At 37.1% G+C, this 576716-nt stretch overlaps 2 protein-coding genes and 1 pseudogene across 3 annotated transcripts; 2 read left to right on the plus strand and 1 right to left on the minus strand.

Moving 5' to 3' along the window:
* Nucleotides 1-47180: 47180 nt before the first annotated feature.
* On the minus strand, nucleotides 47181-357662 carry RTN1 (reticulon 1). Of its 2 annotated transcripts, XM_043984702.1 has the most exons (9): nucleotides 357190-357662; nucleotides 237342-238112; nucleotides 227698-228489; nucleotides 60963-61170; nucleotides 58992-59130; nucleotides 56695-56764; nucleotides 55885-55931; nucleotides 55743-55801; nucleotides 47181-47958 (listed from the first exon to the last, which is right to left on the minus strand). In XM_043984702.1, exons 1-9 carry the CDS (start codon nucleotides 357461-357463, stop codon nucleotides 47916-47918), a joined length of 2403 nt encoding a protein of 800 aa, XP_043840637.1. In that variant the 5' UTR covers nucleotides 357464-357662; the 3' UTR covers nucleotides 47181-47915. The 2 variants fall into 2 exon arrangements, with proteins under 2 accessions (XP_043840637.1, XP_043840638.1); XM_043984703.1 differs by lacking the exons at nucleotides 227698-228489; nucleotides 237342-238112; nucleotides 357190-357662 and adding an exon at nucleotides 89406-89726.
* Nucleotides 357663-371159: 13497 nt separating this feature from the next.
* On the plus strand, nucleotides 371160-518322 carry LRRC9 (leucine rich repeat containing 9). The gene is made up of 34 exons (XM_043986519.1): nucleotides 371160-371320; nucleotides 373696-373776; nucleotides 374097-374315; nucleotides 380637-380777; nucleotides 381248-381311; nucleotides 381795-381865; nucleotides 387893-388075; nucleotides 393333-393488; nucleotides 400471-400664; nucleotides 401617-401748; nucleotides 407195-407371; nucleotides 407551-407668; nucleotides 411111-411113; nucleotides 414653-414782; nucleotides 416176-416289; nucleotides 416940-417055; nucleotides 417868-418080; nucleotides 430670-430789; nucleotides 435903-436094; nucleotides 443068-443193; nucleotides 444518-444652; nucleotides 452309-452486; nucleotides 455241-455461; nucleotides 458989-459111; nucleotides 476848-476978; nucleotides 478889-478997; nucleotides 481030-481169; nucleotides 485431-485567; nucleotides 495969-496186; nucleotides 497244-497312; nucleotides 504435-504575; nucleotides 509409-509580; nucleotides 516238-516406; nucleotides 517441-518322. The coding sequence occupies exons 2-34, from the start codon at nucleotides 373729-373731 to the stop codon at nucleotides 517478-517480; spliced, it is 4500 nt and encodes a 1499-aa protein (XP_043842454.1). The 5' UTR covers nucleotides 371160-371320; nucleotides 373696-373728; the 3' UTR covers nucleotides 517481-518322.
* LOC122742336 lies at nucleotides 466907-468035 on the plus strand (annotated as a pseudogene).
* Nucleotides 518323-576716: the final 58394 nt, after the last annotated feature.

The raw sequence follows: 576716 nt of genomic DNA on the forward strand, positions 1-576716 counted from the left end.
ATATAATTACTCCTTAGTCAAGAAGAGAACAAAGACAAAAGAAGAGAAGATAAAAATAAGAAGGGATTTGATGAATCATTTTTATGTGAATGGAAAAACATTAAAAATACTTTCATTATCAATATCATAATTATATAGTAATTCTAAATTATGCAATATATATGAATATATGTATATATTATTTCTCTTTAAATTTAAATGTTTGTTTTCAGTTCAAAATTCTTTCTTTCTCTTCATTCCCTCCCCCTATTGAGAAGGCAAGAAATATAATATTAAATCATGCAAAACATATGTCCACATTAGCCATGTTGCAAAAAAGAAGAAAAGCAAGAAAAAAAATGCTTCAATCTGCACTCAAGAGTTTCTCAGTTCTCTATCTGGTGGTGGATAACATTTTTCATAGTGAGTCCTTTGGAATTGTCTTGGATCATTGTATTGATCAGAATTGCTAAGTCTTTCACAGTTGATTATCATTATAATATTGCTATTACTATATAGATTCTTCTCCTGGTCCTGCTTGCTTCACTTTGTATCAGTTCTTATTAGTCTTCCAAGATTTTTATGAAATTCTTTTCATTTCTTACCCACCTCAATTATCCCATCACAATTATATACTATATTACAATATACATATATACACACACACCTACATACAATTATATACTATAATTTGTTCAGCCATTTTTCAATTGATGGATAGCTGCTTACAGCTTCAAAGTCTTGGCCACCACAAAAAGAGCTGCATTAGTATTTGTATACATATGAGTCCTTTTCCCTTTGCTTTTAACCCTTTGAGGAATAGCCCTAGTAATAGTATTGCTGGGTAAAAGGGTATACACAATTTTATAGCCCTTTTGGAATGGTTCCAAATTGCTCTATAGAATTATTGAACTAGTTAACACCTCTACCAATAGTACTTTAGTGTACCTATTTTCCCCATCCCATCCAGCATTTTTCATTTCTCTTTCATCTTAGCTAATATGATGGGCATGAGGTAGTACCATGGTGTTGTCTGAATGTGCATTTCTCTAATTATTAGTGATTTAGAGCACTTTTGTACAACTTTTTAAAAATAAATTTTAACTTATTTCATTAAATATTTCTCAATTACATTTTTAACATTTATTGAAAAAAATATTTTGAGTTCCAAATTCTCTACCTCTTTCTCACCCATCCATCCTTCTTGAGAAGGCAAGCAATTTGATATCAATTATCTGAAGTCACATAAAGTATATTTCCATATTAGTCATGTTGTAAAAGAAAACAGTAAAAAATGGAGAAAAATTTAAAAATTACATTTCAATCTGCATTTAGAATTCATCAGTTCTTGGCTGGCTGGTTAACTAGCAAGTTGGCTTGAGGTTATCTTCAGACCAGAGAACAGGCCAGGTAAGAGAAAAACCTGCCTTCCCTCAAACCAAAACACCTGGGACTCTCTGAAATTTGGGACAGTGTAGGTTGGAAGTAGGGCCTCACTGTAAGAGGGAGTTAAAAGTTGAGTAAAAAATGGCAAGATGAGCAAGCAAAGAAAGTTGAGAATAATAGAAAGTTTCTTTAGTGACAAGGAAGTTTGAGGTACACCCTCAGAAGAGGATAGCAACCTCAGGGACCCTACATCCAAAGCTTCCAAGAAAAATATTAATTTGTATCAGGCCATGGAAGTACTCAAAAAGAACTCTGAAGACAAAGTAAGAGAGGATTTAGATTTAGATGGAAAGAGAAATGAGAGCAGTGCAGGAGAGTCATGAGAAAAAGTCAACAGCTTGAAAAGTCAAATGGAAAAGTAGATAAAAAGGCTCTCTGAAGAAAATTATTGCCTAAGAACAAGGATTGAACAAATGGAAGCTAGTGGTTTTATGAGAAACCAAGACACAGTAAAGCAAATCTAAATGAATTTTTAAAAATAGAGGGCAATATGAAATATCTTCTTGGAAAAACAGCTGACCTGGCAAATAGATCCAGGAGAGATAATTTGAAAAATCATTGGACCACCTGAAAACCATGATCAAAATAAAAGTTTAGACAGCATCTTCCAAGAGATTGTCAGGGAAAATTGCCCTGATATTCTAAAAGCAGAAGGTAAAGTAGAAATTGAAAAAATCCACCGATCATCTCCTGAAAGAGATCCCAAAAGGAAAACCTCCAGGAATATTATAGCCAAATTCCAGAGCTCCCAGGTCAAGGAGAAAATATTTCAAGCTGCTAGAAACAATTCAAATACTGTGGAGCTACAATAAGGATAACACAAGATCTAGCGGCATCTACATTAAAGGACTGGAAGCCATAGAATATGATATTCCAGAGGGCAAAGGAACTGGGACTACAGCCAAAAATCACTTACCCAGCAAAACTGAATATACTCTTTCAGGGGAAAAAGTGAGACTTCAATGAAAAAGAGGACTTTCAGGCATCTGTGATGAAAAGACCTGAACTGCAAAGAAAATTTGACTTTCAAATACAAGACCCTGGATAAGCATAGAAAGGTAAACAGGAAAAAGAAATCATGAGGGATATTAAAAGATTAAACTGTTTACATTCACACATGGAAAGATAATACTTCAAACTCATAAGAATTTTTTCAGTAAGGAATATACAGAGGACACAGGTATGACTGAATATGAAGGGATGGTATATGTAAAGCATTTAGTTTTTGTTCATTCTTGTTCTTTATGAGGAAAACTAGGTGGGGTGTCTTATGTCTAGAGCTGGATTTGGGCTCAGGGCCTCCTGGGTCCAGGGCTAGTGCTTTGTCCACTGTGCCACCTAGCTAACCCATGATGACATCTTTAAAATAGAGTTAAGGGGTAGGAGGAATAGACTGGGGGAAGGTGAAGGGGAGAGGTGTGTAGTTCACATGAAGGAAACAAGAAAAAAGCTTATGGAGGGGAGCGGAAGAGGGGGAAGGAGTGGGGGAGTGAGTGGACCTTATTATCATTAGAATTGGCTCAAATTGGTTATAACATACATACTCAAGTGGGTATGGTAATATATTTTTGCCCTGAGGGAAAGTGGGAGGGGAGGGAGATAAGAGGAGGGGGGAGAAGAGGGGAAGGAGGGGAGGGCACATTAGGGGAGAGAGCAGTAAAAAGCAAAACATTTTTGAGGAAGGTGAAAATATTCTGCATAACTGCACAAGTATGACATATTAAATTGCTTGATTTCATAGGGAGGGTTGAGGAGTGAGGGAGGAAGAAAAATTTAGAACACAGAAAATTAAAAAAAAAAAGAATTCTTCAGTTTTCTCTCTGGAGGTGGATAGCATTTCCCATCATAGGTCCTTAGGAATTGTCTTTGATCCTTTTCTTGATTAGAGTACCTAAGTCTTTCACAATTAAATTATCTTTATAATATTGATATTGCTGTGTATACTGTTCTCCTGGGGTATGCTCACTTTACTTTGCATGAGTTCATATAAATCTTCCCATGTTTTTTTAAAACCACCCTGCTCATGATTTCTTATAGCACAATGGTACTCCATCACAATCAGAATTAATGTCCAAAGTCACTGTTGCCATTTATTAAAACTTATTGTTAGTCATTGAGAATGCAAAAATGTGAAAAGCCTGGTCTCTCCCCTTGATGAGTTACTATCTAGTTGAAGGGAGTAGATATTGACACAAAGGTCTAACAATGGCTACAGAAACAACCTCTCTTGCTTTTCTGCATATTTTACCTATCTACAATGCACTATGCTGTGGAAGGTCCTGATTTCTTCACTCCACTGGCACCAGTGGTAGCTTTACCCTCAACATTTGATTCTCCCAAAACTATGTTTAAGAAAATATGTACTGACATAGGGAAATATGAGGACGTTGCACAGTCCATAAGTAAGGGAAATGGTTTGCAGATGCAGAGTAAACCAAAAAAACTCACAAAATATAGTGAGAAGTGGGCCCATAGCTAAAACCATTCAACTTGGAAAGATAATGAGACAAGGGAATGGCAATCATGAAAGGTTAACATACTGACATCACCAACAGGAAATAGCCAGAAAGGTGGAACTAACTTCTCTTACACCTGCAGAGAAGATAGCTGTATGCAATTCATCTGTATATATGAGCAGAATGCTGTGTTTGTGCTTCCAAAGCTGAGAAATACATGACCAGCTTCAGGAAAAAAAGAAATGGGTCAACTGAATGAGGTTGCTAAATTTTTCTATGAATGATTGTGTATCAGTGAGCAGGATACTATGAAATGATTCTTGGGAAAATCTCATACTTCAGTGATCATCTCATGAATCTGATGGTCAAAGGCAGGACCCCCGAATACAGAAGCTTACACACAATGTCTGTAAAGGTGGTACTGAAGAAGAATAGAAGGAAAGGAATGTGTAGGGACTTTCAGACTGAACCAAAGAACCAAAGTGAGCCAGTGTATCTTGCTAAGTGTTTAAGATCCCCTGGACCATCTCTTAGGCAGCTAATGGCTCTCAGTATCAAACCTAGGCATTTGCTACTGCTAGATCCCTGTGGCAGAGAAAGAAAGAGGATGCCTTTTATTTGCCTGCCTGGGTTTTACAAGTTTCAGAATAGACCTCAAGGCATCTCAGAGCCACCTGACACATTCTAAAGACTGATGGAAAAATTAGTTCAAGCTACTAAGCAGAGTTCAATCACCTGTAAGCATCATTGTATTTAAAGGAAACCCTAGAAAAACGTGAGTCACTAGATTTGTCAATATGAATTTATTAAGCACTTATTATGTACTACCTCTGAGAATACAAAGATAATCCCTGTGCTCAAGGAATGTATATTCTAATGGAAGAGTACTGGTTACTTAAAAGATATACCCAAAGAATGAAGGTAATCTGAAAGGAGAAGACATTAGCAACTGAAGAGAGTGGGAAAGGACTCCTGCAGGAAGTGGAATTTGAGCGAAGTCTTGAAGGAAGCCAGGGAAATCAAGAGACAGAGGTGAGGAGGCAGAGCAGTCTAGACATGGGGCCCAAGCAGCACAAAAGCTCATAGCTAGATGTTGTGGTCAAGGAACTTCAGTGCAAGGAACCTTGAATGACTTGATTATAGATCTCATGGAGGGAAGTAAGGTATAAAAAAACTGGAAAACTACAAAGGTTAAGGATATGAAGAGGTTTTTTGTTTGTTTGTTTGTTTGTTTTGGTGAGGCAATTGGGGTTAAATGAATTGCCTGGGGTCACACAGCTAGTAAATATTAAGTGTTTGAGGCTGGATTTGAGCTCAGGTTCTACTGAATCTGGGCCGCTGGTCTATCCACTGTGCCACCTAGCTGCCCCTGAAGAGTTTTAAATGTCAAACAGAGAACTTCATATGTCATCCTGATGGTTAAAGGAGGTCACTGAAGCTCATGGAGGGGAGGGGCCTAAGGGTGAGGCAAGGAACAAAGGGAGAGACATGGTCATACCTGTGAATTAGAAAAATCACCTAGAAAGATGAGTGGAGAATGTACATGTCTCAATCTATACTGTAACTCTATTAACTGTCAGAAGTGGGTGGGGGTAGCATATTTTATTATGAGTCCTCTAGAATCATGGCTGGTCATTGCATTGATTAGAGTTCTTAAGTCTCTGAAAGTTATTTATCTTTGTAATACTATTGTTATTGTAAAAATTGTTCTCCCTGGTCTGCTCACTTCAATCTGCATTAGTTGATACAAGTCTTCCTTTGTTTCTCTGAAACTTTACTCTTCATCATTTCTTACTGCACAATAGTATTCCATCCCATCCACATAACATAAACTATTCACTAATTAGTGGACACCACCTTAGTTTAAAGTTTTTTGTCACTACAAAAAAGGGCAGCTATAAATATTTTTGTGTATATATCCTTTTGCTCTAATAGTATTGGTGGGTCAAAGGCTATGCATAGTTTAGTAATTTGGAGGCAAAGTTACCAATTGCTTAATAGAATGCTGAGACCAGCTCACAGTTCCACCAACAGTGCATTACTGTACCTGTTTTCCCACAACCCCTTCAGCATTTGTCATCCTTTTTTATCGACTTTGCTAATATCATGGGCTGAGACCTCAGCATTGCTTTAATGTGCATTTCTATAGTTATTAGTAATTTGGAGCAAATATATTTGGCTATTGATTGCTTGGATTTCTTCCCCTGGAAACTGCCTGTTTATGTATCCTTTGACCTCTGCTTCAGTTACCTAATCTGTAAAATGGTAATAATAACAACATCTACTTCCCAAGTTTATTGTGATGATCAATTGAGATAATATTTGTAAAGTGTTTTACAAATTTTATAGTACTATATTAATGCTAGCTATTATTATTAATCAGTTGGGAAATGGCTTTTCTTATAAATTTGATTCAATTCTTTTAGAATTCTCTTAGAATTAAGAATGTCTTCAAAGAAACTTGCTTCAATTTCTCCCCAAATTTTCTTCTTTTCTAAGCTCAGCATTATTGGATTCATTTGTGTAGAATATTTTTAATTTTATATAACCAAAAGTATTTATTTTACCTCTTTTGAAGAATGAGAGAGAGAGAGAGGGAGAGGGAGAGGGAGAGGGAGAGAGAGAGAGAGAGAGAGAGAGAGAGAGAGAGAGAGAGAGAGAGAGAGAGAAGAGGAGAGGAGAGAAGTGGGGTGGGAGAAGGAGAGAGGGAGAAAGGAACTCAGGATGGAGTCTTGGAGAAAACACACAGTTAGGTCTCTTGATATAAAAGTTCAATTAGCAAAGATTATGGAGAAGAAGTGGTCCAGTTGAGGGAGATTGATGGAAAAGTATGGTCACAGAATCTCAAAGAGGAAGATGCACCCAGGAGGTGAGGATAATCATTATTGTCAAATGTATCAGAAAGTGCCCACCATCACCATTACTGTTTAACATCATGATAGAAAGGCTAAGTATAGCAATGACAAGAAAAATAAATTGAGAAAGTAAGGATAAACAAAGAGAAAACAAAATGATCACCTTTCAGAGATGATAGATTAGATGTACCTAAAAACCTAGAATCAACTAAAATTAATTTAAATGATTGATTTCAGTAAGGTTGCATGATATAAAATAAATTCACAGAAATCATCAACATTACTATAACTTACCAACAAAACCTAGCTATAAGAGAGAGAAAGAGAAATTCTATTCATAACTACAGAAGCTAAACAAACCAGGGGCTATGTGAATCTACCTAAATGAATCTATTAAAAGACACTTTTTTTTTTTTGCAGGGCAATTGGGGTTAAGTGACTTGCCCAGGGTCACACAGCTAGTAAGTGTTAAGTGTCTGAGGCTGGATTCGAACTCAGATACTCCTGAATCCAGGGCCAGTGCTCTATCCACTCCACCATCTAGCTGCCCCAAAACACACTTTATAGAAATAAAGACTGACTTAAATAATTGGAGAAACATTAATTATTCATGGGTAGGATGAGCCAATGTAATAAAAATGACAAAATCTTCCTAAATCTATTTATTTGATCCATATCAAACTCCTCCAAATGTTTTACTGACATAGAAAAAATTATAACACTCATATGGAGGTAAAAAATCTCAAAGTTAATAATAAAAAATGAGAAAGGAAGGAAGTTTATATCAGATCTCAAGCTGTGATACAAAACAGTAATGATAAAAATTATTTGATAGTGGTTAAAAAAGAGAAGTTGATCACTGGAACAGAATTGGGCACGTAACATAATGAATCAAACAAAGAAAGTAATATCATGCTCAATAATTCCAAAGTCCTCAGTTACTAGTGGAAGGACTCACTGATAAATACTAGACAGTAGTCTGCCAGAAATCAGGTTTAGAACCACACCTCACACTATACACCAAGATAAGCTCCAAATGGATAGGTGACCTAAATATGAGAGGTTGTAATCATAAACAAATTAGAAAAGCATGGAAGAAATTACCTTTCAGATCTATAGCTAGGGCATAGCTCATGACTAAACAAGTTATAGAGAGTATAACACAAAATAAAATAGACAATTACAATTATATAAAATTAAAAGCATCTGTAGTAATAAATTCAATATAGTAATAAAAATGCAAACAGAAGGGAAAAGGGAAATTTACAACAAATTTCTCTGATAAAGGTCATATCTAAGATATATAAGGAACTGGTTCAAATTTATAAGATTAAGAACCATTAACCAACAGATAAATTGTAAATGTATATTATCAAAGAAGAAATATTAATACTAATGCCATACTCCATGTTTTAGATTCATGTGTGTCAGAAATAATTTTTATATAATTTATCATTAATCTATAAATAGAAAGCTATTCAACAAGGGAGGCAGACATTTCAGAACTTAAAAGGTAATAAAAAATTAAATTAAATTTGAAAAAAAGGGAAACAATCCAATATTTCTTCAAGTGGGCAGGGAGACAATGATGTAAATAAACCAAAGAGTTGGGTACCATCCTTAATATGTTTCTCTAAGAAAAGCCTTTTTGTCTTCAACGTATCCATACTTCCAAGGTTTTTTTTTTTTAAAGATCCTAGAAAAAGTCTTTTTTTTTCAGATGAATATTATTGCTTAATATTTTTAGTTTAATTGAAAAGACTTAAATCATTCCCCTTTTCTGTGCTCCTTACACCATTTATTTGAAGTATAGTCTATATTAATCCTAGAGTCTCAATTTCATACCTATTGATCAGTAGCAAGATACATTATTCTGGCTGGTCCAAAATATGAAGTTCTATGTGTTTTGCATTAATATGGTAAATTCAGCAGAGTAGTAAGATGACAAGGACTATTTTCAATGCTAAGTGATATAATAGAGTTAGAGCATTTCCTTGAATTGGGATACAGAAAAGAATGCAGTGTGTTGAAACAAAACTCAGTGTTCAAACATTTGGACTCTCCAGTCAGTCGTTTAATCTGCTGAACAGTCACCAGAAGGCTAAGCAGATTATAAAAGCTGTCTGGAATCAAGATGTTCCAACTTAAAGGCAATTGGAACTTTATTTTGCTGGTCAGCTGTCCAGTTTCCTTCAGCTATAGCTATTACAGAATAAAATATATGGGGTGTTCAAGTAGGATTAGCATCTCTGGTGTCAGGCCTGGCTGACCAGGGCTATTCATCTACCTTTAGTTTCTACCAGGCACTCAACTCTCACCTGTGACCCCAAGAAGCTGCAGCAGCTTCTGGTAAACTGTCTCAGCAGATGGGTTAAACCAGCTCGAAGATAACCTACTGGTCTCAAACCCATCAGTGAGTTAGGGAGGTGTTTACCACAAGAATGTGCAGACTTCGCCCAGTGAAATGGGTGGGTGAGAACAATTTGTTTCAATGGCCATGAAGGAGACTCAAATAGGTGCTATGGTACACTGAGAGCTTGGTCAGATATCAGAAGCACTAAAGTCATTCACTTCATCCTGGGCCATCACCAGTCATCTTGACTTTTGTCTTGCCACTGGACTTCTATGACTATCGAAGAAAGATTGAGACTGACTACTTCGTGCAGCTCTGCCTCCCTTAAATCTAATCCATGCATAAGTTAAGACATCACCCATGGTGTCATTGGTTCTCTTCAAAAACGAGGGACACATAACAATTACAGAATAGATATCCTGAATATAACTTCTGATTCTTCTAACTATAACTCTCATCTGGTACTTTTTATTTGTTGAATCCAACAAACTTATCAGTTATTACAACTACATCTTCATTTCAATTTTTTTGTGCACATCATTACTGGAAAGTTGTAAATATTAAAAAGTCTATCAATTCTCTATTCTATATCTATCCTATATATGGCATCACTAAAGGAGCACTTATTGTGAACCAGCTGCACAAAGTAGTCAGTCTCAATCTTTCTTCAATAGTCATAAAAGTCCAGCCACCACCGTCACTCCCCACTCAGCTCTGGGCAGCCTTTTTGGTTAAGCCTTCAGCTTCAATTACTATCACCCACAGCCCTAAACTGTAAGAAACCTGGTGCATGTGGCCAATGGGGTTTGGAGGAAAGGAGCCCACATGAGATCTTACCCTTCTAATATAGCAACCCAACCCTGTCCTCTACATACATCTGAATAGTGGGTTATATTCTCTTTCCCTGAGTTCTCAACTTGAAGTTCAATTATCACTTTTTCTGTGACCTATGGGTGGTTTGTTTATTTACCATCAGTACTTCTAGTATCCTTAGTCCCTCTTGCAATCCTCACTGCCTGCAAGCAAGGAGGTGGAGGGTTCCTTAAGATCTCCTATTTTCTGTTATAGAGTAAGCACTTAATAAATGCTTTTCTGTTCATACATTCATTTACATTTTAATGGATAATTAGAATGTAAATTCAAAAAGATATATTGTTTAATTCTTGGTATTTGAATCACCTGAGTCTAGTGTATAGTAGATGCTTAGTAAATTTCTCATCGATTGATTCTCTGGGTCCTAGGAAATGGCCAATTTTTGTGATAGTTTTTGTATATCTTTAAAAGTATACTCTACTCTTCCCATTAAAAGTTTTATCTATTTTCCTAATTTAGTTTCTTTAGTACTTTATTCAAATCTACAACTTTTTTCTTGTTCATATTTATATTTTTCATATCATGCCAATTGGTTATTGCAGTTTCCCAATTGCTATTATTTTTCTATTTAATTAACATATTTTCTCTTAGAACTCTTGGAATGTTTTGTAACTATTAATAAGAAACTTGTCACCAAAAGGACTATTCTAACATCATCCAAAGAATTTTTCACATACCCCAAAAGTTAAGCTATGTAATATAAAAAATGAGTTTAAAAGACATGGTCCTGAAAAAGGAGCTTATAACACATAACTAGTTTGCTTTAGTTATATAAAGAAGACCTATGGCTTATTGCATGGATAAGCATTAATTGCCACAATTGTTATATTTCAATAAATTTTTCAGAGAAGCAATTGCAAAAATGATAAATAATATTTACTGCAAATCTGAATTTGTTTTTTCCAGAAGGCTTATTTGTTTATTCAGTAGCTCCATTTCATATGCAACCTTTTGAATTGCAATACGTAATTTAGTTATCTCCTCTGCATTTGATTTTCGAGCAGCAAGAACAGCATCTTAAAAATAAATGATAAATATGGATAAATAAAGATTTACAAATACTTCACAAATGCCAAAATAATCTTCCTAAAGCATATATCTAGTGACTGTCACTTTCTTACTCAAGAATATTTAGTGGATAAAATCAAAACACTTCAATTTGGTCTTTTTTTTTTTTTGAGGGATAATGTGGGTTAAGTGACTTGCCCAGGGTCACACAGCTAGTAAGTGTCAAGTGTCTGAGGTCAGATTTGAACTCAGGTCTTCCTGAATCCAGGGCCAGTGCTTTATCCACTGCACCACCTAGCTGCCCCCTTCAATTTGGTCTTAACCCCCTTTATAATTTAGGTCTCTCTTAATTTACTGGATTAACTCTCCTTCACATACCTTACATTCCAGTCAAGGTAGTGTACTTGCTTTACCTCCCCCATGAATCCACTGATGCCTTTCCTCTATTTTTGGAATGCATTCCTTCACTTCTGCCTAGAGGCAATTAGTTGATGCTAGCACTGGACCTGAACTCAGGAAGGTCTGAGTTCAAATATAACCTCAGACATTTATTAACAGTGTGACCCTGGGTAAGTCATAACCTTGATTTCTTCAACTATAAAATGGGGGTGATATTAGCATCTACATACCAAGAGTGCTGTGAGGATCAAATGAGCTATTTATGATGTACTTAGCATAGTGCCAACACATAGCTGGTCATTAATAAATGCTTGCTTCCTTCCTTAGCTTTTTAAAACACTCATTTTAAGTGTCATCTTCTCTTGGAAGCTTTCTAAGATCTCTCTAACTGTTAAAGATCTTTCCAGCCTCACGTTAAATTATCTTTGTTTACTTATCTGTTTACAGATTTTATCACCCAGTGCAAGATAAACTCCTGGAGGTGAAGTACTGATTCTTGTTTGTTTTTCCACAACCTTAGCACCTTGTATACAGTAGGCACTCAATAAATGTTTGTCAAATTGAATTAAATTTCAGAAAGAGCAAAAGCATTGAAAATTCCTTTTCAAACCATTTACAATAATTTTCTTATACAACATTTTTAGTGTTTATGGTTGAAATATATGTATACATATGTATGTGTATATGTATATGTGTATGTGTATGTATATGTGTATGTGTATGTATATGTGTATGTGTATGTGTATGTATATGTATATGTATATGTATATGTATATGTATATGTATATGTATATGTATATGTATATGTATATGTATATGTATATGTATATGTATATATTTGCCACTGGCAATACCTTCTATTTCCTTGGAAATATTTCCTGGAAGACGCCAAAGTACAAAACGCAGTCTGCTGATTTCTATGCTTTCAATTTCCAGAAGATCAATCGTGGTTTTCCTCATACATTCCTGAAAATTTACGTAATGTTTGAAAAGCTAAAACAACAGGAGTTAGAAGAACAGGGCAGAACAACAATGCTTCACAAATGTTTTCAGAGATCTCATTTTCTAATTTTTATTGACATGCTCCACAAAAGCATAGAAAAATACTCCCAATCTATTTTAGAAATACTTATTGCATTAGATCAACACATCTTTTGATGTTTATTGGGATTTTTTGTGCTCTTATTGCTGAAGCTATTATCTCAGTACTTTTGCTTATTCATTAAGATTTTCCAATTAAACAGTATGTCAAAATCAAATGGGGGGGCAGCTAGGTGGCACAGTGGATAAAGTACTGGCCCTGGATTCAGGAGTACCTGAGTTTAAATCCGGCTTCAGACACTTGACACTTACTAGCTGTGTGACCCTGGGCAAGTCACTTAACCCCCATGGCCCCGCCAGAAAAAAAAAATCAAATAGGGATAGTTCTACCTCCTCTTTACCTATGATTATGCCTTTAATTCCTTTCTCTTGTCTTCACAGGTAAGTGAGACTAAGATCATTGCAAGCTCTGAACCAGGGAGGACCTGACCTCCATTGAGTTTTTAACTAGACTGAAGGAAAAGAGATGATGTCTGATAGTGGGGAAGGGCAGAGAGCTAGCAGTAACAAGTTCAGGGGCATAATGATGATGATGGAGAGGAAGGGGGAAATGTCAGTGCTCATTTTGCTATAGAAGTTCTGAGACAAGCATCTGACTTTTGCCAGTTCGGCTCCAGTGGTCGAGCTACCACTCAGGAGATGTTAAGTGACTTGCCCAAGGTCACACAGCTAGAAATTGTCTGAAACTGGATTTGAAATTGGGCTTTCCTGACTCTAGACCCAGTGCTTTCTTCACAGTACCACCCAGCTGTCTAGTTATATCAATATTTTGTACATTTGCATATAGATGCCCAGGGCCATGAGTTGTACTGTTGGCTTCTTTCCTGGATTTGGTTGCTGTTAACTTCTTGTTATCTCTACTGCTGTTCTTCCTATATTGTATGTAGCTCCTCCATTTGATATCTGATTTAGCTGATGTGTGTGGGCAGTTTTCTCTCTCTTCCTTCCTGTTCCTTTTAAAGACCTTTTGATTATATCTGAAAGACTATTACATAGCTCTCTCTCTGGAATTCACTCTATTTCTTTTAATAGTCAATGGGATTTGCATGAAGAGAAGCTATAAACACAAAGAATGAGACCTGAAGTCAAAAGAAAGGACAACCAACTCAGATAAACCAAATTTCATTGAAAGAGTTTATGGCAAGCCTGATGAAAAATGGGATAGTCTACAGGGTCACTCCTGGCAGAGGGGCAAAGGAGCCTGGGACCAGAGTCCAATGCAGCTAACTGAAGGAGCAGCACTATAAGCTTGCTTCCAGGGACAGAATTGTGTTTTGCCACAAGTAGAAACAGGACATACACATCCTAGATGCCCTCAAGAAGAGAATTTAGCACTAGAAACTTAAGGGTAAAAGACCAATAATAGGAACTAGAGCTAGGGTTGGGGATAAGGAGCCCTCCAAGACCAAAATAACTTAATTCCTAGTCTGCCAAACTTTCCTCCTAGACTCATAGGATCATATGCAGCAATGATAGTAAGCTTTGACTATATAAGGTATTCTGCTATGCAGGATCACAATTGATAATTGTATTCCAGCCATGTGATGAAGAATATTTAAAGCATATATCTCTATAGTCTATGCAGAATCTAGTCCTCTGTGTACTGTGGATTAAATATATCTGGGCCTTAGTAGAGAACTTCTAGTTTCCAAGGGACCTTGTACATATAGCAAGAAGATTTACACTGTGGAGCTGTTATGTCAAAACCCTGCAAACATCACGGGAGTGGCAGCATTAATTAACAAGAACCAATTCAAGCCTGTACAAGGTTCTAGCAGAGTACTATAGGCACTGAGCTTCAGCTCAGTACTTGAACCCTTCCAATCCATATATGCTTTTTTTGTGGAAGTTTACAAAAAGAGAAGGGCCAGTGGTGGCAGGTAACATCAAAGAAGCAGTGAACTCTAAAGGGATAATGCAGAGAAGATTTTTTTGCTGCTAAAGATTCTAACTGTGAAGGTTCCAAGAAAACAGAGGCCACTGATGGAGCCAAACTCATGACTGCACTGCCTGTGAGCTAAGAATTGGGACTATTGCCAATGGGTATGAGGATACTAGGGATTCAGTATGAATAAGCAGGTCACTACAGAAGAAGAAGAACTATCTACCAGAGACCAGGATGGTTTATAATACTATTGGAGAAATGAGGGAGGAGAGTATGTATATAGCTATTATGTATATAGCAAGAGCATATGTATATACTCTTGGACGAAGTGCATGTAGCATGTACTTGCTATGTAATCGGGACTGTATTGAATATGATCACTGTATTATCTATGGTATTCAGTTGTTTTGTGTGGGCTATGTTTTACATATGCCCTAGGCATTTGATCCTAGGCAATATTACTTAGGTGCTATGCTTCTTCTGCATGAGCTGTTTCAGAGATGCTGAATTCAACTACAATGTGGATATTGTGTCCTATGTACTGATATGTCTACTCTGTATTTTGGGTTATTACCTAGGACTGTGGGGTAGTTAGGTGGAGCAGTGGATAGAGTACTGGGCCTGGAATCAGGAAGACTCATTTTTGTGAGTTCAAATCTGGACTCAGATATGTATTAGCCATGTGACCCTGGGCAAGTCACTTAGCCCTGCGTGCCTTAGTTTCCTTATCTGTAAAATGAGCTGGAGAGGAAATGGCAAACCATTACAGTGTCTTTTCCAAGAAAACCCCAAATGGGGTCACAAAGAATATACTGACAAACAACTGAATAACAACAAGCTAGGTATGCTATATGACAACAGATGGTTCTGATGTAGTCTTTTAAGCATACCTGTGATTTTAGAGACTATTTTTTTTAATTGGAGGAAAGATGTAGAACGGTGTATCTGTGGAGAGAATCGATGTTGCCACCATTCTAGGGGCAAGAAACAGTCTCACTCATTGGGGAAAATTCTTTGGAATACATTTTCCCCAAATCAATGCTCAAGCCTGTATGTAGCATGGGATGTAGCTCAAGGCAGATGCTGACTGGGTAGGTATACTACCAAGATGGGCAGCTGAAGAGTCTCACAGGGGTGATGCATATCTAAAGCAAGGAGGTTAGGAGTAGAATGAAATGCATGGTGCATCTAGGCCATGCAGGGGTTCTAAACAATGCTTCTAAGGGCCATAATTTTGCAGCAGAGACAGTGGAGATGTGGAGAGTTGACCTGGAGACCAAATTTCCAAGAGTTCCACGTTTACTATAGTTGCTAGAATGAGATCAAAAGGAAAGCGACTAAGAAGATAAGATAGTGCTCTAGACACTAATTTACTTTTTTTAGGTTAAAATTTTATCTTTCATTTTTACATTGCCTACATTTCCCTTGTATTTCTTTCCCTCACCCATCCCTATAAGCCATACCATAATACTATTCTTTAAGAACAAAAAAAAATGAAGAGGATGAAGAGAAAAAAAATCAGTAAAAGCAACCAATACACTGAAAAAATCTGAATATATACATTATGTTCCACAACTGTGGATCTCCCACTTCTTCAAAGGAGTTAGGGGAAGATTTCTTTTCATAATTCTTCTTCAGGGCTATGCTTGGTTTTGATTTTTGTTTTTTGCTATGCTTGTTTTTTTGTAATTTTGCAATATTAACTTCTTAATTGTTTTGTAGTGGTCATTCCTTTTATTTACATTGCTGTAGTCATTGGTATATATTTTTTGGTTCTGCTTACTTCAGTCTGCATCAGTTCATATAGATCTTTTTATGCTTCTCTGTATTCATCATAGCTTTCATTTTTATAGAATAGCAATATTCCATTATATTTATGTACCATAACTTCCTTAGCCATTCCCAGTCGATGGGCACCTCCTTTGTTTTCTACCACAAAAGTCTACAAATGCCCATTTCCAATACACTGCCATGAATGTGTTTATATTCCTTCTCTCATGGAGTTGGGAGATTAACTGAGCAAGTTCATTACATGGTTCAATTCCTTGTTATTTAGCTTTCATTCTGTTTTAACTAAATATCTTTTGTTCTGATTTCATGAATCATCTGGCATGGTCTGACAGAGAGTTAATGTTAAGAGGCACAGGGATCTGGGTCTGAATAGAAGCTTGCCCAAAATAGAACTTAGAACCTGGAATGTGGTAACAAGTTCAAGAGTCACGTGGGAGGGGAGAGGGGCATGCAACCTCCAGTGCATAAACTAAAAGAAAATCACACCTGTCCCTAAAAGTCCAAAGAGTAAAAACAAATAAAAAATAACAAATGTTTATGCATAAAGCTATTTTTGTTTAATTACAAATGAATATAACTAAGACATTGAGGAAACATGGCAATGTGGGTAGAAAATTGGTCTTAGATTCAGCCATAAAGAGCTTGTATAAAGTCTTCACTCTGAAACATGAGAATGTGAACCCGAGCAAGTCAGAAAACCTCAGTGTTCCAAGAACTAAATTTAAATCTTTAAGTCACAGAGTAATTACTAAGCTGCCTTGATAAAAAGGAATGTCCTTACAAGAAGTTCCCTAGAACGATGAAATTATAAGTGCAGTAAAAAAATGCTGACTCTGTGGCATGTCAGTGAGAAAAACATATATTTAGACACAAAGTATTCTAGATTTTTCAATTTCTTAACAAAAGAAATGCTTAACAAAGCCATAGATGCTTTCCAGCCTGACAAAAATGTATTCTTTGTGTAAAAATTTGCCATAAGATGCTGTCATATTAGGTTTTTTGCCAAGAAATTATGTATTCTTCAGTTTTTATATAAAAAACACCTTGAAAGCAAGAATACAAGATGAAAAGACTGCTTCTCATGGATAATTTATGGAACAAATCCCATAACTTTTTAATTATACCTCTCACAAATCATAAATTTTACCTAGATTTTGCAAATATTATGCTTCATTATTTCATAGTAGAATTTATTTTACTGAAACATACCAGAGAATATCCTAGTGTTACTATAGGTTGGTACTAAGTAATGTATGTAAAGAAGTTGGTGGATTTTTTTTCTGATTACAAAACTAATATAATATAATTCATATTAAATTATTTTCAGTATTCAGGAATTTTAGATTCCTTTATAAAATTTTGTTTGTTATATTCAGCTCCCAAACTCTTCTTCCTTACCTTACATATACATACTTTAAAACTCAACTCAAATGCCATTTACTCTATAATCTCTTTCCCAAGCTACCCAATTGGTAACAAACTCTCCTCCCAGGAGATGCACACAAGGCATTTAGCTTGGATATTTCTGTTACACAGATATAAACATTTTATCTAATATTTACTTATGTATCATGTGTCCCTAATAGAGTATAAGTTTTATGAAGACAGGGAGTATGTTTTATCTAAACTTTTTAAACTTCCCCAGTGCTATGCACATTGCTTTGTACACAGAGGGTATTTATATATTTAACTTCATTAATAACATTTGTGGATTATACAATACCAGTTTTTTAACTGCTTCAGCAATGTCCTCAAGAACAGTCTTGGCTTCTTGGTTGAATTGAAATTGTTCATTTTTCAGAGTTTTTTCTTAAAAAAAAAAATCCATGGATTATTTTTACATGCAATGTAATATAATTTTGACTACTGGTACTTACATATATAGAGATATCTTCTAAAACAGAGGGTTTGACCTAGAAACATTACATATTAAATTGTTTTCATTCAACTACTTTTACTCTTATAAATGCGTCGTTGGAAATATTGAGGGGGGAAGCCTGTCCCTGTTCTGTTATTGGGGAACTTAGCTGGGGTTTCTAGTATATCACTACTTACAAATTAGAGGCTATTACACCAGTTTTTTGCTGCAAGCATTTATTATTAACTTGACCACATGTAAACCCAGCATAGAATCCCAGGAAGGGGGACTGGGCCAGCCCTGGGGTAAGGTAAGTAAGTATCTGAAAGAGGTGCATCAAAAAGAGAAGAGAACAACCCCCGTCTCCCCAAGGATTTTTATCCTCTCTCAGTAGAGGTGGGTCACTGCACATTGATCCAAGCTAATTGGCCAGTAACATTCAAGTCCATTGATTGACATGACTTGGGGGTCACCCTGGTGAGTTAACTTCCTTTAGGTAGTCAGGAAGGTCAATCTACATTTCTTTTGCATTTCTACTGACTCTGGGCTGGCTCAGAGAAACCAACCAGAGTTCCTGAGTGGGGGTGGGGGTGGTCTCTGGATCCCTCCCCAAACCCATTATTAATAATTATTTTCTCACATAACACACAAATGGGCAACCACAATATAAACTCAGAAATTACCATCTCATCTTCCATAGCCTTCTTGTTGTTCCATATCTCCCTCTGTCATATACCTCCTATACTACTTTTTATCCTGACCATGATCCCTAGTCCAAATCTTCCTCCTTTTTCCAACCTATTACCATAGTCTCGGTTTCCTACTTTCATTCTTGATCCTGTAATTGACCAGTTCAACCTTACATGGTTCCTTCAACCTTTAACATTTTGTCTACTTTTCCTAATGTGACTCACAGTTCACCAGACTCAGGGTTATTTCCACCATCTGCCTTCTCAGTGCCTTATCTCATGCTGTTGAGTAGCACTGCAGAAAATCACCCAACCACATCAACTGGGATCACTACCATTTTATGTTATTTAATATCAACTGGACCACAAATGAATTTAGTAATTGGATTCCTGAGAACTTCTAGAATGAATCTTTAGAGTCATGGTTGCTCAATAAATTAGAAAAGGGAACGTTGATTACATAGAACCAACATGACTATATCAAGAACAGGTTACTCCAGACTAAACTTATTTCCTTTTTTCGTATGATTACTAAACTGGGGGAAGAGGAAGAAAAAGAAGGAGGAGAAAATTATGAAAATGAAGAAGAAAAAAGAGGAAGAGGAAGAAGAGAAAGAAGAAGCTAATGTTAACTAGGACTATTGTTAAGAGAGGAATAAGAATGAGGAGATGATAGAGTATGACAGTTTTTGCTAAGTAGGCTATCTAAAATAGATTTGATGGTATCTATGTGACCTTGGGCAAGTGAGCTGTAAGGGAATTGAGGGGATTGGAGAAGCAAGTGGTGGTGGGAATTGGGTGAACCACACTGACTCCATCTTGTGACTAAATTCCAGAGCTAGCTCAATTCCCTTTCTATTCAATCATGGGTCTAGTCCATTTTCTGTCCTGTGAAAAAACTTACTTCAGTTGTGGAAATTGGTTCAAAACTTTATTCCATTGTTTGAATATAGCTCTGTGTAACTGGGAAGCTGGACCATCTCTACCTATTGTTTAGAGACCCTTGACTAAGATTATGATGACCAGAAATGCAGTCAGACCCAAAGATTGATACAAGGAATTTTCACACAATTGTGCTTCTTAAGCAACTCACAAAATGATCAATCAGTTATTGTTTCCCATGTTCTTTTGATTGTTCACAGACACTTGAGGGGAGTGGGACACCTCTTTTTCTTATTTCAAGGAATTGCACCTGCTTACTCGCCCCCTTGCAACTTGGAAAGTCCCTACTCTTTCCTTCAATTAGAAATCAGATTACTTATTATTATTATTATTATATATAATAATATGATTAGTACTTAATTGTTTTCTTGTAATTAACTGGTCTTATTTGTTTGTTTGTTGTTGTTTTTGCGGGGCAATGGGGGTTAAATGACTTGCCCAGGATCACACAGGTAGTAAGCATCAAGTGTCTGAGGCTGGATTTGAACTCAGGTACTCCTGAATCCAGGGTTGGTGCTTTATCCACTGCGCCACCTAGTTGCCTCCCAAAATTGTTTTATAATGTACAAATGTATAAGGCATATTTCTCCTCCTATATTCTGGGTTCAGGCCTAAGCTGAGGGGGTCTGGTCCTGATTTATTGAGCAATTAGCATTCATTGTTTAATAAATTGAAATGCTTGGAAGCTCAAACCTTTGTTTTCTCATTCATTTCATCTTTCACTTACCAGAGCTAATCTCTCTGGACCCCAGTTTCTTTTATGTGTGACCATCCTTTTATTAATAAACACGCCAGCCTTATTAATAAAATTATTAAATTACTCGCAAATTATGTCTCTTGAACCTTTTTAAAAGCCACATCATAAAAAATGTATTTTGGCAATGTTAAGGGTTAAAATTCTAGCTAAACTGTCTAAAATATCTAATGAGTGGTCGCCAATAAATTATAAGCTTTAGCAAGAGTTAGACTTTTAAGCATTTATTAAGGAGAATAAGAATTTGGTAAAGAGAGAGAGAAAGGCCTAGATTCCTATCTATTAAAGGGAGAGCACATTTCTAGCTCCCTTCTCCGCCAGCGTCCTCAGGAAAGAGCCCCAGACTGAGCGCCAGTCTCTTCCTTCCTCCTCCCACTAGCCCGCGTCACTTCCTCCCGCCAAAGAAAAAGACTCCTGGTCTTGCCCTCAAAGACCTTCGCTTCATGGGCAGAACTCTTCTACAGTAAGTATCCAGCAGGTGGCGTCATTCCAATCGTTACAGCAACAACACTTGTCAGGAACTTTGCTGTCAATACCATGTAAGCTTCTTAAAGACAGGGCCTATCTTAACTTTTGTCTTTGTATCCCCAATGCCTTGCACATAGTAACACTAAATGTTCTTTGAATGTAATTGTATCAGTCACTCAGTCATTCAATAAGCACTTACTTATTTGCCTACTCTGTGCCAAGCACTATGCTAAGCATTAGGGATACAAAAAAAGCAAAACAAAAACAAAAACAAAACAGTTCCTTTCTCTCAATGAGCTTTGCAGTCCAATGGGGTTGGGGGATAGTGGGGAAATGATAATATGAGAACAACTGTGTACAAACAAGCTATATAGAGATACACTGAAGATAATCAGAGAGAAGGCACTAGTATTAAGGGTGATTAGGAAGGATTTAATATAGAAGATGGGATTTTAGGGGAGACTTGGAGGAAGCTGGGGAGTCCAGGAAGCAGAGATGAGGAGGGAGAGTATGGAGATGGGGTTCTTGTGCAATGAAGAATTAGGAAGATATTTTCACTGGTTTTCAGAGTTCCTGAGGGAAGGGAGAAGAAGGTCTAAGAAGACAGGAAAGAGATGAGGGGACTAGATTGATCAAAGGAATTTGAATGCCAAACAGAGAATTTTATATTTGATTCTATTGGTGATGGGGACCCATTAGAGTTTACTGAATGGCAGTTGGGTAGAATGACATGGTCAGATCTGAGCTTTTATGTTGCATGTCCAACTCTTTGTGACCCCACTTGAGGTTTCTTGGCAAAGATACTGGAGCTTGCCATTTCATTCTCTGGCTCATTTTACCGGGGGTAAATAGGCTTAAATGACTTGTCTAGGGTCCTATAGCTGGTAAGTGTCTGAGACCAGATTTGAACTCCGCTCTTACTGACTCCAGGCTAGGTGCTCTTTTCACTACACCACCTAACTGCCCTCAGATCTAAGGTGGTTTTTTGGTGTGTGTATTTTTTTTCATAAGGCAATTGGGGTTAAGTGACTTGCCCAGACTCACCCAGCTAGTAAGTGCCAAATGTCAGGCCAGATTTGAACTCCTGACTTCAGGGCCAGTGGTCTATCTACTGCACCATTTAGCTGCCTCCCAGATCTAAGTTTTAAGGAGATGAATTTAACAGCTTAGTGGAGGAAGAACTGGACTAGGGAGAGAAAAGGCAGGGAGACCAACCAGATAGTTGACTATTGTAATAATCCAGACTTGAGGTGCTGAAAGCCTGTATCAAGGTGATGTCAGTATCAGATGAGAGAAGGGGTCACATACAAGGTGGAAGCAACAGGATTTCAACACTGATTGGTTATGGGAGGTTGAGAGAGTAAGGTCAAAGTTGATATCGAGATTATAAACAGTGGTATCTAGGAGAATCATGCTATCCTCAAAAATAAACCTGAAGTTTGGGAGGGAGGAAGGCTTTGGAGGTAAGATGGTGAGTTAAATCTTGAATATGTTGAGTTTAAGATGTCTACAGGACATCCAATTTTATCTAATAGGAATTTGGAGATGCTAGTCTAGAATATGGGAGGGGGAATAGGGAGAGAAAGTAGATGCAAGAGTCATAAACATAAAGAAGATAACTGGAACCATGGGAACTGATGAGATCTTCAAATGAAATTGGATGGAGAAGAAAGGAGAGCCCAGAACAGAGCCCTGGCCCAGCATGATCCTGGGAACAGAGAAACCTCTTTCTACCTTTATTTTGGAGCCTTGGAAGAGAAGACAGCAGATATCGTATGGTAAGAGTCCTCTGGGCTTAGGACCAAAATGGTAATGAGGTCAAATACTGTCTCTGTGCCTTATTAGTTGTCTTATTTTGGATAAATCATTTGTATTTTCTGGGCCTTGATTTTCTGAGAGAGAGAGAGAGAGAGAGAGAGAGAGAGAGAGAGAGAGAGAGAGAGAGAGAGAGAGAGAGAGAGAGAGTCTAAAATACTTTCCAGTTCTTAAATCTAAGCTTCTCTGGAGGGATGGAGATGGGGAAGGAAAGAAAGGAGTGTTGACACCAAGCTTTCCTGTGCTCTCCCTCCCCCTTTCTTTCACCTTCTATTTGTATTTCTACAGAATTTAGAGGATCCTTACCAACTTCAAAGAGCTTCTCCAGTACTGCTAAGGCTACTGAAGAGCCCAAGGAGAGAGGGCAGAGACTATCATCCATGGCTGCAGAGAAAGGAGTCAGCTAGTGCTTAGAAGTTTGAGCCAGTTGCCACGGCAACAAGGGGGGGGGGAGGTGTGTGATGGAGGAACAGAATTTCCCAGAGTTCCCTGGGGATGGGAGCAGGCACTGTAGGAACCATCCCAGGGGACAGTGGATGGAAGATGTGCTTCAAGTGGATTGGCCCAGCCCCTGGCAGCTACCTTCCAATACAGTACCTTACTCAGGAGCTCCTTTCACTCCTCTAAGGATACATTGGGAAACAAAATGTTATCAAAGTTTTCACATACTTGCTTTATAAGAGCTCACTAAAATTTTATATCTACAATACTCTAGTCCTCAAAAGTCCATCACTTATCCACCTAGGGATTGTACTACTTGGGGGAAATTTTCCTCAGTATGTAGACCTGAAAGTTAAGGATTCTGAGTTTTATGCCTGATATAGGTTTATAGGTCAGTTCTATAAATCCACCTGCCACCGAGCTCTCACCCGTGGCTCCAAGAATCTCTAGCATTTGCAGTGGCCACACACTGTAGAACTGTCTTGGCAGATGGGCTTAAGAATTGACAGGCCTCAAACCCATGAGTGTATTAGGGGAATGTCTACTCCTAGCAGGTGAAGACTTTCTCCAGTGGAATGTGCAGATGAGAACAATTTGTTCCAATGACCACACAGGGAGCTAAAGCTGACCTTATGGAACACTTACTGCTTGTTAAAACATCTAAGATGCAGTGGCAACTAGATGGCGCAGTGGATAAAGCACTGGCCCTGGATTCAGGAGGATCTGAGTTCAAATCCGACCTCAGACACTTGACACTTACTAGCTGTGTGACCCTGGGCAAGTCACTTAACCCTCATTGCCCCACCAAAAAAAAAATGTGTCTCAGTCTTAAGACATCTAAGATGCCAAGGTCATCCACTGCATCTCAGGCCATCACCAGTCATCTTGACTTTTGTCTTGCCACCGGACTTCTATAACTCTGCTTCTCAAATTAATTCATGCACAAGTCAAGACATTGTTCCATGATATCATTGGTCCTCATCAAAAACAAAGGACGAAGGGGCAGCTAGGTGGCACAGTGGATAGAGCACTGGCCCTGGATTCAGGAGGACCTGAGTTCAAATCCTGCCTCAGACACTTGACACTTACTAGCTGTGTGACCCTGGGCAAGTCACTTAACCACAATTGCTTCACCAATCCCGCCCTCCCCCCAAAACAACAAAAAAACCCCAACAAAAATAAAGGACAAGTAACAACAACATTTCAATTCATAGGCACCGAATTTTAGGGCTCTTACAGGCAAGCTGTCTTAATATCTGTTTTACAGCAAAATATGTAGGTACTGGAAATAAAATATTGAAAAACCTACCATTGAGGAGGCACCATAGCACCAGTACTCCAGAGAGAATGCTTCCCCTGAAGTCAAGACTTTAGTTCAAGTTATACTTTGGTATTGCTCATGTGAGTTTAAGTAAGTCCCTTAAACATCTTGGGGGGAATTTTCCTCAACTTTAAAATGAAGGGATTGTACTAGAAAAAGAGTGTCAACCTCAAATCAAAATGGCAGTCGCTAAATGATAAGAATCCCTGTGGACACATATTGACCTAGAAAATCACGTTAACATTATCCGTGTTTTAATGTATTTTTACACATTTTGTTAAATATTTCCCAATTATATCTTTTTTTTTTTTTTTGCGGGGCAATGGGGGTTAAGTGACTTGCCCAGGGTCACACAGCTAGTAAGTGTCAAGTGTCTGAGGCCAGATTTGAACTCAGGTACTCCTGAATCCAGAACCAGTGCTTTATCCACTGTGCCACCTAACTGCTCCCTGCCCCCAATTACATCTTAATCTGTTTTGAGTCTCATTCAGGAGTATTATGGACCATACAAGTGTTTGACACCTTTGCAACAGATAACCTTTGAGATCCATTTGAGCTATAGCTCTAGTCCTAGAAGCCCCAGGAAACTTATAGTTTAATAGAGGAATGAGATAAATATAATTATATAAAACAATATATAATTATGTATAATAATATGTTATTATATAATTATATATTATATTATATTATATATAGAATTATAATTATATAAAATGACTGTGCCAATAGTGGGGGTTGAATTTGTACTTGGATGCCCCAGGTAGCACCCAAGGTACTATAATAGCAAGTGAGGGTAACCCAAACCATAAGGAAATGGAAAACCACTCCAGTATATTTGCCAAGAAAACCCCAAAATGGGGACATGACTGAGAGGACTCAACAACTCCTGACCTATAACTGTAGAATTTAACTAGTAAGATAGTGTAATATATATTTTGTCCACCAGATGGCAAAATATGCAAGCTTCGAGCTAAGTTATTCCCTGAGAGTCTACCTAATTGGCAGTGAGGGTAACCTATGCAGACAGTTTGCATGAGCCTTCCTAAAAGTTACATTGTCTCCACTGACAACCAGAGAAGGCTTTCGCTAAAAAATGTGACTCCTCTTCCTCCTACCTGGTAGTTTATACTCCATATAGCTCCAACTGGTGTCCTGGCCATTGGCCCTTTTTAAATATTGATCTATGGCAGGGGTTCTTAACATAGAGTCTATGAACTTTAAAAATATATATAATTATATTTACAACATAACTATATATTACATATATTATAATTATATCTAGTTATAACATATGAGTATATAAATATAATTATATTATTATGTACAGATAATAGAACAATATAGCTATAATTATAATGTAATGGTGACTGTATATTATAGTAATTATAACTATATACAATATAATTATTATAAATTATAAGATTATAAAATATAATGTTATCATAAATAATAAATATAGTTATATTATTATATTATAAATGTTATCATTATATGATATTTTATGCTTATCACTATAATTCTATGACAGAATTATAATATCATTATACACAATTATTTCATTATTATATATAACTTATATATAATTATATATATATATAATTATATATATATAATTGATTCCCTTTGTGGTCCTATATACTTTATGTATTTTAAAACATTACCCTGAGGGGTTCATAAACTTAATGAGACTAATATTTTAAAAGATTAAGAAGCCCCTAGTTCGGGGGGCAGCTAGGTGGCACAGTGGATAAAGCACTGGCCTTGGATTCAGGAGGACCTGAGTTCAAATCCGGCCTCAGACACTTGACACTTACTAGCTGGGTGACCCTGGGCAAATCACTTAACCCTCATTGCCCCACAAAAACAACAAAAACAAAAAAGACGCCCCCAGTCCACATAATCTATTCCCATTCATAAATTCAAGAAGCATTGATTAGGTTTATCCTATGTACCAAGTACTGTTGTTGTCACTGGGGATAAGAAGACAAAAAAGAGAGTCCTTGCCCTTCAGAAACTCACAGTCTACATTCTTTTTTAAGGCAAGGATTATATGAAATATAAAATTTTTGTTTTATGTTATCAGCACTGTAAAATAAAATTCTTCAGTTCAGTTATTTTTTTTTATGGCAGGTCAATGAGGGTTAAGTGACTTGCCCAGGGTCACACAGCTAGTAAGTGTTAAGTGTCTGAGGCCAGATTTGAACTCAGGTACTCCTGACTCCAGGGCTAGTGCTCTATCCACTGCGCCACCTAGCAGCCCCTTTAGTTGCTTTAAGCATTCTTTAAGGACATTCTATATTCAGAGTACTGCTAGGTCAATGTTTATTAACTTAGGGACCAGGAAATTATTTTCAAAATATTTTGAGAAAAAAAATATTTTGATACCTGTGTTTCAGCGTAGAGAGCTGGTCAGACATCTGGTCAGAAAGAGATTACAGAAGACCCTTTGGTAGTGCTGGGTACAGCTGGCATTGATTGGCATATCTATTGCCCACATGCAGTTCTGGGTTGCAGTTCTAGGGCAGAGAGGAGTGCTTGTGGTCAGTCAGAAAGGAGCAGAGGCCCTGATCACAGTCCCAAGGCAAAGAGGACTGCCAGTCTTTGTGGTTGTAGGGAATCAGGGGCCTTTCCTTGATAAAGATTTAACTCTCCCAGTATCACACCACCTTGGAAACATCAAAATCTTGCAGATTCCCAGAACTAGCTCTGAAATTAGCAGCAGGAAAAACTTGGGAAAGTGCCTACCCATTCCAAAGGTAAACAGAGCCCAACCTTAACATAAAGTTCAAAGTCAAGAAATAGACTAAGCCAAAAATAAGGTTCCCTAAGAAAAAATCTCCAGGACCAAATAAATGAACAAGTGAATTCTACCAAACATATAAAGATCAATTAATTCCAATGTCATAACAACTATTTGGAAAAATGGTCACGGTAGGAGTCCTACCAATTCCTTCTACAACACAGATATGGTGCTGATACCTAAACCAGTTAAAACAAAAACAGAAAAGAAAATTATCTAAATCAATTTCTATAACGAAAGTTGATGCAAAAATTTTAAATGAAATACTAGATAGGGGATTACAGCAATATAGCACAAAAATCATATATTGTGACCAAGTGGGATTTAGACCAGGAATGTAGGGCTGATTTAATATTAGGAAAGCTATTAGCATAGTTGACCATATCAATAATGAGAAAAAACACAAATAATATGATTATCTCAATAGATGCAGAGAAAGTTTTTGATAAAGTATAACATTCATTCCTACTAAAACTCCAGAAAACATAGGAATAAATGTAACTTTCCTTAAAACAATAAAAAATATCTATCTAAAACCATCAACAAGCATTATCTGTAATGGGAATAAGCTTAAAGCCTTCCCAATAAGATCAGGGTTGAAGCAAATATGCCCATTATCACTGCTATTATTCAATATTGCACTAGAAATGCTAGCTCTAGCAATAAAAGAAGAAAAAGAAATCAAAGGTATTAGGATAGACAGTGGAGAAACAAAATTATCACTTCTTGCAGCTGATATGATGGTATACTTAGAGAACACTAGAGAATCAACTAAAACACTAATTGAAATAATGAACAACATTTCTATATATTACCATAAAGTCCAGCAGGAAGAGAAAGAAAGAGAAATTCCGTTTAACTTAAGTGCAGACAACAGAAAATACGTGGGACTCTACCTGCTAAGACAAACCCAGGGATCTTATGAACACAATTACACAACACTTTCTACACAAAAAAGTCAGATCTAAAATAACTGGAGAAATATTTTTTGATGTTTATGCCTTTTATTTGTTTTTTTCTTTTTTATCATAAAAGTATTTTATTATTTTCTAGTTACATGTAGAGATAGTTTTCAACATTTGTTTTTATAAGATTTCTAGTTTCAAATTTTTCTCCCTCCCTTCCCTCCCTTTCGCCTCCCCAAGACAGCAAGCAATCTGGTATAGGTTATACATGTGCAATCACATTAAACATATTTCTGCATTAGTCATGCTGTGAAAGAAGAATCAGAGCAAAAAGGGAAAACCTTAAAAAAGAAAAACAAAGAAATAGTATGGTTCAATCTGCATCTATATTCTACAGTTGTTGTTTTTTTCTGGATTTGGAGAGCATTTTCCATCATAAGTCTTTTGGAACTATCTTGGACCATTGTATTGCTGAGAAGAGTCAAATCTATCACAACTGATCAACACACAATGTTGTTGATACTGTGTACAATATTCTCCTGTTTCTACTCATCTCACTCAGCATCAGTTCATGTAAGTACAATTGGAGAAATATTAATTTCTCATGGGTAGATTGAGCCAATAAAATAAAAATTACAATTCTACCTAAATTAATTTACTTATTCAGTGCAATATCAAACTATTCAAAAACTTTTTTACAGAGCTACAAAAAATAATAACAATATTAATCTAGAGGAACAAAAGGTCAAGAATGTTAAGAACAACAATGAAAAAATGTGGCCTAGTAGTATTAGACCTCAAATTGTATTACAAAGTGGTAATCATCAAAACAATCTGGAATTGACTAAGAAATAGAGTGGTGGATCAGTGGAATAGACAACGTACAGTACACAATACACAGTAATAAATGATGATAGTAAGTTATATAGTATTTGATAAATGCAGAGCTCCAAGCTTTTGGAAAAAGAATTCACTATTTGACAAAATTTGCTAGGAAAACTGGAGAGCAGTTTGAAAGAAACTAGTATAAACCAACATTTGAAACCATATACCAAGATAAGGTCAAAATGGATACATGATTTAGAAATAAAGGGTGATATCATTAGTAAATTAGGGAGCATGGAATAATTTACCTGTCATACTTATGGATAAGGAAATAATTTATGACCAAACAAGAGAAAAGGGGCATTACAGCATGTAAAATGGATGTTTGATTACATGAAATTAAAAAGGGTTTGCACAAACAAAACCAATGCAACCAAAATTAGAAGAACAGGAAATTGGGGGGGGGTGGGATTTACAGCAAGTTTCTCAGATAAAGATCTCATTTCTCAAATATATATAGAATTAAGTCAAATTTATAGGAATACAAGTCATTCTCCAACTGATAAATTCTCAAAGGATATGACCAAGTAGTTTGCAGAAGAAGAAATAAAACATATGTATAGTCATATCTAAAGCATTATTAATTAAAGAAATGCACATTAAAACAACTCTGAAGTACCATCTCATACCTATCAGATTGGCTAATATGGTTGAAAAGGAAAATAGTAAATGTTGGTGGGGATGTGGAAAAAATGGTATACTAATGCACTCTTGGTGCAGTTGTAAACTAATCCAACCATTTTGGAGAACAATTTGAAACTATGGACAAAACATTGTAAAATTGTGCATAGCCTTTGACTCAGCAATACCTCTAGTAGGTCTGTATCCCAAAGAGATCAAAGATAAAGGAAAAATGTCCTATATGTACAAAAACCATCTATAACAACTCTTTTTGTGGTGGCAAAGAATTGGACACTTTAGGGATGCCCATCGATTAGGGAATGGCTGAAAAAGTTGTGGTGTATGATTATGATGGAATAATATTGTGCTATAAGAAATGACAAGCAGGATTATTTTAGGTCCTGCCTTCTGATTACATCCTTGGCATCTTGTCCATCATGAGTGCTGCTCTCAGTTCTCTCTCTGTTTCCATCTCCTTGCTTACTTGGTCAAGAATGGGCTCTGTCCCATGCTGCATCTTTGATAGGCTCCTACTAGATAGGAGATCATACTGGATTCAGGCTTTTTGAAGAGCCCTTGGGCACCTTCTAACTCCTTTCTGTCTTTTTAATTTCCTGGTGTGGTATCTGATACCATAAGAAAATTAAAAGAGTATGGAATAGCTTATCTATCAGATTTATGGACAGGGGAAGAATTTAGGACCAAAGAAGATATAGAGAGCATTACAAAATGTAAAATATATAATTCTGATTATATAAAATTAAAAAGCTTTTGTATAAACAAAATCAATGCAACCAAAATTATAAGGAAAGCAGAAAACTGGGAAAGACTTTTTGCAACAAGTCAAATTTTATGAGTCAAATTTATAAAAATACAAGTACTTCCCTGATTGAGAAATTGGTCAAAGAATATGAACATGCAGCTTTTAGACAAAGAAATCAAAGCTATCATAGTCAGATGAAAAAATGCTCTAAATCACTATTGATCAAAGAAATGCAAATTAAAACAACTCTGGGGCACCACCTCACATTGATCAGAGAGGCTAATATGACAAAAAAGGAAAATGTTGGATGTTGGAGGGGATGTGGGAAAACTGGGATGCTAATCCATTGTTGGTGAGGATGTGAACTGATCCAATCATTCTGGAAAGCAATTTGGAGCTATGTCCAAAGAAAAGGGCTATAAAACCATGCATACACTTTGATCCAGCAATACCACTGCTAGGTTAATGTCCCAAAGACATCCCAAAAAAGAAGGAAAAAAGACCTACTTGTACAAAAGTAACAGCTCTTTTTGTGGTGGCTAAGAATTGGAAATCAAAGGGATGCCACAAATTGAGGAATGGATTGTGCTATAAGAAATGACAAACAGGACAATTTCACAAAGGCCTAGAAAGACTTATATGAACTAAAATATAGTGAAGTAAGCAGAACCAAGAGAACAGTGTGCAGTGACTGCCATATTGTTTGATGAAGAACCATGAATGACTTAACTACTCTCAGCAATACAATGATCTAAGACAATCCCAAAGAACTAATGATGAAGCATACTATCCACCTCCAAAGAAAGAACTGATATTGATTGAACAGAGGCTGAAGAATGCTATTTTCACTTTCTTTAACTTATTTCTTTTATTCTAGTCTTTTTTTCCTTTCTTTTTTCTTTTTTTCTTTTTTGGCAGGGCAAAGAGGGTTAAGTGACTTGTCCAGGGTCACACAGCTAGTAAATGTCAAGTGTCTGATGTCAGATTTGAACTCAGGTCCTCCTGAATCCAGGGCTGGTGCTTTATCCACTGCACCACCTAGCTGCTGCCTATTCTAGTCTTCTTATACAAAATAATTAATATGGTAATGCTTTATTTAATTGCACATATATTACCCAAATCTGACTGCTTACCACCACAAGGAGGATGGGAGGGGAGGGAAAGGAGGAATAGAATTTGGAATTCAAAACTTTAAAAAAATGTTTATTAAAATAGTATTCCATCATAATCATATACCATGACCTGTTCAGCCATTGATGTAAATCGCCTCAATTTCCGATTCTTTGCTATCATGAAAAGAGCTGCTATAAATATTTTTGTACATATAGATCCCTTTCATATTTTGGTCTTTTTGGGATAGACCTACTGGTATTGTTGGCTCAAAGGGTATGCACAGATTTATATCCCTTTGGGTATAGTACCAAATTGTTCTCCAGAATGGCTGGACTAGTTCACAACTCTCCCAACAGTGCATTAGTATCCTAATCTTCCTATATCCAAGAGTTTTTTTTATTTTATTTTTATTTTTTCCCTGTGGGGCAATGAGAGTTAAGTGACTTGCCCAGGGTCACACAGCTAGTAAGTGTCAAGTGTCTGAGGCTGAATTTGAACTCAGGTCCTCCTGAATCCAAGGCCAGTGCTTTATCCACTGTGCCACCTAGCTGCCCAGTTGATTACCTTTAAAATATTGCTACTGCGTGGATTTTTCTCTTGGTTCTGCTTACTTTACTTTGTATATTCATATGTAGGTCTTAATATAGGCTTTTCTGAAACCATCCCCTTCATTTTTTTAAAATAAGTTTTTATTTATTTTGTTAAATATTTCCAAATCACATTATTTTTTGCCATTTATTTTAAAAATTGAGTTCTAAACTCTCACCCCCATCCCTTCCCTTAATCATTTTTATAGCACAATAATATTTCTTTTTTTTTTTTTTTAGTGAGGCAGTTGGGGTTAAGTGACTTGCCCAGGGTCACACAGCTAGTAAGTGTTAAGTGTCTGAGGCCAGATTTGAACTCAGGTACTCCTGACTCCAGGGCTGGTGCTCTATCCACTTCACCACCTAGCTGCTCCAGCACTATAATATTTCATGATCATTGGGGTGTGTGGGGTGTTCAGGGAAGACTAGCCACTCTGGTGTGAGGGCATACCAAGCCCTTTTAGGGCTGCTCCTCCACCTTTGGTGTCCACCTGTCACCTAGGCCTCATCTGTGGTTCCAATGAAGCTGTAGCATGCTAAGCAACCACACTCTGGTTCAGACCTGTCAGAAAGGTAGGGGAATGTCTACTCCAAGGATGTGAAGATTTCCCCCGTGGAATGGGTTTGATGAGAACAATTTGTTCCAAAGGCCATGAAAGTGGCTGAAGCAGGCACAATGGAGTGCTTAAAGGTTGGTCAGATATTGAAGACACCACAGTGATCCACTGAATTCCAGGCCATTGCCAGTCATTTGACTTTTGTCTTGCCACTGGACTTTAGTGACTACAGAGAAGTAAGACTGACTACTTTGTGGAACTCTGCCTCTTTTAAATCCAATTCAACCTGTGATGTCATTGGTCCTCTTTAAAAATGAAGAACATCAAGTGCAACAGTTCATTACATTCAGATATCATAACTTGTTCTTCCATTCCTCAGTTGGTGAGCATCTTCCTTTCCAATTCTTTATTATCCCCAAAATAGCTGTTATAAAGATTTTTGTTATAAATGGCACCTTTTCCTCTTTTATTGGTTGTCTTTGGTGAAGAGCCATAGTAGCAGTTTTGCTGGGGCTCCAGTTCCAATCAGAGCTCTTTCTTGAATGCCCTATGTTTTTCAAGGTTTTCCTAGATAAATTATGGGGTTATCTACATGCTGAAGTGACTCATTAGAAGAATTTTCATTCAAAAGAGTTTGGTTTCTCTCCTAAAGGTGTTTCATGAAATATAATTTAGGAGTCCACACTCACAGAATATCTTGAACTTGGCTTAGTCATTCCTTAAAGAAGCCAGCCTGTTGGTCTAAATTGGAGGAACAGTCAAAAAAAGGACACTACAATTAATGACATTTTTTTTTGGTGAGGCAGTTGGGGTTAAGTGACTTGTCCAGGGTCACACAGCTAGTAAGTGTCAAGTGTCTGACGCCCAATTTGAACTGAGGTCCCCCTGACTCCAGGGCCAGTGCTCTATCCACTGTGTCACCTAGCTGCCCCGCACTTTGTTGATACTTATGTAACCAGCAGGTGGTGTGTTGAAAGTTGGCTAGCTGGAACTCCCACTTCAATCCTGCATCCTTTCAGGGGAAGGGACAGAATGGAATTCTCCTGGACCATGGCTATCTCTTTTCACTGGGACTTGGTAAGGGTAAGGATTTCCCTTTAGTTTCTGCTTTACTTCCTCTTCCCTTCTTTTGAAGACTAGGGGAAGGGAATTGTTTAGACTGAGACATCTACATTCAAAGCAACCTGCTCTAGCTACTACAGTGAATGAATTACTCCTTTAGGTCTAGGGGTCAGAAGGAAAAGTCCCAGGTTCAACTGAAAAATTCCGCCTTTGGGAACTTTATTGAATTATTAGTAAAATAAAATAACATTTTTGTCATTTTCCCAGGTTTATTCCACCTACCTTGTTGAAAGGGAAACTTCTCAGCTAGTTAAATTTTGTGGCCAAATAGCCAAAAGCTTCCATTTCTACTCTCTGGAAGCAAAAAACAAACTAAATAAATAATTAAAACACAATCAGACAAAACACAATATTCCCAGAATAACTTTACTTTCTGTTATGAAAAATAACTGGCATTTATACTGGGTTTTGTACAAAGCACTTTGCATCCTTTATTTTATTTTATTTTGGGGGGTGGGGCAATGAGGGTTAAGTGACTTGCCCAGGGTCAAACAGCTAGTGTCAAGTGTCTGAGGCTGGATTTGAACTCAGGTCCTCCTGAATCCAGGGCTGGTGCTTTATCCATTGTGCCACCTAGCTGCACCCCCAGTCCTTTATCTATCTATCTATCTATCTATCTATCTATCTATCTATCTATCTATCTATCTATCTATTTATTTATTTGCAGGGCAATGGGGGTTGTGAGTTGCCCAGAGTCACACAGCTAGCAAGTGTCAAGTGTGTGAGGTCGGATTTGAAATCAGGTCCTCCTGAATCCAAGGTCAGTGCTTTATCCACTGTGCCACCTAGCTGCCCCCTCTTTATTTTATTTGATCATCGTCATAACCCTGTGAAATATTACAATTATTATTATTTCCACTTTAATAATAAGAAAATAGGCTCCTGGAGATAAAGGTATTTGCCTGGGTTCATGCAGCTTTATAAATGGTGGAGCCTGAACACAATCTGCAGATCCATTGGATTATAGCCTGTAAATTCTCCACAGTCTGCTAAAGGCTAATACAGCTGCTTCTAAAGAAAGGGTGATGAAAGGAAGCATTAAGGATCATCTAACTAGGAGCAGAATGGTTGGAAATAGACAGCTTTTGGTGTTCAATGTAATATCAATTCCAAATAGGAACAGCAAGTAGAAAAAGTATTTGGGGGATGTTCATTCTTTTGCATATAGTGATTCAAAATTCTTTAAAATCATTTTTAGTGTTCCTCAAACCCTACTGTTTAAAACCAAATAATGTACAAAACACAAGATACCAAGGAGGACTTCAGCCAATACAAATTCTTCAGTCATTGCCTTATAGACTTTTCTGGTCTCTATGTAATTTGTCATAGTTACAAGGGAAAAAATGTCACCAAGGATCTGTTTTATGTACACATGGAAGAAGCTCAGAGGGTGCTTCTTAGAATTGCATTTTCTTACAGTGCTGGTACTTTCTAGGGGGGAAATGTGTACATGACATACTTTTAAGCTTAATCTTCAGTATTAACATTTCTCCTTCACTTTCTTAAGTGTAGACAAACAACAGAATAATAAATCAATTCTTGATTTCTAGTGATTGCTGATTTTTGAAGTGCAAATTCTCAGAATGAAAATTTAGCAATTAGTTTCCATGAGCCTCTTTGAGATATCTCCAGCACACAGTTATTCATGTATAATAGCCTGGTTTTTAATGTCAATAGGAAATTGCAACTTCACAAAACTTATTACAAGAGAAATGAACATATCTGTGGAACCCAAGGAGTAAACAATCCATATAAAAGTTTGCATTTTTATAACAGCAAGACAAAGGAAGGAGGGGAAAACACAAATCTTCACCTAAAAGGGCGTGGCATGGGAGGGGGAAAGGTGCAGTAAAGGTGGGAAAAGGACAAAAACTGCATTCTTTTCACTTGGGAACTGTGAGACTATGAAGATAGGCAGGTCCACTCATCTGCAAGGGTCCCAGCTGCACAAGCAGTTTTTCAGCCTAGCACAGACTGACTGGTATCTGTCTTGACTCCCAAGGACACACAAGGGTTCAACTTGGGATGAAAATAGCCCATTATATCAGCGGGGGTGTGGGGGATGGAACTTCATCCTTGACATATTCAGGGCCTCTTGCATACTCTGAGTCTAGTGGTTCTGGAAAATATGGCAACTCAAAAAGACAAATTCAGGGGACCCCTTAACAGTCTGTAACATTAATAATAAACTATTTATTTTTAGTTCAGTGATCAAAGACAATTCTATAGCTTGACCAAATTTTAGCTTTTAAAACAATGTTGTTTTGGACCTTATTGTTCTTTAGCATTTAAGATGTTTTCAGGATCCATCCTCTGTTCTCTATTGTCACTAATTTTTTTATTGTTGCTATTATTACTGTACTCTCATAAGTGCTGGCAGCATGAAAAGAAAGGAAAAAAAAAGGAAAAAGGAAAATGCCAGTATAGGTTGGATTCCTATTTTTAATGACTTGTAGTTTCCCTTAATCCCCTCTTTCCATCTTTTTTTTTTAATGAGGACTCAGTTTCATTCATTAGTAAACATTGATTTTTAATTGTATGTAAACACTATGATATCCACTGAGGGAAATATAAAACAGCATAGGGAATATAGTGTTATTGGTTATTGGTATAAAGCAAGACAAAAATCACAAACTCCAGTGGCTCCACTTGGGCCTTGTTGGTCTTACTCTTGAGTTAATTTGTTTAGCAAACAGGAGCATTAAGGGGGTTTTGAAAGGCATCTCCTCATCCCAGTTCTACCTAAATCCTTTGCGGTTTTGATAAAAATGGAGTCTCCAGAATAATTTGAAGGGGATGAATCAGGGAAAGGAAAAAAAAAAGTTTAAGGACATTTTAGACCATGACTTAAACAAAAGTTTAAACTGAAGGACCAGGAGGAGTCAGAGAAAAAGAATTCAGAAAACAGACTTCTTCTTCTTTTTTTTTTTTTTAGTGAGGCAATTGGGGTTAAGTGACTTGCCCAGGGTCACACAGCTAGTAAGTGTTAAGTGTTTGAGGCTGGATTTGAACTCAGGTTCTCCTGACTCCAGGGCCAATACTCTATCCACTGCGCCACCTAGGTGCCCCTGAAAACAGACTTCTAAAATTCCTTAACGCTTTTCCAACTAGGGACTGGGGTTTGGCTCTTCCTTCTCCTCCTCCTCCTCCTCTTCCTCCTCCTCATAATCATCACTAATATTTATATAACACTTTAAGGTTTCCAAAACACTTTATATCAATTATATAATGTGGGGTTTTTTTTTGTTTTTTTTTTTGGTGAGCCAATTGGGGTTAAGTGACTTGCCCAGGGTCACACAGCTAGTAATTGTTAAGTGTCTGAGGCCGGATTTGAACTCAGGTCCTCCTGAATCCAGGCCAGTGCTCTATCCACTGCGCCACCTAACTGCACCTATATAATGTGTTTGTAAAAAAGAAAAAAGCTAAAGAAAGGCTCCCCCCTTGAGCTTTTGAGCTAAGGAAATGACAGCTCGAAGACCACAAAGTAGCCAAGGATCAACAAATGTTATGAGATACTCAGATATTGAGGCAAGAATAGCAGTGGTATAAATACTCAAGGGAGACAGCCAGCAGGGAAAATAGAGGAACAGAAGACTACAACTCAATGGAGAAAGCAGCTTCCATGATGACATTACCACTGGACATCAATAACTCTATGGCATCAGAAGCATGAGTTATCATGGGTATACATATTCCATGGCCAAACACATTTATTCCATGTATGACCTTCCATGCGTGTTGCTTGCTTATATATGTCCCTTGTTTTTCCTCACCCACTGGTGGTATGGTACCCTATAGCAAAGAGTACACATTCAGTATATTAGGGATTCTTTTTGTTACTTTCCTGCTATATTGTTGAATCAATTCTTTTTTTTAATGTGTCCTCTAGTTGGTGAGTAAAAGAAAAACATCATTGGACCTTATGAGTTATGGTTTTTAGTGGACACCAATTCATATCCACAGTGTGTTTCGGACCTAGAATGGTGTTAAAAGGTGGCCACATTGGCTGCAATAGAATGTGATATGTGCATTATAAATGGGATAATAAGGTGCAAATAACATCCAGAAGGAAAGACCACTTTAGACTGGGGAGACTGGCAAGGAGCAGGATGTGTGTTACCAGATTTCAAGTTTTGTTGTTGTTGTTCAGTCATTTCAGTTGTGTCCAACTCCTCATGATCCCATTTGGGGTTTTCTTGGCTGAGATACCAGAGCGGTTTGCCATTTCCTTCTCTAGCTCATTTTACAGATGAGGGAAACTGAGGCCAACAGAGTTAAGTGACTTGCCCAGGGGAACATAGCTAGTAAGTGTCTGAGGGTGGATTTGAAATCAAGAAGATGAATCTTCCAGACTCCAGGCTCAACACTCTATCTACTGCACCACCTACCTGCCCCCAGAGTTCAACTGTGAGGTGGCATTTTACTTGGATTATAGAGGCTGGCTATTATTTCAGTAGGTAGAAATTGGGGAAATGGTGTTGCAAGCTTAGAAAGCAGTATGAACAAAGGGGTGGAAGGAGAAGATTGTGGTATGTAGTTGGGGAATAAACTGTTTGACTGGAATGCAAAGAACCCAAAGGGAAATAGCATAAAGTAAGTATTCCTTCTGCTTATAGACACCTTTAGTACCTAAAACCTGGAATCTTCTGCAATTCTGGCTTTCACATGAGTCCCATATTTTCTGATGAAAAACAAATTAAATTGATTTCTTGTTGGAAGCTACTTGGTAATAATATTTATTTCTGCCCAAGGATGCTATTTTACTGTGAGGTAAAATCATTATCAATTACATATTTTATATTTTTTTCTAATGAGTGTCTGTGGAGTAATTAGGAATTAAACTGAATCTGAAAAACTGAAAGAAACAGCTGGATGCTATCTTGGCAAGAGTCATTTAAAATTATTTTTAAAAGCTGATATTTAATATCATGGTACAGCAGAAAAAACAATGACTTTGCAGTCTGAGCACTCAGGGTCAAATCCTATCAACTCAGCCTCTCTGGGCCTCAGTTTCTTCATTGTAATAGATGATTTTGAAAGTCTTTTCCAGTTTTGCATTTATAATCCTATGATCCCTTAAATACTGTTTGCCTTTAACTTATTAAGTAGCATTAACATTTTTTATAGCTTGAGAGAACTATACAGTAAGAAGGTGAAATTTAATTGGTAAATTCTAGTAGGACTACTGATGTTGTTGGTGTTGCCATTGCTGTTTGTCATTCATTCTCAAAGAGGACCATGATAGATGTCATGACTTGCAATGAATTGGATTTAAGTGAGGGAGGGCTGTGCATAGTCACCAACTTCATTCTCTCCTCCAGAGCCATCTGGGTCCAGTGGCAAGATATACATCAGGATGACTGGACATGGCGCCAGATGTTTAAGGCAATTGGAGTTAAGTGACTTGCCCAGGGTCAGACAGTTACTAAGTGTCTGAAGTGAGATTTGAGCTAAGGTTCTCCCAACTTCAGAGCCAGTGCTCTATGAACTACACCACCTAGTTGTCCACTGCAGATGTGTACCTTGAAAAAAAGGGAAAATGTAGGCTAAATATTAAATAAACACAAATGTTTGCACCTAGAGTGTACAGAGTTCTCTGCTACACTGCCTTCCTATAATATGCTTGGGTCAAACAGTTCCTTTCATCCTGCTATGGATTTCACCAAGAGACTTTGATGTTCCAGGACTTCGAAATAGTACAATCTCATCTGCAGAAAGGAACATTTGTAGGACCTCATCACAATGGGGATTTACTCTTTTGTTAGGACTTTATATAGAACATCTTCTGTAACACTGGTGAACACCTTTGGCAAAAGGTGTCCTGGCCAGTTATTCATTAGGTACAATATGTAACAATAATAATAATGATAATGATGATTACATTTACAAAACACTTTATTATAAATTCATTGATGTTCATGGAAGTTCTATAAGTCAGGTAGTGCACATTTTATTATGCCCATTTTCCTGTGAGAAAACTGAGGCCCATTGAAATAACTTGCTAAAGATCACATAGTAAGTGTGCTTTTTCTGTTGTCTTTACCTTCTCCTCTTTCTGTGGTCTTCTGCATCCTCTTTCCCCTCTACGTCCCCTCTCCCCTCTCCTGCATTCCCCCAAGAATTCTGCACTTGGCATTATTGAGAATAGCATACTTGTCACAATATAGGCTTTGCTTTTTGACTAAAATCTGAGTGCAACCTCTAACTGGTGTTATTTTGTTTATACATTTAGTTTATTTTGTTTATGCATTTTATTTTCATTTTAGGAAGATGTCAATGTAAAGGTAAGACTTTATATTTGCGGCAATGTTCTCTTCCCTTGTAACAGGAAGCTATTGTCATATTTTTCTACCAGCATAAAAAGAGAAATGATCTGTATAGATCATTAAAAGCATTAAAAGGTTGGATACCTGTGGAAAAGCAGTCAATATAATGGTAATCCCCTTGTATCAATCAATCAATCGATAAACATCTTTCAGGAATATTAAAAAAAAACATTTTAAACTTTAAGTTCCAAATTCTCTCTCTTCCACTCTATCCCCACTCATTGAGAAGAAATATGATACCCATTACATGTATGGAGTCATGATCATATTTCTACATTAGCCATGTTTTCTAGGCATTCCTAATACTGAAGAGCTGTATTTATTTACTGAATGCAATCATCATGTCATAGCCTCTGAATATTTTTATAAGTGTAATGGGAATAATGAAAATATTGGCCATCATAGGAAAATAGGATAACAAGGTGATTTTCCCATACTCACTCCTGAAAAATGAGGGGTATTTTTTTTAAAAATCAAGGTGTTAATATGCAATAGCTTTCTAATGATCTCCCTGCTTCCAGTCTCTTCCCTCTGCAATCCATCCTTCCCACAGCTGTCAAATGAGTATTCCTAAAGCTATTGTGGGGGCTTTTATAATGCATCCACTCCCTTTCCTCTAAGGAACTCATTTGCTTTGGAGCCATACACATGGTTCAGACAAGATTCAATCCTGGGGGAGCCTGATGACTTGAAAGATGGGTCAGACTCATTTTCTGTCACAGTTTGGCTCATTACATCTTCCACACCAGTATCCCAGTGAGGTTAAACTGATTCTGTATCATTTTTTATTGATCCTATTTATAATTAATTGATTTTGTCCTGTAACTGCCTAAATCATGATCCTTTTGTCTGAAATTAGTGCAGAAATTCAGGTGTCATATAATGGGTCAAATTTAGAAATCCACTTCTCTTATTACTGTTCTTAATCTTGCCTCAAGGAAATCTGCTATCCTTGAGGAATGTGAGAGTTCACCAGGGAATCTGGTCTAGTATCTTTGCACCATCAAGATATCCTTCAAGAATGTCTGATTTGCTCAACAAAGAAGTCTGGCCTACTATATTTTACTCTTGTAGGTGGACTCAAACAAAGAACACTTCTTAGTTGAAGGAGGAAAAGAGAGGGCTGTTGCTAGTCTCTCATTTCCAATTTCCGACCAATCATATTGCTTCCCCACACTTCAGTGATGTAGCCTTTTATGTTGTCTTCAACCCCATAATGAACCCTAACCTGTTCTGCTCCTTGTTCTGACCTTATAAAAATGAGATAAGTCTTCATCTCAGGGTCTTTGGCATAAATCGTGGCAAGCCATTGACCCCTTTATTAATAGGTTCACATCCTATTATTAAACTGTTATCTTGCTCAGAGAGAATGTGTCTCAGTCTACCTTTGATGAATTTCACTTAAGACACCAGGGATGATTTATATAAAATTTAAGTTTGGGCTCATATCTAGGGCTGCCTCAAAATCGAGGGGTGTGGTGAGGTAGTTGTACAATATGAATCAAGTATGGGACAGTTATTTATTTTCTATACACAAAAATAATGTTAAATACAAAACACTCCTTGGTGCATGGACAAAATGACTTAAAAAAATGTTTGGTAACTCTTAGCTACTGTTATCCTCTCTGCCAGGAGATTAATGTTTAAACCTCATCATAACATAAAACATTTTATGGTATTGTTGAGTGGGCATTTTGCAGTTCACTTCAGTTCTGCTGTACTTCTTCCTATCTTCACAAACCAAAGTGGAAGACACATTCTGGCAATCTGGATTAGGCCTTGGGCTCACTATTTTATTGATGGTCTTCTGTTCCAAGAACTAAAGCACAATTGTCAGGGACTCACCCTTCCCACCCAGGACCTCTGAGATTCTTGAACTCAGGGCTGATAATCATTCACCTAGGAGCAGTAAGAACACAGAAGAGTCAACCCAGACCTCGGAATCAGACGACCTAGGCAGGACATATGTATAAGCTCATGGATACATGTCCATAGGGACAGAGACAGGCAGAGCTGAGCTGATCAGCAAATTTTTAACAATGACCTCTTTGTGGAAAAATTAATCTTAGATATACTTTTAAGTTTAATATGCAACATCTTCATTTTATCCATCATTTTCTTAAGTCTAGAAATCAACAAAACAATAAATCAAGCCTTGATGTGGTTTGCTAAGTTGCTGAAGTGTAAATCTTATGTTGAAAATTTAACAGTGGGAAGAGCATTAGCTCTTAGAGCTGGCTCCAGGACCCCTCCCCCACCCCCCCGGAACAGGACAAGCTGTCCTTACCCACTAACCCTCAGTGGAAGTCCCAGAGTTTCATGAAACTACCTAGAGAGTTGAAGGAAGAAAGTCACGGCCACTCATTCACTTTTTTTTTTTTTTTTTAGTGAGGCAATTGGGGTTAAGTGACTTGCCCAGGGTCACACAGCTAGTAAGTGTTAAGTGTCTGAGACCAGATTTGAACTCAGGTACTCCTGACTCCAGGGCCGGTGCTCCATCCACTGCGCCACCTAGCTGCCCCCACTCATTCACTTTTAAAGGTCCATTAAGTTGTTAGCTCCAACTGTTTAGCAGTCAATAAGAGAACTCCCATATCATCTCTAGGTACTAAGCTCCTCAAGTTTTGAGGCTAACCAGAAGCTCTGTGCAACCCTCAGTTACACTCAAATCTGACTGTGTTATCAGTCTCCTGCTCAAGAGTCTTCAATGACTCCACATTGATTGCAGTATATAATACAAAATCCTTTATTTGAGAATTAAAGGCCTTTACAATCTGCCCTACTTTTTGAGGTTAATTTCACTTTGTTGTTGTTCAGTCATTTTTTAGTCATGTTTGATCATTTATGACCCCATGGATTCTGGAATGGTTTGCCATTTCCTTCTCTAACTCATCTTACAGATGAGGAAACTGAAGCAAACAGGGTTAAGCGATTTGCCCAGGGTCAGCTAATAAATGTCTGAGTCCAGATTTGAACTCAAGAAGATGAGTCTTCCTGACTCCAGACCCCACACTCTATCCACTGTGCCACCTAGGTGCCTGAATTTCACATTACTCCTTTTCTATAATTCCGTCAAACTAAAGACTGCACCTTTGCAAACTCTGTTCCCCATACATGGAATGGAAGCTCTCCCTCCTCTCTTCTGTCTCTCGGAATCCTTGATTCTCTTCAGGGCTAAGCTTAAATGCCCCCTCCTCCATTGGGCTTTTCTTTTCACATCCTTTGTAAATATTTTGTATTTATCTGAATATACATTGTAACCCTCGGTAGAATAAAAGCTTCTCAGGAGCAGCTGGCTGATGCAGTGAATAAAGCGCAACAGAGTCAGAAACACCTGAGTTTTTTGTTTTTGTTTTTGTTTTTTTTTGTGGGTCAATGAGGGTAAAGTGACTTGCCCAGGGTCACACAGCTAGTAAATGTCAAGTGTCTGGGGTCACATTTGAACTCAGGTCCTCCTGAATACAGGGCCTGTGCTCCATCCACTGTGTTACCTAGCTGCCCAATACCTGAGTTTGAATGATGTTAAAGATACTTCCTGGGCAAGGGAACTCTGTTTACCTCAGTTTTCCTATCTGTAAAATTAAGATAATAATAGCATCTACCCCACTCCCACTGCCAGCCCCAGCCCCCACCAGGGTTGTTGTGAGGATCAGATGAGTTAATATTTGTAAAGCATTTTACAAATGTTAACACACAATGGAAATGCTAGATACTGATATTTTAGATTTATTTTTGTGGCCTAAGGCTGGCCTGGGACTACACTGGGATAGATGGGTGACTGGATAAAGAAATAGAACACAGACTCTAAGTTCATCTGTATTTCCATGACTCCATGTTGGCTCTCTCTAAGATGAATTGCAATTGTTCAGTTAGGGGTAATGTCCTCAGAGAGCTACCATATTGGTTATTCAGGAAATACTGAAGGATGGCTTATTTACCCCTATCTATCTGTCCATACAGGCTAGGGAAAAGAAGGGAAGGGAAGGCAATGATTCCTATTGGCTAAGAAGGCCCTGGAAGAAGTTCTAGCCTAGCAAATGCAGTACACTCCAAAAGACTAGATAAATGTATAGCCAAAATTTCAAGTAGGTTTGGATGAAACTAAGTGGTATTTTATTATTTTTGTAAAGGATCCGAAGCTTTTTCAATTTCCTTTAGTGGAAAAAATGAGGAAATAGGACAAAATTAATACACAGGATGGCACTCTTCACAGTTAACCTATAGGCAGGTTGGGGAATGAGAGCAAGGAAGAGAGAAATTAACAGAGTGGCTAAATCTGAATCATTGAGAAATTGTCCTTCTTCACTTGTTTTTCAAATGAACAAAACCTTTCACATCCTTCCTTTTCTGCCTTTTCCATTAAAACACTGGCAGAGGGCTCCTCTAGTGTGCTTAGCTTCCAAAAATATTTCTATTAGATTCAATGGGGCAGCTTCCTATATGTAATTTTAATTCTTTCCTGACATCGGTTGCATTCAAGGTGGACTTCTTCAGCTATGGATGAAGGCAACAATTGTAATCTCAAACTAAAACATGTCTGACTGCTTTAAAAATAGGGTATCCCTTGGTAAAATGTAAACTCCTGGAGGTCAGGGCTGTTTTGTTTTTTATATCTCCAGTAATCAGCACAGTGTCTGACATATAGTCAGCAATGATTGTTGATTGGGAAAAAAATTGGTTAAGCAATTCAAAAGTGAAACAATTAAGACTAGATTTCAACATTCTACCTATCAGACTGAGTTTCATTTCAATTTTTAAAAATAGTTCTTTCAAATATCTCACTGGTGGTATAATTTGTCTCTCCTCCCTAATGCTTTCTCAACGGATCTGTTATTTCAATGATGTAGGTGGAATTCTTAGTGTAGAAATTTCCTCCATTGATGCAGATCTCCACACATATCTTTCATACCATTTTTAGACCTGATGGGGGTGGGGAGCACTGAGAGGTTTAAATGACTTATCCACAGTGACACAATTAGTATGTATCAGAAGCAACACTTGAACCCAGATCTTCCACACTCTATGCACAATGCCATGCTACCTCTCTAGAGTGTGATAACAATATCCCAAAAGCAAGATACTAATAAAGGTGTTGTCCTTCCATTTTTTTTTTTAGTGAGGCAATTGGGATTAAGTGACTTGCCCAGGGTCACACAACTAGTAAGTGTTAAGTGTCTGAGGCCGGATTTGAAATCAGGTACTCCTGACTCCAGGACCGGTGCTTTATCCACTGCGCCACCTAGCTGCCCCTGTCCTTCCATTTTTTAAAATGAATGTGGCAGGTATTCCTGTTAGCCCTTAACCCCTTTCTGAAGTTTGAACTGGGAAAAATACATTAATGAGGCAACAGAAAAGGTAGGAAATGTAATGAGTCTTCATTTGGGGGAGGAAAAGAGAGGTCAGTAAGCAATTATCAAGCACTTAAAAAAATTTGCTGGGCACTGTGCAAAGCACTTTTGAAATATTACTTCATTTAAGCTTCACAACAACCCTGTGAGGTAGGAGCTTATATAATCCCCATTTTTTAATTGAAGAAATTATAGTCTTGGTTACTCCAGGCCCACCGCACCATCCACTGTGGCCCTCAATGCCTCCCTTCCCTCTTTCTTGGCCTTTGCAGGAACCTCATGCCGTGAGATTGAGGTGCCAGAAAAGGAAAAAGAGTGGGGAGAGGTCATGAACCACACTCCCCAGCCACGCTGGTCACAGATATTTAGAGCAGTAGCCACCTGTGGTGACCTGGGGTAGAAAGGGCTAGGATGGAGATTGGGACACAAAACAGAGATGCAATCTGCCTACCAGGCAGATTTGGGAAAGTCATTGTTGTCACCGTGAATCAGATCTGGAACCTGGACCCGGAAGCTTTTGAGAGATATATCAGCAGGCTAGATGGAAGGGGACAAACTCCCCTCCCGCAGTGTTCCTTTGATCTCAGTTCATATAGACCAGAGCTTCTTAAACTGTGGGTCACGACCCCATGTATAACTGAATGTGGGGGTGGGGTCGTGAAAAATTTGGTATCAGTAAAAGGTTACCTATTTTATATACTTACATACCTGTGATCATGTAAAATTTTCTCTGACAAAAAGAGGTCACAAGTGGTAAAAATTTAAGAAGCCCTGATATAGACCCCTGACCCTGAAAAAGGGTCCCAGACGTGATTCCTTCCCCAAATCCTTTCACCACCTGGAGAGAGTGAGAAGAGAAGCTAGAAATAGAAGGGAGATTTGGGGAAATGATTCGTTTTCCTGTCATTTCTTCCAGTACAAATATAATGTGTGTAGCCACAGACTGAATCATCTATATAATAAAAATATGGAGTGTCATCAATGAGGAGAGATATTGAAAGTGGAGTTGAGGGTCTGAATGTAGAGATGATTTTTCTGTTTTCATAATTTTGAAACATAATTTATATCATACTTTAGAATCCAGAAACTTGAGCTAGCAAGGATTTCCTCCTTATTCAGCTCTTTGACGTCTGAAGATTGGCAGATTTCTGATGTTTGCAAACAAGTATGAAGATGTCCTTCATTGGTCATTTAATTAGTGTGATGCTTTGTTCCCTGTAGGCTTATAAAAAGCAGAGACATGGACCTGGTTCAGCCTGTTTTGCTCTTGCAGTTCTTCAAGCGTCAGCTGGGAAAACCCAGCACTATATAAATGTTAGCTTATTATTATTCCAAATTTAATATCCTGACTCCTTTTATACACTTCTCATAGGACATTGTTTCCAGATCCCTCCCCATTCTGGTCAATCTCCTCTGGTTGTGTTATCTTTTATTGACTTCCTTTATAAAATGTGATGCAGGAAAATGAACAGTTAGTATTCCCAATGAGATCACAGCAGCATACCCTGCCTGCATCTCAGCATCACATTATTGTTCGATTATATTTTCTAATGCTACCCAATGAGTCCATGAAATTGGTTGGAATTGGGTTATCTTTATCAAATTGGACAGTAGATCCCAAAGGCCAAGAAAACCTGTCCTTCATGCATGGATCAGTGGGTCTGATTCTTCAAGCCTTTCAGAGAGCCTTGTATATCAATGGGAGAATAAAAATGGAGACCTTTCTGTATTGAGTAACATTTATTTCTGCATTCGGTATCAAGTACATAAGTGCAAATATTCAGAGTTCATAATTAAGTCCATTAGGAACTACAGAGAAAGTAATACAAATTGTAATAAAGTTAACAAGCTGGTACTCTTCAGTTACCATACATGTAAATTAGCCCATCGATCCCATACAACAAAAGTACTGGGTATTTATTTTGGTTTTTCCTTTTTTTTTTAAGTTATACAAAATTGGTTACTATAAGCACTACTGACTTTTCATTTGTGTGTGTATGTGTGTGTGCGTGCTGGAAAAACACCAAAACATTCACCTACAATTCTATATATAGTTATTAAAGATTAATCCAACCAGCGACTCAGTGATAGCTCACCAAGTGAGAAAGGCCTAGCTAAATGGAACATTAAAGTTACATAAGCACTGCAAAGAGAAGGGGAGGAGGAATACTAAAGAAAGAAAGATTATCCAGGGTCTCACCATCATGCACTTTTTAAGCAACACAAAATAAAAACCATATTCACTACACATTTTCTCTTTACTATACTATAGTGGTCGACACAAGTAATTGCAGATATTTTCAGAGTACAGAAACAGCCTAAAAACAGCTGTTGAGAAGTATATGTTTCTAAGATCAAGGTATTGGGGAAGGAAACAATCGATTTGCAGTAAAGTGTAAGAATAGAGCTTTTACCACTCCTGTTTAATCCCTAGTTGCCTGTTGGAAATCCAGTCTACTCTGTCTGCCTTTTCGCTCCTGGGATTTTGGCCTGAATCCTAAAAATGAAAAGCATTACAAGATCAGAAGATAATTCATCACAAGCAATTGCTTATGAACATTATTTTATCATTTCAGTGTATGTCTCTACTTCTATTTAACCCCATGATGTCAGATAGCAGTGCACCTTAGTGGCATTTGATGTAAAGGTAGGCACAGCAGCCAGAAATCTCTTGGGATTGCATACTAAGAATGAAAAGTCAATTTGTGAAAGTCAATCGTTTTTGTGTTTGAGAAAAAAATCAGTTTCCCGGTAATGGTGTTTTTTGGTTCATGTTGTTGTTGTTATTTTTGGCAGGGCAATGATGGTTAAGTGACTTGCCCAGGGTCACACACCAGGTAATGTTTTAATTCACTACTCTAAATTTTGGAGACCCAGTCATTAGTCTTAGAGGAAATATTTGTCTAAGAAGTATGTTTCCATATTTGTGTGAGAAATCTAAGGAAAGAATATGTTTTTAATTTTTTTAAATTTTTTTAATTTATTTTTTTAGTGAAGCAATTGGGGTTAAGTGACTTGCCCAGGGTCACATAGCTAGTAAGTGTTAAGTGTCTGAGGCCGGATTTAAACTCAGGTACTCCTGACTCCAGGGTCAGTGCTCTATCCACTGCGCCACCTAGCTGCCCAGAATATGTTTTTTAAACAAGACTATTTACTTTTCTGATGGCTGATGTTGAATATAATTTAAAACAATAGAAGAATTCATATATGCAAACAAATGTACATAAAACTGTTTTGGATTAGCTAAAACCAGATATGGCAATAGATATGCATCACAATGCAGGGAAATTCTACAAATTATATCTTTTCATGCAGGGATGTTAGATGTGAACATAGGCAAAATAATGTAATTAATCAGTTAAAACTGAGCTTTCATGACTTTGATTAAATAAGATGACACTTTTCAAAGTTGCAATAGTGTGGTCTAGGGCAGTGCTGCCAATCTCAGATAGAAAGGGGGCCACTCATTCATAAAGATCCCTGAAGATTTCATATTGGGACGGCCAGGTGCCACACTAGTACTGGGCCTGTAGTCAGGAAGATGCATCTTCCTGAGTTTAAATATGGCCTAGGACACAAGTTGTTTTATTTTTTTTTTGTTTTTCCTCATGAATAAGAATGAAAGTTTCAGTATTTTAATACTAGAAAAGAATAAAAATTAGAGACTTGGAATGCATTTGTATAGTATGCATTTCTTTATTTTTTGTCAATCAACAAACATCTAGTAAGTTCCTATTATGTTCCAGGGTAGGTAGTACAGTGGACAGTGTGCCTGGGCTCAAATATGGCCTCAGACACTTACTAGCTGTGTGACCTTGGGTGAGTCACTTAATCCTGTTTGCCTCAGTTTCCTCATCTGTAAAATAAGTTGGAGAAGGAAATGCCACACTATTCCAGCATCTTTGCCAAGAAAACTCCAAAGGAGACATAACTGAAACAATTGAACAACAAAATATTTTATTTTAAAAATTTACTTTTATTTATTTTATTAAATATTTATTTTATGTTTTTAATTTTAAAAAATATTCATTTTGTTAATATTTCCAAATTATATTTTAATTTAGTTTGGGCAGCACTTGAGAGTGCTATGGGCAAGATGTCTAATACTTCTAGCCTAGGGCACAATTATTTCATCTATAAAAATGAGGAAGTTGGACTGGGGATCAATTAATGAAACATAACCCTGGGCTCCTTGCTCTGAAGTGGCTTAAAACATGGCAGTTTCCCAACTCTATGATGCAAATGTATTACAGAAGCTTCATTTTAGTGCAATTCTATACCGGGGAAATTCTTAATTTTAGGACTTCTACCTTAGACACCTTGTTAATAACATCTCACATTTGTCTTGTACTTCATACTTTTCACAAGTTTTTAACATTTATCTCATTTCATAGAAATACAGAATCATAAAGTCAGAAGAGACTTTTGCAGTCATCTAGTTCAATTTTCTACTCTTTGCAGGTATCTACATTGCAAGATCCCTGACAGGAGGCATTAAGCTTTTGCTTCGATATTTCCAGTGAGAGGGGGCTCACTTGTTCATGAGACAATCTTTTCAATGATTTGACAGCTCTGTTAGAAAATTATTTCTTATATCAAGCTGAATCTGCCTTCCTGTCAATTCCACCCACCGCTCCTAGTTTTTCTCTGTGGATCACACAGAAAAAGTGTGCTACTTTTTATGTATGATAACTCTGCAAATATGGGAAGCAGGTGGATAGAATGATGAACCTGGTGTCAGGAAGACCTGAGTTCAAATCTAGCTTCAGACACCTACTAGCTGTGTGATCTTTGGGCAAGTCACTTAACTTAGGAACTCAGTTTCCACATCTATAAATGGGGATAAGAGAAGCACCTCTTCCTCAGCATTGCAGTCAGGATCACATGAGATAACAGAGGTAAAGTGCTTTGTGACCTTTTAAAACACTCATTTAATGTTAGTTTACTATTAATCCAAGCTGAACATCTGGATTGCTTTTATGCATTCTTTTAAAATTTTTTTGGGGGGCAATGAGGGTTAAGTGACTTTCCCAGGGTCACACAGCTAATAAGTGTCAAGTCTCTGAGACCAAATTTGAACTCAGATACTACTGAATCCAGGGCCGGTGCTTTATACACTGCGCCACCTAGCTGCCCCCCATTACATTCTTCATAGGACCTTTCCAGATTTCTCACCGTTTTGGTCAATCTCTTCTGGTTATGTTACCCTTTATCAATTTCCTTTATAAAATGTCGTGCAGAGAAATGAACAGAATAAATATTCCCAATATGATCTTACTAGTACACGATACTATGGGATTAATACCTCTTGTATTCTAGAAACTATATTCCTATTGATGGGACATATGTTCATGTTGCCTTTTAAAGTAGTCATACTCCGAAACTGGCTCATATTAGGCCTGTGACCAGCTAACTCCCCCTCCCCACAACCAGATTGTTTTCATGAGAACCAGGTTAAGCCAGGCCTCCCTCAGTCCATTTTTTAATATTTCAATTTTTGAATCACAGAGTCCCAGACTGCAAGAATTTCAGCTTCAGAAAGGATCTCAAAAGCTACCCAATGCAATCTATTCCTGGACAGTAATCTCGACAACATCTCTGACAAGAGGTTGGTTCTGGTTTTGCCTGAAGACTTCCAGTGTTAAAAAAAAAAAAAGACTTCCAGTGTGGGAGCATTCACTATCTCTTAAAAAAACACACCACAATTCTACTTTTGGATAGTTCTAATCATTAGGAAGTTTCCCCCTAGGATCAAGCCTCAATTTACCCCTTTGTGTGACTCCTACCCTTTGTGTTCTAGGGCCAAGGAGAACAAGTTACTCCTTTTTTTCTGGGAAATGAGGGTTAAGTGACTTGTCCAGGGTCACACAGCTGGTAAGTGTCAAGTGTCTGAGGTCGGATTTGAACTGAAGTCCTCCTGGATCCAGGGCTGGTGCTTTATCCATTGAGCCGCCTAGCTGCCCCCCACAAGTTTACTCTCTTTAAATGACAGCCCAGAAAGTTATCACTTTCCCCAAAAGCCTCCTAATTTCTGAGCTAAAACCCTTAGTTCTTTTAACTGATCTTCATTTTGCATAATCTTGAGGCTTCCTCTGGACACTCTCCAGCTTATCAGCAACTTTCCTATAACATGATAACCATAACTGAACACAACCTTCCAGAGAAGTACTGACCCAGGCATTTTGCTAGTCCAGAATTTTAAATCTGTTTTAATAAAGCCCAGAACTGCATTAGGAATTGTTTTTGTTGTTGTTGTTATCATATCTCATGGTTGACTCATGAGGTGGTTGTACTGCACTAAGATCTCCAGATCTTTTTTGAACAATCTCATTTCTCCTCTTATATTAGTGATATTAACTTTTTTTGACACCAGTGTATGGTAGTCTTAAAAACCTTGGTTTTGGGAGTCTCTTTAAGATTTATAAATCCCACGGGTCCCAGGCTCACGAGGCAGCTAGGAGTACAGTGAATAGAGTGCTGGACCTGGGGTTCAAATTCAACCTCTGATACTAGCTATGTGACCCAAGGCAAGTCACTCAACTTCTATTTGCCTCAGTTTCCTCAGCGGTAAAATGTAGATAATAATTGTACCTACTGCTAAGGGTTGTTGTGAGGATGAAATGAGATATTTGTAAAGCACTTAGCACAGGGCCTGGCATATAGTAGGTGCCACATAAATGCTTATTATCTTCCTCCCTCCTTCTTTACCCTCCTGGGCTATCTCAGCTCAGGATGAATATCCTCCTGCTTTCCACCATTACCCTGTTCCTTTACCTGGAACTCTTCATTGTTAAAAATTTCCATGTTAGGCATTTCCAGACCCATGTGGTACTCAGCTGGGCATCACTAGCCTATCTCTGGCTCTCCCTGACTCTAATGTGAGAGATAAGAAACCAACCAGACACGGCTGCTAGAGACTCAACACCTATGTATAAATTTCTTAACCTCTGTTTCACTGAGAAGTTATGATAAAACCCTCACAGTTTCTTATCAAACTGGAAGGAGTGGCCAGATTAACACTAGGATGTGTTGAATTACTATTAACCTTTTTCTTCCTCCTGTCATGGTTTGAAGATTCTTATACCTAAATCCAGTAACTGCCCCCTCTCAAGACTGCCTTGTTTACTTGTCCTTCCCTTCTTTTCCCTTTTCCCCCGCTCCTTCATGCCCCTAGGTACAGGCATGCCTCATTTTATTGCACTTTGCTTTACTGTGTTTTGCAAATATTGGTTGTTGGGACTTTTTATGTGTGTTTTTTAAAACAAATTGAAGGTTTCTGGCAACCATGCATTGAGCAAGTCTTTCAGCACTATTTTCCAACAGCATGTGCTCATATTGTGCCTCTGTGGCACATTTTGGTAATTCTCTTGTATTTCAAACATTTTCATTATTATATATTATTATGATGTATCAATTATTATGTATTGATTATGTAGTGATCAGTGATCTTTGATGTCTCTAAGTGTTCAGGTGAAAGGAAGAGTCAATCGATATAGAAAACTTCATTGTTGTCTCATTTTAAGACAGTGCCACAGCCACCCCAACCTTCAGCAGCCACTGCTGTGTTGAGTCAGTTGCCATAAACATTGAGGCAAGACCCTCCACCAGCAAAAAGATTATGATTTGGGGGCAGCTGGGTGGCACAGTGGATAAAGCACTGGCCCTGGATTCAGGAGGACCTGAGTTCAAGTCCAGTCTCAGACACTTGACACTTGCTAGCTGTGTGACCCTGGGCAAGTCACTTAACCCTCATTGTCCCGCAAAACAGAAAGAAAGAAAGAAAGAAAGAAAGAAAGAAAGAAAGAAAGAAAGAAAGAAAGAAAGAAAGAAAGAAAGAAAGAAAGAAAGAAAGAAAGAGAAAAAAAAGATTATGAATCATTAAAGGCTCGGATGAAGGTTAGCTTTTTTTTAGCAATAAAGTATTTTTAAATTAAAGTATGTACATTGGTGTTTTTTTTTACATGATACTATTGCACACTTAATAGACTATAGCTTAGTATAAACATAATTCTTATATTCACTGGGAAACAAAAAAAAAACCCATGTGACTTGTTTTATTGTGATATTTGCTTTATTGTGGTGATCTGTAACAGAACCTGCGATAATTCTAAGGTATGCCTATATCTTAGGTCTCTTTTCTTGTAGTAGTTAAAAGGCAGCCTTAATAAAGGTCTATTCATTTCTACAACATTATGTGGCTTATCTCTTCTATGAAAATCTTTAAGTCTCAAAGTAGCTACAACAGTCTGAGACAGAGTAAGACTATATTGATTTCTATTAAATTTCATCTTCTTATATTTAGCCCAACGTCCTAGTTTGCTAAGATCTATTAAAATCTTGACTCTGTCATGCAGAATATTAGCTATCCCACTCACCTTTATGGGTTAAAGGATTAATCACTTATATGATTACAAGTCATTGATAAGTCCATTTGGAACCTTTCAAATCCATACTGAATCCTGGATCCATCTATTTAACTGGTTCTATATTTAAGGCACTCTGCCTATAACTGTACTGTTATTTACCCCCATATCTTTTCATCTTGTCTGCATATATAGTATCAGAGACTTTGTTAAATCCTTCACTAAAATGTAGGGACGTAAACTCTTAGTAACATTCCCCTTATCTATTGGAATCATAATGCAGCAGAATATGGTTATTTTATAAGTAGCTTGTTCTAAATGGAGCCAGATGGATTCTTTACGATTGCTGCTTCCTTTCAGAGGGTTTTGCTAACCATTCCTATAAGATGATATTCTTGAAATTTTTTGTTTGTTTTTTCTTTTTTTTTAGTGAGGCAATTGAGGTTAAGTGACTTGCCAAGGGTCACACAGCTAGTGTCAAACGTCTAAGGCCAGATTTGAACTCAGCTCCTCCTGAATCCAGGGCCGGTACTTTATCCACTGCACCACCTAGCTGCCCCTAAAATCTCTTTTAAAAGATAATAGTTTAGCACACCTACTTGGTGAACTCTATTTTACAAATGAGTAAATTGAGGCTTAGCGAGATTCAGTGACTTGTCAACCAATAGTCGTGTGGCTAGTCTAGTCATGGCTAGAGCAAAGACTCAACCTCAGGTGCTATCCCAGTCCAGTGTTCAATTTACATCATACTGCTTCATTAAAAATTAATAATTTCACCATCAGAGTTAGGATGGACACAGCTAATTCAGGAACCTGTCACACATTCTTTCTTTTTTTTTTTTTTTTTGCTGGGCAATGGGGGTTAAGTGACTTGCCCAGGGTCACACAGCTAGTAAGTCAAGTGTCTGAGGCCGGATTTGAACTCAGGTACTCCTGAATCCAAGGCCGGTGCTTTATCCACTGTGCCACCTAGCTGCCCCCACACATTATTTCTTAGAGATAGTTCTTCAGCCTTTATTTAAATGCTTAGAATCAGGATTCAAAACCCAGAGACATTAGGAGTCGGGTACTCCAGTCCCTTTGGAACTGAGGCCTGGAGAGCTTCAATGATCCTACCAAGGTCACATAGAAAGAACACTGGCAGAACTAGGCCTTTAACCCACAGCCCCAAATTCTAGAAACTTAATCTCTTGCTGGGAGGTTTAATGCATGTAGCTAGCCATTCCATTGTTGAACAGGTCTTTTTTGCCAACATGGAATATCTTCCATGAATCTATATAAAGATCTATATAAAATATATTTATTATGATCAGCAATATGCTCTTCCTATTTTTTGAGGATTCTATCCAAAGCCATGAATCTCCATTTCATGCTACTTTGCTTTTTTTAAAAAAATTAATTTTTAATTTTTAAAATAATTTAATTTTTTTGGTGGGGCAAAGAGGGTTAAGTGATTTGCGCAGGATCACACAGCTAGTAAAAGTATCAAGTGTCTGAGGCTGGATTTGAACTCAGGTCCTCCTGAATCCAGGGCTGGTGCTTTATCCATTGCACCACCTACCTGCTCCCTTTCTATTTTAATAATTTAGTTTTTTTTCAAATTCTGAACTTGCACTTTCAGATCATTTAAAGGTAAAGAACACACTTGTATAATCCAAATAAGTAAGTACATAAGTAATCATGGGATTGCTACATGGTCAGGCTTTATTTTATAAATAAGGAAAATTGACTTGCCCAGGGTCACATGGATAGTAAGGGACAGAATTGGTATCCAAGCCCAGGTCCTCTGCCTCTAAATCTAGCGCTCATAAGATTATACTTATATTATAATAAATGTAATATTCTATTATATTTTACACTCAAATATGTTACAAGATAACAGAGTAATCCTTTTAAGAAATTGCATTATTGAACTTACTTTCCCACAATGGTATTTACGTGAGTCCTCACAAGTCCCAAATATTGGTCAATCTGTGCCTACAAAGAAAAAGGAATTATGAGCATGCCAAGAGACACAACTTTGAAATTTAACAAAATTACAAACACCGCACTGAATTTACCTGGTGCTTGAAATACACTACAGGGAGAGTAAACATTGACACCACGGCTGGGGAGAAAAAAAAATAGTCTGTAGTTAATGTTTAAAGCTGGGGAATAATAAAAAGCCTGAGTATATATCACTTCAATCTATTTATAAGATGCTACTGGAGAGTTCCTTTCAGTATTCTATGGATATAAAAACGGTACTAAATATAAGGATGCTTCATAGGAAAAAGAAAATTCATAGAGAAGGCTACAAGGATAATCCAACTCTCCATGGAGTGAGATTCAACGCTGTCTGAACTTGCTAGGTAAGTAATTCATCTTGATTCATAGATGTCATATTATATGAAATGTGAGAAAAGCTGATGAGAAGAGCAACATTTGATAGAAAACAGAAGGTAAAATAATAGAAATATATTTTTATTCTATCTATCTATATTCTATTCTATTCTATCTATCTATATTCTATTCTATCTATCTATATATAATTTGTAAAGAATTCATTGTGATTTGAGGTTTCTCTGACCCCATCTTTAGCCTGGGGCTTCTAATTTTAGCCAAAGATGGGGTCAGAGAAAGCTCAAATCACAATGAATTCTTTACACATTTATATGTATATTATCTATTATTTTGTTAAAACACATGACATTTTTTAAAAAATTGTTCTCCCATGGAAAGGAAACTACTTTGTAGTTGGGAGACTCAATGATTTATATTTTACTCAGAATCCACAAAATAAGAAAAAAATAAGAGCTACATTGAGGACCACATCCAATTCCATATAAATTCTATGTAAGGGTTAGGTAATAATACTAAATTGTCTTTACCCATTATCAGCAGTGTCAGGCCATTGAAGAGAGCACCAACGTAGGTCAGTAGCCACATTAGCACTGCAAACTGAAATGTAAAAGGATCATCAGATCTTCATATATTTAGCTCTCATTTATATATCGCTTTAAAGATTGCAGAGAACTTTCCTTATGGTATCTCATTCGATCCTCACAACTACCCAGTGAAGTAAGTACTATTGGTATCCCATTTTACAGATGAGGAAATTGAGGCCCAAAGAGCTAAAGGGCAGGATCTGAACCCGAGTCCTATGGATTCCAAGTTCAGAACTCTATCCCCTAGACCACAAGTTAGAAGAAGACAATTTGATGTAAACTTACAATTAACTCAACGAAAAAAAAAATGCTTAGTATTACCATATAAAGTTCATCACAAAAGGAACGAAAAGGAATCAAATCCTCATTTTTCTCTATACCCTCTGAATCTCCTTATTAGATGTTCTAAGACAACTGGGTCTACTCTAGGCCATACTACTCTAGGCCATATGCTTTTCTATTATGAATACCTTAAGACATTATTGGGGATAATAACAAAATTTTTATTACATTTCATCATTTTACAATTTTGTAATTATTGCAAGTTGTTTAAGGTCGGGGACCTATCTATCTCTAGCAGCGTCTGTCACATAGTAGGTGCTTAGTAGATATTGACTGGTTGATTTGACTCTAATCTTAAACATAATTCCAGAAATAAAGAAAAATGTACCAATAATAGCTAGTATTTACATTTAGTACTTAAATATTTGGAAAGCTTGGAACTTTTATTCTCACAACCACCCTGGGAGGTAAGAGCTATTGTTATCACCCCCATTTTACAGATGAGAAAATGAGAAAGTCAGAGATTAAGTGAAAGATCACAGAGCTAGTAAGTTTCTGAGGCCAGAGCTGAACTTGGATCTTCCTCATTCTAGGTCTAGCATCCTATCCAGTGCATCACCTAGCTCCCCTTATCCAAAAATACCCAAGTCAACGTAGAGCCAAGAATAGAGCCCAATGGTTTTGATTCACATTTGGGGCTTCTCTTTGCTATGCCAGTCCATTTTATAAAGTTCAGCCTCAAAGATTAAATTAGTGTAACAAGAGTCAAACAGTAGAAGAATATATGAGTAGAAAGAAAAGAAAAAACCAAAAAAAAATATCAGATAATGCAAGAAACTTTTTAATGTATAAAATATATAGTCCTTGGGTCCAAAAAAAGGTGACTCTACTGCTACATTAGATTTAAATGAGAATTGCTTTCAAACTAATTTAAAGAACAATTTGAAAGTCAGGCAGTACTTAGTCAACAAACATTATTAAGGGTCTACTATATGTCAGGCACTGTGTTAAGAGCTAGGGATACTAAAATAGGTCAAAGAAAAGTTGTACTCTCAAGGAGCTCATGGAGAAGACAACATGTAAACAAATATATATCAATGAGATACATACAGGATAATTAGAGGTAAGGGAGAAAAGGGAAGAGTAAGAAGAGAGACAACATGCAAACAAATATGTTATACGTATGTATAAAATAAACTGGACATTATCAAGGGAGAAAGGGGATTGATAAGAAGAGGAATCTGGAAAAGCTTCTCATAGAAGGTAAGATTTTTATCTGAGACTTGAAGGAAGCCAGGGAGGGAATCCAGGGGTGGAGATGATGAGAGAGAACATTCCAGGCATGGGAGGGCAGGCAGTAAAAATGCATGAAATCAGGAGATGGAATGTCTTCTGCAAAGAACAGCAAGAGGCCACTAGGATGCAGAATATGTGGGGGGGGGGTGAGAGGGGAGGAGAGTTGTGAGGTGTAAGAAGACTGTAAAGGTGCAAGAGGGACAGGTTGTGAAGTCATGGGCAAGTAGAATTTTTACTTTATATATAGAACCATGGAATGATAGAACCAGAAGAGATATTAGAGGACAGCTAATTCAGGGGTTCTCTACCTTTTCGGGGGGTCATAGACCCCTTTAGTAGTCTGATGAAGACTATGGACCCTTCTCAGAATAAGATTTTTAAATGTATAAAATGTAAAATAAATAGGATTACAAAGGAAACCTATTACATTTAAATAAAAGATGTCATTTGTTTCCCATCCAAGTATTAACTTGGATGCCCCAAATTCTGAGGGGGTCCATGGGGTCCAGGTTAAAACCACTGATCTAATCCACCCCCTAATATAATAGATAAAAATGAAATTAAAATGTTTCCCTGTTGAGGCTCATTTTGTTAAAAGCCCCTAGTGTTTTGGCTTAGGGAGGAAACAGAAGATGCACGATGAACTACTTAAGCCCTTATACCTTTAGGGAATCCACAAGATCCTGGACCAGAAAGAGTCTTCTCAGTTCTTTAGCTGCACTATTCACATATAACTGCAGGTAGTCTGTGTATTTCTGAATCTGGTCCTGGGAAAGAGAGATCTCGAGCTCCAGGTATGCCCTGCAAAAACAAACAAACAAACAAACAAGCAAAAAAGAAAAAAAAAAACCATCAGAAAATAGTTCCTTTCAGTTATGTCCAACTCTTCGTGAAGCATTTTTGGGGTTTTCTTGGCTGAGATACTGGAGTGGTTTGCCATTTCCTTCTCTAGTTCATTTTATAGATGATGAAATTGAGGCAAACAGGGTTAAGTGACTTGCCCAGGGCCACACAGCTAGTCAATGTCTGAAGTCAGATTTCAATTCTAGTCTTTCTGACTTCAGTCTCAGAGCTCTTTATCCACTCATCTAGCTGTAAGTTTTCTTACAGTTTTATCAGCTGGATGATAGGTGGAGTCCCTCTCTCAGTCCCTAAAATGTCTAAAAATCCCAAATGCCAATACCTAATGAATTAACACTGAGTTCCAGCCTCCTTTTGGGGTAACTGACTTCAAGTTTCTAGGTAGAAAAGATTTAAAACTAAAACGAGGGTTATTGTAACATTTTAAAAGGTTTTCTTATTTATTATTGTTTTGGTGACAGAACTTGTCAAATGTTTTTTCATTTATACCCATTGCCAAATTAAGCTCTTGAAAGGATGACTCCCCAGCTCTTCCCAACACATATGTATCAAAAGGTCAACCAATCAAAAGATACACCAGTTTCCTAGTGACAAGGCTTTTGGATCATGCTCATCTCCTCACTCTAATCTAATTTATTAATGCTAGGTGGCTCTGGGCCTTGGAATCAGGAAAACCTAAATTCAAGTCCTGCCTCAGACACTCCCTAGCTGTGTGACTCCTGGGCAAGTTACTTAACCTCTCTCTCTGCCCCTCAATTTCCTCATCTACAAAATGGGGATAATAATAGTACTTATCTCATAAAATTATTGTGAAGATCAAATGTGTTAAGATATGTAAAGCATTTTGCAAACCTTAAAGCACTATATTCATACTTTTTATCTATGTTATTAGACTGTAAGCTACCTGAGGACGTGGATTGTTTTTTGCCTCTTTCTTTGTATCCCTAGAATTTAGCCGGACACATAGTAAACGTAATAAATGTTTATTGATTATTATTGTTATTAGTCTGGTATTCAGACCTTTCTCTACATTATTATAGGTATGAATAATTGTCCCAGATCCTGAATTTTGAGCACCTAAACACTTGCAATTTTAGGAGGTCATTATCAAGTGAAAAGGAAAGTGAGATGGTGATGGGAGACGGTACCAAAAAATAAAGACTGGAAATTCACATGTGTAAAAAGAAGACATGTAAATCATGTATCTGTGTTGGGGTAAGGGGAGGATGTAAATGGTGGTGGCTGCTTGATGTAAACATGCCTCCATTCCCTACACACACACATACACACACACACACACACACACACACACACACACACATCCTCAGGCTTCATATTACCCTTTCATGACATCTCTTCCTTGCTTTCTATGCTCCTTCAAATCAGATTTCACCTATATGAAAATGTAGTGCATGCATGTGAAAGGAAAGAATCTGGGAACATTACACAACCAGGATATATCAGAGACAGAACTTAAGTCCAGTTTTTCCTATATTTCTATCCTCTGGACCATATTTCCTCTCTGTTACACCAAGATACCATATTAATAATAGATGATTGACAAAATACACAAATCGTTATAGACACAAAACATGTGCCCTTTAGGGAATTGTTTGAAATGTAAAGCTTTAACATCAGGAAGACAGGGGTTTATTGAACAATACGTTTCATGTGTAATGACCCAGAATCAATGTATCTGATTGAACCAGGACCAAAGCAGCACATCAGAACACCCAAGATGGGGAAGACCCTCCCTAGCTATGAGTACTCACTTGAATGGGTGGCCTTCATCAGTTTTCTGCACGGCTTGTAAGACGGACTTGTAGATTCTGAAACTAATGGTGGCTGAGAGTGCAGCAAGGGCCAGGTAAGCCACCACACTGACAACGCTGAACTGGGTCAGAGAGAAGAGCAGTAGCAGGAAGCTTCCAAATACTATCCCCGTCTGCTTAATATCACGCCAGTACAACAGGTCAATAGCTGTGAGGAACAAAAACCCAAAGTGACTTAATGTGGGAAGCAGTTTTCAAACCAGTAAATAGTCTATATACTTGAAATTACCTATTCCCTTGGAAATGGAAATTTTGCCTTTAAGCTGAGCTGGATTCAAATCTAGCTTCTGAATTTGGATTTCCAATCTGAATGCTGAAGAACAATGATGAACTATACCTTCTGACACATTAGTAATGTTTGGTTCTGTTCCATTTTAGTTAGGGTCAGGGGTGGGGGTGGGGGTGGGGGAGGGAATAAGTATTTATTTGATGCCTACTGTGTACCAGGCACTATGCTAAGTGCTTTACCAGTTTTATCTCATTTGATTTAAGCAATAGGTTCTTAACCATTGTACCTCTTTGGCGATCTAATGAAACCTATGGACCTCTTCTCAGAATCATTTTTTTCATAATCATATTTTTAAATATATATCACAAAATAAAAGGAAAGCCTATCGTACTGAAAGGTTTGGGGCTGTTTGTTTGTTTTATATTTATGGACTACAAGTTAAAAACTCCTACCTTATAGGGTAGTCAATGAAGAAGACTGAGTAATAAATCAATTCCTCAGGTACACACCTTGATAAAAGTTTGACTTCTATATATCAGTATATAACCCAGAATCATCATCATAGACATGTGTAAAAGGTGACTTGAGTATGCCTCATTGTTAGGCACACTCTACTATGAGCATTACCATTGGCCTTTCCCCTTTTACTTTTTTTCCTTTTTGCGGGGCAATGAGGGTTAAGTGACTTGCCCAGGGTCACACAGCTAGTAAGTGTCAAGTATCTGAAGCCTGATTTAAACTCAGGTATTCCTGAATCCAGGACTAGTCCTTTATCCACTGCACCACCTAGCTGCCCCCTCCCCTTTTACTTAGGGAAGAAGAATGAATGTTCTAGCTTTAGAGAACTAAATGCGAGCTGTCCATAGTTTGAGAAGCAGAGCCTTTATTTCTTCTCATCAACACTATAGTCCATGGGTGTGTTCATTGGCAACTTTGGTGGCCCAAAGACAAAGATCATACTGCTTCATAATTCACACTTCTAGCATAGACCTGAGATTAAGAAGCAAATTGATGTTGATGTAGTTGAAGTTGTATGTTTCAGATTCAGCTGGGATCATGAGTTAACCGTGTCAACAATTCTGGATTGTACTGGCCAAGCCAATCACTCAACAAACATTTATTAAAGGCTTGGTATATGCCAAGCAGCTAGGTGGCTCTGTGGATAGAGTGCTGGGCTTGTAGTCAGGAAGACCTGAGTTCAAATCTGGCTTCAGACACTTACTGGCTGTGTGACGTTGGGCAAGTCACTTTGCCCCGGACTGCCTTAATCTACCAGAGACAGAAATGGAAATACACTCCAGTATCTTTGCCAAGAAAACCTCATGTCCATTATTGGCATGATATGGTCCTTGGGGTCACAAAGAGTAGGATGTGACTGAATGAATGAACAGTGACAACATATGCCAGGCACTGTCCTATGTAGTGGGGTTATGGAACAAAAAGGCAATTAAATAGCCCCTGCTTTTAGATAGTGTGTACTCAACTGGAGATCATGTAAATAAGTAGGCACATATATACAGAAAAGGTATATGTGTATAGGTATGGTAATAGAAAAGGGGAAGGCATTAGCAGGTAAGGGGACCAGGAAAGCCTCTTGAAGAAGTTGGTAGTTGACTTGAGTCTTTAAGGAAGCCAGAGAAACTAGGAGGTAGAGAAGAATGGACTGAGCATTCCAGGCTTTGGGGACATCAGTACAAAGGCCCAGAGATGGGAGACGGGGTGTCATGATAGAGGAAATGCAAGCAGGCCAGTTGTAAGGAATTAAGTCTAAGAAGAATGGAAAGGTAGGAAGGGATTTGGTTAAGAGGTGGTGCAGTGGATAAAGCACCGGCCCTGGATTCAGGAGGACCTGAGTTCAAATCTGGCCTCAGACACTTTTTTTGTGTGTGTGAGGCAATTGGGATTAAGTGACTTGCCTAGGGTCACACAGCTAATAAGTGTTAAGTGTCTGAGGCCGGATTTGAACTCAGGTCCTCCTAACTCCAGGGCCGGTGCTCTATCCACTGCGCCACCTAGCTGCCCCTGGCCTCAGACACTTAACACTTACTAGCTGTGTGACCCTGGGCAAGTCTCTTAACCCCCATTGCCCCACAAACAGTAACAAAAAAACAAAACAAAACAAAAAGACAATAAGAGTTTTAAATGCTTAAGAGAAGACTTTGTATGAGATCTTGGAGGTGATAAGGAACCACTAGCATTCATAAATCAAGTGAGCGACATGGTCAAACCAATGGTTTAGAAAAATCATGTTGGTAATCTGAGTGGAAAATGGAGGTACTCCTTAAAGAAGCAGCACCCAACACATATTAAGTGCCCAACACAAAGCTGCCAACACTAGTACCACCACCTCTAGCACTGATAACCCCAGTCCAGATATCTACATATATTCAGAGTCAGCAGTTAAGTAACTTTGGATCTCAGCCTCCAGAACCATGGCTAATCTTTCATCAGGAATGACAACAATATTTAATATTGTGTAACACTTTGGATATCCCCATTATTTTATTACTTCATCCTTCATATTTATAGCATTTCCCCTGTCTACTTCTTCAACAACATAACACCCTCAATTCCCTTAAGTGAACACTAACCCTTCTCAACACATTGCTAAGTAATAATTCAATGTCAACTCGGCAGGTAGTCTCCAGTGATATGCCCCAGGGATCTGTTCTTGGCTCTTTGCTGCTTAACATTTTATCAGTGGTTTTTATGAAGCCACAGATGTTATGCTTATTAGATTTTCAGATAACACAAATCTAGAAGGAATAACCAATACAATGGAGGACAGTGTCAGTGTCCCAAAATTTTTGACAGGTTAGAACAACCTGATGAATCTGAGATAGAATTGAATAGGGATAAAGAGTTACTTGGATTAAAAAAAATTAACTTCACACACAGAAGTGGGGTCAAGCATGACCAGGCAGTTTTTTATCTGAAAAAAAAAAAACAATCTGGGAGTTTTAGTGACTTGTAAACTCAATATTAGTAGGCAGAATGATATGGAAGTCAAAGAGGCGAATGAGATCTTGGGCTAGAGTAAGAAAGGCAAAAATAAGGAAGCTCTTCTCTATCTGCCTTGGCCAGACCACCTCTAAAGTATTGTGTTCAGTTCTGGACACCATAGTTTAAGAAGGACATTGCTAACTTGCAAAGCATCCAGAGGAAGGTTAACCAGGAAAGTGACAGAAGAAATAGGGATGCTTAGCCTAGAGCAAAGAAGACTTAAGGGACATATGTGTTTAAGTACCTATCAGAAGCAGGAGTTATAGGTAGAAATTTCATGAAGCAAATTGAGGTTTGATGTAAAGAAATAATTTTAAAAAATTTTAGAAATAATTATTTTTTGACAATCCAAGCTACCCCAAAGTAGAATAGGCTGTTTCAGGAGATAGTGGATTCCTTCTCATTGGAAGTCATCGAGAAAAGGTTAAATGATGACTTGACAGAGATGTTATAGTAGGAATTTCTTTTGATGTGTGGTGTATGGAAATCCTTTCCAACTCCAAAATTATGAAAATTCTATTAATTATTGTTAATCTTTGATTTATTGACTCAAAGTCAGTCATCAATGCAGGATAGGGACCAGTTGGCCATTTTCTGTGTCTTAAAAGGTTATAGGGATTTCAAATTGTCACAGAAAGAATGTGCCATGTTGCTCAATTAAGAACCTTTTCTTATTAAGTACTGGGCATAAACTTTCAAAGGTATATAATAGTTTTACTCAGCATTCAGGACATGCTCATATCTATTTTGGATCTAACACTTTGGGTATATATGCCAAGGAGGAGCAATGATGGAGTCAGAACTGAGTTTGTTGCCTACAAACCCTTTGATCAAAGCCAGAAGTAGGAGAAGCCTAAGGAGGAAAAGGAGGAGATCATAATGAAGAATTTTTCATCTCTACAGTTCCTAGGGTGACCTAAAATTAGGGAATAAATATCAAAGTAGATCCTAAATGTTATTTAGTCTCTTGCTACATGTAAGGGACATAAAAAGGTACTTTATAATATAGTTCTTCAGGGTATTGATACCGCCAGCTTTCCTTATATCAGTAGTTCTCAAACATTTTGGTCTCAGGGCCCCTTATTTTTTTAAAACTACTGGGGATTTTCTCCCACAAGAGCTTTTTTATGGGTTATATCTATCAGTATTTATGGTGTTAGAAATTAAAATGCCTTGAGATTATTATAAAAATTGTTTTGATTTCACAGACCCCCCTTGAAATGGTCCAGGGGTCCCTAGATCACACTCTGAAAACTAAAGCTCTAGACCATTAGGGGGAAATGAAAAGAAAAAGGTTCTGTGGCTAAAAATTGTGAAGGAAAACTGAATTTGAGAGATGTCTCTACAATAATCTGACTTCCTCTTCACCCTCACATTTCTCTTTCTATACACGTGTGCATACATACACATATATATAAATACGTGTGTATCTATATATACAAGCATATATAAATCTACATACGTACTGACAACAGACAGATATATAGATAACCTATGTTATTCCTGCTCTACTCTTATTCCTCTTTCTATGGAGAAATACAAAAACAAAAGCAAAGCATTTTTTTTTTCAGATTTCACACAGAAAATTTCTAAATGGCACAGCCACTGCAAAGCAAAGAAAGCATTAAACCCTGCTAAGAATGTAATAAAACACATTTGCTAACTGAGCAAATCCTCAACTCTTCCTATAAGATGCTGTTGCAATCATTTTTTTAAATAGAAAGAAAATAAGAAGCTAAATTCACATCTCACAGGACAAGCATTTTCTTATGTTTTAATGTCTACAAAGGAAACATGGTGTAGGGGATAAAGACTGTAGACCTCAGAGACAGGAGGATTTGGGTTCAAGGTCTACCTCTGACAAATACTGGCTCTGTGACACTGGGCAAATCATTTAACCTATTGGTGTTATAGGCTTTACTGCATATACTTATATTAATACATATATGTATACATGAATGTATATGTACATATATATGCATGCATATGTATATATATACACATCTATAGATATCTATAGATATATATGTATTTATATGAAGTAGTTTTAAGGTAAGATACAAATGCAAAGTAAGTAGGGGTAGGAGGAGACCCTATCAGCTGGGGTGGGTGGGAATCCAGAATGCATATAGGAAAGGGGCATTTGAACCAAGCTTCAGAGGAAACTAGGGGTTCTAAGAGGCAGAGCTAACATGACAAAGGAGTGCATTCCTATCATGGAGAATAGCCTATGCAGAGGCATAGAGATGAGAAATAAAATGTCATGCACAAAGAACAATAAGTAGGTTGGTTTACTCAGAAAATAAAGTTTGTGAGGGGAGTGATGTATAAAAAGCCTTGTAAAAATAGGCTAGAGCCAGATTGTGAAGGGTTTAAAATGTCAAAAGGAGTTGTAGTCCCAGCACCTACCACAGTGCTTGGCAGAGAGTAGATTCTTAATAAATGTTCATTTATTGATTTATCCCAGAGGCAATAGTGAAATACTAGAGCCTTTTGAGTATTGGGGTGACATGGTCAGATTTAGGAATTTAGGAGTATCACTTTGGCAGCTATACTGAGGATGAGTTGGAGAAGAAAAGATGGAGCAGGGAGAACAAATATGAGGTTATTCCAATAGTCTAGGGAAGAGGTAACAAAGGCTTACATTAGAGTGATGGTTGGGTTAGTAGAGAGAGAAGAGATGTCGTAAAGGTAGAAACAACAGAAGATAATGAATTCTTTTTCAGACATCTTGAATATAAAATATCTATAGGATATTGAGTTTGAAATGTCCAAAAGAAATTGGTAATGTGGGAATACTATTCAAGATAGAAATAATTTATACATATATACATGCAATCATCATATATACATATACATATATATACATATATACATACATACACACACACACACACACACACACACACACACACCTGGATGTCATCTGCACAGAGGGGAAAACTGAACCCATGGAAACAAGTGAGATCACTGAGAGAGTATGGGGACAAAAAAGAATGGGGCCTAGGACAGAGCCTTGAGGTAAACCCATGGTTAGGGGTGGATCATGGATGATAAATGAATAGGCAGATAGGTAGGAGGAGAACTGAATAAGAAATCATAAAAACCCAGAGAAGAGAGAGTAACCAGGTAGAGAAAGAAATTAGTCAACAGTGTCAATTCTGCAGAGAACTCAGAAGGATGCAGTCTTAAATTTGAAAAATCAAAAGATCATTTTTGTTGACACAATTAAAAGTTGGAGGGAGAGGAGACTAGGGAGATTTTGAACTGACCATTTTTCTGAGAGGGTGAAAAGTAGGGACCAAAGAGAAGAAAGTGATTATTGAAACAATAAAAGAAAGAAAAATAAATCATTTGAGTAAAACACCAAAACTAGAGAAAGAGTAGGCAAATGGAAGTAGGGGAGGGTTGGAAGGGAAGAAAACCAGTAGGAATAGAATTATATCAATGTAGTTTCAGGAAAATGAATTGTAAGAACAAAGTATTAACCTCCAAGTGGAAAAACACTGCAAACATCTTTTTTTTTTAAATCTAAAGAATCAAACAGAGGGAAACATGATCCTAACTCTCACAAATTTAAATGTGAATTGACTAAACAATGCAGTAAAATAAAAAGAATGGATAAGAAAACAAAATCATCCAATTTGTTATTTACCAGAAATACATTTAAAAAGAAAGACATACATAACCTAAATGAGAGGCTGGAATAAATTTTTCTATGCATAAAATAAATTTTAAAAACCCCATAGGTTGCAATTATGCCATCATGCTAAATATCAATTTAAAATCAATATCAATAGAGATAAATAAGAAAATTACATTATACTTAAAGGAACCACAGATGATAAATTGATATAAATGTGAAACATTCATCAAGTGGCATAGCATCTAAATTCCGGAGTCAACTGAATTGCAAAATGGCACAGACAGTAACATAATATTAGTAGATTTTAATATTCCTATCTCAGAGCTAGAAAAAATAAAAATAAACAAAAATGAACATATAGAAGTGAACAAACTTGGAAGATTTATAGCTAAAAGTTTTATTGTGTTTTCTGAATAATAAATTAAAATACATTTCTCAGCACCAGATGATATAGATAACCAGATGAAATAGATTGGATTTTAAATCACAGAATAATTATAAATAAAAATTTTAAAGCAAAAATTCCAAACATCCTTTATAGATTGTGACTCAATAAGAAACAATAATTAATGCAGGGAGTCCAAGCAAAATACACAGACCTAAATGGGGACTTAATAACAAAATACTAGACAATGATAGTCAAAGGACAAATTGTAGAAACAATTATTAAATATGCAAAAGATAATGAAAATGACTAGACAACATACCAAAATTTCTGAGATGCAGCTAAAGCAGTCCTTAGAGGGAAATTTATATCCCTAAAATGTATATTGACAAAATAAAAAAGAGGATTAACGAACTGAATATGCAAGTAAAACTTAGAAAACCAATAAATAAACCCCAAATTATCACAAAATAAGAAATCTTGAAAATTAGAGGAGAAAAGAATTGGAAAATAAAATGAACCATATAACTGATAAAACTAACAGCTGTTTCTTTTTAAAGATAATAGAATATTAATTAAACAATAATAAAATTATTTAACCTTTAATCAACCTGATTGAAAAGGAGAAAAATCAAATTAACAATATAAAAACTGAACAAAATGAAAATCACAACAGAGAATTCAAAGGAGTTATCAATAGTGCCAAATCTGCATAATGAGAAAAGGCCCTTGGATTTGGCAATCAGGAGTTCATTGAGAAATTTGAACAGAGAAATTGCAAAAGAGTTGTGGAAGTTAGGTTGTAAAGGTTTGAGGGGTGAGTGAGTAGTACTGGCATGAAGTATACACTATTCTTTCTAAAAGTTTGACAATGACAGGAAGGTAAGATACCTATAGAATAAAGTTTAAATTTTTCCACTTGACATTTAAAGCCCTCCCCTTCCCAGTCTAGCTCCAAGATCCTTTTATAAACCAATTTTTTACTTCCCAACCCCTCCCCTACATAGTCTACATTTCCAGTTAAAGTGGCTCACTAGCAGTTCCCCATACTCAATGTTCCAGCTTTAAACTTTGTGCACAGACTATCCCCTATGTGTAGAATTCATACCATGAATTCATCCTCATTCACATCTCTGGGACTCCTTAGCTTTCTTGAGGGCTCAATTCTGATGCTACCTCCTATATTAAGACCTGGTTGATCCCTGATATCCTACCAACTTCCTTTATTAGCATTCCCTCCATTCTCAGATTGCTTTGTCTATATACAAGGTTTATCTCTTTAGTATAATGGCAAGGACTCTGTAAACAAGAATTGTTTCTTTTTTTTCTATCTTTTTTCCTTTTGTATTCCCACAGCCAAGCAAGTGTCTTGCATAAATACTAGTCACTTAATAAATATTTCCTGAATTGGATTCCACTGAGTTGTGAGAAATATCATGGGGGAGTTGATACGATATAGAAAAAAGCTTGCTCTCCAACAATCATGGCATTAATTAGTAGTGGAGTCACTTAGCATTTTGGTGACTTTTTCTTGACAACAGGAAAAAAGACACTGAATGGTAGAATAAGCAAAATGGGTATGATGATAAGGCAAAAAAAAAGCACTAGTGAAAGAGTAGCTACTATGGCTATCCTAGTGAAGACATGAATAGGTTGAGGGATTCATGAGTGGGACCGATAGTAATTTAGGGGTGGGGTGAGGGATGAGGTCTCAAAGAATAGACAGGCTCAGTAGGTGTGAGGGAGCAATTTAGGTTATAAACAAAGAGAGGTATTTCTGAGTTCAAGATCTTGGTCAGAAATAGTGAGTCAATCCAGGAAATGTAAACTGGGAATCTGGGTTTACATCTAATCAAGTTTAGCTGAAGTGACACAAATTAATGTCCCTATAACAGCCACTTAGAGGACTGGTAATTACTTCTATTAAGGTCTGTTTTGTATACACTAGGAAAGAACTCTGTCCCTAAACACAAATGCCAGAAGGAACATATAAAGAACTACTTTGTCCTTTAATTAGTGATATTCCATTTCAAACAAATGACATTTTGAATCAATTTGTCCTCATTAGATGAGGTGTTAAAATTTTGAAATATGAAATGACATAGTTATTAATTATTATATATCATATATAATTATTATAATATATTAATTATTATATCTGAAGGAAAAAGTTATCTTCTATTTTCTACTGTATTTCTGCCTAACTGCTTGATTGCTACTAAAATCATATATAGTATTAAAAAACACCAAATTTCCTAAATACTATACTTTTTCATATATGAAGAGAAGGGAATAAGAATAAAATGAGTAAAGAGAATGGCAGACAACAGTTCAGACTGGTTCAGATTAACTAAATAAAATAATTTAGAGTATGAATTGTAGACTAATGTATCCATCATTTAACATCTAATGTTAATGACAGTTTTCCAAGTAGCTAGGTTAGAAAAAACAGAAAGAAATTCATCAAAACAATGAGTCAATCATCATATTCTGTCCATCATAGCACTTTCTATAAGTAGGTATATCCTATTACACAATAGATGCTCTGCATAAAATTCTGTAAATTGAATTTTTGGAATCAGAATCAATCTCAGAACAGGAAAGGACCACAGAGACCCTCTAGTCCAATTGGTACCTGAACAAGAATTCCCTTACTGTCATATTTGATTAGACATCATCCAGCCAGTTATTGCTTAAAGACTTCTTTCAAATTCTATGTCCTATGACCTCTGAAGTAATTTTGGTAATAAAGTAATACTTTGGTATAGTACTAATTGTCACTAAGCTTTTCCTTAAACCAAATCTAATCATATCACTTTGCAATTTTTATTTATCACTTCCTGGTTTTGTCCTTTGAGACCAAATCAATGACCAAGTCTTTGAGACCAAGTCAATTAAGTGCCTATTGGGGCAGCTAGGTGGTGCGGTGGATAGAGTGCTGCCCCTGGAGTCAAGAGTACCTGAGTTCAAATCTCACTTCAAACACTTACTAGTTGTGTGATATTGGGCAAGAAGCTTAAACCCAACTTCCTTAAAACATGTGGGGCCATCTCTAGTTGATTGCTCAGACAGAGTGAGGTTGGTGACCTCCCTCACTTAAATCCAATTCAGTGCAAGTCATGACATTACCCCAATGCCATGGTCCTCTTTAAGAACAAAGAACAAACAGCAATAACAACAACAATGTGCCAGGCTATGTGCCAGAGACTGAAGACATGAGGAAAGGCAAAACTAAACCAAAACAATGAAAACCACAATCTCTCTTCCACATGGCAGCCTTGCAAATACTTGAAGACAGCTTAACTACCAGAGTTGTCCTCTCCCTACCCCACCCTCTGTAACATGGGTTAGACTAGTTTCTCCCTAAAAGCTGACAAATCTTGGACTTTATTGGCTCAGAGATGGGAAATCTATACCTCCCTTGATACAGATTTCTAGTAACATCTAGCCAAATTGGCATAGCTTCTTGGCCACCAGAAGACACAAAAGGCCCACCCATAGGGGTTGGGGTCTTTTAGACTTGGAGAATGTCTCACGATCACCCTAATGTCTAAGTTGTTTGATTAGTTCCCAATATATCCATATCATTCTCTACAAAACTCCTTTTTCATTCTCATCAGGATTATCACTCTTCTTATTTTAAGAATTTTATTCTTGAGAACTCATATCCCTCCTGGATGACTTCTTGTGTAGAACTATAATTCATGCCATCTTACCTATCCTTTTTCTTAACTCTTTGAAATCTGTTTTCCTAAAATCTATGACATGTCAAACTACTCCATAAAATATGAGCTAGGTACTTCCTAGTGCTAGAAGAACCTCAGAGACCATAGAGATGACTTCTGGTTTCTGGCCATGCTAACAGAGTGTAAGCTCTGGAAGATTCTATCATGGTGAGAAGGGTTTGAGTACAGTCCCATCAATAAAGGCCAGCCTAGCTGGATGTCCTTTTTCTTTCTTGGTGGTTTAAAAAGTAAAGTCAGAGAAAGGAAGAGAGCGGGCAAAAACAGAATACTCCAAGGTGCAAATAAGTAGGTGGGGTCATTATTGCCATGAAGCACTTGATAAATGTTTTGTGTTGGAATTGACCAATATTTTAGGACCAAGTAGGAGATCATAGTAATAGTCCAGGTATGAAGTGATAAGGGCAAAGTTATATACAACTTCAACAAATACATAACAAGGGCCATTATGAGAGCTACTGGACTGGACTGAGGACACTTTGTATCTTTTTCTTTTGTTTCATGGGTTATCGTGGCCAAAAAAAATTATCACCAAGTAATTAGCATCCTGGTATTGAACCTCTCTGTATTTATCACTTCACACCTGGACTATTACAATGATCTCCTATTTGGCCTTTCCACCTCTTCTGACCTATGTTGATGCCAGCTTAAGTTTCTAAAATATTGGTCAATTGCAACACAAACATTTATCAAGTGCCTCATGGCAATAATGACCCCACCTACTTCATCTAGCTTCAGTCCTCCTAATTCGTATAGGCTCCCTTCACAAGACTCCTAAGATCTTAGGATGATTGTAAATTTCAATCCAAAAAGACTCTCATAGTGCATCTAGTTAATTCCTTTTCATAGAAGAAGAAAGTACAACTAAGAAGAATGCAACCAACTTGCTCCATGTTGCACAGGTAAGAAGTAGGGAGGAGAAGTGAAATTTGAACCCTGACCCTCTTGACACTAAATCCATTTTCCTTTGGTTCTAGACTTCATTTATTTATTTATTTATTTATTTTGTTTTGTTTTTTTTGCGGGGCAATGGGGGTTAAGTGACTTGCCCAGGGTCACATAGCTAGTAAGTGTCGTGTTTGAGGCCGGATTTGAACTCAGGTACTCCTGAATCCAGGGCCGGTGCTTTATCCACTGCTCCACCTAGCCGCCCCCTTCATTTACTTTTCTAAAGTGTTGGTTATTGTTTCCTCACCCTTTTATGTGGTCCTCAGTCTACTGAGATGCTCTACTCCTTTGTCTGCCTCAGTTTTCTCAACTGTAAAAAGGGAATAAGAATAGCGCCTATGTCCCAGGATTGTTGTGAGTATTAAGTGAGGTAGTATTTGTAAAACGCTTAGCATAGTGACTGGCATATTGTAGGTTCTTAATAAATGCTTGTTCCCTCTCTCTCCTCCCTGTTCTGCTCTTTTAATGATGTGGCAGAGTGTCAGAAAAGGAAGCAAAGAGAACAAAGCATTACAAGCCTTTTAGACAGTCTAATTCTAAATATTGGATCCAGTTCAATGACCAACAAGTGAAAAGACATGTAGTGGAATATAATTTTATAAATCTTAACATTCTTTCTATAAACAAAACCAGAATCTGGCTTGGTCACAAAACAAGAATGAGGGATAATTGATCAACTTGAAGGCTTCATTGTTATCCTTACAATGCCAAAAGAAAATGAGAAAGACCCCTAAACATTATGGGTAGATTCCCTGAGAGTCACATGGATGGGCAGGCATGGATGAATTCGCGATGTTGGAAGGAAATGCCACATCAATGTTATCACAGATCCAGATCCAAGAAATACACTAGATTCTATTTCTTTCATCATCATTTATACATTGAAATGCTTATTTCCCTACAAGGTTCCCATCATTTCCTCCTTAGCAACCAGTTTCTCCTTCTTGGTGAACATTTGAACTCGAATTACAAGTTCCCCTTCATTTACCCCTCCAACTCAGAGCATAAAAGTATTATCAAGGCAAATCAGAAAATTATTAGCTGCTCTCTTTTGGCACAGAGAGAGTTTCACCAGATGCCTCAATAATTGAAGTCCCTCATCACTACCATATGCTACTTCTGTGTCAGGTTTATGATTTTTCCCAAATCACTCATTTATTGTCTCCTTCTTTCCAGGTGGATAGAATTATAATTTAAATTCACTTAGGGAGCCTGGTATTTAAAGTTAATTTTATTTCTATCATTAACCCTTTTATAGAATGAATAATTACCACCACCACCACCACCACCCATTCGATTTTGTAAGGGCCAAAGATAACAATTTTCAGTCACAAACCTTGTTTGAATTCAAAACACAGAAGTGAGTAATGACATTATTGGTTACTTGAGACAACACCTGTGGGTATCTACCTTATGGGGGCTGTTGTGAAAGTCAAATGAGATGATGTAGATAAAGTGCTTTGCAAACCATGAATGGCAATTATTATAAGCTACTATCCTTGCCTTTGAAGATACTGCATTCAAGTCTAGGACACTCCCATAAAGACAGGACTAAGAATATATGATATCTTGGGATACGGTCTTCAGAGAAGGGAGCTAGTAGAATTTCATGATGGATGGGGCACAACTTGGCAAAAGGGTAGAATTTAAGCTGAGAAGGTGGGATGGCATTCCAAGCAAGGACACTGCAATGTATCATGGTACCATGTTTACCCTATTATATCTTTCTTTCTTTTTTTTTTTTTGCTGGGCAATTGGGGTTAAGTGACTTGCCCAGGGACACACAGCTAGTAAATGTTAAGTGTCTGAGCTGGGATTTGAACTCAGGTACTCCTGAATCCAGGGCTGGTGCTCTATCCACTGTGCCATCTAGCTGCCCCCCCTATTATATCTTTCTGATCTCTCTTGGTTTTCTCTGGGCCCAAGGAGATGGTTCATGTATAGAGACTGGAAGAGCAATTTCTGAAGATCCTAGAACAGAAGAATAATATCAGGTGCTGAAGCTGTGTATAAAGATCCTTATTTGCACCTTGGAGTATTCTGTTTTTGCCTGCTCTCTTCCTTTCTCTGAGTTTGCTTTTTAGACCACCAAGAAAGAAAAGGTACTACAGCAGCTCAGTAGATTGAGGACCACATGAAAGGGTGAGGACACAATAACCAGCACTTTAGAAAAGTAACTGAGGTCTAGAACCAAAGGAAAATGGATTTAGTGTCAAGAGGGTCAGGGTTCAAATTTCACTTCTCCCTACTTCTTACCTGTGCAACATGGGGCAAGTTGGTTGCATTCTTCTTGGTTGTACTTTCTTCTTCAGTGAAAAAAAGGAGTTGACTAGATGCACTATGAGAGTCTTTTTGGATTGAAATTTACATTCATCCTAAGATCTTAGGAGTCTTGTGGAAGGAGCTTGTACACATTAGGAGGACTGAAGCTAGATGAAGTAGGTGGGGTCATTATTGCCATGAAGCACTTGATAAATGTTTTGTGTTGGAATTGACCAATATTTTAGGAACTTAAGCTGGTATCAACATATAAAATAGGTCAGAAGAGGGAGATATTAGGGGTGGAAAGACCAAGTAGGAGATCATAGTAATAGTCCAGGTATGAAGTGATAAGGGCATAGGGTGTTGAGAGTTGGAAAAGAAAGAAGTTTTATTACATAGGATAAATTTGTTATAGACCAAATCAGTTGTTTCATGGCTTTCTCCAACAGTACTGCTGGCCAGGTTATGGAATCAAAGATACTGAAAGTCAATGTGTTGGCAATTGACTTGATGGGTTTAAGAGAAGTCTGGGTTGGGTGCTAAGGAGTCTAAGGAGTTTGGGGGGAAGCACTGAAATTATGCTGTGGGGTCTAGGTTGAATAGAGAGATGAGTTAAATTAGAAAAGGAACTACACATTACAAAAATGAAAGAAGTTAGAGGGACTAAGAGGATATGGATGAAGTGGGATCACAACCCACCCTATGGAGCATGATTGGGTCTGTAGGTAGGGTCCATCTCATGGAACATCCGTAGTGCAAAGTCTAGGCAATAGCAACTGTAAAGACATGCTCTGGCCTTTTGATAAAGGGCATGCACCATCAGAGACTTCTGGTTTAGTCCCCATATGGCAATCTTCCCCTACCGCCCTTGTGACAGTGAGCTGTGTCAAAGAAAACTGACCATGGAGAATCAGGAGCTGTCCACTCCATAGGCTTTCCAGGGAAAGAGGATTGCTTTTGCTCTATTTTCTCCCTCTCCTATGAATGTGTGCGTTGAGACTTTTATAGCTCTCTCTTGGACATTCTGAGAGAATTTCTTCTCACCTCTACCTGGCAGCTCTAGTAAAGGTCAACACATGACAACATGCACATATGCTGGCCTGGAAGTCTAAAACTGACTCTTGATGCCCTTGGAGCCACTTCTGTTTTGTATTAACTTGTTCAGTGCCACATAGGTAGTATGAGGTAGAGGCCAGAATGAACTTGGATTCCCTGCCTCAAAACCTATTGCTCATTCCTAAGTTGGATCTACTTTGTACATTTAATACCTTTCTAGAAGACACCCTGTTCACCTCTTTTGGGAAGACTCTAAACATGAGCCAGACCTAAGCTTGATATAAGAGATAATTATCTCAAGTTCTATTTTGGATTCAGGCTGTAATGAGACAGGGAATTCACGAAGAGTTTGACTCTCCTCTTTGGGCCAAGTTCCCCTAGGACTGTATCCAGTCTCTGTGAAACTGAGGACCTTTAGTGGTAGAGAGTGCCCCAGATCCCCACGGCTAGTAGATCTACATTCGTAAAACTACTAATTTTGGTGCCTTGGGCCAATGATGCAGTCAATGAATAATTGTTGTTTAGAGAAATGTGAACTGGCTGAATGAACAAGTTATTACACTTGAATGAAGAGTCCAGAAGCCAGTTCTATGTTCAATTTCATGAACATAAAAATTCATTTATAAACAGAAGAGAAATGCTATAAGGTTTGAATTTTTTAAATCATTATTATCTATCTTCCCAGAAACTAATGATCATTAAATGAGATAAAAGAGTTGAAATTGAATCCTGGGTAAAAATTTCTCTGTAAAAAATTCTCTGAGTAAAAATTTCTCTGAAAAAAACCTATAAAATTGGACAGAATTATTTTTTTTTAAAAAGGTAGTCTGCTCTGTTTTATTTGGTTCGGGTTTTGTTCCAGTTTACTTAATCTGCTTTCAGCAAATGCTACTCTGTGAAAAACAGCTTTAGAGTACTCCTTTTTTTTTTTTTTTAGTGAGGCAATTGGGGTTAAGTGACTTACCCAGGGTCACACAACTAGTAAGTGTTAAGTGTCTGAGGCTGGATTTGAACTCAGGTACTCCTGACTCCAGAGCCGGTGCTCTATCCACTGCGCCGCCTAGCTGCCCCACGTCTAACTCTTCATGACCCCATTTGGGGTTTTCTTGGCAAAGATACTGGAGCGGTTTGCCATTTCCTTCTCTAGCTCATTTAACAGATGAGGAAACTGAGGGAAACAGGGTTAAGCGACTTGCTTAGGGTCACACAGCTAGTAAGTGTCTGAGGTTAGATTTGAACTCAGATCTTTCTGACTCTAGTCCCAGTGCTCTATCCATTGTACCACCTACTTGTCCAGTGACACTGTGTTAGGAGACAACCCTATTCATTCTATGACATCTGATTTGTAGTTGACACACATGGATACATTTTGTTTTAAAGTTTTTTTTTTAAACTGTAAATTATATACTTCATTTTTGAGATAGATCTGTAACTCCTGAAAGTAAAGGCTTTATTGTCATATAACCCTCCCCTGCCTCTGCCCTCCCCCCTCCTTCCCTCGTGTCTCAAGGCTATTCTCCTTGTTAGTAGTCAAGCTATTTAGAGATTTAAAAAAAATAACTCATGATGTTGAAGGTCCTACTGTTTTTTATTATCCTGCTTACCTATGCAATTTATTCCCTGTTATTCTTTTGCCCTATACCTATAGTGTAATTTTCAAAAATATTAATTATGGGGGGCAGCTAAGCAGTGCAGTGGAAAAAGTACCGGCCCTGGATTCAGGAGGACCTACGTTCAAATCTGGCTTCATGCACTTGACACTTACTAGCTGTGTGACCCTAGGCAAGTCACTTAACCCTCATTGCCCCACCCCTCCAAAAAAGTTAATTATGCTTATGTAGTACTCTCCCCTCAGCTCACCATTCTCAGAGTATTACAAGGGGCAAATGAGACATAAGTAGGTCTATTTTCAGGTGAACAGACCCTACCCAGAGTTTTCAAGTGTCCATGATATTGAACTTGACTTTGGAGGAGGATGCCAAGAAAGACACTTCATTGGGATGCATCTCATCTAGCCACAGAGAGGAAGGAGACTGAAACTAGGGCAGATCCAGATCGGAACACCCCACCCAGCCTTCCCAACCAAGGGGTACTCTGCCCTTGACTAAGTGGAACTGTTGAAGATAAATAGCTGAGGGGTATTGGTCAGAGATTGGGGAAGCTGATAGGTGGAGGCAGAGGGCCTATAGAATGAGACTTGTGTCAGGGTGTTTGGAATGCTAAACTTTCCCTTTTCTCTTTAACAATTACTTAGCCCAAAATCAGCTGTTCTCCTTTAATTACTGAACAATTTAGTTCTTAGATTTCTTATACCCAGTGGGGGAAGGGGTGAAAGAGAGGCAAGCCAAATGCCCATTTTCAGCTGCTGGACAAAAAACAGCCAGCACCTAAGTTTTTATTTTCCAAACTGTTAAGCATTCAATTCCTGTGCTATTTTAATTTTTGGATATTGAATTTTAGTGGCTACCAACACAAAATGATATGGCTATTTTGGGCATAGGATGAGATTGAGAAAAACTGGAAAAACAAAACCACTTTTCTCCTTAGTAGGGGTGGGGGTAGAGAACAAGAGAGACAGACAGATCGAGAAAAAAAGAGGAAGAGACACAGGGACAGAGAGAGATAAAAAAGAGAGACAGAGGCAGACACGATGACAAGAGAGATAAAGATAAATTCAGAGATGGAGAGATAGAGAAAAACAGAAATGAAGAGAGAATATAAATTCTGATTATACCCTAGACTTTGATAGAGAGACACATAAGAAAAACTGAACTGAGACGACAGAATTGTCAACAAGATTTGGCTTTGGTGTTGCTCTGGCAGGCCAACTAACCTTAGTGCTTTTGCTTTAGAGGGTGCTGAGACAGCTGGAGCCACTAAGGCACTGGGGCTTCTGCTGACTTTGTTTGTTAAAAGGAATTTCCAGAATCAAATATAGATTCTTCCCAATCATCCCTTGCAAAGGGATGATATTAGAGAGCAACTGCTACTCAATGTCATTCGATAAAATGAGATAACCTTTGTAAAATGCTTTGCAAGCCTTAAAGCACCATATAACAGAAGCTATTTGTTACCAAACTGTTAAGCACTTGCTATGAATTAGGCATGGTGCTTAGTACTTAGAATACAAAAGGAAACAGGTATGAAAGAAAATGGGCAGGAGGCTGATCAGTTCCCCTTTTCACTTATGCCTATAGCCCCAGAAAAGAACCCTAACTTTTTTTGGAAGTAAGAGAGAGACAATAAAATAATTGGCACTATAATAGGCACTGAGACATTAAGTGATTTTCTGAGGGTCACATAATATGTGTCATAGCCACATTTGGGCTATGGGTCTCTGCCTCTACAATTTGGGTCTGGGTCTCTGCCTCTACAAAGTTCAATGACATATACAGACATATCATTGAAATATACATATTTATCATATTATTTATAATACACACATATTTATATGTTACATACAACACACACATAAACACACATGTGTCCATATATACATGCTTATCTGATATACATATGTTGTATATGTATACATGCATAGACATGGACATATAATTTGTACAGAGGTATGTAAATATATACATATACAGTGTGTATATATAAGATAGACACATGATATACACCGATAAACACATGCATACACACATGTGCATCTGCATATGCCTACAATGAACCAAATACGTGCTAACACATATACATAGAGCACATATAAATATACACACAATGTATGTATGCATAAACACATGTGTACACATGTGTATGCATATATACACAAATAATCTTATACAAATACCTATTTGGTATACACATACATGCATAGAAACAGACATAATTTATACTGAGATATATACATATATGTATACATTATATAGGTATGGTAGGCACATGAGATGCACAAACAAATACACACACATGCGTATGTGTATATGCATAGTGACACAAATATACATAAAATGATAGTTTTCATATGGGTATAGGCACACACATATACACGTGTGTATGTGTGTGTATATATGTGTGTATATATGTGCACACATACATATGTTTTCTCATTTACAAAATGGCAGCATGGTGCTATGGAATGAGCATTCAAGTTGCAGTCATGGGATGTTAATCAAAATCCCAGCCATGCCACTTAATACTTGCATAATGCTCTCCTCCCAGTCCTCTCCAAACTCTTTGTAGAATTTTAGGTTTTTTGTGGGGCAATTGGGGTTAAGTGACTTGCTCAGGGTCACACAGCTAGTAAGTTTGTTTAAGTGCCTGATTCCAGATTTGAACTCAGGTCCTCCTGAATCTAGGGTCAATGCTCTATCCACTGCGCCACCTAGCTGCCCCACTCTTTGTAGAATTTTCACTTATTCCTGGTGACCATGTGAAGGGGGTGATGGAATCAGCTATGGGACAAGCAGGACTCATCACTGGGCTAAGTGTCCCAATTGGCTTCTAAGCCAGGATTCAAGAGATGCACTAAGGGGATGATCTGGCCCTCAGCTCACCTTATTCCTTCCTGCTTTGAAATGTGAGGAGGAGGTTCTGAGCTATTCAGAGGTCAAGTGGGAGTACAATTCCTGTACCCTACAAGCAGAGCATGCATATACTGCATGGGTAAGTCTGTGCTCAGGATAGAGCTACCTCCCTTTGGATATTCTCTCTCTTGGTACAAGACCTTAGGGAAACTTCAAAGACTTCTATCATGGTGGGAGCATCTCCCACTAACAAGATGATAACAGCGGCATCTCCTGGAATGGCAATGACCAAAGGCAGAGGGTAATGTCTATACTGGATAGTTTCACTGCTTCAGAAGGGAGCACTTATGCAACAGCAAGAATGGGCTGGTGCCAAGGGAAGAGTCAGCAATGGAGAGAAAGAAACCACTAAAAAGAAGCTCACAGCTGGCATTTGAGCAGAAGGCACTCGGTAGAGATGAAATGTGAAATGGCTAATTAGCAACCTACTAAAAACTTCTTCATGTCCCAATGAGCCTTGAATACTAGCCTTCTGACAATTGTGCTAATAGTGACGCTACTTAATTCCTTTTACTCGCTGTTATACACACTATTATTCTTGTGTCTAGTGGTTTCCCATCTCCCTTTTTTGCATTGAAATAAAGGATCTGTTCCAAACTTGAATCATATTTGTTCACCACACATCTTGGTTTTTTTGTTTTCTGTTTTTGCTTTAACTTCAGATCCTTTTTTGGAGGAGAGAAAAAAAGTAGAATAATCAAGGTAGGACTGACGAGTCAACAAATGTGAGAAGTGATGAACCACTCTCCTTACCAAAAAGTTAGGCTTTCTCCAGCAATGAACCAGGTATGTAATTATACACCTTAGTGAAGAGTAATAGTGAGGGGTGAGTGACATGAATCCTTGGGAATCCCAGAGACAGCTGCCTCTACCCACCGTGCTAGATCTTTATGACCTTAGTCAAGTCACTTAACTTCTCTGGGCCTCAGTTTCCCCATATGCAAAATGAGGAGTTTGGACTAGATGATTCCTGTGAAAATAATAATGGATCTTTAGACCAAGGCTATTGTTGAGGAAAGTGCTGTAGAAATAAGAGACATGTTTAATGTCCTAATGTTAAAACTTTAAATTGTGTGAAAGATGAAGCTGCTTAGGATCTGCCATATTCTTGGCCTGAAAGTTGGAGGCCATAGACCTGTTCTATCACCTTTGGGATTAATTCCATTTTGGCTCTTCTTGGTGTTACAGAGAATAGCCCAGGGCTCTATCAGTAAGGGGATGGTTGGATTATTTCTTAAAAATCCTCCCTGATATGGTAGACCTGGTTAAGAGACGGGAGAATAAGACTATTTAGGCCATTGTCTTCCCATACCAGCTCTCTGACAACCTATATAGTTTTTTTTCTTTTCTTTTTTTTCTTTTTTTCTTTTTTTTTTTGCAGGGCAGTGAGGGTTAAGTGACTTGCTCAGGGTCACACAGCTAGTAAATGTCAAGTGTCTGAGGCCAGATTTGAACTCAAGTCCTCTTGAATCCAGGGTCAGTGCTTTATCCACTGAGCCACCTAGCTGCCCCTGAACATATATAGTCTTATGGGAGAGGAGTTATAGGAAACCAGAGGAGAATAAGGAAAAGTGAATAAAGCTGACTCAAAAATAGGAAAATGGAGACACAGAAGAGAGACAGGCAACCAAAAGAAGCTGAAAAGAGAAAGAACAGATACTGATACTATGTTACAATGAGTGAGTGAAAACATGCCCATTTGTAAATGTTTATTTGAAAATGACTTAGTCCCGCAAAAATTCAGACAATTGTTTTAAGGCCCCTAAGAACAACATCACCTGATTTTGTTCATTCTGCCTATCAAGGGTTTTTTTGTTTTTTTGGTTTTTGTGAGGCAATTGGGGTTAAGTGAATTGCCCAGGGTCACACAGCTAGTAAGTGTTAAGTGTGTGAGGCCGGATTTGAACTCAGGTACTCCTGACTCCAGGGCTGGTGCTCCTTCCACTGTGCCATCTAGCTGCCCCGTTTGTTTGTTTTTTGTTTTGTTTTGGGGTTTTTTTTTTGCCTATCAAGTTTAAACTAATAGTGTTAAATGAACTCATATGACAATTTGAGCAGAGTCAGGCCAACTATATACAAACAGGCAAATTAAAAACAATCATAGAATTGCAGAAGTGGAAGGAATGTCAAAGGTCTAGTTCAAAGGCTACCCCAAACAGGAAAGTCGTCTCAATGTAGGGTTTAGTTCAGGAGGGGACCTCAGAGACCATTTAATACAGCCCTGTCATTTTACAGATAAACAGTCCCAGGCTCTGAGAATTCGAGTGACTTGCAAATGTCACGCAAGTGGCTTTCCAGTTTCTGCTTGAAAAGCTTCATTGATGGGGAACTTGTACCTCTTCACAAAGAGCATATCCATTTTGGAGAGTTCTAATCATTGGAAAGTTTTTTCTTTATGAAGAACTGACAGCTAGCTCCTTCAAACCCTCTGGGACCAATATGAACAAAACTAATTTCTCTTCTACAAAACCTTTCAAGTATTTGAAAATGACAATCAAATTCCCTCCCCTCCCTGTCTTTTTTTTTATCAGACTAAATATCCTTAGATCCCATAATCATTGCATATATATACATAATATAATTTTAAATATATTTATAATGATACATTATGTTATATATATAAATATGCAATTTTACATATTTATGTAGGTCAAATATATATGAAATTTTGCATATAATTTATATGTGTTGGGGGGCAGGAGCTAGGTGGTGAAATAGAGTGCTGGGCCTGGAGTCAGAAAGACTCATATTCCTGAGTTTAAATCTGGCCTCAGACGAGTACTAACTGTGTGACCCTGGGCAAGTCACTTAGCCCTGATTGCCTTGGTTTTCTCATCTGTAAAATAAACTGGAGAAGGAAATAGTAAACCATCGCAGTTTCACTGCCAACAAAACCCCAAATGGGGTCGGTCACGAAGAGTCAGACACAACTGAAAATGACTGAACAACAAAAATATAACAGAGGTAGTGCGGTTGAGCATGAGTTCAGGCTGTTTCTGGTAATAAATGTGTTCTGACCTCTTGTACAGTAAGTGTAACAGAGGAGATAGGACTGAACAAGTTCCTGAGTCACTTCCAGTGACATTAAAGTTTTATTATTAATGAATTCAATAAGTTACTTTGGCTTTTTTTGAGTGCTGCATTATACTGCTGATTCCTACTGACCTTGTCCCACTGACTTCCACTAAAACCATTAGTTTTATTTTATATACACAGCTTTCTAGCCATTTGACCTCCATTAGTGCTATTAAATGTACTTTTAAAAGTTAAATATCATATTATTAAATTGTTACCACCATTCCAGCCTTCTCAGATTTTTACCAATTCTGCTATCCAGTGGGTTACAGTTCAGGTGCAAAGGATGAATTTGAACTCCAGGCTACTTGACTCTAGGTGATTCACGTAGACCTCTTAGTTCCCCAAGGAACTCTTGAGGGCTCTAAATTGCTAAGCAATTACTAATCTGCATTGTAGGAGAACGTTTCCTCATTAGAGTTTCCTACTTCACTGAAATTATAGATTAGTATTAATTCATACTTTTAATGCCTTGCTTCTAAAAATGACATCATATTGTATTATCTGGATATATGTATGCACACATAAGTATGTATACAACTAATTATTTATTATATCTTCAGAATTATATGCATTTTCCTTAAAATAAGTAGTTCAAGAATTGTCATCCCATTTTATAGATAAGGAAACAGAACACATAGATACATACATGCAAACATACACATGCATACATATATACATGCATACTTTTGATTCCTGTTCATCTCAGAAAATCACCTATTTATCTTAATTGCATTTTTCCACCTATATAATAAGAGACTTATTTTCAGTTTTCAGGCATATTCTTCAATTAGATTAGTATTTTTTTTTCAGAGCAATGAGGGTTAAGTGACTTGCCCAGGGTCACACAGCTAGTAAGTGTCAAGTGTTTGAGGCGGAATTTGAACTCAGGTACTCCTGAATCCAGGGCTGGTGCTTTATCCACTGTGCCACCTAGCTGCCCCCTAGTATATTATTTGATATCCAAAATTCTTTTACTAATCCTAATTACTTTATTTTATTCTATTTTTATTTTCAGTTCCAAATTCTTTTCCTCCCTGCACTCCCTCCCCCACCCATTGAGAAGGCAAGATATACTTTAATTTTATGACATCCTATGGTATATTATTGTGGGTATTCAAAAGGTTCCTTATCAACATAATAGCTATTTATTACATATCCTTAAATTATAAATGATATGCCTTCTACATGAAACATGTGTTTCAATGCTTTTTTTGGATACATGTTTAATTTTGTGGTCTTATTTTTAGTGGAAATTTTTAATTTTATTAGAAACTCTTTGCCAAATAGAGACATTTTTTATCCTTATGACTGAAATAAATGTGTTCTAGAGTACCCTGATACTTGGTCACTTTTTATAGTGATTCCATCCCATTCAGAAAGGAGAATTCAGGGGTGGGGAAACATTGTGGGAACAATCTTTTATTTGTAAAAATGGACGCCATTGTGCCACACCCCTTGAAAAATGTACTTTTCGTTTCTATGTTTTCTTTGCTGGGGTAGATTTAGAGAGGGTATGGACAAAGTAAATTTGAGCTAAGGGATTTGAAATGAAGAAGAAACCAATAATAAAAGCTAGTGCTTTAAGATTTTCAAAGCCCTTTACATAGGTTATCTCATTTGATCCTTACAACCCCAGGAGGTAGATGCTATTATTATTACCATTTTGCAGATGAGTAAAGTGAAATGAAGAGAAGCGAAGATCACACAGCTAGTAAGTGTCTGAGGCAGGATTTCATCTGTCTTCCTGACTCCAAGACAAAACACCCTGTCCATTGTGCTACCTTGCTGGAATGATTCCAGTTAAACTCTATTTCTATGAGCTGGACTTGGGTTTAGATCACATAATTACCACAGTTCTGTACTTGACTTTACATGGTACAATATAAAGAAATACCTATAATAGGGAAATGGGATTAAGGATTTTTAAAATTCTACTCGAGCCGCTGCTGTTGTCCTCAGTCAAAATGTTTGGCTCTATGTCTTAAAGGTAAAAAAATCCCATTTGTCTAGATGACTCATATTTTAAAACCTGTTGAGAAAACAGCCTCCCCTCTCCCTAACCACTCTGTCATCTATCTTGTGCATATCTTCATTATTTAATTTCCCTACATTAATTTCTCCCTTCCATTTCATGCCTATGAAATAGTTGTATCTGAGTTTGTTAACCCTGCATTTTCCAATCCCCAAAACCAGTAACTAGGAAGAATAGCTTTTGTCTTTCTCTCTCATGCCACAAATCGAATGCATTATTAACATGAAATCCAAAATTTGTTGAGATTGTATATACACAATGCAACACAATATTATTTTTATGGCACATTTCATCATGATACTTGTGAAATATTTGATTCATTTCAATTTCTCCACCAAATATTTAAGAGTTAAAAAGAATATTGTAAGATGAAGGAAACTAAATTCTTTACATTAAAGCAAACCATTGTTTTTCTTAGCAATAAAAACATTATTAATAACATAGCAGCCACTTCAATTGCATGCACAAACCTTATTAAATTTCATTAACTGTGTAAATAGTTCTAACATGACTTTTGCAAATGTACATCCTATAGTATGAATTTATTTTTAAGCTTACTTTTCTAGACCAATTAAGAGAAGAATGGGGGAAACACATGGAAGAATCAGGCTTGATTTAATTAATAAGTTCTTCTTGTGGTGAGGGAAATAATTTCCAGTCATAAATATTACATATATTTGAGTTTTAAGTGGTTTTTAATTTTTAAAATACTGTCAAAACTGAATGTTGTATCATGATAATGATCAAACTTGGCCCTGGATTGAGTAAAGAAAATAGCCAGGCATTGTGGTGCATAGAGACTGAAGGTGGCAGATTGCTTGAGCTCAGAAGTTCTAAGCTAAAGTGGTCTATGCCAAGTGTGTGTGCACATTAAGTTCACCATTAATATGGTGAGCCCCTGGGAACTGGAGGCCTTCAGATAGCCTAAGGAAGGGTAAACTAACACAGGATGGAAATGGAGCAGGTGGTGATCATTAATGGGATTGGGATCATAACTGATCCCTGATCTTCAGCATGGCAAAGATAAGAAAAGGGGGTGGGGGAGAAAGAGATGGGGAGAAAAAGGAGGGGGGAAGGAGAGAGAGGGAGAGGGAGAGGGAGAGAGAGAAAGAGAGAAAGAGAGAGAGAGAGAGAGAGAGAGAGAGAGAGAGAGAGAGAGAGAGAGAGAGAGAGAGAGAGAGAGAGAGAGAGAGAGAGAGAGAGAGAAGAAAATTATCTTTTCTTTGAAGAGGTGGGGTACTACAGGTGTGGACTATTGCAAATACTATCCAAAAGTTGGTGAGTTGCTTTTGCTGAATTGAATTTTCCTCTCTCTTTCTTATTCTTTGTTACAAGAGGTGACAAGTTGAATAGAAAAGGTGAGAAATATATATTTGGAAATATAGGTGATATAGAAATAAATGATATCAATTTTTTTAATGATACTGGATTTCTTATAATTTATGATAAGCATTAATGACAATACTTTAGATGGCTAGAGTAATTTTTCACTAAAGGGTTTTGAAAACACATGGCTCAATTAAAATTATACCCTACAAAAGGCATACATATTAACTATAATTTCTAAATAGATATGAATAATTAGGGATTTTTCACCTTTGTTTTTCTCATCACAAATTGTTTGGTGGATTGGATTGTTTTATTAATTTCTTAACAAACAGGTCAATTGAAGGAGAAAATCAGGGGTTCAATTGTATTTGAACATCTAATTAATGTCCTAGATTCTGCAAGTGTACAAATTTATATAAATAAATGTCTTTATTGGTTAGTATTTACTCTTAGTAAGAAGTTGATGTCCTAATGCTACTTAAAACTGATCCTATACATCCAAAGGAAGCATGAGATTGAATTTGGCACTATGCATTGTTGGGAGTGTTTTCTTTTTATTTTGGTTAATGAATAGAATAATGAATTGATTTTTTTAGTTAATGAATAGAAAAGATCAATTTAAAAATTGCAAAATAGAGTATTACATGAAAACTCCCATGGTTCACAATGTGTGTGTACTGCTGGGGAGAGGTGGCATCACTCTCTAAAAACCCCTGCTCTTAGCAGTCACTAATGAGTCTCTGATCTCCTGGGGGTTATACTATCAAAATCTGTTTACTGTTTACTTTGTGGTTACTTTACTTCCTGATCCATCCCTCTTGAATCTACAAAAAAATTCTGGTGTTTCATGCTGATCACTACCAAAAAAAAAAAAAAAACCAACAAAAAACCAAACCAACACACACACACACACACACACACACACACACACACACACACACACACACACACAATAAACCACAAAAGAAAAGTAACAGTGCTTTTAATTCTGAAGGTTTATGCTCACTTTTTCTTTGTTAAAGACGAAAGAATACAAAGGACCTAGGATTATTTTACAGACAAAAAGGCTTTCTATTCTGTCCACGATGCAACGTTATAATGGGAAGATAGCCAGCTATTTAAAATCAGATGCTATTAGAGTGTAATGTATGCTACAAACCATGCAGCCTAAGCCAAATATGCCTTCTTCACAACTGCTATTTTCAAATCCTAAAAGAGTTTCATCTGATCAGCTCCCAAGATTACAGCACCAGATGCATTTTTGCAATTAATCCCTTTCTCCTGGCAATCTCTTCTCTGAACAAGCAGGGAGTTTTCTAACAACAAAGGATGGATGAGTGTTAGCTGTGAAGTGTGGGGCTGAATAAAAATGGCTGAAAAGAAATCTAAGGGAAGCTAGAGGGTAGCCACACCCAGTTCTAATATAGACTGTTCTGAAAAAAATCCATTATGCCAGAGGGTAACTAGGAATGTGCGTTGATTTTTCCTTAATTGTTCAATAGATGCTCCCCACATCATTGTATTTTATTAACAAATAGAAGCTATATGCTTACCTCACTGGCAGACTGGAAAAAAAAAAAAACTCGTGTGTCCAATTGAACAATAATATATAGCTACGCCACAGCCTTTTTTAGAATACTGAGAGCTATCTCCTAGTCCCAGTCTCTTTTGTTTGACCACAAACACATACCTTGGAATGGGTGTGTCCCTGTCAAAAAGGATGCTCTCTGAAACAGGACTTCTAAGAGATTTCATTCTCTCAGTAGAAATAAATGTGACATGCTACCCTGCCCAGGGAAAGCATGTTAGCCAGAAACCAACAGCAAACCCCAGAAATGAATAAAGCCTAAACAAATGGTAGGTAAAAGAGTAATGCTTCTATAAGGAGTTTCCAGGACAGGCAAAAGATGAGGCATCACATAACACACCTGAAAATCCAGACAACAAAAAGGAAAATCCAAACACAATTTTGTGATGACAGCAAACAGATTTACCACTCCAGTCCAAAGCTCTTGGTTCTAAAAAGCATGCAAAGGTCCCACAGGTGAAACAATACAAAATGGATGGGGTCCTTCTATAAGATTCGCACATGCAGGCTTCACCCTTTCATTGGAGGCATGCATTACTAGAATAAATATAATACCCTGACATTTCCAGTTGCTCCAGAGACAGTCCATCTTGGTAGAATCAGCACTGGCCTGCATCTTGGGGTGGTGAAGGAAGTCTCTCTGTTGCTTTCTGTTCAGGCTACTTACTGTGCTACCATTTAGGCATTCCAAAGCATGAATAGGTTAGTGGGTATCACTGCTTCCTTGCACTGGCTACAGACTGATGCTGTAAGCAGAACAGGGAAAGGGGGAGGGCATATTGTAAATGCTGCAGTCTTCACTGCAGCAAATCAGCACAGGGATGTGATTGCCCTGGGGAGCTGTTGCCTATGAAAAAAGATGCGGTTGCCTTGCAAATTAAATGCATTTGTTGGACAGCTCAGGTCTGTTCCCCCCCAGAAATGGTTAACTGATCCTGACTGGGAAAGGCACAAAATCAAACTGGTATGAGAAGGAAGGGGAATTACGGGCAAGGGGACGAGAGAGTAGGGCAGGGAGTCTGCTAAGTGTTTCCTGTGATTAATTATAGCTTTAAGTATTAATTTTCTAGAAATTTCTTAACAATATGAAGAAATCCAGTCATTTCTGTGGTTTCAATTGCAACACATTACAATTTGATTGAATAATTTGTTAGGTCATGTTTTATAAAGCTTAATGAACACCTAAAATTAAATAATTTGCAACCTGCTCTCCCTGCCCAAAATAAAAAGCCCAATGAACATCAAAACAAATCTGAAGCATTAGCCTCTTTAATGCAATTAATATTTCTTAGTTTTTGGCCCATTGAAAAATAGTATTGGATATAACTGGGATAGAAAAATTTAAAAACCCTAATTTTTTACATATTTGTTGTTGTTATTCAGTTGTTTCAGTTGTATCTGCAACTCTTTTGGGGGGTTTTCTTTTTTTTTAATAAAGTGGGGGTTTTCTTGACAAAGATACTGGAATGGTTTGCCATTTCCTTCTCTAGCTCATTTTTCAGATGAGGAAACTAAGGCAAACAGGGCTCAGTAACTTGCCCAGGGTCACACATCTAGTAAATGTCTGAGGCCAAATTTGAACTTGGGAAGATGAGTCTCCCTGACTCCAGGCTTAACATTCTATCCACTGTGCCATCTAGCTGCCCTTTTCAGATTTTAGACCCAAGCAAAATGTTTTTTTCACCCAACAAAAGTAAACAAATACAAAATGAACAAATTACATAAATACAAAGTGAACTATGGTGTGAGGAGAGAAATAGCCATTCACAAGCCTCAGCTGCTGATTCATTAAATAATCTTCCAGCAGAATGTAAGGCCCTTGAGGCCAGAGACTCATTTTTTCTTTGTATGCCTACTCCCTTGTATAGTGCCTTGTACTGAATAGGCACTTAATGTTTTGTAAATTGTATTGATGAAAAATTTGATAACTGATTATTCTCTCAGTAGTTTTTTGTTGTTGTTGTTGTGAGGCAATTGGGGTTAAGTGACTTGCCCAGGGTCACACAGCTAGTAAGTGTTAAGTGTCTGAGGCTGGCTTTGAATGCAGGTACTTCTGAATCCAGGGCCAGTGCTCTATCCACTGCGCCACCTAGCTACCCCCTCTCAGTAGTTTTAACAAGTAGAGCTCATGGAGGCAAATTCACTCAACTTCTACCAAGTCACCAGTATAGTTCTGGACTTGCCATGGGGTTATAATGGTGATGTAGAAGTGGGGGAGACCACTTGGGAGAGAATTTGCTTCTAGAGCCTTTCAGAAGTTCAGGGCTTTTCAAGCATATGTCTTGTAGCCTACTGGCTACAGAAAACTGCATCCTGGAGTGGTGAAATCTCTGAAAAGACTTGACTGGTATCTAGACTTAGTATTAAAGCCAGACTTGAACCATGGTTGGACTGCTGACCATCTGTCCTAGGTGTTCCAAATTATAGAGGGCTCCTTAGACATGTCCCAGCCTGTTCCTACATCCCAGACCCCCAAACAAATCAACCTTGAGAGGAGGGCAATCAGTATTCAATCTATATGTTAAAAAAGTATATAGAACAAATCAGATCTAGTGAGGCAAACTACCAAGGCCTGTTTATCGTTTGGAAGTAAGCAGAATTCTGGAAACTGAAGGGAAAAAGTCAGTTCAATATTACGGGGATGTCAAAATGCCTGAGATTATATGTTTGCAGTTTTTATAAGAAATAAATGGGCCAAATAAAAATTAAATTAAGGAGTATTATTTCCCCTTCTATATTAAAGCTGGTGGTAGAATAATGGCTCAGACTTCAAGCACTGCCTTGATCTCAACAGGCTTTTTTCCTATTACCAAGAAATGAATTATTCCTGGACAGCTGAACTAAGACCTAGAAGTCCTGAGTATCCATTAGAGACAGCCCTAAAAACAAGAAACAAAGTGACCCACTTCTCATGCCTATTAATTAAAACCTACTGGGGCAGCTAGGTGGCACAGTGGATAAAGCACTGGCCCTGGATTCAGGAGACCTTAGTTCAAAGCCAGCCTCAGACACTTGACACTTACTGGCTGTGTGACCCTGGGCAAGTCACTTAACCCCCATTGCCCCGCAAAAAAAAACAAAACAAAACAACAACAACAAAAAACAAACAAACAAAACCTACTATCCCTCTCTTACATCGTTCTCCTGGTTCCTCATTGATCTCCCTTTCAATCTCAAGGATCTGTCTCTTCTGTATTATTTCTGATTTGTCTACTCTCTTGCTGCCTTCTTCATCTTCTTTTGGCCTCCATTTGATTTTGCCATTCTAAACCAAGAGTGGTGATATACATCATGTAATTTGAGGTAGCCTACTAAAAAAAAAAAGTTCCCTTCCCCTGTAGAATGGCTTTCATGGTGCCTGATATCTCAGCAGCAGAGATCAATATGCAGTATTAGAAGTATCCAGGTAAATGCAATTGTCTCGTAAGGATATTACACCCCAATCTATCATTTATTAATCTCAGTGGGAAATAATTTATCAAATTTTCTAACAAGCCCTGATAAAATGGAACCTGTAACAGAAACAAGTACATTTTTCTTGTGGAGAAGGAGAATATGGGGGGTATAAAAGGAAGGATGGCAATTTAGTTGGATTTGCCACATGAAGCACTGATTTATAAGGCAGGCCTGGATAGGTACCCTGGCAATGGAGGGCCTGGGACAGTCAAGACGCCTCAACCAGAGGATAGGAAGCCTTGGCAGAAAGGATATAAAGGATGGAGAAACCTCACTCTGCTTCTTAACTTTGTTCAGTTGTCTTTATCTTCTCTGGCTCTCAGCAGCGGAACACTCAAGGAAAAAAAAAACAAACTAATTCTGCTGAGACCTGGCCTATCTTGACCACAGTATTTCCCTCAGGTATATTCTTTATCACTTCCTTTCCCATACCCCCATTAGACCTTTCTTTTCCTCTCTTCAGTTATTTCTTTTTGTTATTGTTGGGTTTTTTTTTTGGGGGGGGGGGGAGGTTGGTGGGGCAATGAGGGTTAAGTGACTTGCCCAGAGTCACACAGATAGTAAGTGTCAAGTGTCTGAGGCCAGATTTGAACTCAGGTCTTCCTGAATCCAGAGCTGGTGCTCTATCTACTGTGCCACCTACCTGCCCCCCTCTCTTTAGTTATTTCAAAGAACTAACCACCTTCCCATTCCTGACACACATATCCTATACTACCACTCTGGGCAAGAATACAAACTGAGCATATCTCAAGATTATACATTAATGATGTTTACAAAGAACATATACTTTTAAAAATGACCTTTCTTTATGTCTTTTCCCTTTTAGAACATAAATTTATCCCAAAGAAGGACTGAGCCAGAGTGACTTTGTATCATGTCCTAGAGAGCCACAAACTTGACGTATGCATAATCACAATTACCTGATGATGATTTGACATCTCACTGGAACTGTTTCCTCATCTGTATCACAGGGGAATGCTGTCAGAATTGTTGTAAAAGATTTTCTAAATTATCCTTTTCTTGAAAAGTAGTTGAGGGCTTCTTAAAAATTGGATTTCAAAAAGAAGTATATGGAAAGTCCAATAATATTTGGAGATTCAGTTAAAAAAGGAAACGGATGTAACTGATCATCATTTCACTCTCTTGCTATAGAGAAGACAGTATGTACTGGAAGGTGTGATCAACTTGAAGTCATAGGATATGTGTTCCAATCTTGGCTCTGGCTACTTACTTTGACTTAGTCACTTCATTTCCTGGGTCTCAGTTGATTCATATATAAAATGAGATAGTTGGAAACAAAGGTCCCTTAAAATTTGATGTCCTATGTTGGATGGAAAGCAGTAAATGAAAGTGGACATAGGGGCAGCTAGGTGGCACAGTGGATAAAGTGCCGGCCCTGGATTCAGGAGGAACCGAGTTCAATCCAGCCTCAGACACTTGACAGCTGTGTGCCCCTGGGCAAGTCACTTAACCCTCATTGCCCTGCCCCCAAAAAAAGAAAAAAGAAAGAAAGAAAGTGGACACGGACAACAAGATAGCAGTGATCATTTTTGTTGTTCATTCAATTAGCTGTGTCTGGACTCTTCATGACCCCATTTGGAGTTTTCTTGGCAAAGATACTGGAGTGATTTTTCATGTCCTTCTCCAACTCATTTTACAGTTAAGTAAAGGTTAAGTGAATTGCTCAGGGTCACATAGCTAGTGTCTGAGGCCAGATTTGAGCTCAAGTCCTCATGACTCCAGGGCCCGAGCTCTTTCCACTATGCCACCTAGCTGCCCCTAGGTTAATGTGTTATTTCCATGTCCACTTTTAGTGATATTCTGCCAGTACATGAAGTATAACACTTGTAGACATTAAGCAGTTTAATATTAGTACTAGTATCATGCACTTCACAGCTAATAGTGCCAATAGTCAGCTTTAGCCATGAATATTAGACATCTACAGCATTAACAAGTCTGGTATCTACTACTAATAAATGCTAATTGTTAATATGATACCAAAACAGATGCTTCTGAACTACCAGACAGTAGGACATTCCTTACAGAAAACAGAATGACATTTTCTACCAAAATGCTTGCCTTAAAACCAACTCCTATGATTTACTACCCTCCAAACCAAACTTATTGTTCTCTCTCTCTCTCTCTCTCTCTCTCTCTCTCTCTCTCTCTCTCTCTCTCTCTCTCTCTCTCTCTCTGTTGTCACACACCTAACTACTGGGTTAATAAAATTATACTGGCAAATCAGAAGTTGACCCACTTTGCTCTGAGCACTGAAGAAAGGGCTCCAGCTTGCTACCAGAGGAATATGGGAGAAGGAGAATACAGCCTTTCAGTTAAAACAAGTTTTCAAGGCCCACCTGTAGTCAATAAAAGTCTAATGACAATCCCCCAAATACATCTTAAGTAATAATATCTTAAGAAATAGTGAACTATTTTGGTGGAAACAGTTCTCTGTGGTCCATGCTTAGTTCAAGTGACATAGTATGCCATTCTATTTTCTGTGATGAAAGTACTGCTGCAGTATCCACTCTAAAGCATCAGGTTTGTATTAGCGTTGATTAGTCTTTGAACTTAGACCTCAAACCACATTCATTTCTTTAATTTTCAGAATGAAAGGAGTAATCAATAGGGGACTAGATGTGTTTTTTGGGGTTGTTTGACTAGTTCCCAAGCATAAAAATGAAAGTTTCAGTATAGTAATGCTAAAACGGAATTAAAGCTAAAGACCAATATACTACTAAATATAAATAGATCCTTATTTTGGTATCTAATAAATACGAATGAGTAGATACTAAAATAAGAAAATATTAAATTTGTACAAAATTAATATAAGGCTTAATTCCTTCTCCAGATTTTCTCTACTATCCCCTAGAAACATCTTCATCCCAGAAGCTCACTCCAGCCCTAGGATTATACATAGGAAAACTTGTACACATATAAGCAAACACAAATTATACACAAATAAATACAAAGTCATTCAGGGGAATACCAGCAGCTGAGGGTGGTGGTTAGTGTGGATCTGTAAAGTCCCCATAGAAGAGAGGAAGAAGCCAGGAATTCCAAGAGTCAGCAATATAGCTTAGTGTAAAGAGTGGCCATCCATTCTAGTAGGGGCCGGACCAGCTTACCTAATCAGAGCTGACAAGTCTGTACCTGAAGGTAATATTGCCACAGATTTTTTGTTAATGTAGACTTTCATTTCATGACAGCATGTAAAAGCCAGAAAATAGCTGGTAACGGTTGCTTAGGAATCATATCAACTCTTGTAACCATCTATGAACAGTTTTCTTTTTTGTACTTGGTGAATTTAAAAATGGGGAATGAAGGAGATAATGAAGGAGATAGATCAAATGAGATAATTTATATAAAGTGCTTTGAAACACTCAAGGCACTAGGTGCATTTGAGGGGTTGCTGCTACTGCTAGATTAGACTGTTAACTTCTTGAGAGCAGGCACTATCTTTTGGCTTTTTCATGTATTCAGCACTTAATACAGTATTTGGCATATAGTAGATACTTAATACATACTAAAAAAAACCAACCAAACAAAACAAACAAAAAAAAACCAACCCTAAATGCTAACACTGCTCTTACTTTAAGAGCCAAGGATGCTTCCAAGTTAAAATTAGGCTAAATGATTTTTAAAATGTGGGTACCACCAATGGGAAAGGGATCGGGGGAGAGATCAGTTCAATTTGGATTAAAGATGATGATTGAACATGTAATTATAGATATGTATAGACTGTAGGTATAAGACTGGAACCCACTAAAAGAGTTTTGAATCAAGCCAGAATTAGAGATAAGTAACCTGAGATCAAGTCCCCCTTCAATTTTCTACGTGCAGAAACAAATGCCTAGAGAGATGAGATGATTCCTTTCAGAGTCACACAGTTAGCTACTGCTTTCAATTCAATTTACAAGCATGTATTAGACACCTCATAGGAGCCAGGCACTATATTAGGAACTAAAGATACAATAACAAAAATGAAACAAGTCCTTTCCCTCAAGAAACTTACATTGTACTCAGGGAAAACAGCATATACATAAGAAAATGAAATAAAGAATAAATACTAAGTAATTTATCAGAGGACAGCATAATTATATTACTATTTCCACAGAGGGATGTTTAGAACTTTCTTTTTGTTGTTGTTTTTGTTTGTGTTTGTGGTGGGACAATGAGGGTTAAGTGACTTGCCCAAGGTCACAAAGCTAGTAAGTGTTAAGTGTCTGAGGTCAAATTTGAACTCAGGTCCTCCTGAATCCAGGGCCAGTGCTTTATACACTGTGCCACCTAGCTGCCCCCTGTTTAGAACTTTCTGATGGTGCCAAAGAGAGTGGATTCTAAGATCATATTTCGATGACTGAAGATTCTGCAACAAGAGACACCATGATAACAGAGTTCTAGATCTGCTGGGCACTCAATCATCATTATCATTATTGGACCAATGACTAGACTGTAATGGGGGGATAAATGTTTATTGACTGAGATCAAGGTCTTTTGTATATTCTTACTTTCTTCCACTTAACGTAGACCCTTTATTACAGTGACAAGTGAAAGGGAGACCTCCCATAACAGAAATACTGCTACCTCTACTTTTAAATTCTGCGATTAAGAAATATCCGATCAATTTATTTTGTGAATATACATTTATGCCAAATATAGATTCTTATATATCTATAGCTTTAGGCAATATTATAAATATAAAGCTATATGTGTGTGTGCTGATATACATGTCTATGTGTGTGTATGTATCACTACTGTAACAATAAGCTTGACTGCTATTTATTTTTGTTTTTGTCCTATGTTTTTATCCTAGCTCCTAAATGGATCATACAGCCTTTACAAACTTTGAAAATCTCTGCCTTAACATAAGAGATAAATTCCAAACAAATAAATTTTTAATTAATTTTTAGTATAAAGTTGCCTCAAACCATTTCCCTCATTCAAAGTATACTGATGAATGATTCCGAAACCTGATTGAAAGCAAAGATATTGCTGAATATTTAAAAGCTGGAATATTAATGCATTCATTAAACAAGCTTAAGTGCCTACTATGTGCTAGGTAAAGATGAAAAGAACAGATCCTCCTTGAGGAACTTACATGCAGATTTGCAAATTATCCCTACCCTATAGGAAAGAAAATATTTAAAAACAACTTAACTTGGTGGCACAGGAGTTTGATGAGGCAGCAGTGGAAAAGCAAGTAAAGAGGTAAATGAAAATGCATAATCAAAGCTTCTCTGTTTAGGACCTGGATATTCAAGGAGGACAAAGGAATATTTCTTCCCCAACTTGTTCAAGTGTTCTTCACTGGAGGGCACCAAGACACACCAAAGGTAGAAGAGATGAGAAATAACTCTTTTCAGAGAATGTGTTTTCCAAGTAGAGGAGAAAACAGGCTTGGCTGGGTACAACTGGGTGAGTGGTGGTGGTGGTTGATGGGAAGCTGTAGTTTGGGCATTTGAAGAAACATTCCTGAGAATGTGACACTATAGAAAGACACATTTGCTTAGGAGAGACTGTTAGTTAACTTTTTAAAACACACTCATCTTGGGGGCAGCTAGGTGGCGCAGTAGATAAAGCACTGGCCCTGGATTCAGGAGGACCTGAGTTCAAATCCGGCCTCAGACACTTGGCACTTACTAGCTGTGTGATCCTGGACAAGTCACTTAACCCTCATTGCCCTCCAAAAAAACCCAAACCAAAAAAACCACACTCATCTAATGAAGAAAATTATTGGAGGTATAAACTTATAAAGGAGAGGAAATAGTTTAAGTCCAAGTCTCTGATCAATTTATTTTCACCTAACTGCCTACGAGAGGTGGAAGACAGCACCATACTTTTGTGCCAAATTTCCAATTTTTTACTTCCTTTGTTAAGGATAACACACTTGCAGCTTGTCCAAAATGGGAGGAAGTGCTGTTTTCTTTTCCTCTTTCTATTGCCACCTGCAATTGGATACCTGTAAACAGGCATGATAACAATAGCCACATGTGGCACACAACAAGCAGAAAGCAAATACAATATCTTTTTGCAGATATTGTCTACAACTAACCCCTAAAATATTTGCTGTTCTTCATGTCAAAAGAAAACTAGACCAGAGAAAAGTAGAGGTGTTAATGGTTCTAAATATGGGGAGGCCTACCTCTGGGTTAAGATACCACGCTTTCTTTGAATGTCAGAGTTGCATTTGTGGTTACGAAATTATACCATGTTTAGATTCAGTGTCTATAAGTTTGTCCTCTCAGAGCAGTCTTGCTTTCTCTTTTGGCACAGAAGTGTCTGCCCATAACAACTTGGCATATGGTAGGATGAAATTGCATCCTTAAAATGATAGAGGCTCTGTAGAAAGTGACAGTGATGAGCTATAAAGGATATTTGGGGAGTATACCCTAAGGAGGTCATTGGTAAGAAGAAAGTCCTCATATATGTCTAAATATCTATAGAGGCATCTTTTATAGTGGAAAAGAACTGAAAATACGTAGATGCTCATGGCCAGGGAGTGGTTGTACATGTAATGGGATATTACTATGCCATAAAGATGGTTGATAAATAGAGAGAAGCATGAAATGATTTATTTGAACTGATACAGTGAGAAGTAAGCAGAGTCAAGGAACACAATGAATACAACAATGTAAATGCAATATCTATATTGCATATATATACACATGCATACATACACACAACACACACACACACACACACACACACACACACACATATATATATGGAATGACAAAACAATTGAAAGTGAATACTGAAGAATTACAAAGAACAAGCACAACCCTGAAGAAGATATGAAAAGATATACTCATTTGTAGATGTGGGAGATTCACAAATGTGGAACATTGCATGTATTTTCATACTTGTCATGTATTTTACTGATAGTTTTTTCTTCTTTTTTCTTTAAAATATTCTTTGCTATGTAGAATGATTCTCTGGGAGGGGAAAAAGGAACAAGACTGAGAGAAATTTAGGTGATGTAAAAAAATAGTAAAAATCCAGAATTTTTTTGAAAAGTATATAGGATCATCAGGGATGTTACTAAAACATATCATCATCAAATGATGATGGATTAAAAAATTCTTGGTCCTGGGTTTGATGGGTTAAAAGAATGTATAAAAAGTGTATGATTGGGGCAGCTAGGTGGCACAGTGGATAGAGCACCAGCCCTAGAGTCAGGAGTACCTGAGTTCAAATCCAGCCTCAGACACTTAACACTTACTAGCTGTGTGACCCTGGGCAAGTCACTTAACCCCAATTGCCTCACTAAAAAAAAAAGTGTATGATTCTACTATTGTCTCATCAGTTATATTAGTTCAGATAGAATAGAAAGAAAGGAGTCCTGGCATTTGAGGACCATAGCTGTAGAGCAGGGAAATTGGTTAAGCATCTCCCAAAACATGCTTTCTCTGTGTCATCATACAAGAACAACAAAACTAGAGGAGTAGTGAGGATTTTAAAGGGAGAGAGTTAAACCATTCCAACTCAGTGAGGTATTGATAGATTTTCCAGAGCAGTGAACTCAGAGCCAAATAACATGTTGAATTTTTAAAAACATTTATGAAGCTGTGTAGTAAGATACTGTTAAAACTGCAAGAGAAGGTAGATTTCCTGGTCATGTGACTAACAAGATACTGGACCAGACACTCCCCAGATACCTCTAACATTCAATTCTCTCCCTCCACCCCAACAAAAGAAGAATTATGTGCCAGATGTAGAATACTTATAGCTGAATAAACAGGACAATGACCAGAAAACCCTGACAAGGTAAAATCTAACACCAGAGAATGTTAATAATATTTGAAGTGCTCAATAAGAACCTTTACCCCACCAGCCTCTGTGCTTCTAGAAGAAGCACACAAATCAATGCAAACCTACCCACTGACTGGCCAGTGACCACATTGAAATCTCTTCTTGCTTCATACAGAGACTTGGTCTACACTTCACTTCCTCCTAGCTCTATGACCTTCAACACATAGCATTGGCAAGACACTGGTTCTACCCAGACACAAGAAGTATGTGGGGAGGGGGACAACCTGCTGCTTTCTGCCTGGGGAGGTCTGTTCCCATCAGGAACTCTCAAGGTTGAAGAGACTATCTAGAACCCTCTCCCTATCTCCACAATACTTTCAAAAAGCAGCTGACACTGATTTATTCCATCCAGAGAAGCAAAGGAACCAAAAGAGGTGAGTCAGGAAGCCAGTATTAATAGCTGTACTGTGCCTAAAGGAAAGGGGACTTAAACATAACTGGAGCAAGTCCCAAAACTCCAGAGGCTACTAAAGGTGAGGACTAAGGCCAGGGAAATCTAAATCTCCCAATGTTAGAAGAAGCCAAGGCAGCTTTGCAGACCAACTCTGGCAGTGTATATATATTTACCAAAAATGGAGGAGTAAGAAAATGAGGGGAAAAGAAATAAAAAGCTGAAATGCCAAAGATTTCAAAAGGAAGAAAATTCAATAAAACCCCAAAACATAAACAGAGAGGATACTAAAACTAAAAGGAAAACTCTCAAAGATATTACATAGCTCTTTTAATGAAGAATATAAGACAAATGAAAGTGAACCAAGGCTTGATGAAACAGAATCCTAAGGAGTCTCAAGAGAGCACCGAAGAAAAGAAAAATTCCAGGGAGGCTCAAAAAAGGAAAGAAAGGAATAGTAGAAGAAACCAGAAATGAACACATTCTCTGAGTAAATTATATTATGCTTAAAGTAATAATTAACCCAATATAAAATTTTAACATATAAACACTAAATAGCAAAGTATCCAAATGCCAAAGGAAAAATTAGTTGAAATGTAAAAAGACATTGGGAGTAAATTAATAATACTAGGGAGCCTTAATGTTTCTCTCTCAGAACTGAAAAAAAGCTAAGAGAAAGATATATTAAAATTACAAAACTAAGTAAATTATTGGAGATACTGGAGCTAAAAGACATGGTAATTTTTAATGGGAACAGTAAAGAAAAGACATAAATCTCAGCATCACATGACATTTTATAAAAATAGACCATGTATTAAAATATAGAAAATTGCAAATAATTAAAATTGATTTTAAATAACTAAATTTATCATTTATAGTACAATAAAATAATATATACTACAATAAAAATAAAAAATAATAAATATAGGCATCAGAAGAAAAAGACAGATCTATGTGAAGATGAAATTATTATGTGAAAGTCAATGATCATGACAGGACAACATACTAAAATTTCTGAGATGTAGCTACTGCAGTCTTAAAAGGAAAAAATATATCCCTAAAAATGTACATTAAAAATGTAAAAAATAGAATTAACCAACTGAGTGATTATTTAATAAAAACTAGAAAGCTAACAAATAAATGAACCCAAAATAAGCAGGAAAGAATCAGTCTTTAAAATTAGATGAGAAGAGACAGAGTCAGTATGGTGAAGCGAGAGGAAACAATAGAATCTAGTTCTTTCCACATGTGTTCTTGACAAAGATCCAGAGAATGCACTAAACTGAATTCTGGTTAGGAAAGGCAAGAAGAAGTCACAATGAATCATTTTTCCAGCCCAAAATGGCCAAAGGAGATCGAGAGATATGTCTACATTGGGGTGGGGTTTTCTGGCCAGGAGTGTCATGCACTGGTAACAGGAGCAGCAGTGTTGGGGAGCATTCTATTACCCAGGGACTAAGAGAAGCAGAGAAAAAGAGATCCTACAAGTTCCTTTAGCAAATTGTGGATACAGAAATGGGGATCATGTGTTAGCTCTGTCACCTGCCATTTAGTGCTGAGTCACAGATCTAGAGTTGAGAATAGTCCTGAGCATCACCAATAAGAACCACCAGGAAGCAAATGGTATCCGTGTGGCTCTGATTCCTGGAGCAGACCTCAGTGTCTCAGTTGTGACACTCTGGACCTTCAAAGCCCTTCAGCGGGTCAATAATGGCTGAGCCAATCAGCCTTCTGCTGAAACTTTAAAACTTTGCCTAGGAACCTGCAGAGCACAGATCAGGTGGGCAGTGAACAGCCCTCCTCCTGGATTACACCATTTTGAAAGCAATAAAAGCTTCAGAAACCCCATGCAAATATATGAAAGCAGCAGAAAAACATAAGAAGGTAGAGACTCAGGCCAGGCATCATCTCCACCTCTTTCCATTCCCTTACTCCCACCCAGAAGTGTGTAGAGCCCAGAATTAACATAAAGTTCAGTATCAAGAAGTAGACTGGAAAAAATGAGCAAACAAAAAAGGATCTGGTAATAAAGAGCTATTATGACAACAGGGAGGTTCAAGACACAAAGAAAAAAAAGAATGATTTCAAAATATCTACAAACCAAGTCTCAAAGAAAAATGCAGCTGGGACATAAATCCAACAAAAATTCTTAGAAGAATTAAAGCACTTAAAGATTAAAATTAATTAAATTAAAAATTAAAGCAGGTTAAAGAAAATTAAAAATGAATTTAGAACAATAGAGGAAAGAATGAAAAAGAGGAAAGAGATAGGAAAGAAAGTTATGAAAAGAGAATTAAGAGCTTGGAAAAAGAGGTACAAAACCTCACTGAAGAAAATAAATCTTTAAAAATTAGAAATTGCCATATGGACAGAAGGAAAGAAAGAAGGAAGGAAGGAAGGAAGAATAAATTGAATGACATTTCAGAGTGAGGGAACTAGAATTAAGGGAGACTGGGCAAATATTTTTGTAGAAGGTAGCATTTTTTTCACTTAATAGTTTTTCCCCCAATTACATGTAAAGATAGTTTTCAACATTCATTTTTATAAGATTTTTAGTTCCAAATTTTTCTCTCTCCCTCCCTTCCCTCCTTCCTCCAAAGCCAGCAGGCAATCTGATATAGATTATATATGTACAATCATATTAAACATATTTCCACATTAATCATGTTGTGAAAAAAAGAATCAGAACAAAGGGAAAAAACACAAGAAAAAAGTGAAAATAGTATTCTTCTATCTGCATTCAAATGCCATAGTTCTTCTTCTAGATGTGAAGAGCATTTTCTGTTAAAAATCTTTTGGAATTGCCTTGGATCACTGTACTGCTAAGAAGAGCTAAGTCTATCACAGCTGCTTATCACACAATGTTGCTGTTACTGTGTACAACGTTCTCTTGGTTCTGCTCACTTCACTCAGCATCAGTTCATGTTTTCCAAGGGTTTTCTGAAATCTGTCTGCTTTTAATTTCCTATAGCACAATAATATTCCATTACATTCATATATGATAACTTGTTCAGCCATTCACCAATTCATGAGTATACCTTCAATTTCCAATTCTTTACCACCACAAAAAAGAGCTACTATAAACATTTTTGTACAGGTGGGTCCTTTCCTTTTATTTATGCTCTCTTTGGGACACAGACCCAGTAATGGTTTTGCTGGGTTTAAGGGTATGCAAAGTTTTATGGCTCTTTGGGCATAGTTCCAAATTGCTCTCCAGAGTGGTTGGATCAGTTCACAACTCCACCAACAATGCATTAGTGTTCTAATTTTCCCACATATTCTCCAACATTTATCATTTCCCTTTTTTTGTCATATTGGCCAATTTGAAAGGTATGAGGTGGTACCTCAAAGTTGTTTTAATTTGCATTTATCTAATCAATAGTGATTTAAAATTTTTTTTCAAATATCTTTAATTTTTTAGAAACTGTCTGTTCATATCCTTTGACCATTTCTCAACTAGGGAATGACTTGTATTCTTATAAATTTGATTCAGTTCTCTATATATTTGGTAAATGAAGCCTTTATTAGAAATACTGACTGTAAAAATTGTTTCCCAACTTTCTTCTTTCCTTCTATTCTTGGTTTCATTGGTTTTGTTTGTGCAAAATCTTTTTAATTTAATGTAGTCAAAATGGTCCAGTTTGCATTTCATAATGTTCTCTATCTCTTATTTGGTCACAAATTCTTCTCTTCTCCATAGATTTGATAGGTAAACTATTCAGAAGGTAGGATTTTAACTGAGACTTGAAGGAAGCCAGGGTAGTCAGGAGGCAGAGATGAGTAGGGAAAACATTCAGTGTATGAGAAATAGCCAGTCAAAATGCTTGGAGTTGGGAGATAGATTTTCCATTGATGTGCTAAGAATAGCAAGAAGGTCAGTGCCACTGGATTAGAAACTACAAAGAAGGGAGTAAAGTGTGAGAAAACTTGAAAGGTAGGAAAGGGACAGGTTACAAAGGACTTTAAAAGCCAAACAGAAGATTCTATATTCAACTTTGGAATCACTGGATTTTATTGAGTAGAGCATGATGTGGTCAGACCCATGTTTTAGGATAAATACTTTGGTAGCTGAATGAAGGATGGATTAGTGTGGGGTGAGATTTAAGGGAGAGAGGTCAATCAGAAAGCTACTGTAATAATCCAGGGGTAAGGTGATGAGGAACTACATCAGGGTTGTAGTAGTGTCAGAGGAGAAAAGAGGAAGTGGGTACAAGATGTGAAGGTAAAAGATAGGAATTGACAAAAGATTGGATATGGATGGTGAGACAGAGTGAGGAATCAAGGAGGGCATCTGGGTTGTAAGCCTGGGGTACTCAAAGGATGGCAGTACCTTGGAAAGTATTAGGGAAGTTTGGAAAAGGGGAAGCTTTGAGGGGAAGGATTATAAATTCAGTTTGGTGACACAGAGGATAGAGTACTGGCCCTGGAATCAGGATGACCTGAGTTGAAATCTTATCTCAGACACTAGCTATGTGACCCTGGATAAATCAGTTAACCCCAATTGCCTTAAAAAAAAAAAACATGCAGAGGGGAATGCAGCTAGTTGGTGCAGTGGATAAAGCACCAGCCCTGGATTCAGGAGGACCTGAGTTCAAATCTGGCCTCAAACACTTGATACTTACTAGCTGTGTGACCCTGGACAAGTCACTTAACTCTCATTGCCCTGCAAAAACAAACAAACAAACAAAAACATCCAGGGCCATCTCCAATTATCCTGATACATATCTTTCCACTGAACCCAGATGGCTTTGGAGGAAAGAATGAGATTGGTTAGCTTACAGAGCCCTCCCTCATTTAAATCCAATTCAGTGCAAGTCATGACATCACCCTGATGTCATGGTCCTCTTTGAGAATGAAAGACAAACAACAACAACAAGTTCACTTTGGGACATGTTAAATTTAAGATGTCTATGAGGCATATAGTTTAAGATATCCAATAGATAGTTGAAGATGCAAGACTGGAAGTCAGGAAAAAAGGTTAAAGCTGGATAAATGGATCAGAGAATCATGTATTTAGAGCTGATAACCCAATCCATGGGAGTTGATGAGATTACCAAGTGAAATAACATGGGGGACACTTATTGTTAGTAAATCTAGAGAAAAGAGTAACAAGGAAAAGAGAGTGACTTCAGAATTGTGACTTCAGAGAGATTGTTGAGCAAAGAACATTAACTTTGGCAATTAAGAGATCATTGGTAACTTTGGAGAAAGTTGACTAAGAGCAGAAGTCAGACTGCAGAGTTTAAAAGAGAGAGGCAGGAAAGGAAATAGAGGTGCTGATTGTAGATGGTTTTCTCAAGGAATTTAGCTGGGAAAGGGAAGCGAGATAAGGAATGATAGGTAGGGATGGATGGATCGATCAATAAAGCTTTTTTTTGACCCTTTATCCTATGCCAAGCAGATAGGTCCTTTTTTTTTGGCAGGGTAATGAGGGTTAAGTGACTTGCCCAGGGTCACACAGCTAGTAAGTGTCAAGTGTCTGAGGCTGGATTTGAACTCAGGTCCTCCCAAAGCCAGGGCCTATCCTTTATCCACTGTGACACCTAGCTGCTCTGAAAGGTTTTTTTTTTTTTGTTTTTTTTTTGATGAGGAAGACATGGACATTTTTGTAGGCAGCATAACACATAAACAGCCAGTGAACAGGGAGAGATTGAAGACAGACGATAGAGTAAAGATGATAGAGGAGGCAATCTGCTGGAGAGGATGGGATGGAAGGGAATCGATCACTTGTGTATTTAGAGGAGGTAGCCTTGGCCAACTCTTCATGTGAGACAGTGTGAAGGAAATAATGGGGGAAAGCATCTGGGTGGTGAGATGAGGAAGAGGTCAGAAGAAAGAGTGCTAGGCAAATAGCCTCAACTTTTTAAGTGAAATATAAAGCAAGGCTCTCAGTTGATAGGGTGGAGGGAAGGGGAGCCATGGGAAGTTGAAGGAGGGATAAAAAGAGGAACAGCCACAGTGATGAGTACAATAGCAAATTAATTAGTCAACAAGAACTTATTAGGCACCTACTGTGTTCTAGGCATTGTACTAAGTTCTGGATTAGGGAGATGTAAAATGAATGCCTTGCTTCAGTGACAGAGTTGAACTAAAAGGCCTCTGGGGTCTCTTCCATCTCTCTATCTGATTTTTTTTTTGCAGGGCAATGAGGGTTAAGTGACTTGCCCAGGATCACACAGCTAGTGTCTGAGGACAGATTTGAACTCAGGTCCTCCTGAATCCAGGGCCAGTGTATCCACTGTACCACCTAGCTGCCCCCTCTACATCTGATTTTATGATCCTACTATGGTGCAAGAAGTATTAATGATGATAAATACAGAGAAGCATGCAAATACTTATGGGAACTAATATAAAGTGAAGTGCCAGGAAAACAATAAATTCAATGATGATAACAATATAAATGTAAAAGTACAGCAACAACAAAAAATAGTCAATGCCAAATTCCACAAAATTATAATAATCAAGCTTAGCCCCCAAGAGATAAGAGATAAGGGGCAGCGGCCTTCCTTTGCTTCTTTGTAGAGGTGAGGAACTATGAAAGTTGTTGGAATTTGTTTTGTAATTTTTCTGAACTTTTCCTTTCTTCCTTTTAAATAGAAATTATTATAAAGGATAGAAGGCAAGGTGGCAGAGCAGATAGATAAAACCATAGTTTGACCTTAAGAGTCAAGAAGATAAAGATTCCAAGACCCACCTTTGGTGCATTTGGCAGTGGGAACCTAGTTAAATAAGTAATTAGTGTTCTATGTAACTTTCCAATACTATAATTGTCAGAGAATGTGTACCCTGGGCAAATTACAGGTCTTCTCCAGACTTCATGTTTCTCATCTATAAAATAAGAGGATTGAATGAAATAATCTCAGGTTCATTTCAGCTTCTTGGTCTCTTGAAAACCAATTCTTTTGATAGTGAGATGTGTTTGGCAATATACACATTATGTGTGTTTATATATGTATGTGTATATACATACATGAATAGATATGTATGTGTACACATATAGTATTTGAGAATTGCCTGAAGGCCCCAGAGGCAGGACTTGTATTCAGGTCTTTTATACCTCTAGGCAGCAGCTCTCTCTCTCTCTCTCTGTCTCTGTCTCTTTTTCTCTCTCTCTCTGTCTCTCTCTTCTCTCTTCTTTCTCTCCATATAATATACACATATATGGAAAGAGAGAGTGCTTCTTGGGATGTGTATCAGACGCATAAAGATAAATAGGTAAATAGATATAAGATATAGATAGAAATATAATCTTATATAAGCTATTAAGACTTAAAACTGGATAAAGACTTTTGAAACACTCTCTGTATCTCTCTATCTAAAATTCTCAATAGTAAGGATGCCCCTCATCCCCCTAGAACAATCAAGGTAATTGTGTTCAGCACAAGAAAAATAAAAAATGGTGGGGAACATTTGTATGAACTCACAGTGTAAATTACAAGTATGACTAAGTTTCATGAGTAACACATTTTGCTTCTTGTTTGGTGAAATTCCTCCAGCAAGGAAAAATAAATTAAATCAAATTACGTATTTTAGAATGAAAAACAATTTTGATATACATAATAACATTACTTTTGTTAAGTAATTGGGAGGGGGATCAAAAGCAAACAAAAAATCAGTCAAATAGAGCTGTGGGAATGGTTTCAACCTCTATGGTCCTTTAGAGTTTTCCAAAGGATGCAGGCTGCTGAAAGCAGTTGCATATACTAGAAACAATGCAGTGGGTTGTGATTCAGGAAAAATTATGTAACTTTGGCCTGAATCTTCCAGATAATGACTTCATCTCAATGCTTGGCAATGGCAATTGAAGAGGAGCTGCTGAATTGTGTGTGCCCTTGGGCTTCAGCATAATCACTGTCCTTTTGGGCCAGCAATATGAGCACACTGTTGGAAGAGACCAGGTACTCAGCCACAAGCATTGTGTTTGGGGAGGTTATTTATTGTTAAGTAAATAATCTGTGGATTCAGAATCCTGTGCCTTTAGCTCCACCTCCAGTACACTAAAGAGGATGCCATCAAATTCTTACCAAAGGCATCCAAATTCAAATCAGGAAAGCCAAAGAAAGGGGAAGCTTCATATTTCTTTATGTACCCAAGGAGAGGTTTCTGTCCTGTGATTTTTCTGTATCAAAATATCCAAATTCTTAAGTGTGAAATTATTACTTTCCCAGATTTAACTCACACTGCACTACTCACCACTTCCTAGTTCATCTTCACGCTCCTGGTATTGATGAGTGAAATGTTCTCATTATGAATAATTCCCATCCCTATGTCTTTGACCACTATTTCTCATACCTGTAATTGTCATCTCACAGTCTATTGATATACAACCAGGGGTATGCTGGTAAATGTTTAACAAATAAATTGCAGAGGGCGGAAAATGTATCCAGGACACACTTTTAAAGTTAATCTGCACTATTGATACTTTATTAAGTCTAGACAATTAACAAAACAATAAACCCAGCTTTATGGCCTTACATGATTTCCGACATGTAAATGTTCACAATGAAAATTTAACAATTATCTATGTCCACCAAGCCTGGTAGAGCTGGCTCCAATAACACCAGTGATTAAAACAACCCATTCTTCAAGACCCAACCAGCTCAAAGTCATCTACTCCATGAGAATTTCCTTGTGTGGTAAAATATGAAAGTTTTTAACAGTCGGTTAGGATAACTGAAAGACGCCAGTTTTTCAAGGACCACCCTTTTGGGGAGGAGATGAACAGTCTGCCTGCTGCGCATGTCAGACTGCCTGCCGGGTTTTTGACTTCCGGGGTGGAGAGAACCAGAGTAGGCCTTTTTGCCTGCTTGGCGGGACTCCTGACGGCGCTCAGCACAGACGGTCTCTCTCTCTCCAAAGGTGGCCTTTTCGGTTTGGTGAGTTTTTATAAGGAATATAGACTAAGCCTAGACTTAAGACGATTTGTATTGTATTTCTATTTTCCTATCCTTCTAATCAACATCACCTTGTGACTATATACAATAAAGGCTCTATCTAGAAAACCAGAAGCTTCTTCCATTTACTAGTCTGGGAGATAAATTAAGGGAAAAGTTAAGTAGGGGAGATTTATGATCTAATATCCAATTTTAAATCTCACACTTGAGTAAATGATATTTTCTACTTTGAACTTTGAACAACACTTTATTTATAATACCTTTATGTGCTTATCATGCTTCATTTTAAAATTATCATTATTTTTGGCCCAGTCTCATTTCTCCTAATAGACTATAAGCTACTCAAGTGTAGGTACATTTAATCTTGTCTTTCTTAGTATCTAGCCCAGTATGTTACACATAGTAGGTATTTAATACATGTTGATTGAATTCATATCCTAATTTAATCTTTGATCCATAATTAGTTATTGCTTATGATTTAGGGTCAAGAATAGCAGAAGAAGAAATAACTTATTATGGATCAAAGATTATATTAAGATAACTACAATCAGTTTAATACATGGCTAATGCAAATGTAAAGACACAATTGATGCAGTAGCATATATATAGTTTTTAAAAGGTTTTTTTTTTTTGCTTGGGAAGCAGCAGTGAGACCAAATTAACAATCTGTACACAAATATAAAAATAAGCATAACTAACTGGAATCCAGAAATGTGATCCCTCAATTAGCTTGGATGTTTTTGGCCATAATACTTTTAGAAAAAGGCAAACTAAAGCAAAAGAGTATAAAAAATAAACAAACAAAAACACTATTTCCAGGAATTTAGGAGGAGGTGCAAAATTAGTTCACTGTTGTTTTTAATCTAGTAGGGATAACTCACCACAAGCCTAAACATGAACATATAGAGTTATTTACCATCCTTTTACAAGTTCCAAATCCTTATGTTATGTCATTAATTCAGTTCACATTTCAGCCCAAATTCAGAAATTCCATGCCTATTTCTATAATACTATATAATGTGAATTAACATTCAACATAATCAAACATAAATCATGAAAGGAAGAAGGAATTATCTTCAATTCAATTCAAATAAATATTTAACATGTACTATGTATAGGCATGACAGATTTACATACAATAATTAAAGAGTACTTACATAAAATAATTATAGAGTCCTCTCAAGAAGTCTACATTTTAGTGAAGAATGCACACACACACACATGCATATAAGGCACTGGCCTTTTCATATGTGAATATTTAGGTTGCTGAAAGGGGCAAAAAAAGCCCCTTTGTGTCTTTTTTCCTCTCTTTTTAAACCATTTATTTATTCAAAATTTTATTTTTACTTCCATACATGTAAAAATAATTTTAACATTTGTTTTTGAAAACTTTGAGTTCCAAATTATCTTTCTCGCTTCCTTCCCTGCCTCCTCATTGAGAAGGCAAGCAATTTAATATAGGTTATACATGTACAGTCATGCAAAACATAATTCTATATTAACACAGACAAAAAACCCAAGAAAAATAAAGTTTAAAAAAAGTATGCTCCAATCTGCATTCAGACTCCATCAGTTCTTCCTCTAGAGTTGTATAGCACTTTTTCATCATAAGTCCTTTGGAATTGTCTTGGATATTGCTGAGAATAGCTAAGTCATTTACAATTGATCATCACACAATGTTGCTGTTACTGTGTACGATGTTCTCCTGATTCTGCTCACTTCACTTTGATCCTTCTCATAATTTCTTATAAGAGCACTATAGTATTCTTTCACAATCATATACTATAACTTGGTCAGCCAATCCCCAATTTATGGGCATCTCCTCAAATTTCCAATTCTTTGACCCCACTAAAGGACGTCCTATAAATGTTTTTGTATATGTGGGTCCTTCTTTTTGTTTGTTTTTTATCTCTTTGGTAGATAGAACTAGAAGTTGGGTCAAAGGGCATGCACAATTATATAGCAGTTTGGACATAGTTCCAAATTGCTTTCCAGAATGATTGAATCAGTTCATAACTTCATCAACAATGAATTAAGGTCTCAATTTCCCCACATCACCTCCAACATTTGTCATTTTTTTCTGTCACATTAGTCAATCTGATAGGTGGTACCTCAAAGTTGTTTTAATTTGCATATCTCTAATCAATAGTTATTTAGAGCAATTTTTCATATGACTATAGATAGCTTTGATTACTTTGTCTGAAAACTGCCTGTTCACATCCTTTGACCATATATCATTTGGAAAATGGCTTTCATTTTTACAAATTTGACTCCATTCTCTATATATTTGAGAAATTGGGTCTTTATCAGAAATATTTACAGTAAATTTTTTTCACAGTTATGATTACTAATTGTGTATCCCTCCATCCTACTTTCCCCCTGTGTATCCTACTCTCTCTCTCTCTTCCAAACTGTCCCTTCTGAACAGTGTTTTACATAATTGCACATGGATAACCTATATCTGATTACATACTACCTCAGTGAGAGGAGATGGGAGGGAGAGAGGAAAGGATAAAATTTGGAACTCAAAACTTAAAAAAAATGTTTATTAAAATTTTTAAAAGTGTTTTGCTCCTGACTACTGCCACCCCCAATGTGCCCTTTCTTCTGTCATCCCTCTCCTTCTCTTATCACCTTTGCCTCTTACTTTCCTATAGAGTAAGATAGATTTATATGCCCACCTGATTGTGTACGTTATTCCCTCTTTGAATAAATTCCTATGAGAGAATAAGGTTCAAGGACTCCTGCCCACCTCTCCCATCTTCCCATATACTTAAAAGCTCTTTTGTGCCTCTTTTATGTAAGATAATTTGCCCCATTATACCTATCAATTCCTCCTTCTCCAAGCACATGCCTCATTCTCACCCCTTAACTTTATTTTTTTAGAGCTCATCCCATCACATCTAACTCACACCCATGTCTCCTACATATGTATACTCCTAATTGCTCTAATAATGGAAGGTTTTTTAGAATTACAAGTATCTTTCCATGTAGAAATGTAAACAATGTAAAATGTAAAAATGTTTAACTTTATTGAATTCCTTATGATTTCTCTTCTGTCTTTACCTTTTTTATGCCTCTCTTGAGTCTTGTATTTCAAAATCAAATTTTTGACTCAGTGTTGGTCTTGTCATCAGAAATGCTTGAAAGTCATCTGTTTCATTGAATATTCATTTTTTCCTGAAGGATTATGCTCAGTTTTGCTGGGTAGGTGATTATTGGTTGTAATTCTAGTTCCTTTGCCCTTGGGAATATCATATTCTAAGACCTCAGATCCTTTAATGTAGAAGCTGCTAAATCTAGTGTTACCCTGTGACTTCAAAATATTTGAACTGTTTATTTCTGGATGCTTGTAATATTTTCTCTTTAACCTGGGAGCTATGGAATTTAGCTATAATATTCCTACGAGTTTTCATTTTAGCATCTCTTTCGGGAGATGATTGGTGAATTCTTTCAATTTGTATTTTACCTTCTGGTCCTAGAATATCAGTGTACTTTTCCTTGATACTTTCTTGAAACATGATGTCTAGGCTCTTTTTTATCATGGATTTTAAGTAGTCCAATAATTCTTTTTTAAATTTAATTTTATTATTTTCCAGTTATATATTACATATAAGGATAGTTTTCAACATTTGTTTACACTGGATTTTTAATCCCAAATTTTTCTTTTCTCCACCCCCCCCTTCCCTCCCTCCTCCCCAAGATGGAAAGCAGTCTGATATGGGTTGTATATGTACAGTCACATCAAACATATTTCTACATTAGTCATCTTGTGAAAGAAGAATCAGAGCACAAAGGAAAAACCTCAAACAAGAAGGGAACAAAAAAGTCTAAAAATAGAAATAGTATGATTCAATCTGCATTCATAATTCACAGTTCTTTTTTCTGGATGTTGAGAATATTTTCTATCCTGAGTTCATTGAAACTGTTTTGAATTGTTGCACTGCCGAGAAGAGCCAAGTATATCTCCATTGTTCATCACACAATGTTGCTGTTACTGTGTATAATGTTCTCCTGGTTCTGCTCCTCTCAGTCAGCATAAGTTCATGGAAGTCCTTCCAGGTTTCTCTGAACTCCTCCTGCTCATCATTTCTTACAGCACAATAGTATTCCATTACATTCATATACCACAATTTATTTAGCCATTTCCCTATTGATGGGCATTCCCTTGATTTCCAATTCTTTGCCACTACAAAGAGAACTGCTATAAGTATTTTTGTACATGTGGGTCCTTTCCCCTTTCTTATGATCTGTTTGGGATACAGACTTAGCAGTGGTACCCCTGGGTCAAAGGGTATGAACAGTCCCATAGCCCTTTGGGCATAGTTCCAAATTGCTCTCCAGAATGGTTGGATCAGTTCATAGCTCCACCAACAATGCATTAGTGTTTCAATTTTCCCACAGCTTCTCCAATATTTATTATTTCCATTTTTTGTCATATTAGCCAATCTGATAGGTGTCAGGTAATACCTCAAAGTTCTTTTAATTTGCATTTCACTGATCAATAATAATTTAGAGCATTTTTTCATATGGCAATAGATAGCTTTTACTTCTTCATCAGAAAACTGCCTGTTCATATCCTTTGACCATTTCTCAATTGGAGAATGACTTGGATTCTTATGAATTTGATTTAGTTCCCAATATATTTTAGAAATGAGGCCTGTATCAGAAATGCTGGCTGTAAAACTTGTTTCCCAGTTTTCTGCCTCCCTTCTAATTTTGGCTGCATGGCTTCTGTTCATACAAAAGCTTTTTTAATTTAATGTAATCAAACTCCTTCATCTTTCTTTTCATAATATTCTCTATCTCTTGTTTGGACATAAATTGTTTTCATCTCCATAGATCTGAGAGGTAAACTTCCTTCCTCTCCTAATTTATCTATGATATCACCCTTTATGTCTAAATCTTGAACCCATTTTGACCTTATTTTTGTATAAGGTGTAAGATGTTGGTCTATTCCTAGTTTCTGCCATACTATCTTCCAGTTTTCCCAGCAGTTTTTGTCAAATACTGAGTTCCTATCCTAGAAATGGGAGTCTTTGGGTTTATCAAATAGTAGATTACTATAGTCATTTACAATTGTGTCTCCTATGCCTAACCTATTTCTTAGCCAGTACCACATAGTTTTGATGACTGCTGCTTTATAGTATAGCTTCAAATTTGGTATGGCTAGCCCACCTTCCTGTGCATCTTTTTCATTAATTCCCTTGATATTCTTGACTTTTTGTTTTTCCAGATGAATTTTGTTATTATATTTTCTAACACTATAAAATATTTTTTTGGTAGTCTGATTGGTATGGCACTGAATAGGAAATTAATTTAGATAGAATAGACATTTTTCTTATATTAGCTCAGCCTATCCATGAGCAATTTATATTTTTCCAGTTAAGTAGATCTGATTTTATTTGTGTGAAAAGTGTTTTGTAAGTGTGTTCAGAGTTAATGGGTTTATCTTGGCAGGTAGACTCCCAAGTATTTTATATTGTTTACCATTACTTTAAATGAAATTTCTCTTTCTATCTCTTGCTGCTGAGCTTTGTTGGTCATGTATAGAAATGCTTATGATTTATGTGGGTTTCTTTTATATGCTGCAACTTTGCTAAAGTTGTTCATTGCTTCAAGCAGTTTTTTAGTTGATTCTTTAGGATTCTCTAAGAGTACCATCATATCATGCAAAGAGTGAAAGTTTTGTTTCCTTCTTGCCTATTCTAATTCCTTTAATTCCTTTTTCTTCTCTTATTGTTATTGCTAACATTTCTAATACAATATTAAATAACAGAGGTGATAATGGACATCCCTGTTTCACCCCTGATCTTACTGGGAATGTCTCTAATTTATCCCTATTACATATGATGTTTGCTGATGGTTTTAGGTGGATACTGCTTATTATTTTAAGGAAATGTTCCACCTATTCTTATGCTCTCTAGTGTTATTGATAGGAATGAGTGTTGTATTTTGTCAAATGCTTTCTCTGCATCTATTGAGATAATCATATGGTTTTGGTGAGTTTTGTTGTTGATGTGGTTGATTATATTAGTAGTTTTTCTAATGTTAAAACAGCCCTGCATTCCTGGTATAAATCCCACCTGGTCATAGTGTATTATCCTGGTGATCACTTGCTGCAATCTCCTTGCTAGTATTTTATTTAAGATTTTTGCATCAATATTCATTAGGGAAATTGGTCTGTACTTTTCTTTCTCTGTTTTGGCTCTGCCTAGTTTAGGTATCAACACCATATTTGTGTCATAAAAGGAATTTGGTAGAACTCCTTCTTCACCTATTTTTCCAAATAGTTTGTATAGTATTAGAATTAATTGGTTTTTATACATGTTTAGTAGAATTCACTTGTAAACCCATCTGGCCCTGGAGATTTTTTCATAGGGAATTCATTGATGACTTATTCAATTTCTTTTTCTCAAATGGGCCTATTTAAGGATTTAATTTCCTCTTCAGTTAACTTGGCCAATTTGTATTTTTGTAAATATTCATCCATTTCATTTAGATTGCCAAATTTATTGGCATACAGTTGGGCAAAATAGCTCCTAATTATTGCTTTATTTTCGACTTTATTGGTGGTGACATCACCCCTTTCATTTTTGATTCTGGTAATTTGGTTTTCTTCTTTCTTTTTTTTTTTAAATCAAATTAACCAGTGGTTTATCTATTTTATTGGTTTCTTTCATAAAACCAGATCTTAGTTTTATTGATTAATTCTATAGTTTTCTTGCTTTCAATTTTATTAATTTATCCTTTGATTTTCAGGATTTCTAATTTAGTTTTTAGTTGCAGATTTTTAATTTGTTGTTTTTCTAGCTTTTTCAGTTGCATGCTCAATTCATTGATCTCCTCTTTCTCTTTTTCATTCATGTAAGTATTTAGAGATATAAAATTTCCCTTAAGCACTGCTTTGGCTGCATCCCATAGATTTTGGTATGTTGTCTCATCATTGTCATTCTCTTTGATGAAGTTATTGATTGTTTCTATGATTTGTTGTTTGACCCACTCATTCTTTGGGATGAGATTGTTTAGTTTCCAAATAATTTTCAGTCTACCTTTCCATGGCTCTTTATTACATGTAATTTTTATCGCATCATGATCTGAGAAGCATGGATTTACTATTTCTGCCTTTCTTCATTTGACTATGAGGTTTTTGTTCCCTAATACATGGTCAGTTTTTGAAAATGTGCCGTGTACTGCTGAGAAGAAGGTCTATTCCTTTCTATCCCCATTCAGTTTTCTCCAGATGTCTATCATATCTAAATTTTTAAATATTCTATTCACCTTTTTAACTTCTTTCTTATTTATTTTACAGTTAGATTTATCTAATTCTGAGAGGGAAAGATTCAAATTCCTCACTACTATAGTTTTTCTATCTATTTCCTCTCGTAACTCATTTAACTTCTCCCCTAAGAATTTGGATGCTATGCCACTTGGTCCATACATGTTTAGTATTGATATTGCTTTATCTGCAGTACCTTTTTGCAAAATGTAGTTTCCTCCCTTATCTCTTTTAATTAGATCATTTTTTGCTTTTGCTTTGTCTGAGATAAGACCTGCTTTTTTGAGGTCAGCTGAAGCAAAATATATTTTGCTCCAACATTTTACCTTTATTTTGTGTGTATCTCTCTGCTTCAAATGTGTTTCTTGTAAACAGTGTATTGTAGGATTTTAATTTTTAATCCACTCTGCTATTTGCTTCCATTTCATGTGAGAGTTCATCCCATTCACATTCACCATTACAATTATTAACTGTTTATTTCCCTCCATCTTCCTTTCCCCTTTGTACTCTTTTTCCCTTCTTTTACCCTATTACACTTGACCAGTATTTTGCTTCTGACCACTGCCTCCCTCAATATTTCCTCCCTTTTATCAGCTGCCCTTCTTTTTCTTGTCCCTTTTCCCCCCACTTGTGCCCTCCCTTCTATCAATACCACCCTTTTTCCCCTTCCCCTTTTATTTCCTTAAAGAATAAGTTAAGTTTCCTTATACAAATGGGAGTGTATTTTATTCCCTCCCTGAACCAAATCTGGTAAGAGTAAGGTTGCAATAATGCCCACCCCTCCCTTCTTTCCCTCTATTGTAATGGGTTCTTTTTGTGCCTCTTCATAGGATGTAATTAACCCCATTCCACCTCCCCCTTCCTTTCCTCCCCCAGTCTTCTTTTATTCTGCCCCTTAAATTTCTTTATATCGTCACATCAAAGTTGATTTAATAACAATACCTTAACAGAGATAAAGATCCCAAGAGTTAAAAGTATTATCCTCCCTCATAAGGATCCAAGCAATTTAACACCATTACCTCTTTATATTTCTCTAGAGTCTTGTATTTGGAGATCAAATTTTCTGTTCAGTTCTGGTCTTTTTCTCAGGAAGCCTTGGAAGTCCCCTAATTCATTGAATGTTCATCTTTTCCTCTGAAATAGAATGATCAGTTTTGCTGGGTAGTTGATCATGGGTTGTAATCCAAGCTTCTTTGCCTTCCTGAATATCATATTCCAAGCCCTGCGATCCTTTAATGTTGAAGCTGCCAGGTCCTGTGCAATCCTGACTGTGGCTCCATGATATTTAAATGGTTTCTTTCTGGCTGCTGGGAGTATTTTCTCTTTCACCTGATAATTCTAGAGTTTGGCTACAATATTCCTTGAAGTGTTCCTTTTGGGGTCTCTTTCAGGAGGTTATCGGTGGAGTCTTTCAATAATGATTCTATCCTCTGATTTTACAATTTCAGGGCAGTTCTCCTCGATAATTTCCTGGAATATGGTGTCTAGACTCTTTTCTTGATCATGGTTTTCAGGTAGTCCAATTATTCTCTGATTTTCTTTTCTGGATCTATTTTCTAGTTCAGTTGTTTTTCCAATGAGATATTTCATATTTTCTTCTATTTTTTCGTTCCTTTCATTTTATTTTCTTCCTTATTTCTGTCCCATGGTATAATTAGCTACCTTTTTCCAATTCTAATTTTTAAAGAATTATTTTCTTTAGTGAGCATTTTTATATCCTTTTCATTTGGTCAATTCTACTTTTTAAGGAGTTCTTTTCTTCAGCTAATTTTTGTGCATCTTTTCCTATTTAGCTAATTCTACTTTTTAAGGCAGTCTTTCCTCACTGGATTTTTATACCTCTTTTACCATTTGGCCTATACCATTTTTAAGGTGTTATTTTATTCAGTATTTTTGTGCTTCCTTTACCAAAATATTGACTCTTTTTTCATGATTTTCTTTCATCACTCATTTCTTTTCCCAATTTTTCTTCCACCTCTCTTATTTGATTTTTTTTTTTGCATGGGGCAATGAGGGTTAAGTGACTTGCCCAGGATCACATAGCTAGTAAGTATCAATTGTCTGAGGCTGGATTTGAACTCAGGTCCTCCTGAATCCAGGGTCAGTGCTTTATCCACTGTGCCACCTAGCTTCCCCCTTTTATTTGATTTTTAAAAAGCTTTCTTGAGCTCTTTTAGGAATTCTTTTTGAGTCTCTGACCAATTCACTTTTTTTTCCTTTCAGGCTTTGGATGTAGCAGCTTTTGGTTTATTGTCTTCTTCTGAGTTTGTGCTTTGATCATCCCTGTTACCATAGTAACTTTCTACGATCAGGATCTTATTTTATTGTTGTTTGCTAATTTTCCAGCCCATTTCTTGATTTTAGCTTTATATTAAAGTTGGGATCTGCTCCTGGGGTAGAGAGGGCACTGTCCCAGGCTTCAGGTTGTTTGTGCAGCTGTTTTCAGAGCTAGTTCTAGGGGTTTGTAAGCTTTTAGTTCTTCCAAGGTAGTATGATCTAAAGAGAGGTATGTTTACTACTATCCTGGCCTGTACTCTGGTCTGTGAGCAATGCTTTTCAGCTCTGGAATGGTGACCGGGGTCTCCATTCCCCTGTGGCAACAATCTCTGGTGTGCTAGTGCTCCTCTTCACCCTGGAACTATGAACAAGGACTGCAACCTGGATCTGAGTAAGTGTAATGCAACAGAGTCCTGTACCCAGTGACAGTAATGGTACCATTGTAATCTCCTTCTCATCAACCCCCTTACTATCTATTAGTTGAGACCTCTAGAAACAGCCACTGCTGCCACTGATTTGGTCTTCCCCAAGATCTAGTACTGCTTTGCTGGGGCAAGACCTGCAACAGCACAGCTTGCACTGGAGGGATCCTTTCTCATCCTATTGTGATGGATCTTTACAGCTGACCTTCTAAATTATCTTGGGCTGAAAAAATGTTTCACTTCTCCCTTTTGTGGGTTTGCTGCTTTAGAATTCATTTTGAGGCATTGTTTAAAGTTGTTTGAAGGGGAATTTGGGAGAGCTCAGGCACATCCCTGCCTTTTCTCTGCCATCTTGGCTCCATCCCCATTTCTGTGTCTTAAAAATTGATAAAATCCATTTGTGAAAAAAAAAAGTTTCTCATATAAAATGTGGAGAGGCACAGATTGTTACTGGAGGACTGTATAAACAATTGTCCCTCAGATATATGTACTGAGTACCTATTTTAAAACAAAGCAATGACTGAGGCTACAGAGAATTGTGGTCCTTCAGTTCATTTCCATATGGCTTTTTAGAGTCTGGAAGATGTTAACTGACAAGATTTTAAATCACACAGGGAAAGATTAAAATGGATTGCTGGATTCATATCAGATAGAAAGATGGATCTCGTTAGTTTTAACTTATAAGGCGAAAATGAGTCACTGACCACATTATTTGAGGCATTAGAAATAGTTAAGAAGCCAACAGAAGAATGAGTCGAAAAGAATGTTTTAGCTACTGTACTGATAGTTTGCTGATTGAAAGAGATATTGATCTGCAGATTGAAGAAAAGGCTGGAGGAGTTGCCTAGAAGCTCACTAGAAAAAAAAATGAACTCTGCTATATTTTGAGCTATTACTCTCCACCACCATCTACAGTTTAGGGGAAGAATTCCTCTTTGAAGTACCTGATTTCTCTCTACTGCCCTGTGCAGTTTGAAAGAGAGAAACAGAGAGGAATAGGCAGCTGCTTTGCTTTAAGATGATACTTTGGGGGCACAATATTGTTAAATAAGGGATAGACTGGACTTGTCTGTATTGCCCAGAAAGCCCACTTAAGAGTTTTGCTGTGAGCTCTATTTTGCTATAAAAACATGCTAAGAGGTGGTTGAACAACAAAATCCTGTTGAGTGAAGAGCTGGTTAGCTTTGTCTGCTTTACCCAAAGAGCCACGCTGATGGATATTGAAGTTCTCTGGCTAAAAATAAACAAAAAAACACTGCTTTCCAATATAATAGTTTAACACTTGTTCATAACCCTGTTAAAGGTGGGTGTGAGGGGGCAGCTAGGTGGTGCAGTGAATAAAGCAACGGCCCTGGATTCAGGAGGACCTGAGTTCAAATTGGGCCTCAGACACTTGACACTAGCTGTGTGACCCTGGGCAAGTCACTTAGCCCTCATTGCCTCACAAAAAAAAAATGGTGGGTGTGAGTTAAAAAATGTTGTCATTGATTTAAAAGTCTGAGAACAGAAGAGAAATGAATTTGCTCATAGGTATAGAGGGGATCAAAAGGGGAGAAACTAACACAGAAACAGCTTTGTGTAGCACAAGTTGTTCTTGATGAGACCCAGATCATCAAGTACCAAATTCCAGAGTTGTGAGTTGCCTCAAAGACATGGGTTTCACCATTCATGTGCATTGATGCCAGGTCCCCTATAAATTATGAGCCTACCCATTTTCACAGACATATTGGTGGGAAAGTGTGAGTCATTGAATTAGAAAAGATGTTTCTGAAAGTTGAGCAAAGGTGACCCAGAAGGAAAAGAAAAGGGGAAAATAGAGGCATATAGTATATAGAATATGATAATTACCAGCTCCCGAAATGGTAATGTTTCAGGGGTGTTTTTTACCCCATTAAAAAAATCAAAAGCATCAAATTGGCCCATTGTGGATTAATCTGATAGGATTTTATTATGAATTTAAACATCAATTAATGTGGTTTAACTTCTTTCTATAAGTTTTGTATCTCCAATATTTAATATAGTGCTTGTCATATATGTGTGCCAATAAATGCTTATTGGTTTGAATTGAAATGGAAGAAGGCTGATGACATAAAAGAAATTCAGAGCTAGATCTTCATATTGTACATGTACTGCTAGAGACTGATTCACATTTCAATAAAGACACCGAAGAGGGCAGTGATATAAGGCATAGACTAATTTACTCTATCAGGAAGAGGATGAAAAATATGGAACCATTTGTGAGAGACAAACAGTAAAATGATAAATGTAGTCTATTGTCTTTCTTCTGATCAGGTGAAAACATACTACCAAAGCTAATTCATCAGTCCTTCTAAATTCTGGAGGTAGCCATTAGTCTCACATTTGAGAATCACAGCAGCATCCTTGAAGAAAAGTTGCATGGCCACTAATAAAACCCCTTAAAGTAAGTTAATAAACTAACTTTAGGCTTTGCAAAGATATTCCCTAATATACCATATGGCTCATTTTATGATCTTAAGCTATTTTTTTCACTCCCAATCCTATCCCTAAATAGCATTAAAAAAAAACAAAGACATTAATTCTCTTTTTTCTTTCTCAAGTGCTTTGGCATCTAAACACTGTTCTAAGATTTAAAAAAAGATAAATTATGCAAAGCTATTTAAAAGAACTGGCATTGCTGAAGTCAGAGAACGAGAGAGCTAGACTCACTTTGTCAAGCAGAAACCACAGCATCAAAATAAAGATGAGGGCAACTATAGTCTCCCTGGAATGGTACATGTGGAAGATTGCCAGAAGAATTAGCAATCTTTCTCTCTCTCTCAAAGTGTATTGTTGTTGCTTTTACATTTTTATTTTTTAGAGATTTGCCATTCAATATACCCTAGGAAGATAATTTTAGCCATGATGATGGAGGATACGCACTTGGCATTGACATTCCTGACAGAAGCCAAAAAGTCATCACTGATTTATACCTCTTTTGTCTCACTGAAACCTTCAGTTTCATAAGGTCATGGAACTGAGTAGGTAGGAGCTCAGAGGCCACTTGGTCCAATGCCCTTGTTTTCAAGAGGAGGAAATGGAAACTGAAGATTACACCCAGATAGTGAATAGCAGAGCTGAGATGTAAACTCCTATCCTCAGGTTCAAGAGCTAGGATTCTTTTTCTGGGAGATTGATCTAAATGACTGGGTAATTCTAGATAAGTCATTATTAATTTAATCATGAATTCTTCAGATTATATATTATTCGACCTGCCATTTCTTTTTAATATGAATTTTATTATCTTTATTATATTGTTTATATTATAATATTTTATTTTATAATGAACTTAATAATCATAGAGAACTGTTCCCCAAGAGTGACATTGCCACATAGGGATGGTAGCCATGATAGGAGGACAGATGCCAATGAGGAACAGAATACGGAGCAACCCTCTCTTCCCCCCCTCATCCCCCTCTGCTTTCCCCAGCTTCAGGGACAGGCTAGTGGCATGGTCATTCTTTAATCCAAAGTCTGAAGTCCAAAGTCAGTCAGAACTCAAACTTATATAAAGGTTTAGACAAAGAGGTGACATGGCACTAGTAGGAGATTGCTCCATCATCTGCAAGGGAAAGCAAAAGAGTGGTTGGACTGCTGAAATTAAAGAACTTCCTGAGTTGCCCATAAGGAATTTAGGGCAGAGATCCAAGCAACTTAACTCTGTGCCTAGTGGCTAGAGAAGGGGGCAATGCCCAGTCCCTGGATCATTTAAACCTTAGCATATATGCATCTAGGTACAAGGGCCTCACCATTCAAGGTAATTTTCACCAGTTAATACATCAACAAACAGACATCTTTCTTTCTTTCTTTCTTTCTTTCTTTCTTTCTTTCTTTGTTTGTTTCTTTCTTTCTTTCTTTCTTTCTTTCTTTCTTTCTGTGAGGCAATTGGGGTTAAGTGACTTACCTAGTGTCACACAACTAGTAAGTGTTAAGTTTCTGAGGCCAGATTTGAACTCAGGTCCTCCTGACTCCAGGGCCGGTGCTCTATCCACTGTACTACCTAGCTGCCCCACATAGACATTTTTAAAAAAATTAGTGCATAGGAAACCATGAAATTCTTTTATGTACAGTTTGTTTAAAACTATATATATATATATATACATATATATATATATATACATATATATATATATATATATAGAGAGAGAGAGAGAGAGAGAGAGAGAGAGAGGGAGAGGGAGGAAAGGTGGGGGGCAGCTAGGTGACACAGTGGATAAAGCACCCACCCTGGATTCAGGAGGACATAAGTTCAAATCTGGCCTCAGGCACTTGACACTTACTAGCTGTGTGACCTTGGGCAACTCATTTAACCTTCATTGCCCCCCCAAATATACACATACACATATATACACATACATATAGCTATACAATAAATAAATTATATAGATTTTATATATACAATGTGTATATTATAGAACATATTATAAATGATATGTTGTATATGTATATGTAAAATTTTGTGTGGTAGTTACAAACCCTAACTCTATTTATTTGTGTTTCCTTATAAACTTTTTTGTTTTTTCTTTATATTTTAAAATATTATATCAATCACCTCTATTTTTTGCATCTCAAACATTAATCACTAATTCAACAACACTCCATCCCACCCCACCTCCCAGAAGCTCCCAAAGTTTAGCAAAATTATTCTATACATTTGCCATATCTGAAAATATATGCCTCCTTCTACACCTCCTTCACTTTTGTGCCAAGAGGTGGGTGGCATGTATCATAATCAGTCTTTTGAAATCGTGATTGATCGCTGTGTTGACCAGAACTTCTGATAAACTTTCAAAGTTGTTTTTCTTTACATCAGTGTGGTCATCATGTCAATTTTTCTCCTGTTTCTGCTAATTTTACTCTGCCAAGATAAATATGGAACTGATACAATCATTTAAAAAGGAGCCATTTCACAATACACAAGTGATTAAAGGATATGAGGAGACAGTTTTCAAATGAAAAAATGCCAGCTATCAACAACCATGTGAAAAAATTCTCCATATAGCAAGAGAAGAGACAAGCTAGGAGGTGTAGTAGATAAGAGTATTGAGCTTGGAGTCAGGAAGATCTGAATTCAAATCCAGCCTCAAAAATATCCTAGCTGTGTGAACTTGGGCAAGTCACTTAACCTCTATTTTCCACTGGGGAAAGAAATGGAAAACCACTTCAGTATCTTTGACAAGAAAACCCCCTGGACAGAGTTTCACAGGATCACAAAGAGTTGGACACAACTGAAACAACTGAATGACAACCACAGAATAATAAGAGAAATGAAAATTAAAACAACTTTGAGGTTCCATCACATACCCATAAGATTATTAAAGATGACACAAGATTAAAATGAAAGTTGTTGGAGGGGCAAAGACAGGCACACTAATGCAAAATTGGTGGAAATGAAAATCGGTTTTCATTCTAGAAAGCAATTTGGAAATAGACTCAAAAGATCTCTAAACTGCTCATATCTTTTGACCCAGTGTTAACCATTACTAGGTATATAACCACAAAGAGGTCAAAGACCAAGGAAAAGAATATATGAATATATAAATGAATATGTAAAGTATTTACAACAGTACTTTTTTTGTTCTAACAAATAATTGAAAACAAGGTGGGTGCCCATCCAATGGGGAATGGTTAAACAGATTATGGTACATGTGTATAATGAAATACTATTTCATTATAAAAAAATTATGACTATGATGAATTTAGAGAAACCGGGAAAGATTTATAAGAACTGGTGCAGAGTGAAATGATAATTTTCATAACCTTCTACTTAGTGCTACCTCTCTTTTGATCATTTAGGTTACTCTCCTTTCTTTTTTATAATTTTTAATGCTTTATTAATTTTTACTATCAAAGTTATTAACAACTATACCCTTCCTACATCCCCCATAGAGGATTAAGGGGGGTAGGATGAAGAGTTAATAAAAATTAATTAATATACACAGTATGTCTAATAGTATATGTATATGTATATTCCAATACTGATAACCCCCATCTCTCCAATGAATAGAAAGAGGCACATTTCCTCATTTCTTCCCCAGGGCCAAGTGTAGTCATTCAGTTTTGTTTTATTATTCCCTTTATTTATATTTTATAGTCCTTACATATGTTTCTTCTGATTTCATTCTCCATTCACTCATACTAGTGTCTCATGTTTATCTAAATTCCTCATATTCAAAGTTTCTTTCTCTTTCTGTCGCTGATCCCTCACCATTTAAGGAGTATACCCTTGACAATCACCTCATCATTTTCCATCTGACTGCTCTCTTTGCCTATAATTCACAGTTCCTCAAATCATTTCTCACCACTCTGGCTTCAGACTTCATCATACTCTCCCCTACACATTGTCTGCTTCTTTATGTACTGTCTTTATCCATTAGATTGTGAGATCTTTGAGGGCAGGAACTATTTTATGCCTTCCTTTCAATCTCTAGCATTTAACATAGGGCCTGGCACATGTAGGCCCTTACTCTGACAATCAACCATCTTGTTCAATCTATTTTCAAAAGCCATGCCCAAAGCTCCATATAGGAAATAGTAATAATCACCCACAGCTTGCCTTATGTAGTTGGGAGACACAATGCCTCCTACCATCATCCCTAGAGTACCTATTTGTACAGGGTGCGTCACAAAGGGGTTTCAATATTTAATAACTCCTTTATTTTTATTTTTAATTTACAATACCGGAGCATCATATACAGTATATATAGGAAATGAATTTATGTGTGAAAAGTCAAATCTTGTAAATAGCAAAAGATAAAGAAAAAATAATTTTCAAAAGGTTATTAAAACACCGAGACTTTTGGCCCACCATAGATACACATGTATGTATGCATGCATGTATGTATGTGTAGGTATGTATGTGGTATATGCACACATATACATATTCATAAATATGCATGTATTATGTATATATACATATGTACATACACTCATATATACCCCATTTCTTGAAGACCTGTTAAGTTACCCTGATCTCCTGCTGATCTACTCCGAGCCAAGTGGAGAAGACTCACAGCTAAAGTCTGATGCCATTTAGGTAGGGTTCTACCCAAAAGGCAGGATCTAATTGCACCTGGAGCAAGGAGTGGAGGGTGCATAAATCTAGTCCACCATACCCATCTTTTTTTTTTCTTTTTTTGGTGAAGCAATTGGGGTTAAGTGACTTGCCCACTGTCACACAGCTAGTAAGTGTCAAGTGTCTGAGGCTGGATTTGAACTCAGGTCTTCCTGATTCCAGGGCTAGTGCTCTATCCACTGTGCCACCTAGCTGCCCTGGCCCATCTCTTTTTAAAGAATCATCCTCTCTCTTTTTTCTGTCCATCCAGGAACTGTGTGAAAAGGAAATTCATCTCTGTGGAGCTATGCTGACAGAACTCTCCATATTTTAGCCTCCTAAGCCATCTAAAAGGTGACAAATGTAATCCCTATCTGGGACCTCTAACTAGTACAGCTGATTTTGCAAGAAAAAATTCTTCTGTAAATTCTCCAAGTCAAAGGAACTCTCCCAACTAGTAAAAAAATCTGGATTATCTCAATTTGAAAGCACCTTCATTCACCATTGTCCTCATGATGGCATCAGTTTGCTGTCTAAACTTATCCTGCAACTTCCTTACTTCCTGCTTACTCTCTCCCCAGTAGTTAATATCCTAAGGGGTGGCAATGGAATAGGCCAGAGGCTCTTTTCATGGTTCCTAATCCTCATTCTTGCTACTTCTCTTACAACCCCAATTTCACCAGGGTTTAACACATTTTCCAACAGAACCTATGAGTTGGCACTGATGCTTCCCAGCCTATCAGTCCCTAAATCTGCTGGTATTGCCCTTTTCCACCTGTACTGCTTGTTACCAGGTCCAGAAGCTTGTTCTCTGGGTTCAAGTCATTATCTTTAAAGATCAAAGTTCATTCACCTATGCCTCTAATTGCCTGACACACAAGGACAATTTATCTTTATCTTTCTTACACTGGTGGTCTAGCTTTTCCAAAACTGCTAGTTAGAGCCAAGGAATACTTAATTTTTCCTTTTTTAACTTTCTCTGTCAGGTTCCTTAAGCATACATTATGCTAAGTGTCAGTGGTCAGTATTATCTTTCTGTTATTGTGAAGGGGAAATTATCTATCTATTGATTTAACCATCCATCTATACATGGGGTTATTGTTGTAACGATTGGAATGACGCCACCTGCTGGATACTTACTGTAGAAGAGTTCTGCCCATGAAGCGAAGGTCTTTGAGGGCAAGACCAGGAGTCTTTTCTTTGGCGGGAGGAAGTGACGCGGACTAGTGGGAGGAGGAAGGAAGAGACTGGCGCTGACTCTGGGGCTCTTTCCTGAGGACGCTGGCGGAGAAGGGAGCTAGAAATGTGCTCTCCCTTTAATAGATAGGAATCTAGGCCTTTCTCTCGCTCTTTACCAAATTCTTATTCTCCTTAATAAATGCTTAAAAGTCTAACTCTTGCTAAAGCTTGTAATTGATTGGCGACCACTCATTAGATATTTTAGACAGTTTAGCTAGAATTTTAACCATTAACAGATAGCTGACCATGAAGAGGAAAGCTAAACCTCAGTCTTCTTCTGATCTTCTGGTTGGGTAAGAAATTTCCCCTCCCTCTCCCTTTAACTGCTAAGTACTGGTGTACTGGCTGTGTTTTCCTTTAAATTTTTTCGAATGGACCTTTTAAACTCCCTAATTATCCTATTTTTTATTTTAGTCTGTTTAACCAGACAAATGGGAGATAAGATCATGTTAATGCTTTGTTTTTGTGGATTTTCTATTTTTCTTTTTATTTTTGTTAAAAGAGCCAGCAACTTACTCACACAAGGAAATATCTCTCCCTCTCCCAACCATGCTTTTTCAGAGAAACCTGAAGAGATTCCCGCAGCTTTTCCCAGTTCTAACAGTAATTGTTGCTTTAATTTTGCATGCCTGGAGGCAATGACCCACCCTCTAGAAGCTTTTAATCCCCTAGCACCTGGAGGCAAAGTGGGGGAAGAGGAATCCAGGCCTGAGTTCAAAATCAAGTCTGATTCAAATTGCTCTGGTCCCTCCCCTCCTCTCCAGACCCCACCCTCTACTCCTCCTATGGCCAAGCCCATAGCTTCCCCTGCCTGGGAAGTCCAGAGATCTGATGCGCATGCTCAACTTTTTCTACCTGCATTTGCAGCTTCAGGCTCAGCCCTTCCCGGGCCTGGCTGTGCTTTTGAGACAATCTTAGAAAACTCTTTAAATTCCAGATATGCTCGTTTTGTTCATAATTTTGCTAACCTGCTTTTGTCTTTAATTAGTAATCTTATAAAGCATTTGTATGGTGAAAAGCCCGACAGACAATATAGAGGGGTTAAAGAAGAAAAACTTAAGCTGAATAAGAATGACAATCAACATAGTTCAAGACTCTGCTTCTTTTGCCATGGAAGGGTATATATTTTACAGAAATGTAGAAGTAAGCAGCAAGGTATTGATATGAGTATTGGGGATTTTAGATATCGGAATCAAGAGTGTTCTGAATTCACTCAGATTATTAATGTCAGTTCAGAGGTTACATAGGATTTCTATGCTATTACATATACATTTTGGAATTAATGGTATAGGTTTATTTTCATAGAGATTTTAATGCTTTTGAGATTGTGTCTTATACTTAGTTTCTAAAACAAGGAGAATATTTGTAAAAGCTTTTTATAGTCATGCGATCAAGTTTATATTTTGTAATACTCTTATTAATATTAAGTTCATATTCATTTAGATTTCCCTAGTTTGAATTTCATTGTCTTTTATTATTCCACGTGTATTTTCTTCTATTCATTCATCTATCTAATTTTGAAACATGGTTTTGATTTCATAATACAATGTTAATTCTAGGAGTATTGTGCTCCCATATTCTGAGTTATTTGTTTTTGCTATTTTTTCTCAACTGATTATTTGATCAAACTCTTTAAAGCATTTCCCTGGCAAATTGTTTGCCATGGCAAGTGTAAATTGATTCTAGAAGTATTATTTTTGATAAGCATATTCCCAAAAAAAAAAAAAGAGAGGAACATTTGTAAAAGTTGTCTTTGAGATTGTGTTGTGCTTTAACTTGTATTCAAATATGTTCTGATTTTTCACAAAAGTAATTGTATACTAAGTAAAAAAAAAAGGGGTATTATTTGAAATTGTTGCATAATTATATATTGTGTTCTGAGTCAAGATGTATTCACATTTTTTGCAATCATTTATTATCCTCAATTTTTAAATCCATATGAGATTTTAAATTATGGGAATTTATCATTTAAGACATTAATTGCCGTTATTCTGAGTTATCAGATGCCAGTTGGCCAAGATGTCATCCAATCACAAGAGGAATACATGCAAGAACAGACACTGAACTGTCACATGAGGGGAGACATGCATGAAGTCAAGGTATGGCCGAGGGAACGGCTTTTGACAAATGTTGAGGTTGGATTCTCTTGGTTTAATATTTTATTCCCTTTTTTCCCCACAATATTGTACAGATGGCTGGAAGTATTCATCCCACCCATCTCACTTCTACACCTGGCTTCTATGCTCCCTCCTATATGCCTGATGCCATGGACATCTCAATCCCATGCATCTGATTAAGTCTGACTCAGTTTCTTCTAATATGTTCGGTGGCATGGACATATATTCCATCCACCTATTTTAAGCCTGGCATACTGTATGGGCAGTACATATTGCTCAAGTGTGGGAATGCTCATATCCCATCATTTCTCTGTTCTTTTATGGTAACCCCCATAATTATCTCAGGTGTCATGATAAATACAGTGTTGAATTTGGCCTTGACACCTGTTACCAATTATATTAGATTTTTTAATTTCTCATAATGGCATGAGGATAATTAGGCAGATGATGCAAAAAGTGATGAAACAAAGATAAAAAATTATTTTTAATAATTAATATCTCAGCAATTGTCTTCTCAATTACCCTCCATAAGGGGGGGACTATAGTAATATTATAATTTTAAAGAATGGTTCAATTTTTGTTTTATTAGATGTTTCATGTGTAACAACTAAGATTCTGAATTCCCTTAGACATGTTTTTGAGAACTTTCATTGTTTGATTTGATTATTGACAAAGCTATTTTAAAGTTGTGTTAAGCTCAATTTTGTAGGAAATTTTCCTGGCTGATTACCAGCATCCACACATCAACCCCTGAAAAGACTTCCATTCTACGACTACACCTAGAGGACATCTGAGAAAAGACTTTCAGAGACTTTAAATGAACAGTTTTGATTTGTTGTTTTTGTTGTTTTTTTTCTCTTTCTGTTATAATATACACCATCTGTAACATGTATTCTCTGCAGAGGCCCTCCCTTTGCAAGACTAATGTCAAAGCGTCGGTTCATGAGGACAAAAAAAAAAATCGCCCCTCTGGACAAAACTTTCCTCTCTTCCTTTTCTATATTGTTGTTCACATATTATTAGTTAGCAATAGTTATTATATTGTTTTTACTGTTCCGTCAAGGAAACATTTTGTTTCTTGAGGAACAACAGGGGGGACTGTAATGATTGGAATGACGCCACCTGCTGGATACTTACTGTAGAAGAGTTCTGCCCATGAAGCGAAGGTCTTTGAGGGCAAGACCAGGAGTCTTTTCTTTGGCGGGAGGAAGTGACGCGGACTAGTGGGAGGAGGAAGGAAGAGACTGGCGCTGACTCTGGGGCTCTTTCCTGAGGACGCTGGCGGAGAAGGGAGCTAGAAATGTGCTCTCCCTTTAATAGATAGGAATCTAGGCCTTTCTCTCGCTCTTTACCAAATTCTTATTCTCCTTAATAAATGCTTAAAAGTCTAACTCTTGCTAAAGCTTGTAATTGATTGGCGACCACTCATTAGATATTTTAGACAGTTTAGCTAGAATTTTAACCATTAACATTGTGAAGGGAAAGCTATCCATCTATCGAGCTATTCATCCATCTATGCATGTATATATGCACATATATGTGTGTATATGCATATGAATGCACACACAGGTGTGTTTATTTGCATGTGTTTGTATGTGTGAAAGTGAAGGAATTTTGAAAACCTGAAGGGCATAACAACTTGGCAACAGGAGACAGGAAGTATGGATTGAATGAATGCTAAGTAGAGAATCACAGGATCTAAATTGAAATCCTGGCTCTGTCATTATTACCTGTATTTCCTTGGGCAAATCAATTAGCCTCTCTGGCCCTCAGTTTCTTCATTTGTAAAAGGAGGAGAGGATTAGATGGCCTCTAAGATACCTTGTAGCTCTAAAGCTTAATTTTAATTTTCTACTCTGTGCAAAAGGCTTTTTGAGGTACTAGAGAGACAAAAATAAACAGCAACATAATCCCAATTTCTAAGAAGTGTACCAACATGAGCACTGATAAGTATGATACAAAGCGAAGTATGATAGAGTACTTTAGAAAAAAAAAACTGGGGCAGAAGAGATCACTCTCAGCTGGGCAGCAAAGTTTTCTTAGAAAAGGACAGACCTGGGGCAGCTAGGTGGTGCAGTGGATAGAACACGAGCCCTGGAGTCAGGAGGACCTGAGTTCAAATCCAGCCTCAGACACGTAACACTTACTAGCTGTGTGACCCTGGGCAAGTCACTTAACCCCAATTGCCTCACCAAAAACAAAACAAAATCAAAAAAAAAAAAAGAAAGAAAAAGAAAGAGAAAAAAGAAAAGGACAGACCTGAGCTGAGCTTTGAAGGAATTAGTCTAAAAGGAAAAGATGGGGAGTTGATCATTGTAGGCATTGGGGATGGCTTCTAGGTAAAATGAAAGTAATATGAAATAAGGCTGGAAAGATGTCAGGATCAGATTGTGGAGGGAGACTTAAATTTCAGGATAAAGTATTCATATTTTTATTTTAGAGTTAATAGGAAGGTGTTGAAGTTGTTTGCTTCATTTTAGGAAGAAAGTGACATGATCAGACCAGTGCATTAGGGATAGTATTTTAGTCCCTATGTCAAGTGTGGTTTGAGAAAGGGAGAAATTGAGGCAAGGAGACCTGTTACACATAGGAAGATTTTACAGTGGTCCAGGTGAGAAGTGATGAAGTCCTGTCCTAAGGTTGCTGACCATGTAATTCAGAAGGAGGGAACAAACACAAGAGTTGTGGAGGTAGAATCAATAGAACATAACAACTAATTGTGTAAGGGGGGAAAGGGAAGAGTCAAGGATGAATGAGTTAATTATTATTCACTTTATAACTGTTTATAATATAATTATCATCAGTTCTAGTGTAGCCCATGGCCCATCATCTCCAAGCTAAACTAGTCATTTTCAGGGAATATCCACACGAAGCAATAATTATTTTCTTTGTATTGCTTTGACTGCTAAACAGTTTAGGGAAGGAAGGTTGAACTGCTGAGATAAAATAAAGTTTTTGTATGAACTTCATTTTAATTTTCCAATACCTCCCATAAGAAAGGTACTTTAAATATGGTAGAATTGCAATAAATGTTTTTTGACCAAAGAAATCAAAGCTGGCTGTAATATGGAATATCATGTAATTTCCATAGCTTCTGCCTATGTCTGCTTATTCTATTATGAGCAAATTTTATTCAACAGTCCTTCTGAACCTTCCTTATTCCTCCCTAGGGAACTTTATCACTATCACTATTAGCACCACTGTCCAGCAAAGCCTGGCTAGTTACAGTTGATATGTGACCCCTAATAATATAATACCAATGAATTCTTTATTGGAACTCCAGCCCTCACCACGCAAAGCAAGCAAAACACCACTGAGAAACAAAGTCTGTCTGTTTCCATGGTGCTCATCACCATGGTAGCTAAGCATCTAGTATCAAGCACTCAAGTTAGTAATGTATTAGTTTGCCACTGCCCCCAAGAGTTTCTCTCATAAAAAAACCAAAAAACCCAATGGTTTCTTCTTAGAACAAAAATGAAAATATAAAGGCCAATGTACAGAAGTATAATTCTTCAAAGATTCATTCCAAAACTATTGTAGAAGACATCCTGTGTTTCTATGCTGGTTAAGGAAATATTTCTAACCCCTATGATTACCCACACACATAAATATACACATCCCACATCCAAAAGTGTGGGCAATATATTAGAAAAAGCATTAGGGGGCAGCTAGGTGGCACAGTGGATAAAGCACAGGCCCTGGATTCAGGAGGACCTGAGTTCAAATTCGGATTCAGACACTTGACACTTACTAGCTGTGTGACGCTAGGTAAGTCACTTAACGCTCATTGCCCTGCAAAGAAAGAAAGAAAGAAAGAAAGAAAGAAAGGAAGGAAGGAAGGAAGGAAGGAAGGAAGGAAGGAAGGAAGGAAGGAAGGAAGGAAGGAAGGAAGGAAGGAAGGAAGGAAGGAAGGAAGAAAGGAAGGAAGGAAGGAAGAGAAAAAAAAACATTAGACTAAGGAGCTAGGAACTATAGGTTCCATTCCAAGCTCTACCACTTAACTAATTATGTGAACTGAACAAATCAAACAAAACAACCTCATCAGACCTATTTCCTCATCTGTAACACAAACCTCACATGTAACATGGGAAAAGTATGTTACTCAGTAAATGAGATTGATTCATTTCCGTTTTGACATTTTGTGGCTCAAGATTTCCTCTCACTTGAGACAATTAATTAGTTATTAGAAATAACAAGTATTATATGCCATTAAATCCATATGGATAATAGGAAACATGTTAATGAAAATACACTGAAAGGTATTTGGGGAAGAGGGAAAAGTGAGAAACAAAAGTGTGAATTCAGTAAGGAATGGATCGATAGAAGCATCCTCACTGTTACCAAGCCTCATCCAACACAGACTGGTACCATAGACAATATATTCACAAATGGCCAAAGGAAAATGAAAACAATGAAGGCGAATGGGGAGTGAATTGTCTATAGACTCAAAGAATCTCAGAATTGGTAAAGACTTCAGAAATACTCCAGAAGCTAAATGGGAACCATCTCTACCACATTTCCAGGGAGGATCAACTTGCAGATTTCAAGTGACAGGATCTCACTCCTTCAGGAAGCAGCCTCTCTCTGCTTTTGACAGCTCTGATAGTTAGGAGGGTTATTGCTGAAATAATGACATTTTTCAACTTCTACCCATTGCTTCAAGTTTTGCTGCCTGGGCCCTTAGAACTAGTTTAATGCCTCTATTATTTCTTGGGAGGAGGGTGAGGGGATGAAGTAGGGAGGACCCAAATTTCTGATTTCATCAGTATATAGAACTCTCGATGTGGAAACTTCCTCCACAGATTTAGGTCAACAACTTATCTGTGACTTAACAACTCATCTTACAACACTCAAAATTTGAGTCTTGCCCAAGAGCAAGACTTAAATCCAGTTCTTCTTGACTCCAAGACCTGTTCTATTTCCACTCTAAGATGTTGCTTCTCCTTCTATATGGACTGACCCTTCAAATACCTGAAGAGAGCTCTTGTTTCCCTTCATCCTTCTCCAGTATATTAATCCTAACCTTCTCTAATCAATCATCTATAGCACAGTTTCAAATTCTTTTACCCTTCTAGTCACTTTTATCTAGATAAACTCCACTTTGCTAATGTCCTTTCTAAAATGTGGCTCTCACAACTAGACACAGTGCTCTAGAATTATCTGTCCAGGATAGATTACACCAGGGCTATGGACTTCATCCTGGTCTCGAGGCTTCTGTTAATAGAGGTTTTACTTTCATTAGCTGTTTTCAGTTGATAATCCTCACAGTTGATTCATTACTGAGTTTGCTGTCTACCAGAACTTACAAATATTTCCCATATAAACTCTGTCCAGCCTGCTAACTATCCTTTCATTCATTTTGAACTTTTTGAAACCAAATATGGGGCTTTACATTGATCTTTGCTGAATTTTATCTTATTAGATTCAGCTTATTGTTCTATCTTGTTGAAACATTTCTTATATTTAAAAAAATTCATCATATTACAAGAATAGCATAGTATATGTACCTATATGCTCAAATACTCACACAGATCTTTGTGAATAGACTAGGAAGTTGCCTCCAGCAATGCAGATGTCAACACATTATGCATTCATGATTACCCATTCCATGTGACTCTAGTGCACAGCCTCTCATAGGTTTGCTACAGGAAGTCCACTCAATATGTTAGAGGCCTTCTTTGTTTGCTTTTTGTTTTTGTGAGGCAATTGGGGTTAAGTGACTTGCCCAGGGTCACACAGCTAGTAAGTGTCAAGTGTCTGAGGTCAGATTTGAACTCAGGTCCTCCTGCCTCCAGGGCCGGTGCTCTATCCACTGTGTCACCTAGCTTCCCCTCTTTGTTTACTTTTGATGTCTTGAGGGTAGCTCCAATGCACTCTGGCTGTCCATCTCTCATCTCTCACCCCTGCCATGGAAGCAGTCTATCTCATCCTATCACACAGTTCCTCAATGACATTCTTTACTCATATTCTTCTTCAGAATTCTTGTTAGTTACATCTTGCTGTCTGTTCACACCAACCATGTTCTCTATTTCTTCCTGTTTGACGGTCATTTCTAGTTCTTTAGAGACATATAGCAACACTGATAAATTATTAGTGTTGAAAAGATGAACCTTTGCTTTCATGGGCTTTGCAATTTCTGGAAAACAATCCAGCCAGCTCTCCTCCTCCTGTTCAAGTCTGAACCCAAATCACTGTCTATCGGTACTGTCTATGCCAGATACACATACTGCTGGACAAGTTCTATAGGGTCATTGGCCAAATATATGTCGAAATTTTGGCTTTAAATGTGGTTTTGTGTGAATGGCTTGGTGTTTTTGAGTGAATGGACAGGCCAAACTCCTTTAAATGATTACAGATGTCTTCTCAGGAATTAATAGAATCAACACAATGTCATGTGCAAAACAGAACATCTGGAGGACCTCACCAATCCATAGAAAATCATCTTTAACCTGGACTTTGCACTGCATCTCCTTGCTGTCAATGGTGAATATCTTGACTAATGTTTATTGTGATTGAAATGGATTATTTCTGTTGTTATATCTTCTATGGAATCTTGATGGATGGGGGACATCGTGTTATAAAATATACAATAAGGCATTTTGTTCTGAGTCAAGTGTCTTGTCACAATTAACAAATAATAAGTAGAATGAAATCTTACGCATTCTAAATCTTTAAGTTAATTGTGAAATGGTGAAGATGCAGTCCATTGTTGAATATCATTAGCAAAAGCCTGCGTATTCCATATGAATACCCTTATTGGTGATTCCCCTAATTCATGTATAGGTGAGTCTGATAATTTATATAGATGAGAAAGTAGGCACATAGTTTGCTTGTTTCTTTGACTTTTTTTCCTGTATATGTAAGGTATGACATTTTTTTCACATCTGTTCTCTTTTCTTCCTCAAACTTTTCTTCCTCAATTTTGTATAGCACAAATTTTTTCTCTTTCTCTTTCTCCTTCTCTCTCCCTCTCTCCATACATACATACATACATATATATATATATATATACACACACACACACATACAAATGTATGTGTGTATATAGTATGTGTGTATATATGTATATAGATGTGTGTGTATATGTATGTATGTACATACACACTCTCTATTCCAATTACTTTTTCTGTCTTCTGCTTGGTGCTATTTTTACTTCCTTAATAAACATCTGGGACTGTGATGTTTGGGTCCACGTGCAGAAATTCAATCATACATAAATAGAGAAAGGTATGTTAAAGCATTCTATTTTTTTTGCAGATTTCCATTTTTCTCCTGTTTGTATTTATCTTTGTATTTTTATCCTCAAATGCTTTTGGGATAATATTGTTTGCTTGTATAATTTACCAAGTTTTCTTTAAACGAGATTTAACTTCTACTCTTTTATGAGACCATACTTCTCATAACTGTACATTACCTTTCCTTGAAAAATTTTACAGATGACTGGGTCTATCCTAACCCAGTGTTTTCCTTCAAATCCATCTCTTTATTTGGTGAGTAAGTCAGATGTCTACTGACCATAGGACTTTCTGGATTCCTCGGATCTCTTGGCAATTAATTTGCTACTTCTAGATGAAATTGTTGTGGTCAGTATTGATGTCATTTTTGTTGTCCATTCCCTATTTTAAATGTTTAATGACTTGTTTAAATTCAAGGTTAAACAGTTTCAAGTGTACATGCTTTTTTCTAATATTCTTTCCTTTTTTGTTTGCTTGTCTAATTCTGACTTTAGTTCGATCAAAGTGAAATTATACACATCAGATTCAGAAATCACTTCCATATCAATAACAAGTCTTTTCTTATCTATTAAAATATAAATGATTTCATCATTTATGGCTTTATGCATAGATGCTACTAAACCTTTTTCAAAAGAAGGTTTCCATATTACAGAAGAATGATGCTTCTGCGTAATCTACAAGTTTATGGCCTATCTCATTACTTCTTTCCGACCCCTTACTTTCCCATATATTTCTCTGCATGATCATCTTTTTCCACCTTTTAGTCATCAAGTATCAGAATGTAGGTTGATTTGATTTAAAGGATCCTAACAAGTTCATTGTAGAATTTCTCTATTGCTCTATCCTCAGCAACCAATGTTGGGTCATGTATCAAAATTATTTTCATGGTAGTTTTTTTTTTGTAATTACTGATCATTAATAAAGCACTACATTTTATGTATTTGTACATATAACTCCAATTATAATGTTTAAGGCAAAAATATTGATGATTCTTCAAAAAGATAAAATCCCAGCACCAGCCCTGGATTTAGGAGGACCTGAGCTCAAATTTGGCCTCAGACACTTGACACTTACTAGCTGTGTGACCCTGAGCAAGTCACTTAACCCTCATTGCCCCGCAAAAAAAAAAAAAATGATGAACAAAAATATAAAGTCCCATATGCTTAATTTAACAAAAGGGGAAGTATACTTTTTATTTTTAAATGTATGTTAGACTGACCTATTCAAACTTCCTGTTAGGAAGAGAATTAAAATATCCCCTCCTCCAATGTCACAAAGCAGGCCATGGGAAAGGGATCACATACAGTATGTGACATACACCACCTTGGGAAGCAATAGTTTCTGCTTGGATTTCAGCCACATTGGGACAAAGCCCCAGTCCCTCTTTTCTAGTTAACAATTCTGGCTCTAAACTAAATGATTATCAACTATAATATCATGCATATGCATATATATACATAAATATATACATATATACACACACACATATATATATATATATATATATACATATATTCCTTAATACACAAAGTGCTTAATAAGTGTTCAAAAATAAGAATTAATCTTTTAGAGACTTTCCAATCATATAATTAAGGTGAAGGAATGTTCTCTCCTTGTAAGGCAGGATGGTATAGTAGATAGTGTTAAACTTAGAATTGAGACAGATGTATGTTCAAATCTTGACTCTGAAACTTACTAACTATATGACCTTTGTCTATCATCACTCTTGCTTTTCCATACTCCAACTTTAGAGTGCTCCCACCATCTGTTTCTTATACTCCTACTCACATGCTGAACAAAGCTGGAGGAAATGATACAACTATGGTGAATGGATCCACTATAAATTTACATTATCTAACCTCAATTGGGTACTTACTACATCTAGGCATTGTTTTTCACTCCTCCCTAATTGATTCTCTCCCCTGTTCATCATAGAATTTGTTACAAGTCTTCTCTCTTCAAGCCCAACACAGTATTCTTCCCCATGCAGCTAAAGACTTTGCCTCATACTTTACCAAGAAAATTGAGACCATTCATGATGAATTTCTTCTTTTTCCTTTCTCCACGAGTCAAGCCCTTGATATCATTCATTACTATTCCCTCCTTTATTCCCATCTCTGTTGAAAACCAACACAGACCCCTCTATGTTGCTGTTCAGTCATTTCAATCCTGTCTTTTATTCCCATCTCTGCTGAAAATCAATGCCAACCCCTCTTTGTTGTTGTGCAGTTGTTTCAATCATGTCTTATTCTCCATGACCACATTTTAGGGTTTTCTTGGAAAAGATACTGGACTGGTTTGACATTTCCTTCTCTAGCTCATCTTACAAATGAGGAAATGAGGCAAACAGGGTTTAGTGACTTGTCCAGGGTCACACAGGTAGCATCTGAAGTCAGGTTTAAATTAAGATGAGCCTTCTTGATTCTAAGCCCAGTGCTCAATCTACTGTGCCACTTAGCTGTCCTCAACCCCTCTATATTTACCCTTAATGTTATCCATTCTCATCTTCTCCTGTAGAGTGTTCCCTCTCTTTCTAATCTTCAATCTCTATATATATACAGGTTTTCCCTCTGGTGCCTATAAATACAAAAAAGTCTTCCCTCTCCATAAAAGATCCTCAATAGATCTTATCATTCCTTCAAGTTGTCATCCTATATCTCTTTTGTCTTATACAAACTCCCCCCAAAACTATTTATATTTGTTCCTTTCACTTTCTCTTCCTTACTTTTTTGGGGGGAGAAGAAGGTCAATTGGGGTTGTGACTTCCCCAAGGTCACACAGCTAGGTGTATCTAAGGTCAAATTTGAACTCAGGTCCTTCTGATTCCAGGGCTGGTGCTGTGTTTACTGTGCCACTTAGATGCTTTTCCTGCTTACTTTTTTTGTGAGACAACTGGGGCTAAGTGACTTGCCCGGGGTTCTTGCTTGCTTTTCAATCCTTTCCAATCTAGCTTTTAGCTCCATCACTAACTGAAACTGTTCTCTCCAGAGTTACCAATGATTAATTGCCACATCTAGTGGGCTTTTCTGTAGCCCCGTCTTTCTCTAATTCTCTATAGCATTTAACACTACTGAGCACCCTTTCCTTTTGGATACTCTCTCCTCTCTGTGTTTTCATGACAATGTTGTTTCTTGGTTCTCCTACCTATTTTATTCTTCAGTCTCTTACATTTGTCATCCACGACAATCCTTTAATTGCTAATGTTCCCTAAAACTCTATCTATCCAGGACTCTTTTCCCTTTTTTCACTTTCTCTTCCCTTCTCTCTATTCTGTCTCTTGGTAACTTTATCATTTCACATGAATGCAATTAGCATCTCATACTAACATCTCTCAAATAGATATATTGCTAGTCGTAGTTTCTCTCTTGAGCCCCAGTCATGTATCACAAACCATTGGACATTTAAATTTTATGTCCAATATGCATCTCAAAATCAACATGTCCAAAATAGAAATAATAATTCCCTCCCCAGCACTCCCATCTTTCCAATTCTCCGTTGTCTAATTAGGGCACCACTGTTCTTCCAGTGACCTTGGTCACAAAATCATTCTTGACTTCTCTCTCTCCCTCACCCCACATATCTAATCAGATACCATATCTTAATGTTTTTATCTCCATAGTAGTGGGCCTCCACCAGTCACGGACAACCATGGATCAGCATCTTGAAGAGCCACAGGACACAGTGTGGCTGTGCAGTCCCATATGGGAGCCACAGCTCCTGAGTGACTTATAACCGGTAACTGCCACATCCCGTGTTGTATCTACTCCATGAGGAGTAGCTGGAGTGTCCTCTCCAGAGCGCTGGCCTGGGTGGATCAATATGGGAAACAAGCTGTTGCCCATGCAGCAGGTTTTCCCTCTCCACGACATTGGTGGATCCAAAGGAGAGGCAGAGCCAATACAGTTTGGCACCAGTGCTGCAGTAGGAGTTGCCAGAGGGATGTGATGTCCAACATCCAACTGCCTAAGGGACCCTGACTCCTGATTTTTCCTTGGGGTTAACTCCCGAAGCCTTTCCCATATATGGGTATAGCTGCAAGGCAGCGGAGGTTTAAAATCAGGGTTTCCTTCCCCTAGGTGGATTGCCTGCCAAGGCTAACAGCCCCACCTGCTATCCTTCAAAACATTTCTCTTTCACTTTTCTCATTTTCCCAGTTTTAGCCTTCATCACCTCTTGCATGACTATTGCAAAAGTCTCCTAATTGGTATCTATGCCTCAAGTCTCTTCCCATTCCAAGCTCTCTTCCATAGAGCTGCAAAGTCATTTTCCTAAAATACAGGTCTGACCATCTTACCCCCGCTACAGCTCCCTATTAACTCACTATGAGCTCTGTGATTCTTTATTCTCTCTAGAATCAAATCAGAAACTTCTTTGCATGGTTTTCAAAGCTCTTCAAAGCCTGCCCCTATCCTACCTTCCCAGGCTCATTACACATTATTTCCCTCCATCCCTGTTGTGACATAGAAATAATCTATTTTCTGAATATCTCCCATGCATGGAACACTCTCCTATTTCATCTCTGTGTCTTAGAATCCCTGGTTTCCTTGAGAACTCATCTGAATCTTTGGCATTAGTCCTTTTCTGATTTTCCTAGCTACTGGTGTCTTTGCCCCAAGCTTAACATGCATCTGCTTTATATGTAGTTTTATATGTACATATACACACATATATTGTCCCTTTCCTTAGAATGTAAGCCTTTTGAGGACAAGTATTGTTTTACTACCATCTTTGTATTCCCAATACCTAGCACTATACCTGGAGTATAGTAAATGCTAAATAAAAGCTTACTTCCTTGAAGTCATTCTAGGCTAAACTGTTTTTCTGCAGGTTCATTACATACCAGCACACTCTCAGAGTGAGAAGGGACCTCTGAGACCCTCCAGTCCAACTCTACCCGAGCAAGAATCCAATCTATGACATCCCTAACAAGTAGGTATCCAGACTTGATGAATCTCTTTCACTTTTGAGTAATTACAAATGTCAAGAATTTTTTCCTTCCATCAAACCTAAAAATGTGTTCAAGTCTTGCTTCTAGCATCAATTAGTTCTGTGATCATAGGTTGTCTCAAGCTCTTTTAGTTTGCTCATCTGTAAAATGAGGGAATTGGATTGGATAAGGATTAAGGATGCTTCTAGCTCTATGATCTTTTGATCATATTGTTCCAGTTCATCAACTGCATTCTAGCCTTGCTTTGCTTTCTATTCATTTTTTTTTCCTATCCAATTTGTCATCATCATAGGGGTAGAAGAAACAAATGTCCTGAACATATATGGTCAGATCACATCTTGAATATTGTGTTCACTTCTGCATGCCACATTTTGGGAGGTAGTTTGGAAAGTTTGAAGGTATCCAAAGTAGTACAGTGTAAAATCTCAAAATCCCGTTGTCTGGGAACTGGCTGAAAGAATTGAGTAGATGCCAAGGAATATTCAAACAATTGCTTTCATTTTACATTCCAGTAAGGTTATACTTATGATCTGTGAGGTAGCCTTCAGCAATACATGAACCAAGAATTACCAAGAGCAGCCTGGTTTTCAAAGAGGCAGAGGAACTTGAGACCAAACTGCCAACATTTGCTGGAATATGGAGAAAGCAAGGGAGTTTCATAAAAACATCTACTTCTTCACTGACTACACTAAAACCTTTGACTGTGTGGATCACAACGAAATATGGAAAATCCTCCAAAAGATCATCTTGCTTATCTTCTGAGGAACTTGTATGTGGGCCCAGAAAAAACAGTTAGAACCTAACATGGAACAGTTAATTGATTTAAGATTGGAAAGGGAATATGGCATAGCTGTATATTGTCACCTTATTTATTTAACTTATATGTGGTGTGCCTGATACAAAATGTCAGGCTGGGTGAATCAAAAACTATAATTAATATTTCCAGGAAGAATATGAACAATCTCAGATGAGCAGATGATACTAATCTGATGAGAGAAAGGGATGAGTAATAAAGAAGTCTCATGATGAAGGTGAAAGAGGGTGTAAAATCTGGCTTGAAGCTCAACAAAAAAAATAAAAAGTAAGATTTTGGGAACTGGTCCTATCACTTCCTGGCAAATAGAAGAAGAAATGGGAACAGTGTCAGTTTTTATATTCTTGGGTTCAAAGATCACTAAAGAAAGTAACTGCAGGGGGCACCTAGGCTGCACAGTGGATAAAGCACCGGCTCTGGATTCAGGAGAACCTGAGTTCAAATCTGACTTCAGACACTTGACATTTACTAGATGTGTGACCCTAGGCAAGTCACTTAACCCTCATTACCCCGCAAAACAAATACCACCCCCCCCCCAAAAAAAAAAAAGAAAGTGACTGTAGACATGAAATTAAAAGACACTTGCTCCTTGGAAGAAAAGGTTTGGCAAATCTGGATTGCATACTAAAAAGCATAGACCTTGCCAACAAGGGTCCATATAGCCAAATCCATGGTTTTTCCAGTAGCACAGTATGGCTGTGAGAATTGAACTATAAGCAAAGCTGAGCATTACAGAATTGATGTTTTTTGGATTGTGGTACTGGAGAAGACTTTTGAGAGTCCTTTGAACAGACAGGAGATTAAATCAATCGATACATAAAAGCAATTAATTCAAGGCTATTCACTGGAAGGTCAAATACTGAAACTGAAGCTTAAATACTGTGTCTACATAATGAGAAGACAGGACTCATTAGAAAAGACCCTTGAAGACAAAAGGAAAAGGGGACAGGAAAGGATGAGATGAATAATGTTATAGAAATCGACATGAACTGGGACAGATTTAGACAGACAGGGGAGGATAGAAGGGCTTAGCATGCTGTGGTCTATAGGGTCACAAAGAGTTGGTTGTGACTGAATGACTAAACAACAACAACAACAAATTATACTGGAGAAAAAAAGGCAAAATGAATGTAACAGAAGTACTTAAATATCTGTAGGACTGTCATTTGGAATGATGAATTAGAATTATTCTGCTGGATTCCAGAACGGAGAAACTGAACCAGTGGATAGAGATTACAAGGTAGTATATTTTTTGGATCAATGTAAGAAAAATCTTAACATGTATTATAGCTCTCTAAGCAATATTATACGATGATCAACTGTGACTTAGCTATTCTCAGCAATACAATGATCTCAGATTCCAAGGACTCATGAAAAATGCCATTCACCTTCAAAGAAAGAACTGATGGAGTCTGAATGCAGACTAAAGCATACTATTTTTCACTTTCTTTCTTTTTCCTTGGCCTGTGTTTTCTTTCGCAACATGACTCATATTGAAATATGTTTTGTGTGACTGTGCATGTATAACCTATGTCAAATTGCTTACTGTCTCAAGGAGGAAGGAGAGAAAGGAGGGAGACAATTTGGAATTCAAAATTTGAAAGAATGAATGCTAAAAGTGTTTTTACATGTAATTGGGGGAAAATAAAATATTCCAAAAAATAAAAAAAATATATATATAGTTGTCTAAAAAAGAAATGGGCTGCCCTGAGAGACTATGGATTCTCTATCACTGTAAGAATTTAAGGGGAGGCCTTTAAGGAAATGAATTTTATTTAAATGCTAATTATGGGTCAATCACTATGTTAAGCTCTGGGGATAAAGATACAAGAGTGAGACAATCCTAACCTCAAGAAGTTTATAATCTAATGGGGAAAACAACACATATAGGCGAATGGTGGCCAAAAAAAAGAGTTATAGTCTAGGAAGTCACCAAGAGGATGAGTGGAATAATAGGACAGTGAATGATAACTTCTTAGAGATTCTGCAAAGAGAATTAATTCCTAAGGTGGAAGTTGGACTAGATATTTCTGAGGTACTTTGCAATTTTAAAATTATTATTATTATTATTATTATTTTTTGCTTAGGGCAATGGGGGTTAAGTGACTTGCCCAGGGTCACACAGCTAGTAAGTGTTAAGTGTCCGAGGCCGGATTTGAACTCAGGTACTCCTGAATCCAGAGCCGGTGCTTTATCCACTGCACCACCTAGCTGCCCCTAAAATTATTATTATTAATAATAATAACAGCTAGCTTTATATAGGGCCTCCTGTCAGAAACCATGATAAGCATTTTGTAATAATAATAATAGTTGACACTTATGTAGCATTTACTATTCCAGGCTCTGTGCTTTACAATTATTATTTCATTTGATCCTCACCATGAGCCTGAGAGGTAGGTATTACTACTACTACTACTACTACTACTACTACTAATAATAATAATAATAATAATATAATAATAACTAAAAATGTATGTAGTGCTGACTATGTGCCAGGATCTATGTTAAGTGCTTTAAAATCATTATCTAATTTGATCCTCACAACCGTAAAAGATAGGTGCTATTATTATCCCCATTTTATGGATAAGGAAACTGAGGCAGCCAGGTTATGTGATTTGCTAGTAAATATTGCAAGCCAAATTTGAATTCAGGTCTTTATTCCAGGCCCACTGTTCCAACCGCTGTGCCATCCAGCTCCCCCAAATTACACAGAATCACAGATGGAAAGGTCCTTAGAGACCAACTAGTCCCAAACCCTCTCACTTTACAGATGAGGAAACTAAAACACAGATAGATAAAATAATATGATTTCTTCTAAGATCGGGTTAAAAAGGGAGAGCAAGAGATGCTAATTAAACTACAGGGCTATGATTAGAAATGTTATTTTGTATATTTGAATAATGACAGGAATATAAAGTTTTATGCTAATATGACGAGTCTTTTTGATGGTGATGATTTCCCCTAATTCTTGCTTTCTTTTTCAGGAAATGAAAGAAAATAGGTCACAAAGTGTGTCTCTAGCCAGTACAGGAACACTTTTCGAAATACTCTTCTCACTTGAATGATACCAGTCAATGCAATTCTACCACAATCATTGAAAACTTTCTTTGTTCCTTCAGCAAGTTGGCACTTTCAAAAGAAGTTAAAAATCTCTTCATCCACCTCCGTTTCCTGAAAGATTAGATGCACTAACTCAGCGGTAGGTCCCCTGAAACTCTCCTTTCTTTTGATTTAGAATTACACTTTTCTTTCTGTGATCTCTTTGGTTTCAGGCAGTTGACCTTATTGGGCAGAAAGGTGTTTCTGTTCCCTGCATATTTTGGGGAAAAAATGGGAAGCCATCTAATTTAACCTTAGATTTTAACTTCTGGCTGAAATGGATTCCCTTTGTTGTGAAGAGTTTCCTTGTATTCTGCCAGTCATTGTGTGACTTCAAGGCCCAAGTGCCTTATATTAGGTTGTTATAATTACCAATTATTGTATCGACTGCCTCCTCACAGCTTCAGAAAACAGCTGAGTTTAAAATATTTGTGACAAACCAAGAAAAAGCAAACACTGGGTATTTATTCCAAAATGGTACCTGCAACCTCCTGATATAGCTTTCATCAATCTCATGCTTCATTCCCTCTGGCTCTTGCTTAACTCTCTGTTTTCTAAGTTTCCTTTAATTGACTCATTGGTATTACATGTTTAGTTGATTCTGCTCTTATTCTAATTCTATATGTGACTTAAGACAAATTATTTATTTTTTTGAGTCTTGGTTTCTCTCTTTATTTGCTAAAGGTGAAAGATTGGTGTAGATTTCTGTGGTGGGGGGGGATGTTCTGTGACTGATTGAAGACACATAACTTTTCACATAACCTCCTCTGTTAAATGTGGGGAGATAGAGGCATTAAATGATCTCTAATCTCCCTGACAGCTTTAAAGTTCTACATTTCTATGTTTTCTACTTTGGTTGTCCATAGGTGTCTACTATTATGTAAAGAATAGAGACAAATCTGCATAAAACTTCTGTTGCCTACTTAATAATTAGATCTTGAGTCAGATGACCTGGGCTCATCTGTCCTCTGCTCTTTACTACCTCTGTGGGGGTATATGGGGCGCTCAGGAGGACCAGCACCTCCCATTTGCGGGCTTTCCAAGATCTTTTTTCAGGGCTGCTCATTCACCGTTGGTGTCTACCCTCACTCAACTCTCAAAAGTGGCTGCTAGAAGCTATAGTATGAGCATCAGCCATGCCCCCATAAACCTTATTGGCAGATGAATTAAACCAGACTGAGGATTACTGACAGTTAATTTCAAACCCATTAGTGAGATAGGGGGATGTCTACCTCAAGAATGTGAAGATTTTCCCGGGGAGGGGGGTAATGAACAGATGAAAACAATTTGTTTCAAAGGCCATGAAGACTGCTGAAGTAGGCACTGTGGAGTACTTAAGAGTGTAGTTAGTGGGGCGGCTAGGTGGAGCAGTGGATAGAGCACCGGCCCTGGAGTCAGGAGTACCTGAGTTCAAATCCGGCCTCAGACATTTAACACTTACTAGCTGTGTGACCCTGGGCAAGTCACTTAACCCCAATTGCCTCACTAAAAAAAAAAAAAAAAAGAGTGTAGTTAGATAATGAAGACATCAAAGTCATCTACCGCATCCCAGGCTATTGCCAATCATCTTGACTTTTGTCCTGTCACTGGACTTTGATGACTCTGGAACAGAGTGAGGCTGATGACTTTGCACAACTCTTCCTCACTTAATTCCAATTTACACACAAAGCAAGCTGTGTGACCCTGGACAAGGTACTTAATCCCAATTGCATTCCACCCCCCAAAAAAAGGGAAAAAAGAGAAGAAAATGAAGGACAAACAACAAAATCCTCAAAGGAGGGGGAAGCTGGTAAATTTTTAGGTAGTTCATTCCCTTTTTGACATTTCTAATTGTTGGGAAGTTTTTCTTTTCTTCTGACATCAAAGCTAAAATGATCTCTTTGTGGCTTCTACCCAATCCTTCAATCTACCCTCTGAGGTAAAACAAAACAAAACAAACCAAAAAACAAAGTCTAACTTTTTCCTCCACATGATAGCTCTTCAAATGTTTAAACAGAGCCAACATGTCATAGAATCATAGAATAGAACTGGAAGGTACGTCAAGGATCTTCTAGTTCAAATCTCTCATGTTATAGATGAGGAAACTGAGGTCAAGAGAGGGCAGAGCCAAGATGGCGGAGAGGAATCAGCAAGCTGCCTGAGCTCTGCTTCTGTTTCCTCAAAAAGAACATTAAATCAAGCCTCTGGAGAGATTCTGAAACTACAGAAACTGCAAAGAGACAGAGAGAGACAGTCTTCCAACCAGAGATAAATTAGAAGACTTCAGGAAAGGTCAGTGGGACTCAGGCAAAAGGGAGGTGTAGCACAGAGCAGCAGCTCAGCGCCGAGGGGATTGGGACAAGTCAGCAGGAAGCTGCAGGCCACAGCTGAACAACTGAGGCCCCTGGATCCTGACTCAAAAATCTGGTGGCCCAGCCGGACAGTGGAAAAACCTACCTGCACCAGCCAGGAGGGCAGGTTGCCAGCTGGAGGGCCACGAACAAGATAGGTGCGACTAGGCCCACTGATCCCAGTGCACTCAGACAGGAAGTGCAGGGCAGGGGAACTCCACACACCATAAAGGCCTCAGTGTAAAAAGCCAGTGACACAGGACCTATAAACCAGCACAAGAAGCTCAAAACAGGGACCCTGGTGCCCCCAGAGCAGACCTCAACTAAAAAATAAATAAATAAGCTGCAATAACAAATAAGAAGCAAAAAAGAGCCCTCTCCATTGAGAGCTTCTGTATCAACAAGGAAGAGGCAAACACAAACTCAGATGAGGACAATACCCTCAAATTGCCTACATGTGGACTCAAGAACAAAAAGCTTTCCTGGAAGAGCTCAAAAAGGATTTTAAAAATCAATTGAAGGGGCAGCTAGGTGGCTCAGTGGATAGAGCGCCAGCCCTGGAGTCAGGAGGACCTGAGTTCAGATCTGGCCTCAGACACTTAACACTTGCTGGCTGTGTGACCCTGGGCAAGTCACTTAACCCCAATTGCCTCGCCAAAAAAAAAAAAAATCAATTGAGAGGTAGAAGAAAAAATGGGGAGAGAAATGAAAGCAAAACAAGAAAACTATGAAAAAAGAATCAGCAGCTTGGAAAAGGAAGCACAAAGATTGACAGAAGAAAACAATTCCTTAAAATATCCATCTGGCTAAATGGAAAAAAGGTGCATAATCTCACTGAAGAAAATAATGCCTTAAAAAATTCATTTGGCCAAATGGAAAAAAAGGTGCATAATCTCATTGAAGAAAACAATTCCTTAAAAAATTCATTTGGCCAAATGGAAAAAAGAGGCATAATCCCATTGAAGAAAACAATGCCTTAAAAATTAAAATTGGACAGTTGGAAGATAAGGAATCCATGAGACACTGGGAACCAGTCAAGCAGAATCAAAAGAATGAAAAAATAGAAGAGAATGTGAAATACCTCATTGGAAAGACAAACTGATCTAGAAAACAGATCCAGGAGAGACAATTTGAGAATCATTGGACTGCCTGAAAGCCATGACCAGAAAAAGAATCTAGACACCATATTCCAGGAAATTATTAAGGAGAACTTTCCTGATATTATAGAATCAGAGGATAAAATCATCATTGAAAGAATCCACCGATCACCTCCTGAAAGAGACCCCAAAAGGAAAACTCCAAGGAATATTATAGCCAAATTCCAGAATCATCAGGTAAAGGAGAAAATACTCCAATCAGCCAGAAAGAAGCAATTTAAATATCATGGAGCCACATTCAGGATTGCTCAGGACCTGGCAGCTTCAACATTAAAGGACCACAAGGCTTGGAATATGATATTCTGGAAGGCAAAGGAGCTTGGATTGCAGCCAAGAATCTATTAACCAGCAAAAATGAGCATTCTCTTTCAGGGGAAAAGATGGAAATTTAATGACATTGGGAACTTTCAATATTTCCTGATGAAAAGACTAGAACTGAAATAGGAAATTCGATCTTAACATACAAGACTCAAGAGAAGTTTAAAAAGGTAAACAGAGGGGGAAAAAAGTTACTCAATTAGGTTAAACTGTTTACATCCCTACATGGGAAGACAATACTCATAACTCTTAAGAACTATAAATGTATTTGGGCAGAGAGAAGGACTTTACACAGAAGGTATAAATATAAATTGTCTTTGATGTGATGATACAAAGAAAATTAAGGGGTTAAAAAGGGAGTCTATGGGGAAGAGAGGAAAGGGGGAGGTGGAATAGGGTGAATTACATCATATGAAGAGGTGAAGAAAAAACTATTATAATAGAAGGAAAGAAAGGAGAGGTGAACATTGTTTCAACCCTACCCCTCATCAGATTTGATTCAAAGAGGGAATAATATATATGTTCATTGGGACAAAGAAACTTAGCTCATTCTTTAAGGAAGTAAAAGGGGAAGGGAAAGGGGGGGACTGATAGAAGGGAGGACAAAAGCAAGGGAGAAAAGGGTAAAGAGAAGAGAGGGGGGGTGATAAAAAGGGAGGGCAGATCGGGGGAGGCAGGGATAAGAAGTAAAACGTTGGTGAGGAGGAATAGGGGGAAAGAAGGGGGGAAAAGTACAAAGGGGGTAAATAGAATGGAGGGGAATAGACAGTCAGTAATAATAACTGTGAATGTGACTGGGATGAACTCTGCTATAAAACGGAAGCGAATTGCAGAGTGGATTAAAAACCAGAATCCTACAATATGCTGTTTACAAGAAACACATTTGAAGCAGAGAGATACACACAGAGTAAAGGTAAAAGGCTAGGGCATAATATATTATGCTTCAGCTAAAGTAAAAAAAGCAGGGGTAGCAATCTTTATCTCAGACAAAGCACAGGCAAAAATAGATCTCATTAAAAGAGATAAGGAAGGAAACTACATCTTGTTAAAAGGTACTATAGATAATGAAGTAATATCAATATTAAATATGTATGTGCCAAGTGGTATAGCATCCAAATTCTTAGAGAAGTTAAATGAATTGCAAGAGGAATTAGACAGTAAAACTATACTAGTGGGGGATCTGAATCTCCCCCTCTCAGAATTAGATAAATCTAACCAAAAAATAAATAAGAAAGAAGTGAAAGAGGTGAATAGATTACTAGAAAAGTTAGACATGATAGATGTCTGGAGAAAATTGAATGGGGACAGAAAGGAATGTACCTTTTTCTCAGCAGTACAGGGCACATTTTCAAAAATTGACCATGTATTAGGGGGCAGAGCCAAGATGGCAGAGGAAAGACATTACACTCACAGGGCTCCTGATACAATAACCCCCAAAATAGCAATAAAAGAACCCTTGGGGCAGAAAAACACCCAAAAATACGGGCTGAGAGTTCTCTCCAGCTATAGATAGATTTCAGGGGGCCGTGCTGGGCCACAAATAAAGCCTAACCCCACAATCGGGCTGACACACCAGACACCCGCCAGAGGAATTTGCCCCAGTGCCTTTGAATTGGCTGCAGCACCAGTGACTTCTGGAACCGAGCGCGTGGTCAGGCTGAACGGCTGGCCTGGGGGGTAAGTGGAGGGGTACCAGTGGACTAGGGGGAAGGATTTGACAGTCCCACCCCAGTGGGCAACCAGGAAGAAATCCTGAGCAGTGGGAGACCCAGGTGGGGGAGGGGGAGCTGGGGAACAGTCTCATTGGAAGCTGAGAACCACACCACAGAAAGCTTTGCTGGTTGGTTTCTTAGTGAATCGGCCTGAGGTTATCTCCGGACCTGAGAACAGGCCAGGTGAGATTAAAGCCTGCCCCCCCCCAACCCAAAACACCTGGGACCCTCTGAAGCTGAGAACAGGAGTGGAGCCGAGAAGCAGCCCCCCCCCCTTCCCCCACAGTGGAAAGTTTAAAATCAAATGAAAGCGAGGCCAGGCAGACTGAGAAGAAGCCCAACCATCCCCCAGGCCACGCTGTAGCTTGAAGAGTGTGTCCTGGAAGCAGCGCCACACTTAAAGAAGGAGTTAAAAGCCAAGAAATAGTAAGCCAGGATGAGCAGGCAGAGAAAGCAGAAGACCATCGAAAACTTCTTTGGGGGTAAGGTAGACCACAAGACAACCTCAGAAGAAGAAGATAATAACAGGGTCAAAGCTCCAACATCCAAAGCTTCCAAGAAAAATATGAACTGGTCTCAGGCCATGGAAGCTCTCAAAAGGGACTTTGAAGAGAAAGTAGGAGAGATAGAAGATATAGAAAAAAGGAGGAAAGAATGGAAAGGGAAATGAGAGCGATGCAGGAGAGTCATGAGAAAAAAGTCAACAGTTTGAAAAGCCAAATGGAAAAGGAGATTAAAAAACTGTCTGCTGAAAATAACTGCCTAAGAATTAGGATTGAACAAATGGAAACTAGTGACTTTATGAGAAACCAAGACACAGTAAAGCAAATCCAATTGAATGAAAAAATAGAGGGCAGTGTGAAATATCTCCTTGGAAAAACAGCTGACCTAGAAAATAAATCTAGGAGAGATCATTTGAAAATCATTGGACTACGTGAAAACCATGACCAAAACAAGAGCTTAGACACCATCCTCCAAGAGATTGTGAGGGAAAATTGCCCTGATATTCTAGAAGCAGAAGCTAAAATAGAAATTGAAAGAATCCACCGATCACCTCATGAAAGAGATCCCAAAAGGAAAACCTCCAGGAATATTATAGCCAAATTCCAGAACTCCCAGGTCAAGGAGAAAATACTTCAAGCAGCTAGAAAAATGGAATTCAAATACTGTGGAGCTCCTTTAAGGATAAAGCAAGATCTAGCAGCTTCTACATTAAAGGACTGAAGGGCATGGAATATGATATTCCAGATTGCAAAGGAACTGGGACTTCAGCCAAAAATCACGTAGCCAGCAAAACTGAGTATAATTTTTCAGAGGCAAAAATGGGATTTCAATGAGAAAGAGGTCTTTCAAGCATTTGTGATGAAAAGACCTGAACTGAATAGAAAAATTGACTTTCAAATACAAGATCCTGGAGAAGCATAAAAAGGTAAACAGGAAAAAGACTTCATGAGGGATATTAAAAGATCAAACTGTTTACATTCGTACATGGGAAGATAATACTTTGAAATCATAAGAACTATTTCAGTAAGAAATTCAGGGGCAGCTGGGTGATGCAGTGGATAGAGCGCCTGCCCTGGACTCAGGAGAACCTGAGTTCAAATGTGACCTCAGACACTTGACAATTACTAGCTGTGTGACCCTAGGCAAGTCACTTAAACCCAATTGCCTCACCAAAAAACAAAACAAAACAAAAATTCTTCACAGAAGACAGGGCTGAACTGAATATGAAGGGATGATATCTGTAAAGCACTTATGTTTTGTTCTTTGTAGGGCAGACAGGGTGGGGTGTCTTATGTCTGGGGCTGCATTTGGGCTTGGGGCCTCCTGGGTCCAAGGCTGGTGCTTTGTCCACTCTTCCACCTAGCTAATCCATGATGACATCATTAAAATAGGGTTGAGGTGCAGGAGGAATAAACTGAGGGAGAGAGAAGGGGAGAGATGGTCTGGGGAGAGGTATTTCACATGAAGGAAACAAGAAGAAAGCTTATGGAGTAGAGTAGAAGAGGGGGAAGGAGTTGGGGAGTGAGTGAACCTTAATATCATCAGAATTGGCTCAAAGAAGGACTAACATACATACTCAAGTAGGTATAGTAATATACTTTTGCCCTGAGGGGAGGGGGGAGGGAGAAAAGGGTGGGAGGGAGAAGGGAAGGAGGAAAGGGCAGATTGGGGGAGAGAGCAGTAAAAAGCAAAACACTTTCAAGGAAAATGAAGATGTTTTGCATTACTGCACCAGTATGACATATTGAATTGCTTGATCTCATAGGGACGGTTGAGGAGGGAGGGAGGAAGAAAAATTTCTAACACTGAATTAGCTCAGGGACCTTGATCTCACTGGAGTGGGCTCATGGAGGGAAGAGCTTTCATACCCAATTGGGAGGAGCAATCTATTTAACCCTGCAGGAAAATAGGAGAGGCAGAGGACAAGGAAGGAGGGGTGAAAAAAAGGGAGTGCAGAGCGAGGGATAGTCAGAAGTAAGGCACCTCTGAGGAGGAATAGGTAAAAAGAAGATAGAGTAAATGTCATGGGAAGGGAGTGGGATGGAGGGAAATAGTTATGATGATTGATTATAATGGCAAAATGTATGGTACCTACTTTGCTGGGCTTTTGTGAAGAAGATTCTCTGTCAAGCTTAGGGTTGATATAGAGGTTGTGATGAACAGGATGCTATGGGGAAAACCTGGAGAGACCTACATGAGCTGAAGCAGACTGAAATGTACTGTATACAAAATAACAGCAACAGTGGGGGATGATCTGCTGGGAAGCATGTGGTTGTTTTCAGCAAGGCAATGATCCAATGTAACCCTGAGGGACTTATGAAGATTGCAGCCCATCTGCAGAGAAAGAACTGATGGTATCTGAAAACAGATGGAAACACATGTTAAAATTTTTTTTCATTTCTTCTTTGACAATTCCTTAATCTGAAGTTTTGGGTTTTTTGACTGTTTTCTCTCACAACTAGCTAATATGGGAATGTTTCCATGACTACTCATGTATAACTTATTTTGAATTGATTGAGTTCTTCTGGGTGGGGGATGGAAATGGAGGGGGGAAGAGAAGTTGGAACACAAAGTTTTTTAAAAATTGATGTTAAAATTTTGTTTTTACATATATTTTGGAAAATAAAATTCTATTCAGATTTTTTTTTAAAAAAGATGGCAATGATAAAAAAAGAAAGAAAGAAACAATGAGCAGGAAGAGTTCAGAGAAACCTGGAGGGTCTTGCGTGGGCTGATGATAAGTGAGATGAGCAGAACCAGAAGAACATTATACACAGTATCATCAACATTGTGTGTTGATCTACTGTGATGGACTAGATTCTTCTCACCAATGCAATGGTACAGAAGAGTTCCAGGGGACTCATGATGGAAAAGGATCTCCAAATCCAGGGGAAAAAAAAAAAAGGAACTGTGGAGTATAGATGTTGATTGAACCATACTATTTCTTTTGGTGTTGGTGCTGTTGTTTTTCTATTTTGAGGTTTTTCCTCATTGCTCTGATTTTTCTCTTATAACATGACTAATGCAGAAATATGTTTAATGTTTATATATATATATATATATATATATATATATATATATATATATATATATATATATATATATATATATATATATATAACCTATATCAGATTACCTGCTGTCTAGGGGAAGGGGAAGGGAGGGGAGGGAGGTAGAAAAATCTGAAATTGGAAAGCTTGTATAAACAAAAGTTCAGAACTATCTTTACATATAACTGGAAAAAAAGTAAAATACTTTATTTTAAAAAAAGAGAGGTTATATAACTTTTCTAAGGTTACAAAGGTAGTGTAAAGAGATGTGATTTGAACCTGGGCCCTCTAACTCCAAAACCAATGATCTTCCCACCATACTGTTTGCCCCTTAATCTTGTCTTCTCATGGCCAGTTCTTTCAACCACTCCTCATACAACAAGAATGTAAAGACCTTGGTATTTTGGCTGCCATCCTTTGGCTATTCTCCAGGTTATGGGAGTTTTCTTAAACTCCTGCCATCATGTCAACACAACACCCCAGAAGAGGTTGTACAGTCCCTTTCTCTCTCCTACCTATTTTCTCCTCAGTATCATCCACAGGAGTTAGTTGAACTCTAAGTTGCCTTTGAACTTTTGATGCTTATCATTCTTTGTTGTCAGTTTTATGGGCTATATTTGTAGAATGCAATTATCTTGCCCATCTTTTGTCCCCCAGATTCTGCCAGCTACAAAATTAATTGCTATTCAGAATTTTCATAAGAAGTAGGGAAGCAATTTTATATTTTTCTAATTTAGGAAATAATTGAACAGCACCTTTTGAAGTTTGATACTTTTTAATAAGAAAGAAACATTACGAATTTGACTAGGTGTTGTATTATTAAGGAGCTCCAGTGTTTTATTAGAATATTACTGTAACAATATAAACAATTCAATCCCTCCACTCATAGAGCTACCTTTGATTTCATCCATTTCTTCTTTTAGTTTTCCCTGAACTCACTGAATTTTACCTAGTTCCTTATTTTTACTTTTCCTTATAAAATGTACATTCAAATTTGGGTCTCTGTGACTAATTGCTGTATTTAAATGTATGTTGATAATGCATATTGTTGGTTGTAGTTGAAATATATATATATATATATATATATATATATATATATATATATATATATATATATATATATATATTTTTTTTTCCCCAAGGCAATGAGGGTTAAGTGCCTTGCCTAGGGTCACACAGCTAATAAGTGTCAAGTGTCTGAGGCTGGATTTGAACTCAGGTCTTCCTGAATCCAGGGCCGGTGTTTATCCACTGTGCTACCTAGCTGCCCCCTGAATATATTTTAATAATAGCATTTATAGGGGGCAGCTAGGTGGTGCAATGGATAAAGCACTGGCCCTGGATTCAGGAGGACCTAAGTTCAAATCCAGCTTCAGACATTTGACACTTACCAGCTGTGTGACCCTGAGCAAGTCACTTAATCCTCATTGCCCTGCCCCCCCAAAAAAAACCCCACATTTATATAGATCTTTAATGTAAAGCATTTTACAAATAGATCATTTTATCCTCACAATAACCCTGGAAGGTGTTATTATTATTCCCATTTTACAGATGAGGAAACTGAGGCAAATAGGTTAAGAGACTTGCCCAGGGTCACAGCAGTGGTGTGGGGGCCAGCCTTGAACTCAGGTTTTCCTAATTCCATGGCCAGTTCTTTACCATTCTATGTAGCTGCCTCTCTTAATTAGCCCTATTACATAAAAGGCAAGAGGCAGTATGGAGTAGTGGTTGGAGGGCTGACCTTAGAAACAGATAGACCTTTGTTCCTATTTCTAATATATACCAGCTCTGTGACCATGAGCTAACAAGTTACTTAACCCCTTATCCCAGGAACCTTTTTAAGATTCTAACTCTCAGGAGAACAATTTATGACCAAACAAGAGATAGAGAATATTATGAAATGCAAAATGGATATTTGATTAAATTAAATTAAAAAGGTTTTGTACAAATGGAAGCAAAGCAGCCAAAATTAGGAGGCAGAAATCTGGGAAACATTTTTTTTGTTTGTTTTTGTTTTTTGGCGAGGCAATGAGGGTTAAGTGACTTGCCCAGGGTCACACAGCTAGTAAGTGTCAAGTGTCTGAGGCTGGATTTGAACTCAGGTCCTCCTGAATCCAAGGCCAGTGCTTTATCCACTGCACCATCTAGCTGCCCCCGGAAACAATTTTTACACTCAGTATTTCTGACTGTATTTAGGGAAGTAATTCAAATTTATAAAAATACAAGTCATTCCCCAATTGAGAAATGGTCAAAGGATATGAACAGGCAATTTTCAGATGAAGAAATCAAAACTATCTATTGCCATATGAAAAAATGCTATAAATCACTATTGATTAGAGAAACATAAATTAAAACAACTCTGAGGTACCACCTCACACCTATTGGATTGGCTAATATGACAAAAAAAGAAAATAATAAATGTTGGAGAAGCTGGGGAAAATTAGAACACTAATGCATTGTTGGTGGAGCTATGAACTGATCCAACCATTCTGGAGAGCATTTTGAAACTATGCCCAAAAGGCTATAAAATGGTGCATACACTTTGATCCAGCAATACCACTGCTAGGTCTTTATCCCAAGGAGATCATAGAAAAGAGAAAAGGACCCACGTGTACAAAAATATTTATAGCTGTTCTTTTTGTGGTGGCAAAGAATTGGAAATTGAGGGGATGACCATCAATTAGGGAATGGCTCAATAAGTTGTGGTATATGAATGTAATTGTGCTGTAAGAAACAATGAGCTGGAAGATTTCAGAGAAACTTGGAAGGACTTACATGAACTGATGCTGAGTGAAATGAGTGGAACCAGGAGAACATTGTATACAGCATCAACAACATTGTGGGATGATCAACTGTAATAGACTTAACTCTTCTCAATGGCCCAAGATAATTCCAAAGGACTCATGATGGAAAATGCTCTTCAAATCCAGAAAAAAAACAACTGTGGAATCTAGATGCAGATGGAACCATACTGTTTCTGGTTTTTTAGTTTTTATTTTTTGAGGTTTTTCCCTTTTGTTCTGATTCTTCTTTCACAACATGACTAATGCAGAAATATGTTTAATGTGATTGTACATATATAATCCATATCAGTATATTTGCTCTCTTTTGGGAGGGGGAGGGAAGGGAAGGAGGGAGAGAGAAAACTTGGAACTAGAAATCTTATAGAAACAAATGTTGAAAACTATCTCTACACAACTAAAAAATAACAAAATACTTTTATGATAAAAAAAAATAAAGATTCTAACTCTCAGACATAGAAAGATCAGACGAAGTCCTCTGGGGAATTTTGAATAGGAAGATAGCATTAACAACTGAAGGGGATGGAGGGAAAGTGAGGAAGACTTCATGGGCTTTGAGGAATCAATCAGTAAACATTTATTTTTTTTAAATATTCATTTATTTAGAATCTCCCCCAAGTTACACATAAAAAGAAATTTTCACATTGATTTTTAAAACTTTCTGTTCTAAATTCTCTTCCTACGTTCCTCCCCACCCTCCTTTAAGAATTCAAGCAATTTAATATAAGTTATACATGTGCAGTCATGCAAAACATTTCCACATTAGGTTGTGAAAGAAAACAGACAAAAAAAACTTTAGAAAGAACTAACAAAAAAAAATCAATCTGTATTCAGATACCATCAGTTCTTTCTCTGTTGATGGATTACATTTTTCATAAGTCCTTCTGAAAGCATCCTGCTTATCATTTTTTACAGCACAATAGTGTTCTATCCTAATCTCATCCCAAAATTTGTTCAGCCCTTCCCCAATTGATGGGCATCACCCCAATTCGAATTCAACTTTTTTTTTAATCTCTTTTAGGGTGCCAACCTAGTAGTGGTATTGCTAGTTCCAAAGAGTATGCATGGTTTTATAGCCCTTTGTCATAGTTCCAAATTTCTCTACAGAATGTTTGAATCAGTTTAAAACTTTTTACCAAGAGTGTATTAATGTTTCATTTTCCCCTTGTTCCCCACAACATTTGTCATTTTCCCCTGCTGTCCTATTATCCAATTCAGTAGGTATGAGGTAGTACCAAGAATTGTTTTGACCTCAATCTCTCCAATCAGTGAGTTAGAGCATTTTTTTTCATATGGCTATAGGTGGCTTTGATTATTTCATCTGAAGATTTGATGTCTTTTGATCATCTATCAATTAGGGAACGGCTCTTGTTTTAACAAATTTGACTCATTTCTCTATGTGTTTGAGAAATAAGGCCTATCAGGCAAATTTACTTCAAGTTGTTTTTTTTTTCAGTTACAATAGTAACTGTATTACCCTCCGTATTATTCCTTCCCTTTGATATTTACTCTATTTTCTATCTTCTTTCACCCTATCCCTCCTCAAAAAGTATTTTGCTTCTGACTGCTCCCTCCCCTGACCTGCCCTCCCTTCCTTCATTCCTCCCCCCTTATCCCTTTCCCCTCCCACTTTCCCACAGGGCAAGATTATATTATTATACCCAATTGAGTGTGTATGTTATTCCCTCTTTGAGCTAATTCTGATGAGATTAAGGCTCACTCACTCCCCCACACCTCCCCCATCTTCCCCTCCATTCCATACGCTTTTTCTTGCTTCTTTTATGTGATATTCTTTACCCTTGTAACGATTGGAATGATGCCACCTGCTGGAGACTTGCTGTGGAGGAGTTCTGCCCATGAAGCGAAGGTCTTTGAGGGCAAGACCAGGCATCAGGAAGTGACGCGGACGAGTGGGAGGAGGAAGGAAGAGACTGGCGCTCGGTCTCGGGCTTTTTTCCTTTGGACTCTGGTGGAGAGCGGAGCTAGAAATGTGCTCTCCCTTTAATAGATAGGAATCTAGGCCTTTCTCTCTCTCTTTACCAAATTCTTATTCTCCTTAATAAATGCTTAAAAGTCTAACTCTTGCTAAAGCTTGTAATTGATTGGTGACCACTCATTAGATATTTTAGACAGTTTAGCTAGAATTTTAGCCCTTAACAGATGGCTGACCACGAAGAGGAAAGCTAAACCTCAGTCTTCTTCTGATCTTCTGGTTGGGTAAGAAATTTCCCCTCCCTCTCCCTTTAACTGCTAAGTACTGGCACACTGGCTGTGTTTTCCCTTTAAATTTTTTCCAATGGACCTTTTAAACTCCCTAATTACCCTATTTTTTATTTTAGTCTGTTTAACCAGACAAATGGGAGATAAGATCATGTTAATGCTTTGTTTTTGTGGATTTTCTATTTTTCTTTTTATTTTTGTTAAAAGAGCCAGCAACTTACTCACACAAGGAAATATCTCTCCCTCTCCCAACCATGCTTTTTCAGAGAAACCTGAAGAGATTCCCGCAGCTTTTCCCAGTTCTAACAGTAATTGTTGCTTTAATTTTGCATGCCTGGAGGCAATGACCCACCCTCTAGAAGCTTTTAATCCCCTAGCACCTGGAGGCAAAGTGGGGGAAGAGGAATCCAGGCCTGAGTTCAAAATCAAGTCTGATTCAAATTGCTCTGGTCCCTCCCCTCCTCTCCAGACCCCACCCTCTACTCCTCCTATGGCCAAGCCCATAGTTTCCCCTGCCTGGGAAGTCCAGAGATCTGGTGCGCATGCTCAACTTTTTCTACCTGCATTTGCAGCTTCAGGCTCAGCCCTTCCCCGGCCTGGCTGTGCTTTTGAGACAATCTTAGAAAACTCTTTAAATTCCAGATATGCTCGTTTTGTTCATAATTTTGCTAACCTGCTTTTGTCTTTAATTAGTAATCTTATAAAGCATTTGTATGGTGAAAAGCCCGACAGACAATATAGAGGGGTTAAAGAAGAAAAACTTAAGCTGAATAAGAATGACAATCAACATAGTTCAAGACTCTGCTTCTTTTGCCATGGAAGGGTATATATTTTACAGAAATGTAGAAGTAAGCAGCAAGGTATTGATATGAGTATTGGGGATTTTAGATATCGGAATCAAGAGTGTTCTGAATTCACTCAGATTATTAATGTCAGTTCAGAGGTTACATAGGATTTCTATGCTATTATATATACATTTTGAAATTAATGGTATGGGTTTATTTTCATAGAGATTTTCATGCATTTGAGATTGTGTCTTATACTTAGTTTCTAAAACAAGGAGAATATTTGTAAAAGTTTTTTATAGTCATGTGATCAAGTTTATATTTTATAATACTCATTAATATTAAGTTCATGCTCATTTAGATTTCCTTAGTTTGAATTTCACTGTCTTTTATTGTTCCATGTGTATTTTCTTCTATACATTTATCTAATTTTAAAAAAATTGCAAGATGGTTTTGATTTCATAATACAATGTTAATTCTAGGAGTATTGTGCTCCCATGTTCTGAGTTGTTTGTTTTTGTTATTTTTTTCTCAACTGATTATTTGATCAAACTCTTCAAAGCATTTCCCTGGCAAATTGGTTGCCATGGCAAGTGTAAATTGATTCTAGAAGTATTATTTTTGATAAGCATATTCCAAAAAAAAAAAAAAAAGAGGGGAACGTTTGTAAAAGTTTTCTTTTTTCAAAAAAGAAGTTTTCTTTGAGATTGTGTTGTGATTTAACTTATATTTAAATGTTATGATTTTTCAAAAAAGAAATTGTATACTAAGTAAAAAAAAGGGGTATTATTTGAAATTGTTGCATAATTATATATTATATTCTGAGTCAAGATGTATTCACATTTTTTGCAATCATTTACTATCCTCAATTTTTAAATCCATATGAGACTTGGATTATGGGAACTTATCATTTAAGACATTAATTGCCTTTATTCTGAGTTATCAGATGCCAGTTGGCCAAGATGCCATCCAATCACAAGAGGAATACATGCAAAGAGCAGACATTGAACTGTTACATGAGGGGAGACATGCACGAAGTTAAGGTATGGCTGAGGGAACGGCTTTTGACAAATGTTGAGGTTGGATTCTCTTGGTTTAATATTTATTTTATTTTTCCCCACAATATTGTACAGATGGCTGGAAGTATTCATCCCACCCATCTCACTTCTACACCTGGCTTCTATGCTCCCTCCTATATGCCTGATGCCATGGACATCTCAATCCCATGCATCTGATTAAGTCTGACTCAGTTTCTTCCAATATGTTCGGTGGCTTGGACATATATTCCATCCACCTATTTTAAGCCTGGCATACTGTATGAGCAGTACATATTGCTCAAGTGTGGGAATGCTCATATCCCATCATTTTTCTGTTCTTTTATGGTAACCCCCATAATTATCTCAGATGTCATGATAAATAACAGTGTTGAATTTGGCCTTGACATCTGTTACCAATTATATTAGGTTTTTTTAATTTCTCATGATGGCATGAGGATAATTAGGCAGATGATGCAAAAAGTGATGAAACAACGATAAAAATTATTTTTAAAAATTAATATGGCAGCAATTGTCTTCTCAATTACCCTCCATAAGGGGGGACTATAGTAATATTATAATTTTAAAGAATGTTTCAATTTTTGTTTTATTATATGTTTCATGTGTAACAACCAAGATTCTGAATTCCCTTAGACATGTTTTTGAGAACTTTCATTGTTTGATTTGATTATTGACAAAGCTATTTTAAAGTTGTGTTAAGCTCAATTTTGTAGGAAGTTTTCCTGGCTGATTACCAGCATCCACACCTCAACCCCTGAAAAGACTTCCATTCCACGACTACACCTAGAGGACATCTAAGAAAAGACTTTCAGAGACTTTAAATGAACAGTTTTGTGTTGTTGTTGTTTTTTTTTTTTTTCTCTTTCTGTTATAATATACACCATCTGTAATATGTACTCTCTGCAGAGGCCCTCCCTTTGCAAGACTAATGTCAAAGCGTCGGTTCATGAGGACAAAAAATCGCCCCTCTGGACAAAACTTTCCTCTCTTCCTTTTCTATATTGTTGTTCACATATTATTAGTTAGCAATAGTTATTATATTGTTTTTACTGTTCCGTCAAGGAAACATTTTGTTTCTTGAGGAACAACAGGGGGGACTGTAACGATTGGAATGATGCCACCTGCTGGAGACTTGCTGTGGAGGAGTTCTGCCCATGAAGCGAAGGTCTTTGAGGGCAAGACCAGGCATCAGGAAGTGACGCGGACGAGTGGGAGGAGGAAGGAAGAGACTGGCGCTCGGTCTCGGGCTTTTTTCCTTTGGACTCTGGTGGAGAGCGGAGCTAGAAATGTGCTCTCCCTTTAATAGATAGGAATCTAGGCCTTTCTCTCTCTCTTTACCAAATTCTTATTCTCCTTAATAAATGCTTAAAAGTCTAACTCTTGCTAAAGCTTGTAATTGATTGGTGACCACTCATTAGATATTTTAGACAGTTTAGCTAGAATTTTAGCCCTTAACACCCTATTCCACCTCTCTTTTTCCCTTTCTCCCAGTACATTCCTCTCACTCCTTAATTTTTTAAAAAAGATATCATCCCTTCATATTCAATTCACACCTGTGCCCTCTGTCTAAAAATACTACATTCAGCTGCCCTAATACAAAGAAAGTTCTTATGAGTTACAAGTATCATCTTCCCATGTAGTAATGTAAACAGTTTTAACCTTTTAATATCCCTCATAATTTCTTTTTCCTGTTTATCTTTTTATGCTTCTCTAGGGTCTTGTATTTGAAAGTCAAATTTTCTATTCAGCTCTGGTCTTTTCATCATGAATACTTAAAGTCCTCTCTTTCATTGAATTCCCATTTTTCCCCTGAAAGATTATGATCAGTTTTGCTGTCCTAGTTCCTTTGCCCTCTGGAATATCATATTCCATGCCCTGTGAAATTTTGATGTAAACACTGCTAGATCTTGTGTTATCCTAACTGTGGCTCCACAATACTTGAATTATTTCTTTCTGGTTGCTCTCAATATTTTCTCCTTAACCTGGGAGTTCTGGCATTTGGCTATAATATTCCAGGAAGTTTTCATTTTGGGATCTCTTTCAGGAGGTGATTGGTGGGTTCTTTCAATTTCTATTTTACTTTCTGCTTCTAGATATCAAACTATTTCTTGGAAGATGATTTCTAAGCTCTTTTTTTTTTTTTTGGATCATGGTTTTCAGGTAGTCAAATAATTTTCAAATTATCTCTCCTGGATCTATTTTCCAGGTCAGTTGTTTTTCCAAGGAGATGTTTCACATTACCTTCTATTTTTCATTCTTTGGGTTTTGCTTTATTGTGTCTTGATTTCTCATAAAGTCATTAGCTTCCATTTGCTCAGTCCTAATTGTTAAACATTTATTTTCTTCAGAGAGCTTTTGTACCTCCTTTTCCATTTGGCCCATTTAGTTTTTCAAGCTGTTGACTCTTTTTTCATGACTTTTTGCTTCTCTCACCTTTCTCTTTCCATTTTTCCCTCTACCTCTCTTACTTTATTTTCAATGTCCTTTTTGAGCTCTTCTATGGCCTGAGAACAATTCATATTTTCCTTGGAAGCTTTGGATATGGGAGTCCTGACCTTGCTATCCTCTTCTGAAGGTGCACCTCAATCTTCCTTGTCACCCTAGAGACTTTCTAGAGTCAGCACTTTTTTCTGTCTGCTCATTTTCCTAGCCTATTTCTAGAATTTCAACTCCTTCTTAAAGTGGGGCACTGCTTCCAGGACACACAGTCCCAAGCTTCAGGGGATCCAAGGTGGCATGATTTAAGAAGAGGCGCATTCTACATTTCCCTGGCTTGTGTTCTGGTCTGCAAGCAATCACAGGCCTGTTTGTTCTTTAACCCAAAACAGAATCCTGTTTCACTGTGTCTGCAAGCTCTGGTGTGCCTGCACTCCTCCCCTACCTGGGCCACCACTCAAGACTGCTTCCTTGTTCCAAGCATGGGCAACACAAGAGAGTTCCACCTCAGCATAAACAGAGACCCCTGCAATCTACCCCTGGCCAACTACTTGGCCCCTTCACTGGTCTGTGAGCTGAGTTCCAGAAGTAGCCATTGCCACGGCTGATTCCAAGGCTTCTGAGGCCTGTTTCTCTGGGTCAGCCTACATGGGGCTGAATCTGTGCCGGGCAGGGCCCAAGTCTGCACTCCACTCTCACCCTGGTACAACAGACCTTTCCTGTCGACCTTCTAAGCAGTTTTGGCTGGAAAATGATCTTGCCCTGTCCTTTTGTGGGTTCTGTTGTTCCAGGAATTGTCTTATGCCATTATTTGAAGGTATTTGGAGGGGTTTGGGGGGACAGCTCAGGGAAGTCACTGCCTTTCCTCCACCATCTTGGCTCTGCCCCCTGCCACTTACTTATTAAATGTGTCAGTAAACATTTATTAAGTGCCTACTATGTGCCAAGCACTGTGCTAAGCACTGGAAGATAAAGATACTGAAAGGCTGCAAGGAAGAGAGGATGCACTTCAGTCATAAGGATAGTTTTGTAATGTGGTAATATTATTAGGATTCAGCTGACTCATTTGGGAGGGGCCACACCTGGCCTGCCCTGAAGTTACGTGTGCTACTGAGGTCAGAAGGAGAAGCCTCTCTCCATAGGCAGTTTTTGAAGGACCTGCCCTTTTGGGGGAGGAAAATTGGATGCTCACTGAGGGGAGGCTGAGTCTCTTCTGGAGCTCAAGCTTTTTTTCCCTCTTCCTCCCTGGCGGAGGCGTGAGCAGGAGCAGCAGCAGCTGAATCATTCAAGCCTGGTTGTAAGTTGTGCTTTCCACTGAAGCTACAAGCTCCAGGTGGTAAGTTACTTTGCTCTTTTGAATAGATTTAGGCTAGAGCTAGGAGGATTATCTGTATTTCTTCTACCCTATTTCCTTGTCTTTGATTTTATTAATTTCACTTTTGCTGTTTACTTTATTCTAATAAAACATCTGTGGAACAGAGGCTGTAAGGTTCCTTTCTTATTGGCCTGTGTAACGATTGGAATAACGCCACCTGCTGGAGACTTACTGTAGAAGAGTTCTGCCATGAAGCGAAGGTCTTTGAGGGCAAGACCCAGGAGTCTTTTCTTTGGCGTCAGGAAGTGACGCGGGCTAGTGGGAGGAGGAAGGAAGAGACTGGCGCTCGCTCTGAGGCTCTTTCCTTGGGACTCTGGTGGAGAATGGAGCTAGAAATGTGCTCTCCCTTTAATAGATAGGAATCTAGGCCTTTCTCTCTCTTTACCAAATTCTTATTCTCCTTAATAAATGCTTAAAAGTCTAACTCTTGCTAAAGCTTATAATTTATTGGCGACCACTCATTGGATATTTTAGACAGACTAGCTAGAATTTTAGCCCTTAACACCTGGGAGAAATATCTAAAAAGGCAGTTTCAGAGGGGAGGGAGCTTTAAACCTAAAGGTCCCTCATTATCTCTGGGACCCCAATATTTAGGCGAACCACCCAATTAACTCTTCATATATTAAATTTGGCCCCCACAGCAAATACATGGGAGCAAGCAAGGAAAGGGCTAAAGTCAGGAAAGGTTAAGCAGAGCAGTTTAAAGTTTAGATGGAACAAAGAGTGAATGTAAAGGAGTAATGTCAAAAATCTGGAAAGGTCAGATGGACCCAAACTGTGGAGGATTAAATGCCTAGTCAAGAAGACTGAATTTTATATGAGATAATAAGGAGCCACAAGAGTTTTGGTCAAGGGAGAGACATGGTCAGACTTAAGCCTTAAGATTATTTTAGCAGGTGTGAGATAGATGGATTATAGAAGGGAGAATGGAAGCAAGTGACTACTCTGTATGCTATTATAGTAGTCTCGGCCAGAGGTGATGAGAGCCAGAACCTTGATAAGTAGTTGTGTGGGTGAAGAGAAGATATTGTGGAGGTAGAAGAGAGCCTTGGCAGCTGATTGTGATTAGCTAATGGAGGAAGGGCCAGGGGGAGAGGGGAGGGATGGGATAAAATATTTCATTGACTGTAAGCTTCCTGTGTTTTAAAAAATATTATGTTAAACTGTGTTTTAAAAAATTATTGCTATTTATATGCTTTTTTTGTTTGTTTGTTTGTTTTTTTTAGTGAGGCAATTGGGGTTAAGTGACTTGCCCAGGGTCACACAGCTAGTAAGTGCTAAGTGTCTGAAGCCGGATTTGAACTCAGGTACTCCTGACTCCAAGGCTGGTGCTCTAACCACTGCACCACATAGCTGCCCCCCCCACCCCCGCTATTTATATGTTAATGACTTTTGTACCTGTTTTAGCAGTAAGCAGTTATTATTAATTAATATCATATATACCAGTAAAGAACTGACCATGTGGCAGTTAGCACAGACAGGAGAAAATCCCCAGAAGACCCATGTCGTCTCTCAGAGAGACAGCACATGGTCTCAAGGCCTAAGAGGAAGAGCACACACCAAGCAACAGCATGTGGAGCCAAGAGAGCTGGTCCAGGAAGCCAAGAGAGAGGAAATCTCTCTTGGTCAAGGCTTTTATCCTCTTTTCATAGAGGTGGGTCATTATACATTGATCAAAGCTAATTGGTTAGCATCATTCAATTCCATTGGTTGACATGACTTGAGAATAGTCTAAATTAAAATGAACTCTACCCATGCCCTAATGAGAGAGACCTTTGCTGGAGGGCAAAGGCTAAATCCCCTGGTACCTAGGTGTGGTTTAATTCTATCAGGTCACTGAGCTAGACAAAAGAATCAATCTACATTCCTTTTGTTCCCATGGGCTTGTCCCAAACAAGATTTGAAGAAGCTGAACTTTCTGGGATGAGGAGGAGAAAGGATTGAAACTGATCTCTGGGTCTCCCCTAGAAATTCATTATTAATAATTATTTTCTCATATTCCTAAGGGTAGACACTTTCATTTTTGTCTTTGTATCTCTGCCATTTCCATTTTGTTTTTGCTGTTGAGTCATTTCAGACTGGAGTAGTTTACCATTTCGTTCTCCAGCTCATTTTACAGATGAGAAAACTGAGGCAGAATTAAGTGACCTACCCAGGGTCACACACAAGCTAGTAAATATAAGAGGCTGGATTTGAACTCAGTCCTCCTGACACCAGGGTTGATGCTCTATTAACTGTGCTTGGTTAAAAATGTTTGTTGAGGGGGCAGCTAGGTGGCCCAGTGCATAAAGCACTGGCCCTGGATTCAGGAGGACCTGAGTTCAAATCCAGCCTCAGACACTTGACACTTACTAGCTGTGTGACCCTGGGCAAGTCACTTAACCCTCACTGCCCCCCCCCAAAAAAAACCCTGTTTGTTGAATTTTAACATATTTATGGATGGTTTTGTTTGTTCCCTCAACAAAAATAGAGATTCTGAAGAAGTGTAGGTTTACAAGGGTTACTGTTCAGGTTTAGACATGTTGATTTTGAAGTCAACAAACAGGTGCAAATATTAAACAATTAGAAATGTGACACAAATATTCAGGAGAGAAATTACTTGGATAGATATAGCAGTCAAAAAAACCCCATTTATTAAGTGTTTACTGTATGCAGGCAGTGTGCTAAGCACTGAGAAAACAAATGCGAGTGGGAAGACAGTTCCTGCCCTCAAAATGGAGGATGACAACATATTAAAAGGAAGCTAAAAGTAGGTGAGAGAGAGGAGAGGAGAGGGAGAGGGAGAGGGAGAGGGAGAGGGAGAGGGAGAGGGAGAGGGAGAGGGAGAGGGGAGAGGGGAGAGGGAGATGATGGGATTAAAGAGAAAAGAAAGGGATGAACATTGACAAAAGCAGAGATAACTTCTTACTCTGAGATTGAATTAGAAGAGGAGAGAATGGACAAAAATATAAAGATGACCTTGATTTTTTTCAATAAAGTATGCAGTAAAATCATTTGCTGATAGTAGTGCTTTAGGGAATAATGTTAGAGGCTTGAGAAGATTTGACTAACTAATAGAAGGTATACAACAGTCAGTCAAGGAAGACTAAAAAAACTGCCTTGTAGCACTGAAACTCCAGAAAGGGTTAAGTAACCCAAATTTTCAGCAGATCTTCTTGGCTTAGTCACGTGATTTCTTCCAACAGAATTTTGCTGCTTAGGAAGACGAAAAGAAAAGGTAGATGGTGAAGTGACCTAAGGCTGGGGATTGACAGGGCATGAAGAACATACAGATTATGGAAAGAGGGTTGTATCTCTTCCTTTGAAACCATCCGACCAATTTTAGCACACACGCTATGAATAAAAGCCAATCGAGAATCCACTTCATGCCAGGTGTATACTATACCAGGTGAATGAAACTGGGCAAAATAATGAGAATGGCCTGATTTATGGCAGCTCGTGTTGCAGGGACTCCAAAGCTCAAAATATACACAATAGCTGACTGATTTTTTTCAGTCCAAGTCTGATTCTTTTGCAGCTACTTAGCTGCAGCCTAACTCTGTTGGGTTTAAAAGTGTAATTCTCAGGGTTCTGCAGAGTAGCTATTATATAATTCTGACATAGTCATTGCTTTTCCTTTCCATGGAAATTTCTGTTATTTGCTTCTTGAATTATGTAGCAATCCATTTATTAGTCTTATCTAGATTTGGTTTCTACTTAAATAAGAGAATTAACTGTAGACATCTGTTAAGTCAATAAAGGGAAACATTGGCATAGAAAACTGAAAACTGTAGATAATAAAATATTAGAAAAATATAGAGAAATTATTCAGTCTGTATTAACAACTCAAAAAAAATGTAGCTTTTTTCTAGGACTCCAAAATAGCTGTTGCTTCATTGTGTATTTAATTTTGTGACATTGTTGCATGGTTGTACAATCAAGTATTAAAATCTCTTGTGTTGCTGTGAACAACTGCAAAAATAAGCAAAATCGTTGTTAAATCTTTATAACATTGGTGTATGGCAATGACCTTTGGGAAGACCTAGTTTTAGGAGGGGCTGTTGAATAAAAATTACTGTTGACTAAAGATTATTGACTGTTGACTAAAAGTTACACCTTATCACCCTCAGAATGATTAAGCATTTTAACTGCACTCTTTTAGAACATGCTGGCAGCCCTGACATCAAAAGAGAAGGTTCTGTGGAAGTTAATAGATTTTTTGGTGCATCCATACAATGCTAACAAGAATGTTGCTACTGGTTTTACCCCCATACTTGCTTATGTTCAAGTGAGCACCATAATTCCTCATATGTGCTATGGAATCTTGGAAGATGGAGAAGGTAAAGAGATTCACGGTTATTATGTCTCTTGATGGAGATAATAGCTGAAAGTGACCTACTGCCTAGCCATGTCCTCAGCTCAGAATAGTTCAGAGAAGAATAAAGAAAACTATAATGGTTAAATTCACTGTCAAGAATTCAGCAAAGAGAATTCAGCAAAAATTCTGATGAGAATTCTTGGTGCATTTATACACACAAGATAACAGGTTAGTGGAAAGCTATCCCACTTCAAGTAACTGAAAGAATGATGAGCAAATTTATATCTTGAAGTCTTATTTTGACAAAAAAGTAAAACAATTTTGGTTATCTTTCACACTGAGTTCAGGATTGGATTTGCTAACCCAATCCTCATAATTATTGGTTACACTGCAAAAGGATATAATCATTACTGCATGAGGTCCATGATACATATTTTAGGAGCTTGTAAAAGGACTCATAAGCTGTAGGAGAAATTCAGGAGGACACCAAGAGCAGCTCACATTTCCCTAGCACTTTACATAGTTCTTTTTTTTCCCCCTCAGAATAACTTGGGTGAGGTAAGTGGTGCTGTGTTCCATCTATAAGTACTATCTCCAAGTACTATTATTTGCCTCACAGACTGATTATGGGAAGGAAACTTCACAAATCTTCAGACACCACACAATGCTGAGTTATTATTATCCTTGTTTTATTCATATAACATTATTTAAGACTCAGACATCAAAATCCCAAAAGGCTGAAGAACAAATGAGTTTAAAACATTAGATGACTTGCTCCAGGTAAAGGGCCAGATTTTAACCAAGATCTTCTGACACCAAGTTCATCCTTTCCATGATGCCATTCTGTTTCCATAAAGTAAACATAGACCAATTTGGTGTTGTTGTTTTTTAAAGTTGATTTTTTTTTTGCGGGGCAATGACGATTAAGTGACTTGCCCAGGGTCATACAGCAAGTAAGTATTAAGTATCTGAGGCTGGATTTGAGCTCAGATCTTCCTGAATCCAGGGCCAGTGCTTTATCTACTGCCACCTAGCTGCCCCCTAGACCACTTTGAAACAAAACATTCCCAAGTTCAATTTTAATCCCTTATATCCAAATGTCTTTGGAAAAGTTATTCTCCAACTAGATTAGGGGTTCATAATCTGGAGTCTGGGTGTATATTAAAAAATATTTCAACAACTATATTTCAAAAGAATTGGTATCCCTTGTAATGCTACATATTGCATTTTATGCATTTAAAAATATTATTCTAAGAAGGAGTCTATATGTTTCACCAGACTGTCACAAGAGCCCACAAGACAAAAAAGGTTAAATGATTCTGCACCAGACTAGAAACAACAGGGCACTTTAAAAAGTTCATATTTTACAGGAAATTATGGTTTTGCTTTTCTTCATAGCCTGGAGAATACAATGATTTAATGAAGGACTTTGTTGTAGCCAGATTAATAGATGATGGGAGTTTTAGATCTCTCTTTTTACTTTTCAACAGGTTTTATGTTTGTTTGTTTTTAATCCAAGACAACAAAAAAGATTAGTTTGGCTTAAAAGTTACAGAAACACCACAAAATGTCACTAGGACTATAAATGAATGACTTGGCCCAGAGAAGTATCACCTTGGTGTACACAAAGTGCTTAATGCCAGTCATTAATCACTCCCATTGTGAAGACACTAATTTAAAGGACAATAGCACAGCTTGTGTGGAAAGCTAATTTATAAGCAATTTTTTACCCTCGAGGTATTATTTTGATGGGACCTGTTAATATATTCCTTTAAAAAGTCAAAATCCTTCTCCCTCTTTCTGACTGAGCTAATTACTCTGATAGAATAATGAAATAAAAAACAGCACCCATCTCATCTTCTGTAGAAATATCATAGGCAGGATTGTGTGGGAGATAAACAGGTACAGCAATTTGTTTGTTTTCAGATTATTTCTGCAAAGATATCCTATTTATTCATTTCTGAATTCTTACCAAGATTTTTAAAAGTATCGCTTGGGGTCACAGGTACAGGTAAAGAAAGTAGAAGCACCAAGATCAAGCCAATGGATTATATTCCATTTGGTTCCCCACTCTCCTCCTCCCCAACATCTATATCTTAGTTTCTCTTCTAAAGATGAATGAGGCTCATTCAATATCAGATAAAGGTGGAATGGATCTCAGAAAAAAATCTGGTCCAAATCACTATTTGGAGATGAGGAAACCTTTGGAAGTTAAGGGACTTATTCAATGTCATACACTTAGCAAACTACAAAGCCAGGGAAGAATAGTTAGAATCTAGTTCTTCCTACTTTCAGTTTGGTGTTCTTTTCATTCCATACTCTTTTTAAAATATATATTGATTTTATTTTTAATACTTGGACTCAAACATTTCTATAACAGTAAAAAAAAAAAGATGATTGCACATGAAACTGCAAATCTACTATGAACAGCTTGCTATTCCTTTCAATTATATAATAAAGTTATCTTGTAAATTTCTTTTTTCGTTTTTTTCTCCCTTCCCACCCTAGAGATGGCTACCATTATATATATATGCATGTATGTATGTATATATATATATATGTGTGTGTGTGTGTGTGTGTGTGTGTGTGTGAAATTATTCTTTACATAATTCTATTTATTAGTTCTTTTTCTGGATACAGATAGCGTCTTTCTTCATATGTCCTTTATAGCTAATTTGGGTATTTATAACTGACAAAATAACTCATTTGCTCAAAGTTGTTCTTAAAACAATATTGCTGTTACTGCATACAATGTTTTCTTGTTCTGCTCATTTTACTCTTCATTATTTTGTATGTCTTTCCATGTTTTTTTTCTAAAATCACTGAGCTCATCATTTCTTATAGCACAGTAGTATTCCATCACAATCATATACCACGATTTGTCTAGTCATTCCCCAATTTATGGGCATTCCTGCAATTTCCATTTCTTTGCCACTACATACTCTTATAATGCTATACCTTTCTTTCTTTCTTTCTTTTTAAAATAAAAGTATTTTGTTATTTTCTAGTTACATATAAGGATAATTTTCAACATTTGTTTTCATAAGATGTTTAGTTCTTAATTTTTCTCCCACTCTCCCTTCCCTCCCTCCTCCCCACAATGGAAAGCAATCTGATATACGTTATATATGTATAATCACATTAAACACATTTCTGCATTAGTCATATTGTGAAAGAAGAATCAGAGCACAAGGGAAAAACCTCAAAAAAGAAGGGGGAAAAAACAGCCCAAAAGTAGAAACAGAATGGTTCAATCCACATTCATAATCTACAGGTTTTTTTTCTGGATGTTGAGAACATTTTCTATCATGAGTTCTTTGAAATTGTTTTGGATCATTGCACTGCTGAGAAGAGTCAAATCTATCACAGTTGTTCATCATACAATGTCACTGTTACTGTGTACAATGTTCTCCTGGTTCTGCTCCTCTTTGTTAATGCTATACCTTTCATTAGATTTTCCTTCCTTCCTGCTTTCCTTCCTTCTCTCCATTCCATTTTTTTTTTTTGGTGGGGCAATGAGGGTTAAGTGACTTGCCCAGGGTCACATAGCTAGTGTCGAGTGTCTGAAGCTGAATTTGAACTCAGGTCCTCCTGTATCCAGGGCCGGCGCTTTATCCACTGTGTCACCTAGCTGCCCCCCCCCCCCCCCGCCGCCACTCTCCATTCTTCATTTCTTCTCTCCATGCTTCCTTCTTTCCTCTCTCTCTCCCTATCTCCTTTCTTCCCTCTTTCCTTTCTTTCTTCCTGCTTTGCTTTTTCCCCTCTCTTCATCAGCCTCAACAATCCTGTAGCATGGAGTATAGGCATGTGCTACCATGCCTAACCAGATGCTTATTCCAATGACTCTTGCAGGAACCTTAATTATACTCCTGTTTCAGGTTATTTTCACTACTGAATGTGATATGGGCTAGTTGTCTTTCTTTATGTTCAGAGCCAGCCAAGCCTCTCCTCATAGGTCAAACTAAATGAAAAACAAACAAACAAACAAAAGAAAGCATGATGGTCATACAATGTTCTTTCTTATCCCTCCTCTCTCCATATCTACAGGTATTTCCTCCTGTGAAACTGTAAAATGTAAATGATTTTCCAATCGAGATAAGAATTCATTTTGGAAACCACAGCTAGCACTATCAACTTCTCTGTCACTCACACTTACTTGATCTCCTCCCCTTCCACATGGGTCAGCAAGTTTGTAACATGAAATAGCTTCTGTAAAGAATTAATTGTTATTTGAGGTTTTTATGACCCAATCTTTTGACTAGAATTAAAAAAAACAAAAAAACCTCGGCACATGCACTGGCCTCTGGGGCTCCGCAAACAGCATGGTGCTCCACCCACTGGTTGTAGCCATAGCCATGGCACTGGCACCACACAGCATCACCACTCGCTAATGCCTACATGGGCCTGGCAAAATTATAATGATTGGAAGCCTAGTGAGGGCAGTCATGTGACTGTCAGAGCAGCCAGCCAATTGGCTGGGGGCTGGCTGGCGTCTACTGGGAAGAAGGGAAGAGATTCGCCATTCTAGTTGGAAGCTGGAAGGCGACAGGATGCTGCTGTGTGTTCTCAGCTGATTCCTGGGCGGATGTGTTATTCAGGTTGTATAGTTTCCCTTTTACCCATTTTATTTCCTTTCCCTCAATCCTACTGATCCTGTTTGTGTGGTGTTTTTTTTAAGTTCGTTCTTGTTAAATAAATCCTGCTCTGTTTTGAGGGAGGCTGTCAGTCTCCTTCCTTGCCCCAATATTGTGGCGAGCTGCTTAGCTAACACTCCCCAATTAAAAATTGGTCCCCACACTTCTTTGCCAAGATACCAACAATTTTTGCAAGTTGACCCAACCCTTTGTTCTTCATGAGGCCCTTGCTTTATGTGAATTATTTGAAGAGGGTTGATCATTAGGCATTCAAATATAAGAAGAGGAAGATGTCCTTTACTATTAATGCATCTATTCTGAAGTAAAAGGGTCATCCATGAGCTATCATGTGAAGCCTATAAACACCAAGGAAACACTTATGATATTTATGATATATCAAATGGAAAGGGCCAGTCCATTTCTTGTATCCAGCAATATTACAGGTGTAACCCTTAGATCAAAAGAGCATTCCTATAGGATTCTCTCTTCACTCGAGGAGATTAATTACTCAATGTGCTGGGGCTATATAAGTTGTAGAGAGCAGGAAAGAAGAGAGCTTCTGGTTTCTAACTTCTGAGAGAGAAGACACATGATTCCATTCTCCTTTCAGGTCTATAAAGGGAAAAAAGACTCTAAAAAGAAGCCTCAAATAGAATTTCAATCTTGGCCCTGTGTCCAATTTGCCACACTAGAGACCTAGGGGAATTTATCCTTGGGTAAAAGGGAAAGGAAGACAATAAGCATTTGTGTGGAAAATATTGGCAGTTGGTGGTTCAGTGGATAGAACCCTGGCCCTGGAGTCAGAAGCATCTGAGTTCAAATTCAGCCTCAGATGCTGGCTATAGGACCCGGGGAAAGTCACTTAACCCTGTTTGCCTCAGTTTCCTCATCTGTAAAATGAGCTGAAGAAGGAAATGGCAAACCACTCCAGTATTTTTGCCACGAAAACCCCAAATAAAGCTACAGAGGATCAGACATGACTGAAATGACTCAACAACAACAAAAATAGCAAGTACCATAGTACATTGCCAGACATCATGCTAAAAGCTTTAAAATTTTTATCTTTTTATCTTCATAGCAATCCTTTGAGTTAAATGCACATAGTATTCCTATTTTTCAGTTGAGGAAACTTAGGCAGATAGAAATTAAATGACTTTCCCAAGGCCACACAGCTAGTAAGTGTGTAAGACTGTGTTTGAAGTCTTCCTAAGTCCAGTTCTCAATTCTCTGTACCACCACAAGAAATCTGACTCTATCTTGGTGAGATCTGAGACTGTCTTGGTTGAGATGAGTTATCTTGTTCTCAAATGGAAGGTTCATTCAATCTAGATATATACTCTCCTATGTATATTTTCTCTGATTTATGTTTTGGAGTTTAAGAAAGATCTTATAATCTGGAAAATATCCAAAGGAGGGCAACCAGAATGGCAAAGGGACTAGATTTCATGGTTGAAGGAACTGGACATGTTTAGCCTGGAGAAGAGGAAAAACTCAGGAAAAAAAAATGTAGTATGGTAGAAAGATCACTGGTTTGGAGTCAGAAGACCGAGGACCAAATCATTTCTCTTTATACTACCTTTGTGACCTTGGGAAAGTTATTTAACTTCTTTGGGCCTCAGTTTCCATTCATCCCTACTGAATTTCATCTTATAATATGCAGCCCAATGCTGTATCAAAAGCAAAGAGAAATGAGGGTCAATGAATCAGACATAAGGAAGGATCCCTATGGTCTCATATTGATTAAGAAAACCATAAGTTAACATTATCTCTGTTTTATTGTATTTTTACTTATTTTGTTAAATATTTTCCAGTTACGTTTTATTCAGATTTCTGCTATACTCAAGTATACACCAATATGGCCCAGGATCATATAATTGACCCCTCCAATTTAGCATGTCAAGATATATTTGGATCCTTATCTATCAACCATCATATTAGCTATCCCCCAGAAGCCTTGGAGGAGGGCATCTACTTCTTGACTAGGCAGTATAGATAGATATCTTTTCCCAAATGACCAGTGTCTTGGTCGGTAGTGTGCTGGTAAGTGTTTAACAACAAGCTTTCTGAATAAATAATGTGCACATGACACACTTTAAAGTTTAATCTGTATTAGTTTTTTTACCTTTTTTTGTGGGGCAATGAGGGTTAAGTGACTTGTTCAGGGTCACACAGCTAGTAAGTATCAAGTGTCTGAGGCCAGATTTGAACTCAGGTCCTGCTGAATCCAGGGCTGGTACTTTATCCACTGTGCCACCTAACTGTCCCCTGTATTTTTTTTTGGTGAGGCAATTGGGGTTAAGTGACTTGCCCAGGGTCACACAGCTAGTAAGTGTTAAGTGTCTGAGGCCGGATTTGAACTCAGGTCCTCCTAACTCCAGGGCCAGTGCTCTATCCACTGTGCCACTTAGCTGTCCTTGTCCCTTGTATTATTAACATTTTCTTTATCACTTCTTTAAGTCTATACAACCAACAGAACTATAAATCTGATAAAGGTTATATATGTACAATCACATTAAACATATTTCTGCATGAGTCATGTTATGAGAAAAAAAATCAGCACAAAAAGGAAAAACCTCAAAAATAGTATGGTTTGATCTACATCTAGATTCCACAGTTCTTTTTTTTCCTGGATTTGGAGAACATTTTCCATCATGAGTCCTTTGGAACTATCTTGGACCATTGTATTGCTGAGAAGAATCAAGTCTATCACAGTTGATCAACACATAATGTTGTTGATACTGTGTACAATGTTCTCCTTGTTCTGCTCATCTCACTCATCATCAGTTCATGCAAGTCCTTCCAGGTTTCTCTGAAATCCACCTGCTCATCGTTTCTTACAGCACAATAGTATTCCATTACATTCATATACCACAACTTGATCAGCCATTCCCAAATTGATGGGCATCTCCTCAATTTCCAATTCCTTGCCACCACAAAAAGAGCAGCTATAAATATTTTTGTACATGTGGGTCCCTTTCCCTTTTCCATGATCTCCCTGGGAAAAAGACCTAATAGTGGTGTTGCTGAATCAAAAGGTATGCACAGCTTTATAGCCCTTTGGGAATAGCAGAACTAGAAATCAATCTCAGATTTGTCACATTTGTTGATTCCAAATTGTAAATATACACAATGAAAAATTAACAATTGGCTCTCATGATTTGGCTCCAGCACACCACTGGTCTTGGCCCTCATCTTAAGCTTCACCTTCTAGGAAGGTGAAGAAGATACAAGGAATATATGGCAGTGGCTAAGGAGAAGTTATCGTGGGTAGTTCAGGGAAGAGAAGCCATCAGAGTTGATAGAATTCATGCTGGGGTGAGCAGACCGACATGAGACAGTGATCATCCATCACTTCCTCCCTCCAGAAAGAGGCCAACTTTCTCTGCCTGTTAATCCTTTCAATTTCTTGGTTTTCCCATTATCCTTGCTTGGCTGCTGCAGCTGAATTTCAAGTTTCAATTTCCCTGTTTAATTTTATGTTTGTGTTATTTATAGAAAAATAATTTGTTGACAAACAGAGCTCAAGCTGTTTGCTGTAGTTATTATATATGCAGAAAGGGATGCTAAGATATGAGACAGTTCCTTTTCAAAGATGAGGCATTTTTTGCTTAGTGAAACTGGGTTTGGTGCAAAGCTATACAGACCAAGTCACAGAGACGGGGAGAATGCCAGTATTATTTGTCACGAACCTTGTTTTGTACACATTGAAAAAGTATGGGAGATCAATAGTTAGTCCTAGAGACCATGAGCCCTAGGCATGGACCCTGAAAGCCCTAGATCCTTTTTGCTGATTCCCATGCTATGCCTTAATAGAAAAGCCCAGTCTATAAGGAGAAGGGAAAAATGAGCACTCTTCAAGTGTGAGCAGCCTGGCTGGAAGCAGCATTCTTAGCCCCTGATGTTGGATCAGTTGAAATCAGAGAGAGAAACTTGCTCACAAGCTCTTCCAGTGGCTAGACTTTCGAAGTTTAGCCCAATTGCTACCTACCCCATAAAACTTTTCCTAACACCCTCTCTGGGTACTACTTCCTCAACTCCCATTACACTGTAGGGTTTTTTGTGCCTTTATTTTATAGGAATCTATATGTGTATGTAAGTGGGGGGGACCACCTAATCTTCTCAAATGAATTCATCAGAAGTATTTGAAAAAGGCCTAGACATCTCTGTTGGATCAGTCAATCCCAGCCCCTTAGACTTAGTTTCAAGAAGTCCTTGGAAGTAATTGGATAAAAACATATAATGTTCCACAGGAGATATGTTGGTATGGGTTGAAGAAATTCAATCATACCATGTGGATTTTCTATAAAACAGTAAGCCAGATCAGAATACACATGTTCAAGCATCTGACAGGCAAGAAGACGGAGCAATACAGCAAAGCTTCTGAGAGGGAATTGCTTCAGTAGGGGAAAGTAAATTCTCACTCCTGCCCTTGACTAGAGGAATATTTTACAAACTTCAAAAGTTCTGGAAGAGTTTCATAGTCTGAACTTTTTAGTTTTAGACTTTTTATTGGTCTTCTCACTACATCCTCAGAAGAGAAAATGGCAACCAAGGACAAATTAGACACACTGAGGAAAGCAGTTTCAAGGACATGACAAGCAGCAAGCTACACCATGCCTAGGAGAAGCACATGAATACTCCATGAAGGAAGGAAAAACAATTCCAGACATCAAGAGCTGCATGCTTCTCCATTGCTGCAGGTGCTATCTGTGCTTGAGCCCTCTTTCTTATGGAATTTGTTATATACTGCTGGAAGATCATGACACAGATGTTTTATGTGTGTGTCTGTGTATGATTTGTACTAACTTACTATATCATTTTAGTAAAACACTCTTTTCTAAAAGTTAATTAAGTATGGTTAATTTATTGTTAGGTTGTTTCTGCTGTGTCCAATGCTTCATGACCCCATTTTGGGTTTTTCTTGGCAAAGATAATGGAGTCATTTTCCATTTCCTTCTCCAGCCCATTTTTCAGATGAGAAAATTGAGGAAAACAAGGTTAAGTGACTGTCCTAGGGTGACACAGCTAGAAAGTATCTGAGGCTGAATTTGAACTCATGAAGATGAGTCTTCCTGATTCTAAGCCTAGTGCTCCATCTACTGTGCCTACCTCAATTGATAATCAATCATGAAAGTTCATTGGTGACACCTTCTGAGCTTCAAGAAGAAAAAACAATTATCTCTTAGGAATTACTGTAGCACCCTGAGGAGAGAAGTATAAGCCAAAATTTGGGGACCTGGGATGCCAGGGTAAGTGGGGGTTGGGGGGATACATGTACTACATGTATATTTTCACCAAGGAGAATGTAACCACTCTAAGGTCAGGAATATTTTTGTCTGTATACTGTTCAAAACCCTTGTTGGCAACTAATCTGCCTCTATCTGGACTATCAAGTGACATAAAGTCTATGGTTTTATTGATGTCTCCAGACCATAGTCATTAATGAAGAAAAGATAAAGGAAGACCAAACTAGAAAAATTGGAGGTGCCTAATGTGAACTGTCATTCTGAAAATGAACTCCATCCTCAACGCAGATTTAAGGCCTATCTTTCAGATAAGTTACCATTAGTATTACATCAGTAGTTCTTCCTGAAGCCTTAGTTGTGACTAGAAATCTTCTTGAGAGTTAAATAATGTTTTGGACCTTCTTAATGTGCCTATATTTCCTCTGGAACAGGTTCAAGTGTTCAGTGAATGGGAACAAAGCTGAATTGGGCTCCAGCTCTCTGTCATTGAGTGCATTAGCAAAATATATGTTGGCAGAAATATATATTGCTCGTCAATCCTGGTACATCTTCCCCTCAATTCCTGGATAATCAAATGTGTCTTACAGGCTTATGAACCAAATCAAAAATGGCTAGTAAGAAAGAAACAATTTTTCCTTGGGAAAATTGCTTTTAATGAGCAAGATAAATAATGCCATAAATTCTTAATTAATTGGAACCAGGCCATTTAGTTAGCAAACTGTTTTCCTGTACGTAACTTTTGAGAAGAAAGAGGAAAATGACAACAAACAAAACCAACTGACCTAGCCATTATAGGGGATTTCATCACAAAAGTCAACTTTACATTTATTGATCAGACCAGAACTAGTTATAGTCCTTTGCTCTCTTGAAAACTATAATTGTTGATCTTCAAAGTGATGATTCTGTGAGGCTTCATATAATCCCCAGTCAGTCCCCAAAGAAAAGTCCTGTTTTGTTTAGAATTTATATTTACTAAATCAGATAAATTACATTAACACATTTTTGAAGCATTTTTAGGGATTGAAATAAAGGAAGCTTTGAGGTTAAGCATTAGTTAAACAAATAGAAAGAATACCTCATTATTGGAGCACTTAAGTTAATCCAAGCCTCATGCTCCAACCACAGGGAGACTTTACCAAGAGAGAAACAAAACATCACCACAATAACTTTCAAGATCTGCTCCCTGTTTGGAGGTCAATTTCTTATTTTACAGAGACAGCATAAGAAGGTTTCCTTCTGAGTTGTTCACCGTTGTTCCCATAGCTTTTCCACAACAGAAGGTTAATGATTTCCTGAACCAACCCTTAGAGATTTGCTTATTTGGCTAAAACATTAGAATTATGAGTTTGAAAGATAGCTCTTAATATGCAAAAATCTGCTAGAACCAGTTGGCCATCTGTTTCTAATGATACAGATTTTTGTTTTCAAGAAAACACTCCTGCCTTGACCATGTTAAATTTACTACATAGTTATGCTTTGTAGTGATTTAAGTACTACATGTAGCCCTGTCCCTAATTCCAGAATGTTGTTTCCTTTGATCTTGAGCAGAGATTCTTAAATTGGCATCTAATAAAATTTTTAAATTAAATTTTAAAAAGTTAGTACCGGATTTCCTTTGCAATCTTAAATATTGTATTTTCTATACATTTAAAACATCATTCTTAGAAGTGATCCATAGGCTTTACTAGATTGCAAAAAGGGTCCATGCAGAATTGTGTTGGAGCCCACTTATAAAACCATTTGTTAAATGTTTAGTGTGAGCCTTTACTCATCAGAAAATAGCAAATGCTACAGGTTAGAGCTTGATTTCTTATTTTTGTGACTGTCTAGATTGTTAAAAGTGATTGGAAAATTGTTAATAATGAAGATTAAACTTAAAAATGTGTCCAGCATGCAGGGGGCAGGGCATGGGGGAAGAGAAGGGATTGTGCAAGCTAGTTGTTAAACATTTACCAGTACATCCCTGGGTCCATGACAAACAAAAAATTTAAGGAGCCTGATTTTAAAAGTACCTTGAGGGGCAGCTAGGTGGCTTAGTGGATAAAGCACTGGCCCTGGATTCAGGAAGACCTGAGTTCAAATCCAGTCCCAGACACTTAACACTTACTATCTGTGTGACCCCGGGCAAGTCACTTAACCCTCATTGCCCCACAAAATAAATAAACAAATAAATAAATGAATAAATGAACAAAGAAATAAATGAATAAATAAGTAAATGCATGGATAGGTAGATAAATAGATAAACAAACAAACAAATAAATAAATAAATAAAAAGTACTTTGAAAAATTAAATATAATTTCTTGACAGAAATAGCTTCTCTGTGCAAAAGCCAAGAAGAGATAACAATGTAGGAAGCAGCAGGTTTCATTTTCTCAAGCCAATTAGAAAAGAACTAAAAAAAAAGGTTCCATTGGGATCATACCTAAAATATCCCATGGAGATTATAATCTATCCTGCCTTTAAATCTCCCTCCCCCCCACCCCAGAATATTATAAAATATTCCTTCATAAACCATTCTGATATAACATCCCTCACTGTCAAAGGGAGATAGCACAGGATGACAATCCAAAATGTCATTTACCAACTTCATGACCTTAGGCAACTCACTTAATATCTGAAACCCTGTTTCCTCACCTGCAAGATGGGAATAATAATGCTACATGCACTATCTCCCTCATAGGGTTGTGAGAAAAGCACTTTCTAAACCTCTACAATGTTGTATTAATGTGAGCACAGACATCTTTGTGATAATAAAATGTGGCTGCTGTCAGGAGAATGGTTGGGTTCAGACACATTAAAAACCCTGCTACGTAAAATATTTATTCAGTCTTCAGTATCTCCTAGACCTGAATCTGGCTAAAGAAAAAGTGATGGGATATATTCCTTCTTTGATTCTGACTGGCATGAAGATTCCCAATGTAAAGAATCCCAGTCCTTAGCACTCACTGTCTGGCACATAGGAAATACTTTAAAAATGCTTATTGACTCAGCCTATTGCCATCAAAATGCGGTGATTGCCATATTTCTACCTTATCACCCTCCTGGGCAGGATATATAAAGGACATGAAAAGAAAAAAGAAAAAAAATGGGCATAGTATTTGGAATTATTGCTCATGGAGACAGATCAGAGAGCTGAGAGGCTATGTTGAAATCACAGAAAATGAGGTCAGGGATCAGGGGAGGGTTACTGTTTTAGTTGCCAAAATACAGTAAGGAAGAAGAGAATCCATCACTCACAAAAGCTGTGCTGAAGTCACAAAAATATCACCTTCATGTCCATGGAGCACAGTGAGGTCTTATCAGAGAGACTGATAATCAGTACAAACACAAAAAGATTCCCCAAAGCCCAATTCACCACACGAGGAACTGGGCTAATAGAGACACTCCTGGATTTGAAGAGATGAAATTTAAACAAAGAGTTGCAAAACAAAATCGGCATGAACTTCTCCTTTGGGATTAGAAAGGCACAATTTTGGTTTCCTGGGTGGGAATCTCTGTGAATTCCTGCTTTTTTACTTACCCATCCCACCTTAATCTCATTGCTTCCTTCACTATTCATTACTCTCATTACTTTCCTCACAACCCTCACTACTCCCCAAGCAGGCTAGCAAGGGTTGTCAGGTTTTCATGTCATAGTTCGTAGAGGAAGAATACTTCTGGTTGCTTTGGAATGAGTTTAGCAGTTTTCCAATTTGTATTCCCTTTAGAATGTAAACTCTTCAGAGTCAGGATTATATCGTCTGTTCTTTTTTGTGTTCCTATTCCCTTTCACAGTGCCTGGAACTTAGTAGGTGCTTGATACACGCTTGTCAATTGTTATTTCCCTCCCATTGGCATATATTATCATTAACAATATATCATAGTAGTAATCAAATAATTATAACAGAAATACCACTTTGGGGGCTCATTTCTTCCTGGAAGTTCAAAACAAATATGGTGGTTACCTTATGAAAACTTCCAGCATTTCTCAAGGGGGATCAGTGAACAGGAATCATTCTTTTGACCCTTATCTCCTTTGCCGGTTTTAGGTGATTTAAGGTTGACATTTTTGCTGCTGCTGCTGCTGCTGTTGTCTTTTAATAGCTTGGAAAACAAAAGCATAGAGAAGCTAATAAACTCATCTAACATTATACTGCAAGCCAGTAACATGGATAGGGCTACATAGGAATCAATATCTAAATGTTTTATTCATGATTCCAACTACTTGACTCCAGGAGCCTCCCAGTTCCTAGGGAAAGCCATTTCATCAATTTCAAAGGAAAGCGTGTACTCAGGTGTATGAAGGATCCATTGACTTCAAAAGAAGTAGAGAGAGCACGCTTCAGGAACGGATTTGACTTTTTTTTTTTATTTCTCCCTCTTCTGAACCCCTATAGTACATATAATTGGTACCATTAAAAGGGTCATATATTTAAAACAGGACGAGTCTGTAGAAGTCAGCTGGTTGAACCCTTTCATTTTACAATTGAGGAAACTGAAGCCCCAAAGTAAAGGCACTTGATCAAGGTCCCAAAAGTAGCGAGTGGAAGAGCCAAAATTTGAATCCAGGTTGCCTGACTCCAAAGCCAGAATTCATATTGATCATTCATCATACCCTGTGTTGCATGAGATTGTATATTATCTACCTGATAAAATCACAGACACCTTGAAAGCAGGGACTATATCTTATTCAAGGAATCACAGAGTCTTCTAGCTAGAAAAGATTGTAGAAGTCATCCAATCCAATTCCTTCATTTTACAGATAAGGATACTGAAGCTGAGAGAGGTTACTTGCCAGGGTAAATAAAGGAGTTGGTCGAGGAGCAAGGACAGGAACTAAGGTGCTTTGGCTCCTAATATTCTGCACATTTCAGGGCAGCTAGGTGGCATAGTGGATAGAGTACCAGCCCTCGATTCAGGAGGACCTGAGTTCAAATCCGACCTCAGACCCTTGATACTTACTAGCTGTGTGACCCTGGGCAAGTCATTTAACCCCAATTGCCTCACCAAAAAAAATATTATATATATATATATATATATATATATATATATATATATATATATATACTGCACATTTTCCACTATACCATACTCTTTCCTTCTCTTATATTTCCACAGGATCTCATGCTAAACATAGATGGGTTGTTATTCAGTTGTTTCAATTGTGTCTGACTCTTCATGACCTCATTTGGGGTTTTCTTAGCAAAGATACTGGAGTCTGCCATTTCCTTCTCTACTTCATTTTTACAGATGAGGAAACTGAGACCAACAGGGTTAAGTGACTTGCCCTGGGGTCACACAATTCATAAGTATCTGAAGTCAGATTTGAACTCAGGAAGATGAATTTTCCTGACTCCAAGCCCAGCACTCTATCCACTGTGCCACCAAACCTAAATGGGACTTTCAAGAAATGTTTCTTCAATTAAAGAATTATCTATGAATTAAAGAATTAGGCACCTGGCTCATCCAGCCATCTCTGGAAGTGGCACCAAGGTCTGTATTTTAGGAATGAATGTGTTCTTCCAGACATTAACCTTCCAAATTTAGTCATGTCTAGCCTCTTCCCTCGGACTCCCAGATTCCAAATTCTCTTAAAAGCTGATTTTAGATTACTGAGAGTCAACATGCATTACCAAAGTGATGCAGAGGGGAATAAATGTTTGATGAAGATCAAAATCCTGCTGCCTAGTAGGTAGAACAGAAGGAGAAACAGAAGCAGAAGCCTACAAGAAGTTAAAATCAGCAGCTAAGAGAGTTGTATTGATGTCTGTGACTCACTGAGACTAAGAGGGAGAAGGTAGCCCAGTCAACAGAGATGCCATGGAAGCAGAATTGTTTAATCTTCCTAAGGCATTAAGGCACTATTTATTAAAGGGAATTGCAGCAAGTAACCAGATGGGGCAGTATTCTGTGTAACTTACAGCAGATGGCACTAAAATATTAAACTAACATTTCCTTCTGCTTTAAGTTGAGCTATATTTCAAATGATTATAGAGTCCGTCTATTTAAAATATGTTGATGAAGAACAAATCCTGCATAGTTAAATCATTTGGCTAAAAACAACTCTAAACATTAGTGCCTAGTGTGCTTTCACAAGAGGAATATGTTAATATTATTCAGGCAAGGTTGGGTCTCACAAAAACATTCAGAATAGAAGGGGGGGGGAAAGCCCACACTCACTGGAATCTTTTCAGAAACCAGCTCAATGTGGCAGAGCAGGGAAAATCTGCTTCTGGGATCGCCATAGCAACAGCAGCAACCTTCAGACAGACTTTATTGTGTGGTGGATTTTTTTTAGGGCAGATTTGTTTTCCTTCTTTCCAAATACCTCTGCATGATATTTTTGGATATTGTTGAAATACAACTGACACAGTGCAGAAGATGTAAACACATTGCCTGCTTAGCTTGCCTGGGAATTCTTAAAGGGTGGCTTGTGATTTTCTCACCTAAGCTAATGGGGTGATGTGATTCCTAATGCAGCACCTGGGTCTCCCAGGATACTCTAAAAAGATCGTCAGCTGCAAGGCAGGGTAAATAATATTGATAGCGTGGGTTGAGATCCTAGGAGAGAAGACTGTAAATTTTAAGTACCTTGTAAAGGCTATCTGGGCCAATTTCAAGGGCCTTATAAATATTAATTAAACCTCCAGACAGCCATGAAAAAGAGCTATAGCAAATACCGTTCCATTTCCTGGGCAAGAATCTGAGGTACAGAGAAGTTAATTAATTATTAAGCCTCAGGCTATACAGAAAATCAGTAGGAAGGTTGTATGTAGTATTCAAAGCATTAGCATTAACCTCACAGGTAGTATCATACTGCTTAATAGCTTGGAGAAAGAGTAGTAACTTCATCTTGTCTTCTTTAAATAAAGAAATTGTAAATAATTGGCTCAATAAATGTCTGTTGGATGAATGAATGAATAATGACTCAAATAGAGATTAAAGGCTTATGAATAGCATCTTCCCCCTTCCCATACAGTCAGTTTTCAATTTCTGTGTACCTGATTTACAAATATCCCTTAAGCATGAATAGGCACCTTAGAAGTTACCTTAGTTGTGTGGCTAATAGCTTACCTTCTTTCCCCAGTGCTACATGAAGGGAGACAGCATAGCAGAACAGAACACTGTATTGAGAGTTAGTACACCTGTGTTCCAGTCTCAATTCTGTTACCTACTGTGTGACTTAGAGCAATTCATTTCTGTGTCTGTTTCCTCATTTGTAAAACGAAAAGCTTTGACCAAATGGTCTTGAAGTTTCCTTCCACCTCTAAAATTCAGTAATATAATTCCCTACACTCTTCCCTCCCTACCATCTGTTACCTTCTCTACCCATCCCTACCTCACACCTCACTGCAGGGTAGTTCACAGCATGGTTTTTAGTGGCACAGATGAAGAAGGAAGAAGACAGGATAACCCCCTGAAGCTACTCTTTCCTTTCCTCTCTCCAAGTCCCACTGACACTCCTCCAGTTCCAACATTAGTATTTCCCTTATGAAAACAATCTCCAATACTGACCCTCCTCAGATGCTGTCCCATTGTCATCTTTACTAAAAAATGTCTAGCCTCTCTCCGAGGCCTATATTGGAAGTCGGTCAATTGGTTTGTCAACAAGCATTTATTAAGTGTTTACCATGTGCTAGACATTGGGCCAAGCCCAGGAGATACAAAGGAAGGCCCAGAATCAGCAGTTTTGCTTTTTCTTTCTAAAATGCAGATTAGTTTTATTTCAGTCCTCATTTCACTACATTAGCACCTCCAACTTTCCTTTAAGAGTCTAAGTAGGGGAAAAAAGGTGGAAAAGCATAGAAGGAAACATGTCCTCTCTGGTCTGCTTCTCACAGTTACTAGCAGTAATCTATAGAAAAATCTCTTTAAAAACTGGTTTGCTTGGGGGACTAGAGAATAAAAAGGGAGGAAGATGTGGGGCCGTTTTATTCAGCATTTGGCCAAGGAGGAGAGAAATATGCTAAATTTCTCTAGGTAGAAACAATAGAAAGGGAGGCTTAATAATCTTTCAGACCTCTGAAAGAAATGAAAAAATATTACCACTAAAACAGCCAGAAGTGGGGCAGCTAGATGGCGCAGTGGATAGAGCACTGGCCCTGGAGTCAGGAGTACCTGAGTTCAAATCCAGCCTCAGACACTTAACACTTACTAGCTGTGTGACCCTGGGCAAGTCACTTAACCCTAATTGCCTCACTAAAAAAAAAAAAAAAAAAGCCAGAAATTAGAATTGTCTCCAAGGGTTTAGAAGACTTGATCCTACAGCTCCTTACCTTCAATCCCATAAGACTTTCATTCCAGTCTCTCATCCCAATACTCCTCTCTCCTCACCTTAGAGTCCTTTATTTCTTACCAACACCTCCCACTACAGCCTGAACCCTGCTGAAGTGAAGTCCTTTCCTTGGGTCACGAGACCTGTGGTTTGTGGATTACAGGTCCCCATTTCCACTGACAGGTACAGAAGTTGCTCAAGGTTATACAGATAATAAGCGGCAAAGCCAGGACGTCTTACAATGCCAAGTCTTGTGCTCTTTCCACATACAGTAAGCACCTAGTACTTGTTAAAATGGACTGAATTGATAGAACATATCCAATGATGTTGAATTCATTATCTTCCTAAAGTATTTTTATTTTGGACAGCTCTAATTGTTAGAAAATGTTTGCAGGACATGTATAACCTACATCAAATTGCTTACCATCTCTGGGAGGGGGGAAGAAATGGAGGGAGGGAGAGAATTTGGGACTCAAAATTTTAGAAAAACAAATGTTAAAAATTGGTTTTATGTGTAATTGGGAAAAATGAAAATATTATTCTGATTTTTTTAAAAAAGAAAATGCATATTTAACAAAATCAGCCTCCCAACGAACATGAATTTTTGCTTCACCCTCTGGAGTAGAACTGAACAAGTCAAGAATCTCAGTTAGAAGAGAATTTAGAGGTCATTGAATCTGCTCCTTCTTCTATACAATGGTAATTCCCTACTTTGCAGGCTAAGCATTCCTAGTTCTTTCAAATATTCCTAGAAGAATATCATCCCCAGATCCAAGTAGGCTGCTGTCTGAAGCATTTTATGTTAGAAAAAGATCCTCAAGGATTTTTTTTTTTACTGGAAGATATTTTTAAAATTCCACAACAATGGAGGGGTACATATATAATATAGCTAGCTAGCTAGATGGATGGATGGATGGATGGATGGATGGATGGATGGATGGATGGATGGATGGATGGATGGATGAGGGATGAGGGATGAGGGATGATAGATGATGAATGGATGATAGAGAGATGGTTATTTTCTTTTACTACATAAATGCTTTCTAAAGGTATAACACTTTGGTGCAAGTAATTTGATGAAGCAACTACAAAGAATGAGAAAGAATGAGAGTGCCTGAGTAGGTAGAGGTGTGAGCAAGGAGATTTGATTGGTGCACATACAGGACCACATGCACCCCCTCTAGAGAGTTAGGGCTTAAGTGTAGTCTAATGGAATAAAGAAGAAGATCCAATATGTGAATGACAGTCACTTGCCCTCAACAGGCAGTAAATAGAGTGCTGAGCCTGGAGTTAGGAAGACTTAAATTCAAATTTGGCCTCAGGCACTTAACTAGCTGTGTGACCTGGGGCAAGTCACTTAATCTCTGTCTGTTTTAGTCTTCTCAACTTTAAAATGGAGATAATCATAGCACTTGTTGTGAGGATCAAATGAGACAATATTCATAAAGCATTTAGCACAGTCCCTGGCACATAGTAGGTGATTAATAAATACTCTTTCCTTTCCTTTCCTTCCCGGAATCACTGGCAGTTTGATTACTACCCTTGGTATCTCCTGATGATGACCTAGCCCTGGGGATTGGCAAAATAAATTAATCCCCACCAACAAGTTCTACCCTTCTTTTCCATTGTCTTTCTTTCAAATTTCTTACCCTGGTGTCTTGTCATCCACACAGGTGTGCCTTAGCCCTGGATGTGTTCATCATGGGTTGTACAATGACATACCATTAGAGTTACAGGCTTTCACCTGTAGTTTATACAGATGGCTATCAATCCCAAAGTAAAATGGAATTAAAGATGTAAGACAAGAGATACTTGAATCAAAAGATCATTAAAAGGACAGGACAATCATGTCTGAGTAGGCACCTCTTTTGTTACTTTGTGACCAAGAATCCACATGCCAGGCTGTCCTTGTGGGAGTACAGCTCACTTTACCATACAGTCTCCTAGACATTTTCTGTCATTATTTTGGAGCTGGTGGTCACATCTAGACTATTGCCTTGAAGGAAAGAAGAAGGTGTTTCAGGACCCTGATTTCCAATGGGCAGGAAACACATCAATTTATATAACTTGGCATTTATAGAACTACTTCTTATGATGAAGACACTAAGTATTGTGCAAAGCATGGCATTTTTCCTAGAGGCAAATCTTACTTAGAGAGGAAAGGGACAAAGCTTGCCACTCAGGCAGATAATATTCTATCATATCCTAGAAAAGAAATTCCTTTTCCAGAAAACTGACAGCCAGGCTAAATGTGATACTTGTGTTCCTTCCACGGGGGGCAACACTATCTTTGGTCCCCAGGAATCAAATATAAGGGGCTTTACCCACCAATAGGACTAGGTGGCATAGTGGATAGAGCACCAGACTTGCAAGTCAGGAAGACCCAAGTTCCAATCCAGCTTCAGATAGTTACTAGCTGTGTGATGCTGGACAAGTCAGTTAACCTCAATTCCTCATCTATAAAATGGTGATAATAATAAAATCTACCTCCCTGGGTTATTGTGAGGATCAAATGAAATAATATTTATAAAGTGTTTAGCACAGTGCCTGGTATATAATATGTGCTATATAAATGTTAACTATTATTATTTTCAACCAAAATGAAGAACTCTGAAGAAAAAAAAAAGATCTCTAAGTTAATCAGAATAGTACCCATGGAAAGCATTATAAATCAAAGTTAAGAACTAGAATTTCGCTTAGAAAACAAGTCATATATTGGAAGAATGCACAGAATTCATACAAAATATATTAAAGATTATGTTTATAGTCTTTATAATGTTATTATTACAAGACTTTCTACTTAGAGCTGGAAAGGGCAGATAAAAATGTTTTATTTAAAGGACAGAACTAATTGTAATGTTAATGGAATTGATTTATTTTGTGTATTTAATTTTTTTAAAATGAGCATTTTCTTATAAATATTTGTTTCATCTGTTATTTTCTATAGAAGTTTCCTAGGTACAATTTAAATTGTGTATGGTTAAAAACTGTCTAGGTCATTAAATCAATTCAAACGTTCTTTGTTTGTTTTGCTGATTCAACTGATTTTCTGACTTGCCCCTTCATAAAAAAATAAACTGGCTACCTGTACAAACCTAACCTATATATGTTTGTTACAAATTACTGTTGAATACAAAGCATATTTTTGATAACAAGAATATTAACTAACTCCAAGTCATTTTGAGCAGAGAAAAGATATTTAGCACACTTATTAATAAGCCAAAATTGGGGGGGGGGCAATGAGGGTTAAGTGACCTGCCCAGGGTCACACAGCTAGTGTCTGTGCTAATTGTCAAGTGTCTGGAGCCGGATTTGAACTCAGGTCCTCCTGAATCCAGGGCCAGTACTTTATCCACTGTACCACCTAGCTGCCCCCAAGGAGCCAAACTAATGCAAATATTAACTTATTTACAATTTCTGGAAATAATTAAGAATCAAATCCCTTTTGACTTTGTTTACTCACTTTATGAACTATTGTTTTTTATGTCTAACAAAAGACAATTTGCAAAATTACAAAGAACAACCCTAGACCCAAGAAGAGAGATGAAAAAATAACTCCTCCTCACCTCTTTTGTAGAGGGGAGTAGTCTATAGGTACAGAACATTATATACAATATCTGATTTTTGTATGTATTGATTAATTTTGCTGAATTTTTTTTCTTCTCCCTTTTTCTTTAAACAAAGTGTTCTAAGGGATGGCTCTTTGGGAAGGGCAAAGGGGAGAGAGACGTGGAAATTTAGGTGATGTAATACCAAAAGATATTTTTAAAAATTATTTGTTTGTTTATCTGTTTATTTATTTGTCTGTTTATCTATCTGTCTGTCCGTCTGTCTGTTTGTTTTTGTTTGTTTATTTTGCAGGACAACGAGGGTTAAGTGACTTGCCCAGAGTTACACAGCTAGTAAGTGTCAAGTGTCTGAGGCCAGATTTGAACTCAGGTCCTCCTGAATCTAGGGCCAGTGCTTTATCCACTGCGCCACCTAGCTGCCCCTAAAATTTTATTTTTAATAAAGAATCAAGTTAATGTATTTATGCCATGTTGAAAACTAAATAATTAGCTTCACAATTAATTTGGAAAATGTTCTGGGATAAAAAAGATGTATGATGACACTAAAATATATGGGAACCAAAGGTCACATGAGTTAATTTATAGAAATTGATCATTTGAAAGCACAGTTCTAGACTAATTCAGGGAAACAAAAATGGACAGGAAGGCCTTTGGAGACAATTTTCAATAACATATCACATCTTCATACTTACATAATTGACCAAAAGAGCAAAGAAAACAATATTAAGCTGGGTTTATACAAATTACAAAAAAATAAATGTAGAGGAAGGTCTCTGGCACACTGGATGGATCCCCAGTGGAAGATTTTTGGAACCTCATAGACAAAAATAATAAAAGTTGCCATGTGTACTAGAGGAAAGAGGACCACAGGGATTAGATAATTCACCTATTTAGGTAACAAAATATAACCCATAAAATCACAATTTAATGTTCATGCCATGATAATATTATGTAAATTTTAAAATACAATGCTGGACATTTTCATTATAACCACTGGATGGCAACAGACATTAAACAGTGAGTCAAGACAGTTAACATAGAAGCAACTCATCTGCTTTCCTCATTTTATTCTGCACATTTTCATTTTAATATATGACAAATGAATATCCCTGGAGATCACATGAGTATATTTTGTAATGAAGTCAGAAATAACAGACTTGGATTTTTGTATAGTCAATTCTTCAGGCTTTCAGCTCTGGGCAGGATTATTAAGAAATCCAGGTACCTTCTATGAATAAGATTTAGGGAGATAATATGCAGGCATGAGAATATCTTGATAGACATTTTTCATAATAGCATTGGTAATAAACTATAACCAATTCTCATTATAAAAATCACCAAGTCCCACTGTAATGTCATTTGTCTGATCATATATTTGGTGACGCAATTGGCCTAGTAACATTATTTTAACTAACATATTTTCACAAAGCCAACTCACAATGCTTAGTGGGATAAGTCTGTATTCAGAAGAAGACATTGTTTGTCTTACATAGTAGCATGCACAATCTCAGGGTGGGCCAGGTGTGGCCCCTCTCAAATGATTCAGATAAAACTTTTGATATTAATCTTTACCACAAATAATTTTTACCACACCCAGCAGAGTAGGTACCATACATTTTGACATTGTAGTCAATCATCAAGATCCAGTTTGAACCCTAATTCTGACATTTAATATGGTAGTTATTTCTCTCAGCTTTGGGTCATCTGTCATTTTGGTTTTGCCATCTATTCCTTTATCCACATAATTGATTAAAACTGTTAAGCCAAGGGCAGATCCCTGGGGATATCCTGCCACATTGGCTTTAATGCATTAAGAAGTACTCTTTGGAGTTTCGGGGCGGAGCCAAGATGGCGGAGAGGAAGCAGCAAGCTGCCTGCGCTCTCCTCCTGTTCCCTCAAAAAGAACATTAAATCAAGCCTCTGGACGGATTCTGAAACTACAGAACCTGCAAAGAGACAGAGAGACACAGTCCTCCAACCAGAGATAATTTAGAAGACTTCAGGAAAAGGTCAGTCTGACTCGGGAAAAAGGGAGGCCCAGCGCAGGGCAGCAACCCAGCGCCAAGGGGGTTGGGGCAAGTCAGCAGGAGCTGCGGGCCACAGCCGAACAACTGAGGCCCCTGGAACCTGGTTCAAAAATCTGGTGGCCAAGAAGGACAGTGGAAAAACCTACCTGCACCAGCTGAGAGGGCCACAAACGGGTCAGGCGGTATCAGACGCCGAGATCAGGCGCCTGGCTGGCCGAGCGCAATCAGACAGGAAGTGCAGGGCGGGGGATCTCCACACACCATAAAGGCCTCAGAGTAAAAGCCGGTGACACAGCACCTATACCCCTGCACAAGAAGCCCAAAACAGGGACCCTGGTATCCCCAGAGCAGACCTCAACTTAAAAAATAAATAAATAAGCTGCAATAATGAGTAAGAAGCAAAAAAGAGCCCTCTCCATTGAGAACTTCTGTATCAATAGGGAAGAAACCAACACAAACTCAGATGAGGACAATAGCCTCAAATTGCCTACATCTGAAGCCTCACGAGGGAAGGTGAATTGGTCTCAAGAACAAAAAGCCTTCCTGGAAGAGCTCAAAAAGGATTTTAAAAATCAATTGAGAGAGGTAGAAGAAAAAATGGGGAGAGAAATGAAAGCAAAACAAGAAAACTATGAAAAAAGAATCAGCAGCTTGGAAAAGGAAGCACATAATTGCACTGAAGAAAACAAAGCCTTAAAAAATTCATTTGGCCAAATGGAAAAAAAGGTGCATAATCTCATTGAAGAAAAGACTGCCTTAAAAAATTCACTTGGCCAAATGGAAAAAAGGTGCATAATCTCACTGAAGAAAACAATACCTTAAAAAATTCATCTGGCCAAATGGAAAAAAAGGTTCATAATCTCACTGAAGAAAACAATACCTTAAAAAATTCATCTGGCCAAATGGAAAAAAGGTGCATAATCTCACTGAAGAAAACAATACCTTAAAAATTTCATCTGGCCAAATGGAAAAAAAGGTTCATAATCTCACTGAAGAAAACAATACCTTAAAAAATTCATCTGGCCAAATGGAAAAAAAGGTTCATAATCTCACTGAAGAAAACAATACCTTAAAAAATTCATCTGGCCAAATGGAAAAAAGGTGCATAATCTCACTGAAGAAAACACTGCCTTAAAAAATTCACTTGGCCAAATGGAAAAAAAGGTGCATAATCTCACTGAAGAAAACAATGCCTTAAAAATTAAAATGGGACTGTTGGAAGATAAGGAATCCATGAGACACCAGGAATCAGTCAAGCAGAATCAAAAAAATGAAAAAATAGAAGAAAATGTGAAATACCTCATTGGAAAGACAACTGATCTGGAAAACAGATCGAGGAGAGACAATCTGAGAATCATTGGACTGCCTGAAAGCCATGACCAGAAAAAGAATCTAGACACCATATTCCAGGAAATTATTAAGGAGAACTGCCCTGATATCTTAGAATCAGAGGATAAAATCATCATTGAAAGAATCCACCGATCACCTCATGAAAGAGACCCCAAAAGGAAAACTCCAAGGAATATTATAGCCAAATTCCAGAATTATCAGGTGAAGGAAAAAATACTCCAAGCAGCCAGAAAGAAGCAATTTAAATATCATGGAGCCACAGTCAGGATTGCTCAGGACCTGGCAGCTTCAACATTAAAGGACCGCAAGGCTTGGAATATGATATTCTGGAAGGCAAAGGAGCTTGGATTGCAGCCAAGAATCTATTACCCAGCAAAAATGTGCATTTTCTTTCAGGGGAAAAGATGGAAATTTAATGACATTGGGAACTTTCAATCTTTCCTGGTGAAAAGACCAGAACTGAATAGAAAATTTGATCTCAACATACAAGACTCAAGAGAAGTTTAAAAAGGTAAACAGAGGGGGAAAAAAAGTTACCCTATTAGGTTAAACTGTTTATATCCCTACACAGGAAGATAATACTCATAACTCTTAAGAATTGTAAATGTATTTGGGCAGAGAGAAGGACTTTACATAGAGGGTATGAATATAAATTGTCTTTGATGTGATGATACAAAAAAGAATTAAGGGGTTAAAAGGGAGTCTGTGGGGAGGAGAGGAAAGGGGAGGTGGAATGGGATGAATATGAAGAGGTGAAAAAAAACCTATTACAATAGAGGGAAAGAAAGGAGGGGGGAACATTGTTTCAACCCTATTTCCATTAGATTTGGTGCAAAGAGGGAATAACATATACATTCATTGGCATAAAGAAACTTAACTCATTCTTTAGGGAAGCAAAAGGGGAAGGGAAAGGGGGGGACTGATAGGAGGGAGGACAAAAGCAAGGGAGAAAAGGGTAAAGAGAAGAGAGGGGGGTGATAAAAAGGGAGGGCAGATCGGGGGAGGCAGGGATAAGAAGTAAAACATCGGTGAGGAGGAATAGGGTCAAAGAAGGGGGGAAAAGTACAAAGGGAGTAAATAGAATGGAGGGGAATAGACAGTCAGTAATAATAACTGTGAATGTGAATGGGATGAACTCTGCTATAAAACGGAAGCGAATTGCAGAGTGGATTAAAAACCAGAATCCTACAATATGCTGTTTACAAGAAACACATTTGAAGCAGAGAGATACACACAGAGTAAAGGTAAAAGGCTAGAGCAGAATATATTATGCCTCATCTAAAGTAAAAAAAGCAGGGGTAGCAATCCTTATCTCAGACAAAGTGCAGGCAAAAACAGATCTCATTAAAAGAGATAAGGAAGGAAATTACATCTTGCTTAAAGGTACTATAGATAATGAAGTAATATCAATATTAAATATGTATGTGCCAAGTGGTATAGCATCCAAGTTCTTAGAGAAGTTAAATGAGTTACAAGAGGAATTAGACAGTAATACTATACTAGTGGGGGATCTGAATCTCCCCCTCTCAGAATTAGATAAATCTAGCCAAAAAATAAATAAGAAGGAAGTGAAAGAGGTGAATAGATTACTAGAAAAGTTAGACATGGTAGATGTCTGGAGAAAATTGAATGGGGATAGAAAGGAATATACCTTTTTCTTAGCAGTACATGGCACATTTTCAAAAATTGACCATGTATTAGGGCACAAAAACATCATAGTCAAATGTAGAAAGGCAGAAATAGTAAATGCATCCTTTTCAGATCATGATGCAATAAAAATTACATGTAAGAAAGAGCCAGGGAAAAGTAGAATGAAAATCAATTGGAAACTAAATAATTTCATTCTAAAGAATGAATGGGCCAAACAAGAAATCATAGAAACAATCAATAACTATATCCAAGAGAATGACAATAATGAGACAACATACCAAAATCTATGGGATGCAGCCAAAGCAGTGCTTAGGGGAAAATTTATAGCTCTAAATGCTTACATGAATAAAAAAGAGAAAGAGGAGATTAATGAATTGGGCATGCAACTTAAAAAGCTAGAAAAAGAACAAATTAGAAATCCCTAATTAGACACTAAATTAGAGATCCTGAAAATTAAAGGAGAAATTAATAAGATTGAAAGCAAAAAAACTATAGAATTAATCCATAAAACTAAGAGCTGGTTTTATGAAAAAGCCAATAAAATAGATAAAATATTGGTTAATTTGATTAAAAAAAAGAAAGAAGAAAACCAAATTACCAATATCAAAAATGAAAAGGGTGATGTTACCACCAATGAAGTGGAAATTAAATCAATAATTAGGAATTATTTTGCCCAACTGTATGCCAATAAATTTGACAATCTAAATGAAATGGATGAATATTTACAAAAATACAAACTTCCCAGGTTAACTGAAGAAGAAATAAAATCCTTAAATAAACCCATATTAGAAAAAAAAATTGAACAAGCCATTAATGAACTCCCTAAGAAAAAATCCCCAGGGCCAGATGGGTTTACGGGTGAATTTTACCAAACATTTAAAGAACAATTAATTCCAATATTATACAAATTATTTGGAAAAATAGGTGAAGAAGGAGTTCTACCAAATTCGTTTTATGACACAAATATGGTGGTGATACCAAAACCAGGCAAAGCAAAAACAGAGAATGAAAATTATAGACCAATTTCCCTAATGAATATTGATGCTAAAATCTTAAATAAGATATTAGCAAGGAGATTACAGCAAGTGATCACCAGGATAATACACTATGACCAGGTGGGATTTATAGCAGGAATGCAGGGCTGGTTCACCATTAGGAAAACTATTAATATAATCATCCACATCAATAAGAAAACCAACCAAAATCATATGATTATCTCAATAGATGCAGAGAAAGCTTTTGACAAAGTACAACACCCATTCCTAATAAAAACACTAGAGAGTTTAGGAAAGGGTGGAGCTTTCCTTAGAATAATAAACAGTATCTACCTAAAGCCATCAGCAAGTATTATATGCAATGGAGATAAATTAGAGGCCTTCCCAATAAGATCAGGGGTGAAACAGGGATGTCCATTATCACCCCTATTATTTAATATTGTCCTAGAAATGTTAGCTTTAGCAATCAGAGAAGAAAAAGGAATTAAAGGAATTAGAATAGGCAAGGAGGAAACAAAACTATCACTCTTTGCAGATGATATGATGGTATACTTAAAGAATCCTAGAGAATCAACTCAAAAATTACTTGAAACAATTAACAACTTTAGCAAAGTAGCAGGATATAAAATAAATCCACATAAATCATCAGCATTTCTACACATGACCAACAAAACCCAGCAGCAAGAGATAGAAAGAGAAATTCCATTTAAAGTAACGGTAGATAATATAAAATACTTGGGAGTCTACTTGCCAAGATAAACCCAGGAACTCTATGAACACAACTACCAACCACTCTTCACACAAATCAAATCAGATCTAAATAATTGGAAAGATATCAATTGCTCATGGATAGGCAGAGCTAATATAGTAAAAATGGCAATACTGCCTAAATTAATTTACTTATTCAGTGCCATACCAATCAGACTACCTAAAAATTATTTTATAGAGCTAGAAAAAATAATAACAAAATTCATCTGGAAAAACAAAAAATCAAGAATATCCAGGGAAATAATGAAAAAAAATTCACAGGAAGGTGAGTTAGCGGTACCAAACCTGGAGCTTTACTATAAAGTGGCAGTCATCAAAACTATCTAGTACTGGCTAAAAATTAGAGTGGTAGATCAATGGAATAGGCTAGGCTCAGGAAATGCAGTAGTAAATGACACTAAGAATGGAGTGTTTGATAAACCCAAAGACTCCAGCTTCTGGGATAGGAACTCAGTATTTGACAAAAACTGCTGGGAAAACTGGAAGATAGTATGGCAGAAATTAGGCATAGACCAACATCTGACACCTTATACTAAAATAAAGTCAAAATTGATACACGATTTAGACATAAGAGGTGATACCATAGGTAAACTAGGACAGAAAGGAATAGTCTACCTATCAGATCTTTGGAAAGGAAAACAGTTTTTGACCAAACAAGAGATAGAGTATATTATAAAATGCAAAATGGATGATTTTGATTATATTAAATTTAAAAAATTTTGTACAAACAGAAGCAATGCATCCAAAATTAGAAGGGAGGCAGAAAGCTGGGAAACAATTTTTGAGGCCAGTACTTCTGATAAAGGCCTCATCTCTAAAATATATAGGGAACTAAATCAAATTTATAAGAATCCAAGTCATTCCCCAATTGAGAAATGTTCAAAGGATATGAACAGGCAGTTTTCTGATGAAGAAACCAAAGCTATCTATTCCCATATGAAAAAATGCTCTAAATCTCTAATGATTAGAGAGATGCAAATTAAAACAACTCTGAGGTACCACCTGACACCTATCAGATTGGCTAAAATGACAAAAAAGGAAAATAATAAATGTTGGAGAAGCTGTGGGAAAATTGGAACACTAATTCATTGTTGGTGGAGCTGTGAACTGATCCAACCATTCTGGAGAGCAATTTGGAATTATGCCCAAAGGGCGATAAAGCTGTGCATACCCTTTGATCCAGCAATACCACTTTTAGGTCTTTTTCCCAAAGAAATCATGGAAAGGGGAAAGGGGAAAGGGACCTACATGTACAAAAATATTTATAGCTGCTCTTTACGTGGTAGCAAGGAATTGGAAGTTGAGGGGGTGCCCATCAATTGGGGAATGGCTGGACAAGTTGTGGTATATGAATACAATGGAATACTATTGTGCTGTAAGAAATGATGAGCAGGAGGAGTTCAGAGAAACCTGGAGGGTCTTACGTGAGCTGATGATGAGTGAGATGAGCAGAACCAGAAGAACATTGTACACAGTATCATCAACATTGAGTGTTGATCTACTGTGATGGACTATATTCTTCTCACCAATGCAATGGTACAGAAGAGTTCCAGGGAACTCATGATAGAAAAGGATCTCCAAATCCAAGAAAAAAAAAAAGAACTGTGGAATATAGATGCTGAATGAACCATACTATTTCTTTTGTTTTTGGTACTGTTTTTTTTTTTTTCTATTTTGAGGTTTTTCATCATTGCTCTGATTTTTTCTCTTAAAACAAGACTAATGCAGAAATAGGATTAATGTTATCATGTGTATATATATATATGTGTGTGTATAGATATATGTATATGTATATGTATATAGATATATAGATATAACCTATATCAGATTACCTGCTGTCTAGGGGAAAGGAGAGGGAGGGGAGGGAGGGAGAAAAATCTGAAATTGTAAAGCTTGTATAAACATAAGTTGAGAACTATCTTTACATGTAACGGAAAAAATAAAATACCTTATATGTTAAAAAAAAAAAGAAGTACTCTTTGGAGGGCAGCTAGGTGGTACAGTGGATAAAGCACTGGCCCTGGATTCAGGACGACCTGAGTTCAAATGCAGCCTCAGACACTTGACACTTACTAGCTGTGTGACCTTGGGAAAGTCACTTAACCCTCATTGCCCTACAAACAAAACAAAACAAAACAAAACAAAACAAAACAAAACAAAAAAAAGAAGTACTCTTTGAATTTGATCCTTTAACCAGTTCTGATTCCATCAGGTGGTATTCCCATCCAATCTACATCTCTCCATCTTCTCCACAAGTATGAGATACTTTATTAAAAGTGTTACTAAAATCTAGGTAAATCATGTCCACAACATCTTCCTAATCAACTCATTTAGTAATCCTGTCTATAAAATGAAATGAGGTTAGTTTGGCAAGACCTGTTCTTGATAAAGAATCATTGCTTCCCTTTCTTGATATTCTCTAATCTTATTTTATTCATTCTAGAATTTTCCCAGTAGCAAAGCAAATTGTCTTTTGACTATTTTCTGCTCAGACATCTCATTCCAATACTTAGCACAGTGCTAAGTGCATAGTAGGCAATTTATAAATGCATGCTAACTTGAATTATTGCTTTGTCCTTCTGTCTTGACTCAATGCTTCTCTCCCAGGTCATATCTCTGCTTTGGTTCCTTGGACATTATTTATTATCCTGTCAACAGCCCATTGTTCTGAATTATGAATAAACAACTAATGAAATTCCTCAGAAGTTATTTGCTTAAATATTTCCTGACCTGGTGTTTCCCAAGTCTGACAAGGGGATCTAGTCTCTTGTCCTAAGACTAATTCTGGCCCTAGGCAACAGCTAATTTCTCCTAGGAAGAGTCAGCCCTTGACTCCCCACCCCTTGGCTTGACCAAAGGGCTCAGGATATTGTCCCCTCCACCAACACCTGGATGGAATGCACTGAGATTTCTATTAAAACATGGGACCCTAAGATATGCACCAAGCAAGAATGAGCAATTGGATTCTTACCCATTACCTTGTAAGCCAGAGGTTATGAGAGGAAAGTTGCTCAGAAACATTTTTCCAAAAAGTCAACTGAAAGTGTCACTTTGAATTTACACTAGTTCCTTTTCCTTGACCCTTCTCCCTACTATCCAAAGGATAGTAAAATTGGAGATAATTTACATTTGCATTGAAGTTTCACCTTCATGTAGACAATGGGACCATTTGCACTGAAAGTGCAGGACCTCAGATAAGTAAGTTAAAGTATGAAAGTCCCCTGACTAATGAAGCAGTATCAAGCTATAGCATCCATCACTAATTTGAGTGTTATTTTGAGGGGACACAGAAATCTAGGATTTTCAAGCTGAAAAGAGCCTTTGGGGACCATCTGGGTCAGTCAATAGGAATTTATTAAACACTTACTATGTGCTAAGTGCTGAGTTAATTCTCTTTATAGAAATAAAGAAAATAGGACAGAAGATTATATATGCTGCTAAGTGGCATAGGTGTTCAAGTCTGACCCCAGACACTTACTAGCTGGGTGATCCTGGGCAAGCCAGATTATGAAAGGAATTGAATAACTTCTTGTGGAATTAAATGGAAACGAGATTACTTATCTCCCTGTATTTTAGGTATTGAAGTCATCCCAGACAGATGAAAAAATAAAATATTTAAAAAGACTTCCAAGGAATAGCTCCCAGAACCTTTCATCATTAGGAAAAATAAATCTTATAAAGTAAATAATTTTTAATATTTTAATTCATTAAACCTAGTTCCTCTTGTTCATTGGCTAATGCAATCAAGAAATAATAATGGGAAAAGTAACCAAGTCAGGTAATTAACAAATATTTATTGGACACCAACCTACTATATGTCCAGAATCCCAAAGGATACAATCTTCTTTCACTCCAGTAGCTGATGAAAAAGTAGTTTTTCTTTTTGCTGAGGGCAATGTCTTTATATACACCCTTCAATCCCTTGTCTTTTTGTCTCCTCCAGCCGACTACCTACACTCTCATCTCCACTGTAATTTTCTATCTCTTCTTAGCTTCCGGTTCTTTCACTGCTACCTACAAACATATTGATGTTTTCCCAATCCTTAAAAAAAACCCTCACTTAATCATCTCTAGTAGCCATGATCCCCATGTCTCTCCTCTCCTTCAAGGCTAAAAATGTATGAAAGCCATCTACACTAGTTTCCTATACTTTTTCTCTTCTAGTTCACTTCTAAACCCTCTACAATCTGGCTTCCAGTCTCATCATTAAACTGAAATTTCCCTCTCCAAAGTTACCAATGACCTCTTAAATGCCAAGCTTAATGGCTTTTCCCCCCCAATTTTCATCCTTCTCAAACACTCTGTAGCTCTTGACAATGTTGATCACCTTATCCTCCTGGATAATCATTCCCCTCTGGGTGTTTATGACTCTCTTAGTTTTCTTTCTATATGTTTAGCTACTCCTCAGTCCCTTTTGCTGAATCCATGTCATGCTTACTAACAGTGGATGTACCCCATGACTCTATCCTGGATCCTCTTTTTTACCCCTTATAACATATCATGTGATGATCTCATCCACTCTCATGGGTTCTATTATTTTCTCTGCAAATAATTACCATATCTATATACCTAGCCTAGTCTCTCTCTCTCTCTCTCTCTCTCTCTCTCTCTCTCTGGTCCCATGTCAATATTTGCCTTTTGGAATGTGGAACTGAATGTCTGGTAGATATTTTAAACTCACATCTCCAAATAGGACTCATTATCTTTCCCCCTGTCTTCCCTCTTTTCAATTTCCCTACTTTTATCAAAGTCATCACCATTCTCCTTCTTACCCAGGCCCATAATCTCAGTGTCATCTTCAATTCACATTGCCAGTGTTGTCAAATTTTGTCCTTTCTGCCTTCTCATCAGCTCTTGCACTTGTTATTTTTTCTTCACTCAGCCCCTTCCCTAACACAGCCCCCCATCATCCCTTTCTCTGCAATAGAAGGTTATAGTAATTAGTCTTCTAATTATCCTACCTGGTTCAGATCTCTATTCTCATTTCAATTCATGTACCACATAGCTCCCAAAGTTATTTTCCTAAAACATAGGTCTAGCCCTATCACTCATACTCCACTCCTACTCAGTAAAATCCAATGGGCTCCCGATTACCTCTAGGATCAAATTTTAAATCTTTTGTTCAATATTTAAAGCTCCTCACAACCTTGCCCCTGTCTACCTTTCCAGTCTTTTTACATTTGACTTCCCTCTTCACACTCTCTGAACTAAACATATTTCTGTACTTAAATCCCTCACAAATGACACCTATGTCTCTTAACTTTATTCCATTTCATTGGCTGACCCCCATTTCTAGAATGTTCTTTCCTTACCTTTGACTCTAAGAATCCCTACATTCCTTTCAGATTCAGCTCAAATTCAACCTACTGTAGGAGATCATTCCCTGTCTCCCAGCCATTCCCCTTTGCATATATCATGGATATACTTAGGTATTCATATTTTATATCTCACATTAAAATCTAAACCCCCTCAAGATCCAAGACTATTTTTATCTTCTTTTGTATCACCAGTGCTTTGATACAGTGCCGGGAATATAGTAAATGCACTAATAGATGTTTGCTGATTGATTAAAGCATAAAGTATCTTTGATATAACTTTTCACATATTTTAAGATTGTTATTAAGTTGCACCCTATTGCCTTCTTCTTGAGATGAAATAATACCAATAGTTTCAACCTTAACTCTTGGGTTTGGTTTGGTTTTATTCCCCAAAACTTTAATCATCTTTGTTGCTCCCCTCTGAATTCTCACCAAGTTCTTCACATCTGTTTTATATGTAGAGTTCATTTCTGTAATCGGTACTGTACTCAGAATCTGACTAAATTATCTCCTTATGTAGCAGAAATGACAAATTACTCCCTCTTTCCAGCATCCAGACACTGCTGCCTAGAGGAACTGTTTCCTCATACCTTTGCTAGATATTTCAGGAAGCAGACAGAAGTAATCTGAATAAATTGGTCCAGCTTCTCAGGGAAGGTGGGGGCCAGAGGAGAAGACTTGGGATGGAGATACAATTAGCCATAAGAAAGGGACATTCCCTTTGTTGGATGCTGGGAGAGACAAACTATGATGATTTACTTTAAGCTTAAATGGAATTCAAGGCAGATATTCACTCGAAGTGTAAAAAATGAAATGGTACCCATAGCTCTCAAGAGACCTCCCATATGGAGTTGGCACTATAGGCACCATAAGTGAAAGAAGACCTAACACAATTACATAGAAGTATTTACTTACTTATTTATTTATTTATTTATCTATCTATTTATCTATCTATCTATCTATCTATTTATTTATTTATCTATCTATCTATCTATTCATTCATTCATTCATTCATTTATTTATTTATTTATTTATTTGTTTGTTTGTTTATTTATTTATTTAAGCTTTTTTAGCTTAAAAACACTTTTGGACATTAATTCCTGGCTTGTTAAGATGGTATTGTAAAAAGTAGTAGAGGAGCTCAGCTCTCCCCCATTTGCTTCAGAAAATATCTAAAAGAGCACCCATAAGATCAATGAAAAATAACACTAAAGAGAAACAGTAATAAGCTCCTTTATCCAGTCTAGGATTGAACACGAAGATGACCAGAAGCCTCCAATCACCCAAAGAGGGTTTGTGACTGGGAAGGTAGAGACCAAGGCTACCACTATTATATGACCTGAAGCATGGAGGAAAGAAGGGTGCTCAAAGCAGGAGCTTGCCAGGAGGGCTTGATTGTCGATGCATTTCACAAGGATAGAAGCCTGAAGTAAGAGTAGGGAGACTCTCAGGATAAAGAGATTTCAGTGTTTTTTTAAAAGTGAACATGGATAATCAGGACCTAAAGCTAGTAGGATCTCAGCCATAACCTATTGGAGCAATAGTGGAAGAAGGAGTAAACCCAAGGAGAGTGGGTGAAGTAGTGTGGCCCAGAGCAATCAGAGACACCATAGGAGAAGAGACTAACTCAATGAAATAACAAAGTTCTGGGGATCTTTCAAGAGACCTGAGTCCTGTTATGATCTTCTGTATTCAAAGACCACAGGAAGGGACAGAACCAACTCCTTGTTGGATTGATTGTGCAAGGAGAAACAGGCCAACCAAAGCTAACATCCACTTTGGGAAGCTAGGAGAGGAGGTAGAAGCCAGAGACTTTAATAGAGGGTGAGATTTGTTCTCAGTCAAGAATATTTAACATTAAGAACAATTAGCAGTAATGGCAGCAACCAGAAAAAGCAAAAAGAGTCTGGGGAGAGTGATCATAACAATGACTTGGATATACAACTAACAATAACAAGAAAATACAACTAAAAACCCTAACTAAACAATAAATAAGGAAGTAAGGAAGGAGACCTTAAGAGATCTCAAACTACAAAGTAATAATTATCCCAATTATTTAGTACTAATCAAAAACCTGTAAATTTTATCAGTGCAAGATATTAAATACACAAGACTCAAAAGTAAACAAACATAGTAGCATAATGCTTAATAAGCCCAAGTACCCCTTACCCTGTCTTCTTGAGTAAAGATTCACCATTTAACAAAAGCTGCTGGAAAAAATTGGAAAGAATTTTGGCAAAAATGCATTTGGCCCAACGTTATACATACCATATACCAAGAAAAATTTCAAATGGATACATGATCTAAACATAAAAGTCCATATCATAAACAAACTAGAGGAACAGGAAAGAGAAAAGAGAAAGAAAAAAAATGCAAAATGATGGATAGATGAAGAGTTTTTGATAAAACAAGGAAAAGAAAAGATCACAGGAGAGAAAAAATGGACTATTATGATTACATAAATTGAAACACTTTAACAGAAATTAAGTCTATGTAGTTAGAATTAGAATAAAAGCTACTTAACAAGGGAAAAAGTCTTTGCAGCAAATTTATCAAATAAAAGTCCAATAATTAAGGTATATAGGGAATTGGTTCAAATATATAAGAACTAGAGACATAAGAGCAATTTCATAATAAATATTTAGAAGAGATGAACAGAAGATTCTCCATAAAAGGTGAGCTATCACTAGCCACACAAAAATACTACAAATCACTAATAAGAAAGATGCAAGTTAAACAAACTCTATGCTTCTGCGTCATATTCAACAGATTGACAAACATGACTGAAAAGAAAAATTACCATTGTTGGAGGGGATGTGCTAAGATAGGCATACTAATGCAGTTTTGGTGGAATTGAGAATTAGTCCAGCCATTCTGAAATATAATTTGGAAATGTACCTAAAATGTCACTAAATCATACATAGTTGTTGACCCAGTGATTCAACTATTGTGCGTATAGCCAAAAGAAATCAAAGAAAGAGGAAAGTTACCCATTTGTACTAAAATATTGATTAAAGGTCTTTTTCTTATAGCAAAGAACTTTATTCATTAAGGAATAGCTAAACAAATTATGATATAGGAGTTTAATGGAATTCTATTATACAGTAAGAAATAAAGAAAGTGGCAGATTCAGAGAAACCCTGGAAGACTTGTAAGGATTGCATAAGGTGTGCAGAAACAGAACTGTTCACACAATGATAACAATGTAAAAGGCTTAAGAATTGTAATCAATACAATGATCAGCTATGACTCCAGAAGATCAATGATGAATTATGTTTCTTTACAAAGAAGTCATAGACTAGAAGTACAGAATGACACATATACATTCAGATACAGCCATTGTGTGAATTTATTTTAACTATGCTTATTTATTACAAGGGAGAGTTGGGTATTGTTTCTTTTTGGTGGGGGGAGGGTAATGGAGGTCAAAGCATGAATGGTAATAGCAGTGATGCAAAAGAAGAAAAGAAAAAATTCATAAAAGATTTTTAAATGCAAATAAAAAAGCAGAAGGAAGTCCCATGGAAGACATTAACGGACAGGAATTTTGAAATTGTCATGGTGAATTTGTTATATACTTAAAAGACCACAAGATGTATACCATAATAATTCACAGGGGTTTTTTGGTTTTTTGGCTTTTTGGGGGGGGCAGGGCAATGGGGGTTAAGTAACTTGCCCAGGGTCACACAACTAGTAAGTGTCAAGTATCTGAAGCCGAATTTGAACTCAGGTCCTCCTGAATCCAGGGCTGGTGATTTATCCACTGCACCACCTAGCTGCCCCATAATTCACAGTTTTATATGCAATCTTGTTCTGTCTTTCTTTATATATGGAAATAATCAGTTGTATTGATATTATTAAGTTCCTAGTAATTCACAAATATTTTTCAATTGGCATTACAGGCTTCTGAGAAGAGGATGTCAAAAGGTCATCCTTCTTGTACCACTGGCAGAAGCAAGAAATGTCTGATTTCTTGCCTATGGCTCCTTTGCCTCAAGATTATGGTGGCCATGGAGGCAGCTAGGTCCTGCAGTGGATAGAGCACTGGCCTTGGAGTCAGGAAGGCTTGAGTTCAAATCTGGCCTCAGACACTTGACACTCACTAACTATGTAACCCTGAGCAAGTCACATAACCCTGATAGATGGATGGAAGAAAGGAAGAGAGGGAGGGAGAAAGAGAGGGAGGGAGGAAGAAAGAAAGAAAGGAAAAAAGGAAGGAAGGAAGGAAGGAAGGAAGAAAGAAAGAAAGAAAGAAAGAAAGAAAGAAAGAAAGAAAGAAAGAAAGAAAGAAAGAAAGAAAGAAAGAAAGAAAGAAAGAATTTTGATATAAGATACACGCCCCACCCTTTTTCCTACTCAGAGGGAGAAGAAATAGAAAAAAGGACCAAAGCTCTGACCCACAGCTACAGTCAAAGCAACTCATGATTATTTATGTATCTACTTTCTAATCAGGATTCCTCTCTTCCCCCGCTTCTCTCTCCTTTCTTTCTTTCTCTGTCCTGCAAGCCCTTGGATTGTCCTATATATCTTATGCCTGATTAAAACCAAAGAAAATCCAATAGCCATCAAATATTTATCTTGTATGATTAATTATAGCAGTGGATAGTGATTCATGAGATTCTGATCATTTTTGGATCAGGGCCACATACCTGCTTCTGCATGGGCTGAGGTGTGAGAATGGAAAAATGGTGATCCCATCAAGAGGTCCTATAGCACAAGAGGTATACCCATATCTTATCTTTAGGTAAGCACAAGTTTATATTAATAAGAAAACAAAATCAAAAAAGTATATATCTCTATATATATTTATAGCTACATATTTGTATCTATCTTTGTTGATGATCAGTTGTTTCAGTCATGTCTGACTCCCTGAGCCCATTTGGGGTTTTCTTGGCAGCAATACTGAAGTAGTTTACTATTTCCCTCTTCAGCTCATTTTACAGATGGGACAATTAAGGCAAACAGGGTTAAGTGACTTGCCCAAGGCCACACAGCTAGTGTCTGAGGTCACATTTGAACTTGGGTCTTCCTGATTCCAGGTCCAGATCATGATCTGCTGTACCACCTAGCTATCTCTATATCTATGTATCTATATACTTATGCTTTATATATTTTTATATATGTACATACGTATTTATATCTATCTATATATATATATTTATATATGTGTGCAGATAGGTGATAAAAGATGATAGATGTATAGACAGACAGACAGACAGATAGATGGTAGATCCCTAGAAATATGCTCTTGAAACAAATATAAGTTGAGCCCAGGAAGGATCAGATTTCCATGAGATATTTGTATTCCAAAGACCTTCGGCTCCCCTTCACTTTGTACTCTCACTTTATTTCTTAATTCTTTTGGCAGGTCAATGAGGGTTAAGTGACTTTCCCAGGGTCACACAGCTAGTAAGTGTCAAGTGTCTGAGGCTGGATTTGAACTCAGGTCCTCCTGAATTCAGGGCCAGTGCTTTATCCACTGCGCCACCTAGCTGCCCCCTCTTACTTTATTTTTTTATGACAAAAAAAAAAAAAACCTTTTAGATGTGCTACAGGTTGAGAATCATGCTTTGGAATTAATTTTTGAAAGATTATTTTTCTTTTTTTATGTTTTTAAATGCTTTTTAGAGGTAATTTTAGTCTTCCCTTATGACTAGGTTTTTTAGGGATGGTTTTGAGTTCTGAGCTTTTGTTGATCCTAGCTGAAAGGAATTTGGTCTCATGCATTTTTCTTGTATTTTTATGCCTCAGCTATTCAATTTTATGTATTGTGTTTATTCAGTGACTTTTTCTTTATTATGACATTTTAAATCCTACTTTTGTTTTTGTCTTGTTCCATATTTTCCTTTCTTTTGTTTTGCTGTCAGTGAGATTTTCTCTTGCCTACTCTGAAATTTATTTTATCCTCTCTCCCCCTCTACTTTGAGAAAGCTATTACTTTAATTCCTCTGTTTTACTTTTCATTTTTATACTTTATACTTTCACTTTTATACTTTATACTTATCCACTGTAATTTTTTCACTTTTCATTTCAAGAATGCCCTTTTTGTTTCCAATTTTGTCTTTAGCTTCATAGGAACAATCCTTTCCCCCAAGTCTGTCCCCTGCTAATATGAAAATATTGCTATGCGAAATGTTTTATTGATATAATTAAATAATGTCCTTTATAGATGAGGCATCAAGTTTATGTTTCTATAAATATAAGTAAATGTTTCTGATTTGACACACACTGTCTGCATTGTTATTTGCTATAAGATGGCACATGAATAAGTTATTTTTATGGTTTTTCATGATCCTTAATTTACTGATGCTTTATTGATATGAGTTTGCATGTTTGATTACTGTTTTTAGACCTTTTATTAATTTCATCTATACTTTATAATTTTGCTATTTTGGTAGAATGTTACATATTTACTAATTAAGGTAGCATTACCAGTTTTTAAAGATGACTTCAACATGCAACAATCCTTTAAAAAATGGGTGTTAGAGTGATTGAAATGTATTGTCATTCTGGAAGTATTAAAAGTCATAGAAGTCCTGTAATATTAGGAATAAATACAGATTATAAAGAATAAATATATTATAAGAAGATTCAAGAGGAATATGAAAAACTTGGAAGAATGTAATGTATAGTAATATAAAACCAGCAGAAGACACTCAGGTGTTATTATTAATTACCTGACCCATTTGATCAACCGAACATTTTTGATATCCTGACAGTATAATAGAGTACCTAGGAACTAGTCTGTATGCTAGCCCCTGTGGAGGAGGAACTGCTTAAAAAGATAAGAGATTTCTTCAAGATAAGAATCAAGGAGATGATGCTGAAAGACTGAAGATCCAGCTGCTTGAAGGCACCTTGGCTTAAAGACAATGGTAAATTTAGTGGTGTTCAATGAAGGGCTGTATTGAACAATGACTAATCCTTTTTTTTTTTTTTTTTGGTGAGACATTTGTGGTTAAGTGACTTGCCTAGGGTCACACAGCTAATAAGTGTTAAGTGTCTGAGTCCTGATTTGAACTCAAGTCCTCCTGAATCCAGGGCCTGTGCTCTATCCACTGCACGACCTACCTGCCCCAGACAATGACTAATCCTACGCATGGCACCAAGAAGCAAAAAAAAAGCTTTCTCTCCAGTAAAATGAGGCTCATAATTCAGTCTGAAAATACAGAAGTCCTTTCCCTTTAGATAAGGCTGAAGCCAGAGATCCTATGGCATAGAGATACTTCAGGTCCAAATTAGAAATCTTTTCAGGACAGGAACCATGACCTCCTGGAGAATGCTCCTGGGAAGTTTGGATTAGCCAGATATCAGTTTCATTACAGCACGGTCATGCACCACAGTCAGAAAAGAGAATCTAGATGGAGAATCTAAAAGGAGCTATGCTTGCTTTTTTTGTGCATGATGTCAAGGCCACATAGCCTGGAACTACATGGCAGGCATGTTTGTAAAGCCTAAAAAATGAAACATGATGTTGTTAAAATTCCAAAGGAAGCATATACTGCATTAATCAACTTTATTGTTCAGCGAAAAAAGAAGAGCCTTCTATCTTTGTATTCAGAGTGGATGCTTAACCATATAGAGTAGCATAACTGAGAAGAAGGATAGGTTCACAATAAAACATACAAAGACCCGAGACAAACCTGAACGGTACCTGAACTGCACTGGTCTAAAGTCATAGCTATCACTTCACACTTAGCCAAAGTGAGGCCAATACAATAGAGATTGGAGGATCACAGTACCTTTGCAAAGAAGAACTTCATCTCAGTTGGCCCAGGAATATCTTCTCAGGTGTGGGCTCTGGAGCAAACCAAGAGAGCTACATTGGAGATATGGATACAAAGGCTAAAGTCTAAATAAGATTGGGTAAAAAATGAAATGGGCAAAACTGCTCCCTTTGGAAAGGAATGAAAGCGATTATGGCCAAATGCAAAAACATCGTCAGGGCATGACCAAATAAGCAGACTTATCTTATTGCAATTTTGAATTATATAGTGATATCTATGTTGGATCTATTATTCAAAAGAATGAAACTTTAGTCCTGCTAAATTAGCTTGAGGAAAAGGTGACAAGCATAGGGAAGGGATCATTCTTGACCCCAGTGACAAGAAGAATTACTTCATCTTCAATTCCTTATGGGTCTGTTCCCATTATACTTATAAACCCGATGACAATAAAGACTGAGGAAATAATAGTCTGGAGGCAAACAACAGATTATCATGGTGGAAAGGGAGACTTTGGAAGAATTGGATGGAGCATATGTGATAAGTAACAGATTTATGCAAAGAGGGAAAAGATAAGTATTTGTTTTCTGGTTTATCGACTCATTTGCTTCTCTTCTGACAAAATCTTTCACTTCTCTGTTTTTGAATTTTAAAATCTCATTTTCTTTTCTCAGAGTCCCCCTGCTTCTCTAGAAAAAGTCTCCATTTTATTTTCCAAATTCTGTTACCTGTTTGTCTTCATTAATTCTGGTTGTGAGAGCGCTGATTTCTGACCTGAATTCCATCTTAATATCTTATTTTAAAAGCGTGGGAAGGGATTATGCAGTGGATTAACTTGGAGTAGAGAGATGGGGAAGAAAGAACTTTAGAAGCAGATTAACTGGAGGTGGAAAGGAAAAGATTGATAGAGATTCCTGGCTGGCTCCTAGATAGAAAGTTCAGAGATGCCAAGGACACAAATAAGAAATCACAAACCACGGAGTAGGATCAGAGTAAGAGCTAGGTAAGTGGACTGGTTTCTGAGAAACGAGCATCTTTTCATCAGATGGGGCTAATCATGCTTCTTCAAACCCCAATATAACTCATCTCACCTAGTGAAAACAATGATTGTACGGCTGATGAATCTAAACAAGGGAAGTAAAGACAGGGCCATGGGAAATCACTACTAATGTGTTCAACAAATCGAGGAAAACATGAAAAGAGTGGAAGGAATGCTGGATTTAAGAGTCAGAGGAAACCAAGTTTGAATCCTGACTATATTGGCTACCAGTGTTACCTTAGGCAAGTCACTTAACTTCTCTGGACCTCAGTTTCCTCATCTGTACCTGAGAACATTGCACAAGATTATCTCTAAGGTCCCTTCCAATTCTACATCTATGAACTATGGATGATGAAAATATCCTGCAAAATGGTCAGATTTATATGAAAATACTGGCATTTGGTAACACACAGTTATAAACTATTGTGAAAATTAGCGCATGAAGGATGGCTTGTGGGTGGGCCAGCTCCATTTATAACTTAAAATTGGAGCTTTAAATCAATATGTTCATGGTAGTGAACAATTTTTTTTATAAAAAAAGCAGTGAAAACTTCAGTATAAAGAATATTGTGTATGTGTTATCCTGGTAAGTATGTGTGCATATGTTCTGAAGAATGGTTGTATCACTTGTTGGAAAAATAAAATATGCTATGCATTGAAGTGGTAAGACCACTGGACAAGGAGTCAGGACCTGGGTTCATATTCCTCCTCTAATACTTATTAACTGTGTAGAGTGTATGGGGTGTTCAGGAGGACCAGCACCCTTAGTGTGAGGGCTTGCCAAGCCCTTTTCAGGGCTGCTCATCCACCTTTGGTGTCCATTTGTTTCACCCATCTCTCACCTGTGGCACCAAGAAACTCTGTCGTGTGCAGCAGCCACACCTTGTATACTACATCAGCAGATGGGCTGAGGTTGAGGGTAACTGAAAGGCCTCAAACCTGTCAGTGAGTTAGGGGGATGTTTACGCCAAGCATGGGAAGACTTTTCTTGGCAGAATGGGCAGATGAGAACACTCTGTTCCAAAGGCCATGAAGGCAATGGAAACAGCTCTTTGAGCTTGATCAGTCATTAAAGATACCAAGGTCATCCACTACATCCCAGAACATCTCCACTTGTTCTGATTGTTGTCTTGCCACTGAACTTTGATAATTCAGGAAGAGTGTGGGTGATGACCTTGTCCAACTCTGCCCCATTTAAATTTAATTCACAGGCAAGTCAGGACATCGCCCGTGATGTCATTTATCTTCTTTGAAAATGAAGGAAGGGGGGCAGCTAGGTGGCGCAGTGGATAAAGCACCGGCCCTGGATTTAGGAGTACCTGAGTTCAAATTCGGCCTCAGACACTTGACACTTACTAGCTGTGTGACCCTGGGCAAGTCACTTAACCCCAATTGCCCCGTAAAAAAAAAAAAAAAAAAGGAAGGAAGGGGAGCAGCTAGGTGGTACAGTGGATAGAGCACCGGCCCTGGAGTCAGGAGTACCTGAGTTCAAATCCGGCCTCAGACACTTAACACTTACTAGCTGTGTGACCCTGGGCAAGTCACTTAACCCCAATTGCCTCACTAAAAAAAAAAAAAAGAAAATGAAGGAAGGAGGGGGCAGCTAAGTGGCACAGTGGCTAAAGCACTGGCCCTGGATTCAGGAGACCTGAGTTCAAATCTGGCCTCAGATATTTGACACTTACTAGCTGTGTGACTCTGGGCAAGTCACTTAACCTTCATTGCCCTGCCCCCCCCAAAAAAAATGAAAGAAGGATAAACAGCTTAGCTATGTTGCCAAGCTATATGCAAAATCTTTTCTGGGTGTCATGCTCCACTAAACATAACCTTTGAGAACCCAGTTTTATGTCTAAGCCACAGTGTGGCATAAGAATAGGACTTTAGTGAGCGTATGAAAGAACTTGCCTAGATAATATATTCCATGTGTATTGATTTTAATCCAAATACCTTGACACCAAAAAAAAATGTGTCTCTACCTTTTTTTTGTTTAAAAATATAGTACTTGTGTGATCAGCAAGATGGTAGAGCAGCTGTTTTCCACAAATGTCTCCAAACTAAAAACCACCCAAAAAAAGTGAATATGAGCCAGTTATGGAGTAACAAAAGCTGAATCCACAGGATAAGAAGCCAAGAATACCACACAAGGTAAAAATCCCTCTCAAATAGCATTGGAAAAATATTTAAAGCACTCACTCATCATCCTTATTCCCAGCCTATACTGTTTGTCAAGTGCAGTCAGCACCTCTTTTTAAAAATAAGATATTAGGATGGAATTTAGGTCAGAAATCAGAACTCTCAAATCAGAATTAATGAAGACAAACAGGAAACTAAGAACATAGAATGGACTATTTTTCTGAACATAAAGGGGGTCCTAAAAAAAGAAAATGACAGATTTATAACTTTAAAAATACAGAAATGGCAGAAAATTTGGCAGAAGAAGAGCAAGAGTTGGTAAATCAGAAAACCTGAATATTGTACTGCAAAAATAGACAGACAAATACATAGACAGATCAATTAAAAACTTCCCCAGAACATTTGAATCCATACAATAATGTGCTGATCAGTAGAATACACAGATGGCTACCAGTGAAAAACCCCAAGCTTGAAAAGCCAAATCTGTAGTGGTTAGATTTCATAATTCCCATACTAACCAACTAATTTGTAAGCAACCAAGCGAAATGCCTTCAGTTATGAAGGAACATCATTTTGAACACAATGTCTTTCAAACATCCCAAGTACTTAATATATCCCAAAAATATTTCCCCCTCCCAAACTCACCCTTCTTTTGAATTTCCCCATTTCTGTTGAGGACACCATCATTTTTTCTCAGAAACCCAGGCTTTCAACCTCAAGGTCATCATCCTCAATACCATACTCTCACTTACCCATATACCTCATCATTTTCTAGATTGTCATTTCTACCTCCACAATATCTCTTACATCACTCACAATATCATTCATGTCAGTCTCCTCTCCTCTCACATAGCTACCACTTTAGTTAGTCATCCATCACTCAGACCACTGTAATAGTATTGGTATACTTGTCTTTAAACCACTAAAATCCATCCTCCATATTAATTGCCAAAGTGATTTTTTTTTCCTAAAGCACAATTCTCACTATGTGACCACCCTACTCAATTAGCTCCAGTGGTCTCCTATTAATAATTCTGGAATCAAATATAATTCCTGAGTTCGGCTCTTAAAACCCTTGATAACTTATCCCCAACCAGCCTTATTTACTCATCTCCATATTGATGGTAATCCAGACAAATTGGTCTTCTTAGTATTCTTCATACATGATTCTCCATATCTCTCCTCTGTTACTTTGTACTGGGTATCCTCTATGCCAGGAATATCTTTTCTCCTCACCGCCATCTTTTAGAATCCCTACTTTACTTCAATGATCACATCATCACCTTCTATATAATTCCTTTCCTCATTCCCTCTAGCAACAAATGTCTTCCCAAATCACTTTGTTATTTTGTATTTATTTTGTATATATCTATGTACAAATGGTCTCCCCTGACTAGACATTCCCTTATGCACAAGGATGTTTGACTCTTTGTCTCTGTACCCTCAATGCCTAATACAATTTCTAACATGTAGTATTTAATAATACTTGCTGATTTCTTGATTAAATAAACAAGATTACTCTCTAGAATCACAAATTGAAAAAAAAACAATGTAATGTTATTGCAAAATATAAAGGACCTTAACTTTGTAACACAAGGAAATAATAATGAAAAACAATTTAATCATCAGCAAACAATGGTGGGCTTTCAGCTAAAGAACGACATTTGAAACGTTCTTGAAAAAATTCCATATTATTGTGCTATAAGAAATGATGAGCAGGCAGATTTCACAAAGACCTAGAAAGACTTAAGTGGGATGATGTTGAGTAAAATGAGCAGAACCAGGAGGACATTGTATACAATAACACCGACATTGTGTGATGATTAGCTGGATAGATTTAGCTCTTCTCAATACAATGATCTGAGACAATTCAAAAGAACTCATGATGGAAAATATTCTCCAAATCCAGAAAAAGAACTGTGGGATCTGAATGAAGATTGAATCATACTATTTTTACTTTTTGAGTTGTTTTTTTTTTCTTTTCTGAGGTTTTTTCCTTTTGTTCTGATTCTTCTTTCACAACAAGGCTAATGTGGAAATATGATTAATGTGATTATATATATATATATATATATATATATATATATATATATATATAACCTATATCAGATTGCTTGCCATTTGGGGGAGCGGGGAGGGAAGAGACAATGAAACATACTTTACTCCTCTCAGTAGAGAATTAGGGGCCCAGGGGGATGAAATGCTGCAGACTTTATCATGAGGGAGAGAGAAAAATTTGGAACTCAAAATCTTGTAAAGATGAATGTTGAAAACTACCTTTACATGTAAGTGGAAAAAATAAAATACTATTAAGATAAAAAAATTAAATTAATTTTTTAAAAAAGAAAAAAAATCCAGTGATGAGTAAAACTTGTGAAAATGACAAATAATAAGAATACAAGAAAGATAATTAAGTAATTATCAGGAAAATATTAAGTAATGAAAACTTATTTCATGCTTACAAATCAATTAAAAAAGAACTAGACTCAGGTATAGAAGAAAAAACAATGAAGAAATATGAAGAGTAAAAAGTAGCTAAAATTGCAAAGAATTAAGACAATTTTAAAGAATCAGTAGGGAAGAGAGGAAAGATCAGTGAATGATCCACAGACCAAACACCATAGTCTCTTGTGAATCAAGATTTTTAGGGAACAAAAAACAGAGTGGGAGCTCTCTGGAGGAGAGAGAAAGGAAGCAAGTTAAAAGGGGGAATCTAGAGATAAAGTTTTATTTAGCTCCGAGATGAAGAGAAAATGGATAATTCCTATAATCTCTTACAAAATTAGGGGGTTGTAGAAGAGTATTCAGAATATTTATTAAGTTCTTGCTATATGCCAATAAGTAGATTAACTCAATGTAGAGGAAGAACTAGAATAAGTGGATTGGATCATGAGACATGCTCAAGAAGAGGAAACATAAGGGCACCACTGAAAAAAATTTCCATGGTGTCAAGACTGGGTATAGATCTATACCTGTGGTGAGAAATAGAAATATTGTGCTTTAAAAGTTTTATTATAAATTGTAAATTAATTTATATTTTAAAGTGATGCTTCATATTTTACATCACAATTATATATGTTCCTCCCTTTCACAACCCAATGACCCTTTCCCTTTAAGGAACGAGGCAAAAAAATCTTTGGGAAAACCAATCAACACGTTGAGCACATTTGACAATATATGAAATAATCCACCCTGTATTCTTGCTGCCTCTGCAATAAAGGAAGGAGATACATTTACTCAGCTCTTCTCTGAGTACAAGAATGGTTTATATAATTACATGGCATGTAGGCTCATTTTATTGTTCTCTTCATTGGTTTTACTGTAATGTTTGGGCATATTTTTCCTATTTCAGCCTGCTTTTCTCTGCATCAGTTCATATTCCTTCCCATGCTTCTATGAAGCCTTCATTTTTATTATTTCTTAATGTGCTGTACCACAATTTGTTTAGCCACTACCTAATTAATGGGATATCTTAGCTCATTTTGGTTGTGCCTGAACATTCCACTACACCTATGTAATTGATACTTAGTTTGTTCCATAGAAAACAGATTTAGCATTGCTTGCAATTATTATGCTTGATATTTGAATAATAGTAGCAGCTAGCATTTTATATATTGCTCTAAGGTTTGTGAAACACTGCAAAATATCACATTTTATCCTATAACAACCCTAGAAAATAGTTGCTATTATCCCCATTTAACAGATGATGAAACTGAGGCAGAAGTTAAGTGACTTGTCCAGGGCCACAATGCTAATGAGTGTCTGGGGCTTGATGTGAACTCACCTTCCTAAGTCCTGATCCAGTTCCCAACACACTGTACCACCTAGCTGCCTTTAATTTGCCACAGCTATTTAATGAAAAGAGCTGAGACTTGACCACACATTTGTCTGATTCCTAGATCAGTGTTCTTTCTCTTCTTTACAATGTTGCCTTCAAGTACCTAGCCAGAAGAATGAGAACACTTTTCATTCATATAGCTTAAATTTCACAGTTTAAGCAATCCAGTATAAGTAGCCAACCTCACTGCCCTACTTCTTCATAGCCCTACAAAATAGAGTTGTGTTCATGGAGAGATGTGCACAGTGGCAACACATTAATAAGCAATTATTTTCAGATATATGTTCATTGACCTTCCCATCTCATCTGTTATAATAGCATAGGTATCAAATCAAAAGGGTGGAAAGGAACTTGAGAAGTCAAACAACATGCTATATTATGTTTTCTCCACCTATGACCACAGGTACATAGCACTCACAGGAAAACAAAACAAAACATTTTTTAGGTTGTTTAAAAGGATTCACAATTACATGACCCTCTTGATCCTTTTCACTTGATAACTCTCCCAAAAGAAAAGAATTTTGCACCAGACATAGAACAATTATAACTGCGAACTCACAGGACACAGAAAAGGTAACCGAGACAAGGGAATTAATATTGGAGAACTCTAATTAAAGTGCTCACTTACCACTGACACCTCTTACCAGCATACAAGGGAGAGTGTCTGTGACACAATTTAGTCTCAGGTATGAGTCTGGGGCCCATCCTGGGATGCATTCCTCACCCCTTCCCAGATACATGAGAGGAGGGGAGAGGATGAAAACATCCTGCTTTCTGATTAGGACACTATCTTACTTTAGAGACTCTTAAAACTGCAGACATGGTTCCTAGAACACCAACCCACCTTTCCCTTTCCCACCTACAAAAAAATCAGAAGCTAAAATAAAAATCAGAAGCTGATTTAGCTCAGCTAAAGAAGGAAAAGAAAAACTAGGAGATGGAGGGAGTGTGGGTGGCTGGCTGGCGGGACCTGAAGAAATGGGAGCTGAAACTCAGATATGTCCTTCATGAGGTTACTCAGGGCAAGGCTGTAAATCATTGGACTCTGACAAGCCAATTTCAATGTGTATTCCCCAACAGAAAATGAAGAGTGAGAAAATAAATGATGGAATTTTTTTTCTAAACCAAAAAATTTCAAGAGAAGAATCCTTAATAAAAGCCAAAAGCAAAAGCAGATAAATCAATAAAGTGGATAATAATGCCAGAAGGAAGGATGAAGAACGAACTGTCAAAGAGAATACAAAACTCTTTAAAAAATACTACAAAAAAAGTGAATTAGAGTTTAATGAAACAGAATCCCTTAAATTTCCCCAAAGGTATAGAACAACACAAGAAACTCCAGACAAGTTCAAAAGAAAAGATTAAACCTATAAAAGAAAAAAATTAGGACCCTTAGGTTAAAAACTTAGATTTCTCATTGTGGAATTGTTAAAAGTTTCAATTAGTAGATTAGAAAAAATGAATGAATTATGAAGAGTCTCTTTAAAGATAATACAAGGAGATTAAAATATTTGGAAATCAAAAATACTGAAGTGGAGGAAAATCTGACAAAAGTGAAGCAAAGGCAATAACATTAAAACAACATATCAGGGGCAGCTAGGTGGTGCAGTGGATGGAGCACTAGTCCTGGATTCAGGAGAACCTGAGTTCAAATCTGGACTCAGACACTTGATACTTACTAGCTGTGTGATCCTGGGCAAGTCACTTAACCCCAATTGCCTCACCAAAAAAAAAAAAAAAGACAGTTTTTAAAAAACAACAACATATGAACACTATCAAAGCAATGCAATCAATCTTGAAAAAAGGATATGTAGAGGATCATGGGTATGGTAAAAGAACATAATAAATAAAAAACTTAAAGACCATAATTGAATTAATAATAAAAAGAAAACTTCTAAATACAAGAAATCAAGGCTTCAGTGGAGAGAATCCCTAAATTATCTCTAGAAAAAACCTTATGGTTCACATTCTAAGACTATATATGTATGTATATGTATATGTATATGTGTGTGTATATATATATATATATGCATATATATATATGCTTATAGGTAGCAATTTCAAAGACAACACATTTTTTCACATGGCCAGGAGAGAAAAATTAAGAATAAAGGAAATTATTAAACTAATATTATTACATAGCCACAAGAAATCACAAAAGAGAATGGAATGCTATATAGTAAACCACAATAGAGCTTGTTACAATCTAAAATGATATTTCCTGTGAACATGAGCCTAATCATAAGTCAACAATATGGACACTCAGCAAAATGGGTGAAATGTTCCTAAAAAGGAAAAAATGCAGACAAGAACATAATATTCAATTTTCAAACCCCAAACAGAAGCATAAAAAAGTAAACAAGGAACATACCAGGAAAGAATACACAATTTTAAAAAACCCACCTCATGTATGGAGATTATTTTTTAAGGGGGAATGATTATCCTATAGGGTTTTTAAAAAAGAACAGAGAAGGGTGATTAAAGAATTAAAACAAATTTTTTAAACATTCAGATGTAAGCAGAAACAGAAGAAGTGAAGGTGGTAAAACAGAACAAAAACATTATAGACTTAGACCTATGACACCCACCCATCTCACCCAGACATAGATTAAACAATGTGTTTTATGGAATAGAAATGAAATCTGTATGGCCCACAAATATGGAAAAAAGAGTTGGGGAACAGAAAAGAATTAATGATATGCCTCTCTCGATTCCATAGGTGAACAATGAAGGGATGACAAAACCTATAGTCTCTCAGAAAGAAGAGGAGTTGTTAGGAGATTTGGAGATGTTAGAAAAGGGAAAGATTGGGTATTGGCAACCAAATGCAGGGTGGAGGGAATATTAACCCAATGTGGAGAAAGGAATCATAAATGTAGAGCATGGAAATAATCACTTGTGATGGAAGATGGGGTCTTCATGATGGGCTTAATCTGAGAAAGTTGGTGCACTGGGAAGTCACTTTATTTCAAAGAATGCTGTGCCTCCATGGAAAACATTATGGATAAGGGATGTGTGAGTTGGCACCTAGAATGATAGGTAAACTTGGAATCAGATATAAGACGATATGAGCATTGGAAAGGAAAATGATCATGGAATGAGCAGGGGAGAAAATTTGACTACATGATTTGTGACATGCAGTCATTTCCATCATATAGAGATAATTCTATTCAGATAATAGAAAGGGAAATCCTTTTTGAAAGAACCCCCAAATGCATAGAACATCTGGGAATCAATCTACCAAGGTATATTTAATACCTATATAAATGCAATTGCAAAATTCTCCCTATAGATGAAAAGAACAACAAATAGAGGAATATTCTGTACTTATAGATGGACTTTAGCAATAAAAATGACAATACTATCCAAACTAACTTACAGATTTAGTTCTATTCTAACCAATCTACCAAAAGGATATTTTACCATGCTAGAAAAAATAATATTAATAAAATTTATTTGGAGGAACAAAAGTTGTAGAACATCAAAGGAAATAATGAACAAAAGTAGAAATGAAGGAAGAATAGCATTTCCTCAACTCAGTCAACATTAAAAAGCCATCACCATCAAATTTATTTGTTACTGGTTAAAAATAGCAAATTAGATCAAAGGAACACACCAGAGGAGGAAGAATCAGAAATAATCAAATTCAACAATCTAGCATTTCATAAACAAACAAAAAACAACCATAAATCACTCAGAAAAGAATTCTGTATTTGATAAGAATTGTTGGAAAACTGGAAAGCAGTCTGGCAGAAATTAGGTAGATACTGCAATTTATGCCATACTCTATAATACATTCAAAATTGATATATGACCCAAATATTAAAGATCATACCCCCAAAATAGAAGAGAACCAGATCAAATACCTTTCACAACTGTGTCAGAGGGTGATTTAAAAAAATAAAATGGATAATTTTTATTACATGAAATTAAAAAAGCTTCAGCTTGAGTAAAATTGATGCAACTAAGATAAAAAGGATAAAGATGAGTTGATGGGAAAATTTCTTTGTATATAATATCTCTGATAAGAAATTGTTTTCTATGATATATAGGACTAACACAAATACTTAATATTAAAAGCCATTCTGCAATATATAAAATTTGTAAATAAATGTTTCTCAAAGGAAAAATCACACAATATTATTGACCTATGAAAGAAAGTTCTAAATAACTAATAATAAGGGAAATACAATTTTTTAAAAAACCTCTGAGGTTTAGCAAAGTTGAAGAAACGTGGGGAGAGTTAATGTTGGAATTGTTGAAAAGACAGGTACACTAATGATTAGTTACAGGAGCTGTGAATTGGCATAACTCTTTTGGAAAGCAATTTGGAATTAGGCAAAGTGACAAAATTTCCATTCTTCTGTCCCAGAGATTTTGTTGCTAGGTATACATCCCAATGAGGCCAATGGGCCCTTCAAAAACAAGGATCCCACTTAGACTGAAATATTTAAAGTGCTTTTTGTAGGAGAAAAGAAATGGCAACAATATATCTGCCTACTGAATGCAGAATGATTAAACAAATTGTAGTGCATGAAAGCAATAGCTTTATACTGTGCTGTAAGAAATGATGAATGTATTAACTACAGAGAAACATGGGAAGACATATGAGCTGATGAAAAATGAATAATAATGAATAATAAGAACCAGTATACATGTAGTACTTAAAGATTTTCAAAACTTTTTTACATATATTGTTTGAACCAGGAAAACAATACATTCAATGCTACAACAGAATACATGAAAGGAACAGAAGCAGCAAAACAATTCCAAATTGAATGCTAAGAAATGATCATGACTAAGTTTGGTTAAACAGAAGAGATATGAGAAAGCACATTCTTCAAATCCCTCCTTACAGAGGTGGGAGACTATGAGTATGGATTAGCATCCATAATATCAAGCTTTTTTCATGTGTTGATTAGTTTTACTGAATTGTTTTTTTTCCTCTTTTTTATTCATTGTAATAAAGATTGGTTCTATGGAGGGGTAAGGAGAAAGAATCCCTGGGAAATATAAGATTTCAATAACATGCTATTTCAATAGGTTTTTTGTTTTGTTTTGTTGTTTCTGATTTGTTTGTTGTTTTGTTTTTTTTTTAGTTCAACTGAAACATCAGGTTTGGGGATGACTGGATTTCAAAAGAATCCTTAAGGGCAAAGTAAGAACAGTGGTTATTTTAGAAACTATATTTAGTCCGTTGAAAGGATTGCCTGATATATTTCTAACTTCTAAACTTGGTAACAGATGGTTCAGGCAATATTGGGGAACTTTCACAAAGTCTGAAGTGACACAGGCAGACTTTCTAAAATATCTTATGAAGTATTCTTATTCACAGTCACAGCTGTTATACCTTTCATCCTTTATCATATAGTTTCAGCTATTGGTTCAGGGTCTCTCCCTAATTTCTCCCCTACCTTATAGTATTTTAGGTCCTGAACCCACTATGTAGATAAGAGACATCATAAAATTTCATTATTACACTTTGTTGAAAATAAGTATAAGTGGGGCAGCTAGGTGGCACAGTGGATAGAGCACCAGCCCTGGATTCAGGAGGACCTGAGTTCAAATCCGGACTCAGACACTTAACACTTACTAGCTGTGTGATCCCGGGCAAGTCACTTAACCCCAGTTGCCCCGCAAATATATAGATATAGATATAGATATAGATATAGATATAGATATAGATATAGATATAGATATAGATATAGATATAGATATAGATATAGATATAGATATAGATATAGATACAGATATAGATACAGATACAGGTATAGATATAGATATAGATATAGATATAGATATAGATATAGATATAGATATAGATATAGATATAGATATAGATATAGATATAGATATAGATATAGATATAGATATAGATATAGATATAAAAGCTAACTTGTAATAATATCACAATATTATGCTCATCATACTCAGCCCCAGAACACAGCAAAGCCTCCCCAACTTAATCACTTGTAAAGCAGCAGTCGAATTTTTTGATCCCAGGACCCCTTTACCTTCTTCAGAAGTATTTAGGACCTCAAAGAACTAGTGGTTATGTGGGTCATATCTATTACTATGTACTATATTAGGAATTAAAAATCAACATTATACAGTATGTATTTACTTTGAAGTGATAATAATAAACCCACTATATTAACATAAGTAACATTTTTATGAAGAATAACGATCTTGGGGCAGCTAGGTGTCACAGTGGATAAAGCACTGGCCCTGGATTCAGGAGGACCTGAGTTCAAATATGGCCTCAGACACTTGATACTTACTAGCTGTGTGACCCTGGGCATGTCACTTAACCCTCATTGCCCTGCCCCTCCAAAAAAAGATAACAATCTCCCACAAAATAGTGAGAAGAATGACACTGTCTTACATAGTTTTGTAAATCTCCTTAACATCTGGTTTAATAGAAGACAATTGGATTCTTCTATCTGCTTCTGTATTTAACCTGTTGTACTATGTTGTTTTAGTTGAAGTAATTAAGAAAATTTGACCTCACCCAGATATGCAGTTTAAAAAGGAAGCATTTAATAGGCTAAACATATCTCAGTATTATTTCTAAAATAATTTTGACCTCAAGGATCCCCTGAAAGGGTCTCAGTGACCCCCAAGGGTCTGTGGACCATATTTTGAGAACCACTGCTATAGTAATATAAAACTGACCAAGCTAACCATCCACATTGAAAAACAAAGTGGATGAAGATGTGGTTTATCTCCTGCCACCACCATCTGTTGCCCAAACTATGATACACAGATGGGCATCAAGTAAGTTTGACAGTATATATTTTGGATAGGCATTGCTGTGCTCACAAATGATCAGGAAGAAGACGTGCTAGATCCATATTTGGGAAAGTGCCATGATTTCCATGAACTGTAATGACACATCTTCAATATTGACATTTTTCTAGTAATATTGCACTACAGGGGAAACTGAAGCTATAAAAAAATTTAAATGAATAAAAATTAATACTATCTAGCTTATAATTTATCTTCGATTACCATATTCTCTAAAGAATCAAAATTACAGGAGGCCCAAATGTTGGATAAAGATACACTGTCAGAGTTTGCAAGATACAACACATTGCCAATATTGACATGGCTTTGAGAAGCAAAAGTAAAAAAAAACATCATTAGGGACATATATGGCCAGAAAAGGAAGTTAGGCCAGCCATTCAATGAAAAAGAGAGCATATATTCTACACCGTTACTTCTGATAAATTAATAGGAGCACAGGTAGGCCTTTGGGTTGTTGGGTAGATTCCCTATGAAGGACATGGGCAAAAATTAGGAAATAAGACATGGAAAGGTTGTGAACTGTACCAGAACAGTACTGATACAGAGGAGATCACAGATCCATCTAAGAATCTGGGTAATGATATTAGTGTCAATAATGTTAATATAACAATAATATAGAGAGCTATGTACTCCATGAACTCAGTGAATAAGCATTAGTTAGGGGATTAGCTTTAGAAGTATGTTTTTATAATACTATTGTAAAATGTACACACATTCATTGTGGTTCACTCCAGGTTTTTTTTTCCCCTGTGGAGATTATCTTTAGTAAATTATTAATCCTAACCTGGCCTTTCTCCAGTTAGTGTGTGCTCAAAGAATAGAATCTAATTTTAGCATCAGCCTAATAAAAATGGAACTTAGTTGCCAATATCCCCTACATAATGCAGTCCAAGGTCAATGAGAAAGAATGCTTTTTCAGACTTTCCACTATCTGGTGTTACTTCATCATTTACTCAATCCATCAGTTAAGAAGAATTGATGATAACTGAAATCACACAATACCTCTGATCCAAAGAATTAATAGCTATGTTCACCCTGTCTTTTTATTACATTCTGCCAAAGGATTGCAGTTAATATTCCCTTATTTCAGAGTCTTATTTTGAAGAACCCAGAGGTTTATTTTCAAAGTGATTCAGCAAGTAAAAGTGGTTTTCTCATTTTTATAAGATGCTATCTAATTGCTAGTAACCTAAATGAAGTTAACACTGTGCCAGCATGAGTTTATATCCTTGAAATGATGACATCCAAGACGGCAAGACTTTACTCTAAAGAAATAAAAGAGCGGGCAGATGGATAGAGAAGGACATTGAGCCATTGTTATAGTATTTTGGTCTGCATTAAAATTTAACATGGGTTGGCATCCCAGTGCTATATGTAGGGAAGTCAACATCAGTATCCACCCCCCCCCTTTTTAACAAAAACGTCTTGGTCCATATTTGTTCATTTATAACTTTTTACTGCAACAACATGAAATTCAGGTGAGGTCCAGTAACTGACTCACATATACACAATGTCTGACAATAAAATCTCAAGGTCTTAATCAACCATGTCAATTTCTTTCACTTACATAATTGCTGTATATCTCTCACTATTCACTGATATTCAAAATCTTCACTCAAGGATCAATCAGTAAGATATCATATGGCAAAATTCAAACACTAATTTGTAAGCATCTTTGAAAATGAGGAAATCACTTGCAGATTATTTCAGAGGAAAGAAAGACTGATAAATTATTTTATCCTAGGGAAATAAGTTCTGGTGACAAACATTGATCCATCTTTCCTCAGAGCAGTGGGAACCCAAAACAGTAAGGCTCAATGGCTCTTTAAGTAAGAGAGAGGATGGAAAAAAGGAAATCTGAATGAGAAGGAAAATGCATTCATCCACTAGAGACTATTTGGTTGACAAAAAAGGAGAGGGGCTAACTCTGGGCACCACCTGTGAGCACCGCAGCCCTGTAATTATAAGGGGAAATTGTTACCATCCAGGATAGGAGGGGAAGAAGGAAAATTTAGAAGGAACTGGGAAGATAATGAGAAAACAGGAAATTCAGTCCTGGAGTAAAATACTAGAAAGGCTTTCAGAGCAGCTGAAGGAAGCTTACTCCATTCAGAGAAACTGAGAATGTGTACAAAACAACTCATTATTATGGATGGATGGGCTCTGCCAGCAGAGAAACCATTCAGAGCATTTGATTCAACCACCAAAATTCCAGCTGTGAATTCAAATCATTTTCTTCTTCATCTTCCCCTTCCTTGGGATTGTTTTCTGGTCAATTGTATAACCAATCTATTAATAAATACTGAGCCAGGGGAGATGGGAGGTGTATGAAGGAAAGGAAGGAAAAGGTACCCAAGCAAACCAATTTGACTCAATTATAAAAGCTTTGAAATTACCTTTTTGCTTATTTAAAAACAGCAGTGGGGGTGAGGACCAGATATTTTGCCCAGAGTCCTTTGGAGACCGATTACTCTGACAAACACCTGTCACATCAGCTGTTTTCTTCTGGGATAGTTTCCCCTTTAATTCTTCAGTTCTGCCTTCAGACATAGGGAGCTCAGTGCTGATTTGGGGAGGAACATAGGAGCATTTCAGGTACGAGGCTGACTCTGCCAGGTTTTGCCTATTCATTTTACTCTCCTTGGCACTGTTGTTCCCATCATATTTGGAAGCCCCAAGATTCTCTGTCCTGGAGCCATTTTCTTCCTTGATAATGTCCATAATTATGGGTTTCATCAAAGGAGAGTCCTGCTCCCTTTTGGGGCTTTCTTCAGAAGCAGAGGAAGCATCACAGGACTCAATGATGAGTTCGCTGTCCAGTTCAGCTTCTCGTTCCTCCCTCAGGATACTATACTGTATGGAAGGAGAGGCAGGAGATGGTGGAGGACCACTGATATGGCTAAAACTCATGTAGCTGGACTGCAACACCTCTTCTGCAGCCAGAGGATCTTCAGAGACAAGCTCTATCTCTGAATCACCAGATTCAGCGCTGCTAGCTTCATGGTCCAAGGGGCATGGAGCAGCTGGTGGTCCAGATTTGTTTGGAGGCTCTGGTTTATCAGGAACCTGTCCCACTGCCTGTGGACTTTCAGTGCTTTCCAAAGATAATCCCTTTGCTTCCTTGATGGCACTGATAAGCTCATCTTCTGAGAAGCTGCCTTTACCTTGGGACTCTGAGCCAGATGGTTCTGTTATTACACAAAAAGAGAAAGAGACAGGGAAGGCACACACACATACACAGAAAGACAGACAGAAGAAACAAAATTCCATTAGAGAAGGTGCTTTATCATTTCTTCAGAAACACAAAATGTTGTAGGCAAAAATCTAGGTTGTTTCTAAGGTTAGGCACAGAGACAGGCCACCTGGACTGAAAAGCTAATTACTTTTATGGTCCAATTATTAAGGTTGTATCTCTAAAGCAGGGCTTCTTTAAACTTTTTCTGTTCGTGACCCCTTTTCGCCCCAGAATTTTTTATGTGACTCTGGGTATATAGGTATATAAAATAGGCACATATAACCTTTTATTGCTGCCAATTTTTTTCAACCCCCACTCTCAGTTACTCGACCCTGTATGGAGTCACAACCCACAGTTTAAGAAGCTAGGCTCTCAAGGCAACTAACTTAAAAAATAAAACAGGGGCAGCTAGGTGGCACAGTGGATAGAGCACCAGCCCTGGATTCAGGAGGTCCTGAGTTCAAATCTGGCCTCAGACACTTTACACTTACTAGCTGTGTGACCCTAGGCAAGTCACTTAACCCCAATTGCCTCACCAAAAAACAAACAAACCTGCTATTAATGATTTCTTACAAAGAAACCCTTACTTTTGTGTGTTTTAATGAAGCACATGAAATCTAAAAGTCAGAGATTTACCATGTAATATCTCTCTTTGGAGAAAATATTTTAACACCAATGCTGCAGTTTTGCTTAGCAATACAACCTGTCATTCATAGCCATCTCAATTTACCACTATCAATATAAAAATAAAAGTGAACTATTTTTCTTTTTTAGTTAATCTGACTTTTGTATCCTCCTCTCCTCAAAAAAAGGGCAATTTTATTTTGTCATAGGGATGGAAAAGTCCTCTGAGATCACTCAATCCAATTCCTTCATTTTGCTGATGAGGAAACTGAGTCTGAGAGAGGTGAATTTACTTGTCCAGCAACACATAGGGGGTAAATAGCAGAGGCAGGATACAAACCTAGATCCTCTGACATCTGGCTATTTGTCAATTCTGGCTTTCAGGTTCAAGAGTGTTTTTATAGATATTAAGAGGAAGAAAATGGTGCCTTGAAAATTTTCTTTTTGTTCAAACCAGTATAGGAAAGTATTATATAGAAACTCCTACCACATTAAAGAAATATGCAAAATTGTGTAAAATAATAGCACTCTTCTCACTGATTTTTTCACATGTATTCAAATCAGTATAGGAAAGTATGGTGTAGAAAATCCCACCACTGACTCAGATCAGTAACTTTTCTGTTACTATAGTTACTGTAACTTAAATTGTAACTCTAAGTTACTGTAACTTAGTCTCAGAGAATTGTATGGGGGCACAGAGGGGTTAGGTAACACGTACACAGTCACAAATTCTGCATTCAAGTCACATTTGAACTAAGTTATTCCTGATTCTAAGGTCAACTCTTCATTCCCTACTCTACACTGTCTCTTGTCCTGCACAGAGTGTATGTAAAAAAAATTCATCAAACTGAATGTAATTATTGCTCTTTTCTAGTACTGTAAGATGCAATTATCTGGGGCAACAAGAATGAAAGAATTGTACTATTTTCATAAATCAGGCCAGGTCACTGGACAGAATTTCTATTGCTAATCTTTTTCTTACATTTGCAAGCTCTTACATGTGAAAAATGAAAAGTATCCCCACAAAATGAATTATTTGGCTGCTCTCTAGGAGGTAACCCAACTCAGATCTTGATGAAGGATATCCAAAACCTTTATGAGAAATCCTAGAATCCTTAGATGAAGTTACCCTATGACAACCCTAATGTGTTTGCGGGCACAGAGATGGCTCTGCAAGGCTTTGTTTCAGAGCACATTCAAGCAGAGATCATAGATTTAGAGATGCAAGGGACTTTGGAGGTCATAGAATATAACCAAGTCCCTCATTTCACAGATAAGAAAAGTCAGGTTGTGATTTGCCCAAGGCCATAGAGATCATAAGGGGCAGAGATAGGATTTGAACCCAGGTCCTTTGACTCCATATCCATCATTCTATCATACCATCCTAAATTCTCTAAATGCTGTGTTATTGAATACTTTTCTTTCTTTTTTTTCAAAGTATGAAGATTAGTATAAGGAGTTAGTGGGCTGAAGTAGAAAGGATAGAAGTATCTCATGTGTGTGATGTTGGGGTGTTGACAGTAAATTTCTAGTGGTGGAGGGAGAAGATGAGACCTAGTTTGTAAAATGTTTTACAAATATTATCTCATTTAATCCTCACAACAGCTCTGAGAGGTAGGTACTATTATTATCCTCATCTAACACATGAGGAAACTGACGTAGAAGTGAAATGACTTACTTAGGGTTACAAAGCCAGCAAATGCTTAGGCTGGATTCAAACTCAGGTCTTCCAGCATTCAATTCACAGTGCCATCCAGCTGCCTCTCTCAAAATTATCAATAAATCCCAGTCTACTTGTTGGAAACCTCTACTTAAAGGGTAGGGGATCTTTCACACTTTGCCCAGACCCATGATTGCATCATTACCATATTGGGAGTTTCCACACACTTGGAATAAAGGATTCTAAATAATTCCTTAATCTCTTAGAAAATATGACATTCAATATGGGTTTCAGTTTCTTCACCTATAATATGAGGGTATTGGACTACATGACCTTTAAAAGTCATTCCAGCTCTAAATTCTATGTATAGAGGCAACATAATTTAAAGCTGCAATTCTCCAAGTGTGGTCCTGGGCCCTCTGAGCATCATGGCAAACCTTTCAAGAGATCCAAAAGGACAAAACACTTTTCATTATTCTAAGATGTTATTTACCTATTAAAATATTAAAATATTTCTTCCTCAGGGTAGCTAGGTGGCACAGTGGATAGAGCACTGGCTCTGGACCTGAGTTCAAGTCTGCCCTCAAACACTTAACACTTACCAGCTGTGTGACCCTGGGCAAGTCACTTAACCCCAATTGCCTCACCAAAAAAAACCTATTTCTTCCTCTACCAACTACTTATCTGTGCATTTCTGGCTTTTCTTCACAAACTTCAATAAAACAACATAGTACAACATATGGAATGCAGAAGCAGATAGGAGAATCCAGTTGTTTTCTAAGAAGCCCAACATTAAAGAAATCTGTAAACTTCTGTAAAACAATAGCACTCTTCTCACTAATTTTTGTTTGCTTGTTTTGGAAAATATTTTGTTGTTGTTGAATCTCTATGACCTCATTTGGGATTTTCTTGGCAAAGATACTGAAATGGTCTGCCATTCCTTTTCCAGCTTTTCTTTTAAACAGATGAGAAACTGAGGCAAACAGGCTTGACTTGCCCAGGGTCAAACAGCTAGTAAGTGTTTTAGGTTGAATTTGAACTCAAGTCCTCCTGACTCCAGGACCAGCACTGTGCCACCTAGCTACCTATTTGGAAAATGCATTTTTTCATGATATTTTATTATTTCTGTTAATACATAAAGGATTTATTAGTTATTTTTAATGAATTAATACATTCATGTACTTAGAATTTGTTTTAATTTCTAATATGTAAGTATCATAGATTGTAGTCATATAACTAAAGTTCTTTAACATCCCCAATAATTTTTTAAGAGTGCAAAGAGTTTCTCAGATCAAAAAGGTTGATAAACATTGTTTAGTAGAAAGAACATTCACACTGTGTTTGGATCTGCAAGATCTACATTTGGTTCTAGCTCTACTACTTACTTCCTGTGTGGTCTTAGCTAACTTATTTCATATCTCCAGATCTCAGTTTCCTCATATGTCCTATCCTATAATTGGAATGTTTCTTTACCAAAATTGTTGTTTGTCCTTCTTTCTGGAAGAGGACCATGACATCAGGAGATGATATCGTGACTTGCAGTGAATTGGATTTAAGTAAGGCAGGGCTGTGCAAAGTCAAAAGCCTTACTCTCTCCTCCAGAGCCATCTGATTCCAGTGGCAAAATAAATATAAATAAGGACAACTAGGAGATGATCCCAGATATTTGAAGTAATCAAGGTTAAGTGACTTGCCCAGGGTCACACAGCTAGTAAGTGTCAAGTGTCTGAGGCCACATTTGAACTCAAGTCCTCCTAACTCCAGGGCCAGTGCTCTATCCATTGAGCCACCTAGCTGCCCCACCAAAATAGCATAACCCACATAGGAAGTTCTTGTTATGTTAGATTGTGTATACCTACCTTTCCTATGTAACTTCAAACACTATGGCAGTTATGATTTTTTTTTTAATTTCAGGAGGGATGAATGGGACAAGAGTAGGGAACAGTGCAAATTAAGAAATACTCATTTCTCTATACAAAGACTTATTTGCTTTTTTTTTAGTTTCAAGTTTTGAAAAGATTCATATGATAAGCCTAAGGTTTCCTCTGACATGTCTGCATTAGGAGAGGTATAATTAGTGTATAATTCCATGGAAGTTAGAAAAAGAATTGTAGAGGAGATTTCTCTTGAGGCTTTGGTTGTAGTAGGCAATGCTGAGGTCCCTTCCAACTATGAGAGCCCATGGGCAATGCTACTAGGCTAAGTTCAAGTATCTTAGCATGTGATTTTTCAATGTTTCCCTTGATTTCTAGTTTTTTTCTGTTATCCAGTTACTAGCTGTGTGACCCTGGGCAAGTCACTAAACTCCAATTGCCTCAAACATCCAGAGCCATTTCCAGTCATCCTGATATATAACCATATCCATATCCACAACCACATTCACATCCATATACATCCATATATATGTACATACACATGTACATATATACATACACAAACACACACATATATGTATATGTGTGTGTCTGTCTATCTATCTATCATCTATCTATCTATCTATCTATCTATCTATCTATCTATCTATCTATCTATCTATCTATCTATCTATCTCTCCACTAGACCAAGATGATTCTGGAGGAGAGAGTGAGACTGGTGCCTTCGTATAGCCCTGCCTCACTTAAGTCCAATTCACTGCAAGAAATGACATCATCTCTCCTATGTCATGGTCCTCTTTGAGAGCAACAATAATAACTAACTACAGTGTCTCTAGGAGTGCTATGCTGGAGTCGGTTCCAACAGGAGAGAGCCAAATGTTAACATTTCAACCATGTTAACATTTGCCATGGAAATTGGTCCAAAACAGGGCTTGCTTTATTGTTTTGTTGATTGTCTAGACTTATGGAGTGCTGGACAAAATGTTAATAATGAAGATTAAAATAAAAAGTGTGGGGAAAATACTTTTTTTTGGAGACTGGTTATTAAACATTTACCAACACATCCCAGAATTTTATTTCTCTGCTAGATTGATTGCAAGCTACAGGAGGTCAACATGCCTCCCACAGCACAGTGCCCCACACTTAATAAATCTGTAATGAGTGATCTAATGCTTAATAATGAACTATTAGTAAAATAAATCATGAGAGAAGCTCGACTATATAAGAGATTGCCTCTGAGGTCCCTTCTAATTCTAGAGCTAAGACCCTATGACCCTAATAAATGAAAACTTGAATAAGAAGACATTTGAGGAGAGGACATAGAGGCAAATAAACATAGATTAATGCAGAGTAAAAGGAGAAGAAAATGTAATTATTGGGGACATCATTTCTGGAAGAGTTTATGCCACGTGAACCATCTGATTGGATCCACAAATGCTTTGTTGTAATGAATCAGTTGGTACAAGTATAGCTTTTATTCTGAAAAGAGATTAGTGAAAATCTCAAATGCCTCAGATGGGAAAACTGATGATACTTCTCAATCTTTTTTAAAAATTCAATTCAATTTAAAAATTATAAATGAAAAGAAGATTTTTGTGGGTGTTTTCATTCTTTACAAAAACTTCTTGTCTGATCAGGACTAAGAGAACAAAAATAAACAAACATAGTTATGGGAACCTACATTTTCCTCCAGGAACAATTGAGAAAAAAAGAGAAAATGGATGCACAAACTGTATCTACTGGGTTTTGTTTCAGAGTCTAGCCACCTTTACCAGACAGGCTGTCAGTTTCCATAATTCTAAGGCATTAGGCAGGGTTTCCACAAATGAGAGGCCACCAATGCTCCCTGTCCCAATGCTGAAATGAAAAATTGATGTATTACTCCATAGGTCCCCTAATGCACCCTTTGGGATAGTCTGTCTGTCTGTCTCTCTATCCCTCTGTCTCTGTCTCTTTCCAACTCTTTCTCTGTCTCTTTCTGTGTGTGTCTATGTGTGTGTGTCTCTCTCATGCTGACCTAGCATTCCTAGTTCTTGCTCTAAAAACAGTATCAGATCCTGTGAGATCCTTCCCAATTAAGCCCTATCTATAGAATGCTCTGACACAGTATGCAGGAACTAATCAGCAAGGGAGCCAAGCAGTAGAGGTACCACTGCTTCCCAAATTATGCCACATTTTAAGAAAACAACACCATAATGGGCATAGCACTGTGCTGATTCTGGGGGGCGGGGCAAGAAGTATAAGGCACAGTTCTTGTTCTCAAGGAGTTTGCAGTCTCATAGAGGAGATTAGAGAAGTACACAAGTAATCAAATATAAACACTACATCAGTGTTTGAAGTGATAGAGGAATTCAAAAGAGGAAAAGAATACTTTTGGAAAATATTTAGAAAAGCTTAGGAAGGAGCGAATGAAACAAGAATTTATTAAGCACCTACTATGTGCAAGATACTGTGCTAAACATCTTACAAATATCCCATTTGATCCTCACAGTCTTGGGAAATATTATTATCGCCATTTTACAGATGAGGAAATGAAGTCAGAAAGAAGGTAAGTGACTTGTCCAGGGTCACATTGCTAGTAATTGTCAAAGATTAGATTTGGACTTAGGTTGTTTTGTCTCCTGGTCCATCACTCTGCACCACACCTAAGAGGAGAGAGTTTGAAGTGAACCTAAAATGCCAGGATAAGAAGAGTAGACTTTACTGAATTTTTTTTAAAAAGTAGTCACTGAAGATTTTTGAGCAAAAGGATAACATGTTCCCTGAATTTCAGTTTGACTCTCTAAGGAAATACAGTTCAACCCACGCCTGAATTAGAATTCCCTCTACTTTTGTTGTCGTTCAGTCATTTTCAGTAGTATCCAACTCTTCATGACCCCATTTGGAGATTTTTGGCAGAGGTATTGGAGTGGTTTGCCATTTCCTTTTTCAACTCATTTTACAAATGAGGAAACAGAGGCATATTGGGGTTAAGTGACTTGCCTGGAGTCACATAGCTAGTAAATGTCTGCAGCCAGATTTGAACTCAGAAATTTGAGTTTTCCTGACTTCAGGCCCAGCGCTCTATCCACTGAACCACCTGGCTGCCCAGAAATCCCTCTACAATTTACCCTATAAGTGGTCATCCAACCTTCACTTGATGATCTCTTATTAAACAACTTACCCCTTGAGGCAGTCCATTACACTTTTGAATAACACTAATGAACTAAAGAAAAATTTTCTGTTGATCATGTGTAAATTTGCCTCTTTATATCTTCTACCCATTGGTGCTAGTTCTTTTCTTAGGGACAGGTATAATGAATCTAATCCCTCTTCCATGGACAGGTCTTCAAATATTTGAAGACAGCTATGATTCTGTGTCTGGAGGGCTAGAGTGTGATCTGTGCAAAATACTAACTGCTACTGCTACTTGAAGAAGGAAGAAAGGAAAAAAAAATTTATAAAACACCTTAACAAGTATCTCATTTGAACCTGTGTGCCATTTAGTTCTTGAGACTGGATTTGAACTCAGGTCTATCTTGACTCTAAGTTTAGTGCCCTATCCACTAATTTGCCAAGTTGCCTCAGGAGCTGTGTGACAAGTCAGACTTTCATCTTTCTCCCCAAAGATGCCCAGTTGCCATTTGTTATGACCAGCGGTGATCATTCCTCCTTGCCCCAAAATGAAAGGGGAAGGAGTTATTGATTGGGAATATGATGACTTATTTCAATTTCTCTTGACATATACCTGAGATATAGGAACTGATTATAAATTCTAAGCATACAAAAGTTCCAAAGGTCTCAGAAATCTAGATTAGTATTAAGATCTCTTGATCCTTGGTCCAGGATATTTGCTCATGCCAGCCTTTGTTGTTGCTTTACTGCAATTGCTGAGTTGAGCAAAGCAAGCTAGATGAAGAACTCTTAATCTGGAGTCTGTGAACTTTGAAAAAAGTACAGTTATTTCTATATAATCTAATTCTATGGATTTTGCTTTGTCCATTTAAAAAAGTGATTCTGAGAAGATGTCCATAGGTTTTATTAGCCTACCACAGGAGTCCATCACATACAAAAATGGTGAAGAAATCCTGACCTAGAAATATACATAGCAGCCCTCCCTGCCCTGAATGGCACATGTACATTTGAAGTTTAGCTTTTAACTGTCCATCCTCTGATTCTTCCCTCAAATAAAGAATAAAGCTTTTTATAAAGCAAAACAGGGAAGAAGTTGAAGCAAACTCCAGATCTCCTTCTTTGGTGTAACTGATGTGTTTCCCACTCCTTCATAGTTATATTAATAAAATTTGGTAAATTAAATATTATTTTAAACAAGAGTTTTTAATATAGCATTCCCAGACTTCTTGTCTTTGCAAAGATTTCAAGGGGTTTGTGAATTTTCTGTATATTTATATGTGTGTATATACAGATATGCATATACATATGTATATATATATATACATATCAGAGTATTTCACCATAATTGGTTTCCTTTGTAATCCTATATATTTTATTTTATGCATTTAAAAATATAATTCTGAGAAGTCCATAGGTTTTACCAGACTGCCTAAGGGGTCCGTAATACAACAAGTTTAAGAACCCTTGATTTAAAGGAATATTGTAAATTCCACTCACTGGTTTTCTTAAAGTAAGAACACCTATCCTTTTTACCTGTTGCAGAAGATGGTGGAGTCATTGACTCTGGGCTGTCATCCTCTGGTTCTGAGACAGTGACTGTTGGCACTGTTTCGTGACTTGATTTCAGACAAGTATCCTGCTTCTCTAGGGTTTTTTCTTGGGCAGAAGTCTCAGCAACTGGTTCGATCTCAGTCAGTGTAATTTTAACTGGAGCTGTAACCAGGGAGACACAGTGTTGATCCTCAGACAAATCATTTATATACGGTGCAAATGTTGACTCTTCCAATAAATGTTCTTTGGCCCCCTTTGCCTCCATAGGAGCCTGTATCTCAGGCTCAGAGGTACATTCTGACTTTATGGATGTTTCAACACATTCATTCTTAAAATCTGAGTCCTTGTTTTCCTGGCTTGATTCCCACGGTTCCTGGTATTTTATTTCCTCTGGCCTACTTATGTCAATGTATTTATAAGCTTCTGCTTTCATCTGGGCTAGGGGATCTGCTAAGGTTTTGTTCACGTCTGTACATTCTGCTGGAGTCATCTCTATTCCAGAATCAGAACTAAATAAACCGTGAGACTCCAATCCAGACGCATCTTGCAAGGAAGGGCCTCGTGCATTCAGCTCCTCAGTGCTCTCTAAACTGGTAGCATGACTGTCTTCCTTCTGAAGGATTCCAGTGAAATACATAGAATCCTGCTGGGATGAACAATTGACATCAGAAATCAAAGACGTATAAAAGGCTCCTTCTTCTTTTGCTGAAGCCGGAGAAGTATGATCTCTAGCATAAGGGTCATCTGCAACACCTACAAACCAAAACAACAGCAGTTAACAATAGCTGAGCAAATGAATTCATTCATTTTTGTTTCTTGGTATGCTAGGAATAGCTATGGTTCTGTGGTACCAGAATCTCAAAGGCTGTTCAGAATATTAGGCTATTTCTGGCTTTGGTCACTTCTGCAATGGATATGACAAATATTCTTCTGATCATAGGAAATCCTTAAATCTTTGTTGATTTAGCATGACAACTAAATCACATTTGGTGTTATGTAAAGTTATGTGTATCCAAAAAATCTGAGACTCCTTTGAGTCTGGGCTAGGTTAGAAGTAGAGACTTAGGGAACCCCTGGGTCATTTGGTAGGAGAAGAAAGATGTGCTCTTAAAGAAACCCCCTCCTCTTCTAAATTGCTAAAGGAAGAAGAAATAGAAAAGACCAAGTTGCCTAGTCAATCTTTGCTCCACATTTACTGCTTACGTTTATTTGTATCATCTGGTACCAAATCAGAGAAATTTAGAAGTTGGAAGGAGCTTCAGCAGTCACCCAGTTCAAGTGATACCAGATTAACAATCTCCTTTACAACAGCCCTGATGATCAGTTACCTTGCAATAATACTACTAATAATAATTATCATTTATATATCACTTACTATATGCAGGCTCTTTACAATTAATATCTCATTTGATTTTCACCTGAGACCTCAAGATAGGGAGCAACTCATTACCTACTTTGTCTATATTCTGAAATTAACCTTTGTAGTGTTCCCTTTTTCAATCGATGATTCATCACAACTGGCTCTACACCTTCCTGAATGAGGTTTTAACTGCTCTCTGTTGGCACCAGTGAAGCCTATAATATACTTGACCCTTTCTCAATTCCTGTTAATCTCAAAACTCTGTCCCCAAAACTCTGCCTCAGGTTACTATAATACAAAAGCTTCATCACCATAGAACTGCCTTCCTGAAAACATTTCTTCCCAAACACCAGATAAGTTTTCACCCTTCTAATGGAATAGGGGGCACCATCATGTATATAAATGGTCTGATCAAATCCCCAACTTTCAGATGGGTTTCTGGAGAATCAGTAGCCTGTGCTAGGTATTAGGAAAGGGTTAGAAATAACTTTGGCAAATTTTTGTGAGGAAAAGAATAAAATAAATATGAATGTAACTCTGGGAACTGTAGGGCATCTGGAAGGTATCAGTTCAGGCATTCATTACCTAACAATCCCCAAGTTCCTGCGGCTATGACTTTGAGGACTGTTGAAATGGACTTCGTGATTGGAATTTTGTTATGGACAGTATACATCATTCAAAAAGGAATCTAAAAAAGTATAGGAGTAGGTAGAGTTGCACTGTATATTAAGAAGATATAGGGAGTTGTGAAGTTGTCCAGCCATTCTGAGAGCCATTTAGAACTATGCCCAAAAAGCTATTAAACTGTGTATACCCTTTGACCTAGCAATGCCACTATCAATCAATAATCATTAATCAAAACATCAACAACGTTCCAGGCACTGTGCTAAGTGTTGGGGATATGAAAAGAGGCAAAAGATAGGCCCTGTCCTCAAGGAGCTTACAATCTAATGGAGAAAACAACATACAAACAAATGCATACAAAATAATAAGCTGTATACAGGATAAATAGAAAGTAATTAACAGAGGGGAGAGGTACTAGAATTAAGAGGAGTTGGGGAAGGCTTTCAGCAAAAGAAGGATGTCCGTTGGGACTTAAAGGAAGCCAGGAAAGTCATTAAGCAAAGCTGAGGAGGAATAGCATTCTGGGTCTTGGAGACAGCTAGAGAAAATGCCCAGAGCCGAAAGACAGTGCTCCTTGTTCATGAAACAAGCAGGAGGCCAATGTCACTGGACTGGACTAAGTCTGGAAAGGTAGGAAGGGGCAAAGTTATGAAAGGCATTTTATATTTGATTATGGAAGCAATGGGGGTGAGGGTCACTAAAGTTTATGGAAAGGGGCAGAGTGACATGGTTGGTCCTGCACTTTAGGAAAATAGCTTTAGTGGCTGAATGGAGGATGGATTAGAGTAGAGAGAGAATTTAGGTATGCAAACCTACCAGAAGCTATTACAGTCCTCCAAGTGTGAAATGATGGGGTCCTGCACTAGAGCAGTGGCCATGTCAGAGGAGAGAAGGGGCTATATACCAGAGATGTTACAAAGTCGAAATCGACAGGCCTTGGCAACAAACTGGATATGCGAGTTAGAGATGGTGAGGAATCCAAGACAACTCCTATGTTGTGAGTCTGAGGAACTGGGAGGGTGGTGTTTCCCTCTACAGTAATAGGGAAGGTATGTGGGGGTGGAACTAGGAAGAAAGATAATGAATTAAGTTTTGGACATGCTGAATTTAAGACATCTACTGGGTATCCAGTTTCTAATGTCTTAAAGGCACTTGGAGATGCAAGTTTGGAGGTCAGCAGAGAATTTGGGCCAGTATAGGTAGATTTGAGAATCATGTGTATAGAGATGATAATTAAATCATGATGATTTCACAAAATGAATTAGTATAGAGTGAGAAGAGGGTCCAGGTTAGAACCCTAAGGGACACCTTTGGTTAGAAGGCATCATCTATCAACCATGATAGATTTAGCTCTTCTCAGAAATACAATGATCCAAGACAATTCAAAAGGAATCTTGATGGAAAATGCTCTCCACATCCAGAAAAAAGAACTGTGAAATCTGAATTCAGATTGAACTATACTGTTTCTACTTTTTTGTGTGTTTTTTGTTTGTTTTTTGAGGTTTTTTTCCTTTTGTTCTGATTCTTCTTTCACAACATGACTAATGCAGAAATGTTTAATGTGATTGTACATGTATAACCTATGTCAGATTGCTTTCTGTCTTGGAGAGGGGGAGGGAGTGAGAAAAATTTGGAACTCAAAATGTTATAAAAAAAACAAATGTTGAAAACTATCTTTACATGTAAGAGGATACAGCAAAGAAGACAGAGAATGAATAGTCAGAGAGGTAGAAGGAAAATCAAGAGACAGTAGTATCCCAGAAACCTACAGAAAAGAGAGAATCAAGGAAGAGAGACTGAACAGTGTAAAAGCATATGGAGAGGGGCAGCTAGGTGGTGCAGTGGATAGAGCACCAGCCCTGGAGTCAGGAAGACCTGAGTTCAAATCCGGCCTCAGACACTTAACACTTACTAGCTGTGTTGTGACCCTGGGCAAGTCACTTAACTCCAATTGCCTCACCAAAAAAAAAAAAAGAAGCCTATGGAGAGATGAAGGAGAACAAGGATTGAAAGATGGTTATTAGATTTGTCAACTAATAGATTATTAGTACTATTGGAGAGAGCAGTTTCAGAGGAGTGATGAGGTCAGAAGCCAGATTGTAAGGGGTTAAAAAGAGAGTGAGAGGAAAGAAATAGGAGGTACCTATTATAGATTGTCTTTTGGAGGAATTTAGCTACAAAAGGCAAAAGAAATATAAAATCATAGTAAGCAGGGATAGGAAGATTAAATGCATTATCTTTCAGATTCACTGGAGGACAACCATACTAGTCTTCATCTCCTTTTGCTAATTCTCAAGGCTGAAAGGCAATATAGAGAATATGCTCTGGAATATTATCAGAAATTAACAACACTGTAAAGATTCTCACTAATTGGCCCTTACCCTGTAATGAAATCAAGGAATATCTCATGCTATTATGCTATTGGCCAGTCTCCCCTTTCTTAACCCTGAACCAGGAACTAATTGCTGTTGTTTGTACTTCATTCTCTAAGAGGACCATGACATCAGTGTGATGTCGTTCCTTGCACTGAATTAGATTTAAGTGAAGCAAGGCTGTGCAAGGGCACTAACCTCACTCTCTCCTCCAGAGCCATCTGCGTCCAATGGCTAAACATGTATCAGGATGACTGGAGATGTCCCCTGATGTTTTAAGGCAATTGGGTTTAAGTGCCTTACCCAGGGTTGTGCTGCAGCTAGTAAGTATCTGAGGTGAGATTTGAACTCAGGTCCTCCTGATTCCAGGGCCAGGGTTCTGTCCACTTTATCACCTCACTACCCCACCAGGAACTTACAGGTTTAGACAAAATAACTGTAATTTTTTAGCAGTATCAAGTAAAATAAAAGTGAATGTTAACCAAACCCACCCCATTTGATTCTGGTGTCTTCATTATTTTCATTTTTTTTAAATTACTGAATCAATTAGAACTGTGTGAGCAAGGCCTATATACCCTGAATCAATAAAACCTATCGTTTGAGAGATTTGGTCATGCCCTAAACACTGTGTATAAAAGAGATACCACTGAGGGCAGCTAGATGGCACAGTGGAAAAGCACCGGCCCTGGATTCAGGAGTACCTGAGTTCAAATCCGGCCTCAGACACTTAACACTTACTAGCTGTGTGACCCTGGGCAAGTCACTTAACCCCCATTGCCTCACTAAAAAAATAAATAAATAAAATAAAATAAAAAAAAGAGATACCACTGTCTCAGAATTGGGGAAGAAGACATTCTGTCTGAATTTAAGAGGTTGAATCAAGCATGGAGAAAAGGGAGGATTAAGCTGAGGGTGATATTGAGAAGAGTCCCTAGACTCTACAGGCATAAAAAAGAGGAGGATCCAGGTTGCAAAAAGTTTCAAGAAAAGATCAGCTCTTTCCCTAGAATTCCTATTTATCCATAGATACTAAATAATCTGCTGTTTCATTACTTAACTATTTCAGGTAAACTGAATTTTGCCTCAACCACAACAATGGCAGCAATTAACTGAAGACAGATGTAAATTTAAGGTTTGGCAGAGTATACAGTTTCTCTGCCTGTATATTAGTAATTGTTCCTCGGAATGTTTATGGCTGAACTAAAAACTTCGCATCTAAAGCAAACTCCCTAAAGTCGAACTAATTTTTATAATATGTTGCATGAAAATAAACATTAAAAAGTATAGAAATCTGTGATGAAAATTTCTCAGCATTATGCTGTAGAAAAAAAAAATTATGAAGAAACCATTGACTGTACTTTTACTTTTACCAATTGTCACAATTGCTAGTTCAACAAGGTTTCAACTCCTTTTACTCTCTGCTCTATGTTTACCTACCCCAAAAAGAACATAGAAGGAGGGAAAAGACCCATATGTACAAAAATATTTTTAAAAGTTCTTTTTGAGGTAGCAAAGGATTGGAAGTTGGGAGAGTATTGTGGTAAAAATTATTTGTGGTAAAGATTAATATTCCTGTTTTTAGCTAACTCATTTGGGAGGGGCCCCACCTGGCCCACCCCAGGTTACATATGCTACTGAGCTCAGAAAGGCAGCTTTTGAAGGACCTCCCCTTTTGGGGGAGGAGAGATTGAATGCTTGCTGAAGGGAGGCAGGCTGCTTCCGGAAGGTGAGGCATCTTCCGGAACTTGGGCTTTTTTCTGTTGGGCCCTTGCTCTGGCGGCACGCGTTCGTGCTCTCAGTGTGGCGACTGTGGTACAGGTGGCCCGCAAGCAACCTTAGACTGGCGGGCTGTTCAGGTGTTTGGTGAATTTAATTACGGAAAACCCTAATAGGCTAAGTTGAGAGTTAAGATCATTTCTCTGTATTTCTATTTTCCTATTTCCTTATCTTTGATTTTTATTAGTTTCACCTTTGTTGTTTAATTAATTCCCGAGTAATAAAATCTGATACTTTTGTGAACTAAAGCTTAAAGGTTCTTTTCTTATTGGCCTGGGAGAAATATCTAAAAAGAGCAGTTCGGAGGGGAGGTTAAACCTAAAAGGGTCCCTCATATTTCCGGTAACCCATTATTAAGGCGAGTCACCCAAATAATGCTCCATATATCAAATTTTGGCCCTCACAGAACCCATAAAAAGGGGACTGGCTGAACAAATTACAGTATATAAATGTGATGGAATATTAATATGCTGTAAGAAATGATGAAGGGGATGGTTTCAGAGAAACATGGGAAGGCTTGTATGAACTGATGCAGAATAAAGTGAGAAATATCAGGAGAATGATTTTACAAGAATGTTTTAAAAACAAAACTTTGAAAGCCTAGGAACTTTGATCAATGCAATGACCAACCAATCAGAGGACTGATAATGAAATACTATCCACTTCCTGATAGAGAGGTGCTGGACTCAGAGTACAGATTGAGACATATTTATTTGTGGACATGGCCAATGAGAAAATTTGTTTTAATTAATTTAAATAAAAGAAGAGATAGATGTTATTGGCAGAATGGTAAAGCACTTGTTTCCTACACAGTACTAACTCACAAGAAGGAATACATGTGCCAATATAAAGTAATTAAATTTGAATCAGCAAGAAAAGAAGACAATCACCATACATAGTTTTTTTAAAAAAAGACATAAAATAATATCATGCTTAGAGCTCCTACTTTTCACTACTTTCACCCCATGTCACATACTGGAAATAGCCAACATTTTACAGACTTGTGTTTCAGGGTATGCTTGAAGGAAGGTCTGCCAAGTGCCCCACATCAGTGACTTGGTATGAATCCCACATATGCCACAAGGGTTGGAAGACAGTGATTCTGCACAGTTATGTACAGAAGAAGAAGAAAACCTGGAGGAAGATGGGGAAAAGATGACAACACAGAATTGAATAGAAGAGAAGGAAGTCCTGGGGGCTCCTGGGGCCAAGGGCAAAGAGGGTTAGAAAACCAGTCAGGCTCAGTCCTTTCCCCACCGATTTTATTTTATTCTCCCACCAATAAAGAGGAGGCTGAATACACCCAGCCTCAGGGGTCTGTGCAGTAGTGGAAAGGAGAGGGAGAGAGGGGGAGAGAAAGAGAGAGAGAAAAAGAGAGAGAGAGAGAGAGAGAGAGAGAGAGAGAGAAGCTATTGGGAATACAAGAAAAAGAATGAAAAGCAAACATTCAAAGAGACCAAAAGCTGAATATACTCATAAAGACAGAAGAAAAAACTTAAATAGCTAGAAGAGCTCATGACATATAATAAAGTGAATATAATTAAAATTTAAACAACAAAAAGTTAATTTGCTGTTTTAAGTATATGCCAATGAAACAACCAAAGGGTTATTATGCAAAGTTTGGCAAAATAATTACAAAATTCACTAGGAGGAAGAAAAAACTTATAATACCAAGAGAAATAATGAAAAAGTTGGAGTGAAAGAGAATTGTACTTCTGAAGGACCTTGGAAAAAAATCAAAATAATTTGAGACTAGTTAAAAAATAGAAAAATATGTCAATGGAACAGGATCCAAGTCAAGAATAGACAAAGAAAAATGAGGAATGATTTAACTCAATAACTCAGTGTTTGATAAACCTCAAAACATAAATTATCTAGGAAAGAATTCCCTTTTTTGATAAGTGCCAAGAAAAAGGGAATGAATCATCAGTAACCTTGGGAGCAAATAACTACTCTAACTTAGGGACTGGAACAGAGAAAGTAAGGAAAGCTGGACATAGTCGGAGATACACTTTAAATTTTTGAAGAGCAAATTCCATTCTTCACAGAATGGATAGGTAGGGCCTTCTAGTCCTATAGTTTTCAAGTAAAGCCAACTGAATTGAAATGTGAAGGTCTTAGGAAAAAAATTATGAAGATACAAGCAGAACTTTCTAATTTGAAGGAAAGAGGGAAATTGGCTATAAAGACTGATTTGTATTTATATATAGGGAAAGCATATCTCTACATAAACATATGTATATATAAAATGTTTGTATATATGTTTGTGTATATCTGTGTATGTATATGTATATATGCACATATATGGTGGAAGCATATAACCTAGAAGCAAAAGTATAACTAAGGATGAATACAAAAGAATGGCATGGTACTATTAAAATTGAGGCAAGAAGACTAAGATCTTGGAATAAAATGACTTTGGTGGTGAATTCTAAGAACGATTTTTTTTAAAAGATTCTGGGTTTTTTATAATTATAAAGAACTGAATTCAAAGTAAGTGCCCATCAGCTGAAGAATGATTATGAATTGTGATACATAAATATTATAGAGCATTAATGTGCCATAACAAATGACAAATATGTTGAATACAGAGAAGCATGGAAATATTGCCATGATCTAATAAAGAATGAAGTCAGAAAAACAACATCCACAAAGACTATAATCATGAACTGGAAAGAACATCCACCGAAAAGCTATCAAAAGTGAATGCTGTAAAAGTATACATCACAAGCATAGCTCTAAATAAGAGATATAAAAAGATACCACCTACACACACACACACACACACACACACACACACACACACACACACGCACACACGCTCCATTATAGAGATAGGAGGGCCACAGGCATGCAACACTGCATATATTTTCAAACATTTTCAATGTATTGAACATTTTTGCTGATTTTTTTTTCTTTAAAATATTGTTATAAGGGATGGCTCTCTGGAAGGGAAATGATGAATGAAATTTTGGTGCTATAAAAGCAAAAGAAAAGAATTTTGATAGGACTACTATTGCTTCTTTAAGGTACAATGAGGACAAGAGGAAGATTAAAGAGTCAGAACCACTTCTTTTGTTGATTGAGAAGGCTAAAACAGATGAGAGTATTTTGAATCCAAGGTTCTCAATGAGAAGGCTAAACTATTCAACTCTTGTTTTGTTTCTTGTTTTTCTTCTAAGGTATATAATATTAGAACTCTGAAGGAAAACACAAATATCAGGGAGCGGGAACCCAAGACAAGTCAGAAGACAAACAGGCAGCATTTAGCAGTCTTTAGTGTGTTTAAGTCACTCAGCTCTAATACTAAAAGAACTGGCTGGTATTATTGTTGAGCTGTTATTGTTAATGTTATTGTGATCTTGAAAAGATCTTGGAAAAAGGGCAAATGTACCATTTTCATAAAAGGTGAAGAGGAAAGAGTCTGCAAACTATAGGCCAATGATATTGAATTCTATTGGTGGAAAATTTTGAAAATATATTAGTAAGTGCATCTGTTCATGTTCAGAAAGAACGGCAAGAATCACTCAAATTTTGCATGACTTCAATATGCTACATTAACCTCATCATTTCTTTATTTGACAGTATAACCAGGCTTTTATACCAGGGGAAGAGTATATATATATGGTGGACCTAAGCTTTTAGTGAAAACATTTCACAGAGTCTCTCATTTTATGTTTGGGGATAAGAGCAAAAGATGTAGGCAACACAAGAGATCTGCGCTTAGCTCTCTGCTGTTGAATGTTTTCATTGGTGACTTGGATGAAGGAATAGATGGCAAGCTTATCAAATCTCCAGATGACACAAAGCCTGGAATGATAATTAAACATATTGGATGAGTCTGGATCAAAATTTAAAAAAAGATGCTGACAGGTCAAAATGATGGGCCAAATTGAGCAAGTTGACATTTAATAAGAATAAGTGTAAAGTTCTACATTTGGATTTTAAATCTTTATAAATACAAGATGGGAGAGGTCTGGCTAGACAGCAGTTCCTGTAAAAATGATCTGCAAATTCAGTATGAGTCAACAGTGTGCACCAGCAGCCAAAAAAGCTCCTTCTATCCCCTACTGCATTTATTGAACAGTGTTCAAAAAAGGATAGGTAACAGCTCTGCTTTATTCTGCCCTGATCAATCTACACCTGTAATAGCATGTTCCCTTCTGGGCACCAGATTTCAAGAAAGTTCTAGATAAACTGGAACATGTCCAGAAGAGTTTGATCAGGATGGTGAGAAGATAAAGTAATGTGCTATATGAGAATGAATTGAAGGACTGAGGATAAGAAATAAAAGACATGAGGGAAGGGGTGGGGGGGGGGAAATGATAGCTATCTGCAAGTATTTTCAGAGTTATCATGAGGAAGAGGGATTAGAATGATTTTGCTTGGTCCCAGAGAGTAGCAGTGGTGGAAGTCAAAGAGAGGTAGATTTAGAATAGGCAGAAGTGAAAATTTCCTAACAGAGCTATATGAAAGTGAAATCAGTTCCTTTAAGAGAATGGATTATAAGTACAAGACTGGTTTATAATGGATTATAAGTACAAGACTGGTTGTCTTCAAACAGGCAGAAGGACTGCTTGTTGGGCATTATATCAAGGGTCCTCTTGGTCAAGCACATACATGTTTGATGAGATGGCTTCTAAGAGACCTTTTGACTCTGAGGAGATTCTGTGAGAACCCTCCTCAAATCTATGGGCAAGTGAAAAAAAAGACATAGGTTAGAGTGGGGAGTGATTTTAGAGACCATGTAATTAAATTCCTTTTTTTTTTTTTTACAGATTAGCCTCAAGGGTGTCAAGTGATTTGCCCCCATGCTCACAGAGATAGGAAGCCTCTGGAGATGGAATTTGAACCTAAGACCCCTGACTCCAGAATTCTCTCTACTGTAAGCTTCCTCTTCCCTGCTCCCAATACATGTTTTGAGATAATCAAAATGATGAACAACAGTTATTGGAACATGTGTCAAGGAAGAAAAGGGATGCCATTAGGTCAGAAATACATTAAACAAACATACTAGCTTCTGCTGAGTCTAATTTCTCCTGGTTGGATCTTATCAGTCTCCACCCCACTAAACTGCCAGGATAGCAATGTTACAACCTGTTTTTGCTTTTTAAAAATTTCTTCTTCTTAGGCTTCTCTTCTTCCCAGTGCTTAACACAGTGCTTGGCATATAGTAAGCACATGTTGAATGAATGACTGATCGAATGAAAAACTATGAGTAACTATAAGATTCTAGGGCAAATCCCAAATCTGGGGGCAGCTAGGTGGCACAGTGGATAAAGCACTGGCCCTGGATTCAGGAAGACCTGAGTTCATATCTGGCCTCAGACACTTGACACTTACTAGCTATGTGACCCTGGGCAAGTCACTTAACCCTCATTGACCCACCCCACCCCCCAAAAAGATTCTAGGGCAAATCCCAAATTTAAATGTACCATTCTTTTAAATTGTAAGGAAATTTCAGGATTTGACATGAAGTAGAGTGTAGGATATAAGAGAATGTGTTGTCCACAATAGCCTGTCAGGAAGACTTGAGTTCAAATCAAGCCTCAGACATTTCCTAGCTGCACAATCCTGGGCTTGCCCCAGTTTCCTCATCTGTAAAATGGGGATATTAATAGCACCTACCTCCCCCACCCCCCCACCAAGATTGATATGAGGATGAAATGAGATAATATTTCTAAAATGTTTGACACAATGCCTGGCACATAGTAGGTGCTACACAAATGATAGCTATCATCATCATCATTATTATTTATTATCCAATATAAGCCTCTGCTACCTTGTTTATTTATTTATTTATTTATTTTTTTGGTGAGGCAATTGGGGCTAAGTGACTTGCCCAAGGTCACAGAGCTAGTAAGTGTCAAGTGTCTGAGGCCAGATTTGAACTCAGGTCCTCCTGACTCCAGGGCAGGTGCTCTATCCACTATGCCACCTAGCTGCCCCTGCTACCTTATTATTTACTCTGAAATGAATAGTAAGAGAATGTCAAGAAGAGAAGAACTGAAGAAATAGATTAAAAACTGCCTGAATAAAAAAAAAAAACACTATCACATCACAGTTTGCTGTTTTTTAGGTTATCTGTTCTTTTGAATTCCAGGGATGCCAAAATAGGTAGGAAAAAATGCGGAGTATCAAGACTTGGAGTCGCTGATGAGACTGGAGTTAAAGGTCAGCATCAAAGAACAAAATACTTCAGACTTCCCTTTTGATGGATGGCAGGAGATTAAGTAAAGGTTAGTCTGTGCTGCTTACCCCAGAAGACTCCTATTCATCCTCTCTGAAACACAGTCTCTCATCTCTATCAGGAAATCAGCTGACTCATGGTACCCTAGGTTTTCTACTATGCATGTGACAGCATTCTATGAGTTGGAGATGACTAGAGAGACTGATGTGAATGATATATAGGACACGCTCTGGAAACCTCTGCATTGTATTAAAAAATCCACTTAAGTATTTAAATTAACTCAGTTAATTTTAAGGTTTTCAAAGTGCTATGTAAATGTTATCTTATTTGTTCCTCTTAACAACCCTGGGAAGTAGGTGCTATTATTATCTCCATGTTACAGATGAGGAAACTGAGGCACAGAGGTTAAATGACTTGCCCAGGGTCACACAGCTAGTAAGTGTCTGAAGCCAAATTTTAATTCTGATCTCCCTGACTCCAAGTCTAGCACTCTATCTACTATACCTAGCTGCCTCTGGGCAGGACACACTATATTATTGTAAAGAAAGACAGGCATATCCATTCCCCATCACTTTCCATCTATTTAACTGGTACAATTAGATAGATAAGTGAGAGAGTGACCCTGAACTTTCTTGTGAGCAAAAGGTTGGTACTGTGTTTAAGGTAAAAATGTGAGTAATTTTTTTCTCCCTTTACATCCTCAAAGCTGATTTGCTGGAGTAGTGAGTTTATTAGATAGACCTACCAAATGAATATTGAAGAAGAGGTGAGTCAGCATTTTTTTCCTCTCATGAAGAGCCAAAGCATGAATAGCTTGTAGGGTTTTCACTTCAATGGACAATTCATTAGTGGAAAAACCTGTTTTGACAGACAAGTCATTCTCTAGTTTCACTGATGGCTCCTAACTTGAGGTCAACCAATGGTGCTCAGTGCTAAGCAAAAAAAAAGAAAAAAAAAAACAACTCATCACAAGTTTCAGTGCTAGAAAAACAATACAAAAAAAAAGTTCTGATGGATTTTTAGTGTAAGATTAAAAAAAAGTAAGGCCAGGGGGTAATTACTTTATAGATCAGTTTTCTTTTAAAAAGAACAAATCACATAACATTGTGTAGCTATTATCTACCTATTAACATTATTGGTTGGATTTTCTGCCCTGCTCTCACAGTTGAGAGGGGGCAGTTTATGAAAACAAACAAAAAAAAAAAACAGAATCAGAGACTTTTAGAGTTAGAAAGGACATGGGAAATCAAACAATTCCAATCCTTCATTTTATAGATAATGGAACCTGAAAGGTAGGTGGTGGCATAGACCTATCTATAATCCTGGCTGCTGGCAGGATCTCTTGAGTATAAGAGTTCTGAACTGCAAGAGGGCTAAAGCTGATTGGATATTCAAAGTGTTAGGCACCAATATGGTAAACCTCATTGGTGAAGGGTCTTCATATTACCTAAAGAGAAGGAAACCAGCCCAGGTTGAAAAACACAAAGCAGACAAAAGCTTCTGAGCCAATAAATATCGGATTGGGCCAATGAATAGTTACTAAATTTCCATTCTGGGATAAATAGGAAGACCTGGAGGGAAAGGAAGGAAAGGGAAGACAAGGCAAGGCAAGGGAAGGGAAGGAATACAGAGATACAAAGAACCACACAGGAAGTTGAAATGAAGACAGGATTAGAACATACAATATGAAGTCTGCATAAAGTGAATGTCTGGCATAACTCTTTTGTTTGTTTTTTTTTAAGTTAAGAGGGAACCTTTATGATGCATGTTCTCAGATATAAAAACCATAATGAGTGCTTCATTTTCTATGTAGGGGAAAATAATCTCTTACTTGCTTTCACTGACACTTTCAATTTTAGAATAAATTCTGGCAAAAGTATGCACTCTAACTTTCTGTTTACCTCTTTCTTATGCCTTTATAGGCAATGTCATTAAATTCTGTTTATTTTTTATTCATGATATCTTTTTCATTCTTCCACTCTTTTTCATGCAACTGCCACTGTTGGTGTCCACGATAGTGAGAGGAAAGTTCAAAAATTTGGAGAGTTTCGGGATGGGTGAGAGCAGATAATAAGCAAAGTTTCCATGGGTACAAAAAGATCAAAAGGGTGTATGTATTTTAAGTCAGAGGTTATATTTCACCATAATTATAGCAGATTAATATTTCATGCGATCTGATAAACTGATAAGTGCATGTGTGCATATGTGCCTGTATGTGTGTATGTGCATAGCAAAGAGCTGGAAAATGCTTTCATTTTGAAACTAAATTAATGTTAGCTAACATTTTATTTTTACATAGAACATTTTCACATATTTCTACTCTGATGTACCAACAGAATTGGGTTCTCTAAGATTATGTAACACACTGAAAACTTGAGTAGCTTCAGCCACACTTGTAAATCTTAACACAGTTCAAGCAACATACTATATCTAGCTTCTAAGAATCACCTAGCTAAGTATAAAAAGGCTGACCACTAAGTGATCACTTTTTGGCCATGACAACCCACAAAACATAATGTAAAAACTACAAAATAGCCTTCTAGCTGGTTGGGTCCCCATTCACTTCCACCATGACAGAGGCAATATAAAGACAGAGAGAATGCTAAGAATTTCCTAGTTTGGGGGCCATCTATAAGCATTAACTGAACTGTTGTTCTAAATGTGGGATCCTTACCAGTGAGTGGACATCTTATTTGAGGAACTGAATTCTATCAATCATGACATCCTTACTCTAAAGGAAACCAGAAAACAAAACAAAACAAAATACAGCTAAATGGCAGATGTCTCACTGGCTCCCCTTGGAGAAGCAAATAAAAGTGAGCAGAGTTGATTTTGTTGTCTCCAAAGGCAACAAGAAATGTCATTTCATCTTTATCATCTTATCTTGCAGCTCTCACAATGAGTAAGATGATAATTGTAAATTATGCACCAATATCAATTGAAAAGGATGACATGGAGGAAGAATTCTATAAAGAGCTTAATAAAATTAAATCACTATATATTTTACTATTCTGTTCTTTAACACAATAGAGGACAGTAAAATATGTGAGAAAATAAGAAGCAGGAATAAGAAATAAGAGACCAAAGTCTTTTAAACCATACAGAACCCTTACATATATGTACAAAGAATGCTTATTTCCAGACGAGAGTCAAGAGGCATTAGACATGGAGACCACTGAATAAAATTACACTCACAAAAGAGAGATTATATCAACAGATGGGAAACCACTGGTTACTAATGTGACTCATTATTTAATCCCCCTTTTGGTACAGTCAGAAACTTTTTAAGCTGAGGGTTAATGAATAAGTCAATCAACCAACCAGTATTTCTTAGGTGCCTACTGAGTGCTAGGCACTCAGCATGCAAAAACAACACTGAGAAAATCATTACCCTCAGGAATCTTACATTCTATTAGGGGAAAACAACATCTTCACAGATGAGTAAATACAAAACAAATATATCATAAAATATAGATTTGGGGTTTGTTTTATTGTTGTGTTTAGGTTTGGCTTTTTGGAGAGCTTGAGGGCACCAACAACTAGTGGAATCAAAAAAGGTTCTCTGATATTTTGGCCATGACAACCTACAAAACACAACACAAAAAATATAAAATGACTGCCCAGCAGGTGTGGCCCCCACCTACACTAAACGTGAATAGAAACAGAAAGGATGAAGAGGTTTCTACCTCTTACAGGAGAGGAAAAGGGAGATTATTGAGCAAAGCCATGAATAGAGCCAGAGGTTCCAAGAGGCAGAAGAGAGAGAGACTTCTGGGCATGAATGCCAGCCTGTGAAAAAGCAAGGAGGTAGCAATTGTAATTAATGTTGAGAGGGAGGCTATTTTGGCTTCATTATAGAATGTAAGAGGGATGGTAATGTGTAATCAGCCTGGATCCAGACTATGAAATGACATCAAAATTCTTATTTTATCCTAAGGGCAATGAGAAGTCATTGAAGCTTCTTGATTAAAAGAATAACATGGCCAGATATGGCTTAACAGATCAATAAAACATGGGTTAGAAAATAGAGATACTGGATCCCAAGAGACCAATTAGTAGATTACTACAATAGTGTAGGAGAAAGGTGAAAAAAAGTCTGGGGGTGGGGGGAGCTAGGTGGTGAAGTGGATAAAGCACCGGCCCTGGATTCAGGAGGACGTGAGTTCAAATCAGGCCTCAGACACTTGTCACTTATTAGCTGTGTGGCCCTGGGCAAGTCACTTAACTCCCATTGCCCCACAAGAATTAAATAAACAAATAAATAAATATAAGTGTGTACTAGAATAATCATGGTGTATAAATAATAATGATTAATAAATCAACAACAAATAAAATAAATAATATTGATATAGCTTCCACTATGTGCCAGACACTATGCTAAGTGCTTTTAAACTATTACATCACTTGGTCTTCACAATAACCTCAGGAGGAGGTGCTATTAATATCTCTATTATACAGATGAGGAAACTGAGGTCAATCAAATTGCCCAGGGTCACACAGGCCAGTAAGTGTCTGAGGGTGGATCTGAAGTCGGGCCTTACTGACTCTTGTTCTGGCAACAAGAAAGGGAGAAGTGTAAATGAGGAGGAGGTACACTCGAAAAGCTTTGCACTTTAGGGGATAAGAGTGAAGAGCTGAGGATGCCTTTGGGGTTGTAAACCTGAGCAAGTGGAAGAATTAAGGTAACTGACAAAAATAGGACAGGTAAGAGGAGTGGTTTTAGAGCAGAATTCCTCAAACCCTAGGGTGGAGGATGTGGGGAGATGGTGAAAGGAAGAAACACAAAACAATGGCTGAAATTATCTCATATTTGCAAGAACAATTCACATGCACATATAGCCTCTTTTTTTTCAGTGAAAACAGTCCAAAGTCAATGAAAATGAGACTAACACAGCAGATTCATCCCAACTGATTGTGAATGCGTTGCAAAAAATATTAAATATGTGTGCACAGCAACACAAGATGGGCTTATGGCAAATCTTGACATGAGTGCAATTTGCCACCATCACAATCAGTAAACATAGTCTCTGAATAAAAATGAGTTGTGGGTTTCTGCTGTGCCTATGGCATTTGGATAAGAGGGTATACATCTGAAGTTAAAGGTACTATAATAATTATTCTATTTCTCAACATTATTTTATTTTAAGTATAATAAATTAATGAATGTTTCCTCAAATTGCACGTTTAATAAAATTGAAATAACTCGAGAACATTTATATTCATTTTAAATTTTTCAACATGAAACCTAATTCTAATTGTCTTACATTTTTATTATCTCTAGGTTTTTTTTTAAAAGGACTAATATCTATTCAAAGGAGTCAATGATAATGTCAAGGTTGAAAATCTAGTTTCCCTGGGGAAAAATAGGGAGGGGAGTATGTTTAGAGAGAAAGATTATGAACTCTATTCTGCACAACCTGAATTTTAGAAGACTTTGATATACTCGGGGTAAATTAGTCCTATAAGCAGTTAGAGGAGAAGTAAAACTGAAGCTCAGGAGAGAGAAGGGGGTTAGATTTGGAAATTACAGGCATAGAGACGATAGTACAAACAGTGGAAGTTGAGGAAGATCATTTAGAGTGGGAGAGGAGTACAAAGGAAAAAAGAGGACAGGACAGGACTGGACCGGACATGAGATGACAGGAAACAATAGGACAGAAGAGGACACCAGAATCCTGAGGTATACTCAAGTATAGGGAGTAGGGAATGGCTGATTATCCTGCAGAGGAAACTGAGAAGCATAAGTCACACAAGCAAGAGAACCATGACAAAACAGTGGCATGAAATCCCAGAGAGGGCAAGAGTATCATGAAGGAAGTAGTGGCAAACACTGAAGAGATTAAGAAGGACTGAGATAGGGGGCAGCTAGGTGGCACAGCTGATAAAGCACCAACCCTGGATTCAGGAGGACCTGAGTTTAAATCTGGCTTCAGACACTTGACATTTAGTGACTGTGTGACTCTGGGCAAGTCACTTAATCCTAATTGCCCTGCCCTCCCCCACCCCAAAAAAAGGACTGAGATAAAACCACTCAATTTAATATAGATTAGAGGTTACTTTGGAAAACAAATAGGTCAAATGTTGGAAATAGGGGCCAGATAACAAAGTGCTGAGAAGTGAATGGGAGGAAAATAAAAACCAATACCAAACCAAACCAACCAACCAAACAACAACAACAACAAAAAAAAACAATAAAGAGAACACATAGCATGTAATTAACTTGACTTATTTAAATAAGCCATTGATGAAAAATGAGAAATAGATAAAAGCAGAGACATAGAAACAATTGCTATTTCCTGAAAAAGTTTAACCAATGTAAATCATTTACCACTGAAAAATCATAGGATCATAGATTACGATCTGGAAGGGGCCATAGAAACCACTGAATGCTAACCCATCACTTTACAAATTTGTCTCCTATCTTATCCACTAGGTAGATTCTCATGCCAAAATAAACTATTAACTGCCTTATCCAACAAACATTTGATCTTCCCAACAAACATTTGATCTTCCCGACAAGCAGAAAAAGATGATAGCCAAGGACAAAATTGGTTTAGAATGTAACTCATCTGTTAAATCTTAAGACAGAAGGATGGTAAGAAACTTAAATTTGCTTGGATAAAAGTTATGAAAGGCAATACAAATTCTGGGAAATGGCCTGCAGCCTTCTGGTCCTCTGAGCAGGAACTCAACAGGTAACCATGAATCCAACCCAATTTTACAGAAATGGAAGCCTACGGGTTCTCTGAGAGGGATGTGCCAGGGAGGCCTCCACCCAGTGCAATCTCATAGGACCAAAAGTATATAAAAATCTTTGAGTGGGAACTTGGCAATGGGGCCTGAACCCAGCCTGATGAGAAAGGAATGCATGACTCACTCTAGGTTGAACAAAAATCTGTACTAGCAAAATGGCACCATTAGAAGTAAACCCTTATCAAAGGAAATCTTATTATTAGTCTTACTTAAGGAAGAGAAGGATCTCATCTTTCTCTTTCTAAGGGACTCAGAAGTACTAAGGAGTCCTTGTCCTTGTATAGTAATCTGATCCTTCCTCCTTAGGTTCAGTAGAAAGACAAGGAGGAAGCTGTTAGGCATAATTCCAGAGGTGTCAGAGGACCATATGACCATAGGATTGGAAACTAAATTAGCAGTGGCTAATTCTGAGCTCTTCCTGTAGTATGGTTTTCTTCTTTTATCCTTTAGTCTTCCCTGAATACTATCAACAGGGAAAATATCCACAACAACATCTAAAGTATTTTGTGGGTTTGGGGTCACATCAGAGAAAAAGAACAATTTCCATACATTTTGTTTCATAAACAACTTCTGTAGCCAATGTTGCTAGCAGTCAGTTTGTTGATATAGCTCTTTATTCAACATGCAGTCAGTCTTATTCTCTCTTCTTTTTCACCAATCTCACAGGGCTATAAGCCTATGGGTATTTTGATTAAATATGGTCCAGAGACTCAGAAACCAGCCCAATCTCACAAGGCCTAAATCATGAAGGTGCCAGAGCAGGCATACACCACAAGAAGGAGAAGCTGGTACAAGCTCCAGTAATTAGGGCTTAAAGCCAGCAGTATCTTGGTCTTGGCCCGACAGAATAGAAATGGAAAACATAGCTAGCCCCCATAGGTCACTGATCAGGGAGAGAGGATAGGACAGTATATGCCTCAGGGCATTTGGAGCCACAGTAAGAGATAGGGCTAACTCAAATATAAAGCATACATAGTACTGGAGATCTTCCAGAAAGCCCAAGACCAGCATGATCCATCACATCCTACTGGAAGCTGCCAAGGACATTGTAGCAGACAATGAACCGACTCATAGATGGGAATTAAGTAAAAATAAGTAAATATAGAAGAGCTGAATCCAGTACTCCCACTAGCCCAATAGAAGAAGAGACATAAACAAGGGCTGTGGCAGAAGGCAAGTGTTGGCCCCATCCACCCAGTCCCCAACCGTAGGGATGATGGCATCCAGAATACAGAGGGGATAGTAATAGACAATTCCTACCCACCTATCTAAGAATATGGGAGAAGGTAGAGCTTCAGACTTAGCACAAAGTTCCAATCTAGAAACTGAGCCAAAGGATATGAAAAGGATGTGAAAAAACAGAAGAAAGAACTTTACATAAAGAAGAAATATGGATCAAGACAAGCTCAAAAGGTTAAACCTGAAGACAGTAACTCCACAACTAAAGAAGAGTTCCAGAGAAAGAACAACATGTCCACAAATATTGAAAGAGTGACTGAGAGAGAAAAAAAAGAAGAGGAAAAAAATGAAATTAGATGCTCTTGAGGAAAAAAATGGTAGGAAAATAAATAGCTTAATACCGAAAGTAGAAAACCTTATCCAAGTCAGAGACTTTCTCTCAAAAAATAGAATGGCAAATAGCACTTGATTCCATAAGACAACAAGAAATATTACAAGTCAAAAGATTAAAAAATGAAGAGTATGAATGGTGTCAACTATGAGGGAGAGTGATCTGAAAAAACACATTGAAAAATACTTTAAGAATCATTAGACTTGGAGGCAGCTAGTGGTGCAGAGGATAAAGTACTGGCCCTGGATTCAGGAGGATCTGAGTTTAAATCCGGCCTCAGACACTTGACACTTATGAGCTGTGTGACCCTGGGCAAGTCACTTAACCTTCATTGCCCTGCCCCCCAAAAATAAACATTGGAGGGGGCAGCTAGGTGGCGCAGTGGATAAAGCACTGGCCCTGGATTCAGGAGGACCTGAGTTCAAATCTGGCCTCACACACTTGACATTTACTAGCTGTGTGACCTTGGGCAAGTCACTTAACCCCCACTGCCTTGCAAAAAACAAACAAACAAAAATAAACATTGGAAATCTATACGTAAAAAGTTAGCATAGAAATACATTAAAGTCAACAGCAAAACTGGTTGGAACAAGGAGATGGGAGAAGAGAAGGAAAGTAGGAGGATAAAATTGGGAAGGAAAAAGTAACAAAACAAATAAAGGGTGACTAAAAACTAAGAACTTATAAGAATCAGTGACTGTGGTTTGATCTAGATAAAGAGTGGAAGGACAGAGATATGGGAGCAGATCAATTCAATGATAAATCACTGATAACATTCTCTTTCACCACTTATTTCTTTTTTTATAAAGATGAGAAAAAAAAGTAAAAGATAATTTAATGGCAGATAGAGTACTGGCCCGGGAATAAAAAGGACCCGAGTTCAAATCTGGTTTAGAAACTTGATACTTATGAGCTGTGTGACCCTGGGCAAATCACTTAACCACCAACTGTCTCACCAAAAAAATATATAATTTAATGGAGGAAAAGAAAAAGGTTTTGACTAAATAACATGAATGAAATTATAATTAAAGGGAAATAGCTAACTAGGAAAAAAGTTTTTACAGCAAATTCCTCTGATAAATGTCAGCTATCCAAAATATGTACAGAATTTATTATATATGATATTCCTCATTAGATAAATATAAATAGTTTTCAAAGGAAGAAAGGTAAGGTGTCAGCAAACATATGAAAGATATACTATAAATCATTCCTAAGAATAATGAAAATTAAAGCAACTTTGATATACCACCTCAGATCCATCAAATTGGCAAAGATTACAAAAAAGAAAATTATAGTTCTTACAGGACCTGCAGGAGGACAGGTACATTAATGAATTCTCTGAGAGAGCAATGAAGTTGTTCAACCATTCTGGAAAGTAATTTGGAATGATACTCAAAATGTCAATAAGCTATGCTTACAAACCCTTTTACCTAGTGATACTACTGCTACTCAAAGAGATTAAAGAAAGAGGGAAAGGATCCATATGTACAAAAAATATTTACAGCAGCATTTTAATTGTAGCAAATAACTAGAAATAAAATGGGTGGCTATCAAACAGGGAGTAGATGAATAAATTATGGCATATTAATATAACAGAATATTATTATACTATAAGAACAATAAGGGACAAAAAGGACAGATTCAGAGAAACTTGCAAGAACTTATATGAACTGATAGAGAGTGAAATGAGCAGACCCCAGAGAACAATTTATGTAACATCTACAGCATTGTAAAGGCAATAATTGTGAAAGACTTAAGGTCTATGATCAATGCAGTGACCAATAATGACTCCAGAAGACTGTAAATAAATCATTCTTGGGGCAGCTAGGTGGCGTAGTGGAGCACCGGCACTTACTAGCTGTGTGACCCTGGGCAAGTCACTTAACCCTCACTGCCCCTGCTCTTCCCCCCAAAAAAGACTACAGATAAGAAGGCTGAATTTGCAGTTTAGAACTTACACATAGAATGAGAAGTTACAAAATGGAAGTGTGATGATGGAATGTTTACTCTTAGAACTACTGTGTCAAGCACAGTTTGGTAGTGGAGAAGGAGTACAACCTCAATCTATAAACAAGCCAGTGTTGTTGTTGTTTTTAGGATAGACTCTTTTCCAGATCCTATAACCATAGATAGTACTATTTGAGGCCTCTTTACTCTGAGACAGAGATAGATGTGAACTCTCAAAATCACTACCTCTCCAGTGATTGCATAGGCAGATTTCACTGACACAAGGAATTCAATATCTTATGTATCTTTTTCTAAATTTGTAGTTTACCAAAATGACAAGTGATATTTTTCTCAAGCTAAATAACTTTTGAATAACATGAATGTCTAAATCAGCAGTTCTCAAATGTTTTTGGTCTCAAGACTCTTTCAGCAAGTTAAAAATCACTGAGTACTTTGTTACCTATCAATATTGACTATATTATAAATTAAAAGTGTTAAAATTATAAAACATCTATTTATTAATTCAATAAAAACAATAAACCAATTCTACATTAACATAAATAACATTTAAATAAGTATATTTTCCCAAAAATATTAGGTTGAAGATTGGGATTGTTTTACACATTTTTGCAAAGCTCTTTTAGATCTGGCTTAAGGGAAGACAATTATATTCTCATATCTGCTTCTATATTCAATGGTTGTGATACATTGTGTTGATTAAAATATATGAAGAAAACTGCACCTCAGAGAGATGTAAGAAAATTTTTTTGACCTCACAGTATCTCAGGGACACCTAGGGGTTCTTGGACCAATGTTTTGAGAATGTTGGTCCATATACTTGTCTAAATTCAGAGACTATTGTTACTTCATGAAAAATCCTTTATGAGTTGGCATTAAATACAGAAAGGAACCTTTGAGGGCAAAATACAAATTTTGTGTCACTGTGCTCATAGATCCTGTCCTGCTTAAAGGAAATACTGTGGCAAGACAAAGTTCTCAGAATACCTTCTATGACAATGAAAAATTAGCAAAGTTTGTTGTAGAGGCTATATTTCTTCATGCAAGAAGATACATTTGGCAAAAGCCAAATCCAAATGTGTCTTGGGAAAAGTGCCAAGCAGAAATCACTGCATCAATAATTTAATTTGAACATTAATTTTTCATGAGTATTTTTAACTTCTAAAAAAATCTTCTCTGTGCTCCTTCAATATTGTATTTTGGTATACATAAGGCAAATCATGACCAAATTGGCCAATAAGCTGCAGCCAGCTTTATTTGAATGTCTTAAATTGGTTAACAATTAGGTGGTATATGACTTTGAGAAAATTAATCTTCTCCTTAGCACTTAGAGATTTGCGTAATGAAAATATTAGAAACCTTAACTGAAAAGTTTGAAAATGTGTAGAGAATAAGTTGATTTTCTTTAGTGAAGTATGTATAGTTCATGTACTGTTTATATTCTACTTTGGGTTTTTTTTTGTATTTGCTCCAATCTCATCAACATTAAAAATAATAATAATAATAGCTAGCATTTCTATAACACTTTAAGGTTTGAAAAGCACTTTACATATATTATTTCATTTGATCCTCAGAGCAATCCTGTGAAATGGATGTTATTATTATCCCTACTTTACAGATGAAGAAACAAAGGCTGAGAGAGGTTAAGTGACTTGCCCAGGGTTTTCCAGTTAGTGTCTGAGACATGACTTGAAATCAGGTTTTCCTGAGTCAGAGTCTAACATGCATGAACATCAGATATTTCACTCTAACAACCATCTAAAATGAGTGTAGTTAAATGTTCTTGTATTTAGGAAAGAAACTAAATTAACTTTACAAATGGCAAAAACAGAAGTGTTTGTTATCTACCTGCATTCTGGTAGCTGTCATATGAGCTAAGGTGACCTGATTTTAAAACGTTGTCTTCTAGGGGAATACTTCTAAAGGTGACTAAAAGTGACTGAATTCTTCTAGCTTTATAAAACTGCTGTGATGAGAACTACTTGAATATGCAAAGGAACTGTGATTTTGTCAGTAGAGGGAACTCCAAATATGGGAAACTCCCTTTACCAAGGCATATTACATCCCATTTGTGATTTAGATGTACTAGAGAATTGTCAAAGCCACAGAGAAGTTACATGACTCACACAGGATCAAACTGGTAAGAGTTGAAAACAGATCTCCCTGATTCTAGGTGCAAGACTCCATTCACTCCATCCTCACCTCTAATGGTGAGAAATATTTAAAATTAATGATCATACCAAGCATTCATATGGTATCTGAAGGTTTGCAAAGCACTTGAAATATATTATCTCATTTGAGAATAATACCTCTTCTACCCTACAGCTGAATCTTTTGTTCTAGATGGCCTCCCAGATCAATACGTCTTGACCATTAACTCCAGAGTCTCCAGTCTGGAAAGCATAGTCCATATTGTCCTGTGGTTGCTGCTCCCTTAGAAAATATAGGGATGGGGGTAGCTAGGTGGTGCAGTGGATAAAGAACTGGCCCTGGATTCAGGAGGACCTGAGTTCAAATCGGGCCTCAGACACTTACTAGCTGTGTGACCCTGAGCAAGTCACTTAACCCCAATTGCCTCACCAAAAAAACAAAAACAAACCAAAAAAAAAATACACACACACACACATATATGCATATGCATATGTGTGTGTGTGTGTGTGTGTGTGTGTGTGTAGGGATTTCTTGGAACCAGCTCAAACTGGTTCCTGGGAGAGGATTGTTAAATTTTCATCATGAGCATTTACACCTAAGAAACCAGCAGATGTTACAAATCAGGACTTTGCTGATTGTTTAGACTTAAGAAAGTGATGGAGAAAATGCTAATAAGGCTGATGACACTCAAAAGTGTGTTGTGCACACATTTTTTAGAACTGGTTATAAAACATTTATCAGCACACAGCTGGATGCCAATCAGAAGGCAGGAAAGAGGGACACCAGGATGACATGATTACTTATTATTCCTTGTCATCACTAGGTAAGTTAATCATCAAGCTTTTATTAAGCAACCATTATGTACTCTAGGTACTGTGCTATGTGGTAAGGAAAGTTCCTGTCCTCAAGGAACTTACATTCTCCTAGAAGAATAGAAACTGTTTCCAGATTAGTAAATGAGGAATAAAACAGAAGATAAATACGCAGTGAGGATAGGAAAAACAACTAGGAAAAATCAGAAAAGTCTCTTGAAGGAAATGGCAGTTGAATTGAGCCTGGTTGACTGAAAGAATAAACAAAACCCTTGAAAGAAATAGGGATATTAAGAGAAGGGGGGAGGTTAAAAGGAAAGATAATGACCTCTATTTTGAACACATTGAATCTGAGAAGACTATGGGACATTTTAGGTAGAAATGTTCAACATGCAATTTGAGATGCATTACTGGAGCTCAAGAGAAATATATGTAGGCTGCATATAGAATTTTGAAGGTTATTTGCATAGAAATGCTAGATAAATTTATTAGATCACCAAAGTTTAGAGAGAGAAGAAGAAAATACAGAGGACAGAATGCTAGTATACATCCAAGCATGGGAGTAGGACATGATCAATCTTCAAAGGTTACTGAAAGGATAGGTCAGAAATCTTGGGAAAGAACAGAAACAGAGACATGTCTTGAAAACCAGAGGATAGAGCATCCAAATGGAAGAGGTGGTCAACAGTGTTGAATGATGAAGAGAAGAGGAAAAAGATGAAAAGTGAAAAAAGGACATTGAATTTTCCAATAAAGATATTATTAGTGGCCTTGAAGAGAGCAGTTTCAAACAAGCAGTGGGAATAAAAACTAAATTACAAAGCATTAAGGAGTGGGAGGTGAGAAAGAGTCAACAGCTTCTGTAGTTAGCTTCTGCAGGAATTTGGCTCTAAGAGGGAGGAGCTTTATAGGATGATACTTGAAGAGATTGGAGAGTAAATGAAGGTTTTTTTATGTTTGTAGATTACATACAAACTAAGGAAATTCAGTGACTAAGGAAAAGTTTAAAATTAGAGACAGTCATATAGACAAATGATAAAAGGGACAAGTTCCTAGAGGAGGGAAGACAGGCAGGGATGAGATTAAGGAATAAGTAGGGGGTTGGTATTGGCCAATATAAGGGCCACTTCATCCTCTAATACTAAAGCAAAGGAGGAGGTGATGAGAGATGATGACAAGGTGATTTGAAATGTGGAATTGGAGAGGAAGCTGGTGAAAGCAGCCTCAATTTTTTCCAGTAACATTGTTTCATAATGAGCTAACTGATGTCAGAAGCGATCAAAAGGCCTGCCTAGCCCCTGGACACCTGAGACCAGGGTAATTCATGACCCACATAAGTTCCATTTCACACTGGATCCAAAGATCCATATGCTAGACTGAGCAGGGGCTCCTCATTGCATCGTCACTGGATGACCAGTCATAATGAACATTTGAGACTAATATTCATTCATTCATCAGTAAGCAAGAGTTAAACACATATTATATGCCAGAGTTTCTGGAGATACAAAGATAAAAATGAAATACTCCTAACCTCAATTAACTTATGCTCTACTAGAGGGAAGCAACATATAAATAGAATCTTAAATACAAAATATATACAAAATTAATACAAAATCATTTCTATGGACAGGATCCTAGTGACTAGGAGATCAGGATAAGCTGCCTACAGGATATGGTACCTCAGTGGAGCTTTAAAGACAGCTAGGAATTCTGCAAGACAGAGGTAAAGAAGGGGTGCACAGGGAATATGTCTATGCAAAGGAATGGTGATAGGAAACAGAATGTCACATATAACAAGGTTGTACTGGAGCCAACTCATACTGACGTAAGAGAGGCAATTGTTAAATTTTCAGTGTGAGTATTTATACCTGATAAATTGGCAAATGCTACAAATCAGGCCTTGTTACAGTGTTTTGTTGATTTCTACACTTAAAGTAAAATGTTAATAATGCAGACTAAACTTAAAAGTGTGTACATATTTTTTTCAGAGAGTCAGTTGTTAAATATTTACTACCCTACTCCTTTATATATGGAATAGAAAGTAGATCAGTTTACTTGGAACACAGAGTGTGTAAGAACACTATAAAATAAACTTGGAAAGGCAAGTGGGAGCCAGATTGGGAAGATGATTAAAAGCCAAATGGAGGAGACTATATTTTGTCACAGAGAAGAGAAGAAACCATTGGAGTTTCTTGAGCTGAGAGTGACATTTTCACGTTTATGCCCTAGGAATATAATTTTGAGAGCTGTGTAAATGAAAGACGGAGAATAGAGAAACGAGGCAGGAAGATAAGTTAGGAGGCCATGTAGTCATCCAGGTGAGAAATGATTAAGTTCCGAATTAGAACAGTGACAGGAGAGGACAGATGGAGATAGATTCTAGAGTGTTACAGAGGTAGAATCAACAAGATTTGGCAACTGATTAGATATGAAGAATGAGGAAGAGAGAATATCCTGTGGAAATATTGTTGTTTGCATTGCTCACAGGGGGTGCAACCATGGGGAACTCAACAAACTCAAACTGCATTTCTTAGAAATTATGGGCTTGAAATAGTTTCTGTACTGTCTAGGGAATGTCAGGTTCTAAGAAAGCAGAAAACTCACAACTACTTGGTGGATGTTCACTGTTCCTTTTTGTCATTCAATACCATTTATTTGCTTAACTATTTTCTGCTAAGATTAAATTAAACATGGTATCCAAGAAGGTATGTCTGTCATAGTTTTATGGGGCTCTCTGATGTTGAGTAAGGTGCTACGAGTCACAACTACTGAAGACCTAGAAAAGAAAATCCTTTTCATCAAAGTCTATGACACTGTCATATGGTTCAATATCAGATTTTGTCAGTGTAAATGACAATAAAAGCCCTTCACATCTGTTTTTCTGCTGCACCCTAGGAACCATGGGACTTTACCATCTCACTGGCAGCTGAAATGTTCTGTATGTGTTATCTCCCCCACTAGAATGTGACTTCATTAAGAGCAGGGATTGTCTGACTTCTATTTTTCTCCCCTATGTTTTAAGCAATGTTTAAGTGTTTAATGAATGCTTCATTCATTCATTCATCCAGCATTTAAGTACAGGAAGAAATCCCTGAAACTTGAGAGTTGATTTCTAATTCTATACATCTACATATCCACATACTCATCGATGAGATGGTGCTACACCAGAGAAAACAGGGGGATAAACTCTCTGAGAACCAAAGAAAGCTGATCACTGACTACTTCTGAGCAGTAATACCTTGCACAAGTAATCAGGCTGAGTGTCTCAAGACCTACTGAGCTGAAAAAGATTAGGCAAACAACTCTCAACACTACTTGCTGGTTAAACAAGTACATGATGATGAAGGGTCAATAAAGTTAATGTATGATCACCAAAATAAAAAAAATCTAGGAATCCTATTAGTTATTTAAGGTAGTACAGAACTTGGGCACATTATAGATTTTCCAGCAGTCAGTCATCTACTTTGTAGATTTTCTGTGTATTTACTTCAATCTCTGCTCCCTACCTTTTGGCCATTTTGTTTTTCTTCCACCAGACAGGGCACAGAGGAAAGATGAAAAGTATAACTTAGTCTGACTCCATAATCCTGAGATAAAAGAACTATAATAACACAAAACTGCCACAGTCAGTTGAACTTATCTATCCAGAAACTCCCTCTTCCACATCATTCTAACTGTTCATGCTTCCTCCCAGGATTGAATTCTCTCCCCTTCTCCCTATCTGTTCACTTTTTTAAATTGTCTCTCTTCTTCCCAGGCCAACCACAGGTATCATAACTACCATAAAACTTTTTCTTTGCACTTATAATATTCTGCCACATATTATAGTTATTGGTGTATGTGTCTTATTCTCTATTTGTTTGTAAGTTCTTTAAGGATAGGCCTGATATATTTCATCTTTGTATCCTGAAGAAGAAGAAGCAGAGTTCATTATACTGGTCAAGTGCTTAGTAAATAATGGTTTAATTAAATTGCCATCAACTCTGTGACAATATGATGAGAAATGACAGGTATGAAGAAGACAAAGAAATACAGAGAGGCTTACAGGAAATTACATGGTAGAATCATATGAGAAATAAAATATAGGACTAGATATTTTCTCTGATCCCCATGAACTCTCAAATTTACTCCAAAAAAAGAAATTCTGCACCAAAGATAAAACATCTCCATGGTCTATAACAACCAGTCTCCAAAATAAGGTTAAAAAACCCAATAACCATGAACTGATACTCAGTGAACACCTCTCACAACACCTACAGCAAGGCTGCACTAATAGAAGCAAGAACATGGTATAGGCTTACAAAAAAAAAACCCACCACCACATTCTGTTCCTGCCCCCCTTTCTAGTGCCATGGAGACTCCAACTCCAGGCTACAGAAATTTGATATTCCTGCAACAGATAGCCAGTTGGCCACAGCCCCTCATGAATAAAAGTCTGCCAGGGACCATAACCCTTTAGTTCCAGTGCTGCAAAACTCCAAATTGCTGGTGTTGGGCCAAAGAACCAAGTAACAGCGAGAATGAGAAAAGACACCAGGACAGTATACTCTATTATCTGGTTGGTCTGTGCAGCACTCGACTAAGCCTGAGGCAAAGTGCACAGCATCCAGTTGGGGCCAGTTTTGCCTATCCAAAAGTCACATGACGCTAAGACCTAAGCTGGCAAATCATGAATTGTACAGTGTGGGAGGAGGCTGAACTGCTTTGAGAGCCAACCCCCGCCTCGCCAAGGAAATCAAAATCAGAGGGGATAAAGGAAGATGGGTAGGGAGAAAACACTGAAAAACTAAAGATTTCAAGGTAAAAAAGAAAATTCCATAACCTGGAACATCAACAGATAAATCACTAGGATAAACAGTAACAACAGAAAGAAATATGGCCCTTAGATCTAATAAATAAATTCAGGCTTCTATGAATAAATACTGCAAAACAAAGGAAAATGAACCAACACTTGATGAGATAGAGGACCCTGTGGAAATTGAGGAGAATATAGACCCACAACATGTTGTTCCTGAGTGGTTCACTGAATTTATGGCATGCATTGTAAGAGAAAAAAAAAGAAAAAAGAAAACAGCAGAAGGAAAAACTGGAATCTGCAATGGAAAGCTTCACAAAGAAAACAAAAGAAAGAACAATATATTGAGAGTGCAAATACACAGAAGTGAAGGACAACCTAGAAGAAGAGAAAGAAAAAAACCCAATAATGTTAAAAGAAAATATGTTCATGATGCAAGTAAAGCATATTGATCTTGAAGCCAGGAAGCATAAAGGCATAGCTCTGTCAGGAGAATGCAACCAGACAAAAAATCTTTATACCATAATGTAGGAAATAATAAAAGAGAATAACTCAGAACTTCTGAACACAGAAAATGAAATTCTAATAGAAATAATACACAGATGGCCTCCAGGAAAAATCCAAGGCTACAAACTTTAAGACATATAGTTGGTTAAATTTAACAACTCAATTCAGAAATAAGTTCTATAAGCCATCAGAAGAAAGACCTTCAAATACAAAGGAAAGGACATTTGAATAATGCAAGACTATTCTGTACTCACTAGAAAAGGTAGGAGGGAATGGAATAATGTATTCTGAAGAGCAGTGGAGTTCAGGTTACAGACCAAGGTTACCTATCCTGAAAATCTGAACTTAATACATTAAAAAGATTGATATTCAATTATAAAAAAAGAGTTTGAAACAAAACCCTAAACAATAGAAAAGCAGGAGTAAATAAATGCAGCGGGCAAAGACAGCAACAGAGTAACAAAGAAGAGACCAGTAAAAGACTTCTTTCTAAAGGTACACAAGGAGATTAGGGTAGAAGCAAAAATTTGGTAGAGGTAACAGTGATGAGGAAGACTAAAGGCATTATTGAAAGAATCTGCTGATATCCTGCCTATAGGTGAATCAATGTTGGGGTTTTTTGTGGGACTACATTACAACATGAGAAATACATGAAAGTGGGGAGGAGGAAGGCTAAAGAGAAGCAAGTGATATGTCAGGGTCAAACCAAGTACTTTCAATGAGGAGAAGGTGACCTCTGTGGTCTCAGAAAGAGAAGAGACTACAAAAGGACTGTATGAGGAAGAGGCAGACAATATTAAAAAGGGGAGGAAAGGAAGGAGGCCTTACATTGATGATGGGAAGGGTTCTACTGATGAATACTCCTATGAGTGAAGAGAGATGGTCTGTGAAGGAAGATGAAAACCTTACACTGATTGTAGCTGTTGGATTTTGTGCTTGAAAAGTCTACTGTCTTAAACTGGGAAGAGGGAGAGTTGGCACTCCTAGAGACAACTGACAACTGGGAGAGTGGGGAAGTGTGTATCTATGAAGGAAAGTTTCAGACAAATGTAGAAGAAAACATAACGAGGGGAAAGTATAGATAAATGAAGCGGTTCATAGAGTCATTGTGGGAAAGGGGGGCCCTACCATGGAGCAGAGTCCTCTATGAAATGATTTGCACTATTCTGGCAGTAAGGCACAATGGAAAAGGGGACTCTATGGGGCAAGTCCTACTAGGCAGTGGTAGAAACCACCTAGGGAAATAAGCTTAGAATGGATACCTTAAATGCTTTAATTGTATGAAGAATACAGAGAAAAGAAAGAGACCAGATAATTATAGATTCATGAATCAGATGATGAGGTCTAGAGTAAACAGAAAGAGAAGATGGGTTAAAAAGAGAGTAGGAGGGTATAAAAAATTAAATTTAAAAATAGGTTATAGAGAGCAAAGAGAGCAGAATCATCTGAAAAAATCACATAAGGAAACGATCAGGAGACAAAAAAGGAAACAAGGAACTTTGTTGTTATTTTCATAAAGTTAATCTTCATATTACTTTAACAATTGCTTCATAAATTATCATTTATTGATGTATTTATGTATCTGAACTTTTATCTTGGTTGGTTGGTGGTAACTAAGTTTCAAATTTTTAAATTTAATGATAATCTGGGTCGATCATTTAGACAACAGCAAATCCGATGGAAAGCTTATCTTATAAATATAAGTATCTTATATTTATAGCAGTGCTACATATAAAGCAGCAATCTGTAAATGAATGAATGAATGAATGAATGCATGTCTGCATGAGTGATTTTGCCATGGTGCACAGTCCATTTGTTTGACCACATATAGATTTGTTCTTGGGCTGGTCAGTTTTGTGCTTTGAAAAGCAGCACTTTCAAGGGACTAGATTTTATTATCTGAAGATGTCTCATCTCCACACCATTAACTTAGGCAATAAAAAGTTAAATAGTGCAACTGGTACCTCAGAATTCATCAGAATATGTCTCTTGTTTTAGTATCTAATCAATTTGCTTTCGGAAGCAGCCATTAGAAGAAAATTATGCACTATATACAGTAATAAAAACTGGAGGAGTAAGTGGGGATTAGGGAGGAACTGGAAATGAAGATCTCACAATATCTGACTATTGCTCCTCCCTACAGAAGGACCAACTATAAAATACTGAAGGGATGAAAAGGGATGGGAACAAACTCTATCCATTGTATTAACTTATGAAACAGGAATTTGGACTAAGTACTTTAATTGTTACTAACATCCTGATCTGCCCTTCTCCCTCCACCCCTTCCTGTTAATGTCCTTCAAGCTTCCAAATCCCTACTCTTATTCTTGAACATGTTTTTCTTATTGCTGCCCTATTGTTGAGGTGAAATAAACACTAAATGTCTGAAAAGATATTTGTTTTACAAAAGCTACATACATATATTAAACAAAAGAGAGCAGCAACACTTTTAAAATTCATTTTATTTTATATGAGGTCACCCTATATTACAAATTCTGTTATATAGTATATTTCAATAAAAATTCATTAATCATCTAGGATGTTCAAGGGACCCTGTTAGACACTAGACATAATAAACTGAAAAATAACAAATCCCTGGACTCAAAGAACTTAAAATTTTGCAGATGAGTGAAACAAATACATAAATAGATATAATCCAAGTCAGAATGAGAAAAATCCATAGGAGAGGTCAAGCAAAAAGTCTTGAGGGAAGGAGGGAGATAATTCATTTTAGTTGGAGAATCCTGGAAAGTCTAAAGGAAGAGGTACAATCTAAGGAAGAGAAGAATTTAAACAAGTGGAAATGTTGAAAAAAAAAAGTTCATTCAACATAGGAGAGATGGTGTGTCCAAATGGAAATCTAGTTAGTTTATCTGGAACATAGAGTATATGAAAGAATGTATTATAAAAAAGATTGAAAAGGGAGACTTGTACACAGACCATGGAGGGCCTTGGATGCAAAAGTAAGAAATATGTAGTTTATTCTGAAGATAAAGAAGATCCACCAAAGCATTTTCATAAGGGGACTAATGTGACCAGATGTGTATATAAGTATCTAAGGATTGGTTGCAGAGGGGAAAGACAGGAAGCAAAGCATCCATTTAAGAGATGATTACAGGTCAGGGGTTATGAGGATCTAAAGTAAGCCGGTGGCACCAGAAGAAGAAAGGATCTACATTCTAATGGGTACAAGCAACAAGTTGAAGCCAGAATCAACAGGATTTCGCAACAAATTGCATTCCTGGGTGAACTTTAGAGAAGAATTAAGAATAATCTAAGGTTTTCAGCCTGGGATACATTTTTTAAAATTTATTTTTATTTATTTATTTTGTGGGGCAATGGGGGTTAAGTGACTTGCCCAGGGTCACACAGCTAGTAAGTGTCAAGTGTCTGAGGCCAGATTTGAACCCGTGTACTCCAGAATCCGGGGCCGGTGCTTTATCCACTGCGCCACCTAGCTGCCCCCAGCCTGGGATACATTTTGATTTAAGAAGTCTTCACAGATAGTATCCATGCAGAGCAAGCATTTCTGAGACTTAAAACACTTGATGTATACCATAACCAGAGAACTGAAAGGTTCAATACCTCATTATAAATAAAAGGCATTTCTCATGGACACTCTCCCAAGCAATTACTTGCTTTGCCACTAGAATAATTGATGAGATGTGCACTAAGTGCTGAGACTAAAAAGCAAATGCGGTCATGACAGGCTCATGTTTACAGGGGAAGGAGCTAATAGAACTTTATGCTGAAAGGCAATTTTAAAACAACTTTTTTAGGATGGAGATGAAGCAACATTAGCAAATGAGCTTCCTCTTTGCATTCACTTCCTGCTGGCGCACCTAACACCATGTACTATCAAGAAGACCAAATTTTAAGCACATCTTAGTAAAAGGAATCAACTAAAAACAAACAGAATGGACGCTTGGACTTGTGGATATTAATTTACGACTTTGTCTCCTCATCGGCATAGGTTTCCAAAATGTATCCCATTTCAAATAAAGTTAATTAAAGTTTCGAGGACTCATAGCACTGAGTGGTTAAATAATTTGCTCCAGGGTCCCATAGCCAACATGTTTCAGAGTCAAAACTGGAATCAAGGTTTTCTTGGCTTCTAGGCCAATTCTCTATCCTCTATGCATATAGGAGAATAGATTTAAGAGTAGGAAGGGATGTCAGAAGTAAGTCATCTATTCCAACCTCTTCATTTTGTAGATAGATGAGGAAACTGAAGCCCAGAGAGGTTGTGACTTCCCTAATCAATTAATTAGTAAATCAGCAGACCTTTATTAAGAACCTAGATTTGAAATTGGGTCCTCTGATTCTTATTTTTTGTTTAGTTATTGATTCTCTCCCTAACCATAGTTATGAAAGGCATCCAATTCTCTTCTCATCCAGTGTTTTTATAATACAACCAGGTTATATACCCATTTTGAGGTTTAGTTTTGATAATGTTATGTCCTTTTCATGCCCAATTATAAACAAAGATTATTTCTCCACTTGTTGGTCTTCATTTGTGTAATGGGTATTTTGTCACTGTACTTTTATAAAATTTTTGTGTTGTGATTAAGTTAATTTCCAGACATTTTATGTACTTCATAGTTATTTTGGATATAATTTTATTTTTTTCCTAGATTTTTGTTAGAACTGTATTGGATTTTTTAAAAATTTGACTGGCTTTATGATTTCATGTATATAGGGAGTTTCCTGAGGAAATTTTCTCTTCTTTGACAGATCTCTACTATGTCACCTAATAGAATGTAAACTTGTTGAGGGCATGCATTGTTTCTTTTTTTTTTGTTTTTATAGATCCCAAGCATCTACTATGTGGCTATCACATAGTAGGACTTTAATAAATTCTTGTTAATTGACTAATTGATTGTAGTCTTAAAGATTCATCTAGGACACTGAGAGTTTAACTAACCAAGGTCACGTAGCCATAGATATCAGAGGACTTGAACCTAGGCCCTTCTGTCTCCATAACTAGCTTTCCATCCACCACCTTATGCTCTTGCTCTAGAGATTTCTATTAATTGCCCAATAAATATCTGATAGAATTTACTTATAAATCTAACTAGCTCATGAACAAATTTTCCCCCCTCTGGCAGTTTGTTTATGGCTTGCTGACAAATACAGCACACTTTCTACCATACAAATGTAACTACAATTCTCAGAACTAAATTAATTGCTGCAACCCTTTCCCTGAATATGGTGGATAAAACCTGAATAATAAAGCATCACAAAGTTATTTTTTTCAGACACTATAATCGTGTTCTAGAGAATGCTAACTAGAACCACTAAAGACTTGAAAGGAAGCCTACATGATTTTTTTTTTAGTGAGGCAACTGGGGTTAAGTGACTTGCCCAGGGTCACACAGCTAGTAAGTGTTAAGTGTCTGAGGCCAGATTTGAACTCAGGTCCTCCTGACTCCAGGGCCAGTGCTCTATCCACTGCACCACCTAGCTGCCCCCAGCCTACATGATTTCAAATCAGAGATCAATTTCTTAAAGTCCTTGAACCTTAGAGCTCTATTTAAGAGCCTAAGGCTATATAGCCTTAGATAAAAAGCATCAAGGCCTTGATTTCAGGAAGATTGGAGTTCAAATCTTGCCTCTCATGCATATCAGCTATGTGGATAAATCAATTAACCTCTAGGTGTCCCCAGCCACTTTCTAAAATTATTATTTACATACAAGCTGTTCATCTATATTAGGAGAGAGAGTTCTCTTTTACTAGTACAATCACAAATCAAGACAAAAAGAAAAAAAATAAACATTCTTTTTTGGGTATGTAAATAAAATGCAACCATCATCAGCAAACTATCTCTTTTGAATTATTTCTTTTTTTTCATAATGGTGATAGATTTACAACGAGCCATCTAACATCACCCCCATGTGACAAAAGCATACATTTAAAAGATGGCTACAGGTTGAGGCCACATGTGAGAATAAATCTAAATGGATGACATGAGAGTGACCCACTAAGTGAACCAGCACAGATAGTAAGTGCCTATACTCTGGTCTGATCTTCCTCTACCATATGCAGGCTTTTCTTTTTATAGTTTCCAAGAAATACAATTGATTTCTTCCATTTTGCACAATTAAACCCCAAGAACATCTGTGTACACCACAAATCTACATGAATCATAAGCACACATAAAATGCTATGCCAAAAATAAGTGCTATCATCAAAGATTATTAATCATGGACAGAAATAAAACACTGTCAGATAAATGTATCTATGATCATGAAATTACTTTACAGTAGGCTAGCAAACTGCAGCTGGAAGTCAGGGTTATTATTTCAGTGGCTGAAAATATTCTGATCACAAATTTTTAGTAAACTGTGGAATGACAACTTTTCCCATGTGGGGAAACCTTTCATTGGATTACTTCAAAGTCAATTATCCTCACCAGTAAATAAGAGACTTATATACAATTCCATTTATGCCCCTCCACCCATGTATGTGACAAGGCTGTCCTTAGAGAATTATTCATTTGTGGGTTCCTGTCATTTTACATTATCCCCATGAGTATGAAGGGATAGAATGTAACAGTAAATGGGAGTGTCCATAGCTAAGCTTGTCAGAGAAACATTTGATTCTCTCTCCATTGGCTGTATTTCTTGCTATTCCTTTTTGTAATTACTTTTTGTGACTAACATAACTGTAAACTAACATAAAAGCTGATAAAACCAAGCATTTAAAGCAATGAGAACACTTTCCAAATAACAAAATTACTTTTCCCTGCTGGAAGCTCTGTCTGTGTCTATCCAATATCACAACAACCAGCTGAAAAATGAACATTTTCGACAGTCCTCTGGCTGCTGTGCCGGCATGACATTAAACAAGCTTGTTCAACTTTTTTTTTATTATTCAAGTGACTGACTTTTGAGTTAAGTTGGCTGAATCAATCAATTAATTTGGCATCTTGGAGAGGGAGCCTGAAACATTTTTTTTAATCTGACTGCTTGAATTTTTATTTCTTAGTCATTCAAAATACTATATCCAGCGAGGCGCCACCAATGTATTTAAGTAGTCAGCAAGAGTATGCAATCAGTACAATTCAAAGGCACTTAAAAATTGTACTGTAAGATGAGTGTCAATACCTTCCTCCCTTCGTTGCAGTGGGAGGGGGATATAGGTAAGCAATATAACATATACTGTCAGACTCAATTAATGTGTTGATTAGTTTTGCTTAATTTTTTTCTTTTTGTTCTATATTATAAGAAATAACTTGCTAAGGAGAGGATGGGAGAGATGATAGATAGATAGATAGATAGATAGATAGATAGATAGATAGATAGATAGATAGATAGATAGATAGATAGATGATAGTGTTTTTTTTCAAAGATGGTGATATACAGACTGAAGCATTCTATTTTTCACTTTCATTTTTTCTTATTCAAGTTTTCTTGTACAAAGTGACTAATATGATAATGTTTTGCATAATTGCACATGTACAATCTATATCTGATTGCTTGCCGACTCAGGGAAGGGAAGGGAAGGAAGGAGGAATAAAATTTGGAACTCAAAACTATAAATAAAAAATGTTTATTATTTTAAAATTAAACAAATTATAATTTAAAATTAAACAAAAAATAAATAGAAGATGGTGATATATAAAAAGATATTGATAAAAATTAAAAGTTAAGTGGTGATAGAATTTGCTCTCCTAAGACTGGGATATATTATCCCACACATACATACATATTAAGTGATAAAAGTGAACATGCCTAGGGCATACACATGGAAAAGTACAAATGTAGGGAATGTGTGTGTTGAGGGTAAAAACTGCAGGGGTGGGGCAGCTAGGTGGCACAGTGGATAGAGCACCGGCCCTGGAGTCAGGAGTACCTGAGTTCAAATCCGGCCTCAGACACTTAACACTTACTAGCTGTGTGACCCTGGGCAAGTCACTTAACCCCACTTGCCTATCTTAAAAAAACAAAACAAAACAAAACAAAAAAAACTGCAGGGGTAAGTGAGGCTTCCAATACTCTGGGGTTGCTTCTGGTGGTATCACATTGCTCCCACTAGGCCTTGTCTCTACTGGCCTGATAATCACCATCAGACATAATTCTCTTGATGGTTATTCTGATGGGAAGTCAGTTGTGGCTAGTAATTGCTCTGATGGTCACATAGTTGTATAGTTTTTTTTTTTGTTTTTTGTTTTTTAGTGAGGCAATTGGGGTTAAGTGACTTGCCCAGGGTCACACAGCTAGTAAGTGTTAAGTGTCTGAGGCCAGATTTGAACTCAGGTCTTCCTGACTCCAGGGCTGGTGCTCTATCCACTGCACCACCTAGCTGCCCCTGTATAGTTTCTTTCTTCTCCCACCTTCTGGGCCTCATTTGTAATCCTCAACAGCACCTGCTACTGAGTTCCCATTTTATAAAGGACTGGAGCTAGAAAACTTCTTAAGAGGGTAACGAAGTGTTTTAGTTTAGCCAACCCTAGGTTATGAGTTATCACACTCAGCTAAAGGAGTTATTGAACAAAAGCCTGTAGAGGATCTCTTTTGTTGTTCTTTTATTCTCAGTCATATCCAACTCTGGGCAGCTAGGTGGTGCAGTGGATAGAGAATGCTAACCCTGAAGTCAGGAATATAGACCAGATCTTAAGATCTTCTCCATCTGGGCATATTGATTAATTTGAGGCAGAACAAAAGCTAAGGGAAGAAGGAAAAATCATTATTCTCCATCCAACTGGTCTATATTCCTGACTTTATTATATATAAATAGCTGGTAAAAGAAGCATTCTAGATTTTGAATTACCCTTTAAAAATTTATAATTTCTGCTTATGAGTTAATTGATTATAATAGTTCATATTTTATATGACTTTAAGTCTTATGAAAAGCTTTCTTCACAACAATTTGGTGGTGTAAGTAGCATATTGAATATGATCTCTTTTACAAATGGGTAAATCTCGTGAAGTTTAAATGATTTCACCACGATCATACGCACCCCCATTAAGTGTTGTGAGGAATCAAATCAGACCTTCTGACTTTGTGTCCAACATTCTATATATTCATACAACTATACTACATTATAGACCTAGATCTCACTGCACTGAATTCCATAATTACCTGAAAGGACTGTTACAAGAATCAAATGAGATAATAGAGGCAAAAGCACTTTAAAATTATAAAGCACTATATGAAAATATAAATTATTATAAGAATAACCCCCTTCCCATTATTAATCCTTAGTGATTTCTGAGAAGCTGAAGCCACACCTGTTATCTCATTAAATCATTTCCAGTTTAGCTGTATGGCAGAAAAAGTCACTATTCTGTTTTGTAGATGAGAAAATCGGTGCATAATAAAATCAAATGAGCAATCATTTACGACGGGTAGCTAGGTGGCACAGTAAATAAAGTGCCAGGCTGAAGTCAGGAAGACTCAATTTTTTAAGTTTAAATCTGGCCTCAGACACTGTGTGACCCTAGGTAACTTAGTCCTGTTTGCCTCAGTTTCCTTATCTGTAAAATGAGCTGGAGAAGAAAATGGTGAACACTCCAGTATCTTTGCCAAGAAAATCCCAATCAAGGTCACAGAGAGTTAGACACAACTGAAAAACAACTGAACAACAACAACAAAATCATTACAAAAGATGACTGTTTGGGGGCAGTTATAATCTATACTTTTTGTTATCATATTTTTGGGAATATGCCATTGGATCCCGCACAGAAGCTGCTGCCTCACAAAATAGAGATTGAATTGTCTTATTGGGACTATCCCAGAGATTGTACAGTTGGAGGTTATATGGAAATTTCTGTGGATTCCAGAGACAGTGATTCAGCACTTGGGCTTTTAGGAGATGACAAAAATTCTTGGCTGGTTCCAGACTTGAGGTGGCAAAGTGCTGAAAAGACTTGTTGTTTGGGGATGATAAAGAAAACCCTGAATAATCCTTTGGTCCTTCTTTCCCTTGCCTGTGGGGTATTGTGAGTTAATAAGAGAGATAATTTCCAGCTTGTTTTCTCCTCCATCAATCCTTCAAGTGGCACCATGAACCTCTAAGCTTCTAGCGAGGGATAGAGAAAAGCTGGTCTTTTTTCTATACCAACATCATGGAGAACACACCCAAACAGCAACTACAGCAGGGAACTCAACTGGGCAAGGTTGTACCATGACCATTGGGTTGTGTTTCCCTTCCTAATCTTAGGCATGTTCTGAGCTAAATATCTTCAGGTTTAGAGATGACCTGGTGAGGTCCAGACCTAGATCCTTTGATCAGAGCTGACTGGTGGCCTAGGGAGAAGTCCTCAGCAACTTCTTCAGCACTCCCAGAGAAAATGAAAAGATGAGCCCAAGCCTGGCCCATTTTACCAGAAGAAATGTGCAGGGACATTTTGGAATACTGCAGAGCTGAAACAAAATGTAAAATACCTAGTGATACCACACGCTTTTTAATGTTCTGATAAGGTTCAAGTAACAACCTTTAATAAGTCATGGTAGTGAATCCCATTTTAAGTCATTATTTCAATATGTACTTTATAAGAGTTTTATCTGTTGTACCATTTCTTTTATGAAAATAAATATCTACTCCATATCTGATTTAACAGTGCTTTCTACTTCCCCCTTTGGAGTAACCTTTGACATGAGTGTAAACCTAAGCTTTAAATAATTTGTCATTGGAGCACTGGGGTTGGGTTTTAACAAGCAAAGAAATATGAGGAAAGGGAACTCAGTTCCCTACATATTAGAGGCCAGTCGCCCTCAAGACTGAACCTAGCATTCATAATGTGCATGGGTCCAGAACAGAAGAGGCCCTTAGAAGAGAAAGGTGTGAATATAGTTCCCCAGATCCCACTGACTCAAGAAAGGTCCTTTAAGATTAGACTTATAATCAAGTAACTTTGATACTTTGATAGCTAAACTCTTTGGAAAGAGATACAAGATACATCTAACTCATACATATTCTGCTTTATACTATGTAAGGTTCTAAATGGTTGACTAAAAATCTGCTGCAATTTGCTACAAAGTAATCCAATGCTAGATTATTTCCTTAAGCTTGAAGGAATTTATGAATTGGATCTTAATTTGATCATTCTTTTCCTAAATATTTTATTTGAAGGAATTTATTGGTAGGAGGATGTAAAGAGGGCATTAACAAGAGTGAAGTGTAAGTTTTTAATGTATTTTACAAAGTATGTTCTATATTATTAGCTATGCTTTGACCCAGAGAAGAGTTCAGAAAATATACCTCTTCCTTCATTGCAGAAGTGGAGGACTATGGCTATGAAATATGGTATATACGGTAGAATGTGGCTGATGTTCTGTTTGCTTTTTTTCTCTTTGTTTTTTTAAACTTTGTTACAAGGCAGGGTTTGCTGAGTAGGGAAGAGAGGGGCATATATTCAGAAATGAATATGATATAAAAATAAAGGTAATCAAAAGACAAAGGAAAAAGATAGCATGTATTATTAGCTATGGATTGATTAGCTAACATCTTTAGAAAAGAAACACTAAAAAGAAGCTCTGATTCTTTGGTTTCTGCTTGTGAGTGATAAAAACAATACATGATTAAAATTATCCAGAGGGAGTCTAAATATAGCACTGAAACAAGAGTGCTTCACTGTTCTGGAGCCAAGAATAAATGAAGAAAAGTAGCATTGGAAATAAATAATATATATCTTGTTGATTTAAAGGTAAAAGCTATTTTCTTATAAACCAGGTTTTTTTAAAAGCACTCTGGTATAAATTCTCATTTGGAATGGAGCTTTATCATATTTTATGCAAGTAAAATTTTCTGTGGCTCAATTTTTTTATTTATTTTTGGGGGGTGGGGCAATGGGGGTTAAGTGACTTGCCCAGGGTCACACAGCTAGTAAGTGTCAAGTGTCTGAGACCGGATTTGAACTCAGGTCCTCCTGATTCCAGGGCTGGTGCTTTATCCACTGCGACACCTAGCTGCCCCTGTGGCTCAATTTTTAGTAAATAATTTTAAATACTACAGGTATGCCAAATCAGAATTCATAGGATCATTGATTTAGAGCTGGATGAGATCTTAGAGGCCATTAAGTCCAATCCTTTCATTTTACACATGAAGAAGCTGAGGCCCAGGGAAGTTAGGCTATCTGACCAAAGTCATACAACTAGTAAGTGTCTGAGGCAGGATTTGAATTGGTTCCAAGACCAATCTCCTGTCTATTATAACATGTTGCCTCTCTTCTCCTGAAGATATATCAGTATCCATAGTGAATCACATGACTACCCAACTATATTGAGAAGCAAGATGGGTATCAGTTAGGAAGAACAGGGTTCTAATTCCACCTCTAACACTTACTAGCTGTGTGATGATAGGTAAGTCACCTAATCTCTCTGAGTCTCATTTTTCTTGGTTATAAAATGCAAATAATAATAATACCTCTAAATTTGGGTGTATGGGTGAGCCAACTTAAATTTCAATGTGAGCATTTATATTCTGAAATTGGAAAATACTACAAATCAGGCTTTGATTTATTGCTTTATCGACTGTCTGGGCATAAAACGATGAAGAAACTTAATGGAGATTAAACTTTAAAGTATGTTGGATTTTTTTTTTAATTTGGTTGTTAAACATTTACCGGCCCCACCTCTGCCTACAATAACTTTACCACTGGGTTATAATGATACCCAAATGATATAATGTATATAAAGTGCTTTAGAAAATTTAAATCACTATATGTCAGCTATTATGTTTAAAATTTAATAGAAAAGGCATATGCAAGTTAAGAACATATGGAAGCAAAGTCAAATCTTGATTATTCTAGTGCTGATTTAACTAATCCTTTCACTTCTCTTCCTTCCCTAGGCTGTCTATCTATTTCTTTTTTTTTTGGTTGGTATTTAATGACATTTTTAGAAGGTAACCTCCCTTTCCCCACAATGTCCTGGAAGGCATCCCTATAGCTCTTCAATTGCATCTCCCTCTGTTCATGAAACCTCTGACAGAAAAACATGCCATTAACTGGACTGCATCTTCTTTGTTAATACATTTGTAGACATACCCTGCATGTTGTTGTTATGTCCTTCTAACGAAAAAATGGACATTAGGTGAAACAATTTTTTTCAAGGCCGAGCTCCTTCCATAGCAACGAGGCTATGAATGCTATGAATGGGTGATAGAAAAAACACATGGTTTTAAAATGTTATATAGGGTTGAGTTATGATATACTACTTACATTATTGCAAAATTATGTTGGATGTGCAATGTTAAGCAGGTTATAAATATAAGAAGCTAATGCTACAATTCCCAATAGTAGGATACTGCCTATTTGGGACTAGTTCATTAATGGACCAACCAGAAAGAAGAAAAAGGGAAATGGAAGGGTGGGAAATCACAGATTTCAAAATTTTAAGACAGAAGGGACCTGAGAAATTACCTAGTCTACATAGTACATTTTACAAATGAGAAACCTGTGAGTCAAAGAACTTGGGGTTTGCCCATGGTCACAGAGGAAAATGAGTCAGATTTGTACCTGAGTTCTCTGACTGGGAATCCAGTATTCTTTCTTTCATGTTAAGTAGTTCCTTGCTAATAGTTTTTGTAAGAAAGGAGGAAACTAATAGGTGTAATGAGATTTGAAAATTATTTTTTGCACTTTATTTTCCTCTCATCTTTATTCAGTAGTAGGCCTCCACCAGTCATGGACAACCATGGATCAGCATCTTGAAGAGCCACAGGCCACAGTGTGGCTGTGCAGTCCCATATGGGAGCCGCAGCTCCTGAGTGACTTATAACCGGTAACTGCCGCATTCCATGTTGTATCTACCCCATGAGGAGTAGCTGGAGTGTCCTCTCTAGGGCACTGGCCTGGGCGGATCAATTGGAAAACAAGCTGTTGCCCATGCAGCAGGTTTTCCCTCTCCGTGACACTGGTGGATCCAAAGGAAAGGCAGAGCCAATACAGTTTGGCACGCCGCAGGAGTTGCCAGAGGGATGTGATGTCCAACATCCAACTGCCTAAGGGACTCTGACTCCTGATTTTTCCTCAGGGTTAACTCCTGAAGCCTTTCCCATATATGGGTATAGCCGCAAGGCAGCGGAGATTTAAAAACAGGGTTTCTTTCCCCTAGGCAGGTTGCCTGCCAAGTCTAACCAGCCCCAGTATTGCCCTAATTAAATAAAAGTTTTGGTGTTAGAAAACAGTAGGCTTAGGGGCTGCATCAGTATTGACCAGATGTAATGCATGACTTTTAAATCTTGAGCAAGATCATACAAACTAGCCATATTAAGATAAAATGAGGGGTCAGCTAGGTGGCACAGTGAATAAAGCACTGGCCTTGGATTCAGGAGGACCTGAGTTGAAATCTAGCCTCAAACACTTGACACTAGCTGTGTGACCCTAGGCAAGTCACTTAACCTTCACTGCCCCACAAAAAACAAAGATAAAATGAAACACCCAGACAACTTAAATAATATAAAAGACTAAACTGGACCAAATTATACAATGAAAATGCCATGCCATTAAAATACTGATAGCACAGGCTTACGTGGGAATTCATTTTCTATTATAGGATCGTAACTAACAGGGACCTTAAAAGCCACCAACTCCATGTACCTCATTTTATAGATGAGGAAAGAGGGCATAGAAAAGTAAGGTGACTTATCCAGGTTCACAGAGCTAGTCAGTCTAAACTGGGATTTGAACTTAGAACTTCCTGACTCCAAATGTAGCACTATATCCACCACACTGGGCAGTGGGGTGGCACAGTAGATAAAGTGCTAGGCCTAGAGTCAAGAAGACCTGGGTCATACCAGTTCAAACCAGTTTTCACTTGATTACAAATAGACAAATAAAGCTGGAAATTGATTTTTCAGAGAAAAAAAAACTAAAAATAAATAGATCACTAGCTAATCTAATAAAAAGCCAACCTATACACATAAGAAATGAAAAATAATTAAGAACAAATGAAGAGGAAATAAAGCAAATTATTACGAACCATTTCATAGAATTATATGCTAACAAAGTTGATGACAGATAAAAAGATGAATAGCTACAAAAAATAAAAGCATAAATGAAAAGAACAAGAAATAGAGATACTAAATAACCTGATATCAGAAAAAGAAATTGAACAAGCCATGAAGAAATTCCCAAGGAAAAATAATTAATTTTAACATTACATGTATCATTTATTTTTTTAAAAATTAAAGAAGAGATCCAACCAAAATCCTTCTATGAAAACAATATGATCCTGATACAAAAACTAGGAAATATAGATTAGAGGGGAAAAAACACCATATATCAATTATGTGAAAGAATATCAATGAAAAGATAATTTAAAATATTATCAAAAATGTTATAACCATATATTCAAAAGATTATGCCTTTCAACCAAGTTAGATTTATATTATACTAGAAATTCAGAATTCTGCATAATTGGTTCAAAATTGGGAAATTTGTAAACATAAAACAAATAATAACAAAACAACAACAATCACCTAATCATATTAATGGAGTCAGAAAGAGATTTTGGCAAAATAAAATAATCTTTTAGTTTTTTTAAATGTTAGTGTAGGAATAAGTGGACTTTTCCTATGATAAATAATATTTTATAAATGAAATTAATAATAAAGTATAGGAATAAATGGATTCTTCCTCAATATGATAAATAATAATATTAAATAATATTTAGATAATAAATAATTATCTTTTTAAGAGAGCTAGTATTATAAAGCACAGGATAATACTAAAGACCATGCTAATAAAATAGGGATAAAACAAGGATGACATTTGTCATCACTATTATTTGGTATAGTTCTAGAAATATTCACTGTAGAATAAGAAAAGAAAACAGAAGGAATAAGTACAGGAAAAGAGGAAACAAATTATTGCTTTTCTCATATCATACAATGGCTTATTTACAGAACCCTAAAGAGTTGACTAAACATTTAATTAATGATTTCAGTAATGCATCTGAAGATAAAATAAACCCATAAAAATCACCAACCTTATCTATGTATTACCAAAAAAAAAAAACCCAGCAGGAAGAGACAAAAGAATATATATATATATATATATATATATATATATTCAAAAACACTACAGAATACATAAAATATCTGAGAGTCCAAATGCGACATACAGAAAGGAATTTTACAAATACAACTACAAAGCGTGCTATAAACATACAGACCTAAATAATTAGAGATATACCAATTACTCATGACTATTCCATGCCATTAAATAATTTTTAAATGAGTATAATACCCAAATTAGTTTCCAGATTCAGTGCTTTGGCCAACTACCAAAGATTTACTTTATGGAACTAAGGAAAAAATAATAAATTTCATTCAGAAGAACAAAATGCCAATAATCTCAAGGAAAATTATGCAGGTGGGGGGTTTCAAAGGAAGGGAACCTAGAAATAATTGATGCCAAACAATACTACAAAACAATAATCATAAAAACTGTTTGGTATTTGTTTTTAAAACAGAAGAATAGTTTAGTTTAACACATTAGGCACACCAGGTCAAACACAGAAAGACCCAAGTACTCTAACTACTAGGGTAACAACTCTCTATTAGAATGAAATTGATAAGAAAACCTGGAAAGCATTTAGGCAGAAATTAGATTTAGAACAACATCTCACACAGTATACAACAATAAGTTCCAAATGAATACATGATCTAGATATAAAAGTTCCTATCAAAAAAAATAATTAGAGGAATAGGGAAGGAGATGACTTTGAGAAGCACAGATAGGTAGAAGTTCTTGGCCAAACCAGAGATAGAAATGATCATAAAGGATGATAAACTGAATAATTCTAACTATAAAAAATTTAAAATATTTTTACAAACAAAATCTACATAGAATTATCAGGGAAAGTTAACCAAGAAAAAAATCTTTGCAACAGATTTCTTTGATAAAGGTCTGATGTCTAAAATATATAGGGAAAATATGTAAAATATATAAAAATAAAAACCATCCTTCAGTATTCATCTATTCAAAGGATCTGAAGTTATTTCTCAAAAGAAGAAAAGGAAAATATTAACAACCATATTTTAAATCCTCCACATCATTAATAATAATCAACTCTAAGATTCTACCTCAAATCCATCAGATTGGCAAAGATGACCCCTTCCCCCCCCCCAAAAAAGCAAAAAAAAAAAATTACTGGAAGGACAATGGGATGACAGCTATATTAATTCATTCTTTGAAATGAACTTTGAAGCGGCCCAATCATTCTGGAAAGTGATTTGGAACTATATCCCAAATATCACTAACCTATGGTGCAGAATGAGACATTCATTTTTAGTCATATGGTCAATAAGCATTTATTAAATGTCTATTATTTGCCAGGAACTGTGCTAAGTGGAGGGAATACTAAATAAATAAACAAATGAATGAATGAATGAAGCAAAAAGATAGTCCCTGATCTCAATGGAGCTCACACTTTGATGGGGAGAGACAAAATGCAAACATTATGTACAAAAACAATATACAGATTTAGATAGATAGATGAGAGACAAATAGATGATAGATGGATTGTAGATAATGATGATGGTGATAGATAGATAGATAGATAGATAGATAGATAGATAGATAGATAGATAGATAGATAGATAGATAGAGATACATCTATGTATCTAGACATATAGATATGATAAATTGGAGATAATCAACAGAGAAGGTACTAGCATTAAGGAGAGTTAGGAAAGGTTTTTTGCAGTAGGTGAAATTTTAGCTTGGACTTGAAGGAAGTAGGGAGGGTGTTGCAGGCATGGAAGATAAGTGAAAATGCCCAGAGTTTGGAGATGGAGTATCTTATCTGAGGAATGGCAAGGATGCCAATGTCCCAAGATCTCAGAATATCTGTGATAGAGCGTAGGGAAAAAACTGTAAGATGACTAGAAAGGTAGGAGGAAGCCAAGTTCTAAATGACAAACTATGGATTTTATCTTTAATCCTGAAGTCACTGGAGTTTACTGAATGAAGGTGGGTTGGGGTGACAGTCAGATCTGGCTTTAGAAGGATTCATCTGACAGCTAAGTGGAGAATGAACTGTAATGGGGAGGCAGAGACAACAAGCATTTGGTTACTACAATAGTCCAGGTATGTGGCACTGTCAGAGAAAAGAAGGGAGAAAGGTCATATGAGAGATGTTATGAAGGTAAAATCAAGGGTGAGAGAGAAATTAAGGCTGACACCTAGATTTTAAGCCTGGTGGGGCTGAGCATTGGACCTGGAAGGGGTGGCCTGATAGAGTAGTAATAGTGATACTGAAAAAGAAAAGGAAGAAAGCTCCAATGAAGCATTGCATAATAAAAAAGAGTGCAGGAAAAAACCTTAGAAGGGAAACAGACTAGAACAACAGTGATGGAAATATGATGTTAAATTTAAAATATTTAAACAAAAACTACCAAGTTACACATCATGGGATTCATCGTTTCATACATAAGACCTCTTTTTCTTCCCTTCTTTGTATAGAGATATGTTCATATTTGCTAATGTTCATCAAGTTCATAATGTTCCAAAAATTTAATAAAGAAAATTGTGTCAATGAAACATTTTTAAAATATCCAGGGAAGGGCAGCTAGGTGGCACAGTGGATAAAAGCATTGCCCTTGGATTCAGGAGGACCTGAATTCAAATCCGGCCTCAGACACTTGACACTTACTACCTGTGTGACCCTTGGAAAGTCACTTATGCCTCATTGCCCCACCCCAAAAAAATATCCAGAAGAGAATAAAAGGAAATTCAGAAGGAGACATGGAAAGAAAAATAATTTTTTAAATATTGTGTCAAATTTTAAATGTACCTAAAGAAAACTTACTATGTGTCATGTATAATCCACTTTTCTGTTATTAATATTAGGAAATGCTTAGTCTTATTTATTTTATCAATCTCATAAAATTAAAAAGGCACAAAGACATATGAAAAAAGTAATTATCAGTTAATATGGATATACCCCATTTTACCTTGTTGCTGTTGCCTAAAACTTTTTCCATTGCTATGTTCTTTAATGAGGCCACTCTGATGTACCCAAGTTGAAATGATCAAAATAGAAGCAAAGGTCTGATTGGTCCTTTACTTGTGGGATGCAGAATGCTACACTCTAGAGCAAGGCAACTGGTTAAAAACCAGGCAGGAAAGAAGGAACTAGGAGGATAAAGATACTTAAAAGATCACACAAAAGGATAAGTCCAAAATAAGGCACTCAAGAAATAGAAAATATACAGAAAATAAAAGAGCAAGGCAATATAGGATATCAGAAACAGAAGAACAATCTAAGCAGCAGAAGTTCAGGAAACAAGGTAAGTAAGTAGTCTGGGCATGGTTACAGTGCACAGATACAGTGTACCAGAGACAATGAAACCTTAAAGCTTGGCCAACCTTATGCCTCTGCCAGGAAGTTGGTACATGGACTGTAGTGGAAAGAGCACTGGACTGAGAGTTAAAGAAGCCAGGTCTTCCTCTATTGTCACCTTTCTGTGTGACCTTGGCCAAATTATTTCACCTCTCAATGTCTTGATGTCTTTATCTGTAAAATGAGGAATATTGAATTTGATGATCTCTAAAGCTCCTCCATGTTCTATGATTCTGTTTCTATTGGGGCAAGAATCAATCCCAAGGCTACCAAGATTAGGAAGGTATGGCAATGTATCCTTGTGAAGCAGGAAAATAGCTGACATGCCCCCCTCTGATACAGACAAGCATATACCACTTAACACCAATAGTACATTTAGATCGGCTCTGATGACTTCTCTTTGAATGTTCTCCTTCCTAAGTGGGGACAACTATAAGCTCAGAACCATGCTCATAAGATAACAATTGCAAAGATAATAATAATGGGAATGATTACGATGAAGATAACTAGCTTTTACAGTTTGTAAAGCACTTGACATATCCTCCAGGACTTAATCATCATAGCCTTCAATTGCAGACATTGTGCCATAGAAATCAGCACTAGGACCAAGGACCCACAACTTCTCTGGTTAGCTATGGAGGCAGGGTTTACCTGCCTCAGCCTGGTCCAAAAACCAGTTACCCATTTTTTGTCTAACTTAGACTTGACTCCAGAGGATCCAGCCTCAGATGTACCTCCCCTCACTGAATAACACAAAATCACTTCTGAGTCCATAAATGGACACTCCTCACATTCATTTTTAAAATTTTTTTATGGTGAGGCAATTGGGGTTAAGTGACTTGCCCAGGGTCACAAAGATAGTATGTGTCAAGTGTCTGAGGCCGGATTTGAACTCAGGTCCTCTTGACTCCAGGACTGGCTCCTGACTACAGTGCTCTATCCACTGCACCACCTAGCCGCGCCTCTTCACATTCATTTGCCATTCTACCCCACCTTACACTCACCTAATGCATACTATTCCATTCAAAGCCCCTACCTCACCAAGTTGTTGAGGATAAAATGAGATAATATAAAGCAGTTAGTGGATGGCACATAGTGTATGCTTAATAAATGCTTGTTTCTCCTCCCCACCATCCACCTTATTCTATTTCACTCACTCATCCACTTTTTAATCCCCTGAACAAACACACTCTGGTTCTGGTTCTGTTTCACACATTGAATCACAGCTCCATCCTCCAACATTATGGTGTCAAACCAACATTGGTTATCAGTGATAAAGGAACATACTGACACAGCTATTTTCTTTTTTATATTTTTTTTGCCTACTCTGGATGCATTCTAGATAATTCAGGTTGTCAGAATCATGAAAGTAAATAGACCAGTGGCAAAAAGGCAGATGCAGTCTCCCCATGCATGTATCGACTTCCTTCATAAGCTTCTTAGAGGCAGTAACTTTTTTTTTGCTTCAATTTCTATCCCTAGGGCTTAGCACAACGCCTAGCAAAAAGCAAGAGCTTAATAAATGTTTGTTGGCTGATTGACTAACTTGCTCAGGCTTATAAAGCAGTATTTCTAAACTGGTTCTCAAGCTACACCACAAAGTTTATTGTTTTGTTTTGTTTTGTTTTTCAGGAGAGCCAATAGAGACATCTGTATGGGAGAAGATCACAGATCTAGTGTGTTTGCTCACCCGTCCTGATGCCCCACATTTCTGTCTGTGTTCCCCTTATGTTACATAAATCCCTGGGACGAGTTTAATGAGTGTTTTAAGATTTACCATACACCAAAGGGTCAGTGATTTCTGTGTCCTTGGCATCATCCTCTGAGTCTTTCTTTGTTCTCAAAGGTGTGTCAATACCAAATGTCATGGGACCTGGCAAGTTAGAGGTTCACAGAATCACAGAGTGTACTTTGGAAAGTATCTCGAAGACTATTTAGTCCAATCAAACCTGTCCAGGAATACCTTTTATAGAATCCCTTGCCAGGCATATTCTAGCTTTCATTTGCAAGAATGAATCCTTTCTCTCTACCTTTTTCCTAGGATTATGAATTCCCAAACAAGAAAGTAAAGCACAGTTCTCAATTCACCGACCTCCTTATTGGAGTTCTTCAAATAAGAGGCTAGATATAAGCTGAATATTTTGTTCAGGTCTCCCTTCCAACTCTGAGATTCAAAATTCTGTAATTAACATCAATAATTCATAAGGCTCTCAGATTGCTGAGATACAAGCACTAAAATAAGTGTCTTTAAAGTGCTATTCTGTCTCCACTGGCCCACAACACCTGTGAGGCACAGACTAAGGCTAAGGCTTCTCCACATAAAGCACCTGGGTGTGGAGAACCAAAGAAATGCCAAATATCCAAGGGACAAGAACAATGAGCTTGTTTGACACATGAAGAAAAGTGAAGTATCAGGTTTAGCAAAGCAGTTTTGGAAGAGACAAGAGGAAAGGGCATTTTCAAGTGCTGCAGTATCAGGCCATTAAATAGTATCCAAAAACAAAGATAAGTTCAGTCAAAATAAGAAGTCAGTGTCTGCAAGCCAAAGAAAATCAAGGTAAGCCTGGAAGAGTGTCAATGGTCTCCTAAATGACTTGAGAATCTATCTTTTAAGCTAAGAAGCATTGAACTAGTCCCACTGTGCTTGATAAGCTCCTGTTGTGCTGGTAGAAGGCTACTCCTAGTAGGGCAGGCTTGGCTTCTCATTTGTCCAAATGGGAGGCACCTCTATGAGGACATCCTACAGATGGGCAGAGGGGAGCTGAGAGCTTGTCCTGGAAAATCTATCTGACTCTGATCCTGATTCCTGGGTCAGGCTCTATCCATTTGGATTCTACACATTAAGTCTTGGATGCAATGTGTTCCAAAAGTATGAGTGTAGTTATAGGTTTTAATTCCTTAAAACTGCATTGAGATTTTTGTAAAATGCTATATAATAGGGGCAGCTACGCGGCACAGTGGATAAAGCACCGGCCCTAGATTCAGGAGGACTTGAGTTCAAATCTGGCTTCAGACACTTGACATGGACTAGCTGTGTGACTCTGGGCAAGTCACTTAACCCCCCCTTGCCCTGCAAAAACCAAACAAACAAACATGCTGCATAATAGCTTCTGTAGAAAGTTGTTTGGCTGATCTAGGAAGAGGCAGGAAGAGAAGACGCAGTTCTCCTTGACTATATAAATTTATGCTGGCTAACTTGGAAAATGGCAGGGAAAATAAGCATCTATAACAGAGGAAATCCAGCCTTGGACTTATATATTACCTGTCTTGGAAAGACATCAAAGCATTTGTCTTATTTTTCTCTTATTTATCTGCACAATATCTCTCTAAGGTACAGCTTTCATTCTAGGCTCCTTTCATTCTCTTTCCATTTTATTCCGTTTTTTCCATTCAAGAGCTTATCTTTAAGATAACCTAATAGAAATATAATTATCCCTATTTAGAGGCAGCTGGTGGTGAAATGGATAGAGTCCTGGGTCCTAGAGTCAGGAAGACGTGAATTCAAAACCAGTCTCAGATACTTAGTAGCCATATGACCCTGGGCAAGTCATTGAAGCTCTTTTCTCAGTTTCCTCATCTGTTAAATGGGAATAATAATAATATCTACCTCATAAGGTTTCGTGGGATAATTTTTGTAAAATGTTCAACACTGGCACATAGTACTTAATAAATGTTTGTTCTTCCCCATTCCCTTTTCACCTTCCCTATAAATGCAGAAGCTTGAGGACAACAGTTTAGTGCAAATACTAGGAAATCCTTTCTGGTAGCATCAGCTATAGCTATGAATCTTGATCTTCCTAGACAAAGAAGAACTGGAGTTACTTCTGATTGTCTATTTGACCTTTCCCCTTCCTCCAAGTCCAGTAGAAACCTGGTAAACCTATATATTAATCTATCAACTATTTAACAGGATCCATTGGGTCCTGTATAAAGATACTAACTATATTAGTATCTTTTAAATATCAACTAGTCTATTTTTACAATGATTGAGGTTTGACCAAATCTTGAGTTGCAAGTATTTCACTAGACACCAAATCCATTCTTATAAAAAAAAAAAGATTCTGAATAGAATTACAAGGGAAATGAAGCCTAAATGTTTCCAAGCCATTTTCTCTCATTGATAATGCTTATGAATGCCCAAGGCATTTTATCAGGATTCTATTGTATTTATTTCAATTTTTTACCTTTTTATAGATGCAGCACTCTGAGGGACACCTCCCCAACAATTCACACTTTCAGGTCAGGTTCTCCTTTAACTATAGAACATTCTCCCCAAACCTTAAAGAGTAGTGTCCCTCAAGTATACATACCATCAATGAGAAGAGAATAAGCAGAGATTAAGTTCCTTGATAGGGCTAATATTTGGAAGAAACACATGGAGAGGCAACTTCAGCCTCCAACACTGCATATGTCTTCCCATAATGTCCCTCAATAGGCAAGATGTCTTGGCTGGACATGTTGCTCCAGTGGTTAGCTATGGTCCCTGCTGCTGCTGACTCCAATGAATTCCTTAACTATGACTTTATTATTTCAGAAATAATGGGATCCCTTACCTTAGGAACAACAAGAAATCTCCCTAATTCTGCTCCCTGGGAGTTTTAACTCTATGGCCTGTCATCTTCTGAATAGCAGGATCTCAGCTCCAGACAGCAACCCTTCTCTGTTCTCTCAACTCACTGTACCCTGAAGTTTGGGGCTCAAAAACCTACTATCTCAAATTTACCTCTCAGACTGCATTCAAGCATATGTTTCCTATGGTCCTGTGTCTTTGCTGAAGTATACTATTGCTGGTGAGTGGAAAGGAGAAAGAAATATCTTCTTCCTCCTCCTTGTTGCACTCTGCAAAAAAATATAAAGCCAAGGCAGAGAAAGATTATTCAAAACTACATGGTTTTCCTCCAGAGCTGATGAAGAATATGGAAACCTTCCTTTTTAAAGGCCATTCTATTGGTGTTCTATTAGTTGCTTTCATCCAATGGACAATAATACTCTATTGTACTGTCAAGATGTTTAGAAAACTCCTTTATATTCCATTACTGGTAATAAGAAAAAATTCCCAATTCATCACAGATTATCCTGATCTATTTCCTTTGAAGAAAAAAAAGATTCATTTTGCTAAATATGTGTTCATTTTAATATCTTCCAAAAAATTAAGTTTGGGCAACCAAATGAAAGATATCAGAGGGATAAAAGCAACCTTAAAAGCCATTCAACTGATTCATGTTGCAGATGAAAAAAAATGAAGTCCATCAAGGCCCACTCATCTCATTTTACAAATAGGGAAACTGAGGCCTGACATCACACAAGCAATATGTAGCAGATCCGAGATTTCAACACATCACCTGGCTCTAAATCAAGTGGTTCATGTTTTCAATTCCATCAAAATGAGCAAACATGCATTTAATCGCCTATGATGTATAAAATGCTTTGTACTGGGAAACAAAGGAAAGAAGGAAACTAGTATTTATTAAGTGCCTACTATGTGCCAGGGGCCAGCCAGGTAGCACAGTGGATAGAGCACTGGGTCTGAAATCAGGAAGACTCATCTTCATGAGTTCAAATCCATCCTCAGACACTTACTACCTATGTTACCCCAGGCAAGTCACTTAACCCTGGTTGCCTCAGTTCCTTATCTGTAAAATGAGCTAGAAAAGGAATGGCAGACCACTTCAGTATCTTTGCCAAGAAAATCCTAAATGGGATCACAAAAAGTTGGACACAATGGAAAAACAACTCAATAACAGCTATGTGCCTGGCACTCGATTAATGCCTTTACAAATACTATCTCATTTGATCCTCACAACAACCTTGAGAGGTAGGGGTTATAATTATTGTCATTTTACAGTTGAGGAAACTGAGACATAAAGAAGCTAAATGACTTGCCCAGGATCACAGAACTAACTAGTCAGTGTCTGACATCACATATGAACTTAGACCTTCCAGACTCTATGCCCGGTACTCCAACCACTGCACCACTGTCTCTGGAATGAGTATGAAATGGTTCCTGACCTCAAGAAATTTATACTTTTGTAGGAGAAATTACAAAGATTCAAGCATGAGTGTGTTATGTTTAACAACCAGGAAAAATATGTAGGACATACTTATAATTTTAATCTGCATTATTAACATTTTTATCCATCACTTTCTTAAGTCTAGACAACAAAACAATAATAAATTAATCCCCGATGTGTAGCTGTTCATCCATTTCCAAGCTATAAAAACTTATGCTAAAAATTTAACAATCAGTTCAGAGAGCCAGTTTAACTAGCTCCAGCACAGCTCAGCATAACAACTATAATACAAATGAAAATATGATAAATAGGTAGAAAAAAATCACCCAGTCTTTAACTCTATTTCTTCTTAATTTTCCTTATAATATCCTTACTAATGTACAAGATAAGTTATATGACCTGCTTCCCTTGCAGAATATAAACTCCTTGAAGGCAAGGACTATTTCATTCTTATATCTGCCCCAGCTGGCATCATGCCTTGTACCCAATGGAAACTTCATGTTGTCCTTTGAATTGAACAGAGAACAGAAAGCTGAGAGATTCTGTGATTAATTGTGACTAGGAGAGATCAATCACTCAGTAAGAAAACATAATGCAAAAACAAAAGTAAAAAAAAAAGGCTTCATCCTCCAAGAACTTACATTCTAACGGGGAAGACAACATGATTTAAGCACACACACACATACATTTGTGTGTGTGTGTGTAAATTGGAGAAGATCAAAAAAGAAATCATGTATTAGGTGGTACTTGAACTAAGTGTTGGAGAATTCCAAGAGCTAGAAGTAGAGAGGGCACATCCATGGGAGGCAACATTCTAGGCATGGGAGACAGCTGTGTATTGAATGGTAAATACACAAGGTTTCAGAGTTCAGTGGGGAGGAGAGGGGCAGTGACTATAAAGTGCAAGAGGACTGGAAAGGTAGGAAGGAACCAAGTTGTGAAGACATTTAAATATCAAACAAAGGAGTTTATATTTGATCTTAGAGGGTCAAGCCACTGGAGTTTATTGTACTTTGGGAAATCACTTTGGTGACTGTGTAGAGGATGGGTTGGCGTGGGGAGAGGCTTGAGACAGAGACAAAATAGTCTACTACAAAAAGAGCTGGGGGAGAAGTGATAAAGACCCAAACTAGGGTGGGACTATGAAAGGGGAGAAACGCACAGAGAATAAATCAGGAAAACTTTCATGGAGGAGGTGATAACTGAATAGGCACTTGAAGAATAAGTAAGATTTAAATTAAATAAGTAAGGACAGCTAGATGGCATAGTGGATGGAAGAGGACCTGAGTTCAAATTCGACCTCAGACACTTATAGTGTTACCCTGGCCAAGTCACTTATCCCTAATTGCCTACAAAACATAAAATAGAACAAATTAAATAGATAGATATGAGGGAAGAAGTCAAAGCAGAGCTGGGGCTGCTAGCTGTTTGAAACAGTAATCTTATCAACTATATTATAGCTATACCTATAAGCCTTAGACAAACAACTCTGCTGTATTCCTCCCAAGAGTATTACCTAACTACCCTGCCTGTTAATAAGATAATAGGTATAGCTTTCTCCTGGTAATGACAAAGATGGTAATTCTTTTCTCTAGTCAGAAGAAAGGAGGGTATGTCATAAGATCACAGATTTAGAATTTGAAAGGTCCTTAGAAATTATCTAGTTCAACCCACTCTTTGTTTTTAAGGAGAGAAGTATCTAATGAGGACTAGGAAACACATGGACTTTTCTAGCTCAGTACAAATATTATTGATGTAAATCCATCAATAATGTTTAGTACTAATTGAGACTAATTCTTAATAGTAAATGTAAAGATATAAAACACAAGGATTTCTGCAAATGGGATGGAATTAGGTTCCCTCTCATGGGTTCAGGTGTCCTACTTTAAAATGAGACCATGCAGACTTCCCAGGTCCCAACCAAGAAGAGGAAGAAAGAGAAAGAGGAGAGGATTAAAGGAAAGAAATAAAAAGCACCTCCCTGTGTTCCTCCACCCACTGAAAAAAAAAAGGGGCGGGGGAGGGGGTGCAAAGAAAGCTGGTGCCTATTACTCATTGTAACAAAGAACGCAATGAGAAGGGATGTATCCTTTCTGCTATTTCCCTACTCTCTTATTTTAAGAATATTTTTTATCATGAAATTAACAAACATCAACATTAACATTTCCACATACATAGAACAGGAAAAATCTGTATTTAAAACTGGGAAAATATATATTAAATTTACACACTAATGTAGGATAAAGTAGGATAAAGAGCAGTCAGGACTAGCCTGGCAGACCCTCTTCCCAAATTGCCTCTTCCTGGAGTGACTTGCCTTCCCTTGCTTTAGGATGGCATCACTGTTTCCCTCCCCCTTCCTTCCTTGTCTTCTTGACATCACAATGGTATTGGTTCCTTCTTTAAAAAATTGGAGAAAAGGAAATTTACACATGTGTAAACTTAATAAGTAATACTAAAACTGCCCCTCTTGTCTGTATTACTTTTAAACTTTATACTGTCTTCTATTTTTAAAATGTTTCAACGGTGGTTTTTTCCTCTTTTATTTTTTTATTTTTTTGCATTGCAAATCACTACCCATCCACTTCCCCACTACTCTTCCACCAGTAATAAAAAGCCTTGCTTCTAACAAATAAGTATAGGGAGAAAAACAATTAAATCCACACATTGATCATGTTTGAAAATCTATTATTAGTCTGTACTTCTTGTGAATCACCTCTCTTCCAAGAGGTGGGAAATAGACTTCATCATTAATTTTCCAAATTCTTGATTAGTCAGAATTCTTACATCTTCATTTTGTTATAGTTTTTATAAAAATTGTCCTTGGCTCTGCTCAATTTACTCCTCATCATTTCATATAAGCACTCCCTGGGTTCTCTGAAACTGTCCCATTCATCCCAATTACATGAATATACCACAGTTTTTCAGCCATTCTCCAATTGATTGTTTTGCAGTTCTTTACTACAATAAAAAGTCCATCTATAATTATTTTTTTTAATATATGGGTCCTTTCTTTCTTTGATCTCTTTAGAGAGGTAATCCTGGTAGTAATAATACTGAATCAAAGGATTTACACAGTTTAGTCACTTCTGGTTCTGAATTGCTTTCCTGAACAGCCCCACCAGCAATGCACCACCAGCAGTGCCTGTCCTTCCAGAGCCCCTCCAATGATTATCATTTCCCCTTTTTGTCATCTTTGCCAATCTGATAGATACGCAGTGTAATCTCAAAGTTGTTTTTAATTTGCATTTCTCTAATTTTTAGTGATCTGTAACATTATTATATCATTGTTAATAGCTTGCATTTTTTCTTCAGAAAATGGCTTTTCTTGTCCTTTGACCCTTTATATATTGAGCAATATCTCTTGTTTTTATATATTAGTATCAACTCTCTATATGTCTTAAATATTAGACCTTTTTCAGAGTTTGTTGTAAAAATACTTCTAGAGCGTTTCCATTTTCACCTATTTATCTTCAAAAACAATAGCAACTAAGTGGAAGTGGATTAAAAAGCTGGGTCTGGAGTCAGGAAGACCTGAGTTCAAATTTGACCTCAGGCACCAACAAGGTTATTGTGAGTATCAACTGAGATAATATTTATAAAACCCTTAGGACAATTCCTGGTACACAATGCCTAGTAGGTACTACATAAATCCTTATTCCCTTCTCTTTCCTTACTGCTCCACCCCCACCTTCCTTCCAGGTTCATTTTTAAATGCCAATGAATTGACTTCAGCTAATTGGATTACTCATATCACTTTCTTTAGACATATATATATATTTCCATTCTTGGTTTTTGACTACTTTATAAGATGATGTTGCTAACAATTTACCATTATTTTCCATAAAATTTTACAAATGAATTTATATTTCAAGGCAAAGGTGTGTGACTAGCTGTTATATTTCTGTTAGAAAGGAAATAGAGAGTTTGAGACCACCTGGTTTCTAGTCTCTTTTCATCTCCCCTTCAGGGCAACTGACTTACATTAGCAATTTTCTAATAAGATATTGTTATAAAGGGATAAAATAAAGTCCAACAGAAAAATTATAATATCATAAAGGTAGCATAGACAATGAAACATCAACATTACAACAGTACTTTTCAAAAGAACCAACTGAAATGAGAAAAAAACTACAAAGAAAGAAAGACATTGAGTTAGAAGTTTTAATACTCCTCTTTAGGAACTTGACAATATAATAGAACAATTTAATTAAATTTAATTCAGAAAACATTTATTCTAAGTGTCTACTATTATCAAGGCACTATGCCAGACACTGGAGATACAAAAACAAAAAAAGTCTCTGCCCTCAAGGATTTTGCATTCTACTATACAATAAATGGAAAAAATTACAGATGAACCAAATATTGGGAAAATGGTTTTAATGGACTTATAAAAAGAACTGAACAGGAATCCTAAAGTAAGTATATTTATTTTTCAAGCTTGATACTACCTTTAAAAAAACTGTTTTTGTTGTAGGCCCTAAAGAACTTATAAATACATTTTTGAAAGGAAAAAATATCTTAGAGATTTTAACATCATATTTCCCTTTGATTTTGAGCTATGGTTTCATCACTTATAAACCATGATGTAATACAAATTGTAATGAATCAAGAAACTATGAACAAGTTTGCATACTTGGAAACTAAAAAATAATACACTAAATGACTAAAAATGAGGAAGAACTCATAGGGAATGGAGAGGAAAGTAATAATAATAAATGCTTATTCCCAATCATATACAATGGCGAACTAAATATTAAAATGATATGGCTAAATATAATAAAAATATTGAAATTTTAAAAACAGGAAATATGTAACCTGAACAACCTAATATCATAGAGAGAAATGAACAAAGTATAAATGAATCCCTATAGGATGGAAAAGATCTATAAGTGAATTCTAGGAACCATCCAAACAACAATAAAAATCCCTCTGCTACAGAAATTGTGTTAAAAAATGTAAAAAGACACATTATGAAATTCCTTATACGACAGATATAGTCTTGATATCCAATCCAGGGAAGGTCAAATCAGAGAAAAAGAATAAACCATGGTCCAGAATCACTCATAAAAATTGATGCTAAATTACTAAATAGAATAAAGACTCTAAAGTAATATAAGCAAAAGGTTATTCATCATGATTAAGGTGAACGGAAGGATAGTTCAACTTTTTTTTTAATTGGCACAATAAGTCATATTACTAGTGGAATAATAAAAACCCATTCATCTAAAATTAATATATAGAATTTTATATAATGGATAAACATTTAGAGGTAGCCAGGTGGCACAGTAAATAAAGCACTGGCCCTGGATTCAGGAGGACCTGAGTTCAAATCCAGACTCAGACACTTGACACTTACCAGCTGTGTGACCTTGGGCAAGTCACTTAACCCTCATTGCCCCACAAAAAATGGGGGGTATAATGGATAAACATTTTATGACCAGGAATGAAGCAAGGATTTTCATTATCACCATTATTACTTGACGTGATACTAGAGATGTCAATTATAATAATAAAATGGAAAAAAATTAAAGTAAGTTAGCATTGGTGGGGCAGCTAGGTGGTGCAGTGGATAGAGCACAGACCCTGGAGTCAGGAGGACCTGAGTTCAAATCCGACCTCAGACACTTAACACTTGCTAGCTGTGTGACCCTAGGCAAGTCACTTAACCCCAATTGCCTCACCAAAACAAAGTTAGCATTGGTAAAGAAGGGGGAAAAAAATCTCCTTTTTTAGATCCTATAATGGTTTACCTCTAAAACCACAGAGAATAAGCAAAACTGATTAAGAATAAAAGAAGAAAAAATTAACCAAGATAATAAACAGCTTCATCAAAGTAGGAAGATAAAAAATCCATAAACAACATCAGCATTTCCTGATATTACTAAGGAAACATGAGGGAAATTGATTGAAAGAGAAATATAATTAAAAAAAACAAAAAAGTGCAATAAACTACTAGGTGTTAGCTTATCAATACATATATAGGACTTATATAAACAAAACTAAAATAATTCTCACAGAATCAAAGGAAGATTTGAATATTTGGAGACATATTCAACATTTATGACAGGGACAAATTAACATAATAAAAATAACTTTAACCAAATTAACCTACAGATTTATTCTATGCCAATAAGAACACTTTATAGAATTAGCCAAAATAAAAACAAAATTCCTATAGAGAAGCAAAAGTTTAAATATATAAAGAAAAGCATTGAAAAAAAAGTAGAAGAGAGGTTGGCATTACCAGATCTCAAGTTACATTATAAAATACTTATCACAATTCTTTGATATTGAATAAAAAATATAGGAGATCAGTGGAATAGATTGAATCTATAAAACTAAAAAAGTAAATTCATATAACAGTTCAGTGTCCAATAAATGTGAGACCACAAACTACTGAGGAACCAATTCTATTCAACAAAAACTACTAGCAAAACTAGATAGCATTCTGGAAACAAACAAATAAAAAATTGGTCTGGACTAGCAGCTTACACCACCTTCTACAATAAATTCCAAAGTAATAAATGACCTAAATTTTAAAAGCCACACCATTTCAAAAAAAAAGTATGTGAATGGAAGATCATATCTTTCACAGATTAGAAAGGTGTAAATCTATTAGCTAAGTTTTTATGCTTGGAGAAAGCAGCATAAAATGCACACGTTTTAAAGTTCACAAATTAACTTTTAAAGATAAATTCATTTGAACACAGGATGGAAATCAGGATGGGTAGAGCCTGAAAAGGAAGTCATTTATGTTGCAGCTATGGGGTAGGAGATGTAGGGGAAAGGGAGTGTTCTCTCTGAGAGCTTCGAATTTTCATTAATCATTCTTACTAATTAGGTACTAAACTCAGATGTTTATGTGATATGAAGGGCTGCCAGTGCTTTCTTCACTCTAGGGCAAAGTTCCAGTTGAACTGCTCTAGTTAACGGCTCTGCAGGAATATAAAGCCATCAAGTAATAGTTGCAAACTTGATTATTCTGTTCCGTTTAATCGTTTGTGGAGAATATGCTGTTTACAATTTCTTTCGGTTTTTCCTCTGCACCAAAAAAAAAAAAAAAAAATGCATACCTCCACCACCCAAAAATAAATAAATACAATTCATAGTTCCAATGTTATAAAAGATGGTCAGGTTCCCGAGCCATTCTACAAAAGCCTATTTAACATACAATGTAGATGATCTTGAATACTAATAATACTAAACCTTAATACTATTAGGAGTTTGCACTCAATCTCATTCACAGAAATTTTTTACTTGTTAGTTTATGTTTTAATTTCAATATCAACTTCAATGTTGATATTGTTTAAGTCACTTACTAAATGCTACAAATGTTTAAGTCCCCTACTAAGCAAATGACATTGTCCTGGGAACTGAGAAAGGTGTTGTTAAGGGCTAAAATTCTAGCTAGTCTGTCTAAAATATCTAATGAGTGGTCGCCAATAAATTATAAGCTTTAGCAAGAGTTAGACTTTTAAGCATTTATTAAGGAGAATAAGAATTTGGTAAAGAGAGAAAGGCCTAGATTCCTATCTATTAAAGGGAGAGCACATTTCTAGCTCCCTTCTCTGCCAGAGTCCTGAGGAAAGAGCGCGAGACTGAGCGCCAGTCTCTTCCTTCCTCCTCCCACTAGTCCGCGTCACTTCCTGATGCCAAAGAAAAGACTCCTGGTCTTGCCCTCAAAGACCTTCGCTTCATGGGCAGAACTCTTCTACAGTAAGTATCCAGCAGGTGGCGTTATTCCAATCGTTACAGTGTTTTGATATTTTGTAGAGAATTCAAATAAATGAATAGCTTAAGAAGTAAAGCCCCTGCCAGTGCTAATGAATGGCAGGTTTCCTTCTGCTATAAAATAATTCTGCTCTGACATTGCTCATACAACAGATATATAGTAAAGATAGGACTAGGACCAGGGCCTTTTCAGTATTGAATGGGTTCAGATTAATCCGCTGTTTAAATCCTCACTGAAAAGCTTTGGAAATATGGAGATTTTTTGCCATTCTTAGCATAGAAAAAGATGTATTATCCAATTCAGATAACAAGTGAGATTATGCCTGCCCAGGAGGTTTGAATGAGGGATTGCTGGGGGATTCAGAAGGAGATACAAAAAATATATATAGGCAGGGGTGCAGAAGATAGTGGCCAGCATTTTCATCTACCATACACAGATAATCATTTTTTAAGGAGCTCATATTATTATTTTTATTTTTTTCTTTTAGCAACAAACATGTATTTTATTTTTTCCAGTTCCATGTAAGGGTAGTTTTCAACATTCATTTTCATAAGATTTAGAGTTCCAGATTTTTCTCCCTCCCTCCCTCCCTTTCCTCCCCCCTCCACAAGATCGCAACCAGGTTATATATGTACAATCCACAAGTGTTCTTTTTCATCAGTTCTTTCTATAGGGGTGCATAGTAAGCTTCCTCATTAATTCCTTGGGATTGTCTTGGATCATTGCATTGCTGAGAGTGGTTAAGTCATTCACAATTGCTCATTGAACAATACTGCTGTCACTATGCACAATGTCCTCCCAGCTCTGCTCACTTCACTATACATCAATGTTCATTAGTCTTTCCAGGTTTTTCTGGGATCATCCTGTTTGTCATTTCCTATAGCACAAGACCATTCCACCACAATCATATAGCACAGCTTCTTCCATCGTTCCTCAATTGATGGACATTCCCTTGATTCTCAATTCTTAGCCTCCACAAAGAGGGCAGAGTAGGGGAGGGGGCAGTCAGAAGCAAATCACTTTTGAGGAAAGATAGGGTGAAAGAAGATAGAAAATAGAATAAATGTTATAGGGGAGGGAATAGGATGGAGGGAAACAGTTAACAATAGTAACTGAAAAAATTTTTGAAGCAGAAGCAAGAGTAATGTAAGATGGTGGTGATGATGATGATGAAGTTTGATGATTGGTGAATTGATGATGATTGGATGAAGATGAGAATTGATTGAGGAGGATTGACTGATGAGGACTGATTGATAATGATGAGGATTGATTGATGATGATGATAAAAAGTATGGAACTTACTTTTGCTGGGCTATTGTGAAGAAAATTCTGTGTCAGGTATAAGGTACTATATAAATATTATCTATTACTGTTGTTGCAAGAATCAACCTCATAGGCTTATTGTAAGGAAATCTCTCTTTAAAGTACTGTATAAATGTAGTTTACTATAAAAAAAAATGATAAGCAGGATGCTATCAGAAAAACCCAAAAAGATCTGCATGAGCTGATGCAACATGAAATGCACTGTATACAAAATAACAGCAATATTGCAAGATGATCTTCTGTGAATGACTTGGTTATTTTCAGCAATGCAATGATCCAAGAAAACTCTGTAGGTCTTATGAAAAATGCAGTCCATATACAGAGAGAGAACTGGTGGTGTCTGAATATGGATTGAAGCATAATTTTTTTTGTTAGTTCCTTTATCTGAAGTTTTGTTTTTGTCTGTTTTCTTTCACAATCTGGCTAATGTGAAAATCTTTTGCATGACTACTCATGCATAGCTTTATATTGAATTGTTTGAGTTCTTGGGGGGGGAGGGTGGAAGAGAATTTGGAACACAAAGGTTTTTTTTAAATTGATGTCAAAATTCCTATTTATTTATAATTTGGGAAGATAAAATTCTAAATGGAAAAATAGAACAAAGAAAAAGAAAACTAGAATATCCTTCATCCAATTCCAAAAGACTAGCAGAAGTAGGAAGAAAAGCCACTCCAAGGAAGCTTGCATAAGTATAGGTAAACACAGAAACTAGCATAGGTGGTCAGGGGAGCCACACCAGGGAAGCTATGACTAATTCAGGTCATTAAGAAAACCAGTGAAAATGGGGAGAGGAGCCAATGAACCTGAAGCAAGCCAGTGCTTTCAGCAGGGAAAGGGGCATAAGGGAGAGTTGAAAGCCAAGAGAAGATCCAGTAACTGGGGGCATAAGGGCAGATCTTGGCTCTCACCATTGGAACCTCCCAAAGGACAATAGGTAGAGGGGTACAAAGCCTGGTCATGTAATCCTTAGAATAATGGGGGTTACAGCAGGAGCTAGAACCAATTTAATTCCAGGATGTCAGTGTGTGCTGGGGATTTGTGCAGAAGATTTTAAACCAGCTCCCCAACATCCCACTGATACCTGTCAGGGCCACAGCAGAAGACAGAACCAATTCCGGAACAGGGGATTCTGAAGGAATCCTAAGGTTGTGGGAAGGGATTAAATAAAACAAAGAGAAATCCTGAGTGTGTCTTCATACCATTTTGTAGATTTGTTTTTAAGAGGAAAGTAAAAGGAAGTAAAAAGTAATCTACTAAGGAGGAAATGAGGAAAAGGAAGGAGGACTTAATATTTGGCATAAATGAGGTACATGAGAAGAAGAGTATACAAGCATGGAGGAAGAATGAAGAGACCTGGGCACTTCATGACCTCATACTTATCTGAATCAAATAATGGAGTGAACACATACAAATACAAGACAAAATTTGGTGTTGAAACACATTAATATCAGCAAAGAAACGGGCAGGGGAAATGAAAGATTATACAAAGTAATGAGGGAGAATAGAGACATTCTATTCAAAAATAATGCCTTCTGCTACTTTTCCCCCATTTTATGAGGTTTTTTCCATTTTATGAGCCTGGAATATGGTCAATTTCCATAAATGTGCCATATACAGTGTATGTATGTATATATAAATATATGTGTGTGTGTGTGTATTCCTTTCCATTTCCATTCAGTAATTGCCAGAGGTATATTATATCTTAATTTTCTAAAATTGTATTCAAATACTTTCCTATTTACATTTTTGTTAGGTTTTTCTAGGTCTGAAAGGTTATGATCAGTTCTACAAAGTTCAAGTTTCTTTTGTCAGTAAAGAAGATTCACAGCTTCAATGCGGTCCTCTTTGTATTCTTTGTATAAGAAAATATTTGTTCTTATCAAGTTCATAAATATTAAATATTAAAGTAGTAAAAACTGAATATTCACAATATAGATCATGCAATGGAGGAGTAGAGATGTCTATTATATATTCCTTTATCCATGGATGTGCTGGTAAATATTTACCAAGACGGTCTCTGGGGGGGGGGGGGAATGTATGGAGGATACCCTTTAAGTTTAATCTTCATAATTAACATTTTTTCCATCATTTTCTTAAGTCTAAATAATAACAAAATAATAAATCAAGCCCTAATTTGTAGCATTTGCTACTTTCCAAGGTATAAACACTCATATTAAATATATAACAATGTGTTCTCCAAGCCTGTAGAAGCTGGCTGCCTTTATTTAAATGTACACATGCAATGTTTCCATCAAGGAACAGCATTATAATTATGTTTGACACTTTTGAGAAGACAGTGTTTGAACTGCAGCTTGAGGAAACGGATTCCATGAAACAAAGATTAGAAAGAAATACTTTTCTAGTTTGTATTAAAAAGCATAGAGATGGGAGGAGTGCCGCGTAGGACCAACAAAGACAAAGCCATCTTAGCTGGGTCATAGAGGCAAAAACCAGGATAATGTATTGAAATGAGTTGGGACTAGATTGTGAAGAGCTTTAAAAGTCAAATACTACAGGCAAAAGGGAACCAATGGAGTTTACCATATAGAGGAGTGACATGCCCAGATCTGCACATAAGAAAAATAAAATCACTTGGGCAGCTATGTGGAGGATAGAGTGGAGTGGTGAGAGACATAGTTTAAGGAGATCAATTAGGAAACTATTGTAATAGCCTAAGTTTTTCATTGTGGTCCATGAAGCATCAGAGGTTCCTAGGGTATCTAGAATGTCTAAGTGCTCCTCATGGTTGTTTTATTCTCAGGTTATCAGAAAGTGATGTAAACAGCCTGAGTTTTTAATCTCCTGAGCCAACTAAATGATAACTTCAATACCTTTTAAAGAAAAACTAGCCTTTAATTTGCATGGAGACAGATCAGGATATTGCTCCCACTACAGTAGTACAATTATACCCTCATTTTACCTATGAAGATGCTTAGGCTCTAAGATACAGTAATATCCCTATTGTTATACTCTTGTATTTTTACATTTCACCTCAGCTCTGCACCGTTCCAACCATTCCCTCCAGGTCCATGTCTTCTGGAAAACCAGGTCAAAAGATGTGAGCTCTTACCCCATTTCTCCCTAGTTTCTCTGATGCAGAAAGACCCACTGATGCCAGTCAGCTCTGTTCAATGGGCCCAAGATCTTGATCTTGAACTTTTTGAACTCACAAGATTGCCTCCAAGCCTGGACATATTCAAGATCAGTATTTAGTCATCTACGTTCAGCACAAAATAGAAGAAGCAGCCAGAAGCTCAACTTCAAATTCACCTATAGAGCCCCTTGCTCTAGGTGCCATGTGGAAAGGTCACCAGGCTGCCAGGGTCAGGGGAAAGGGCAGCTCTTATTTCCACCCCCAACAAGAGAATTATATGTCACACATCCTGGAGAACTGAAAGAAGGAATTGAGCTGGAGGCTGTCTTTACTTTATAACTCATCCCACACTGCACCCCTCTCTGCCTTTGTCATGGGATGCAGAGGGAGAGAGTAAGGACTTAGAAACCAGAGAGTTTGCTGCAAAGCACTAGCCACATGATTGTCTGGAAGCAGGGAGTGCAGCTCCACAAATGCTCTTGTATATTCTTCCCCCGATTAAATCTTTTCTGCCCATCACAAATAAACTGGGGTTCAATTGGCATAGTTATCCATATCCTCAGTTTTGTAAAATTCTCTGGAGTCTTGGGGAGGCTCAAACATTGTCCGTCCTTTCAAGTGATTTTCCTTGCCTCTTGCTCTAAAGAGTCTCAAAAGGTGCTCTGGCACAATTCTCTTACATCCTTTTATTTCTCTTACAATTCCAAACTTAACAGTCTTTCAGGAAGGCCTAGGTCTACCACAACTTGTGAGTCTGAGGATAGCAATCACTCCCAATTATAAAGAATGCATATTCAACAAACAAAGGATGTTCTACTATGCTTTCATGAGTTATTGTAGATTTAGTACTTATAAGGGCCTGTCTCAACCCAAACAAATTGGGGGGGAAGGGAGAGAAAAATGGAATAAAAATGGAATAAAATTAGCAAAAGTGAAAAATAAAGAAAAGAAAAAGGCCAAAAAACAGCTTCTCCTCTCAGAGGGAAATTCTCACCCCATATTAGCTCCTCAGACACCTGCATCTTTCTCCATGTGGATTAGGAACTTGAAGGCTGGAAGTCACCCTGAACCTCAGGTGAGGAATCAAGCTTTCTTGGAAGAAAATCCTTAAAGTGGCAGAGCCAGAACTCTGAACCACAGTCTGTGTTTCCAAATCCAATGTTTTTGCCACTGTTAATCATCACTGTGTGTGACATATGGAAACTTGCCTGCTTTACATGCCAATATCTTTAAATCCCAGCCATTTATCTTTTAAAGAACACAATAGAGGACTATAAATCATAGCAAAACTACAGCAATGAATGAAGCTTCTCTGAAATGGGGATACAGTATAGTAAATAACGGCCAACCATTTTATAAATCATATAAATTGTCAGCTGAGGTAAGCATGGCTTGTTGTTCTCTAGGGGTAAGGGGTGGGAATCAGTTACTGAATTAAATATCTGCTTTCTGTCTTCTGATTGACAATGTCGTTATGAAAAACTAACAATAATAACAATTGCATTTCTTTTTAGAAAGCAGGAACTGAAAACTCTCCAAGGTTCTTAAGACTAATTCTGGGAACAGAGGCTGGCCCTACACAGATTTACAAAATAACTGAGAATTTTTCTTTGGTATTCTCTTGAGTGTTCTCTTTCCCTTCTCTCTCTCTCTCTCTCTCTCTCTCTCTCTCTCTCTCTCTCTCTCTCTCTCTCTCTCTCTCTCTCTCTCTCTGTCATCTGCCTCTGTGGGTACTCTGTCCAAAGAAATATAAATTTTGATCGTTGATACTCCACAAGGTGCCTTGGGATTTGGGAACTAGATTTTTTTTTCTTCCCTATTTATCATTGTTTTTGTTTTGTTGTTTTTTTTTAAATGGGACAATTAACTCTTTTGTCTCATGTAGTTTTTCATTTATCATTTCTTGAAATAAAGCTCTGGAAAAAAAACAACAGGTTTTGGTAAAGCCCATCATGATTCAAATGGAGCTACTTGACTATTCTTTTAAACCCAAATCACTCTGGTCCTTACTGACTGGCCAATAGGTCCCAGTCCAAGCTTCCATTGGTCATTGTTTGACTTTTGTTGTTTTTTGGTTTTTTTGCAGGGCAATGAGGGTTAAGTGACATGCCCAGGGTCACACAGCTAGTAAGTGTCAAGTGTCTGAGGCCGGATTTGAACTCAGGTACTCCTGAATCCAGGGCCGGTGCTTTACCACTGCGCCATCTAGCTGCCCCGCATTGTTTGACTTTTGATGGCTCTGGAGTCAGTGTAAATAGCAGTTGTTTCTGTCCTGGTCATGAACACTGAGAATCTTCCCCTCCCAAATTAACTCTTTTATTATGGCAAACTAGACCATCTTTGGCCTCAATTCTTATCTAGCCTTTAGTTACTGAATGGGCTTTGACTCAGACAAACTGAGACCTGGGAAAGTCCTTAGTTTAAAAAGGCCAGGATCTCCTACTGCATCCGGGGGCATTGCCAGTCATCTTGGCCTATGTCTTGCCCCTGGATTCTGATGACTGGAGAGAGTGAGGCTGATGATTTTACACAGTTCTGACTCACTTACATCCAATTCACTTGTAAGTCAAGGCATCACCCTCCTGATATAGTCTTCTTCCAGAACAAAGAACAAATAATTGTCCACCACTAGGCCTCCTACAACCTACAATTTTGGCATTAGTCCTAGGCCTTTCCTTCCTAGAGGTTGCAGACCCCTGTTAATAGTGGAATCACTATAAAAGCTGGATCTTTGCTAGATATCAGTTGTAAAAACAAAATTTCTTACAAAGAAATTTATAAAGGGACAGCTAGGTGGCACAGTGGAGAAAGAACAGGCCCTGGATTCAGGAGGACCTGAGTTCAAATCCAGCCTCAGACACTTGACACTTACTGTGTGGCCCTGAGCAAGTCACTTAACCCTCATTATTCTGCCCCAAAAAAACAAAAAACAAAGTCATTTATAAGAAATAAGTAACTATAACAGCTTAATGTGCCATTCCTTCCAAAGCTATTTGCATTTTAACAAGGGCAGTGATTAAATGAACAGGAATTAATCTTGAATGGTAGAAATGCAAGAATAACCTAAAGTCCTAAAGGGAAAAAACATATCTCTGGGAAAGGGAGCATGGAGCAGCATGGAAACTGAAGACCTTGGTTTGAGTCCTGGCTTTGCAATTTGATGACTTTCTAACCTTGGGCAAGTTTTTTGCATCACAAGCTATATTACTGCTACTGCAAGATATTGTGACTGCTAGTATTACTATCTTATTAATATAATTGTTATATATTAATATAATTAACATCTCTTTTTACAGGGTTCATATAGACATGGTCCAGGGAGGACTCATTAATCTGCATTATTATTGGTTTTGATATTTAATATTCTGTGAACTATTGATGGGGGGGAATGATTATTTTTAGTACTTGAAGAAAAGTATTAGGATAGAAGCTTTTCTACAGACTCACTCAAAGCAAGACAATAGCAGAAAGAATGACTGAATGAACAACTTATCCTATTCCCACATGGTTTTAATGTCTGCTACCAGGTGCCAATACTTTGGAAGCTTTTCATTAATATAGTTTGGATACTGTATTTGATATATAGAAATCTAAAATGTTCTGGGTGGTTATAGGCAACTGTCCCATATAAAATATTTGAGTTACAATTGTTTATTGAATGGGTTCTCAAAAATGTTTGGGGTTTATTTGTAGGGAAAGGATGCACCATTTGTTAGCTCAGCCATAATCCTGGGACACATTATCCCATAAATATGCACACTGTCAATGGAAAGTGAGGACACCAACTTTGAGTACAATAGTGGTGAGATATATGTGGAGTGAAGACAGTTTTAATTCCTGGTACTGCAGGACCTGGAAGTCTTTTCTTTCTTTGTTGAATCCTTATGCTAAGTTTTCAAGGTCTCTTCACAAACTACCTTCTTTTTTCCTTTCTTTTTTTTTTTTCCGGGGCAATGAGGGTTAAGTGATTTGCCCAGGAATTTGAACTCAGGTCCTCCTGAATCCAGGGCTGGTGCTTTATCCCCTGTACCACCTAGCTGCCCCCATTTTGTTAGTTTATAAAGGAGAATTAGCTTCTTCTGGTATATCATTTTAGTCACCTGCTTTCAAGATATTTAATGCTCACCTTTTTTAACTTGCTCTGATTTTTACCAGGCCTTTTTTTTTTTCAAATTACATGTAAAGATAGTTTTCATCATTCACTTTTGTAAGATTTTGAGTTCCAAATTTTTCTCCTACCCTCCCTTCCCTCCCCACTCCCGAGGCCAGCTTTTGCTCTGATATATTGCACTTTTTAACCATCCCCTTTCATATTCTGTATCAGTCAATAAACTAGGGATGCTAAAAAAACCTCTATAATTTGTTGAGGCAATGACCCAATACCAAATTGCTTTCCTAAACCTATCTGCTTCTATACACAAATCTGCATGACTTGGATACTTGTCCAGTGTTTGCCAGTGTTGTTGGTCAAGTTTGTGTTAATACCCCCATAGAGAACATTCTGATTCACTATTAGATCATAGCCATTTCTTAGGCTCTATCCAGAGATAAACTACATTTGGTTAAATTCAACAAATCCAGGGATGTATACCTATTGCCAGAGTGTACTATTTTTTTCTCAAGTGAGGTCTTTGTGTCCCCAAAGTCCTTTGGTAAATGCTTACCCTGTTTATTATGTTTCCTGAGCACTCTTCATCCTTTCTGGTGATGGAAGTGTTAGCCCTTGGGTAATGAGCTCTGTGTTTCATCAACATCACATGGTTTTTGTGCAGACACCTTCTATAGCCATTATTGTCTGCTTTACTAAGCCAAAAGTATCCTGTAAAAGCGGTATTATGTTGGCATTAATTGCTGTAATGATTGGAATGACGCCACCTACTGGAGACTTACTATAGGAAAGCTCCGCCATGAAGGAAGGTCTTTGAGGACAGGACCATGCGTCTTTTCTTTGGTGTCAGGAAGTGACGTTGGTGGTGGGAGGAGGAAGGGGGAGCCAGGTGCTCTCTGCCTTACTCTCTTTCCTTTGGACTCTGGCGGAGAGCAGAGCTAGAAATGCGCTCTCCCTTTAATAGATAGATGAATGTAGGCCTTTCTCTCTCTCTCTTTACCAAATTCTTATTCTCCTTAATAAATGCTTAAAAGTCTAACTCTTGCTAAAGCTTATGATTGGCGACCACTCATTAGATATTTAAGACAGACTACCTAGAATTTTAGCCCTTAACATTGCTCTAAATGTATTTGTTCCATTAAGCTTAAATCACAGGATGCCAGGCAGTCTTCTTACACAGCCATGCCTTTTTTCCTTATGTTCATTTTCTCTTGCCTGGAGAAGACCAAGGTATGTGCAAGTATTTCCCTCACCCATTAGTTCAATTTGACCTTTGATTTTGAGTTGAGCTTTAAATCTATGATTTCTTTGGTGCACAATCCAAAAGTTTCTACAAGATGAAGGAACTGTCTAATGTGGAGATATATGATTGTATATCACTCATGTATATCCTAATTGATACAATATTCTCGCTCTAAAGATTTAATTTTCTTTAAGAGATCATAATGGGTTCAAGAGTAGGGAGAACCACAGTGTGTTAAAATTGTCTCAGTAGAAATTACTATGCTTTGTATTAATAGAAAAATTAACCATTATTAGGTTGGTGGTGTTTTTGAAATAAAATTTTCCATGTAGACATCAAATATTCTAGCATTCTCACGATATTTTGCATAATAAAGAATAATAAATGAAAAGCTAGCATTGATATAGCACTTAAGTTTTGCGAAGGATGTTAGAAATATTATCTCACAATATCCTCACAGCAGCCCTGGGAGGTAAGTGGAAATATCTGGAAACGTTCCAGTTTATTTCCTTTCTCATCTCAAACAGCTACCAAATTTCCTGTCATGAGCACCCATGGAACACAGGCAGAATCAATGGTGGACTGCAAAAATGACGCTGGCATAGGTGATGAGGGGCTCCATGGAACATGAGGCCAAAGACCTCATCCTGTTGACTTAGATTTTCTGTTCTCTACATAAGACTGGAATTATTAAAATGTGACCAATAAAGAAAATGTATATGAATAAATTTATTGGCATATTTCAGAATTTGCCTTTCAAAAATGAATACAATAACTTTACCTACCTAGAGGCTACTACAATGTTACATATTCAATTTGCCTATGAAGACTTATTCAGACTAGATTTTCTATTAAGTCTTTTATGTGATTACACTGATACATAATCACACTGCCTAATAACACTGAGGAAATAATTGAGTTTTGCTTCAAGAGGACTTAGTATTTCAAAAAGAAAATATTTTTCTTTTAAAGGGGAGGAAACTTGCAGTTTATAGTACCACTGCATAAATATTATACAAGCAGTAAACACAGCTGCCTCACAAGATGTCACCATTCAACCAAGTCTCCTAGGAATGTTGGCCTGTCAAACTCATCTACTCTGACAGACAAATGGAACCTACACTGTGTCTCAGAAACTTACCTGTGTAAATGTTTTCCTGAAAATGAGAATGGGAACCTCAAAATCATAGGACATTAGCTTTAAAGGGGGCTGTAGACATCAATGAGTCTGATGATCTTCTTTGACAGATAAGGAAACTGAGTCTGGGAGTTTAGAAACATGGAGGTTCAGAGTTGAGATCTTAGAGATCATTTAACTAATTCAGCTAGTGGTTAGCTTAACACAAATATCCTGAGTCTCTCGAGCTCTCAGACTCACTGACTTTAAAGGTATCAGTGAATGATATCTTAGAAGAATTTACCCCCAAAAGAGTATCTTAGTCAGAGGGGCTGCTACATAATGTGCATATATTCGAAGTATTGTGAAGCTTGAATAAGATAATGGATATAAAGCACTTTGTGAAACCTTAAAACACTATATAAATACCAGGTCAGCTAATAGTCGTAGTACTAGATGCATCTAGCCACCAGGACTCAGTCTGGTGATGACAGTTCTCTGAGCCTTCTACTTCACTCCTAATAAATCAACCAATGTTTATAGATCAATTTAGGGGTATGCTGGTAAATGTTTGACAACCGATGGGGGAGGAATGTAAGTATAAATATACTTTTATTCTATTTTATTTATTTATTCTGCATAATTAACACTTTCTGAAGTTTAGTCAATAAGCATGACAACAAATCAAGCCCTGATTTAGAGCCATTGCCAATTTTGAAGTAAAAATGCTCACTTGACAATTTAACAATCAGTTCTCCCAACTGGTTTAAGGCTGTCTCTTTAGTCATTTAAGAATACAAATTATATAGTTCCTGTGATTTTAGTGGCATATTCTTTGTGTGTCATGAATCTAGTGTATACCATAACATTTTATTTTTTTTTCTTCCCCAAATAAGCTTTCTTTTGGTTTAACAAAATTTGCTAGAATTGAATGTCTTTCAAAAAGCTACCCTCCTGAAACAAAAGCAAATAACATTATAACTGAGATTACTGTTACAATTCAGAATTGTATATATGATAGGTATAAATTGCATCCCCTGGAAAATAACTCTATACAGTAAAATCCTATCATAACACATATTAGCCTTTTTCTTTTATTGCAAGTCTACAGTAGATGAGATTTTATCCCAATACTCTCATTCTGTTACAAAAAGCAGTTATTTTACTGACCTGTACAATAGTTTATAGAAAATTAAACAAAAGAATTTCAGGGATGTCAATTTATTTCTAGACTGTTTCTAAATCCTATTTTAAAAAAGAATGAAATAACATTAAGAATAATAAATAACATTTTAACTAATAAAGTCTCCCATTTCATGGAAGGGTAGAGTAGCAAATACAAGCCATTCTGACATTCAGTGGAGATTCTGTGTCTTCAAGAATGCTCTCGGTAACTATGAAAGCTAGGCAGAAGCTCTAAAATGTTGGTCACAATCAGTAATGTGATAAGAGAGCAATGGGACTCAAGAGAACAATGCAGAGTTGAACTGGTTCAACCAAGGGGTCAAGGATGAAGAAAGGAGAAGAGTGTGGACAGTATAGGAACGATGACCTGGGAGAGAACTAAGGTGTTGAGTGACTGATTGCAAGTCACAGTTATAGAGGAAGAGTACAGTTTGGCACATATTATGGTAAAAGGCCAATTATGATCTGATATCAGAACACTGAAATATACAAGGTGATGTATTTACAATCAGTGACCATCTTTGTGTGTGGCTGAGGGGAGTGGAAGGAATAAGTCATGGGAAATGAGTTAAGTCAAGGAAAGAGGTTGGATATTTGATAGAGTATCAATATACATGTTGAAGTTATGTAATATGAGGGCAGGAGGTAGGAAGCAAAAAAGATTGTGAGTCAGGTCCCAAACTCTTTAAGGAAGGAAGGGGTATGTCGTAGGGGTACTAGTACTACCTATTGAAAAGTACTTCAGTAGCAGAGTATGGGGCATGAATTATCCTACAGAAACCCTACTTACCTTTGCACTTTGCCTGTGAAAATAATTCCATAATCAATTTATTTTGCTATATATAACCAAATGTTATAGGCATTTTATGTAGGAAAAAAAAACATAAGAGAAGATAATGGGTTAAAAGGGTCCTTCAGAGTTCCTCAAGTCTACCCTATCACATCTCATGAAGGAAACTTCTCTAGATCATCCCCAACATGTACTTATCTTCTAGAAAACATGAAACGATTGAAAACTATCTACTGAAACAGCAAATTACATTTCTGGGTGGTTCTAATTGTTAAACAGTTCTTTCTTACTGGAAGAGAGTATCCATCAAGTATGGTTTGGCTCAACAAATTATGGTACATGAATATAATAGAATATTATTGCATTGTAAAAACTTATAAAAGGGATGGTTTTCAAAAAACCTGGGAAGATTTGTATGAACTGATGCAAGGTAATGTGAGCAAAAACCGGGAGAACAACTTGCACTATAACAGCATTTTAAAGACAAATGACTTGAAAATTTTAGAGTGCTGATCAATGCAATGATCAACCACAATTTCAGAGGATCAGTGATAAAGCACGGGACCCACATCCTGGTAGATACTGGATACAAGATGCAGAATGAAGTATATCATTTTGGACATGAATAACATGGAAATTTGTTTTCCTTTACTATGTATGTTTGTTATAAGATTTTTCCCCCAAGCCCAGGTCAGGGAGAATGCCTGTTAATTACACAATAAAATAATTTTTAAAGTTATTTCTTATGTTAAACAAAAATGTGCAAACTCTAATTTTTACTCATTGGTCTTAATTAAGCCCCTTTAGACTAATACATCTACCACGAGAGCCATTCGTGTGTTTGAAGGCAACTCTAATGTTTCTCCTCTCATCAAAAAAGGCTTGCATTATTTGGGCCAGTCAAGCAAAACTGGTAAATATATAAGGCTTATCTTCAGTGCTTTGCTTTCTTCATTCTTTTAGCAGCCCAACAGGTATAATCTTAAGGTTTTTCAGTCTCTTCTATCAGGACTCAATAAATGTTGTTAAATTGTGAATTCATTTAAAGTATTATCCTTTGATGAGCTGCCTATGTCTCTTCCCTTAATACACTCTACATTGCATTCAAACTATTATCTGTGGCCTGAATTCATTCAGTATTTTCCTATCTCTGTATTCTTCCAGTCTGTTCCCCCATACATGAAAGATACTACTTCATCATCTCCCCCACTCATCTACCTTAATAGTATGAAACAATCAGTTTCTTTTTTGTTTCTTGTATCTTCAGCACCTAACATATAGTAAGTGCTTAATAAATGTTTGTTGCTAGATTGACTGAAATACTTCCCTTTTTTCAAAGCTCAGCTCAGGTGACACTTCTTCCATTATGCCTCACTTTCCCAACTAAGTATTCTCTTTCTTCAAAAAGCCACTTTTGTTCAAATTATCCAGACCAGTCAGACACATAAAAACAGGACTTTCCTTATCTAGATCCTGGATTTTCTAAATATGTGATTTTAAACACTCAATCACCAATCTTCTGCACCTACATTTTCTGGATGATAATATTCATACCTACTGTTATTAGATGGTACACTATAAATCTTAAGTCAATGAAAGAGCTTCTAAACTGTAGGTAAAAAGACATATTAAAAATGAAAAAGCAACAAAGATAAAAACTGTATGATATGTTTAAGTTCATTTAGTTTGTCTTAAAGGTTCTCATAAAACTGGAACACGAGAGATGATTTTTATACATCTTATGAATAAGAAATCAAAGGGATTCTGAGTATATGTTCATGAGATAATAAATTAAAATTATAGCTATAAAACTTTCCTGTTTTCTCTTTACAATGTTAGTATACCAAAGAGGTTCTACTTGCTAAAGATCAATGTCTACAGTAGAAAAGGATTAATTAGCGAATTGATGAACTGTACTATTCTTTATACTTTTGTTTCCAAAGTTTATTGCATTTTTCCAGGTATATTCAAATTTCACAATTCTTACATTTCACACCAGGAAGAGAGGTTGAACAAAACATTCATTTGCCACCGAGGAATATAAAATATCCTAATTAGGAAAATGTCATGTAAAATATAACCAATGAATATGCTAATGGTCCATGTGAATGTCTGCTATGGACATTCCTCACAGCCCTTCAACTATGCTCCAGATATACTTTAAATAAACCCACTGAACTCTATAGGTATTTATTATATCCATGTTCAGAAATATAATCTAAGTTTTTCATAAGTAAGTATAGCAGTCATAGATTGATGTTCATGTCAAAAGTATTTTCATATTTATCAAAGAAAATTTTTAAGGCTCTAAATGTGAATACCTTTGAAAAAGGCATCTTTTATGATGTAATTATCAGCCATGATTGTCTACTCTTGCAAAATTTTCTATTTAATATTTAATTCTCATAAGAATGTCTATAAGAATGAAACCAAGAAAAGTTTTTTGTTGTTTTTTTTAATTAACTCCCTTCCCTTCTGTGAACAATAGGAATGACTTAACACTTTCAGGCCAATATTTCCTAGGCCAAAATGTGGTAGTCCCCAAGACATCTGAAACAGGCAAAGGGGAAGATGCAGAGTGAAAAGACAGGAAGTGCTGGATCTAACCTAGCAACTATTACCACTATCATTACTAACTACTACTAACTTTTACTAGTACTACTATACTACTAACCATGATCAACTACTATTTACTACTATCAAAGAGTAGTTAATACTACTACTGACTACTCAACTACTCATAGAGGCAGTGAGGTGGTGCGGTAGAAAGACTAGTTCTAGGGTTAGAAAGAACAGTGTTCAAATCTAGAATCAGAAACTTACTAGTATGTGTGAAGGGAGATAATATATAATCAAGTTAGAAAGGTAGATAGTGCCAAGTTATAGAAGATTTTTAATGCTGAGAGGAGGCTTAATATTTGATCCTGAAGCTAATAGGGAGGCACTGGAGTTTTTGAGTAGGGAAGTGACATGGTCTGACCTTTAGGAACATCACTTTGGTAGCTGGATTGAGAAGAGACTTGTGCCAGGAAAAACAACTAAATTATCGCAATAATCCAAGTTGAGAGGTGATGAGCACCTGGACTAGCATGGTGGATGTATGAAGGGAAAGAAGATGAATATGAAACTGTGTTTGATAGTAGAGTCAATAAGATTTGGCAACTTGTTGGATAGTCTGGGTGAAGGAGATTGAGGAGTCAAAGAAAATTTAGAGGTGGCAAACCTGGGAGACTGGAAAGGTGGTGATGACAATAGCAAAAGAGAAATTTTAAAGAGAGTGGGCATTTTTTCATATAATTATAAATTTTTTTATTTCATCAGAAAACTGCCTAATCCTTTGACCATTTATCAATTGGGGAATGGCATATTCTTATAGATTTGGACAAAGGTTCTTCATATATTTGAGATATTTTTTTATTCCACTATGTCATATTTTTTTAAGAAAGAGGGGAGGGTTTAGGAAGGAAAAGACAAGTAGTTTTGTTTTGGACATGTTGAGTTGAGATGCTACAAAATATGAATTCAAGTGTCCAATGCGCAGTTTGTGATGCATGATAGGAGTTCAGGAACGAGATCAGGACTAAATCAATACTGATCTGAAAATCATTATATAAGAATATTAATTAAACCCATCTGAATTGATGATGTCACCACTGATGTAGAGGGCAACGAGAGAATATTTTGGACAAGTATATCAACAATGTAGGATGTGATATGGATGATAATATAGTAAAGAAGGCTGAAGAATCAAATAGATAGGAGGAAAACCAAATAAAGACCCAGAGAAGAGAAGACATCCAAGAGGAGAGGGTGATCAGTAGTGTCAGCTGTTACCTAGATACCAAGAAGAATGAGGCTTGAGAAAAATGACATTAAACAATGCAGAGTAACTTTTAGTAACTTTGGACAGCAGTTTCAGTTGTCATGAGGTTGAGGTGAAGCCCATGATTTCAAAGAGTTGAGAAATAAGCAAGAGGAGAGGAAGTGGCAGCCACAAGTGGTACCTTTTTCTAGAAATTTGTCTGGGAAAATCACAACATATATTGTATATTTATAGTTTGCAGTATACAAACAATCTATCTATAAATGCCATTTTTAGATAAGAAATCCAAGGCTTCATGAAGATACTTCATCTTATATTGCTATATTATGTTTCTCCATACTATATATGCATATGTCTTTATGTAGTATAATACATAGGTGTGATATACATACAAAGTACATATGTGTATGTATATATAAAATTATCTTTAGAAGTCTAGTTAAGATTTTTCAGGGTTCTTTCAAGTTTTATACTAACAGGAATGAGTGGCCCTGAGCCAATTACTGTTCTCATAACAACTGTAGTCAGAGGACTTGCAGGTGAATCTAAATCACCCAGATGCTATGGAAACATAAAGTGTACTCCTTTTCTTGAGCAGCAGTGGGTGACCTGCTCTACAACTGATAGTCTCTAATGGGGACCAAGTAGAGCCTTCTCTTGTAAGAAATACTGCCTAGGTCAGCATACTGATGGAGCCTGTGAAAAAGAAGAAAATAATAAGTTTCTGAAAAGCTCCAAATCTGCTCAAATACAAAAAAGATTTCTATCCTTTTCATAGACTGCTACTATAACTTTGAAGAAACATATCGATGCTTCAACATTTTCTTTGACTAAATCATAATTGTAGACACTGAAAATCAACGTTCTTCACTTACCTTCCTCACCAATCATTTATCTAGGAGAAAAGGTTCAGATTTATGGTTAACAGCCTAGTGCAATGGAAAAGATGCCAGAAAAAAGTTAGAAGATGTGAGTTTGAGTCCTGGCTTATGGTAGCTGTATGATCTTGAACAACTTATTCATCTTTATGGAGTTTTGGCTTTCTCATCTGAAAAGTGTACATGAAAATACCTCTTCTGCTTATATCATAGATGGGTTAAGAGATCCAAAATAGGATTATGGATTTAAAATATTTTGTAACTATAATACAAAATATAAATGAGTGGGTATAATTAGCAGAGTATAATAGAAATAGAAATACACAGGGTATTTTGCAGAATATTGCCTTCAGGGTAAAAGGGTAACATTGGCATCATTTCAACCATGAAAGCATCATGGGATAACTGCCTGTTCTTTCAAACATAGAATTTGTACTCTGTGATGATCTCTACTTAAATAACAATCCTAGTCTATATTTTAGTCAAGATTACATCTCTCTTGCAATAGTGGTGTAAAGTGATGTTATTTCACATTGCTCAAGATTCAGAATCACATGCATTATTCATTCATTATAACTGTTGAGCCTCTGATGTTTATCTTTGAAAATTTTTGAAGGACAAGAGAAGTACTGTTAGACTAGAGGTAGGCTAATGTTGTCTTGATATTTTTTAAAAGGGGGAAAAGGTGAAGTCTTCAAATTATACACCAGGGGTTTTGACTTTGATTCTTGGCAGAATCCTAGGACATATGATTAAAGAAATGTTTCTGAACCATTAAGAAAAGTGATGGTAACTGAGTAGAAATATGAATTCATTAATAACAAATTTAACTTACTTTCCTTTTTGACTAGCAGAATTAATATAACTATAACATGCCTAGATTTCAGAAGTGTTTGACAAACTCTCTCATCATATATTTGTGGACACGATAAAAGTGTGTGGGCTTTATGATAGTACAATTAGAATACTTTAGAATTAGTTGAACAACCTGACCCAAAGAATAATAAGGGACTGAAATCAGGAATGTCTCTAGTGCAGCATTCCAAGAACCTTGGAGTACAAATACCAGGCCTGTTTGTATACCATGCTCCCTGGGCATGTGTATTACAAGTCATCTTGAAACCATCATGGACCATCACTAACATTCTGTGGGAATAAACCTTACTTATATTGCTTCTTATGACTGTATTAAGGGTGTTTTCTGACTTAAATTTATCTTCTATTTATGTTACAATTCTTTTATCTGGAGGATTTTCAAATAAACTGGTTGGCAACATTAGTCATTCAGTAGAGTTTCTGTGAGAATGTAGCCAGTGGAAGACGAGAAGAAACCCACATCTAAGATTCTTTCCTTACAAAGATAATCTATGAATACTATTAGAAACAAAACAATGTGTCAATGTAACTTTTAGTGTTTTTATCATTTAATAAAGCACTTGTCTAGCCAGCAGAAAAGTAAAGTTTTTTTATCATAACCAGCAATTTATTTTTTGATGGGTTAGATAGCTAAGGATTTTTTTAGATATATTTCAGCAAGAGAGCTTGTAAAATTTTCCTACAATTTTCCATCACATATTTGTGTGAGTAAGCATTTTCACTCTAATCTCATTTTAAATAAAAATACAGATATAAATTTGATGCAGAATCAGATATAAGACTGTGCTTGGTGTTGAGCCAAATGTTGAAAACATTTGTTCAAATTTAAAAGTCCAACATTGAAATTAAAATTATATGTGATTATTATATTATGTTGAACATCTTTTAAGTTGTTTATTTAAAATGTTGCTAATAAAAATGTTGCTTGTACTAAATAAAATGTGTAAAATAAGGAAATTTAATATGAAATCTTGCAGATATAGTAAACATATGAGGTCTAACAGGATTCTTTTAATTCTTAAATTATTTTTATTTTTGTGGGGCAATGAGGGTTAAGTGACTTGCTCAGGGTCACACAGCTACTAAGTGTTAAGTGTCTGAGGCCGGATTTGAACTCAGGTTCTCCTGAATCCAGGGTCAGTGCTTTATCCACTGCACCACCTAGCTGCCCCAACAATATGGTCTTCCTGCCTCTACCACTGAGAAAATTGCTAGACTACAAAGAATTTAAAATGTTTTTTCTTTTTTTTTGTTTTGCAGGGCAATGGGGGTTAAGTGATTTGCCCAAGGTCACACAGCTAGTAACTGTCAAGTGTCTGAGGTCAGATTTGAACTCAGTTCCTCCTGAATCCAGGGCTGGTGCTTTATCCACTGCACCACCTAGCTTCCCCTGGATTCTTTTAATTCTTAAAGAATATCCCAGAAGCTGTGGAAAAAATTGGAACTCTAATGCATTGTTGGTGTAGTTGTAAACCGATCCAACCATTCTGGAGAGCAATTTGAAACTATGCCCAAAGGACTATGGGACCATGTATACCCTTTGACCCAGTAATACCATTACTAGGTCTGTATCCCAAAAAGAACATAAAAAGGGGGAAAGACCCACATGTGCAAAAATATTTATATCACCTCTCTTTGTGGTGGCAAAGAATTGGAACTGCTGAACAAGATGTGGTATACGAATGTAATAGAATACTATTGTGCTGTAAAAAATGATGAGCAGGAAGATTTCTGAAAACCCTGTAAAGACTTAAGTGGACTGATGCTGAGCGAAGTAAGCAGAAAGCAGAACCAGGAGAATATTGTACATAGTAACAGCAATATTGTGTGATGATCAACTGTGATAGACTTAATTCTTCTCAGCAATACAATAATCCAAGACAACTCCAAAGAACTCATGATAGAAAATGTTCTCCACATTCAGAAAAAAAAGAACTGCAGATTCTGAATGCAAATTGAACCATACTCTTTCTACTTTTTGGCTGTTTTTTTTTCTTTTTTGAGGTTTTTTCCTTGTGTTCTGATTCTTCTTTCACACTATGACTAATGCAGAAATATGTTTAATGTGATTGTACATATATAACCTATATCTGATTGCTTTCTCTCTTGGGGAGGGGGGGAGGGAAGAGGAGAGAGGGAGAAAAATTTGAAACTAAAAATCTTATGGAAATAAATGTTGAAAACTATCTTTACATGCAACTGGAAAATAACAAAACACTTATATGAAAAAGTTATGTTCCCATATAAAATATTTGTTAATTATTTTATAATTAAGGTTTATGATTTATATTTAGAGTCTGAATAATTATGGGCAGAACAACATTTTAAATTTTATAATTATAATTTTAGAATATACATTTTAGTTTGGAGCTTTAGGGGACACAAGTTGTTATAAGCACTTATTCAATAACTGTGAAAGACTATTATGAATGGCGTATTAAATTACCTTGAGGTATGTTCCATGCACATTTGTTGTTCTTAAAAGGGGTATGAGGAACAAAGGGGCAGCTAGGTGGCTCAGTGGATAGAGTACTAGCCCTGGAGTCAGGAGGACCTGAGTTAAAATCTGACCTCAGACATTTGAGACTAGCTGTATGACCCTGGGCAAGTCACTTAACCCCCAATTGCCCTTAAACATCCAGGGTCATCTCCACTTGTCCTGATGTATCATCTTGCCACTGGACCAGATGGCTTGGAGGAGTGAGGCTGGTGACATCTTTGCACAACCCCTGCCTCACTTAAATCCAATTCACTGCAAGTCATAACATCACCCTGATTCATGGTCCTCTTCGAGAATGAAGGACAAAACACAACAAGGAACAAAAAAACCCACCAGGAACCATGATCTAGAACTACCTCTAATACTGCCATGTCTGCACTGATAAGGAGAATCTCCTCAGAAGATCTCTGTGACAATGAAATCATAGGTTCCATCAAAAAGGAGGAGGAAAAAAATGCCTGTCTTCCAAGGCAACTCCTTTGAAATGTAGTATTTATTTGTTTATATAAATTTTAATGTTTTGGGTTTTTTTCTGAGGTGGGAGATGGAAGCTAGCATTACTTCTGAATATTCAATCCAAAAAAAGCATTCAAAATGTCTATTAAAAGAGGAAAGGGTGTTCTACTAGAACACTTCTGTTATTAACAGAAAAAGCAATCACTAGTATAAGTCAGGAGTCAGTAAGTCCTAAATTCAAATTTGACCCTCCAACACTTCCTCGCTGTGTATCCCTACACAAATCTGACTAACATCACAAAGCATGCTGAATACATTTCCATATTTCTAGGTCCCTAGAGGAAATTTAAGAAAGTAGTAAGCCCTTTCTCTGTGCTGTGGAAAAGTATAAAAGCCTTGTGTTCTAACTCAAGCCAGCAAGGGAAAAAAAATTCAGATTGCCTACTAAAGTAATTAGGTCTTTTACCTAATAGTGGTTTTGGGGCAGAAGAAGAGACAGAATACCCCTTGGAGCAATATCTGGGTTTTGCTTGCCGACTTCATTGTATTCCATGACAAAACTTGGGAGAATTACAAACACCTAAAATGAATGTAGTTGGCATTGTCCTTTTCTAGAGGAATGAGGTTATAGGAAAGCAATGGTTCTCAACATTTTAGATCTTTTACACTGTTAAAAATCCCAAGGAACTTTTGTTTATGTAGGCTATACCTACCATAATTACCATATTAGATATTAAAAGGTATTACTATTATTATGAAAATAGTTTTGACCTTACAGACGCCCTGAAAGGGTCTTGCCCATACCAGTTTGAGAGCTACAGTAAGTAGTACAGAATCTAGGAAAGATGTTCAAGGTGGCCCTTTTCTATGATATCTCAGAGAACACATCACAAACTGCTGGCTACAAAAGGGAGAAGATATACACCCCCTAAAGTTATGTGTATTTTTGTTCACCATGAACTATTTTTTTTGTTGGTTATGAAATAATTTTTGATGAAACAGCTTGTTAGGTGCCATATTGACAAAAATAGCCTGTCCAGTTTGGATCCAGAGGGATAGACTAAATTGTAATTTATTGTTGGTGAGTGGTTTTTCAGTCATGTCTGATTCTTCGTGACTCCATTTCAGTTTTTCTTGGCAAAGCTACAGGAGTGGTTTGCCATTTGCTTCTCCAGTTCATTTCGTAGATGAGAAACTGAAGCAAATAGGATTTAAGTGACTTGTCCAAGGTCACAGAGCTAATAAGTTTCTGAGGCCAAATTTGAACTCAGGAAGATGATTCTTATGGATTCCCAGCCTAGTGCTTGTAATTGTAAGGTTATAACAGAACAATTCCTGTTCTTACCTTTGACATCGTGAAACTATATCTGAAAATATCCCTCTATCAAAGAATTACTCACACACATGATCCTATCAAAGTTTAAGTAAAAGTTTTTATTATTTAGCACAAGGGGATATGACTGGGAGAACTCTGATCTTAAACTCCTGGGGAGGAGTAGATTTATGGCATGTTCCTCCATCAGAGTAAAGACAATGCTTTTATAAGGGGACTGGGGGAAATTTGAAACTGTTGGGAGGTAGGGGTACTTGAAACAGTTGGGGGCCATGAGGTTATGGTCACTACCTGGCCCTAGTCACCTAAAAAGAACATCTGGGTTCCAATTAGCCTCCCGCTATAAATTTCAAAGCACCCAACTTTCTGGGTGCCCATGATATGTCTGTTTTATTATCTGTTTGACTAACCACTATCTGGTTAATTGGTTTGCTTTTCCAAGAAAAGAGTACCCCTATAACTGATCCCAGAAAGCTGATCAACCATATTATTTCTCGTGATCAGAGTGTCCTTCTCACGGTCAGAGTATCTCTAACTGGACTCAGGCTTACTAGGCTGCCATTATACCTTCTAGAGACTTTATAGAATAAATCTGTGAAAAACATCAGTGATACAATAGCGTATACAATTCTGCTTAGCCACATGAATCTGATGGACTAAAAATGGCTGCCATTTGCCTATGGTCAACCTTATATGAGGAACCCCCTAAGGCTATAGTTATGATGATAACATCCTCCTTTCTCATAAGAAGTAGAAGATACAGATTCCTCACAGGCAAAAAGAAAGACGACAGTATACCAAGAATTACTACACATAGACTAATCAAACTTGTAGTCTTTTCTTCTTATGCATATGGAAGACATTTCCCTTCCACGGTCCAACTCCCACAAAAAACTGAGAAGAAATGTTCAGGGTTTCCTTTTGTGAAAATGCAAGAGCCTACTCTCCATCTCTTCCTTGCCCCACTCAAAGTCGGAGTTGTCAGAATTATTGTCAAGAGAGTATATAGATTGAGGAAATCACCAACAGAAAGATCACAGCTCAGATCATTGTTTATAATGTATCTTTGAGAAGACTCATCAAAGAGTATCAGAAATAACTAAGGCATCTGGTTACCCAATCTGAAACATCAGCAAATATTTTCTAAGCAGAACTGACAAATTTTGAGTACTTCAGGGACACCAAGTACCTTGAAAATGAGTCCCTTCCAAAAATGTTATTTTATAGAAGAAACAAACAATAAAATAGGAACAATTAAAACATATTTTCAATAATGTTAAGTTTGTCTTCCTGATTGGTATGTTTATCAGTCTTAAGTGAGAATAAATCAGTATTGGTTGTACCCCATTTCATTTTTCCCATTTCCTTTTGATTTTTATAACTTTAGGATACACTTTCAATTATATATTATACATTTACTTCAAAGCTGAAGGAGGAAAGCTAAGTGGATTGATATGCCCAACATACAAAAACAACAAGAATCATAAAGCTGAATCCAGAAGGAACCTAAGAGGTTCCATATTTTACAGATCAAAAAACTGATGCTCAAGAAGGTTAAATGCCCAAGGTTACCCAGTCAGTAAATATCAGAGGTGAGATTTGAAGGAGATATTTGTAAATTACTTTGCAAATTTCAAAGTACTATACAAATGCTATCATTACTATTACTGATGAATCTATAATTGCAGCCTGTGACCCCAAAGGAACTCTTGTGTACATTTTTATCTAGTTAATTCATGATTTATATATTTATTCAAAAGTATCTTAAATTCTATGGTTGAGTCGTTTCAGTCATGCCTGATTCTACCCGACCCCATTTGGGGTTTTCTTGGCAAAGATGCCAGAGTAGTTTGTCATTTTTTGCTGTAGCTCGTTTTATAGATGAGGAAAATGATGCAAACAGAGGCACATGACTTGTCCATGGTCACATACAGCTAGTTAGTATCTGGGGCTGGATTTGAACTCAGGTCATTCTGACTCCAGGCTCAGAGCTCTAGCCACTGCATCACCTAGCTGGCCTTAATTAATATAGGTCAAAAAGAATCTGGTTTTCTTTGCCCTCCTGAGGATAACATGGTGCTATCCTTATCACTATTGTCCTTTAGACCAGGCTGATAATTCTAGACAGGGCTGATTTTACTGAAACTCTTATTTACAAATACTTGCTTGTGTTTTTATTTCTCCCTTCAAAGACGACATTAGTCAGCTGAGAAATTGAATAGCCAAAGCTAATTAGTACATTATCCTAATAGCCTTTTGGGGGCATCAGGGTTTTATATATTAGTAAGACTTAAGAAGTACAGGAGTGCCTTTCTGTTCCTCAATACCTAGAAATGAACTTAAAAATGAAGGTCATTGGGGGAAGCTAGGTGGCGCAGTGGATAGAGTACCGGCCCTGGATTCAGGAGGACCTGAGTTCAAATTTGGCTTCAGACACAACAACACTTACTAGCTGTGTGACCCTGGGCAAGTCACTTAACCCCAATTGCCTCACCAAAAAAAAAAATGAAGGTCATTGGAATTAATGAGGGTGGGGAAATATATGATCATCAATATGGATGTTGGAGGTGCCAAGCAGATGACCAGCTAAAAAGACTGTGATACAAGTTTTGAATACACTGAAGAAGGTTGCAAATGTTTTAGAGGTCAGTGAATGGCAGAAATAGGGACAGGAAGAGAGTGGAAGGGACAGATGGCATGGAGTACAAAGAACAAGAGACTGCTGAGTAACAGCAGAGGAAACCAGTCTTGAAGAGACAGAAAGGAAAAAGGAAATTTCCACCTTTCTTCTTCATCTTGGGAATAAGGCAAAAAGAATAGAAATGGATTCCATTTCAGAGGGTCTCTAAGGAAGTGGTTTGTTACAGAGGGAGCTCAGTTTTTTCAGTTGAAACAGAAATGTAAGGGACATAAAGTAAAAGTATAAGATTGCTTTAAACTTATGCTGAAGAGATATACCTCTTGGAAAATTATGTTTTGAAAAAGACATAGTCTGCATCAATGATTAATTAAGCTTAGAATCTGTCCAATAAACTTAGTCACTGCAATGATTTTGTTACCACTATTCATTCATTTTCACCATCTGTAATTTAAAACACAATTACTGCACAATAGATTTTGCAAACAACATTTTAAAGATGAGGGGCTATGAAGGAGGAAGATTTAGATTTATATTAAGCAAATAAATGGGTTAATATTTAGGTCAAAATCCCAAAGTGTTTTGTGTCTGGCCTCAATTTGCTCCATGAAAAGGCTGCTTTGAGATTCTCTAAATCCCCTCAGGAGTGCCTTTCCCTGTCTTGTCACAAGAACACAGGTTAACCTAGCAATGGTGAATTCCTAGAGTGCCTAGACAAAGAGAACAACAACAAAAAAATTCACCACAATTTATAGAACAAATGATCATCTTTATGGGCTCCCAAGTCCTATGAACATAGATTGGAAACAAAAATCAAGTCTCATTCTTCCCTAATATTTACATCATTGTAAGAAGATGTGCATTAATGAATACAATGGTATTGCTTATTTGAAAAGGAAAAGGAGGGGCAGTGGGGGACGGAGTCAAGATGTCGGGGGAAAGGCAGTGAGCTCCCAAACTCATGTCACAATTGCTCCAAAAAACATCCAAATAATGCCATAGGAAAATGCCCGGAGCAGCAAAACTCACAGAAGAATGTGCTGAAATCATCTTCTAACCAACAACAGCTTGGAAGGTCAGAAGGAGGGAGCTGCTGTGCTGATACAGGAGTTGGGGCCATCCCCACAGTCACCCTGACACAGATCCAGTCCCAGGAAGGCCTCACCAGAGAAGCAGACCCCCAGAGCCTCTGAATCAGCTGAAGCACCAGTGTCAACTGGAACTAAGCTCACAGTCTGGTGAGTGAGCTGAGCCCTGAGCAGGGGAGAGACTACAGGGGTCTATGCTGGTGCTAAGGCAGAACTTGGATTTTACACCCCTGCTGAGAACCAGGAGGTAGGCTCAAGTAGCAGGGCCCCAGGTGGGGGAGGGACACAGGCTCGTCAGAGCTAATAACCACAACACACAAAGCTGGTTGATTAGCAAGTTGGTCTGGGGTCATCTAGGACCAGGAAACAGGCTGGGCGAGTGAAGAACCTGATTCTCCTTAAATCATACCACCTGGGACTTCTTAAGCTTGGGATACTGCAGCCTGGAAACAGTGCCCCACTTTAAGGAGCTAAACGTCTAGTAAAAGAAAGGCAAGATGAGCTGACAGAGAAAGGTAAGGACCATAGAAAGTTTTTTCAGTAACAAGGAAGACCAAGGGGCACCCTCAGAGGAAGTTGTCAACATCAGGGCCCCTATATCTAAAGCTTCCAAGAAAAATACGAATTGGTCTCAGGCCATAGAGGTGCTCAAAAAGGACTTTGAAGATAAAGTTAGAGAGGTAGAGGAAAAAATGGAAATAGAAATGAGGGTGATGCAGGAAAGACATGAGAAAAAAGTCAACAGCTTGAAAAGTCAAATGGAAAAGGAGGTACAAAAGCTCTCTGATGAAAATAATTGCCTAAGAATTAGGACTGAGCAAATGGAAGCCAGTGACTTTATGAGAAACCAAAACACAATAAAGGAAATCCAAATGAATAAAAAAATAGAGGGCAATGTGAAATACCTTCTGGGAAAAACTGCTGACCTGGAAAATAGGTCCAGGAGAGATCATTTGAAAATTATTGGTCTACCTGAAAACCATGATCAAAGAAAGAGCTTAGACACCATCTTCCAAGATATTCCCAGGGAAAATTGCCCTGATATTCTAGAAGAAGATAAAATAGAAATTGAAAGAATCCACCAATCACTGCCAGAAAGAGATCCCCAAAGGAAAACTCTTAGGAATATTATAGCCAAATTCCAGAGCTCTCAGGTCAAGGAGAAAATATTGCAAGCTGCCAAAAAGAAAGAATTCAAGTACTGCGGAGCCCCAGTCATGATAGCACAAGATCTAGCAACTTCTACATTAAAGGACTGGAGGGCATGGAATATGATATTTCAAAGGGCAAAGGAAATGGGATTACAACCAAGAATCACCTACCCAGCAAAACTCAGCATAATCTTTCAGCAGAAAAAATGGGACTTTAATGAAAAAGAAGACTTTCAGATATTTGTGATGAAAAGACCTGAACTGAATGGCAAATTTGACTCTCAAATACAAGACCCTAGAGAACCATAAAAAAAAAAAAAATTGGGGAACAGCTAGGTGGCGCAGTGGATAAAGCACTGGCCCTGGATTCAGGAGTACCTGAGTTCAAATCCGGCCTCAGACACTTGATACTTACTAGCTGTGTGACCCTGGGCAAGTCACTTAACCCCCATTGCCCCACAAGAAAACAAAACAAACAAACAAAAAATTGGAGCTGGGGGACATACCTGGGGTTGTACAGTGGGCGACTGTCTTGTGTCTGAGGCCAGGTTTTGGCTGGGATCCCCCTGGGTCCAGGGTGGATGCTTTGTCCACTGTGTCACCTAGCTGCCTCGTGATGACATCTTTAGGGTTAAATTGAGGGGTGAAAGGAATTCACTGGGAGAGGGGGAAGGGCAGAAGTGAAATCCTACATGAAAGAAACAGGAAAAGGCTTATGGAGTGGGGGAAGAGATGGGAGAGAAGCAGGGCAGTAAATGAATTTTACACTCATCAGAAAAGGCTCAAAGATCTTAAACTCATCAGAGCTGCCTCAAGGAGGGACTAACAGACACACCCAACTGGGTGGAATAATCTATTTAATCTGGGCAGTAAATGAGCCTGACACTCATCAAAATTGGCTCAAAGACCTTAATCTCATTAGAATTGGCTCAAGGAGGGAATAATGTACACACTCAATTGGGTGGAGTAATCTCTATAACCCTGCAGGAAAATAGGAGGGGAAGGGGCAAAAGAAGGAAGGGCAGAGTGGGGGAGGGGACAGACAGAAGCAAATCCCTTTTGAAGAGTGATAGGATGAAAGAAGATGGATAATAGAACAAATATCATGGGGAAGGGAATAGGATGGAAGGGAAACAGTTAACAACAGTAATCATGAAAAAGAGAAAAGGGGGAAAAATTGTACAAAAACTATTTATAGCAAATTTTGGTGGAGGCTAAGAATTGAGAATCAAGGGAATGTCCATCAATTGAGGGATGATGGAAAAAGCTGTGTTATATGATTGTAGTGGAATGGTCTTGTGCTACAGGAAATGACAAACAGGATGATCCCAGAAAAACCTTGGAAGACTAATAAACATCGAAGTATAGTGAAATGAGCAGAGTTGAGAGGACATTGTGCATAGTGACAGCAGTATTGTTCAATGAGCAATTGTGAATGACTTAACTACTCTCAGCAGTGCAATGATCCAAGACAATCCCAAGGAACTAATGAGGAAGCTTATTATGCACCCCTATAGAAAGAACTGATAAAAAGAACACTTGTGGATTGTACATATATAACCTGATTGTGATCTTGTGGAGGGGGGAAGGAAAGGGAGGGAGGGAGGGAGAAAAATTTGGAACTCTAAATCTTATGAAAATGAATGTTGAAAACTACCCTTACATGTAAATGGAAAATAAAATAAATTTTCGTTGAATAAGAAAAAAAAAAGGAAAGGAAAAGGAGAAGGAGCAGAAGCCTGGTGTAATACAGAATCACTTCCATAGAATCTGAGATTTTTAAGGTCTGTCATATGTGTTATTGATTCTGGTAACTTTTGTTTGTTTTTACTCAGTTATTTCTTTCTGTTAAGATGGGAAGAACAAACTGGGTGATGGCCTGATATGGCCATTGTGTTTCTGCCTCAGGTTCTTCCCTGTGCCTGCCTAAGGCCTGTTAGCCTATTAGGAATATACCCTTCCTCCCTAAACATCATATTAGTCCCACAACAGAGTCACATAGTACATGAAGGTCTTTTGGCTCTTGCATAACAAGAAAACCTGCATCTAGGCAGAAAAGGACTTTTCCTTCCAGTCCCAGCAATTTCTTTTGCTGAAAATATTTTGATAATTTCTGAGTAAAGTGGTAAAAAGTCCAGCATATAATCAAAGAGGATATTAGATATGGGGGGAAATTTGATATGAACGATTTTGACTGCGTCTATTGTCACCTTAATTTAGACTCTTTTTCGATATCACAAAACTATAAATGGGAATCACTCTAAGATTACGATCATTCTCACACTTCCAAATTTCCTTATCCTCTGAGTCTTCTGACTTCAACCCTGTGGACAAATTAAGAAATTTTATTAAGCTGAAAATCAAAAATTTTACATAAATCCACCATAATAGATATTCCAGTTGTAAACACTTGTATTTATTTTAATGATAAAAGTTATTTGAGGGTGAGAAAATGAGACTTCCTCAGCAGTCACTGTTCCATTACACCCTTTGTTCAGCTCATGTTGAACTATGAAGTTGCCTTCAATAATCTCTCATCTGATAGGAGATTGATGTTTTCCTCATTGATTCCTAATTTGCATTGGACAGTAAATAAAAGGTTCATGGAAAAACACTAATGTAAAACTGTCATGCCTAAATCCTCAGCTATTTGTATCAGTTGAAGGCACTGCTAATTGAACTTTACAAGAGAATCAAATAATATGATTGCTACTAGTAAGCCATTCAGTAAGAACACCTAGAAAATATTTACAATAAAATAAATCTCAGTGTACAAATATGGATCTTCCACAGCTAACAAAAGATTTGTTAAATTATTATATAGGTTTATCTCCCATCTCCTGTCAATTGGTGTAACATCTGTAGACCGAATTTGTGGCAGGTGCATTTGGAGCTATTAAGTAAAATCAACCTGAAATAGCACCCAGAGGAAAAGTCATTCCTTGATTTATGGTGGGTTTTCTTTACTGGTCTCCAGTCCTTCAGTTACTGGGAAGAAAAAAACCTAAATAAGATAATTAATTCTTTCCTGCTAGATCTCCATGTATTGTATCTATTTTGAAATGAGAATTCCATGGTACTTGATTATCCACCTATCTACCTATCTACCTATCTCCTTACCTATCTGTCTAGATGGAAATTCTCAGTTGAAAACAATTTTTAAAAGGCTTTATTATCTAATAAATGTGATCAAATTCTAAAAATCAAAATACATTGCCTTCTATGTACTCAGCACTATGCTAAGTACTGAGAGGAATAAAAAGAAATGACCAGACACAATCTCTGCCTTCAAATTATAATATAGGTTGTGAGATAAATGATGAGGCAGTGATGTATCAGCATTGAAAAAAATTATAGATGAAAAAAGGGAAAAAGGAATAAGCATTGATTAAGCACCTTCTCTGTGCCAGGTGCTATTATCTATTCCCATTTTACAATTGAAGAAACTGAAGCAGAGAGAAGGTAAGTAATTTGACCAGGATCACACATCTAGTAAATATCTGAGGCTGGATTTGAACTCGGATCTTTCTGACTCCAGGCCAGGCACTCTATCTACTGAGCCATGTAGCTAACTCAACAAAAAAATTTGAGGCGTTAAGAGTCTAGGAGGTGATCTCCCTAAGAGAATAAGACATATCAGGGAAAGCACTCTACTTGGAGTTATAATACTTAGATATGCATGTTGCCACTTCCAGAAATTAATTATGTGGCTTAAGGCAAACCACCTAAAACTTTCAGCCTTGGCTCTCTAATCTTTTTCTGTAAATTGGTTGTTTAATACTCTTACTCTTTACTTCACTGAGTTGTATATAATCAAATCATGTATTTAAAGTACTTTATAACTGTAAAATACTACATAAAATGAAAGTTAGTGTTAATAGCAACCAGTAGATTTACTGACCCTCAAGGCCTCACACAATGTATGGTCTCTTCAAAGATCCAAGCTGCCTTTCTATTGAAGTGAATGTCCTGAACCAAAGAACAAAAGATGGTGGACTGGTGTAGCAGAAATTATCTTTATAGATATTCCTCCCTTCTCTCTCCCCACATTCAATTCAATTCCATTTAAAAAGCATTTTATTCAGTATTTTCAGAGTGCTTGGTAATACAATTTTTTCCAAAGTTCCCCTGACTTCTGGGATCTTATGTTCTGGGCAGATTCAATTCAACAAACATTTATTAAGTATCTACTATATACAAAATGTGTTAGACATGAAAAAAGATTAGATAATACAAAGGTTTTATATCTGATAGTCTAGTGGGGGATAGTTTGGGTTGTTTGTCATTCATTTTCAAAGAGGAACATGACAGATGTCATGACTTGCACTGAATTGGATTTAAGTGAGGGAGGGCTGTGCAAAGTCACCAGCCTCACTCTCTCCTCCAGAGCCATCTGGGTCCAGTAGCAAGATATAGATCAGGACAACTTGACATGGCCTCAGATGTTTAAGGCAATTGGGGTTAAGTGACTTGCCCAGGGTCACACAACTAGTAAGGGTCTGAGGTCAGATTTGAACTAAGGTCCTCCCAACTTCATGGTCAGCGTTCCATACACTGAGCCACCTAGCTGGTCCAGTGGGGGTTGGTGACTTTGCACAGCCCTCCCTCACTTAAATCCAATTCACTGCAAGTCATGACATCACCCTGATCACCCTGAGAATGAAGGACAAACAACAACAACAATAATGGAGGAAATGAGACATCAGCAGACAGCTACAAAACAAAATAATAATTGCATTGGGCAGGTACAAAACAAGAGTTTTGTGTAAGATCTGACATAGAAATTTAATCTTGTCTTTCAAAAAAAAAAAGAATGCTTGCAAATCAATTATCCAATTCAGGGGTCAGAGAATGTTCTTATGTAAATCCAATTAGAGAATCCCTACCCCTTGCTTATGTGGGGTACTTCTATGCAATGGCATTCTGCAGGTGTGCTACACAGCTCATCATCTTACCTGCTTTCTGAAGTAAGTCCAAAAGTAGGTCTGTCAGAACAGATCCCTGGGTATTTTCCTAAGGTCTGCCGCAGTAATCCCTGAGCTGAAAAGCTTCCTAAGACTGTCTCCTGAGGAAAATTATTTATTCATGAACCAGGTATAAATCTGGAGATTTGGAGTGAGATGTCAATGAAAAACCTTCTCTCCATTTTTAAAAATTCTGGAGTCAAAAGAAAAGAGTTAATATCCACTAGTATTTAAAGAACAAAAATGGTAAATGTGATTTAAAACCAGCTATACAAAACTACACTGGCCAAGAATTTAAGACAAATAAATTAGGACAGACACACTAAGCCAATCATTTTATGAACATATCTAAATTTTTCCACTAAAAATATAATTCACAATACTAGCACTCTATGACAATATGTAGATTACATATATATACATACATATATACATATATGTGTACAGGCAAAACATACACACATGTGCTCACATTTTCAAAGGTGCTCATGCAACTTTAAGGGCAAATGTCCACTTTTATGGTAAGATATTAATGCCTAATATTTGTGTAGCTCTTTACAGTTTTTATGGTACTTTATATACTTTTATATACTTTAGCTTATTTGATTTTCAAAATGCTGTGAAGTAGTGAAAATGTTCATACTCCCATTTTACAGGTTCAAAACAGATTCAAAGAAATTAAAGATTTGCCCATGATCACATGGTTAGTTAAGTGGTAGATTTGTATTTCAAATGCACATCACCAAATCCACTGTTCTTCAAATCATGTGCTTCTGATTACAAAATAATCATCAGAATTGGAATGGCCCTTATCCTGGAAAGCTTCATGTGATTCATCATCCTAGACAATTCAGAAATTCTTTCTAAAATATCCCATGACGACGGTCATCTTGCCTCTAATATTTCAGGGCCTCTCATTTCATTTTTAAAGAGCTATGACTTTACAGTATCTTCCTGGGTTTAAAATTGGGTATCAGGACTTATTCTTTCCCAGAGTCCATAGAGCTATAATAAAATTTAAATGACTTAAACTTAGTCTCTCTTAAGCTTAAACTTAAAAAAAAAAAAAGCTCATACATCTTTTAACTAAGACTCTTAAGCTCCATGGTGATTTTTTTTTTGTATCATTTCGGGCTTTATTACAATAATTCCCTACTTACAGCATGGTTTTTGCTTGCAATCAGTACAAACATAATGCAGCGCTTACTAACTTCTTTGTAACAAATCTGTTTTAAATTGTTAAAAAGGAGACACAATATTAAAAATGTACAGACTATTGTTTAGGCCATATTGATTTTAAAATACATCCTCAAAAACAAACTTTCTCAGGAAGTAAAAATTTTAAGAATTTTTATTGTAGAAGAGGATGTCATGAAAAAGAACTTTGTTAGGTTCACCATTCTGCCTGAGCGTCAATGCAGATGTCATCTCCTCCATACCATATCTCATCCCATGCAAATCTCACGTGTGTGTTAACTTTTTAATAACTTTGTGATTGGAAAGTGAGAATTCCTAATAGGGCAACCCATTACTGAGTTGGTTTTCCACCTACCTACCCATCCACTTTACTGTAAAATCACTCAGATTTACCCAGTAATGTCCTCCTTTGACCCCCTGACTCAGTGTGACATCCATTTTCAAGGGCTAAAATCAGTTATACTTTGAAATGAGAAAGGCCATGGTGCAGAGGAAATAGTCATGTATTTTACAAAAATCATAGAATTTCAGAGTTCAAAGAGACCTCAATAGCCACCAAGTCCAATCCATTAACAAAAGGAACGCCCACTACAATGTGTCTGACAAGTGGAGTCTGCATGAAGACCTCTACTGAGGGGCAACCTACCACCTTAAAAACAGTCCATTTCCCTCTAAATGTTAGGAAATTTTTCCTGACATCAAACCTAAATTAGCTTCTCTGAAACTGCTAAACATTGTTCCTGGTTTTCCCCTGTGGAGCCAAGCAGAAAAAGCCTTAAGTTTCTTCCATATGATAGTCCTTCAAATTTGTTGTTGTTCAGTCCTGTCTGACTCTTCGTGACTCCACTTGGGGTTTTCTTGGTAAAGATACTGGAGTGGTTTGCCATTTCCTTTTCCAGCTCATTTTACAGATGAGGAAACTGAGGCAAACAAGGATAAATGATTTGTCTAGGGTCACACAGTAAATATCTGAGCCCGGATTTGAACTCAGGTAGGTAAGTCTACCCAGTTCCAGACCTGGCACTAGATGCACCACACCACCTAGTTGCCCCAGGACTTCAAACACTAAAGATAATTTTTGCCTTCCTCTATACTACCCCTCTCTTATACCAACCAGTTTTCTCTTCTCCAGGGTAAACATTCCTAGAAACTGATCTGAGGAAGGAGGACTAAGGTTCAAAACTTGGCTTTCTTATGTGCTACCAATGTGACATTCAACAAGTCTTAAACTTACCCTCTCTGGATCTGTATTCTTATCTGTAAAAATAAGGGGAGTGAACATGATGACCTCTAAGGTCCCTTCCAGCTCTGAATCTACAATCTTCTGACAGCTGGTAGACTGCAACCACCTCAAACTACTTGGAGCAAATGACTGCATTTTATTACATAATATCTTGGGATGACTGGGTGCCATATCAAGGGTACCTATCTAATCAAGTCAATAGAAAAGAATGTTCACAAAATTCTATTAACAAGTATAATAAGTATAAAAGTGAGGGTCAATTAAAACAACCAATAAATTACCTCCACTTTTGGTAACTACCTTGACCAGGTGAGACTACCTCTACTGAATTCATCAAACAAAGGCATTAAACTAGGTTTGCTAAGTCCTTGAAAGCCATTGGATAAAAGGAAGTACAGTTTCATAGAAAACATGTTGATACCTGACTGAGTCATTCTCTGTTAATCTTCCATAGAAGAGCACACCATTTTGGAACCCAGGATTCTAGCATCTGATAACAAAGACAAAAGAACCATCTAGTCCAGTCCCTGGGGGGGGCAGGGAATTACTTGGGGGGAGCACCCTTAACCAGAAGAGAACTTTGCCACCTTTAGAAAGTTAGGAGATGTGCACTTTTCATCAATATATTTAGCATCATCTCCAGGTCATCAACAGCTGATGACCCTATCTGCAACAAGAACCAAAGACAAACTATACATACCAAGGAAATATGATTTGGGGACTCTGCAAGGAGCCCAGAAGAAAGAAACACTGTATCTTAATGGAACTTCATGAATAGAGAAAAACATTTCTAGAAATTGGAAACTTAGAATTACCCCTTTGTCACACATTCTCTAAGCTTGTACTCACTTTCCCCGGGACTCTATATGGTGGGAGAGTGTGTCACAGACTTTTTTTTTCTTGGAGAGGGGATCTTTGTACAAATTGTTCTTACTATTCCACCTTCATAAATACCTCTTTTCGTAAAGTTAATTAAGTATTGCTGACTAACCTCAGTGTGATAGTTATGGAGGAAAGCACACTGGTGAGAGCTTGTGTTACAGCATTAGAAAGACATTTCTCCATCCTCTCAAGATTCTTTAGAAATATAAGGGGAAAAGTAGCAGCCACCCTTTGGTAGGCCTGTTTCTGTAAGTGGAATTTGGTAGGGTAGTTCCAGAACATGCCTGATATCATTCAACTTCAACCTTGAACAAGAATTGCTTTTGTCCATACCTAACAAGTCATCCAGCCTTGGCAAAAAGACTTTTAGCAAGGAAAAGCCCATTACCTCCAAAGCAGTTCATTACACTTTGGGTAGGAAGTTTTTCATAACATTAAATAGGCAAGAGTAGCAAGATATGTCTAAGCCCTCTTCCACTGACAATGCTTCAAATACATGAAGACCTATATAATTCCTTCTCGGTTTTTGCTCCAGGCTACATATATCCAATTCTTTCAAGCAATCCTTCCATGACAAAATCTCAAGACCCTTCACCATAGTAGTTACCCTCCTCTGAATATTCTATGCAACTTATCAATATATTTCATAAAATATAGCACCTGAAATTTAGCATAATATCCCACATGTGGTCCAATCAAGGCATTTCTATTGAACCAGATACAATTGTAGTTAAAAATTGACTTCTAAGACTATCCAACTAGCAGAGAGGTTTTACAATCTACAGAATGACACATTCAATAGATTTTAAAATCCATATTTCTGGGAATTCTTCTCAAACCTAGATTTGTGCTAGGAAGAACAGTGGGTTAGATTACTTTTTAGAGGTAATATTTAAAAAGCAATAATTTCTAAAGTGTTTTTGAAGTTTTAATAGTTCTACTCCCGAAGTCCTGGTTTAAGTTTCTTTTAAAGATACTGACTTCTAATTTTCTTCTACAAAAATGTTACTCTATATTTGAAAAGTGCCAAAGAAATTCAAACAAAAGTTTTTCTCCAGATTAATACTGGAACTAAATGTATATCTTGCCTGGAGTCCTGTTAATGCTACTTCTACAAACATAATAATGATGGACAAAATACCTGAATTAAAAATACGGTAGTAGCTCCTTTTTTTGAAAAATAGTATGAAGTGTCTGTAACTTCCCAACTTTTTAACTATACTATTAATTCAGAATTATGATCAAAAGACAATGTGACATGAGATTTTTCTTTGTATTATCCATAGTAAAAAGTATTGCTAAACAAATTAATAATGTAACAAGATGAAGGAGGGAGAATATTCTGTCTATAAGAAAAAAATGGTTTTTGTGTGTATAATCTAAGTTGGTTTGGGTATGCCTAGTTTAGGTAACAGAAAAAATTGACATATAAATTATAAATCATGCTTATCTAACCACTTAAACAGGTCTGGCAGGATCTATTTGGCAATTGCTAGTCATAAATTCATGTTAGTATATATGCTTGAAAGAAATGAAAGGGTATTACATTTTTTTAAAAAAATTCTATAGTTCAGATTTGTCACTAATTCAAAATGTCCTTCCCTTTAATTCCTCAAGTTTTGCATTTATTATCATTGTCTTTAACTTTTAATTCTCATGTTATTATTGAATTTCTAATAAGAAAATCTTATGTCAGGGAAGATCAAGAATCTCACAAGGTGAAATGGCATGGATGGGTTATGATCCTCCTTGATGATGGAAAAATCCATAATGATAAAAGTAGAAAAAGTTTTGAATTCTATGTCCCAGACCATATTTTAAGCTCCTTAAGGACACAAACTATGCTGACACTTGTCTTCCTCATAATATCTACTACAATACTATATGTCGACATGATTTTTAATAAATGGTTGCTATACATAGAAGAGATATTCAATAAATATTTGCTGGATGAATGAATGAATTAGTGAGGTTTTATTTTATCTTTGGTCTAGTCATTTACTCCATGTATAGAGTGGTGTTATCTCACAGAAAGGGCTAGCAAGGAGGCATAATGGATAGAGAACCTGACTTGGAGTCAAGAAGACATAAGTTTAAATCCAGTCTATGTGACACTGAATAAGACTGTTTGCCTCAGTTTCCTCACCTATAAAATGAGCTCGAGAACAAAATGGCAAACCACTCCAGTATCTTTGCCAAAAGCAAACCAAAAACCAAAAACAACCTGAAAAAACCAAATAGGATCATATCTTGTCAGATACATCTCACAGAAAACCTGATACCTCTGTCTCCTTACAGAATGAGGGAAATCAGACCAGATCACCTCTAATAAGGTCTTTTCCAAATCTATGATCCTTTGATCTTATAAAGTTTAAATGTTATTCTTGATGCCACAGTAAAAATATTTTAGTATGTATGTCCATAAAGATATTAGAATATACAACACAAAGGGAAATCTGGGTTTTATTGTTTTTCCATTATGCAAAAATGGCATAATCTTAGTAGATAATTTTTTTTATTATTTTTTTTTGGTAGGGCAAGGGGGGTAAAGTGACTTGCCCAAGGTCACACAGCTAGTAAGTATCAAGTGTCTGAGGCCGGATTTGAACTCAGGAACTCCTGAATCCAAGGCCGGTGCTTTATCCACTGCGCCACCTAGCTGCCCCATTAGTAGATAATTTTTAAAATGAATATCTCTGTTCCCAATAAATACAGGAGTAAAGCAAGAATGTCCACTCTCTCCACTATTGTTTGATATCATTCTGGAAATACTAGCAAAAATAATAATATAAGAGAAAGAAATTAAGGGAGTAAATATAGTTTAAGAGAAGAGAACTACCTCTATTTGCAGATAACATGATGATTAACTTTAAAAAATTTAGATAATCAGCAAAGATAATAATCAAAACAACTAATAGCTTTAGGAAAGTTACAAGCTACAAAATAATACCTCAAAAATTAACAGCATTTCCATATAATATTAACAAAATTCAAGAAGCAATAAAAGAAAGGAAAATCCCATGTGAAATAACTAAAAAATGAGTAAAATATTTAGAACATTTCTGCTAAGAGCACTGCCATAGTTGCTTCATATTTACAGTTAACAAGGAGGAAGATGCTGAACAAAAATGCATAAATCCTTGACTTCTGTAATTGTAAATAATGTCCCTTCTACTTGGACACAATACTATTAAAAATTCTATCCTTGAGGCTCTTGTCTGTATGAACACAAGTAAGATTGATATGCATTTAACAAGCATGCCCTGAGACCATAATGGCTCAATCTCTTTTTCATTGCATCCACTGAAATCAATATTTAGCAAAAACATTTCAGGAAAGAAACAAACAACTCAAGGTCCCAAGTTGGTTCAAGCCATTTCTATCAGGAAAACAAAATATTAAAATCTAATTAGTGACCTTTAAAAAAAATTACATAAGATGAAATCCAATCAATCATTACCTTTTTTTCTATTATCAAAACCTCCAATGGAGTGCATGAGAATTCTAAAGGAATCACACTGTAAAGTCACCACTATTGACTCTCCTTAACTCATTGCTACATTCTGATTAATTTCTGCATAACTAGGGCTTACCTAAACATTTGTTCAGGTAAGCCTTATTTGCAAGATGTTAATTCTTCCCCTCCCCCCCCCCAGGGCAATGAGGGTTAAGTGACTTGCCCAGGGTCACACAGCTGTCAAGTGTCTGAGGCTGGATTTGAACTCAGGTCCTCCTGAATCCATGGCCGGTGCTTTATCCACTGTGCCACCTAGCTTCCCCAAGATGTTAATTCTTAACAGAAACAGCTACATGCTCCTAAGAACAACTGTCTGGCATCTATCCTCCTCATTATAAGAAGAATGGTGTTTTACATCCCTTTACATGTAGGGAGTCTCCAAGTCCAAATCAAAATAAAATATATCTGAACTACAGTGGTTCTAGCTTAAACACACAAAAAAATGTTCTGATAATTTGTTAAAATTTCATATGAATTTATAAGCAAGTTGGTAGAATTTCCATGTCTTGAGTTATCTAAAAATGGAACCTTATCAAATATTTGCCTGAGACAGTTTAAGCACGGCCTTGTTAGAGACTAAGGAATGAGCTAGAGCTAGATTTAAGGATCACTATTAAATCATAATATATTCTGCCATCACTAAAAACTTTACCAAGATCCAACTCAACTCCCACCTCATACATGGAGAATAAAAGATGGTTAGAAAATACTTCACTGTTCAATAGATTTTTAACTGCTCCAGCTCTCAATGACTGATCTCCACCTTCTCACAACACCTACCACATTTATAGCCCACATTTGCACAGTTTAGCGCTTAGCTCTCTCTTGTTTATTGTTCCTTTTCTCAAATTAATACTAACTCCACATAGATGAACCTTGTTCCCAAGAATTTGATTTTGCAAGGGATTAGTCAGCTAAGGAGAAACAATATAAGTCTGAGAGTTGTGAGAACTCAATAGAAAATGAGGAACTCACCTAGTTCATAATGAATGAGAGAAAAACACTTGCTCACCTCAACTGTTGATCCAATCAGTTGACAAACAAATTTTGGACACTTACTGTGTACATAATACAGCTTTTTATATAATAGGATTCAAGGACATAAAAAATGGTCCTTTCCTTCAAGAAGCTCTTATGTAAGTTGAGGAGCCAAGAAACATACTAGTAGACAGATAACTAACAATACAAGATAACATGAGAAGTGTTGGAATGAGTGATAGAGACTTTTGCACCATAGAGTTTCAAATTTAGAAAAGATGGCTTATTTTGAGGGTACTGGGAAGATAATAGGGAGAGAGTCAGGGAATAGTCTGGGCAAAGACCTTTCATATATCCAAGTGAGAGGAAAAATGAATATGGGCAATATATCTGAAAGGTTGGCAACACACTTCTAGGAAGGATCTACAGTTAATCAGTTGTGTGCCTTGAACTACCTGTTTTGACTTCACAAACAACACCTTGTTAAACACAAAACCCAATATGCCTGGCCTTTTGGCAGAAAAGGATTAAGAAATGATTAGAATTTAAAACATCATGAATTTCCTTTTCCCCCATGTCACTCTTTTGCATGCCATAGACCTCATTGTCAAAACTCCTTCAGTTAATGGAGGAACAAATCTTAGTATCTAAATATAATGGAATATTATTGCGTGATAATAAAAAATTATGAGTTTCAGAAAAAATTGGGAAAATTTGTATTAATGGAGAAAACTTGTATTAATGGACGCAAAGTGAAGAAAATAGACCCAAAAGAATGATAAGCACAATGACCACAACAATATAAAGGAAAATAGCACTAAGATACATAAGAATTCAGCTTACTGTAATGATCAATCAATCCCAAAGGACTGAAAGTATTTTTCTCTTCTTAATAGAGAAGTAGTAGACTCTGCATGAGAAATGTAGTATATGCCATCAGACATAGATAGAATGCCCGTTTTGCTTAACTGTTTCTTTGTTACAAAGGAAGATTTTATGCAGGAGGAAGAGGTATTATAAAGTTCAAGTTATACAAAACATTAATACATGTTTCCAATTAATAGACTTGAAATTTTCTTTAGTCTCACCTTCCCATCACCAAGAAAAGATACAATCTGATTTTGCTTTTGTCAGATGGTTTCCTATATTATTTTGACTCCCATAGTGCCCAAAAATGCACTGATTAATATCCATCATAAATATTAACAGTAACCATTATTAAAAATAGCCAGTTTTTAATTTGATTTCCAATATTAATAATAAGTGCTGTTATTATTGTGACATAAAGGAAATGTACATGACAACATTATATTATGGTTGTATGGACATTCTCTAGGTCTAGGGATTATTTAGTTGACATAGGGAATTGCCAAATGAGGAAACTACCTCAATACAGATTGGCACCTTCTTTGCAACTGACCATCTGACTCCAAAGCACAGGATTTTTTCACTCTATCATACTATCTCCTAGCTTCTCAAAATACAATTTTGCTTTTGTGAGAAGGGATTTTATTATTTGCATTTGACCAGTGAAAAAATAAAAAACAACTGGTTCATCAATCAGTCAATCAATAAGCATTGATTTATTAAGCATTTCCTATGAATCAAGAATTGTGCTAAGCCCAATGTATACAAAGAATCAAAAACAGTCCCCACCTTCATGGAACTTACATTCTATAATACCAACGAGGTCTGTCAACCAAATACTTAAGGGAAAGGTACTTGAATTTTCTTATATCTTCTCCTTCCTGGATGATCTCAGGAGAGAAGAAAGAGGGAAATAGCCCTTCCATTTTGTGGCTTTCTTGTATTAACTGATGCAAAGTGAAGAACACAGACCCAAAAGAATGATAAGCACAATGACCACAACAATATAAAGGAAAATAGCACTACAAGACTTTCAGAATTCAGTTTACTGTAATGACCAATCTTAATCCCAAAGGATTAAGTAGCTTGTTCCTCTTTGACACCCATTTCCCCACTGATAATAGCTTCCAAGACTATCCTTATTTTCAGAGAGAAGAGAAACTGACACTTAAAAAAAAATCTGTTGATATGAGTGTCAGTAGAGTGTGATAAAAAGTGGATTAACTGTACTTGAAACCAAAAGATTTGTATTTGATGTAGTACAGCCTTGTATAAGTCACTTAACCTCTTAAAGCCTGTTTCTTCAGATGTAAATCAGGGATATTAATATTTCTACTACATTAATTCACAGGGTTATTGTGAGAAGCAGCCTGGGGGAATCAAAGGAGCACTGGAATTGGAGCCCGAGGCCCTGAGTTTACCTCTCTAGACCTAGGTTTCCTTAAGGATAAAATGAGGACAATAAAGTAGGTATTCTCTCTTCAAGATCTAAATCTATCATCCTATGAATAAATGTGAGCCATTATTGCGGTTAAGACTTAACACAGGGAGCAGCTAGGTGGTGCAGTGGATAAAGCACCGGCCTTGGATTCAGGAGTACCTGACTTCAAATCCGGCTTCAGACACTTGACACTTACTAGCTGTGTGACCCTGGGCAAGTCACTAAACCCTCATTGCCCCACCAAAAAAAAAAAAAAAGACAACACAGAAGCACACTGCTTTCTAAATCATAATAAAATGGAAAGGAATTCTTATTTAAACCTTCTCTCTTCCTACTCAACTTTCTCAGGCTCCCAAGAGGGGCATGATAAAAGCAACTTCCACAAGTTCCAATCCATACATCTATTCTTATTATGACTTCCAAAAGAAATTTGGCCCACCTATATCACATCCAAGAAAAGTATAATATAAACTCCTTGAAGAAAGAACTATTTTTAATCTTTGTATACAGAATTTAGGACAAAATTTAGACCTTATACATAGGGATTAGGAATAGGGACTGGACCTGTGATTTCATTAATATAGGGAATGCCAGATGAAAAAATTCCTTCTATCTATGCAAATTGGCACTTTATCTGAAACTGATAGTCCTAGAGAGTTGCATGGAACAGCAAGGGATTAAGTGACTTGCCCAGGGTTACACAACTAGTATGTGTCAGAGACAAGGCTTGAATTTAGGTCTTCCTGGTTCTAAGGTCAATTCTCTATCCACTATAGCAACCTAAATTTACTTAATAAATGCCTGATTGGATGATTTTTACTAATGATGAAATGATTATTTACTTTTTATTTATTAATGTTTATTAATTGCAGTTATAAATTTAATAACTATAATGAATAATTCTAAGTACCTTCAGGTTAAGGTAATAGTCTCTTCTGAGCCTCATTCTTCTTAACCCCTCTGCTGCATGTGAGATGCTACCTATCTCCTCCTCTTGAAACTTTTCTTTTTTTCATTTTTATGACTACCCATGTTGATTGTTTCCATTACTCTACAACCAATCATTCTTGGGTTTAGTTCACTGCTTTCCCTTTACCTGTAGGCTTTTCCAAGAGTTAGGTCCGTGGCCTTCTGCTTTCACCTCAAAATTCTTCAACTGAATATTTTAATTGGATGTCCCACTATCACTTCAGACTCTACATGTCTAAAAACTAATTCATCCTTATTAGTGTCCTTTACAACACACATACACACACACACAGAGAGCTTTGCTATATCTATCAATGGTAACAAGATTTTTTGGGTCATTCATGGGCCAAAACATTGAAGTAATCTTTGACCAATAAAAACAATGATTAAAAGTAAGTCAGACAAGATTGAAACAACGGAACAATAACAAAATGAAATGGGTATAAAAAAATATAGGAGCCAATGCTTTAGTTTGATCCACAGCCTAAGGTCTCATTTTTTTTTCAACAACTTCAAACATTCTCTTTTCTCTAGTGAGTCCCAGTCGCTTCAAACCCTAGGGGTTTGGTCTGTATCATATCCTCTTTGCACAATGCCTCCCTTACTTTATTCTCGATCCAGATAGTACCCAAATCCCATGGTCTCCAAGAAGTCTTCCAGTACTCTCTAATTGACCTCTCTTCTGAATTCCAACAACACTTAAATTCACAAGTAGCACTAATTGTATGCCCTCTTGTACTGTCTCTAATGGTTTCATGTGTATTATTCTGTACCCAATATCTGTTATCAGCATCCTGGACTGGTACCAGAAGAAAATTAGACAATGAAGAAACTGAGGATTTCCACTATTACGGAAGGACTTAACACTGTCTCCCATGACATACCTGGCTCCAAGGAAGGCAATTTCTCTCCAAGTGAAGGCAGGCCTTCATTAAGCAGTCATCTCTTTCAAGGATACCACTCAACAGGATGCAGTTAGAAAAAGTACCATTACCAACCACTGAAAAGTGTCACTTAACATTAAGAATCCTGGGTATTAATCCAAGTCAATCCCCAATTGAGAAATGGTCAAAGAATATGAACAGGCAGTTTTCTGATGAAGAAATCAAAGCTATCTATTGCCATATGAAAAAATGCTCTAAATCACTATTTATTAGAGAGATGCAAATTAAAACAACTCTGAGGTACTACCTGACACCTATCAGATTGGCTAATATGACAAAAAAGGAAAATAATAAATGTTGGAGAAGCTGTGGAAAAATTGGAACACTAATGCATTGTTGGTGGAGCTGTGAACTGATCCAACCATCCTGGAGAACAATTTGGAATTATGCCCAAAGGGCTATAAAGCTGTGCATATCCTTTGACCCAGCAATAACACTTTGGGGTCTTTTCCCCAAAGAGATGATTAAAAAGGGGAAAGGACCCACATGTACAAAAATGTTTATAGTTGCTCTTTTTGTGGTGGCAAGGAATTGGAAATTGAGGGGATGCCCATCAATTGGCGAATGGCTGAAAAAGTTATGGTATATGAATATAATGGAATTCTATTGTGCTGTAAGAAATGATGAGCAGGAGGAGTTCAGAGAAACCTGGAAGGACTTACATGAACTGATGGTGAGATGAGCAGAACCAGAAGAACACTGTACACAGTATCATCAACATTATGTGCTGATCAACTGTGATAGACTACATTCTTCTCACCAATCCAACAGTATAAGAAAGTTCCAAAGGACTCATGATGGAAAAAGCTCTCCAAATCCAGAAAAAAAGCAACTGTGGAATATGATTGGACCATACTATTTCTTTTGGTTTTGGTGCTGTTGTTTTTCTTTCTTAAGGTTTTTCCTTTTTGCTCCGATTCTTCTCTTATAACATGACTAATGCAGAAAAAAAAATGGATCCTGGGTATTGCCTAAAATCTCAGTCTGGACTATCTTATCACCATCTCAGCAGCTACCTCCTTAAATCTAGTGTCCTCCCTCTGTTGAGTATCTCTAATCTATACTGGATAAATCTTGTTTGTTTGATGTTTCCTTCAATAGAATGTTACCTCCTGGACAGCCAGGACTGTCTTTTGCCTTTCTTTATATCCCTAGAGCTTAGCCAGTCCCCTAGTATTACAGTAGGTACTTAGATAAATGCTAGTTGAACTGACTTTTTGACACCACTAGTGTTTTTCTCCTTATAGTAAATAGTTTCCATCAGCAAACATCATTCACATCTTGGAACAATTTAACCTGCCCGCAATTCCTAGCTTCCAGCCATTCATCTTAAGCAGGTCCTTGCCAGATGTGGCCTTAAGTAGTCCTTGTTTCACCTATACAACTCTAACTAAATATTGTAGAACCTCCTTGAGGGCAAGACAGCTGTCATTTTTTCAGCTGTAATAGTAAACTAATAAATATTTGTGGAAACTGAGATAGTCTTGTCATTACCTCTGAAATTCTGTTTTTCCTTCCATTTGTATTATAAAATACACTTCTTATCCAGTCCTTGTGGAAACATAACATTATAATATCAACACTGTTAAATATAAAAGTATTAAATAACAGCCCCAGGTACCAAGGAGACCCCCCACCCCCTCCCCCATAAAAGCTGGTAGGTCCCTTGAGCTTGGGAGTTCTGAGCTACAGTTAGCTATACATATGCAGTGCCTGAACTAAGTTTGTTATCCCTACGATGAGTCCCTGGGAGTAGGGAAGGTACTGGCTTGCTTAAGCAGGTGCAAACCAGCCCGGTTCAAAAACAGAATGGGTCAAAGCTGTAATGCTAATGAGTAGTGTGACCAAAGACTATAAGAGGCCCATGCACTTCCAGCCTGGGTGAGATGGAGGGACCTAGACTTAAAAAAAAAAAATCAACAAATAAACACATTCCCATTACCTTGCCAATTTCCAGATCTAAGGGGAAATCACAGTTAATCCTTATTGATCTCAGCTCCTGCTTGATAGATTTCAAATGGCTTGAGCAACTGTTTGGTTTTTTCCCCAGAGTAAGTAATACAATGACTTGTACAATGGAGATGGTTAGATTTCCCTGGGTCAGTTGCAAATTAACAGAGGAGGTAGAAATAATATATTTATTTTGATTCCTATTCCATTACCACCAAAGCTTACCTGTCACTCTAATACACATCATTCTTCTTTATAAAAAATAATGTAACACATCCCAGAATCTTCAATTCAAACTAACAATATGTATTGAGCACTTACTGTGCTAGGCACTGTGGAGGATACAAGAAAAATATAAGACACACTCTCTACCCTCAAGGAACTACAACTTAGTATGATTACTTTAAGTATAGATATCACCAAAGATTGAAACCATTAAATTAAAAGGTTCCTATTAAAAAACAGTTCATGGGGGCAGCTAGGTGGCGCAGTGGATAAAGCACCGGCCCTGGATTCAGGAGTACCTGAGTTCAAATTCGGCCTCAGACACTTGACACTTACTAGCTGTGTGACCCTGGGCAAGTCACTTAACCCCCATTGCCCTGCCAAAAAAAACCACAAAAAACCACAAAAAAAACCAGTTCATGAGGCAATCCACTAAACATGATTTTACCCTGAGCAGTATACTAGAGTGAGAGGAAAAAGGTGAATAGAAGATTAACAGGAAAAGATATGTTTTCTTTGAAACATTTAAGAGTTATTAAGTTATATGGGCATTCTAGAATATGTCTGTATCACATATATTTTTTCTGGGACAAATATATTTTTCTTTGATACACACATACATACATATTTGGAAACCATTCTTCCTCTCCCATAAAAGAGAAAAAAAGAAAAATGGAAAGCATAAAAAATGGGAGATTAAAAATAGGGATAAAGATCAAGATAGAGGAGAAGGACAAGAAGATGTAAAGAGAAAGATAGAAGAACAGAGACAAAAACTGAGAGAATTATATGGCATGTGGCCAGTTTCTGTTATGTTTGCATTACCTGATCAAAGTGAACAGAATCATGAGGATTAATAGTAGTGAGTAGATTATTAGAATGCCTAATGATATTTACAAATTAGTAGATGACTGCAATTTCAAAAAAATTTATAGAAACCTTCACATTTGAGACTTTCCATTTGGAAGTTAGTTGTAGTTGTATAGGTATTGTTCCTGATTTCATTTGCTTTTTACTTTTTAGCTAAATGATGCTGCCATCTAAAATTGTAATTATTGTGTCTTCTATATGCAAAGGTTAGTGATATTAGAAACACCTTTCCTTCTGAGTATCCCTAGTTAAAATGGTAACACAATTTCAGTATAGTGTGGGGAATAGAGTATTGGACTTGGAATCAGAAGAGATGAATTCAAATTCTGCACAGTGTTGATACTTACATTTTCCCAGACTCAGTTGCAAATTAACATAGGGAGGCAAAAATATATATATTTTTTAAAATTTTAACTCCTGCCTACTTAGTCTTCTGACTTGGGATCTGTGTAACCTCAGTCAACCTGTTTAACATTTCTGTACCTTAATCTCCTCATCTATACAATCAGGGGGACAAGATGACCTCTAAGATTCTTAAAGCTGTAAATCCCCAAATCTTACCAAAATCAACAGTTCAGCAAGCAAGTATATATTAATTCCTGCCATGTACAAGCCACAGTTCAACAAGCATATGTTAAATGTCTATTATGGTGCAGTCACTGTGCTAGGTTTAGAAGATAAAGAGAACAAAGATGAAATAATCCCTGACCCTCAAGTAGTTTAAATGCTAGTGGGATATATGAATAAGAGCTCTTGGAATATTTAAAGATATCTATCATGTTGCCCTTAGTCTTTTATTGTTTAGACTAAACATCTCCAATTACTTCAAATTATCCTTCAGATGCCTCAGTGTTCAAGTTGTATCCTTCTCCTCATCCTCCATGTTGTCAATGTCCTTCTTAAAATAAGATACTATAAATGAAGAAATGTCTGGGATGAACTTTGGGTTTGGGGATTGGTGACCTATATGTCAACTCTAATTATTCTGATTTATAAGGTTAGGGGAAAACCTGTCTAATTTACTTATTTATATTTGTTTGTTTGCAATAAACAAATGTTTATGAAGAAGTTATTTAAGTATTGAATTAACATGGATAGAGCACCATAAACTCACCATCTAATAAAATGTTATGATTGAAAGAGTAGTTGTGTTTGGCAGCTAGGTGGCATAAGGGATATTTTAGATTAGGAGTTAAAAAGAACTGAGTTCAAATCCTGCCTGAGATACTAAATCCATAACCCTGGGCAAGTCATTTGCCTTCTTTTCTGAGTTTCCTTGCATATAAAATGAGGATAGCACTTGCTTCATAGGGTTATTGTGAGTTAATATATGGAAAGCAATTTGCAAATGCTATATAAATGTCAGTTATTTTTAATATCATAATAATTATTAGTTAGGGATTGTGATTATGAACCAATAAACTCAATCCTGAGAGTCCATGTGGGCAAAATCACAAAATCACTTTGGGTATATTATTAAGAGAAGATAGTATTTCCATTAGAGACCATGAGGAGAATGAAAGTAGGCTTCCAGAATAAGGAAGTCTTTAGTAAAATCTTTGAACAGGATAGGGCCTTAGATAAAGCTCAGCCACTCTCCTTTGAGTTAACATAAAATCATTAATCAAAATTCTGGCTACAGTTGTTCAACCAGCACAAATCTATCTAACAGTGCTGTTATCCAGACATTTCTCCATTTTTATACTAAAAAGATGTGAGAAAAAACTTTGTCTAATGCCTTGCTAGAGTCAAGAAACATTATGTAAATGGAATTCTCCTGACTGATAACTTATAGACTCAATTAAAAAAAAAAAACAGGGTAAGTTTGTCATAAATCTTTCCTAGTGAAGACATGATTGCTAGTAGCAATTACCTCATTCTTTTCTAAGTGCCCACTGCCCATCTGTTAAATAAAAGTCTAGAATTTTGCCAGTGATCAACATCAAACTTACCATTTTGCAGTTTCAGAAATCTATCCTTTTTTTCCTTTCTGAAACTTGGCATAACATTTGCCCATTTCTTGTTTATGAAACTCATCTAATTCTCCAAGATTCTCAAAGACCATAGCTTGAAAAAAATAAAAAGAAGAAAAACTAACACAACCGTCCAAAAGAAAATGACATGCTTTGATCCCTTTACTGAAGTCAAGTAGCACTTGTTTGTAATTGTTGTAGAAGATATTCCTACCCAGGAATGGGTTGGGCTTCATACAGTGTTAAGGAACAAGAGGAGTCAGAGGGCCTAGGTTCAAATCTTCCCTCTGATACTGGGCAACTAGGTGGCTCAGTGGATAGAGTGATGGGCCTGGAGTCAGTAGACTCATCTTCCTGAGTTCAAATCTGACCTCAGACACTTACTAGCTGTGTGACTGTGAGGAAGTCACTTAACCCTGTTTGTCTCAGGAGCTGGAGAAGGAAATGGCAAACCAGTCCACTATCTTTACCAAGAAAAACCCCAAAAAGGCCATGTAGAGTTGATATGACTAGAAAGCAACTAAAAATTATGTTTTCCATTACCTTAGGCAAGTCACAACATCACAGGGCTTCCGGTTCCTTATCTGTTAAATAAGGGGGTTGAATTCAATAACCTATGATGTTCTTTCCAACTCTATGATTCTATGATGCCATCGGATTCTGTGAAGTACTAAGATCTAGTTCTATATAATCTGGTTGCTATACTAAAACACTGCTTGGAAATAAGAGAATATAAATAGTTTTACATGATTACAACATATTTATATTGTATGCTAGACATCCTGACTCTTTATAACCTAGTTAGGAAATTAGACCTAAACACTTGAAAGTTCACTAATGGTACCAGGCAATGTGACCCTTAAGGAAGTCACTTTACCTCTTATAATCTTAAGCAACTCTCTAAGATTATAAATTGCAAAGAAAGCATTAATCTACTTTGAGCTCCCTACATTGATGAAATTACAAGTTTTGTTAAAAAGAAGTACCAAATTCCTGTCATAAATAATCAACATTTTTTCTTTACCTATTTAGAACCTCAATACTAATCATAAAGAATTATGAGAAGGCAAAATTGTTGCTTTTATAATCTTTGTGAAATATTGTGATATGTATGTTTGTTTTATGGTTAACAAATCTAATGTACTAGAGCTTGCAGATAGTTTACTATATATTCCTTTGGAAGCAGACTTTTTGGTTGTTATTCAGTTGTTTCACTCATATAAGACTCTTTGTGACCCCATTGGGGGTCTTCTTGGCAAAGATACTGGAATAGTTTGCCATTTCCTTCTCCAGCTCATTTTACAGATGAGGAAACTGAGACAAGCAGGGTTAAAGGGCTTATCCAGGGTCACATAGCTAGTAAGTGACTGAGGCCAGATTTGAACTCATGAACATGAGTCTTCCTGATTCCAAGTCCATTGCTCTATCCACTGCACCATCTAGCTGCCCTACAGACTTTTTTACACATGGATTAAGAAATTTCAGAAATAACAAATAGGATTTATTTTTGTCATAGTGTTCCACGTCCACCTTCAATAACATCTCTTGTATACATTCCTCTCTTTAGCTATAATCCTAGTTCAGGACCTCATCTCCTCTCAACTGGATTACTACAATGGCCCCCTAATTGGTCTCCCTATTTCATGCCTCTCCCCATCCATTTTCTAATATAGTTGTCAAAGTGATTTACCTTAAGCATAGATCTGACCAGGTCACTCTCTTACCTGATAAACTGCACTGGTTCCTTATTTTCTTCTGGATAAAATATAAACATCTTGTTCTTAAAGCCCTTCACAACCTGACCCCAATCTATCTTTTTAACATCATCAAACATTACTCCCCTTCCCAAACTCTGTTGTGAGTAGCCTTGTCTCTCTTCCCCAAACATAACCCTCTCTTTCCTGTTTCAAGTGCCTTTGCAAAGGCTATGCAACTAGCCTGTCTAACAAAAAGGATTACCACCAGGTCCACAGCGGTTAGTGTACTATGCCCACTCCTTCTCCCTATAGGACCTATCTACTTTGAACACCAGCAAAAGGTCTGGACTGGGGTCGGTCCTCAGAATCTTAGCCTTTATTGCTCTGTTTTCTCTCACTCTTTGACTTGTTAAACCCCCACACCAGTACCCAAGGATAAATTTTTTAAAGTTTGGCTTAAGTTTATTGCCTAAGGTCTTCCCAAAAAGGTCGCCCATGTACAATAAGAATCAGACATGGAATGAGCATTTATTTCCTACTCACAAAAGGAATAATAAACATAGAACAGTCACAAACCCACTTTTGAGAAAAAAAAAAGGGAAAACAGAATTCAATAACTTAACCTAGAACTGCTGTTAACAATCTGCTAGAAGGCTGACACACATCTCATCAGAACATAAAGGAGTTTGTGGGATTGCTGTTCAGGCATTTTACATTTGATTTAGACTGCACTGTCCAAACAACTCCCAGTATACCTGCTGGTAAAATGGCTAAGCTTGGTCTAGTACTCTTGCCAATGGCCATCTTCTCCAACACAGAAGCTTCCCCTACCATCAACCAGATCTATTCATTAAGCCCAGAACATTTGGACCTCTTGAACTTATGAGTCTGGACACATTCACTTCAAGGCTAATAATGTTCAATCATTACCCAGAAAGGGAAACAGAAAGAAAAGGCTGCCAGTGGTCCAGGCACAAGCTTACCTAATGGAGTCCATGCTCCATGTGGAAGAAGTGATGAGATAGAGGGAAAGATCACAGCCCAGATCCCTCATAGGGATTCTAGAGACAGAATGCACTACTTGCCACAAGGAAAAGTTGAAGCCATCTCTTCTTTTAATTGACACTGCAAATGTATACATTGATACTGCTCCAGGGTTGGTGAGAATCAGAGCAACAGTTAGGGTTTGCTGTGTCATAAAAATGTCAACTCCCTTCAGCACTGGGACACCACATGGCCAGAAGCAGTACCCACATAGTAGAGCATAACCAAGAAGGGCAATTCTGAATATGCTCCATGGGATGGTCCTCTTTATACCTGAATTTACTGCCTCCCCATCTCTGCCTTATAGGTCCTTTCTTCCTTCACAACTTAGTTTACATACACCACCTTCTACTCAAAATCTTTCCTGATCCTTCCAGTCCAAATGTTGGTGCCCTCCACTAACTTCCTGGTATTTAATTAACTACCTTGTTTTTTGTTTTTATTCTGAATATATTTATTCTGCATATACTTACATGTGTACATTTCTCCCTCAATAGAATATAAGTCGCTTGACAGAATGGTCTTTTAAGCTTTTGTCTTTGTATCTCTAGTGCCTAGCATAGTGCCCAGCAGGTAGCAGGCACTTAACAAGATGTTTGTCGATTGAGTAATGTGAATGTTTGTACTTTTCACTGTGAATATTTCAATTTAATCATAAAGAAAGAGTCAGACTAAAACATCTAAAAACAAAGCACTGGGCTTTTGTGTGTGGTTACTTTAATGATATTAAAACATATATTCATTCTAGCAGATAAATGACATCAGTCTGAACAATATTTTTGGAAATGTTTCTTAGGAACTTTAATTACCATCAATGTATAAAAATAAATAACAGAATTTTTGTCCAGGTGGCATGGCCTCTTCTTCAGAAAACAGAATTCTTAAGCTCTAAAATCTGCCTCACAAGTTAATCCTTATGGAGGGGGGGAGATGACAATCTGTTTACAGTACTGTTTCTCCAAAGCCTAAGTCAATTTTTAATTTGAATTGAGTCCCAAAGGGCACTGTTCCTAACAAATCAGGTGAACAACATTTTCCTCTCCTAGCTTTTGCCTAGAGAGGGAGGAAGTATATCGACTATATGTAACAGGTTGAATATGGCCCAAATTTTGTTTGGAAATTTCAGAGCCTAGTTATAAAATTCTATGTCATTACTGGCATCTGAGTATTTTATGGTGGTCTATTGATACCATATCTATTTCATAAGAATACAACAATTTAAATAAAATAAATAAACTTCATCTCCCATGAGAAAAACTATCTACAACAGATTAAAATAATTCAAAATAGGAGCAGCAAAACATGTGAAAGCTAAGCTCCCTTTACCCCTTTCCATTCACCCCAATATTTTTAGCTTCCTTAGGGCTTCTGACACCCCAACATATTGAATGAAGTAAAGGGAGGAGGGGTATCAGAATGCTATGAGTACATGATTACAAACTTCCTTTCCCCTGGACATTTCATCTTTAGAACACTTATTTGTTCAAAATAAGGTGGGGATAATTTTCCTTTAAAATGATCTTATAATTACACTAATTAAAGATTCTGAACTCTGTTCCAGCTACAACCAATAATCACCAGTAACAAAAGTTATCTTCCCTTGCATGACAAAAAATAACATTGTAATCCCTGATCCTGCTATTCTACAGGCAATTGTGTGTGTGTGTGTGTGTGTGTGTGTATGTGTGTGTGTATTTCTACTTTCTTTATCAGTTGTAGGGGTGTGGGGTTTTTCAAATGCATACAAGGAAAGGAGTCTGATGAATTGTCTTTATTAGAATTAATCCTCTTCCATTCTAAAACACAGTCAATGGGAGGCTGCTTGATACAGTAGAAAAAAGCACTGATCTGGGAGAACTGGATTCAAATCTTACTTCTGAAGCTTTCTTTTTGTGTGACCTTGGGCAAGCCACTTCCTGGGACTCAGTCTCCTCAACTGTAAAGTGAAGGAGTAGAACTAGATGTTCTCTGAAGATTCTTTCTAGCTCTATGTTTTATTCTGGTTTTGTAGCCTTTGTTCTTATCGAGTTTTATCATTCTACATTTTTGTCTTTACTACAAGAATACAACACAGATTGTATCTCTTCAACCATTTCCAATTTCCCCCTCTCCTTTCTATGCATATCCTTTGTGCAAAAGATGGTTAAGAAACTCCATCCTTCAAGAACTAGAACATCATATTAAAGGGGTCCTCACCTTAACAAACTAGCTTACTTGTTACTTGTTTAGAGAGGTGGGGTGAGGAGGCGGACCTGGCAGGTGTAACAGAGTCCTCTCCTTGCCGGCCTGGCTTCCTTCCCCTCTCCCTTCCTCATTCTCTCCCACTCCTCTCCCCCAGTGGACAGTTCATGTTTCACCACCTGCTCCAGAGACCAACCAATAAGCAGCACACTATCATCTTTTCCCAATTCAACCCTCCCACCACTATCAGGTTCCCTTGTGTTGAAAAGCCACATTTCCAAAAACTGTGCAACTCTCGTCCTACCCCAGCCCTTTCTCTCACGATACTACTGAATTCGTAATGGTCTGCATCAGTATAACATCCATATTGGGCACACAACTCACAGCACCACCTACCCCAGCTTCTAGAAACGCAGCTCTGGTTCATACCCTGCTGATCCCTACAACGCCTCACTTCCAGCCAAGCGGTAGCACCTGATTCACAGGTCCGACTGAGCGAAAAGATCATTGCTCCGGGCGGTTGTCGGACGCTTAAGTACCATAACTAAGAGGAACCCATCTCAAGGGAGTGAGCTAAATATGCTGGGTCTACTCCTGGTTGCTCTGGAAGCAAGCTTCACTTATTGCTTACTCAAACACCGAAAATCCCTTACCAAGGTGCGCACTCCACTTGTGTATCTGAAGTTTTAATAACATCTCGGCAGAATGAAGGCACAGTGCCCCACAGGAAAAGAAAATAAGTTCAGGGCGGGGACGCCTAGCTCCCAAGACCTTTGGAAACCCTCCCTTCCTAATAGATCGGAGGAAAAAACGCGTTAGGAATTAGAGAGGTCGTAAGAGAGGAGTAGGAAGAAAAAAACAGCAAGTGGTGAAGAAGAGTAATGACCGCATCCCTCCCTTGAATCAATCCCAAGAACAACTGTAAAGGAGCTCAGGGCCTCCGTCCGCGCCGCTTTGTTGTTCTAATCCCTTGTTGCTAGCGCCCACGCTGCGTGGAAACACGCCCTAAAAAAAATTTTCTCAACGAGCTACAAAATGAGAAGCCCCCTACCCCTAGGGAGAGAAGAAACTTGAGCCGGAGGCGCAAGCTAAAACTGTTTCTGAGGCTCTGAGCCTAGGAGGCCAATTATATACATTTTTTTTCTAAAGAGGATTAAAATATTTTGTTTTTATTTCTTACATTTATTTACGTTTATGCAACTGTTTTTCTTATCAGACTAGTAATATTTCCAAATGCTCGTCGCAATAAAAGAAGTGGAGGAAAAGGAGTTTGCGGTGGAAAAAGGCAGAGGTGGGATAGTGGGGTTGGAGAGGTAGCAATAAGAATCTACGCAGATTTGTAGAGCATCTAGGCACCTCGCCTTTACCTGTGGATGCAGTCTCCATGGCAACGGGAGGGTGTTTCTCCTCTTGGCGATCTTTGCCTGAGCCCAGTTCCTGCTGCGCCCCTTCTCCAACGCTTTCTCCCCCGCTCCGGCAAGTCTCCCCTGCCGGGTATTGCTGTTGAGGCAGCGACGGTGGCCGGTGAAACCCTTTCATCGTCACCGTTTCCTCCTCCTCCTCCCTCCCATCCCCGAACCACTGTGACCCGGAGCCAGCCAGCAGCAGCAGCTCGTCTTTTTGATCCGGTGGCACAGACATGGCTCTGCTGGACTCAGTGACTCACTTGTCTCTTATAGGCAGAAGAGGCTACTCTGGCTAGAGGCAGTGGCGGGCTGGGTTATTCTCTGATGCTGCTTGTATAAGGACTTTGGGAGGCTGCAGTACCAAACAGCCTCTTCTGCTGCTGCCACGCTGCTCCTCCTCTTCCCCCTCCTCCCCCTTCTCTTTTTCCTCCTAGTCCTGCTGCTGTTACCGCTACTGCTCCTCCTCCTGCCGCGGTTGCTGACTCGCTACTACAGAACCTATTATTACGCAGGTGAAAATGGCTTGCTTCCTTAGAGTGCTCCAAAGCTCACGTCAGCCTTCGGCTCAGGCAGGCCAGATTAGGGAGAGCCTGACTGGTCGACTTAAATCTTTTTTATTTGGGGAAAGGATGAAATATGACTATGAAGAACAAAATCCCAAGAGCCCCACATCAACCCCTAAAGTACCTTCAGGCTACTGACCTCTTAACTAAAAACTGAACCTTGAGCGATGTCTTGGGACTAAGAGTAAAAATGAGAGATATGGACACCTCAAGGCCACAGACCATGAAGCTGGCCTGTATCAGTTGCTAAGGTGGAACCTTAAAGATAGGGTAGAAATGGAGTATTGGTTATAATAGCTTTCAGCTTGCAGATAGAAAACTGGTGTATTCCAGGATTACTTTATGGATATGGTCCACAGTTCAGGTCTGAGCAAGTGAAACAGGTGAATTGAAGAATGGTGGTTCCATACCTTACTCTACTTCCTTCAACAAGTATTTAACTGCTTCTTGACTTTGTGCTAGGTACTGTGGTTACTAAAAACAACAAAAAAGAAATAGTTCCATAGGCCCTTTCTCAAAATAATTTATATTCTCTAGGGAAAAATAATTCTCCTCTTTGTTATTATATAACAAATTTGCACTTACAGCTTGTTCTGTTATTGTAAATATACAATATAGATACAGGTATAGTGAAAAAGCAAGAGAGTATTTGATGACAACTTGGAAAACTTCTTTATTTTAGACATTGCAACAATGTAAAAATGTCAAGAACAGGGACAATCAAGGTTAAGTGACTTGTCCAGGGTCACACAGCTAGGAAGTGTAAAGTATCAAGTACCTGAATCCAGATTTGAACTTAGGTCCTCCTGAATCCAGGGCCACTGCTTTATCCACTGTGCCACCTAGCTGCCCCTCAGAGAGACAGTTAAAAACCCATGGTTACCTAGCTTTAAATCCATGATCGTCTCTCTCCTACATAGAACTAAGTATGACTTCCAAATTAAAAAGCAACTTGAACCAAGATATTTCATTAACTAGATAGGTGATAGATAGATGGATGACATCAAGTTATATTGGCTCCATCCACCCACCCTCCAACTAGAAGCACTTTGTATTATAGCATATTTCTTAAATGATCTTGAAGTATCATTTAAACTCAATGAGTATAAAAATTCTTTATATACAATAAGGAAATATAGAGCTGCCTACAGGCTTTTAACTTGAATCCAAAGGTCAAACTGAACCAAATAAAAAAAAAAGGTAATACCTGCAAATAACTTGATCTCTTCCAGGCAAGACACACTAAGCATAAAAATATCAAAGAGAAGTATGGGGATGAATAAATTAAGAGACTTACTGGCATCCTGAAATCAAAGTTGAATGGGAAGGACACTTAAAGCAATTAACAACTACACTAAGACAGTTTTAATGCACACTTTTTGAACTATAAAATGGACCATAACTGATTTACAAAGTATACCAAAAGCTTGTACAATATTAATGAAACATAAGGTCTATCTAGCTAATGCAACTATGGAAAAATGCACCCTTCCTTGTCAAGAAGGAAGAAGGATTGATAGTCGTTCATGGAATCAGAGCATGGGATAAACATGTCAAAGACCTATTGAAATATTTTTAGAACAGATATCACTTCACAAAGCAATAGAGGTAACTGGCAATAGGCACACACTATTAGAGTATTTGAGCATGAAGAACAATGATTTATCTTCAGAGGAAGCCTATGAAACAACTATGATCTAAGAGTGGGACGAAAAAGCCCTCCTTTGTGAATCTTCATGAATTTAGCCAACAAAATGCAAAGAAAAAATGGCTGTCATGTAAACTTATTTATGATAATGGAGTAGTCACTGTATTCATAGACCAAACTGTTACCCACAACCACTCAGACATAACATAAAAACTTCTGGACATTTTAAATGCATGACATTATATGAAATACTCATAATCTTAAAGCTGCATGAGGGGCAGCTAGGTGGTGACGTAGATAGAGCACCGGCCCTGGAGTCAGGAGTACCTGAGTTCAAATCCGGCCTTAGACACTTAACACTTACTAGCTGTGTGACCCTGGGCAAGTCACTTAACCCCAATTGCCTCACTAAAAAAAAAAAAAAAAGCAAAAATAAGCTACATGAAACAAAAAGCTTTCACACTATGGAGACATAGCAGAGGGGAAAACAGCATGTGAAAATAGAATAAGGTACATGCCATCCCTGTTTTCCCATCTACTACTGGAGTTTTACAGAGCAAACTTTCAGTGAACCTACAAAATGTGCAATTATACCTTAATACTTTATTCAACAGCAACAATAAAAGTTATTTTTGTCCATCTCTGTAAGAAATTAATAGGATAGAGACTTATCCATTGAAAAAGATTAAAACAAGATAACAGCACAAGTTGCCAACCAGCACCAGGCAATCACAAAAATTATCTTCCTAATCCTAAAGTAAATGAATTAGATTAAATTGAGGAACTATTAAAACCTGAGAGAGAAAAGTTAAAGAACCTCAGGTAAAGGAATTCAGATGGCTTCTGGTTGACCCCATAATGGAAGAGGGGACCAAAAGAGAACTAAAGGGGTAGGGCACCTGCAGTGGTGGCAGGTCTTCCTGCATCTTGGATGGTTCCTGGGACATCCAGCCAAGAATGGCTTAGTGATTAAGGGAAAAGGCGAAAGGGAAAGGGTACCCTAATGGTGGCAGATACTGGAACATTATTATACAAAGGATCCATTACACCCAGAAGCCCACAACTAACTAAATAACATGGATTTATAAAAATTTAAGAACATTTAAAATTGATATCTTCATACTAAATACTCTAAACTACATGCAATGGAAAGCTCTCAAAATATAGATACTTAGGGAGCAGCTAGGTGGCGCAGTGGATAAAGCACTGGCCATAGATTCAGGAGGACCTCAGTTTAAATCCAAACTCAGTCACTTGACACTTACTAGCTGTGACTCTGGGCAAGTCACTTAACCCTTATTGCCCCACAAAACCCCCCCAAAACAAAAACAAACAAAATATAGATACTTAGAAGAAATTAAAACCACATAGGAACAGACTGATATACATGTCATGAATTGTCCCAAAGATGTTTTCAGTGAGGCTATTGAAGATGAACTAATATCTATATTCAATTTAAAAAGGCAACCATTTTATGCACCTGCACAAGAGTCTACAAAACATTAAATAGCAAAGAATAATAGAATCCTCTGTTTGGCTTATAAAGCCTTTTGTAACCTGGACTCTTCCTCTTTCTAGTCTTCTTATACCTTACTCCCCCCAACTACCATGTACTTTGTGATCCAGTAATACTGGCTTCCTTGCTGTCCCCCCAACTCAAAGCATTTTCACTGGCTATCTCCATGCCAAGAATTCTCTTCCTTTTTATATTCTAGCTTCCCTGGCTTTATTCCCTCTGCTTTATCAACTGAAGTCCTACTTTCTACAAAAAAACTTTTCTCAGTCCTCCTTAATCTTAGGGCCTTCTCTGAGATTATCCCTAATTTATCCTTTATATATTTTATTTGTTCCTACTTGGTTACTTGTGTTCCCCATCTGACGAAGAATTCCTTGAGAGCAGAGATTGCTTTCTGCCCTTCATTGTACCTCCAGCACTTAGCACACTGCTTGGTACACACACACACACACACACACACAGTACATATATGGTACATGTATATGTATGTACATATATGTATAAATCACATAATATATATTCATTACATTTTTCATGTGTGTCTTGAGTATCCCAGTCACTATAACAGCTCATTATAGTAGGGTTATTATGGGTTTTTTGCACATTCTTTCAATTGACTTTCTGACTTTGGATTTGATATTAGAGCTGGGTTCTGCCACACTTTTTGAGTGAAGGTTTTAGCTGCTCTATTGCTTTTGCAGGGCATTGAGTGTTGTGTTATTCCAGGATCTCTGATGACACTGGAGAGTAAGGCTGATGACTTTACACAGCTTTGCCTCACTTAAGTACAAATCACTTGCAAGTCAAGATATCACCCTCCTGGGGCAGCTAGGTGGCGCAGTGGATAGAGCACCGGCCCTGGATTCAGGAGTACCTGAGTTCAAATCCGGCCTCAGACACAACACTTACTAGCTGTGTGACCCTGGGCAAGTCACTTAACCCCAATTGCCTCACTAAAAACAAAAAACAAAAAAAAAAGATATCACCCTCCTGATGTCACTGGTCCTCTTGAGAACTAAGGACCACTACCAACAACAACACTGTCATCTTGGTTCCACCCCATCCTGGCTGCTTTAAAGACTCATTTCAAGCATTACCTTCTGCAGGAAGCTTTTTTTTTACTCCATCTCTAGCTTGTAGTGCCTTCCTCTCTGAGGTCACCTTATATATAAGAGTGTGCCCCTTTCAGATTCTGGAAATTTTGTTGACTGAAAGGGGCAAAGACAAAGACAAATTTAATACTTTTAAATAAAAAAGAGACAGTGAGACAACGCACTTACCCAGGGCAGAGTCAGTCTCAATGCCTTGTTTCTGAGATGCTCATTTGCATATTATTGCTAACTGGAGAAGTTTGGAGTTAATAACTGGAAAATACTGACTCTCAGAATTTTTTTGTGATTATTGAACAAATGTATGCTGCCTAGTTAATGTAGGCTGTCTTGATGTGACTCACAGAGAGGCAAGACTACATATCTCTAGTATCTTCTCCCCCACATACACTAATTCTTCAAGGGAAAATTTAATTCCTTCCAGGAGGGGGAAGCAGGAGGTTGGGATCAAAAGCTAGCCACACTGAGCTTCTCAGAAAAAGGGAGTACCAGGCTAGAATTATATCTATCTGCTCCCTTAATTATTTTTAATCTAGGGGACACTTTTTGAACCTTTAAGGTTTGAGCTAATCTCCTGATTGTAATTTTTTAATGGGAAAAAGGGGACCCTGAGCTGTTAATCCAAGGCTTGACTTACTTCCCACCAAATCAGTTCTATAATGAATACATATAGCAAAAAGTCACTTATACATGTCAATAGCCAAACAGAAATCAGAGAAAGTATACGTATAAAATATATACACCAGACAATACAGATCGAAGGGACTCTCCCTTTGTGAGTAAGACATCTCAGCTCAATCAAGAGAGTCCCTGATTTCATCCATAGGGATAATTTCCCAATGTCTCTAGTGTAGCAAGCTATGGACAGACACATGAGTGATAGATAGCTCCTCTCATGTTGGCTTTTTCCCAGAGCGAGTCTTTCCCTTCAGTAACCTGAAGAAAGATTGCCATCAAAGATCTTTCTGTCAAAATTGGAAGCCAGAAGAACCAGAAGAGACAAAACAGACTAGATTTCTCTTTCTCAACCCCCCCAATACCACCCCTTCCACTAGATGTGGGGCACTGAGTTTCACCAATGAGGAGAGTCCCATAACAATGAGTTTTGGACCTTCTGTTACACTTATAGTTTAATACGCAAGTGACAGTACAGAGAGGTATGGCCTTTCTTCCACCAGGGTCTGTTGTTGTTGTTGTTGTTGTTTTTCTTTGACCAACAACTCTCCTTGGTTCAGCGCTGGATCCTTTCACTGAGAAGCTTCATTCTGGTTTATGGTTTATATGCAATATATTTACAAATCTTTAGTTGTGTGTTCACATGCATAATTTTTCATTATAGATGTGGTCCATAGTTTTTTAGTTTAAAGGTTGTCATTTGAAAATGGAGTGGGGGGTTTGCCTTCCTCTACTTAGCTGTGAAGGTTTGAACTAGAATCAATTTCTAGAAGTTATAGGAAGGCAGATGTTTTACTCTAAGAGAAAACTTCCAAATAATTAGTGCTATAAGAAAATGGAATGCACTGCCTTAGAAGGAAGTGAATTTCTTATCAGGAGGTTTTTAAGTAGACATTGGGAGCACACCCACTGTTTACTGCAGGTTCTTTGTGTACACAAAGAAAAGCTGTGTACAGCCATAGCCTATATACCTTGTCACAGACAGGAGATAAGTCCATTACTAGTGGAAAAACAATAAAATTTCCACTAACAGCCAAAGATTTCTTATCAAATTTCTGTGTCAGTAGACAACACAGGAAAATGGTAGCTTGGTCACCTAAAGAAACAGTACTGAGGCACTTTCTGTTTGTGAAATTCTCTAGAATAGCAGTAATAATGGCACAGGGGAAAATAGTAAAGTTAAGGAAAAAAAAAAAGACCCTGAATGTTGCCTGTCTTGCATCAAGTAGGGCTGGGCAGTTACTAGGTTGAGTGAACATTACTTTTGTGAATTTAAAACAACTACAAGTCTACCTCACATTTAGCAAATAATCGGTGTGTATAGTGTGTCACAATATTCCCAAGGAACAGCCTCATCCAGAGGAAAAATAGAACCTCGCATCCACATGATTTATGATTTGAGAGACTTAGGAGAAAGATCCCTACCCAAAGAAAACTCCTCCACTTCATAACTGACACCTGAATTCTTACAACCTGAGGTATTTCTTCCTTTAGTTACACCCACCCCCATTCCTTGTTAAAAATGCATGTGTGGGGGCAGCTAGGTGGAGCAGTGGAAAAAGCACTGGCCCTGGATTCAGGAGGACCTGAGTTCAAATCTGGCATCAGACACTTGACATGTACTAGCCGTGTGACCTTGGGCAAGTTACAACCCTCATTGCCCACCCCCCCCCAATTTTTTTTAAATGCATGTGTGTCTCTCAATTCATAATAGTAATACAGGAAGATGTCATTCATACTTCTTAACTATTTTATCAGCTAAAGTTCTTGTTAAGGTGGTTGAAAGTTAGCTAGTTGATATATCCAAAGCTTCTAAGAAAAATATGAATTTGTCTCAGGCCATAGAGGCACTCAAAAAGGACTTTGAAGATAAAGTAAGAGAGGTGGAGGAAAACTGGAAAGAGAAATGAGAGTGATGCAGGAAGGTTATGAAAAAAATGTCAGCAGCTTGAAAAGCCAAATTGGCCAAATGGAAAAGGAGGTACAAAAGCTCTCTAAAGAAAATCATTGCTTAAGAATTAGGATGAAGCAAATAGAAGCTAATGACCTTATGAGAAATCAAGAAACAATAAAACAAATCCAAATGAATAAAAAAAATAGAGGGCAATGTGAAATATCTCCTTGGAAAGATTGTTAGCTAATTGAGAGCGGGTTTTAATAGAGGGATAGAGTCAAAGTACAACATATTGACTAAGAAGGTTAGTCTAGGGGACAGGCTTGGTCAGCTAGAAGACAACATGAGAGCATTAGATGGCACAGAGAAGAAAGCTACAAAGAAGAGAAACGATACGATACGGCATTGGGAAGACAATTGACAAATCTCATCCACATCAGTTTTTTCTAGAGCTGTCCCTATGGTACAATGTGGATGATAACAATCACCCCAAAAAAAGAAAAAAGGGCACTAATTATTAGAATTGTTCAAGTGTGAAACTTATGTTATAGCTTCAAGTGAAACCAAACTTTCTAGTAAAAGATGACATGCATATTTGTTCCTTCTGCTTTCTTTTGGTCACATTTGTCATATAACTTGACAATAGCATCCAAACTACCTAGATCAGGGATGTCAAACTCAAATAGAAATGTCCCCTAAATAGCATATAAGGATCCCTGTGGATCACTTATTGACTTAGAAAATCCCATGTTAACATTATTTGTATTCTATTGTATTTTTATTTATTTTGTTAAAAATTTTCCAATTATATTTTAATCTGATTCAAATTGGAAGTTTTGCAGGCCACAATGCAGCCCTAGGTCCTCATATTTTACACTTTTATCTTTATGATTCGTTATCACAAAATAAAAAATAAATATGTACAAACAAGACTAGTCTTACAAATATATTATCTTGGAAGCTAAGTGGTATGATCATGAGCACTGGGCAATATTGTACTGAACAATAATATTTCCCTATCACCTATCATAGTTCTTGAAATGAAATATTTGTTATTTGTTCCCTTGAGTCTTGATGGCTTTTTCATCTTCAAGATAATCCCTATGAAAAAAAAATACTCTTGGAAAGGGTTATCAGACTAACTGAAAGATACCTAACATCAAGACAGGTAGGTTTGTGAGTGTGTAGGGAGGGTGTGATTTGGGTTACTAAGAACAGGGTAAAGGCACGGAAAGGAAATATGATATAGGGTAAATATAAAGTTTTCCTAATTTACAATTTTGTCTAAGAGGCCTTGTGGACATTATAAAATCACAACAGTCATCTCAGAACAAGGAAGCTCAGTTGAAATTTAAAGAGAGAATGATTAGACAAACCATCCTTGTCTAGCTGTGCATATTGAGATATTTAAATAGAACAGGGAACAGTTCCTTCATTATCACTAAAGTACTGGCCTAATATTGTGATCATTGAGGAAATGCCACCATTAAAACTTTTAAAAACATGCTCAAGCCTGACCTACTATGCTTTAGATGACCTATATGTACTCCACCTCTTCAGGGAGAGGTGATTCAGAGACATGTTTTTAAACAAGACCATTTTGTGAATTTGTCTTACTTGACTATGCTTGTTACAAAGGCATTTTTTTTTGTTTCTTTTGTCTTTTTCTTGGTTTTTAATTAGGGATGTGGGTGGAGAGGTGGATTAGCAATTGCAATGCCCAAAAGAAAAAAGCCATTGAAACATTATTTAAAATGAACCAAAGAGAACAGGAGCAAACTCAGACACATTGACAATGACAGTTTTCAAAGTAAAGTATGGCATTTATTATTTACTTTTTTGAAAAACAAGTATTATTCAGTGAAAATTCACAACTTCATATACCATCTTCTTTTTATTTTCTGCTATGCATATCAAGATGTTCCTTAAACTTCTAGGAAATAATGTTATTTCCCTGGAGGAGGTTATCTATTTTAGGGGTAAAGGGTTTGGGTCCAGAGGGGATGAGATCCAGCTACCACAAGAAGTGGTGGGAAACTACTTCTTGGAGAAATGGGCAGAGCAAAGAAAGAAGAAACTGAGCAAGATCAGATGTGCATTGTAGGCAGATGAGGCCTTAGCCACAGCAGAATGCAGCACAAGCAAGAAGGAGTGGCCTCTTCTCCCACTGGCTGAGCAGTCAAAAGGCTGATAGAACTTCTTCTCACCTCTTTCTCTGCTGATGGAGATTGTTTTTCCCTTAGAATTTCCGACTACTCTGTTATATGGATCTTTCACTATGCCCTGCTGGTTCTTATTTGTTTGTTTATTATTGTTATTAATATCGATTCCTTTACATAGCATTTATCCTCCACTTGTTGTTATGACTGTGAGTACCAAGTATTCTAAAAGGGAGGGGGAGGGACTCATAGGAGAGTGAGAGATACTGCAGGAGCTAAAGGTTAGGAAAATTCCCTTGGCAGCAGAGTGAAGGATGGATTGAAGTGGGAAGAAACTTCAGGCAAGGAGACTAGTTAGTAGGCTATTACAATAGCTCAAATAAGAGGCATCAAGGGCCTGAAGAAGGGTAGTGACTATGTAAATAAAGAGAAAGGGATCTATATGATAGATGTTAAAAGAGCAAAAAATGAAAAGATATGGCAGTAAATTGTATATGTGGGGTGAGTGACAGAGAGGCATTAAGAATGACAGCAAGGGGGGGTAGCTAGGTGGCACAGTGGATAGAGTACCGGCCCTAGAGTCAGGAGTACCTGAATTCAAATCCGGCCTCAGACACTTAACACTTACTAGCTGTGTGACCCTGGGCAAGTCACTTAACCCCAATTGCCTCACTAAAAAAAAAAAAAAAAAGAATGACAGCAAGGTAGTGGGCCTGGGTGATGTAACAAGGAAGTTCAGAGGAAGGGCATGTTGGGGTAGGGCACATGATAATGAGTTCAGTTTTGGACATGTTGAGTTTGAGATGCCTATGGCACATCCAGTTTGAGATACATGGGAGAGCTCAGAAGAGAGATTACAACTAGATAAACATACCAGGGCATTATCTACTTAGAGATGATAACTAAGCCCATGGGAGCTGTTAAAATAACCAAGTGTAAAAGAGGACAGAGAACAAAGCCTTGGGGTACAACTGTAGTACGTGGATGTAATGTCGATAAGATCCAGCAAAAGAGACTAGGTAGGTGTTTTTGAACATATGGGAGAACTAATTAAGAAGAATGTCACAAAAACCTAGAAAAGAGAGAGTACCCATGAGGAAAAGTTGGTCAAATGCAATAGAGATGTCACAAAGGATGAAGATAAAAAAGAGGCCATTAGATTTAGCAATCAAGACTTCACTGGTAACTTTAGAAAGAACAATTCTAGTTGAATGATCAGGGTTTAGAAAAGAATAGAAGATGAAGTGGAGGCAACAGCTGTCCACTTCAAAAAGGAGTTTAGATGAAAAAGCAAATAGTTGTCAGACGGGGGCAGATAGGTGGTGTAGTGGATAGAGCACTGGCCCTGGCTTCAGGAGGACCTGAGTTCAAATCTGGCCTCAGACACTTAACACTTACTAGCTGTGTTACCCTGGGCAAGTCACTTAACCCCAATTGCCTCACCCCCCAAAAAATTAGTTGTTGGACACGGCAGGATCTAGCTGGGGATTTTTTTTAGCATAGTGAAGACTTGGATGTATTTCTTGCCAGCTAGGATGGAGCCAATAGGGAGAGATTGAAGATTAGAGAGAATGGGAATACTTAGATTGGGGGGTTGGAGATGATAGGAGTAGAAAGGATTAAGGATATAAGTAGAGGGGGGTTGACTTTTGGCAAGGAGGACCACTTCATCATCAGGGACTGAAGTAAAGGAGGAGATGGTGGGTATTGATGTTAGAGGGATCTTCCTGGCTGATTAAGTATAGACCTAAAAAAACTGGTAGATGTCATTGATGAGCCCATGTTAGTACTATTTGAAAGATCATGGAAAATGGGGGAGACAATTCTTTTGTTTGTTTGTTTTTGTGGGGCAATGAGGGTTAAGTTATTTGCCCAGGGTCACACAGCTAATAAGTGTCAAGTGTCTGAGGCTGGATTTGAACTCAGGTCCTCCTGAATCCAGGGCCTGTGCTTTATCCACTTCGCCACCTAACTGCCCCAGGGATACAATTCTGATCAACACAGTAACCAACCAAAATTCCAGAGGACTCGTGATGAAACATGCTATCCATCTACTGACAGAGAGGTGACAGATTCAGAGTACAGATTAAAATATATTTTTAAAAACATGGCCAATATGATCATTTGTTTGCTTGACTATGTGTTTTTAACAATGGTTTCATTTTTTATTTCTCAAGAGGGTGGGGGGGAGAAGGTAGATTTTAATTTTTTTAAATAAAATTTAATTTAAAAAATAAAACAGGAAAAGTACCACAGGACCGGAGAACAAATGTTCAGATTTCTAAAAATGGGAAGAGAACAGAGTGCAAACTATAAGCCAAACAATTTGACTTCCTTGGAATCCCTGTACAAGTTAATAATAGCACCCACCTTACAGGGTTGTTGTGAAGATATAAAGAGATATTTTATATATAGATATAGATATAGATATATAGATAGATAGCATTTTTCAAACACTACATCCCCTACCTCCAAATCACCCCGTATCTATATTGTATATACTTATACATGTACTTATTGTCTCACCCAGATAGAATAAAAGCTCTTTGAGGTCAGAGACAGTTTCTAAGTCTACTGCGTAAGTCCTCAGGCAAATCATTTAACTTTTCTGGGCCTCAGTTCCTTTTCCATAAAATGAAGGCCTTAGACTAGACAGAGTCCAGGTTTCCTTCAAGCTCTAAATGTATAATCTATAAACCTAGAGGTAATAAGGAAGTTTATTCCTTACACTAGCTAGACATCTTTCCCAAATATAAATCCAGTTACAGCAACTATGTGAAAAAGACCACTATTTTTCATTTGAAAATTACATCTTTTTGTTCAAATACTAAAAAAAAAAAAATTCAAAACTCACTTTGATAAACTCTGGTGACTTGTTTCATCTCCATACTTAAAATTGTATTTAACTAGAGAATAAACATGTATGGTAAGTGCCCATCAATAATGACACTGGGATTATTTATAATTATTAATTATGTTGGTTATTATTTTAAAATTTACAGGAGTAATAAAGATACACTGTAAACTGAAAAATTGAAACATTTCAAATCATGTGCTCACATCTAGCTGGGAGCAGCAGTGGAGTATCCCTAGATGCATACTATTTTTATATAGAATAAGGAGGACACCTGGTGACCCAATAGGGTACTTCAAATAGCATTAGTTTCTCAGTAAACTGAAAATCCTAAAAGGTTCTATATTGATACCAAAGCCACAAGACACGTTATGAAATCTATAGGAAACTGCCTTAGTGCTTCTTTTTGTCTCACCCTTAGAGAGAGATCATCAACCTTAACCCCTCTGATCACCTTTAAAATCTATTTCCCACCCTCTTTTTATTTTTGAACACATTTTCCTATCGTGTTTATTTGGGAAGGACCGCAAGACACAACAACTGTCCTACGAATCTTTAGAAATGGGGAAAAAAGAAAATCAGTGTCAGTTCTACTTATTTCTTTACGTTTCAGAGCCTCAGAGCAGAGGTTAGGAAACCTAAGGATGCAGGAACTTTGTTTTTTTGTTGTTGTTTTATTTTAGTATTTTGATGATTTTTCCAACATAATCGGCTTCCTTTGCAATCTTAATAATGTATTTGCATACTTATATATAATGTATAAAACAGTATTCTGACAAGGGGTTCATATAATTCACGAGACTGACAGACGAGTCCATGGCACAAAACCTGCTCTAGAACGGCGAATGTGATGTTCCAGAGTCCTGCGTCTAAATTTTTTTAAAACCTAGATTGAGTCTTTGTTCTGCTCCTCCTCGGTGACCCTGGTTAAATAACTTACTATCTCTAGACTTGAGTTTCCTTTTCTGTAAAATGCTGGGTTTGGGATAGCAGATCTCTAATGTTCCTTCCAAAATTGCATCTTAGATCGCTACGAGCCGCCCCACCCCCGCTCCAGTAGGGTCCTCAGCCTTCCGCACTGCCTTGTGATCTCACAGGACCATTCTCTCGTGAGTGTGTCCTTCTGGGCCACCGTAGATGAAAGATTTTTTTTTTCCAATCAGTGGGGCACGAGTTGAAGACCCCGAGGGTGCCTGAGAAACTCCGGAAGACTTCGCTGCTCCTGTGGCCATTACTAGGGCGCATCCTCGTCTCTGCCCTGAAACATTCATATAGGCGAAGAGAAAACCAGGTCCGGAAGGAAGAACAGAGCCGTAAGACAACCCTTCTTCTACTCAGACCCCGCCCCCTCTGGCCCCTCCGCCCCCCCTCGGAGTGGGTCGCTCACTGGTTCCCTTAGTTGACTGGACGCTGCCTATGTCACGTGATGGCTGTGCCTTTTGGGTTGGCTGCTAGTTGAATTTCTCCCGCCCCTCTCGGAGGAGCGAGGATTTAGTGCCCAGAGAGAGGCTTCATGGTTTCCTCGGCAACGGGAGTGGGCTCTTAGTACACAGCAGGCCGGGGATTTAGTGCAAGGCGCCCTGCTAGAGACCGTGAAAGTTTAGGGGTTGGGGGGAAAGGGGTCAGGTTTGGTCTGGGATTACCCTGGAAGCCCCCCTTCCATGTTGGAACAAGGTGAGTGTGCCCCTCTGCGGTCTGCTCCCACTGCCCCTTGCACGGTGGCTCCAGGAGACTGCCACCCCTAGAAAAAGGGTGTGAAGCCCAGCAAAAGGCCAGCGGTGGCGGGGGGCGGGCTGGGGGAACCGCTTGTCCAGCCCTCTTAGCATCCTGCAGTGGGCAGCCTGGGTCTTAGAGGCAAAATGTCAGCTCTTTTGGGAGGTGAAGGGGACATCAGGTCAACTTTAGAATGGGGGTGGAGGAAGGGAAGGGATGCATTTGTAAAGCACCTGCTATCTGAACGCAGGTCTTCATTAGAGTGGGGGGAGAATAAGCATTTATGTAGCGCCTACTGTGGGGCCCAGATCATCTTTAGAGTGAGAAAGGGGAAGGGAGAAGAATAAGCATTTTTTTCTTTTTTAATTTCGTTAAATATTTCCCAATGATGTAACTTTTTTTTTTTTTTGGTGTGGAGCAATTAGGGTTAAGTGACTTGCCCAGGGTCACACAGCTAGTGTCATGTGTCTGAGGTCGGATTTGAATTCAGGTCCTCCTGAATCCAGGGCCAGTGCTTTATCCACTGCACCACCATTTTTAACAATCATTTTTTTTAAATTTTGAGTTCCAAATTCTCTCTCTCTCCCTCCTCCTACTCTCCCCCTCTTGAGACAACAAACATGTAAGGCCCTGCAAAATGTATTTCCATATTAACCATGTTGCAAAAGAAAACACAAACAAAATAAAACAATAAAAAGAATAAAAATTATACTTCAATCTGCATTCACAATTCATCAGTTCTCTCTCTAGAGGAAGATAGCATTTTTCATCATGGGATCCTTTGGAATTGTCTTGGATCATTGTCTTGATCAGGGTAGCTAAGTTGCAGTTGATCATCCTTAGAATATTGCTGCTACTGTATACATTGTTTTTGTTTTGCTCACTTCACTGCATGAGTTCGTAGAAGTTTTACCAGATTTTTCAGAAACGTGTTTATCATTTCTTATAGCACAGTAGTATTCCATCACAAGTTTTCCAATTGATGGACATCCCCATGATTTCCAATTTTTGGCCAACACAAAAAGAGCTTCTATAAATATTTTTTGTACAATAGATTGTTTTCCTTTTCTTTTGTTTCTTTGGGATGTGGACCTAAACGTGGTGTTGCTGTGTCAAAGGGTATGCACAGTTTTATAGTCCTTTGGGCATAGTACCAAATTATTTTCCACTAGTTCATAATTCCACCATTTTTTCCACATCTCCAAGTTTGTCATTTTCCTTTTCTGCCAGTCTAATAAGTATAAGGTAGTATCTCAGTTGTTGTAATTTGCATTTCTCTAATCAGTAGTGATTTAGAACATTTTTTTCATATGACCATTGATAGCTTTGATTTCTTCTTCTGAAAATTACTTGTTCTTGGGCAAGTGGAAACTGCCAAAGAATTATTTTATAAAGTTTGATAGTCTCGATCTTTTGTTCTTCCAGATTGGTTTTGTTACTACTTTTTCTAGCTTTATAAAATAATTGTTTGGCAGTTTCCACTTGCCCAAGTCTACCTTTTAAAGAATTCTTTTCTTCAGTGAGTTTTTAAACCTCTTTTTCCATTTGGCTAATTTTGCTTTTTAAGTGTTATTTTCTTTAGTATTTCTGTGCCTCTTTTACTGTGCTTTTAATTGTCTTTTCATAATTTCTCCCTTTGCTTTCATTTCTTTACTTAATTTATCTTCTACCACTCTTATTTGATTTTGAAAATCATTTTGTAGTTCTTCCAGGAATTTTTGTTGGGCCTGTGTCCAATTCACAATTTTCTTTGAGGCTTTGCTTGTAGATGTTTTGACTTCATCATCTTTTTATGGGTTTGTATCTTGATCTTCCCTGTCACCATAATGGCTTAAGAAGCTACTGTAAAATGGTCAGCTTCTTTTTTGTTATATGCTAATTTTTCCACCAGATTTCTTGATGAGTTAATGCTTGCCTCTGTTCCCAACATGGGTGGAGACACACTGTCTCAAGCTTCAGAAGGCTTTTTTCAGAGAAAAATAGATAATTTATAAGAAGTATCTGCAAAAATTTTACAAGTGCCCTGAGCAAAACAACAGAAAAACATTTTTAAGTAACTGATTTAAGGGTCCATACTTCATGATATCTCTAGTTTCTTGTTTTGTTTTGGTTTGCTTTTCTTTCTGTACAGCATGGTACTGAGTACAAAGGGGGCACTCATATTCTCTTGTTGATTGACTAATTATGTCTTCTCATTTTAAAAAGCTATGCTCTTTATAATTTTCAAATGGTATATGTTTGGAAATAATACTGAAAGGTGAAAACAGAAAAACCGAAGAAACAGTTAAATTTTATAGAAACTTTCTTGTATCTAGCATAGTTTTTCATTTTCCTAGATACTTTATTATGTCTATTATTTTTAATGGAAGATGATTGAAAGTGAAAGCCTGAACCAGGAAGAAATCATTAAAGAACTGGTAAGTTCAATCCAAATTTCATCATATAACATGCATAGGAAAGTGCGTAGGGGTTGGAGGAAAGCAGAGAGGAGAAAGGGGCTGAATGATAGATATTAAAAGGGGTTGTTTTGTTTTCTGGTGACAGAGGGATAAACCAGAGCTCTAAACCATGGGTCTGGCTTATGAGCTAAGAAAGAAAATGTTTAATTAGTATGGATTGCATTTTGTCTGTTGAGAGAAAAAAGCTATATAAAGGATGAACAGTTATAATTTCTAATGGCACAATAATTGTCAAGTAATACAAGTATATAATAATCAAATCTTTTCTTCTATAACAGTGTACATGCAATGGTTTGTGTTTTGAGTCAATTGATCAAGAAGGACCAGAAACTTTCAAACTGGAGATGTTTTTTTCAGGGTATCCATGTATTGTAGGGTTAGCATCTTTTCCTAATTTAACAAGTCTTACGGTAGTTGCTCAAAATATTTCCAAAATCTCAGGACTGGAGTCATGTTTCTTACTTAAAGAACTTTGGATTGCTGAATGCCATATAACGGTAAGTCTAAATGTTCTTACATATTATATTAATTATAATAATGTAATATTACATATTACATTGTTTTTCTTTGAGAAAAAATATCACTGGAAAATATATGTTGAACCTTCCATAAATTTTACAAAAGTAATATTGAATTTTTAAATGCCCAAGATTATGGAAAAACACATTTCATGCTAGTATTACAGCTTACAAGAATGTTTCCCCCCTATGGTGGAAAAAAAACTCGCTTTATAGATTTGTCACTTTTTTGTACCCCAACCCCTAGGGTATCTTTAGAGGACAAGTTATATCTGAACCTCTCATGTGTATAGGGACAGAGAAACAAAATACCTATTCCTTTCTTCAGAATTTGTTGGAGGAAGAGATGGCAGGCAGGATGAATGAAGTATAAAAACAGCAGTCCCTATTTCCCCTGAATTAGTACAATCTTATTTTCTCTTCATATAGAAAATTGAAATGATCAATTTTCATCCAACTTTGCCACTTTCTCCTCTGTGTTTCTTTGCTTAAACCAACTTTTGCTTAAATGGTTTGACTGTTGAATTTTTTTAAAAATGTTATTCTGTGTAGTAGAAATAGCATGGACTCCAAAATACAATCCCATTTGGACAACCATATTTGATTTCTATACCCATTCTAAATAGTTCTCTTTCTGGTCTCTTGATCCATTCTTTGGCCTAGTATCAAGAGTACTGAATGTAGTACTAATTTTCCACTCTTAAAAATACCTTTTGCTACAGGGGTTTAATTTATAAGGAGAGGTTTTCTCAGCCACCGACAAGTTAAAGCTTGACTTTGTCATCTACATATAAAATTAAGTATCTTCTTGATGGAAGAGTAGACTATTACAATAGCCTTTTAAATGATTTCCTTGCCTCAAATCTCTTTTCACTATAGTCCATCATCCTCCATTCCTCTCAAGTTGATCTTTCTGAAGTCTGACTGACACTTCCTTTCTTCCCCATTCAGTAAACTCCAGTAGCTTCCTCTTACCTCCAGGATCAAATATAAAACCCTATGTTTGGTGTTCAAAGCCAAAGGACTGAGAACAGACCACTAGATTTGTGTATTTGGAGGTCATTTGGAACAAAGTAAATACTCTGCATCCATCCCCTTATGTTTTCTCACAGGGAATCCACCATGATCTTCATTAGCTCTTGCCTGGACTATTACAGTAGCCTTTGTAAGAGGCTAAAATTAGCCTCAGGCACCCCGAATGGGCCGCCCCTCCCCCAGCTTGACTGCTTTCCCCAAAACAGCCTAGCGCCACACCCACGACCCACTCAGCAGGGATATGCAGGAGAAGCCCCAAGTATGCACCAGCTTCCTCCACCCAGGCCCCAGCTCCAGGCAAGCCCTGCAAGGGGGCTTTGTGCCCCTGCTGGCCTTGGACACCTGCCCTGGGGGGCGCCAGTGAATTAGCTTGGCGTGCGTGGGCACAGCCCAGCCCAAGTTTTCAGGGGAGAGAAGATTTTTATAGCCTGGGATGTAGAGACACTAGGAGAGATGCTAAGGAGAAAGATGGGCAGCTGACAGAGAAACGTGACTGAGAGAGGAGAGGAGAAAGGGAGTGACCGTGAACGGAGCAACCAGAGACAGGGGGAGTGAAGAAGAGCAGGTTGGTCGATAGATGGGACAGGGGATGGTAGATGAGCAAGGGCGTAGCCAGAGAAAGGATCTAGGGCACAGAGACAGGGAGTGAAGGCAGTGGCAGCAACAGGCCAGCTACACCCACAGGCAAGAGACAGAGGGAGGAGATTTCACAGCAGAAGGGAGAAAGTTAAACTCAGTCAGGTCCTATTGTCCTATTTTCCTTTGTTCTTATCTCTAAGTTTATTCACCTCAATAAACCCTGCTTTTGTAATTAAATTGAAAAGAGGCTTTTTCTTATCTGTCTGGGAGAAGCAGTTAGGGAATTTTTTAAAGGGACCTTACAGACTGATTTAGGCAGCTTTTTAGCCCACAGGCAGACAGCTAGCAGCTTTCAGATACCAAGCCAGCTAATTACAGCAATAAAAATTATATACCTTCTAGTTGGTCTTTTTGCCTCATATGCCTTTGCACAGCCAGTTCCCCATGCCTGGAATGTACTCTCTTAGAATCCTTTCTTGGAAAGATGTTTCCTTCAGGATTTAACTCATATACTGCTACTTCATGAAAAAAAATTTATGTGTGTATGTGTGTGTGTACAAACACATATACATACATATACAGTCTATGTTTGTAGATATACATACATTTGCATACATATACATATACAGATATATTACATAATAGTATATACATGTGGGAAGTAATATGTTTATATATGCATATATATACACACATTCAATATACTTATATATTACATGTTTATATATACATGGAATATGTATATTTACACACAAGTTGTCTCCCCTGATAGAAGGTAAATTCCTTGAGGTTAAAGACTATTTTATTTTTGTGTTTTTATCCTCAGCATTTAAACCAATCCCAGACGTAGCAGTCTTTGGATTGTGCATATTGGTTGAATTGTTGATCAATACAAACTAATTTTTATGGGGAGGATACTAGCCCCTGGAGGAATCAGGATAGGACTCATAGGAGATAGGAGGTAGGTTTGAGATAGTAGCATTTATGTAGCACTTTAAGATTTGCAAAGGACATTACAAATATTTTCTCACTTATCCTTACACCAATCCTAAGAGGGAGGTGCTGCTGTTATCCTCTTTTACAGATGAGGCAGACAGTGCTTAAACTCAAATTACTTGCCCAGGGTCACATAACTAGAATGGGTACGAGGCCAGGTCTTGACTCCAGGTCCACTACTCAGTGGACTGCCCTACCTAGCTGTCTCTTAAGCCCCAAAGGAAGCTAGGAATGATATAAGGTGAAAATGAGGAGGTAATGAATAACAGGCATGGGAGATAAAGACACTGAGGCAGGATCATGAAATGCATATTTAGAAAGTAGCAAGTAGACCAGAGGGAGAGTAATATGCACTAAGCCTGGTTGTTAATGCCAAACAGAGGAGTTTATATTTAGTCATAGATACCTATTTGAGTTTTTTGAATAAGTGAGTAATATAGTCAAACTTGTGCTTTGGGAATATCAGTATTGCATCTGTGGAGGATGGATAGGGAAAAGGAGAGACTAGATACAGTAAAATTTATTATGAGGTTATTGCAATAATTAGTCCAAGTGAAAAATGATAAGGGCTTGAAGGAGATCGGGTTGTAGTATGTATAGAGAGAAGGGGAGAGTGGACATAGTTGTGGAGGTAGAATTGAAAAAAATGTCAGATGATTGATTATATTGAAGGAATGTGAAGAGTTGAGGATGACTCTGAAATTGAAAACCATGGTGACTGGAAATACTATGGTGCTCTTGGCAAAAATAGGAAAGTTGGGGAAAGATGACAGTTTTGGGAAGAAATAATGAGTTATATTTTGAACATATTGAATTTAAGATGTTTATGTACTTCAACTATGTGATTGGTAGAAACTGGAGTTCAGAAAAACTAGATCCATAGAACTGGAAATCCTCTGCATAGAGACAATTGTTGAACTTATAACAGCTAATGAGATCACCAAAAGAATATGGTAGAGAGAGAGGAGACGAGCACAGCTTTGAGGTATGCCCATGCATGGATAAGTAGAACATGAAGGATGATCTAGCAAACAAAACAAAAGAAGTGACCAGATGGGAGGAACACAAAAAGATAAATGGTCAGCGTCAAATGCTTCAGAGAAACCAAGAAGAAAGCCACTGTAGTTAATAATAATGATGATGGCATTTATATTGTTCCTACTATGTACCAGGCACTGTGCTAAGTGCTGTTATCTCATTCTATCCTTACAACAACCGTGGAAGGAATGTGCTGTTATTATCCCAATTTTACAGTTAAGGAAACGAGACAAATGAAGATGAAGTTTCTTGCCCAAAGTCACACAACTAGTAAATGTCTAAGGCAAGATGTGAACTCAGATTTTCCTGACTCTAGGTCCAACACTCTATCCACTGTGCCATCTAGCTGCCCTATTTGGTAATTAAGAAATTTAGTAACTTTGGAAAGAGATGTTTCAGTTGAGTGATTAGGTCAGAATCCTTAAAAGCAAAGGGTTGAGGAGTGAGTGAGAGAAAGTGGACTTAATCAAAGAACAGGGATTTTTCTAGAAGTTTGACTTTGATGTGGAAAGGCGATAGAAACAATAGCTTAGGGAGAAGGCACGGTCAAGTGAATGTTTTTTTAAAGATGAGCAAGGGAGGTGTGTTTTTAGGTAGCAAGAATGGAGCCAGGAGATTAAGATTGCAAGAAAAAAAATATAAAGCACATTGATCTGCTAGAGGAGACTGAAGTAGATGGGATCAAGAGCACAAGTAGAGGAGTTGAATCATGGAATAGAAAGACCCCCCTCTTGGGGCAGCTAGGTGGTATAGTAGATAAAGCACCAGCCCTGGATTCAGGAGGACCTGAGTTCAAATCCAAGGTCAGACACTTGACACTTATTAGCTGGGTGACCCTGGGCAAGTCATTTAACCCTCATTGTCCTGCCCCCCCAAAAAAAATTTGAAAAAAAATGAAAGACCCTCTCTTCATCAGAGACTAGAGGAAAGGATGGGAGATGATACCAAGTTATTTTGAATTGTAAAATAGTGGAAAAGTGGGAACTCATTTTGAATGACATTTGTTTCCTTAGTAATATTTTATAGAACAGAATAAAATATAAAGTACTTTATAGTACACTGATAATTTAAATCAAAGGTGAAAATCTCTGCTGGAGGAAGAAGAGGTGGCATGCAGACTTGAGGAAAGAAGAGAATTTCCGTGGACAGTGTGATTTTTCAAATACAGAGGAGCAAAAAGATTGCTCTGCTATTAATGAAAGCTCAGTTGAGTACAAATCATATGACTTTGTGAAAGAGTAACCCAGGATAGGGGTTTGACCAGGCAGGCATGGCAGTAGGATAAGAGGGCAAAAGGACTGACTGTAGAGACTGACTGTATGGATGAACTGGTTAGCTGATTATATTTCTCGTATATCAGTTTTATAGCGATATTTGATGAAAATGTTTTCCACACACTCAGTAGTTTCATTTTTCATTCTGTTTTCATTGATTTTCTTTCTATGATTTTTTTTAATGCAGTCAAAATTATCTTTTATCTTTATCAGGTCAAGAATAATATAATTGTGAAAGGTACCTCTTTTATTTGGTATCAAATTTTTAAATGATGTGACCATTTTGAGCTTATTATGATATCTAGTATCAGATGTTGCTCTACATCAAATTTTTCTTAAAATTTCCTAAAATTTACAGTTTTCCCAGAGGTTCTTTTCAAATACATAGTTCTTCCTCAAGTAATTGATATTCTTATAAGTTTATCATACACTGGAAATTACTGGAAAACTACTCTTCTTTCAAGTGCTCCTATTTCTTACTAAATCAATTCCACTGATCTAGTTTTCTATTTTTTAATCAATGCCAGATAGTTTTGGTGATTCTTGTTTTGTAATGTACTTTGAGATCTGGCAATGCTGTTGCTCCTTAATTCTTTCTATGGTGTTTTGTTGTTTTTTGTATGTGTGGTTTTTTAAAAGTTTCCTTTGAAAAGTCTATGCCTTTTGCTCCTACAGATGAATTTTGTCATTGTTTAGCTAGTTCTATAAAGTGTACCCCTTTGTTATTTGACTGGCATAACCTCAAATCTGTAAATTAATACTCTTTTTCATTATATTGATGCATTCTAATGATTAGCAGTGTCCAGCTTTCCAATTATGTATATCTTCATTCATTTCAGTAAAAGTTTTGTAGATGTATTTACATAAATCTTGTGTGTGTCTTGTTAGGTTAATGTCTAAATGGTTTATACATTTCATAGTTTTTAAGATGAAGTTTATTTTACTATCATTTCAGATTTGTGCAAATTCTCTATGAAAATGATAATTTTTTGTGAATTTTTTTAATCCTACTACTTTGTTGAAGCTATTGTTTCAATTAATTTTTTTGTTGATTCTCTGGGGTTTTCTAAGCACAGCATCTGCAAATAAAGATAATTGAATCGATTCTGTGCTGTTAGTTACACCTAAAATTTCCAGGGAGTTAGGAGGGGAGAAGGTGTTTTTTTTAAAGTCTTTCTAGCTCTACTTATGAATTATTTCAGTGTCACTCTTTGCAATTTTAGTCATTAGTGACTTCACACCATGAGCTCAGTTTTTTCTATGAGTTTAAAAATGAAGACTAGTTCCTTATCACTTTTTATCTTAAGAGAAAATTTTCTTAAGAGAAAATTTGAATTTGAAATGGCTTCTTACAACTAATCTATTTCCTTTGCTATAGAAAATTGAAGGTCTACAGGAATGTAAAAATTTGGAAAAACTGTTCTTATATTATAATAAGATTACCAAAATAGAAAATTTGGAGGCATTAACAAAGCTGGAGGTCATTTGGTTGAACCACAATGGAATCAGAGCTATTGAGGTAAGGATAAGTGTTGTGAGGTGGTTGGTTTTGTTTTTTTCCTGTAAACCAAACCAATTTGTACAGAACTTAAATTTAAGCCATGTTTTATACATATACATATACATATACATATATATATATATACACACACACACACACACACACACACACACACGAAATGCCCCACACCATAGTTTAGCCAAAAATATAAAAATTTAACAATTTAGATCTTCAAGATTAATACTAATACTTATAATTTAATAAATATAAACATTTTTACAGAAGAAAATAGAAAGATTCTGGGAGAAGGGTAGAATGTAGTAAGAGTTTGGTTCTTCCCTGCCTTTCTACAAGAGTTCCCCAAAGGAACTGCTGAGAAGGAATATCCTCAGAACTCAGAGAAGAAATAGGAAAGTTGATTATCTCCAGATTTATAAATGTAGATTGTTATGATTTCATCTAAATTATAATTTTCCTAAATCTTACAGGGTTTGCAAAGTTTGAAGAATTTGAAAGACCTCAATCTTGCTGGAAATTTTATAAATAGCATTGGTAGGTAATATTTACTTTTGCATCTGAGATAACTAAGTTATTTTAAAGAGGCAGCATTGCCCTATGGTGCCAAGCAGACCTGGTTTCAAGTCTTATATTTGATCTGTTCTCTCTGCGTGGTTCTGGTCAAGTCATTTAACCTCTCAGTGCCTCAGGAAACTTTCTCAGACTCTAAAGTTTCAGAGACAGAACCAAGCTTCACTAGTAAAGAGAATGTTCTCACTGGGGTGTTCTCTACACAAGTGAAATCATTGGTCCTTTTCCTGTCCCTATACTGTTACATTTGTTTTTTAGACTTTTCATTTACTATTTTGTAAGAGACATGTTAACCTGTTTCTATGATGGTAAAAGATTGCAGATTGATCAGTTTTTAATTATGCATTGGTACTGCCAACATGTTATGTTTCTATGTGTTGCATAAAATTTTGATGGTGGTTAAATGACAATTCCTGTTCTATGGTATTTTTTTTTTTTTGGTTAAAGGACAATGCTTGGACTTCAACGAAAGAATAGAAAGACTAAACCTGTCTGGTAATCAAATATGTTCTTTCAAGGTATGTTTAAATAAATATTTCCTTTTTATTTGAAAACAAACTAGACAAGAAGCAATCTTGCTGATGAAAATGGAATATATTGCTCGTTTTTGGAAGGGGAATTAACTATTTCACTAAAAGCTATTCCAAACAATTTACTTTCTGAGTCTTAGGGGCCTTCAACAATTAAGACAACCACAAAATCTTAATGTCTTAATTACAAAAAATCTTGATCTTTAAAACTTAAGCTTTAAAAGGGATATTTTATTAATGATGGATTAATGATATTCTGTTTAAAATTTTTTCATTATAGATACAATAATTTCATCAAATAAAGTACTGACAAACTTAAATATGGAGTACATCTTCAAATAAAACCCTAATATACAAATTATTCACAAATTGATTAAAATGTCTATATGTATAATATAATCTATAATATATATATAATATTATATATAATATGTATCTCTCTATATAATATAACAGGAAAAAATTAATAGCATATTTCTTCTGTGTCCCCTTCCTTCTTGTTGTTTTTAAATAGTGTTATAGCCAATGTGTTTATCATTATTTTGGTGGTATTGCTTTTTGTCACTTAAAAGAAAAGGATCATAGATTGGGGGCTGGTCAGTTGAGGAAGTTCATATTCCGAGAGGTCAAGGGACTTGTCTAAAGTCATGCACTTTATATATAGGTCTTTGTTTTTTCATATTTTTCATTTTGTGGCATAACAACATTATATCATATTAATATACAATTATTTATTTATTCATTGACTATGTGGGTTATATCTAGGTTTGGGCTATTATAGGTAAGAATAGCTTTTAATCTTTTTGCACAGATAGGTCCTTTTCTTTTCAACAGCATTTTTAGGGTATAGTTCCACAAATCATTGATTCATTCAAATTGATCAATTCATTCAAAAAATCATGAGCTCTGAGATTCCCTTACCTGATCCCAGTCTTTTGTCATTCTACTTCTTCTTTTCCTTGCAATCCCAAACCCTGTTCTTTATCTTCACTGTGACCACCAGTCCTTTACTTTTTTCGTAGTCCATCACCTCTGCACTGACTACATGCTCCTCCTTTCTCTATTTTGACCCATTGGTGAATCAGTTCAATTCTACACTATCCTTTTCTCTCAAGTCCCTTGCCCCTCTATCCTATTGTCATTGTTGTTCTACCAGACCTTAGCCTTGGATAAGATAAATAAATTGGAGGAAATTATGAAACCATGCTGACTGGATTCACCACATAATTTCAAATGGGCCCTCACTGTTGCAAAGCAATCCTTTTACATCCTCCCGAATTGACTTGCTTTCCTACTCACTAGAGTGGCTTTTCCAAACCTTTTCATTGCTCCTCAAATATCCTATTGTTCCCTTCCTCTCCCCCTATCAGCAGAGAACCTTGCTTTATAAATCACTGAAAAAGTTGAGGTTACTTGCTAAGGGCTCCCTCTCTTCCCCTTCTCTTCATTTCACATCACTCAGGTGCCTTTTTCCATTGTCTCCTCATTCTCCTGTGGCTCACATGAAAAGGTGGGCTTTCTCTTTGCCAAATGACATGCACAAATGACCTCTTTCCAAGAGCTGAGTCTTAAAGGGTGCCATGAAAACTAAAGTAGAGGTGAGGATGAACAGCGTTTCAGGCATGGAGGGCAGCCAGAAGGCATGGAAATGACAAGGAGTGTCTCAGGAACAACAAGGAGACAAGTAGCAGGATTGTAGGGTGTGTGGAGGGGAGCCAGATCTAAGAAGACCAGGAAGTTAAGGAAGGAGCCAAGTTATGAATAGCTTTAAATGCTAGAGGACTGTATATTTAATCCTGGAAATAATAGGGATCCCCTGGGGTTTATTGAATGGGGATGGGTTGAGGGAGGTGGTAATATGGTCAGACCTGTGCTTAAAAAAAATCACATTCTTTAGAAAATTATATTCTGTGGGGGGCAGCTAGGTGGCACAGTGGATAAAGCACTGGCCTTGGATTCAGGAGGACCTGAGTTCAAATCTGGCCTCAGACACTTGACACTTACTAGCTGTGTGACCCTGGGCAAGCCACTTAACCCCCATTGCCCTACCAAAAAAAAATTCTATTCTGTGACCGTAACAAAAAATAATGTAGCTTCGCCTTTGAAAGGTCACCAAACTGTCTTAAGTTCAAGGCAGAGACCAGTCTGCTCTGATGAACCTTGGCTTCTTCATCTATAATGAGATGATAATATACTACTGGGATGTTGTATGGACAGCACTTCATAAACCATTCACTGTGATCTCTAGATGATGATCATCATCACTAACATGAAAAGTTCTTGGGGAGTTTTCTCTGGGACATGCCCTCTAGTTCAGATCCTGAACTTCATTCCATGGTGCCAACCTTCCATAGAACTAAGCAAAAAATCTCTCTGAAACCAATTAGCTCTGCTCAGATTTCCTCACTCTACTTATTTCTAAACTAGTCTCTGGCTTCTTAGAAAATTCAATTAAACAGACATGAATCAAGGCCTCATTATGGAAAAGGCACTGTGCTGGGCTCAAAGGTAATATAACACAGCCTGCTTTCAAGTAGCTTACTGTCTAATGGGGGTAAATACACATACAGAAATAACAGTGCTACAAGAGGAAGTTAGAGAAGCACAAAAAAGAATAATAGGCATAAAGCCAGTAGATATTTAAAGAGGTGACACCGAAATTGGTCCTTGAAGGGAAACCCTAGCATGAGAACAAAGGCAAAGGCTCAAAGCCCAGGGAGGCCAGTATTATATCAAGAAACACAAGGATACTTCAGTTTGGTTGAAAGATAAGAGTCTGTGAAGATGGGTAATATGAGAATAGGCTATAAAAGTAAGTTGGTGCCATACTATGGAAGTCCTTGAATGCCAGGACCAGGAATGAATAGATTTTATTTTTAGGAAGCAGGGAACTATTGAAAGTTATTCACTTAGGCATTACTGTAAAAGATAGGGCAAAAGGCAGGAGAAAGGAAGACTGGTTGAGAAGCTGTCATTGTAATCTGTTGGAAAGAGAAATAGACCTGAGCATGGGGTAGTTGCAGTGGAAATTAAGAAGTTACAAATATGAGTGATATTGTGGAGATGGCAGTTGTTTGGATGTAGTGAATAAGAGAGAAGGAAGAGGAAAAGATGACTTCAAAATCATGAAGCAATGTGGTGGGTGCTGCTCTCAACAGAAACTGAAGTGTTAGGGAGGTCAGGTTTGTTGAGGAGACAATGTATTTTGGTTTGAGAAATGTTGAATTTAGAGTGCTAGTGAGACATTCAGGTGCAGATATCCAGCAGACAGTTGATAATACCGAAAGTCTCAGTAAAATTTGGAGGTACATATACGGTTATCTGCCCAGGAGTAATAATTGAAGCCATCAAAGTGGATGAGATCATCAATTGTAGAGAGAAGGGTCTAAGAACAGTAAACACTATCTTTTCTAGCAGATTGCCCTCTCTGTCATCCCCACTCTCTCGCTTATCTTCAATCTTTCCTTGTCTACTGGCTACTTCTTTGCTAGCTACAAACATGCCCATGTCTTCTCCTTCCTCAAAAAATACCCTCAATCCATCCTCCTAGCTATCATCCTGTATTTTCTCTCTTTCCCAGGTAAACTCCTTGAGAAGGCCACCTACAATATCTGCCTCCACTTTTCTCTCTATCTCTTCTTAAGTCCCTACAGACTGGATTTGAACTTCATAATTCACCTGAAACTACCATTTCCAGAGTTAACAGTGGTCTTTTAATCGTCAATTCTAATGACCTTTTTTTCATTCTGTATCCTTCTTGTATTGATCACCCTCTTCTCCTTGATTTCTCTCTAGGTTTTCATGACACTACTTTATACTAGTTCTGTTCCTACTTATCTAGTCACTCCTTTTTAGTGTCCTTTGCTAGATCTTTGTCTTGGTCACGCCCACTAAATATGGGTGTTGCCAGAATTCTGCTCCTGGGTCTTCTCTTCTCCCTCTAAACTATTTCACTTGGCAATCTCATCATCTGCATGGATTTAATTATCATCTCTCAAATTGTCATTCTCAAATCTACTTATCCAGCCCTAACCTCTCTCTTGACTTCTATTCTCATACCTCTAGCTGCCTATTAGACATCTCAGTGTCCAGTAGTCAAGATGTCCAATAGACAGCTTAAACTCAAGTGTCCAATTGAACCCTTCATCTTTTCACCCAAACCTTTCTCTATTCTGAACTTCCCCATGAAGATAACTGACTTTCTCATAGTCACATAGCTGGTTTATTTACTTCCAGCTTCAAGAGAAGGCTGGGTGAAATAAGAGGCAACAAAAACAGTCAAATTGAAGTAAAAAGAGGTCATCTTAGAAGAGATTTTTGAATGATAAAAAATTATAGGAATTGAATTTGTGATTGGGTGAATTTGAAGAGAAGCAAGGAGAAAAGGTGTCAGAAGAAAGCATTCTAAGAGGAAGAAAATTAAGGAAATGAAAGACCTTAGTAAAAAAGAGTTTAGTAAAGTAAGGGAAAGGAAGTTGAATGCTTCTGTTGCTGTCAAGATGCTAGTAAGATGGGGAAAAAAAAGAACAACTCCTTTTGAAGGTGAAGATCCTCTGCCCCTCCCCCCTGCAGTGACCAGAATAGTTTTTTAGGGAACTTTATAGAAAAAAACAGAGGACTTAAGAATTTCATTTGTAGCAAGGATTTCAATGAGGGAAAAATTTTGCAATGACTTACATAGAGTATATGATGCTTTTATTTATGCCATGGCCAAATGGTTTCTACTCAGAGCATTAGTTATTAATCTTAGTCTCCAGTATAGAAAAGAAACTTAAGAGATGTTGTTTCACTCTCCAGTTTATCAAGAGGGCAATGTTCGTTTAAAAATGGAAGAAGGGCTTCAGTGGAAAAACAAAGGATAAAAACGATGTGTGTTTCCCCCATTAGATTGTAAGCTTGTTGAGGCCAGTGAGTATTTTTGCCTCTTTTTGTATCTCCAGAGCTTATCACAGTGCCTGGCACATAGTAGGATCTTAATAAATGTTTATTGATTGATTCATTGGTAATTAACTCATTTGATCCTCAACAATTTTGAAGGGTGGGTACTATTGTAAAATTGTAAAATCCCCATTTTAGAAACAAAGAAACTGAAACAAACAGAGGTTAAGTGCCTTACCCAGGATCACACTGCTAGTGAGCATGTTAGGCAGGATTTAAATGCAAGTCTTCCTTACTCCAAGTTCAAAATTATACCATCTAGCTCCCTTATTGGCTTTTTGTTTTAACTTTTACTTATCTCTGATTTTTTTTTTATTTCTACTCTTGTACTTTTTTATGTAGGTATCAATTTCTTTTTTGTTCATACAATTGTTTGATAAAATTTTCCCACCAGCACATAGCACAGTTCTTAATTCTTATAGACTGACAAAAGGACTGCTTTATCAACATCTCAGAAATTTTGGTACATTTTCTCATTGTTATAATTTTTAAAATATAGTGACCACTTCTATGACTGTTTTACTGTCTCACTCATTAGTATTAAATCCTTTAGTTTCCTTTTAAAATCTGAGTCCTTTGTTACATTTCCTTCATGGATTACTATTTATTGCCTCTCCTGTGCTGAAAGTGTTTAATGCTTCCATATTTATTTATTTTTAGTTCATTTTACTATCGATAGTTTTTGTAAAGTGATGAAGAACAAATATACTTCTTAAAATTCCCTATAAGTAATTGCCAATGCTCTTGTCATACTTATTTTTGCTAATATATTGTTCTGATATTTATTTTTTCTTGTTTATCTTTCTGTTAGATTTTTGGGCATGAATTCCCTAACGTTTATTGACTCTAGGTATTTCCTATAATACAATTAGGTTTTTCTAGAGAAATACAGGTAGCTAAACTGTTATTTGAATATATGATTATATATTTAAATTATATTGAACATATTACATATATTTAGCATGTATGATTATGCTGCATTACTGTAAAAGATGTAGCCTTTTTGTATGTTCAAATGCCTTCTTTGGGAAAAGAGAATGACTATTGATTAATGCTTTGTTATTGCCATTGTTTTAGGAACTCACTCAGCTAACCAAGTTACCTCGTTTAAAGGATTTGAGTCTGAATGATCCTCAGTATAAGCCTAATCCAGTTTGTCTGCTGTGTCATTATTCTACACATGTGCTATATCATTTACCATGTCTTCAAAGACTTGACACATTTGATGTATCACCAAAGCAGATCAAAGAATTGGCTGATGTAAGTATATGCAAAAATATAACTAAGATATTTGTGTAAGTAATTTCCATCTCATGGTTGTATATCCACAATATGCATTGAAGAATATTACTACTTATATGGCTAATTTAGACCCATTTCTGTGGAATTAGAATTTTGTAATTTTCTAGACTTTTGCCAAAAGGTGGGGGGGTGACCTGAATATTTTGAATAATCTTTTAATTCTCTATTTCATTTTGGCAACTTTAAACCAACCTATTTGTGATGAAGCACCTACTCTATTCAACATTAAGTCCTTCAGCTGATAAAGAATTGATTTCCCTTTTTGTAACTTCTTCATAATGAGGTCTTAAACTCATTGACAAACACCTTTTCTGGTGTTCACAGTGTGTTCCACCAGTTGGATCTCTGGATTACATGGTATGTCTTTTGTCAAATTAGGTTACAGTTTCTTTTTTTAATTGTTGATTAGCATAGACTTAAAGATAGAGACTATACCTGTGATTTCATTGGTATAAAGAACTACGAATGTAACACCTTTTCTACAACTTAGAATCTTAGTTGCCTAGAGCCTTGAGAAGTTAAGCTACTGCCTGGATCACACAGTAATGTGTCAGAGATAGGCCTTGAATTCAAGTCTTTCTGGCTTCAAGACTAGCTCTCTATGCCATACTTCCTGTCTAATTAGCATAGGGATAACCATGAAATTCATTATGTGACTTCTGGACTGGATGTTTTCTCTAGCCTTTGCAACTTCTCAAAACATTTCTGAAATAACAATTATTCATAAGGGGCAAATTAGTTATAGCAGTCCCCACAGGCTAAGATACCATGAACCTTAGCAAGTTAACACCCTGATGAATTAACTGAAGAAAAAATGAAAGCTTAATCTTTAAAGGTCATTCAGTACTTTTTCCTCCACGTAAGAAATAATTCATTATAAACAAGTTGGATTCACATTATGAAGGAATGGTGGTTCAACATTGCTATAACAGTCAACATACTTAATCATGTTAAAAACAAAAACATCCCAAACCACATGATTATCTCAAGAGATATAGAAAAATGGGGCAGCTAGGTGGCGCAGTGGATAGAGCACCGACCCTGGATTTAGGAGGACCTGAGTTCAAATCCGGCCTCAGACACTTAACACTTACTAGCTGTGTGACCCTGGCAAGTCACTTAACCCCAATTGCCTAACTAAAAAAAAAAAAAAAGAGAGAGATATAGAAAAAGCCTTTGACAAAATACATCACTCATTTATGCTAAAAGCCCTACAAGGCATATCATAAACAAGCAAGCATCAAATGCATTGAGGCTGTACTAAAAGCTGAAAAGTAAATTTCTAGTTAATAAAGTAAATATAGTAATAAAGCAAAGATAGCCACTCTCCCTGGTATTATTTATTAATAATTCTAGAAATGCTCACAATAAGATGAAAAAGAAATAAAAGGCATAAAGATAAAAAGAAGAGGAAACATCCCAGTTTACTTATGATTTTTTATTTAGAAAACCAATTTAGTTAGTCTTTTCAAAGAACCAGCTTTTCATTCCCCCCCCCCCCATTCCTTATTTGTATAGATTATTGGTTTGGTGGATTTTTTTGCTGGGGTGGGAGGTTTCCAGTTTATTTATCCACTACTTTTTTTTTTTTTTTTGGTGGGGCAGTGAGGGTTAAGTGACTTCCCACCATTCATCACCTTCACTCCTACATATTTAGTGCTAAACTAAGGTGGAGAAAATCACACGACTGTTCTGACTGCATCCACTACTAGTTAATGTTACATAATCTCAACTGGGCCTTCACTGCTACTAAGCAGTCCTACTATACCTCCCTTATCAACTCAATATCCCACTCTCCACAGTGGCTCTCCCAAAATTTTTCATCTCTCCTCAAACCTTCCATGGCTCCCCTTCCCTCCACACTCTCAGATGAAAACCTTGCTTCATATTTTATAGAAAAAAATCGAAGACATTTGCTTTGAAATTCCTCTTCTCCCCTCTTCCTCATCTCCTTCATCCTGTGGATGAAGTAACCTTACTCCTTGCCAAGACATAACACCTCTACTTGTTCAAGCAGTCCCATCTCTACAAACTGTTGTCTTATATCTCTTTTGCCCTTTGTAGCTAAACTTTTCTAAAAGGCCATCTACAGTAGGTACCTCTACTTTTCCTCCTGTCATTCCCTTCTTAACCCCTTCCAGTCTAGCTTCCAACCTTATCATTCCATTGGTCTCTCCAAAGTTCCTAAGGATCTGTTAGTTGATAAATCCAGTGCTTTTCTTAGTTCTCAATTTTCTTGACCTCTCTGCAGCCTTTGACACTGTTGATCATTCTTTCCTCGATACTCTTGTCTCTAGGTTTTCAGGACATTACTCTCCTGGTTCTTCTTCTACCTACCTGACTACTCCTTTTCTGTCTCTTTTGCTGCATCCTTCTCCAAATTGTGGCCTGGACCCTCTTCTTCCTCTATACTACTGCACTTGGTGATCTCATCAGCTCCCATGGATTTAATTACCATCTCTATGTTTATGATTCTGAAATTTATCTATCTTGTCCTAACCTTACTGCTGCCCTCCAATTTTGCCTCTCTAGCTGCCTTTCACACATCTCAGACTTCATGTCCAGTAAGCATCATAAACTCAACATGTCCAAAACTGAACTCATTATGTTTTTCCTTAAACTGCTCCCCTTTCTTCTCCCCAACATATACCTTCCCTATTACTGTAGAGGGAAACACCATCCTCCCAGTCCCTCAGGCTCACAACTTAGGAGTTGTCTTGGACTCCTCACTATCTCTCTCCCCTTGTATCCAAGCTGTTGCCAAGGACTGTTGATTTCGCTTTTGCCACATCTCTCCAACAAGCCACTTCTCTCCTCTGACACTGCCCTCAATGCCTCACACCTTGATTACTACAATGGCCTGCTGGTAAGTCTGCCCTCAAGACTCTCCCCACTCTGATCCATCCTCCATTCAACCACTAAAGTGACTCTCCTAAACAGCAAATCTGATCATATTATCTCTCTACTCATTAAACTCCAGTGGCTCCCTCATTGCATGCAGGATCAAATACAGAATTCTCTGCTTGGCATTCAAAGCCTTCTATGACCTAGCCCCCTCCTACCTTTCCAGTCTTCTTACACCTTATTCCTTGAAATATACTCCTCTATCCAATGACTCTGACCTAATGGATGTTTCATAAACAAGATCACCCATCTCTTGGCTCTGGGTCCTTTCTTTAGCTGTCCCCTATGCTTGAAATATTCTCTCTCTGTTCTGATTACTGACCTCCCTGGTTTCTTTTAAGTCCCAACTAAGATCCTGCCTTCTACAAGGAGCCTTCTTCAACCCTTTTTAATTCTGGTGCTTTTTCTCTATTAATTATCTCCTATGTATCCTGTATATAGCTTGCTTTGTATGTATTTATTTGCATGTGGTCTCCCTCATAAGATGTAAGCTCCTTGAGGGCAAGACTTATCTTTTGCCTTTTTTTTTTTTGTATTACTGGCAGTTAGCACAGTTGCTGGCATATAGTAGGTGCTATTTTAATAAATGTTTATTTACTGATTGGCATTCATATCAGTAGCCAGATAGGGAATTTCATTTTTATGATGATGTCTCATGCTATGTCCAGTGCTTCCCAGCTCTCTTCTAAAAGAAAGTATTCATGTTAAAGAAATATATGGGGTTTCTGAGGAATATGAAGGTGTTTGGCCTCTTTCATTTTATAATTCTCAACCATATTTTCCAATATGCTTTTCTTTCTTTCTTTCTTTTTTTGGTGAGGCAATTGGGGTTAAATGACTTGCCCAAGGTCACACAGCTAGTAAGTGTTAAGTGTCTGAGGCTGGATTTGAACTCAGGTCCTCCTGACTCCAGGGCCAGTACTCTATCTACTGTGCCATGTAGCTGCCCCCTATATGCTTTTCACTATTCTGCCTAATACCATTCTTCAAATGGAAATCATTAAAGATTTTAAGGTATATTTTGACTTTGGTTTGGAGAATCTTGACAATTTCTTTATAAAATTTATTTACAAAAAAAAAAAAAAAAAGAATTTCTTTACTTCTTAACTCACTGCACCAAAGGTCATATAAGCCATAGTTATCTCAATATTTTTTTGCTTGTGCCCATCATGAACATTTTGAGGAAAGATGATCAAATGTCCCATGAAATGGAGTTTCTTGTTGTCCTTGGGGGTTCAATGAAATACACTTAGTCAACAAAAATTTATGAAACAATTATTGTTCTAGGCACTAGGAATTCTATCAATTCCTTTATTTCCTTTTCAAGGAAAATTTTTAAGCCACCTTTCCATTTTTCAACAACTTCCTTGTGTCTATTTTGTCACAGGGGAAATGGGTGGTATGGGGGTCCTTAGTTATTCCTCTTTAAAAAATTATACCGTCAGGGGCAGCTAGGTGGCATAGTAGATAAAGCACAAGCCCTGAATTCAGAAGGACCTGAGTTCAAATCCGGCCTCAGACACTTGACTCTTACTAGCTGTGTGACCCTGGGCAAGTTACAAGTTACCTCATTGCCCTGCAAAAAAGAAAAGAAAAGAAAAGAATTACACCCTCTTGCACACAAATTCAGTTAGAAAATAATCTTTTATTTAAGTGCTAGAGAAAGGAGACATTGTTTCAAGGGGAGATAGGTTCCAGAGACATGGCTGTCTAAGATACCTACCTCCTTGAATAGCAGAAAAGCAAAAGCTTTAATAGATGGTAGATGGAGTGAACACCTGCAGGTGGAATGACCCTTATTGGGGGCGGGTTGGGAGAAGTTGGGTAAGGGACAGTTGTTCTGATATCTGGAGCTATCTCTGTCCCCTTGGTGATGACCAGGCAGCAGCCATGCCTAATGGACTTATCTCCCTTACTTCTCAAGGTGTGTTAGTCCTTGACTTTAGTTGGCCATTTTAAACTTTAATAGTCCCAAATTCCTGACCCTATAACATTTTAATTTCTGTTTTAGCAAGACTATACATTTTCTTCCTAAAATGTAGCATATGAAAGTGAACATAGTATTGGAAATAACTATCACTTCTTTTGACAACTATCGTAACCATTACCATTTTCAGAAAATAATATGGGCTACGGTCTTTTTTTTAACTATTTAGTACATATACTTTGGAGTAATTGTGTAGAACATGTTATTGAAAGTGTCTCTGACCACAAGAGTTAAGTTTAATCAATATAACTATATATTTTTTTAAATTATAATTTTGTTCATTGTCTTATTCAAAATTTTATTTGCTTTTCTTCTCATTTCCAGACTACAGCAATGAAAAAAATAATGTATTATACTATGCGTATAAAAACTGTTCACAGGAACCTTAATGAGGAACTTGAGAAGTTGAATGAAAGGAAATGCAAATTGCAGAAATTGCCAGAAGAACGTATAAAATTACTTAGCTTCATTATAAAAAATGTGAGTTTTAATATATGAATATATTTGTTTGGGAAAATGCCAAAAACATTAACACTGCAAATTTTTTTTCTTTTTTTTAATTGAGTAACATGCAAAATTTTATTTTAGGCTGTAATAAAACAACTTATGCATTATATATCTAGACTATTATATAGGTTTATAAGACACCATTGGAAAAATAGTCACCTTAAAGCAGAGATGTCAAACTCATGCTATGGTGGCTTTTACAACTCCTGAAAACAGTCAAACTATGGTTAAAAATGGAACTAGGAGTGGGGCCAACTAGGTGGCACAGTGGATAAAGCACTGACCCTGGATTCAGGAGGACCTGAGTTCAAATTTGGCCTCAGACATTTGACACTTACTAGCTGTGTGACCCTGGAAAAGTAACTTAACTCTCATTGCCCAGCTCCCCCCCCCCAAATGTAACTGGGAAATGCTTTTCATTATAAATAAAAATAAAGTAAAACATAGATAATCTTAATTTATGTTTTTCTAAGTTAGTGTGCATCTTGCAGAGATAAGTTTTTAATTGAATTTTTGTACCACTATCTCAAAACACAAGTCTGACTATGACTTTCAAGAATCTTCAATGAGTCCTTGCTGACTCTAGGATAAAACATAATATCCTCAGCCTGTCATTTAAAGGACTTCACAATGTGTCTCAGTCTACCTTTCCATATCCGTTTCCCATTATTCCCTATTGTGTATTTTATGTTTTAGTCAAATTGGACTACTAATAGTTCCCATAATTCAGGATTTCATCCCCAGACCCTGTGTTTTTGCCTCATCTGTCACTCATAACAGGAATGTAAATGCAAAGTAATTTTTCTCACCTCAGTTCTTTAGAATCTTTAACTTGCTTCAAGGCTTAGATCATATGCTACCTCCCATGGGAAGCTTTTCTTGATCTCCCTGGTTTGTACTCTTGTGCTCCTCAGATGAATGAGTTTATCCTAATTTGTTTACATTGTGCATCATCTAGTAGAATGTAAGTTCCTTGAGGGAACAACTACTTCTTTTTTTATATATATACCTAGATGCATGCACATTTTACACATGGGCATTTTAAAGATCTGAATTTATTTGAATTTCCTCAGCAGTGTTCTAGTTCTAGGTCCCAGACCTTAAATTCCATTCTGTGCCTAATGATTTATGGTAAACAAAAAAATCAGGTTTATTTACAAGACAGATTAAAAAAAAGTTATAACTAAACATGAGTCTGTTAGTATAATTATATAAATCTATAACATCTCAGTTATATTTCTGCAGCATTTTTAATGGAAACTAAGCAGGTTATGTGCATATATTTCGTAGTTACAGTGCTAAAATATTCCCTTGTTGTTGCAATTAGAATATAAAATAAGGAAAACATTTTAAATCAAACCACAACTTTTTCATTGTATTTTATGGTGCTTTTTCTGTAAGTGTATGTTGGATTGGCTTGTTTTAAGATTCTTAAAAGGTAGAATCTGATCATTTGAAATTTAACACCTTCTGTTTTAAATATGAATTAGGGATCAGATGTTTATACTTGACCATAGGATCAGAGTTTTTGAAGTATTTTTATAATTTGTCTAATCTAATTAAACATTTGAAGTCAGAGCTCTAGATGTATTGTGTGTATATGTATGTGTATACATATATGTGTATATGTACACACACACACACACACACACACATATATACACACACACTCATTTTTTTATGTTAGTAAGCCACAGACTCAACAAATATATTTCTGGTCACTCATTGGTGGTTTACAGGCATACTTACAGACTTTAACATCAATGTGAAGGACGACAATATGATAGTGGCTCACATTTAAATAAGCACTTTAAGGTTTATAAAGCTCTTTACAAACTAATGTCATATATGAACTTCACAACAACCTTTTGAGTTAGGTGCTATTATTATTTTCATTTTGCAGATGAGTGAACTGAGACTCAGAGAGGTCAACTGATTTAGCCAGTATCATACAAGAGCATAGTTGAGGGCATCTGGCTGCACAGTGGATAGAGCACTGGGCCTGGATCAGGAAGGCCTCTCTTAGTCTCGGTTTCCTTCACTGTAAAATGAGAATAATAATAGCACCTACCTCAAAGGGTTTTTGTGAGATAATATTTGTGAAAAGCACTTGACATAGTGACTGACACATCATAGGTACTAGTTAAATGCTTATTCCATCCCTTTCCTCCTTCCCTCATACAACTATATCTAAGGCAGGTTGCAAAAACAGGTCATCTTGACTCAGCCAAAAGCTCTATATGCTTTGCAAAACTGACTCCCACACTAAATTAGTTCTCTATAAATAGTTATGCACAGGGGGCGGAGCCAAAATGGCAGAGGAAAGACAATAAAAGGACAGGGCTCCTGATACAATCACCCCAAAAATAGCAATAAAAGAACCCTTGGGGCAGAAAAACACAAAAATACGGGCTGAGAATTTTCTCCAGCTATAGATAGATTTCAGGGGGCCGTGCTGGGCCACGAATAAAGCCTAACTCTGTAATCGGGCCGACGCACCAGACACCTGCCGAAGGAATTTGCCCCAGTGCCTCTGAATTGGCTGCAGCACCAGAGTCTTTTGGAACAGCACGCGATCTGGTTGAACGGCGGGGTGTGTGTGGGGGGAATGAGGGTTGAGTGACTTAGTGACTTGCCCAAGGTCACACAGCTGGTGGGTGTCGGTGTCTGGCCGGATTTGAGCTCAGGTCCTCCTGAGTCCAGAGCAGGTGCTTTGTCCACTGTGCCACCTAGCTGCCCCGGTGTCATAACTAATGTTAATTACCTTTACTCTTTTTTTTTTTTTTTTTAGTGAGGCAATTGGGGTTAAGTGACTTGCCCAGGGTCACACAGCTAGTAAGTGTCAAGTGTCTGAGGCCGGATTTGAACTCAGGTATTCCTGAATCCAGGGCTGGTGCTCTATCCACTGCACCACCTAGCTGCCCCAACCTTTACTCTTAAAACTCAGGAAAAGGCAAAACAGTCTTTTTGCTGGCATATTACAATAGTCATAGATTCATTTATTTATTGAATGCCTGCTCTTTTAAAATTAACTTAATAATAACAGCTTTAAGGACTGCAAAGTGTTTTATGTATGTTAACTTATGATTCTTATAATAATGCTTTGAAAATTAAAACACCTCTGAGGTATCACCTCAACCCTATCAGAGTGGCAAATATAATAAAAAAGGAAAATACTGGCTACTGGAGGGGATGTGGGAAAACTGGGACATTAATCTACTGTTGGTGGAATTGTGAACTGATCCAACAATTCTAGAGAGCAATTTGGAACCCAAAGGGCTATAGATCTGTGCATATCCTTTGATCCTGCAATACCACTGTTAGGTTTATATTCCAAAGACATCCCCCAAAAGAGAAAAAGACCTATTTGTACAAAAATATTTATAGCAGTTCTTTTTGTGGTGGCTAAGAATCGGCAAAGGAATGCCCATCAATTGGAAAATGGAAAAACAAGTTATGGCATATGATGGTGACGGAATATTATTGTGCTATAAGAAGTGACAAGTAGGAGGGGGCGGGCAACTAGGTGGTGCAGTGGATAGGGCGCCAGCCTTGGATTCAGGAGGACCTGAGTTCGGATCCGACCTCGGACACTTGACACTCATTGGCTGTGTGACCCCGGGCAAGTCACTTGACCCTCATTGCCCCACAAAAAAAAAAAGAAAGAAACAAAGAAATGACAAATAGGATGATTTCAGAAGGGCTTACCAAGATCTTTATGAACTGATGTATAAAGAAGTGAGCAGAACCAAGGGAACATTGTGCACAGAGACAGCAATATTGTTTGATGAAGAACTGTGAATGGCTTAATTATTCTCAGAAATAAAATGATCCAAGACAATCCCAAAGAACTAATGATAAAGCATACTATCTACCTCCAAAGAAATAACTAGTATTGATTGAACACAGACTGAAGTATGCTATTTTTCACTTTCTTTAATTGTTTTCTTTTATTCAAGTTTTCTTGCACAAAATGACTAATATGGTAATGTTTTATATAATTGCACATGTATAACCCATATCTGATTGCTTACTGTCTCTGGGAGTGGGGAAGGCAGGGAGGAAAGATGGCATAAAATTTGGAACTCAAAACTATAGATAAATTTCTCAATGACATCAGTAAAAAAATTTAATTGATGTTAATTAGCTAAATTAAACTGGGGTGCTAATGGCAGTTAACATTGCAAAGAACACATCAGAATGGGGCTTAAGCTGATAACATTAGAAAGACTTCGACCCCTCAGGGGTACCCCTAGAAGTTTGATTGGGAGAGGTAGCTAGCCATGCTCTTAGGCCTCAAATTGTTAGTATAAACATGATTGATAGGGGACAGCTAGGTGGCACAGTGAATAGAGAACTGGCCCTGGATTCAGGAGGACCTGAGTTCAAATCCGGCCTCAGACACTTAACACTAGCTGTGTGACCCTGGGCAAGTCACTTAACCCCCAATTGCCTCACTAAAAAACAAAACAAAACAAACAAACCACCATGATTGAGGAGAGCTTAAAAAGGCTATAAAAAAATAAAGCTAGTATTTCCTCAAAAAAAAAATAGTTATGCAATACACATATCTTCTGCCCTTCCTCAAGAAGAAGCAGCCAAATCTCTGAGGAAAAAGATCCGTAGGTGCTATCAGGTGTGATATAATCCAGTAAGGTCAAAGAAGGAAGACATGAGTAATAGTGACTGTGGGGAATTGAGGCAGCAATTGGTTAACCTAAAAACAACAGAGACTGTTATTATCTTGGGACATTTATTCAGAAAGTGACAGAAAACCTCCCATTATCAAATTTGATGACTGTGAGAGGCCGCTGTGGTGATTCATGCATGCACAAAACTTTTTCTAAAGTTTATAGAGCTTTGGGGGCAGCTAAGTAGAACAGTGGATAAAACACCGGCCCTGGATTCAGGAGGACCTGAGTTCAAATTTGGCTTCAGACACTTGACACTTACTAGCTGTTTGACCCTAGACAAGTCACTTAACCCTTATTGCCCCACAAAAAAAAGGGAAAAAAGTTTATAGAGCTTTGAGCAATAAATTGAAGACTAAAGGGACACACAAGTGGTATTTTCATCACTAGCCAGTCAGATAGATACAAGGGAATCCAAAAAGGAAGGTAGATTTGGGGAGTGAACCAGTGGTTAGCAAAATTATCTTAGGGTAAGATTTAGATTTATGAACGGCAGTTAAAATATAGGAGTTATTGACCCTTATTTAGGTATGTAATGTCCCTAACAAAGGCAGATAAAAGTATATTTACTTTAAAATTTAATCAAAAGGGATTTAGCGTGAAAAAGAAAGGGGAACAGAGAAAACTCTACGTATAGCAACCAAACATGCCATACAATGTGACTGCACTGTAAGAAGAAATCAGTAATGTGTAAGCTACTTGGGACAAGCAGTAATTTTGACACAAATCTAGCTTACTCCACTGGCCAGAAATATTCAGTATCTCTCTTACCCATTTCAAAATTATGCCTGTAGGCTACTCTTCCAGATTTATCTTATTTTACCCCTGTGTAAACTCTATGTTTCAAACAAACTGATCCACTGGCTTCGCATCCCATGTACAGCCTCTCTGCCTTTGCATAGATTATCCCCTATGCCTGGAATGCTCACTCTCCTTACTGTTTCATCTCAGAATACTTTTTCCAAGTCTCAACTCAGGGGCCATATCCTATAGGATATCTTTCCTGATTCCTCAATTATTATTTCCTTTTCTTTATCAAATTATCTTATATTTACTTATCAGTTTTACATGGTGTAGCCCCTAGTAGAATTCATTTGACCTGAAGATAAAAACTATTTTTTATTTCTTTCTTTGTACCTCTTACATTGTATTACATTGCTTTGCCCAGAGCAGATATTTAACACTAGAAGTACCAGGTGTTTTAATTGATAGAAAATGTTTATTTTGAAATAAAAATATTCATTCTATCTCAAAGAATTGTTTAGTCCCTACCATATTAATAAATATTTGTTGAATTGAATTTAATTGAATGCTGATGTTGTAGAAGTGGTCAAGTCAGGTGAATAGGACTATGAGTATTAACTGAGGAAATTCACCCATGCTATAAAAGAGGACCTATATGTTGTTTTTTATGCTGGAGAAAACATTCCCAAATTGAAGCATTCTTATTTCCAAGACAACCGTGGCAGCAAGAGGCCCCTCGCATTATTTCCACACTCACTATACTCACTTTGCATTATCTTAATTTTTCCTTTGTAATACTGTTATTTTATTATATAACTTTTCTCTTGCCAAATAAATTGAGGGTGATAACAATGTCTACCATTTCTTTTTTGTCCACATGGTAGATGCTAAAATGCTTTTGACTGTTATAATTATAAAGCCAAAATCAAACTTTTGGCATGATTTCATGTCAGAGTTCACATTTAACTAAAATTTTTTATCAAAACTTTTAAGACATCCATGATTTTATCAGGACCAACAGTTTTTCCCTGATGACATAACCTTTAAGAACATTCTCCACACCACTGAAAATTAGTAGTCCAGATAATGCACTAGATTTTTATTGGACTAAATCAAAATAGATAATTGAAGTATATATTTTAATTCAGTACTTTGAAGTATCTAAGATGTGGCAATGTGGGTGATCTTTCTATTAAAATGGGTTCAAGTCTTTCTTCCCTTAGTGCATACAAGCTTTATGAGTTATTATGACCAACAAAAATCATCATCTGGTAGCTGTTTTTCTAGTGATGGACCTCTCTAAATGCAGGTTGATCCTCATACAACAAACACACCGACTGTTTGTTTCACTGACATACTTGAGAAGTGTAGGAGATCCACATACCATGATGAACCTTGAATAGGACTTTAGTGTATATTTTAATGAATTGAAAAATCTTATTCTGTTAAAATTTAATATCCATCATGCAAATATTGGCTTTGTTATATTTTACTTTTAAATGGCATGTTGTTTCCAACAGCTAGAATGGGAATTAGAAGAACTACGACTACGTGGGAAAATGCACAATGAAAAATCTCATCATGGTAAAAAGTCTCACTATGACAAATCCAACAATGAAATTTCTACTGAAGAATCAAATTTTGAAAAGAAATACTTCGAAAAACGAAATGCTCTCAATGAAAGGGTAGCATTCTGGAATAAAAAATTAGATGAGTATGTTTGTTGAACTATATACATATATACAGATGCAACATTTTAAAAACATAACATTATACTAAAATGTCAATTGTTATAATATGTAGATCAGAAATTGAAATCAGGTCTGTGTCTTTAGGAATAGAAAGTATTTCCAGTATAGTATCATTAAACATAGATATGCATGGTTAGTACTTAACATTGAGGATAGTGGAATCTACCCTCATTGGTCATACCTTCCCTTTTCCTACTGCCCATTGTGGGTACCAGAACCACAAGAAAGAGGAGGAAAGGTACCCTGCCAGGCTTTAGGATTCTAATGCAAATGAGGTGACTAAGAAACATTAGAAATGCCACTGGTGCCAAAATTGCCTTTAATTTTTGAATTCACATTAGGTCAGTTTCAGAATCATTTGGTTAGTCTGATGACAGATACTCAGATTTATTTATTTAAATTTCTATCATCTGTTTTGTATTGTGCATATAGATATATCGATACTGTATGTGTGTTTTTCTGGATGAACAGCGTATTGTGTTTACCATTTGTTTAGGTTTAATTTAGCAATAGTTGTTTAGACATAAACGTTGATCAACAATACAGCAGAAACATAAGGTATACAAAATTTTGCTAAGAATCAGACCTTATTCTTATTTATTTCCTAAGTAGGAAACCATGTGAAAATATTAGCTATTCAGTCTACAGAGAGTTTCTGATGCTGCTGTGTTACAAAATTAGCAATACTTACAGTGGTCACTTTAATTACTAAAGATAGAACTTTAAAAATTTTTAATATATGCCAAATTTTAGAACCAAACTATTTTTATTTATAGCTTCTTTATTCATTAAAAGGGTTTATAGTTTAAGCTATGCAAATCACAAAAGACACATTTTAAATTCTTAAACTTATGAAAATACTGTGGTAAAGTAGTTCGTTCATTACAGTACCTTTATGTATTTTTTCTTCACTAGAATTGAAATACTTTATCAGAATGAAGTCAAACGAAAGAAGAAAAAACATGGTTTACTAGTACCATTTTTGTTCATTGAATTGGAAACAGTGGGGAATATCCAGTTTGAAGAAGGCACACCATCACATGACTGGTAAAAGTGTTTGAAATTTAATTTTGTATTCATAAATTATTTTTTTACTACTCAAATCTCAAATAAACATGAATATTCTATAATTTTAATTGAAAAGATCTGATGTATCTAAGTGTCAGTGCCAGGGGCAACAGTAGGTCATAGCACAAAAAGTAAATTGCCCAGAAAAGGCTGGGAGTGGAGTAGAAAGTTGGTATGAGAGTAGACCAGCCCACAGAAATACTTGGGAGCCCACAATCAAAACAGAACTAGGTCAGGGCAGCTAGGTGGCGCAGTGGATAAAGCACTGGCCTTGGATTCAGGAGGACCTGAGTTCAAATCTAGCCTCAGACACTTGACACTTACTAGCTGTGTGACCCTGGGCAAGTCACTTAACCCTCATTGCCCAGCAAAAAAAAAAAAAAAAAAACAGAACTAGGTGGATAGTGAGGATGCATATAGATATTGTAGGTAAAAGTTTGCATTGAAATTAGTCAGGGAGGTGGTCAAGAACCAGGAAGAAGAGTAACAGTAATAAAGGGCAAAGCAGAACAAAAATTGAGACACTGTATATTGAATAATACTCAGAGCATATGTATTCATAAAAATATATGCACAGATAGCTAGAATCCAGTAGGTATTTATGGTTTAAATTAAATTCTTTCTAATTCCCATGTAAGTGATGAAAAACTCTTGAAAAATACCTGGAATTGTCTGATTTTCATCTATATTCAGTGTGTGTACATACATACACATAATTAGTACCAACTTTTCTTTTACCTGATATAAAATGAGCTCTTAAAAAGCTGAAAGAAAATTATGTAAAAGTAAAATGACTAAGATATATTTAGATAATTGTGGTAGCCCATTTGTAATTTTTTGAATAGCTTTAATGTATGTTGGTAAGTATTAACAAATATATGTTTTTTTTTAAAAATATATGAATAAACATGACACTTTACTAGGAAGAAAACCAAATGTAAATCAGCAGTTTCAAGTACTATTTTCAGTTTTAGTGTAGTTTTAGTATGGCTTCCTCTGCTGTTTCTTTCCATTTATGTTGAGATAATTTAAAAAATTCTTTAGATTACTATGTGTGCATAATTTGTAGTTGTAGTTTAATTTAAATACTTATTTTTCAAGAACATAGAGCAGCTGAATCTAGTTAGAACCCCAAATACAAAAAATACCCAAAGTTCTTTCTACCAAAGTCACCTTTGCATAATTCAAAAAAAAGAGACTTATTTATACAAAATTATTCATAGCAGCTCTTTTTGTGGTGGCTAAGAATTGGAAGTCAAAGGCATGCCCATCAATTGGGGAATGGCTAAACAAGCAGTAATATATGATGGTGATGGAATAACATTGTGCTATAAGAAATGGCAAGCAGGAACATTTAAGAAAGGCCTGAAAAGACTTATATGAAGTGATATATAATGAAGTGAGCAAATGCACAGTGACAGCCATATTGTTTGATGAAGAACTGTGAATAACTTAACTATTCTCAACACTGCAATGATTCAAGAAAATCCCAAAGGATTAATGATGAAGCACACTATCCACTTCCAAAGAAAAAACTGATATTGATTGAACACAGACCAAAGCATGCTATTTTTTATTTTCTTTCATTTTTTTTCTTGTATGCAAGTTTTCATATACAAAATTACTAATATGGTAATGATTTAAATAATTGCATATGTATAACCTTTATCTGATTGCCTGAGGGAGGGGCAAAGAGAGTGAGGGAAGGAGGGTTAGAATTTGGAAGCCACAACTTTAAATTAAAATGTTTATTACTCAAAAAATACTAAACACCAAAAAAAAAAGATATAACTTGAGGGGATCTAATGAAGATTTCTTAAGGATGGGAGAGACTCAGGCATATTTGAAGGTAGAAAGAAACAGTAGATAAGGAGAAGTTGAAAATTAGAGATTATAGTCTGCAGAAGATGGTACAGGGGTTGTCTTGGCAAAGAGAAGGGCCATCTTTAACTCTTCTTAGAGAAAATACTGTGTGTGTGTGTCTAACTTTGCATTGAAATGACTAGATATCAAGGTATTTGATTTGAAGGATCTTTTCAGATTCTTCATAGGATTTCTCTACTTCATTTTCTGAATCAAATTTTTTTATATAAATGGCAACTTTTTTCATAGTAGTCATTTCACTCACCATAATCATGAAACCTACACTGTGACATGACACTACCACATAATCTTTCTTGTTTTCTTTGGGTACAGTATGACACCCACTGTACCAAATCCTTCTTTTAGCTCTTTAATGAGAATCTGTGAGCCATCCTTGTATTTAACTGCAATTCTTTTATGTCTTCTGGTTTTGTTTGTTGCAAAAATATCAGTGTTGATGTGGTGTTATTCTTTTGCTGGGCGTTGGGCAAAAAACACATTTAGAGTACCAACAGTGTAATTAATGTTTGTATTGGCTCTAAAAACTGTGATCCTTGGCACTTTTTTCTGCCTCTCTGCTATTGCCACTGTGGAAGATGAAGGAAAACACATAGGCCTGAGTGGCATTTTAATTTTTCTTATTTGGGGAGTTTCCATGGCCAAAAGATTTATCACCTAGTGTCCATTCTGTTAGTGCTGAGCTTTTTCTTATTTAGAAAGACTGCCCATCACTATACCCACATACAAAGCCTTGCTGCTTGTTAGAACCTGCCAAAGCTTGTGTTGGCATAGTCTTCAAGAATTCAGGGCTGCCTCCACACTTATTTTTTTTAGTGAGGCTATTGGGGTTAAGTGACTTGCCCAGGGTCACACAGCTAGTAAGTGTTAAGTGTCTGAGGCTGGCTTTGAACTCAGGTACTCCTGACTTTAGGGCTGGTGCTCTATCCACTGCGCCACCTAGCTCCCCCTACCTCCACACTTATGATAAAGTAGTTGATCAGTACTTTTGTGAAGGCCATAATAGTACATTACATTCATGAGATGATCATGTAAGTCAGTGGGGTAATATGAGGAAAAGGGAGTCCTGGATTGGAATCATTTAAGCAAAGTTACAGTGAGATCAGTTAACGTGCCAAGGGCAGCTCTTGGTAATCTGTTGTTTAATAGTGGTGATAACTTCATTTATACAGACTTTCAACTTGGCTTTCAAAGACCTCCACATGCTAACTCCAACCTACCTTTCCAGATGATCTCTTTTACATTCAAGTCTACTTATTGTTCCATGATTTTTGATTTTCCATCTCCTGCCTTTACATAGTCTGTCCCTTCTGGCTGGAATTCCCATTCTCCTATTCTCACCTCTTTCTATTAGAATCTTTAGCTTTCTTCAAGATATAATTTAGATGTCATCTACTTTGGAAGGCCATTCTTGATTCCTCTGGTTGATAACACTCTCTCCTCAAATTATCTTATATTTACTTAACTAGTTAATTCTTATACCTCATAGTAGAAAGTAAGTTTCTTGACAGAATATTTACAAAAATAAAACCTTTGTATTCTCAGAAATTAAAAGTGCCTTGCATATAGTAAATGCTTAATTAAGTATGCTGGCTGGATTGAATCGAGCCAAAATAAATTGGTGGGTTTCTGTGGCTTAAAAAAACAAACAAAAAAAAAACAACCAAAAAAACCCTTAGTGGCCAACAAAGGACACTGAGAAGTGATCAGACAAGTAGAATGAAAACCAAGAGACAGTGGTGTCCTGAAAACCTAGAGAGAAGAGAGCTTTGAGGAGAGAGTGAGCAATAATGCCAAAATCTGAGGAGAAGTCAAGAACAGAGAAAAAGTCATTGGTATCTAAGAGATCATTAGTAACTTTGAAGAGATCAGTGTCAGTGGAATGATGTCTGTAGTTTTTGCAGTCTTCCTTTTCCCTCTTGTTGAAACTACAACATTTTTTTGCCCATGTTCAATCTTCTGGACCCCTCCCCATTCTCCATGATTCCTCCAAGATTGTTGACATCATTTCTGCAAATTGTTTTGGTGTCCTGAGAGATAATTCATCAGAACCAGAGGACTCTAATTCATGTATAGAAACTAAATGTTTTATATTATCTCTTCATCTGTTTGAAGCTTTCAGTTTGCATGTAATCATGTTTATTTTGTCCTTCCCAGTTTGAAAATAATTTCCTTGACAGATTAAAATGGAAACAAAGGGGGTGGCTAGGTGGCGCAGTGGATAAAGCACCGGCCCTGGATTCAGGAGTTCTTGAGTTCAAATCCAGCCTCAGACACTTAACACTTACTAGCTGTGTGACCCTGGGCAAGTCACTTAACCCCATTGCCCTGTAAAAAAAAAAAAAAATTCAAATGGAAACAAAGAACTTACCAAGTAAATCACCTTTCTTACTGTTATCTGTCCAATGCTCTTGGCTCACCCCTATCTTGTTCTTCCTACTCAGGATATACATTAAAAGTCTTTTGTACTGCACTTAGCATTTTTCACAAGTTTCATTCAGTATATTTTTACTTTAGCCTTTAACTCAGCACTTAGCACAGTGCTTGACAAATGGTAAGCATTAGCAAATACTAGTTGATTGATTAACTAATCAGGTCAGAAAAACATTATTTATTCAGTGCAATGTAGAATACTAGGCACTGTTTATTAAAAGGTGGGACAACACAGTCCCTGCACTCAGAGAGCTTACAATCCTCATTCGTAAGGGTTTCATACATATCTTCCTTATTTTCTAGAAAACCGACCCTAATAGGCAAAATTTCTTTTAAAAATTGCAAATGAAGTATTATACTACAGTGAATAACAGTTAACTTGGTCTAGTGTCAGGGAGAATCGGTTGTTTTGTGACTTTAATGTATCTCACGTTGCATTATGGGTTGTCATTGTCTTAGGATAAGATGATATTTTCATATTTGCTCCTCAGAGGGCAATTACAGGATCTCACTGGTTTATTATTAAGTGATGCAGTAGATAGAGTGCTGGAACAGGAGTCAGAAAGACCTGAGTTCACATCCCACTTCAGATACTTACTGGCCATATGACCCTGGGCAAGTCACTTCACTTCTGTTTGCTTCAGCTTCCTCAGTTCTAAAATGGGGATCATAATAGTATTTACCTCTCAAAGTGATTGCGGGGATCAAATGAGATAATATTTGTAAGGTATTTAACTCAGTGCCTAGCACATAGTAAGCATTGTATAAATGCTAATTATTATTAAGATGTTGTCACATGTTGATGGTCCTAAGCAGCTGGGGATGGTCTGTGATCTGTGATCTAGTTTGTCTTACAGATTCTTGTCTGAGAAGAAACAAAACCATTACTTAAGAGAGATGGAGGATAGGATCTCAGGAGCAGAATGAGAGAATCAACCAATTTTCCATAAGGATGTCCAATTTTAAGTAAAATATAATGTTGTTTGACAGAACATTTCTCTAATTTGGAAAAAAGTAAAATAAATATTTCATGTAATTTTGTCCCTCAATATATTGGTAGAGGAAAATGTGCTATTTTCTTTAATTGTGCATATCTTGTATTTCCATATAGGTTTAATTGCTGCTATGAGTTAATTCTGTCACGGTTTTGTACCTGGGACTTCAGAGCATATGGTATCACAGGAGTAAAAATAAATCGCATTTTTAAAATGAACAATCGTATTCTGAGACTGAAATTTGAAGAAAAATTCCAAAAGTTTTTGGACAGTGAAGATACAAATGATTCCGAGTAAGAGGTTTAATCTTCCAAAGAATATTTTTGTCATAGTTGGATTTTGTTTTAAAGGAGCTAGGTTTTACAGATGGTAGATGAACACATACCATTTATTGGTTAATACTTTATTTTTGTTCCTTTTGAGTTTTTATTATATCAGTTCTAAACTTGTCTTTTTTCAAATTATTCTTAAGGAATTACCGAAAGATGATGGAATACCTTTTTTATATTTTTGATCCAGAAGTTCCCTTAAAGAAAAAACATCTGCTGCAAATACTTGAGAAAGGATTCAAAGAGATTGAAACAAACAGGGTAACTGAAAATATCAGTAGAATAGTTCTTTTGACCTGTTCTTTGGTTCTTGATCACACTTTAAGCATAATTCCTCTAGTCTCTCTCTTCTTTCTCTCTACTTATATCATCTTGTTAACTGCTGCTCTATGAAAATGTAATTGTCAGTTCACAAAAATTATACTTCCTTAGGAGATCATAATAAGTGAGTGTCAACCAAGCAGTTTATATGACTTCCTCTGCTCTCCCTTTTAATTTTTACTTGTAAAGGGCTATTTTAATAACTCATTGTTAAATGTTTAAAGAACACTACAATAATATCTCATTGTGGCATGGAAGTAACTGGGCTCTTCAAATTCATGACAAGGGAAGACAAGTTCTAGTGGTTTCTGCCCAGCTAGAAAGACTCTGAATACAGCCCTGGCAACAGCACTTCTGCTTTCCAAGTACTAGCCTTCCTAAATATAGAGGGCACAGTGAAGTATGGTAAAAATATCTCTGGATGTAAAGTCAGAGGACTGAGGAACAGAGCCCAGCTCTTCCATGGGTGACCATAGGCAATTCACAAAACACTTCTAGGCCTCAATTTCCTCTTCTTGAAAATGGAGATTGTTCTCTAGATTAGCTCTAAGTATCTTTCCAACTCAAAATCTTTGATTCCTAGAGAGGCTAATCACCAGTAGGCCGGCCTTGTTGTCCTGAGTCCTCTTCTCATCTTCTATTACTACTTCACTTCGTGGATTCATTAACTCCATTGGATTTAATTATTATCTTTGTGCTCATGACTCTCACATTTACTGATCCATTACTAACCTCTCTGTTGACCTCACTCTTGGCTCTCCAGCTGCCTATCAGATATCTCAAACTAGATGTTCAGTAGATATCTTGAACTCAACATGTCCAAAATTGAACTCACTATCTATCTCCTAAACTTACTCCTCCTCCTACCTTCCCTGTTACTGTAGAGAGCACTGCTATCCTTCCCATTTCCTAACCTGGCATCATCTTCAACTCAGTTATCTCTTACCCTCTATATCCAATCTATTGCCAAAGCCTATTTATTTCACCTTTGCAACATCTCTCAAATACACCCCCTTCTCTCCTCTGACACTGCCCCCACTCTGGTGTAAGCCATCATCTCCTCTTGCCTGGATTATTGCAACATCTTGCTGGTGGGTCTTCCTCCCTTAAATCTTTCCCCACTCCAATCCATCCTCCATTCAGCTACTAAAGTGATTTTCCTAAAACAGAAGTCTGACTATGTTACTACCCACCCCCCATACTCAATAAACTCTTTTGGTCCCCTTTCACCCCCAGGATCAAATACAAAAATCAGCTGTTTGACATTCAAAGTTCTTCATCACCACCACCAACACACACACACACACACACACACACACACACACACACACACATACACATAGAGTCTTCTTACACTTTACATTCTACCATGTACTATGATCCAATGACAGCCTCTTCACTTATCCATGGATAAAACACTCTATTTCTTGGTGCTAGGCATTTTCTCTTGCTTTTCCCTACATGTTTAATGCTCTCTCTTTGCTTTTCCACCTAGTGCCTTCCATGATTCTCTTTAAGTCCCAACTAAAATCACAACTTCTACAGGAATCCTTTCCTAATCCCTCTTCATTTGAGAGTTTTCCCTCTGTTTATTATTTCCTATTTATCTTGTTTGTAGATACTTGTTTGGTCATTGTCTCCCACATTAGATTGTGTGTACCTTGAGAGGGTAGTGTCTAATATACTTTTTTTGTATCCTCAGTGATTAGCACAGTCCCTGGCATATAGTGGGTGCTTAATAAATGCTTATTAACTGACAGTAACAATAGCAAAATATTAGAAAAGGGTTTAGAGGATATTAAGCATTGTATAGTTTTTAGATAAACTGTAAACATTAATTTAGGTATTCTCTAAATTTGATTTCTTGTCTGGTGCATAATATAGTAGAAAGAACATTGGCTTTGGGTCGAAAGACCTAAATTTAGATGTCACTTCTGTTACCTACTACCTGTGTGACCTTGGACAAGGGACTTAACCTCTATAATACCTCTGTTTCCTCATCTGTAAAATTAGAGGATTGGGCCAGTTGACTTCTGAGTTTTCTTACAATTCTAGATCTATATATGATCTTATGACAAATGAAGTATATTAATCTTATCAGTCTTGCTAGAAATGAAACTAAAAGACAAAAAAGAGTTGCTGCTAAATGAAAGGATTGTTTGCTGGTCTTCCTTGAAGAGACAAGTAAAGGAGTTGGCAGAGTTGGTTTTATCATGAATCCAAGGAAGCAAGAAATATGATTTTTATGGCATGGTTGTTCATTTCCTATTGCAGTGCTCATGATAAGCAGTTCCAAAAATACCACTATGAAGATAATTGCTTTTTATGCACTAACATCTGTTGAAGAGGGTGAAAAGGAAGAGAAATTCTCTAAGGAACCTTTTAAGGTTTTCCAAATTAAAGCAACATATACTTAAGTATTTGTTGATTCTAATACAAAGATGGTCATGGGGAAGGACAAATAACATTATGTTAGAAAACATGGTCCAAGATTTTTAAATGGGAGATGCCAAAAACTTAAAGATAGTAAAAAAAAAAGCCTCACACCTACATATCATGAATATTTTCTTCAAGAAGAGAATTATGAGGCACTGAACATGACAAGCAACCAAATAACATCACACAAAGGAAATTTATTCTGGTTTAACTGATAAAAATAGTGTTTACCAGTGTAGGAATCATTTCCCAAAGCAACTTTTCATGTAACAAGACAGCAACACTGACTTACTGGAGGAGAAATTTTAAAATACCCAATTAGATAAAGAATAAAAGTGGTCAGAAATTGATAGAATGCCAGCCAGCTCTAAGTAAGCTATTGATGTCCCAAAATGGAAAATGGATAAAAGGGCAAACATCAGTACAGGAGACATGGCAGAGAGAAGTCTGTATTGCTGGAGTGAAGTGGTACTAAGATCACAAGTCTTTGGAACTTTTCTGGTAAGCCCAGTCATTGCTTTTTAGAAGAAAGGAAAATGATATGTGAATATTAAAACACTTTTTCCACCACAGTATCTCTGTGCTCCTTTTTTTATTTGAGAAAATTGAGTCTTGGGAACATTTGCCTATGCAGGAGGATATATTAAAACCTAAGAACTAAAATGGGTTTCTCACCATAAGTTAGATGATTGCTGAATAAAGAGACTCATGACACAATAGAGAAGAAAGTAATGAAAACAGCAGAATTCAAAGAATAAGCCTGATGTTTTCCTGGGCTTCTTTGACTACCTGATGCTATGGGGCTGAAAAGAAGAACTTAGCTATCATCTTAGTTGCCTGAGAAGAGGAAAAGAGAACTTCATAACCATTAGCTGAGAGGAACTCAGCTGAGCAAGCAATATAAATTCCTTGAAATAGAGCTCTGGAAAACCAGGCCTTGATAAAGCCTGTTGGGATTCATATGGAACTACTTGACTATGCCTTAAATTCAAAGCACTCTGGCTCTTACTGATTGGCCAATAATGGGTCCCAACCCAAGCCTCATTTAGTCATTGCTTGCATTTCTGTTGGCTCTAAGTGAGTGTAAATTGCAATTGTTTCTGTTCTGGCCAGAAAACTTGAGAGTCTTCCCTTCCCAGATAGATTTATTTTTATTTTCATTTTTATTTTATTTTATTTTATTTTAGAGTAGGTAAAAGAGGCCATCTTTTGCCTCATTTCTTACCTAGCTTTAATCATTGAATGGGTGTTGCCTCAGACAAACCTACATGGGAAAGACCTTAGCTTAAAAAAGGCCAAGGTGGGGCAGCTAGGTGGCGCAGTGGATAGAGCACCGGCACTGGAGTCAGGAGTACCTGAGTTTAAATCCGGCCTCAGACACTTGACATTTACTAGCTATGTGACCCTGGGCAAGTCACTTAACCCCAATTACCTCACTTTAAAAAAAAAAAAAAAGGCCAAGGTGCCCCACTACATCCAGGGCCATTTCCAATCTTCCAGATCTATGTCTTGCCCTTGGACCCAAATGGCTCTGAAGAGTGAGGCTGATGACTTTGCACAGCTCTGCCTCACTTAAATCCAATTCACTTGCAAGTCAAGACTTTCCCGATATCATTGGTCCTCTTCAAAAACAAAAGACAAACAACAACAGTAACTGGCAAAGTAGATGGCATTGGTGGAGGGCATTTCTAGATGGTGTTCCCTTTAACCTCATATACATGAAGTATGAACCTGCAAAATTCCCTTTCTTATATTAAATAGCAAGTATGTAAACATTTTATCATAGACTCTCATGACACAAAGATCCTGGGAATATTTTGGTGAGGATTCTAACAAATATTTGGCTTATTTTCCCCATCCAGATAATTTGAGCTCAGTATTTGAGATCCCCATTTCTACTTCCAATCCCCCCTTCAAAGATCCCAGGCAAAAAAAAAAATAGTCACCAATTCCCCTTACAAGCCCATGGACTCAAAACATAAAACCATTTACTTACAAATTAACAAAAGCCAATATGACTTATATCAAGGCCTAAAGAAAATAATAACTAAGCACAGTGTGCAACTGTCCTCCTAAAGCCCTGTGAGATACAAAAAGACTTTCCAATGTTACCCTGGGTTGGGTTTCATCAGGGAGTAGTTATGGTAGCCTCTTTGATGTTGGTACTCACCTCCTCAGCCCTGTGTCTGCTCAGCATTACTAATTCCCATAACTCTCACTTCTAGCCATTTCCTCTGTTGTTGGCCACAATTCTATAGTTTTCCTTAAGTACTAGCTAGGTGGTGGTCATTATCACAGACCTCACTCTCTTTCCCTTTGTAGTTCTTTAATTCTCAGCCTACAGCAGATGGTACCCATTCTTTTCTCTAGTGGTCAAGCTTACTAACAAATCTAAGAGAGGCAGGGAACTACTCTAAGTACGTTTACTCCTCAAAAGTTGTCCTCCAGGCCCTCGCACTGAAGAGAGATCTCAGGTGCAATAGGAACCATGCCTTCTTTTACCCTACAAGTACATCTCTTTCCTCAGCTCCACGTAGGCTTATGGTGGCTTATGTTGGTAAATGCTTGCCAGCTTGATTTGAGTCTCACTCTCAGTGCCTGGGTAGGATCAAAGATCTATGGCTGGAAAGGATTTCAGATGTCACCTAGTCCAACCCCTCATTTGATAGATGAGGAAACTGAGGCTCACATAGGTTAAATGATTTTCTGAACATCAAAAAGGTAAGTTTTAAACCTAATTCATCTGGCTCCAAAGGCTGTGTTTTTTCCACTTTTAGTATTTCTTGTTCATGTCACAACTTCTGCTGAGGCTGGGTACCCCACATTCTCTTCATTTCATATTCTACCTTCAAACTGAAAAACTAGATAGGTTTATTCAGATTGCCTAGGGCTATTCCCCAGAACACTTAGAAAAGGAGCCACCTACAACCTGAGTCATTTGTGTGCCAGGGAGAGAAAGATCAGTAATTCTGACCACAAACACAAATAAACAGTCAGTATAGATTTTCTTCATTCTACATAAACAGAAGAACCTTGTCAAAGAACATGTTATTATACTTTTTTTTTTTAATGTGCACTTGGAAACAACCCAGGAAGTGTCTCAAAAGGTGTTGAGCCAACTTTGTCTCCTCCTTAAGGATGGGCTCTCAGCAAATGAAGATGACATTTATAAACATGGTCCAACCATTGCTGAAGAACAATTTGGAACTATGCCCAAAGGGCTATAAAACTGAGTTTACCCCTTGATCAAGCAATACCACTACTAGATCTGTATCCCAAAGAGATGAAAGAAAAGGGGAAAGGACCTATCTGTATAAAATATTTGTAGTTGCTCATTTTGTGGTAACAAAGAATTGGAAATTGAGGGGATGCCTATCAACTGGGGAATGACTGTGGTATATGATTATGATAGAATACTATTGTGCTATAAGAAATGATGATCAGGATGCTTTCAGAAAAACCTGGGAAGTCTCATGTTAATTGATGAAAAGTGAAGTGAACAGACCCAGGAGAATATTCTATACAATAATAGCAATATTGTAACTATGATCAACTGTGAAAGACTTAGCTAGTGTGATCAAGACAATGATCCAAGAAATTTCCAAACAACTCATGATAAAAAAAAATGCATGGATAGTCCAGAGAGAGAACTCATGAACTTTGCCGATTAAAATATACTTGTTTTACTTTCTTAAAAAATTTTTATGAAAAGATCATAAACTCTTCAAAGGTTTCACTTCATCTTTGTGTCCCTAGGACCCAGTAAGTTGCCTTACTTGTATAGTATTTATTAACTGTTCAATTTAATTTTATTGAATGTAGTTTTAAAATGTTTTTTAAATTGGGGAAATTTAGTGCATTTAATTGTATATTCACTAAGTACCTGTTATTTATACGATATTATGCTAGGTGCTGGATACATAAAGTTGAAGAACAACACCATTTCCTCAAGAATATTACAGTTTAATAGAATAAGATGCTGGTAATATGCTAAATTTTATGGACTTGGGAAATATATATATATATATATATATATATCATGAAGTATAGACTGCAGTTAGTCATAGAAATAAAAGATTTCACTGGCATATTAATCCAATAATGTATCCTCACAAGATGTATGTTCTTTTAAAAAATAACATTACATGCAGGCTTATTGGAATGATTTTTGAAAAATTATTTTGCTTTGTACCTGTTGTGTAAAGTAGTATCAGTATTTATTTTGTCAATTTTTCCAGGAATTTATTTGCTTTGGGTAATGTTTAACAAAGCTATTTTTATATTCAATTAGAACGTTTCACATCATTTGCATTATAATACATTTGCAGAATTTGTATGCTTTCCATCCCATTCAGATAAGTCCGTGCTATAAATGTGTTCATAGATACCATTCACATGAAGTAACAGGCATTATTATCTAAAAGATACTGAAATTGAAGAAATGTCAGTAAAATGAACCTACTCAATCCCTTGTTTTAATCTTTGCAGTCTCACAAAAAAGAAGCTGTAATGCTTGCTAACAGTCTCAGTCTATGTGAGTGTCCCAGAATCGAATTTATACAGAAACAAATCAAGGATGAAAAGAAAAACTCTCTTGATCCAGAAATGTACAGGCATGGTAATGTAAAAGAATGGTATTTTTGAACCTTATAGTGCTAACATTTTGTTTGAGTTATATTTATAAATTCCTAAAAATACCTTAAGAAGCCATTATATCTTCTTCTCATAACTTTTCACTTATGCAATTTATTTTCTATTTCAGTGTATGATTTAAAGGAAATGAGCTTCATTTCCATATTTTATCCAGTTTAAATAAAATTTAATATTTTTAAATTAAATTAAATTCATAAAACATAAATGGACAAGAGAAGAACAGAATGAACACAAGCCAAATTTTTAGGAAAAAAAAGGATACCTTAGACCATGTTATAGTGGCCTAACCAAATAGTAAAAGATCATATTTAGGTGGCTAGATGACCTAATTTTTTATGACTTTGGTAGAATCATCTAGGACACCAAACAAGTGTCCTCCAGGTCACCAGAAAGGTGTCCTGGAAACTAGTCCACAAAGGCTCTCTTTCTTTCCTCATAACCACAGATATAACTATGGACAAACTTGAAGCTTTATAAATCGTCATATTTTGCCACATCTGGTAGTCCATGAAGTAATTTACTAGCCTTAGCTTCTTGTCTATAGCTTGGAATCTGAGAAAAACAATCTATAAACCATTCTTCAAGAGTCTGAGGAGACATTTTAGGGCCATCATTGTCTAATGCCCATAACCTGAGACTGAGTCTAGGGGTGATTAATGTGATGAGCAGGCTCATCCTATATTATTCCATTTTGTACTAAGTTCTCATGTTCTCTAAGATCCTGCCTATTCACTCTGGCCCCTTTTATTCTGTAAGAGTGGAAAAAGAAGTCTTCTTTATTCTTCATTTATTTGTTTGTTTATTCTCTTTGTTCTGCCCAGGTGATCTGAACTGAGCTGGACCACATGTTTTTTTACATTTATCCAGTCATTGCATAGCCAAAAATCAAGGGTTGCCTATGTTGTTTTTTTAGCTCAGAAAATTATTTTCTCTTGTGATAACTTGACTAATTGCTATTTCTTTTCTCCCATATTTCCTCACTTATATCACAATAAAAGAGAACCAATGGTATTTAATCCACATACTGTAGTTCCAAACTTCCGTCTTCGTCCCAGGGAGTAATGTGTACAGTGATGATTTGCCTGGATCCATAATTTGTGCAATGACTCAAAGTACCCCCGCTTTGAAGGAGAAATGAACCCAATTAACAAAAAGTTTTTCTTATTTTGATTACATTTTTAAAATAAAGTATTCCTAAATCTTTTTGTTCTAATTGACTATTTTAAAAATCTTTTGAGTTATTCAGTCATGGAACTTTACAGTAATGTTCTTTCATAAGCATGCAAACCAATATTATGAAATAATAATTATTATTATTGTATTCTGAGTAAAAAGTATTCATGTTTTTCTACATTTAGGCATACTCATAATGACGAAAGTTTTTCTTGGACGTAGCATTCAGGCTCGTGAGCAGGATCCTGTCTCTAAAGTCAACTACCCAATGTTCAATTCAGTATTCATGCCTCGGAAATGTTTACTAAGTATGTCTGCCATCATGGGTATCATAATTTCATCATTTTTAGTGCTAAATGTTTGTGTGTAGTATGATTTTTTTACTCTTTAATTCCCACTTTTCATAGAACTAAAATTTTTCCATTGAAAATGGCGCTCTACTTATGAACTTCAACCCTTTTCCCTTCCTCTTTCTCTATCTCTCTTTTCCCCAATTATTACATATATACAATATTACATGTACCCAACCTAGAAGTGTGAAATTGTGAGAAGTAATGAAGTCATCAAGGAATGCAAAAACACCGTTTGAGGCAATAAAGGATTTAATGGAGTGTTGTACAAAGTGCTGTACATATGGCAAAAAGATGTGAATTGGATAGGAAAGTAAAAAGACACAGAGTATGAGCAAGGAAAAAGGAAAACAATTGTGTGAATAAAACCACTTTAATAATGGTGGTAAGAAAGACAAATTTAGGGATAAAGAGAATTAGAGAACAATTCAAAAGTAAGTGCTCTCTATGAGTGTTGGGGAGTTGGTGAAGAGAAAAGGAAAATACTTACATTATGTTAGGAGACTATATGTTTATATTTAAGATTTTTTGCTATTCATAAAATAGACATTGAAAAATCTCTTCTATTCTAGTTTGAAATTGTGGTCTTTTTGCCTTAGGCTCCTTGATGTCCCACAAAAACTGTAACTGCAACCTTCGACAGAGCAAGTGGTTTGTGTTTGATCATGACCTTGTCTTGCCAGAATATATCATTGAATTCGAGTATATCACATTGGTATGTGTGTTTTTGTTTTGTTTTTAATGCAGTAGAATTCCTCCGGGGATATAGGACTGAGCTAACTAAATTATTCAACTACTTTTGGTACAACATGCATAGTTGTTGTTTTTCAAGGATGTGTTTTTATCTATATATTATACCTGATCCAACATAATAATTAGCTTTTATAATAGGATTCCCCTGTAGTTTTTGAGTAAACAATGGGAAGAAAATATGGGAACTAGTAACTATAACTCAGCATCATTTGTTGATTTTTTTGGATGATTTTTGATGATTTTTGTTGATGAGTGCTTGATTCTCATAATCAGAAAAAATATTACCCAGAAGTAAAAATTTCCTGCTATTATATTATTATTGTTAATAATAACTGAAATTTATATAGCATTTTAAGATTTACAAAAGTTTTTTTGTTTTTGTTTTTGTTTTTTTTTTTAGTGAGGCAATTGGGGTTAAGCGACTTGCCCAGGGTCACACAGCTAGTAGGTGTTAAGTGTCTGAGGCCGGATTTGAACTCAGGTACTCCTGAATCCAGGGCCAGTGCTCTATCCACTGCGCCATCTAGCTGCCCCAAAAGATTTTTAATCTATTCTATTATTTAAGTCTCTGAACAACCCTGTGAGGTATACTATAGATGTAATCCTAATTTTATAGATGAATAAACTGAGGCTTATTGTTTTACATGATTTACCTACTATGTCACCAATAAAAACTCAATTTTCTTTTAAAATTCCTATTTTATCTGTTCAAAAATAGTACTACTTAACATAAATTAATATTTAAACATATTTTAATAAATATTCTTTGCTTAGGTCAAGACTCATTCTTTATTTTCTACACTCAACAATGTTATTGCAGAAGGAGCAAAAAAAAATCTAGATGGATCAGTATTGTCTCATGACTTGAAAATTGATGAGGAAATTATAGAAATGGAGCCCAAGTTAAAGTCTAGAACAAAACTTAATAATTTAGATGAAAAAGCAATACTTTCGTTTACCAAGACTAATATTTACAGCCAAATAGTGGTAAGTATGGTTAAAATTTTCAAGTGATATCCTGAACCAAGAACTTGGAATCAGAGTCTAACATTTGTGGTCTAGCTCTTGTTCATAATACACTTGAACTAAAAATGTAGACTCAAGTTTTATGCAATATTGGATTCCATTCATGAATAACCAAGTAAATAAAATTTATTTAATATATGAATCCATAAAAGATGAAAACTACTCTTAATAATTAATAAGCATAGTATGGACAAGTTTCAGCTTTATAGACCAAGTAATCATCTAAATTGCAGGCAATTATATTTTACTTTGGGACTGTTATGAACAAAATTATTCTAAATTCTACCTTTCTGGAAGAGCTGTGTCTGTCTGTGTCTCTGTCTCTGTGTGTGTTAGTCAGAAAACTGTAAAAAGTTACTGTGTGCCTCACTTAATAGCTTTGGCTTCAGGAACAGATCATAGGATCATAGATTCAGAACTTGAACTGACCATAGATGTCATCTAATTCATTCCATTCATTTAAAGATGAGGAAACTGAGGCCCAAAGAGGTTTCAGTGACTTGCTTAGGGCCACAGAGGTAGTAAATATGTGATTTGGGATTCAAACCCAGGATTTCCTAATTCCAAGTTCAGCACACTATCCACTATATCTCAGTCCATTTGTGACGTTTAATTAATACTTAAATAGAGTTGACTTACGGTACTCAAGATAGATGGGCAGGTAGGCAGCAGAGTGGATAGACTTTCACGTCTAGAGTCAGGAAGACTCCTTGTCCTGAGTTCAATTATGGTCTCAGACACTTCTTAGTTATGTCACCTTGGACAAGTCACTTAACCCTGTTTACCTCAATTCCCTTATCTGTAATATGAGTTGAAGAAAGGAAATGGAAAACCACTCTCGTATCTTTGCCAAGAAAATTCCAAGTGGGGTCATAAAGAGTCAGACACAACTAAAAAATCACTGAACAACAACTCAAGATGGAGAGGGATGCTCCCTCCAACTTTCTTTCAAAATTAAATGTGTACACACTCCTAAGAAATCATGAAGATTAAAATTTTTCTCAAGAATTTCAAAAATAATTTTTAGAAACCATAGCTTCTGCAAACAAGTATTGTATATTCACTACTGCAAATTCAACCAGAAGAGTTTAGCCTTCTGGCTTCTAGATGAAATATAGTGTTAAAGGGATAAAATTCTAGCTATATTGTCTAAAAGATCTAATGAGTGGTCACCAATAAATTATAAGCTTTAGCAAGAGTTAGGCTTTTAAGCGTTTATTAAGGAGAATAAGAATTTGGTAAAGAGAGAGAGAAAGGTCTACATTCATCTATCTATTAAAGGGAGAGCGCATTTCTCCCTCTGCTCTCCACCAGAGTCCCCAGGAAAAAGCCTGAGTCAGAGCGCCCGGCTCCCTCATCTTCCTCCCACAAGCAAACGTCACTTCCTGATGCCAAAGAAAAGACTCCTGGTCTTGCCCTCAGAGACCTTCACCTCATGGCGGAGCTTTTCTACAGTAAGTCTCCAGCAGGTGGTGTCATTCCAGTCGTTACAGTAGTGAGAAGGATGGAATAACTAGGTCAATCAAACTAGTTAATTTTATGTTACCAGAACACAATTAGAAACTAAAAATTATAGCTTGACTCTGGCAAATTGACCTATTCAGTTTTCCTATATCGTAGTGTATTTTGTAGGCAACATTCAAATAAAATACTATACTACCCAGGAAACTATAAATTTCAGGGAAAATTTCAAGCCAATATTGATGTAGAGAAGATTTGTCTTAGGTAGATTCCTCCCTCTTTGGCATCCTTTTTTTTTCCTCTCCCAGGCACTCTACTAAGCACCATACTGGCAAGGTTCCTCTCTTTGATCTGATGTCTTACTGCTACATTTTGCAACACAAAGCCTAGCCTTATCATTTTCTCTTCTGCTACACCTTAGTGCTAATCTGATAAACTGATCTGCGCTGATAAAAAATGTAGTTTTGCTCCTTCTGGCTCTGTAATTGCATCTTAGGCAAGTGGTAGCACCTCTCTGCCCTATATTTAAGACAAGAGCCCCCAGTCTCCAGTGAGCCACCACAAGCATTCTTCCCTACCCTGGTCTGGGACCAGGACTCCTACTCCTATGGGGCAGCAAGCACCAGTGCACTGGTATTCTTTTTATCCTGGGACTTCAGCCAGGAATTCTATATGGGCAGTACAACAGGGATCTGCACCCAGTGCCGGAAAGTGGTCCCCTTAATTTCCTTCTGACCCTAGCCCCTACAATCTGTGTGCTGAGAGCTCCTGAAATTGCTGCCTTTTAGACTACTATTCAGTAGCCTGACTTCAGAATCTTTTATATCATTGTTGTCTTCAATGATACTTAATAATGATTAATTATACCTAATGAGTATTGATAGTGATACTTTAGGAGAAGAAGTTACAAAGCTCTACTGTACCTACTGCTGCAAGTGACACAATTTTGTTGGCACTTATATTGATTTTGAAGATATCTCAAAAAACAGAAATGCAGAACAAGTTTTTTAAACCATAGATGTCAGTATTACTTTTTAAAAATGTGAATAAGAATTTATTAGTAAGTAGTAAGAATGGCTTAAGTAAATTTATATAGTTCCTAAGTTTATAAAATGATATTTCAGTGTATACTTAGTATAAGTATATACTTAAGTGTATACTTATAATGACCTATAATTTAATTTCAGTGGTACTTGCCTCTACCAAATCAGAGATTACAAGCACACCATGCTATGGCTGATGGATTCCATGAATTACTTAAGTTCTGTAATGGATCTCTGATTCCATTCCTATGAATGATCTTTCCACTAGTACAAATCACAAACCACATGCAAATTCTTATCTTGTCCATACCTGCATCTTTCCCACATCTTCCCATAAACCTTCCACAGAGCTCTAATCCAACCTAGTAGGGGTCCTCCTCTAGATCTTTTCTCACTTTGAAGATACAGTTGAACATGCAAGATGCTCACTGATTATCCCTTGATCTCATTTTATGATCTCCCTGTACCACTTTTTCAGGTCATATATTTCTCTGATTACATCTTTTTTTCATTGCTTTCTGTGTTTAACCATTGTTCATTGGTAATACATTGAGATCTATTTGCATAGACCATATACCTCTCTATTGCTTGCCATTTTGGTAATTCAAAACTTCTGTTCTTTAGTGATTGTGGTATTCCATGATTTGCAGCCAGAAATCATCACCCAAAGAATATTAATGTTTAAAAAAATGGACTTTTGTTTGAGGAAGAAAATGGAGGGCTTTTAAAACACTGTGTTTTCCAGAACTGTTTAGTTCTGGATTTATTTCATTATTAACTTCAATGTTTGTCCAAAATATAAGATGTATTAGCTAGCTAGCTAGATAATACACTAATGGACCAAATCTATACTTTATCCATCTAACTACCTATAACAATCTGGACAATAGGCATGCTTCTTCATCTTGATTTTGTCTTATAGATAATTAGGTCTAACTCTTGAGTGATTCTGGATCTCATTTGTATTATTTCATTTAATCTTATGACTCACTTTGTTAAAGAGCTTAAGACAGTTAGCACAATAGTATCTGTAAACAGGAGCATCTGAAAGACTGCACAGTTTATAGGCAGTTCTTCCATTTGAACTTTGTGTTATGCATCCTCTGACTGTGGAAAACATCCTTGGTGAGCATTCATCTCCATGTTCTATGCCTCACATAGTATTAATAATCATTTTAGAAAAGAGTTATCTCCATTGTTACATCTTTCAAGGAATTTTGTATGATTTAGATATATGCATGGTAGATATCTTCTTAGAAGAAAGGCTTTAAACTTTCATTTCACATTGCCAAACCAATTTTTTAACAGTCAACAAACAAATATAATGGGACTCTGTATTTGGTGATTATATCTTGTCTGCTGGAAAGTATTTTTGTAAGATCCTTCCTATTCCCTTCTCAAAATTTCTTCAAGGATGTCCTTCGATATGTATGTGCAAATTATTCTCATAACAATTTTATAGTAATGGGAAAATTGGCATGTGTTAGTAATAATTCATACTTTCTCAATTTCTATAAAAGCATCTCTATTTCCCTATTTCTATAAAACAGAGTGTTTTGTGGTTGTGTTCTTAAAAGTCCTGAGTGGTTGATAAGTTGACTCCTAGATATTTTATACATTCCGTAGTTATTTTGAATGTAATTTTTTTTCTCTTTCTACTAGATCATTCCTCAACACTGAAGTTTGGTTTCTGACTTCATCACTTAAGGAAACCACTCACTACAAAGTGAGCAATCTCTTGGCCAGATTATGGGTTTTTCTCAGTCCTCATCCTTCTTGACCTGTCTCTTGCATTTGATACTTACAAGTTCATCACTCCCTCTTCCCGAATGTTCTTTTCTCTTTGAGTTCTCATGATACAGCTCTCTTCTGTTTCTCTTCTTGTCTATCTCATCCTTCCCTATCACACCACCTAACTAAGGGTATTCCCCACAAACTTCTCTTCTCTTTCAACACTTTCTTTGGTGATCTTACCAACTAGTTCCCATAGAATAAACAATAATCTATATGCAGATAATTTTTTTTTTTGCGGGGCAATGAGGGTTAAGTGACTTGCCCAGGGTCACACAGCTAGTAAGTGTCAAGTGTCTGAGGCCGGATTTGAACTCAGGTACTCCTGAATCCAGGGCCGGTGCTTTATTCACTGCGCCACCTAGCCACCCCCTATATGCAGATAATTTAAAGATCTTTATATCCAGCTCCAGTTTCTCCTCTGAACATTAGTCCCACATTATTAATTATTAAGGTAAAATATATGTATAAAGGGAGTAGAAAACCTTGGGGGAGAGAGGGAGTAAAATAAACATGAGAATGGGGCAGCTAGGTGGGGCAATTGATAAAGCACTGGCCTTGTATTCAGGAGCACCTGAGTTCAAATCCAGCCTCAGACACTTGACACGTACTAGCTGTGTGACCCTGGGTAAATCACTTAACCCTCAAGATAAAGATGGGAAGAAGAGTGGAGAAGATAGAAGATAGTATCCTTTGCAACCTAGGGAGAAAAACTCATTCTCTTTCCTGTTCTGCTCTGGTTGCCAGTTTGGGTTGACAGTGCTCCATTTGCCTGTTTTGGACATTTGATCTTCCTTAAATTCCCTGCCATCTCTTCCCCACACACTTCTCAGTGACCCCAAATTTCACATGGCAAAATCTCTTCTCTCATCCCAAACCCTGCATAGTTGGAATCCTGAACATCATGAACTTGCTTCTTTCAAGGGAATTATCTCATCCAGACTTAGAGAAGCAGTACTTTCTATACCCTTAATTTTATTAGAAAGATCTTGACCATTTTTCCACTACAGATGAAGCTAGCTTTTGGCTTTAGATAGACACTCTTTAGCATATTGAGGAATCATCCATATATTCCTATGTTTTGTAATGTTTTATCATAATAGGGTGGTTTTTTTTGTCAAAAGCTTCATCTGTATCAATAACCATGCTATTTTGTTCTTAATATGGTCTGTTATGTTTATACTTTTGCTAATATTGAACTAGCCCTACATTTCTGGGATAACTCCAACCTGGTAATAACATAGAATATGTTAATATTTTACTTTAGTCTCTTTGCTAATGTTTTATTCAATATTTTTGTACTGTGAGAGGCAACATGACATAGTGGATAGAAAGCCAGCTTAGAAACAGGAAAGCTTGTGCTCAAGTCATTCCTAGGACACATACCTCCGTGGGAGCATAAACAAGTCATTCAGATCTATTTATCTAGTTCTAACTTCTGTTGTGACCCCCAGTGTCACATGTCCAACTATTGCACATTTCAAACTGGATATCTCATAGGCATCTTCAACTCAACATATACAGAACTCAATTCATTATCTCTTCCCCCAAACCCTCCCCTCTTCCTAATTTCCCTATTCCTGTCTCCGTTACCACCATTCAAGTCTCAGATTCACAACCTAGGTGATTGCTTTTCTCACTTTCACCCCCCACATACAACTGTTGGCAAGCCCTGTTGATTCTACCATCATAACATCTCTTGTATTTCCCTCTTCTCTCCTCTGACACCCTCATCACCTTATACTTAGATTATTTTAATACATTTCTGGTTAGTCTCCTTGCTTCAAGTCTATTCCTACTCCAATCCATTCTCTCCTCAAGTTACTTGTGATCTTTCTAAAGCACAAGTCTGATCGTGTTACTTCTCCATTCAATAAACTCTTGTCTTCCTAATATTTAAAAGATCAAATATAAAATCCTGTTTTGATTTTAAAGGACTTTATAATCTGACCTCTTCCTACCATTCTACTCTTCTCACACTTTACTTCACATACTCTACAATCCTGTTGTTCCTCACACAACACACTTTGTCTCCATACTCCATCTCTATACCTCTGGCTGTCCCCCATGCCTGGAATGCTTTCTCTACTCTGGCTTTCTTCAAGTCTCAGCTAAAATCCCACCTTCTGTAAGAAGCCTTTACCAATCCCTCTTTAATAATACTAATGCATTCACTCTGAAATTACTTCTAATTTATCCTGCATAGAGTGTGTCCCAAAACAGTGGGTAGTAAAGGTTAAAACTATACTAAGACTTTTGGAGGACCCTGTATATATTGTTTGTACATAGTTGTTTGCATGTTATCTCCCCCATTTTAATATGAGCTCCTTGAGGGCAGGGACTGGGTTTTTTTTTCCTTTTGTAGGGACCAATTTTTAATTGGGGAGTCTTAGCTAAGCAGCTCGCCACAATATTAGGGCAAGGAAGGAGACAGACAGCCTCCCTCAAAACAGAGCAGGATTTATTTAACAAGAACGAACTTTAAAAAACACAAACAGGATCAGTAGAATTAAGGGAAAGGAAATAAAATGGGGAAAGGGAAATTATACAACCTGAACAACACCACTGCCCAGGAATCAGCTGAGAACACACAGCAGCGTCCTGTCGCCTTCCAGCTTCAAGCTAGAATGGCGAAAAACCTCCCTTCTTCCCAGCAGACCCCAGGCTGACCACACACAGCCCCCAGCCAATTGGCTGGCTGCTCTGGCAGTCACATGACTGCCCTCACTGGGCTTCCAGTCATTATAATTTTGCCAGGCCCATGTAGGCGTCAACGAGTGGTGATGACGTGAGGTGCCAGCACCATGATGATGGCTACAACCAGTGGGTGGAGCACTGTGCAGTTTGCAGAGCACCAGACCATTGCCACGCTGAGGTTTTTTTTAATTCTAGCCAAAAGATGGGGTCATAAAAACCTCAAATAACAATTAATTCTTTACACTTTCTTTGTATCCTCAGTGCTTAGCACAATGCTTAATACACAGTAAGTACTTAATAAATGCTTATTTAAAAACTGACTAAACTTCCTAGCAGTTTAGATAACTCTCTTAAGAATACAAGGAGGGAGGGAGGGAGGGAGGGAGGGAGAGAGAGAGAGAGAGAGAGAGAGAGAGAGAGAGAGAGAGAGAGAGAGAGAGATCAGTGGGACAGCTAGGTGATTCAGTGGATAAAGCACTGGCCCTAGATTCAGAAGGACCTGAGTTCAAATCTGGCCTCAGATACTTGATATTTACTAACTTTGAGACCCTGGGCAAGTCACTTAACCCTCATTTCCCTGCAAAAATAAGAAGAATACAAGTTGCAGAGAAGGTGCCAGCATGTATTTGGAGAGAAGTTCCTCACCCAGGAGTTCTTTATACCAACGTCATCCAAGTCACCAGACATGTCCTGGAAAATAGTCCACAAAGGCTCTCTTTCTTTCCTCATAGTCATAGATATAAGTATGGACAAACTTGAAGTAATATCAGTTGCTTTATAAATTGGCATATTTTGCCATGTCTGAGCTTTTGATGTGGTAGTAGTCCATGAAGTAATTCACCAGCCTTAGCCTTTTGTCTATAGCCTAGAACCTGAGAAAAGCAATCTGTACACCATTCTTCAGAATTCTGAGGAGACACTTGAGGATCACCATTGTCTAATGCCTATAACCTAAGACTGAGTCTAGGGGCTGATTAAGAGATGTGATGAGCAGGCTCTTCCTATATTATTCCATCTTGTACTACCTCATGTTCTCTAAGATGCTGCCTATTCACTCTGGCCCCTTTTATCCTACTGTTGTAAGAGTGGAAAAAACAGTACTCCCAATGTAGTATTCATGTAACCTTGGCAGATGCTTAACTAAATCTCTAGCCCTCAATTTCATCTTCTGTAAAAAGAGAGGTTGGACAAGATGACTGCAAAGGTTACTTCTTGTTCTAAATTTGTGGTCCTGTGACTCATAAAATAAGAGATTGGATGAATAATCTCTGAGGTCCCTACTGGCTCTAAATCCCAATAAAGCCAGATACACCAACTTCTTTATTTTCTTCTACAAGGGGAACCTATGAACTCTCCTTCCATTCCTTTTTTTAAGTTTCATATATAGCAAGAATGTCAAAATTAATGTGATTTTGTTCCTCTGATAGAATGTCTGTATTGGTCAATGGGCAAAGATCTCACATATAAAGTATCAACGTTAATATTTCTAGACAGTTTAAAAATGTAATACTTAATGCCCTTAGCACCCCCATTTTTAATCAGTTGTCAGTCACCATCACTACAGAAGTAGAAATATATCAAAAAGGACTTTTCTCATGATTTTTTCTTCAACCAAAATCTTTCTTGACCTATCTGTTGCATTTGATAGCTTTGATCACCCTCTCCTCAGAGATACTTGTTTCTCTCTCCTGGTTTACTATCTACTTATCTGATCACTCCTTCTTTGCTAGCTCATCATCTACATTATTTCCCCTAACTCTGGATGTTCTCCAAGGTTCTGTCCCCAGCCCTCTTCTCTTCTCCATCCATTATCTCAGTAACTTCATGGGTTTAACTATCATCTCTATTCATGTGATTACTAGATCTACATATACAGCTCCAGGCTCTCCCCTGTGCTTCAGTCCTTTATGACTGATTGCCTATTGGACATTTCACACTGGCTCTTCCAGTATGCAATCTAACATGTTTAAAACAGAATTTATTATTTACACCCCCCTCCCCCCCACCTTGCAAACTTCCCTGTTTCTATCAAGGCACCACCATCTTTCTGGTCTCCCAGGTTCATAATCTCAGCCTTATCCTTAAATCCTCATCTCACTTAGCCAGTCAGTTGCCAAATCTTGCCATTTCTACTTCCCCAACATTTCCAACTCTTCTTCTCCATTAGTTTTTCTCCACTCATTTAGCTTCCACCTTAATTTGGGTCCTTATTACTTCTCACTTAGATTATTGAAAAAGCTTCTTAACTGGCCTCCCAGATTCATTTCTTCCAACTCCATTCCTTTCTACAAGCTTCTGACAAAGCAATTTTTCTTAAGAATGGATATGACCATGTGACATCCTATTCAACCAACTCTAGTGGCTTCCTATTGCCTTCTAGAATAAAATAGCTTTTAAAGCTTTTCCCAACCTGGCCCCAACCTGTCTTCCAATATCACTGGACATTACTACTCCTTCCACACAGTGCAATCCAGCCAAACTGGCCTTCCCTCTGTTCCTTACTCCTGTGACTCTATCCCCCATCTCTGTTAAATTAACAAAGATGACAGAAAAGGAAAATAGCAATTGTTGGAGATGTTATAAGAGAAGACACACATTAATGCATGTTGGTGAAGCTGTGAACTGGCCTAGCAATTCTTAAAACCAATTTTGAACTAAATCAGAATTTTCATTAAATCATGAATATCTTTGATCCAGTCACACCACACTACTAGGCATGTACCTCAAAGAGATTGAAGTCAGCAGAGAGAACCCATGTGTACAAAAGACTAAAGGTGTATTGTGAAACAATACATGTCCAATATGGTAATGTGGCTAGTCTCACTATATTTGTTATGAGAGGGTTTCTATTTCAGGGTGAGAGGAAATATTGGGAGTGGAGTTAGTGAGCAGTGATTCAAGAAAAAAAAGAAAAGAACCTGAATGGAACATTTGCTTTAAAATGCATGGAAGAGAGTAGATGCAAGTTCAGTAGGGGATGTACACAAGCAGAGCAAAATTTTACCTATTATGTTAAATTTTTGATTTCATAATAAAAGTTCAATTTCATATAAAAATCTTCTTTTCTCGTCTTTGTGTGGCAGTTTTAAAAGGGATAGTGCTGACACTTACTAGCTGTGTCACTTAACCCCATTGCCCCATTTAAAAAAAAAAAAAAGGGATAGTGCCCTTTCATCTACTACTGACTTTTCCCAGCTGGGTTTTCCCAACATAAACTCTACTCTAGGAAGTAGGATCAAAAGTTACATAATTCTCTTTTATCTTTTTTTTTATTAGCTCTGAGCACCCAGCTATAGAGAGGGCTTCTAGCAAAACACCTCAATATTTAGAACCATCTCTGTCTCTTTGGGAATGTTTCACTCTAGCTGATTCCTCCCACTTCTATTCCCAAGAAGTATAAACTATGATAGTAATTGCTAGTGATTACCACTATTTATAAAGAAAAAGTAAACATTTAAAACAAAGAAAGGTAAACAAATTTCTCCCCATGCTCAAAGGAAAAAACTTCTCATTAAGAGGTTAAAGGGGGTAAAGGTGATAGAGCATAATTGCCTTGAAGTCTGTAGTTCATGATTTTAGTGACACAGCTTCTTTCCCAATATATCTCATGCAAGATTGATGCCCACAGCCCAGTCCTAGCTCCTTTCATTATGGTGATTGTCTTTGTCTATACTTTTGCTTTCTCAGATCCATATGATTTCTTATGTATATATTTCCCTTTCTCAAGATCTCTGCTATTTCTGCTTCTTCTATTTGGAATTGGGCTCCTCTTGGATTCACTGAACTAACTTTTAAATTTCACCCTGAAGCCTAATCCTGTTTTTCCCTTTTTGATTCATTCAAAAAAATTAATTCCTATTTCATAAAGGGATTACCTTGCTGACATTGTAGCATTTTAAACTAGCTTAATACCTCCTTTTCCTATCTGCTTTTCTATTATTAGGTCAATGTAAAACCAACTACCTTGCATTGAAATATCCTTAACTTAATTCTTAATTCTTAACATGTTTGTTAAGTTCACAATAAAAAGTAATTTTTTAAAAAAGGATCAAAGATTCAATGAAGATTTAATAGGTCAGGAAGAGAATTCAGTCCTTTAATGTTTTTCTATTGCATTTTTTTTACCTTTTAAGTTATTATATTAAATATAAATAAAGTATCATTATATATCTCAAATGATCAACTACTTAATTCCAAAAATACTTATACTTGATAATTTATAATACTCAATATTTTACAGAATTTTTTAAAATGTATTTTAACTTTCATGTTCTAAAATGTTGAGTTCTGAATTCTCTTCTTTCTACCATTCCCTGATCCATTGTGAAGGAAAGAAATGTGATAACAGTTATATGTGAAATCATAGAAAACATATTGCCATACTTGCCATGTTGCAAAAAAAAAAGCAAGAAAAAGAGAGTGGAAAAATTATGCCTCCATCTGCATTCAGACTTCATCAGTTCTTTCTTTGGAGGTAGATTACATTTTTCATCATAAGTATTTCAGAATTGTCTTGGACTGATCAGAATAGCTAAGTAATTCACAGTTGATCACAATATTGTTGTTACTGTGTAGAGTGTTCTCCTTAGGTTCTGCTGATTTCACTTTGCATCAGTACATGTAAGTCTTCCCAGGTTTTTCTGAATCATCATGTTTGTCATTTCTTATAGCACAATAGTATTCCATCACAATCATATACCACAATGTGTTCAGCCATTCTCTATTTGATGGGCATCCCCTCATTTTCAAATTCTTTGCCACAACTAAAAGAGCTGCTATAAATATTTTTGAATACACTATTAAACTTTTATAATTCAAAATTTTGACAGTTTTTGTAATATTATAGAATTTAATTCTTTAATTTTTAAAAGGATTAAAGTAGTATAGTGTGATGGATGAAAATCTTGAGAAACAGAATTTCCGATTAATGATTTCTTAATTAGGCTAGCTAATAATAAATTGATGATCATTGGTTTCTCTCAGTAACCAAAGATAAAACCATCTCTCTCAATAACCAAGGAAAAAAGATCACTTAATGCTTAAATACCTTTTGAAAAGGAGGTGCCTCTGACAGGTGAAAATCAACCCTGATTGGTGAATAATTAATGAGGGGGTAGACATTAATGAGAAGGTGGGCTAAAAATCATCAGGTCCTCCTGCTGAGAATGTGACTTGATCATGCAACTCAGCTAGTTGCCTCCAGCAATCTGGATAAAGGAATCCTTGTCTACCCAGACCACTCCTTGGTTTGTTCTTGCAGAAACTGGGTTACCCTAGACCACAATATGGGAGCTGCAATGGCATAGACTTATTTCCTAAGATCTTCTGGTTGGGTGGGATCTGGCATATACTCAGAGGATTTGAGCAATCTCATCTGTCAGCTGTGACCCTCAGGGACTGACTGAATGACCTGCAGAGGCTGGTTCCTGAATGAAGAAATAGGAAGTTTAAAACCTTAATCCTAATTTAATAATTGGCTATTAATATCATAGAAAATAATAATTTCAATAGAATTAAATTTAATATAATATTTAATTTTCTTTTTACTCTTATTCTAGAGTCTAAATCTACATGGAAACAGCTTGAATAAATTGAGGGATCTTTCCAAGTTAACAGGGCTCCAAAAACTTATCATCAGCTTCAATGAATTTACATGCTTAGATGATGTGTACTATTTGGTAAGAAATCATTTTTTCTGGGATTACTTTCTTTAAATAAAATAAATTCATCCTTTTGTAATAGTCAAATTAGGTTTATAAATAAGATTCTGGCACCTCGATGATCTTGGAACTTCTGGGGTAAAATCCTATCTCAAACACTACTGTGTAACCTTAGGCAAGTCACATAACTTCTTTCATTCTTTTTTTTTTTTTTTTTTAGTGAGGCAATTGGGGTTAAGTGACTTGCCCAGGGTCACACAGCTAGTTAAGTATTAAGTGTCTGAGACTGGATTTGAACTCAGGTACTCCTGACTCTAGGACTGGTGCTCTATCCACTGTGCCATCTAGCTGCCCTGTCACATAACTTCTTAACCTCGCTCTCCTCTTCTGCAAAATAAGGGAATTGGATGGACTCCATGGCTTCCAAAATCCCTTTTATTTCTTCATTTCCTTCCTCTCCATTCGTTATGTCCCATCCTTTGTTTCCTTCGTGACTATCTTAATATTATTTTTATCTCTTTGCTATTCTTTCCTCTTTTCTGTCTTAGCCTGTTGTGCAGTAAGAGAATGTGGAGTCATGGATAGTGCTGAGATTATGAGGCTGAAATACTGGAAGAATAGTAGCACTTTCAACAGAAATAGAGGATGTTTGAAAGAGGAGTGATCTAGGAATAAAGATGAATTCTGATTGGACATTTTGAGCTTGAGATGTTTCCAGATCGTTTGGTTTGAAATGTGTTATAAGACTGATGCTCGGGAAAGAGTTTGGGGCTAGATCTTTGAGTCATCTGCATAGAGATGGTAATTAAACCCTGTTGAAAGAGAAAATTCAAATAGAGAAGTGAAGAGGGCTAGAGACAGAGCCTTGGGCAGGCTTAACAGGACTTGGCCACTGATTAACCATGTGGGGTGAGGGAGAGTAAGGAGTTGAAGATGACTCCAAGGTCACACACCAAGTGACTGGAAGGATGGCAGTGCCCTTTCAAGAATTAGGAGAGTTCAGAGGAGGAGAGGATTTTAGGAAAAGTGGTCCCAAACATCAAAAGTGGCAAATCTGTTTTTCCCAGGACCTCATAGCTCTTCCACAAGGGAACTCTGCCAGTGCCTCATGGGGAAATTATTCACGGATAAAGATGTGTACTGTAATGTGTAGCACCCCCTTCTCTTTCTTCTTTCCCAAACGAGTAATTAAAAATGATTCGTTTCTGCCATAACAGACCAACAGAAAAACCCAGAGGAATATGGAATGTCCTCCAGCTAGTTAATTTGAAAGCTCTTATGCCTGTGGGTTCATCATAATACTATCACAATGGATCTGTAAAACCTGCATCCAATAAACCCTTAATCAGGAAAGGCCCAGCCCCCTTCAGTCTTTCCTTTCATCCCAATGACCCTGGCCAGTGATTTCTTTGAACCATGTTGCCAGTCTTCCCTGAGCCAGTAATCAGGGCTGCATTGTGGTGGTAAACACCCATGAAGATGGGGAGCCTTCTCCCTTGGGCTACCCACCTGCTCTTCCAGGATATCTTATTAAACTAAATCCTTTCAGGATCTAGCAGGCCCATTTGCCTTCTATTTTATCTGTACCTACAGACCCCACAGTGCCCCATCTGGCAGGCAGGCAGGCAGAATGTCCTAATTTAAAGCTGTACCTCAGATGTTATGTCTTTCTCTAGCACGGGGTTCTTAACCTCTTTTGTGTCCTAGACAATTGGCATACAGTACATAAAACAAAACACATAGGATTATAAAGGAAAACAATAATATTGGAATACAGTTGACTCCAAGTTAAGTACCCCTGTACCAACAGAACAATTGTTATCTTTACTACCAGCTGATGACACTTGGGTCATGAGTTTTATATTTCATAATTTCATGCACATATTCACTCAGCATATCATTTTGGGGGATTTATGGATTCTACTCTCATAAAACCCCATGTGTATCCTCACTCTCACATATGACTATACTGAAAGTTATCTTGAAGAACTGAAAGCAATAGAGGTCATTCAGTCATACTGTGGACCCTGCCAAAGGCACCTACACATGTGTGACTGATTTTCATGTAATGCCCAAGAATTCTTTTCATGGGGAGATGGGTAGGGATGAGATTGAATGAGGCTATTACAAGAAACCTTTCTGGGCATGACTTGTTTTTGGAAGCCATTCATTTGGGCCCATACTTACAAACCTTTTCATTAGCTCTATACATCACTGAAGGTCTACAAATGGTACCAATTTTTATTCTAAATAAAACTATTCATCAGGCCCTTGACCCCAGTAGTGACAATAGATGACCAAGAGCAATTTGAGACTGTAGCAACTCTGGATTCTTGTTAAAGATGCAGGACCATTCACATCCTGTTTGATTGGGAGGAATATAGGCCAAAAGATCAAACTTGGGAGCCTGCCTGAAATCACTACCTGCCTAACTAAGCTTGAGCCCTTCATGCACTAGAAGTCTCACCACTGAAACCCAGAGAGGCTCCCAGGAAGGGAGATGAAGGACATGCCCTGTGCTCCTGCACACACAGAAGCCCAAATGTCAGAGCAAGGGCAGGTGCTGGTAAAGCACCTTCTTCTTCATGCAGCCTTTCCTGATTCCCTCATTACTGGTACCCTCCCTCCAAAACTGTCTCCTATTTATTTGCTTTGCATATATTGTATTTATTCACTTTATTTTTATGATAGAAATACTTATATAGGTACTTGCTGTCTCTTACATTAGAATATAAACTCCTTGTGAATGGGAATTGTTTTATTCTTAGTAGTTCTTTCCACAACATCTAGAACTATGCTTGGCACATAGTAGGTGCTTAATAAATACTTGTTGATTGATTACAGTAGCCAAAATGTACCAAACCTATCATTTAGCATCCTGTACTGTTAGTCAATAAGCATTTATTAACACCTATTATGTGCTAAGTACTATACTAAACACTGGAGATACAAAGAAATACCAAACTTGTCCCTACTATCAAGGAACTGGTATTCAAATAGAAAAAGCACCCATGTATAGGCAAGATACATAGAGGAAAAACTGAATCAACCATAAGAAGGAAGAAACTTGCAGTAAGGAGTATTAGGAAAGGCTCCTTGTAGAAGTTGGGACTTTAATTGTGATTGAAAGGAAGCTAGAGAAGTCAGGAAGTAAGTATGAGGCGGGAGAAAATTCCAGACCTGGAGGACATCCAGGGAAGAGGCTCAGAGTCCAGAGATGGACGAAAGGAGCAAAATAAGACAAGTGTCACTGAATTGCAGAGTATGACGGGGTGAGGTAGAAGAAGACTGGAAAGATAGGAAGGGGCCTGGTTATGAAGGGCTCTGTGCACCAAGCAGAGGATTTTATCCTGGAGATGATAGGTGTTTGGGACAAACTGCCTCAATTTACCCAAATAACTTGAGGAGACCACCAAGTCAAGCAGAGACAGATTTATTACATTCTCATGAGAATGGGCAAACTCAATGACTGAGATTGAGTTGCAATAATAGACTCATGTTTTGGATTTTTATAGGAATTTTGGGGAGGGGAGTCCTCATGTACACTGGGTGAGCTCACAATCTAACATCCAATCCTGTCTCACAGAGGGTGCATGCTTAGCTTGTGATCAATGTATAGAAACATGCATACGTGTAAGGGAGAAAAGGGGAGGGAGAAACTAGGTCAAACCAAAGGAAGAGGGAAGGGGGGGGGATGAGTACCAACCAGGGGCTGATATCAGGCTTAGGAATGTGAAAAAGGGGAGGCAGAAATCACTCCCTTATCTGATTGCAGTTAATTCATGGGGTTCTGATATGTGATGGATTCCAGATAGGCCAGAGACACGATTTTTATTACAGGCCATAAAACTAAGATGTAGCTGACAAGTGGGGAGACTAAGCAGAAGTAAAGTAAATAGTGTTAATTGGTAATAAAACTTAAAGGAGACAGTGAGAACTGACAAGCAATAAAACTTTTAGACAAAGACAGAGAAACTAACTATACTGGGGGGGGGGTATCTTCCAGACCTCATCCTTAGAGTTTAATCTGAATCAAATCCATCATTTCATACAGAACTGACTCAAGTCCATCATCTCATACAATAGGGAACCACTGGAGTTTATGGAATAGGGGAATGACATGATAGAACCTGTGCTTTAGGAAAATCATGTTAGTAGCAGAATGGAGGATGGATTGGAGTTGGGAGAGACTCTACGAGAAGACTATTGCAATAATCCAGACATGAGGTGATGAAGGCCTGCACTAAATGGTGTGAGTGTCAGAGGAGAGAAGGGGTCATGTTTGAGAGATGTTGCAAAGGTGAAATTGAGAGGCTTTGGCAACAGCTTGGATACAGGGAGGTGAGAGATAAGGAGAGTTACTGATGATTCTGAGGCTGCAGGAAATCATATCTCTCTTGTCTGAGGGTACTTCAATAGTTCTATTTTTAAAAGATATAAAATGATTTTCTAGTAGTTCTGTCTGCTGAACAGAGATTTGGAGTCATTATACCTAGAGTCTTAGGGTCAAAGGATTTCAATCTGGAAAGAGCCCTTAGGGGTCATCTATTCCACCTCCCTTTTTACAGATGTGGAAACTGAGGCCCAGAGAAATTAAATGACTTGCCCAAAACCACAGAGGTAGTTATTTAAAAGTTAATTGTAGTACAAAGTGTAACTTATCTGTCTCTGTTTTTACCTCTTTAAAACATAGAATATGTTTTACAAGGTTATATGAAATATAAAACATGGTATAAAATGGATTAGAGTTGAAGAAGTGTGTCTTTACTCCTTACAAAAATGAATTACATGTATAACTCCTCTGATTGCTTACCACCTCAAGGAGGGGGGAGGGAAGGAGGGATAAGATTTGGAACTCAGAACTATAAAAATGTTTATTATTTTTTAAAAATTAAAAAGTGAATTAAAACAACTTGCTTCTTTATCTCACAAGAGTAGAATAAAAAAATAATAAAATGTCTATAATGAAATTCTGAAAGTTCTTTGGAAGAATTCATTTATTGGTATTATTATGAGGATTAACCTTCCAACAGTTATAAGGCTCTTTGAATATGGGAAAAAGAACAGTATTACTGTAAATACTTATGTTTTAGCAGTAGTAGCAACACTATTATTGTACATCTTTTTTCAGTATAATCTTGAATATTTGGATGCAAGCCATAACCACGTGATCACTCTTGAAGGATTTCGAGGTCTCGTGAAATTGAAATACTTAGACTTAAGCTGGAATCAGCTGAAAAAAACTGGAGATGAAATTAATCTTTTATGCAAGCATACTTCAAACCTTCTCAGTCTTGATATTCGACATAATCCATGGCAGAAGGTATGCATCAGATAGATTTATTTTAAAACATTCTGTTCCCTTATGATAAGCAAAATAACTATCAGTTGTGTTTCAGTGCAACCGTTCTATGGTTTTTTGTTAAGAAACCAACAGACTATTTTTCTTTTCTTAAGATTTGATTCCAAGTGTTTGACAAAACGAATTCAATTTAGTAGTCAAATTAATCAAATGTTTCTGCTAGGATAAGTCTCAGATTTCTTTTCTGGTATAAAGCACTATAGTTCTCTCAAATTTGTTTATGATGTTGTGAAAATATTATTATGATATTTAATCCCTACACATTCATAATTCCAAATGTTCTCTACAACCTCCTGACAAAATACTTATCTAATGTCTACATGAAGACTTCCATGATAGGGAACACATTACTACTTCCTGGAGAAGTAATTCTACTTTTGAACACCTCTAATTTTTAAGAAATTATTCCTTCAATCAAATCAAAATCTGCTTCTCTGCAGTTTCTACCCACTGACCTAATTCAGCTTTTTGAATCCTCTCAATATTCTCTTTCCCAGGCTAACCATACCCATTTCCTTCAACAATCCTTATCCAGCATCATCTCTAGTTCCTCTTACCAGCCTGCCCATGCTCCCTCTTCTAGCAAGGGAAAAAGCAAGCATTTGGAGATAAGATGTAGTTTCTCAGAGTCCCTTCCAGGATATAGTTTTAGGACTGAACATAGAATATCCAGAAGTGGTCTGACTAGAGTAACTTTCTTCATTCTGAACATTACTCCTTCTGAATGAAGCCTAATAATAATAGCTCATTTATATAGTGCACATTTATATTGTTTTACAGAATGCTTGACATAATATAGCATTTTGGGCATCATGTCACACTGTGAACTTCTATTGAACTCGTATATTAAAACCCTCATAATTTTCATACACATTGTTGTGAGGCCATGCTTCACTTGTAAAGCTGATTTTTAAAAATCTAAATATAGAACTTTATATTTATCCCTTTCAAATTTCATCTCATTAGGGTTTTTTTCAACTCATTAGGTTTGACCCAGTGGTCTAGCTAATAAATCTTTTGAATGCCGACTGTCATATGCCTGGGTTAGTAATCCATCCTATTTTTGTATTAGATAAACCAAGGCCAAGTACTGATAGATTTGAAGCACTTCTATTGATATTCCACCCCTCCACCAGGATAATATCAATCTATTCATGCCTAACTTAACTAGTTTCAAATTTAACTGTACTTCTCATCTAGCCTACATTTCTGTCTTGTTTAGAAAATTGTGTAAGAGACTTTGGTAAATGTTTGACTAAAATGCAGGCTTATTGTGACTGTGGTATTCCCCTGATCTCCAAAGTCCTTAGCCCTCTCACTAAAGATAATAATATTAGTCTGAGTGACTTATTCTTGATGAAGCCATGATAGCTCTTAGTGGTCGCCACCTACTTCCCTTTCTAGCTGGTCACAAACCATCTCTTTAATAATTAATTTAGGGGCAGCTAGGTGGCGCAGTGGATAGAGCACCAGTCCTGGATGCAGGAGGACCTGAGTTCAAATCCGGCCTCAGATACTTGACACTTATTAGCTGTGTGACCCTGGGCAAGTCACTTAACCCCAATTGCCTCACCAAAAAAATTTTAAAAAATAATTAATTTAGGAATCAAAGCCCAGTATATAGTCCCATAGTTGGAGGAGTCCACTTTTTCCAATTGTGAAAATTAGAGTGTTTGCCCTTCTCTAGTTAAAGTTTTACGTTTTTTATGATTTTTCAAATATAACTGAGAGATGCTGAGCAGTCTCATCTGCCATTTCTTTAAATGCTCTAGGAAGTAGTTTTGGCAACTTGAACTCACTAATGGAAGATAAGTGTTCTATTATGATCTCCTTTGGGTGTCAGCTCTCTACTAATCATCTTTTTCTATCTTCATTCTGAAGACCAAGTTCCTGGCCTGAGAAACAGTATGAGAATAAGAATTGAGTAGTTCAGCCTTCTGAACATTTATTATCATCACTCCATATATTCTCATTCATCCCTTTGATCTTCCTCATAACTCTAACATAACTAATAAAGTCCTTTTGGTTCACCTTAGCATTCATTGCATGAGAGCCCTAACTCATTCTCTGCCTTAATTCCCCCTGCCATTATTCTTACAGGACTGTGCTGACTTCTTGTGTCATTGTGTTTGTGTGTGTGTGTGTGTGTGTGTGTGTTTGTGTGATGTATAATAAGTAGTGAATTCCCTCTGATCTACCATTTTGTCCCTTTAGGCCACTCTTCTCTTTTCCCTTCTTTGGAATTATTTCTCTTTGAGTCTTTAGAATTTCATTCTTGAGAACTTTGCATCTCTTCTAGGATGACTTGCCCTTGTAGGATTTTGGTTTCTGGGACCCTATTTGTCTTTGTTGAAATCTCTTTGAAATTTGCTGTCCTCAAAACAAAGATGTATGACTCTTACCTGTGGCACATGAAGTGGCAATTTCCTTACATTTCCATTATTTCTACTTGAACAGCTAGTTCTTCTTTGCTAGTCACAATCAGATCCTAAATATCAGTTCACTTTATTGCTTCCTCTACCTTTTGAAAAATTAAATTATTAAACCTGGAAAGACTTAAGTGGACTGATCAGCTCAGTGAAATGAGTAGAACCAGGAGAACATTGTACACAGTAACAGCAACATTGTATGATGATCAACCATGATAGACTTTCCTCTTCTCAGCAGTGCAATGATCCAAATCAATTCCAAAGAACTCATGATGGAAAACATTCTCCACATCCAGAGAAAAGAACAATGGATTCTGAATGCATATTGAACCATACTGCTTATACTTTGTTTTTGTTTTTACTTTTTTGAGGTCTTTTCCTTTTGTTCTGATTCTTCTTTCACAACATGATTAATGCAGAAATATGTTTAATGTGATTGTACATCTACAACCTATATCAGATTGCTTTCTGTCTTTGGGAGGCATAAAGGAAGGGAGGGAGGGAGAAAAATTTGGAACTAAAAATCTTATGAAAACAAATGTTGAAAACTATATTTGCATGTAACTAGAAAATAATAAAAATACTTTTTATGGGAATTTATCTGCTTTCATCCAAGATGTCAAGATTATTGACATCCTCCATAATTACTATGTCATGCCTCTGTGCCATCCTTCTTGGGTGAATGGATAAATGAAATATTATTTATTAAATGATTACTGTGTGAAAAGCACTAGGTCTACAAATAATTTCTGCTCTCAAGGAACTCACATTCTAATGAGGGATACAGCACATGATGACTTCATCACACCTGCCATCAGTGAGATGTAAAGGTTCTGTGGTCCTCAGAGTGCAGCAGCAAAGCAAATGGTAATGCATCTGATTCTTTAGTGTCATTTCTATTGTTAAAATTATATCCATTTCTAATGTTGAGCCATATGAAAATGTCAAGGAATTAGACGCCAAGAACTTTCTCTTCTGGGTCTTCAGTAGTTGTGACCACAGTACCCACAGAAAGAGTTGTCAGGCTGCATCTGCATGGGGCTGCTTCCTGGGTTGATAGCTTTAGGACTAAACTGGAAGCATGATTGGTGGTCAGGAAGGGAGTGAATTGCTCCCATTCCCAAGGTTTTTAAGCTTACATGTCCAACTGTAGCATCTGGACAGATACAGATATAATTGTAGACATAGGTATAAATGGAGGCATAGGTGTAGGTGTAAGTATAGATGGAGATGTATATGTAGATATAAATATAGATGTAGATATAAATATGGGAGTGTGATGGTATAGATATAGGTGTGGGTTATAAGTATAGATGTAGATGTAGATATAAATGTAGGCATAGATGTAAGTATAGATATAGGTGTAGATATAGATAGAAAGATAAATAGATATGTAGATATAGACATAATAGAAATATAGAAATACAGGTGTAATCCAACATTCATTGGATTGTGGAAAAAATAAGGAAGATCCAGAAAAAAGTCTACTTCTGCTTTATTGACTTACACTAGCCTTTGACTGTGTGAATCACAACAAAATGTGGCAAGTCCTCAAAGAGATGGGAGTAACACGTCATCTTAATTGTCTCCTGAGGAACCTGTATACAAGTCAAGAAGCAACATGGAACAACTGGTTAGTTTAAGATTGGAAAAAGAGTACACCAAGGTTGTATATTGTCACCGTATTTATTTAATGTGTATTGTGTATGTGACTGATATAACAGCATGTGAGATGCCAGGCTGGATGAATAAAAAGCCAGAATTAAGGTTGCCAGGAAAAATCAGCAATCTCAAATATGAAGACAATACCACTCTTATGGCAGAAAGTGAAGAGGAATTAAGAAGCCTCTTGATGAGGGTGAAAAAGGAGAGTGCAAAAGCTAGCTTAAAGATTAACATTTAAATAACCCTAAGATCTTGGCAACTGGCCCCATCACTTCCTGGCAAATAGAGGGAGAAGAAATGGAAGCAGAGTCAGATTTCATATTCTTGGGCTCAAAGATCACTGTAGATGAGCCGATTTCAGAGAAACCTGGAAGGACTTACATGAACTGATGCTGAGTGAGATAAGCAGAACCAGAACAACATTGTACACAGTATAACAACATTGTGTGTTGATCAACTGTGATAGACTTGACTCTTCTCAGCAATACAATGGTCCAAGATAGTTCCAAAGGACTCATGATGGAAAATGCTCTCCAAATCCAGAGAAAAGGAACTGTGGAATATGGATGCAGATTGAACCATACTATTCTATTTTTTAATTTTTCTTTTTTGAGGTTTTTACTTTTTGTTCTGATTCTTTCACAGCATGACTGATACAGAAGTGTGTTTAATGTGATTGTACATATATAACCTATAACATTGCTTGCTGTCTTGGGGAGGGGAGGAGGGAGGGAGAAAAATTTGAAACTATGAATCTTATAAAAACAAATGTTGAAAATTATCTCTAAATGTAACTGGAAAATAATCAAATACTTTTATGAGAAAAAAGGAAAGGAAAAAAATCACTGCAGATGGTGACTGTAGCTCTTAAATTCAAAGATACTTGCTGCTTGGAAGAAAAGCTATGGCAAATCTGGACAGCATGCAGAAGAGCAGAGATATCACTTTGCTGACAAAAGTCCATATATTGAAAGCTGTGGTTTTTCCAGTAGCAAGGTATGGCTATGAGAGTTGGACTGTAATGAAAGCTGAAAGCCACAGAATTGACCCTTTTGAATTGTGGTGTTAGAGAAGACTTTTGTGAGTCCATTAGACAGCAAGGAGATCAAATCAGTGAATACTTAAAGAAATTAATTCAGACTCTTCTGGAAGGTCAGATACTGAAGCTGAAGCTTAAGTACTTTGGATATATGGTGAGCATTGTAATAACCATTGGAAAAGACCCTAATGTTGGGAAAGATTGAAGGCAAAAGGAAAAGGGGATGGCAGATGATGAGATGGACAGATAGTGTCATGGAAACAATGGACATGAACTTGGATAGACTTCAAGAGATAGTGGGAATATTCATGGGGTCACAAAGAATCAGACATGGCTAAACAACTGAACAACAACAACAACAACAAAAATATATATATATATGAAGATACTGACATAGATATAGATATAAATATTTAACATTTTCTCCATCTCCCTTCATTTTTAATTTAAAGCCCTTTTGATCAGATTCTTGAATCTATACACACTCTATGATCCAGCTGTGCTGTGGTGTGAGAACATTAGAGAGGACTGGCACACTTTGAGAGGGAGAGCAGGCATGGTTTCAGACTCTCTCTGGGATTGACTTCAGACCAATCTAGATACATATGTCTTCTCTCAGAGAAGAAAAAGGTTCTTTAGAACCATAATATCAGTATTCTTTCCATCAGATTGGAGAGTCTTGTGCAAAATGGCCTAAGCTTGGCTAGAAAACTGAGTTAAAGAAGCAAAATGCTCAGTTCCATGGTTCTGTTGTTTAATGTTTATGTGGTTAACTTTCCCAGGCCCCTTCTTTCCAGTGTATTCTTTCCAGGCTGTATTTATAGCTCGCATCTCTTGCCTTTTCTCATGATCATGATATTAGACTGATCAATCAACTACCTTCAGTCTAATCCCTGCCAGAGTCCTGAGGGCAATTCACAAGTGTTTCTCCTCTTTCCTCTCCCTGCTTATCAAACTACATATACCTACTTCCATCTTCTTGAATTCAGCATTCTGGTATTCCCTTATTATTCAATACAAAAAGAAGAATATTCTTCTATTATAAAAGGTGACTGTGGATGGCCACAGTCAGACTATTTCTCTGTTGCCAATTAAGAATGATTCTCACGAGATCGTAACCCTAATGAATCATCAAAGAAACTTCCTGTAGAATTTATGGCACACATTTTTAATACTCTATGATATAATTTTCTTCATTTTAGTATCATATTGTTAACTCCTCAAATGCGGGGATGGTTTGTTTTGTTTTTGTTTTTCTTTGAATCCCCAGTATTTAACACAGTGTCTGGCAAATAGCAGGTGATTAATAAATGTTTATTGACTGGCTAACTGTTGTAGAAGAATCTGAATTCAATCATCACAGCTTCGAAAGTTCAAAATAAAGTTTGAACTTCAACTTGTATCTTTAGGACTTATTTATTTACACCTTTTTCTACATTTATTTAAGTCAACTAGATGGTATATATCTAGAGCATTTAAATCCTGCTTTTAATATGTCCTAGCTTTGTGACCCTGGGCACTTAACCTTTCTTAGCCTCAGTTTCTTCATTTTTGAAAAAAAAAGAGAATAATAATAATAATAGTGCCTACCTCACAAGGTTGTTTTGAGGCTCAAACGAAATAACAAATGTAAAAATATTTTGCAAACCTCAAAGCATTAAATAAATGCTTTTTGTTATTTAAGATAAGTTTTAAGGTGGTACTTAATACTGTATTAATCATGTGGAAAAGAATGAAACCCTCTCCTGTGTAATATCATCTGCAATATTTTTCAAAATTAACTTACTCTGTTTTTCCTAAGCCATCCACATTGAGACCAAGTGTTATTGGCAGATTAAAGACGCTTACTCATTTAAATGGACTCCTGGTTACTGAAGAAGAAAAAAATGCAGCTGTAAATTTTATTGCTGGAACAAGGATTACTCAGGTTGGATGTATTGGTTTAATATTTCTTGAGTATTCCCAGGATACTATTGTTATCTTGAACAAACACCAAATATATTTTCACCATCTAGATTGTTAGATTTTTAAATTTTCTTTTGTCTCCCCGCCCCAATTAGATCTTGTCAGCTATTCATTTATTGCTATTTCATTATTGGAATCATAACTATGTTGGGGCTATATAGGGATACTGGGGCCTGAATCAGAAGTACCCCAGAGATTGTCTTTTATGTGTTTACATGTCCCATAACTACTTTGAAGTCTTGTTAAATACCAAATCCATGCGCATGACCCTACTTATCTTAGTGACAAGTATAGATAATTAATTTCCAAGCTATTATGCTACTTAAATGTTGTTTTCTCTTATTAAGACTGCTTCATTTGACTCTCAGTTAGCTATAGAAATGAATTTACTATATGGTTCAAAGCCTCCCACTCTTCTGGAGATCCTATATCTTAGCTAGCTATTTATGTCCTCATTTCAAATCACTAAACTCCTTAGAGCTTCTGAATCCTTGTTAAAATTAGCTTAGAGGCTATTTGAAGACTTTTTAGGCTCTTGGAATGGTTGATATCTATTGAACTGCCTCTCCATTATTGTATTAAATTATACTTCATGGCCAGGAAGAATCAAAACAAGTAGTTTACTTGTAGAAGTATCTTTGTTTCCCTTAAATAAGTTTCAAGAATAACTTTACTCTTCTTTTTATAAGCCACATTTTTGTCAAAGTGTGTCTGGAATATTGGATGGTAAGAGAAGAAATTTTGGCAGTGGTGTATAGATACAAGCCATATATAATTTTAAACCTGTTCAAAATTCATGAAAGAAATAATTTTTACTAGTTAGAAAAATAAGTTGGAAAAAAATCTAGAAGTCTAAATTCATATTTAAATAATAGAGAAAGGTATAAAAGTACAAGACATAGATGACTATGACAGCAAAAAATAATTTATATTTTAATCTCATTTTATTGAGAAACTAGGTGGCATAGTAGATAGAACACTGGGTCTCAAATCAGGAAAAACCTGAATTCAAAATTGGTCTCAGATACTTGCTAGCTTTGTGACCCTGGGCAAGTCACATAACTACTCTCTGACTTAGTTTCCTCATCTATAAAATGGGGATGATAATAGCATCTAACTGCTATAATTATGTGATAATAAAATGAGACAATATTTGTAGTGTTATATAAACCTTAAAGTACTGTGTAAATGCTAGCTCTTGATATGATTGTGAAGCAAAACTCCTCATGATTAATGAATATGCTTCTGAATGTCATTTCCTTTATTCATCAAGTATTTTTTTTTAGGTAACCCTCTCACACCATTCCAGAACTGATGAAGTTCGACCACGAATACTTAGCATATGGCCTTCTGCCAAAATCCTAACACAGATGACTAAGTCAGAACCATTTTCACATCTTAGTGGAAATTGGTATTCTAAGGTAAAACTTGATGCTATTAAGGTCATTTGCTTATCATTAGGTTTTAATAGTTGATTTCTGTCTGCATGAGTGATAAAAGGAGGGCATTGGTGTCAGTCCAATGTTCTAGACCAAGAAACATAATTCAGGACAAAGGAGCCTGGACAGAGGCTAATTAAAGTGGTCTGATAGAAACCAGTGGCCACAGCAGAGTTAGGAATCTGGGATTAGGGTACAATCTCAATAGGGGATGTATATTGGTACTGAAAGTCAGAGCCAGGTATCAGAGCAGGAAGGTTAATAGGCAGACAAGACAGAATGTCAGAAGCAGACAGTTGGTGATATGATGATCAGGACCCAAGATAAGGATTAGGTAATGGGAGCAGAATTCAAGCAAGAAATTTGGGCAAGAGCCACAGGCCATCAACAGTATGAAAGGCACCAGGGTGTTTCTATATACTTCCTACCAAGGGCAAGAACTGCTTTGGAATGTAAGCCGACCAGAAGCAGTGGATAGAAGCAGGTAAAGCCATCCACTTATAATTGAGAGGAAGGGGCTGATGATCAGAGGAATTCCTGATAATTTCTGGTTTTACTTTTATTTTTGGTAGCAGTGTTTACATAAATCTGTATTGTAGTGTAGTCGTCCAGAATATCTTGTCATTTGGGGTTCATTAGGAAACCTCTGTCCCTGTGACAACTTAGACCCAGCAGAGGAATGAAGTTAAACACTATCTAAGGGGTCCACAGACAGAGTACATATCAAGCTTTTGTCTGCATTGTCACATTGTCCACACAGCAGTGTGAGAAAGTTGAAATAATCCTCACATCCCTTCCTGGATTATTCTATTTATTCAAGTTTAAGACTGGTGGCAGTTAGAGACTTAAGAGACCAGCAAATGTACTACAGGATATTAAGTAAACAAATTGTCTTGCCCATTCTGTGTCCTAATCTCTCCTTGCTTCCTCTCAACGGGGACTGTGCAACTAGTGAGTTGACAAATACTACATGTTTAGAAAATAAAATATTAAAAAGTAGAATCTGTTTTGCTGATAGTTATAAGAAGGCCTAGCATATTAAACTCTAACCTTGACAAATCCTATAGACTATTATTAAAATGTAAAATTCATCTACATTAATAAGCTCTTATAACCTTTTCTTCCCTTTCCCCATTTTGTAACCTATTGGCAAATAAAATATGATATTAAAGCTGGAAAGGAATTTAGAAAATATGTATGATGGAAGAAATGAATGAATTAACCAACAAGCATATATTTAGCATGTACTGTGTACCACTAGGGAATACTAAAACAAAAATTAATAGTCATTGCTCTCAAAGAGCTTCCATTCCACCAGGTGTGGGGACTAATTTTTAATTGGGGAGTGTTAGCTAAGCGGCTTGCCGCAGTATTGGGGCAAGGAAGGAGACTGGCAGCCTCCCTCAAAACAGAACAGGATTTATTTTAACAAGAACGAACTTAAAAAAAAACACCACACAAACAGGATCAGTAGGATCAAGGGAAAGGAAATAAAATGGGGAAAGGGAAATTACACAACCTTAAAAAATACCACCACCCAGGAGTCAGCTGAGAATGCACAGCAGCACTCCTGTCGCCTTCTAGCTTCCAGCTAGAATGGCGAATTCTCTTCCCCCTTCCCAGCAAACCCCAGCAGCCCCCAACCAATTGTCTGGCTGCTCTGACAGTCACATGACTACCTTCACTAGGCTTCTGTAAAAAAATTAATTATTAGCTAATTAATCTAGTCTGGAAAATTTATATACCTGGACTTATGAAAAATTATAAGTTTAGAAAAATTATAATTGGGCTGTAAGTCCCTTCGTGGTCGCCATTCAAATGTGAAAATATTTTAAATGACTAGCCTAATTTGGGGGGCTAAATCTGACTGGAGGACTAATCTGGGGACTTTTGACTCACTGGCTATCTGACTGCTATTAATTTAATGTGGGCTGTTTATAAAGTTCCACCACACTGCTCCACTCCCCAAACTGATAAGCAAAAGATTAAGAAGCCTCTTACCTAAATAATCAATGCAGAGTTTATTTATGAGATACAATTTTAAATTAAGAATACAGGGAAATAAAATGTACAACCTGACTGTGTTCAGGCATCTCTTTCCATCTGCTGGCCTGGAACTTTTTTAATACAATAAGGGCTGTCGCCGCCTCTTGCCTTAGGGTATGTCCCACTTTCCCTGCTCAGCTACTTTCTGACTCCGTGCCCCTTTCATTTTGTAAATCCTCCTGCTTCTAACTTTGCTGTCCTTACTGCCACCGCTGAACCCCTGCATTTTTCTCTCACCGACCTCTCCTTCCATTCTCGTAGTGCTCCAGTGTCCTTCTGTTCTCTTAATCTTCTGGCCTCTCCCAAACTCCGTACATCTGCCTCTTGCTCTAGTCCTTTAGCCTTCTACTGCGTCCTTCTCCGTTCCCTTAAAATCTTGTCACTCCTCCTCTCTGTTCTTCTAATCTTGTCAGTCCCCCTTTCTGTCTAACTCCCAGGGTCTATATATATCTTTCTTCAATTCCCTCAAATCTCAGGGCTTTTTATGCCCCCACAGACCAAGCTAATCCGACAGTCAGGGCTGGGGCTGGGGCTGGGGCAGGGGATGCTCGAGCATCACATGCCACCAGAGCTCGGCCTGGACAAGCCCAGGATCTCTTGGATAGATCCACTCAGGGCGGAGGGAGCTGGGGGCTTTTTTCCCTCAGCTGTCTGACCTGGCGTCTCATACAGCCCACGGGGCTTTTTGGCTCAGCTGAAGTAGAGGGGCAGGGGCATCAGCACCTCCCACACAGAAGAAACCATGAGGGCCTAAGGCTTTCTAATCTCAGCCCAAAGGTAGGGTCCCCAAATCAAAATAAATTTCCACACTTCCAATCATTATAATTTTGCCAGGCTCATGTAGGCATCAGCGAGTGGTGATGATGTGAGGTGCCAGCGCCATGGCAATGGCTACAACCAGTGGGTGGAGCATCATGCTGTTTGTGGGGCTGAGGTTTTTTTTTTAATTCTAGCCAAAAGATGGGGTCATAAAAACGTCAAATAACAATTAATTCTTTACATTCCCCCCTTTTTTCATCAAGAAACACAGGGTGTTTCCTTGACGGAACAATAAATAATAAACAATAAATAAATTTTAAAAAATAACAGAATATCATTACCAATGCTAACAAACAATATACTAATAACAATATAGGAAAGGGAAAATACATAATACAGATGATGTATATAGTAACAGAAGGAAAAACAAAAAACAAAAATGTCCATTTAAAGTCCTTAAAATCTTGTCTTCAAAGGAGGGTTGAGATGTCATCAGAGGAACAGGGCTCTGGTCTGGATTCTGGCTGTCTCTGGATTCTGGTTGTCTCTGGAACTGCTGGATTTTCATTAATCTTAAGCATAGCATTGTCCAAAAATGTTCAAATTAAACAATGAAAGTTATTCAAAATATACAAAACAAGTTTAAACTTGATATATATACAGCATATTGGAGTCCCCGCTTTGGAGGATACTCATATCCATATGCAATACAAAATTGAGAGTTATGACATTACTAACACTTTTTACCACTATATGTCTGGATCAAGGCCAAATTTAGTTAATAATGTATACACATACAAGTAAATATAGAATAAACGTCTATCCCTATCTTGGCTTTGCCAAGGAGATCAAAATGTTGGAGATAACTACTGGTTCAGGCAGGTATCACACCAGTGTTTCTCTCCTTGATTCCTTGGAAAATTTGCCTTAACCTGGGAACTGATGGAATGGGACTCATAGATTAACCCTCCCAGACTCAGGATATTGAGCAGCTATAAATGTATGATAAAAATAAGGGAACATTCTGGTATCAGAGCAATGTGAGGAAGTAAGAACAAGAGAGAGCCACTTCTATAAGCTGGGGAGCCATGGAGGGAAGTGAGATTCAGCACTAGAACTGTATGGACATGTAGATGGGGCATGAGGTGCATAAGGGCAGGTGGAGTATTGCCAGACGCCACCAGCAGCTACTCTAGCAGAACCACAAGGCTGTGATTCCTCCATTAGCTCCCTTCTGCCCTTTCCCTTCCTCTTCCCAAGAAGGTGTGTGACTGTTTCTGAAATCTTAACTGTTTCTGTGTGTTTGTTTTTATCTTGACTTTGTTTTTTAAATATGATGAGCATGGGTAATGATTGCATTACTGATCAGTGTGTAACTTTGCTCAAATGGAAGCAGAGATGGGTCATTGAGGAGTGCCCAGGAGAATGAGACACATAGGTTTACAACTGAAATATTTTGCTAGAGCCATTCTCTCACCGGCAGCTCGGAGGATGAGGAAAAAATAATTAGTGATTTGGTTTTACTAATAATAGCTAGAAAAGTATTGCAGCTATAAATTCAACTCTCTTGTCTTGTGACTAGATAGGTTGGAGTTGGGGGGTTTGGGGTAGGGGGAGGTTCAACATTTTTTTCCCTTCCCAATCAGTTTGAAAATAAAACCTCTTCTAGAGGGGATGGGGCCTAGGGAGAGGATGAGAAGAAAAGGCAAGCCCAAGAAAAAGACTGGCTCCACCCCACACCAGGGTGAGAGCTAGAGTATGAGGGAAAGCTGTGATAACTCTGCTTGGCTATAGTACATCCCAACAAATTCAAAATGAAGGAGGTAATGAGGCAGGCAGGAAACTAGCAATTGAGGGTAATTGGGAAAAGCTTCATTTAGAAGAGAGCATTTGAGTTGAATTTTGAAATAAGTGAGGAGGCATAGAAGGTAAAAATGAGGATTGTAGTGAGTGCAAAGACAGAGAGAAGACATGAGCCTCGTGTGAGCAATAACAAGAAAGTCAACAGGATTCAACCACAGTGTCCAGGGAGAAGAGTGATCTAATAAGGTAAACAAAAGTAGAGGCTCAAGTGATGTTATATAGCTAGATGGTGGTAGAGCCACATCCAGGGTCTCCTTATTCCTAGGCTGGTGTCTATCTACTGCTTCCTAGTCTACACATGTCACTTCCTGGACATTTCCAAATCCCAGTCCCTGCATTTGGGTTGTTCTCTACAACCCACCTCCTCCTGAATCCTGGATGGGTGAGTTTTCACCTTATTTTGCCCTGAAGCAGCCTTTTCCAAATTATGCTGCTGCACGCTTAATCCCTACACAATCTCTAGTTTCCCTTTATGGATTGTCTCATTTGAATATAGAAGCTCATGAGAGCATTGACAATCTTGTTTGTATTTATATCTTCAGCATTTCTCACAGAGGCTGGAACATAGTAAACATTTTTTCGAATAGAATTTTATTTTCCAAAACATATGTAAAAACAAATTTTAACATCAAGTTTTTAAAACTTTGTGTTCCAACTTCTCTTCCTCCCTCCATTCTCACCCCCCCCAAAACTCAAGCAATTCAAAATAAGTTATACATGAGCAGTCATGGGAAAATTCCCATATTAGCTAGTTGTAAGACAAAACAGTCAAAAAAAACCCCAAAACTTCTGATTAAGGAATTGTCAAAGAGGAAAAGAAAAAAAATTTTAAATGTGTTTCCATCTGTTTTCAGATATTATCAGTTCTTTCTCTGCAGATGGGCTGCAATCTTCATAAGTCCTTCAGGGTTATATTGGATCATTGCCTTGCTGAAAATAACCACATGCTTCCCAGCAGATCATCCCCCACTATTGCTATTATTTTGTATACAGTACATTTCACTCTGCTTCAGTTCATATAGGTCTTTCCAGATTTTTCTGATAGTATCCTGGTCATTATAACCTGTATATAGTACCTTAAGCCTGACAGAGAATTTTCTTCATAAAAGCCCAACAAAGGGGGCAGCTAGGTGGCGCAGTGGATAAAGCACCGGCCCTGAATTCAGGAGTCCCTGAGTTCAAATCCAGCCTCAGACACTTGACACTTACTAGCTGTGTGACCTTGGGCAAGTCACTCAACCCCCATTGCCCCGCCAAAAAAAAAAAAAAAAAAAGCCCAGCAAAGTAGGCACCATACGTTTTGCCATTATAATCAATCATCATAAGTATTTCCCTCCATCGCACTCCCTTCCCATGACATTTACTCTATCTTCTTTTTACCTATTCCTCCTCAAAAGTGTTTTACTTCTGACTATCCTCTCCCCCCGCTCTGCACTCCCTTTTTTCACCCTTCCTTCCTTATCCTTCTCCCTTCCTACTTTCCTGAAGGGTTAAATAGATTACTCCTCCCAATTAGGGTATGAATGCTATTCCCTCCATGAGCCCACTCTGATGAGATCAAGGTCCCTGAGCTAATTCTGTGTTCTAAATTTTTCTTCCTCCCTCCCTCCTCAACCCTCACTATGAGATCAAGCAATTAAATATGCCATACTTGTGCAGTAATGCAGAACATCATCTTCCTTGAAAGTGTTTTGCTTTTTACTGCTCTCTCCCCCAATCTGCTCTTCCCTCCTTCCCTTCTCCCTCCCCCCCTTTTCTCCCTCCTCTCCATCAGGGCAAAACTATATTACTATACCTACTTGAGTATGAGAAAGAGGTCTTTCAGGCACTTGTGATAAAAAGTCCTGAACTGAATAGAAAATTTGACTTTCAAATACAAGACCCTGGAGAAGCATAAAAAGGTAAAAAGGAAAAAGACTTCATGAGGGATATTAAAAGATCAAACTGTTTACATTCCTACATGGGAAGATAATACTTTGAACTCATAAGAACTGTCTCAGTAAGGAATTCACAGAAGACACAGGTCTGAACTGAATATGAAAGGATGATATCTTTAAAGCATTTATGTTTTGTTCTTCGTGGGGCAGACAGGGTGGGGTGTCTTATGTCTGGGGCTAGATTTGGGCTTGGGGCCTCCTGGGTCCAGGGCTGGTGCTTTGTCCACTGTGCCACCTAACTAACCCATGGTGACATCATTAAAATAGGGTTGAGGTGTAGGAGGAATAGACTGGGGGAAGGAGAAGGGGAGAGGTGGTCTGGGGAGAGGTAGTTCCCATGAAGGAAACAAGAAAAAAGCTTATGGAGGCGGAAGGGGTTGGGGAGTGAGTGAATCTTAATATCAGAATTGGCTCAAAGAAGGACTAACATAGTAAACATTTAATCAGTGTTGTGTTTTTCATCCATTCAGTTCTAGTCTAGTGCACTGATCAGAACAGTCTACCTTTGACACTAATTATATGACAGTAGGCCAAAATAATATGTAAAATAATCTGTAAACCTTAAAAGCATCCTATTAGAGGGGCAGCTGGGTGGCACAGTGGATAAAGCACTGGCCCTAGATTCAGGAGAAACTGAGTTCAAATCCAGCCTCAGACACTTGACACTTACTAGCTGTGTGACCCTGGGCAAGTCACTTAACCCTCATTACCCCACAGCAAAAAAAAAAAAAAAAAAAAGCATCCTATTAGAGTCAAACAACTATCTTTATTCCCAGCTTTTGTTGGACATTTTGATAGTACTGGTACTAAGCAAATATTCCCTTGGGATTAGCTGTCTTCTGCCATATCTTATTTTTATATGAATTATGTCTTAAGAATTTTACTCCTCAGTTTATAGCAGAATTCCTTTAATGTCTTTATGGACATATGAAACATGAACCTAATTATCACTAGTCTGCCTTAAAATTTAGTTGAAAATATTTTGACCTTTTAAAGAATTTACTAAATTCATTTTGAGTAAATTTCTCTGCAGATAACTGCCTTAAACTTGGATGGACAAAATCTCTTTGAAATCACTAATTTGGAAAAATTAGTGAATTTGCGATGGGCATCATTTAGTAATAATAATCTCACAAAAATTGAAGGTTTGGAATCCTGTGTTAATTTGGAAGAGCTCACTTTAGATGGAAACTGCATCTCAAAGCTAGAAGGTAATGGGTTTCAGAAATGAGAAATCTTAGCAGTATAAATGTTTAATACATCAAGAATAAAAAATGGTATGTGCCGTGTTTTTCAAAACTTGGATTTGAATCCTGGCCCTGCTACTCACTTCTTTTGTGACTCATTGGGAAAATGACCTACCTCTCTGAGCTTCAGCTTCCTCATCCATAAAATGATGGGGTTGGCTGAACTAGATGATTTCTAAAGTCCCCTCAATTTCTAAAGCTATGTACCTATGACCATAGGAAGTCATAGGAAAGTTATAGAGTTCCTTGGCATCAGAATCAAAGTGTTTCTAGGGGGATGTCAGTTACAAACTGTAGTTTATTTACACAAGTGCGTTAGATCAAAAATTTAGGGCCAGAAAGGACCTTGGAGATGAAGTCTAAAATCCTGAATTTACAGGTTAGGAAACTAAAGCACAGAGTAGTAAAGTGGTTTGTCCAAGGTGATACTGGAAATAATGGCAAAGCCAGAATTTGAACCCAGGGACTCTGGCTCTGAATCCAGTGTTCTTTCCACTACGTCAAATGAACAAGCTCAGGTGGCCTCGTCCACATCTTTCAGCCTTCCCCTGTACTCCTCTCTCCTAACCTTAAAGATCCATTGTCATGCCAAGAGTAAAAACATGAAACAAAAGAGGGGTAAATCATAATTCTCTTTTAAATGTGCATTTTTAAAATTACATTTTGAAGTTTTATGGACTTGAACAAAAGTGAAAATTATTCAACAGATTTTGAAACCAAATGAAACTTTTCATAAAGATCATATCAGATACAGTCAAGATGATTAGAGCCTCAATAACATTGAGAGGCAATGCAGAATATTCAACTTGATTCTAAATTTCAAGCTCAGAAAAAAAGTTTGAAATGACCCTTACACCTTTCCCTGGATTCTTCTCTTTATTCAAGGTTAAGATTGTTGGCAGTTGGTGACTTAAGAGACCAGCAAACATACTACCGGATACTAAGTAAATGAGTTGTCTTGCCCATTCTATGGCTTACATCCATCCTTGATCCCTCTCAAAGGGGATTGTACAACTAGGGAGCTGCCAAAGCCATCCCTTCATGCATTTCTGATAGCTTCCTCTTCCTCTCCCTCTGCTTCAACACTGAGGAGGTGAATCAGGATGAATAAGTTGCCAATGCTGAACAAGGGCTCTCCTAATCACCCTCTTTGTGCTCCTGGGGTAGCTCCTTTGATGAGAATCCTCTCCTTCCTTGACTTTCAGTTGCCAATTATGTTGGAGGCAGCACCTGTCATGAGGGACCAATCAGAAGTGTTCACTGCCCTGGCAGTAAGGGGCTAAGACATACGTTTACCTTTAAGATCTATGGCCCTAATGACAAAGGTTCATAACTTTTAATCATATCAAATTGATAAGATATTCTCCTGCCCCCCACATTACATTTACACAAAAAGAGAAATGAGTATTAGAATTTTATATTACAATACCCAAAATAATTTGATCGAATAATACTATGTGGCATGAAACATATTGAGAGACTCTTAATGCTAATCTGACTGGTGGTGTGTGGCACCAGCCCCCCTTCCACACACCCCCACACCCTCACACCTACTATAAAAAAAGAAACAGGTAAGTGTTGAAGCAAAAAAATTTAAATTAAGCTTATTTCTATAAAATACCATGCATACATATTTTGGTATATGCATAATTTCATATTTAATATTTTAGAGAATAAAATAGTCTTTGACAGTTTACCTATGTACTTTGACAGAATACCTATGTACTTTATGCAGAAAGCTAAGGTTCCATGGAAGACAGTCTGGAAAATTCTGGCATTGGATTCAGATATAAATATCACCTGTGATTGTTGTTAGAGTTATTAAAGTCTTGTAACTTAAAATGGGTTAAAATCTTCCACTCCTAATACTGTAGTGCTAACCAAGAATATTTCTGAACCTGGAGAGGACAGAAAACCCTATTACACCTCCTTTTTACAATTATATTTCTGCACTAGTAGAAGGTAGACCAGCTTGCTGCCAGGCAGCCTTTATTCTTGCTACACAGCTAATGTGTATTTGGACATAGATATCCCCTTTTTTCTATAGGAGCATATATGAATATAATATCCACACTGAGGAATTTTTTTCTCTTGGAAGTTCTATTCTAGACTACTGCCTTCTGTCGAGTTTTTTTTTTTTTGGCTTTATTCAAGTCAAAGCTATATTTCATTTCTCTCCAATCATTCATCAGGCCCTGCAAAACTGCAAAGGTATTCTTTCAAGTCTTCCAAATAGACTACTCGTAAACAGTGTGGAATGATTTCGAATGATACTAAATAATACTAATGAAGTATTAATAGTAGCTGTTCACTCTGCCATTTTCTAGTTCTCTGAATTATTTGTAAACCTTCAAAAGCAAGTTGAAGTCTTTAGTAATAAGTATGAGATCTATGAATTCATAATAAAACATTGGTCACTATTTATTTCAAGACAAATGGAAAGCAAAATTACATTTCCTTGATAGATTTCCTTTTCTAATCACTTACAGAAGAATAGCTCAATTGTGAAAACCAAAATGTTATAATAGATTTAAAAGCTTATGTCCACAATCTTTGCTTCTTCCATAGCAGAAAATGCAGTGATAAATTGATGCTGCAGGGTCCTTCAAGTTCTCTGCTCTTGCCAACGAATGCCAGTGATTCAGCCAGAACTTTACTTTTGGAGCCTAATTTTTTTTCTTTTGGACTGATTTTCTCTTATGTTTGATTATTTTCCAGGCATTTCAAAACTGACCAAACTAACCCGTTTCAGTATAAACAATAATCTCCTCACTGGGCTGGAAAAGCACATCTTTGAAAACATGTTTCATCTTCATTACCTTTCTCTTGAAAATAACAAGATCACTTCATTGGTTGGTTTACAAAAAGCTTACACCATAATTGAATTATACATAAATAATAATTTTATTGCTACCAATCAGGAGATCTACAATTTAAAGGTAATTTTAATAAAGATTTAATAATGTATATTTATCCTTTATGTGTGTAGGTATAATATTAATATAAATGTATATATACATATATATTTCTATACATTAATATATACATATATACTCATGCCTCAGTGATATTTCAGAGGACTTTTGTTCAAGACTGGTATTTATGTAACATGGTGAGAATCCCTGTTGGGATAAGAGAAAAATGTGGGCTGTAGGCACCCTGTCTTATAAATGTCAACAGTTTAGCGAGAACTTTGAAATGATGTTGCAGTCTATTCAGAGGTATTGAGAAAGAAGCATTGGTGCCCCTTAGACACTCCCAAAAACCTTAACCAATCTTCTTCTGGGTTTTTGTGTGTGTGTGTGTGTGTGTGTGTGTGTGTGTGTGTGTGATTATGTAGCGTTTGAAGAATAGCCTAGCTAAATTAAAAGAGGTTCGTTACCACATATGTAACCAGGTGATAAAGGTTTTGGTCACGGAAGTTCATGAAGAACATTTACTAAGGTGTTAAAGAATTGTAGTCTCCATGGATGGAGAGAGTACCTATATCAAATATTCATGAATTACTGATTCACAGAGCCACACCCTTTTTAAAATAATAAACATTTTTATTTATAGTTTTGACTTCCAAATTTTATCCCTCCTTCCCTTTCTCCCCTGCCCCTCCCTGAGACAGCTAGCAATCAGATGTGGCTTATACATGTGCAATTATATAAAACATTGCCATATTAGTAATTTTGTACAAGAAAACTTGAATAAAAGAAAAAATAGGGGGCAGCTGGGTGGTGCAGTGGATAAAGAACCAGCTCTGGATTCAGGAGGACCTGAGTTCAAATCTGGCCTCAGACACTTGACATGTACTAGCTATGTGATCCTGGGCAAGTCACTTAACCCTCATTGCCCCGCCCCCCCCCAATAAATAAATAAATAACAGAAAGTCAAAAATAGCATGCTTCAGTCTGTGTTCAGTCAATATCAGTTCTTTCTTTGGAGGTGAATAGTTTGCTTCATCATTAGTCCTTTGGGATTGTCTTGGATCATTGTATTGCTGAGAATAGTTAAGTCATTCACAGTTCTTCATCAAACAACATTGCTGTCTCTGTGTACAACTTTCTTCTGGTTATGCTCACTTCACTATACATCAGTTCATATAAGTCTTTTCCAGGCCTTTCTGAAATCATCTTGCTTGTCATTTCTTATAGTACAATAATATGCCATCACCATTATATACTACAGCTTGTTTAGCCATTCCCCAAGTGATGGGCATTCCTTTGATGTCCAATTCTTAGCCACCACAAAAAGAGCTGCTATAAATATTTTTCTACAAATAGGCCTTTTCTCCTTTTGGGGATGACAGAGGCACATTCTGAAAGAATCTCTGAGTTGGAAGTTACTTTAGAGGTCATCTAATCCAGTTTAAACCAAATACTAATCCCCAACAAATGGTCATCCAGTCTCTTCTTGAAGAGCTACAGTAATGGAGAATTTGCTATCTCCTGAGGCAACCAATTCTACTTTTATGTGGCTCCAATTGTCAGGAAGTTTTTCTTTAGCTAGCACCTAGGGTTCATTCTATGGCTTCCAAAAGCAATGCCCAACTCATAGGTTAGATCCCCAATGGACATCTATTCCAGAAATCAAGGTTCTTTGTGGTTCTGCATCCCCTCAAACTATAACTTTGAGACACCACCAATATATTTTCCAGTAATAGTTGGTCAGAGGATACAATTATTTCAAAGCAGAGGCATTCAGTGAAATGCCATTGTAAGAAAAGTAGCAACAAAATATTTCCTTCATAAACCTGGGGCATATTCTCCCACAGAGATGCACAGCATCAGCTGGAATAGCAGGCACACATATAGAAAAAAAGTAGTTGGGGTGGCTAAGTGGCTCAGTGGATAAAGCACTGGCTCTGGATTCAGGAGGACCTAAGTGCAAATTTGGGGTCAGGCACTTGACACTTAGTAGCTGTGTGACCCTGGGCAAGTCACTTAACCCTCATTGCTGGGGGGGGGGAGAGAGAGAAAGGGGGAGTATGATTACACAAAGAATATATGTGGCCAAGGCATCTGTGTGGAATTTCAACTCATGCCTCTGATACTGCAGAGCCACAAATTCTTCTGGTGATGTCATCATGCTCTCCTACCAATAACTACTAACACTGGTCTTGGCTCTGCCAGTTGAACATGCTCCCTACTGGTCTGGTAGGCTCCACTAGATACTGCTCGGCTGGACACATAATATTTGCCAAATACTGGTCTCTGTTGTTGCTGCTAAATTATACTCTACATTATACTTAATTATACTCTCCATCTTCTGCCTCAGCCAGAAGTGTTACCATGTTTTCTTTGTGTTAGAACAAAGTTTCTTAAACTAAGTTGTTACTCTATATACACATCACACACACATACACACACACACACACACACACACACCCTTTCCCTAAAAGCAAGCAAAAAAACTTTTTCTTTCGTCCACTTCAAGTCCGAGCTCAGAGACTGTCCATCCACCTAACAATAGATTCTCAAGCCCCAGATAACAATTTCTTTAGAATAAAAAGATTGTCCCACCTAGTTAAGGCACCTAGATTTGATCATTTTTCTACTCTTGATACAGGAGCTTGTTGCTTATGATCAGAGACCTCCCCCCCAGTTTATTTATTTAAATTTATTTAAATTTTTTTAAAAATTGTGGGGCAATGAGGGTTAAGTGACTTGCCCTGGGTCAGCTAGTAAGTGCCAAGTGTGAGGCCATATTTGAACTCAGGTCCTCCTGAATCCAAGGCTGGTGCTTTATTGACAGTGCCACCTAGCTGCCCTGACCTCCCCCCAGTTTATAATGAATATCCAGTATAATCCCCAAATTTTCATCCCTGAACGCTAGGCTATAAACTCATTAATGATAATTTGTCTAATAATTTCCAATCACCTGTAGAAGTTTGGGGATCCTAGGTTTTTTAAAACTAATCTCTCTTGGTCATCAGTATAAATGAGTAGGCTGAGTACCAAGAATGTAAAATAATTGTCTGCTCCCCACTCAGCCAGAATTCTTGGGCCTTTCATCTGTAAATTCATTGGTCTAAGACTGATAGAACCTTTGCTACTTACCATTAAAACTTTCCTCTCTGTAAATTCAACTTATTGCTCCTAATTCTGTCTTATGGACTCAATCAAAAGAAGTATAATCCTTCTTTCATATGATAGGCCTTCAAATACTTGAAGACAGCTATCATATTTTCCTTAAATCTTTCTCTTCTATGATTAAATATCACCACTAGTTCCTCCAATTAATCCTTATAGGTGATGATTTGCTATCCCCTTCTCATCTTGGTGTTTCTAGTCCTGAAGGAAGAGACCCTAGTGGCCTAAGAAGGTTAATGAGTCAAATGCATGTGACAGTGCTCCATTTTTCTCAAGTATTGAGTCAATTAGTGGTTCAGAATCATTGTTAATGAAATTTTTCAGGGAATTAAATAAAAGTATACATAGCAACTTTATGTGAATTTAAAATGTTTTTATTTTACTAGGGTTTATACAATCTGATCATTTTAGACATGTGTGGAAATCTTATTGTATGGAATCAAGAAAACTACCGCTTGTTTGTAATCTTCCACCTTCCAGATCTGAAAGCGTTGGATGGAATCTCAGTAGTGAGTTGTTTTTACTACAGTATTTGGCACAAATCATGTATTTTCAAATTAATAAGCTGTAAAAATGGGGTCATGAAGAATTGGACATTGATTTTGTCACCAAAAAAAGGTTAAATAATGCTCAATATATTTTTCACAAGAAAGGAGGGAAGTAACTAATTCATTTGAAAATATTATCATAAAAGATGGCTTAGAAGGTCGGAAGGAGGGGGCTGCTGTACCAGGGCAGGAGTGGAGCCCAACCCCACAGTCACACTGACACAGATCCAGTCACAGTCAGGCCAATCCAGGGAAAGAGATCCCTGTAGCCTCTAAATCAGCTGCAGTGCCAGTGTCATCTAGAACTAAACTCACAATCTGGTGAGAGGCCTGAGCCCTGGGCAGGGGGGAGATTACAGGGGTCTCTGCTGGTGCTGAGGCATAACTTATGTTTTTCACCCCTGCTGGGAACCAGGAAATAGACTTGAGTAGGGGTAGCCTAGGTCGGGGAGGGGCATGGGCTTGCAGGAACTAACAACCACAGCACACAAAGTTTTGCCGTCTGGTTAATTAGCAAGTTGACCTGGGATTATCTACAGACTAGGCAATAGGCCACACAAGTGAAGAACCTGTCCCTCCTTAAATCATACCACCTAGGGCCACCTGATGCTTGGCATAGTGCAGCCTGGAAACAGTGCCCCTCTTTAAGGAGTTAAAAGTCAAGTAAAAGACAGGCAAGATGAGCAGGCAGAGAAAAGTAAGGACCATAGAAAACTTCTTTAGTGACAAGGAAGATTGAGGTGTTCCCTCAGAAGAGGATAGCAACTTCAGGGTTCCTATATCCAAAGCTTCTATGAAGAGTTGGACATCCCTGAAAACAGCTGAATAACAGCAAACATAAATAACAAGAACAGCTTCAATCATTTCCCATAACAGTAGCATACTCTCCCTTATAACACCTTGGAAAACGGGAAGTAGGCTAGTGACTTAAGTGGTTAGCTCAGTTCCTACATAACATTGCTCCCACCAAGTTAATATCCAGATGCAGAATTACTGATGAATAAGTTTGCAACTCAACTCTCACTGGCCTGGTGTACAAAAGGTCATTCCTTGCTCCTTTGATCATTGATACTGCTCTGGCTCTGGAGCCCAGACTCTGGAATGCCTGGATACTATGGTATTTGAACTCACAAGGTTATGGAGGCTCAACTCCCTTCAATTGGAAGGGAAAAGAACAAACACTGAAGGACTGAAGTGCCATCACCAGGTCATATAGCCTCAGAAAGGGAGAATGGGATGAGTGAGTCATCAAGATCCCTTAAGAGTAAAGGAGTTAAAAGAAGCAATGTGTAAAGCTGATGGGACTTTCTGAATGACCCTATAGCCAATCCAAAAACCTCTTCTCCAACACATAGTTAGCCACTAGGCTAACCAGGGATATACATGCTGCCCAGACTCTTCAAGGCCCTTTTCTTTTACATTATTATGACTACTGGAAGCAAAGTCTCCAGCATCCTCCAAGAGGAGAGATGCCATCTGAGGCACTCTGCACATATAATAGACCCCTCATTATATACATGCCTACATATTTATTTGTATACATATGAATATTTATATTTGTATATATACATGTATATATGTATAAAATGTGCATCATACGTACACACTCATAGGGGTGATGGTTATTTCAATGTCTACATACTAAAAATTTGCCTGCACAATAATGGGGGCCAGTGAGCCAGCATGGTGGATGAGCTTAACTTGCTATACTTGAGAATCCTTCCATACTCCCAGCCCGACAATAAAAAGTATTTTTCATTTCTGACATGATGCTATTGTTCATTTTTAACTGATTTATGGTAGAAAAAACATACTGCTAATCTGGTCAAGAGGAGTGAGTGTAGGTTCATGAGGTAGCATTATAAACACCACCACCAAGACTTTTGTAAAGTTATTGTTTTGTTTTGTTTGTTTTTTGTCCTTCATTCTCAGAGGACCAATGACATGAGGAGGGTGATGTCTTGACTTGCAAGTGAAATGGATTGTAGAAATGTAGGACTGTTTTGTAGATAGTTATTATAATCTCTAAGAAGTCCCACAATCAGTGGTCTAGATTCTTCCCACCAATCAAGTTTAAATTCCTTAACTTGCATTCAAAGCCTTCTATGGTTTATCTTCTACCTATATTTCAAAACTTATCTCACACTACTTCTCTGATACTCTACGCTCTACACAAACTGGACTTCTTAGCATCCTGCATTTCCCACCTCAGTTCTCCATGCCTTCTGCTTCCTATATCATCTCATCCTTTTGATATCCTAGCCATATTTAAAGACCTATCTCAAATACCACCTTCCCCAGAAAGCCTTCCCCTCCACAAGCTGAAAGTGATCTTTCCCTCATTTGAATCCATAACACTTTGTTCTATGCTCCTTGTATATACTTATTATATTAAAATTTCTAAGTATATGTTGTGTTTATTTTTTATCTTTTTACATGTCTTTGGGGGGGCAGTATGATAGAATGAGCAGAAAGCCAATAGAAATATTGAATCTCCCTCTAACAAATGTTTTCTAGGTTACCCTCCACAAGTCACTTAGCCTCTTAGTACTCTTAAAATACAAAGAAAGTATTGACCTGCCTTAATAGAGGAAGTTTTCTCATCTAAGGAGTTCCCTATACCAATCAAATCACAAGTCTATTCCCTGTCCCTGTCCTACATATTTCTACTAGATTATAAGCTCCTAAAAGACAGGGACTAAGATTTCCTTTTATTTGTATCTTCTTCAGTGCCTACATACTGTATATTTCCCACTAGGCATAGAATGAATGAGTACATATGGGAAAATGTAAATTACTTGTTCTGTTTAGCGCTAGAATTTAGAATTCTCCTTTTCACTTCTGTCCTCAGTCTTTCTACTTCCTGCAGGTCTTTGTCAGTTTTTCTCATTCTTTCTTGCTGGTACCATGTTGAAGAAAATGGAGGAGCTGAAAAATTATCCTGAATCATAGTCTTAGGTTGGCAGACATACATGCCAGGACAGAACTTTGCCTTGTACTGACTTATTTCTCTGATGGAGAGAATAGTTTTTAATGGACTCAAAGAGTAGTTGTTAACATGGCAATGAGATTTCCAGTGAGGTACACCAAGAATCTGTACTTGTCCATATGCCATATAACATTTTTGATAAAAGTGACCTGGCTAAAGGCATAAATTGTATGTTCATGAAACTTTCAGATGGCACAAAGCTAGGAAGGATAACTAACATGTTGGATGACAGGATCCAAATGCAGCTGGACATCCTAGAGCATTAGGCTAAATCTAATAAGATGAAATTCAATACTGATAAATATAAAGTGTTTCACTTAGGTAAAAATTCAATTTCCCAAGTATAAACGGAGTCCCCCACAGACATCATCCAGCAAATCATCCCTTGTGGAGATGGAACCTGGTAGGTACAACCTCTGCCTATCAACAGTTACTGAAGTTCCAGAAAAGAAAGTTCTCTTAGCCAGTGTTCTTGGTACCATTAAATGGTTCAGCCTTATAAAGGGATATGGTTTCATCAGCGGAAATAACATTAAAGAATACATATTGCCATCTGCTTTGCTGGTCTACCCTGAGGATCATGAGGCCCTTCCATATCACTTTCATCTAAAAACTCATATGTTGTCTTCCCCTATTATTGAGAGCAGGGACTGTCCTGACTTTGTATCCCCAGTGCACAATGTTTTGTTTGCAGAGTAAATAGTTAATAATTTTTTTCATTCATTCACTCATTCATTCATTTAGAAGGCATGGATAGACATAAGCTGTCCTGAAAAAGAAGTGGAACATTTATGAGTGACCAGTATGATGCAGAAGCCAAAAAACCTAATGCCATTTTAGGCTGAATTAAGAGAAACATAATGTCTAGGTATGGGGATGTGATAGTCCCATTATACTCTGCCCTCATCAGGCCTCATCTGGAATATTGTGTCAGTTAAGGAGTATTTAAGAAGGATATTGGCAAGCTCAAGAATATAACAGAAGAGGGCAGGACCCACTGAGGATGTTGGGGAAGGGCCCTGAGTCTATGTCATATGAACAAATGAAGAAAAGATTCAGGGATGATGTTAACTGTCTTCCAGTATTTGGTGGTCTGTTGTGGGAAAGAAAAATTAAACTTCACCTTAGGTTCAGGTGAAAGTAAGGTTCATATGTAATCCGTTCCCCTTCCCCCATCCCTTCCTCCATGGTGGTATAATTATTCTTCTTGTGTACCCTATTTATGTTATATAATTAGTTCCACCTCCTCCCCTTTCTTCCCTTATGTGTTCATTTTTCCTTCCCTTTTCTTTTTTTCTTAATACTATAAAAATATGGCTCACACAGCAGTAGCCGGCAGCACTTGTAGGCTACTTTGAACATTCCCCCTTATTTGTCCCCCACCTTTCCCCCCAGTTCTTTTTTTTTTATTTTTTATTGAATAGAATTTTATTTTCCAAAATATATGTAAAAACAAATTTTAACATCAATTTTAAAAAAATGTGTTCCAACTTCTCTTCCTCCTCCATTCCCACCCCCCACCCACTAGAACTCAAGCATTTCAAAATAAGTTATACATGAGTAGTCATGGAAAACATTCCCACATTAGCTGGGTTGTGAGAGAAAACAGTCAAAAAACTCCCAAAACTTCAGACTGAGGAATTGTCAAAGAGAAAAAACAAATTTTTAAAAATGTGTTTCCAGGGGCAGCTAGGTGACGCAGTGAACAGAGCACCAGCCCTGGAACCAGGAGCACCCAAGCCCAAATCCGGCCTCAGACACTCAACACCCACCAGCCGCGTGACCCCGGGCAAGCCACCCAACCCCAATTGCCTCACCAAAAAAAAAAAAGAAAAGAAAAAAAATGTGTTTCCATCTATTTTCAGATACTATCACTTCTTTCTCTGTAGATGGGTTGCCATTTTCATAAGTCCTTCAGGGTTATATTGGACCATTGCCTTGCTGAAAATAACCACATGCTTCCCAGCAGATCATCTTACACTATTGCTGTTATTTTGTATACAGTGCATTTCACTCTGCTTCAGTTCATGTAGGTCTTTCCAGGTTTTTCTGATAGTATCCTGTTCCTAATAACCTAAATAAAGTACCTTAAACTTGACAAAGAATTTTCTTCATATTAGCCCAGCAAAGTAGGTACCATATGTTTTGCCATTATATTCAATCATGATGATTATTTCCCTCCATCCTATCCCCTTCCCATGATATTTACTCTATTTTCTATCTTCTTTTAAACTATTCCGCCTCAAAAGTGTTTTACTTCTGACTGTCCCCTCCCCTACTCTGCACTCCCTTTTTATTTTCACCCTTCCTTCCTTAACCTCTTCCCCTCATACTTTCCTGTAGGGTTAAATAGATTACTCCTCCCAACTGGGTGTGAATGTTATTCCCTCCATGAGCCAACTCTGATGAGTTTAAGGTCTTTGAGCTAATTCTATGTTCCAAATTTTCTTCCTCCCTCTCTCCTCAACCCTCCCTATGAAATCAAGCAATTCAATATGTCATACTTGTGCCATTATGCAGAACATCTTTACCTTCCTCAAAAGTATTTTGCTTTTTACTGCTCTCTCCCCCAATCTGCCCTTCCCTCCTTCCCTTCTCCCCCTGCTTTATCTCCCTCCCCTCCCTCAGGGCAAAAATATATTACTATACCCACTCAAGGATGTATGTTAGTACTTCTTTGAGTCAATTCTGATGATATTAAGGTTCACTCCCCAATTCCTTCCCCCTCTTCCCCTCCCCTCCATAAGCTTTTTTCTTGTTTCCTTCATTTGAACAACCTCTCCCTAGACCATCTCTCCCCTTCCCCCTCCCCCAGTCTATTTCTCCTACACCTCAACCCTATTTTAAGGATGTCATTATGGGTTAATTAGGTGGACAATGCACCAGCCCTGGACCCAGGAGGCCCCAAGCCCAAATCCAGCCCCAGATATAAGACACCCCACAAAGAACAAAACATAACATCCCTTCGTATTCAGTTCAGACCCGTGTCCTCTGTTAAATCCTTACTGAGATAGTTCTTATGAGTTTGAAGTATTATCTTCCCATGTAGGAATATAAATAGTTTGATCTTTTAATATCCCTCATGAATTCCTTTTCCTGTTTATCTTTTTATGCTTCTCCAGGGTCTTGTATTTGAAAGTCAAATTTTCTATTCAGTTCAGGTCTTTTCATAGCAAATGCCTGAAAGTCTTCTTTCTCCTTGAAGTTCCATGTTTGCCTCTGAAAGATGATGCTTAGTTTTGCTGGGTACGTGATTTTGGGCTGTAGTCCCAGTTCCTTTGCCCTCTGGAATATCATATTCCATGCCCTCTGGTCCTTTAATGTAGAAGCTGCTAGATCTTACTTTATCCTTATTGGAGCTCCACAGTATTTAAATTCCTTTTTTCTAGCTGCTTGCAATATTTCCTCCTTGACCTGGGAGTTCTGGAATTTGGCTATAATATTCCTGGAGGTTTTCCTTTTGGGATCTCTTTCAGGAGGTGATCGGTGGATTCTTTCAATTTCTATTTTAGCTTCTGCTTCTAGAATATCAGGGCAATTTCCCCTCACAATCTCTTGGAGGATGGTGTCTAAGCTCTTGTTTTGGTCATGGTTTTCAGGTAGTCCAATGATTTTCAGATTATCTCTCCTAGATTTATTTTCTAGGTCAGCTGTTTTTCCAAAGAGATATTTCACATTGCCCTCTATTTTTTCATTCAATTGGATTTGCTTTACTGTGTCTTGGTTTCTCATAAGGTCACTAGCTTCCATTTGTTCAATCCTAATTCTTAGGCAGTTATTTTCAGCAGACAGTTTTTTAATCTCCTTTTCCATTTGGCTTTTCAAACTGTTGACTTTTTTCTCATGACTCTCCTGCATCACTCTCATTTCTCTTTGCATTTCTTCCTCTCTTTCTCTACATCTTTGTTCTATCTCTCCTACTTTCTCTTCAAAGTCCCTTTTGAGAGCTTCCATGGCCTGAGACAGTTCATATTTTTCTTGGAAGCTTTGGATGTTGGAGCTTTGACCCTATTATTATCTTCTTCTTCTGAGGATATATTGTGGTCCACCTTTCCCCCAAAGAAGTTTTCGATGGTCTTCTGCTTTCTCTGCCTACTCATTCTGGCTTACTGTTTCTTGGCTTTTTACTCCTTCTTAAAGTGTAGCACTGCTTCCAGGACACACACTTTGTGCTACAGCGTGGCCCAGGAGGTGATTGGGCTTCTTCTCAGCCTGCCTGGCTTGTGAGTAATCACAGCCGCTTTCTCTTTGACCGGGAAACAGAAGTCTGATTGAACTCTGATTCTCTATGGTCGGAAGCTTGGCTTGCTTTTACCCCTCCCACACTGGGCCACCACCACTCCATTCAGCCCACTGGTTCAGACCCAGGGCGCTTTGCCCCAACTCCAGTAGATACTGCCTCCATTTCACCCCAGCCTACCACCAAACCCCCTCACCAGTCCATGATCAGAAGGTGATGAAGACTCTGACATGCGCTGAAAGCAGTGTCCTTGGCTGGGTCTGGCCTGCGCGCTGAGCTGTTCAGCCTGATCAGTAGGTGATCAGAATTGCCCTCTTTTGCGGAGAAATAGTCTCACTCTGTTCTTATGTGCATTAGGCTGTTCTGGGTTTTGATTTTTACTGCATTATTTGGACGTGAATGGACGGGTTTATCTGGAGCTTGTGGGAGTCGCAGCCTCTCCTCCGCCATTTTGGCTCTGCCTCCCCCCCCCCCCCCAGTTCTAAATTCTCTGACTGAGACAGTACACAGCTTCAGACTGAACAAAAATGGAAGAAGAAATTACCACTCTTGTCATTGACAATGGCTCTGGCATGTGCAAAGCTGACCTGCTAGAGATGATGCTTCTCAGGCTGTGTTCCCCTCCATTGTTGGATGCCTAAAACATCAGGGTGTCATGGCGAGAATGGGGCAGAAGGACAGTTATGTTGGTGATGAGGCCCAAAGCAAGAGAGGCATCCTAACTCTGAAATATCCCTTTGAACATGGTATTGTTACCAACTTGGATGACATGGAGCAAATCTGGCATCTTACTTTCTCCAGTGAGCTTTGTGTAGCCCCTGAGGAATACCCTGTTCTGCTTACAGAAGCTCCTTTAAACCCTAAGGCCAACAGAGAGAAGATTACACAGACCGTGTTTGAGACCTTCAACACCCCAGCCATGTATGTTGCTATTCAGGCTGCGTTGTCTCTCTGTATGCCTTTGGTCATACCACTGGTATTGTTGTGGACTCTGGTGATGGTGCCACCCACACTGTGCCCATCTACGAGGGTTATGGCCTTCCCCATGCCATCCTTCATCTAGATTTGGCTGGCCGTGACTTGACAGACTACCTCATGAAGATACTGACAGAAAGAGCGTACAACTTCACTACCATAGCTGAAAGGGAAATTGTTCGTGACATTAAGAAGAAGTTGTGCTATGTTGCCCTGGACTTTGAGCAGGAGATGGCCACTGCTGCTTCTTCCTATTCCCTGGAGAAGAGCTATGAGCTTCCTGATGACCAGGTGATTACCATTGGCAATGAGAGGTTCAGATGTTGAGAGGCCCTCTTCCAGCCATCCTTCCTGGGTATGGAATCCTGTGGCATTCATGAGACCACTTTCAATTCTATCATGAAGTGTGATATTGATATCCAAAAGGATCTGTATGCCAACATAGTATTGTCTGGTGATACTACAATGTAGCCTGGTATTGCTGACAGAATATAAAAAGAAATCACAGCCCCGGCACCTAACACAATGAAAATTAAGATCATTGCTTCCCCTGAACGTAAGTATTCCATCTGGATTGGCGGCTCTATTCTGGCTTCTCTTTCCACCTTCCAGCAGATGTGGATCAGCAAGGAAGAGTATGATAAATCTGGTCCATCCACTGTCTGTCACAAATGTTTCTAAATGAACTTCTAGCAAATACATAGGATTTGCTGCATGAGTATTCACAAAGTAAAAACTTACCCTGGAAAATATACATTTCATATTAACTTCATGAAACTGGAATAAGCCTTCTTTGAAAAGAAACTTGTTGGGCAGCTAGATGGTGCAGTGGATAGAGCACTGGCTCTGGAGTCAGGAGTACCTGAGTTCAAATCCGGCCTCAGACACTTAACACTTACTAGCTGTGTGACCCTGGGCAAGTCACTTAACCCCAATTGCCTCACTAAAAAAAAAGAAAAGAAAAGAAACTTGTCCTTGGGGAAGTTTGTATCTGATATTAGACAAATATCAGCACTTTTTAGATTGTTGAACTGTCACTGATTTGACCTTGTATTCAAGTTAACAGTTGTTCCCTTGGTGTACATTTTAGCATACCTTGTACATATCTTTGATCTAAGCCCTGATACAGGTCATTTTGACAGGTAAGGCTGAGAGTTAACTTCTATAGAGAATTGACCTGATAATATGGCAATATAGTATCTGACTGGTTGACACTCAAATATCTGTACAGTTTAGTTCTATAAAGCATCAGATCTATACAGGGTATCTAAAGGTCAGATTTCTAGCATGTAAAAGCACTGACTTGCAGAATTTCTCTCCTAAGACTGGCAAGAATTTATTAAATGTCTGTTACATCTTAGCAAGAATACATGTTGAACCCAAGCCTTAGGAACCAGGCTTTTTTTTTCTTAACCCACTGTTTTCCCCCCAGTATCATGGGGCCAAGTTACTCAACCTTGAGTTTCAAAAATATTTGCATTTACAACCTGTGAATTTGTGCATCTAGTTAATTTATGTATGATTTTTGTTCATTGCCTTAATGTTCTCACATGACAGTAGAATACCAACATTTTAAGTCATCCTAGGATGTGTAAGGAAAAATAAAAGTGTTTCAAGTAAACTGGAAAAAAATAACAAAATTGCACCCAGGTTATCTCCTTTATTTACTTTTTCTTTGATCTTAAAGACATTAGGATTTTTAGGGAACACTTACTTGTTCTCTTCCTATTAGCATATAAATATTTCATCTTATAGTCCCTTCATATTACTCAAGTGTATTTGCTTTTCCATGTTTCTTCTGACTCCTGTGTTTACATTCCAAACTATATACTGTAAAGAATTAATTGTGATTTGAGGTTTTTATGACACCATCTTTTGGCTAGAATTTTAAAAAACCCTGCACACACATTGGCCTGGGGCTCAGGCACCACACCTCCACAATGCCGTGCTCCACCCACTGGTTGTAGCCATTGCCATGGCACTGGCAGCCCACATCATCACCACTCGCTGACACATACATGGGCCTGGCAAAATTATAATGACTGGAAGCCCAGTGAGGGCAGTCATGTGACTGTCAATCAGGGCTGCCAGCCAATTAGCTTGAAGCTGTGTGTGGACAGCCTGGGGTCTGCTGGGAAGGAGAAGGGAGGAGTTTCGCCATTCTGGCTTGGAGCCAGAAACAGCAGGATGCAGCTGTGTGTTCTGCTGAGCCCTGGGTGGTGGTGTGATTCAGGTTGCATTGTTTTCCTTCCCCCGTTCCTTTTTTTTTTCCTTTCCCTTAATTCTACTAATCTTACTTGTGTTTTTAAGTTCATTCTTGTTAATAAACCCTGTTTTGTTTTTGAAAGAGGTTGTTAATCTCCTTCCTTGCCCCAATATTGTGGCAAGCTGCCTAACTAACACTCCCCAATTAAAATTTGGCCCCTACAATACTCAACTCAGGAATACTTGAAAGTCCTATATTTCACAAATGGTCCATTTCCCCTCCCCCCAAGATTATACTAATCTTTGCTAGGTGAGTTATTCTTGGTTGTAAGTCTTCATCTTTTGCCTTCTGGAATATCATATTCCAAGCTCTTCTTTGTATTATTATAATTAGTATAAGTCAGGTACACCTGACTTTGGCTCCTTGGTATTTGAACTCTTTATTTCGATCTGCTTGCAATATTTTTTCCTTGCCTTAGAAGCCCTGGATTTTGTTTGTTGTATTCCTTGGGAATTTTGGAATTTCTTTTTGGAATTTCTTCAGAAGGTGACTGATGAACATTTTCTGTTTTTACTTTGTCCTCTGGTTCTAATAGATCTGGGCAGTTTTCTTTTTATTTATTTGCTTTTTAAGGTTTGTTTATTTTTATTCTTAACATGCACTGAATACAATAAATATTTCATTATTTATTTAGAACAGGAGAGAATTGTATGTGAAACTGATTTTTCATTACATAGACCTTGCTTTTCTTTTTAAGTATATAATAAATTCAGCATGTAACTTTCAAAGCTGCTTATCTGTAATTCCCTCTGGCCTTCCTTCAAATTCTCTTTTTCTTTTTTTGAAGGAAGCACCTTATCTCCTCTTCTACTTTATTTCTTCCCAAATTAAAGGAAAAATTCAAACAAAACCTTTATAACAATGATGCATAGTCAACACAAATTCCTATATTAGGCATGTCCAAAAATGTATGTCTAATTTTGCCTTGTTGGTCTATCACTTCTCTGTCAGAAAGTGGGTAGCAGGCTTCTTCAGTACCCTGGAGGAGTTGTTAGTCATTTCATTCATAGTTCTTGTCTTTAATTTCTATTTTTATATTTATGGTTGGTTGGTTTGCTTTGTTGATTTTCTAGTTTTTGTTATTGTCTTGTTTGAGCTCATGATTACTATGCTTACTTTTTCTAGTTCAGCTGACACAGTATATTTTGCTATAACCTTATTTTAACTTTGTGTGCATTTTTATGTTTCAAGTGTGTTTACTGAAAACAACATATTATTGGGTTTTGCTTTTTGATCCATTCTTCTGTCCTCTTCTGTTTTATGGGTAAGTTAACATTCACAGTTCTAATGATGAATTGTGTACTACCCTCCATCCTATTCTCTTATACTTCTTTCTTTCTTTGCCCATCATCTCCCTCTTTACAAGGATGAGGGTGGTTAGAGAACAAGAGTGTCCTCAGCACTAGTGACATATAGTTGATATATTTAACTTCCAATCTCTTGCCCCTTCTCTCTTCCCCTTGCCCATACCCCAGTCATCAATTTTTACCCTTGCTTTTTCCTTTCTTTACTTTTTCTTCCTTTTACTTCACAATCCACCCTTCTAGAGTATGGTTGGTCAGGAGAAGGAAGCTGGGAGGTGGATTTTAAGGACATGTTTGGTACTCACCTTGGGGTCAACAGTCCTGGACACTGGCATTGACTAGGAGAAGGATTTGAGACACATAATATACATAATATGTCAAAGGTGAGACAACTTGTGTTAAGTAAACGGGGGAAATAGGTCTAGATGAGATCAAACCCCATCTCTTGACAGGAAGTGCAGAACAAGGAAGAGAAAGAAATAGTCAGTGGTCTTAGATACAAAATTAATTCTGCAAATTCACCCCCAACAGTAGATTTCTTTTTCTTCACCGTATAATAGGCCATTCTTCTTTCTAACAAAAGAAAGAATTATTGTACACTAAGATAGTATTAGGGTCAGCATAAAGCATAAAAGCAATATGACAAATGGAAAACCAAGTAAGGCAGATTTGAGATACAGGGAAAGAACCACTGTTCTACTTTGAGCCTATGGTGTTGATGAAAGTTTTGGGAAAGAGATATTGAATGGTACATTCTTTGATATATCACTGAAAAGTGTTAGGACACTACACATATAGCAATCTATACCTGAAACAGTGGTAGATAGATTATTAAATCCATCTCTGTGCAAACTGTATCCAATACCAGACAGAGGGTGAAAAGGACATTGGGCGTGAAGAAAGCAAACATTAACCTGCTGTTATCTTGCTTACACAGAATTTCATAGCTGAGTAACACAGAGACCCCAGCTTTGTAAACACCGGGAGATTTAGCCAGTGACTAGTCTTTTTGTGCTCAGCAGTATTTCTGAAACTTTTGGCCAAGGCCTACCTCACCTTTTTTCCCCTTCTTTAATTTTAGTATTTTTCATTTTTTCAGTAACAAGTTTGGTTTAGTTAATCTGTCTCTCCTACTAGTTCCTGAGTAGATTTTCTAAATAAAAAGCAAATCCCTCAAATACATATCTATATAATCCAGCAAAACAAATTCCCACATTGGCCATTCCAAAAATGTATGTCTCTGTGTATCTTAAGTTCATTACCTCTCTGTCAGGAGGTCAGTGGTATATTTCATCTTCATCCTTTTGGACTCATGATTTATCATGACATGGAGTAGAATTCTAAATTCTTTCAAAGTTGTTTTTCTCTATAATGTTATCATTATATAAACTGTTTTCCTAGTTTTGTTCACTTTGCTCTGCATTAGTTCATGAAGATCTTCCTAGTTTCCTCTGAAACTGTCCATTTCATCATTTTTATTATAATATTACATTATATTCTGGTGCCACAATTTGTTCAGTCATTCCCCAATTGGATAGTTCCCCTTAGTTTCCAGTTTTTTGACTACCAAAAAAATAATTGTTATAAATATTTATAGGGGCGGCTAGGTGGTGCAGTGGATAAAGCACCAGCCCTGGATTCAGGAGTACCTGAGTTCAAATCCAGCCTCAGACACTTGACACTTACTAGCTGTGTGACCCTGGGCAAGTCATTTAACCCCCATTGCCCTGCAAAAAAAATATATATATATATATATATATATATATATATATATATATATATATATATATATCCTTTTCCTCTTTCTTTGATTTCTTTGGGGGATAGTGCTAGCAGTGCTCTAATGAATCAAAGGGGATGAAGAGTTTGTTAACTTTCAGAGAATAATTCTAAATTGCTTTCCATAATGACTAGATCAATTTCACAGCTCTACCATCAGTGCACCAATGTACTTGTTTTCCCACTGACCATCAACTTTTATTATTTTCCCCTATGTCATCTTTGTCAGTTTAACCTTAAAGTTGTTTTAATCTGCATGTCTATGATTATTAGTTATTTTGAGAATTTTTTCATGATTGTTGAGATACGATGAATTTCTTCCTTTGAAAATTGCTTTTTTATATCTTTTGATCATTTCTCTATTGGGGAATGACTCTTAGATTTATTGATTTGTATCAATTCCTTATTTATCTTGGAAAAGAGACCTTTATCACAGAAACCTGTTGTAAAGTTTTTCTCAGTTACCTGTTTCCCTTCTAACTTTTACTGTATTCAATTTTTGTGTGCAAAAACTTTTTTTTAATTTTATGGAATCAAAACTGGCCATTTTATTTTGCTTGATATCCTTTGCTTATCCTATGTTTAGTCACGGACTTCCCCTCCCCATAAATCTGAATGGTAATTTCTTCCTTGCTCCTCTGATTTATTATGTGACCTTTATATCTAGGTCATGTACCCATTTGGTATATGTTATATCGTGAGAGGTGTTGGTATCTGCCAGATTACTGTCTAATTTTCCTGGTCATTTTTGTTGAATAGTGCATCCTTCCCCCAGTAACTAAGTCTTTGGGTTTATCCAATCTTATACATTTGTGTTTGTTTGCTTCTATATGTCACATACCTAATCTGTTTCACTGATTAACCTCTCTTCTTTTAACATAGTACCAAATTGTTAAATTTTTTCAACTTGTGACACCTTTTTGCCTAAGAAATTTTTACATGACCCTGGGTATGTAGGTATATAAAATAGGTCTACAAATCAAACATTTACTGCCAAATTCTTTCATGACATCCACATTCAGTTACACAGTCCCTAATACAAATTTACATTACTTAATTTCAACTATGTCCTTATTGTCATAAGTCAATAATTTTATTCTTCTGTAATTGACTTTCTGTCACTGTTTCTATAGAAACTCTTCTATACTTTCTCTACTCTCCTCAAGGCTCTCACACACCTCTCCTTTCCCAATCTACTTAGCAGCAATCTCACTGCAAATTTTACTCAGAAAATATTAATTCAAGTTCCCTTTTTTCTACTACTCTACCTCTCAAAACCCCTTGACATCATCTCTTGTTCTCTCCTTTTTTAGATCCTAGTATCTATCTGATGAAAAGCTGCTCCTTCTACTCACCAAAACTCACCCTTCTACTTATACCCTTGATCTCATTCCCTCTCATATCTTCTGATAGGTTCTCTCACAGTGTTCTTCTTCTGATCTTCAAACTCTTCCCTGTATTCACATTCTCAGTTCTCGCCCATTCCTAAAAAGCCTTCATTTGGCTCAACCATCCTTTCAAACTGTTGTCCTATATCTCACCTTCCTTTCACAGCCAAATTCCTAGAAAAAGTGATCTACTCTCAGTGCCTCCACTTCCCCTCCTCTCACTCATTTCTCAACTTCTTATATTTTGTTTTCTATTATTTAACCAAAATTGCCCTCATAAAAGTTAATAGTCAAATATAATGGCCTTTTCTCAGTCCTCATCTTCCTTCACTTATCTGCTTCATTTGACATTGCTGAGCATTCTCTTCTGGATACTCTTTCTTCTTTAAGTTGAAGTCTTTAAATTCCAGTCGTATTGTTCTTTTTCTACTTGTCTGGTTACTTCTCAGTCTCTTATGTTGTGTCAACTTACATGTTGCATCTCCTAACTATTGGTGTACTCTAAGACTTTTTGTCCTAGGTTCTCTTAAGTCTATATGTCATCTCTAAGTGGTTTCCATTGACATCTTTAAGCAGATGGCTCCCAAGTCTATAAATTCAGTCCTTTTTTCTCTCTCAGCTTCCAGTCCCATATCACCAACTGCTCATTGGACACTTCCAACTGGATATCCCATAAACAGTTCAAGTTTAGCATGTCTAAAACACAATTCATTTTTCCCTTCAAATATAACTCTCTTCAGAACTTGTCTATTTCTATTCAGATTATCACCCACGATCCTTCCAGTCACTCCACCTCATCATCTCAGAAGCATCCTTGACTCCTCAGTCTCCCTCACACTCATGTCCAATCAGTTAAGTCATATTGACTCTGCCTGCATATCTTTGACATCTACTTCTTCCTTTCCATGCACACAGCCACCTCTCTAGTTCAGTCTCTCATCATTTCTCACCTGGATTGTTGCAGTAGGATTCCAATTTTTTGCTCAGCCTCCATTCTCTCCCCATTACAATCCATTCTCCGCACCTGCCAGAGAGCTATTCCTCTAGCACAGGTCTGATCATGTCACTCCTTTGCTCAAGAAGTTCCAGCAGCTCCTTTTTGCTCTGAGATCAAATACTAACTCCTGTGAAATTGAGATACTTTCACCGTCTAGCTCCAGATTACCTTTCCAGAGGTCAACATTACACATTATTTCCTTTCATGTGCTCTATAGTAGACAGTGGTTATCTTCTTGCCTTCCAACCTGCCCTTGTAGTCTATGGACCAACTGAAGTCAAGAGACCATGCTCTGGGGAACTTAACCCATTTTTACTTTGAAACTCCCTATTTTGGGTCCCATGTTATCCTCAATGGTAAGTATATGAGTGTAAACTGATATGGTTAGATGTCAGAGAATCCAGCCAACTCTAGTCATACTCACCATCCCTATGACTTCCCATGCCAAAACGGCATCCCTGGCTACCACTCTCTTATATGTACTATATCCTCCCATTTTGAATATAAGCTCTTTTCCACTTAATAGAATTTTATTTTTTCCAATTTACATGTAAAGATAGTTTTCAACATTCATTTTTATACGATTTTGAGTTCCAATTTTTTTCCCTTCCTATGACAGCAAGCAGTCTGATATAGGTTATGCATGTACAACTATGTTAAACATATTTCCACATTAGTCATGTTGTGAAAGAAGAATCACAACAAAAGGGAAAAATCATAAGAAAGAAAAAAAAGTGAAAATAGTATGTTTTGATCTTCATTCAAACTCTATAGTTCTTTCTCTGGAGGTGGAGAGCATTTTCCATCTGTAATGATTAGAATGACGCCACCTGCTGGAGACTTACTGTAGACGAGCTCCGCCCATGAGGTGAAGGTCTTTGAGGGCAATACCATGCGTCTTTTCTTTGGCGTCAGGAAGTGACATTTGCTCGTGGGGGAAAGAAGGGGGGAACCTGGCGCTCTGACTTGCCCTCTTTCCTGAGGACTCTGGTGGAGAAGGGAGCGAGAAATGCGCTCTCCCTCTAATAGATAGATGAATGTAGGCCTTTCTCTCTTTTTTTACCAAATTCTTATTCTCCTTAATAAATGTTTAAAAGTCTTAGAAATAACTTCCTTCCAAGCTTAGATCAAACATCATCTCCTATAAAGGCCTTTCCTGATTCTTCTCCCTGCTCAATTATCTTGTATTCATCTTGTGTATATTTTGCATTTACTTAAATGTGTACATCCCATTGCCCCCTGAAAGAATATAAACTTGTGGAGGGTAGGGAATCTTATTTTTATCTTTGTATTTCCTTACCTGCCATAGTGACTAGCATTAATAAGTGCTTGTTAATTGATTGGTTGATAGTTGATATTCAATAAATACTTGATGAATTAATTAATGAAGTTTAGCTTGACATGAAAAATAATAGGATATCTACAGTGATGAGATTACAAATCCATTTGATTGTTTGAAATTCAGTATTTAATGACTTAGAAGGGCACTTGAATTTTTTCAGTGATGATGATAAATGCACAACCAGTGACAGTTCTGTTTGAATTCATCTGAACTTACCGCCTTGAAAAGAAGATATTGGGGCAGCTAGGTGGCACAGTGGATAAAGCACCAGCCCTGGAGTCAGGAGGACCTGAGTTCAAATCCGGCCTCAGACACTTAACACTTCCTAGCTGTGTGACCCTGAGCAAATCACTTAACCCCAATTGCCTCACTTAAAAAAAAAAAAAGAAGATATCACTTTTAAATATATTCATTTAGGAATCTCCAGAGATTGAGACTGCAAAAGACTTGTTTGGTGGCAGACTTACATCTGACATGATTGCAGAAAGGCAAGGACATTCAAGCTTCATCCAAATGCAGGAATTAAATTGGACCACATCTAGTATCAGGTTTGGTCACGTTAAAATATTCTTTTGGGTATGGTATATATCCTAAATTATAAGGTATTATGATGAAATATTCATTAAAAATCCATTCTTTAGTTAGATTTTTCCATTCATATGCTGATTCAAATATGGCTGAGAGAAAAATAACTCAGTTTCCCTAATACTATTTCAAAATCTAATTGTTTTTAATGTGGGATGCACCAGAGATTGTTAGCAGCAGTGCTAACTTCTTCCAAATGCACAAATTACCTTTTATTGACAACTGTCATTCTTCAGAATGCCATTTGGATATAACAGTTTATTCTTCATCCAAAGAATGGGAAGAAGAAAAGAGATTGACCTCTTTGTGAGTCATTCTTTCAGAAATTCCTTTCTTTATTGCCTTAAGTGGACTTTTAAGATAGAATCTTAGGCAGAGCAGTGCACTAATAATCTGGCACTTGAGGGTCATTACAAACTGAAGTGCTTTGGCCAGGTGCAATGCAAAATTGTATACATGCTATAGATTGGGGAACAAGCATAATTCCATTTCCACAGGACTAATCTTTCTTTCAGCTTCCCCATACTCAACCTCAGTTTGTTTTATAGCCAACCTTTATAGGTGGATACCTTCTTATAAATAATAAGCCAACAACTTAGCTTTTATTTCTGTACTTTTATGAGAATTACTTTATTTGTGTGTTTTATGAGAGTCATCTGTTTTTCTTATACTAGAAGTGACCACTTCTGGGGTAGTTACTTTATATCAGAGGTTGAACAAGATCTTCTGAGCCTCATAGACACCAAGACATTGAGGGCAGTTCCTCCAAATTCCTAATGTGTTATTTAACCTTATTGCAGAAAGGTGGTTTTTTTTAAATATTATAATACTTTTTAAATGGAAAATAGAATAATATTATTTTATGTACAAGTGGTTTTTAAGATGCTAATTTATATTTTAATATTGAAATATGAAATAATACCACCTTATATTTTATGTTAAGAAGATCACAAGGATTTTGTTAGTTTGTTAAAGAAAAAGAAATTGGAAAATACAAAAAGCCCAATGTTAATTCTAAATTGAAGGAGGCAGTGTGATATCCTGCCTTGAATACTGGATTTGGAGTCACATGCCTGAAGTTGAAATTCCAGTCACTTAACCTCTGTGAAACTCAGTTTATTGATTTGTAAAATGAAGGGAATTGGAGTAAATAACTCCTTAAAGTTTTTTAGTCCCTTCCTGCTCTAAATCTCTGCTCCTGTTTTTATGAATATTAAAGGAAACAAAAGAATTCTGAGAAAAGATGACATTAAGTAAATTTAAAACTGAACAAAATAATTTCTCTAAATAACAGGTCTTATCTACATATTAATAATAACAAAACCAGGTTGCCCATTGTGGAGGACGCTGAGTGAAACAAATGGAACAGAAAAAGGCATACAGTTAATATTACACCTGCCCCTAAATTCATGAAAGTGGTTCCAGGTTTAAGCTTAAAATAGCTTTAGAAACCATGGCCTCTGAGGTTACTTGCTACCATTGCTGCATTAATCTGTCAGCCTGTGAAAAGAGAGTGAATCCCAGCACAATTAGTATGGAAATAGTTTGATAAAACCTGTACTATGTGACAGAGCTCTCACTAGCAGAAATCGGACTGGTTACAATTTCCATTAGTTTGGAAGAGCCTCACACACACATGCCCAGTGTGCCCTGAATTATTTAGCATAACTCTGTATGTTCATCTTTTGTTTATATACATTCATATAAAAATGTAATAGCTATGAGAATAATTGGATGCTTAAATTATATATATATATATATATGCTAGAAGAATTATTTTATGTGAAGGCTTTAATGAGAGATTATTTTATAAGCTGAATCTTCCTTTATTTTTAGCCTTGATAAAACGCTGTAATTCTTTTTCAAAATATAGAACTGTGGATCTGGTTCCACTTGATCAATTTCGAAATATATGCAATGTGAATTTGCAGAACAACAATCTAACTTCATTCAGTGGCTTAATCTATCTGCCTAATGTGAAGGTGAGTTCACAAAAATTTTAATTTTTGTTGCAACTTTTGTAGTGTGTTACTTCGGTATAAAACTTCCTTAAACTTCTCTTTTTTAAAAATAAAATTATTCTTATCACTCAGTAATGACAAATATATTTAGCTTTCTGTAACCATTTCAGTCAAATGTTATCTAAAATCAATTCTCAGTCTTATTTGAATGCATGATTTGTTTCAAATCTTTAAACATTCAGCAGTGGAATAGTTGTTCAGTTATTTCAGTTGTGTTCAACTCTTTGTGACCCCATTTTGATTTTTTGGGCAAAGATACTGGAGCGGTTTGCTGTTTCCTTCTCCAGCTCATTTTACAGATGAGGAAACTGAAACAAATAGGGTTTAGTGACTTGCCCAGGGTCACACAGCTAGTAAGTATATGAGGTCAGATTTGAACTCAAGAAGATGAGTCTTCCTGATTCCAGGCTTAGTACTCTATCCACTGCTCCATCTAGCAAAATAGCCACCTACTGGAATAGTGGACAGTATTAACTTGTTTTCATATCTTCTGTTGATCTCTTCTGTGTGCGCCAAATAGCCCAAAAAGAGACTCCACAATTTGTTAGGCCAGTCCCTTAATCTTACTGAGCCTCAGTCTATAAAGTAAAATTTATGCTGCCTGCTTCAGGGATCGAAAGAGGTGCAGTATGTAAAGCATTGTTGTGACTATAAAGCATTGTATAAATACAAGTTTTCATTAATATGAGGACCATGATTTGATTGAAAGAACACGAGTTGGGGTCAAAAGACTGTCGTACAAGTCCCAATCCTTCTACTTACTAGTTATTTGACATGATCAAGACAAACTGTGAGTCTAAGTTTTATCTATAAAGGAGGAATACTTATATCAAAGAATTTTTTTTTGAGGAAAGCACTTTATAAACTGTAAAGTACATATAAATGTCAGCTATTGCTACTGCTATTATTATTTCCATTGAAATTATAGGAAGTCAAAATTCCCAGAACAGCTATGGCCAAAGGTCTTTTAAACCTGGTAAAATTGTACTAACAGATTAGGATTTTAGTCTTCTCTGCATTAATCAGATGAATGATTCCATCAATTCCTAATAATAAAAAGTTGGGGGATAGGATAGGGAAGTTGGTCAGCCTTCTAGCATCTTACAAGTTGTTTACTTCATTAATTTGTTTGAACTGTTATGAATTTTGAAAAACATCAGATACACTTACAGTCAAAAATAAATACAAAAATACATGCAAAATATAATACAAAGGATTTGGGAATTATCTGCAATTTTGGATTTCCAGGAAAGGGGCCTAAAACCTACTCTTCACAAGGCTGCTTGGAGGGGTCCCCAAGGTATACCATTGTAGCCCTTTGTTGGGATTAGTATGTTAATTGGATTAACAAAAATTCATTAAAAGAAACAAAAAAATTATATAGTTGTTGTAAAAGGAATCAGCCAATATTAAAGGCAATGGGGAAAAAAAGAAAAAAGCAGTGGGGAAAAAGAGTCCTCTTAATTTGACTGAATAATGGCCAGTTGAGCTACCATTATAGACATGGACAGAGTATCATGGTTTTGGTATTAGAAAATCACAAAATATAATAAAGGACCTACTATGTTTATATTTTATTTATATAATTTATAAACAAAATACTTTCTTTTGATAGTTGAAGGTTCTTATAAGTTTAAGTTTAAACTACCTTTGATTCACAAAGTTGACTGCACCTTCAAAATTTCATTTTTTCAGCTAATGTTGATGAGTTAATGTAGAATGCCCATAAAGAAGAAAGGTTAAAATATTTAGTCTATATATTATAAGTATGATTTCAGAATTATATGCAGTGACTTGTATGTTAGAATTCATGATGTATCTACATGTAAAAATGGGCATTAACTGAAACACCAATATTTAAAGATATTATCACATTTCAGAATGATAACCCTTGCCACTTTTCACATTTGCTGGTAAGCAAGCTATTTTCAGACTTTAAAAAAGCATGTGGTTATGTTTGTAATATTTTATTTATATGCTATGCTTTGTGTAGGTATTGTGTCTCAACTATAATCACATAGAATCAATAATACCCAGAATAAAGCCTCAGACTCATTTAAGCAATAGGCAACTTCTCTATCAGAAGGTAACCTCAAGTGGCTATGGACAGCAAGTAGTACCAAAAGGAAACAGGTGCTGTATGAGCCTTTTTTTAAATATTAATGTTTATTAGATAAAGAAATGATTAGAAAAAGTAATGTAGCAATAACACAAAATACTGTTACTGAAAATTCATGTTTTAAAGGAATTTCACTGCCTCAAAGTAATATTAATCAGAAAGTACATTAAGTATTCACTGTGTAGAGAGGATTCAAAGAAGTATAATTAAAATATCCGTTAGTGGGTTCAGATTCCTGTTAATCTAGAATTGTATTATTCTATATCATTTCATTCATTCATAACTTCTCATTCTTCTTAAGAAGAAATACAAAAGTCAGTCCATCAACAGGGAGTCCTAAGTTACAGAATTACAGAATCTCAAAATTGGAAGGGACCTCAAAGACCATCCAGTGCAGGCCGTGTGCCTCAAGCACTTTATCTCCTCTATCACATCCTTGACAAGTGGTTATGCAGCCTCCACTTGGTGTAGTGGAGTGATAATAGAATTCACTAACTCATGAAACATTACACTTTTAGAAAGTTCTCTTTCTTATGAAGTTTTCCCTTATATCATCTGAAATCTGCTTCTCTATAACTTTTAGCCATTATTTATTGACTTCTCCTGTCTTGTCCCTAGAGCCAAGCAAAGCGGTTCTAATCTCTTGTCTACAAAACAGTCCGTCATTTATATTTATCCCTCCTGATTAAATGGGGTTAAAGTAACCCCATTACTTTAACCAGTCTTTGTATATTGCAATTTTGAATTTCTTGATCATCCTTATTAACCTGCTTTGTAAATGTATTTTTTAGTCCTTCCTAAATTTAGTCTTTCCTAAAAATGTGCTACCCAGAAATGAACACAATGTTCCAGATATAGTCTAACCAGGGAAGAGTTCAGCTAGGCAATTGATGCTCTCATTCCAAACATTCTCTTTTAGTAGAGCACAGGAACTCTTTAACTTTTTGAACTGCCTCATTAAACTCATATTGAGCTTACAATCTTACCAAGACCCCCAGTTCCTGTTCACATGAATATTTGAATAAATACATGTTTGCTCTTCCTGATATTTCTAAACCAAGTATAAGACTTTACATGTTTGTCATTTAAATTTCAACTCATTAGATTTAATCCATTGTTGGGGATCTTTGAGATCTTAACTCTGTTACCTAACATTTCATTTATTTTATAAATGATCAATGACTCCTCCCTATTTAATAGAGGTATACTCTGTCTATTCTTTCTTCTTACTAATGCTTGCATAATATCACTCAGTAATTCTCTGACTTTTACCAATTTTGGATTAAACATCATCCCCCAGTTTATTGATGATTCGTGCAAATGAACTTTTGCTATAACCTCAATTTTCAAATAGAAAAACTATTCACCAATGTTCTTGCCAAAAGCCTTAGATCCCTACTCATTTCCCTTCCTTGCTCATTGTTAGATATCCACCCAAATGGTAAAGTCTCTGTTTCAACACCTTCTCCTAGCTTCCAGTACACACATCATCATCATCATCCTTCCCTTTAGGGCTTAGGTGCTTAAGACTCAGTAAGACTGAGGCTCAAGACTAATGGGTGCAAAGTTATTAGCAGTATCATTGTACCTATATTATTGATTAAATGGGCTTTTATGAATTGACTTCATAACTTACCCATCATTTGTAATGCTGCTTCCATGAGAAAATAGTTGACTTCCAAATACTTGATGAAGTCTTTTTGTATATAATCTATTTGTAAGTTGCCAACTACTTGGAATTTTTGTTTGTTTATTTTTTTGTTTTTTAGTTATTGTTATCCTTAATAGATCTCCAGTTCATTTACTTTGGAAATAGTTTTAAAACCATTATACTCCTTAGTGACCTTGTTCATATTGAGTTTGAAAATAGGTATTATGCCAACAATTTAAGAATCATAGTCTATCAGCTAATATTTATTGAGTAAGTTATTATATGAAAGGCACTCTGCTATTGTGATATATATATATATATATATATACATGGAATTCACTTTTCTTATATATTTTGGTAATATAGTATAATTGTTTATAACATTTAAAGATTAAATTAACATATGAAAAAATGTCTTGACCTGAGGAATACAGGGGTTATTGGTTTCAGCTGTTCTTTGGAGTTCACTAAGTTTTATAAAATTTCTTCTGTTTTGGTTCTTTATTGCATTAATCTGTCAGGATAACAGGAACATAATACTTTATGGAAGTTTCCTTCCTCTTTCCCATTCAGAATGAACAATTTGAGAAACTTCCAATTTCCATGTAACTGGCCCAGAATTTCTGAGGAAGAATTGCCTCATATGTTTGGTATTTCTATATGTTTGGGTTTGATTGAGTTCTGTTATATATTTTTACAATTTTAAGATCCAAAGTAAATTGTACTGGCACATAGAAAATTTGAAAGACTGCAGGTAGAACTTTTTCCCTCAAAGATTGGGTCTACCTATTTCACCCAGCCTGGAAGTTCAGGGGCTACTTGCTGATCCAATCTCAATGTTGATTAACATAGAAACTTTGGCCTATTCTTTTTTAACATGAGTCAGTTCATCCCTCCTTAGGCAACCTGCTGGCTTCTGACTCCTGAAGGCTTACCCTAATTGATGCCAAACTTATACAGACATCTAGTTAGCATCAATCTCTCAAACTCAAGACCCCAGCCTCAATCTCCTCTGTTAGCTGGGATTTTAGGCATCTGTCACCATACCAAGCTACAAGTAGATTTTTTTTTACTCTGGCAACATTAATAAATTCATTCTTATCTTCAAAATCATTTAAATGTGTGTATATACATTTAAATTATAATATATTTTATATAATGTTCTTTTAGAATTCAAAATTATTTAAGGATAAGTGTGTTTCTGAATGTTATATTAAACATAGTTCTAACTTGAGTGATGGTTGTCAAAAGTTTTACAACTTAATATACAACTTAAGAGTTGTATATTAGGGGCAGTTAGGTGTCATAGTGGATAGAACACCAGCCCTGGAGTCAGGAGGACCTGAGTTCAAATCCGACCTCAGACACTTAACACTTACTAGCTGTGTGACCCTGGGCAAGTCACTTAACCCCAATTGCCTCACCAAAAAAACTTTTTAAAAAAGAGTTGTATATTATAAGTATATATGTATAGACATGATTTTTAAGATAAGGATAAATTTATTCATGATGCTAAAGTAAAAATTCTACTTTCATTTTTATTAGGTATCAATATAGTTATTGTTATAAAAATATTTTTACATAATAAATGTGTATAAAAATGTATATATATGTATATATGGAATGAAATGGACAATCATGTATTAAATTATTTCTGTATGTTGAGCCTCACCTATAGTTAGCTCCCAGAATACAACTAGAAAAGGTACACAGTTCCTGCTCTCAGAGTTCACATACTGATTGAGCGAGACAACACACATAGAGGAGTTCAGCTGCAAGATATAAAAAAATAACCCAAACCTTAAGACACAGCAGCAAAGATTATTCACAGCCCAGGGCCTTTAAGGTACACTTTGGGGAAGGAGAGATCCTGGGTGGAATATGAATGAGCAGGTTTTTAGGTGAGGCCATTGGGGAAAGGTATCCTTCTGTGGTTCTGGTACTTGTGCCCTGTAGTAGTCTCTGAGCAGGTAAGGTTTGTGCTGTGCAGAGGGGAGTATTAGAGAATAACTACTAGCGGTCATCCTATGGTAGAAATGGGTGGACTCCTTTGATTCCAGATACATGGATACATACCCTGCCTTCCTGGGTTTGCACCGTTAATTTCTTGGTTTGGGGAACTCCCAATGAGGAAATTCCCTCTAACAAAGGATAAGGGCAACTGCTTTGCAAATTACAGCCTTAAAGAAATGCAGTAGGAACTGAGAGCTGAAAGAACTTAGGAGTCACAAAGTTTTGGTATTTCTATATGTTTGGGTTTGATTGAGTACTGTTATATATTTTTAAGATCCAAAGTAAATTGTACTGGCACATAGCAAATTTGAAAGACTGCAGGTAGAACTTTTTCCCTCAAAGATTGGGTCTACCTATTTCACCCAGCATCCAAGCATCCAAGGTGGGCTCCAAACACAGATCTTCCTGACTTGGGAGCTTATTGTCTCACCACAAAAATATGCTGTTTTCTCTATCTACATATTAAAGGAGAGAGTAAGTTCTGAATGTTCAGAAAATGCAATGATTTCAAAAAACCAGTTTATATTAAGCATATGTAAGAAGTTAGTCTGTTTATGAGGCATTCTGTCTGAAGTTATGGCCCAGGGCTCATATTTATATATACTTTGCAGGGATTCAAGTCTTTCTGAGAATTTACCTCCAATAATGCAGAGTTTAGAAGTTCTTCATTTGGGCTACAATGGAATTTGTAATTTAATACAATTACAGCTTAACAGACTAAGAAATTTAAAATTTCTCTTTCTCCAGGGTAAGTAACAGCACTAATAATGTGAAATTAATCTGATTTGGTGTTCTTAGTTGATATTCCTAACATGGAGATGATAGATGTCTTAATCCTGTTGCTGTTGATCTCCTTTTCTAGGTCATCATAATTTTGAAAAAATGTTGTCCCCTATAGCTTGAAGATTATGAGTAGCTGGTATGACAGACTCTATTAAAAAACCATGTTCTTGAATTTTTATGGATCAGTGTTATGTTTAGGTGATTGTGGGAGATAGTTTTGTCTGTGATGATGATGATATAGTTCCAATAAAAGTTTATTAGTTGAATTCTCAAGGATATTTTGAGGTCTCTTTTTATAGAAGGGGATTTGTCATCTGTCAGTCCATGAAAGATAGAAAGCTTCTGGTAGTCATGACTTCCTGAATATGTAGCAGGTGCTAAATTTTTACAGGCTTCAGTGATGTGTTATATAGAGTTTCTACCATTTCCATTCATATTTGTATTTTTCACTTAAGTCCAGGCTCCTCAAGGATAACTATAGTGTGATTTCAGTAGCCCACTTCTGTATTACCATCCTAAACCTTTCACTTTTCATCAAAAAATCTGAATCACTCAGTTATTTGAGGGGTTCTTCCTTGTCACTATGTTTTTGGCTGAGTTGATGCATATGTTACCCATGGAGGGTTATTTGATTCCATTCTTGAATCTTAACAGTCTCGTAGGCTCCATTCAGAGGTAAACCATTTTTTTGTTACATTTCACACATCCCATAGTATATAACTATTACCACCTTGTTGTTTAATGATGTCTGTTTGTTCCAAAAATATTTTTGTGGATTCTTGAAATGTTCATTATGTGCCCTAAGAATATTTGTCAATATTTTTCTTTCCTTACTTTGGTAAGAAAGTATTAATCTTTCCATAGCTGCCTTGGTATGATAGCTCTTTCTAATATTGTACAAGTTTTTGTTAGAATACTTTTCTAATCCGTTATGGTCAGTTTTATAGTTCCCAAGGTATACATTAAGATGAATGTTGTAAAGATATTAATTGCTTTATGTGGGTTCTTCCCACTTAACTTGGATTTCAGGATGACTCAACATATGTCTCCTCATATTCACTCAGGTATTATAGCTCTATGTCTTGTGTTTGACCTTGAGACAAGGGTATTTATAAGTACTGTCATCATCTTTTGGTTCAATTTGACATTGCTGCATTTTACATCAATTGTTCATAAGACTGTGTTGATGGAAGATGGCAGAGGAAGGAAAGGCAGTAACCTTTTAGAGCTCCTGACACAATCACTCCAAAAAACTACAAATGATGCCATAAGAAAGTTCCTGGAGCATTAGAACCCACAAAAGGACAGGCTGAGATCTTTTCCAGCCAAAGATGGCTTAGAAGGTCAGCAGGAGGGAGCTGCTGTGCCAGCATGAGAGTGGAGCCCAACCCCGTGGTTGCGCCAATACAGATTCAGCCCCAGGCAGGCTGCACCAGAGAAATTTATCCCCAGAGCTTCTGAATTGGCTGCAGCACTGGCATCTTCTGGAACTAAGCTCACGGTCTGGTGAGAGGGTTGAGCAGTTTAGCTATATGGAGAATACAGGGGTCTCTTTTGGAGCTGAGGCAGAATTTGTTTGTTCTACCCCAGCTGAGAACCAGGAAGCAGTCTTGAGTGACTGCCCAGATGGGGAAGGGGCCCAGGCTTGCTGAAGTTATCAACCACAACAGACAAAATTTTGTTGCCTGGTTGAATAGCAAGTAGGCTTGGGGTTATTTACAGACCAGAGCACAGGCCAGGCAAGTGAAGAATCTGCCCCTCCTTAAATTGTACCATCTTGGACACCCTGAAGCTTGGGACAGTACATCCTAGAAGCAGTTCCCCACTTTCAGAAGGAGTTAAGAGTCAAGAAATAGTTGGGCAATGAGCAGACAGAGAAAGATGCAAACCATAGAAAATTTCTTTAGTGACAAGGAAGATCAAGGTGCACACTCAGAAGAAGCTAGCAATGTCAAGGTCCTACATCCAAAGCTTCCAAGAAAAATATGAATTGGTCTCAGGCCATAGAAGCATTCAAAAAGGACTTTGAAGATAAAAAGAGGTAGAGGAAAAAATGAGAGTGATGCAGGAAAGTCATGGGAAAAAAAAAGTCAACATCTTGAAAAGCCAAATGGAAAAGCTCTCTGAAGAAAATAATTGCCTAAGAATTAGGATTGAACAAATGGAAACTAATGACTTTGTGAGAAACCAACACACAATAAAGCAAATCCAAATGAATTTTTTAAATGGAGGACAATGTGAAATATCTCCTTGGAAAAAACAGCTAACAAGGAAAATAGATCCAGGAGAGACAATTTGAAAATTATTGGAATACCTGAAAAGCATGATCAAGGAAAAAGCTTAGATATCATCTTCCAGGAAATTGTCTGGGGAAATTGCCCTGATATTCTAGATGCAGAAGGTAAAATAGAAATTGAAAGAATCCACTGATCACCTCCTGAAAGAGATCCCAAAATGAAAACTTCCAGGAATATTATAGCCAAATTCCAGAGCTCCCAGGTCAAGGAGAAAATATTGCAAGCAGCCAGAAAGAAACAGTTCAAGTACTGTGGAGCCACAGTCAGGATAGCACAGGATCTGGCAGCTTCTGCATTAAAGGATCAGAGGACATGGAATATGATATTCCAGAAGGCAAAGGAATTGGGATTACAACCAAGAATCACCAACCCAACAAAACTTAGTATAATATTTCGGGGGTGGGGGGGCGGGAATGGGACTTCAGTGAAAAAAAGGACTTTCAGGTATGCATGATGAAGACACCTGAACTGAATAGAAAATTTGACTTTCAAATACAAGACCCTAGAGAAGCATAAAAAGGTAAACAGGAAAAAGAAATCATGAGGGATATTAAAAGGTTAAACTGTTTACATTCCTACATGGGAAGATGGTATGTCTAACTCATAAGAACTTTCTCAGTATTAGGGCAGATGATAGGAATAAATTTAGAGGGCACAGGTGGGAACTGATTATGAAGGGATGATATCTGTAAAGCATTTATTTTTTGTTTATCTTTTTTTTTTTGGTGGGGTGGTCAGGGTTGGGTGACATACGTAGGGTCATACAGTGGGTGAATGTCTTGTGTCTGAGGCTGGATTTGGACTCAGGCCCTCCTGGGTCCAGGGTGGGTGCTTTGTCCACTGTGTCACCTACCTGCCCCATGATGACATATCTAGTGTAAAATTGAGGGGGGAGAGGAATGCACTGGGGGAGAGGGAAGGGTAGAGATAGAATGAGGTGAAATCTCACATGAAAGAAGCAGGAAAGGGCTTATGGAGTGGGGGGAAAGATGGAGGAGTAAGGCAGTAAATGAGCCTTACATTCATTAGAATAGGCTCAAAGACCTTAATCTCATCAGAGTTGGCTCAAGGAGGGAGCTTTTGTACCTCCTTTTCTATTTGGCCAATTTGGGTTTTCAAGCTGTTGATTTTTTTCTCATGACCCCCTGCATCACTTTCATTTCTCTTTCCATTTTTTCCTCTACCTCTCTTACTTTATCTTCAAAGTCCTTTGTGAATGCCTCTACAGCCTGAGACCAATTCATATTTTTCTTGGAAGCTTTGGATGTTGGAGCCCTAACATTGCTATCCTCTTCTGAGGGTTCACTTCAATCTTCCTTGTCACTAAAGAAACTTTCTGTGGTCCTCCCCTTTCTCTGTCTTCTCATCTTGCTTGTCTTTTACTTGACTTTTAGCTCCTTAAAGTGGGGCACTGTTTCCAGGCTGCACTGTCACAAGCTTCAGGGGGGTCCCAGGTGGTATGATTTAGGGAGGAGCAGTTTCTTCACACACCAGACCTTTCCCTGGTCTGTAAATAACCCCAGGCCAACTTGCTAATTAACCAGACAGCAAAACTTTGTGTTCTGTGGTTGTTAGTTTCTGTGAGCTTGTGCCCCTCCCCCACCTGGGCCACTGCTCTTGATGGCATATTTTAAATAGGGAACAGTTTTTCATGTCAGCATCAAATATTGTAGCATTTTGTTATTTTATATGTCTGTAGTATGTGAATGAACCAAGTATGGAACTAAATCAAAGACTCTGGATTAATCAATAAATGTAAATGGTGAAAATCTTAGAGCACCTTTGAGTTATTTGTTTAATAGTCACCAAACAAGAATCACTTATCTTTAGACCCTGTGGTATTTCTTGGAACACTCTTTGCTCCTCAGCTAATTTTTTGCTTTCTTCTAAGTTTTGCACCTTACCTTTTAGTGATACAAACTGTGAATATTTTATATAAAGTACACAAAAACCTAATTGGCCTATACTCAGAGGGTCACAGGTTTTTCTCATCTCTGTTAATAAATAAGCATTGACTTTTGTTAAGAAAGATTATATCAGGTTTTCATCTGAGGAAACTGATGAAGTACTTTGTTAGTAATTCGTGTGCCACTCTGACTCATTTGAATTACGGATTTTATCTGGATCCATCATTTTCATCTACGCTGAAAAGCTAGTATTTTAGACTCCTCAATTAAAGTATAGGTCTCCTGTTACTTATTTTATTAACAAAAGGTTTTTATTTCTTTCTCACTTCATCCTACTTATATTCTCATTGTGTTGGACTTCTTGTGACCCAAAATTTTCCATATCTTCATTCTTCAGGGGATCTCTTTCACCTCTGATTTCTTTGCTTCTCAAACATCTATAGTAAAGTTTTTAATTGATGTTGAATTGTTTATTTTGTTCTTTGTACTACTTTTATTCCTTATGTCATTGCTCTAACCTTTTGACTTTTGATTTTCATTATTAAGAGAATATAGAATTTCTGATTTCTTTATAGATTCCATTTCATATGTTTTATTTTTATTGCTCTTGCTATTGCCTTTAATTTGGCAATATGGTCAGATTCTCCACTGTGCATGCCAACTCAATATTGAAGCAATATTCTAATATCTTTCTATATTTCTTCAATGACTCTGTCAAGTGTTTCTACCTTGGTGATATTTGATACCTGTCTTTAGAGTTCTTTGATAGCTACACCTTTCTAATGATTCTTCCTATGGTGATAGCCAGTTAAATACATTTTTATGTCCAAGTCTTGAAATGTTCTTATATTTTCTGACAAAAACTGTGAGGAAAGTATTTTTAATCCTATTGGTAACAAATGCCAATTTTTATAAATAATTCTCTGTTTTTGTGAAATCAGTCTACCAGTTAGCAAACAAATCCAAATTTTCTTTTTTCAGAATTCCAGTTTAAGTATTCCCATCTCAAAATCATTTGAGGTATCATTGCTGGTTTTGTTGTCTCTTTCATTATTAGGTACAGTATCTTAAATTTTCATTAAGTGAATTTTTCAGGAACTTTGGGTTCTTTAACTTATCCCTTTTCAGATTTCAGTAGCTCCTCAGTTTTATCTTATTCCTCTAATTTAAGGAATTATTTTATTTTTATTATTATTATTGCTCTGTAGTTATCATTGTGTGACTTGGAGCAAAGGGTTGTTGTTTTTCAGTCATTCAGTAGTGTCTGACTCTTCACGACCCCATGAACTTTATAGCACATCAATATTACCCATGGGGTTTTCTTGGCAAAAATATTGGATTGGTTTGCCATTTTCTTCTTCCATGGATTAAGGCAAACAGGTTAAGTGCCTTGCCCAGGGTAAGTGTCTGAGGTCAGATTTGAACTCAGGTCTTCCTAACTCGAGGCCCGGCTCTCTATCCACTGAACCACAAGCTGCCTCTAAAATAGTAAATTTCAGAGGTAGGATTTGAACCTGGGTCCTCTTTGACTCCAGAGCCAATGCTTACTCTTTTTACTGTACCATGATATGAGCAGAGAGTACTATTGATAAAATGTTATGTAAACCCTTTTCTTACAAAGTTACAAAATGTGGAAATGTTTAATTTTTTGTTACAATATTGTGTTGGTTCAAAATGAAAGTACATATTTGTGTCTTCAGTCCATTTCATGTGCAACCTGGATTACTTGCTTACATGGTCAGCATCATCTGCAACACAGCATTTCTAGTGGGAGGAGTGGGGAACAAAGGAAGAAGGTCACAAAAAATTGAGAGGGGTGGCAATGATGATTTGTTCCTAATATTATCCTGCCAGGTGTGGTCCCAATTTAATCATCATTAAGTAGGTTCTCAGTCTCTCAGTCTCACCCAATTCAATCAATTCCAAATCAAACTTCAGGTGCGGGCTCCTGGGCATTCTGCCAAGTCCCATTATTTTATCACAATAGGCATGCTTTTCAGAAATCATTGCCTTTGGATGGATATGGAACAGGATGTACCAAAAATGGGTTTTTAGGCAAGAATATCATGATCTTTGCCCAAAGAATGAATTGACTTCCATCATATCACTTCATCTATCCAAATGCTGTTGCCTTTAATTTCCAGCAATAGATTTAGAAAGATCACTACAGTGTTATAGTTTTCTGTGAAAACTATGGATAAAGAGGTGAGCCTAAAGACAGGAATACCTGAGCTCAAATCTAGCCTAAGACACTTATTAGCTTTATGATCCTGACCAAATCACTTAAGCTCTGTCCACCTCAGTTCCCTCATCTGTAAAATGAGGATAATAATAGTACTTTTCTCCAAGGTTTGTTATAAAGATCAAATTGGATACTTGTAAGTGTCCGAGGTGAAATCTGATTTGAAATCTGATCTTACCAATGCTAGGTCTAGTAGTCTTTCCATTGTGCCACACTATTCCTTTAATGTCCCAGTTTTGTAATCTCAGCATTATCCTTGACTGCTTACTCTTTTTCTCTCCCCATATATCTAATCAGTTACCACATCTTGCCATTTCTACCTCCACAAAATCTCTTGTACCCAACTCCTCTCCATTTATACAGGTACCATATTAGTTCTCCTATATTATTGCAACAACCAACTATTCATTGGTCTGCCTACCTTAAGTCTCCACATCAAACTATCCTCTACATAGCTGCCAAAGTAATTTTCCATAAATACAAATGCAATTATGTGACTCTCGTACTTTAAACTCAAATGTCTTCATATTATCTCTAGGATAATATATATACCCCTCTATTTAATTTTTAAATGCATTCACAACCTTACCCCAACCTAACTTTCCAGCCTAATTGAACATTACAATCCCTCCCACACTTTGTAATAAAGCCAAACTCTCCTCTCTATTTCTCACAAGCAACCCTCCATCTCCTATTATTGTGTCTTTGCACAGGCTGTCCCATGTGCCAGTGATGCACTCCCTCATGACTGGAACCTCAGACTACCTCTCTTTCTTCAAACTCAATAGTTTTCCATCATAGTCATATGCCACAGCTTGTTCAGCCATTCCCCAGTTGATGGGCATCCCCTTAAGTTCCAATTCATTGATACCACAAAAAGAACTACTATATTTTTTTTTCATACATATAGGTCCTTTTCCTTTTTCTTTTATCTCTTTATGGTATGGAACTAGAGTAATGCTGTTTCTGGGTCAAAGAGTATGCACAGGTTTATAGCCCTTCGGGTCTAGTTCCAAATTATTCTCAAGAATAGTTTGATCCATTAATTACTCTACCAGCATTCATTAGTGTACCTATTTTCCCTTCATTCCCTCCAGCATTTGTCATTTCTAGTAAGTGTGAGGTAGTACCAAAGAGCTATTTTTATTTGCCTTTCTCTAATCAATAATGAATTTAGAGCATTTTTTCATTTGACTATAAATAGCTTTGATTTCTTTTTCTGGAAACTGCCTGTTTATATTCTTTTACAGTTTATCAATTGGGGAACGCCTCTTATTTTTCTACATTTGACTCAGTTCTATACTTAGTACATATCTGAGAAATGAAGTCTATATCAGAGAGAGTTGCTATAAAAAATTTTATAACATTTTATTGTCTATAGTATCTTTTAGCAAAATGTAGTTTCCCTGATTATCCCTTTTCATTATCTATTTTTGCTTTTGTTTTGTCTGAGATCATGATTGCTACCCCTGCTTTTTTGAACTTCAACTGAAGCATAGATTCTTCCCCTGCACTTTATTTTAATTCTCTGTGCGTGTTTCTGTTTCAAGTGTGTCTCTTCTAAACAACATATTGTTGGATTCTGGTTTCTAATCTTTTCTGCCATCTTCAGTTTTATGGGTTAACTCATCCTATTCACATTCACAGTTATGATAATTAACTGTGTTTCTTCCTCCATCCCATTTTCTTCTGATTCTTCTTCTCTCTATCCTGACCCTTCTCAAAAGTCTATTTTTCTTCTAACCACTGTATCCTTTAATCTGTCCTCCTTTTTATTATCTCCCCTTCCCCTCCTGTTTCCTATTGGGTAAGTTATATTTCTGCATACAACTGAGTCACATATGTGTGTATATGTATGTATTCTTCCCTCCTTGAACCAATTCTGATGAGAATGAGATTCAAGCATTGCCTGCCAAATCCGCCCCCATTTTCTCCTCCACTGTAAAAGCTTTTCATTGCATACTTCTTTTATGTAAGAAAGTTTTTTCCCATTCTTCTTTTCCCATTTTTCCTTTCCCTTCCCCCCTTCTCCCAGTGTTCTCCATGCCTTCTGTCTATGTAAACTTTCTTTAACTGCCCAAATAATGATAATGTTCTTAGGAGTTGCATGTATCATCTTCCCATAAAAGAATGTAAACATGTAAAGGAATGCAACTTTATTGCCATAAAGGATGACCAAGAAAAGATCAACATCTACCAATTATATTCCTACTCTTGCATCTATACAAAATCTTAATGAGATTCCTCTATCCATGAACTGAGAAGATTCTTTATAAGAATATTACTTGGAAATAAGTAGGTTTTTGGCAAAGGATAGTTGGCAGGATACCACATATTTGACTGAAAGATATAGGAAATACAAGATCCCATTGTGTTGTTTGTTTGTTGATTATAAAAAAGTATTCAGGGGCAGCTAGGTGGTGTAGTGCATAAAGCACCGGCCCTGGATTCAGGAGGACCTGAGTTCAAATCCGGCCTCAGACACTTGACACTAGCTGTGTGACCCTGGGCAAGTCACTTAACCCCCCATTGCCCCACATACAAAAAAAAGCATTCAGCTCAGTAGAACAAAATGTTGCCCTATAAATTCTTTTGCAAAAGAAAAGGTGCTCCCATCCAAATATGAAGATCCTGATTCCTTCAAAGATGTAACACCAGAAGTAACCTTCTTTACTTCCCCTTCTGATAATAAATATAAAGGGAAACATAAAAACATGGAGAATATATGCTTCCCAAAAGTATTTGCTACTGTGACAGAAAAGATCCAGAGTTGAGTCCAGGTTGAAGACATGTTACTTATGACTAGTGAGAGCCTACACATATTCTGTTTGTAGATGTGTGTTGATTGCATCAAGCTTCCAACTCATTGCAGAAATTCCTAGAAGAAATTTTCCATCAAAGTAGTTTGGCCTTGGGCGGCTAGGTGGCACAGTGGATAAAGCACTGGCCTTGGATTCAGGAGAACCTGAGTTCAAATCCAGCCTCAGACACTTGACACTTACTAGCTGTGTGACCTTGGGCAAGTCACTTAACCCTCATTGCCCTACAAAAACAAACAAACAAACAAAGTAGTTTGGCCTTTTCATCCACACAAGAAAGATCAAACTGACAAAGAATGTCTATTGCCTAGATTTCAACATGCATCTTAATGGAGTCCCAACAGAATGGCTATCTAAACAGATAGTAGATGGACAATGAGCTGGCCCCAGAATTGAAAAGGAGGAGTAGAGGGAACTGGATTGCTTTCAGGAAATTGCAAAGCATTTTTACTGACCCCACACTTTTTATAATAGCAAATGTCCATCTTTTTTTTTAAAAATTACTTTTATTTATTTCATCAAATGTTTCCTAATTACATGTAAAAAAATTTTAACCATCATTTTTTAATGAGTTCCAAATTCTCTTTTTCTCCTTCCCACCACTCCCCTCTCCTTGAAAAGGCAGTGAATTTAATGTTTATTATACATGTGAAGTCATGCAAAATATATTTCCATATTAGCCATGTTGCCAAAGACTGTAAGCTCCTTAAGAGCAGATACTATTTTAAATTTTGTCTTTATCTTCAGTGTATTGCACAAAGTAGGCACTTAATTTTTTTAATTGGATTGTGTTGTATATATAGTGAGAAATATCATTGGAAAGATATCATTCATTGTTAGTAAATATTTAAATTAACTACTAACTATTTAAAACGAATAAATTTTATGATGATAATGATGGCTGGTGAATATCCTAGACCATTTTTCTCTATTTTTGTGGACATCCTTACTTTATGATTTATGTTTGCTTTATCCAATGGCTTGGGCTCTAATTTTGATTTTTCAAAAATATACCTGTGCAGGAAAATATCTAAACAAAAAAAGATGAGAACAATTTGAGAAATTCCACAGAAACTTTATTCCCATTTGATCTTATTGCAGGCAATGAAATCAGTCAAGTTGAAGGACTTGACAATTTGCCAGCCCTTCAAGAATTGGTATTGGACCATAACCGCATCAGAGCAATTAGTGACAGTGCCTTTGTTAAGCCTAGTGCTCTTGTGGCACTTCATTTGGAAGAAAACAGACTGCGAGAACTTACCAATTTGCAGCCTTTGGTAAAATTAGAAAAACTATTCCTAGGATATAACAAAATTCAGGTAACTGGATATTTTCTTTTAAGTCTTAACCCCATGACATAAACTTTCCTGTATAGGAAACTACTACAGGAACTTTGTAATGAGTATTTTGTCCATGTTTCATTTTTTACCTATAGAGTGTATACATTTTATTCCATATAGATACTCTGTGGTGCATATCAATGCTGTAATGGATCTGTGATCTCATCTATGCATGTATATACTCTATCCATTCATCTATCCAGACTGAAATCCATTCATACTTTTCCATACTGTCCTCCTTTAAACCTTCCCTCTGGAGGCCCACACAACATATCTCTCTTCCTTGACATTGCATAGATACCTGTAAAGCATGTGGACTATTGCTAAATGACCCACCCATCTTTTGTTGGTTTCTGGTCATATGTTTCTGCCAATGAAATCAATCAGGTTGAATGATGCAATTAAGAAATGTAGGGGAAAATAAAGTTCTTAGTTCCAATAATTATCCCAGGGTTGCACTGATGCCTACTTTTCCTTACATTCACCACTTCTGTCCATCCCCCAACCAGCTTACAAAGAAGTATTTTACTTGGCAAATTTCTGGAACTAGCATCTATAGTTTTGATAGTTTTATTCTTGGATAATGCATAAATCCAGTCCAAAAACAAAAAAAGGTATGCATGGGAAGAGTTTTCTTCTCTCCCAAACTGGTCAGTGAACATGAAGCGAAATAAGAAGGTATAAGAGAAAGTATTTGTGTAGTGAAAAAAACACAACTAGTAGCCAGGAAAGCTAGATTTTAGTCTTAGATCTACTACCAGCTATCTATGTAACCTTAAGCAAGTCACATAACCTTTCTGTACCTCAATTTCCCTATTGTAAATGAGAATCTAAGAAAAGGTGATTTCAAAATTCCCTTCTGGTGATATCCTGACCTGATAAAACCATATTACATAGCTCTATGACTACAAAGTCTAGTTTCCACTGAGTCACACTTCTTCACATGCTGTGTCTATTTCAAGTTTTCTAAACTAACTAGTTATATTTGAAAATATCAGAACCAGACAAACAGTCATTTGTTGTTGTTGTTTAATAGGAAATGGCAGAATTGGAAAAGCTTGAGGTCATTCCTTCTATCAAAGAACTCACAGTGTATGGCAATCCAGTGAGTATATTCTTTCTTTTTTGGCATTGTTAATTAGATCCAGCTCAGAGAATCTTTAAACATCGACAGTTAATTTCAGGAACAGTAGGAAGGGCCTCTTTGCCTTTTCCCAAAATACATCCTCAGCCATTGGAGTGTGCCAGAATGACTTTAACAGAGCTTTTCATTGCACAATTAAAGATAATTTTTACATGCAAATACCTCTTGGAAGGTATAGCTAAAAGAAGAATTATTCATGGGGGATTAGAAGAATGGAAGGAGGAACCAATGCAAAACAGATTTCTCTGGGATTAGAGGCTAGGACACTTTCCCACTAAGGAGCCCCTTATGGTTACCATAACATGCAAACCAAGTTCAGTCCAAAAATTCAAAATTAATTTTCTTAAAAATTGTTGCCCTGAAACACTTGAATTTTTAACAAAATTTATTTTTTAAAATATAAATCACTATAATGGGTAGAATTACATATAGTGTTAAGGGTGGAATAATGGGCAGCCAGGTGGCACTGGCCCTTGGAGTTAGGAGGCCCTGAGTTTAAATCCAGCATTAGACACTTAGAAGCTGCTGTGTGACCCTAGGCAACTCACTTAACCCTGACTGCCTACAAAAAAAAAAAATTCAAGAAGTTCTAAGAAGGCCATCACTTGAATTAGTTCAGCCACATTGCTTCTAACAATGAATTCAAATCCTTTTCAGTTAAGGAAAAGAGCTTTTCTTTGGAGAGGGAATATGGGTAAATTTTGAAACATGAAATCCCTTCTAGGAATAAAGAGCACATCTGAGTAGAATATGCAGTGGGAATACTTAGGACATCACGAGAGCACTGACCATGGGAGACGGGGGCAGAAAGGAATGCTATCAAGTGTTCTGGAGGAGAGAGCTGATGATTTTGCCCAGCTCTGCATCACTTAAATCCAATTCACTTACAAGTCAAGATATTACCTTCCTGATGTCATTGGTCCTCTTTGAGAACGAAGGACAAACAACAACAGTTGAGTGCCCAACACAAACTTTCTATGCTTGCAAACCACAAATGCAAGAAATAATAAGAGATCTTGCCTTAATTTTCTCCTCTTCCTTTACCACATGGCCTGCTGCTCCCAGGACCCAGAACTCAGATTAGTACCATGAATAGAAGAGCATAGAATATTTGTGGATTAAATTGGCATTTGTGGGCTAGCTGGGGTATCTAGTCACCAATTGTTTAAAAATGAACTTTTGAAACACAACGTCCTTACAACTTAACCAGCAGATGAGGAAATTCATTGTTAAGACAAGTCAACAAACTTGTAAGTGCATACTCTGTGCCAAGAATTGTGTTGAACTCTAGGGACATACAAATATCTCATCCCTTAAGAAGTTCTTATTCTCAACAGGGAGGAAACATGCAGACAACCATGTATCAAAAAATGTAAACGGGGGAGACTAGAAGCAACCACAGAAGGAAGACTCTAAGAGTCTCCCTAGAAGTAATTCAGGGCTAGAAACTTGGCAAGGCATGATCAGCAAAGAGCCTGAGTGAAGAGGATCAGTCAGGATGGTGCATTGAGGAGAGTGTAGCCAGCCAATGGCCTGGGAAACAACTGAGAGATGGAGGCATTAGAGGTGACAGTGAGGACTAAGAACTGGGTTACAGACTGGAAGGCAGAGTGAAAGATGAAATGATAATATATGATCAGAAAAAAATAATTTCAGAGTTCATAAACATGGATATAAAACACTTGTGGGTAATGGTAAGATATGGGTATAACCATCTCTGTGTGTAGCTGAGGGATAGTAGAGGAATAAGGGAAATTGAGGAAATGGGAAATCAGGGGATTCGAAGTTTCAGAATATATGTTGAATTTCTCTAATATTATGGCAGGATTTGAAGAGGAGAGAAAGATTAGGAGCCAGGTATTAAACTCACTAAGGAAGGGAGAAGAATCCTGTGTATGTAACAGCAAGGTTACTGAGTGATAGTGGGAGAAGAGCCTAGAGGTAGCAATGGGGGAGAAAGGTATTCAGACTCCTCCACCGTGACCACTGGGGGTATGAATGAAAGTGCAGCAAGTAATGGAAAGTGTGGCCGGGGAGGCATTGTCATCATGAGGGAGCCGGGTCTTATTCAGTCAATACTGGCACTGTGCTAAGTGCTGGAGACACAAAGAAAGGATATAATATAGCCTCTGCCCTCAAGGAGCTCATAGTCTAAAGGGAGAGACAATATGCAAACAGCTATATGCAGTCAAGCTACACAGAAGATAAATAGGAAGTAAGCAACACAGGGAAGGCACTAGAATTAGGAGGGATTGGTAAAGGCTTCCTGTAGAAAAGGGGAGTTTAGTTGGGACTTGAAGGAAACCAGGGAGGCAAGGAAGCAATGAGGAGGGAAAACATTCCAGGTCACTAGTGAAAATGTCCAGAGCCAAGAAATGGAGTGTTTTGTGTGAGGAACGGAAAGGGGGTTAGTGTCACCTGATTAAAGAGGACATGGAGAGTGAAGTCAGGTATAAGAAGACTAGACAGGCAAGAGAGGTAGGACAACATTTGAGGGACTTTTATTGCCACACAAAGGATTTTATGTTTGATCCTGGAGGTGATAGAGAGCCACTGGGATTTAGTGAGTATGTGGAGGGGTGAGGAGGGGTGACATGGTCATATTTGTGCTTTAGGAAGACCATATTGTTGGGGCAGCTAGGTGGTGCAGTGGATAAAGCACTGACCCTGGATTCAGGAGAACCTGAGTTCAAATCCGGCCTCAGACACTTAACACTTAGTAGCTGTGTGACCCTGGGCAAGTCACTTAACCCCAATTGCCTCACTAAAAAAAAAAAAAATAGGAAGACCATGTTGGCTGAATGGAGTATGAACTGGAGTAGGGAGAGACTAAGGAAAAGACAGGGAAACCAACCAGTAAGCTATTGTAATGACCCAGGCATGAAGAGAAAGGGGCTTATTTGAGATATGTTACATAACTAATGCAGAAATATGTTTAATGTGATTGTACATATATAACCTATATGAGATTGCTTTCTGTCTTGGGGAGGGGGGAGGGAAGGGAAGGAAGGAGAAAAAATTGGAACTAAAAATCTTATGAAAACAAATGTTGAAAACTATCTTTACATGTAACTGAGAAATAATAAAATACTTTTATGATTTAAAAAAAGAGAGATGTTGCAAATCCATAGGCTGTGGCAATAGATTAGATATGGAGGTGAGAGGAGTCAAGGATGACACCTAGGTTGTAAAACTGGGGGATAAAGAAGATTACCTTGATGGTAATGGAGAAGTTAGAAAGAGGAGATTGTTTGAGAGGACAGAATGAATTCAGTTCTGGACATGTTGAGCTTAGGCTATCTACAGGACATCAAGTTCGAGATGTCTAATAGGCATTGGAGATAAGAGATATTGGAAATCAGAAAGGTTAAAGCTGGATAAGTAGATTTGTGAATCATCTGCATCAGGATAAGTGAATCCATGGGAACTAATGAAATCACCAAGTGAAATAGTATAGAGAGAGAAAAGAAGAGAGCCCAGGACTAGCTCTTATTGGGATACCCATGGTTAGAAGGAGTGACTGTTGTGGGAATGCAGTGGGACCCCAAGAAATCCAAAAGATTCCAACACCCTATGAGGTGTGGCAAAGCATGACCTCAGTACACTGAGAAACAGTACCAAGGTCTGTAAGATGATATGCAAGACATAGGTGGGTGCTATATATCTTACCAATGCCCCATTATTCCAAAATCCCCTCCCTGTTTGCATTTCCCTCCCAGTTGCTTTGTAATTCCCTCCACTTTCTTTGTTTTGTATAGATACAAAAGACCAGGTCTTCTCTTACTCCAGTGGGACAGTTCACCAAGGTGATCTATTCCCTGGCCATATTCCTCCTCATAAATCTCTTTATTTTACAAGATTTGTGATGAGCCTCCAATTCTTTTGGTGAGCCAGCCCCCCAAACCAGGTCTGTAGTCCTCCCAAACATGACATGGATGAAGATTCAGTGAAGGAGACTAAGGAGAAATAGTCAGTTAGGTAGGAGAAGAACCAGGAGTGAATAATGTCCCCCAAAAATATAAAGAAGAGAATACCAAAGAGAAGAGGGTGATCAACAGCATCTGAGGCTGCAGAGAGGTCAAGAAAGATGAGGGTTGAAAAAAGACCATTAGATTTGGCAGTTAAGAGAACATTGGTAACTTTAGAGAGAGCAGTTTCCAGTTGAATGATGAGGTCAGAAGCCAGATTATAGACAGTTAAAAAGAGAGGAAGAGAAGAGGAAGTGGAAATGATTATTTTAGACAGCCTTCTTGAAGAGGTGAGCCACAAAAAAGACAGGAAAAAAATGGGAAAATCATCAGTGGTGATAGAAGAATCAAGTGAGGGTTTTTTGAGGATAGGAGAGACAGGAAGGAATTGAAACTGAGAGAATGGACATGACAGAGGGAGCAATCCGCCAGAGGAGACAGCATGGAATGAGATCACTTGTGCATGTCAAGGAGTTTTTCTTTGGAAAGAGAAGGATTACCTCTTCCATGTGAGACAGATAAAGACTCAGAAATCATCTGGGTAATATGAGATGAGATGAGAAGGAGGACTGAAGTGGGAACTCTCAGTGAATGGCTTCATTTTTTTTCCAGTAAAATATGAGGCAATGTTCTCAGCTGAGAGGGTGGGGGGATGGAGTACCATGGGAGACTTGAGGAGGGATCAAAAGGTTTGGGAAAAGGGGCAACTAGGTGGTGCAGTGGATAGAGCACCAGCCCCTGGATTCAGGAGGACCTGAGTTCAAATCCGGCCTCAGACACTTAACACTTACTAACTAGCTGTGTGACCCTGGGCAAGTCATTTAACCCCAATTGCCTCACCAAAAATAAATAAAAAATAAATAAAAGGTTTGGAAAAGATGCTGCATTGAGTGGGATGGTGAGATAATTAAGGAGGCATAGAAGCATTGCCTAGAATCAGTGGGGGCCCAGTTGAGATTGTGTAACAATAGTGGACCCAGAATAATTGGGTGATTTTTCTCTATCTTCGTTCAGTAGTACTTGTGGAGGAGCAAAGTCATCATATGGTAGGAGCAATCCAAAGAGGAAAGTGTAAAACTGAACTGATTCACCAAAGGGTCAAGATGAGGAAAGGAGAGTATGGCTAGCATAATGGTGAGGACCTCACAGATAACTGAGAGAGCCAAGGAATTAGAGGTCATGGTTGGGGACAAAGAGGGGACGGTATTACCAAGTATTAGAAGGCAAGGGGAAAGGTGGAAAGTCAGTAAATTATGATCAATAAGGAAATTTCAGTTCACTGGGGTGAGTGGTCCATTTGTAGATAATGTTTTTTTGTTTGTTTTTTAATTTTTTTTTTTTTAGTGAGGCAATTGGGGTTGTGACTTGCCTAGGGTCACACAGCTAGTAAGTAGTAGATAATGTTTTGTGTGAAGCTGAGCTGAGGTGGAGTAGGACAAGGAAAATGAGTAGGTTGAAGAAATTAAGGTGTTTGAGAAAGTGCTTATATGTATGTTGAAGTCCCCTGATATGAAGGCAAGAGTTGAGAAGGAGGGAAAGATATGAGCCAGGTACTGAATTCATTGAGGAAAGAAAAGGGATCTATAGATAGGAGCTACCAGGATGTTGATAGGGTGGTAGATGTGGATTGAATGGACCTCAAAGGGGTTAATGAGTGATCCTGGAAGAGGGAGACCTGGAAATGTTAAAGGGAAACAAGAAATATTCCAACTTCCCTACTCAACCAGTTATATGGAATGAAAATACAACCAGTGCTGGAAAGGGCAATGAAGGAGACATCAGAGAGGGAGTGAGAGCCATAAGACTGAAAGAATGAGAAAGGAAAAGGTTTAAGATAAAAGCAAGTTTGTTACCTATGGAACAGTATTGCAAAGGGCACCGGGGGCCAAAGAATGCCACCTTTACCCTTGGCCATTTGTGCATACCATTACTCAGATGGAAGTGCTTAATTAAAGCCATATTCTCTGTGGTTACCAGAGTTAGACGATCTTCTGTCCCTCAGCTCAAGCTCTGTGAAGAAGGCCACTTTATATAGGGGATTGTGGATTTGCAGATATGCCCAAGCAAAATTAGCTCTAAGCCTCCATTCAGGCTCATTGCAATTGCTTTTTAGTTGTGTTTTATTTTCAGTGAGTGCTAGTCACATGACTTTGGCATAAATGGAGTTGGTCTTCCCTGAAAGCAGATATACACAAGTAGGAATGATGTATGAAGTATTTTTATTCAGCAGTAGATAAAAGGCATATAATAACTACAATGCAATGCAAAATAAAATATTTAAACATCTGGTACATAGCTGCTAATCCTTGACCCAAATCCCCTACATGCACTCACACATACACATAATCAGGACCCAAGAGATTTAGGACATACATAGTCCAAGCCCTTCTTTGAACAGGAAGAAAATGCAGCTATCATTCCCATAGTGTTCCGCTAGAGATTTTCTTTAGGCTGGTCATCAATTGCAGCTGGAAGAATTATAGAATTAGGGTCTTGGTTCATTCAAGTCATGGGAGTTGTATCAGAGGATCTGGTACGAGCTAGAACTCAGGAAGTTTGATAGTGTCACTGTCCAGTTGTTGGCAAACATCTGTGATTGCTGCTTGCCTTGGTGTATCCCGTTTCAGAGCTAGCTCAATGAAATGAACAGCCAAGTTCTCTCCAGGATAAAACCACACAATTGTCTTCTTGTTCTGCCCCACCCTCCTTGAGATTGCTGATTCTTTCATTTCCCCTTCACTTCTTATCACCACCACGAGTCCCCCTCTGGAAGGGGTGAAGAGGATCAAGCAAAGTGAGAGTGAAGGGTGGGTTATAGCAAATTGATGTATCATTACTAAAAACAAATGTTTTCAGGAGAGCCAAAGACTCTGAATGGAAACCTTGATAACATTTTCAGAAATTTAATTTTTTACAGCATAAATGAGTTTTGAGAATGATTTGATAATTAAACTCTGTTTAATTCAGTAAACCCTTAATAAACTTCTGCCATGTGAAAGACACATTAACTAGTTTTCACTTGTGATGCCTGTGATAAATTTGCTTCACTGACATGATTAAATTTTTAAATGAAAGTGATTTTAAAAGACATTTTGTCATTTTTACCTTTTCTCAGATTTCTCGTAAAATTACACATCGCCATATGCTGATATATCGATTGCCTAACTTACAGATGTTAGATGGAATGGCTGTAAATTATGATGACAGAGCAAGAGCTGAATTTCACTTCGCAGAACCCCAATCAAGGAAAAATTCAGTAATGATTATTACTATTTTTACATTTTTAAAAGTATAAATCATAATCAAATGAAAGTTTGGAAAATGCTCATCAAATAGATACTATAGTACTAAAATTCACCTTCTTTACAAGTCTTCTGGTCATGTTTAAGGAGAGCTTTGTAGTTTCTTTATTAGCAGTTGTTTCATTATTGACTATCAAAGATAGTTCAATCATTTGTGGTGACATGGTTTAACTTTAGCCAAGTCATTTACATTGGTGTGCTTTCTTCCCAGTGTGAAAGGTGATTGTAAGAGGTAATAAATGACTCTTCCCACTCTGTGGTAAGAGAAAGGACTATGACAACTTATTTGTTGTGTGTGTCCTTCTAGTTGATAAAGGGGACGTGGACTGAGGAGTTAAAGAGCCATAGAGCTCATCATTAGGAATTCTTTCCCCACCCATCCCCATCTGACAGTGGAAAGTGGTTAATGTATGTGTTTGGGGGGAATGGTGGTTAAGACTTCCTTCACATCAAGGAGGATGCACTTTCATCGTCGTTCAAGATACAAAGAGGAGAATTACAGAGGTATGAGCTATTAATGAATTAATTTCTTAGTTCTACCTTTAAAGGGATACCTAAGTATAATGACACTATTATTTTTTATAAAAACAAAATTATTCCCCTTAGTTACATTTAGTATGTTTTTATATACTTTATAGAGTTGTCATCCAAGCAGCCTTGTTCTTTAGGGGTAATGAAAGGACAGGAGTTCCCAAGGAACAAGATGATTCCTGAAGCTAATGAATTACAGTAATAGTTTTGCAGAATTTCACTTAGCAGCCTAGAATTTAATCATTTTACTGCTGCTTTTAAGTTATTGTTCAAAGGAAGTTAAATTTTAATGATTTATTTTACCTGAACGCTATTCTTATTTCTAAATTACTTTAAACTGAAAATAATTAGATCTTTATTGGCAAGGACTTGGACTTGATCTCACATATGCATTGATAGACTGATACTGGTAAATTTTTTAAAGAATATAATCTGTTATGATATATATTTGATAGACATCATGAGGTACTTGATAGAGGACTGGTCTTACAGTCAGGAATGCCTGGTTCAAGTTCCACTTCTAACACATTCTAGCAGTGTGATTCCAGATACTAAACCTCTCCATAACCTAGGAGATACTTAATTCTAGAAGTTGCAAAACAGTTGCCAATATGCAATGATATAAAGGGAATTTACTCACCAGGAGCTATCTATATGAATGATTTCATAAGTCCAGACATACCATAAAAAGATGCATTATTTAGCAAACTAATTTTCAAATATCATATCCATAAGTATATGCATGTGCCTATATTCACAAACATCCTGACTCACCACCACAATCTACTTATACTGAATATCATGTTATTTATAAATGTATTAATTCATATGTACTTACAAACTGAAAAGCTATCTCATGCTCTGAGATATATCTAAACTTTCTTATTCAAATAGCAAGGATATCCACACACAAAAAGACATAGTCCATAGTCTCAATGAACTTAACCCAATTTACAATCATGAAAAAACGTTAGCTCATTTACAAAGCTACATACAAACAAGTACAAATTAAATTAGTATGAAATTACTGCCTAAGTACTGAGAAAAGGACTGAACAGAGAAGTCAAACAGTAAACGTTTAAGTACACACTAAGTTTTAAGCACTGTGTTATAAGCATTAGGGATACAAATATAAAAAGAAAAAAAAGAAGGATAATACCTGCCTTAAAAGGGCTTACAGTCTAATGGGGGAAGACAACACATACAATAAAACTGAAAATCAGGAGGGGTGGGTGAAGAAGGTACCTGGCATAAGCACAATGGAAAAAATCAGGGAAGTCCCAAGATAATGCAGCCAAGTGAGAAATGAGATATTCTGAGCTCTGGGAACATTTTTTTTTGTGGATGCAATGGCTTATATGAAGGGGGAAAGAGAAGAGAACAAACAAGTCACATAACAGAGATAAGAAAAGACTGTTTATGAATGGTAAAAGATAAATAAGTTTGGGGAAAAGAAGCAGCAAGGGCATCCTGAAATAAGACAGACTTGGAAAATTTCACATTCTCCTCTTTTTTAAAATAATGCCACTATATTGCCTATGCAGTGATAAATCATTTGGGGAAAGTTCTACTAAGAATATCACTTAGGTTTATGAATTCCAGTCCTCTTTATTGTGACCAGGTGATTGCCTTCATAGGGAAACTACTGTTATTTTTCAAGATCTGTTATAATCTATTAATAGATTTAGAAATGACAAAAATCAATAAGAAATCCCTGATCACACCTGTTGCACCACAGGTGGGAAAGCATGACTTGGCACTGTTGAGAAGTGCAGCTAACCTGGGGCAGGAAGGCCTCTTGGTCTACCTAAGACTGCTTGGCACTGGATTTGGAGTCAAAAGGCCTTCATTCAAACCTCAGTTCTACAACTCACTACCTACATGATGTTAGGCAAGCCATTTAACTTTTTTCTGCCTCAGATGCCTTCTTTGTATAATAGAGATAATGAGATAATACCTAGACTCCCTAGTTCTCAGGGTATTTTGTTGTAAACCTTAGAGTATATATAAATATAAACAGCAGTACCATAGATAACTTGCCCCTCTAGACACACCAGGAGGGCTCAAAAGTAAAATTAAGCCATGGAGTAGTAGGCTCTGAAAGTCCAAAGTCAGAGTTAGAATGAGAAATATGGCCAAGACAACTAAAAAGCAGAGTCAAAGAATGCTAGAGTCAGGATCATTGTCCAAAGCCAAGATCACCAGTTAGGCCACAAGGAATAAAACCAAGCACTCATGGTAACTTACCAGTTATATAAAAATTCTCCAGAAAATTGTCAACATGGATGATTTTTTTGCCATTACAAATATGGTTAAAACTCAAAATTTCCTTTTACTTTGTCCCTTCTAGATGTTTGTTTTGTTTTACATCTGCAATACATTTGTTGTTCAGTCACTTCAGTCGTGTCTGACTTTGTCAGCTTAATAAAGTTAGGGAAACAAAATAAAGTAATATCTTTAATAGAATCCTGTTTTCTACTAAGTTCAAAAAAAAGCAAACAAACATTTATTAAGCATCTATGGAGTTAGATGCTGGAGATAAAAAACAAAACTGAAATAATCTGTCCTTGACCTCAAGAAGCTGACATTCTAATGGGAGTGATAAACAAGTATATATAAAATAACTACCTGATGAATTGAGGGACACAAGCATCTCAGGGAAGAAAGGAGAAAGTCAGGAAAGGCTCCATGCATGGAGCAGAGTTTGGGAAGGGAACAAGGTACTCCAAGAGTAAAGGTGAGATGAGAGAGACAAAAGGTGGGAGACAAAGGCATGAAGAGGGATGGTGTATGAGGAACAACAAGAATACCATTTTGACTGTATCAAAGAATGCAGAAAAAGGAGTAAGATATCATAAAGGTGGAAAAGTAGGTTGGGACCTTAAAAGTGTAACAGAGAAACCTGATCCTAAAGGATTATAGGAAATCACTGGAGTTGATTGAGTTTGGGAAGTGATATGGTCAGATGTACTAATTAACTTTTGCAGCTGTTCAAGAGGGGAAGGGAGGCAAGACAAGGCAGGGAGAGAACCACCTAGGAAGGTAGCTGTTTGAGTCAAGAGAAGGTAATGTATTTGAAAGATATTGTGAAGGTAAAAACCATATGTGGGGTGAGGGAGAATGAGGAGTCAAGCAAAAGGCTAAGGTTTTGAACTTGGGTGACTAGAAGGATTGTTTTACACGCCCCCCCAAAAAAGTAATAGGGAACTTTGGAAGGGAAAAGTGGTAGGCATTTCTTGGGAGCTCAGATCATGAATTAAATTTTAGATATGTTAGATTTGCAGTACCTGTGGGACGTCCAATTTGAAATATCCAGTAAACAATTTGGTAATATGCAACTGGAATTCCAAAGAAAGACCAAGGCTGAATATGTAAATTTGGGAGTCTTCTGTATAGAGATAATTAAACCCATGGGACTAGAAGTCAACAAAGTAGCTACAGAGGGCCCCAGAATAAAATCTTAGGGTACACCAAGGGAGGAAGGAGGCATATGTAGATAATATTAAAAGGTGTCACTAACTATTTTCATGAAAATAAGAAATTTTAAGAGACAAAGTAGAACTTCATTGTATGGGGTACAAGTATTCAGGGTATGGGGGAAAAGCATTACAAAGGGCAGGAGACAAGATATGGTGTGTCATGTGAGTAACAGCAAGATTGCCAGTTGACTGGACTATAGAGTAAGGAAGGGAGATTAAAAATCAGAAAAACAGTTTGGAGCCAGTTTGTAAAAGGCTTTACAACATAAGCAAAGAAGATGAAGATTGTTTTTATCTTGTTCCTTATGACAGAATTGAACTTTTATCTATTTTGATCATTTGTGTGGACAAACACAAATTTTTCAAGTTTGTCATTTGCAATATATTGTAGTTTTTAAGGCCATATGAGAAAGAAAGAAATTAAAACACTTTAACATAAATAGATTTTTGTGCTTTTATTTCAATTTTCTATTTTACTATGGAAATGGAAGAGAAACTCCCATCCAGAGGTGACTGGGAGAGTGGGGATGGTCAGTCTCAGAAAATGTGTATTTTTATAGAACTAGTTACAAAGTAGTATCTGTAATAAAGTTTTTTGAGTCATGAAAGAAGTTGGAAATTGTCACCTAAGGTCACCCCACCCCAAATACAAAAGGCCTACCTCTCTAAAGGCTTGGGGTCAGAAATACCTATTACATAGGTTTATAGGGAGGACTAAACCTGTTAACCAGAGCTTTGGAGATGAGGCATTTTTAATTGTTTCATTTTATTATGTAGTTTGTTCCTGTTGCCAGCTCTCCAGTGGACTGTGGACAATATGGTCAAGCGAAAGCTCCTCCCATAAAGATAACAAATGTAATTCTGCATGAAGGAATAAACCATTACCTCGGATCTGACTTCACATTTACTCCTGTAAATGAAGGTATTTTGCCCAGTGAGTGTAATAAGGGTGAGTGTAATGAAACACTTCATTTTTTAAAATCTCACTTCCATTTCTTAAAGGTACTTAGTACTTTACACTACTGAACATTTTATATTTGATCAAGTTTTGTATGAGCAGTCTGAGTTGGAAGATTCTGAAATTTGTTGTACTTGTGCAAGATACCATGAAAGATGGAAACAAGAGGAATAACCTTGTTCAAGAACCCTCTTATTACTGACATCAGATGTGACAAAGACAGGGAGATGTATGCTTCTGAGAGTGTTCCCCACTGTTATAGAAGCACTAAAGTTTAGAATCCAAGTTGAAGAAGGATTCCCTGGACATAACAAGGTCTCCAGAGGTTCCATTTATTAATGACAATACTGCTGATCCCATCAAGCCTCGGATCATTGCAAAGATTCACAGCCATTCAAGAGTTTGACCTCACCACAAAAGAAAAATCAAGTGGATCAAGAATGCCTGTTGTCTAAACTATGATATACACTTGAATGAAAATGTACCTTGGACAGACACTGCACGTGGATGAGTTGATCCTAGAAACAAACAGGCAGAAGAGAATTGGCTGGATTATCTCTGAAAACTGTTTACAGCTCCTTTAATGACCCCTAAACTTCAGGCAGAAACAAAGGTCCATCTTTTTAATACTAATAGTTTGATGATGGTATTGTATGGATGTGAGTCACCAAAGAATTAAAAAAACAAGAATCACTCAGAAGGCAATGGAAAGACTCATGGTTGGTGTGAGCAGGCTATAGAACTTAAGAAATTATAATGAAGAAGTAGAATAAAGGTTGTCACCAAAGAAGCACATGACCAGGGGGGAAATATTGGCCAGCCACGTGGCAAGAGTGAAAGATTATGAGTGGACAGCCCATGCACTCCACTTCATGATGTCAGAAGAAGAAAAGGAGGGGCCTCAACATGTCAAGTCAATCCCCTGACGTGAACTTATGGAAGGGAATGGACAAAAGTTACACAGGATAGAGAGGTATAGATGAGTTGTGATCTGCATCACTGGGGAGGATAATCACATCTCTTGGGTGACAGACCCACGTTGAGTGTGACCAGGGACAGATTGCTTCCTTCACCTCTCTGGGTCTCAGTTTCCTCCTTTATAACATGAGGGAATTAAATATAATAACTTCTGAGGTCCCTCCCAGCTTTACTTCTCTGATCCTATGATTCTGTGATCCATTTGAATACTTGTGCTTGGAGTTCTACCAAAACATTTGAATATGAGAGCAGCACATTTGCTCACAATTTGAGTTTTATGATGTATCTACAATTATTTCATGACTCGTGTTTTTTCATTATCCAATTTTGGATGGGGGAATAACGCCTTCCATGGTTTAACCTGAAGACTTATTTGGTGGGAAGAAAAATTGAGAACTGAACATTTCCTATTAGAGGCCAGAAGCTTGTGACTTATTGTGAAAGGCTAAGTTAGTGAAATTAGTGATACAGAGATGTCCTGGATAGTGAGTCAGAGGCAGTAGTTAGTATCTAGACCCAATCTATTAAAATTAAATTTAATACACATAAATATAAAGGCTTACATTTTAGTTCACAAAACCCAACTTCACAAGCACAAGATTGGGTCTTCATGGCTGGCTAGAAGTTTGTCTTAAAAAAAAAAATTCAAGTTTGAGTGGACTTCAACAGCATATGATATGATGACCAAAAAATGTTACTATAAACTGTGGGTACTTTGAAAGAAGCATAGTATCCAGGTGATAATCCTACTGAACCTTACTCTATTTAGATGACATCTGAAATACTGGGTTTAATTCTGGTCATTCCAGATGCTGGAGAGGATCCAGAAGAAAGCCACCATCACAGTTGAAAGGACTTTGAGATGATGCCAGGTGAGGATCACCTGAAGGAAATGGAGGTGATCCAACTGGAAAAGAAAAGCTATTGGTAGGCCATGGAAGCCGTCTGCAAGTGTTTGAAGTACTATCCCATGGGAAAATGTTTAGACTTGTTCTGCTCGGCTCCAAAGGACAGAACTCAGAGAGATGGGTAGGCAGATTTCGGCTCAATAAAAGGAAAAATTCCTTAAAATGGGAAGGGCTTCCTGAGGAGGTTAGGCTCACTGGAGATCTTCATGCCAATGTTGGATGGACCTTTGTTGAGTGTATTATAGAGGAGATTCTTGTTCAGGTGAACATTGGACTACGTGGCCTCTGAAGACCCTTCCAACTCTAAGATTCTATTACGTTCTCATTTTTATTCTAAGATCAGAAGCACAAGTTGGTACCAGAACCAAAAAGCATCAGAGGAGTGAACAAAGTCCCAGTCTAGGTGTCAGGTTGAAGGGGTAAATATCAAGTCAGCAAAAAGGTTCTGAATTTCTTATACTTCAATCTTCACACAAATGTTCCATGATTGCTTAATCCATTGATAATCACATCCGAATGACCCATATGCTAGCTGTTACGCTGAGGGCTAGAGATACAAAGATAAAAATAAAATAGTCCGTGACTTAAGGATCTTACACTATATCTTGGGAGACAACATGACCTAAATCTGTGATACTATATATGTGTAACAGTAACTCTGAACTCACTCTCCCAGACCAAGGCTGGCTATAACTCCCCCTTGGTGCTGCTCAGTGCCCCCCAAGTAGTCATGGGCTATCTTTATATGTTGCTTTTTGTTCAAGCCCCCATTCTAATGTGTTCTCTCACTGATAATTGCTAGTGGTTAGTGCCCCAATTCCCTTAAGCCAATTATTGTCAATTAGCTGTTACAAAAAGATATAGCAAGACTAGAAGTACAAACATTCTCTGTCTCTCCCTGCCAATACCGGAGATACATTCTTCCCTATACCCCCTTAGTCACTGGGGAGAATGAGTTCCAAGAGTATCGTTTCAACATAGCATTCACCCCTATCACATTCAGTTCCAAATTCAGCATGGCTGAAGAGTAGATAATACTATTGCACAAGCCTGGGCAAGTCACTTGAGATTTCACTCCTCACCATCTGGCTTACAGAAAATCTTCACATGGACTCCAGCTCCTGGACATTCTTGACTTTTTTTAGAAGCTCACAATGTCATAGCTAACTCTGATTCCTTTCACCTAAAACAATAAAGAATGAACACAAAGATGCAATAAGAAAAAAGTAAGAAAAAAACAAAACTCAGAAGCTTATATTGGCAGGCCACATGTCAGCCTCAGGGAGGATCTGAGACCTTTCCTGTTATATCTTTGTCTAACTGGAACAAACCAGGCAAGAAAAAAGCCAACTAAGGACATGGTCCTGGCTGACCACTACCTGGCCCTGGCTCCTTAAGTGAGAAGATAATGATGGATTATAGACATGGTTGGTGTAGTAGCACCCTTGACAGAAATAGGCAAGAAGGCTCAGAATTCACCACATGGTTAGTGAACTTTAACCAGTTACAGAATATCAGAGCATGTTCCAAATTCTGTGTAAGGATTGCATTAGCCAAACATGCTGTAAATGCTCATAAGGACTGGAATCATCATCTTATGAAAAAATAAAAACAGTAATGGGGGGGGCATGAAATGAGCAATTGGAATAATCAAGAAAAGCCCCACTAGGAAGTAGCATTTGGACTGAGTTTTGAAGGAAACTAGGAGTGAGGAGGGAACACATAGAGATAGGAGATAGTTTTGTGTAAAGAACAAGAAAACTAGTTTGGCTGAAAGAGTGAGGGAAAGAGATAAGGGTACTAACATGTATACTAAATTGTGACCAGGTCGTGTGGGGTTTTAAGTGCCAACTAGAACACTTTATATTTGATCCTAGAGATAATAAGTCACAAAAGTTTATTGAGCAGAAGAGTGGCATGTGCTTTAAAAATATCACTTTGGAAGCTATTTGGAGTTTGAATTGGATGAGAGAGAGAGACTTGGGGCAGGGAGACCAATTAGTAGACTATTACATTAATCCAGTCAACAAATAAGGAAAACTTGAACTAAGATGGATAGATGGATGGATGGATGGGTGGGTGGGTGGGTGGATAGATGGATGGATAAATGAATGGAAAAACTTTTACCAAGCACTTCTTATGTGCCAAGTACTTTGCTAAGCACTAGAGATACAAACAGAATAGGGAAATAGTCCCTGCTCTCAAGGAGCTCACATTTTAATTGTGGGAGACAACATATACAGGAAGGCTCAGCTGCAAGGGGGATGTCAAGGAGCCTTAGGATGTATTAGGGTAGTTAGCAATGTCTAGGGGTACGCAGCTTGTAGCCCAAGGAGAAATGATAAGACCTAGTGGTCCATATGGAACAGTGACAGGGCAGATGGTAGGCTTGATGGTCCTCTGTATTACTGAAAGGACCATAGTTGGTGACTTTCTTTCAATGTCTGGATATACATTTCCCATAGCTAGAAAGCTGGAGGAACTCGGCCCATGACTATTGGAAAGTTGGGAGAGGACCTAAGACTCAGACTAGCAAAGGGGCTCTATGTTTCCCCCAAAGCAGGTAATGGGATTGAGCATCCATCCAGAAGGGGGAAGGAGAAGAAGGAGTTTGCAGGAAAGTTAAAGGGAAGGACTCAATGGAGAACTTATGCCTCTCTAGTGTCTGTTAGGATCTACTGGGCTGAAGAAGGGTGAGGGAAGTGCTCCATAAAGCACCTCTGTTGGTCCTTCTGGCAGGCCAGTAGGATATGGGCATTGGGCAGGCTCAGGCAGAGGAGAGCCCCAAGAGAGATCTGGGGAAGGAAAATTAGAGGTATCCCCATGGTGCTTGCTCCCTTGGCCCCTCCAGCAGCCCAGTGGGATTGGCACCACAGGGTGGTGGCCATATGAGTGGAGGGAAAGATTTGAAAGATTTGGATTTGAAAGATGTCTTGGAGGAATAATTAACAAGACTTGGCAGTTGATTAAGATATTTGGGAAGAGAGAAAATGAGAAGATAAAAATGGACTACAGACATGGATGGTATAGTGCTACCCTTGACAGAAACAGGGAAGTTCAGAAGAGGGGCTGATTTTAAATGAAAAATAATTAGTTCTGTTTTAAATCTTATGCATCCATAGTTCATCCAGTTCAAAATATCTAATAGGAAATTGACAACACAGCACTGGAGTTCAGGAGAGTAGCATTATATTAATCTGAGTTATCTGCATAAAGATAATTAATCCTTTGGGAAGTAATGCAATCACAAAGAGAAGAAATGTAGAAAGAGAAGACGAGAAGGCATAGGACAGAGTTTTTAGACACACCCGTAGTCAGAGATCCGGGTATGGAAGATGATCTAGCTAAGGAAACCAAGGAGCAGTCTATCAGTCAGGAGGAGAAAACCCAGAGAGGAGAAGAACATCTAGGAGGACCTTTGTAACTTTAATAACTTTGGAGGGAACAATTTTAGTTTCATTTTAACTATCCTAAGCCATATTTGCCCCTTTAAAAAGGGAGGGAGAAAAAAGAAAGTGGAGGCAATGACTTTGAAATGAGTTTAAAAAGTTGTTTAACTTTTTCTAGGTGTTTGGCTATGAAAGGAAGGAGAGAAATAGGACAATAGCTTGAAAGGATGGTAGAGTCAGGTGAGGAGTTTTTAAGGATAGAGAAGACATAGGCATGTTTGTAGAAAGCAGGGAAAGAACCAATAGATAAGGGAGAGTTCGAAGCTTGGAGGATGGAGGATGACTGTTGGGGGCATCTGCTGGAGGACATGGGAGGGAATGAGATCAAGGATAAATGTAGAGGGGAAACTAACCCCGTCTTTCAGCTCCCCTTAAATTAGTTGCAGCTGGATAGCTTTTTGGTTTCATTTTTACCAGTAGCATTGCCCTCTAAGGCAACAAGATGTTACTAAAACCAGTTTACAAAAATAGCCTGCCCCTGAGGATGGTAATCTGAGGTAGAAAATAATCTTGCCAGCATTAATAGTATCTTTTTAAAATTTTAACTTGGCATTCATCAAAAACGACAATGATTTACATATACAAAGAAGAACAAAAAAAGAATTGCATATGAAACTGTAAATCTCAATAATGTATATGGCTCAGGTTTTTTTCTAAGTATATACAAATTTTAACACAGTAATTCCAATACTGACCTACTTGTCATTTCTTTCTAACATTCCCTCTGATCTCTTATGTGTATTTTATAAATGTTTCATTAATGCTCTTTTCTTCTTTAGCAGGACATCGTTATTACTACTCTCTACACCCCTAAACAAGCAAAAATGAATACCTTCCCTTATAAACAATCAAGAATAGTCAAGAGAAACAGATTTCCTCATTGGCTGTGTTAGATAATGTCTGTCTCATTCCCAACCTATATAATACATTGCCTTTCTTATCAAGAGGTGGGATGTCTTCTGGGATTGTGTTTATTCATTGCGTTAATTAGAATTATTAAGTCTTTTCTTTACAATATTATAGTCATGTTTAAATTATTCTCTTGGTTCTGCTTTTTATTTACTCTGTATCAGTTCATACAAGTCATCTCAGATTTATCTATCTCCTTTTTAGTCATATCTTATTGCACAATAATATTCCAAGTGGTAATGGTATATTAAAATATTCATTGGGAGTATGTAATCTAGAGTTAATTATAGAAGAATGTTATATTATACATATACATATAAGAATGCATATATTATATAGTGTTTCTCTGATAAAAGCAATAAAGTTGTTTTTATTATTTCAGCAACATGAATTCTGTATTTCAGACAAAAAAGCGAAGAATGCAGGAAATATGACAAATAATCCTCGTAGCATCCACGCAGAAATAACTTTTCAGCAGCTTAGAGGAGTAAATATTTCTCCAACTTTCATGTCACAACAAAACATCACTTCTCGTTCTATACAGATGTACCAAGGCAACCGAGATGAAGGAAGGTAAAACTGTACATTAAGGGGCTTGAATTAGATTATCTCTAAGGTCCCCTTCTTGCTATAAATTCTATAGTTCCATTCCCTTAAGTAATAAGATTTCCACTAATTATTTTTGTCATTACTCTTTTCTAGTAGCACCCCCACTTTCCATTTGAATTGTACTTCATGCAACTAAGAGTAAAGAGCAATGAAATATGGAATTCCCCAGATTACATGACTTTTAAATAAAAATAGGTAACAGGTCACAGAATAATTAATTCACATAATTCATAAAGAATTTAAAATTTACCGTGGTAGGGTACAATGGAGTTCTTAGTTGAGGGGACTATTGGGAAAAAATGCCATGTATATAATTTTCCAACTTTTTCTTTAAAATGAGCTATTATTCTAGCATATTCATTAAGTATAAAAAATTGGTCCCTCTCTTACAATTACAAAAGAATACATAAATTCAAGTCTGGGATTATGTGAGGTAAACGTTTGGCAAATCTTTGCAAATCCATACCAGTCTTAGTTGATAACACCTTTATTCCACCCTGTTCTATATACCTGACTTTCTGTGTCAAGCAATTTATAAAACTGGTACAAAGATATAGAAATAGGAGATCAATTATATACTGAGATGATAGACAGACAGATAAGTAGATGGATAGTAGTTTTAAAAACATAGACAGGTAGCTTTATGTGGGTCATCACATATGTTAGAAGGGCCTTGTTAAAACAGACCCCTGCCTAAACATGGAGTAAAAGCAAAAACAAATGCTTATTTGTAAATAGGAAAACAACAAAACAGAGCAGCGGCAGCAGCAACAAACACCACCTAACCTCAAATTCAAATTAGTTTATAGTGGAACTAAAAATGGAAGCTAGACTTTTTCCCACACTTGGATATGATTTTTTATGCTTCTTTGAAGTATTTTACATGCCTCATCAAATGGACCATGTCATATGAATTATTTAATTATTTTTCTGCAAGTAAGTTCTTAAATAAGTAAAATCTAAAGTAGCATGACTAAGAAGTATTTTATTTCTTACAGGATGCCTGCCAACAACTTTTCCAGACAAAACCGAATGTAATTTGCAAAAGAAAAATGAACATGAACCAAGAAATCTAATTCTGTTCAGTAACAGTGTAAATAAAAGCTAGCAGATAGTGGTGGGTGATGGAAAATGTGAATAAGCTAATCATGGTACTGGTGTTAATAGAAAAACAGCATTAATATGCGGATATACTTCTCTAGCTCCATATAACAGTGATCTCAATCTCTCCCTTAGTGGATTTAATTTGCTAACACCTCATACTTTGAATACAGTTGTCAAGAATTGTACTCCATATTTGAACTTTAAAGAGAAATCATGAGTTGTTTTACATCTCACATCATCTTTAAAAGGTAGACATGAAAAGAAATCACAAAGCAGAGTCAAGCTTTTAGCTCCATGCTTAAGGCATAGAAATAATATTCTGGCCAGACACAACTTAGTGAAAGATAACTATAGGAAATAGCTGACTTTGAATTGTAATGTGTATGTACATACATATATGCATATACATGTGTGTATATATTATGCGTGTATGTATATGTATATATGTGTGTACATACATACTCACTCATTTAGGGCTTTGTAAAATCCAAGAGAATGTTCCTTGTCAAACACAGCTCCACTTAAAGCAAGATGATCTCGTTGTTTTCAGATGCAGAATTGTGTACACCAGTAAGAACCTGATGTTTGCTAATGAATCAGTCACTGGTTTATGCCCTTAAGAAAAAAGAGAAAAAGCTTGATGGTGGTCCCACATGGTCAATTGGCACACAATAAATAATTTCAAGTTCCAAAAGAACATGCTTAATCTGGGTGTTAACCTTCTTAAAATTTTATTTTTAATGATAAATTCCACTTGAAATGGTTTTTAAAATATATTACATAAGGGGCGGCTAGGTGGTGCAGTGGATAAAGCACTGGCCCTGGATTCAGGCGTACCTGAGTTCAAATCCAGCCTCAGATACTTGACACTTACTAGCTGTGTGACCCTGGGCAAGTCACTTAACTCCAATTGCCTCACCAAAAAAAAAAAAATTACTCAAAAAAAAAATAAATAAAATATATTACATAGCACATAATTTAAAACATAAATTAAATCTATCAGCTACAGGTTTTGAACCTGTGGTAGGTTTTTAATTTAATCATTAAAATAAGTTATAATATTTCTATTTTTTATTTTGAAATACAGAAGCTTAATTACCCTAGCATCCGTGGGAAATTCTGTTGGTTAAGCACTGGATGTGATTTTCACAATATTCTCTGTTTACACAGAATAAGCTATTTTTACTAAAATATTTGCCATTTATAATCTTACAATTTAAAAAATAATTGGCATTGAAACTATTCTAGAAGTAACAATTCAAATGATATGTGAATAATGTAATTTCTTTCTAAGGCACTGCATATTTGTAATATAATTCATCTTACTCTCAGAGTATCAAGGATAATGAAGAGATCAATTATTCATTATTTAATGTGTGCTCATTCTGTGTATTTTTGAATCTTAATGCTATTTACATGGGAGTAAGACTATTTTTTGAAAAAGAAAAAAATGCAGTACCAATGATATCCAGGAGGTGTCGATATTGCGCTTTGGATTGTCCAAAGCCAAGGCCAACTACTTAACAGCTGACTAAAGAATTGCAACTACAGAAATTTACATTCTTGTTGCTAGATGGCTACATTCTCTTTTTACATGTATGGTTGGTAAATAATTGGAGTTATTATTTTTCATTGAACTAAACTCTGTCATTTCAGGTCTTGTTGAATTTTTAATTACATATTTATAGCTACTATGGAAAAGAATATTTTAAAATACCTAACAACTTTGTTGGAGCATATTGATAAAAGCACTGGATTTGAAGGTTGAATATCTGAGTTCACATCCCAGCCCTGGCACATTCTGGGTTTTAGGCCTTGGGAAAATCACTTCATTTCTCTTGGCCTCAACTTCCACATCCATGAGATAAGGTGGGGTGGACTTGATGAACAAAGGATTTAACAGCTTCCTTTTTCTATAATGTCATCTACGAAATAAGACAGTTTTGTGTTAAGTTTAAAATAGTGCCATAGGTAAACTAGTGAACTTTTAGTTCAAAGGAGTTATAATGTTCAGAATTTTGAAGTGTGTCTGCATTTAAGCTCTGTGATAATTTTCAACATCTATATAATTTCAAAATCTATAAATTTATATAATTTAAAATGTAGAACCAGCCAGAAAAAGGACTTGGAAAGTGCAAGAATGACACAAAATTTTTCATGATAGTTATAGTCAAGGGGCTGGAGAAGGTTTGAGATCACAAGAATGCTGAATGCATTACAGCCTATTTCCAAGCCCCTACAGGAATGGAGTAGAATGTGCAATGTGAAATATGAAATATGAAATCAGATTAATCAGGGTCATGATGAGTTTTATGAGAAAGATCATTGGAGAAAAATGCCCCTTTAAATCATCTGTTTCCTACCTACAAAGAGCTACTTCACATGGTTGTAATTAGGAAAGTACTTTGTAAACCCTAAAGGTTCCATATAATAAATGTATTATTATAATTATTATTATTATATTGTGTTAAAATAAGTATCTTGTAAGAATGATAGGTTTTTGCAATAGAAAATAGTTTTTATGTCTCTCAAATATTGTAACTATAGATACAAAATGACAGGTTTAAGTTAGATGGAGAAATTATTTTCAATTAGAAGACTTAGGTATGTGAGTATGCCCAAGCACATTTGCATACATCTATATCTAGATCTAGATATCTAGATCTAGATAGATATAGTGTGTGTATACACACACACACACACACACACACACATAAAACTAGCTTTAGAAAAATGCTTATTCACTTCCCTGCTTTTTTTTTTACAAAGATGGAGGACTGTGAGAGAGGAACACAACTGACAATGTTAGGCTTTTTTGATGTATTAGCTAGTTTTGCTGAACTGTTATTTTTCTCTCTTTTTTTATTCTTTGTTATAAGGGATAGCTTTCTGGAAAGGAGGAAGCCCTTCATAAATGTAAGTGACATAGAAATGAAAGTTATCAATAAAATTTCATTTAAAAAATAAAGAAAGAAAAATCGGACACCTTGAGAAAATTGTTAAGATCTCATCAGGAGTGAGAAACAAAACTAAGTTTTAGTGAGCCTGACTCTTGAGATTTCTGGCCCTGAAAGGCAATCAGAATAGAGTATTTTAAACGTGGTTAGCTCCAGATGTTAAGTAAACAAAGAAAAAAGAACTGTTTGTATGGGAGACCAGGGATCTTCAAAGGCTTAGTAGCTAAATTGTCTGAGTCAGAGGTATTTCATTTGCTCATTTACTTTCATTTATTGTGATTTGCAATTTTTGGTATATTTTTCTAATAAAGATTTATTTTATTCAAAACAAAAAATGCTTATATGTTAATAGTACTGTGTCATTTTCATCGTCATTTTCATTCACTTGACTTCATTCATGAGGTGCTACACATTTTACCAAACATTTAATTTTTTTTAATGGATCTAATCCTTAGTTGCATTGCAGGCTCTCTTGCATTCTGTGAAATGTTGTTTTCATAAAAGAAAGTGAATTATTCATCATGTCAGTAAGTATAGGAGTAAGTACACAAGGCCTTTGAGGGGGGATCCCAGTGAATCTAGCACATAATAGGAGAGAAACTGGTAGCTTTTTCTTGTACCTCTACTATAAAGCACATAGCCTCTGATGGTACTTAACTACTTTTCTTATTGATTATGTTGCCCCTTCCTTCCAATAATGAGAGTGTTTGTGGAAGAAAATATGCACGGGGGGGGGGGGCGGTTTTTACCTAGTGATAGTTTTAAAGGCAATAGAGAAGTATAGAGTAAAAAATTACCAATAATACTTCACGTTCCTGCTTTAGAAAAGGTACAATTAATTTAAAGCATTATGTGATTGATGATAATCTTCACTTACTTTCATTTTGCCAAATCAGATTTTGCAAACTCAGGCAAAAGACATTTTAAAGAACCAGCTTCTACATTTTCAGACCTTAGAAATTTCTCTTTGGCAAAAATGAGCCCTTTTTTTTTTTCAAATTAAAAGTAAATTTTTTCTTAAGGTCATACCAACATATCAAATAGCTATGAAATTCTTTTGCTCCCAAAACCACGCACACTCACACACAAAAATGCTGGCTCCAAAAGGGTTCATAAATCTTTTCACGAGTATTTACTAGTCATCCAAAACATCCAGATATATATATATATATATATATATATATATATATATATATATATATATATATATATATGCATGCATGCATATGTGCATCCATACATATCTACATATATATTTATATATTATATCTTTTTCACGTGTCTTTTTTAGATTGAAAGCATTCCAGAAATGATTTAATTAATCTCCAGTCAAGTCTGGAGGAAGAAAGTCCCTTTACTTCTATGATCTGAAGTAAAGTTTCTTTATTACTACAGTTCATACTCATTTTTAGTTTATGTTAGGTTCTAAAATGTTTGAATAAAAAAAACCAAACTTCTGTATTTGGTCTTATTTACCTTTCTTAAATTTTGACCAGAAAACCACAGAGCACCTGGTGACAAATAATTTTATAAAATTAATTTGTTATTCAATTACATTAAGTACGTGGCTTAAAAATGAAAATTGCTGTGAAACCTTCTTCCTAAAAAAATCTGTTCCTCATTTTAGCTAGTCTTCATTTTAGTGGTTTTCATATAAAACACCTAAGTACTTAAAACAGACAAAATTTTGTTCTTCTAGATGATACATAACAAGTCAAGAAAATGAAAATAATTATTACTTTAAAACTCGGAAATAATAATATGATTGACCCTCAAGCAAAAAACAAAAATTGAAGACTGTAAATCAAAAGCAATTGCTCTCAACTATGGCACTAGCATTGTCATTCTATCTTGTTTACTAAAAACACATTAACTTGATATTTTTCCAAGAATTTTTAAAAATCATCTTTGTGTTTTAACTGATCTTTTTTATTCTTTACTTTCTAACCTGGAGGGGGTTTTATTCCACAAAATATTTTGCAAATGTTTTAACAGTTTAAAAAAAAAGTAACCTATAAACATATATCAATAGCATTTTAAAGTTTCCAATTATTTCTAATTCCTTCCTATCAATTTAGCTGAAAACAGGTATTTGCAAACACTGGTAGCCTAATTTCTTATGGCCTTTCAGTTTTATGAAGTGCTTCAAAAGAGTTCAATCAGCCTTAATGGTGCATTTTTAGTTAGGGAAACAGAATGGAGAGAAGTCAATTTGAGCTCCCCAATGAACAAGTCTCTGCAGAAAGAATAGGCATAAATGGGTTTAGAAAACAGAGAGCACAAGTAAAATGCAGTGAGCAGAGCACTCAAGGAAGCCAGATACAATGGAAAGAGTAAAATACTGCAGAGCTTTTTAAGCTATATACAATTGGAACAATGGACTGGATCCAGCCATCTATGTTATAAACTGTTAGGAGACAGGTGAAAAGCAAGCTGGAATTCTATAACGGGTGTTGAAAAACAGTAGAATGAAGAGCCTTAAAGCTAAAGAGAATGAATGCAATCATTCAGTGGGATGGAAATGAAGCCAGAATTGGCATATTTCTCTGGTTAATTTAGTCTGTGAAGAACTATTCTGTTCAGGGATATTAAAGCATTATTACAAAATAAACTTTATACTACAGTTTACTTTAGGCTATCTCCACTTGGGTTTTAAAACAGCCCCATAGAGTTGAAATGAATGTCATATTTCTTCTCCTTAAATTGAAATAAATTTCTCTTTTTAACATTTTTAAATGACATTTTTACCATAGAAACATTACACATTTAATATTTGTCTATAAACATGAATGTACTTTTCAAAATGCCAATTACCCTGTCAAAATATAAATATCACATTGCTTTGATGACAAAAATATAAATACACAAACTTAAATAACTAAAGGCAACATCATGTATACACTCAGATTTCTCAGGTTAATCACTTTAAACAAATGATTACAGTATAGTAAAAAAGTACACTGGCAAGAATTATCATTTCTCTTATGACAGTTCATATTTTTGTGATTGTGCAAGATGTTTATTTTTGTTGTCTCCCTTACGTGAGTAAATTTTTTCATTGGCTTAATGAGGTTTCATTGTGAAAAAAAATGGTTGTCACAGTGATACAATGAGCATAAGAATACTGTCAAAACCAATAAGAAAAGCAATATGAAAAGAAAACCATTTTACTTTTAAATAAACATCTGAACAAGTCATATTCAAAGATATTTTTCTTAAGACATATTTAAAATGATTTTTAAAATTTAGCTACCAAGAGATTGTTGAATCCCTGAAGATTTAAAACTTAGATATGATCTCTATAACAAAAACATTGTGACTTTATAAAATATTTGGCTATGCCATTGCTGTTTTATCAACCTACTTACCATCAGTAGAATAACCTAATGAAAAAATTAAAACCACAAGATCACATTAATTAAATCCTAATGCACATTTAATATATTATCATTTCTATTATTTCATTCTTCCACTTTTGATGTTGTGACAAGGATCCCCAAAATATCACCCACTAATTCACTAAAAATGTATCATATGCCTATTATATATGATATTGTACTAAGTACTATAAGGGATACAAAGATCTCACCAAGGAACTTAAGATCTAGTTGATGGAATGAGAAAAACAAAATTATAAGGCAAAATATCGTAAAAGAGATACAAAGTGGGGCAGCTAGATGGCGCAGTGGATAGAGTACCGGCCCTGGAGTCAGGAGTACCTGAGTTCAAATCCGGCCTCAGACACTTAACACTTACTAGCTGTGTGACCCTAGGCAAGTCACTTAACCCCAATTGCCTCACTAAAAAACAAAACAAAACAAAACAAAAAAAGAGATACAAAGTGCTTTGGTGGTTCAAAGAGGGAAAGGTCACATGTTGGCAGGATTAAAAAGGTTTCATTCAAGAAGTGTTATTTGAGCTGGGCCTTGAAGGATAAATATAAGATTATTAAAAGGCAGAGATGGAGCGGAAAGTCATTCCAGGCAGAGGGGACAACATGAGCAAAAATGCAGAGACTGGAAAATGAGGGTCTATTCAGAATATGTCGTAAGCAGTACTGTTTGTCTATAGGGTATGTGTTAGGAAGTAGTAGTGATAGATAGCCCAGAAAGATTGGTTGGGGCCATATTGAAGAGAGTTTTGATGATTTTGATTCTAGATTTTATTTTGTAGGCAGACACATTCAAAACTTTCTGGGGGAGGGAGGAATTGGGGGATGGGAGCGGGGAAATGATGCAAATGGATTTATACTTTATAAAGATTAATCATACTATTATATAAGATAGATTGGATCAGTAAGATACCAGGGATAAGGAAATCCATTTGAAAGCTATTGCAATAAGCCTAGTGAAAGATAATGAAAGCCTGAACCAAGGTGTTGACAATAATAGGTATAGATGAGACATTGCACAAACAGGATAGAACTTAGCAACTATTTGGATACAGGCACAAGGAGAAGGATGTAAGCAAGAAAAAGAGAATTCAAAGGTGACTCAATTTCAAGTTGTGACTAAGATAATTATGATTCCATTCATAAAGTTAGAAAAGTCCAGAAATGAGCTGGAAGTTAGGATAAACAGGAGGTGGGAAGATGAGTTCATTTGGGGACACATTGAATTTGAGGTACTAGCAAACTACTGTCCACTAGGCAAGTGGACGTATGGGACTGAGTCCAACAAGAGAGGTTATATCTGAAAAGATAGGTAAAATGAACAAATAGGACAGAGGGAGAAAATGAAAGCAGAAGACAAAAGGAATGATTGATGGAGAGAGGTCAAGAAGAAAGAAGAAATGGAGTCAAGAACTTGAAGAAAGGCTCCTTTGGAAAATTTAGTCAATATACACCCTTCTCCAATCCTAAAGCACCTCTTCTTCTCTCTATGGTCTTTCAGAGATCATATACAAGTGGCTCAGTAATCATATTTGCTTATTCTTTTCAATATCATGAGTTGTAGTTTATCTGGACCTTAAATTCATCAAGAGTGGATAGATGCATTTTTATTATTTCCCTATATATCTTGGGTAACAATTCCTTATCAGTTTGTTTCAATCAAGTACAAAGATCATTCTCTATGACAAAGAGAAGCTTTAAAATAAGAGTTGAGTACCATTCCGAAGAAGATTAGAAAAACAGAGATAATGGACTGAGAAAATAGGCAAGAGTTTAAGGAGTAAATATCATGATGAGGAAAGGGGGCAAATTCAATCAGGGTGATGGGAAACAAAAGTTTATGATCTGTTTTGGGGGTTTTTTTTGTTTGTTTTTGAGGGGCAATGGGGGTTAAGTGACTTGCCTAGGGTCACACAGCTAGTAAGTGTCAAGTGTCTGAGGCCGGATTTGAACTCAGGTACTCCTGAATCCAGGGCTGGTACTTTATCCACTGAGCCACCTAGCCACCCCAGAATGTATTCTTTCAAAATTTTTATTTTGAAATTCCTTATTCAGATCATAAACTTTTGGGGCAAGCTGGAATTCTATAACGGGGGTTGATGTCCAGCAGAGTTGTTAACCTTTTTCTATAATGCATTTCTTTGGAAGTCTAGTGAAACCTATAGACCCCTTCTCAGAGAAATGTTTTATTACCTATACTCATAACTTCAGGAAAAGTGTTAGTTAAGGGTTCATGAAATAACTAAAGATGTTATTTTTTTTCTCACCCAAGTTCACAGATCCTCTGAAATCTATCCACAAACCTTAGACTCCAAGTAAAAGAACCTTATTATAAAGATTATAAGCCAAATGTGGGTACCACTGAGGAACATGGAAATTGGAAGATGACTGTGATGTAGATAGGGAAGATATAATTGGATCAATCAATAAGCATTTAAAAAATTTTTATTGTATGTTTTATTATATGTTTTTCTATTTTACATATTTTCTATTTTATATATTTTTATAATTATTAAGCCCCTATTCTGTAGGCACTGTGCTAGATGTCGAGATTACACAAAACAAAGTAATTCTTACTCTAAAGAATTTATATTCTATTGGGGAGACATAATGTACATGTGTCATATACAATACAAAATAAGAATAAGAGTTAAGGAGAGAGGGCACCAGCAATTAGAAGATTAAGAAAAGCCTTATGCACAAAGTGGTGCTTGAGCTTCAGGTGAGAAGGGATCATATATATTCCAAAGCAAGTGCAAAGGTATAGAAATGGGAAGTCGAGTGTCATGTGTGAAGAGAAAGAAGATCTTTTTGTTGAACATTAGAGTCAGGGAAGGAGTGTCACTTATAATAGCTCTGAAGAGATACATTAGAATCAGGATGAGAAGGACTTTAAAAGCTAAACAGAGGAGTTTTTATTTAATCCTAGGGGCAACAAGGCAAACTTGGGCAAGTGACCCTGGGCAAGCCACTTGACCCTGTTTTGCCTCAGTTCCTCATCTGTAAAACAAGCTGGAGAAGGAAATGGCAAACCACTCCAGTGATCTAAGGTATATATCTAAAATGAAAAAATAGCTTCATTCACAAAGGACAAACATGGAAAACTGTGTCTACAAGCTCAGAGGTAAAATAAAGATCTTAACTTTCCCCACTGTTATTTGGCTTTAAAAAAAAAAAAAAGCAGGCCTGTAATTCCATCCGAGTAGCTAGCTCCCAGTGAAAAAGCTTAGCACTGTATACAATCACTTTCTCTGCAACTCATAATCTTAAAGAATAGTTTAGGGGACTAAGAGGTTAAGTGACTTACCCAGGATCATACAAACAGTATGTGTCAGAGACAGCACTTGAACTCAGGTCTTTCTCACTCCCAAGACAGCTCTCTATCCACTATGTCATATTGCATCTTATAACTCTAGAAATGCAAGCTATAACAATCAAAAAGAAAAAGCTATGAACCTCAGCAAAGAGGACATAGAACTATCTTTCACTTGTCATGATAGTTTACCTAGAAAACCCCAAAGACTCATGAAAGAAACGAATCAAGATGATTTGCTTGAATACAGTAGTGGGACACAAAATAAATTCCATTGAATCATCAATATGTGTTCATAATATTAAGAAAAACTAGGAGTAAATGAGAGAAACAGAGACTCCATCGGAAGTAAGTACAAAAATTGGATGCTAATTTGCTGAAAAGATACATTCAGGACTTAGATAAATACAACTCTAAAATTAATTATGAAAATAAAGGAACACAACTGAAGAGATTCATTGTCCATGTTTGGGCTGCACCAATACAATTTAACTAATACTGTATTCCCTAAGTTAATTTACAGACATATTTTTATATTAATCAAATACTAAGGGGTTACTTCATAGAACAAGCCAAAATAATAGCAATATTAATTCATAAGAACAAAAGGTTTAGAATTTCAATGAAGAATGCAGAAAATAGAAATAAAATAGCATAATAAAAATTTTAATTATATTATAAAGCAATAATCTGAATCATTTGGTGCTAGCTAAATATTTGGCACTAGCTAAAATGATTTTTTTTCCAGTAGTAATGTATGGCTATGAGAGTTAGACTATGAGGAAAGCTCAATGCTGCAGAATAAATACTTTCAAATTGTGCTGCTAGAAAAGACTTTTGAGAGTCACTTGGACATCAAGGAGATCAAATCAGTCGATACTTTAAGAAATAACTCTTGACTATTAGAAGGAAAAATTCTGAAGCTGAAGCTTAAATACTTTGGCCACATAATGAGAAGACAGGACTCATTGGAAAACATTCTGTTGTTAGGAAAGACAGAAGGCAAAAGAAGAAGGGGACAACAGAGGATGAGATGAATAGATGGTGTCATGGAAGCAACAAACATGAGCTTGGACAGACTTTGGGAGATAGTGGAAAACAGAAGGGCCTGGCATGCTGTGGTCCATGGAGTCACGAAGAGTCAGACATGACCTAAGCAACTCAACAACAAAAACTTGTTAAAATAATAGAGAAGTAGGGGGTGGAGCCAAGATGGCGGAGGAGAGGCTGTGACTCCCACAAGCTCCAGATAAACCCGTCCATTCACGCCCAAATAATGCGGTAAAAATCAAAACCCAGAACAGCCTAATGCACATAAGAACAGAGTGAGACTGTTTCTCCGCAAAAGTGGGCAATTCTGATCACCTACTGATCAGGCTGAACAGCTCAGCATGCAGGCCAGACCCAGCCAAGGACACTGCTTCCAGCACATGTCAGAGTCTTCATCACCTTCCGATCATGGACTGGTGAGGGGGTTTGGTGGTAGGCTGGGATGAAATGGAGGCAGTATCTACTGGAGTTGGGGCAAAGCGCCCTGGGTCTGAACCAGTGGGCTGAATCGAGTGGTGGTGGCCCAGTGTGGGAGGGGTAAAAGCAAGCCAAGCTTCCGACCATAGAGAATCAGAGTTCAATCAGACTTCTGTTTCTCGGTCAAAGAGAAGGCGGCTGTGATTACTCACAAGCCAGGCAGGCTGAGAAGAAGCCCAATCACCTCCTGGGCCACGCTGTAGCACAAAGTGTGTGTCCTGGAAGCAGTGCTACACTTTAAGAAGGAGTAAAAAGCCAAGAAACAGTAAGCCAGGATGAGTAGGCAGAGAAAGCAGAAGACCATCGAAAACTTCTTTGGGGGAAAGGTAGACCACAATACATCCTCAGAAGAAGAAGATAATAATAGGGTCAAAGCTCCAACATCCAAAGCTTCCAAGAAAAATATGAACTGGTCTCAGGCCATGGAAGCTCTCAAAAGGGACTTTGAAGAGAAAGTAGGAGAGATAGAACGAAGATGTAGAGAAAGAGAGGAAGGAATGCAAAGAGAAATGAGAGCGATGCAGGAGAGTCATGAGAAAAAAGTCAACAGTTTGAAAAGCCAAATGGAAAAGGAGATTAAAAAACTGCCTGCTGAAAATAATTGCCTAAGAATTAGGATTGAACAAATGAAAGCTAGTGACCTTATGAGAAACCAAGACACAGTAAAGCAAATCCAATTGAATGAAAAAATAGAGGGCAATGTGAAATATCTCCTTGGAAAAACAGTTGACCTAGAAAATAAATCTAGGAGAGATAATTTGAAAATCATTGGACTACCTGAAAACCATGACCAAAACAAGAGCTTAGACACCATCCTCCAAGAGATTGTGAGGGAAAATTGCCCTGATATTCTAGAAGCAGAAACTAAAATAGAAATTGAAAGAATCCACCGATCACCTCCTGAAAGAGATCCCAAAAGGAAAACCTCCAGGAATATTATAGCCAAATTCCAGAACTCCCAGGTCAAGGAGAAAATATTGAAAGCAGCTAGAAAAAAGGAATTTAAATACTGTGGAGCTCCAATAAGGATAAAGCAAGATCTAGCAGCTTCTACATTAAAGGACCGGAGGGCATGGAATATGATATTCCAGAGGGCAAAGGAACTGGGACTACAGCCCAAAATCACGTACCCAGCAAAACTAAGCATCATCTTTCAGAGGCAAACATGGAACTTCAAGGAGAAAGAAGACTTTCAGGCATTTGCTATGAAAAGACCTGAACTGAATAGAAAATTTGACTTTCAAATACAAGACCCTGGAGAAGCACAAAAAGATAAACAGGAAAAAGACTTCATGAGGGATATTAAAAGATCAAACTATTTATATTCCTACATGGGAAGATAATTCTTCAAACTCATAAGAACTATATCAGTAAGGATTTAATAGAGGACACAAGTCTGAACTGAATACAAAGGGATGTTATGTTTTGTTCTGTGTGGGGTATCTTATGTCTGGGGCTGGATCTGGGCTTGGGACCTCCTGGGTCCAGGGCTGGTGCATTGTCCACTGTGCCACCTAACTAACCCATAATGACATCCTTAAAATAGGGTTGAGGTGTAGGAGAAATAGACTGGGGGAGGGGGAAGGGGAGAGATGGTCTGGGGAGAGGTTGTTCACATAAAGGAAACAAGAAAAAAGCTTATGGAGGGGAGGGGAAGAGGGGGAAGGAATTGGGGAGTGAGTGAACCTTAATATCACCAGAATTGACTCAAAGAAGGACTAGCATACATACTCAAGTGGGTATAGTAATATATTTTTGCCCTAAGGGAGGGGAGGGAGATAAGGCGGGGGGGGGGGGGGAGGAGGGAAGGACAGATTTGGGGAGAGAGCAGTAAAAAGCAAAATACTTTCAAGGAAGGTAAAGATGTTCTGCGTAACAGCACAAGTATGACATACTGAATTGCTTGATTTCATAAAGAGGGTTGAAGAGAGAGGGAGGAAGAAAATTTGGAACATAGAATTAGCTCAAAGACCTTAAACTCATCAGAGCTGGCTCATGGAGGGAATAACATTCACACCCAGTTGGGAGGAGTAATCTATTTAACCCTAAAGGAAAGTATGAGGGGAAGAGGATAAGGAAGGAAGGGTAAAAAAAAAAGGGAGTGCAGAGTAGGGGAGGGGACAGTCGGAAGTAAAACACTTTTGAGGAGGAATAGATAGAGAGAAAATAGAGTAAATATCATGGGAAGGGAATAGTATGGAGGGAAATAGTTATGATGACTTTGCTGGGCTAATATGAAGGAAATTCTTTGTCAAGTTTAAGGTACTTTATTTAGGTTAAGATGAACAGAATACTATTAGAAAAACCTGGAAAGACCTACATGAACTGAAGCAGAGTGAAATGCACTGTATACAAAATAACAGCAATAGTGTAAGATGATCTGCTGGGAAGCATGTGGTTATTTTCAGCAAGGCAATGGTCCAATATAACCCTGAAGGACTTATGAAAATGGCAACCCATCTATAGAGAAAGAAGTGATATTATCTGAAAATAGATGGAAACACATTTTTTTTCTTTTCTTTTTTTTTCTTTTTTGGTGAGGCATTTGGGGTTGGGTGGCTTGCCCGGGGTCACGCGGCTGGTGGGTGTTGAGTGTCTGGGGCCGGATTTGGGCTCGGGTGCTCCTGGTTCCAGGGCCGGTGCTCTGTCCACTGCACCACCTAGCTGCCACTGGAAACACATTTTTTTTTTAATTTTTTCTCTTTGACAATTCCTCAGTCTGAAGTTTTGGGAGTTTTTTGACTGTTTTCTCTCACAACCTAGCTAATGTGGGAATGTTTCCATGACTACTCATGTATAACTTATTTTGAAATGCTTGAGTTCTAGTGGGTGGGAATGGAGGAGGAAGAGAAGTTGGAACAATTTTTTTTTTTAAATTGATGTTAAAATTTGTTTTTACATATATTTTGGAAAATAAAATTCAAATAATAGAGAAGTAGATAAAAGAAAAAGGAAAGAAGGGAGGGAGGGAGGAAAATGGAGGAGAAAAGAAAGAGGAAAGAAGAAGGAAGAAACCAACCCATAACTTAATAGATCATTTTTTGAGAGAGGCTGAGACAGAAACATTCATCTCCTCATGGCCAACCTGGTTTTGAGCCTCTCTGAATTTAGATGAGCTATACAGGAAGCTTGGTAGGACCTTCCAGACTTTGTGCTCTCCTGGCATAGCTTTCAATAACCCAGGGGTCACCTTCATGTCATCATGAGTCATTGATTGATGAATATTTGAGAGGGAGCTATCTTTTACCTCTATATAAAGACATGCAATTATTCTTTCACATTTTTAATATAGGATATATATATATATATAATTTTCATTATAATCTTTTTCAACATGTTTATAGATTGAGATGCTTATATCATTTATCAATTGTAGAAGTAGCAAAATGGTGTGCATGTGGATATTCTTGTGTTTAGAAAGAAAATCATAGATAACTCTAAAAGACAATGACCAGAGCAGCCAATTCAGCAAGCTACTTAGTGTCACATAGGGGAAGATAGATGACGTTTGTAGTTGCTCAAGTTGTTAATCCAAGCCTGTGCTCCTTTGGCATCTCAGCTGTAGGACAAAGTTCTAACCAAGTAGTTACCTGGCATCCAGTCATCTAACATACTGCCAAACCTGAAAGCAGCCAAGGTAGGAGCATCCGTTTAAAGTGTTGAGTGAAAGCATTATTTCCCAAGAGGGAAAGTCCAAACAGCTGTTTAGGCTAAAATAGAAAAAGAAAAAAAAAGATAGCTTCAGGAGCCAGAAAACTTTTGATTTGTTTATAGTGGGAAGGGTCAAGATTTTAATGAAATGATGAAATGGAGAGGGGGTAATGTGATTCCTTTTGTTCAGTAGAATTTTTTAAATAAATGTGGAAAATGAAAGCAGTTCCCCTGCTTTCTTAATCCTCCTGTTAAAGACAAAATAAATTATATACACTGTAGCTGAACAGATCAGAAGGTACAAGGCTATAACCTCCTCTAATTTGGGATCAAGTAAAGGGTGAACAATTCTACTCTGAAAATAGACCATATTTAACAGCTGAAACAGACTTACTGTTGCCAACAACAGTGTTGTAAAGGGATTGGCATGGAATCTTGTACAAGGAATGAAATGAGGCACCATTTCTAAATTCATTTTACTACTAAAGCTTCTATAATTCAATGTCCTCTCAGCACTCCGCCTCCACCCTCTGCATGCCTGAATAGAGTTGGTTAATTTTTTTTTTTTACCAATAGACTTTTGCAAATTGAAACAAAAAATTGGGGCATTTGAAGAATAGCTCTAGCCTTCCAAATGATAGAATGAAGAGCAATACTTTGTGTCCCAAATGATAATGCTTGTATTTATAGCTAGCCACAGGAACCAGAATACAGCAGAAAGTTAAAGAAAGAACCCTCTAGATTTTTAAATGTTAAATAAAGGGGAAATGAGCAATGGATAAATTAACAAACTTTTTTTTAATGTGTTACTCATTAAGAATAGGAAACTATAAGGGTTCCTCTGATGACTTGTTTTCTGTCTCTTTTGATGGTTCCTTCATCTCATCCCCTAGAGTGTGGGCATGGACCAAGGCTCTATCCCTGGCCTTCTTTACACCCTCTATACTTCAGTTATCATCCCTATGCAGATAACTCCCAAGTCTATATAGTTAACATATCCAGTCCTATTCTCTCTCCTTGTCTTTTTCGGTTGCTAGATAGACATCTACACCTATATATCTTACCAAGCACTTCAAACTTGATATATGGAAAATTTAACCCATCACCTCCTCAAAAATAAAACTCAACCTTTCCTTCACCCTAATCTCTCTATTTCTGTTAATAGACTCACCATTCTGGGGCAGCTAGGTGGCACAGTGGATAAAGCACCAGCCTTAGATTCAGGAGGACCTGAGTTCAAATCCGGCCTCAGACGCTTGACGCTAGCTGTGTGACCCTGGACAAGTCACTTAACCCTCATTGCCCTAACCCCCCCCAAAAAAAAGGTTCTTAAAAAAAAGAGACTCACCTTTGGCCCTTCTTTCTCTTTCATGCCCCATATACAATTAATTATTTGGTAAATTCTTTCATTTCTTCCTCTTCCTTAAATCTATTCCCCCTTTTCTAATCACATTACTACCACCCTAAGTCAGGCCTTTATCTCCTTTTACCTCTGTCATGTGCCCAGTGTCAACCACCAAGTACACATTCTCTAGGGATAAAACACTGAGGGTAAGCTCAGATGTGATTATTCACAGTACTCTGGACTTTCCTTTGTACTCTTTGATGGTGTCATATCATACTTATTTGGGTACATGTCTTATGTCTCCTATTGGTTTGTAAGCTCAACAAGGGCAAGGTTTTTATCATTTTTCTATCTTTTTATACTTAATGCCTAATATATCTTGGAAATTGAAGAGAAGTGTGGCATGGTAGAAAAAGTATTGGACCTGCTATCAGGAAGACCTGGGGTCAAATCCTGCCTTAGACATTTAGCTATGTGACCCTGAGCAACTTATTTAATGTCTCTGAAGCTCAATTTTCTATTTATAAAATGAGAACAATAATGATAACACCTACCTTGTATGGTTCTGTGAAGATCAAATATATAAAAGTGCTTTACAAATACAAAGGCTTATGTACATGTTAGTTATTATTACATAGTTTAAATGAATCATCTAATACCAAGTCATTTGTAGAGTCTTCTAGCCTTTTAATATCCTACTTTTTTTCCACAGCTACCCAAATCTGTAGTAAGAATAGCATACTCTGTATTGACTAACTAGAAAATAAGACTACTTTTGTTTTTTGCATTTTTAATGTAATCTGGTATAATCTACACTAAAAGTTTACTGAATAATAATTAGTATTGTTTTCCTGATTTGGCTTAATTTATTTTGTTGTACTATTTTATTGCACAAAGATACTGATTTGCCATTTCCTTCTCAAGTTCATTTTACAGATGAGGAAACTGAGGCAAACAGGGCTAAGCGACTTGCCCAGGGTCACTTAGCTAGTAAGTATCTGAGGTTGTATTTGAACTCACAAAGATGAGTCTTCCTGACTCCAAGCCTGGCACTTTATCCTAAATAGCAATTGTATCTCTTTGGGCTAGAAACCCTGAGAATCTTCCCCTTCCTCCCCTTTTATCTATCTATTCGTTTTCTTGGACTAGGTAAAAGAGGCCTTTTTTCCTCCTTTCTTACCTAGCCTTAATCACTGAATGGGAGTTGCCTCAGATAAACATATCTGTGAAAGACTTTAGCTTAAAAAAACAAGGTCAGCGGGTGGCTAGGTGGCACAGTGGATAAAGCACCGGCCCTGGATTCAGGAGTACCTGAGTTCAAATCCGACCTCAGACACTTGACACTTACTAGCTGTGTGACCCTGGGCAAGTCACTTAACCCCAGTTGCCTCACACACACAAAAAAAGACCAAGGTCTCCCACTACATCAGGAGCCATCTCCATTTATCCAGATATATAGCTTGCCTCTGTACCCAGATGGCTCTGGAAAGAGTGAGGCTGGTAACTTTGCACAGCCCTTCCTCACTTAAATCCAATTCATTACAAGTCATGATGACATCACCTCCCTGATGGTATGGTCCTCTTCCAGAACAAAGACAAACAATTGAGTTACAATAATAGTATTTGTTAGATCTAAGCAGATCTAACAAAGTGATTCATTCAGCTGAGATGTAGTACCCTATGAGGTATTAGCCCAGTCTAGCAGTGAAGTGACCCAACCCAAAAGAAGAGTAGTCCAATCTAGCAACAGACTGACCTGACTAATCTACACGCCCAGCAGTGAAGCAGGGTCAGTTCAAGAGATACAAAATACAGGTCCAAAATTGTGAATTGCTTTGGCCATGTGTCAGTCGATAAGTTCCTACTATGTGTCAGGTACTAGAGATGTTAAAAAGATAAAAGATAGTCCCTGCTCTCAAGATGCTCGTGGTCTTAAAAAAAAAAAAGAAGAGGAGGAGAAGGAGGAGGAGGAGGAGAAGAAGAAGAAGAAGAAGAAGAAGAAGAAGAAGAAGAAGAAGAAGCTCATGGTCTAATGGGGAATACAATACTCAAACAACTATGTGCAAACAAGCAATATAGGATAAATTATGGTTAATCAAGAGATATTAGGGAAAGCTCCTCCTTGTAAGGTGGAATTGTAGCTAGGATTCAAAAAAACCCAGGAAATCCAAGAGGCAGAGATGAGGAGGGAGAGAATTATTATTCTGACTAGAAGCTCATAAAAATCCCAGAAGTTGGGAAACAGAAGAATGTGTGACCAGCAAGGAGGCCAGTGTCATCAGATTACAAAGTACAGTTTTAAGGGGCATATAGGGGAGAGAGAGGGTATAAGGTATTAGAATACTGGAAATGTATGGGAGTGGAAGGTTATAAAGGGTTCTATATGCAAAACAGGATTTTATATTTAATCTTAGAAGAGGTAGAACGCCACTGAAATTTATTGAGTAGGGAGGTGACAAGGTCATATTTATGCTTTAGAAAGATCACTTTGACAGCTGAGTGAAGAATGGACTGCTATTAAGAGAGACTTGTGATAAAAAAAAAAACACCCCCTCCCCTAACCCCCCCCAAAACCCTGGTAGTTAAAATCCCAATCGGTAGGCTACTGTAATAGTCAAAGCATGAGGTGATGGTGATAAGGCCTATATGGGGGCAGTGGCAGGGTCAGAGGAAAAATGGGGATGGATGGGTGGATGCCAGCAATACTATGAAGGTAAACATCAACAAGAGTTGGGATATAGGATGTGAGAGAGTGAGGAATCAAGGATGATACTTGCATTGTGAGTGCAGAGGACTAAGAGGATGATGGCATCCTTAACAATAATGGAAGTGGAGAGGGTCTGAATGGAAAGATAATGAGTTTGGTTTGAGGCAAGTTGATTTTAAGATGTCTCCAGGACATTCATTTTGAGATATTGTGGGATATAGCTAGGGCTCAGGTGTATAATGCCCCTATAACCCAGATGAAAATTCAATACCAAGGAAAGTCATTGGCAGCTCCAGGGTAAAAAAGACAGAAATTATTTAAAGGAGACTTATTTACAGGGGGATATCAAGAAGAAAAGGGGGTTTGATAGTGTCCAAGACTGCAAAAAGGTCAAGCAAGGTGGAGTACTGAGAAAGGGCCATTAGATCTGGGAGTTGAGATAAATAGTAACTTTGAAGAGAACAGTTCCTGTTGAATGATAAGGTTAGAAGTCATACTGTGAGAGAATTAAAAGGAGAGGAAGTAAAGGTACCTATATTAGACAGCCTTCTGAAAGAGTTTAGCCAAAAAAGGGAAGAGAGATATGGGATGGTGGCTAACAGGAATGGATGAGGGCCTTTTTGAGTATGACGGAGACATGGGTATGTTTGTAGGTAGTAGGAAAGCAGCCAGTAGACAGGAAGATCAAAAATAAGTGAAAGAGTGCAATCTGCTGGAAAAGAGGATGAAATGAGATTACTTGTGCCTTGTCAAGCAGAAGGGCCACCTTATTATATGAGTTACTGGTGAAGGAGAAGATAGTGGCAGAAAGCATCTGGGTGATGTGAGATAAGGAGGAGGGGAGAAGTGGGAACTTCAGCAAAGCAGGTTTCTCAGGTCAGAAAATAGAGGGAAGGAGCAATGAGATGCTAAAAGGAGGGATGAAAAGGTTCAGAAAAATTGCTGTGGTGAGTGGGATAGTGAATTAATTAGGAATGTATGAAAAGATTGCCTTGTAGCAGTGAGGGCCCAGCATAGATTATATAACAAATTTGCAGTAGATCCAGTTTATTTCAGCAGCATATATGTAGGAGCAAAGGTAGCAGATGGTGGGAGTGGGGGATGGAAACTAGGGTGTGAATGACGACACCCTGGGGTTTAGAATCACTGGAATCAGAAAGGTATTGGGTGGGGGAGTTTGTTAATCACTAAGAAATGAGTTCAGGTAGGTTTTCATTACTCATAGAGCTTTTGCTGAGGGAAACAAGGAGTTCTAAAGTGGATAAGCAGAGAGCAAAGTCTAAGAATAGTGAGTCATATTAGAAGGTTGTCTAAAATAGCTTAATGTCAATATCAAGAGGGTGGAAAGTGAAGAATTAATCCTAGGATTTGTTGTTTAACAGTGACATCATTGAGTTCTAAATGATAGGAAAAAATATGCCCAACAAATGTAGAGATGACAACCTCTGGGGAGAATTTAAAATCTTGTCAACAAATCAGAGAGATGTTGTCAATTGTTACAATGATATTGAACAGGAAGACTGAAGCTTAATATACCTAGAGAAAGAAAATAAGCTCTAAAAAGAAAAAAAGGTATAGTAGCAGTCTAGTAGGCGTTGAGTCCAGTTAGAGATACTCTGACTGTAAGGGGGACACTCTGACCTTGGAGACATATGGTTGATCAACTTTCTGGGGTTAGTTAGAGATTACTCTTTCCTTGGAAAAGCAAAGTAGTTAATTAACCAAATAGTGGTTAGTCAAGCAGATAACAAAGCAGACATGTCACGGATACACAGGAAGCTGGGCATCTTGAAATTTACAGCTTGAGTTTAGTTGGGAGCCATTCATGTTTGCTATGTGATTAGGACCAGGTAGTGACAATAATCTCAAGTTAGAAATGTGGAATTTATCATGTATCCCATTCCCCAAATAGCTAGCATCATCATTCCTCAAACAGCTGTAACTTTTCAGTCTTAAGTCTCTCCCCTCACCCCCTTCTCTCCTCTATAAAATTATCACCTTCTCCTTTGTTCAGGGAGTTGAAGTTTAGATTTCTTCTTCCAGCCATCCCTCTTTGTGCTGACTGATGAAGGAACATGCCGTAAATCTGTTCCTCCCCAGGAACTGAGTTCATGGACAATCTTGGTAAAAGCCTATGATATTACATTGATGATTGTTTAAATAATGACCCTGAGTGGAAAAAATTGAGTTATTTCATCTGATGTTAGTGCTCCTGGTGAAGGAGAACATAAAATAATTTTATTATTATTTATTATTATTATAAGACAAAGAGCTAAACCCAACCATGACCCAAATACTCATCATTATTTATGTGGAGCAGATGCTGATTTCATTATGCTTGGACTTGCCACATGTGACCCAAACTTTGTATTGCATGAGGTCAAGGACTGGCAGGGTTTGCCAAGGGAAAAACAAGGAGAGCATGATCAGTTTGAAGAATGTCCTCCTGCTTCAGAAGGAGGGTTTATCTACATTCAGCTGAATGTGCCTCGTGAGTATTTAGAAAGAGAATTAGGGGGCGGCTAGGTGGCGCAGTGGATAAAGCACTGGCCCTGGATTCAGGAGTACCTGAGTTCAAATCCGGCCTCAGACAGTTGACACTTACTAGCTGTGTGACCCTGGGCAAGTCACTTAACCCCCATTGCCCCGCAAAAAAAAAAAAAAAGAAAGAAAGGAAGAGAATTAACTACTTGGCCAGCCTTCCATTTACTCTTTTTTTTTTTTTTTTTTTGCCTAGGTGCCCCCACTTCCATTTACTCTTAATGGCTTTTTGTTTTTGTTTTTTGGTGAGGCAATTGGGATTAAGTGACTTGCCCAGGGTCACACAGCTAGTAAGTGAAGCTGCATTTGAACTCAGGTCCTCCTGACTCCAGGGCCAGTGCTCTATCCACTGTGCCACCTAGCTGCTCCTCCATTTACTCTTGATATTGAGAAGAGCCATCTTTGGAGATTAGGGAAGGAGCAATTGACCATTTAGTTAATATATACAAAAATGTGGTACATAAAACAGGGGTTTACCTTGAAGTTTAGACTTCTTCTCCCAGCTATACCTCTGTGTGCCAAATAATAAAAACTTTTACTTAAATTTTGATTGGGGGGCAGCTTGGTGACACAGTGGATAGAGCACTGGCCCTGGAGTCAGGAGGACCTGAGTTCAAATCCGGCCTCAGACACTTAACACTTACTGGCTGTGTGACCCTAGACAAGTCACTTAACCCCAATTGCCTTACCAAGAAAAAAACAAAAACAAAAAACCAAAAAATTTTGATTGGACCATATGTGCAAGTAATTCTTTGAATGAGAAATTTTTTCAGACCCAGTTTCACAGTCACAATGGAAAGAAGTTTACCTTAGAACTAGGAGGTAAGAGACCTTCATTACAATACCACATCCAGTTTAGGTTTCATAATTTAAAACAAACACAGAGAAATTAAACAGGGTTCAAAATGTAATGAAAAAGGGGCAACTAGGTGGAGCAGTAGATAAAGCACAGGCCCTGGATTCAGGAGGACCTGAGTTCAAATCCAGCCTCAGACACTTGACATTTACCAGCTGTGTGACCCCAGGCAAGTCACTTAACCCTCATTGCCCCACCAAAAACAAATAAATAAATAATGAAAAACTAGAACCTAGGATTATTTAACCTGAAGGAGATATTAGGCTCACAGGATCATAGTTTTAGATCTGGAAAGTCAGAGAGTCATTCAATCCAACACCCACATTATGCAGGTGAGGAAACCAAGGCCCAGAAAGGTTAGGTTACTTGCCCAAGGTCACACAAAGTTGTAACCGGAAAAGTTAGGATTTAAACAAAGGTCTCCAAATCCAACACTCTTTCCTCTACATCTCACTGCCTCTTTGGCAGGGCCCAAATGAGTCTGTACTGACCAAGGCCTGGTAAGCAGGCAAATATAACAAGACAAATTAATTAGGACTTAGCTAACTGAAACCTGTAGAAAAAGACTAGATCTTTCTCTCATCTTAAGGCAGAATTAAACAAAATGTACAGTACTGAAAATTTGCAATTGGCATAAAAATAATTTCCTGAAGATGTGGGATATTACTAAAGAAAATGATAGATTCTCTAGATCTAAAAATCTTTTAAAAGAGATTAAAATTTGACCTGTCAGATACAAAGTTTAATCTTGTCTTCAAGGAAAGCAGATTACATAATAATAGTCTAGGAGTCAGGAAACCTGGATTCTTTCTGATCTCTTCTTTATCGTCAACTAGCTATGAGACTTTGAGTAGGTTACGTAATTCTGTAAAATGAAGGGGTTGGACTAGATAATCTCCCTTATACCTTTGAATTCTAAAATTCTTTGACTAGTTCATCCTTTCCAGTGCTAAGATTCTATTTTTGTTAGAACCTGTTAGACCTATGCTCAAGAAAGCCCAAAAGAACAGAGTAGAAATAAATTTAAATAAATGAACAAATAAGGTACTTTTAATGGTACTTTTCCTTTGTTTTAGATAATTGGTTTATTCAATTTATTCTTATTTGCTTTATTTCCTAAACTCTCTCAGATCCTGATTTATATACAATTTTTCCTAACTCAGACTAAATGGAAATGTGATCTTTTTGATATAAGGGTATCAAAAGCAGGCTACATACAATGGTAGACAAATGTATAATCTTCCTCTAAGGTTGCCAAAAATCTTTGTAACTGCCAAGTCCATTGACCTTTTGTCAGGTCTTTATTCTACTGACTTCTTTGTATCTTTTAATGCTGTCAGCTGTGCCCTCTACCCCTCCTCAATACTTTTATCTCCCTTGGTTTCTGTTATATTATTCTCTCTTGTTTCTCTTCCTACATACTTGACCATTTCTTCTCAGTCTTCTTTTTTGGATCATCATCCTTCTCTAACCCACTAAACTTGGGCATCTTCCAAGGTTCTATCCTGGGCCCTCTTCTCTCTCAATGCCTTTGATCTTATCGGCTTCCATGGGTTCAGTGATCACCTCTATGAAGATGATTACAAGCTCATATATCTGGTACTTATCTCTCTCCTGAGCTCCAGTACTCCACTAGGGCTTACCATAGCCACCTCAAACTCAACATGGGCAAAATGAAATTCCTTATACCCATACCTCCTCCAAATTTTCCTGTTTCTATTAAGGACATCACAATCCTTCCTGTCACCCTGGTTCCCAACCTTAGAGTCATCCTTGACTCACCTTTCAATTCAATTTGGTTGCCAAGGTCTGTCAGTTCTACCTCCAAGACATAGCTCAAATCCAAACCCTTCTCCCCTAGTCCAGGCCTTTAGGATCATACACCTGAACCATTGAAATATCCTCCTAATTGTTCTCCCTTTCTTTCTTTTTATTCCTTTTCTTTTCAATTTTCTCCATCTTCCAAACACCTACAAAAATTATATTCTTAAAACACAGATCTGACCCATTCTGTCTTGAATATTTTCATTGGCTCCCTGAAGTTTATCCCTAGGATAAAGTATAGAATCTTAATCTTGGGATTTGAAATATTGTATAATTTGCTCCACCTTAATTTTTTTAGTTATTTCATATCTTTCCATTCACATTTTTTCCTTTCTAATCAAACTAGACTGTTAGCTATCCCTCATGTACAATATTGTATCTACCAATTTTACACTCTTATACAAGTGGTCCAACATGTTTTGAATGTATTCCTATCTCACCTTAGAACCTCTAACTTTTTTCAAAAGATAGTTCAAGTTCCACCTCCTAAATGAGACCTTTCCTGATCCTTTCAATTACAAGTATTTAAAATTACTTCATATAACATTCTCTGTACTTTTTATGGATTTACCTGTGAAAAAACTGTATCTTTTCACTAGAATGGAATCTCTTTGCTGGCACAAACTCTATTTTTACCCAACCCATAACACATTACTTCACACATACTTAAGTACCTAATAAATGTTTTGGGAATTGGACATACAAATGAAGACTGAAAAATTGAGTTGATGAAGGTCTTTTAATTGTAATACTTTCATTTAGTATGTTTATACTGAGTATTTAATTTAGTGTGTGTATATATATATATACATATATATATATATATAGGTATATTTAGCATTTAGTATTTTTATATTTTAGTGATTCTATGATGTCATCCTCCACTATACTCATCTGACCTATTCTTCTCCGTGTCCTACATCTAGGCTTTCATCCAAATCTTTTAACATTTCATGGTACCAGTTCAGCACTCAGACAACATGCTCATCAATTATCCCTTTCTACTCATATTTTTTTGTGGAAAATATCTTTTAAGCCATGTGGCAGAGAAAGCTAAAGCAACTCTATTTTGTCCATTTTGTTGTTCCTCTATCTTGCCTCTGATCCTGTTTGTATTGTAGTTCACTCCCCAACCCCATCCCCTGTTTTAAACCTTCCTTATTGCTGAAACAGTAGAGACAGTTCTATCTATTAAAGTGGGGTCATAAGGGATGGTTAACATGAAGAAGAGCCTTTCCTGTTACTAGCCCCAGGAATAGACCTTGTCCAAGCAAAGGATACAGTATCCCTTATTCCTACCAGCAAGCCACAACAACCAACCCTGTCTGATGTAAGGTACCCCATATCCAATTTACCTCCTACTTAAATTGAAACCTATATAAGCTATGTACTATTGTTCCCTTGGGGAGTCTCTGCCTGTAAGAGTGGGGCTCCCTTACAGGTCAACAAACTCAATAAACCAAAAATGTAGTTTGGGTTTGAGCTTGGTTTGGATTCTGTTTCTTGTTTGTTCTGGCACTGACAATTTTATCCATAGTAAATGAATTGTTTACTAAGGAAATGGTGTGATGTTTAAAATCTAATGTGTGTGCCCTTACCTGCCTTCCTTCCCCCAGTGTGGGTGGAGAATTAGCTACGGTTTACTTATAAATTCAGCAACAGTTTAGGCTTTTAAGCATTTATTAAAGTATATTAAGGATTAGAAAAGAGAAAGAGAGAGAAAGCTGCCTTCAACTAGCTATCCAAGAGAGTGAATTTCTGAAAATTAGGAGACCTGGCTACCTTCCTCCATCTTTTGCCACCACGAGCTCCTTTCCAAACCAAAAAGACAGTTTCCCCATTCATTCGAGTGGAAGCTTCCTGCAAGACCAGAAGAGGGGCGGTCCCCAGATAATTGGCTGATAGCATTGATTGACATGACGTACAGGTGGTTCTATGAATAGAGGCAACTTCCAGGGATGCTAGTCACATGCTTCTCATCAAGGGGGTGTCACCCTGGTTCTCAGAGTGGGATTCCTTCTTCCATCACAAACATTCCTTGCCAAACAGGATTGGGGGGGACCTATGTTTGTATATACTATAGAAGTGATTTATGTGATAATTTTTTATTATGAAAATTATGAAATTATATCCAGAATAGTATATATTGAAATTACATCTTGAGCCAAGTTAGTTGCAACAGACTTATTTTACCTTGTTAATATACAATACTTAAGAGCTAGATATCTGTTATAGACTTTTAGTAATTAGCCAGTGTTTTCTAGGTTTGGAGTAAACTATTACATAATCACTAACCGTGTGGAGTTCCACATTGTGATTATTTTCTAATTATTTATTTTTACACCAGGATGAGTTTAAACTCAAGAAGAAGGGGGAAAAAAGAAAAAGATCTTGAGTGATTTTTTTTAAAAGCCTGGTAAACTTTTTATTTTTATTTTTAACTATCTGATTTATTTTATTTTTAATTATCTGTTATTGCAATGACATAAGACAAAAAATAATAATTGTATCTAGCCCTAAGCTATGATTAGTAAAACTTGCTACTTGAGGTAAAAAATATCTTGGGACTGTAATTTGATATTGTTTTAAATTTTTAATTCAGTCATAAATGTCTGGATTATCATTAAGTCAGTAATTCACCATTCAACAGAAATATATAAATCAGGATCTGAGAGTTTAGTAAATAAAGCAAATAAGAACAAATTGAATAAACCAATTTTCTAAAACAAAGAAAAAGTACCATTAAAAGTACCTTATTTGTTCATTTAAAGCTTAAAGGGAATGTGATCCAAGAATTGCTATGCCTGGATGTCTCTGAATGTGAAAGTTGAAGGGCTGGCCTTGCATAGGAGAAAGTAGGAGCCTCTTGGCTCAGTTTCCCCAATGTATTTCCTTTTGGAATAGGAATATTTACTGGTTAATCCTAAACCTGGCTATGATACCCTGTGAACAATGTGGAATTTTACCATATGATTGGTTGTTTCAAAAAAGTTAACTTATGATTCTTATCTGAAATCAAACATGTCTAAGGATGTTTTATCCTTGTTATACCTATGTTAAGTCACTCTGTGCCCTTAGGCTTAGGCCTGGGGAACCAGTCTTGATGTTGTTAAAAGTATGTCAGTCCTTCCAAGGGGCAAGCAAAATTATAACTTTTAATAGAATGATCCTTGTTATTATAATGCTCCACCACCTCATAGTTGCTATAAATAGGTGCAAGTATAAGGCACCTTATGGTATAGCCTACTTTGATGTTCTTCCTACAGCTCTTTTGTTTATAAGGTTAGCTTAATAAGGTTTAAACTGTTTTTTAACACATGAACATTGGAAGGCCAATCTATTAGATTTTTGTCAGGTTTTACTAAATTATACCAAGTCTTATCACTAGCAGGCTTTAGTAGAATTACCTTGACAATCTCCACAAGTGACCCAGAACCTAGAGATGGTCAAGGAAATAACACCACAAACCTGCCCTGATCTATCTACAGGCATGTAAAGATCACAGACACTGCCAAAGAGCTTGACACCCTTAAAGCTAAAGTTATATTGAACTTCGTTATTCACACTACTGTAATGTTTTCTTGTTTTATTAGTTCTCTGTATGTTATGGGCCTGCTACCTATTCTATAGACCATGTATCATTTCTGCTTGGACTGAAACTGATTTGGAAATTATTTTTTAAAATTTGTAAGAGATTATGGTCTTAAAGGAGAAAATTGTTGGTATCAGAGAAAGCTAAAGTGTCTCCATTTTGTCTGTAGTACCTCTATCTTTTCTCTGACCCTATTTGTATTGTAGCCCCACCCCCATTCCTCCTGCAAACTTCCTATCTATTAAGGCAAGGTTACAAGAGATAGCCAACCTGAAGAAGAACCTTTCCTGTTACCAGCCCCATCAATAGGCCCTGTCCAATCAGAGGATACCACATCCCTTATTCCTACCCTGCAAGTCCCCAGCAACAAGCTATTCAATCCTAAGGTACCCCATACCCAATCTACCTCCTGTCTAAATTGAAACCTATATAAACTTTATACTTGTTTCTTCAAGCACTCTCTGCCTGTGAGAGTGGGGCTCCCTAGCAGGTGAACTCAATAAATCCTCCTGGGTTACTAATTTTTGGTATGGGTTTGGGGTTTGGTTTTGGTTCAAGCTCTGTTTGTTCCAGCAGTGACAATTTTACCCACAGTCACTTGCCCACATGTCCCAGTTAGTGACCGTTCAAATTTACATTGCCCAATTATTATGGCCCATAATAAAGTTGACAAGATATGTCTTTGCAAGAAGGAGAAGTTTAAGATACCTGAAAGTGCTCTGCAATTTCTGAATACAAACAGACCATTTTTTTCTTATTATTCAATTCTGGGCCCAGTTCATTGTCCATTATTATAATAATCTTAATAAATCTTAGCACAGTGTATGGCACAGAATAGGCACTTAATTGACAACTTGTTGACAACTTGAAGAAGTAATGTTTATTAAGAACTGGTAAGAGAGAAATTTCTTTTTTTAATAGATAAAGCATAGAATGATTACTGGCATCCAGCATAATCAATGTGTTGCAAAAATTTCTAAGTCCGATGAAGGAATAGAAACAGCAAAGTCTCCAAGCCACAGAAAATAGGTTTATTGAGAGAAGGTCAGTCCCACAATAAAGCTGGTTAGTCAAGGGTTGGACCTGAAAGACCTAGAGGTAAGAACTCAATGGGTTTTTATATCCCTACAGAGCTCTTATACCATAGTCATTTTTTAGAGAATCTAATTTTTAAATCATCTTTTCAGGAAATATTGAAACTGCCTACTTGAAAAAGTTGTCAGCATTTTCCAATAATCTTATCAGTCTTCTTGTAGCAAGAGATCACAGCTCTATGGTATGACCCCTTCATTGAACATATGGTCATATCTTTAACGCATGACCCTTCAGGCAAGCATATCACTCGTGATTTCTAAAATATCATATTGCTGACTATAATATCCTATTGCTTAAAGCCTAACATTGGAAAGTATCCTCTGACATTGTTAAGTAGAAAGAAAATAAACTTAATCTACTAATACAATTAAAATAAGATATCTGAATATAATAAATAACATTTTTTAGTTAATACGCTGATTATTATCATAATTAAATCACTTATAACTATATTGAATCTCTTATTATTAAGGGGTGGGGAAAATCTCACTCACATTATCCCTCCTTTGATCCAAACAAAGACAAATGCTAAAATTTGTCCTTTGGATCCTTAACAATCTAAAAGATATGGGGCAGCTAGGTGGCGCAGTGGATAAAGCACCGGCCTTGAATTCAGTAGGACCTGAGTTCAAATCCGGCCTCAGACGCTTGACACTTACTAGCTGTGTGACCCTGGGCAAGTCACTTAACCCACATTGCCTCACCCCCCCCAAAAAAAATATCTAAAAGATAGATGCAATTCAATGCATAGAGGGAAGTCCTCTATGGGCGACGCAAAATCCAGAGGGGGCACTCCCCTACTGAGATACATAAGGTGTAGAGAAATCAGAGGGCCAGAGGCCTTTTCTGCAGTTCCCCTCCCCAGTGTTATGCCCAAACCTTTAGGCATGTTAAGGATCTGTTAAAGTGTTCTGAGAATCAAGGACAGGGAATGAGGAAGACAGAATGACAAAATGCTAGGAGGAAAAGTTCTAGTGGCCATAAGATTACACAAGAAGCCAGGTGATCTCACTCTCTTGTAACTGTTTCTGGGACTATGCTGTAACTGTCAATGATAATTTGATGAATGGTTTTGTTATTAAAAAAATGTTATCATGAACTCATGCTTTGTTTTACTATAAGAGAATTGCTAGCTGGGAAATAAAGCAGTAGTAGTAGAGTTTGCCTGACTGGCCTGCTTCACGGCCTGCTACTGAGTTATCATGTAATGCATAGCTTCAAGGGCTGTCTTTATGCCCTCTATTGTTATGATTAAAGCCTGTTATTGAACTGTTCCAGTTTGGGTTCTGTCTCATTCAGTCCCACCCAGAGCGAGATCACAACAATAAGGTATAATCATAATAATGTGAATGGATATAACTTATAGAATACAGTTACAAAATCAAAAACCCAGCTAAGCACAAGCATAACAATTTCTTCCATATTAGAACAGTTTTAGCATACCAAGAATAAGTAATATTTCCATAAAATTATGGTTAATAACATTTTATACATGGTGGACAATAATCAACATCAACTTCATAATTTATTACTGTAGAAGGTCTTAACTATAAATTAACCTAAACACCTTCCTTAAACCTACAAGAGCAACAATTAAATAGAATATCTAGTGGGTAGCTAGGTGGCGCAGTGGATAAAGCACCGGCCCTGGATTCAGGAGTACCTGAGTTCAAATCTGGCCTCAGATACTTGACACTTACTAGCTGTGTGACCCTGGGCAAGTCACTTAACCCCCATTGCCCCGCAAACACACACACACACACACACACACACACACACAAATAGAATATCTAGCAAATGTAGTACAATTATTTCCAGTAACTTACAAGCTCTTGTCACAAATCAAACACAACAAAACTGTATTAAATATAGCAGTAACAATGATGTAGCAATGATGTTCAAATATTCAGTTCAGTTCAGTCTTTCATTGAAGGATGTAGTAAGCTCTGATGATGACTCAGAAGCAGAGGTGTCAGATACTGGTTCCTGCTAATCCAAGCAGAAGTATCAGCTCCTGGTCCTAGGTTGATGGGTGTGTTTTCATCACCAGAAGAAAAGATTAAATCCAAGAAATACAGGTGAGATGAAGTCCACCAGTATCAGGTGTCAATAAAGTCCAAATATTATAGGTGAGATGAAATTCACAGGATTAAAATCTTTGAGAATCTTCCTGTTGCACCATCTTGGAATAATTCATTTCTATGGAAATACACTCAGAAATCAAGGTAACATTTATAAAATCAGAGACAGAACAATTCACCAGTACTTTAACAAGAATAAAAACTCCTAAGATAATTAAGAACCATTTAAAAAATGAATTGCAATAAGCCTCCCCTGATGAATCATGAGGCTATTCATGAAAACTACGAAGAGGGGTCCAACCAAGCAATAGTACCCTCTTATACATGAGTATGTGCTGTGCTATGTGCTATTCAATATTTTTTTACTTCCTCCATAACATTAATAAGATCACCTGAACAGTTTACATAAGAACAACAGGTTTGCACAAGCACAAGCTCCAGTATAAACAAAACAAAATCATATAAAAGTTGTTATTTTAACTCCAGTTATATAATGTATTCAATTAACTTATTGAAATGATTTAAACTTTTAGCCTATCCAAATAATGACATTAACAAGAATAGATGTTTCTTTTAAGGCTAGATATTCTATTTGTGTGTGTGTGTGTGTGTGTGTGTGTGTGTGTGTGTGTGTGTGTGTGTTTGCGGGGCAATGGGGGTTAAGTGACTTGCCCAGGGTCACACAGCTAGTAAGTGTCAAGTATCTGAGGCCAGATTTGAACTCAGGTACTCCTGAATCCAGGGCCGGTGCTTTATCCACTGCGCCACCTAGCTGCCCCCTAGATATTCTATTTAATTGTTGCTCTTGCAGGTTTAAGGCATTGACAGATCTTTCTTTAACAAGTGTAGTTTTTAACTAACAAACAAATTCATATCCTGATTTCACTACTCTTTGCATCATTTTCCTAATCATCCTCATACCATTATGAGAAAAGAAAACTCTAGCTAATAACAGATATCAAGACTAGGACATCTGACATGATTATAGGAAGTTATAACAAAAGATTAGGAAAATAAACTATACAGCAGAGAAGGTAGTCTTTCCCAACATCCAGAACAACTCCAAACAAGAGTTATGCATATAGCCAAGTGCATTGAGTCAGGCTCAGAGTTAGCTAGGTGGGATCTGCTCCATGTGTCACTGTGGAGAACCTAGGGGGGCTCTCTGTTGTCCCTCTGACTGAGTTCCCCCTCTCCAGACTTGGGCCATAGTCACTGAAGCAGCAAGAGTTTCCTGGGAGAGTTTTATGGTCAAAGCTTGAATTCCAGAGACAATGCTTGGCTGGTCTCCTAAGGTCAGAGGAGCTAGTTGTGCTAATCTCGCCTTGTTAAGGCCTGGAACAAGTTCTGTCATGTCAAGGCTGAAAGGTTGAAAAATTATTCTTACTCTCCATAAGGTGGTGCTGCTGTGTCAATTGTTTATCATCTCCAAATCCTCAACTCCTGTTGTTTGGCCTGAACCCGCGACCCTGACAGCTGGAGCCTGAACAGGAACTGGGACTAGGACCCTGGAGGGACCATTGAAACTGTGCCCAGAGTAGGAGGCTCTGTGTCATTGAGGATCATATAGAAGACACCCCCCCCCCCCAGGAAAAGGAAAGCATGTGCTACAGGATCTGGTAAGAAAGCAGGAGTGGGGGATAGGATCCGAAAGAACTCTGAGCACCTCCTAGCTCTGGCTAATTTAATTTTTGCCCGGTTTAAAGATATAGGCTCAGATCCAAAATGGGACAAAATGTAACTCAAGGGTTGCTAGGCATTAATAGCCTTAGATGAACATTGTAAAAGCTGGTTTGAAAATGCTGCTACTTTGAAATCTTTTGTAATGGAATGGTTAAAAATCAGGAACTAGTTGTAATGTGTAAAAGTTTCAAAGCTAGTCAAGCGTGACTTGGGCTGCTGCTCTCTTTCTCTTCCTGCCCCCTCCCCCCCGCCCCAAGTGCTGGCTGACTGCCTGGCTGCACAGCACTGGAGCAGAGTGGTAGGTGAGAGAGAGAATGTTTAGAAAATCTTAAGAAACTGTCCAGAGTATTTTAAATAATTGGTAAAAACAGATAAAAAGAAATCTGTGCTGTTTTCTACTGACTGTTCAAAGAATTTGGAATCTTGAGAAAAAAGGGGGGGGAGTATATTTAAGGTACACTGACACTTTAAGTGCTCACCTGCCATTTCAAGGTTTGTGAATTCTGGAAGAAAACAAAGAGTAATTGAGTTTGATTGGAAAAGTAAAATATTGTTAGAATACTGCTAAGTTTTAAGTTACTTTTAAATTAATGTATATGTGTTAAAATTGTGTTAAATTTGTAATTGTGTTAAAATTAGAAAAGCAATTGATGGTTTTAACAAAAACAGGTACATTAGTTGTTTCCTCTAAGACAGAGGAAAGCATTGGAAGCTGGTAAATCATTAAACAGAAAAGGACCTTCTAGATTTTTTAATTTGTAAACTTGCCAGAAAAGAGCTTGTTACAAGGAATGGTTTTGCTGAAGATTTATAAGGTTGCTTATTGTATAGAAGTAATTTCTAATGATTGATCTTTACACCAGGATAAAGTTTAAACCTGAGAAGAAGGAAGGAAAAACCAAGCAACATGTGTGTGTGTCCTAGTAAGTCTTTTTTGCTCATTACAATTTCATGAGTAGAGGTTTGCTATTTAAGATAAAATATTTTGGGGACAGTAATTTATATTGTTTTGAGTTTTGAATTCAGCTATAATTGTTTGGATGGTTAAGCCAGTAATCCAAGTACTGGAGAGAATGCCACAAATCAATGTCACAAGAGGGAAGGTTCTGCTTAAAGGTGGAGGTATCTGGGAAAAAGCCAAGAGTACAATTTCGGACTTAATCCGAGGTTGGCTTCTTTTGGCTCATTGAGTTCCTACTGAATAGGAAATGTTTTCCCACCTGGCTATCCCTGAATTTGGCTATTATTGTATGACTGGTGGTCACTTGTAACTTTTACCTGAAATCAAACAGAGGTAAGGATGTTTTATCCTGGCCTTATAATCATATTCCTGCTTTTTCTTTTATAGCAGATTTCTATAATCAGAGCAAGTCGTCAGTAGAAGAAATGAGCACAATGCAAGTATGTACAGTTTTACTGTTTTCAGTTTAAATGTGTGGTTACTTGATATATCAAACAACAAGGTATATTAATATTCAGGTTTGTCATCTGCCTGCTAATGCTTATATGGTATTATGAAACGGTTAAATTAAGTGGGTATTTTTCTGGTTTAGAAGAAAGTGAAATTCTTCCCCATTCTGATGAGAGGGAGGATGGTAACTAGGAAACAGTTTATGCATTTTAGGTTTTATCATAAATCTGCCCAATCAGATCTCTGTTATGTGCTTCCAAGGGCACCAAGCTACCAACTCCATAGTACAAAGGAATCACAGAACCGACCTTGCTGCTAGATTAGTTGCCAGGTCCATTCATGGGTCCACTCTAACCCTGGTCCCCTTGTACTCTATTGTATTTCCCCTTCCTAAACCAAGGAGGAGATTATAAATCTTTAGTCTTAACTAACAACTGCTTAAACCCATATGTTATCTTGGTCTATTTGGATTATAGAGTAAGAATGCTACTGCCTCTTAAAGTCAGAAGAGGAACCTGGGATAATTTTCTTTGGTGGGTTTGGAATACTGCTGTCCTCACTATTCCTTTTGTGTGGTAACTTGAACATGAAGCTATGCTTACAAATTTAACTTTGGTAATAGAATAAGTTTCTAATTCTACTGCATTAGGGTGACAGGAATTGGAAGAGTGCTCAAACTCTATGGAAAATGTGGTCCTGGACTGAGGTGGAGTCTATATGGTTCAGAACACCTCCTGAAGGTTGAGCTCCTCTTATAGAGATTACCTGGATGGCTGAAACTGTTTGCAACTGCTTGCTTCATCCAGTTTTTCATGGAATTCTTAGATTTATTCTGTATTAGGGTCCCTGTTGCCCCTTGGTCTGTTTGTAAATCATTTGTGTTTTGTGTTGTGGTTCTTGCATTTATAACTCTGGCTCCTACATCTCCCTCAATTCATAAACCCCCTGTGGGCCCCTACTTTGCCCCCACTCAGCAGGAAGCAGTAACAGAAGAGATGATCTTTGTCCTTTTTCCTGGGGTATATGAAAAGGGGGGAATGATGTAGGAGGCAAAATAGGATTAATAGAGATCTTTATAAGGCTATATCTGAATTAAGAGATGATATTATGAAAGTTAATGAAGAAGTAGAAGTGTTGGCTATGTTTACAAAATTACGTTGTGATTATAGGTTTTCTGCATTTTATTTGCTTCCTGTACCTTATAATGATACTAAGTATAATTTTACTAAGATTCAAAATCATTTACATGGTTTATGGGGATGTACTAATATTACTATGGATATTGATGAGTAACAAAGTATTGTTAATGAAATAGATAAGAGTCTAAGGGATGATTTTTTGCCTTTGAAAGCAGCTTCTGATATTGCCAACTGGATCTCTCGGGGCCCAGGGGTGGCTGACTGGCATTAGTCATCAGGTACTGAGCTTTGCCCTATTGATTGTTCTTGGGTGTCTTGCTTGCATAGTGATACCCTGCTTAATACACAGGGGGATGGCCATTGCTAAGCTGATGACATATAACATCAAGCTGGTGCAAAAACAAAAAGGGGAAGATGTGGAGAACTCAGGGGGCTCTCTGTTGTCCCTCTGACTGAGTTCGCCCTCCCCAGACTTGAGCCATAATCACTGAAGCAGCAAGAGTTTCCTGGGAGAGTTTTGTGGTCAAAGCTTGAATTCCAGAGACAATGCTTGGCCGGTCTCCTAAGGTCAGAGGAGCCAGTTGTACTAACCTTGCCTTGTTAAGGCCTGGAACAAGTTCTGTCATGTCAAGGCTGAAAGGTTGAAAAATTTTTCTTATTCTCCTAGAATTATTCTTGTAGAGACTTTATTTGATTTCTTTGTGGTTTTTTGCTTTAAATACTGAGCTATCTTGAATTTAAAAAAAGCACACAGTTATTCACACATAAGGTGGTGCTGCTGTGTCAATTATTTATCATCTCCAAATCCTCAATTCCCATCATTTGGCCTGAACACACGCGACCGACATGTCACATCTGGGGAAATCAAATCAGAAGAATCCTACCTCAGCTCTTGCTAAGAGTCATTCCTCCAACCTTTCCCTTGACAGTTCCACCACCTGCAATCCATAGATGTAGAATCCCTTAGGGTTGCTGGCACCATGACTCATTGGCTCAACAGGATTCCTTGATGATTATACCTGGATTCAGACTCAGAGTAATAAAATCAACAATCCCAAAAGTTCTTAAATAATAACTTCCAAAAATACAAGTCTCATATGGATTTAAATATTGAGGATAATAATGATAATCAAAGAATGTGAATTAGATTTGTTGGCTCAGGATATAACATACAATAATTCAATATAATTATAATTGCAAACAAATTACATAACATATTCATTAATATATAATTTCCATCCATCAATAATCAATTAAAACAGTAGCTTGAAGTGAAAAGATCTAAAATAATTATACAAAACTTATGCTTAGAGTTTTTAACAGAAAAATCACATACTACATAGGCAAATAATTTTACAAATAACACTGATTCTCTTTTGCAAAAGCTCTCAAGTATAGGAATACTTAACTGTACTTCTACTATCTTTACTACATATATCATATATTGAATATCTATTCTTAACAGAACAACCATATAAATCTTTCAATATATTTCTAAAATCACTAAGCTGTAACATTTAAAAGTCTTATAGAATCACAACAAATTTCTTGTTTCTGTTTAATATAACAAAGTTTTCATTTTACATAAGGGATGAGTTCAACAAAATCAATGAATAACATATGAGAAATTTTCTAATTAATTTTGGAATTGGGACAATTCTTCTCCAGGAAGTATAACAATGAAAAATTTCCAAACAGCACAAAAATAAAACAAACTAAGACCAATCCATAAATAACACATAAATAGAATTATAACCTTCTATATCTAAAGATCTCAGGATTAAAAGTTAAATTCTCAAGAATTTTAAAAATTATATCTTACAAAAAGATTAAGAACAAAACATTTTTTACAGAATATTCCCCCTAGATTTCAACATAAATTTCTGAAATTTTCTATAATTTTCATACCAAATTGAATTCTTGAAGTATACCAGTTATTCTTATTTCAAAAAAAAATTTTTTTAGATTTTTAAAGGTTCATTTTCAAAACTTCAATTTATATCAACACCAATTATAAATTTATACCAATACCAATCTATTTTCCCTCCTTATAGGGCAGTGATTCCTGGAGGGAAACCCTTTTACTAAACCATATTAAGTAGCAACAAAAACTAACACCATACTCTTTAAGACATAAGGAGAATAGGGCACTGCCTCATAAGGACAAGTAAATCTCAAATGATAAATTCATGAAAGTTGCTAAGTGTACATCTAAGAAAATTTGCAAAAAAGTACAACTAAAAATGTCTTCCAGGAGACAGAGGAATAGTCTACATTGATAAGCTTGGATATACCCTAAGACAAAATTTGTAGTGTCATCTTACTGTTCCGAGTGAATATCTCATCTAGTAAAATTAGCTTAACAGAGAAAAGAGGAAGCGCTTCTACCCTTGAAACTCTATTTATTAGTGTGGGGCATTGCATCATCAAATTCTTAAACTTAAGAACTGTAGTCTTGAGACATCATGAGGATGACAAGGAAAATAACTTTCAGAAAATGAAATACATAATCATATATTACAGGTAACATAGAGAAAACAAGTCACCCAATATTAGGAGGAAAAGCAACTATAGTAGATTCCATAACATAATGAAAGAAAAAAAAATTACAAATCCTATTCTTCTGAATAATTGTGGCATAAGTAAACAACTCCAAGATTAAAACAGAAGCAAATTTACCCAGGACATAAAGAAATTTAGAAAGCTATAAGAAGTACCCTTGTAAGAAACAAATATGGGGCAAATGGGCCAAAATAAGACAAATTCAATCCTGCTATGGGGAGTATAGAATCTCTAAAACTCATAGGTACCACTGACCATCTCTGGAAACTGTATTGATGAAAGGTTTGGGAAATCCAACATCCTTGTGGACCTATCTGGTTAGCCTGGTATAACTTATACCGTATAGGACTATGTAATCTGATAACATGATTATCCTTAATCCACTCATTTATTATTTTAAAAGTCTTCTCTGTGATATTACTCTTTTCTCTAGTCTGGTTTGTCCACCTAGTGGAGTTTAACCACCAAACATGGTTCATATTTATTGAAGGAATATTAGCATGAGAAACACGAGTAGGTTTAAGGATAGGTTTCCTAACAGGTGAATAAGGATGATAATATAGCCCATAGTGCATTCTAGGAAAACAAACAGGATTACAGTGTACAAAAGAAGGTGGGTCTTCCCAAGGTCAGTGGTAAAATAAGTAGTAAAATAAAAATGGGATTATAGACCAACTGATTTAAAACCCACACTAGGAAAGATCTCTGAAATACAGGAGTAATAGGAATTGCTTTTGGTCATCATCAGCACTACTACCTAAACTGTCAGCATCACCAGAGTCACTGGTGTGTGTGACAACATCTACACACTTTCTAGTTGTAAAAGAAGTATCATTTTGTTCAACAACTTGCAATTCAGAATAAGGTTCCTTTATGTATAATTAATCAATTCTGCAGGCTCAATGGATACTGTATCAGAAACTGCCTTGCTATATTGAGGATTTGGGAAAGTCCTCTTCCAATAACTGCAAAAATGAAAAATTCCTAAAGCACATAAGAAATACATTGAAATAAATCAGCAGTAACAAAATCCATAAAGTGGGTGTGACCCCTTTATATAAAATTAAAGGCACAGCAAAACAATTTTCAGTGACAATTGAATTGTTAGACTCAGTAGTGGCATTGTCAAACTCAAATTCAAAATTTATCAGATTTATCAAAATCAAAACTATCATATTTTATTCCTTTATGGGATGGATCTATAAAAAGTAATAAAGCATTACTGAGAGTGAGTAAAATATATAAAGACGTAGATGCTGCCTCAGGTGTTGCCTCCTCAGGTGACAAAAATTCAAAGAAACCAATTATAGACACCCCCCCCCATGAGGGATCAGATCATGGAATATAAAAACTAACTCGACACCTTTCAAGATAATAGCAGAGTATGCAACAACTTTTTAAAAATATATTTTTATACAAAATTACCAATTCAAAAATCATGTAAAAAATCAGTGGAATCAGATTAAAATAATGCTCTAACAATTTGCAATTCCTTTTGGACTACTTTGTAATTCTCATATATATAGCTATTGATAGATCTTCCCCCAACACGAATGGTCTTGCTTTCAGGGGGGCGTGATTTTTTTTTAATTAATAAAGTATTTTTTTTTCCCGTTACATGTAAAGATAGTTCTCAACTTTTGTTTATACAAGCTTTACAATTTCAGATTTTTCTCCCTCCCTCCCCTCCCTCCCCCCTCCCCTAGACAGCAGGTAATCTGATATAGGTTTTATATATAGAGAGAGAGAGAGACACATAATAACATTAAACATATTTCTGCATTAGTCATGTTATAAGAGAAAAAATCAGAGCAATGATGAAAAACCTCAAAATAGAAAAAAACAACAGCATCAAAAACAAAAGAAATAGTATGGTTCATTCAGCATCTATACTCTGCAGTTCTTTTTTTTTTTTCTTGGATTTGGAGATCCTCTTCCATCACAAGTTCCCTGGAACTCTTCTGTGCCATTGTATTGGTGAGAAGAATATAGTCCATCACAGTAGATCAACACTCAATGTTGATGATACTGTGTACAATGTTCTTCTAGTTCTGCTCATCTCACTCATCATCAGCTCATGCAAGACCCTCCAGGTTTCTCTGAACTCCTCCTGCTCATCTTTTCTTACAGCACAATAGTATTCCATTGTATTCATATACCACAACTTGTCCAGCCATTTCCCAATTGATGGGCACCCCCTCAACTTCCAATTCCTTGCCACCACGTAAAGAGCAGCTATAAATATTTTTGTACATGTGGGTCCCTTTCCCCTTTCCATGATTTCTTTGGGAAAAAGACCCAAAAGTGGTATTGCTGGGTCAAAGGGTATGCACAGCTTTATCGTCCTTTGGGCATAATTCCAAATTGCTCTCCAGAATGGTTGGATCAGTTCACAGCTCCACCAACAATGGATTAGTGTTCCAATTTTCCAGGGGGGCGTGATTAAGTAACATCTTATAAGGAGAAATATAACAATGTTCTTAAGGCCTATTCTTCAGATAAAACAGAGCTAGGGTGAATACATTAGGCCATTCCAAATGAATCTCTTTAAATAATTTTCCAATCAAAAACTGAATTTTCTCATTTGTACACTCTACCTGTCCAAAACATTGGAAATAGAATAAAATTCTGGTACAATTCCTAAATTTACATAGACTCTAGAAAGTACTGTATCAATAAAATAAGAACTTTTATCTAAAACTATTTGAGCAGGAGGGCCATATCTAGGGACAATTTCTTTCATAATTATTTTGGCCACAAAGGCTATAGTGAAAACTTTCAGTTAATCAATAAAATCAAACAATATTGAGGATATCTAGCCTTTAGTAAAATTATAAAACCAATTTACAATGACTGAAATAAAAAAAATATGTAAGAGAGTGACCACCATATGTCACCTTTATTTGATTAAAAACTAAATCTTCAAAACCACTTTTTGTAATACAAAGAGCCAATTATTGCCAAGTATTGTATCTGTGATTGCCTGTGTACCATAATGATCTCTTGGATGAACCACCAGGAAGACCTGGTTTCCTCACTTTCCCAAACTCATGCTATCTGTTTAGAATTATACCTATTATCCAGGTTTTCATTGCCTTGTCTATATAATTAAGATCTGGCCACTAAGATTTAGAAAATAGGACTTTTAATGACTCCTATCTTTGAAGCTACATCAGTTTATGAGCTGAACAATGGATTATAACTAAAGTCTTAGGTAGTTGAAATAGCTTCAAGTAAGTCTCTGATCAAGTCAGAGTGGGCTATCTCTTTCCCTGATGAAATTAAAAATCCTAGTCAAGTGACAGGCATTTGTTAAGGCTATAAGTTCAGCTGACTGTACACTCACAGTAGATGGAAGTAAAGCTGACCGCAACATATCATAATCAGTAAGCACAGCAGTAAATCTTAAGCAGGCAAGCAGCAAGGGGTTTCACAATACCTTAGATCCTGTGTCCTTGCTGAAATAGTTCCTGGACCAAATGACAGCTATTCTGGTCTCAAATTTCTGGGTTAGGAGCAAAATGGAACCTTTTAAAAATGATAACCAGTGTTTGGGACAAACTGCCTCAGTTTACCCAAATAACTTGAGGAGACCACCAAGTCAAGCAGAGACAGATTTATTACATTCTCATGACAATGGGCAACCTCATTGAGTCTGCAATAGAAGGCTCATGCTTTGGATTTTTATAGGAATTTTGGGGGTAGGGAAAGTCCCCATGTGTACTGGGTGAGCTCACAATCTAACATCCAATCCTGTCTCACCCAGGGTACATGCTTAGCTCATGATCAATGTATATAGAGACATGTATACGTGTTCCAGGAACAAGGGGGGGAGAGGGGAGAGGGAACAAGGTCAAACCAAGGGAAGGGGGAAGCGGGGGTACCAGGAGATGATATCAGGCTTAGGAATGTAAGGTGGGGAGGGAGGAAACATCACAATTAATCCATGACAAGGACTGGGGGTTTGACATGTAAGAGGAGGGGAGATGGATACCAGGCCAACTGGCCGGAGACACGATTTTTATTACAGGCAGTAAAACTAAGACATAGCTGACAAGCGATAATGCCTAAGCAGGGGCAAAATGGTGCTAATGAGCAAAGAACTGACAAGCAATAAAACTTAGGTAGTGAGAGAAGGAACTGACTATACTGGGGGGCTGGGTATCTTCCCAGACCCCATCCTCAGAGTTGAATCTGACTCAGATCCATCCCATACAACCAGGTAAATGCAAACAGATGCTGGGATTCAGGGCTTATGAATCTAATCCTGAAAAAAACAGGTGGCATCACAAGAAATAACAGTCACAGTTACATAAGCATTCTAAAATCCTGAATAAAACAATAGATAGACTTACTGTTAGCTTTTTTACTGAAAGACAAGAAATTTGCTTGCAACCTACATAGAATAATAATCAAGGTACAGTTGGTGGTCTTCCCTCCTTTGATAATAGTACATAAATACACAATGCAATTTGAAAATTTTCATCAAATTTTTTAACAATTATTGGATAAATACCAATTTTCAAATTTGAATACAATTTCCAATTCACTTAACAATATTCTACCTAAAAAATAGGAAATTTAAGATCTCCACCAAAAGAAATAAATGCAGTAAACAATCAAGTTAACAAATCATCAAACATTAACAGACTTGTTCAGACCTGTTCAGGCATGTCTAGACTTGTCTTGCTCTAATCCTTGCTCTTTCCTTAGTTTCTTTCTTTCTTGATCTCTTTTCTTTTTAAAACAGTCATTAGCTAGATGTCCTACTTTTCAATAAAAGCAGTAAATTTATTTCCTGTTCTTTCTTCCTGGCACCTGGCACCTGGCACCTGGCACCTGGCACCTGGCACCTGGCACCTGGCAAGAACAGCTTTAGGTTGCTGACTAGATCTTTCTCCCTTGTCTCTTTCCTCATACACATATTGAGCAATGGCTTTTAGTTCCCCAATATTCTTTTTATGCCATCCAGGGCAATATTTTTAAAAAATACTCCTTAATATCTGGAAGAGACTGATACACAAAAGAAGCATTTATCTTTCTAGCATCCCTAGAATTTATAGGGTTCAATCTAACAAACGTTCTAGCATTTTTACACAATCTATCATAAAATCTCATAGGGGTCTCAACTTTTTCCTGTGTTGTCTCTTGAAACTTATTGTAATTCTCTGGTCTTTCTGAGAAAAGCTCTATTCTCCTAACTAAATCATCTATAGAATTTCTCAATTGTTTCATGTCTGTTATTAAAGAAAACAGTAAAGACTGAGGGAATGTCTCTATTTGATTAGTTCATGTTACAGCATTTTTGCGGCATCTTAGGGCAGGCCCAGTCTTTCTCTTCAGGTATAAAACAAAAAGGAAGACCTGATAGTATATTAGTAACAGTCTCCTTTCTTTGTTTAATTTCTTCAGAAATCATAGTAGATAACAATTTTCAACAAACTAAATATTCTAACTGTTCCCAGTTTTCCTGTTTTTCTAAGAAGTTTTCTAACATCTAGAATATGAAGATTAAAAATCATTTCCAAAATTATTTTCCAGAGGTTCCTAAGGTTTTTAAACCAATTAGAAACAAGATCTAATGACAATTTCTCTATTTATTTCTTTGCCTACAGTTATTCTCCTTTGTCCCTTTTCTAAAAATGTATCCAATGGAGAATCTTTAGGAATTGATACTCTACTTAGCCTGGTCACACAGAGTGTGGAAGATCAATCTGGCTTGTACTAGACAAACAGAACCAGATTCTAGACCTCCTACAAGGGGGGATTCCTCTGACTGATTAGAAATACCCTCACTACCCTTGAATACACACACTGGTGGGACACACCATCTGGACTCTACTGCTCATAAATACAGGGTAACTAAAACCCTTTTTATGGCATTAGTCACTGGCCCCTACACACCTTTCTCCTTAACTCAAAATTTAGAACAGTTTTACAATTTTAGCCACACACACACACACACACACACACACACACACACACACACACACAAACAAGGGCAGGGGGGACAAATTCAGACAAATGCCAGTCCACTCATGTCCCCAGGAGGGAACTTGGCAGCATTTCTTAGCTGAAGGTTGCCTGCACAGTCGTCCAGGAGCATACCTGACCATTATGGCATATGAAGTCACCATGAGGTGGACTATTGGCCCAGGCAAATCACCTTTCACTTCATCCATCTTCCGGAGGAGTCCCTCAAGGGATTTCAGAACCACGTACTCAGGACTCCCTACTCACTCTGTGCCTCCTGGGCACATCACACACACACCTCTCAGACACAGTCTTCTAAACACTTTCACTTTCCCACCCAAACCTATCTTCAGAGAATAATTAGTCCTCTCTTCTGTCAATTGAGATAGGTCTTATATTTTTAAAAGCTAAAATCATAAATTATTCTCCATCTAACTGAAAGTCAATGATTGTGCAATTTCACAGAGAAATTTCACAGAATTTAATAGCAGCACAAAAAGCAGAAGTTCTTTTTAAAAGTGAAACCTAGGAACCACAGAGAATAATTTACAGCTAGCTTTCTAATTTTTAAACCCAATTAAAAATAATTACTTAGTATCAGAAAGCAGAGAAAAAGAAAAGTAGAGAAATAAATTAGTATCTCCACCAAAAAAAAAAAAGAAAGAAAGAAGTATCTCAATCTGCAGCTTGAAAATACTCAAAAGCTTTGTAACGATTGGAATGACGCCACCTGCTGGAGACTTACTGTAGAAAAGCTTGGCCATGAGGTGAAGGTCTTTGAGGGCAAGACCATGCGTCTTTTCTTTGGCGTCAGGAAGTGACGTTTGCTTGTGGGAGGAAGAAGGGGGAGCCTGGCGCTCTGACTCTCACTCTTTCCTGTGGACTCTGGCAGGGAGCGGAGCTAGGAATGCTCTCTCCCTTTAGTAGATAGATGAATCTAGGCCTTTTCTCTCTTTTACCAAATTCTTATTCTCTTTAATAAATGCTTAAAAGTCTAACTCTTGCTAAAGCTTATAATTTATTGGCGACCACTCATTGGATATTTTAGACAGTACAGCTAGAATTTACCCTTTACAGCTTGGAGGCCCAGTTCAGTGAGAATTCCATACTTGGGTCTCTCTCCTTCAAGAAAGGACTGAGGTGGGGGCAGCTAGATGGTGCAGTGGATAAAGCACTGGTCCTGGATTCAGGAGTACCTGAGTTCAAATCTGGCCTCAGACACTTGACACTTACTAGCTGTGTGACCCTGGGCAAGTCACTTAACCCCCATTGCCCTGCAAAAAAATTAATTAAATAAAAAGAAAAAAAAAAAGAAAAAGAAAGAAAGGACCGAGGGAAAATATCCCCAGGGTTGAGCTCAAACAGAGTCTTGAGTTGAAAAGGAGGAACCCAAAGGACAGAATTACTGCAGGATCACGTTGGGGTCACCAAAATTGTAGTGAAAATTTCTGTCTGATGAAGGAATAGAAACAGCAAAGTCTCCAAGCCGTAGAAAATAGATTTATTGAGAGAAGGCCAGTTCCACAATAAAGCTGGTCAGTCAGGGGTTGGACCTAGAGCTAAGGATTCAATGGGTTTATATACCCCTACAGAGCTTAAATGTTCATATACCATATTAATTTTTGGAGAATCTAATTTTAAATCATCTTCTTAGGAAATATTGAAACTACCTACATGACAAAGTTGTCAGCATTTTCCAATAATTTTATCATTCTTCTTGCAGCAACAGATCACAACTCTGACCCCTTCATTGAACATATGGTCATATCTTTAATGCATGACCCTTCAGTCAAGCATATCACTCGTGATTTCTAAAATATATTGCTGACTATAATATCCTATTGCTTAATACTTAACATTGGAAAGTATCATCTGACATTGTTAAGTAGAAAGAAAATAAACTTAATCTACTAATACAATTAAAATAATATATCTGAATATAATAAATCACAATTTTTAGTTAATATGCTGATTATTATCATAATTAAATCACTTATAACTTGCTATACTAAATCTCACTCACAAATGATATAGCTAATGTTACAATTTAGTTCTTCTTTTTCAAGGGACTATGCTGCTCCCAGAGACATATATAATTAAGAGCAATAAGAATTATGCATATATACATATGTGTACATATGTATACACTGTAAAAAAATTTTTAACTTAACTCTAATTTGAAAACATAACCATAAGCTATATGAAAAATTATAACTAGCTGAAAAATTATAACTTAATATAGCTGTATTAGCATTTGAAAAATTATATCTAGCTCATAAGTCCTGCTGGGGCTAATCTGTGAACTCTTGGCTGGCTATCGGCCTGCTTTTAATTTAGTATGGGCCGTTTATAAATTCCCACAACTGCTTCTCCCAAATTGATAAGAAAAAGATTAGGAAGCCTCTTAAGTAAATACCAGGGTTTATTTATATGAAACAAATTTAGGAATAAAGACAACAAAAGTAAAATATGACCTGTGAACTTCAGTACACCGGACTCTCTCTTTTAACTGTCTCTCCTGCCATCTGAAATCTCCTCCCTCTGTGTGTGTGTGTGGCTTGGCCGCTTTGCTACTGCCTGCACTTACAACCCCCTAGCCGTGTCTCCTTTCTCGTTCTCCTTTCACTAACCAACAACTGCGCCCTTTCTCCATAGCCTCTATAGCCACCCCCTTCTACTGCCCTCCCTGACAGTCTAACTCCTTTCTCCATCCTTTCCTTTCACTGCTTTCACTACCAACCCATGACCTTCTAGTGTCCTCCCCCACTGTCTAACTTCCCCAGTATATAAAAGGCCTCTCTCCTTGGGAACCCCTGGGCCAAGCCCCACAAACATCAAGCTAATTGGTTATGTGCCCTAAGGCCCTGGCCATGAGGGAGCCATGTGTACCACACCCAGGGCTTGAGGGAGTTGTGGCTCAGTCTGCATGGCTGGACCTTCTGCACAGGCTGCACCAGGTGCCAGCCTGGGTGATCCCAGTATCTCCCGGGCAGATCCCCTCAGGGCAGAGGGAGCTGGGGTTTTTCCAAAGGCCGGCTGCCCTGAAAGCTCCAAGGCCCATAGGACTTCTAAGCTCAGCAGATGAATCAGAGTGGGAGGGGAGCCAGCCCCTCTCATACAGAAAAAAAACCTGAGAGCCCGGGGCTAATTTCAGCTGCTCACAACATGTGTATGCATATACACAAACATATATGTGTAAATATATAATTAGTGCTCTCTTCATCTTGAAATTACTTCATATAACCATGTATACCTTGTATTTACTTACCAACGTACATATTATGTCCTCTCACTAGAATGTAATATATACAAATATGTTTGTATATTTGTATATATGTACATGTGTTTGTATATATATAATATATACATATAAATAACCAGATATAAGATTTCATTAGTATAGGGAATTCCCTTTTAACCAAAGCAAATGAGCATCTGCTCTATAACTTACAGTTGCAAAGGGTTGCCAAAGACATGGAGATTCAATGACTTGTCCAGATTCTATCAAAAGCCAGACTCAAACCCAACTCTTCTGACTTTGAGATTGTTTCTGTCTGTTATACCATACCACCTCTCAATAATAGTACACTTATTGCAATGTTAAGTAGCTACAGGTATTTATTCAATGTTGCTTTAGGGCAATGTGGCTTCAAGTACTGTATTTAATTTTATGAGACTGCTAATGTTTTTGGAATTTGTCTTGCTCATAGACTACAAGGATTTAGAGTTATTAATAACAAAGAACAAAACAAAACAAAACCCACCACCCTACAAATATTATCTCTTGTTTATGGTTCAATTCAATGTAATAAAAAATTCAATGAGAGACAGAGTTATTCAAGGGAAAGATTATTTGATTTGGAGTTAGGGGACCTGGCTTTGAATCCTAACTTTGCTATTTACTATGTATGTGACTTTGGGAAAGTCAATTCATTTCTCGGGTCTTAGTTTCCTCAAAAGTAAAATCACTGCTTTGGGGCTGGGTTACTTCTAAAGTCTCTTCTATTTATAATTATAAATGCAATCACATAATATAATATCATATAATGTCATGTAATATCATATAATGAATATAATATAATGTAATACAACATAACATAATAAATATAACATAACCTAACATAATATAATACAATCCCAACTGAATCCCTGGTTGGATTTTTAGTATTCATCCAGATACAACATATAAATTAAGTTTTACCTAATATTTCATTTATTCACTTAGTAATTATTGGTTAAGCACCTAACCTGTGCATGGTACCTTTTACAATATTACATAAAAGCATGTTAAATGGCACCTGACATGCTTCACTATGAAACTGAATTAAATTCACTATTAAGTTGAAATGGATTTGACCTATTGGTGATAAAATTTGGTTTTAATCATTTATAATTTTTTGTATTTATTATACTTTGATTTCTTTCCCCAGCAACTATTTGGCTTACAAACAACCACCTGATAATAATTGATTATCATTTAAAAGAATCTTAATAGGATTTACAGCAAAGGTGGCAATATTAAAGATCTTAGAGGCATTGAGTTTTCTCACAAACATTCCCAGCAAAGATCTAAAAAGGAAACAGATAGAACAATGATCAAGGAGACAAAAAGAAAACAGCATCACACTCTTCTATATAGTCCAGATCACCAGAAGAAACCTGTGAATGCTTAGAGAGGGAAATGACCAGAAGGGGTAGAAGACAGTGTGAACTTCAGTGAATGAAACTCTAATGGGGGTGAGGGATGGAGGGGAAGGTAAGTAGTACCTGAAACCTGCAAGAATTCTGAGTGGGGACATGCAAAGGAGGTCAGAAACTAATCAGATCTCAAGTAAATGGGAACTCAAGCCTTAAGGGACTCTGAGTGGAAATGTGTTAGGGGGCCAGAAAAAGAAACAGAAACAGGAAGCTGCAACTGAGTATAAACAGAGCTGAGTACCAACTGCCCCAACAAAATAGCAATATCAATGACATTCATACTACAGAGGAGATAGGACCAAACAGGCCATGCCACTCTTATCTCTGAGTACAAGAAGGAACAGAGCCTGGTTCTGACATAAAGTCCCAGCCCAGGAACTGAGACTAGAGAAGTAAACAAACAAACAAACAAACAAAAACCCTTTGAATACAGAGAAGAAATGCTATGTTTGCAAGAAGTCCAAAAAAAACCCCAAAACCCTTCTAAACCCAGAAGAAGAAAATAACTCCAAACAAGTATAAACAAACCATCAGTGGGGAAAAAAATGGCTTGGCCCCAAAAGACTCCAAAAGTGACTTTAAGAAATGAAGATATAAAATAGTAAATTAAATGTGATTAGTGTTTTTGAGGGGAAAAAGTGGAAGGAAAATGAATCAATTCCAACAGAAGATGGAAAACCTTACTCTAGAAAAAATATGATGAAACAAATAGAAATCAATGATTCTGTAAGATAATACAAAATAGTGGAACAAAGTCAAAAGACTGGAAAGTTAAGAAAACATGAAAATTATCTACTATATATATATTAAAAAACTAACATGGAAAACATTTCAAGAAAAGATAATTTAAGTATCACCAGATTCCCTGAAAACAATGACCAAACAAAAGACCTGAATACCACACTGAAAGGGAGCTGAGTATAGAGAAGTATTGTTAAAAGAAATCCTTGTTTGGGCCTTCACCCTTATTAAAGAGGCAAACTCAGAAAATTAAAGGGATTTTATTCAGCGTGCCAAGACAAAAAAGGCCAGGTGGGCAGATCAGGACTTTAGTTTATGTGCTGCTTTCTTTAGACAGGAGTAAGCAATTTCCATGTACCAGAAAGACAATCTTGATTGGTCCATGTTTCAAGTGAGGAAATGGGTTTAATGTGGCCTCAGCTCTTGATTGATCCACATAATTCATTAGGAGATGAGATTACAGTTGCTTTAGGCCCTCCCTCATAACAGTGTCCTGGGAAGATGGAATTAGTGAGCATTCTCACCACCATTTTATGCAGCTGCCACATACTCAGAGTTTTAAAGGAAGTTTTTAAATGGAGTCACTCAGACTGACTCAGCACAAATATCTGACTTCCCATAGTATACTTACTACACATTCTTGCCATGGTGGGGCAAAGTAAATCTCCTTTGTTGACTTGTGTGTGCTTGCTTCATTTTGTCCCAACATTGAACCAGAATTAAGAGTGTTGCCATTGGACCAACCTCCAACATAGTTACAGCTGGTTGAAATGAGATGACAGAGACTCATATCTCACATGGTAGGGTGATTGGCAGGATGCTGCGTGGTTCCTGATTGCAAGAGCCCTCCTGATTGAGTATGGAGACAGGGAGCTTAAGCTTCCTGCTTAAGCAGAGGGATTCACTCAGTGAATCTGAAGGAGGCTGTCTAAGAGTGTAAAGAAAGCCACAAGATCAGCATTCCCTGATTATTGTTGACTCATCTTTGTAAGTTGGACTGTCAGCACAATAAAACTGAAAGCAAACTAGGACGTACATTAAGCTGCAGGAGATGAACTAAACACTTGCATCAACATTTAAATACTAGATCAATGAAAAGAACTTCCAATTTAAACTCAAAAAGCCAAAATTAAAAAAAAAACAAAAACTAATCATAAAATAGAAATTCTAAAATAAATAGCAGATAAAATTGAAATTTAAAAAACTCAAATAAAAAGAGTTGGTTTTTAAAACAAAAACTAATAGACTAATAGATAAAACCTAATAAATACTAATAGATAAATGGATGGATTTTTACAAAAATATAAAATACTCAGATTAACAGAACAGGATTCTGAAATAATCTAATTTTTTTTTAAATTGAATAAGCTAAAAAAGAATACTCAAAGAGGGAAAAACACCTCAGAACTAAATGAATTTATGAGGAAATTCTATCAAACATTCACAGAACACACAACTCCACTATTATATAAATTGATTGAAAAACATAGAGAAAGAAAATATCCCACCAAATTTTTTATATGTCAAAGATAGTCTCAACCAAAGAAAGATAAAGTAGAGAAATAAATATATACCAATATATCTAATGGACATCAAAAATAATAACTAAATGTTCTTCTGAAATATTTAAGATGTTCATTAAAATACTAGCAAAGAGTAGGGCAGCTAGGTGGCGGCGCAGTGGATAGAGCACTGGCCCTCGAGTCAGGAGTACCTGAGTTCAAATCCAGCCTCAGACACTTAACACTTACTAGCTGTGTGACCCTGGGCAAGTCGCTTAACCCCAATTGCCTCACTAAAAAAAAAAAAAAAAGAAAAAAAAATACTAGCAAAGAGGCTACAGTAGTTTAAAAGATAATACACTATGACCAGGACCTGGATTTATTGATTCAATACCATAGGATTCATTATTTGCCCCATTATTACTTAGCTCTACTAGCCAAACTCTGAACCTAATGAATCATATTAATAACAAAAACAATAAAATAATATAATTATACAGAAATATAACAATTTATGTTTCTAAAAACATAATAACATATAATAAATAGACCCTTTCTTTAACAACTAAGTATCACAGAGGATGGAGTCCTCTCTATGGACTGGATGGAGAGGATGGAATCAGAAAGTTCTAAATTCAAATTGTGCCTCAGACACTTACTAGTTTTGTGACCCTGGGCAAGTCACTTAATCATTCTCAGTCTTAGTGTCCTCATCTGTAAAATGGAGATAATAAGAGCACCTACCTGACAGGGGTATTGTGAGGATCCAATCAGATAACAAATGTAAAACACCAGAAATTTTAAAGTGCTATATAAATGCTAAATAGAATTATGGGAGGTAAAGCAAATATCCCATTGTCATAACCATTAGTTAATGTAGATGTAGAAATGTTATATGTAGCAATGAAATAAGAAAAAATAAATTTGGGGAATAAACAATAAAAGAAGGAACAAAATAATCACCTTTGCCAGATATGTGACAGTGAAATCTAGAGATTTAACTAAAAAGCTGACTGGCATATTAATAACTTAAGTAACATAGCAGAATATAAAATTAACCCACCAAAAATCATCAGCTTTTCAGTATATTACCAGCAAAACTCAGAGGGAAAAGATAAAAAGATATTTGGCTTAAAACTACAGAACGTCAGAATTTATAAAATATCTGGAAAGTCACCTACCAAGATGCTAAAGATTTATATGAATGCAACTACAAAACACTCTACAGAAATAAATTTAAAGAATTAGATGGATACTAACCATCCATATTTTTAGGCCATGCTAATATAATGAAAATGACAATACTAAATTAGTTAATTTGCAGATTTGGGGTCATACCAATAAAACTACTGTGTTATTTGAAATATTGGGGAGACGCCTTTTTCTGCCTATATTATTGGGGACCTAGGCTGGGTTTCTAAGATATTGCTACTTATAAATTAATGACTGTTGCACCCATAAGCATTTATTAAATCATATTAAATGTTAGGAGAGTATTGACTGCATTTAACACAAGCTGGAAAACCCCCAGCACCATATTGTCTATAAGAGAGAGAGCACATGGTTCTAAGCAGAGTTCAGAAATACTACATTACATAGAGAGAGAGAGCTATGGGGAGTGAGCAATGGCATTCACCTCCTGACCCCAGTATCTTTTCCTTTTCACATAGAGATGGCTCTTACACACTGATCAAAGCTAATTAGCTAGAATCAGTTCCATTGGTTGATGTGACCTGTGGGTGGTCCACATTAAAATGAGCTGTACCTTGCTGACCTCAGGGTTGTGGCAAAATAATGGGATTTGGCAGACTGATTGGGATGGGCCAAACCTGTCCTATCCTGAGTTATGTATGCTGCTGATGTCAGCAGGAGAAACCACTCTCCACAAGCAGTTTGAAGGAAACACTTGCTGGGGGGAACTCAGTCTCTTTCCAGTGATGCGAGCTGCAGGAGCAGGCAGAAAGAAGTTTTTTCCTGGCAGTTTTGTCCTGTAGGCCCTGGCTACAAAGCTGTTTCCCATTGAAACTATGGACCCCAGGTGGTGAGTTAACATATGAGCCCTGCTCTATTTAGTTAGCTGAACTGGAAGCAAGTTTGGGGATTGTATAAACTTAGGTTAGAGTCATTATCCATATTTCTTTTTCCCTATTCCCTTGTCTTTGATTTTATTAATTTCACCTTTACAGGTTATTGTATTACCATTAATAAAACCTGATTCGTTTGTGGAAAAGAGGCTGTTAGGCTCCTTTCTTATTGGCCTGGGAGAAATATCTAAAAAGGCAGTTCGGAGGGGAGGGAGCTTTGGACCTAAAGGTCCCTCATTATTTCTGGGACCCCAATATTATGGTGAGCCACTCAATTAACTCTCCCTATAATAAATTTGGCCCCCAAAGGGTCTAGTGGAAGACAAACCCTCTGAGGGGAAAGGTGCTTTCAAGAAGGTGTGCTTTTTATCTCTACTCCGTTAGTCTGATCTCTAATGCAACTTTGGGCTGGCTCTGAGAAACCAGTCAGAGTTCCTGAGTGTGTTCATGAGTGTGTGTGTGTGTGTGTGTGGGGGTGTTCCTGGTTCCCCCAAAATCCATTATTAATAATTATTTTCTCACACTACCAAATAGTTCCTTTATAGATCTGGAAAAAAATAACAAAATTCATCTGGAAGAACAAAAAATCAACAATCTCAAGGGAAATAATGAAAAGAAATTGTAAATAAAAGAGGCCTAGAAGTACCAGCTCTCAAACTATCCTACAAAGGAGTAATAAATAAAACAAATTGGTAATTATTAAAAAAAAAAAACTAGAAAGGTTGATTTTGTGCCAATCTGTTCTGAGAACATACAATATCCAGAAACAATCTAAAACATAAGTGTAGTGATAAATTTAAGGCTACAAATCACTCAGTATTCAGCAAATTCTTCTACAAAAACTGGAAAGCTTTCTGACAGAAATTAGGCTTAAACCAACAGTATATACCACAATAAGTTCTAAATGAACAGATGACCTAGATATAAAAGAGTATATCATGAACAAATAAAAGAAGGGAAAGAGATACCTTTTACAACTATGGATAAAAGAGTTCTTAACAAAAAAGCTATAGAGAAGATCACAGGAGAATACAACAGATAATTTTGTTTGTATAAAATTAAAAAGTTTTTGCAGAAACAAAATCAATGAAGTTATAATTAGAAAGGAAACTTAACTGGGAAAAGTCTTTGCAGCAAATTTCTCTGATAAAGGTCTGATACCAAGACATATAAGGAATTAATACAAATATAGCAGAAGAAGAGTCATTCCCCAACAGGTAAATGATTGAAGGATAGGAACGGGAATTTCTCAAAAGAAGAAAGGCAAGCCAAAGAATAACCATATTTAAAAATGTTAGAAATCACTAAGAATAAATTAATAGAACTCATGAGTTTTTACTTTATGCCCATGAGATTGGCAAAAATGACAAAAAAGAAAACTGATCATTGTTAGAAGTACTATAGGAGATCAGAAAAATAAAATACTGTTGGAAACTATGAAGTGGTTCAACAATTCTGCAAAGCCATTTGCAACTATAAAATAAGAAGTCACTGAACTATCAATACCCTTTCACCCAGTGATACCTCCACTAAGTATACAGTCCCAAAGAGATCCAAGAGAGGGAAGGAACCATATGGATAAAAATATTTATAGTAGCACTTTGTGTTGTACCAAATGAATGAAAAGGAAATCTAGATATCACCAATTAGAAAGTTGTGGAACAAATTATGGAATATGAATGTAATGGAACATTTGGGGGCCATAAGAAATAATGAAAGGGGGGCAGCTAGTTGGTGCAGTGGATTCAGGAGTACCTGAGTTTAAATCCAGCCTCAGACACTTGACCCTTTCTAGCTATGTAATCCTGGGCAAGTCACTTAACCCTCATTGCCCCACAAAAAGAAAAGAAAAGAAAAAGAAATAATGAAAGGGAAAACCCAGAAACCTGGGAAGATTAGTAAGAACTGATGTAGAGTAAATAAGCAAAACCAGGAAAAATATACATAATATTTACACTACTGTAAAGAAAACAAAATCAAAAGACAACTCTGATCAGTGCAATGGCTGACCATAAAAATGTGCTATGGTAAATAGAAATTGGACTTATTATAGATAACCTGGGTTCAAGTCCTGCCCTAGATACTTTCTAGCTGTGTCAAGTGAACAAGTATTTATTAAGCACCTACTATGTGCCAGGTACTATACTAAACACTGGAGATACAAAAAAAAGGCAAAAAGCAGTCCTTTCTCAAGTAGCTGAGCAAGTTGCTTAACCTCTGTAGACCTTAGTTTTCACATCTCTAAAATGAAGAGGTTGGACTCAGTGATAACTAGGGTCCCTTTCCATTTTAGAACTATGATCTTTTGTTTTGTTTTGCAGGGCAATGAGGGTTAAGTGACTTGCCCAAGTGTCTGCAGTTGGATTTGAACTCAGGTCCTCCTGAATCCATGGCCAGTGTTTTATCTACTGAGCCACCTAGCTGCCCCAGAATTATGATCTTATAACTCCAGAAGATTTGTTGTGGGATTGAGGTACTTGGTATACCAAGGTCTGCAAGATGAAATGCAAGATATGGATGTGTGCTGCTTATCTAACTGATAACCCATTATTCAAAGATCCCCTCCCAGTTGTCTTGCCCTTCCCAGTTTTGCATTTCCTATTGGTTCTTAATTCCTTTCCCTTTCTTTGTTTTGTAAACATACATAAGACCTGGTCTTCCCTTACTCAAGTGGGGTCATATATTTCCCTCTCTGAATAAATCTTTTTACTTTACAAGATTTGTGAAGAGCCTCTAATTCTTTGGATAAACTAGCTACCCCCCCAATCCAGGTCACAAATCCACCCACCATTGTCACAAGTCCCCCCCACCCCCCAACAGATCGATGTTGAATTATGTTTCCCATCACTTGGCAGAGAGGTGATGGATTGTAGATGAAGACAGACATGCATTTTGATATAACAAAAAAAAATCTGCATGTGTTTTCTTCACTATAGTTATTATTACAAAGGAGGCTTTGTATTTGGGAGGTAGGTGATTTATAAGAGGGGCGTGGATGGGTTATAGCAAAACAAAATGAAACAAAAAAGAAAACAAAGAAAAAAATCAGTGAAATATTTAAAAAAATAAAAAAGGAAGCAGAAATAATTCAAAAGGAAACAAAAACAAAAAGGACACTGTTTATACTACTGCGTAAAATGTAATACTTAAAAAAGTTATACATAACACAATTTCATATGTAATTCTCTTCCTCTTCTCTGTATATAGCAATGTATATAGCAATTTTTCTTCACACATGCAACTTTCATGATAAATTTTAATAATTCATTAAATAAAATAATTACAATAAAGGTAAATAATATATAGAAACATCAATCCCAGGCTTTGAATTCCCATTCTGTGCAAAACAAAACAACCAACTCTGTAAAATTGACAACCAAAGACAGCTGTCTTAAACCATCTTGATGTTCAGTAGGAGTCAATCTTGTTCTCTTTTTAAGCCACTTCACAGATTGTAATCACATTATAATGGGAATGGTAGTCAAAACTATCAAATTCTTTTCAAGGCAATCTTCTTGGTTCATCAGCATAGACAATCATTCCTTTCACTTCTACAGTAATAGGGAAATTTTAAGCAATATCTTTTGATTGGAGTTGGTCTTGAAAATGACTTAGCTGGGGGGGCCTTATTTTAAATGCAACAAGACTGAAATGTAAAATGCCATTTACCCTGCAGTCTGAAGAAAGAAAGAAAGAAGAAGCACTTGTCACAGTTTTCTTAATGGTCGCTGATTACTGTTTGTATGGCCTGGGCACTTCTCCTCCTTCAAAATCATCTTTGAGGGTTCCAGTACTTTTTCTTGCTCTGTTTTTAATCAAAAGGGGCTAAATAGGAAATCATTTGACCCTTACAACAACATGGGTCTTCATATTTCGAGGTCTGAAAATGTTATTTATTTAATTGACCTTAAAGAGAGACCCCTCAGAGTATAAAGCAGTAACTAAGGTGACATACTATTGTTAGCATCGTGTGCTAATTCATTGTTAGGAATAATTATCATTGGAAACATGTTCACTTTCAGGGAACTGCTATGGAAGTCATGATCAATTAACCATCTTTATTTTTAGGCTTGCTGTTTAAGAAAGGCAATATGCTCTTTTGTACTTAAAAAACAAAAAAAGGTGTCTTAGGATAGATGAAATAAAATGCTATACTCCACCTGAACCATACACCTTCTTCCACAAACTGTTGTGACCCCGGCCAAGGCTTTCATCCTTTATGAGCCTTGATTTTTTCATTTGTAAAAGGCCGAAAGATAATACCTATCTCATCGGATTGTTGTGAGCAAAGTACTTTGTAAATCATAAAGTACCATATAAATGGAAATTATTAGTATAATGAGACCTAAAATACATCTGTGGCTATATATGTATGTGAAGTAATGGAAAACACATTGAACTTGGAGTCAGAAGATCAAGGTTAGGACTCCCAGTTTTGTTGCTTGCTAGCTGTTGAAACCTGGGCAAGCTATTAAACCTCTCTCTGAGACTTCTTTTCTTTCTCTGTAAAATATGACTACAGGCTTATGAAAGCATGAAATGAAATAATATCTCTAAAGTACTTTGTGAGACTTAAAGCATTTATGTAAATGTTAGCATTATTAGATATAATCCTTTTAAAAATAGCTTTAATCTATTCCATAGGATGTCCTTTATTTAAACCCTTAGTATGCTAAGCAAGACACAAAATCTAAAAATCTTAGAATTTTAGAGATTTTGTCTAATTAGACATTTTAGACAAAATCTCTAAAATTCTAAGACATTAGACATTTTGTCTAATTCCCTAATTTTACAGGTAAGGAAGCTAGTTCCCCAAAAAGCTACATATGGTTTACCAAGGTCAGAGGGTAGGTAAATAAGAGATCTAGAATTTTAACCCAGGTTCTCTGGCTTCTGTCTCATAGTACTTTGTGCTAGATATCCCACAAAACAACTTATTTTACACTAACAGCAATGTTTTCTTAAACTTTCATTATTTAAATTTGGAGTAGGTTCTCATCAGTATTATAGGGTTTCCTCCTAGAGAGTACAGGGGAGTCATCACATTGGGGTAATGCCATGACTTGCAGTGAATTGGATTTAAGTGAGGGAGGGGAATACCCACTGGTGAGGAAAAAGGAAAAAGCAGGTATCACAAAAGGAAATAATGTAGTGATAAAGGGAGAAAGCACGTGGGTCCTTAGGATTCCTCGGTAAAGAATTACGCTCTTGCACAAGACCTAATTAGGAATAAAAGAACAGGTTTATTGGGGTACAAGAGAAACTGGCCGGGAGGAAGGTTTTGGAGAAACAAAATGCTTTCCTCCCCGACTAGCTTGAGGAGCGCCCTTTTATAGGGTTTAGATGGCGTGGGTAAGAGTGTCCCTTATTGGGTGAGGGGCTGGGGGTCCTCTGGCGTTGCACTGGGGTAAGAGAGATCCCTCCTGAGCAATCTGGTGATGGGCGTTAACTTTGTCCTGATGGGTCTAAGCAGTCTGCTGGTGGGCGGTTCCAGGTGGTCTTCTCCTGGGGTAGTCTCTCCCAAAGGATTACCTCATCCAGGTGCTCAGGAGAACTGGAATGCAGGGTGGTGGTCCTGGAGCATGCTCAGTTCAATCTGGTGCAGCTTATCTCTTTTGGGTGTGTATGTCCTTGATTGAGTTCAAGGAGAGGCCTACTTGATTTCAAGGGAAAACTCCTGAGGTTTCAAGGAAAAAGTTCCTTGACCTCCCCAGAGAACTGTTGGGGTAATCAGGGCCCATAATCCTCCCATGACAGTAGAGAAGACCAAGTGTCTCAGAGTGGAAGTGATTTTTTAAGAACTGCTTTAGCATCTTAAACAAGTAGAATGTTTTTGATGGGGATAGGGGTGGGGGGAGAGAATTTTAGGATGCTAGTATAGAATTGCCTAGAATCAAATTAAGGAAGAAATCTGTGGTTTGGGGAGCAGTCTTCAGTGTTGGCCTTTAAAAGCATTTATTTCACTGAGGCAAGACCTGTTTTTTCTGTATTTGAGCCAGGTAAAGGAAGAAAAATTACAAGTTAGTATTTTTTTTACAATTTGCTATACATAAATTGAACTTGTATAATAAGGAAAAGGACATGGAGAAAAAGGACAAAAATCAAAATGAAGTTTCCATAAAACATTTGAAAAATAAGTATAATCCTTGAGTTTGCTTAGCAAAGCCAAGACATTTAGAACCTTGATGTTGTACAAGGAAGTTTGGGGAGTCCTATTAGATCAAGGTGTCTATATCTCTAAATCAACATGAATGGGGCAGCTAGGTGCCACAGCACGGCCCTGGAATCAGGAGGACCTGAGTTCAAATCTAGCCTCAGACACTTGACACTTACTAGCTGTGTGACCCTGGGCAAGTCACTTAACCCCATTTGCCTCACCAAAAAACAAAACAAAACAATAAATCAACGTGAATCATTCTCTTTTTTTTCTTGATAAAAGTATTTTATTCTTTTCAAGCTACATGCAGAGATAGTTTTCAACATTTGTTTACATAAGA

This window comes from Dromiciops gliroides, chromosome 2, assembly GCF_019393635.1.
Source record: "Dromiciops gliroides isolate mDroGli1 chromosome 2, mDroGli1.pri, whole genome shotgun sequence".
NCBI classification, from domain to species: Eukaryota; Metazoa; Chordata; class Mammalia; order Microbiotheria; family Microbiotheriidae; genus Dromiciops; species Dromiciops gliroides.

Bases quoted from the DNA above. Each gene is read 5' to 3' on its own strand.
- RTN1 (XM_043984702.1), bottom strand. From the start codon at position 357,463: ATGTCTGTGCCACCGGATCAAAAAGACGAGCTGCTGCTGCTGGCTGGC. The intron at 228,490-237,341 runs GTAAAAAGGATA...GTGTAATAACAG, and splicing joins TCCACCATCTTCTGCAACAG to AACCATCTGGCTCAGAGTCC. The intron at 56,765-58,991 runs GTATAAGGGCTT...TTTACATTTCAG, and splicing joins ATCTTGTGGATTCCCTAAAG to TTTGCAGTGCTAATGTGGCT.
- LRRC9 (XM_043986519.1), top strand. From the start codon at position 373,729: ATGATTGAAAGTGAAAGCCTGAACCAGGAAGAAATCATTAAAGAACTG. The intron at 455,462-458,988 runs GTAATTTTAATA...TTATTTTACTAG, and splicing joins AGGAGATCTACAATTTAAAG to GGTTTATACAATCTGATCAT. The intron at 504,576-509,408 runs GTAATGATTATT...TTTATTATGTAG, and splicing joins CCCAATCAAGGAAAAATTCA to TTTGTTCCTGTTGCCAGCTC.